This window comes from Carcharhinus amblyrhynchos, chromosome 14 (genome assembly GCF_965287045.1).
Source record: "Carcharhinus amblyrhynchos chromosome 14, sCarAmb.v2.hapA, whole genome shotgun sequence".
NCBI classification, from domain to species: domain Eukaryota; kingdom Metazoa; phylum Chordata; class Chondrichthyes; order Carcharhiniformes; family Carcharhinidae; genus Carcharhinus; species Carcharhinus amblyrhynchos.
This window is the reverse complement of record NC_137337.1, coordinates 80,201,179-80,777,894: the sequence shown is the minus strand read 5'-3', so window position 1 is coordinate 80,777,894 and position 576,716 is coordinate 80,201,179. Positions and strand designations below refer to the sequence as shown.

General features: G+C 43.2%; 1 protein-coding gene across 1 annotated transcript; it reads left to right on the top strand.

The window, feature by feature from the left end:
- Positions 1 to 284,199: 284,199 nt before the first annotated feature.
- Positions 284,200 to 525,536, top strand: prkd1 (protein kinase D1). The gene is made up of 18 exons (XM_080202084.1): positions 284,200 to 284,622; positions 406,738 to 406,876; positions 438,480 to 438,611; positions 452,088 to 452,248; positions 480,040 to 480,250; positions 482,731 to 482,808; positions 485,131 to 485,329; positions 494,920 to 495,043; positions 497,167 to 497,244; positions 499,362 to 499,641; positions 501,639 to 501,691; positions 507,156 to 507,228; positions 512,934 to 513,040; positions 513,873 to 514,034; positions 515,521 to 515,619; positions 515,764 to 516,031; positions 521,739 to 521,824; positions 524,515 to 525,536. Exons 1-18 carry the CDS (start codon positions 284,434 to 284,436, stop codon positions 524,731 to 524,733), a joined length of 2,658 nt encoding a protein of 885 aa, XP_080058210.1. The 5' UTR covers positions 284,200 to 284,433; the 3' UTR covers positions 524,734 to 525,536.
- Positions 525,537 to 576,716: the final 51,180 nt, after the last annotated feature.

Sequence of the window (576,716 nt, the reverse complement as noted above, 5' to 3'; positions counted from 1 at the left end):
AATGTTACATTTGATTCTGTTGAAAGTGTTTGTAGAATTGTGCTGCTTCTGCATGAAGCGGGGTTCAGTCTGTCAGTGATGCGTTTTTTTCTGTGGTGAGGAGATTATGTATCTGGGTGACTCTAAACACGTAAAATTTGTGAATTAATTTAGTGTTTCTGCATTGTTTGAACTCAGTGACACTGACCTGTTACACGCTTTGATTGAATATGAATATTCTGTGGGTTCGCAACTGTTTGATGCATGACTGCAGACAGAAATAAAGCAGGCTTTATTGTGTTTGTATGTTTAAAATCTTTACTGATATCGGCTTACGCCACTCGTTCAGAACATAGTTTGTCACTGCATTTACAATTTGGGGTCCCTGCAATGTTTAATCTCGGTGATATTTGATGGCTGGAACTTTTACCTTCCAAATGTTTAAATATGGTGACATCTAGTGGCCGCGGGTTGAACCATCTACTGCACCAGTGTTTGAAATTTAAACCAAAAAATTAAAATAATCTAGAATTTCTATATTTATCCAGTGAAAATGTTCCACTCACTCACAATGCTGGTGCTGCTGTGTAATATTTTCTGCTTATTCTAAACATTAATTGGAATTTATATTAAACATTTCTGTAAATGTTATACCTGATCCTGTTGAAAGTGTTTCTAGGGTGTGACAGAGATACAGACAGATACAGGGAAAGAGCAGAGAGCCGGGGGAGAGGGCACAGAGCTGGAGGGAAGTGTACAGAACCAGGTGGAAATACAGAGAGCCGGATAAAAGGGGAAAAGAGCCACTGCGACAGGCAGAGAGCCAGGGGAAAGGGCAAAGAGCTGGGGAAATGGGCAGAGAGCGGGTGATGGACGGGCGGAGTGAGGGGGTTCAGAATAGAGCTAGCACCACAATCAGCTCATCTGCAATCTCAGTGAATGATGGAGGAAACTTCAGGGCCCGAATGGGAATCTCTAGGTATTAATGTGTGATCCTTCAATGAGTCAATGTTGGATTTATTTGAATTTATAATCACATTGCGAGTTTCCTGATCATTCAGTAAGTATTCATTCCGGAGGGATTTCTGAAGCAAAGTCACTAATCTCTGGTTTGTGCAGTGAGAGGCAGTGAGTTGGACAGAGGAAGAGGCACCAATCAGTTTGAAACCAGGCAATTTCCAAAACTAGTGTGGAGATGCCGGAGTGAGGTTGGTGTGGGCACAGGAAGGATTCTCACAACACCAGGTTAAAGTCCAACAGGTTTATTTGGAATCACAAGCTGTTGGAGCTCCCTCATCAGGTGAGTGGATAGTCTGAATGAAGGGAGAACTTCTTCATCACAAAGTGTTGTTGTTTGAGAAATAAACAGCGGTTTGTCACACACTGCTGTTGTTGAGAAATAAATAGTTGCTGCAATAATGGGGAACATTTCTGCTGTTCCCTGTTAATCCAATGAATGACACGTCATTGTGAGACTAACAGAATGTGTTTTTTTCTTCCTAACTTGATAGAAGTGAAGACAGGGATATGAGTTTCTACAGAGATGACAATTCCCAAATGATAGAAGTAACATCATCTCAAAGGCGGATGAAAGATTTCATCGGGAAATATTAGGGATAAGTTCATAATTCTAATCAGTGTTGGAGATAGAAACATAGAAAATACAAGCTGGAGTAGGCCATTTGGCCCTTTGGGACTACTCTGCCATTCACTTTGGTCAGAGCTCATCACTATCCTGATCACACCTACTACCCATATCCCTTCATCCCTTTAACACCAAGAGCTATATCTAATATAGAAACCTATTTGTAACAATATGTTTGATGACTTAATAAATGCAAGTAAGAGTCTAACTTGTTCAATTGGCCATTCTTTCCCAGCGAAACAATCTCCGCCCAATCTCTACGGCCTGGTCTCCCCCTGTCAGCAACACAACTCCGACGGCTCCATCACCTTCGGATGTTTGGCGATGGATTACTCTCCAGATGTCTCCAAAGTGACCTGGAAGATAAATGGGCAAACGGTCCCCAGTGGATTTAAGCCTTACCCGTCAGTGAGAAATACGGATGGAAGCTACACCCTGAGCAGCCAGTTAACCATCAGCGACTCAGCGGGAGAATGTCCCAGAATTGACTGTGAGGTTCGACACATCAGCACAGTCAAGAGCGTTGAAATACCATGTAAGTGTTGCACATTTTCCTGATATCTAACCAGTGGTTTCATTGTCTCCAGAATTCTCCAGTTTATTGACATTTATTGTACATTTTCTGCAGATCCAAATCCGCGGGAACCGGTCGTCTCTGTCCTCCTGCCCTCGGCAGAAGACGTCTCCGCTCAGAACAAAGAACAAAGAACAACACAGCGCGGGAAACAGGCCCTTCGGCCCAACGAGCCCGTGCCACCGTCCCACTGTCTCAGTGACCTATTCATGATTTTAGTCTACGCCTAATGTGCGAGGATCAGGGAGGTCCAATTTAGGGACAATTTAGTACCCAATCAATCAGCCTAAAAGCACATCTTTGGGGATGTGGGAGGAAACCGGAGCACCCGGAGGAAACCCACGCAACCACGGGGAGAACATGCAAACTCCCACAGACACAGGCCCAAATCCATGTGTCCGCACAGCAACAGAGATAGTCTCTGAGCTGTCATGTTGCCCTCGAGATGGTCCAGTTTAAGCACACTAACGACATGAAGCAATAGGCAACTCCCGAAGCAACGTCCAAGAGCAGCCCACTACAACCTGCCGCATGCATGCCCCTTGCTGGACTTAAATGCCTGTGGAGACAAAAAAATTCATTATTAAACAGGCAAAGACTAACATCCCTGAGGCAAAACGTATTCCCAAGCCTGCAATGTTTAGTAAGGCCTACTATATCCCCCTATATGTAGCCCGCTCATGTGGCTGTCTAAGTGACTCTTAAACAACCCTAGCATGCCTGCTTCCACCACCTTACTCGGCAGTGCATTCCACACCCCCACTACCCTTTGCGTGAAAAACTGCCCTCTAATATTTGTCTTATACCTAGCCCCCCTCACCCTAAGCCCGTGACCCCTCGTTCTATCCATTTCTTGTAGCGGAAAAAGCTTACCACCATTTACTCTATCTATCCCCTTCATAATCTTATAAACCTCTATTAGATCCCCCCTCAGCCGACGTCTCTCAAGGGAAAACAGCCCAAGTTCGTTCAATCTTTCCTCGTAAGACAGCCCTTCCATACCAGGCAGCATCCTGGTAAATCTCCTCTGCACTCTCTCCAGGATCTCTACATCCTTCCGGTAGTACGGCGACCAGAACTGGACGCAGTACTCCAAGTGAGGCCTAACCAATGTTCTATACAACTGCAACATCAGACTCCTACTCTTATATTCTATACCTCTTCCTATGAAGGCTAACATACCATACGCTTTCCTCATCACATTCTGCACCTGCGCCGACACCTTCAGGGACTTGTGCACTTGCACCCCCAGGTCTCTCTGCGTATCTATACTCTGGATAGTTCTACCTTTTATCGTATAACTCCCCTCCACATTATTCCAGCCAAAGTGCATCACCTCGCATTACTCCGGATTAAATTCCATTTGCCATCTATCTGCCCAATCTACCAGCCTGTCTATGTCCTGTTGCATTGCCAGGCACTGCTCCGCAGTACCCGCCAATCCAACCATCTTAGTGTCATCAGCAAATTTGCTGATCACACCACCTACCCCCTCTTCCAAGTCATTAATATATACCACAAATAGAAGAGGGCCTAGTACCGAGCCCTGCGGCACACCACTGGTGACAGACCTCCAATTGGAAAAGGAGCCTTCCACTACTACCCGCTGCCTCCTCCTCCCAAGCCAGTTCTCCACCCATCTACATACCTGCCCTTGTATCCCATGAGCCTTCACCTTTTCTATCAGCCTACCATGAGGGACCTTGTCAAACGCCTTACTGAAATCCATATAGACGACATCAACGGCTTGTCCTTCGTCAACCGTTTTTGTCACCTCTTCAAAAAATTCCACTAGATTCGTAAGGCACGACCTCCCTGTAACGAAGCCATGCTGCGTATCCCTGATCAGATTGCAGCGCTCCAGATGTTCATACATCCTATCCTTGAGGATCCTCTCCATTAACTTGCCTATAACTGAAGTCAAGCTCACCGGCCTATAATTCCCTGGGTTATCCCTCTGACCCTTCTTAAACAACGGTACTACATTTGCAATCCGCCAATCCTCTGGGACCTCACCTGTGTCCAAAGAAGAGACAAAGATTTGCGTCAGAGGCCCAGCAATTTCATCCCTCACCTCCCTTAACAGCCTGGGATAGATGCCATCAGGCCCCGGAGATTTATCCGTCTTTATACTGTCTAAAAGTCCCAACACCTCTTCCCTCGTGATGACTATTTCCCTCAACGGATCCTCAAACTCCTCAAGCACAGCACCAGACATCAGGCCCCTCTCCTGCGTGAATACCGACGCAAAGTATTCATTCAGGATCTCCCCCATTCCCCCAGGCTCCAAGCATAGTTCCCCTCCTCTGTCCCTGAGAGGACCAATCTTCCCTCTAACCATCCTTTTATTTCTAACATAGGAGTAAAATGCCTTAGGATTTTCTTTAATCCTACCCGCCAAAGCCATTTCGTGGCCCCCTTTTTGCCTGTCTGATGCCCCTTTTAAGTTCTCTCCTACATTCTCTGTATTCTTCTAACGCTATCTCTGTCCTCAAATGCCTAGATCTAATGTACGCCTCCCTCTTCCTCCTGACCAGGTCCTCAATATCCCTAGTTACCCACGGCTCTCTAATCCTACCCTTCCCATCCTTCCTCTTGACCGGCACATGTCTTTCCTGCAAAGATTTTAGTTTTCCCTTGAGAGACTCCCACATACCCAGTGTCGACCTGCCATCAAACAGCTTACCCCAGTCCGTATCTTTAAGATCCTGCCTACTCCGGTTGTATCTAGCCCTCCCCCAGTTTAACACCCTCCCCTTAGGACAGGCTTCATCTTTATCCATTAATATCTTAAACCAGACAGAGTTGTGGTCACTGTTAGCCACCTGCTCTCCTACTTCAACGTCAACCACCTGCCCAGGCTCATTCCCCAGAACCAAGTCCAGTATAGCCCCCTCTCTGGTCGGGCTATCCACATACTGCTCCAGGGATCCTTCCATTACACACTGTACAAATTCCTCCCCGTCAGTACCCTCTGATCTCGGCACCTTCCAATCTACCCCGGGGAGATTAAAATCTCCCACTACCACCACCCTATTCTTCCTGCACTTATCTAGAATGTCCCTGCTTATCCCTTCTTCCACAGCCCTCGGGCTGTTGGGCGGTCTGTAGTACACACCCAACATAGTAACATCTCCCTTCCTATTCCTCAACTCCACCCATAGCGACTCGATTCCTATATCCTCTATACCTCCCTCCCTCTGCACTGCTATGATGCAATCCTTAACTAACAACGCCACTCCCCCACCTCTCAGCGACCCACCCCTATCACGCCTGAAGCACTTATACCCGGGAACATTCAACTGCCAGTCCTGCCCTTCCTTTAACCAAGTCTCTGTCACCGCCACGACTTCCAACTTCCTTTCGAACATTATTGCCTTCAGTTCATCTGTTTTGCCAGTCACACTCCTAGCATTGAAACACATGCACCGAAGACCCTCAGAAACAATCCGATCCTTCTTCCTACCCTCCGGGCTTACCCTATCCCCAATCCCAGTTCCGTCCACCTCCCCACCCCCCCTCCATATTAGTTTAAACCCTGCCGAAACACTCCAGCCAACCTTCCAGCTAAGATATGCACGCCCTTCCCAGTTAACTGTACCCCATCCCTCTTGTATATTTGCCCCTCTTTCATAAAGACTTCCCAGTGGTCTACGAATCTAAAACCCTCTGCCCTACACCAATCCTTCAACCACGCATTTAGTTGGAGTATCTCATTATTTCTAGCCCTGCTAGCCCCAGGCACCGGCAGCAGCCCAGAGAACGCCACCCTGGAGGCCCTACATTTCAGCCTAGCCCCCAACTCCCTGAACTGCCTACGTATGTCCCCCCTGCACTTTGTTCCTACATCCTTCTCTCCTACGTGCACTATCACATCAGACTCAGTCCCTCCACCCTTCAAAATTCCCTCTATCCTTTCTGAAACATCCTGTACCCCTGCTCCAGGGAGGCAGACTACCATCCTGGAGTCCCGCTTTTGCCCACAGAACCGCCTGTCAATCCCTTTGACTTTCCCATCCCCCACCACTATCTCACACCCTGCACTCTTCCCTTCCTCCGAGGTATTCTGATCTCCCTCCCTTGCCTTCTCTACCCCAGCTGTCACCCCACCCTTGATATTCCGGGGTCATTCCTCTGGGGCGGTCCTAGTGCTATAACTCCTTTTCTTTTTGCTCTTCCTAACTGTTTCATCTCCCTCAGCTGCTTAGTGAGAGGTTTCTCCCCCCGAGAGATCTTCGTCAAGTGGACCGTCAACGACAAGCCGGTGAATCCCGGCAACTACAGGAACACCGAGGTGGTGGCGGAGAACGGCGATAGCTCCTTCTTCATGTACAGCCTGTTATCCATTGCAGCAGAGGAATGGTCCAGCGGTGCTTCTTACTCCTGTGTGGTGGGACATGAAGCCATCCCCTTGAAGATCATCAACAAAACAGTTGACAAATCCAGCGGTAAACCCAGTTTTGTGAACATTTCCCTTGCACTGATGGACACGGTTAATTCATGTCAATGAGAGTCACTCACTTGCATTAAAAACTACAATAAAAAGAATAAAAACATTTTCCTCTAACGATCAATGAAATACCCAATTGTTGAACTGGTTGTTTTTCAGTTTTACTTCCATATCTTTGATTTGAGTCAGATATTTTCATGTCTGGAACCCAACATTGTTGACCCAGTGCTCCCAGCGGAGATAGACACTGGGTCAGGGATAGAATAGAGCACATTCATTACAGGATTCTGCAAAATATCTTCACTGACTCTCCTCCCGCTGAGGGGGAAACAATCCCACATTTTTAACATGTCTGACACACAAACACAACATTTAGATCTGTGTGTCCCTGCTTCTCTCATTGACCACCTCTTTAAGCTGCTGCACCGCACCCACTGGGAACTGAAGTGAGGGTCACACACAAAAAACCATGGAGAAATATTCCCCCCATCAGATTGAGGGAGAGTGAAATTGTTAACATCCTGGATTCCCACTAACCCAGCAGAGAGAGGGGAGGAGCAGGAGCTAATCCATGTCCCAAAACTTCCTCAATGAAAAGAGGAGGAATGTCATTATTGAATCCACTCACCTCCACCTCTTCAGTGGTTCGAACCATCTGGGACATTGTACCACCGGGTAGAGAGAGGGAAGCTCTGGGCTCACTCTACTCCCTCTCCTGTGTTTGGAAGGGAACAGTTCTCTACTATAAGGACCCAGTTGCCAACAGTACAAATTAGTTTCCGGTTTACTTGCTACAGATTTTGAAGTATCATTATCTCAATCATTGAAGTATAAATATACTAATGCAACATAATTTTAAAATGTCTCAACACTCCTGTTCCTGTTAACCATGTGCTGGCATTGATTTCCCACAATACAAATTAAAACAAGTCACAGATTCCTCCCCGGGTTTGAACTGTTCTGCCCCTAAGGTCTCTGAGATACATCAATGTATTATTTCATTCTCTCTCCTGATATCACCGTGCCCCTCACATAAAATACATTTCTACAGCAAAACATTGAAAATATGTTCCATTACTCGGGTTGTCTGGATCATATTCAGTTCACTACTGTCGGTGAAACTTGGAGCAAAAGTCACCCAGAGATCACCCTGCCTCCATCTGCTGGTGATGCTGTCTCAATGCACCCAGAGATCACCCTGCCGCCATCTGCTGGTGATGCTGTCTCAATGCACCCAGAGATCACCCTGCCGCCATCTGCTGGTGATGCTGTCTCAATGCACCCAGAGATCACCCTGCCGCCATCTGCTGGCGATGCCGTCTCAATGCACCCAGAGATCACCCTGCCTCCATCTGCTGGCGATGCCGTCTCAATGCACCCAGAGATCACCCTGCCGCCATCTGCTGGCGATGCCGTCTCAATGCACCCAGAGATCACCCTGCCGCCATCTGCTGGTGATGCCGTCTCAATGCACCCAGAGATCACCCTGCCTCCATCTGCTGGCGATGCCGTCTCAATGCACCCAGAGATCACCCTGCCTCCATCTGCTGGCGATGCCGTCTCAATGCACCCAGAGATCACCCTGCCTCCATCTGCTGGCGATGCCGTCTCAATGCACCCAGAGCCCACCCTGCCTCCATCTGCTGGTGATGCCGTCTCAATGCACCCAGAGATCACCCTGCCGCCATCTGCTGGTGATGCCGTCTCAATGCACCCAGAGATCACCCTGCCGCCATCTGCTGGTGATGCCATCTCAATGCACCCAGAGATCACCCTGCCGCCATCTGCTGGGGATGCTGTCTCAATGCACCCAGAGATCACCCTGCCGCCATCTGCTGGGGATGCTGTCTCAATGCACCCAGAGATCACCCTGCCGCCATCTGCTGGTGATGGTGTCTCAATGCACCCAGAGATCACCCTGCCGCCATCTGCTGGGGATGCTGTCTCAATGCACCCAGAGATCACCCTGCCTCCATCTGCTGGCGATGCCGTCTCAATGCACCCAGACATCACCCTGCCGCCACCTGCTGGGGATGCTGTCTCAATGCACCCAGAGATCACCCTGCCGCCATCTGCTGGGGATGCTGTCTCAATGCACCCAGAGATCACCCTGCCGCCATCTGCTGGGGATGCTGTCTCAATGCACCCAGAGATCACCCTGCCGCCATCTGCTGGTGATGCTGTCTCAATGCACCCAGAGATCACCCTGCCGCCATCTGCTGGGGATGCTGTCTCAATGCACCCAGAGATCACCCTGCCGCCATCTGCTGGGGATGCTGTCTCAATGCACCCAGAGATCACCCTGCCGCCATCTGCTGGGGATGCTGTCTCAATGCACCCAGAGATCACCCTGCCGCCATCTGCTGGTGATGCTGTCTCAATGCACCCAGAGATCACCCTGCCTCCATCTGCTGGCGATGCTGTCTCAATGCACCCAGAGCCCACCCTGCCTCCATCTGCTGGCGATGCTGTCTCAATGCACCCAGAGATCACCCTGCCTCCATCTGCTGGTGATGCCGTCTCAATGCACCCAGAGATCACCCTGCCTCCATCTGCTGGTGATGCTGTCTCAATGCACCCAGAGATCACCCTGCCTCCATCTGCTGGTGATGCCGTCTCAATGCACCCAGAGCCCACCCTGCCTCCATCTGCTGGTGATGCCATCTCAATGCACCCAGAGACCACCCTGCCTCCATCTGCTGGTGATGCCGTCTCAATGCACCCAGAGCCCACCCTGCCTCCATCTGCAACAGATGTGTCGAGTATAGGGCTAATGGGAGGACTTTGAATACTGTGGATGAACAGAGGGATCTAGGTGTATGTGTACATAGATCCCTGAAAGTTGGGAATCAAGTAGATAAGGTTGTCAGGAAGGCGTACGGTGTCTTGGCGTTTATTGGTAGGGGGATTGAATTTAGGAGTCGCAGTGTCATGTTGCAACTGTACACTACTCTGGTGCGGCTGCACTTGGAGTACTGTGTGCAATTCTGGTCCCCACATTACAAGAAGGATGTGGAGGCTTTGGAGAGGGTGCAGAGGAGGTTTACTAGGATGTTGCCTGGTATGGTGGGGAGGTCCTATGAGGAGAGACGGAGGGATTTAGGGTTGTTTTCGTTGGAAAGAAGGCAGCTAAGAGAGGATCTTATTGAAACATATAAGATGATTAGAGGTTTAGATAGGGTGGACAGTGATAGCCTTTTTCCTCGGATGGAGAAAGCTAGCACGAGGGGGCATGGCTTTAAATTAAGGAGGGGTAGCTACAGGACGGATGTCAGGGGTAGGTTCTTTACCCAGCGGGTGGTGAGGGATTGGAATGCCCTGCCTGCTGCAGTTGTAAATGCGCCTAGTTTGGGGGCGTTTAAGAGATCTGTGGATAGGTTTATGGACGAAATGGGATTGGTATAGGCTAGTGGGTCATTGTTTTTGTAACTGGTCGGCGCAACATCGTGGGCCAAAGGGCCTGTTCTGCGCTGTAATGTTCTATGTTCTATGTTCAATGCACCCAGAGCCCACCCTGCCTCCATCTGCTGGTGATGCCGTCTCAATGCACCCAGACATCACCCTGCCTCCATCTGCTGGTGATGCCGTCTCAATGCACCCAGACATCACCCTGCCTCCATCTGCTGGTGATGCCGTCTCAATGCACCCTGAGCCCACCCTGCCTCCATCTGCTGGTGATGCCGTCTCAATGCACCCAGAGATCACCCTGCCTCCATCTGCTGGTGATGCTGTCTCAATGCACCCAGAGATCACCCTGCCTCCATCTGCTGGTGATGCCGTCTCAATGCACCCAGAGATCACCCTGCCTCCATCTGCTGGTGATGCCGTCTCAATGCACCCAGAGATCACCCTGCCTCCATCTGCTGGTGATGCCGTCTCAATGCACCCAGAGATCACCCTGCCTCCATCTGCTGGTGATGCCGTCTCAATGCACCCAGAGATCATTGAAACATCGGATCCCTGTCTTGCAGCAGGAGGTCATTCATCGCAACGAGACTGAATTCCCTCTCCAACAGAACATTTTACTCGGGCTTTATCCCTGAAACTCCACATATAAATCTCGCTAAAATCGAATTCATAAATCGTGGGACGTTACGGAGCAATTAGTAATCGACCTAACATGCCCACCTTTCCATTGTTTTGGAATGGTTCAATTCCTTCGGACAAAGGATCATTCAATGCTTCTCTCTGCTCATTAAATTCTGACCGCGATGTGGAGGTGTCGGGGTTTGACTGGGGTCGGCTCAGCAAGAAACCTCACAATAACACGTTAAAGTCCAATATGTTTATTTCGTACCTCAAGCATTCGGAGCGCAGCTCGTTCATCACTCATCTGATGAAGGAGCAGCGCTCTGAAAACTCGCGATACCAAATAAACCTGTTGGACTTTAACCTGGAGTTGTGAGACTTCTTGCGATATCCTGCCCATTACCGACCAGACAACTGTGCTACTTTGAACAATGCCAAATACTTAATGATCTCCTACCTGTCATTTCTTCTGTTTAACTAAAATGTGCAATGCTTCCTCTGGAAGTCCTGCAACACTTTTTTCTCTCTTGAAGACAGATCGAAATATTTTGCGATATCAATCTAACACCATCTAACCCGAAGGGATTTCTTTTTTCCTGCCATCAGAAAATCACAGCCAGCGTTCCTTTGAAGGCCACACGATAATGTTGTCAACATTTTCACTCAGGTTCAATGTCAAGCTCAATCACAAGACTGGATTTAAAGACCTGACAATGAATAGGTCAAATACACGCCATACATTCCTAACCCTAACCCAAACCCCTAACCCCAACCCCATCCCAACCCCAACCCCAACCCTAACCATAACCCTAATGTCAAGCTCAATCACAAGACTGGATTAAAAGAACTGACAATGAATAGGTCAAATGCACGCCATACATTCCTAACCCTAACCCCAACACCAACCCCTAACCCTCACCCCAACCCCAACCCCAACCCTACCCTAACCCTAACCCTAACCGCTAACCCTAACCCTAAACCCTAACCCTAACCCTAATGCAGAGTAACCCTAACCCTAACCCTAATGCTAACCCTAACCCCTAACCCCTAACCTGAACCCTAACCCTAACCCTAACCCTACCCTAACCCTAATGACCCTAACCCTAACCCTCACCCTAACCCTCACCCCAACCCTAACCCTAACCCTAATGCCCTAACCCTAACCCTAATGCCCTAACCCTAACCCTAAACCTAATGCCCTACCCTAACCCTAACCCTAATGCCCTAACCCTAATGCCCTAACCCTAATGCCCTAACCCTAACCCTAACCCTAATGCCCTAACCCTAACCCCTAACCCTAACCCTAGCCCTAACCCTAACCCCTAACCCTAACCCTAATGCACTAACCGTAACCCTAACCCCTAACCCTAACCCTAACCCCAACCCCAACCCTAACCCCTAAACCCTAACCCTAACCCAACCCTAAACCCTAACCCTAACCCAGAGTAACCCTAACCCCAACCCCAACCCTAACCCTAACCCTCACCCTAATGCCTCCCTAACCCTAGCCCTAGCCCTAGCCCGAACCCTAACCCTAGCCCTAGCCCTAACCCTAGCCCTAACCCCAACCCCAACCCTAACCCCTAACCCCTAACCCTAATGCAGAGTAACCCTAACCCTAACCCTAACCCCTAACCCTAACCCCTACCCCTAACCCCAACCCCAACCCCTAACCCCTAACCCTAACCCTAATGCAGAGTAACCCTAACCCCTAACCCTAACCCTAACCCTAACTGCCTCACACACACACCCTAACCCTAACCCTGCCGCCATCTGCTGGTGATGCTGTCTCAATGCACTCAGAGATCACCCTGCCGCCATCTGCTGGTGATGCTGTCTAAATGCACCCAGAGATCACCCTGCCTCCATCTGCTGGTGATGCTGTCTCAATGCACCCAGAGCCCACCCTGCCGCCATCTGCTGGTGATGCTGTCTCAATGCACCCAGAGCCCACCCTGCCTCCATCTGCTGGTGATGCCGTCTCAATGCACCCAGAGATCATTGAAATATCAGACCCCTGTCTTGCAGCAGGAGGTCATACATCGCAACGAGACTGAATCCCGTCTCCAACAGAACATTTTACTCGGGCTTTATCCCTGAAACTCCACATATTAATCTCGCTAAAAACGAATTCATAAATCGTGGGACGTTACGGAGCAATTAGTAATCGACCTAACATGCCCACCTTTCCATTGTTTTGGAATGGTTCAATTCCTTCGGACAAAGGATCATTCAATGCTTCTCTCTGCTCATTAAATTCTGACCGCGATGTGGAGGTGTCGGTGTTTGACAGGGGCCGGCTCAGCAAGAAACCTCATAATAACAGGTTAAAGTCCAACATGTTTATTTCGTACCTCAAGCATTCGGAGCTCAGCTCGTTCATCACTCATCTGATGAAGGAGCAGCGCTCTGAAAACTCGCGATACCAAATAAACCTGTTGGACTTTAACCTGGAGTTGTGAGACTTCTTGCGATATCCTGCCCATTACCGACCAGACAATTGTGCTACTTTGAACAATGCCAAATACTTAATGATCTCCTACCTGTCATTTCTTCTGTTTAACTAAAATGTGCAATGCTTCCTCTGGAAGTCCTGCAACACTTTTTTCTCTCTTGACGACAGATCGAAATATTTTGCGATATCAATCTAACACCATCTAACCCGAAGGGATTTCTTTTTTCTTGTCATCAGAAAATCACAGCCAGCGTTCCTTTGAAGGCCACACGATAATGTTGTCAACATTTTCACTCAGGTTCAATGTCAAGCTCAATCACAAGACTGGATTTAAAGACCTGACAATGAATAGGTCAAATGAACGCCATACATTCCTAACCCTAACCCCTAACCCGAACACCAACCCTAACCCTAACCCTAACCCTAAACCTAACCCTAACCCTCTAACCCTCTAACCCCAACCCTAACCCTAACCCTAACCCCAACCCCATCCCAACCCCAACCCCAACCCTAACCATAACCCTAATGTCAAGCTCAATCACAAGACTGGATTAAAAGAACTGACAATGAATAGGTCAAATGCACGCCATACATCCCTAACCCTAACCCCAACACCAACCCCTAAACCTCACCCCAACCCCTAACCCCAACCCCAACCCCAACCCTACCCTAACCCTAACCGCTAACCCTAACCCTAAACCCTAACCCCTAACCCTAACCCTAATGCAGAGTAACCCTAACCCTAACCCTAATCCTAACCCTAACCCGTAACCTGAACCCTAACCCCAACCCTAACCCTAATGCACCCTATCCCTAACCCTAACCCTAACGCTAACCCTAACCATAACCCTAACCCCTAACCCTAACACTAACCCCTAACCCTAACCCTAATGCACCCTAACCCTAACCCCTAACCCTAACCCTAACCCTAACTAACCCTAACCCTAATACCCTAACCCTAACACCCTAACCCTAATCCTACCCCCTAACCCTAATGACCCTAACCCTCACCCTAACCCTCACCCTCACCCTAACCCTCACCCTAACCCTAACCCTAATGCCCTAACCCTAACCCTAATGCCCTAACCCTAATGCTCTAACCCTAACCCTAATGCCCTAACCCTAATGCCCGAACCCTAACCCTAACCCTAATGCCCTAACCCTAACCCTAATGCCCTAACCCTAACCCTAACCCCTAACCCTAACCCTACCCCTAACCCGAACCCTAACCCTAACCCCTAACCCCTAACCCTAACCCTAACCCCAACCCCAACCCTAACCCCTAAACCCTAACGCTAACGCTAACCCTAACCCTAACCCAACCCTAACCCTAAACCCTAACCCTAATGCAGAGTAACCCTAACCCTAACCCCAACCCCAACCCTAACCCTAACCCTCACCCTAATGCCTCCCTAACCCTAGCCCTAGCCCTAGCCCGAACCCTAACCCTAACCCTAGCCCTAGCCCTAACCCTAACCCTACCCCTAACCCCAACCCCTAACCCCTAACCCTAATGCAGAGTAACCCTAACCCTAACCCTAACCCCTAACCCTAACCCCTACCCCTAACCCCAACCCCAACCCCTAACCCCTAACCCTAACCCTAATGCAGAGTAACCCTAACCCTAACCCTAACCCCTAACCCTAACCCTAACCCTAACTGCCTCACACACACACCCTAACCCTAACCCTAACCCTGCCGCCATCTGCTGGTGATGCTGTCTCAATGCACCCAGAGATCACCCTGCCGCCATCTGCTGGTGATGCCGTCTAAATGCACCCAGAGATCACCCTGCCTCCATCTGCTGGTGATGCTGTCTCAATGCACCCAGAGCCCACCCTGCCGCCATCTGCTGGTGATGCTGTCTCAATGCACCCAGAGCCCACCCTGCCTCCATCTGCTGGTGATGCCGTCTCAATGCACCCAGAGATCATTGAAACATCAGACCCCTGTCTTGCAGCAGGAGGTCATACATCGCAACGAGACTGAATCCCCTCTCCAACAGAACATTTTACTCGGGCTTTATCCCTGAAACTCCACATATTAATCTCGCTAAAAACGAATTCATAAATCGTGGGACGTTACGGAGCAATTAGTAATCGACCTAACATGCCCACCTTTCCATTGTTTTGGAATGGTTCAATTCCTTCGGACAAAGGATCATTCAATGCTTCTCTCTGCTCATTAAATTCTGACCGCGATGTGGAGGTGTCGGGGTTTGACAGGGGCCGGCTCAGCAAGAAACCTCATAATAACAGGTTAAAGTCCAACATGTTTATTTCGTACCTCAAGCATTCGGAGCTCAGCTCGTTCATCACTCATCTGATGAAGGAGCAGCGCTCTGAAAACTCGCGATACCAAATAAACCTGTTGGACTTTAACCTGGAGTTGTGAGACTTCTTGCGATATCCTGCCCATTACCGACCAGACAATTGTGCTACTTTGAACAATGCCAAATACTTAATGATCTCCTACCTGTCATTTCTTCTGTTTAACTAAAATGTGCAATGCTTCCTCTGGAAGTCCTGCAACACTTTTTTCTCTCTTGACGACAGATCGAAATATTTTGCGATATCAATCTAACACCATCTAACCCGAAGGGATTTCTTTTTTCTTGTCATCAGAAAATCACAGCCAGCGTTCCTTTGAAGGCCACACGATAATGTTGTCAACATTTTCACTCAGGTTCAATGTCAAGCTCAATCACAAGACTGGATTTAAAGACCTGACAATGAATAGGTCAAATGAACGCCATACATTCCTAACCCTAACCCCTAACCCGAACACCAACCCTAACCCTAACCCTAAACCTAACCCTAACCCTCTAACCCTCTAACCCTAACCCCAACCCTAACCCTAACCCTAATGCAGAGTAACCCTAACCCTAACCCTAACCCAACCCTAACCCTACCCTAACCCTAATGCAGAGTAACCCTAACCCTAACCCTAATGCACTAACCCTAACCCTAACACTAACCCCCCCCCCAACCCTAACCCTAACCCCCCCCAACCCTAACCCTAACGCCTAACCATAACCCCTAACCCTAACCCCTAACCCCTAACCCTAACCCTCACCCTAACACTAACCCCAAACCCCTAACCCTAGCCCTAGCCCTAACCCTAATGCCTAACCCTAACCCTAACGCCTAACCCTAACCCTAAACCTAAACCCTAACCCTAACCCTAATACCCTAACCCTAACACTGCCTACCCTAACCCTAACCCTAACCCCTAACCCTAACCCTAACCCCTAACCCTAATGCAGAGTAACCCTAACCCTAACCCAAACCCTAACCCTAACCCCAAACCCTAACCCTAATCCTAACCCCAAACCCTAACCCCAAACCCTAACCCTAATACAGAGTAACCCTAACCCTAACCCAAGCCCTAACCCTCATCCTCACCCGAACACTAACCCTAACCCTAATGCCCTAACCCTAACCCTAACCCCAACCCTAACACTAACGCAAACCCTAACCCTAACCCAAATGCTAACCCCGAACCCTAACCCTAATCCTTAACCCTAACCCTCACCCTAACCCTAATGTAGAGTACCCTAACCCTAACCCTAATGAAGAGTAACCCTAACCCTAACCCTAACGCTGATGCAGAGTAACCCTAATCCTAACCCTAACCCCAACCCCTAACCCCAACCCCAACCCCTAACCCTAACCCTAACACTAACCCTAATGCAGAGGGCCTAACCCTAACCCTAACCCCTAACCCTAAACCTAACCCTACCCCTAACCCCTAACCCCAAACCCAACCCTAACCCTAAACATAACCCTAACCGTAACCCTAACCCCTAACCCTAACCCTAACCCCAAACCCTAACCCCGAACCCTACCTCTAACCCTAACCCTAGCCCTAACCCCTAACCCTAACTCTTACCCCTAACCCCTAACCATAACCCCAACCCCTAACCCCTAACCCTAACCCTAATACAGAGTGACCCTAACCCTAGCCCTAACCCTCACCCGAACACTAACCCTAACCCTAATGCACTAACCCTAACCCAAACCCTAACCCTAACACCTAACCCCTAAACCCTAACCCTAACCATAGCCCCTAACCCTAACCCTAGCCCTAACCCTAAACCCTAACCCTAACCCTAGCCCTAATCCTAACCCTAACCCTAACCCCTAATCCCAACCCCAACCCTAACACAAACCCTAACCCTAACCCCTAACCCTACCTCTAACCCTAACCCTAATGCAGAGTACCCTAACCCTAATGAAGAGTAACCCTAACCCTAACCCTAGCCCTAACCCTAACGCTAATGCAGAGTAACCCCAACCCTAACCCTAACGCAGAGTAACCCTAACCCTAACCCCAAGCCCAACCCCTACCCCTATCCCTAACACTAACCCTAACACCTAAACCTAACCCTAACCCGAACCTTAACTCTAACCCAAGTGCACACTGCCTCACCCTAACCCCAACCCTAACCCTAACCCTAGCCCTAACCCTCACCCTCACCCTAACACTAACCCTAAGCCTAATGCACTAACCCTAACCCTAACCCAAACGCTAACCCTAACCCCTAACGCCTAAACCCTAACCCAAACCCTAACCCCTAACCCTAACCCTAACACTAACCCTAATGAACTAACCCAAACCCAAAACCCTAAACCTGACCCTGACCCTAACCCTAACCCCTAACCCTAACGCTAACTAACCCTAACTAATCTTAACCCCAACCCTAACCCTAATGCACACACTGCCTCCCACCTTAACCCTAACCATAACCCCTAACCCTAACCTTACCCCTAACCCTAATCCCTAACCCTAACCCCTAACCCCTAAACCCTAACCCTAACCATAGCCCCTAACCCTAACCCTAACCCTAACTCCTAACTCTAACCCTAACCCTAAACCTAACCCCTAACCCTAACCCTAGCCCTAACCCTACCCCTAACCCCTAATCCCAACCCTAACCCTAACACAAACCCTAACCCCTAACCCTACCCCTACCTCTAACCCTAACCCTAATGCAGAGTACCCTAACCCTAACCCTAATGAAGAGTAACCCTAACCCTAACCCTAGCCCTAACCCTAACGCTAATGCAGAGTAACCCCAACCCTAACCCTAACCCTAATGCAGAGTAACCCTAACCCTAACCCCAACCCCAAGCCCAACCCCTACCCCTATCCCTAACCCTAACACTAACACCTAACCCTAACCCCAACCCCAACCCTAATGCAGAGTAACCCTAACCCTAACCCTAATGCACCCTAACCCTAACCCTAATGCACCCTAACCCTAACCCCAAACCCAACCCCAACCCTAACCCTAAACCCTAACCCTAATGCAGAGTAACCCTAACCCTAAACCCTAACCCCTAACCCTAACTCTAACCCCTAACTCTAACCCTAACCCTATCCCTAACCCTAACCCTAAGGGGCCTAACCCGAACGCTAACCCTAATGCAGAGTAACCCTAACCCTAACCCCTAACCTAACCCTAACCCTAAATCTAATGCAGAGTAACCCTAACCCTAACCCTAACCATAACCCTAATGCAGAGTAAGCCTAACCCTAAAGCTAATCCTAACCCAAACCCTAACCCCTAACCCAAACCCTAACCCTAACTCTAATGCAGAGTAACCCTAACCCTAGCCCTAACCCTCACCGTCACCCTCACCCTAACACTAACCCTAACCCGAACACTAATGCACTAACCCTAACCCTAACCCAAACCCTAACCCAAACCCCTAACCCGAACCCCTAACCCCTAAACCCTAACCCCTAACCCAAACCCTAACCCTAATGTACTAACCCTATCCCTAACCCTAACCCCTAAACCCTAACACTAACCCTAACCCCTAACCCTAACCCCTAAGCCTAATGCTAACCCTAACCCTAGCCCTACCCCTAATACTAACCCTAACCCTACCCCTAACCCCTAACCCCAACCCTAACACTAACGCAAACCCTAACCCTAACCCTAATGCTAACCCCGAACCCTAACCCTAACCCTAATCCTTAACCCTAACCCTAATGCAGAGTACCCTAACCCTAACCCTAATGAAGAGTAACCCTAACCCTAACCCTACCCTAACCTAACCCTGATGCAGAGGATCCCTAACCCTAACCCCTAACCCCTACCCCTAACCCTAACCCCTAACCGTAACCCTAACACTAACCCTAACCCTAATGCAGAGGGCCTAACCCTAACCCTAACCCTAATCCGAACTCTAACCCTAACCCTAATGCAGAGTAACCCTAACCCTAACACCCCCCCAAACCTAACCCTAAACCTCACCCTGAACTAAACCCTAACCCCAAAGCCTAACTCCAAACCCCAACCCCAACCCTCACTCTACCCCTAACCTTAGCCCTCGCCCTAACCCTAACCCCAACCCCTAACACTAATGCAGAGTAACTCGAACCCTAACCCCCCAACCCTAACCCTAAGCCTAACCCTAATGACCATAACCCTAACCCTGAACCCTAATTCACACTGCCTAACCCTAACCACAACCCCAACCCTAACCCCAATGCACTAACCCTAACCCCAACCCCAACCCTAGCCCCCCACTAACCCTAACCCAGATTAACCCTAGCCCCTCACCCTAACTAACCCTAACGCACCCTCCTCACACTGCCTCCCCAACCCTAACTGCCTAACCCTAACCCTACCCCTAACGCACACTCCCTAACACCTAATACACTAACCCTAACCCTAACGCAGAGTAACCTTAACCCTCACCCTAACTAACTAACCCACCCTAACCCCTAACCCAGACCCTGACCCTCACCCGAACCCTAATGCAGGCCCTGCCCCCTAACCCTAACACTTAATGCACTAACCCTACCAACCCTAAACCTAAGAGGGAGAGGGAATGTGGAGGGAAAATTGATGGGGAATGGGGAGGGAAGAGCAAGGGGGAAATGGGGAGAGAAAAGGGAGAAATGGGGAGAGAAGAGGGAGGGGGAATGGGGAGAGAAGAAGCAGGGGAAGAGGGACAGGGAATCAGGAGGCTCGAAGGAGGGGGGAATATAGAGGAAAGAAGAGTGGAAGGGGAGGGAAGAAATAGGGGGAATGGGGAAGGAAGAATGATGGGAAATGGAGAAGGAAGAATGATGGGAAATGGAGAGGGAAGAAGGATGGGGAATGGGGACGGAAGAGGGAGGATGAATGGGTAGTGAAGGAGGGGGGAATGGGGAGGGAATGGGAAGGGAAGAGGGAGGGGGATTGGGAGGGAAGAGAATGGGGAGGGAAGAGGGAGGAAGGAATGGAGAGGGAAGAAAGAGAGGGAATGGGAGGGGAGAGGGAGGAAAAATGGGGAGGGATGAGGGAGAGGGAATGGGGCAGTAAGAGGGAGGGGCAACAGAGAAGGAGGAGAGGGGGGAATGGGGAGGGGAGTGGGAGGGGTAATTGGTTGGGAAAATGGAAAGGGAATGGGGAGGGAAGAGGAATGGAGAATGGGGACGGAAGAAGAGGGAGGGGGAATGGGGAGAGATGAGGGAGGGTGAATGGAGGAAAGAGGGAGAGGGAATGGTGAGGGAGGAGGGAGGGGAAATGGAGAGGATAGTGGAAGTGGGAATGGGGAAGGAAGAGGGATGGGAAATCATGAAGGAAGGGGGTAATTGGGGTGGGAAGATGGAGGTGGGAATGGAGAGAGAAGGGGAAGGAGTAAAATGGGGAGGGAAGAGGGAGGGGAAATGAGAGGAGGGAAGAAGGAGAGGGAATCAGCAGCGAAGAGGGCGGGGGAAAGAAGAAGGGAGAGGGACGGGGAATGGGGAAGGGAAGAAGAGGAGGTAAAGGGGGCAGAAGAGGAAGTGGGAACCAGGAGGAAAGAACGAGCGGCAATTGCGAAATAAGAATGGGGGAATGGGGGGGGAGGAGGGAGGGAGAATTGGGAGGGGAAAAGGAGGGGGGAATGGGGAAGGAAGAGGGAGGGGAATGAGGAGGCAACAAGGAGGAGGCAAGAGGGAGGGGGAATCAGGAAGGAGGAAGGGGGGTAATGCGGAGGGAAGAAGGAGCAGGAATGGGGAGAGACAATGGAGGGGGAATCGGGAGGAGGGAGGGAAATGGGGAGGGGACAAGGAGGGGGGAATCAGGAGGGAAGAGGGAGGAGGACAGGGAGGGAAGGGGATGGGAATGGGGAAGGAGTTGGGAGGGGCAAGGGGACAGAACGGGAGCGGGAACGGGGAAAGAACAGGGAGAAGGAATGGCCATTCAGTGAGATCATTGCTGATCTGTGGCCTGACCCCACATACCTGCCCTAGGTACACATCCCTCAATAAAAATGTGTCTATCTCAGACTGAAACCTCACAATTGAACTAGCATCCACCGGCGTTTCAGGGAGAGAGTTCCAACCCTCCACCACTCTCTGCATGTGGAAGTGTTTTCTAACTCTCCAGAATCATTTGGCCCCATCTAGTGGAAACACTATTATTCGCACAAAACTCAACTCCAAACTCCATGGCCTGGGGTTCGGTTCATCCCTCAGTGACTGGATCCTGAACTTCCTAACTCACAGATCACAATCAGTAAGGATAGGCAACAACACCACCTCCACAATCATCCACAACACCAGTGCCCCACAAGGCTGTGTTCTCAGCTCCCATCTATACTCCTTAAACACCTACGACTGAGTAGTCAAATTCCCCTCCAATTTAATTTTCATGTTTGCTGACGACACTACTGCAGTGAGTCTGATCTCAAACAATGACAAGACAGAGTACAGGAATGAGATCGAGAATCTGGTGAACTGGTGCAATGACAATAATCTCTCCCTCAATCTCAACAAAACAAAGGAGATTGTCATCGACTTCAGGAAGCGTAAAGGAGACATGCCCCTGTCTACATCAACGGCGACAAAGTAGAAAAGATTGAGAGCTTCAGGGTTTTAGGTGTCCAGAACACCAGCAATCTGTCCCTGACTCCCCATGTCAACACTATCATTAAGAAAGCCCACCGACACCTTAAATTTCTCAGAAAAGTAAAGAAACCTGGCATGTCAGCTACGATTCTCTCCAACTTTTACAGATGCACCATAGAAAGCATTCTTTCTGGTTGTATCACAGTTTGGTATGGGCTCCTGCTCTGTCTGAGATTGCAAGAAACTACAAAAGGTCGTAAATGTAGCCCAATCCATCAGGCAAACGAGCCTCCCATCCATTGACTCTGTCTACACTTCTCGCTGCCTTGGCAAAGCAGCCGGCATAATTAAGGACCCCACGCACCCCGGACATTCTCTCTTCCACATTCTTCCTTCGTGATAAAGATACAAAAGTCTGAGGTCACGTACCAACTGACTCAATAACAGCTTCTTCCCTGCTGCTGTCAGACTTTTGAATGGACCTACCTTGCATTAAGTTGATTTTTCTTGACAGCGTAGCTATGACTGTAACACTACATTCTGCACTCTCTCATTTTCTTTTCTATGAACGGTATGCTTTGTCTGTATAACGTACAAGAAACAATACTTTTCACTGTATGCTAATACATGTGACAATAATAAATCAAATCAGTTTCTCCTCACCCACCCTGTCCTTCCCTATAAATATTTTGTAGATTTCTTTCAGATCACCTCTCAAACTTCTGAATTTGAGAAAATAAAAGCTTAATTTGTCTAATCTCTCCGTGTAACTTAACCCCTGAAGTCCAAGTATCATTCTTGTCAACCTGCATTCATAAATTCATAACATATCAGAGACAAATTAGGCCATTTGGCCCATTTACTCTGCTCCACCGTTCGATCATGGCTGATATGCTCCTCATCCCCATTTTCCTGCCTTCTCCCCATAACTCTTCAACCCCATTACCAATTAAAAATCTGTCTAACTCCTCCTTAAACTTACTCTCTGTCCCAGCATCCACCACACTTTGGAGTTGCGCATTCCACAGATTCACAATCCTTTCGAAGTAATTTCTCCTCAACTATGTCTTAAATTTGCCACCTCTCATCCTAGAATGTCTCCCCAGCTGTAGCATCCGCTCCACGTCTACTTTATCCATACCTTTCACCATCTTGTGTACCTCAATTTGATCTCCCCTCATTCTTCTAAATTCCAGAGTATCGGCTTAAACTGTTCAATTTCTCTTCATACAACAAGCCCCTCATCTCTGGAATCAATCTAGTGAACCTCCTCTGAACTGCCTCTAATCCCACTACATCTTTCCTCAAATGAGGGGACCAAAACTGTTTACAATACTCCAAGTGCAGCCTCACCAATGCCTTGTATACTTCCCTTTATATTCCCTTCCCTTTATATTCTAATCCTTTAGCTATCAATGCCATCATTCCAGTAGCGTTCTTTATTATGTCATCTACCTGCATGCTAGTTTTCTGTGACTCAGAAATGAGCGCACCCAGATCCCTCCACACCGGAGCACCCCAAAGAATCTCCCCATTTAGATAATAAGTCACTACCCATTTTTCCAACAAAAATGCATCACCTCACACTTCTCCATGTTACACTCTATCTGCCACATTTTGGCCCACTCTCCTAACCTATCTCTATCCATTTGTAAGGTTATTTCCTCATTGCAACTTACAGTCCTGCCTATTTTTGTGTCATCACAATTTGCAACAGAGCTTTCTATGCCTGTGTCCAAGTGATTACTATAGATTATAACTCCCTCCAGGCTAAAACATCTTTCCTAAGGTATCCTGTCCAAACCTGCTCACAGTATTCTCAGTGGGGTCTAACTAGGGTTTTGTACAATTGCAGCATAACATCTGCAGCCCTTTTGATATGAGGGGCAGCAATTCCTTTGGCCTTCTTGACTATTTCTTTTCCTACTTGTGGCACTTTAAGGAGCCCTGTACCTGAACCTTCAAATCTTACACACTGACCTGCTGCTCTGGTTCTCACCCTCTTGCCTGATTCCTCTGGTAGCCAATGAGATCAGTCTAAATGATTCCTCCCATAGCTGAACAGCTGGTTCCATGTGATCCCTCCCTCAGCCGATGAGCTGGATCTGTGTGATGCCTCCCAGAGCCGACTTTCCCTGTGTCCGTTCCACCCTGAGCCCGAGACAGGCTCTGCCCACAGGCTCGGCACTGACAACACTCCTGATGTGACCTGGGCCCTGCCCTCAGATGACTGCACACGCACCAATGCCAGGTGCTGGCTTTTCCTGCCCTCTCATTGCCTGATAATGGCACAAACCTGCCCGCTGATGATGGCTGGGCCCCGCTTATTAGAGTGCAGGCCACACCTCCTGATGACAGCACAGATCACGTGATGCAGTTTGCAGCGGCAGAGGTGGGCCAAAGACCCCACCCATGTTTCCGCACTGTGCATGCGGACCACCATCCACAGACTGTGCTCGCACCCTTCGTCCTCCTTCATTACGCATGCGCATCCTGCCATTTCAGCTGAGGTGCCACAGAGGTTTACAACATGGAAACAGGCCCTTCAGCCCAACTTGTTCATGCCACCCTTTCTTTTTTAAATCCCCTAAACTAATCCCAATTGTCCGCATTTGGCCCATTTCCTTCTAAACCCATCGTACCCATGTAACTATCTAAATGTTTTTTAAAACACAAAATTGTACCTGCTTCTACTATTACCTCTGGCAGCTTGTTCCAGACACTCACCACCCTTTGTGTGAAATAGAAAGAAGAATATTTCCAATGCAGCAAACATTAACGGCAGCACAAAATATTGGGATGGTTTTACAATGCAGCAAAAGATCAGTAACAATAATTCAAGGGGAAATTATTGAATTAGAGAAAACTATCAGCAATTATAAAACAGACAGTAAAAGCTTCAGCAAGTTTATTAAACAGGAGTAGAGCAGATAATAGCAATATGTGTTAGAGGGACAGAGTGGGGAATTCATCATGGGAAACAAGGAGATTGAAAAGATTCTGAAAGAGTGTTTCCTATCAACGGGCACAGGAGATAAAAACAAAAATAATCACAAGGGTAGTTAAATGAAAGTGAGCAACTTAAAGGCAACACCATCACCATACCCTCGATTTGATGGTAACTCAACAGGTAATGGTACCCCCTACCTTGTCTTGCCCCTTTCTTCAGCCAGATGAACTCGAGTTCCTGCATGAAAAAGATCCTCACTGGAATTTCACTCTGAAAACCATGTAAGATAATATTTATTTCTCTGGTTCTTGTTACTGTAGAATTCCCTTTGCTATTCCCCCTCTTTATTCTGACTCTGTGTATAGCAGCACCTTGAAAAAGTAGAACTTTACTCTGTAAGAGGTTTGTGAATCTGTGGAATTATTTCACACAGAGAGCTGATGGGTCATTAAGTATGTTCAAGGTTGAAATAGGCAGATTTTTAATCAGTAAACGATTCAAGTATTGTGGGGAATAAGGTAGGAAAGTGGAATTAAGGACTTTCACTTCCGAGCAGTCGTGATCTCACTGAATGGTGAAGCAACTGCTTTTACTCCCATTATACCCATAACCATTTACATTATTGTAAATCAGGATTCGATATCTACCTTAAACACAGTCACTGATGGAGATTCCACAGCACTCTGAGGTAGAGGAACAAAACAGCACTGGTTTTACTGGGGTTCTAATGTAGCACCTTTGGTGTATAAAGCAGGTGTGATAACTGCTACACATGATACCACACATGTGCTAAAGTGCTGGAGACAGGTCAAAGGTGGTTTACAAGATTATACCTGGAATCAGCGGGTTGTCCAAGGAAGATAGATTGAACAGACTGGGCTTGTTTCTGCTGGAGTTTAGCAGACTGAGGAGTGAATTATAAAATCAGAGAATCCATACTGTGCAGAAGGAGACCATTTGGTCCATCAAGTCTGCACCCACAACAATCTCATCCAGGCCTTTTTCCTGCTAATCCCCCTGACACGAGGATCAATTTAGCATGGCCAATTCACTTAACCCACACATCTTAGGACTTGATGAAAGTTTATAAGATTCTGAACGGTCTTTAATTTGATTTGATTTATTGTTGTCACATGTATTAGTATACAGTGAAAAGTATTGTTTTTTGTGCGTTAAACAGGCAAAGCATACCATTCATAGAGAAGGAAAGGAGAGAATGCAGAATGCAGTGTTACTACAAGGGTGTAGAGAAAGTTCAACTTAATGTGGTTTTAACGTGATGACTGTTCCTCAGACCCAACATCATCCAGGCTCAAGATGTTAGTTCTGTTTCCTCCCCACAGATGCTTTCAGGCGGGCTGGGATTTTCATTTATCCTTTTTGTGTCAGATTCCAGCATCTGCAATAAGCTGCTTTTATCATTACACACAAACTATAACTGAAAGCACCTATCTAATAAACAGGAGATCCTGGGTTCGAATCTCAGTGCTGCCTTGATCTCCCTTCCTTACTGGAGTTTATGTTTATTCCCCAAATGTGCGCAAAACAGGAATTCCCAATATGTTCTCGCAGAACTCATTGAATTCCCAAGCCAAACAAACACTGCTTTTGTGAGAAAAATGAAGCGAACAGGGTCAGATATTCCATTTAGCACCTGTTCACTCAGGGCTTGTGTATCATCTGAATTCTGGATATGGGAGAAGTGTGGATTCTCACCGGTTCTATTCAAGGCAGAGCTGGAAATTTCTCACTGCTCTGTCAGCACAAACGGAGAATTGAGAGAGAAGATGAGCCATGAACAGAGTGAATGTTAGAGAAGTCGTGAAGATCAAAAAATACTTCAAATTTTTCTCCACACTAAAGTTACAAAGCCAATGTTCAGAGTGACTGGGCAAACCCTTAATCCATCTCCTTGCTTGTTCCAAAATCTAATTGAAATTCAAATCAAAACCAATTCCTGGTCCCCAGAAAAGAGACAAACAAGATCCAAGCTGACAAGAAAAGGCATTGCGCCTGATCTTGGGCTTGATCTGACATTTGATCTAAGCCAAAAGGACATGAAGCTCAGTAGATGACCCTCCTCAACATATTTCTGATATTCTCAAAGACACTCAGGACAGCAACAAATAGGAAGCATAGTGGAGCACATGTCCCTGTCTACATCAATGGGGACAAAATAGACAGTCGAAAGTTTCAAGTTTTTAGGTGTTCAGAACACCAACAACCTGTCCTGGTACCCCCACCACCACCCACCTCATGATGACACTATAGTTAAGAAAGCCCACCAACGCCTCTGCTTTTTCAGAAGACTAAGGAAATTTGGCATGTCAGCTAAGATTCTCACCAACTTTTACAGATGCACCCTAGTAAGCATTCTTTCTGGTTTATTGCAGCTTGAAGTGGCTCTTGCTCTGCCCAAGGCCATAAGAAACTACAAAAGTTCATGAATGTAGCCCAATCCATCACGTAAACCAGCCTCCCATCCATTGACTCTGTCTACACTTCCTGCTGCCTCAGCAAAGCAGCCAGCGTAATCAAGGACCCCACGCACCCCGGACATTCTCTCTTCCACCTAGATACAAAAGTCTGAGGTCACGTATCGACCGACTCAAGAACAGCTTCTTCCCTGCTGCTGTCAGACTTTTATGTGGGCTTACCTTGAATTAAGTTGATCTTTCTCTACATTCTAGCTATGACTGTAACATTACATGCTGCACTCTCTCATTTCCTTCTCTACGAACTGTATGTTTTATCTGCATAGTGTGCAAGAAACAATACTTTTCACTATATGTTAATACATGTGACAATAATAAATCTAATAAAATCAGATCAAAACCAATCAACAGCTTCCTAGAAGGTGAGAGGGTATGGGATCCAAGGGGCTTTGGCCTTGTGGATCCAGAACTGGCTTGCCTGCAGAAGGCAGAGAGTGGTTGTGGATGGGTCTTTTTCTGCATGGAGGTCGGTCACCAGTGGAGTGCCCCAGGGATCTGTTCTAGGACCCTTGCTGTTTGTCATTTTCATAAATGACCTGGATGAGGAAGTGGAGGGATGGGTAAGTAAGTTCACCGATGACACGAAGGTCAGTGGTGTTGTGGATGGTCTGGAGGGATGTCAGAAGTTGCAGCGAGACATAGATAGGATGCAGGACTGGGCGGAGAAGTGGCAGATGGACTTCAACGCGGATAAATGTGTAGTCGTCCATTTTGGCAGGACCAACGGGATGAATGAGTACACTATCAAGGGCAGGAGTCTTAGCAGTGTTGAAGAGCAGAAGGATCTTGGGGTCCGGGTCCACAGGACTCTTCAATCGGCCTCGCAGGTGGAGGATGTGGTCAAGAAGGCGTATGGTGTACTGGCCTTCATTAATCGAGGGATTGAGTTTAGGAGTCGGGAGGTAATGCTGCAACTTTATAAGACCCTTGTCAGACCCCACTTGGAGTACTGTGCGCAGTTCTGGTCGCCTCACTATAGGAAAGACGTAGAAGCTATTGAAAGGGTGCAGAGGAGATTTACAAAGATGTTGCCTGAATTGGGAGGCATGCCTTATGAAGTTAGGTTGAGGGAGCTGGGACTCTTCTCCCTGGAGAGACGTAGGTTGAGAGGCGACCTGATAGAAGTTTATAAAATGTTGAGAGGAATAGATCGGGTGGATTCTCAGAGGCTATTTCCCCGGGTTGAAATGGTCCCCTATTTCCCCGAGAGGACACAGATTTAAGGTGCGGGGAGGCAAGTACAGAAGTGATGTTAGGGATAAGTTTTTCACTCAGAGGGTGGTGAGTGAATGGAATCAGCTGCCGTCAGTGGTGGTGGAGGCGAACTCGCTGGGGTCTTTTAAAAGACTTCTGGATGAGTATATGGGGTTTAATGGGATTGGGGGTTATAGATAGGTCTATGGATTGGTAAGTATTGATGTGATCGGCGCAACTCGTGGGCCGAAGGGCCTGTTTGTGTTGTAGTGTTCTATGTTCTATCACTTGAGGGCAGGAATGGGCGGGAATTAAGCCCATATACAAGGCAGGTACAGAAAGGGAACTTCCTTTACCCACAGAGGTAATAAGGAACAGGAGCCAAGCACACCACACTCACTGCTGGAGGAGACAGGATCCGAAAAGGGCCACAAAAAGGACACAAGCACAGGATGGTGAGATCAACTCTCCCTTCCATTGATAAAACGCAAGGATTAGTGAAAGCAGTGGAGATGCAAGCTAAATAAGCAATATTAAACCCCAGTTGGGACGCTACTGAAGAGGATAGGCAAGAATGGCCAAACACTATCCACAGCCAGCCCCGGATGTGGGATGAATGGGAGCTAAATGAACCTCAGCTGGACCTGGTCTCGACCTTCAGCAGCTCTAGGGCGAGTGGATCTTTTCCATCCACAGAAAATTAAAGACTCTCAGATGGTGTCCTAGACACGGTCTGTGGATCGATATAGGCTCACCTTAATCAATGGGTATAATCCAGAACACATGGGAACTAATTAGAATCGTCAAAATAATCCACTCGGTAAAGTGTAAACCCCCAAAACAACATATAAATCTGTAACTTTTCAAGCAAGATATAAAATGGAGTTCACACTGGCCATGTGGCGACTCCGTGCAATCCACAGACAGGCCTCGGAAAAATACAAATCGTTAAGCATTCTATCACTGGAAACAATAGGAGAAACCTGGATGCAGGATAGGTCATTACAATCAGCAAAAGGGCTCTCGCTTAAAAATGCAAATATCTAAACTCCCTGAATCACCTTGAACAATGGAAAGAACCCTGGACACAGGGTAACTTACTGCCACTAACAAAAGAAACTCTCCTAAGAGGGACAACAACTAACCCCCTGAATCACTTTAAAATAATATGATATATGTGAATGCATTCAGTTATGAGCTGGCACGGTGGTTAACATTGCTGCCTCACAATGCTAGGAACCTGGGCTGGATTCCCAACTCGGACCACTACCTGTGCAGAATCTGCACATTCTCCCCATGTCTGTGAGGGTTTTCCCCAGGTGCTCTGGTTTCCTCCCACAGTCCAAAGATGCAGGTTATGGCCATGATAAATTCTCCTTCAGTGTACCCTTCCACAGTAACTTCATTACATTGTTAATGTAAGCCTATTTGGGACACTAATTAATGGTCAAAGTCGTCATCTTTGGACTGCCAACAAAAGTTCTTGCCTCATGCCAAACCTATAAACCTTCTGGATAAACAAGGATGCCCCTGCACCCCCTCATTCCCCACACCAATCCGATACATACCAGAATCCACCTAACACCATCTGGCCCACCACAACATAAAACACACACAAATTAAAAGTAACCCCCTCCTCCAGGAGACCCCCACTGCACCCACCCTAACAGACACAATGGGAGGCAAAAGTGCCAAGACATGAGAAGACAACAAACCACCCTTCAATCCACAGCCTACCAACTAACATCCCAATCTGAAACCCACAGGGCTTTACCCACCTATCACCCGACCATCCCCCAGTAGCCCTCCTACTACCTGCCCCTGAAAAACCCGAGTCTGACTCAGCAACAGACACAAAATCTCCCCAGCCAAGAAACCCACAAAAAAATCTCCAACACACACACTACCTTGACATCCATCTCAACCCCCAGAAATACAAACTCCCAACCTAGCAGCCCCCTCCCCCTAACACACACTAGCTCAATAACCACCTCCCCCTAACCACCTAAAATACAGCAGAACCAGACAATCACTCTGGTTTCCTCTCCCTGCCTTTTATCCCCCAAACAAGGGTAACCCCCATTCACCACCACGCACAAGAAAATAACTAACATAAGTAGTAATAATATGTAAAAAAAGGAAAAGGCCCAGCAGAGTTATTCCAGGAGTGGAGTGGAGCTGGGACATTGGAGAGAAAGGGTAAAGGGAAAGGGAAGAAAGTATCATCACAGGAGACTGTGCCCTGATTGACTGGAAGGGAGTCTGGGCTAAATTTGAAAATCTATTCTACTTTACTGATTTAAATTTAATTTCAGATCAAGAGGGATAAATAATCAGAATAAAAGAAATTAAGTAGTAGTAGGAAACTAGTGCACTTAACCATTAATATTTCCAGCAGCAGGGAGTCAGGTGAAACAGGCAACAGAAGCCACAGGGAGAGCGCTGATTGGCCAGTGAGGGCGAGCGCTGATTGGCCAGTGAGGGCGAGTGCTGATTGGCCAGTGAGGGCGAGTGCTGATTGGCCAGTGAGGGCGAGTGCTGATTGGCCAGTGAGGGCGAGTGCTGATTGGCCAGTGAGGGCGAGTGCTGATTGGCCAGTGAGGGCGAGTGCTGATTGGCCAGTGAGGGCAAGTGCTGATTGGCCAGTGAGGGCGAGTGCTGATTGGCCAGTGAGGGCGAGTGCTGATTGGCCAGTAAATGCTAATCTTGAATCTCTGAAACTGACCAAGTTGAAACTGAAAAAGAAAGGGTGTGATTCGATTGGGTAATCATGAGCTGTGCTAAATTTGAAAACACATTTAAATTACTGGTTAGACATTGCATTGAGACTGAGGTAAAGAGATATATAACAAGTTAAATTTTAAAAAAATTAAAACCTAATTATATGAAGTAGAGGATCAGGTGATGTGTTGTTCACACATGATGTGGGAGTTGATGGACCCCATTGTGTTTCCTAGTGAGCGCGTCTGTCGTAAGTGTTGGTTGTTTGAAAAACTCTGGCTCACCATGGTAGGCTTCTGCAGAAAATGCAGATGTAAGGGATTGAGGGTAATCTAGGAAATTGGATCAGGAATTGGCTAGCAGATAGGAGACAGAGGGTGGTGGTTGATGGTAAGCATTCGTCATGGAGTTCAGTTACGAGTGGTGTGCCTCAGGGATCTGTTTTGGGGCCACTGCTGTTTGTAATTTTTATTAATGATCTGGATGAGGGTATAGTTGGGTGGATTAGTAAATTTGCTGATGACACCAAAGTCGGAGGTGCGGTACATTGTGAGGAAGGGTGTCATAGTTTGCAGGGTGACTTAGACAGGTTGCAGAGCTGGGCCGAGAGGTGGCGGATGGAGTTTAATGCGGAGAAGTGTGAGGTAATTCACTTTGGTAGGAATAACAGATGTGTCGAGTATAGGGCTAACGGGAGGACTCTGAATAGTGTGGATGAACAGAGGGATCTAGGTGTATGTGTACATAGATCCCTGAAAGTTGGGAATCAAGTAGATAAGGTTGTTAAGAAGGCAGACGGTGTCTTGGCGTTTATTGGTAGGGGGATTGAATTTAGGAGTCGCAGCGTCATGTTGCAACTGTACACAACTCTGGTGCGGCCGCACTTGGAGTATTGTGTGCAGTTCTGGTCCCCACATTATAGGAAGGATGTGGAGGTTTTGGAAAGGGTGCAGAGGAGGTTTACCAGGATGTTGCCTGGTATGGAGGGGAGGTCCTATGAGGAGAGACTGAGGGACTTGGGGTTGTTTTCGCTAGAAAGAAGGCGGCTAAGAGGGGATCTTATTGAAACATATAAGATGATTAGAGGTTTAGATAGGGTGGATAGTGATAGCCTTTTTCCTCAGATGGAGAAAGCTAGCACGAGGGGGCATAGCTTTAAATTAAGGGGGGGTAGTTATAGGACGGATGTCAGGGGTAGGTTCTTTACCCAGAGGGTAGTGAGGGATTGGAATGCCCTGCCTGCTGCAGTTGTAAATGCGCCTAGTTTGGGGGTGTTTAAGAGATCCGTGGATAGGTTTATGGATGAAAAGGGATTGGTTTAGGTTAGAGGGTCATTATTTTTTAACTGGTCGGCGCAACATCGTGGGCCGAAGGGCCTGTTCTGCGCTGTAATGTTCTATGTTCGATGTTCAAAGTGAACAAGCTGGATTCTGAGATTTGGAAGCTGCGACACATCAGGGAGGGTGGAGTGATACCTGGACAGTGTGTTCCAGGAGTCAGTCACACCCCTTAGATTAAATACCCTGAATTCAGCCATTGAACAGGAACAGGAGGGTGTGGCTACGAGTGAGGCAGGTAGAGGGATCCAGGAGGTAGGTTTGCAAGAGCCTCAGTCCCTGAACTTGTCCAACAGGTTCGGGATTCAACGGGAACAGAGATTTTGCTAAGGGAGTATGAACAGCTAGGAGCTAAATTAAAAAGCAGAAACAAAAAGATAATAATCTCTGGATTACTACATGAGCCATGAGCTAATTGGCGCAGGGTCAATCAGATTAAGGAGGTAAACGCGGGGCTCAAAGGTTGGTGTGGAAGGAATGGGTTTGAATTAATGGGATATTGGCACCAGTATTGAGGAAGAGAAGACCTGTTCCAATGGGACGGTCTTCATCTGAATCATGTTGGGACAGAGTCCTGGCAAATCGTATAATTAGAGCTGTAGACAGGGTTTTAAACTAAATAGTGGGGGGGGTTCAGTATGGAGAATTAGAAAATCAAAGTTAAAGGAGAGGGTAGAAATGCAGGTTAATGATGAGAACTTTCAACTAGTTGAAGGAGCCGAGGGCTCAGGAGAGGTTAGCACATTTTCCAGACCACATAATAGAACAGAGATTATAGAAGGTGACAGGAATCTAACATCAGGCAGAGCAAAAAAGGTGACAAGTATGAGAAGAGAAGTGGTCAATGCAGGACTGAGGGTGTTGTATCTAAATGTGCGCAGTATATGGAACAAGGTAAATGAGCTTGTTGTGCACGTGATACTGCAGGCATCACAGAGACGTGGCTACAAGGGGATCAGGGCTGGGATCGAAATATCCAAGGATATGTGTCCAATGGAAGGACAGGCAGATGGGCAAAAGGACTGGGTTGTATTGTTAGTAAGGAATGAAGTTAAATCGACAGGAAGAAGCAATGTCGGATCAGAAGGCACAGAATCTCTGTGGAAAGAGTTGAGGAATCACAAATGTAAAAAGACCCTGATGGGAGTTATGTGCAGCCCCCTAGCAATAGCCAGGATGTGGAGCAGAAAATAAATCAGGAGATAGGAAAGACATGTAAAAAAGGCAATACGACAATAATCATGGGGGACTTCAATATGCAAGTCGACTGGGAAAATCAGGCAGGTAGTGGATCCCATGGAATGGAATTTGTGGAATGTCTAAGAGATGGTTTTTTTGGAGCAGCTTGTGATGGAGCCTACTAGAGAACAGGCATTTCTGGGTTTGGTGATGTGTAATGAGGCAGACTTGATTTGGGAACTTAAAGTGAAGGAACCTTCAGGGAGCAGTAACCACAATAAGATAAAACTAACCCTGCAGTTTGAGAGGAAGAAACTGGAGTCAGATAGAGTTATAGTCAAAGAGTCATAGAGGTTTTCAGCATGGAAACAATCCCTTCAACCCAACTTGGCCCTGCCTTCCTTTTTTAAACTCTGAAGCTAGTCCCAATTGCCTGCATTTGGCTCATATCCCTCTATACCCATCTTACTCATGTAACTGTTGAAATGCTTTTTAAAAGTCAAAATTGTACCCGCCTCTACTACTGACTCTGGCAGCTTGTTCCAGACACTCACCACCCTCTGTGTGAAAAAATTGCCCCTCTGGACACTTTTGTATCTCTTCCCTCTCACCTTAAACCCTCTAGTTTTAGACTCCTCTACCTTTGGGAAAAGATATTGACTATCTAGCTGATCTATGCTCCTCATTATTTTATAGACCTCTATAAGATCACTCCCCAGCCGTCTACACTCCAGAGAAAAAAGTCCCCGTCTACCCAGCCTCTCCTTATAATCCATCAAGTCCCAGTAACATCCTAGTAAATCTTTTCTGCACTCTTTCTAGTTTAATAATATCCTTTCTATAATAGGATAACCAGAACTGTACACAATATTCCAAGTGTGGCCTTACCAATGTCTTATACAACTTCAACAAGACATCCCAGCTCCTGTGGTCAGTGTCCTGACCAATGAAACAAAGCATGCTGAATGCCTTCACAACTCTGTCCACTTGTGATTCCACTATGAACAAGTACGTCTAGATCTCTGTGTTCTATAACTCTCCCCAACGCCCTACCATTAACTCAGTAAGTCCTATAAGAACTTAAGAACTAGGAGCAGGAGTAAGCCATCTGGCCCCTCGAGAATGCTCCGCCATTCAATAAGATCATGGCTGATCTTTTTGTGGACTTAACTCCATTTACCACTTACCCGCTCACCAGAAAACTTAATTCCTTTACTGTTCAAAAATGTATCTACCCTTACCTTAAAAACATTGAATGAGGTAGCCTCAACTGCTTCACTGGGCAGGGAATTCCACAGATTCACAACCCTTTGTGTGAAGAAGTTCCTACTCAACTCAGTCCCAAATCTGCTCCCCTTATTTTGAGGCAATGCCCCCGAGTTCTAGTTTCACCCACCAGTGGAAACAACTTCCCTGCTTCTATCTTATCGATTCCCTTCTTAATCTTACATGTTTCTATGAGATCTCCCCTCATTCTTCTGAATTCCAATGAGTATAGCCCCAGTTTACTCAGTCTCTCCTGATAAGTCAACCCTCTCAACTCTGGAATCAACCTAGTGAATCTCCTCTGCACCCCCTCCAGTGCCAGTATATCCTTTCTCAAGTAAGGAGACCAAAACTGTACACAGTATTCCAGGTGTGGCCTCACCAGCACCTTATCCAGTTGCAACATAACCTCACTGTTTTTAAACTCCATCCCTCGAGCAATGAAGGACAAAATTCCATTTGCTTCTTAATTACCTGCTGCATCTGCAAACCAACTCCTTGAAATTCCTGCACAAGGACACCCAGGTCCCTCTGCACAGCAGCATGCTGCAATGTTTTACCATTTAAACAGTCGTCCATTTTGCTGTTATTCCTACCAAAGTGGATGACCTCACATTTACCAACATTGTACTCCATCTGCCAGACCCTCGACCACTCACTTAGATTATCTATATCTTTTTGCAGACTTTCAACGTCCTCGGTACACTCTGCTCTGCCACTCATCTTAGAGTCATCTGCAAATTTTGACACATTACATTTGGTTCCCCAGCTCCAAGTCATCTATGTAAATGGTAAGAAATTGCAGTCCCAACACTGATCCCTGAGGGACACCACTAGTCACAAGAAAAACACCCATTTACCCCACTCTTTGCTCTCTATTAGTTAAGCAATCCTCTATTCATGCTAATACATTACCCGTAACACCATGCACCCTTATCATATGTAGCAGTCTTTGGTGTGGCACCTTGTCAAATGCCTTCTGAAAATCCAGATACATCACATCCCCCTGCCAAAATGTGACCCTAACCCTCACCTCTAATACCTAACCCTCACCTTAACACCTTGACCCTAACCCTAATTTAACCCTCTAACCCCACCCCCAGAAATCCTGACCCTCGCCCAATAAAAGAACAAAGAAAATTACAGCACAGGAATGGGCCCTTCGGCCCTCCAAGCCTGCACTGACCATGCTGCCCGACTGAACTAAAACCCCATCCCCTTCTGGGGACCATATCCCTCTATTCCCATCCTATTTACGTATTTGTCCAGATGCCCCTTAAAACTCACTGTTGGATCTATTTCCATTACCACCTCCAGCAGCGTGTTCCAGGCACCCACCACCCTCTGTGTAGAAAACTTGTACATCTTCTTTAAACCTTGCCGCTTGCCCCTTAAACCTGTGCCCCCAGTAATTGACTCTTCCACCCTGGGAAAAAGCTTCTGACTATCCACTCTGTCCATGCCCCTCATAATCTTGTAGACTTCTATCAGGTCTCCCTTCAACCTCCGTCGCTCCAGTGAGAACAAACCAAGTTTCTTCAACCTCTCCTCATAGCTAATGCCCTCCATACCAGGCAACATCCTGGTAAATCTTTTCTGTATCCTCTCCAAAGCCTCCACATCCTTCTGGTAGCGTGGTGACCAGAATTGAACACTATATTCCAAGTGCAGCCTCACTAAGGTTCTATAAAGCTGCAACATGACTTGCCAATATATCTTCTTGACCACCTTCTCCACCTGCGTTGCCACTTTCAGTGACCTGTATATCTGTACACCCTGATCCCTCTGCCTATCAATACTCTTAAAAGTTCCGCCATTTTCTGTATATTTCCTACATGTATGAGACTTCCAAAATGCATTACCTCACATTTGTCTGAATTAAACTCCATCTGCCATCTCTCCACCCAAGCCTTCAACCAATCTATATCCTGCTGTATCCTCTGATGGTCCTCACCACTCTATGCAAATCCACCAAACTTTGCAAACTTACTAATCAATCCAGTTACATTTTCCTCCAAATCATTTATATATATATTACAAACAGCAAAGGTCCCAGCGCTGATCCCCGAGGAACACCACTTGTCACTGCCCTCCATTCAGAAAAGCACCCTTCCACTGCTATCCTGTTTCCTCTCACCGAGCCAGTTTTGTATCCATCTTGCCAGCTCACCTCCGATCTCATGCGGCTTCACCTTCTGCACCAGTCTGCCATGAGCAACCTTGTCAAAGGCCTTACTGAAATTCATATACACAACGTCCACTGCCCCACTCTCATCAATCATCTTTGTCGCTTCCTCGAAAAACTCAATCGAGTTAGTGAGATGTGACCTCCCCTTCACAAAGCCATGTTGCTTCTCGCTAACACGTTCGCTTATTTCCAAGTGGGAGTAAATTCTGTCTCAAAGAATCCACTCCAATAATTTCCCCACCACTGACGTAAAGCTCACTGACCTGTAATTACTTTAATCATTCTTGCTACTCTTAAATTTTCCTTAGTCCTGCTGGCCAGTGTTTTTTCGTGATCATTTTTAGCCCTCCTTACTCTTTGTTTAAGTTTCTTTCCACTTTCCTTGTATTCCATACTTGCTTTGTGTGTTCCCAGCCTCCTAGCCTTGACAAATGCTTTGTTTTTCTCTTTGAAAAGGCTCACATTATCTCTCGTTATCCAAAGTTCCCAAAACTTGCCATATTTATCCTTCATCCTGACAGGAATGTGCTGGTCCTGAATCCCTATCAACTTACACTTGAAAGCCTCCCACATGCCAGATGTTGATTTGCCCTCAAACATCTGCCCCCAATCTACATTCTTCAGTTCCTGCCTAATATTGTTGTAATTAGCTTTCCCCCCGTTTGGCATCTTAACTTGAGGACTACACTTATCTTTATCCTATTGTACCTTGCAGTTTATTGAATTGTGATCATGAACTTTTGAAATATCCTACTGAAATATCAACCACCTGGCCGGGCTCATTCCCCAATACCAAGTCCAGTATGGCCCGTTCCCTAGTCGGGCTATCGACATAACGTGTCAAGAAGCCCTTCTGGATGCTCCTTACAAACTCTGTCCATCCACGCCCCTAGCAGAGAGTCCCAGTCAATACAGGGTAAATTAAAATCTCCCATCACAATGATGCTGTTACTTTTACACCTTGCCAAAATCTGCCTACGTATCTGTTCATCTATCTCCTGCTGGCTATTTAACGGCCTATAGTAAACCCCCGACATTGTGACTACACCCTTCCTATTCCTGAGCTTGGGAACCAACCACTGAGAACTCTAAAATGTGGGAAGAATCTAGAGCATCGAGAGGAAACCCACACAGTCAGGGGGTACATGCAAGCTCCACACAAATGATGACCTGTGTCTAGAATTGAACCCAGGCCCCTGAGGCAACAGGTAGTTATCACTGAGCCACCCTTAAACCTACTCCAATACAAAAAAAACAGTCCTGATCAGGGGTCTTACTTTTATCCTGGTACAAAAGCAACACAACACACCAATTCAAACAGACAAACTTTACATTCAAATCAGACTTAGACTTTAATTACTGAACGTTGGGAATCATTTACATCCGAGATTGGATTCCACCAGGAAGAAAAATAAATCCAAAAATACAATTCATTCAGAAAGCGAGACAGTCTCTTAAGTGATCAACAAAATCTCATGAGTGGGAAAGCAATTAAGCAATAGCAATCCAATAGAGAAATTGTTATAGAACCAGCAGATAAAGGCAGCTGTATTGTTCAAATGGATCATCATCAGCACCTTTGAGGCCTCCAGACAGGTGAACAATACAGGCTACTACAAAAATTAAACCCATATACCATCGTGCAGGAACAAATTGCAGAGCTATTTACCGCTTCATCGTCCCAATTCTTCCAATCAGAAACAAATTGAATATTTAAAGGGAACGCAGCCTCAGCCAAGAAAATGTTGCATTCTGAGATTACATGAGCATTCAGATACATGGACCATGACATACCTCATGGTACTTCTTAAGCAACTAAGTAACTCTAAGTACCTCCTTTAACCTGGTGTTGTGAGACTTCTTATCAAGTACCTCCACGTAGACCAATTGTGTCAGATTGTGCTGGTGAATCATATAGAATTATGGAATATGTAGCTTCATTTCAATTCTTTGTCCCAGAAATATTCAAGCTACGTTAAAGATACACGTCATTTGGTTCAAATAGTCAATTGGCTTGCCACTACTCCAGACAATACTCATTAGTGCATAAATACTTAAACTAATAAAAGAATGCAAGCTGTTCAAAATGCATTGAAGAAATATCCGTATTAAGGAAGCCCAGATTAAACATTACTCCAACTGTTATACTTAGGACTATCTAGGAATGATTTTTAATTTAAAGAACATTATTTGGATTATATGCGGGGTGTCTGGCCGTATTCTCAATAACTATCATCCAACCATAAAAGGCAAAGTCATAAAGGTGAAATAAATTTTCTAGATACAACTGGAACAAATAATAATGAATTTAAACTGGCAAAAAAAGTTCACAACAGCTGAAACTCCTGCACTCTGCATCATCAATGTTAATGTCAAACTACTTTTATGACACTAATAAATAAATAAGTAATAGGAGAGGCTGGACTGACATTAAGCTCTGCTGCTGTTCGGGGTATTGTGAAATCACAACTGACAAGATTCCATCAGATTTGTACAAAGCAGATTTTTCTCAGAAAAGATTTAGATAAGTTAAGTCTAATTTTATGGCAGAACACAACCCTTCAAATCAAAATAAATGATCCTTTGTATTACTGTTTATCGCAGGATACTGTAATGAGGCAATGCAATTAAGAATTAAAATTTAAGGAAATAGAGAAAGTAGCCATTAATCAGATGGAATACTATAATTGTTTTGAATACAACAAAAACTTGTGTCTTTTAATAAGTAAATCTATGAGACACCTTTATCAGAATGTTTCATATGCAATATCCCACAAGCAATGTAATGCAACAAGAAACAGCTCCAGAATGAGACTCATAGGACATCTTGGAGAAATTTGAACTGAAAAAATAAAATTATTAACAAATATTTTATTGAGCAAGTATTGACAACTAACAAAGTGGTCAACTCCACACAGGACAAGATGGACAATGGACAAATTGAAATATTGAACAAGCAGACAGAATTCACTCAATTTTCAAAAACATAGAAAGTTTGCCGTTATTAAAAGTCCAATGAAGTTTAATGTCTCAAGCTGTTTTGTACTCCAACCATAAATACATAACTATACAGCCACGTTCCCCACAATCACAGATACCATACATGTACATGACCAGACTGCACCTTTGCAGTCAAAACCAAAACTAAAACCGGTCTAACTTGAACCAACCGTTAAACAACCACATTCTAAACAACAACCAAAAACACAGCTCCCCACCCCCCTACCACCACCACCTAAAAACCCGAATAAAATGGCCGCCCCTGTTGCTGTCCCCCTGCGGACTTTCCTGCAACTCTCCCTGGCCCAGCCCAAGACCAAATGGGACAACTCCAAACAAAGTCAGCCAAAGAACCGCCAAGAGCTGGAGGAGCTGGACATGAGGAAGCGAAGATATTTGGAAATTTGGTGCAGGGGGAAAGAGGCCTCTTTTGCCCCGATATCTGTGGTGCATGACTAGACACCAGCTTCCAGTCACAATAACAACCTTTGTTTATCACTGTCCTCATCCTGGATCTTCATCAGTTTTGCATGCGGGACAAATGTGTTGGTCTGCACCAACTCAAGTTCAATTCTTCAGCAGCAGATATAGGTTGAATTCTCACCCTGTCTACAGGAGTGAAACAAATGTAAGGAAATAAGGTATCAATAGAACATTAGAAATTTCAGAGATCCAAGATGGGTAGAGTAATTTTATTCTAACCAATTTTTCTGAAGATTAAACTCCCATATACACAAGTCAGATACCATGCAGACACATTAGGTGGCAGTGTTATCAAAGAAGATTACATGCTCTTTCAAAACGGAACACTTCTCAAACTCAACTCTTTGGAGAATGAGACTTAGAAATTCTCCAACCGCATCTAAGATGGGAGGAGTCCCACCTATTCTGCAGTTTCAAGTTGCCACATTTCTCGCCTTCATGAAGCGAGAGGAACGAAGATGTGAAAAGTTTTCAGCCAGAATAATGATCCAGTCAAAGACATTTTCAAACAGGACATCGGAGACCGAAAGATGCATCCTCTCATCCTCATTTTTTTACATTTACTCTACACCTCGACCGTGGAACAAAATGCAGACTTCCCAAATGGTTTTATTTTGATTCCAACTCTGGCACTTACACAATTCTGCTAACCGAGGACCATTGGACTAATTTTTAAAATGGCCATGACAATTATTTGTTAGTGTCAGCCTCCTCAAGACATTACGAGGCAGGCAGCTAAATTAATTTTAATGTCAGCAAATAAAAAGTGGCTGAAAATATTTAAAACTGAGGAATTTCACTCTGCCCAGATTGATACATAGCCATGATTTGGAGATGTTGGTGTTGGATTGGGATATGAACAGTAAGAAGCCTCACAACACCAGGTTAAAGCCCAACAGGTTTATCTGGCAGCACGAGCTTTCAGAGTGTTGCCCCTTCATCAGGTGAGTGAGCTTCAGTCACAATAAGAACCTTTGTTTATCACCCTCCTCATCCTGGATCACTCACCTGATGAAGGGGCAGCACTCCAAAAGCTTGTGCTGCAAAAGAAGCATATTGGACTTTAACCTGGTGTTGTGAGACTTCTACTGGGACTGATGCCTCCAGGGACAGTGGAAATCCTTTCCCTCAGTGTGGAACTAAAATGTTGGCCTCACTCCAATCTCAAAGTGATCGAGTCCAATAAAGAGATCATAGACCAGTTCTCCTCTCAATAGGGGAAAATGTCACGAGACATCGAAATAGCACCAGAGTGTGGAAAATAATCCTTTCAAAGCAATTTTTAAAAGTTGTTGCCACAGTCTTGATCCAATAAAAAGCACCATCTGAATTCAATTTACTAAATTTTCTTAAATAATTTAATTGGTGTTAGAAATGTCGGTCAGTGGGCTTAATGCTGCACTTGTGAGATGTGGGAGATCCGTGACTCTTCCAGCCTCGGGTGACTACACCTGCACAAAGTGCACCCAATTGTAACTCCTTACTCGGTTGGAGCAGCAATTAGATGCACTTTGGAGCGTGAAGGTGGTGAAAAGTGTCATAGATGGGAGCTTTAGAGATGTGATCACACCCACGATGCAGGCAAATAGATGGGTGACAGCTAGAAGGGGCAGGCAGTCAGTGCAGAATCCCCTGTGGTCATTCCCTCTTTGACAAGTATAACGTTTTGGATACTGTTGGGAAGGGGTGGCCTATCAGGGGATAACAGCAGCAGCAGCCAAAGTAGTTGTACCATGGGTGGTTCTGTTGTTGAGCTGGGAGGGATAAAGCTTATCTAGCTAGAGCAAAAATTATAAGAGACTCTATAGTTAGGGGTGCAGATAGGCATTTCTGTGGACGTGAAAGAGACTCCAGAATGGTACGTTGCCTCCCTGGTGCCAGGATCCAGGATGTCTCTGAACAGACAGAAAGCATTCTGAAGGGAGAGGGTGAACAGCCAGTGGGTGTGGTACATATTGGTACTAATAACCTAGGTAGGAAGAGTGATGAGGTCCTGCAGCAGCAGTTAGGGAGTTAGGGAGAAAAGCAAGATCTCTAGGGTTGTAATCTCAGGACTACGACTTGTGCTGTGTGCCAGTGAGGCCAGGAATAGGAAGATAATACAGCTCAACACATGGCTAAACAGCTAGTATAGGAGGGAGGGCTTCAGATATCTGGACCATTGGGATCTTTTCCGGAGAAGGGAGGACTTGTACAAGAAGAAGGGGCATAAACATTCTGGCCTGGAGGTTTGCTAATGTCACTCGGGAGGATTTAAACTAGTTTGATGGGGGGCGGGGGTTGGGAACCAAGCAGAGGTGAATTAACTGAAGGTGAACAAGAGAGTAGGGCCAGTAAGACTCAAACAGCAGGCAGGGTGTGGTTGCTAGTCACAGAGGGTCTGGTGGACTGAAGAGCATTTGTTTCAACGTGAGAGGTGTAACAGATAAGGCAGATGAATTTAAAGCTTGGATTAGTACTTGGAACTATGATGTTGTTGCTATTACAGAGAATTAGTTAAGGGAAGGATACAGATATTTAAGGCGGGATTGAGGGGGAATGTAAAAAGGATGGGGGAGTTGACGATTAAGGAGAATATCTGGACTGTGGGAGGACATCTCGGAAGGCTTACATAATAAGGCAAAATGGGTAGAGCTCAACAATAGGAAGGGTGTAGTCATAATTTTGGGAGTTTACTATAGGCCTCCCAACAGCCAGCCGGAGATAGAGGAATAGATATGTAGGCAGCTTGTGGCAAGATGTAAAAGTAACAGGATTGGTGGTGGATGATTTTAACTTCCCGTATATTGACTGGGACTTAGTGCTATGGGGCTTGGATGGGACAGAGTTTGTAGACAGTCCAACTAGAAAAGGGCCCTTCCTGGACCTTGTATGACCCTGGCCAGGTGGTCGATGTTTCAGTGGGAGATCAGTTTGCAAACAGTGGCCACAATTCAGTCAGCTTTAAAGTGCTATTGATAAATATAAGTGTAGTCCTCAAGTGAAGGTGCTAAATTGGGGAAAGACCAATTACAACAATGTTAGGCACAAACTGAAGAATGTAGATTGAGGGCAGATGTTTGAGGGCAAATCAACACCTGGCATATGGGAATGTAAGTTGATAGGGATTCAAGACCGGCACATTCCTGTAAGAATGAAGGATAAATATGGCAAGTTTTGGGAACCTTGGATTAAGGGGGATATTGTGAGCCTAGTAAAAAAGAGAAAAGAAGCATGTGTCAAGGCTAGAAGGTTCGGAACATGTGAAGCAATTGTGGAATACAAGGAAAGTAGAAAGAAACTTAAGCAAGTAGTCAGAAGGGTTAAAAGGGATTACAAGATCTTTGGCTAGCAGGATTAAGGAAAATCCCAAGGCTTTTTATATATATATAAAAAGCAAGAGGATAGCCAGGGAGAGAGTTAGCCCACTCAAGGACAGGGGAGGGAGTCTATGCATGGAGCCAGAGGAAATGGACAAAGTATTAAATGGATACCTTGTGTCAGTATTCACCAAAGAGAAGGATTTGGTGGATGATGAGTCTGGAAAAGGGTGTGAAGATAGTTTGAGTCATGTTTCCATCAAAATGGAGGTATTGGAGTTCTTGGGAAACATTAAGGTAGACAAGTCCCCTGGCCCTGATGGGATATTCCCCAGAATACTGAGAAAGGCAAGGGAGGAGAAATCTTTGTAACCTTACTGGCTATAGAGGAGAGTAGCCAATGTTGTTCTTTTGTTTAAGAAGGGTAGCAAGAATAATCCAGGTAATTACAAGCGGGTGAGCCTTATGTCAGTGGCAGGGAAATTATTGGAGAGGATTCTTCGAGACAGGATTTACTCCCATTTGGAAATAAGTGGACGTATTAGTGAGAGACAACATGGTTTTGTGAAGGGGAGGACATGCCTCACAAACTTGATTGAGCTTTTCAAGGAAATGACAAAGATGATTGATGAGGGTAGGGCAATGGATGTTGTCTACATGGACTTCAGTAAGGCCTTTGACAAGGTCCCACATGGCAGGATGGTGCAGAAGGTAAAGTTACACAGGATCAGAGGTGAACTGGCAAGATGGATACAGAACTGGCTCAGTTATAGAAGACAGAGGACAGCAGTGTAAGGGTGCATTTCTGAATGGAGGGCTGTAACTCGTGGCGTTCCTCAGCGATCACTGCTGGGACCTTTACTATTTGTAATATATATAAATGACTTGGAGGAAAATGTAACTGGTTTGATCAGTAAATTTGCGGACAACACAATGGCGGGTGGTATTGCAGATAGTGATGAGGTCCATTGGAAGATACAACAGGATATAGATCAGTTGGAGACTTGGGCGACAAGGCGGCAGTTGGAGTTTAATCCAGGCAAATGTGAGGTAATGTATTTTGGAATGTCTAATACAGATAGGAAATATACAGTAAATGGCAGAATTCTTCAGAGCATTGATAGGCAGAGGGACCTGAGTGTACAGGTACACAGGTCACTGAAAGTGGCAACAAAGGCAGAGAAGGTAGTCAAAAGGGCATACTGCTTGCCTTCATTGGCTGGGGCATTGGGTTTAAAAATTGACAAATAATGTTGCAGATTTATAGAAACTTACTTAGGCAGCACTTGGAATATAATGTTTAATTTTTGTCACCACACTACAAAGATGTGGAGACTTTGGAAAGAGTACAGAGAAAGCTTACCAGGATGTTGCCTAGTATGGAGGGCATTAGTTATGAGGAGAGGTTGGAGAAAGTTAGTTTGTTCTCACTGGAATGATGGAGGTTGAGGGGAGACCTAATAGAAGTCTACAAGATTATGAGAGACACGGACAGAGTGGATAGTCGGAAGCCTTTTCTCAGGGTGGAAGAGTCAATTACTAGGGGATACAGGTTTAAGGTGCAAGGGCAAAGTTTAAAGAGATGTATGAGGCAAGTTTTTTTTACATAGAGAGTGGTGGGTGCCTGGAACACGTTGCTAGGAGAGGTAGTGGAAGCAGATACGATAGTGACTTTTAAGGGGTGTCTTGACAAATACATGAATCGGATGGGAATAGAGGGATACGGTAGGGGGGATCTTAGTTAAGTTGGGTAGCATGGTCAGTGTAGGCTTGGAGGGCCAAAGGGCCTGGTTCTGTGCTGTAATTTTCTTTGCTCTTTGTGGATAAATCAACATCTTTCTAGGATCCCTATTCGCCCATCCGTAATGCGATCTTAAGTAACCACTGTGTCCATAAATCAGAATGGATGCTTACAATTGGCATTAATCAAATCACACAAAAATCGCTTACTGCCTTTTAACAACCATTGACACTAGTGAAATGCCAAAAATTAAATTTCCAAATGCACAGATTTCAGTGCCCAAAATCTATTTTAATGAAATATATCCACAGGTGGAGAGGATGCAAACTGGAAAATTAATCAGTTAGAATGACAGGTATCCATTCCTGTAAAGAGCAGGTCCTGACCTCATTCAGCTTGCAAATTGGTAATGATGTTATCATGATCATCATTTTAAAGATTAATAAAAAAACTAGAACAATATTTCTCATCAGTACTTACTGTTGAGAAAAGCATGGATATTAGGGAACTTGGGAAAATAAATAGTGATGTCTTGAGGATTATACATATTACAGTGAAGGAGGTGTTGGAAGTCTTAAAGCGCATCAAGGTAGATAAATCCCCAGGACCTGATGAGGCGTGTACCAGCACATTGTGGAAGGCTAGGGAGGAAATTGCAGGTCCCCTAGCCAAGATATTTGAAACATCAGTAGTCACGGGTGAGGTGGCTGAAGATTGGAAAGAGGCAAATGTTGTGCCTTTGTTTAAAAAGAGCTTCAGGGAAAAGCCTGGGAACTACAGGCCAGTGAGCCTCACATCTGTGGTGGGTAAATTGTTGGAAGGTATTTTGAGAGACAGGATCTACAGGCATTTAAAGACACAAGGACTGATTAGGAGCAGTCAGCATGGCTTTGTGAGTGGAAAATCATGTCTCACAAAATTGATTGAGTTTTTTGAAGGGGTAACCAAGAAGGTAGATGAGGGCAGTGCAGTTGATGTTGTCTACATGGACTTTAGCAAGGCCTTTGACAAGGTACTGCATGGCAGGTTGTTGCAAAAGGTTAAATTTCATGGGATCCAGCGTGAGGTATTTAAGTGGGTACAAAATTGGCTTCTTGACAGAAGCCAAAAGGTGGTAGTCGAGAATTGTTTTTCAAACTAGAGGCCTGTGACCAGCAGTGTGCCTCAGGGATCAGTGCTGAGTCCACTGTCATTTGTCATTTATATTAATGATTTGGATGAGAATATAGGAGGCATGGTTAGTAAGTTTGCAGATGACACTAAGATTGGTGGCTTATTGGACAGTGAAGAAAGTTATTTCCAATTGCAACAGGATCTTGATCAGGGCTGACACACGGTATATAGAGTTTAATTTAGACAAATGTGAGGTGATGCATTTTGGTAGATTGAACGAGGGCAGGATTTACTCAAGTTAATGGTAGGGCGTTGGGGAGAGTTACAGAACAAAGAAATCTAGGGGTACATATTCATAGCTCCTTGGAAGTGGAGTCACAGGTGGACAGAGTGGTGAAGAAGGCATTCGACATCCTTGGTTTCATCGGTCAGAACATTGAGGAGTCGGGACGTCTTGTTGAAGTTGTACAAGACATTGGTAATGCCACACTTGGAATACTGTGTGCAGTTCTGGTCACCCTATTATAGAAAGGATGTTATTAAACTAGAAAGAGTGCAGAAAAGATTTACTAGGATGTTACTGGGACTTGATGGATTGAGGTATAAGGAGAGGCTGGACTTTTTTTCTGGAGCATAGGGGGTTGAGGGGTGATCTTATAGAGGTTTATAAAATAATGAGGGACACAGATCAGCTAGATAGTCAATATCTTTTCCCAAAGGTAGGGGAGAATAAAAATAGAGGGCACAGGTTTAAGGTGCGAGGGGAGAGATACAGAAGTGTCCAGAGGGGTAATTTTTTCACACGGAGGGTGGTGAGTGTCTGGAACAAGCTGCCAGCAGTAGTAGTAGTAGAGACGGGTACAATTTTGTCTTTTAAAAAGCATTTAGACAGTTACATGGGTATAAAGGGATATGGGCCAAATGCAGGCAATTGGATTTAGCTTAGGGGTTTTAAAAAAGAAAGAGCTGCATGGACAAGTTGGGCCAAAGGGCCTGTTTCATGCTGTAAATCTCTATGAGTCTATGACTCTACAATTAAACTAGGCAATTTGAGGAGAGTGGAGAACCAGATGACATGAGAATCAATGATAAGGGAAATTTAGAGAGAAAAATTATATTTACACAGAAGCATTAAATGATGCAGCTTATGTCTCACTAATAAAAGTTCAACCATTTCGTTGAAATTTGGATCGGCCCAAAATACTTTCCAAGTTTCTGTTGCACATTCAGCAAGAAATGTGGATGATCTATCCCAGACTACTCCAGAGGTCCCCGGCATCACAGATGACAGCCTTAAGTCAATTCAATTCATACACTATAATATCAAGAAACAGTTCAAGGCACTGGACACTCATAGAATGCAGAAGAGGCCCCTCAGCCCATCGAGTCTGCACCAACATGTGAAACACCTGAACTCCCACCTACTCCCATTTACCAGCACTTGGGCTATAACCTGAATGTTATTCATGCCAAGTGTTCATCCAGGTACTTTTTAAGAATGCAAGGCAACTCATCTCTACCAGGAAGCACATTCCAGGCTACAAGCACAATCATATCTTCCTCACATTCCCCTTAAACCTCCTGCCCCGCACATTGAGGTTGTATACACTCATACTTGAGCCTTCAATTAAAAGGAATAGGTGCTCCTTATCCACTCTACCCATGTCCCTCATAATGTTGTACACCTCAATTAGGGAGGATTCATAATGTGGAATAAAGAAATGGCTGAGAAATTAAATTTGTACTTTGCTTCAGTCTTTATAAAGGAAGAATTGAATAATGCGTCAGAAGCACTGAGAGAAACATGTTTTAGTGAGGATCTGAAGGAAACCAGCATTAGTAGAGAAATGATTTCAGGGAAATTGATGGGATTAAAGGTGGATAAATCCCCGGGTCCTGATCATCTTCATCCCAGAGTACTTAAGGAAGTGGCCCTGGAAATAGTAGATCCATTGGTGGTTATTTTCCAAAATTCTTTGGACTCTGAACCGATTCCTACAGATAGAGGGTAGCTAATGTAAGCCCACTAATCAAAAAGGGAGTAAAGAGAAAACAGGAAACTATGGACCAGTGAGCCTAACGTCAATACTGGGGAAGTTGCTAGATTCTATTTGCAAGGATTTCATAACTTAGCATTTGGAAGGCAGTGGTATAATCAGACAAAGTCAGCATGGATTTACAAAAGGGAAATCATGCTTGACACATCTATTGGAATTGTTTGAGAATGTAACTGGTAGAGTTGACTGAGAAGAACCAGTGGATATGGTTTATTTAGACTTTCAGAAGAGTTTCAACAAGATCTCACATAACAGACTACTTGTTAAAGTTAAAGCACATGGGATTGCAGGAAATGTCTTGAGATGGATAGAAAGCTGGTTAGCAGATAAGAAGCAAAGAGTTGGTATAAATGGATCTTTTTCTGATTAGCAGTCAGTGACCAGTGGGATTCCACAGGGATCTCTTCTAGGTCATTATATATTAATGATTTGGAAGCACGCATAATGTATTCTCTCCAAATTTGCAGATAATTGGGTATGAGGGTGAGCTGTGAGGAGGATGCAGAGATGCTTCAGTGTGATTTGGACAGGCTGAGTGAGTGGGCATCTGCATGGCAGATGCAGTAATACGTGGATAAATGTGAGGTTATCCATTTTGGTAACAATAATAGGGAGACAGATTATTACTTGAATGGGTGTAAATTGAGGCAGGTGGACATTCAAGGCCTTGGAGCCCTTTTGCATCAGTCACTGAAAGTAAGCGTGTAGTAATAGCAGGCAGTAAAGGTGGCAAATGATATGTTGGTTTTCATACGAGAGGATTTGAGTATTTGTATTTTGCTGCAATTGTATAGGGCATTGGTAAGGCCACACCTGGAGTATCGTGTGTAGTTTTGAGGTCCTTATCTGAGGGAGGATGTGCTTGCTCTCGAGGGAGTACAACAAAGGTTTACCAGGCTGATTCCTGGGATGGCTGTCTGTTATATGAGGAGAAACTAAGTCGGTTAGGATTATATTTACTGGAGTTTAGAAGAGTGAGAGGGATCTCATAGAAACTTATAAAATTCAACAGGGTTAGACAAGGTAAATTCAGAAAGAATTTTTCCAATAGTGGGAAGTACAGAACCAGAGAGTCGAGGATAAGGTGTAAACCTTTCAGAATTGAAGTGAGGAGAGATTTTTCACCCAGAGGGTGGCGAGTGTGTGGAATTCGCTCCTACAGAACGTAGTTGAGGCCAAAATGTTGTGTGATTTCAAGAAGAAATTAGATATAACTCTTGGGGCTAAAGGGGTCAAAGGATTTGGAGTGGGGGGAGAGGGGGGGATCAGGCATGATCAAAATGAATGGCAGAGCAGGCTCGAAGAGTCAAATAGCCTTCTCCTGCTTTGAGTTTCTATGTTTCTATCTATGTTTCACCCCTCAGCCTTCTTTGCCCCAACAAAAAAACCCAAGCCTATCCAACTTCTCTTCACAATTTAAATGTTCCATCCTAGGCAGAATCCTGGTGAATCTCCCCTGTACCCCCTCTACAGTGAACTAAAGAATCTATGGCATGGAGACAGACCCTTCAACCCAAACTGGTCCATGCCGATCAAGGTGACCATCTAAGCTAACCCCATTGCTTGCATTTGGCTCATATCTCTCTAAACCATTCCTACCCATTTATCTGTCCAAATGCCTTTTAAATGTTGTCAATGTCTCCACCTCAACCACTTCTCTGGCAGCTCATTCCACATACATACCTGTGCGTAAAAAAATACTCCTCAGATTCCTATCAATTCTCTCCCCTCTAGTTCTCGATTCCCCAACCCTGGGAAAAAGACTGAGTGCATTCACTCTATCCATGCCCCTCATGATCTTATACACCTCTATAAGATCAGCCCTCAGTCTCTGTACTCCAAAAAAAAGTCCTCGCCTGTCCAATCTCTCCCTAAATCTCAGTCCCTTGAGCCCTGGCAACATCCTTATAACAGTAAGAAGTCTCACAACACCAGGTTGAAGTCCATCAGGTTTATTTGGTATCACAAGCCACAAGCCACTAGCTTTTGGAGTGTTTCTCCTTCATCAGGTGAGTGAGGTTTCAGTTCACAGACAGGGCATAGAAAGACACAAACTCAATTTACAAAATAATGGTTGGAATGCGAGTCTTGGCGGTTGGTGACCAGTGGAGTGCCCCAGGGATCGGTGCTGGGGCCTCAACTATTTACCATTTGTATAGATGATCTGGAAGAGGGGGCTGAGGGTAGGGTGACGAAATTTGCTGATGACACAAAGATAAGTGGAAAAGCAAATTGTGTGGACGGTGTGGAAAGTCTGCAGAGGGATCTAGATAGGCTGAGCGAGTGGGCAAGGACCTGGCAGATGGAGTACAATGTTAGCAAGTGTGACGTTATCCACGTTGGCAGGAATAGTAGTAGGACGGATTACTATTTTAAGGGTGAAAAGCTGCAGCATGCTACGGTGCAGAGGGACCTGGGGGTCCTTGTGCACGAGTCACAAAAACCCAGTCTGCAGGTGCAGCAGGTGGTCAGGAAGGTGAATGGGATGCTGGCCTTTATAGCGAGGGGGATAGAATATAAAAGCAGGGAGGTCTTGCTGCAACTGTGCAGGGCACTGGTGAGGCCGCAGCTGGAGTACTGTGTGCAGTTTTGGTCGCTGCACTTGCTCAAGGATATTTTGGCCTTGAAGGGAGTGCAGAGGAGGTTTACTAGGCTGATACCGGAGATGAGGGGGTTGGACTATGAAGAGAGGCTGAATAGACTGGGTCTGTCCTCGTTGGAGTTTAGAAGGATGAGGGGGGATCTTATAGATACGTATAAGATAATGAAGGGGATGGATAGGGTAGAGGTAGAGAGATTCTTCCCGCTGAGAAAGGACAGCAGGACTACAGGGCACAGCCTCAAGATAAGGGGGGAGCAGTTTAGAACGGAGTTGAAGAGGAACTTCTTCACTCAAAGGGTGGTGAATCTCTGGAATTCTCTGCCCGTTGATGTGGTGGAGGCTACCTCGCTAAATATATTTAAGACGCGGGTAGATAGGTTTTTGGTAGGCAAGGGAATTAAGAGTTATGGGGACAAAGTGTAACTGAGCCACTTCAGATCAGCCATGATCTTACTGAATGACGGGGCAGGCTAAAAGGGCTAGATGGCCTACTCCTGCTCCTATTTCTTATGTTCTTTACAGATAATCAAGTCTTAAAGGTGAGTGGAGAGAGGGTTAAGCACAGGTTAAAGAGATGTGCATTGTCTCCAGCCAGGTCTTGTGGCTTGTGCTACCAAATAAAGCTGTTGGACTTTAACCCTGTGTTGTGAGACTTCTTGCTGTGCTTACTCCAGTCCAACACCAGCATCTCCACATCATAACATCCTTATAAATCAGTGAATCCTTCCTCTAATGTGGTGACCAGAACTGTACACAGTATTCTACGTGTGGCCTCACAAAGTACAATGTAACTCCAACATGATTTTCCTGCTTTTGTAATCTATGCCTCAATTGATAAAGTCAAGTGTCCAATACGCCTTTTTCACTCATCTTACCAACATGCCCTTCTGCCTTCAAAGATGTATGGGCAAAAACACCAAGATCCCTTTGTTCCACAGAACTTCCTAGTCTCATACTATTTATTGAATACTTCCTTATCAAATTACTCTTTCTAATCTTATTTCCGCTATGCTAATTTGTATGCAACTCGAGAAATAATCTCGCTTACTCCTGAGATTTACCTGTCTTCTCATATGTCCCTTACTGATTGTGTGCTTTGAAAAGCCTGTCCTTTTGATAGACCCTCTGTTGAGCCACTACCTAGCTTAGCTTCTTGCTACACTGTCTAAAACCATTTGAATCAACTGCTTTCACGTAATTATCAGAAAACTGCCACTGCAGTATTGAGATGCACTGGCAATGGATATTAGTAAACCTCTAATATCTCATTCTTCAAGTTTGGGTCTACACTTTATGACCTGATTAGGCATGGAAAGCATCACAAATGAGTGTTATTTATCCTTATCAAATGCTCAGATGCATACGCTTTGAGACATTGAAAATGAACAAATATGTAAGTTACTGGCCGAAATTGTGCTCTCAGTGATGAAAGAATACTTTCACCATTGACCTCACATAGCTACCCAATGCATCATGTGGGTTTGTCAATAGGAATTTCAACTAATCTGTTATCTGGTTTTGAGCATTGCCAGGTTATAGGAGTTTCTATATTTTATAAAACACCTAATTGCTGTTAGTTTGCCCTATTCACAAGCTATATTTAATTATTTTTGACCCACCAATAACAAGAGAACAAATTGACTCATGTTGGAGACACAGTGGGTCGCATTGCTGCCTCATAGTGCCAGGGACCTGGGTTTGATTCCTGGTTGGGTCACTGTTCCAAGGATGCTGTAAGTTTTGTCTATTGACAACCCATGCTGACCTATGAATCTTTTCTTAAGAGCACAATACCCAATTATCTTCTAGCCTTTCTTTAAAATATGATTTTCTTCTGCCCAGAAATTTGTCCCTCTTTCTTTTGTTTTCTTCAGTAATTTTTCATGATGTGAAGTTTCTTATAGCCAACTTTCTAGAAAAAAGAAGTTTATATTGTGCTGGAACACTTTATCTGAATTTAAGGCTAGTCTTTATAACTAAAACACTATTGTTTCTGGTTGACCAGTTATCATTGTTGTTTTTCCATGATGGCATTAATTTTGTTTCTCAGCTTGGTGAGGCTTATTTTACAAAAGTTGCTTTCTCAGTCATTTTACTGCAAAATGTGATGGGCAGCATTGCTTATCATTGCTTTGAATTAGTTTTAAAAGGGTTTTTACTTTCTGAATTGTAGAGAAGATTATATAGTGCCTGCAAACAGGGAAAGCAAGTGTAATTCCCTACAACCAATCACATTGAAGTATCATTGCTGAGACAAATCAGAAAATATTGATCTTTTCAAACAAAAATTCTGCATGATTTATGTTCTCTGAGTGATTGAGATTCCATTCTTGTAAAACTAACTTTCCATGGCCAGAAAAGCTGTTTGGAAATAATTATTTAATATATCATTAAAGCTCGTGCAGTCCTAAATTTTCTCACTTTAACTTCATCATTTTTAGTGGAGAACTAGTGGGTCAGTATCGTAAATTAATGCCATCACACTGATTCCACTGCTGACCCTATCAGTAAGGACTGCCACACAGCACTGTGTGGAGGAATGAGCTATCTTTGTCAGCAGCCCTTGCATTTCCACATTTAACTATACATGTATTGGCAAAGTTATCCAGTAATAACAGCAAGTGCTGATCACCCCACCATTCTTATTACAGCAAAGTCTGGGCCATTATAGTTATTATATGTAGGTAGATAAATCAAATATGAGAAAGAAACAAAATAATGAATGGTCATATATCAGGACAGAATACATTGAATTCAGCAAAATTAAGTTTAAATTTCCAGTCTTACATGCTGCAGTAAAGATAGAATAAAATGGATAATAATCAAACTCATTTTGTGATCATATCTCTTGATTTCAACACATGCTCATGACTATTCTCCTATAATCAAGTGAGAAAAAGATAATACATTTTGGTTTCTTAAAAACTTGACATTAAAGCGAATAGAAAACTAAATTGAGATTCTCCTGCAACTGTTATTTTGTATGAAAAATTGGCAGATTAAAGCTGTAAAAAATTGCAAAGTTGAATTTTTAAAAATTGACAAAGAAACAGAATCCTCACAATGTTACATCAGGCTGTCTGAAACCTCTTGGCTATTATTCTTTTCAAGATATTCAAGGATAATCCAAATGTTCATTTTCAACCTTATTCATGGTCAATGAAGTATATGATTTTTCTATTCAATCTCCTGAATAGCAAGTTGGGAACTTATCTAAATGCAGCTAATTACGTTTGGCCAAGCTTTGTCCAGGGTACAATTATCCTGCCTGCTCTACATTCATTTTCTGCTAATCAGTTATTACTTTAGGGCCATAGGCATACAAACCACATGCTCTAATTACAAGGTCCATGGTCCTCCAGTTTGTAATACATGTTTATATCCAGCTAAACAGATGGGTTTGTGAAACTTCTTTCCCTCGCTGGAAAAACATCAATAAACAAAATTGAGAAATATTGAAATGAATAATGCAGTATGTGCACAGTTTTCTCATTTAAAGTTTTTATTCTAGCAATTAATATAGAACCTAATAATAGTATCAAACAACACGTGAAATTAGTTTGAGGTGTTCACTGTATCATTATATATTTTACTTTTAAACAGAGTGGGGAACATTTAGCAGAAAATTCTTCTGAATGGTAATTATTTTGTTTGTGTCAAATATTAATTCTTTTTCAACAAAATGAGTTATGATATTTTATATTTGTACTGTTTATTTATTAATGCGTGTGAGGGGGTGGGGATGCATCCATTTGTCTACATCTGTGTTCCTGACATTGGTCCAAAATAAGTAGAGATGACAGGGGATTTATGGGCAAAATTTTGTTTTGAAAATTATCTTATTTAGAAACTTCTAGAACATTGTACATGCCAAAAACTGAAAAATGATGCACCAGCCAACCCATTCCCAATAGATTATTGAAAATTTAGACAAGTCTAGGAAAGCTCCAAAAACAAGTATTATTATACGAACAACTCTAAAAAGTAATCCAAGAACTAAACTAGAAATAGTCCATGTTCTTTAAATAATGCTGTCCTTCATGCCCTTAGATTATTGTTCAGCTGTGAGAGGGTTCAGAGATGACACTGTCTGGACTGTAGCATTTTCACGTGGTAACATCAGCATGAAATTATCATTATAAAGTGATTGGTGCCTCATCTGGCTGACTTGGTGCCGGCAGCTGTTAGCTGCACGCACACGAATACCAGGATGGTGTCCAGTACATTGCCAGTCAAAAGCATGTGAGAATATCCAAGATACATTCTTTATTCTACAAAAGGATGATTAGTGCCTAAAAAATGGGCACTACAGAATCTAACATTCTCTTGCATTGTTTCTCATTCTCCAATGATTGTGATTTACCAGGACATGAGCAGCTAAATATTCAGAATAGTTTGGCCCCAAATGTATAAAGCTCTGTTATCAATGACTATTTATAATACCAAAACAGAAAAATGCTGGAAAATCTCAGCAGGTCTGACAACATCTGGGAGGCAAAATAAAGCCAACGTTTCAAGTCTGAACAACCCTTCATTAGAGCTGAAGACAATTACAAATGGGATGAGATTTACACTGTTGTGGTGAAGGGAGAGGTGGGGGCAAAACCGGCTCATACCACAGAGGTACATCCATTGCCAAAGCAAGAAACAACACAACTAAGTCATATTGTCATGATCATGGTTACCCCCATAAAGTTAGAACTGCTGGTGAATGGATACCATTAAAGTATAGGTGGACACTGTGAAGAAAAATGGACATTAATTGCAGATACAAGCTATTGAAGAAAAACCTAACAGAAAATCAATCTTCATATATGAAAGAGAAGTTTGTGAATAAAACAAAAATTGATGGGAGGAATTGAAAATCAATCAGAGAAAGTGGAACATCAGAGTCGTCGAACTGTTCAAGGTTAAACTTGAAAAGCAAACTTCGTAAAGGTTGATCTTCAGTTCAAACCTGGTGAACTTCAAGCATTAGAAGTATTTGTGAAGTAGCCTGGAATATGCCTTGAAGAAGGAACACAGTAAGAAGTCTGACAACACCAGGTTTAAGTCCAACCGATTTATTTGATAGTAAACTCACAAGCTTTCGAGGTTTCCCTCTTCGTCAGGTGAATGGAGAGTTCTGGCCTCAGACAGAGCATATAACAGCACAGACAGTTTACAGATTACTGATTAGAATGCAAATCTTTACACCTAACCTGCTATTCAAGTCTTAAAGTGGCCGACAACGTGAGTGGAAGGAGCACTGATCACATGTTAAAGAGATGTGAGACAGGTTAAAGACACATCTCTTTAACCTGTGATCAGTGCTCCTTCCACTCACATTGTCGGCCACTTTAAGACTTGAATAGCAGGTTAGGTGTAAAGATTTGCATTCTAATCAGTAATCTGTAGACTGTCTGTGCTGTTATATGCTCTGTCTGAGGCCAGAACTCTTCATTCACCTGACGAAGAGGGAAACCTCGAAAGCTTGTGAGTTTACTATCAAATAAATCGGTTGGACTTAAACCTGGTGTTGTCAGACTTCTTACTGTGTTTACCCCAGTCCAATGCCAGCATCTCCACATCTTGAAGAAGGAAAGCAGATTCTGGTAAATCAGACTAATCGATTGAATGCAGAATTAAAATACAAACCCAAAGAACTGTTTGAACTTTGTGTGGTGAACAACAATGAGATTTGTGAATTTCAAATCAAATGGAGGAAATGAAGAAGAAGAATGATGGTATGGATTGCCGCAATTTAGAAGTTGTTCCTACAAATGTACACTCACTGTGGACCACGGCTCCAATTCAGCAAAAAACCGATCAAAGTAATATCACTGATATATCCGAGTCAGTAAAGGACAACAGAAAACAAGATCGCAAATGAAAAGGGTACAGAGGAGATTTACCAGGATGTTGCCTGGTATGGTGGGAAGGTCTTATGAGGAAAGGTTGAGGGACTTGAGGCTGTTTTCGGTAGAGAGAAGGTTAAGAGGTGACTTAATAGAGGCATATAAGATGATCAGAGGATTAGATAGGGTGGACAGTGACAGCCTTCTTCCTCGGATGGAGATGGCTAGTACGAGGGGACACAGCTTTAAATTGAGGAGTGATGGATATAGGATAGATGTCAGAGGCAGGTTCTTTACTCAGAGGGTAGTAAGGGCGTGGAATGCCCTTCCTGCAACAGTAGTGGACTCGCCAACATTAAGGGAATTTAAATAATCATTGGATAAACATATGGATGATAATGGAATAGTGTAGGTTAGATGGGCTTTAGATTGGTTTCACAGGTTGGTGCAACATCGCGGGCCAAGGGCCTGTACTGCGCTGTAATGTTCTATGTTAAATCTGGAAATTGTGAATCATCAACCAGAAGAACGGAAATTGCAGAGTGATTTGTATACTAGGACATCTAGATCCTTCTGCACTTCAGTCACCTGCAGTCTCTCTCCATTTAGATAATAATCTATCTTTTGATTCCTCCTACCAAAATGCATGACCTCATATTTCCCGACATTAAACTCCATTTGCTAGGTTTTCACCTAATCACCGAATCTATTTATATCCCATTGCAAAATCACAATATCATAGAACACAGAACAGTACAGCACAGTACAGGCCCTTCGGCCCTCGATGTTGTGCCGAGTTTTGTCCGAAACCAAGATCAAGCTATCCCACTCCCTATCATTCTGGTGTGCTCCATGTGCCTATCCAAAAACCGTTTGAAAGTTCCTCAAGTATCTGACTCCACTATCACAGCTGGCAGTGCATTCCACACCCCAACTACTCTGAGTAAAGAACCTACCTCGGACATCCCTCCTATATCTCCCACCATGAACCTTATAGTTATGCCCCCTAGTAACTGCTACATTCACCCGAGGAAATAGTCTCTGAACATCCACTCTATTTATCCCCCTCATCGTCTTATAAATTTCTATTAAGTCACCTCTTATCCTTCTCTAAAGAGAAAAGCCCCAGCTCCCTCAACCTTTCCTCATAAGACCTACCCTCCAAACCTGGCAGCATCCTGGTAAATCTCCTCTGCACTCTCTCCAATGCTTCCACATCCTTCTTATAATGAGGTGACCAGAACTGCACACAGTATTCCAAATGTGGTCTCATCAAGGTCCAGTATAGTTGCAGCATAACCCCACGTCTCTTAAATTCAAACTCCCTGTTAATAAATACTAACACATTATAGACCTTCTTCACAGCTCTATCCACTTGAGTGGCAACCTTTAGCTATCTGTGGATGCGAACCCCAAGATCTCTCTGTTCCTCCACATTCCTCAGAACCCTGCCGTTGACCCTGTAATCCGCATTCAAATTTGTCTGACCAAAATGAATCACCTCGCACTTATCAGGGTTAAACTCCATCTGCCACTTTTCGGCCCAGCTCTGCATCCTATCAATGTCTCTTTGCAGCCTACAACAGCCCTCCACTCATCCACTACTCCACCAATCTTGGTGTCATCAGTAAATTTACTGACCCACTGTTCAGCAACCTCTTCCAAGTCATTGATAAAAATCATAAATAGCAGAGGACTTGGCACTGACCCCTGTGGTACACCGCTGGTAACTGGTCTCCAGTCTGAAAATTTTCCCTCCACCACCACCCTCTATCTTCAATGAGGCAGCCAGTTACTTATCCAATTGGCCAAATTTCCTTTTATCCCACATCTCCTTACTTTCTTCACGAGCCTACCATGGGGAACCTTATCAAGCACCTTACTAAAATCCATGTATATGACATCCTCTGCTCTACATTCATCTACACACTTAGTTACCTCCTCAAAGAATTCAATCAAATTTGTGAGGCAAGACTTACCCTTCACGAATCCGTGCTGACTACCCTGGATTAAACTGCATCTTTCCAAATGGTCATAAATCCTGTCCTTCAGCTCCTTTTCCTTTAACTTACTGACTATCAAAATAACACTAACTGGCCTATAATTACCAGGGTCATTCCTATTTCCTTTCTTGAAGAGAGGAACAACATTTGCCACTCTCCAGTCCTCTGGCACTATCCCCGTGGACAGTGAGGACCGAAAGTTCAAAGCCAAAGGCTCTGCAATCTCCTCCCTAGACTCCCGAAGTATCCTAGGATGTATCCCATCTGGTCCAGGGGACTTATCGACCCTCAGGTTTTTCATAATTGCTAATACATCTTCCCTCAGAACATCTACCTCCTTCATCCTATCAGCCTGTATCTCACACTCATCCTCAAATACATGGCCCCTCTCAGTGAACACTGAAGAAAAGTTTTCATTCATCACCTTTCCTATCTTTTCTGACTCCATGCACAAGTTCCCACTACTATCCTTGACCGGCCCTAACCTCACCCTGGTCATTCTTTTATTTCTCAAATAAGAGTAAAAAGCCTTGGGGTTTTCCTTTATCCACCCGCTAAGGATTTCTCATGCCCCCTCCTAAGTCTCCTAAGCTCTTTTTCTAGCTCATTCCTTGCTACCTTGTAACCCTCAAGCAACAAAACTGAACATTGTTTTCTCATCCTTACTTATGCTTCCTTTTATCTCTTGACAAGACATTCAATCTCTTTTGCGAACCATGGTTCCCTCACATGACCACCTCTGCCTCACGAATGATCCAAAGTTCATCCAGCTCCAGCTCCAGTTGCTAAACACATTTTTTGAGGAGCTGGAAATAAGTGCATTTCCAAAGGTGCAATCAGCAGGGACGCTGACAGCATCCCTCACCTCAAACATTCTGCAGGAGGAACATTGCACTGTCTTCCCTGCCATCACCTCTAGATAACTTGCTGATAAAAAAAAAGAAAGAAAGAGTTTGCCTGATATTCACTCACCCCTTTAGATTAGAGGAGGTGGAAGGGTGGGAGACACTACAAGTGTAGTGCCTCGGGTTTAGGAACCGCCCAACGTACATACAGGTAAAAATAAAACACTTAACCGGCAACCATTGCAACTCGCATATGCAAGCATACTACAAACCTTCCCAGAACTCCCCACAGCTGACTTCCAGTTTCCTGCTGCTAGTTATGCTAGCTCCACTTTCGACTGCTACCTGCAGACTAGACCAAAAAGTTGAAAATTAAGCAATCATCACAACTTGCCCACTAGTTACACCTTTCCACCCTGAAAAGGGCCCATTTAATCCAATTCTCTGTTTTCTATCCAACAGCTAATCTTCAATCTATGCTCCAATTCCATGGGCTTTTACGTCGTGTACAAATCTCCTGTGCGGCACCTCGTCAAATGCCTTTTGGAAGTCTAAATATATCATATCTACAGGTTCCCCTCTACTTATCCTCCCTCATACATCCTCAAAGAATTTGAGCAAATTTGTGAAACATAATTTACCTTTCATAAAAGCATGTTGATTAGGTTTGATTATATTCAGCTGTCCTAAATGGTTAGTTATTTCCTCTTTGACTTTGACTCCAGCATCTTGCATATAGTAGATGTTAACCTAACTGGCCCATAGCTCTCTGCCTTCTGTCTTTCTCCCTTTTTGAACAAGGATGTCACATTGGCTGTTTTCCAATCTTCCCTTCTGGAATTTAGCAAGTTACGAAAAATTTCAACCAATAGGTCCACACTATCTCTACAGCCACTTCCATTAAAATCCTAGTGTGCAGTTCATCACGTCCTGATGGCTTATCTGTCCTTAACCTCTTGAGTTTTTCTAATACTCTATCCCTGGTAATTGGGTTTTTTGCAAGTTTAACCACATTACGTGAAATCAGCCCATCTGATCTTCAGGATATTTGCAGTGTTTTCCATGGTACAATGTTATTTTGAGTGAAGATAGAACCATAGAATCCCTACAGTGCAGAAGGAGGCCATTGAGGCTAAGGTGACATTGACTCTCCAACAGAACATCCCACCCAGTCTCTATCCCTATAATCTACATATTTTCCCCCTACTCCTCCTAACTTACACTTCTTGGGACAAAAAGAGGCAACTTAACATGATCAATCAACCTAACTTGCACATCTTTGGACTGTGGGAGGAAACCGGAGCATCTGGAAGAAACTTACGCAGACACGGGGAGAACATGCAAACTCCACATAAATAGTCATCCGAGGCCGAAATTGAACTCAGGTTCTTAGCAGCTGTGAGGAAGCAGTGCTAATCACTGTGCCATCATGCTACTACATAAGAAATATCTTAACAAAATTATTAAAACAGCTAAAATAGATTTTGAAAGCAAAAGAAATGGAATGTTAAAGCACAAAAATGACATTTTGTGTTAAATCGAAATGCAAATTCACCACATGAATTTGGAAAGTAGGCTTGAGAGTGGAACAACATTTACAAGTGATAAAAATCAGAATTGCACTTAAACTTAAATAAAACATTCTTTTCAGAGTTGAAAACTGGAAATACAAGACTTGAGTATGATGTGTGACCATGTACAGATTCTGATCATGCTGCTGACATTATTCTCTTTGTTTTTGTTTCAATCACTGTAATTATGTCATATGATGGGCAATTGTGAAAAAAGAACAATTGCGTGATGTAACAAGTCAATGGTTCCCAACCTTTTCAGTAACACAGCACACTTCAATGAGACAAACAATTCCATGGCATGCCTTTTTTTTCAGTGCAATCAATTGCTCATAAACATCACATTTACTGACGTTTAGTATGGTTACGGTTGTAGAGGTTTGCAACGTCCAATTGAAATTCAGTGTATCAGAGCAAAATGCAAAGTAAATAGCAGCTCATCAGGTTAGTGAGAAACCTGGAGCTGCCAGTGTGCACAGAACCTTTTGATCCGGGGAAGAATGGACAAGATACATCCCAAAAAAAGTTCAAACTGCTTTTTGTCTCACAAAAAATAAAGTTGGGACTCAGAGTCTGCCCCACAGTCAAGGCTGTGGCAATGTTGAACCATAGGAGTATGAGGAGGCCATTCTACCCTTCAAGCCTTCTTTGCCATTCATTCTGATAATGGCTGATCATCCAACTCAATAGCTTGATCCCACCTTTGCCCATATCTTTTGATCCTCTTTGTCCCAAGAGCTATATCTAACTGCTTCTTGAAAATATTCAATATTTTGGCCTCAACTACTTTCTGTGGTAATGAATTCCATAGGTTGACCTCTCTCTGAGTGGAGAAATTTCTCTTAATCTCAGTCCTAAATGGTCTGCCCTATATCCTCATTGTGTGACACCAAAATCAGGAATTATTCCTGTTAGAATTCTATTGGTTTCTATGAGATCATGCCCTAGTTTTTCTGAAGTCCAGTGAGTACAGTTCAAACTGACTCAATTTCTCCTCATAAGTCAGCCCTGCCATGCCAGGAATCAGCCTAGTAAACCTTCTCAGCATTCCTTCTACAGCAAGAACATCCTTCCTCAGGTAACAGGGCCAAAACCGTACACAATACTCCACACTTGCCTATTGGTTGAAAACCACTGATGTACTGAGATAGAATGGGGTGACTTTCCTTTGTGGGGATTCAGTTGTCCTCCACTCTCCATTCACTGCTAGCAATACTCGTCACCAATTGTGATGCAGTGAGAACTGCTCTGTTTTATACTGGGCCTGTTTTACCACCTATATTTTGTATAGAGGACTGCATGTGACAGCAAGATTTGCAAACCAACACTTTAAGAGTCTTTATTTGTTATGTGATCCCTAGAAGAGTTCTTGTTTATATTTGAAAGGGCAGGGTAACAATGTTGATGAAGTCTGCTTGATATTGCAGTCAAATGCACTAATATTCTTCCGTAAATAAGGAGACCAAAACTGCACACAATATTTGAGATGCAGTCTCACCAACCAGCACTTGTGTTCCTTCCCCTTTGTAGGTTGTTGTTAATTCCTTGATTAGAAGAAATAATCCAAAAAACACTGGTCAACAGCGTGGGAGCACAGACTGTAATGACCAATAATAATGGTGTTTTGCATATCAATTAAAGTCTAGCACTTAAAATAGATTAAGTTCTTAAATGAAATAATTTGGTTTCTTTTCTCAATTGGTTTTCCCTCCTGTGAATTACGCATTCAAAAGGAACTATATTGTCATGAATTGGTGCCTTGTGAAACTTTGGATGGCTACATATCATCCATCCAGATAACCCCAGGTGGTTCCTCCCAACTCACAGCTCACTGCATTTGTCTTTTAAATTATTCTAAGGCTTGTGGCTCCACTGTTCCAGTCTGACAAACATTCCATGTGACGCTCAGTCTTCCTTGTAGTGAGCTTTGTGACATCTTTTATTGTTTTCTGTCAGCTTGAACTTTGTTCCTTTCACCTTACACCATAACTTGACTCTGAAATGTCTGAATTCATTTCTCAGCCCTACATTCCAGAGAGATCTATCTCAAAATGTCCAGACTGAGGTCAGCTTTTTCCTATGATCCCAGCCAAAGCAATGTGTGGTGTAGTAGCCGACCCTTTTAAGGGATGGACATTGGGAGGGTCATATGACCCGATTGGCCAATGGGAGACATGCACAGGGCTCTTGGGACAGTATGCGGGCTTTTGCAGCTAGAACTGATCCCAAAGTTGGATGTTTTCACATCATAGAAATACTCGGAATATATTTATTTATATACATTATTTATGTACATTATTTATAAACACTATATATATATTTATCTGCCTGTAAATAAACTGTTATACTTCATTATATTAAGTAACTGGTGGTGACCAATTCTTGCAATTACTATGTTGGTGAGGAGGAAAATCAGAGTGCCCTGTTTGTAGTGAGGAACTCAATGTGAATGTCATTGCAAAACTGCAAAGTGAATCAGATCAATCAAAGCCTAAAAAAGAGGGAGTAGGCATGCCTCTCGGAAACTTTGTCTTTGATGCAGCCACTGAGAACTGGGTACAGGATGTGGAACAGATGGTGCTTTGTTTCAGGGAAAATAGAATGGGGGAGGATAAAAGGAAAGTCTTGCTGGATGTGAGATCCAGACATATAACTTGATCCAAAGTTTAACATCCCTGGGCATACCTGACACAAAGGCACTTGCAGAGCTCATTAAACCAGCAAACGGGCATTACCACCCTAAAACCTCAGTAACACTGCAAAAATTTAAGTTTAACATGATGGACAGGGAGGAAAGAGCTGTGACCTTCATTGTGAGATTGAAGCAGATTGCAGAACATTATGACTTTGGGTCAGCTTTAAATGATACCTTGCGAGATCAGTTGGTGTGTGGTATAAATAATGCAGCTATACAAAGGAAACTGAGTTAACTTTCAAGAAGACAGAAATGACAACAGCTACAGAGAGCACAGAGAAGGGTTCGCAGTATTTACAAAGTAAGCAAAGAATCCAGCAGTTACTGTGGGAAATGGCCCAGAAGCGAGGGCGTGAGACCAATTTCAAGCAGTGAATTTAACGCAGAAGCAGAAAGAATCCCTGAATCCAAAAATATAAACAGCCTAAGAGTTACACAGAGTGCTTTCCAACTGGGGAAGCCAGACACCAGAAAAATATACATTTAGAGAAGCAGATTGCTTTGGGTGTGGGGATGAAAAGTTCACTTGAGGCACAAATGGGAAAGCACACAAGGCCAGCCCAGCACAAACAGCACAAATCCAGAGCCAATGCTTAGTATGGTGGATTGTCCATCAGGGGAATGAAATGTTTCATCATTGAGCAATGTGGAAGCAGTCCCCATCACAATAGTTTTGATAGTGAATAACCAGCCTCTAAATATGGAGGTAGACATGGGGGCTTTCAGCTGCTGCTGTGAGTGAGCAGACATACTTGTATCTTCAAAAACAGTTCAACTCTTGAAATTGATGAACACTGCAGCAAAACTAGTGAGGAATATCAGAAAAACCATGAAGGGGACAGCTACAACCCTATAAGCTACAGACAGCAGTTGGCACAGCTGCAGCTGACGGTTGGGCCAAGGACCGAATTTGATGAGGCAAGATTGGCTCCAGGAGATTAAGTTGAACTGGCTGGAGATCTTTACGTCACACGAAGAGGGCCTAAACAAGGTCATTAGAAAATACCAAGTAGTAGCTCAAGAGAAACTCAGGAAGTTTAAGGGACTGGAAGCTAGGATTCATGTCAATTCAAAAGCTAGATCAAGATATTTTAGAGCAATACCTGTGCCTTACGCATCAGTAGAAAAAGTAGAGATGGAGTTAAGTGATTGGAAGACTTAGGCATCATCAAGATGCAATTTGCAGAGTGGGCAGCACTCATTGTGCCAGTAGTTAAACCAGACAAGACCATCCATATCTGAGGGGACTACATGTTGATGGCAACCAGGCAGTGAAATTGGATAGATATCCCATCCCCAATATACAAAATTGGAAATGAGCCAACCTACCAACAGTTAGGTTTGTGATGTCTTAGCCAGTTCTATGTCACAATAATTACATCATTAAGAGCTGGATCCATATACACATTTACTGTTAGGGGTTTCATTCGGTTGTGCCATCTTTCTTTGTGCTAGAGAAAGTTTTCTGCAGGGTTTGCTCAGAGTTATCATTTATCTGGATCATCTTCCTATCGGACTTATTGAAGAGGAACATTTTGCAAATTTGGAGGAAGTTTTAGAAAGTTGCCAGAAAGCAGAAGTGTGATTAAAGAGAAAAGTGCACCTTCCAAACAAATGAGGTATCTTATCTTGGTTCTCAGGTTGATGCTCAAACATTAGATACAATGGAGAAAAAGTGAAAGCGATTCAAGAGGCATTGGCCCCTAAGAACACCTTAGACTTTAAACCCTTCCTTGCGATTGTTAACTTTTATGGGTGATTCCTCCATTGCTAAAGAAGCACAAGGTCGGTACTGGGCAATTCCACAAAAAGAGGCTTTTAACCAAGTTCAACAAGCACTTCCATGTCCAAGTTCATTAGTGCATTTTGACCTCGCTAAGAAGATAGTGTTCACATGTGATGCATGATCAGGTGGAGTTGGGGCTGTACTGTCCTACACAATGGAAGCTGGGTCTGAGAGATCATCCGATATATAGTAAGAATATTATCAGATGCCAAAAGAGGAAACTCCCAAATAGAAAATGAAGATCCAGCTGTCACATTTGGCATCAAGAAGATGTTCCAGGTGAGGGGGAAACTGCTACGGTTAGGCTGCAAACCCCGAAGGAAGTGGCAAGTGGTCAATGTAGGTGAGGACAAGGAGTCCATGGGATCTGCAGATGGAGTCATGATGTGGGTATGCCGGCGTTGGACTGGCGTAAACACAGTATCTGCAGATGGAACAGAGCAGACTGACAAGATGCAGTTGAAGTTAAATATCCTGTTGATACAAGATGAAGTGGATAGATTCTGGGTGATGCCCAAAGCCAAAAGGAAACTAGTGAAGATGGAGGTGGACACGGGGGCAGCAGTGTCTTTCATCCAGGAGTCAATATACCAAACAAAGTTACAAAGAACAAAGAAAATTACAGCAGAGGAACAGGCCCTTCGGTCCTCCAAGCCTGCACCGACAGTGCTGCCCAACTGAACTAAAACCGCCTAGCCTTCCGAGGACTATTTCTCTGCATTCCCATCCTGTTCATGTACGTGTCAAGATGCCCCTTAAAAGTCACTATCGTATCTGCTTCCACTCCCTCCCCCGGCAGCGAGTTCCTGGCACCCACCACCCTCTGTGTAAAAGAACTTGCCTCATTCATCTCCTTTAAATCTTGCCCCTCGCACCTTAAACCTGGGCCCCCGAGTAATTGACTCCTCCACCCTGGGGAAAAGCTTCTGACTATCCACTCTGACCATGCCCCTCTTGTAAACTTCTATCAGGTTCCCCCTCAACCTCCATCGTTCCAGTGAGAACAAACTAAGTTTCTCCAACCTCTCCTCATAGCTAATGCCCTCCATACCAGGCAACATCCTGGTAAATCTTTTCTGTACCCTCTCCAAAGCCTCCACATCCTTCTGGTAGGGTGGGTGACCAGAATTGAACACTATATTCTAAGTGCGGCCTCACTAAGGTTCTACAGAGCGTCAACATGACTTGCCAATTTTTAAACTCAGTGCCCCAGCCGATGAAGGCAAGCATGCCGTATGCCTTCCTGACTACCTTCTCCACCTGCATTGCCACTTTCAGTGACCTGTGTACCTGTACACCCAGATCCCTCTGCCTATCAATACTCTTAATGGCTCTGCCATTTACTGTATGTTTCCTATCTGTATTAGACCTTCCAAAATGCATCACCTCACATTTGTCTGGATTAAACTCCACCTACCATCTCTCCACCTAAATCTCCAATCGACCTATATCCTGCTGTTTCCTCTAATAAGAACATAAGAACATAAGAAATAGGTCCTCATCGCTATCCACAAATCCACCAACCTTTGTGTTGTCCACAAACATACTAATCAAACCAGTTACATTTTCCTCCAAATCATTTGTATATATTACAAACAGCAAAGGTCCCAGCACTGATCCCTGAGGAACACCACTTGTCAGAGCCCTCCATTCAGAAACATACCCTTCCACTGCTACTATCTGTCTTCTTTGACTGAGCCAGCTCTGTATCCATTTACCAGCTCACCTCTGATCCCATTCAACTTCACCTTCTGCACCAGTCTGCCATGAGAGATCTTGTCAAAGGCCTAACTGAAGTCCATGTAGACAACATCCACTGCCCTACCCTCATCAATCATCTTTGTCACTTCCTTGAAAAATTTGATTAAATTAGTGAGACACAACGTCCCCTTTACAAAACCATGTTGCCTCTCACTAATATGTCCATTTATTTCCAAGTGAGAGTCAATTGTGTCTCAATAATTTCCCTCCCACTGATGGAAGGCTTACTGGTCTGTAACTATCTTGATTATCCTTGCTACCCTTGAAGTTGAAGAATCTTCCCTTGAAGCCTGCAAATGTTATTCTCGGCCAAGGTTCAGCTCAGAGAACAGTGTGTGTAGCTGTCTCTGTGTGTGATGAATGGTGATTACCCGGCATTGTTTGGCCAATCTTGGCTTCAAAAAAATCAAAATTAAACTGGGAAGTGGCGAATCAACTAATTGAGGCTCGGTCCAGTCTGAACAATGTTTTGGAAAAATATAAGAAGTTGTTTAATGGAACCCTGGGAGAGATGAAAGGAGCTCAAGTGAGTTTATGGATGAAACCAGGTACATGCCCAAAGAGTTTGAAGGCTCGTCCTGTGCGATTGGACACAAGACTAAGCTCAAGAGATTAGTCTGTTTGAGGATATTGGAACCAATGGCCATGAGTGAGTGGGCAACGCCTATCGTCCCTGTAATGAAGATCGGTGGTTCAATAACGCTATGTGGAGGATTTAAAGTCACGACAAACACTAACTTGTGTGTGGATCAATGTCCATGGCCTTAACAGAAGATCTGTTTTGTGGCATTGCTTGTGGTCAGAGGTTTACAAAGAAGGATCTTTCACAGGCGTACTTGCAGATGAGGGTGGCAGAAATCTCTCCTGGTTTTCCAGGAATCCAGTGTCATTTGGATGACATTCTGGTGATGGGTTCCACCAACGGGGAATATTTGTAGAATCTAGAAGGGCCATTGAAGAGAAGCAGGGACAAATGCTGCAGATCAGGAAAGATAAGTACAAGGTTTTTAAAGACTTGGTTGAGTATTGAGTACCGTGGAGTTACGGTAGTACGGTGGTTAGCACTGCTGCTTCACAGCTCCAGGGACCTGGATTCGATTCCTGGTTCGGGTCACTGTCTGTGTGGAGTTTGCACATTCTCCTCATGTCTGAATGGGTTTCCTCCGGGTGCTCCAGTTTCCTCCCACACTCCAAAGATGTGCGGGTTCGGTTGATTAGGCATGCTAAAATTGCCCCTTAGTCTCCTGGGATGCGTAGGTTAGAGGGATTAGCAGGTAAATATGTTGGGATATGGGGATAGCGCCTGGGTGGGATTGTGTTCGATAAAGACTCGATGGACCAGGTGGCCTCTTTCTGCACTGTAGGATTTCTATGATTCTATGATTTAGGTGTGTGATTGATGGAGAAAGTTTGTATAAAGCAGCAAAGAAGCCAAAGGCCATAATGAAGGTGCTGAGACTGAAAAACATGTCCCACCTGAGCTTTATTCTGCAGCAAGAATCAGAAAAACAATGTCAGCAAAATGATACCATTTTAAGAAGGATGGAAAAATAGAGACTCAGGAATGTTCACAAGGCTGTTTAAAAGGATATAGAATCCTTGGCTTTTTTAAATAGGAGAATAAAATACAAGAACTAGATACAAAAGATAGTAAATATTTATAAACACAGTTTCAATCCCAGTTGGTTGTTTGTACCAATTCAGAGCACCCTACTTTAGAAAGGATTTCAAGCCTTTGAAGAGGGGTGGAGAGAGCTATATTGAAATGATAGCAAGGGAAAGTTTGACTTCAATTATTTGAAGAGGTGAAAATAACTATTATACTTTGTAAAGAGAGGCAACCACCAAGTGAACAAACTTACAGATGCTGCTATTGTTCTTCAAATCCATGTAGCCTCCCCTGTATAAGTTTGTTCTATGACTGTGGCAGAGGATCATGTGTCTGCCTCCATTTTATTACCGTTAGTCATCTGTACGATTGTGATGGGAGCCAGATGGCCCCGGGAGTGGGAGGGAGTGGAGTTGGTGGGAAGGGAAGAAAAAAGATGGATAGCCGGATAACGAAGGGGATGGAGAAATGAATCAATGAAAGAAATGAAAATAAATGGGTAGAAGTAAAAATGGAGTGAAGGTGGAATCGAGAGTTCACAGTCTGAAGTTATTGAACTCAATATTAAAAACCTGACAGTTGCAGCTCTGACAAAGGGTTATCTAGACTCGAAACATTGGCTCTATTCTCTCTCAGTCAGAAGTCTGACAACACCAGGTTAAAGTCCAACAGGTTTATTTGATAGTAAACGCCACAAACTTTTGGAACACGCTGTTCCTTTGTCAGGTGAGTAGAGAGTTCTGTTCAGAAACAGGGCATATAAAGGCACACACAGTTTACAGAATACTGATTAGAATGTGAGTCTTTTCAGCTAATCTGATATTCAAGTTTTAAAGGTGCAGACAATGTGAGTGGAGGTAGCATTAAGCATAGGTTAAAGAGATGTGTATTGTCTCCAGACAGGACAGTAAGTTGCAAGTTCAGGCAAGTCATGGGTGTTACAGATAGTGTGACAAGTGTTCACCAACAGCAAGGGAACAATCTTGCCTGGTGATTGTCAAGCGGTGTTCATTCATCCGTTGTCATAGTGTCTGCGTGGCCTCCCCAATGGACCATGCTTCAGGACATCCCCATGACTTGCCTGAGTTCATTAGGTTGTTTAGAATTACCTCCATCTCTCTTTTATTTGCTTTGAAGAACTATCAAGGCATTCAACATATTGAACCCAATGCTCCGAATTAGTATTGATTGGCTCAGGCTTTTCAAATAGACATGTTAAGATCACTCACTGACTTGAATAGATATGTTTCCAACAACCTGTACATGAGATCTGCTCTGTCGCACTCCTTGGCAAATGGAAAAGGCGCCATTGATCCGCATCATCAATACAAAGAAAAGTATAGCACAGGGACAGGCCCTTTGGCCCTCCAAGCCCGTGCCAATCATGATGCCCTAACAAAACTAAAAAAACCTTCTGCCCTCACTTGGTCCGTACCCTTCTATTCCCTCCCTATTCACGTACCCATCCTCTTAAATGTTACTAATGTGCCTGCTTCCTCCACCTTCCCTGGCATCGTGTTCCAGGCACCCACCACTCTCTACATGAGAACCTCCCGTTAAACTTTCTCCCTCTCACCTTGAACATACGCCCCCTTGTAACTGGCATTTCCACCCTGGGAAAAAGCCTCTGAGTATCCACCCTGTCTATGCCTCTCATCATTTTGTAGGCGTCTATCAGGTCCCCCCTCACCCTCTGTCTTGTCAGTGAAAACAATCCTAGTTTATTCAACCTCTCCTAATAACCAACACCCTCGAGATCAGGCAACATCCTGGTGAACCTTCTTTGCGCTTTCTCCAAAACTTCCATGTCCTTCTGGTAGTGAGGCAACCCAAACTACATGTAATACTCCAAATACAGCCAAACTAAGGTTTTATATCGCTGCAACTTGATTTGCCAACTCTTGTTCTCAATGCCCCTGCTGATGAAAGCAAGCGTGCCACATGCTTTCTTAATCACATTGGCCACCTGTGTTGCCACTTCTAGGGAATTGTGGACCTGCACGCCCAGGTCCCTCCGTATGTTAATGTTCCTAAGGGTTCTACCATTTACTGTATAATTCACATCTAAATTTGATCCTCTAAAATCCATCACCTTGCATTTGTCCAGATTAAACTCCATCTGCCATTTCTGTGCCGGAGTCTCCAATCTATCTCTATCATGTTGTATCCTCTGACAATCCTCGGCACAATCAGTAACTCCACCAATCTTCATGTCATCTGCAAATTTACTAATCACACCACCCACATTTTCCTCCAGATCATCTACATATACTACAAACAACAAAGGTCCCAGCACTGATCTCTGCAAAACACCCCCAACTACAGATCTCCATTCTGAAAAACACCCTTCCACCGCAACTCTCTGTCTTCTATCGTCAAGCCAGTTCTGTATCCATCTAGCCAGCCCATGCTGAATCCCATGTGACTTTAGTTTTTGTACCAGTCTGCCATGTGGGACCTTGTCAAACACTTTACTAAAGTCCATATAAACTACATCTACAGCTCTTTCCTCATCAATTATCTTTGTCACCTCTTCAAAAAACTCAATCAAGTTGGTGAGACATGACCTTCCATGCTTATGCTGCCTGTCTCTAACTAGTCCATTTTCTTCCAAATGTTCATCTATCCTATCCCTCAGTATCTTTCCCAAAATCTTCCCCACCACTGATGTCAGGCTCACTGGTCTATATTTCCTGGATTACCTCTGTTGCCTTTCTTAAACAAGAGGTCAATATTGGCTATTCTCCAATCTTCTGGAACTTCGCCTGAGGTCAAAGGGAGTGTGAAGATATCTGTTGAGGCCCCAGCAATTCCTTCCCTTGCCTTCCAATGTAATATGTTGGAAAGAGTGGCAACTACTGAGTGGAGTGACTGAAGAACTATTTAATAAAAGGAAGAACTACACAGAGAGTGAGAAAGATGCTACTGATTATGACGATTCTAGTCACCATCTGCCTGGGAAATCCCAAGCTCAGCCCCAGGATTCACACATCTTGGCCCAATTGACCAAATAAGAAGTCTCATAGTACTAGGTTTAACACCAGGTTGTGAGACTTCTTCCTGTGTTTACCCCAATCCAACGCCGGCATCTCTACATCATGATTACCAATTGACCAAAGCAGCCACATGACCCTCCAAAACGTTATCCCTTAAAGGGGATCGAGACTACAATAAAGAAGACTGTTCACCTTAGGGAATGTTAAAGAAGATTTGAGGGAGTTCAAAATCACAAAGCGATTTGATACAGTAAATAAAAATTATGCATTTCTAATATGGCAACAAGAGAATGCAGACTGAAGGTCTTTGCAAAAAGAAACAGAGAATACATTAGGATTATTTTATGCAGTGAGTTATTAGGATCTGAACTGTATTCATTGAAAGTATATTCAACAGTACATTTCAAAATAGAATCGGATAAATACTTGAATAGAAAACATTTGTAGGGCTTGAAGTAAGGAGCAGGGAAGTGGGAGTAATTCAATAGTTATTTCAAGGAGCTGGCACAGGCACAGTTGACTGAATGACCTCCTTTTGTGCAATACCTATGATAATATAATTATATGTCTACCTGTGGACGGTGAACTAGCTTTAAACCTTCCTCTGAACTCCTTAAACCGAGTATCGAATACATAAATAGGAAAACGAATGGCAAAGTGACCTGTGAACATCACTCACTGGACATCCAGCTTCTGTTAGTAAAGTCCCAAGTGTGCGTGTGCACACACGCACACACACGCACACACACACACTCACAACACATATAGACACACTCACACACATACACACACACACACACACACACACCCTCAAACACATACATACACACACACAACACACATCCACACACTTTCACACAAACACTCACAAACACATAGACACATACACACATGCAGACCCACACACACACTCACTTTCACACACACACATGTGCGCACACAGACACACAAAAAAACACACATACACACATACACTCAGACCCATATACACAGACACACACACTCACACACATGCACATACATACTTGCACACACACTCACACATACACACACAGACACATGCTTACACACATTCACACCACTCTCACTCATACATTCACATGTATACTCACACACACACTCTCACACACACACACTCACATACACACAAACATATACTCACACATAAACACACACTCACAGACACACAGATAGACACGCATACATTCACAAACTCACAAAACACACTAACTCCCACACACACACAGACACATACACACACACACTCACACATACAGACACACACACACATACACACACACACACCCACAGACACGTACACACACACACATAGACACACACACACTCGCATACATACACACTCTCACACACATACACAGAAATATACACACACACTCAAACACACACATACACCATACAGCCACATACTTCAACACATACACACACTCATACATCTACTCACACACGTACACACACACACATTCACACATAAACATACACATACAGACACATACACATACTCGCACATACTCTGACACATACCCAAAGAACATTAGAACATAGAACATAGAACATTACAGCACAGTACAGGCCCTTCAGCCCTCAATGTAATGCTGAGCTATGTCCAATCCCAAGATCAAGCTATCCCCTCCCTATGATTCTGGTGTGCTCCATGTACCTATCCGATAAGCGCTTGAAAGTTCCTAAAGTGTCCGACTCCACTATCACAGCAGGCAGTTCATTCCACACCCCAACCACTCTCTGAGTAAAGAATCTACCTTGGACATCCCTCCTATATCTCCCACCATGAAACTTATAGTTATGCCCCCTAGTAGCAGCTACATCCACCAGAGGAAATAGTCTCTGCACATCCACTCTATCTATCCCTCTCATCATCTTATAAACTTCTATTAAGTCACCTCTCATCCTCCTCCGCTTTAAAGAGAAAAGCCTCAGCTCCCTCAACCTTTCCTCATAAGACCTACCCTCCAAACCAGGCAGCATCCTGGTAAATCTCCTCTGCACTCTCTCCAATGCTTCCACATCCTCCTTATAGTGAGGTGACCAGAACTGAACACAATATTCCAAATGTGGTCTCACCAAGGTCCGGTATAGTTGCAGCATAACCCCACAGCTCTTAAACTCAAACCCCCTGTTAATAAACACTAACACACTATAAGCCTTTTTCACGGCTCTATCCACTTGAGTGGCAACCTTCAGAGATCTGTGGATATGAACCCCAAGATCTCTCTGTTCCTCCACATTCCTTCGAACCCTGCCCTTTGGCCGTGATCTACATTCAAGTTTGTCCTACCAAAATGAATCACCTCACACTAATCAGGGTTAAACTCCATCTGCTACTTTTCGGCCCAGCTCTGCACCCTATCAATGTCACTTTGCAGCCTACAACAGCCCTCCACCTCATCACCACTCCACCAATCTTGGTGTCGTCAGCAAATTTACTGACCCATCCTTCAGCCCCTTCTTCCAAGTCATTGATAAAAATTACAAAAGGCAGAGGACCCAACACTGACTCACGTGGTTCACCGCTGGTAACTGGTCTCCAGTCTGAAAATTTCCCCCCCACCACCACCCTCTGACTTCTATGATACAGCCAGTTACTTATCCAATTGGCCAAATTTCCTTCTATCCCACTTCTCCTTATCTTCTTCATGAGCTTACCATGGGGAACCTTATCAAACACCTTACTAAAATCCATGTATACGACATCAACTGCTCTACCTTCATCCACACACTTAGTTACCTCCTCAAAGAATTCAATCAAATTTGTGAGGCAGAACTTACCCCTTCACGAAACCGTGCTGACTATCTTGGATTAAACTGAATCTTTCCAAATGGTCATAAATCCTGTCCTTCAGGACCCTTTCCATTAACTTACTGACCACCGAAGTAAGACTAACTGGCCTATAATTACCAGGGTCATTCCTATTTCCTTTCTTGAAAAGAGGAACAACATTTGCTACTCTCCAGTCCTCTGGCACATTCCCTGTGATGTGGGTATGCCGGCGTTGGACTGGCGTAAACACAGTAAAAAGTCTGACAACACCAGGTTTTAGTCCAACCGATTTATTTAATAATAGACTCACAAGCTTTCGGGGTTAGTCCCTTCGTCAGGTGACGACCTGACAAAGGGACTAACCCCGAAAGCTTCTGAGTCTATTATCAAATAAATCGGTTGGACTAAAACCTGGTGTTGTCAGACTTTTTACATTCCCTGTGGACAGTGAGGACCCAAAGATCAAAGCTAAAGGCTCCACAGTCTCACCCCTTGCCTCCCAAAGTATCCTTGGATGTATCCCATCTGGCCCAGGGGACTTATCCACCCTCAGGTTTTTCAAAATTGCTAATACACCTTCCCTCAGAACATCTACCTCCTCCATCCTATCAGCCTGTATCACACTCACATCCTCAAAAACATGGCCCCTCTCCTCAGTGAACATGCTCACACATACACACACACACAGACACACACACATACACATACACTCATAGGCACACTCACACACACACACATAGACTCAAAGGCACACACACACACACACACACACATATATTCACACAGACTCACACACACACACACAATCACATACACGCACTCACATAATCACTCACACACATACTCACATACACACACACTCACGTATACACTGACATACACACTCACATACGCACACACAGACACACACTCACACACATGCACATACAATCTCACCCACATTCACGCGCGCACACACACACACACATGCACATACACTCTCACCCACATTCATGCGCACACACACACACATACACACACATACATGCACACAGCCACACATACTCATACACAAATAAACACAATTACAAAAATTGTGCAAACATTAGAAGAATAAAAATCTGTAACTTACATTTTTAGTTTCAACCAAACATCTGAAGGAGCAAAATATTGCACCTGTAACCAAGTCAAATTATTGGCTAACCAATTGTTTTTTAAAGATTGTTGTGTCCTACAAATTTTGCCAAATAGGAATTCAGTTAAAGAGGTGTATTTTTCTTTTGAAAAGATTATATAAGTGAAGGTTTATGGGTAATGTTGAATTGGTGAGCACAACACAACTCAAATCAGTGCAGGAGCAAAATTTTAAATTAACATGACCATTTTCCACTACACTGAGTGCAGGCTGAGACAATGACACTGTAACAACACTGCTACCATCCACACACCATATGTAAAGATAGCCGACAGCCACGGCAACCATACTTTCATGATCACAGACACCAGATAAGATGTCACCTTTATCTAACAGGGCATGATGCCAAATCCCATACACGTGACTTCATTAGTTTATGTGTTCATACATTTGGCATCAGGTCAGAAGGTTCTACTCTGAATGCATGCCAAAATCTCACATTCCCCCAAACTAATGCCTCACTTAGCAAATGTACAAAATACATTCTTTCATTTTTTTTCCGATATCTACTTCCACGTGTTTGTTCATGAAACAAAACATAACCTAAATATGTAGACGAGAAATAGCTGCAGGGAAATTGCATTTGAAATGAACAAGGTTAAATTCTAGTAATGGTATCCTCTGCTTGGGATTTCTGCTCAGTGTGAAATGCTGGTTCAGAAAGTGAAATAATAGTTTTCAAATTTCATAGTGAACTTTGCTCATAAACATTAATATTCTAACATTAATAGTATTATTCATGCTTATCTTACAACTGTCATGAGACTGGGTCATAGAGGTTTACAGCATGGAAACAGGCCCTTCAGCCCAACTTGTCCGTGCCATTCCTTTTTAACCCCTAAGCTAATCTCAATTGCCCATATTTGGCCCATGTTCCTCTATACCCAACTTACCCATGTAACTGTCTAAACACTTTTTAAAAGACAAAATTGGACCTGCCTCTAGTACTACCTCTGGCAGCTCATTCCAGACGTTCTCCACCCTCTGTGTGAAAAACTTGCTCCTCTGGACCCTTCTGCATCTCTCCCCTTAAACCTATGCCCTCTAGTTCCAGGCTCCCCTACCTTTGGAAAAAGGTATTGACTATGTACCTGATCTGTCCCTCTCATTATTTTATAGATCTCTATAAGATCACCCAAGTATCCTACGCTCCAGAGAAAAAAGTCCCAGTCTATTCAGCCTCTGCTTATGACTCAAACAGTCAAGTCCTGGTAGCAACCTAGTCAATCTTTTCTGCACTCTTTCTCGTTTAATACTATCCTTTCTATAATAGGGTGGCCAGAACTAAAGACAGTATTCCCAAGTGTGGCCTTACCAATGTCTTGTACAACTTCAACAAGACGTCCCAACTCCTGTATTCAATGTCCTGACCAATGAAACCAAGCATGCCAAATGCCTTCTTCACCACCCTTTCCACAGGTGACTCCACTTTCAAGTAGCTATGAACATGTACCCCTAGATATCTTTGTTCAGTAACCTCTCCCCAGTGCCCTACCATTAACTGAGTAAGTCCTGCCCTGGTTCAATCTACCAAAACGCATCACCTCGCATTTATCTAAATTAAACTCCATCTGCCATTCATCAGTCCTCTGGCCTAACTGATCAAGATCAATTGAGTTTAGAGTTTTGTCGAGATAATGGTGTTGAAGGCTGAGCTGTAGTCAGCAAATCGGAGTTTGATTTAAGTGTCCTTGTTTTCCAGGTGTACCAGGGTTGCGAATAGGGCCAGGGAAATGGTATCTACTGTGGACCTTTTGTGTCAGTCAGTGAACTGTGGTGGATCCAGGCAATCTTGGAGACTGGAGTGGATGTGTGCCATGATTAACCTTTCGATAATGATGGATGTCAGAGCAACTGGACAATAGTCATTAAGGCACGCTGCTTGGCTTTACTTTGGTACCCGGATGATGGCATCTTGTTGAAGCAGATAGGGGGCTCATATCGGAGAAAGGAGAGGTTAAAGATGTCTGTGAATACCCCTGCCAGCTGGTCCACGAGTTTCAGGTTCTATCTACAGCAAGAAATAAATGAGAAGTGAAACCAGGTAGCTGCAATTGGAGTTGTATGACTTCTGTTGTTACAAAGGTTACTATTGATAGGGAATAATGGAACAGATGTGTCCTGTTTTCACGACCTCTGGACAAATGATCTCCACATTGGGAGTATCTTGGGCAGACAGGTTCCTGTTCCTCACCAGCATTTTGAGCAGAAACAGCAAAAAGGTAGTAGAGTCTATGGGCCTGATTTTACTATTGCATCGTTCCCCTTTACGGGTGCGAAAACTTGGTAAAGTCAGGCGTGAGGCAAGTAGTATGATCTGCGCCCACTTCCACACCAGTTCTCTCTTTAACAAGGCCTGAAAATGGCCATGATAATGACCGTGTCCAAAACTGGTGTGATGGCCATTTAAATGCATTTGCATGCAGTTAAATTGCCTTAATGGGGTGCACGCCCAACCATATTGACACTTTCCCCTTTACCACCGCATTCGCCCAGCCAGAATCAGCGCAAAATAGAAATGCTCCAAAAAAGTCCGATTTGAGTACTCCAGCTCGTGAGGAGGTAAGTGTCAAGCGCCCAGTAGCTCTCTGCTTGAAATCGCTGAGGGGGGGCATGATTGGTCCAGGTGGCAGCGGTGAGGGGTTAAGAGGGTCAGTAATATTGTGGGGGGTGGGGCAATGTCTGTGGGGGCCACAGGGAGGCATTATCCAGCCCGAGAGGAGTGTGGCAGGGGAGCATTATTCTATCTTTTATTTTGTGTGCATGTGCAGTTGGAGGCGACAATCGGAGCTGCAGAATTTCAGGTATGGTAAGCCCCACCCACAGGTTTCAGCAGCATGATTTGGAACCACTGATATTTTTTCAGGCAGAGTGTATATGGGGGTGCCTGAGAACAGGTCTAAAAGTTGGATCTGAAACACTCCCAGTTTCAAATCCGCCCAGCACTTGGAATCAAAATGGTAAAAAGGGCCCAAAATCTCAACAGTGACAAACCAGGACAAACCATCCACAATTCAGATCTCAGAGAAGACTACAGCCCAGTGGAATGAACCTGGCTAGTTCCATCACACACATGTCGTATGTTAAGTCCAAGTTGTGAGTCTTGCAACCTGTCAGAGATAAATGTTAAAGTAATTAACTAAAAGATATACAGATTATTGTTTATTTTTTATCTTCAAGATTACCACTAAACTGTAAATTGAACCAATTTGTAGTCTGGAGTCTTTGTCCAATACGATGATTAGGAATTAAATAGTTAACATCCTCTGGAGACAAGAAGGGTCAACAAATGCTTCCTGGTCAGTTACCAGGAGGTAAGCAAAAGCTCTGTCAATGTGCTTGCCTTTCGATTTTCTTGCTTACATCTGGTGCATCCTTTGATGCAAACACTCAATATTGGAATTCATGTAAGGAAAATGAGATGTTCTAAATTGTGACCTTTGATTATCAAGAATTAAAGGAAGTCACTTAATTTTCAACTTTTCAGAGGGTTCAATAATGAGATAAGACAGTAATTGTGAAAATCAATTCCAAGTGTTATTATGAAAATGCATTCTGCCAGATGATGGCACTGCAGTACAATTTAAAAGTGGGAATAATATCTAAAATTTTCAGCAATCAAAGTCATTGCATCCTAAAGAAAGTTAATCCTAGTTCATGTCATAGTTCTAAGAAAATGTTATGCACAACCGTTTGCTATTGTTTAGAGGACAGTGAACAAACCAGTCATATTCAATTTGGTTTACTTCCACTGCAAACAATGTGGAATGTGAAATCCAGGTCGGATTGAATGACTTGGTGCAGCAGGTGCAGACAAAGGGTTATGGGAATGTGTTTGTCTCCCATGGAAACCTAATTCCATAGTAACGCTGATACAGACATCAGATGTAACTGTATAAACAGTAATCTTTTTTCAAGTTTGCTTTTGTGATTGCCAAAAGTCTCAAACTGCCATTATCCTTTGTTGAACAAATGTTACATTTGTTTTGCATAATGAAATACACAGCACAGTCCCAGCAGGTATTCAATTTGCCTTTATTACAATATGTTTAGCATATGAATAAAAGAAAAAAGAAAGGCTGTCACTGTAAGTGACAGCTCCACGCAACAGCAGATCAGGCATAATTTTATAGCAACATTTTACGGCAAAATGTTAATATTCAACTAATTACTTTATATTTGGGTTCCTATTCTTGTGCATAAACCTGAATGACTATATCCTGGAACATGCTCTAGCAAACCAAACATGTCGATTTGATGTGTACCATTGATTGGGCTGGGACGGTGGGAGCGCAATCAGTGGGAATGGGGTGAGGATAGCTTTATATAGTGAATTGTTTGGCCTGATATTCATATTTGACGAGATTTCTGTGCACCAACTAATGGGTTTAGATTTTAGATGGCATTGTTACATATCTCACTCCATCTTGAAAACGTTCATAGCTTCAGTATTCTGCATCTCTGCTAGTTGCCTGCTGTGTATCATCCGTGTGCCAGCTGTAATCACTCAATGAAAATTCATGTAAACTAGCAAAAAATAATCTTGTGATGATATTCCTAGCCATCATGAGATAATGAATACTATCTGTACACTTGCTTACAGAATGAAATGAACACACAGTACAAACAAATTGTTAATTTAATCATTTAGCGGTTTTAAAACTTGACATTGATGTGAAAAATGATGCCATTTTTTGTTAGCTGCTTATAAAGACATTGCTGCTGAAGTTACTCCATAAACCATACAGAAGGTGACAAAATCCTAATGTGCATCATTCGTTATTCAGTTGTTCTGACATGTTGACTCTCACTAATAGGGAATATGGAAATCATCAGAAAATGAGGATAAGTTAGAACAATTAAAATGCATTCATTTTCTTAATTTTTCCAGGCAAACTATTCCATGCATTATCAACCAGCCAATAAAAATGGCAACTTTTTCAATGACAGCATTCAAAAATTCTCTTTCATCAACATGTATCAAACTTCGACAGGGTGCATTGTATAGTTGATTGGACAATTTCTTTTTGCATCTTTTACAGTGAAACATCAAAGTTCCATCTATTTTTCCATTTAGGAGCTCGGTCAAGAATAAAGGATGTTGCATTTAACAGTGAGGCGTTCCTGCAATGAATCCTCATCACCTTCTGAACAGAATAATAAAGAATATGGATGGGACGATTTTCCCAACTCGCTGTGTTGTGGCGCGGATTGTGCCAATCTGGGAACATAGAACAGTACAGGCCCTTTGGCCCTTGATGTTGTGCCGAGCTATGTCCAAACCCAAGATCAAGCTATCCCACTCCCCATCATTCTGGTGTGCTCCATGTGCCTATCCAATAACTTGGATAGGCTTGAAAGTTCCTAAAGTGTTCTACTCCACTACCAGAGCAGGAAGTGCATTCTACACCCCCAACCACTCTCTGAGTAAAGAATCTACCTCGGACATCCCTCCTATATCTCCCACCATGAACCTTATAGTTATGCCCCCTAGTAGCAGCTACATCCACCAGAGGAAATAGTCTCTGCACATCCACTCTATCTATCCCCCTCATCATCTAATAAACTTCTATTAAGTCACCTCTCATCCTCCTCCGCTCTAAAGAGAAAAGCCCCAACTCCCTCAACCTTTCCTCATAAGACCTACCCTCCAAACCAGGCAGCATCCTGGTAAATCTCCTCTGCACTCTCTCCAATGCTTCCACATCCTTCTTATAGTGAGGTGACCAGAACTGTACACAATAGCACACAGGCCTAAAAATTGCCTTCACGCCTGGCACCAGTCAGTTTGCAATGCTCCCGGCTTCTTTCTAATGGTACAAACCAATTGAATTGAATCAGTGTATTTAAATTAGTATTTGAAAGTGCAAAGCCCATTCAATTCCTATCACAGACAATTCAGTGGCTTTCAGACATGGCACAATAAGGACGAGAATCACAACTGGTCTCCACCAGCGAAATGGCCTCATGAGGGGGCTAGGAGGCCACCAAAGCACCCAGATTGCTGGGGGCACGGACAAGCAGTGCCTATTAGGCGTTGTCCCCCTGGCGATGCCCACCAGAGACATAAGAACATAAGAAATAGGAGCAGGAGTAGGCCATCTAGCCCTTCGAGCCTGCCCTGCCATTCAATAAGATCATGGCTGATCTGTCGTGGCTCAGTTCCACTTTCCCACTGTCTCCCCATAACCCTTAATCCCCTTGTCTATCAGAAACCTATCTACCTGTGACTTAAATATATTTAGCGAGGCAGCCTCCATCACTTCAATGGGCAGAGAATTCCAGAGATTCACCGCCTTTCGAGTGAATAAGTTCCTCCTCAACTCCAATCTAAACTGCTCCCCCCTTACCTTGAGGCTGTGCCCTCTAGTCCTGCTGTCCTTTCTCAGCGGGAAGAATCTCTCTACCTCTACCCTATCCATCCCCTTCATTATCTTATATGTCTCTATAAGATCCCCCCTCATCCTTCTAAACTCCAACGAGTACAGACCCAGGCTATTCAGTCTCTCCTCATAGGCCAACCCCCTCATCTCTGGTATCAGCCTAGTGAACCTCGTCTGCACTCCCTCCAAGGCCAATATATCCTTCCGCAAGTGCGGCGACCAAAACTGCACACAGTACTCCAGCTGCGGCCTCACCAGTGCCCTGTACAGTTGCAGCAAGACCTCCCTGCTTTTATATTCTATCCCCCTCGCTATAAAGGCCAGCATCCCATTCGCCTTCCTGACCACCTGCTGCACCTGCAGACTGGGTTTTTGCGATTCGTGCACAAGGACCCCCAGGTCCCTCTGCACCGTAGCATGCTGCAGCTTTTCGCCTTTTAAATAATAATCCCTCCTACTATTGTTTCTACCAAAGTGGATAACCTCACAGTCACTAACATTGTACTCCATCTGCCAGGTCCTCGCCCACTCACTCAGCCTATCCAGAACTTTCTGCAGACTTTCCACACCCTCCACGCAATTTGCTTTTCCACTCACCTTCATGTCATCAGCAAATTTTGTTACCCTACAGTCAGCCCCTTCCTCCGGATCACCTATGTAAATGGTAAACAGTTGAGGCCCCAGCACTGATTCCTGCGGCACTCCACTAGTCACCAACTGCCAACCAGGATATCACCCATTGATTCCAACTCTCTGCTTCCTATTAGACAACCAATCCTCTATCCACGCTAACACCTTACCCCCAACTCCATGCACCCTAACCTTCTGTAGCAACCTTTTGTGAGACACCTTATCAAACGCCTTCTGGAAATCTAAAACACTACATCCACTGGTTCGCCTCCATCCACTGCACTAGTCACATCCTCATAGAGATCCAATAAATTCATTAAACACGACTTCCCCTTAACGAATCCGTGTTGCGTCTGCTCAATCAAACCATTCTTTTCTAGGTGCCTCGCTTTATCTTCTTTGATGACAGATTCTAGCATTTTTCCAACTACAGACGTTAAACTAACCGGCCTATAATTCCCTTTTGTCTGCTATCTTTTTAAACAGCGGTGTAACAGTAGCTGCTTTCCAATCTTCTGGCACTTCCCCAGAGTCCAGCGATTTTTGATAAATAATCAATAAGGCATCCACTATCACCTCTGCCATTTCTTTGAGAACCCTGGGATGCATTCCATCCGGTCCTGGGGACTTGTCCACCTTCAGTCCCGCTAGTCGATCAAGCACTGCCTCTCTAGTGACAGTAATTGTATTAAGGCCCTCCTCTCCCATCATCCTTCTATCTTTAATATCTGGCAAACTATTTGTGTCCTCCTCCGTGAAGACCGAGGCAAAAAACTTATTTAATGCCACAGCCATTTCCTTATCACCCACTGCTAAATCCCCCCTCTCATCCTCTAAGGGTCCAATACTCACTCTAGCCAGCCTCCTCTTCTTTATATATTTGTAAAAACTTATACTGTCTTTTTTTTATATTTAGAGCTAGTTTAGCTTCATACTCTATCTTTCCTTTCTTTATCACCTTCTTAGTCATTCATTGTTGATTTTTAAATCTTTCCCAATCTTCTAATTGCCCACTATTTTTAGCTGCTCTGAACGCATCAGCTTTTAATTTAATACTCTCCTTTATTTCCTTCGAAAAGAACATAAGAACATAAGAACATAAGAAATAGGAGCAGGAGTAGGCCATCTGGCCCTTCGAGCCTGCACCGCCATTCAATAAGATCATGGCTGATCTGTCGTGGCTCAGTTCCACTTTCCCGCCCTCTCCCCATAACCCTTAATCCCCTCTCTTATCAAAAACCTATCAACCCGCTTCTTAAAAATATTTAGCGAGGCAGCCTCCACCACTTCAACGGGTAGAGAATTCCAGAGATTCACCACCCTTTGAGTGAAGAAGTTCCTCCTCAACTCCGTTCTAAAACGCCTCCCCTTTATCTTGAGGCTGTGCCCCCTAGTCCTACTGTCTTTTTTGAGCGGGAAGAGTCTCTCCACCTTGGCTGATTATCCCTTCTCCTACATTCCTTCTTTGCCATCAGAATATATTTCTGCAGAGCACCAAAAAAGATCTCCTTAAAAATCCTCCACTGTTTCTTAGCCGTCCTACCAACCAATCTGCGCCCCCAATCTACATTCACCAATTCCGCTCTCATCCTATTGTACTCCCCTCTGTTCAGAGGACACAGGTCCGGGACCCTACTTTCTCATCCTCCATCTGCATCAAAAATTCAACCATACAATGATCGCTCGTCCCAAAAGGATCCCTCACAAGAAGATCCCTGATTCTACCTCCCTGGTTACACAACACCAGATCTAAGATAGCTCGCTCCCTTGTAGGTTCCATCACATACTGTTCAAGGAAACTATCCTGGCAGCATTCCAAGAACTCTTCCTCAAGCCCACCGCGTCCGACTTGGGTCGTCCAATCAACATGCAGATTAAAATCCCCCATAATTATCGCCGTTCCATTTCTGCACGCATCATTTATTTGCTTGTTTATAGCCCACCCCACCTCCAAGTTATTATTTGGGGGCCGATAGACCACACCCACCAGCGTCTTCCTCCCCTTACTACTCCTTATCTCCACCCACAACGATTCCACATTCTGCTCTTTGGACCCTATATCTTCTCTTACTACTGCCCTGATATTACCCTTAATTAACAGAGCTACCCCACCGCTTTTTCCTCCCGTCTATCCTTCCTAAACACCCGATACCCCTGGACATTCAGTTCCCAGTCCCTGTCACCCTGCAATCACATTTCCGTAATGGCCACCAGATCATATCCATTTGTGCTGACTTGCGCCATCAGCTCATTCACTTTGTTCTGAATGCTTCGTGCATTCAGGTAAAGTGTCCTTATACCAGTCTTTATCTGGACCTTATTTGTAAAAACGCTACTAACCTCTCTCATGCCCCCAACTCCTTTTATTAGAGTATTGTGTGCTATTTTGGTCTCCCAGTCTGAGGAAGGACATTCTTGCTACTGAGGGAGAGCAGTGAAGGTTCACCAGACTGATTCCTGGAATGGCAGGACTGACATATGAAGAGAGATTGGATCGACTGGGCTTGTACTCACTGGAACTTAGAAGAATGACAGGGGATCTCTTAGAAGCATATAAAATCCTGATGGGTCTGGACAAGCTAGATACGGGAAGAATGTTCCTAATGTTGGTTAAGTCCGGAACTCGGGGGGTCACAGGCTAAGAATAAGGGGTAAGCCATTCAGGACTGAGATGAGGGAGGCCTTCTTCACTCAGAGTTGTGAACCTGTGGAATTCTCTAGCACAGGAAGCTGTTGGTGCCAGTTTGTTAGATCTGTTCAAGGGGGAGCTGGATATGGTCCTTGTGGCTACAGGGATCAAGGGATATGGAGAGAAACCAGGAGTGGGATGCTGAAAATGCATGATCGGCCATGGTCATATTGAATAGAGCTGCAGGCTTAAAGGGCTGAATGGTTTACTCCTACACTTATTCTCTATGTTTTCTATGTTTCTATGAATGGCCTCCTTCTGCATTGTAGGGATTCTATGAATGATCCTATGATTCTAGTCAAGCAGTGCCACCTAGACACATAGTGTTGCGGTTGTGGGAAGCCGAAAGGAAGAGTACACTGATAGAGGAGCAGAAATAGGACATTTAGCCCCTCAAGCCTACTCCAGCTTGATTTATTAAGAACATGGCTGTTCTGAGAGTAATACAGCCTACCCCCAATAACCTATCACCCCAGTGTTCCCCACATCTGCTTTCTAAATATTTAAAGGCTCTGGGCAGAATTTTCCCACCCTGCCCACCACAGGAATTGTAGTGGACAGGACAGGACCATTGCAAAGTTCTGTTGGCCTCCAGCAGGAATTTCCAGTCTTAGGGTAAGCACCACCCTTTGCTTCCACCACCTTTTCAGGAAAAGAGTTCCAAAAAGACTCAATACCCTCTGAGTGAAAACATTTCCCCTCATCTCCATTTTAAATGGGTGATCCCTAGTCTAGGTACTTCTACATGAGGAAACATTCCCTCCACATCCATCCTGTGAATACCCCTCACGATCTTATATGTTTCAATCAAGACGCCTCTTCCTCTTCTAGCCTGCAAATCTAGCCTATGCAACCTTCCCTCATCAGACAATGCTCCTATTCCTGATACAATTGTCAAACTCTCTGAACTGCTTCTAATACATGTCATGATTTGATCTCACACTTGAAGGCAGAACAGATACTGGCACTTCACGTATTTCAGACATTGGCACAGAGGTGGGATCTATTTATCTATGGTGGGATTTATTTAATTGCTTTGGCAATGGCCCATCCATCAGCTGAAAAACTGGAAATAGGTTGAAAGGTAAAATGGAGGAGAAACAGTGGCAGAAATTTTAGGAGATATTTCACAACTCTGAGTAAAAGTATATTCAATTAAGAAAGAAAGAAAAATGAAACATCTATAGCCAACTAAGGAAGGTAAAGATGGTATCAAATAAAAAGAAAGAATGTACTGTTCTACAAAGATTAGTAATAGATAGGAGATTTGGAAACTCTTAGAAACTAGCAAAGGATGATTAAGAGTAACAAATGGGGAAATTGGAGTTTGAAAGGAAATGTCACTGATGATCCATTGACTCTTTGTCTAGTAATAAAATCATCTTTTTACAGATTATGGCTTACAGAGTAAAGCAACATGTTAACCTGTTGAGCTTGTATCTTTTTATACAAATTAGAAGCAATCATGTATCTAAGGAATGTCTTTTTTTGAAGTTCATAATTGTGCGATTGATTTGGGACTTAGATTAGTTTAAATTGATCTGGAAGAGAGCATTTCTGATCCATGACTTAAAAATTTTACGGTGTAGTTTCAACTTTAAGAAGTTGCTGAAATTCAAGATGGTTCTTTTGGGGTTTATCCATCACTTGCCGGTTTGGGTGGCTCTCACTGCACTGGCACACTCATGTGCAGCTCGAGAATAATTTAAATAATGGCTACTTGGATCGAGTGGCTGCAGACTACTCCATATCAATGCTGTGCTTAGGGTCACGAAAGGTCAAACCCAGTCTTTGCTAGTCTTTAAAACTGATTCTTCAGTTACAATTCTTACAAATTAATTAATATTTTTCCATGTGGAGCGTGCTCGGATCTGTTCAGGTGCTGACTTGGAGATCTGATTCACTCCAGCGGGGATTACAGTAGCTCCCCACTTACGGTGAGCTAGCGGCCTAACCCTGCTAGACTGAAGGGAGGGCAATCGGGGCCTCCCCAGGGGGTTGGGCAGTGGGAGTTGTCCCCTGGCCATGGGTTCCTGGTAGTGCCAGCCTGGGCCCCTGACAGTGCCCAAGGGACAAAGTGCCGATGCGCAGGAGGCACTGTGGCACTGCCCACTGGGCATTGGGCAGTGTCAAAGGAGTGGGGCCTGATGGGGACAGAGTTTAGGGGGCGATGTGTAGGTGTGGGGGTCCCACTGTCACTCTGCAGTGGGAAGGAGGAAGAGGCCAGTGATCAAGACAGCCTGGGTTGGGGTCATCCAGGAGGGTAGTCAGCCTGCTGGGGGGAGGTCAGGGCTACAGGGGGTTATTGTCAGGGGGGGGTAATTGTTTGGGGGGGTTGGGGGGGGTGGAGGTTGGTGGTGGAGATTGTGGCCAGCCAGGAGAGGGATGCTGCAGATTGCAGTGGGCTGAAAGGGGGAATTGTGGCTGGGCCTGGAAATGATCAGGGGGACCAGTGATTGGGCTGTGGGAGGCAGTGAGCTGGCATTGTAAAGGTTGTGGTGTCAGCCAGCACTCAGGAACCAGCAGTGTGGGGCTGATTGAGGTACTGACAGATCGACGCCATGCACAGTGACCCACCCAGCGCGCTGATCTCAGCCTCTCCAGCAGATATACGTCCCTCCCCCTGGGTTTTAATGATAATCACACTGGTGGCCTCTGCAATGTACAGAGTGTGGGAGATTCCTCTCTGAACTCCCACTGGAAAAAAACAGCATGAATTACTCCAGTTTTCATGCAAATTCAACACTTTGAATTGTTTTGGGAGAATTTCACCCTTTGTGATCAAGCCACATCTTTTCTTTTTGTTTAAAACCTGCAATCCCTGAACACAGTTAGGACATTAGAAACACCAACAAATGGGAGCAAGTGGTTTTCAGGGAGCCCTGACCGTCACAACTCAGAACCATCCTATCGGATTTCATCTCCTCTAAACAATTACTCAAAACACTCTTACGCCGCAAACTCACACTGAGCCAATAGAAAATAATTAACCTCCAATTCTTTGTGATCCTTTAAAAATTGTCATGGGAAGTGAGGGAGGGGGTGAGTGTTGGTGGGAAGGAAGGGGTGAGTGTTGGTGGGAGGGAGGGGGTGAGTTTTAGTGGGAGGGAGGGGGTGGGTATTGGTGGGGGGGAGGGGGGAATGTTCGTGGGAGGGAGGGGGTGAGTGTTGGTGGGAAGGAAGGTGCGGGTGGATGTGAGAGGGAGGAGTGGGTGTTGGTGGAAGAGAAGGGTTGAATGATAGTGGGAGGGTGGGGGTGAGTGTTGGTGGGAGGGGGGTGGGTGCTGGTGTTCAGGAGAGAGTGAGTATTGGTGGGAGGAATGGGGTGGGTGTTGTGGGAGGGAGGGGGTGAGTGTTGGTGGGAGAGGGGGTTTGGTATTGGTGGGATGGAGTGGGTGAGTGTTGATTGGAGGGAGGGGGTGAGTGTTGCTTGGAGAGAGTGGGTGGGTATTGGTGGGAGGGTGGGGATTGCTGTTGGTGGGTGGGAGGTGGTAGGTATGGGTGGGAGGGAGGGGGTGAGTGTTGGGAGGGAGGGGGTGAGTGTTGGTGGGAGGCAGGGGTGGGTGTTGGTGGGAGGGAGGATGCGTGTTGGTGGGTGGGAGGGGGTGAATGTTGCTGAGAGGGAGTGAGTGAGTGTTGATTGGGGGAACAAGTATTGTTGGGAGGGAGGAGTTGGTATTGATGGGAGGGAGTGTGTGAGTGTTGGTGGGATGTAGGGTGTGGATGTTGGGGGAATGGAGGGGGAGGTGTTGGGGGAATGGAGGGGGTGGCTGTTGGTGTGTGAGGTGTGGATGTTGGTAGGAGGGAGGAGTGAGTGTTGGTCGGAGGGAGGGGTGGGTGCTGGTTTTTGAGAGGGGTTAGTATTGGTGGGAGTAGGGATGGGTGTTGATGGGAGAGAGGGGGTGAGTGTAGGTGGGAGAGGGCGGGTGTGGGTGGGAGGGAGAGGGTGGGTGTGGGTGGGAGGGAGAGGGCGGGTGTGGGTGGGAGGGAGAGGGCGGGTGTGGGTGGGAGGGAGGTGTTGGGTGTGGGTGGGAGGGAGAGGGCGGGTGTGGGTGGGAGGGAGAGGGCGGGTGTGGGTGGGAGGGAGGTGTTGGGTGTGGGTGGGAGGGAGAGGGTGGGTGTGGGTGGGAGGGAGGTGGTGGGTGTGGGTGGGAGGGAGGTGTTGGGTGTGGGTGGGAGGGAGAGGGCGGGTGTGGGTGGGAGGGAGAGGGCGGGTGTGGGTGGGAGGGAGAGGGCGGGTGTGGGTGGGAGGGAGAGGGCGGGTGTGGGTGGGAGGGAGAGGGCGGGTGTGGGTGGGAGGGAGAGGGCGGGTGTGGGTGGGAGGGAGAGGGCGGGTGTGGGTGGGAGGGAGAGGGTGGGTGGGTGTTGGTAGGGAATGAGTGTTGATGGGAGGGAGCGGTTGGTATTGGTGGGACGGTGTGTGTCAGTGTGGGTGGGAATGGTTGAGTGTTAGTGGGATGTAGGGTGTGGATGTTGGGGGAATGGAGGGGGTGGCTGTTGGTGTGAGGGAGATGTGGGTGTTGGTAGGAGGGAGTGGTGAGTTGGTCAGAGGGAGGGGTAGCTGCTGGTTTTGGGGAGGGGTGAGTATCGGTGGGAGGGCGGGGACAGTGTTGATGGGAGGGTGATTGTGTTTGTGGGAGGGAAGGGAAGTGTTGGTGTGTGGGACAAGGTGGATGTTGACGAGAGGGAGAGGGTGAGTGTTGTTGGGAGGGAGGGGTGAGTTTTGGTAGGTGGGAGGGAGTGAGTGTTGACGGGAGGGAGGGGATTGGGGTCCTCAGTTAAAGCCGGGCATTAGGTACAAATTGGCAGCGTCTGGGTCAAATCAGTTTAACATGCTGAGAGATGTCAGGATCTGCACTCTCTGCATCATTCCAGTGTCCGTCCTCCCCAAGATGAGAATAAGCAGATGCAACACCAGAACTGTGACAGGCTGCCATTCTCATTCCGAAACAGCCCTTGTTCGCACTGAAACTGGGGGAAAACAGAAGTGCAATTTCATGGCCAACTAATTAATCATCGAAGAGTTAGGTTACCCTAATTCAATATTCTGATTGCAAACTTAGAAAATTGTATTAATATATACTTATACAAATGGATTTCTTCCTAAAATTGTTATTCAAACAAAGTATCAATTAGAAATGAAAGCAGGGAATACACAAAGTATAAAAATGGAAAGAACTTTGCTCTAAGTTGCTGCCTGCATTTCCTTCAATAAATACTTAGCCATGAAGAAACAGAAAAATATAGTAACATTGTGATTAGCTCCTGCATCAATAGTGCTAATTAGCACAGCTGTCACTGGAAAAGGAAGACAAGGTGAATAGCTCTGCATGTGTGTGCCCAGGTTTTCTGTTGCTTTGTATGTGTGCACTGAGGTTTTGATTTGTGTTTTTCTTCTACTCAGTCTATTAAGGAACAAGGCTGTTGCTATAGAGAAATATTGCAAGCTATCTAAGCAGTATTCAAAGTTGTTTTAGCAGAAAAAGGTTGCAACACCAGGGAAAGGATTCTGTTTGGGTTTTGAAATGTAACCAGTCTGATTGACACCTGGGGCTCTCCATTGTCATGTAACCATGCCACGTGTTTGTCTCTAGTTACAGACACCCTGAGATCAGTTAAGTAAAGCATCTCACAAAAACACACGTTAATAAGAACATAAGAACATAAGAAATAGGAGCAGGAGTAGGCCATCTAGCCCTTCGAGCCTGCCCCGCCATTCAATAAGATCATGGCTGATCTGAAGTGGATCAGTTCCACATTCCCGCTTTCTCCTCATAACCCTTAATTCCCTTGCCTATCAAAAACCTATCTACCCGTGACTTAAATATATTCAGCGAGGTAGCCTCCACCATTTCAACGGGTAGAGAATTCCAGAGATTCACCACCCTTTGAGTGAAGAAGTTCCTCCTCAACGCCATTATAAACTGCTCCCCCCTTATCTTGAGACTGTGCCCTCTAGTCCTACTGTCCTTTCTGAACATAAGAACTAGGAGCAGGAGTAGGCCATCCAGCCCCTCGAGCCTGCCCCGCCATTCAATAAGATCATGGCTGATCTGTCGTGGCTCAGTTCCACTTTCCCACTTTCTCCCCATAACCCTTAATCCCCTCTCTTATCAAAAACCCATCAACCTGCGTCTTAAAAATATTTAGCGAGGTAGCCTCCACCACTTCAACGGGCAGAGAATTCCAGAGATTCACCACCCTTTGAGTGAAGAAGTTCCTCCTCAACTCCGTTCTAAACTGCCCCCGCTTTATCTTGAGGCTGTGTCCCCTAGTCCTACTATCCTTTCTGAGCGGGAAGAGTCTCTCCACCTCTATCCTATCCATCCCATTCATCATCTTATACGTCTCAATGAGATCTCCCCTCATTCTTCTAAACTCTAACGAGTACAAACCTAGTTTATTCAGCCTCTCCTCATAGTTCAACCCCCTCAACTCCGGTATCAGCCTAGTGAACCTCCTCTGCACTCCCTCCAGGGCCAAAATATCCTTCAACAAGTGCGGCGACCAAAACTGCACACAGTACTCCAGCTGCAGCCTCACCAGTGCCCTGTACAGTTGCAGCAAGACCTCCCTACTTTTATATTCTATCCCCCTCGCTATAAAGGCCAACATCCCATTCGCCTTCCTGACCACCTGCTGCACCTGCAGGCTGGGTTTTTGTGACTCATGCACAAGGACCCCTAGGTCCCTCTGCACCGTAGCATGCTGCAGCTTTTCGCCCTTTAAATAGTAATCCCTCCTACTATTATTCCTGCCAAAGTGGATAACCTCACACTTGCTAACATTGTACTCCATCTGCCAGGTCCTTGCCCACTCGCTCAGCCTATCCAGATCCCTCTGCAGACTTTCCACACCCTCCACACAATTTGCTTTTCCACTTATCTTTGTGTCATCAGCAAACTTCGACACCCTACCCTCAGCCCCCTCTTCCAGATCATCTATACAAATGGTAAATAGCTGAGGCCCCAGCACTGATCCCTGCGGCACTCCACTAGTCACCAACCGCCAATCAGAATAACACCCATTGATACCAACTCTCTGCCTCCTATTAGACAACCAATCCTCTATCCACGCTAACACCTTACCCCCAACTCCATGCCCCCTAACCTTCTGAAGCAACCTTTTGTGCGGCACCTTATCAAACGCCTTCTGAAAATCGAGAAACACCACATCCACCGGTTCCCCTCTGTCAACCGCACTAGTCACATCCTCATAGAAATCCATAAATTCGTCAGACACGACTTCCCCTTAACGAATCCGTGCTGTGTCTGCTCTATCAAACAATTCTTCTCAAGTTGCCTCACTATTTCTTCTTTGATGACGGATTCAAGCGTTTTTCCTACAACAGATGTTAAACTAACTGGCCTATAATTACCTGCCTTTTGCCTGCTACCCTTTTTAAACAGTGGCATAACATTAGCCATTTTCCAATCTTGCGGCACTTCCCCGGAATCCAGTGAGGTTTAGTAAATAATCACCAAGGCGTCCACCATCACCTCTGCCATTTCCTTCAGAACCCTGGGATGCATTCCATCCGGTCCTGGGGACCTGTCCACCATCAGTCCCATTAGTCTATCAAGCACTACCTCTCTAGTGACAGTGATCGCATTCAGGCCCCCCACTCCTACCATCCTTCTCTCTTTAATACGCGGCAAACGATTCGCATCCTCCTCCATGAAGACCGAGGCAAAAAACTTATTTAAGGCCTCAGCCATTTCCTCATCCCCCACCACTAAATCCCCCCTCTCGTCCTCTAAGGGTCCAACATTCACCCTAGCCAGCCTCCTCCTCTTTATATATTTATAAAAACTCTTACTATCCTTTTTTTATATTTAGTGCTAGTTCAGCTTCATAGTCTATCCTTCCTTTCTTTATCATCTTCTTAGTCAATCTTTGTTGATTTTTAAACCTCTCCCAATCTTCTACTCGCTCACTACTTTTAGCCACTCTAAACGCATCAGCTTTTAATTTAATACTCTCCTTTATTTCCTTCATTATCCACGGCTGATTATCCCTTCTCCTACGTTCCTTCTTTACAATTGGAATAAATTTCTGCTGAGCACCGAAAAAGATCTCCTTAAAGATCCTCCACTGTTCCTCAGCAGTCCTACCAACCAATCTGCGCCCCCAATCTACATTTGCCAATTCCTCTCTCATCCTATCGTACTCCCCTCTGTTCAAACAGAGGACACAGGTCCGGGACCCTACTTTCTCTTCCTCCATCTGCACCAAAAACTCAACCATACAATGATCGCTCTTCCCAAGAGGATCCCTCACAACAAGATCCCTAATTCTTCTTGCCTCATTACATAACACCAGATCTAAGATAGCTCGCTCCCTCGTCGGTTCCATCACGCACTGTTCAAGGAAACTATCCCGGCAGCATTCCAAGAACTCTTCCTCAAGCCCACCGCGTCCAACATGGGTCAACCAATCAATATGTAGATTGAAATCCCCCATAATTATCGCCGTTCCATTTCTGCACGCATCATTTATTTGCGTGTTTATAGCCCACCCCACCTCCAAGTTATTATTTGGGGGCCTATAGACCACACCCGCCAGCGCCTTCCTCCCCTTACTGTTCCTTATCTCCACCCACAACGATTCCATGTTCTGCTCTTTGGAGCCTATATCTTCCTATATCTTTAATGTTGACTGTGGTCCTTATACTTGCAACATGAAGCCCGATTTTATCTTTGTGTTGCTCCTGATTTGGGCGCAAAAACTTTGCAAAAAGTTTAAATGCAATTTTAAACTTGCATTCTAAATTTTAAAAAAATTAAATGCATTTTTAAAATGCATTTAAAAAATTGCATTTTAAATGCAATTTAAAAGCATGCATTTAAATTGACTTAATAGACTGCCCAACTTCCCCCTTTACCACCGTGTTCTCCCATCCAGAATTGGCATGAAACAGATATGTTCCATAAAAGTCTGATTCGAGTGCTTCATCAGTGAGGAGGTCAGTGCCGGTGGCTCTCTGCTACTCATGGGGGTTTTTTTGTTGCAGCCATTTTCTGTCTCAAGTCAGTGGCGGCTTGCGAGTGTGTGGGAGGGTTGGAGGCTCTATGATCGTGTGGGGGTGAGGGCCTCTGATAGTGTGTGGGGCAGTGGGGGGGTTCTGCGAATGTGTGGATGGGGGGGCTATTGTTCCACAGGGTGTCCGATGTCCGACTTGCAGCACTGACCTCGGTTCTTGTGGATGCTGCTGGGTCCTTGCGCATTCAGCACTGTGCCAGCTGAAGAATGTGCACAAAGCCCTTGCAAATTGCACTGCTGCAGCCTCTCAACACTTCAAGGGGCTGTGATTGTGAGGATCATGTGGCTGGGGGAACTGGGGGAGGGCTGTGATTGTGGGGAGTATGTGGGTGGGGGAAGTGGGTGGGGGAATTGGGGGGGCTGTGATTGTGGAGAACATGTGGGTGGGGAAATTGGGGGGTCTGTGATTGTGGGGGGCGTGTGGCTGGGGGAATTGGGGGGCTGTGATTGTGGGGAGAGTGTGGCTGGGGGAATTGCGGGGGCTGTGATTGTGGGGGGCGTGTGGCTGGGGGAATTGGGGGGCTGTGATTGTGGGGAGAGTGTGGCTGGGGGAATTGGGGGGCTGTGATTGTGGGGGGCGTGTGGCTGGGGGAATTGGGGGGCTGTGATTGTGGGGAGCGTGTGGCTGGGGGAATTGGGGGGCTGTGATTGTGGGGAGAGTGTAGCTGGGGGAATTGGGGGGGTGTGATTGTGGGGGGCATGTGGCTGGGGGAATTGGGGGGGTGTGATTGTGGGGAGAGTGTAGCTGGGGGAATTGGGGGGGTGTGATTGTGGGGGGCATGTGGCTGGGGGAATTGGGGGTGTGTGATTGTGGGGAGAGTGTAGCTGGGGGAATTGGGGGGGCTGTGATTGTGGGGAGCGTGTGGCTGGGGGAATTGGGGGGGCTGTGATTGTGGGGAGTTTGTGGCTGGGGGAATTGGGGGGGCTGTGATTGTGGGGAGAGTGTAGCTGGGGGAATTGGGGGGCTGTGATTGTGGGGGGCGTGTGGCTGGGGGAATTGGGGGGCTGTGATTGTGGGGGGCGTGTGGGTGAGTGAATTCATAGAATCATAGAACCCTACAGTGCAAAAAGAGGCCATTCAGCCTATCGAGTCTGCACCAACCACAATCCCACCCAGGCCCTATCCCCACATCCCTACATATTTACCCACTAATCCCTTCAACCTATGCCTCCCGGGACACTAAGGGGCAACTTAGCACAGCCAGTCAACCTAACTCGCACATCTTTGGACTGTAGGAGGAAACTGGAGCACCCAGAGGAAACCCACACAGACATGAGGAGAACGTGCAAACTCCACACAGACAGTGACCTGAGCTGGGATTTGAACCCAGGTCTCTGAAGCTGCGAAGTAGCAGTGCTAACCACTGTGCTACTATGCTGCCGGGGGGGTAGGTGGGCAGACACATAGGAGGAGGGAGCAGAGACCCCGGTAGTTTCGTGCCTGAGTGTCATTTGACCAAATCTCAGAAACTGTGTGCTGCTGATGTCTCTGACTCTGAAAGGAGATAGTGCAACACCTTTGCCCCTGTTGCAGGACCTGGCACCTCAGGGCGGGGAGGGGGCACCCGCTCCTGGTGGCTGTCAAATTGACGGCCGCTATGAACTTTTATGCAACTGGCTCTTTCCAGACCCCCAGCGGAGATGTCTGTGGCATTTCCCTGTGCACACCGGTGTCAAGTAGGTCACAGAAGCTCTGTATGCCTGGATGGGGCAATACATCACATTTAACCTGGACCAGACCCATCAGGGAGCCTGGGCTGCAGAGTTTGCAGCCGTTGTGGGGTGCCTAACGTACAGGGGGTTATCAACTGCATCTTCATCACCCTCAAGACCCTGCTGCAGAATTCAAGAAGATTCATCAACAGAAAAGGGTTCCATTCCCTAAATGTCCAACTAGTGTGTGACCACAATATGAACATTATGTGCAAGACACTCAGGCAGCATACACAATAGCTTCATTGGTCAGGAGCATCCCGTAGGTATTTGAGGAAGAGCTCAGGTTGTGGGGGTGGCTCGTGGGTGATATGGGTTACCCACTTCGGACATAGCTGATGACGCCTGCACGGAGGCCTGTGACTGACGCGGAGACCCACTATAATGAGGCCCACGTAACCACCCACATGTTAGTGGACAGTTGCATTGTGCTCCTCAAGATGCGATTCCGGTACCTGGACCACTCTGTCTGGGCCCTACAATACAGCCCTCTGATTTGTTCCGGCATAGCGGCGGTGTGCCCTACACAACCTGGCTCTGCAGGGAGGTGACCTACTGGAGGAGGGGGAGAAGGACGTGGAAGCTGATCAGCTGGGTGTCGCTGGGCAGGATGAGGAGGAAGAGGAGGAGGAGCATGCCAAGGAACATCAACCAGGTGCTGGAGGGCTAACAGCTTAAATGAAGGATGCGAGGTCGGCTACAGAGGCCCTGATCACCAGGAGGTTCACTTGTTGGGGGCTTGTATCCGTGGATTCCATCCCTACCTTCCCCCCCCCCAAAATTCCTTCTATCTCCTGCAATATTGCCATCCCAGACCAATGGGCCTGCGTACACAGTATTAGCGAGTTTTTTAGCAGGCAGGAGAGTGATGACAACTCTCTAATCACCATGATGATGATGCCCTGGTGCAAACTAATCTGACTCCTATCCGAGCTCTGCATGCATGCTGGAACCTGGGCCCACACCTGTGTAGTTGGGAAGGGATCTGAAACCTACATACAGGACCCTGGGACAGGTGGAGTGGGGCACAGGAGACAATCTCCTGGTTCCTTTTTTCAGTGACACAGCATTGAGGGGCCTCCCCAACTGACATCAACATGAAGCATCCCTCCTGCAATCACCAATGAAAGAGGATTCCTATTTGAGACAAATATGTGACAGGTGAATGGTGAAAAAACATGTATTTACAATGAAGGTGTTTAAATAATATGATCTAACATAAAAACTTGTGATCAGAAAATGTTAAGGTGCTTAAATATTTTTCTAACTAGTGCAGCCTGTAGTTGCCAAATCAGTGGAACGACAACTTCATATTCTTACGTGGCCGACCACTACATCTCAGTGACTCCGCAGAATGTACATCGCAGATGAAGGGGGCCAGCTGCCTACCTCACCCCTACCTTTCAGAGACCATATACCTCTATTCCCACCCCATTCATAAAGCTGTAAAAACACCCCTTAAAGGGCACTATCATATCTAACTCTGTGACCTTCCCCCTGCAGCGAGTTCCAGGCACCCACTAGTCTCTCTGTGCAAATAAACATGCCTCATACATCTCCTTTAAATCTTGCCACTCGCACCTGAAACTTGTGCCCCCAAGAAGTTGCCTCAAAGTGAGTGGAAGAGTGACAGGTGCTCCTGTCTGGATGGCAGGCTGACCATGTTATCACTGACACCCTGTATCTTCCCTTCTCCTGAGAGCGCCAATGCCCACTCCTCAGAGGGGCTGAGGACCCAGAGTTCTGGCTCACCACCCCTCTCTTTGCCCTCTCACGGGTATTATGGTCAGTCTTTTCCTACGGAGAGAGAGAAGGAGCCGTGAAAAAAATGATGACTACTGGATGGTGGTCTATTAGAGGGCAGGCACAGTAGGTCTCTAAGAGCGATTGGAAGGAGGTGCATGGGGGTCAGGAGCTGGAAGCATACAGGGAGCTGGGGATGGGAGGATTTGGGAGAGATTTGGGGCAAGATGGGGTTCAGCATTCACCCTTTCTGCCCAGATGAGGTCACTGACCTTTTTCCAGCACTGCTTCCCGATTCGGAGGGGCCCAGTGCCCTGGCACTGACCGAGGCAGCGACTGCCTCCCAGGCCGCATGGCCATCAGACCCCCTGGGTCTGCGTCTTCTTGGGGAGAAGAGGTTGTGCCACCTTGTCTCGGATACATCCAGTAGCTTCCCCAGGTCACCCTCAGAGAATCAGGGTGCTGGTCATGCACACATTGCCCAGTCCTGCCACCCTGTCCTTTCCTGAGTTTTTAATGGAGCTGCCTCTCATTAGGGCAGATCAGCTGCAGGCAGTTCGATACAACATTCCAGCAAGTTCCATGCAGTTTGCTTGTTAGCATTGAGGGGAAGGCAAGTGAGCACTTGCAGGTGTGCTGCTGGGGAGGGGGGATTGAATCAGTGCCTCAACGATTGGGGACAGGGGAGAGAGGGGAAAGTGTCACACAGCCATCAGAGTCGGAGGAGATGGGAGTCTTGTGCGGAACGATCAGGGTGGTGATGAGGGGGCTCACCCTGCCTGATATAGAGTGGAGTGTGGAAGGTGGATCTCTCTCCCGGAGATCAGTGGAGGGGGAAGGGGGATCTGCTGCCACTGCCTGAGATTGGGGGGGTGGGGGGGCGCGCGATTGGTCTAGGTCCACAGAGGCTTACAGCATGGAAACAGGCCCTTTAGCCTAACCTGTCCACGCTGTGGCCAAACGAACCGTCTAAAATGGCGATTTGTAAAGCACTCTGGGACAATTGGGCAAGAACTAACCCGACAGGCTGCAACCCTGACCACTGAATAAACAGGATATGGGTCATCTCCAGGATGAAAGGGACTTTATAGTCACACTGGGTTGTTTAACACGAATAAGGGCACCGTAACCCCTTATTTTGGAAGGAGATATGTGACCGATGTGCCTCCAGCGCTTACAGAATGGCCGTTAGGGACAAAACCTGAGATCAGTGTGGCAGCACCTGACTGGACTCTTATTGATCAAAGGGATCAAGTCCTGACCGATTGATTGGCAACGGCCAAAAGGGGCATGAAACCCAATGGGGTATAAAGGGTGCTGTGAAATCAAGGATCTCTCTCTCTCTAACCCCACAAACGAGCTACAACAACAGTGATCATCGCCAGCGACGACCAGCACAAGGAGAGCCCCACACCTGAGAAGGAAGGAAGACCAGAGCCAGAGTGCCAGACCAGACTACACAGACAACTACCAAGACCAGCACACAGATAAAGGCCAATATCTGCTTGCGTACTTGCCAGTCACACAAAGTTAAGTCAAGGTCTTGTATTGGACTTGAATTCTAGTATTTTCTGTAAGATAAGTTATTGTTGGTCGGGTGGGTGATTATTGATTGTGTGTGTTTAAATAAATATTGGTTGTACTAACAAGACATCCACTTGCAGTTATTTGTTACCGTATAAGGATTAAAACAGACGATGCAGCAGGCAGAAATGCCGGCCTTTTTTTTTAATAACCTCTAAGCTAATCCCAGTTGCCTGCATTTGGCCCATATGCCTCCATACCCATCTACCAATATAACTATCTCAATACTTTTTAAAAGATAAAATCGTACCCGCCTCTCTTACTACCACTGGCAGCTTGTTCCAGACACTCACCACCCTCCATGTGAAAAAAAATTGCCTCTCTGGACACTTTTGTATCTCTTCCCTCTCACCTTAAACCTATGCCCTCTAGTTTTAGACTCCCCTACCTTTGGGAAAAGATATTGACTATCTATCTTGTCCAAGCCCCTCATTATTTTATAGGCCTCTATAAAGTCACCCCTCAGCCTCCTGCGCTCCATAGAAAAAAATCCCAGTCTATCCAGCCTCTCATAACTCAATCCATCAAGTCCCGATAGCGTCCTAATAAATTCTTTCTGCACTCTTTCTAGTTTAGTAATATCCTTTCTATAATAGGGTGACCAAAACTGTACACAGTATTCCAAGTGTGGTCTTACCAATGTCTTTCACAACTTTAACAAGACGCCCCAACTCCTGTATTCAATGTTCTGACTGATGAAACCAAGCATGCCAAATGCCTTCTTCACCACTCTGTCCACCTGTGACTCCACTTTCAAGGAGCTATGAACATGTACCCCTAGATCTCTTTGTTCTGTAACTCTCCCCGGTGCCCAACCATTAACTGAGTAAGTCCTGCCCTGGTTCAATCTACCAAAATGCATCACCTTGCATTTGTCTAAATTAAACTCCATCTGCCATTCATCAGCCCACTGGCCCAACTGATCAAGAATTGGCAGGGGGTGGAGGGATAAGGGGGTCAGTAATGTTTTGGGAGTGGGGCAATGTGTGCGGGGGCCAGGAGGAGGCATTATCCAGCCTGGGAGGGATTATTCTATCATTTTTTTGTCTGTGCATGTGCAGTTGGAGGTGCCGATCGGAGTTGCAGGGTTTTGGGCACGTTAAGCCCCGCCCACAGGCTTGTGCAGCGCAATTCAGACTCGTCGATATACTTGCAGACGGAATGCAATTGGGGACGCCTGAGATTGGGTCTGAAAGTCAGGTCTGAAACATTCCTCTTTGGAATTCTCTTCCTCAAAAGTTGGTAGAAGCAGAATCTGAATCTGTTTAAAGCAAATGTCAACAGATTCTTGATTAACCAGGGAGTGAAAGTTTATTATGAATGGGCAGTTTATTATGAATGGGTTTATTATGAATGGGAATTGAAGCTCCAATCAGATTAGCCATGATCTTACAGAATGGCAGAGCTGATGTGACGGGCTGCGTGGCCTCCTCCTGCTCCTAATTCCTTTTCAGCACACATTCCTCCTCAACTCCATCATAATTTGCAAATTGCTCTGTGAAGCCAAGCCTTGAATGAAAAGGCAAAACTGGCATAGTCACACATCGGTTAAGTGTACATTTTGGAAAACAGGTTAGGTCTTCCTGAGCCAGCAGGTAAATCCAGCCCCATGTCTTCTTCATGGTTAAATGTTATTCCCGCCATTGAACTTCATCTGCACTTGTCTGCCCAATCTACAAACATGTCTATGTCCCTGTGAAGCTATTCTCATCACAGTTGACAATGTTTCTGATCTTTGTATCATTTGAAAATGTTGAGATCTTGCCCTGAACATACAGTTTGGATCATTAATGTATTTAAGGAAAAGATCCAATCAGGACTAAGAAAGAGAGAGAAAGAAACCAGGACATAAAGATAAGTGGTTTGAACAGACAGAAGTAGAAGGGAAAAGAGTGTGAGAAATAAGAATATAAAGATAATAGGAGAGAGGACAAAAACAGCAAGTGCTGGAAAATCTCAGCAGGTCTGACAGCATCTGTGAGGAGGGAATAGCGCCAATGTTGAGAGTCTGAGAGAATGTTGAGGGTGTGGAGAGTCTGCAGAAGGATCTAGATAGGCTGGGCGAATGGGCCAGGAAATGGCAAATGGAATTTAATGTTGGCAAGTGTGAGGTGGTCCACTTTGGTAGGAAGAATGGTAGGAAGGACTATTACTTACGTGGCGAAAAACTGCAGCAGGCTACGGTGCAGAGGGACCTCGGGGTCCTTGTGCATGAGTCGCAAAAACCCAGCCTGCAGGTGCAGCAGGTGGTCAGGAAGGCGAATGGGATGCTGGCCTTCATAGCGAGGGGGATTGAATATAAAAGTAGGGAGGTCTTGCTGCAGCTGTATAGGGCATTGGTGAGGCCACAGCTGGAGTACTGTGTGCAGTTTTGGGCGCCGCACCTGCGCAAGGATATTTTGGCCTTGGAGGGAGTGCAGAGGAGGTTTACTAGGCTGATACCGGAGTTGAGGGGGTTGAGCTATGAGGAGAGGCTGAATAAACTAGGCTTGTACTCGTTAGAGTTTAGAAGAATGAGGGGAGATCTCATTGAGACGTATAAGATGATGAATGGGATGGATAGGATAGAGGTGGAGAGACTCTTCCCGCTCAAAAAAGACAGTAGGACTAGGGGGCACAGCCTCAAGATAAAGGGGGGGCGGTTTAGAACGGAGTTGAGGAGGAACTTCTTCACTCAAAGGGTGGTGAATCTCTGGAATTCTCTGCCCGTTGAAGTGGTGGAGGCTGCCTCGCTAAATATTTTTAAGAAGCGGGTTGATGGGTTTTTGATAAGAGAGGGGATTAAGGGTTATGCGGAGAGGGCGGGAAAGTGGAACTGAGCCACGACAGATCAGCCATGATCTTATTGAATGGCGGGGCAGGCTCGAAGGGCCAGATGGCCTACTCCTGCTCCTATTTCTTATGTTCTTATGAGTCTAGATGACCCTTTGTCAGAGGGAAGAGAAATGTCCTGTAAGTCATCATGACCGATATAGTTCTTTTAAAAATGTGACCTGTGATGTTTATTCATTAATAGTTTAAAAACAGTCTTACCTCGTATTAAATCCTCTTCTTCCCTGCCCAAGTCTCAACTCTTCACTTCACCCCAAATCCAATTCTCCTCCACCGTGCCCAATGATTTACTGTGTACTATTCCACAGGGGATATTAAAGATGTAATTGCAAAAGTATCAATCCACCAGACAATAAATATTTTGATGAGCAAAACAGAAATTCTGAAACTGGATAAAAATAACCAACTCTGTCAACAGGTGATGTGGAGATGCTGGCGTTGGACTGGGTTCGGCACAGTAAGGTGTTGTGAGACTTCTTACTTTGTTAGCAGGAGCGCACCTTTTGTTTTAATAATACATTCAGAGTTCCTCTTCTCCTACTCAGTCCAGCATGGCAAGACAATTTTAATTACAGGTCAGTGGCTGCAGCTTTTGGAACAATAGCCAGTTTGGTAATGGAACATTGTTCCCATGAGGAGATTAATCAAAAAGAACAAAACTGTCAATTGGCAACAGCTTCAAACACTGACAAACAAAGCAACTGCTCTGTTGATAATGACATTTAATGGCATTTAACTCATATTAATGTCTTTCACTTGTGGAGAGTGTTTCCTGGATGTAAATGCCACATCAGAATCCCACACAAGCAGGAGAATTTGATTGTAATCTAACTCTAGAGAAATGTAACATGGAAAATGAAGCTGGGTGATCAGATATCAGTGGACTAGTATTTTGGGGATTGTGGTCATAACTCTGCAAGTTTCAAAGTCATTCTGGGAAGGGAAAAGAATAGTTCAATTTGAAAGCTGATTTCAATGTCATTAGACAGGATCTGATACTTGCAGGGAAATCTACATTTAGAAAGTGTCATTTAAAAACGAAATAGTGAGAATTCAGCGCAAACGTATTCCTTTAGGAGTGAAGGGCAAGGGCAGCAAGTCCAGGGAACTCTAGATGGTAAGGAATATTGAGGATTGATAACAAAAGAGAAGAAGCATATGGTAGGATAGAGCACTAAAATGGGGGAGGCCCTTCAGAATATAAAATGTGTAGGGGAGGGGTGCTTAAATAGAAATTATGAGGGCAAAGAAGGGTCACAAAATATCATTGGCAGATAAAATGGAGGAAAACCCCAAAACATTTTATTAAGAGCACAGGATGACCAGGCAAAGAATGGGGCCCACTGGAGACCAAAGGGGGCAGTCTGTGGAGTCAGAGAACATGGGTGAGGTCTGAAATGAATATTTTTCATCTGAGTTCACTAAGGAGAAAGACATTGTAGCTGGAGATTTCACTTGGGACAGTGAAGTTCTAGAGTACGTTAAGAATAATAAGGAAGAGGTATTAGTTGTTTTAATGGGCGTAAAGGTGCATAATTCCCCAAGGCCTGATGATATATCCCGAACTTCTACGGGAGGCAGGGATAAGCCAAGTAATTTCAGGCCAGTTAGTCTAAAGTTAGTGATAAGGAAATAATTGGAAAAAATTCTGAGATTCAGTATTAATCAACATTTGGAAAGGCAGGAATTGATCAGGGATAGTCAGCACGGATTTGTTGGTGGGAGATCCTGTCTAACTAATTTAATTGAATTTTTTTAAATGTTAACTAAATATATTGATGAGAGTTACACAGTTGACACGGTTTACATGGACTGCAGTAAGGCCTTTAACAAGGTCCCACATTGAAGGCTGGTGGCAAAACAGGTAGTTAAGGTGGTGAAGAAGGCATACAGAATGCTTGTCTTTATTAGCCAGGGCATAGAATATAGGAGCAGGGAGGTCTTGGTACAACTTCATAAAGCACTGGTTAGACCAGAGATGGAATTGTGTGTGGTTCTGATTGCCACACTATCGGAAGGATAAGATTGCACTGGAGAGGGTGCAGTGTCAATTCACCAGAACGTTGCCTGGGATGGAATGTTTCAGCTACGAGGAGAGCCTGGATGGGCTGGGTTTGTTTTCTTGGAGCAGAGGAGGCTAAGAATTGGATAGAGATATGTAAAATTATGAGAGACATAGAGACAGTAGATCGTAAGAATCATTTCCCCATTGGACTGGTGTCTAAGACCAGAAGGCATAGGTTTAGGGTGAGGTGTAAGTAGTTTAGAGGGAAAATGAGGAAAACATTTTTCACCCAGAGGGTGGTGGAAATATGGAATGTGCTGCCTGAGAGGGGGGTGGATCAGAGACCCTCGCAACATTTAAGAAGCATTTGCACAAGCATTCAAGTCGCCAAGGCATAGCAAGCTATGGTCCAATTTCTGATAAATGGGATTAATATAGATTGGCATTTGATGGTCAGCATAGATGTGATGGGCCGAGGCCTGCTGGAAACAGTGAGGATATATTAAAGCTCCATACAAGTAGAGCTGAACAGAGTTAATTATTGGGAAACACCCGATTAAATGCAACATTTGATCTGCATCACATAATTAATTAAACACGAAAAATAAAACTGTCAATAAATAATAACAGCATCTGAGAATAATCTTACACCCTCCCCCCCAAAATGAACAACAAGTGGATTTGATTTGGGTAAGGTGTTAAAAAATTTTTAAATGTCAAAGCTTATCTTAACTGGGCCTTAGAAAGCCAGGCAGCCAATAGATGAGAGCTGATTTTTGGAGGAGTTATCTGCCTTTATAGCACTGCATGTGAACCAAAAGGAGCAGAAACGCTCCGCCAGCCCCCAAGCTTCCCTGCCTGCATCACAGATCCTCAGAGATCACAAACTCCCCCAGGATCAGAGATCATCCACTACCAAGGATTGAACATCCAATCCCACAAATGATGACCATTTCCCCACAACAAAGTAGGCAACATTCTTTCCTTCAGCATCTTTTCCCAGGCTGTTAGACTAGGTGGGTCCAATTTACAACACTGGTGGGAGTTGGGAAGATCAATCCCCAATCAGGAGGACCTTTGTATTGGGGGCAATCAGATGAGGAGAGCTAGTGGAATTGCAAAAGCATTTCTGAAGTGAAAATGGTCAAGATCTTCAAATTTCTCATATCCAGATCACCAACAACCTGTCCTGGTCCCCCCAATGCCAATTCTATAGTTAAGAAAGCCCACCAATGCTTCTACTTTCACAGGGAGGTAAGGAATTCAGCATGTCCACTACAACTCGCACCAATTTTTTACAGATGCACCACAGAAAACAACCTTTCTGGTTGAATCACAGCTTGGTATAGCTCCAGCTCTGACAAAGACTGCAAGAAATTACAAAGGATTGTGAGTGAAGCTCAGTCCATCATGCCTCCCATTCAATGATTCCGTCTACACTTCCTGCTGCCTTGGGAAAACAGCCAGCATAATTAAGGACCTCTACATATGCTGAACATTCTCTCTGGGAATAGAAGAATACAAACGAATGGTCTAGTTGGGCGCATGAGAGGTGCAGGCTTGGAGGGCCGAAGGTCCTGTTCCTGTGCTCTACTGTTCTTTGTTCTACCTTCTTCCATCAGGAAAAAGATACAAAGCTCTGAGATCATGTACCAACCAGTTCAAGAGCAGCTTCTTCCCTGCTGCCAGAGTTTTGAATGGATCTACCTTATATTAAGCTGGTCTTTCTCTGCACCCTAGCTATGATTGTAACACTACATTCTGCACCTCTCCTTTCCTTCTCCCCTATGTACTCTGTGACAGAATGCTTTGTCTGTATAATGCACAAGAACAATACTTTTCCCCGTATATTAATATATGTGACGATAATAAATCAAATCAAGTCATTTCCTGTTTTTATTAGCTGATAAACGGTTCGGTAAAGGTTTTCTCTCTGAAACTCTCCTTTCTTCAGTTGCAGGTTTCCTGATGTCTGGGAAATCACTTACCCACAGTAAAACCTGCAAAGCAGCTAAATCAAGTCTTATCATAATATGTAAATTGACAATCTGCCTCCTGGGGTTGAATTGGCTACCCACCTTTCTTCCCACTTCTATACGTTCCATCCTGGGAGGGAGGCAGCAGATGCGAAATTATAAGCCAGTTAGCCTGACTTCAGTCATTGGCAAGATTTTAGTGTCCATTATTAAAGATGAGATCGCGGGCTACTTAGAAGTACATGATAAAATAGGACTAAGTCAGCACGGATTTGTCAAGGGCAGGTCATATCTGACAAATCTGTTAGAGTTCTTTGAGGAGATAACAAGGAAGTTAGATAAAGAAGAACCAGCGGACATGATTTATTTAAATTTCCAGAAGGTCTTTGACAAGGAGCTGCAGAGGAGACTGTTAAATATGTTAAATGCCCATGGTGTTAAGGGTAAGATCCTGGCATGGATACAGGATTGGCTATCTGGCAGAAGGCAGAGAATGGAGATAAAGGGGTCTTTTTCAGGATGGCAGCTGGTGAAGGGTGGTGTGCCTCAGGGGGTCAGTGCTGGGACCATAATTTTTCACAATATACATCAACGATTTGGAAGAAGGAACTGAAGGCACTGTTACTAAGTTTGCAGATGATACAAAGATATGTAGAGGGACAGGTAGTATTGAGGAAGCAGAGGGGGCTGCAGGAGATTTGGACAGGTTAGGAGATTGGGCAAAGAAGTAGCAGATGGAATACAATGTGGAAAAGTGTGAGGTTGGAAGGGGGAATGTTGGCATAGATTATTTTCTAGATGGGAAAATGCTTAGGAAATCAGAAACACAAAGGGACTCGTTTATGATTTAAGATGATTTGGAGTTGGGGACCAAGTGTAGTGTGTCAAAATTCGCAGATGACACTAAGATGAGTGGCAGAGCAAAATGTGCAGATGACGCTGAAGGTCTGCAAAGGGATTTCGATAATCTAAGTGAGTAGTCGAGGGTCTGGCAGATGGAGTACAATGTTGGTAAATGTGAGGTCATCCATTTTGGTCAGAATAACAGCAAAATGGACTATTATTTAAATGGTAAAAAGTTGCAGCATGTTGCTGTGCAGAGGGACCTGGGTGTCCTTGTACAGGAATCACAAGAGTTGGTTTGCAGATGCAGCAGGTAATTAAGAAGGCAAATGGAATTTTGTCCTTCATTGCTAGAGGGATGGAGTTTAAAAACAGCGAGGTTATGTTGCAGCTGTATAAGGTGCTGGTGAAGCCACACCTGGAGTATTGTGTACAGTTTTGATTTCCTTGCTTGAGAAAGGATATACTGGCATTAGAAGGGGTGCAGAGGAGATTCACTAGGTTGATTCCGGAGTTGAGAGGGTTGGCTTATGAGGAGAGACTGAGTAGACTGGGGCTATACTCACTGGAATTCAGAAGAATGAGGGGAGATCTATAGCAACATGTAAGATTATGAAGGGAATACGTAAGGTTAGGTTGATTGGCTATGCTAAAATTGCCTTTAGTGTCCTGAGATACATAGGTTAGAGGGATTAGTGGGTAAATATGTAGGGACATAGGGGTAGGGCCTGGGTGGGATTGTGGTCAGTGCAGACTTGATGGGCTGAATGGCCTCTTTCTGTACTGTCGGGATTCTAAATCATCCTAAGTCATAAGATAGAAGCAGGGAAGTTGCTTCCAGTGGCGGGCGAAACTAGAACTAGGGGGCATAGCCTCAAAATAAAGGGGGGCAGATTTGGGACTGAGTTGAGGAGGAACTTCTCCACAAAAAGGGTTGTGAATCTGTGGAATTCCCTGCCCAGTGAAGCAGTTGAGGCTACCTCATTCAATGTTTTTAAGGCAAGGATAGATGCATTTTTGAACAGTAAAGGAATTAAGGGTTATGGTAAGTGGGCAGGTAAGTGGAGCTGAGTCCACAAAAAGATCAGCCATGATCTTATTGAATGGCGGGGCAGGATCGAGGGGCAAACGGCCTACTCCTGCTCCTAGTTCTTATGTTCTTATTAGCCGGCCCAGGAGGGATGTGGCAGGGGAACCCCATGCTGTCTTTTGTTTCTGCACATGCGCAGTTGGAGGCGCTGATCGGAGCTGCAGCGTTTCGGGCAGGTTAAGCCACAGGCTTGTGCAGCACCATTCAGAATCACTGATTTTTTGCCAGCAGAGCGCATGTGGGGGCACCTGAGAACGGGTTTAAAAGTTGGATCTGAAACACTCCCAGTTTCAAGTCCGTCCAGCACTTGGAATCAAAATGGTAAAACAGGGCCTATTGTATTACATTATTATAATTCTGTAAAGATAGACTTTCAGGGTCTCTATTAATGAACACAAAAAGGATTTATTAATAAGAAATAAGTAATGTTCAGCAGCTGCATGGCTGCAGCTAACTCCCAACGTTTCTCTTTGTCCAAGAGGACCCTATCCCCTGAGACGATTCTGAGTCCCCATTGGTTCCCTCAGCCAGGTGACACTTAATCTACTATGTTGCCCAAAAGGGGACATTGACCACAAAGTCCAAGGATTTGTCCACAAAATTCAAATTAAGTGAAAGGCATTAAAAAAGAAACAGGACAAGACGTCACCTCACTTTTATTTATAGTTTCAAAATGTCATAGCTAATCTGTGTGTGAAGACGCATCAGAGAAAATGTTACATTGCTTGCTTCAATCCAAGACAATATTCCTAACGCAGAAGGTTTTACATGACAGTTTCTCACGTCCAAAACAGACAACATGCATATCACCATTATAATTGCAATGTTGCTCAGAAGTTGCACTGGAGTCAATCCAAGACTACATCCTACATAAAAGGTGGCCTGGCACAACTCAAAAAAAATGTGTTAAACTAGCAACCTTGTGAACATTTTTTCCTCAACTAACATCAACAAAATGGGTGAACTGGTTCTTTATTTTGTTGCTGTGTGTCAGATATCACCAGGCACCAATTGGCTCTGTGATTACAACAATGAGTAAACTTCAAAATGAATTAACTGGTTGTAAATTACTTTCAGCCTTCTTCAGGATGTTTGTGGTTCTATGTAAACACAAATTCTTTGTTTTCTTGCTGTAATTTATTTGATGACTCAGCATGCTATCCAGTGAGAAACTGTGTCACACAGACTGGGCAAGTCACATGTTCAACTGCTGCTGACCTTAGCTGGGGCGATGGTGTTAAAATTAACTTCTGCATCTCTGGGAAAAAGTAGTAATTGAGCAGATTCACTCACTGTTACTATCTCATTCTAGCTGCTCAAGATATACATGCAGGGCTATGAGGTGAAGATAAGATCCGAGTTTGTTGCAGTGTGTCTATCAGCCAATGGATAGCAGCTATTTGCCCTTGAAGTTCAAAAACGAATAACAGCTCTGAGTATTGCTTTGATTAGCTCATGGAAAGTAGAACTGGGGAATGTAATCCTGAGACATTAGTGGTCCCATGGACTCAGCAAACAGTGGACGGTTTCAAGGCTTGCTGATAAAGCCCCCAATATTCTGACAACGTGAGTGCAGTAATGACATCTTGGGTAAGGAGCTAGAGGATTCCTGACATATATTTACTACATCCCTATTATCTTTAGAACAGAGTAGATAATAGGTGAGAGAAGATTGTTATCCACATCACACAAGAGTATTAATTACATTTCTGAAACTCATCAAATTGGTTAATGAAAGTTGTGGCTATGGGAATGTTACAGGTGAGAATCAGTGAGGTAGAGACGTGGAGTAAAGCCTGGAAAATAAAAAGAACAGTTACGTTAGGAATCATTTATTGGCAGAAAGAGGATAAACAGGCAATTAGGTTCATAAAATATAAAGTTGTTGAAGTAAATATATGTTGAAATTTAGGAATGTTAGTAAGACATACAGTGTTACCTGGAACATTGGTTGAGTAAGAATTAGAACCCCTTTGGCAGCTGACAATTTATTGTTAAAAACACTGTTCTGTCAACAATGTAAAAACAGTGGAGTGTCAAGAACATCAGAAAAGAGCATTATCAATATTTAACACATTTTAGCACAAATAACCCCAGTTCACAATGAATTGCATCATTATTTCCAGTAAGGCAGCAATAGATGGGAACATGCTAGTGAAGCTGATGACATGTTCCATTGGGGAAATCATTCTAAGCTGGTTCTTACTGAAAGGTGTTTGACAGAAAATTTCCAAGTACCGAATATAGATACTGCCTCTGATTCCTAAACCATCTCTGCATCAAATTTCCACATGTTGTCATTGCAAGTGGAACAATGCAATAAACTGAAAGTACAGATAAAGAAGAAACAAAGATGTCACAATCTTAATTATTGTCTTGGCTACTTCAGGCATTGCCCAAACCTTTCTGTCACAGCAGTGTACCAACACAACCAGCTTAGTTGGTAGAAGGAAAACAGCAATTAGGAACAAAAAAAAGAACAAAATTAACATTCTGCTTACAATGTATTGAATCGCTCAAACAATTAACTCTGATGACTTGTCAGCGCAAAATATGATTTTAAACATACACTCATCCACTAACCAGGTTGAATATGAATGGGAGTGCAAATTCCTGGTTTGGTTCAGCACAGCAATGTGTGGATGCACTTGAATTAAAAAGATAGCTTGGTTTATATTCATTAACATGGAAATTATATACTGCGTCCAAGGTGTGCAAAAAATTAATTCCAATTCCAAAATTCCACAAGGATTCTGTTAAAGATACAGCCAATCGGTGTACCTCCTTCATAACCTTTCACCGTCACCCTGGTAGTGTTACATAACCCCTGGTTTTGGGGTCTGTTATTCCCAATGTTAGGCGCTGACACCTCCCCAAAGGAGAGTAAACAACTACAACTGAGTTTCCAATGTCATAGGGCAAAACACCCAAGCCGTTGCTGATATCTCCTTAAAAAAGTAATTGAAATGCAAAAACTCTACAAACTTGTGTATATTTCGGGAGAACAACATTCCTGATCATGGCCCCTCCTGCCAGGTAACTTCAGCAGCACTAAATCAATTTCAAAATAATTATTATAAAATACAGTGCTATTCATCAGAAGAAACAAGATATGAAATCTGTGGTGCAGAACAGAAGAAATGTCATCATTGGATCATTTAACACAACATACCTGTAAAATAATTTGTGATTGATTAGTTTACATTTTGATCTGCCAGAGGTATTTTGTGAGGTTGTTGTTCCTGTAAGTGAATCTCGTGCTCCTTTCATGCCAGAGTAGATTCACACTGCCTGCTTACCACTGATAGCATCATAATGATATCCTTAGTGATTGTGTTCAGAACAATGTGCCTCTCTAATCTTTTCCCAGGTGGACTAAGAGAGTACAGGAAGAACCATCTGTTAATTGTTAAGCTGCCTTACTCCTGAAGAAGTGAGCATATGTTTTTCATCAGACTCACTTAAGTCTTTTGATACAGTTATATTTGCATAAAGGAAAGAAAGATAGGGAGAGGAATAGCAATACTGAATAAGAATGTTACAGTTCCAAAGAGAGAGAATGTCCTTGAGGAATCAAGGACAGAATCTATTGATTAAAGCTGAGAAACACTAATATAGGTACCGTTACACTAGCGGGTTATATTCTATAGCCCACCAACTAGTGGGAAAAACATCCAAGGAAATTACAGAGAGGTGCAAAAATTATAGACTTGTTATAATGAAAGACTTAATTATCTGAATATAGACAAGGGCAATACAAGTACAAAGAGAAAAGACAGGGTTTTCAGGAGAATTTCCAGCTTGAATATGATTCTGGTTCAACAAGAAAGGAGGCATTGGGTGGATCTGGTTGCAGGGGATAATGTTTCATCAGGGAAACATTTAGGGGATAGTCATCATAATATCATAACATTTAGCTTAGGATAGAAAAGGGCCAAGACAAATAGAAGCACAGAAGAAAGGAGCAGGAGAAGGCCATTTGGCACTTCGAGATTGCTGTGCCATTCATTATGATCACAACTCACATTGTCCAACTCAGTGGCCTAATCCTGCTATAGAAATCCAGAGTAAAAATCATTAAATGGAGAAGGATGAATTATAATGGTCTGAGACTTGATTTGGCTCCTTCCAAGGTACATCACCTCACACTTTCCAAGCTTAAATTCCATCAGCCACTTAGCTGTCCATTTGACCATCCCATCTATATTTTTCTGTTGCTCAAGACACTCAACCTCACTGTTAACCACCCAACTGACCTTTGTGTCATCCACAAGCTACTAATCCTACCCTCCACATAGTCATCAAGGTCATTTATTCCAAACAGAATCCGCCATTCCCTCTCCCACTGTCTGTGTGCCTGAGATTTCCAATTTGAAGGTAGATATTCTTCCTGTTTTTCTCCAGTCTCCCCCAATATTACTGGATCCTATAGTTGTCATGGGCATTTTTACCCTTTCCCCAACCCCATCACCTGTGATACGCTACACCCTATGTGGGCCTCTACCCACTCCATCTTGGGCTGCATGGTCACCTACTGAGGTGCATGAGCACCACAGCACAGTGGACAATGTTAACAAAGAGCAGGAGCAGACCAACTCTACAGTCCCTGCAGAGTAGCATTCATCACAACGAGAGTGGCGCTATGGCTGAGAGGCTCCGTACATTGCACTCGCTCAAAGTCAGGAATGAGCTGAGTTCCAACTGGTGCACACTGCTCACTGGGTGTGAGGCTGACGTACTTTCCCAATGACATGAGAAAAGATTGGAATAATTTGGAGGTGCCGGCATTGGATTGGGATAAACACAGTAAGAAGTCTCACAACACCAGGTTAAAATCCAACAGGTTTATTTGGTAGCACAAGCCACTAGCTTTCAACCGTTCTCATTCATCAAGTGAGTGGGAGTACTGACAACTCCCACTTACCTGATGAAGGAGTAGGGCTCCAAAGGCTAGTGGCTTGTACTACCAAATAAACCTGTTGGCCTTCAACCTGGAGTTATGAGACTTCTTACAAAAGATTGGAATGCATCTATATTAGCAACATTTACCAGGCATCTTGACAGGTACTTGAATAAGCAGAGAACAGAGTCTCAGGCTTGGTGATCCGAAGGGTCTATTCCTGTGCTGTACTCTTCTCTGTTTTTTGGTTTGTTTGTTTAGGGAGATTCCAGGACACAGCTGTTTGAGCGTTTGTGAACTATTAATGAATGCCAATAGCATACATGTTACAAGGCAACAAGGTAACTGATCCACCTTCAACCCTCCATTGGGAGAATTGCGAAGAGATTTTCCTACTGGTGGTTTTTGGACTTTTAGCCACAAGATTCTCAGCTGCAGTTCCACGTGAAACCAGCCACGTACGGGTTGGGAGAGTTCCACCCAGTGTAAATGAATCATATCAGGGAGTACAGGTTGACATGAAAGCGATAACTTTAACTACAAGAAGAAGGGTGGCATAGGTTAGTTGGCCTGCTCCAGTTTTTGTACACAAGGGCATTATTTAGGATCTGCCTACATTCATTACCAGAGAGATCTGCAGCACACACGATTGATTATAACATCAGTAAATGCTGTGAAGAACAGGAAGGAAAGGGGAATGAGGGTTTTTACAGTATGTTCAGGACTCCTCACTTACTCGGTGCATAAGAAGCTGAACAAGAAAACAGTGGCCAATGGATCTAGAAATGGAGAATTAACAAATGGAGATGAAATATGTAAGATTAGGGGAAGATTTCAACAATAGTAATCATCAAAAAGTTTAAAATAAAGATTGAGACAGACATAATTAAGACAAAGACCAAAGCAACAGATTGGAAAACAGACGGTTCCGAGAGGCTGAAAATGGAACAAAGTGAATCTGGCAAAAATCTAACCAAGAGCAAGAACTGCATTTATGTAGCATCTTTCATGATCATTAGAATCCCAAAGCACTTACAGCCAATGATGTATTTTTGAACTGTAATCGTTACTCTAATGTTGTAGCCAATTTGTGCACAGCAAGATCCCAGAAATGGCAATGTAATAATGACCAAATGGAAACCATAGAAGATGTACAGCTCAGAAACAGGCCTTTTGGACCTTCTTGTCTGTGCCGAACCATTTTTTGCCTAGTCCTACTGACCTGCACTTGGACCACATCCCTCCACACCCCTTTCATCCATGTACCTGTCCAAGATTTTCTTAAATGCTAAAAGTGACCCCGCATTTACCACTTTATCTGGCAGCTCATTCCACACTCCCACCACTCTCTGCGTGAAGTCCCCCTCAATATTCCCTTTAAACTTTTCTCCTTTCACCCTAATCCATGCCCTCTGGTTTTTTTCTCCTCTAGCCTCAGTGGAAAAAGCCTGCTTGCATTCACTCTATCTATACCCATCAAAATCTTATACACCTCGATCAAATCTCCCCTCATTCTTCTACACTCCAGGGAATAAAGTCCTAAACTAAACAACCTTTCTCTATAACTCAGCTTCTCAAGTCCCGGCAACATCCTTGTGAACCTTCTCTGTATTCTTTCAACCTTATTTACATCCTTCTTGTAAATAATCTGTTCTTGTGATGTTGATTGAGGAATAAATATTGGCAGAGGCACCAGAGATTGTACCATTTAAAACAAGAAAGGGAACTTAATTGGTTAACTCATATCTCTTGTCACAAAGATTAGCTGCATGGAGTTAATTTGATATCTCATCGGCTGGCTTAATATGTTATCGTTTTTTCAAAAAGGATATCTCACTGGATCATGAAGAGTAGCCAGTGTGTAACTGTGTAGCCACTGTCTATGTCACGACGTATGAGAGTCTGTGGAGACCCCAACAGACAATGACCTCCTTGGGGTGTGAAAAGCTTTCTTCCTACTAATCCTTTTGGCAAAACAGAAACAGCCATTGTGCTGTCATGGAACGTCACAGCCTCCCATCGTGGAATTGAACTCCAGTCTCCCATGTGATTGGGGGGGGGTGGGGGGATACTAATCTCTACACTAATGAGAAAGTTGCTTTTCCTACCTCATCTAGGCAGAAGAATGAATCATTCAGGATGGAACATTAAAAATGAATCATTTCAACTATCCCAGTGGTTAAGAGGAGTGATGCGAGATATGAGCTGATCAACTTCCTTTTAGAATATACAAACAACATGGAGAGAGATCATGTGATACAAGCATTTATATGGATGTTGCTGGAATCAGCCTCAAGTACAGAGTGGATGGGAAGCTCTTCAACCTGAGGAGATTTCATGCTATTACCAAAGTGAAGGAGACGGTTCTGAGAGATTTCCTCTTTGCCGATGACTGTGCCCTGTATACTGGCTCAGAGCCAGAGATGCAAGTCAGTATGGACAAATTTTCCACGGCTTCTGAGAACTTTGGACTCACCATCAACATTAAAAAGACTGAAGTCATCTACCAGCCTGTTCCTCATGCACCGTACACAGGACCCATAATCACAATCAAAGGGCAGAAACTACAGGCAGTGGACCAGTTCACTTATCTTGGCAGCTCCCTCTCCCAAGCAGTGACTATTGTTGCAGAAGTTAACTGCAGAATAGCAAAGGCAAGTTCTGCTTTCGGTAGACTGTACTCTACCGTATGGGAACGTCGAGAAATCAGCCCAGCAACAAAACTGAAGGTCTACAGCGCCGTGGTACTCACTACCCTCCTGTATGCCTGTGAAACGTGGACTGTGTATCGAAGGCATGCAGGACAGCTCAATCATTTCCACATGACTTGTCTTTGCAGAATATTACGCATCAGATGGCAAAACAAAGTACCAGACACTGAAGTTCTCTCTAGAGCAAGCCTGCCATCAGTCTACACACTGCTGATGAGAGCACAGACCCAGTGGGCAGGTCATGTCATCCGTATGTCAGACGAGTGCATTCCCAAGCAGCTCCTTTTTGGGGAACTCTCTGCTGGAAGACGCTCGCATGGAGGGCAGAAGAAACGTTTCAGAGACACACTCAAGGCCTCCCTGAAGCCACCTGACATTGACACGACCACCTGGGAAACACTGGCACAAAACCTGGTGCTGCTTCATCTACAAAGGCTGTCAAGCTCACGAAGCAAGGTGTATTGCTGAAGCACAACTTAAGCGCGAGCTGTGCAAGTCCAGAGCCACCAGTGCAACAACTACAGTGTCTACACAAGTCTGTCCAATATGTGCCAGGACATTCCATGCCCGAATTGGCCCTGATCAGTCATCTTCGGACACACCACAACCAGCCTCAAAATGACTAATGGTGTTGAGGCCCTCATCGATGACGATGGACGAACAACAACAAAAACGGATACTTGAATTTGAGATTTGGAGATATTCTCACTGCTGGAGAGCAGCTGTTTTCTCACCCTTTCTCTGTACAACTCCATTTAAATTTTGAACACTGTTTTTGCAGAGTTTCTATATTTCTGCAACAGAGAATCGGTACTGAAAGCCAGGAGGTATCTCCACTAGTCTTTCCAGGAGATAAGTAGGCACACACCAGCAATGACAATGGAAAGTAAAACCGCCACGGCAGAGAACTAACACCTTCAAACATAATCAGTGAATCTTTACTTGCTTCCTTCTTTTACAATCCACATTTTAACTTGGCCAAGGTTAACATCTGATTCTCCTTAAAGTTATGTTTTTTCTATATGCTCAGAGTTTGAGTGTGTGTGTGTTCTTGTTAGTACAACACAGGGACAACATGGTGGCACAGCGCCTAGCACAGCTATCTCACAGTGCCAGGGCCCCGGGTTTGATTCCAGGCTTGCGTTGCTGTCTCTGCGGAGCCTGTATGTTCTCCCCGTGTCTGTGTGGGTTTCCTCCAGGTGCTCCAGTTTCCTGCCACAGTCCAAAAGATGTGCTGTCTAGGTGGATTGGCCATGCTAAATTCATAAGAACATAAGAAATAGGAGCAGGAGTAGGCCGTCTAGCCCCTCGAGCCTGCTCCACCATTCAATAAGATCATGGCTGATCTGATAGTGGATTCAGTTCCACTTACCCACCAGCTCCCCATAACCCTTAATTCCCTTATTGGTTAAAAATCTATCTGTGGCTTAAACACATTTAACAAGGTAGCCTTCACTGCTTCAATGGGCAGAGAATTCCAAAGATTCACTACCCTCTCAGAGAAAAAGTTCCTCCTCAATTCTGTTCTAAATTGACTCCCCCGTATTTTGAGGCTGTGCCCTCTAGTTCTTGTTTCCATTGTAAGTGGAAATAATCTCGCTGCTTCTACCCTGTCTAGCCCCTTCGTTATCTTATATGTCTCTATAAGATCTCCCCCAACTTTCTAAACTCTAATGAGTACAGGCCCAGTTTACTCAATCTCTCCTCATAAGCTACTCCCCTCAACTCTGGAATCAACCTGGTGAACCTTCTCTGTACCTTCTTCAAAGTGAATATATCCTTTCTTAAATAAGGGGACCAAAATTGTACACAGTACTCTAAGTGTAGTCTCACCAGTGCCCTGTACAGTTGCAGCAAGACCTCCCTGCTTTTATATTCTATCCCCCTCACGATATCCCCCTTCAGCAAGGCGTTTGATAAGGTCCCCCATGCAAGACTTCTTGAGAAGGTGAGAGGGTATGGGATCCAAGGGGCTTTGGCCTTGTGGATCCAGAACTGGCTTGCCTGCAGAAGGCAGAGAGTGGTTGTGGATGAGTCTTTTTCTGCATGGAGGTCGGTCACCAGTGGAGTGCCCCAGGGATCTGTTCTAGGACCCTTGATGTTTGTCATTTTCATAAATGACCTGGATGAGGAAGTGGAGGGATGGATTAGTAAGTTCGCCGATGACACGAAGGTCGGTGGTGTTGTGGATGGTCTGGAAGGATGTCAGAAGTTGCAGCGGGACATAGATAGGATGCAAGACTGGGCGGAGAAGTGGCAGATGGACTTCATAAGAACATAACATAAGAAATAGGAGCAGGAGTAGGCCATCCAGCCCTTCAAGCCTGCCCCGCCATTCAATAAGATCATGGCTGATCTGTCGTGGCTCAGTTCCACATTCCCGCCCTCTCCCCATAACCCTTAATCCCCTCTCTTACCAAAAACCCATCAACCCGCGTCTTAAAAATATTTAGCGAGGTAGCCTCCACCACTTCAACGGGCAGAGAATTCCAGAGATCCACCTCCCTTTGAGTGAAGAAGTTCCTCCTCAACTCCATTCTAAACCGCCCCCCCCCCCCCCTTTATCTTGAGGCTGTACCCCCTAGTCCTACTGTCCTTTCTGAGCGGGAAGAGTCTCTCCACCTCTATCCTATCCATCCCATTCATCATCTTATACGTCTCAATGAGATCTCCCCTCATTCTTCTGAACTCTAACGAGTACAAGCCTAGTTTATTCAGCCTCTCCTCATAGCTCAACCCCCTCAACTCCGGTATCAGCCTAGTAAACCTCCTCTGCACTCCCTCCAAGGCCAAAATATCCTTGCGTAAGTGCGGCGACCAAAACTGCACACAGTACTCCAGCTGCGGCCTCACCAATGCCCTATACAGCCGCAGCAAGACCTCCCTACTTTTATATTCAATCCCCCTCGCTATGAAGGCCAGCATCCCATTCGCCTTCCTGACCACCTGCTGCACCTGCAAGCTGGGTTTTTGCGACTCATGCACAAGGACCCCGAGGTCCATCTGCACCGTCGCCTGCTGCAGTTTTTCGCCCCGTAAGTAATAATCCTTCCTACCATTATTCCTACCAAAGTGTACCACCTCGCACTTGCCAACATTAAATTCAACGCGGATAAATGTGTAGTGGTCCATTTTGGCAGGACCAATGGGATGAACGAGTACACTATCAAGGGCAGGAGTCTTAGCAGTGTTGAAGAGCAGAAGGATCTTGGGGTCCGGGTCCACAGGACTCTTCAATCGGCCTCGCAGGTGGAGGATGTGGTCAAGAAGGTGTATGGTGTACTGGCCTTCATTAATCGAGGGATTGAGTTTAGGAGTCGGGAGGTAATGCTGCAACTTTATAAGACCCTTGTCAGACCCCACTTGGAGTACTGTGCGCAGTTCTGGCCGCCTCACTATAGGAAGGACGTAGAAGCTATTGAAAGGGTGCAGAGGAGATTTACAAGGATGTTGCCTGGATTGGGAGGCATGCCTTATGAAGTTAGGTTGAGGGAGCTGGGACTCTTTTCCCTGGAGAGACGAAGGTTGAGAGGCGACCTGATAGAGGTTTATAAAATGTTGAGAGGGATAGAAGGGGTGGATTCTCAGAGGTTATTTTCCTGGGTTGAAATGGTTGCTACGAGAGGACACAGATTTAAGGTGCGGGGAGGCAAGTACAGAAGTGATGTTAGGGGTAAGTTTTTCACTCAGAGGGTGGTGAGTAAATGGAATCGGCTGCCATCAGTGGTGGTGGAGGCGAACTCGCTGGGGTCTTTTAAAAGGCTTCTGCATGAGTATATGGGGTTTAATGAGATTGGGGGTGATAGATAGGTCTATGGATTGGTAAGTATTGATGTGATCGGCGCAACTCGTGGGCCGAAGGGCCTGTTTGTGCTGTAGTGTTCTATGTTCTATAAAGGCCAACATTCCATTCGCCTTCTTGATCACCTGCTGCACCTGCAGACTGGGTTTTTGTGATTTATGCGCAAGGACCCCCAGGTTCCTCTGCACCGTAGCATGTTGTAATTTTTCACCATTTAAATAATATTCCATTTTACTATTATTCCTTCCAAAGTGGATAACCTCACACTTGCCAACGTTATTCTCCATCTGCTAGATCCTCGCCCACTCACTCAGCCTATCCAAATCTCTCTGCAGACTTCCCGCGTCCTCCACGCAATTTGCTTTTCTACTCATCTTTGTGTCATCCGCAAACTTTGTTACCCTACACTCAGTCCCCTCCTCCAGGTCATCTATGTATATGGTAAATAGTTGAGGCCCCAGCACCGATCCCTACGGCACTCCACTAGTCACTGATTGCCAAGTGGAAAAGCACCCATTTATTCCGACTCTCTGTTTTCTGTTAGATAGCCAATCCTCAACCCACGCTAACACTTTACCCCTAACCCCGTGTACTTTTATCTTATGCAGCAATCTTTTGTAAGACACCTTATCAAGAGCCTTCTGGAAATCCAAATACACCACATCCACCGGTTCCCCTCTGTCAACCACATTTGATATATCCTCATAAAATTCCAGTAAATTAGTCAAACATGACTTTCCCTTCATGAATCCATGCTGCGTCTGCTTGATTGAACCATTCTTTTCCAGGTGTCCTGCTATTTTTCCCTTAATGATAGATTCCAGCATTTTCCCAACTACGGATGATGAGCTAACCAGCCTGTAGTTACCCGCCTTTTATCTACTTCCTTTTTTAAACTGTGGGGTTACATTAGCTGTTTTCCAATCAGCTGGCACTTCTCCAGAGTTCAGTGAATTTTGATAAATTACAACTAATGCATTTGCTATGACTCCTGCCGTTTCTTTTAGTACCCAGGGATGTATTCCATCCGGACCAGCACGAGAAGGATGGGGGTCAACGCAGTGCAGGGAGATGGTCTGGGGAAGAATAACCAGTCTGTGACGGGAAGAGAAAGAGCGTACAAACAAAGGAATGCACTAACAGATCGGGTCCAGGTAAGAAAGACTAACATAAAGACACTTTACCTGAATGCATGTAGCATTCAAAACAAACTGAATGAGTTGACGACACAAATCAGTACAAATAGGTATGATCTAGTGGCCATTACAAAAACCTTGTCTACCCTTAGTCCCATTAGCCTACCCAGCACTACCTCTTTAGTAATAGTGATTATTTTAAGGTCCTCGCCCCCTACAATCCCATGATCATCAATTTTCGGTTAGCTGTTTGTGTCCTCTACTGTGAAGACCGACACAAAAATCTTGTTTAAAGCCTCGGCCATTTCCTCGTTTCCCATTATTAAATCCCCCTTCTCATCTTCTAAGGGTCCAACATTTACTTTAGTCACTCTTTTCCGTTTTATATATTTGTAAAAACTTTTACTATCAGTTTTTATATTTTGTGCTAGTTTATTTTCATAATCTATCTTTCCTTTCTTTATTGCATTCTTGGTAGTTTTTTTTTAAAGCTTTCCCAATCTTCTAATTCCCCACTAATTTTGGTCACTCCGTATGCATTGCTTTTTAATTTGACACTCTCCTTTATTTCCATAATTATCCATGGCTGGTTATCCCTTTTCTTACATTTCTTCTTTTTCACTGGAATATATTTTTGCTGAGTACTGAGAAAAATCTCCTTAAAAATCCTCCACTGTTCCTCAGCTGTCCAACCAATGAGTCCGTGTTCCCAGCCTACATTAGCCAATTCCGCCCTCATCCTATTGTACTCCCCCTTGTTCAAGCAGAGGACACTGGTTTGGGACCCTACTTTCTCACCCTCCATCTGTATTAGAAATTCAACCATATTGTGATTACTCATCCCAAGAGGATCCCTCACAAGGAGATCATTAATTTTACATGTCTCATTACACAGGACCAGATCCAAGATAACTCGCTCCCTCGTAGGTTCTGTAACACATTGTTTGAGGAAACTATCTCGACAGCATTCTAAGAACTCTTCCTCAAGTCCAACGTGTCTGACTTGAGTTGACCAATCAATATGGAGGTTAAAATCCCCCATGATTGTTGCTGTTCCATTTTTACACGCATCTGTTATTTGTTTGTTTATAGCCCGCCCCACCTTGAAGTTATTATTTGGGGGCTTATAGACTACGCCCAGTGACTTTTCCCCTTATTATTCCTTATCTCCACCCACATTGATTCCACATTTTGCTCCTTAGAGCCTATATCATCTCTCACTACCGCCCTGATGTTATCCTTAATTAACAGAGCTACCCTGCCTCCTTTTCCTTCCTGACTATCCTTCCGAAATGTCTGATACCCCTATTCATTTCCCAGTCCTGGTCGCCCTGCAACCACGTTTCTGTAATGGCCACTAGACCATACCCATTTGTACTGATTTGTGTCGTCAACTCATTTACTTTGATTCGAATGCTACATGCATTCAGCTAAAGTGTCTTTATGTTAGTCTTTCTTACCTGGACCCAATTTGTTAGTGCATTCCTTTGTTTGCACACTCTGTCCCTTCCTGTCACAGACTGGTTATCCTTCCCCAGACCATCTCCCTGCACTGCGTTGACCCCCTTCCCTTCTCGTGCTTGTCACCTTTTTTACTCTGCCTGAGGTTAGATTCCTGCCACCTTCTATACTCTCTGTTCAATTACATGGTCTGGAAACATTACTAACCTCTCCTGAGCCCTCGACTCCTTAAATTAATTGAAAGTCCTCATCATTAAGCTGCATCCTACCCTCTCCTTTACCTTTGATTTTGTAATTCTTCATACAACTGAACCCTCCCCCCAACTATTTAGTTTAAAGCCCTATCTACAGTCCTAGTTACACGATTCGCCAGGACTCTGGTCCCAGCACGATTTAGATGAAGACCATCCCATCGGAACAGGTCCCCTCTTCCTCAATACTGGAGCCAATGTCCCATGAATTCTTCCTCAGTGAACCCAAACAGGCGACTGGGGGATTTTCACAGTAACTTCAGGCAGTGTTAATGTAGCCTACTTGTGACACTAACAAAATAAACTTTGGAATTCCCGAACTTTTCACACCCCCTCGAGAACGAAGAATGTGGCACTCAGCCAAATCTCTGTTCACCACAGCGGACTGGAGAATCCCAGCCAGGGGTGAGGTCGGAGAATCCTGGCTACGGGTGAGGATGGAGAATCGGGCCCATGATGTAATTGTAAATATTCAGCATTTCTAATGTTTTTACTTGAGTGGGTTTTAGTTCAATAAAACTAACCACTTTTGTGTTTAACTCAAGAATACCTGCCTGACTTAATTCTTTCAAACTATACACAATCAAGTACATACTGAATTAGCAACACTGATCTGTTTGAAATCTACCCTATTTTGCAGGTTAGTAGTGCCACACAACACAATAAATTCAAGCAGTTTGTGGTCTGACATAGTTGCTTGGATATTAAGGACACCCTCCACTGTCACTGTGCAAAATGGGATAGATTTCAAGCAGATTTAGCAACTCAGAACTGGACACCCATGAGGCACAGTGGGACTTTTAACAGCAGCAGAATTATATTCAACAACTATTTGTAATTTCTTGGCTTGATAGATCCCCCACTCTATCATTTTGAGCAAGCCAGAAAAGCGTGCAAGAAGCAATACTTGGCATGCCTGAAAATGAGGTGTCCACCTGTTAAAGATATAACACTGGGCCGTTTGCATGCCATCAGTAGAAACAACAAGCAATAGACAGACTAAGCGATCCCACTATCAAGGGATCAGATCTAAGCTCTGCAGTCCTGCCACATCCAGCTGTGAATGGTGGTGGACAATTAAACAACTCACTGGAGGAGAAGGCTCCACAAACATCCCCATCCTCGATGATGGGGAACTCTCACATCAGTGCAAAAATCAAAACTGAAATATTTTCAACCACTGACTTCTTGAGAAAGTGAGAGGGTATGGGATCCAAGGGGCTGTTGCCTTGTGGATCCAGAACTGGCTTGCCTGCAGAAGGCAGAGAGTGGTTGTGGATGGGTCTTTTTCTGCACGGAGGTCAGTCACCAGTGGAGTGCCCCAGGGATCTGTTCTAGGACCCTTGCTGTTTGTCATTTTCATAAATGACCTGGATGAGGAAGTGGAGGGATGGGTAAGTAAGTTCACCGATGACATGAAGGTTGGCGATGTTGTGGATGGTCTGGAAGGATGTCAGAAGTTGCAGTGAGACACAGATAGGATGCAAGACTGGGCGGAGAAGTGGCAGATGGACTTCAACGCGGGTAAACATGTAGTGGTCCATTTTGGCAGAACCAACGGGATGCAGGAGTACAATATCAAGGGTAGGACTCTCAGCAGTGTTGAGGAGCAGAAGGACTTTGGGATCCGGGTCCATAGGACTCTTAAATCGGCCTCGCAGGTGGGGGATGCGGTCAAGAAGGCGTATGGTGTACTGGCCTTCATTAATCGAGGGATTGAGTTTAGGAGTCGGGAGGTAATGCTGCAACTTTATGAGACCCTTGTCAGGCCCCACTTGGAGTACTGTGCGCAATTCTGGCCGCCTCACTACAAGAAGGATGTGGAAGCTATTGAGAGGGTGCAGAGGAGATTTACAAGGATGTTGCCTGGATTGGGAGGCATGCCTTATGAAGATAATTTGAGGTAGTTAGGTTTCTTCCCCCTGGAGAGACAAAGATTGAGAGGCGACCTGATAGAGGTTTATAAAATGTTGAGGAGCATAGATAGGGTGGATTCTCGGAGGTTACTTCCCAGGGCTGAAATGGTCGCTACGAGAGGACACAGGTCTAAGGTGCTGGGAGCAGGTACAGAGGAGATGTCAGGGGTAAGTTTTTCACTCTGAGGGTGGTGAGTGAGTGGAATCGGCTGCCGTCGGTGGTGGCGGAGGCAAACTCACTGGGGTCTTTTAAGAGACTTCTGGATGAGTACATGGGATTTAATGGGATTGAGAGTTATAGATAGGCCTGGTAGGTATGGATATGATCGGCGCAACTTGTGGGCCGAAGGGCCTGTTTGTGCTGTAGTGTTCTATGTTCTATCTTTACCCAGAAGTGCAGAGTGGATGATCCATCTCAGCCACCACTTGAAGTGCAGTATCTCAGATGCCAGTCTCCAGCCAATTGGAGACATAATATTAAGGAACAGATGAAGGCACTGGATAATGCAAAGGCAATAGGTTCTAACGATATTCACCGTAGTACTGAAGGCTTGTTCTCCAAAAGTTTTGGGCACTTAGCCAAGCTGTTCAGGTACAGCTACAACACTGGCATCTACCTACAAATGTGGAAAATTTACCAGGATTATCCTGCCCACACATAGCAAGTCAAATCCAACCTGGCCAATCATCGCCCATCAATCTACACTTGATATTCAGGAGTGCTATCAACAGACACTTACTCAGCAATAAGCTGCTTATTGATACTCAGTTTAGGTTCCACCAGATCACTCAGCTCCTGATCTCATTACAGCCTTGGTTCAAACATGGTCAAAAGAACTCAAAGCCAGAAGTGGGACAAGACTGACTGCCCTTGACATGAAGGCAGCATTTGACCAAGTGTGGCATCACTGAGCCCTAGCAAAATTGGAATCAATGGGTATTAGGGGACAAACTCTCAGCTGGTTGGAGTCACCCCTGAGTTCAATAATTTCAGCTCCAGGATATCTCAAAAGGAGTTCTCCAGGGCAAATGTCCCAGGCCCAACCATTGTCAACTGCTTTATCAATGACTTTCCCTCCGTCATTACATCAGAAATGACTATTGTAGTAGCGAGTTCCTTTAAGGTGAGTCATGTGACCCATTTGGCCAATCGGGCCAATACATGTGAATCCTGGGGCTGAGTGTGGGCTTTCTGGTGACTGGAGTCACAGAAATCAGCAACGTCTTTCTCACTCTCAGTATATAGTTATCTCTGTTAATAAACAAACATTTAGTCACTCCACTGGGTGGTCGCCACTCTTTCCAAGATATTACATTGACAACGAGGATCAATAGAGTGATTCCCACTTCCCATGGAGAATAGCAGAGCACACCTCGTGTACAAGTCTTTGGAAGCTCCTCTATTCAGCAGGCAGAGAGTTATCATTGTGCCTCTATTCAGAAAGCTTGACTCTAATTTGAAGGGTTCCGTTCAATATTTTGAGCAGCTGTGATAATTCTTCAATACGTGTGCAATCAAGGCAGGTGGGGTGGAGGAGAAGTGGAGAATTTGATAAGGAGTTTGATTTCTCTGGATGCCCCAACACTTAAATCTTTGCGGAACTCAGAAATAATAAAATGGCATTATTATCCAATACCCTTGGCGATGATGCAGAGATATAAGTTTAACAAGAGCTGCCAGGGAGGCAACAGCAGCTTCCATGACAAGGTGGAGGCAAACAGGTGAACCTTGTGAACAGTGGGAGACTGGCTCGTGTGTGGGGTGAATAATATTGCCATTCAGAGTAAACTTTTGACAGAAGCATAAATAGCCCAAAAAAAGGCATTATAAATCGCCCTTACTGTGGAAAGTGCAGAAAAAGACACGATTAAACTTCAACGCATGTAAACTGGTGAGGTTCAACGAAGTTTGGAGGGAAATGGTTAATGGCAATAGTGCCAGGAATGAGGCTGCAGAATTTAATGAACAAGAAAGTACAGAACCAGAGAGAATGCAGAGGTATCGGAGATTTGGTCTACAACCCAGGAACTGTGAAGAATGTTGTCTGTGATGGGGAGCCCACTCCCAGGGGAAGTGTAGGCTGAGGGAAGTTGAGTGTTACACCTGTGACAGAAAGGGGCAGATAAGGAGCAAGTACAAGACTAAACAGGACCTCCCCGATGCTGGAGGAGAAAATTCTAGCTCCAATGCACAGCGTAGAGAATAATTCTGAAGAAGATTCAGACGTACACAGGTTGAATAATATTAAGATGGACAAAGTGGATCCCATCACAATCTACAAATGATTAACGATAATAAAATGGAGGCAGACACATGATCGTCTGCCACAGTCATAGGAGAACAAACTTACTGATACCTCCAGAGGGGTCCGGGCCCTGAGATTAAAAAACATGGTGGTCAGGTTGGTGACGTAAATGGAAGAGGTTATCCGGATTCTGGGAACAAGAGCGTGTCTATAACTTATAGTCTGCCCAACTGCCTGTAGTTGTAGTTGAGGCCAAGGGCCAAGCTTGATGGGATGAGTTTTGCTTCAGGAAGCAAAATTGAATGTGCAAGAATTTTTAGAAGTTAACCTCTATGACATCCTCAGGAGATACCAAGAGATATTCTAAGGAGAACTTGACAAAATACAAGGCTTGAAAGACAAAACTTCTATGCATCCAGAGACTTCACCAGAAGTTTGCAGAAGGAGACTGGTATACGCTTCACTACACAAGCTGGAGATTCAACGTTGACAGTTACAAGATTTGGGCATTATCAAGCCTGTGCAATTCACAGAGTGGGCGACTGCCATTGTGCCAGTACTGAAGTCAGTTAAGACCATACAAACATGTGGAGATGATAAATTAACAGTGAATCAGCTGGCAAAATTAGACCTAAAATAAAAGGCCCTGTACACCAAGCTATCTGGTGGTCTACTTTGCGCTAAGTTAGACGTCATATGTGACAGCAGTTGGAATTGGATGATGCATCCAGGGTGTTTGCCACTATTAACACACACAACAGACAAGATTCTCTGGCCTCATCTCAGTGTTTCTCTTGGGAGTGGTAGGCTGCGCACTGTTTGCTGGTCACAGGATCTTCTGATCCCACCGCTGTTGATGGGAATTCCCATTGAAACCACCTCACAGCACCAAGGAAAAGGAACACTTTACCAACCTAGAAGAGGTTTAAAAGGTTTCCAGAAAGCTGGAGTAAGATTAAAGGGGGATAATGTACATTTAAAACAATCAAGGCGATGTACTTGGAGATTACAGTAAATGCAAAAGGGTTACATCCAATGGAAGATAAAGTTCAGCCCCTAAGAATGTGTCAGGGTTTAAATATTTTCTTGGAATGGCAAATTATTATGGAAACTTTATTCCGAATGTGTTTTTGGTGTTGATTCTCTGACCTCACCGAGCTTGGCACTGATCTCTGAGAATAGCCAGCGGGCTTAAAAAATCAGTTTTGCACTAATACCAAACAGTTTGCAATCATCCTGGTCCTTTTCGAATAGCACAAGCCGGATCTCTCCTAGAGAGGGAGTGAGGCAGATTAGCATATTTAAAATGCTATTTTAGTATGTACAGCCCGTTCAACTCCGAGTGCACGGAATTCAATGACCTTCCGGCGTGGGAATGGTGAGAATCACCACTGACCTCTACTGGCAGAGACCTGACATGATAGTGACGTTGGGACGAGGTTGGGGAGGGAGCTCAGAGGACATTGGAGCCTGGGTGGTTGGGGGGTGTGACTGGCAGGTCTCACCTGGCACATTGGTAGGTTCCACTGGATGCCCCAGTGTTGCCAGATGGGAACGTCAGTGTCCAGGGGCAATGCTAAGCGGGGTGGGGCTACACAGTGGGGTTCATGCAGGGTGGAACATGTCGAGGGTCATGATGATCCGGAACAGGAATTTGGCTGAGTGCCAATTTCTCCGTCCTCACTAGCAGTGGCAGTGGGATTTGAACAGCCTGAGAGTTAAGGCCCACTGACCACTATATTAACATATAAAAGCAGAGCCCATGGGATAAATCTTTATTTAATCTGAATTTTGGATTGATGAGTGTCTCCAGTACAAAACATTTGCAAACAAAAGTAATTAAAGTAGAAAGAAAATAATTATAACAAGATATGATTACAACAGGGTAACAGTCACATGTAGACTAAAACTCCTTCATGATGGCAGTTTTGGAGAAAACCATGTAACCATGGCAATAGAAACAATAAAATTGCAATGAGACCTTGTGCTAAATCCTTGTAAGTTTAAATTCCATACACCATACCAATATAACTGCTTTGCACGAGTTGTTTTTAAATGTCTGTCGACTGAGTTAAAGCTGCTCAAAAAGTCTTTAATACAACGTAACCATTAAATAAATGATGGTTGTTAGACTAAGACTTCAGTCAAAAGCACCTCACAACAGTGAAGCTTTCAGGTGTCTTCTTTAATTGAAGATAACTCAATCGAGTGGAAGAATTCCATTGCCTATCCTGTCATTGCTGCAAAGGTTTAAATAATACGATTATTATATCAATGCTTCAGGCTTCAAAGTCGAGTGGCTCATTTCTCTGCCATTTAAATTGCACCCTATCAATTGTTAAATTGTTATCATGAACATAAGTATTGGCATTAAGAAACACATAAACACTGATTTATCAATCCTTTAGACACTCAGCATGACATTTGTTGACTAAACGTGTGACGATCCTTTTTACTTCAGCACAATAATGGTTAATATTTTTTGACAATACTTGGAGGTGTTAATAACTTTACAGAATTAAAATCAATGGTTTGAAAAACATGTTGTCAGATGATAACATTATATTCTTGTTTGATGCTTTTTTACTGACAATAAAACAATCCAAAATTATTATACTTCATGCTTGGAACATCATCATGTGAATATCTGTTTATGGGCCACAGTTTGCGTCATCTGACTAATTCATATTTCAGTTCATTATTTATTGATTGTCTTCAAGAGACAATAAAATATTAGCATGTAATTTTTTTGTAGGAATGTTTCACCCTTTAATATATTTCAATAAATCAAACATTATTACTTGATCTGAAGCTTGACAGTTCTGAGTTTCTCCCGCTCGACCTAAATCACACTCTAGTGTCTGGGTTTAGGAGTTTGTTTATCTTCCTTTTTCTAACTGGCACTAGTGAAGTGGTCTGGCCTTAATGTGTCCTAATATACAGACCCATGAACAGCTGAGATCATTAATAATATAAAACTTCTGCTATCCTTTCTTAGTCCCAGTGCAGCAATGAACACAATATGCATCACAAAGGATGAAAGCATGCTTTAACAAATGTTTTAATTTTTATTTTTACTGCAATTATCTTCTCAGAAAAGTAAAATAAGCAGTGCATGCTTACAAAACCTGGGAGGTTTTGATTTTTTTAATTAATGCCTCCAAGCCCATTCAAACCACCGCTTTAACCAGAACAAACTAATCTGAATAAAATACTAACAACTGGTAATATTTCACAATTCTTATTCAGAATTACTTTCTGTAATGTGAATTACAAAAAGCAAACATGAGTTTGGAATGATTGGAAGTGAGTATCAAGCCATCCTAGTTTGTTAGATATAAATGTAGTTCCAATACAACAAATAAAATTTGTTTTGAATTGTTTGTAGAATTTTGAATGCCAGATGAAACACTGGATAAAAGCAAATTACTGCAGATGCTGGAATCTGAAACCAAAAGAGAAAATGCTGGAAATTCTCAGTAGGTCTGGCAGCATCTGTAAGGAGAGGAAAGAGCTGAGATTCTTTTCTTTCTCTTACAGATGCTGCCAGACCTGCTGATAGTTTCCAGCACTTTCTCTTTTGCTGGATTAAACCTTTACCTTTTGATCTCACTCAGAGGGTTGTGGGGATGAAATCTACTTTTCTTGTCAGATGTCTGAATTTTTGTTGTGATTGCCACTAGAAACTACGAACTAGAAATACGACGGAGGCCACATTGATTTAGGCAATTTCTCATCATTCAGAGCATTTGCTTGAAATGGATGTTTGGATCCTGAAATAAGGAAATTGGGGTTTTAAGCTGGATTTTGGATCCTTATTGCAAAATTCCTGGAGTAATAAGGAAAGTACCTCAAATATTTTATAAAATTTTTAAATAATTTATAAAATACAACAGATGCTGAAAATCTGAAATAAAATTTATATTGTTGGTACTCAGCCCAGGAACATCCATGGAGAAAAATGAAGTAAACATTTCAGAATAATGCCCCTTCACCAAATGTTTGTTTGTACCAGGCATTGAATGGACATTAAGCTGATCAAAAAAAAGGTCTGTGAAAATTTCTAATTTAGTTTTACAAATAAAAACTGGAGTTCCTGATTTTGAGGAACTACCTATATTCCACTGCTCTTCCCCAAAACCCTGTTTTCCCCAAACCTTCCCAGGTAACTTTCTCCTTATCTATCAGCAGACTCAGTGGAGGAATTAGCTGAATTTCACCCTTCCTCAATAAGCAAACGGCAGCAATAACCCAGCATGACACTCCTTGCCTGGCAACAACTTTTATGTTAGGACAAAACCAGACTTGTCTTAGGCTGCAAGCCAACACGGAGCAGTTACCATTGCTTTGCTGACTTTCTGCTCATTTAGACTCAGATTTAATTTTTCACTCAGTGTTGCTCTTGTCAGTTAAAAAAAACCTTTAAAATTTACTTTTAGAATGATAGAATCATGGAATTTTACAGTACAGAAGGTGGCCATCTGGCCTAGTATAACTGCCAGCTCTCTTAAAGCCAGGACACAGAAATAAGTCCTTCTCTTTCTTTAAATTGTGCCTTGTCTCTTCTTATCACTATCATCCCCTCAACCTCCCCAAACTTGGTTCCCCTGACTCACAGCTTCTTGTTCCTTCTTCTCCTTCTTCTCACCATTATTCTCTGTCTTTAGCTGTCTACAACACATATTCCCGATGTCTTTCCCTCAATCTCTAATGTCAGGGCCCTTTTTAAAGACTCAACATAAAACCCAAATTTTTGTCATGCCTCTCTTAGCTTGGCATTGACTCGGGTTTGATCAAGTGTTGGAATGGTTTTCTGCAATAAGGGACGCCACAAAAATGCAAATTGTCAATATTGATAAAATAATGTTTGCTGATGTCAAGGAGTATCAGCTACTGATGTAAAGGTGAATATTATATTCATCCTCTGCATCCATGCTCTTTTAGTAAAATAATTACTATTTACTTATTAGTTGTTAAACTTACTTCTAACATTTGATTCACTAATTTTAGACATTTTAAACTTTTTTTGCAAATAAATTGTTTTACTTTAAAAGTCTACTGAAAGTTTGGATTTTTGCCGCATGTATTGTTTCAATGCCAATTTTCTCAACAAAACAGCTGCAATTTATATCTGTCAAGTGGTTATGTCAGATATTGCATAATAAATTGGAACAGTCACAACAGAATTAATAGCGCAAATCTAATTTTCCCTTACTGGGTATTTCAGTGTCTAACAATTTGAAAGCAGCAATGGAGAGATTCACTTCCTCCAAAATTGTCCAAATAAGTTTGGGCACAAAACTTTTTTTTTATTGACAAGGAGAATGATTAGGGGAAAGGGTGAGTTCACAACAGCCACAAAGTGTGATCACATGGAATGGTCAACAGGTAGGAATGTAGGATTCACCGGAAGGATAAGCTAGATGGACAGAAAGACTTCCTTCATCTAACTGTACCTCTGTGACATGGTGAAACAAAATGCCACACCTACTTCTTTCATCATGTATGTGAATGATTTGTTTATTCCCACAATCAAATGTTTGCACTGTTTGTGTTTGTGACTATTCCTTTCCATCCCATTCCTTTCAAATCTGGTGACGAATATACCAGTGCACCATCATGTGAAGTAGAGAACAACATTATGTTTATTATGTATGTTGGGGTGTAACCCCTTTAAGGAAATGGGTCAAGTGACCCAGGGTGTGAGATAATTTGCCCAGGGACCACCCTGGGAAGAAGTTGTCATTTGGAGTGTGGAGCAAATAAGATATCAGTAACAATGAGTTCCCTGATGTCTGCGCAGTGAGTTCTTGAAGATACACGTCGCTATTAAAGAATTTAAAAGTTCAATGCATTTGTCACCAGATTTAGGTTGGAGCAGAAAAATCTAGATGCCATAAAGGCAGAGAGAGTTTATTGAAAGGAAAGTGTAAAAATACAATAATAAAAGTGGAGGAAGTAAAATGCATGTTTGGGTGAACATGGGGGTGGGAGGAAGGAAAAAGGAAATGGTTGGCAGGCTGAAAGCACTGAAGAAGGAAATCACTAAGCATGAAGAGTCAGGCACAGAGATGGCAACAGAGGGAAACAGAAATTGGATGGTAATAAATGGGAAAGGAGCTGAAATGGGATTGGCGTTGATGGAGAATTCCTGCAGGAACTGAGAGGAAACCTACTAGAATAAACCCTGGATAAAATCCAGCACTGCTTAAAATGGTGGGGTGATTTGACTTGATTTATTGTTGTCACATGTATTGGTATATAGTGAAAAGTATTGCTTCTTGTGTACTATACAGACAAAGCATACTACTCATAGAGTACATAGGAGAGAGTACAGAATGTAATGTTAGAGTCATAGCTAGGGTGTAGAGAAAGATCAACTTATTGCAAGGTAAATCCATTCAAAAGTCTGACAGCAGCAGGGAAGAAGCTGTTCTTGAGTCGATTGGTATGTGACCTCAGACTTTTGTGTATTTTTCCCAATGGAAGAAGGTGGGAGTGAATATGTCCAGCATGCATGGGGTCCTCGATTATGCTGGCTGCTTTTCCAAGGCAGCAGGAAATATAGACAGAGTCAATGGATAGGAGGCTGGTTTGCATGATGGACTGAGCTCTGATCACAACCTTTTGTAGTTTCTTGTGGTCTTAGGCAGAGCAGGAGCCCGTACCGAGCTGTGATACAACCAGAAAGAATGCTTTCTATGGTGCATCTTTAAAAGTTGGTGAGAGTTGTAGCTGACATGCCAGATTTCCTTAGTTTTCTGAGTAAGTAGAGGCATTGGTGAGCTTTCTTAACTATAGTGTTGGCATGGGGGGACGGGGGGGGGGACCAGCACATGTTGTTGGTGATCTGGACACCTAAAACCTTGAAGCTCCCAACCATTTCTACTTCATCCCCATTGATGTGGACAGAGGCATGTTCTCCTCTATGCTTCCTGAAGTCAATGACTTTCTCCTTCATTTTGTTGACATTAAGGGAGAGATTTTTGTCTTCGCACCAGCTCACCACATTCTCTATCTCATTCCTGTATTCCTTGCCCAACCCACTATGTTGGTATTGTCAGCAAACTTGAAGACCAAATTGGAGGGGAATTTGGCCACACAATCATAGGTGTATAAGGAATATAGCAGGAGGCTGAGAACACAGCCTTGTGGGGCACCAGTGTTGTGGATGATTGTGGAGGAGGTGTTGTTGCCTATCCTTACTGATTGTGGTCTGTGAGTTAGGAAGTTCAGGATCCAGTCACTGAGGGAGGAGCCGAGGCCCAGGCCATGGAGTTTGGAGATGAGTTCCGTAGGAATAATGGTGTTGAAGGCCTGGCACTTGTGTGGCGTAATGATACTAGCCACATGTCTGCCCAAGTCTGAATATTGTCCCAATCCTGTTGCATTTGCACAAGGATTCCTTCAGTATCTGAGAAATCAATATTTTCCAAAATAAAAGAGAAAGTTATTTAAGTGAACCAAATCAAACCAGATGTGCTCTACACATTAAATAAGAGAACACCGTGAGATCTTCCAAACTCACAATCTTCACCATCTCGAGGGGCAAAAGCAGCAGCTGCTGGAGATACCACAACCTCCAAGGCGCTCACCATCAACCAGGAAATATATCGCCATTCCTTCACTATCGCTGGGACAAAATCACTTCCTAGCTGCACTGTGGCTGTTTCTATGCTACATGTAGTGTAGTGATTCAAGGAGGCATGGTGGCACAATGGTTAGCATTGCTGCCTCACTGCGCAGGGACCCAGGTTCAATTCCAGTCTTGGGTCACCGTCTGTGTGGAGTTTAATAAGGAAATCTGTCCATTTGTTCTGTATGTGCATTCAGTGATAGCTATCATTTCAATTTTAAGTTGTTCCCAGGTTTTCTGTTCGCTAATAACAACACAAACCTGTATTTACATAGCACTTTTATCATAGAGCTTAGGAGGAGGAATAGGCTCTATGGCTTTCAAGCCTGCTCCACTATTCAGCAAGATCATGGCTGATTTGGATGTGGTCTCGATGAACCCTAACTCAATATAATTGGAGCCTGATGGGGGAAGGTTTAAGAATAAAAAGAACTTTCAGCAAGATGCGAAGATTGAAGCTAAAATTTCTAACAGACCGAGAAACAAACATTCTGTTTTACTTGAAGAGAGACAGCTGCTTCATGCAAATCAATGGTAAATGTATCAATATTCAGAACCCATCTCCAGATCATTTCACTACGTTCATCCAGTACTCTCACACAAAGTTCCTTTCAAAACAGTGTTATAACCACACGGCTTACTGACACGGAGCTCATTAACACGATAAAAGAATTGAATTATTCCAATTGTTAAATTAATCTGTAGAATATTGCCAGAAAATAACATTCTCACATGGAATTCTTCGAAAAAAATCAAAAGGCCTCTTCCAACTATCGAACATACTAAAATCACCAAATACCAATGTTTAAAATATAATATGGAGCATCTAAATTGGAAAATACTAAAAGTACAGTTATTATATTACCCTTAACCCATGTCCTCTAGTTTTTTCTCCCCAAGCCTCAGTGGAAAAAGCCTGCTTGCATTCACTCTATCTATACCCATCATAATTTTATACACCTCTATCAAATCTCCCTTCATTCTTCTACACTCCAGGGAATAAAGTCCTAACCTAAACAACCTTTCTCTGTAACTCAGTTTCTCAAGTCCCGGCAACATCCTTGTAAACCTTCTCTGCACTCTTTCAACCTTATTAATATCCTTCCTGTAACTAGGTGACCAAAACCGCACACAGTACTCTAAATTCAGCCTCACCAATGTCTTATACAACCTCACCATAACATTCCAACTCTCATACTCTATACTTTGATTTATAAAGGTCAATGTACCAAAAGCACTCTTTATGACCCTATCTACCTGTGACACCATTTTTAGGGAATTATGTATCTGTATTCCCAGATCCCTCTGTTCTACTGCACTATTCAGTGTCCTACCATTTACCTTGTATGTTCTACCTTGGTTTGTCCTTCCAAAGTACAATACCTCACACTTGTCTGCATTAAACTCCATGTGCCATTTTTCAGCCCATTTTTCTAACTGGTTCAAATCCCTCTGCAAGTTTTGAAAACCTTCCTCACTGCCCACTACACCTCCAATCTTTGTATCATCAGTATATTTGCTGATCCAATTTACCATATTATCATCCAGATCATTGATATAGATGACAAACAACAATGGACCCAGCACTGATCCCTAGTGACTAGTGGCACTCCACTAGTCACAGGCCTCCACTCAGAGAAGCAATCCTCCACTACCACTCTCTGGCTTCTTCCATTGAGCCAATGTCTAATCCAATTTACTACCTCTCCATGTATACCTAGCGACTGAACCTTCCTAACTAACCTCCCATGCGGGGCTTTGTCAAAGGCCTTACCGAAGTCCATGTAGACAACATCCACCGCCTTCCCTTCATCCACTTTCTTGGTAACCTCCTTGAAAAACTCTAATAGATTGGTTAAACATGAGCTACAACACACAAAGCCATGTTGCCTCTCCCTAATAAGTCCCTGTCTATCCAAGTATTTGTAGATCCTATCTCTTAGTACTCCTTTCAATAATTTACTTACTACTGACGTCAAATTTACAGCCTATAATTTCCCAGATTATTTTTTGAGACTTTTTTAAACAACGGAACAACATGAGCTATCCTCCAATCATCCGGCACCTCACCCATGGATACCGTCATTTTAAATATACCTGCCAGGGCCCCTGTAATTTCAACACTAGTCTCCGTCAAGGTCCGAGGGAATACCCTGTCCGGTCCTGGGGATTTATCTACTCTGATTTGCAGACAGCAAGCACCTCCTCCCCTTTAATCTGTATAGGTTCCGTGACCTCCTTACTTGTTTGCCTTATTACCATAGATTCCATGCCAGTTTCCATAGTAAATGCGGATGCAAAAAACCCATTTAATATCTCCCCCATTTCTTTTGGTTCCATACAAAGCCGACCACTCTGATCTTCAAGAGGACCAATTTTATCCCTTACTATCCTTTTGTTCTTAATATAACTGTGGAAGCTCTTAGGATTATCCTTCACCTTGACTGGCAAAGCAACCTCATGTCTTCTTTTAGCCCTCCTGATTTCTTTCTTAAGTAGTTTCTTGCAGTTTTTATACTCCTCAAGCATCTTATTTGTTCCCTGTTGCCTATACATGTCATCCATCTCTCTCTTCTTCTTTATCAGATGTGCAATATCCCTTGAGAACCAAGGTTCCTTATTTTTATTCACTTTGCCTTTAGTCCTGACAGGAACATACAAACTCTGCACTCTCAAAATTTCTTCTTTGAAAGCCTCCCACTTACCAATCACATCCACACCAGAGATCAGCCTGTCCCAATCCACGCTTTTTAGATCCTTTCTCATTTCTTCAAATTTTTCCAGTTTAGAACTTCAACCTGAGGACCAGATCTATCTTTATCCATGATCAGGTTGAAACTAATGGCGTTATGATCATTGGAACCAAAGTGTTCCCCTACACATACTTCAGTCCTAACTCATTTCCTAATAGGAGATCTAATATCGCATCCTCTCTAGTTGGTACCTCTATATATTGATTTAGAAAATTTTCCTGAACACATTTTACAAACTCTAACCCATCTAGACCTTTAACAGTATGGAAGTCCCAATCTATACGTGGAAAATTAAAATCCCCTACTATCACAACTTTGTTTCCGGCAGTTGTCAGCAATCTCTCTGCAGATTTGCTCCTCCAATTCTCGCTGACAATTGGGTGGTCTATCATACAACCCCATTAATGTGGTCATATCTTTCCTGTTTCTCAGCTCCACCCATATGGCCTTGGTAGACAAGCCCTCTAATCTGTCCTGCCTGAGCACTGCTGTAACATTTTCCCTGACTAGCAATGCCACATCCCTCCCCCCCCCCAACCCCCCGCCCCCCATCACCCTTCATCCCTCTGCCTCTATCACGTCTGAAACATTGGAACCCTGGAACATTGAGCTGCCAGTCCTGCCCCTCCTGTAGCCAAGGTTCACTAATGGCTATAATGTCATAATTCCATGCGTCAACCCATGCCCTCAACTCGTCTGCCTTCCCCCCAACACTCCTGGCATTGAAATAGACACACCTCAGAAGATTATTACGCCACACACAACCTTTCTATAAATATCTCTGGCTCATTCTAGCCAAATTCAAAGTGCAAAACTTATGATCCAGGTGGGCTTGATAAATCACTGGAGTTTCTAACCAACATTACAAAAAGGCTCAAAGGACCAAATGGCCTCCTCCTGCTCCTATTTTCTATGTTTCTATCCGGCCCATCAAGCCTGCTCCTCCATTCAATACAATCATGGCTGATTGGACACTTCAATGCCTTTTACACTCACTATCCCCATAATCCTTTGTATCATTGTTAATCAGAATTAATCAGAGCAGAGAACTCCAAAGATCAACAATTTGCTGTTTGGAGAAATTTCTCATTTCAGTCCTAAGTGGTATCCCCCTTATTTTGAAATAGTGGCCCCTGGTTCTATACTCCCCAACCTCGGGAAACAGCTTACCTGCATCAACCCTTTCCTTCCAGTATTTTGCATCGTTCAATGAGATCACCTTCATATTAGAGAATACAGAGCCAGATTGCCCAATCTCTCAACTCATTGCTAGGGTAAAGGGCTTATCTGATGAAGAATTATCAGAGTTTAAAACAATGAGATCCTAAGGGGGCTTGATGGGGTGGATATCAGATGAATGTTACCTTTTGTTGGGGAGACTCGAACTAGGGAACAGTGCTAAGAATAAGAGATCTCCCTTTTAAGATAGAAACTAGGAAAATAGTTTTCTTAGAGGGTTATTAGTCTATGGAATCCTCTTCCCCAGAAAGCTGTGGAGGTTGGATCATTGAATTTATTCCAGGCTAATTTAGATACAGTTTTTATAGGCAAGCGTATTGAAGCTAATTGGGAACTGACAGGAAATTGGAGTTGAGACCACAACCAGATCAGCCATTACCTTATCAATCTTGAAGGGCTGAATGGCCTACTCCTGCTTCTCAATCTTATGTCCTTAGGTAGGAGATCAGTTACGATCTTATTGAATATTGAACATAAGAACATAAGAAATAGGAGCAAAATACTTATTTAATTGTATTTCTTTGTAAGATGGCATAGCTGTTCAACGTGTTTTACGAAGGCTGCCTGGATCATAAGTTCTACAATTTGGATTTGGCTAGGGTAAACATGAGGGGCTTTGCTTCACGTATGATTCAAATGACCCACTTGGGAGCTTTTATCAAACAAAGTTTATTAAGAATACAGTTAACGCGTATGGAAGGAAAATTGTCAAAGCTTTTAACAAATACAAACAAAAACAAAACAACCATGGGAGCAGCTAAACACCATTCCAATGAAGCAAATCTCATCAACAAAACCTATTCCACAGGTTTAATACAGCAAAGGATAATGCTCACGTGATACTTGAACTGAGTCCTTTGATTGAAGAATTGAAGCCCTATTTCTCAGCATTGTAACTTCCAGCAGCCTTTGGTTACACCCAGAGTCGCCTGAAGACAGAACACCAGGGAGGGAGACTCTCTAGGCAAGGTAGCCACCGTCAGCAGATTTTCTGCTCCAGAAAAACAAGAAGCCTTACTTTCAGCTAACCAGCTAATCTCTAACTTAATTTTCAAGTTTGTTTTTCTGATGACACCACCACTGTGGGTAGGATCTCAAACAATGATGAGGCAGAATAAAGGAAAGAGACAGAGAATCTGGTGAATTGGTGCAACAATAATCTCTCCCCCAGTGTCAACAAAATGAAGGACATTGTCATCAACTTCAGGAAGCATAGTGGTGGGCATGACCATGTCAACTTCAATGGAGATAAAGTACAAATGGCCCAGAGCTTCAAGTTTTTAGGTGTCCAGATCATCAACAACCTGTCCTGGCACCTCCATCGTGACACTATAGTTAAGAAAACCCACCAAAGCTCCTACTTTCTCAGAAGACTAAAGGAATTTGACATGTCCATGACAACTCTCACCAACTTTTACAGATGTACTATAGAAAGCATTCTTTCTGACTGTATCACAGTTTGGTGTGTCTCCTGCTCTGTCCAAGACCGCAAGAAACTACAAAAGGTTGTGAATGAAGCCCAGTCCATCGCTCAAATCAGCCTCCCATCGATTGACTCTGTTTACATGTCCCACTGCTTTGGAAAAGTAGCATAATTAAGGACTCATGCACCCCGGACATTCTCTCTTCCACCATCTTCCATTGGGAAAAAGAGACAAAATCTGAGGTCACGTATCAACCGACTCAAGAACAGCTTCTTCCCTGCTGCTGTCAGACTTTTGAATGGACCTCCTTGCATTAAATTGATCTTTTTCTATACCCTCGCTATGACTGTAACACAACATTCTGCACTCTCTTGTTTCCTTCTCTATGAAAGGTGTGCTTTGGCTGTATAGCGCACTAGAAACAATACTTTTCATTGTATGTCAATACGTGTCAATAATAAATCAAATCAAAACAGCAGAATTTCTAAAATGAGGAAGAGAGAAACACTTTTTTTCAGCTTGATGTCTGTTCTAAAACTCAAATTGCATCCAGTCAAACAGAAAATGAAATCTTAAATTCCCTCGGAAGGAGTCCAAAAACACATGACCTGCCAACCAGTCTTCCTCTTAACAATGCAGGGTCATAAAACACTCCAGAGTAAAAATAAACAAAACCCCATTTAAACTACTGAAGAAGAAATAAAAGGAGTCCTGCAGACAACTCAACAGCAATGAAATAATGAGGTTGGGAAAGCTGCAGAGAACTGGATTTTAAAAAAAAACATTTCTTAAAGGTACACTGATGTCACAACCTTTTTTGCCATTCATCATGATCATGGCTATCATTCAACTCAATAGCCTAATCCCATCTGCCCCCCATACACTTTGACCCCCTTCACCCCAAGTGCTAACTGCTTCTTGAACATATTCAATGTTTGACTTCTATGTATGGTAGTGAATTCCATAGACTGACCACTCTCTGGGTGAAGAAATTGCTCCTTATCTCTGTCCTAAACAACCTGCCCTGTATCCTCAGACTCTGACCCCTAATTCTGGATTCCCCATCATTAGGAACATTCTTCTGGCATCTATCCTCTACCCTAGCTAATCATTTTGTGAGGTTTATTTGAGATCCCTCCCCATCCTTCTGAACTCCAGTGAACACAATCCAACTCAATTTCTCCTCATATGTCAGTCCTGCCATCCCAAGAATCCGTCTGGTGGTCTATTCCTATGTTCTTTGAACTGTTTCTAAAGTAATATCTACATTTTCAGATAAGGAGAATAAAACTGTATACAGTGTTCCAGCGTGAGTGGGGAGTACAGCGTATTAGTGCAAAGAGCAAGGATGAAGCATCTCCAGTTAGAAGTGTTGAATAGATAACCCAGCTCAGCCTCTCCCTGAGGACCCAGCATCACAGTCTTCAGCCAATTTGATTCAGTCCACATGATATCAAGAAATGGCTAAAGGCACTGGAAGCTGCAAAAGCTATGAGCTCTGACAACATTCTGAAAACTTATGCTTCAGAATTAACCATGCCCTTTGTCAAGCTGTTCCAATACAGTGGCAACTGGCATCTACCTGGAAATGTGGAACATTTCTTTGTATGGCCAATCCACCAAAAGCAGGAGAATTCTAATGAACATTCCATCAGTTTACTCTTGATCTTCAGCAACATGATGGGAGGTGTCATTGACAGTATTATCAAATGGCACTGACTCAGCAATAATTGGTCACATCAGTCTAATTTTAACCAGGAGAATTGAGTAGTCAATAGGAAGATCCGCATCAATTCCACCTGCAGGTCACCAGTTTCCTGTCCCATGAATCGGGTGCCAAGCAGGAGGGGATCATTAAATTTTCAGATGATACAAAAAATGGGGGAGTAGTGGATAGTGAGGAGGATTGTCAGATGATACAGCAGGATAGAAATCAGCTGGAGACCTGGGCCAAAAGATGGCAGATGGAATTTAATACAGACAAATGTGAGGTGATGCAATTTGCAAGGTCTAGTGCAGAAGGAAAGAATATAGTAAATGATACAGTCCTTGGAAATATTAGCATACAGAGGAATCCACAGTTCCTTGAAGGTGGTAACTCAGGTGACAAGCTGGTCAAGAAGGCATATGGCATGCTGCACTTCATTGGCTGGGGTGTTGAGTATAGGAATTGGAAAATCATGGTGCAGCTGTATAAGACTTTGGAGGATTGTGTACAATTCTGGTCGCCACACTACCGGAAGGATGTTGATGCATTGGAAAGGGTGCAGAAGAGATTTACCAGGATGTTGCCTGGTTTGGATGATATGGATTATGAAGAAAGGTTGGACAAACTTGGATTGTTTCCATTGGAGCGTTGGAGGGTGAGGGGGGAGTTGGTAGAGGTTTACAAGATTATGACAGGTTTGAATAGAGTGGATAGTCAGAGTCTTTTTCCCAGGGTCGAAGGGTCAATTACTCGGGGGAATAGGTAAAAGTGAGAGGGGGAAAATTTAAGAGATGTAAGGGGCAGGTTTTTCACACAGAGGGTGGTGAATGCCTGGAACGCGCTGCCAGAGGAGGTGGTGGAGGCAGATTCTGTAACAACGTTCAAGAGGCATTTGGATAGATACATGAATAGGTAGAGGGATATGGACCACGTAGGGACAAGAAAATATTAGATTAGAGGGGCATCTGTGTTGGCACAAACTTGGTGGGCCGAAGGGCCAGTTCCATTGCTGCATTGTTCTTTATTCAGATAAGAAGCAGACACAAAAGGTGGTGGTGGGGGGTTGGGGGGTGGGGGGCTGGTTTGCATATTCATGCTTCTGCTAGATCCATGAAGTCAAAAAAATCCTTACCTGTTTGGACCTTTTTTTAAAATCTGTTAATCCACAACTAGAATATTGTGTCCAGCTTTTGTCAACACACTTTAGGAACTGAATGAAGACTTGATTTGATTTGATTTATTACTGTTATATGCATTAATATACAGTCAAAAGTATTGCTTCTTGTATACAGACAAATCATACTGTTCATAGAGAAGGAAAGGAGAGAGTGCAGAATGTAGTGTTACAGTCATAGCTAGGGTGCAGAGAAAGATCAACTTAATATGAGGTAGGTCCATTCAAATGTCTGCTAGCAGCAGGGAAGCAACTGATCTTGAGTCAGTTAGTACGTTATCGCAGACTTTTGTATCTTTTTCCCAATGGAAGAAGGTGGAAGACAGAATGGCATGGGATCCTTAATTATGCTGGCTGCTTTCCCAAGGCAACAGGATGTGTAGACAAAGTCAATGGATGGGAGGCTGGTTTGCATGATGGATTGGGCTACATTCACAACCTTTTGTATCTCCTTGCAGTCTTGGGCAGAGCAGGAGCTATATCAAACTGTAATACAACCAGAAAGAATACTTTCTGTGGTGCATCTGTAAAGGTTGGTGAAAGTTGTAGCGGACATGTCAAATTTCCTTAGTGTTCTGAGAAAGTAAAGGCATTGGTGGGCTTTCATAACCATAGTGTTGGCATGGGGGAACCAGGACAGGTTGTTGGTTATCTGGACACCTAGAAACTTCAGGGTGTCAGGGTAGCACAGTGGTTAGCACTGCTGCTTCACAGCTCCAGGGACCTGGGTTCAATTCGTGGCTTGGGTCACTGTCTATGTGAAGTTTGCACATTCTCCTCATGTCTGCATGGGTTTCCTCCAGGTGCTCAGGTTTCCTCCCACAGTCCAAAGATGTGCGGGTTAGATTGATTGGCCATGTTAAAATTGCCCCTCAGTGTCCTGAAATGCGTAGGGTAGAAGGATTAGTGGGTAAATATGTAGGGATATGGGGGTAGGGCCTGATAGGGTGAGATTGTGGTCGGTGCTAACTCGATGGGCCGAATGGCCTCCTTCTGTACTGTAGGGTTTCTACAATTGTATGAAACTTGAAGCTCTTAACCATTTCCATTTTGTCCCCATTGATGTAGGCAGGGGCATGTTCTTCACTGCGTTTCCTGAAGCTGATGACAATCTCTTGTTTTGTTGACATCGAGGGAGAAATTATTTTTGTCTCACCAGTTTCTCTATTCTCTTTCCTGTACTCTGCCTTGTCATTGTTTGAGATCCAACCCACTACGGTGGAATCATCAACAAACTTGAAAATTGAGTTGGGGGTAATTTGGCCAGACAGTCACAGGTGTATAAGTAAGGGGCTGAGAACACAGCCTTGTGGGGCACTGGTGTTGAGGATTTTCACAGAGGTGTTGTTGCCTGTCCTTACTGATTATGGTCTGTGGGTTAGGAAATTCAAAATCTGGTCACAGAGGAAGGAGCTGAATTCCAGGCCATGGAGTTTGGAGATGAGTTTTGTAGAAGTAATGCTGTTGAAGGCTGAGCTGTGGTCAATAAATAGGAGTCTGACATGGGTGTCCTTGTTATCTGGATGTTCCAGGGTTGAGTGCAGGGCCAGGGAAATGGTAACTGCTGTGGACCTGTTTCAGCAATAGACGAACTGTAGTGGATCCAGGCAGTCTGGAAGGCTGGAATTGATTCGTGCCATGACTAACCTTTAGACATTAAAGAGAGTGCAGAAAGATTAATGAGAATGATTCCAGGAATTAGGAACTGCAGTTACATAGACAAATTGCAGAAATTGGGACTATTTTCCTTGGAGAAGTAAAGGTTTAGAGGCAATTTGATGCAAGTGTTCAAAATTATAATTGGGATCTGGATATAGAAACTGAGAACTGAAAGGCACAGATTTAAGGTAATTGGCAAAAATAATCATTTGACACAAGGAAAGATGTTTTTATGCAATGAGTGGTTCTGATCTGGAATAGACTGCTTGGGAATGTGAGAGAGGCGGATTCAATCAATTCATTGAAGAGGCAATTCGGTCTCACCTGAAAAAAGGTGCAAGGCTATAGGGAAACGGGGGAGTGGCACGAGGTGAATTACTCTTGGAAAGAGTTAGCAAGGGCTATAACCATTCCAGAATACTATTCTTCTGATTTCCCCCAGCTTTCAGTTGGTATGAAAGCTACATTGGCTTCATAGAAACAAACTTAGAAAATAGCAGGGGTGGGTCATTTGGCCCTTCCAGTCTGCCCTACCATTCATTATCATCCTGCTGATCATCAAAATCAACACCCTGATTCCCCCCTACCCCCATATCCCTGGATCCCTTTAGCCCCGAGTGTGAAATCTAATTCCTCGCCTCAACTACTTCCTGCAGTAGTGAATTCCACAGATTCACCACCCTCGAGGTGAAGAAATTTCTCCTTAGTCCTAAAAGGTTTACTCCTTACCCTCAAACAATGACCCCTAGTTCTGGACTCCCCCCAACAACGGGAACACTCTTGCTGAATCTACCCCGTCTAACTCTATTAGGTAAGTTTCTATGAGATCCCCTCTCACTCATCTAAACTCCAGTGAACATAATCCCAACAACCTTAACCTTTCCTTATGTGACAGTCCTGCCATCCCAGGAATCAGCCTGGTAAACCTTCGCTGTACTCCCTCTATAGCAAGGACATCCTTCCTTAGATAAGGAGACCAAAACTTTCCACAATACTCCAGGTGTGGCCTCACCAACGCCCTGTACAATTGCAGCAAAACATCCCAATCCCTATACTCAAATCCTCTCGCTATGAAGGCCAACATATCATTTGCCTTCCTTACTGCCTGCTGTACCTGCGCACTTACTTTTAGTGACTGATGCACGGGGACTCCAAGGTCTCGCTGAATTTCCACCTCTCTCAATTTACAGCCAAATAATAATTTGCCTTCCTATTTTTTCCCTGCTTAAAATGGCAGTTGAGAATGATAATGTCATTGGACCTTTATCTGCATATGGCAAAAAACACCACTGGTTTCAGAGAAATGCCTTTGCTACTTGTCAAGAAGAGCTGATTACACCTAAAGGCAGCAGGAGTGACGTGAAGGTTTGCAGGTAAATCCTTGACCAATTTAACTGCAAGACTGTGTGGCTTCCAGCATGTGGACAGAATTACGATTTATCCGTGTGTTTGACGCAGCCTTTCAATGAGATTGGATATTACCTTGTACGGAATTATTAGCCTCGCCATGATACAGTGCATAAATGCTTCATACTACATGCTTTCTTAAATACACTGTTCATATTAATGAGGATTTTAAAATTTTGGTCATAACTGGGTAAATTTTTCAACTAAAATTAACTGATAATTAATCTGACCTAGTTGCAAGTTTCAGTGTAAGTTTATCTTATTGGAGAATGTTTATTTTTATAAGACTAGAGTCAAACATTTAGACCCAAATCTGCAGTTTTGTTTGCAATCTTTTTATATAATTGCTTGATTAATACTGACTTTATCGATGCAATTGCTACTCAAATTGCATTGACAACCCAGTTTTATTTTTCTTTCAGCCCAATGTTTAAAATTTATCAGATATTAATAAACATTTCCACTTCAGTCCCATCTGTACATTTTCCATTCTCACTTAATGTGCATTTACACAGTCTTGAAGTTTTCTGGATAAATAGTTCTTATACAGGTGAATATTGAGAGATTTTTATGTTTCCAACATGCTTGGTGTTAAGGCTTGTACACGAGCCAGACTTGGATCAAATTTGATATAAACAATCGAATATATATGCAGGAAGATCAAGCTGGCATTGAGTTAAAGCAGTACGACTTTGAGAAAGAGAGTGGGCAGATTTGATGTTAATACAGTTAATGCCTATCATTTGCAGACAGGACGGTTATGTCCGATTGCAATATATTTGCAATGAATATTGCATTTCTCTTGGAGTAGGTTGGCTCCATTCTTGGTGTAGGGGTAAATACGGAGAGAAAGTAACTGAACACCTAAACAGATATGTGGGAGGTTCAAAATAGGCTGCGAGTTTAGTGTAAAAGTGACACACGGCTGAGGTGTTCAAAGGGTTAAAAGCATATTTAATTCAAGCTTAATTCAGAATCTGCTCAGACCCAAAGAGCAGTTTTATGACAAAAAGAGACGGAACCGCGACAATATAGAAACTTGTTTAGCATTACAAATAAAAAAAGAACAAAGTAAATTACAGCACAGGAACAGGCCCTTCGGCCCTCCAAGCCTGCACTGATCATGCTGCCCGACTAAAGGGAGACCCCCTACCCTTCCGGGGACCACATCCCTCGATTTCTATCCTATTCATGCATTTGTCAAAATGCCTTTTAAAAGTCAGTATTGTATCTGCTTCCACTACATCCCCTGGCAGCGAGTTCCAGGGACCCACCACCATCTGTGTAAAAAACTTGCTTCATACATTCTAAAGCTTGCCCCTTGCACTTTAAAGCAATTCCCCTTGTAATTGATTCTTCTACCTTGGGAAAAAGCTGACTATCCACTCTGTCCATGCCCCTCAACTTCTGTAGACTTCTATCAGATCTCCCCTCAACGTCCATTGTTCCAGTGACAATAAACCAATTTTCTCCAACCTCTCCTCATAGCTGATGCCCTCCATACCAGGTAACATCCTGGTAAATCTTTTCTGTACCCTCTCCAAAACCTCCACATCCTTCTGGTAGTGTGGCGACCAGAATTGAACACTATATTCCATGTGCAGCCTAACTTAGGTTCTATAAAGCTGCAACATGACTTGTCAATGTTTAAACTCAGTGTCCCGGCCGATGAAGGCAAGCATGCCGTATGCCTTCTTGACTATCTTCTCCACCTGCATTGCCACTTTCAGTGACCTGTGTACCTGTACACCCAGATCCCTCTGCCTATCAGTAGTCTTAAGTGCCCTGCCATTCACTGTATATTTCGTATCTGTATTAAACATTCCAAAATGCATTACCTCACATTTGTCCGGATTAAACTCCATCTACCACCTCTCCATCCGACCTATACCCTGCTGTAACCTCAGTTGTCCTCATCGCTATCCGCAAATCCACCGACCTTTGTGTCGTCCGCAAAGCTACTAATCAACTAGTTACATTTTCCTCCAAATCATTTATATATCTTCCAAACAGCAAAAGTCCAAGCACTGATCGCTGAGGAACACAATTTGTCACAGCCTTCCATTTAGAAACGCACTCTTCCACAGCTACCCTCTGTCTTCTGTGACCGAGCCAATTCACTTTGCCAGCTCACCTCTGATTCCATGCGACTTCACCTTCTGCACCAGAGAGGGAATTAATGTGAATGGGACTCTGTTTGCATTCACAAGGGAAATGGTCATTGTAATATGAATGTACATGAGCTTAATTAACTTTACCGTTCATCTCAACTAGAGACTGGTCTAGTCTTCTGATGAGACATCGCTACTGTAATGATCTAATACTGTTTGTGGTCATACAGCAAACTGGATACATGAGAAACAAGCACAATTGTAAAATGTATAAATACATTCCTTCATTGAACAGTCTGTCTTGAGTTGGATCTCCACATGGATACTGCTGGAATAAAGTCTCTGCCTTGTTTGGACCTTTACAATCTCCATGTTGAGTGTTGCTTCGTACACTACGACATCTATATTCACACGACAATATCTACATTGTGGATTGGTGGCAGCAGCCAGTTACTTTAGCATGCCTTTGTGCTGCTGACTCCATACTGACTTCTCAATTTGTATTCAGTTAAAATTAGGGCTGGGGGAGGGGGAGGATCACGGAAAGACATGTCTTACTTTCCTCTATTTACAGCCACTGGGGTTTAATGCGATCTATAAACTCATCTGTCTGTTTACATACCAGCAAATGATATGTCTCTCTGATCCACTTACATCTTCAAGCCTAATGTATACACAGGACACTGGCACTGTGTATACGAGACACAAAGATAGCTGCGGGCTGTGTGCTGTCCCTGCTTTCACAGCAGACTGTCACTCTAATAAATAAAGCATTCGTTTAAGCAGAGGCTCTTGGAGAACAGAAGAGCCACATTGCGTGCAAATACAGCTCAGTGCTTGGGCTTCCTTCTGGGTGAAGATAATCCTAACTGACATGTTACAGTAAAAGTACTTTATCAAATCAATATTAAATTCACAGCCTTTGACATCCTGGGACATCTAAGATAAAGGTGAAATAAGGCATAGAGTAAATAGTCCTACAGCTATGTCAGTAGCTCAAGCATTCAGCCAAGGAAGACGCTGGGGACTCTACAGCAAATTAGAGCAGTGCTAATCATGTTTTATACCAGGGTCTTGACATCAATGAAAACATTAAAAAACTGCACGCAAGCTCTTACAGTACAAGAAGGAATCATTGAGCAAACTACCCTGTGCGTATTTGATTTTGCCTTTCTTTTATACCTCATAGGTTCATTTACTGAGGTACTTATATTTGACAAAATATTGTGCAATACGTTTTTTTGACATTTAACAAAGTAGACTTTAAGTCTATTTCTGAATAATTCATGGGACAGTGTTATATATTTCAAATAAATTAACAGTTTTAGCACTTTTGTAGCCAGAGTACAGATGAAAGGCAATGGGATGGGCTATAGTGCACCACAGGCTACAATTATGGATATGCTCATAGCACAAAGGTTTGATCTAGATCCTTTAAGGACCCAGGGTTGAAAGGATATTATTACATTGCCAATGTCATTTTCTGCCCTCACTGTCAATCTAAGGCCATTTCCTGCTCTCACCTACCAGACTTAGCTTGACCACATTAAACATGATTCAGATTGGTTATCTGCTACTCTCAACTAAAACCGTATTGAGTTTTAAGAGAGGTTGGATTTTCTTTCACTAATTTTAAAGTTCAGGCAGAATTCTAAAGAGGTTTCTGGCTTTGCAGTTGTTTCTTAATGGATTTCTTTCTGGAAATCCCACTATGGAGAAAGGATGAGCAATAGGAAAAATGAACAGTTACAGCAAGAGGAAGAGGAACTGATAAGAGGTATGTTCACAAGTACACTTACCCTCCCTAAAGATTTGGCATATCTAGCTGTGTTTCTCTGAGGAACAGTGGATAAGAAGGCTTCAATTTGCCCAGGACAGAGTACCAAGGCTTCCACTGTCTCAGCTAGTAGACAATTGGTTATTGCTATTAAGACCATTACAGGTCTGAATTTCTGTGCATGCAGCTATCATATTGCTTCATATTGCATTGATTATCGAAACCCCTCCCCCCCCCACACTCACCCCTCCCCCTCCCAAACATGGTTCCAAACTCCAGTTGGACAAAATCCTGAGGTGTCATCATATGATTTTCTTCCTCCAATCGCCCCAACCCAAAAGCCTCCCCATTGGTTATTTGATAGGTTTATCCTCGTGATGCATTGCCTTTCCAAACTCTTTTTCAGCCACCTGGATGATTTGCAGCTGCCAGTCAACAATCCAGCTCCAATATGTTTATAAATGAAAGTATTCCATGAAAATGCAGAAAGGAGACCTTTTTTAAGCTTCTGTGATTTTTCTTCTTCTCTGGTCTCAGCAGCAATTTGTTTATTCCCAGAAACCCCAGGGGAATTCTGGAGCACTGCAGCAACCCTAGTCAGAAATTCATAGGATAGCACAACAAAGAGGAAGGCCATTTGTCCCATCAAGTCTGTGCCAGCTCTTTCAAAGTGAAATCCAGTTAGTCCTACTCCCTCACACCCCCTTTTCCTCCTTTAAGTCTTTATCCAGTTCCCTTTTGAAAATTGCTATTAAATCTGTGTCCACCACCACCTTATTAACCAGTGCCTGGCAAATCTTAACCAGTCACTCATTGGTTAGGCACGTAACCCTTTACTTGCCTGGTCTTCTGACTTGATTAATTTTCACTTTCTCTGAGAGTGGTTTGGAGATAGTCAGCATTTAGATTTTCTTAAAACTGGTTACTTACACTATTTATTTTCAAGACAACATGGTAAGTACACCAGACACAGACTGTTCTTGTCCTCTCACTCTGTCAACTCACCCTGATGTCACTCTCTCATCATTATCATCATTGTTTAATTAACATAATCATTAATCCTTTCGTCTCCATCTCCACAAATATCTCCAAACTTAATTTTTTGTATAAATATTTACATTCCCACCATTCCCTGTCAGTCATAACTTCACAGATTGAGCCTGCCTTGCGCTCTTATGCTTCCCCCAATCTTTATTCAGCCAATGATCTTGTGAGTCAGAGTTTCTGTGGCAATGAAGGAAGTGGGGCCTTCAGCTTTTTCTCCATAGTGGCTTTGTCAGTGAAAAGCTGTTACTTAAGGACTTTGCCCTGTTATTGAGTAAAGCTAACTCTATGCTATTATTCTTTTCCATCAACCTTCTGATAGTTTTGCACCTTTCCACTATGGTGTAGCGAACTGGCCACATGGTGAAATCCATTCAGAATAGTAAGGTTGCATCAACTACAGAGTTGAATTGTTTTTTTTAAGCACAGTGGCAGCTTTGTAGCCACTTAAGAACATGAGGACATAAGGAATAGGAGCAGGAGTAGGCCATCTAGCCCTTCGAGCCTGCCCCGCCATTCAATAAGATCATGGCTGATCTGATAGTGGTTCAGCTCCACTTACCCGCCTGCTCCCCATAACTCTTAATTCCCTATTGGTCAGAAATCTATGTACCCGTGACTTAAACATATTTAACGAGGTAGCCTCCACTGCTTCAATGGACAGAGAATTCCAAAGATTCACTACCCTCAGAGAAGAAGTTCCTCCTCAACTTGGTTCTAAATAGACTCCCCCCTATTTTGAGGCTGTGCCCTCTAGTTCTTGTTTCCTTTCTAAGTGGAAACAATGTCTCTGCCTCTACCATGTCTAGCCCTTCATTATCTTATATGTCTCTAATAAGATCTCCCCTCAGCCTTCTAAACTCCAATGAGTACAGGCCCAATCTACTCAATCTCTCCTCAGAAGCGAACCCCCCATCTCCAGTATCAACCTGGTGAACCTTCTCTGTACTCCCTCCAAGGCCAATATATCCTTTCGCAAATAAGGGGATCAAAACTGCACACAGTACTCCAGTTGTTGCCTCACCAGTACCCTGTACAGTTGCAGCAAGACCTCCCTACTTTTATACTCCATCCCCCTCAAGATAAAAGCCAACATCCCATTCGCCTTCTTGATCACCTGCTGCACCTGCAGACTGGGTTTTTGCAATTCATACACAAGGATCCCCAGATCCCTCTGCACAGTAGCATGTTGTAATTTTTACCATTTAAGTAGTATTCCATTTTACTATTATTCCTTTCAAAGTGAATAACCTCACACTTGCCAACGTTATTCTCCATCTGCCAGATCCTCACCCACTCACTCAGCCTATCCAAATCTCTCTGCAGACTTTCCACGTCCTCCGTGCAATTTGCTTTCCCACTCATCTTTGTCATCCACAAAATTTGTTACCCTACACTCAGCCCCCTCCTCCAGATTGTCTATCTATATGGTAAACAGTTGCGGCCCTAGCACCGATCCCTGCAGCATGCTACTAGTCACCAACTGCCAACCAGAAAAGTGCCCATTTATTCCAACTCTCTGCTTTCTGTTAGATAACCAATCCTCAATCCACGCTAACACCTCACCCCCAACTCCATGTACCTTAATCTTTTGCAGCAACCTTTTGTGAGGCACCTTATCGAATGCCCTCTGGAAATCTAAAAACACCACATCCACCGGTTCCCCTCTGTCAACGGCTGTCATTACACCTTCATAAAAATCCAGTAAATTTGTCAAACATGATTTTCCCTTCATGAATCCATGCTGCGTCTGCTTGATTGAACCACTCTTTTCCAGGTGTCCTGCTATTTCTTCCTTAATGATAGATTCCAGAATTTTCCCAACTACAGACGTTAAGCTAACCGGCTTGTAGTTACCCGCCTTTAGTCTACCTCCTTTTTTAAACAGTGGCATCACATTAGCTGTTTTCCAATCAGCTGGCACCTCCTCAGAGTCCCAGCGGATTTTGATAAATTACAACTAGCACATCTGCTATTTCTTCTGCCATTTAAGAACATAAGAAATAGGAGCAGGAGTAGGCCATCTAGCCCTTCGAGCCTGCCCCGCCATTCAATAAGCTCATCGCTGATCTGAAGTGGATCAGTTCCACTTTCCCGCTTTCTCCCCATAACCCTTAATTCCCTTGCCTACCAAAAACCTATCTACCCGTGACTTAAATATATTTAGTGAGGTAGCCTCCACCACTTCAACGGGCAGAGAATTCCAGAGATTCACCACCCTTTGAGTGAAGAAGTTCCTCCTCAACTCCGTTCTAAACTGCTCCCCCCTTATCTTGAGGCTGTGCCCCCTAGTCCTACTGTCCTTTCTGAGCGGGAAGAATCTCTCGACCTCTACCCTATCCATTCCCTTCATTATCTTATACATCTCTATAAGATCCCCCCGCATCCTTCTAAACTCCAACGAGTACAGGCCCAGTCTATTTGGTCTCTCTTCATAGTCCAACCTCCTCATCTCTGGTATCAGCCTAGTGAACCTCCTCTGCACTCCCTCCAAGGCCAATATATCCTTCCGCAAGTGCGGCGATTTCTTTTTGTACCCTGGGATGCATTCCATCTGGACCCAGGGACTTGTCTATCTTTAGTCCCATTAGCCTACCCAGCACTACCTCTTTAGTAATAGTGATTGTTTTAAGGTCCTCACCCCCTACAATCCCACGACCGTCAATTTTTGGTTAGCTATTTGTGTCTTCTACTGTGAAGACCGACACAAAAATCTTGTTTAAAGCCTCGGCCATTTCCTCGTTTCCCATTATTAAATCCCCCTTCTCATCTTCTAAGGGTCCAACATTTACTTTAGCCACTCTTTTTATATATTTGTAAAAACTTTTACTATCAGTTTTTATATTCTGTGCTAGTTTAGTTTCATAATCTATCTTTCCTTTCTTTGTCACTTTCTTAGTAGTTCTTTGTCATTTTTTAAAACTTTCCCAATCGTCTAATTCCCCACTAGTTTTGGCCACTCTATACGCATCGGTTTTTAATTTCATAATCTCCTTTATTTTCTTAGTTATCCACAGCTGACAATACCAGTGTATTGACAATACCACTTCCCTAACATCAGTTGATTACTCTGTGATTGGTTATTCATAGAGAATCAGAATTAGGCCTTCAATTTTACCACTGCTACAAACACTTTACCTGCTTTATACAGGTGTAACGAAAGTAAGACAAAACCTACCTTTATGTAGCACCTTCCACAATGTCCCAAATCACTTTACCGCCAATTCAGTACATTGAGTTGGAGTTACTGATATAATTGCAGGCAGTGTTAGTAAATAACAGAGAATGCGTGAGGGGCTGAATGGCCTATTATTCCTCTCAAATGTGTTCCCTATCTCATCCTGGATGATGAAATAAGTTGGATTCTGTGGCCTTTGTCATCTATAATTGTTATGCAAACAGAGGGTGTAACCATGGCTAGACTTTAGTTAATTTTGTTCCAAATGGAAGTTTACTGTGAGTGAGTTTTGTGGGAAGCTTAATGGCCATTCCAAGTGAGAGGGAGAAGGATCAAATGAGCCATGGAGACTGAAGAGGAGTGAATGAGAGTCTTATTCCTTGTTAGGAAATTGATGTTTAATGATTAGTTTTAGTTTAGTTTACACATCAAAGTGTATTAATCGATTAACCTAATAGTACATTATCCTGTTTAAAATGCTTAGCTTCATTTGATGGAGAAGTGCACCACGGGACATTAGACAGAATAACAGTAAAACACTAATGAGTTCATTACAGAATGATTGCAGCAGAAGCTTTAGTTGCTTTCATTTCCATTTCACAGATTGACATTGCAGACTTCAAGGTTGATCAGGCAAACTTACATCTTTTTACATCATCAAAACCTGATCACAATCTGGCGGTAGCAGCACAGGAACGTTAGAAATGACTTATTGTATGGAGGGGAGGAAGGAATAATGACAGCTGTATTCGGCTTTAAGTTAGTCTTAATTCTTTGCATTCTAGAAGAAAAGCAATGACTTTGAGCTCAGTGCATTCTTGGTGTTAAAGTTAACTTTTGTAACAGTGTGTGATTATTTATGTAAACGTATAATCCTTTCAGACTTTTATCACTCAGGGCTATGGACAGATTTTTCCCATTTTTCGACAGAAACTGCTGTCTGCTGGGAAACAGAAGCTCACAGAGACAATAGGGAGAGAACTGAGACTGGTATTGTCTTCAGCTGAACTGGGAAGCAAGAATGACAGTTTGTCCGTAAAGTCACTGACTTGCCTTGATAAACATTATTTTATAGCTTGAGTAAAGTCATAGAGTCATAGAGGTTTACAGCATGGAAACAGGCCATTCGGTCCAACTTGTCCATGCCGCCCTTTTTTTTAAAACCCCTAAGCTAATCCCAATTGTCCACATTTGGCCCATATCCCTCTATACCCATCATACCCTTGTACATAAGCACATAAGAAATAGGAGCAGGAGTAGGCCATCTAGCCCTTCGAGCCTGCCCCGCCATTCAATAAGATCATGGCTGATCTGTCGCTGCTCAGTTCCACATTCCCGCTCTCTCCCCATAACCCTTAATCCCCTCGCTTATCAAAAACCCATCAACCCGCATCTTAAAAATATTTAGCGAGGCAGCCTCCACCACTTCAACGGGCAGAGAATTCCAGAGATTCACCACCCTTTGAGTGAAGAAGTTCCTCCTCAACTCCGTTCTAAACCGCCCCCCCTTTAAAGTTTCGTGAGTTACTTCACCAGGTTGTGTTCCTGGTGCCTGTACAAGTCTCAAATGAACAAATAGATACTGGAACTCAGATAGGATCTAAAAGTCACACTTACTTTAGCAATTCTGGAGATACCCCTGGTGAAATCTTTCTTTTTTTAATGCCCCCAAAGCCAGATTTTGACAAATATTCAGCCCATTCACCAATCTGCTGTGCACCTTATGCAGAGGGCCACAATTATATGGTTCAATTCTCCTACCAGCATCTACTGAACATCTGAAAACCACCAGGCCTGTTCAGGCTGCTCATAACCATCCCCTGATCGTCTATAGACTCACTTCTCTCTGCCAATATAAAAAGGATTTCTTCTTTAATCTGCTGTTTAATCGTCACTATAGTAGCACCTGACTTCCCTCACCTAACTGGTGAAATATCTGGATGGCATGTTTGTGGACAGTAGCTTAATGGTCAGAAACTGAGACAGGCCATGATCTCTCTGTTTACCTCACACCATTTTCTGTGAGTGAGACGGGAGGTGATAAACCAGTAGATTTTCAAAAAAATAACAAACTATCCAGCAAAGTCTATAAATTCTGTCAATATCTTTTTATGAAAAATGAGCAAATTTGTAGAAAATCCGGAAGAGATTATACTGATATTCTTACTGACAGTAATCATATAGGCATTTGGAACTCTTATGAAGTCTCTGCACTTTAGGAATGTGTTAAATTGGCATCCACCTGCTGGTTCACTCTCTTGTCCACAAAGAACTGATTCACAGATGGGACAGGATAATGATTTGGCATCAGCAGTGTCTCACAGTGAATGAAGTGGATTGATTACCGGAACTTTACTTCACTTTCACCTTTAATCTCAGTGCAAAGGCTGGACAATCAAGCAAAGTGACATGGCAGCCCAGATTTTACCGGTCTGTATGGAACTGCCTGACACTTGAATTTTGATCAAGTTCTTCGGTTTCATTTTTTTTTCTCTTCCGTTGCAGATATTGTGCACCAACCGTCAACTGGACAGAAAATGACCAAAACTGCCTTAGTATCAATTATCTCAGCTCCAAGATATCAATGTAGGAGTTCCTCAGGGTTCCTTGGCTGCTTCATCAATGACCTCTGTTCCATCATACGGTCAGGAGGGGTATTTGTTGGTGGTACAATGTTCAGCAAAATCTGTGGTTCCTCAGATACTGAAGCAATTCAAGACCACATGCAATAAGCACTGGAGAACCAGGCTTGGGCTATAAGTGGCATGTCATGTTTATGCCACACAAGTACCAGATAATGATCATTTCCAACAAGAGAAAATCTAACCATCTTCTTGTGACTTCTGTGAAATTCAATGGCATTGACGTTGATGAAGCTCCACTATCAACATCCTGGGTGTTACCACTGAGCAGAAACTGACCTGCATCAACCATAAAGGTACTGGTGAGAATGGCAGCTCAGACACTGGGAACTCTGTACTGAGAGTCTCACAAAAGCTGACCATCATTTACAAGGCACAAGTCGTAAGTGTGATGGAACACTCTCCACTTGACTGGATGAGTGTAGCTCCAGCATCAAGAAGTTCGACACTATCCAAGACAAAGCAGCCTGCTTGACTGGCATGTCACTGACCACTTGAAACATACACTCCCTCCACCAGTGCACAGTGGCAGCAGTGTGCACTATCTGAACAACAGCAACTTACCACAGCTGCTCCAAAAACACCTTCCAAACCTGTCACTTCCGCCATCTAGAAGGAAAGGCGCTAGATGCATGGGAACACCACCTCCTACAAGGTCCCCTCTAAGCTATGTAACATCCTGACTTGGAAATATTTTGCTGTTCCCGCATTGTTGCTGGGCCAAATTTCTGGAGCTTCCTCCTTAACTGCAGTGGGGATGTACCTACACCACATGGAACGTAGTGACTCAAGACGGCTCACCACTACCTTCTTGAGGGCAAATGGAGTTTGGAAGCCAACCCTGGCCCATTCCTAGTTGCCCTCATTTTGTGAAAAAAAAATCAATGTTATCTTTCCTTCAGAACTCGACATGTACCTCTTTGAAGAAGAAAGGAATCAAACCCTGTTAGCTCAACCAATATGTGAAAATATTGCTGAGAATTTCTTCTGTTGAGAGGTTTGCTCAGTGACAGTTCCCTGAAAACGAGGCAGGATTTCTCAGTTATTCAACAGAACCACCATTAAATTTAAAAAATCCTCTCGACAAATAGGGTGTTTAGATATTGTTGAGCAGAAATGTGTGAAGGTCTTTTGTCTGTTGCATTTAAAATGTCTTCACAATGGAACTCTGCTATAATATTGCCTGGACGTTAAACAAGATATACATGATATCAAAGGAAATTTTATTAAAATAGTTTAAAAAAAGGATGTGGAGTGTTACATCCAAACTAAAATCATAAAAAACAAGAGTAATTAGCAAAGAGAAAGAAATATTCACGGTAAGTAAAAGGAAGGGTGGCAAAAAGGCTGCAAAATGAGGTGAGAAAGGATTAAATCATCACTGAAAAGGTCAGGTCTGTTCATGATTTAATGTGTTCATAACAATATTAATGGAGTTATCACACTGCCATCCATGATGGGTGTGAAGTTAAGGTGTGTATGGACCAGGTTCCAGTCACTGCATGAAATGAAATAACTATAAAGAAAGTCACTCCCTATGAAAACTGAATAAACTATACAAAAAATAAACTTTACATTGTCTTTCAATAGCAATATAATTTCATTGTATGACTTAATTGGATCCCACTGCGGGTGTCAGCTGTAGTTCAGTATTAGCACTTTCACCTGTGAGTAAGGGCGAGTGTTCAAGTTTCCTCGCAGAGGCTGAAGCACATAATCCAGGCTAACACTCCAGTGTAGTGATCCGAGCAGCACTGGCAGAGTTTTGCACTATTGGAGATGCGGGATTTTATGACCTCGCCCAGGTGAAATTGCTAAATCCCGTCTGAGGCCAGAGGAGAGTTTCATTCTACGAGGCTCGCATGCCCTGATTCCGGGCCGGTGAGGTAGTAAAACTCTGGCCACTGTCTTTCAAGTGAGACAATAAACCAATATATCATCGCAGGTGAATATAAAAGATCCCATGAAGCTCTGAAAAGAGCAGGAGTTATGCCTGGTTTTCTGGCCAATATTTAATCTTCGTCACTGTCACTCATCCAGACTATCCAGTTATTTGCTCATTGCTTATTTGTGGAGCCTTGTGAGCAAATTGAGTTCCTGTATTACAACAATGACATCATAAAAAGAACTTCACAGACTGTAAACAGCTTTGAAACATCCCGAGGTTGTGAAAGGTGCTAGATTATTACAGGTCTTTCTTTCTATTATTTCTTTTACCTGCTAAAATGATGCAGGTGATTTAAGTTTTCTTAAGGATTCAATGATATTACACATCATGTACTGGTGAGAAATTTTGTTTCCCAATCAAACCACAAAGCTTTAATCTATTTTCATTCTTTGAGTTTGCCTGAGCAAATCTCCAGGGTTAGAACCTGGGAAGATGTGAGATAATCAAAATACAGTTGAACAGGGCTTAGCCTGTACTAGTGTAGGACATTAGCTTGTCAACATTTCAAGAATTTGAGGAAGGTGTCTTAAAAAATGTATCTCTGGAGATTCGTCCTAGGCAAAGCCTAGATGATGATAGTGGTCTATTTATCAGTTCTTAGTTGAAGTCTGATTCAGCTGAAATTCCTCTGCTTGAGGCTAATTTCTGAGCAATATATCAGGAGGAAGGTGCAGCTCTCACATTTTCTGCATCCTTGGATTTGCATGGATTCATTTATCCAGTCTTTGATAGGTCTGTTACCAATAAAACCAGCTTCAGTAAAATATTCAGTCACGATAGCTGTCCATGCCCATGGAGTTACTCAGCAATACTAAGGTGGCTAGAAATTCAAAATAAATCTAAAACATAGAGGGAGAAACATTGGGCTGGACATTCTGCAGCTCCAGGAAGAAGAAAACAGGATATCGTTGAGGGATTTATGTGCAGCTGAAACATGCAGAGCGGTGGGTGATACTATGATGCCGATCAGTGTGCAAGGCTATGTGACGCCAGCACTGGCATTTACGGACATGAACACCTTGTGTTAACCTCACACACCAGCTGCTGTTACTACTGGACAAATCAGGTCCCAAAGTGAAACTAGCATGGTAGATCCTAACTTTTAATTGTTTTTATACGCTGGGGAGGAATAAATTTACTGGTGTCTGCTGGTGAACTTTTAACACCAAAAATAATACATTTATTAAACCATAAAAATGAACTATATGACATCAGCCAAAAATGTTGAAAAGATCTCAATACAAATACAAGAAAATTATTCAAACATTCACTTTTCAAATTCAGAAAGATAAAACTATTATATCTATGCTATATTCTTGTATTCAGGCTAAGAATGCAGTACATGTGAACCAACTGGTGAACTGTAGTCAGACCCACCATATCCCAAAGTAAAGACAGGAGAGACCAAAGCAGATTCTGTGGATTTCTCTTTAACTTGGAATGTGCTATTTATTATATCTTAATGGGATTTCTCGCTGATCCCTGGCTTTTCCTGACCTGGGAATTTAGAACTTTCTCCTGGTACCCCTCTCTGTACCAGTCTCTAGTTTGGGACTTTTTCCTTGTCCCCACCCCTGTGTTCTATCATTGGGATGTCTTCTTTCCGATGGGGCGCCTGTTCAAATCATCTGATCTCCAGTTTTGCACCATTTCATTTATTTTCTTGTTTACCTTCTGTGCAGGTGCACAGAGCCCATTCCCAGTCTAAAGAACATAAAGAAAAAAATGTGCAACCCTTTCCCAGCAGCAGAACACCCAAGAATCTTTGGGAACTGTAGTTCCTAGCTTCCAAACTCCTAGACCCCGACTGCCAATTATGTTACGTTTTGGAGTTTGTTACACATGGTTGTTCAGCTTGCTGTGCAATTGTACAAGTTTTTGGAGATTTCCTACACTTGCCTAAAATTTAATTCTCCACAGGAATTGAAGCACTTTTTTGCTGACATGATGTTGATTCTGTGATAGCTTGGCCCTTTAAAGGATGGTTGTAGGTCACATGACTACTCTGGGGTCTATCAGGAAGAAAAGTGTGAACTGTCACCTACTGAGTGTTCAGGCACAGGTCCTGCTCAGGGGGAGGGGCAACCTATAGTGTGAGGTGAAGGGTTGGTGCGACCAGACCTGTATTTGTACTGAGCTTGTTTATCGCTTTAATTATCCTTCAATAAATCACTGTTGTGATTCAATCTTCCTAGATCTCTCATGCTACAACAGCTTCCATATATTGTGACTTGATAATGTTTCTTCCAATGTTTGGTAACAAGAAGATAAGCCACACAGATCAGGACAAGCTGCTTGAAGAGGGAGAAGGGGAGAGCATGCTCGGCGATAGGTCATATCCATTGAGATTCTTTACATAAGAACATAAAAATTAGGAGAAAGAGCAGACCATACAGCCCCTCTATCCTGTAGTCGATTCATTAAGATCATGGCTGATCTAATCTTAGCCTCAGTCCTGTTCCCCAAAACCACTGATTCATTGATTTTTCAAATAGCTGACTAATTCTGCCCTGAGTGTACTCAAAGAGCTTCCACAACTCTCTGGGATAGCGATTTCCAATGATTCATAACCATCAGAAACAAGACTTTCTCCTCATCTGCATCGTAGATGGGAGACCCTTCTTCTGAAATTATGTCCGCAGGTTCTAGATTCTACCATAAGAGAAAACATCCTCTCAACATCTCCTCTGTGAAATCCCTTGGGATCTTATGATCTTTAATAAGGTAGCCTCTTGTTCTTCTAAGCGCCAATGAATATAGACCAAATATGCCCAAACTTGACTCATGAAAATATCCATTCAGTCTCAGTTTTGTCAGAGTAGGATTTTTCACTTATGTTTTCAGAATCTGAACTTTGTGACCAGTGGAATGGTGGAATTTGGTTACATCCTTTCCAGAAAAGGTTTGTAAGGTTGCTTCCAAAGAAAAATACAATGAAAAGCCAAGTATTTTGTGAGCTGGGTACTAATAAAGGTTTGGATCTTCTGTTAACCTTTGACAAAAAAGGTGAACTATTGGCTGCCTGCAAAACACAGTCAGACTTTGATAGATTTCAGAAGGTCATTCCATACAGAAATATCCAATGGACTTTAACAGACTGTATAAAGGATTGAAGAAATTCAATTTGGAGATTCCTTATTCAGTGCTCACATTTAAATTGCTGGATTGTGTTAAAGTGCTGCAAATGAATAGGTTCTTGGTCTTAAATGTCATTTGGTTCTCAGAAAAAGACACCCTTCTGAATTAAATGCTTGCTGCTTTGAAATAAATCCTGGTGAAGCGATCATTTCCAATGGTTCCCTGGTATAAATGAGACATTCTGCAGTGTCACAAGAGTTGGAGGACTCAATGATTGCTGCCTTTTGAGATTATGCAGATTACAGGGTTGGATGTCAGTTCCACACAAGAGTTACAGACAAAAGAAACTAAGATAAAGACATTTTTAATAATCTGGCAGATAACAGGATTGGAGTAATGATAGATAAATGAACCCCAGGAATGTCCAGGGAACAGTTAATAGATGCTGCAGATGTGAATCAAAATATCATTATGTGATCAGCTGCCCAAATAGGAACAGTAACACTTTCAAAGCAATACATGATACAGAGATTTCAGAACTTGAAGATGATAATAAAGATTGGTTGAAAAGGATTTTATGAACCATGAAAAGCTTTAGTCTGGAGATAAATGTACTTGTCACAGATTTATTTAACTGTGCCATTTTAGGTCGTGGCTGCACTTTGACAGTGTGAGAAACAGATTCGTTGTAATGTTACTTAGATTCACTTGGTAGTAAAGATCAACGTAAGGTCACTGAGTACGAAAGTTCCACTTATTCCTGTTCGAGGATGATCATACATTGAGGCCACTGAAAATAGTGATAATTCCAGCTTGAGGAAGCAACCTTACTCATACAAATGTAATAAGACCATAAGACCTAGGAGCAGAATTGCCACTCAGCCCATCATGTCTGCACCATTCAATCATGGGTGATATTTTTCTCATCCCCATTCTCCTGTCTTTCCCCCATAACGCCTGATCCTCTTATTAATCAAGGACCTATCTCTGTCTTAAAGACACTCAGTGACCCGGCCTCCACAGCCTTCTGTGGCAAAGAGTTCCACAGATTCATCACTCTCTGGCTGAAGGAATTCCTCCTCATCTTTGTTTTAAAGGATCGTCTCTTTCATTTGAGGTTGTGCCCCCAGTTCCAGTTTTTCCTACCAATGGAAACATTCTCTCCACGTCCACTCTGTCTAGGCCTTGCAGTATCCTGTAAGTTTCAATAAGATTCCTCCCTCATCCTTCCAAACTCCAAATAGTACAGAGCCAGAGTCCTCAGCTGTTCCTCATACAAAAAGCTCTTCATTCCAGAGATCATCCTTGTGTACTTCCTCTGGACCCTTTCCAAGGCCTGCACATCCTTCATTAGGTATGGGGCCCAAAACTCCAAATGAGGTGTGACCAGAGCCTTATACAGCCTCAGAAGTACATCCCTGCCCTCAACATGAATAATAACATTGCATTTGCTTCCTAATTTACTGCTAACTGAACCTGCACGTTGACCTTAAGAGAATCTTGAACAAAGACTCCCAAGTCCCTTTGTGTTTCTGATTTCCTAAGCATTTCCCCATTTGGAAAGTAGTCTATGCCTCCATTCCTCCTTCCGGTAGATGCAGCTGAGGGACTTCATTGGTGCATGCTGGGAGACGTTGGATCAGCAACATTTACCAAGAAGTGGGAAGCAAAAGATCTGGGTGTCAAGGAGCAGTAAGCCCGAAACAGTACAGTAGTGTTTCCCTCAGTCCCTCCTCCTCTAACCAAAAAAAAGGACACTGTGGGAAGGCAAAAGTGAAGGTAAGAGTTTTATAAATTTTTTCAAATAACTTCAGAAATGTCGGTCAGTGAGGTTCAGTGTTGTATATGTGAGATGTGGGAGATCCGTGATGCATCCAACGTCTCAGACAACTACATCTGCAGAAAGTTCACCCAATAACATCTCCTTATAGAATGCTTGGATAGGTTGGAGCAACAGTTGGATGCACTTAGGAGAATGAAGGAGGCAGAAAGTGTCATAGATAAGAGCACCGAAGGTGCAGGCTGATAGATGAGTGACCACCAGAAGGAGCAGGCAGTCAGTGCAGGAATCCCCTGGGGTCATCTCCCTCTCGAAAAAGGATACCATTTTGGATACTGTTGGAGGAGATGAGCTATCGGGGATACCAGCAGCAGCCGCCAAAGCAGTGGCACCATGGCTGGCTCTGTTGTTAAGCAGGGAGAGACAAAGAGGACTTGAGCAACAGTTACAGGGGACTTTATAGTTAGGGGTACAGATAGACATTTCTGTGGACATGAAAGAGACTCCAGGATGGTATGTTGCCTCCCTGGTGCCAGGGTCCAGGATGTCTTTGAACAGACAGAAAGCATTCTGAAGGGAGAGGGTGAACAGCCAGAGGTCGTGGTACATATTGTTACTACCGACATTGGCAGGAAGTGTGATGAGGTCCTGCAGCAGCAGTTTAGGGAGTTAGGGAGAAAGTTAAAAAGCAGGATCTCTAGGGCTGTAATCTCAGGATTACTCCCTGTGCTAATGAGGCTAGGAATAGGCAGATAGAGCAGCTCAACACAAGGCTAAACAGCTGGTGTAGGAGGGAGGGTTTCAGATATCTGGACCAGTGGGGTCTTTTCCACGGCAGATGGGGCCAGTACAGGAAGGACGGGTTGCATCTGAACTGGAGGGGCACAAATATTCTGACTGGGAGATTTGCTAGTGTCACGTGGGAGGATTTAAACTAGTCTGGCAGGGTGGTGGGACCCAAAGTAAAGGTGAATTAGTTGAAAGGGAATGAGAGAGTAGGGCCAGTAAGACTCAGGGAAACAGCAGGCAGGGCGGGATTGCAGATCAGAGAGGGTCTGGTGGACTGAAGTGTATTTGTTTCAGTGTGGGAAGTGTAACAGGTAAGGCAGATAAACTTAGAGCTTGGATTAGTACTAGGAACTATGATGTAGAGACTTGGTTAAGGGAAGGACAGGATTGGCAGTTTAACATTCCAGGATACAGATGTTTCAGGCAGGACAGAGGGGGATGTAAAAGGGGTGGGGGAGTTACACTACTGGTTAAGGAGAATATCACAGCTGTACTCCGGGAGGACACCTCAGAGGGTTCATACAGCGAGGCAATATGGATAGAGCTCAGGAATAGGGAGGGTGTAGTCACAATGTTGGGGGTTTACTATAGGCCACCCAACTGCCAGTGGGAGATTGAGGAACAGATATTTAGGCAGGTTTTGGCAAAGTGTAAAAGTAACAGGATTGTGGTGGGAGATTTTAATTTCCCCTATATTGACTGGGACTCACTCAGTGCTAGAGGCGTGGATGGGGCACAGTTTGTAAGGAGCATCCAGGAGGGCTTCCTGAAACAGCATGTAGATAGTCCAACTAGGGAAAGGGTCCATACTGGACCTGGTATTGGGGAATGAGCCCAGCCAGGTGGTCGATGTTTCAGTAGGGGAGCAGCTCGGGAACAGTGACCACAATTCAGTAAGCTTTAAGATACTGATGGATAAAGATAAGTGTAGTCCTCAAGTGAAGGAGCGAAATTGGGGGAAGGCTAATTACAACAATATTAGGCAGGAACTGAAGAATGTAAATTGGGGGCAGATGTTTGAGGGCAAATCAACATCTGGCATGTGGGAGGCTTCCAAGTGTAAATTGATAGGGATTCAGGACCAGCACATTCCTGTCAGGATGAAGGATAAATATGGCAAGTTTTGGGAACCTTGGATAACGAGAGATATTGTGAGTTTCGTCAAAGAGAAAAAGGAAGCATTTGTGAAGGCTAGGAGACTGGGAACACACGAAGCAAGTGTGGAATACAAGGAAAGTAGAAAGAAACTTAAGCAAGGAGTAAGAAGAGCTAAAAGGGGTCATGAAAAAGCATTGGCCAGCAGGATTAAGGAAAATCCCGAGGCTTTTCACAATATATAAAGAGTAAGAAAGTAGCCAAGGAGGGGGTTGGCCCACTCAAGGACAAGGGAGGGAATCTATGTGTGGAGCCAGAGGAAATGGGTGAGGTATTAAATGAATATTTTGTGTCAGTATTCACCAGAGAGAAGGATTTGGTGGATGAGGAGTCTCGGAAAGGGTGTGTAGGTAGTTTGAGTCATGTTGAGATCAAAAAGAAGTAGTATTGGGGTTCTTGAGAAACATCAAGGTAGACAAGTCTCCAGTGCCTGATGGGATATACCCCAGAATACTGAGAGAGGCAAGGGAGGAAATTGCCGGGGCCTTGAGAGAAATCTTTGTATCCTCACTGGCTACAAGGGAGGTCACAGAGGATTGGAGAATAGTCAATGTTGTTCCTTGTTTAAGAAGGGTAGCAAGAATAATCCAGGTAATTATAGGCCGATGAGCCTCACATCAGTGGTAGGGAAATTATTGGAGAGGATTCCTCAAGACAGGATTTATTCCCTCTTGGAAATAAGTGACCGTACAAGTGAGAGGCAACATGGTTCTGTGAAGGAGAGGTCACATCTCCCGAAGTTGATCTAGTTTTACGAGGAAGTGACAAAGATGATTGATGAGGGTAGGGCAGTGGATATTGTCTACATGGACTTCAGTAAGGCCTTTGACGAGGTCTCTCATGGCAGACTGGTGCAGAAGGTGAAGTCTCATGGGATCAGAGGTGAACTGGCAAGAAGGCGCATGGCATGATTGCGTTCATTGGCCGGGACTTTGAGTTTAAAAACTGGCAAGTCATGTTGACAATGTATAGAACCTTAGTGAGGCCGCACTTGGAACACAGCGTTCAATTCTGGTTGTCACACTACCTGAAGGACGTGGAGGCTTTGAAGAGGGTACAGAAAAGATTTACCACGATGTTGCCTGGTATGGAGGGCATTAGCTATGAGGAGAGGTTGGAGAAACTTGGTTTGTTCTCACTGGAGTGACAGAGGTTGAGGGGAGACCTGATAGAAGTCTACAAGATTATGAGAGGCATGGACAGAATGGACAGTCAAAAGCTTTTTCCCAGGTTGCAAGAGTCAATTGCTAGGGGGCACAGGTTTAAGGTGTGAGGGGCAAGTTTTAAAAGAGATGTATGAGGCAGATTTTTTACACAGAGAGTGGTGGGTGCCTGGAACTTGCTGTGAGGGGGGAGGTAGTGGAAGCCGATGCGGTAGTGACTTTTAAGAGGTGTCTTAATAAGTACATGAATGAGATGGGAATAGAGGGATATGGTCCTCAGAAGGATAGGTGGTTTTATTTAAATTGGGCAGCATGGTTGGTACAGGCTTGGAGGGCCGAAGGGCCTGTTCCTGTGCTGTAATTTTCTTCGTTCTTTGTTCAAAGTGCATAATCTCACACTTTTCCACATTGTATTCCATCTGCCATTTCTTTGCCCTCTCTCTGAACCTGTCTGAGTCCCCCTGCAGCACACCCCCTTGCTGAGTGATGAATGTACAAGGTACTTTGGTGAAATTAGTATAAAACGTGACATCTCTCAGAAGAATCAAAGAATGCCACCACAACGTCCTGTCAACATCCAGTTAAAGTGAGATTTTTATTGAATAATAGCCATGGATGTAAAGGAGTGGGACAAAGACAGAAACAATTTCATCTTACATTTTATGGCTATCTCTGACCGCTCCAATCTGGCCTTATGCTCTCTGTCTGCTCCACTGCAGTCTCACTCTCTCTGATCGCTCCATTCCAGCCTCACTCTCGCCGTTTCACTTCATGCTTTGTCCTCTTTCAAGAGTTATTCTCTCACTATTTTATCGAATCTCTTGATTTTACCTCATGGTCAATATTTGTGTCTTCCCTTCTGAAATCTTCCAACTATTGCAGCAACAACAGCAGCCTCACATAGAAACAAGAACCTCACGTTAACATCACTCGACCAGTAATCCGGTGGCTGGGCTAATTGCCTCTAAACCCCCACCATTTGATCATGGCCCCTCTCCCCCTCCCCCTTCCCCCATCCCCATCCTAGATGGCCCTGATCTCCAGCTTCCCCAAACAGCTCCCCCACAGCAGTGCAGATCCCACCCCCTGCAGGGAGATCCCCCCGTGCAGAGCTCATTCCCTGGCTGACCCCCAACTCTACTGATCGCCCACCCCTAGGCCCTGCCCCCAATAGGTTCCATCACCTTGGCATGGGCACTTTATCCCTTGGCCACTGACAGGGTGCCCATGCTGCCCCACCTCCTGGAAGGCTCAGATTGCCCCCCCCCCCCCTTCAATTCAGCAGTGGGACTACTAGCTCCCCATTACTCCCTGCTGGAGTGAAAGACTCTGGGTATGGGAGAGGACTGCAGGCCCAGACCCAAGCCTGCTAATTACACTGAAATGACATTAAAATAACCGGTTTCCAGCACAGACCTGATGGTGCCTGAAATCTGTCACTGGGAGATGTGTGCGGCGGAAACACATGCACAAATCCCACATCCACCCAGACACGAGATTCTCCCACCCTGCTACACTAGCACTGGTTGGGGGGGTGGGGGCGGGGGGAGGGGTGCGTGGTGGAATTGAGGGGTGGAATTGAGGGGTTGGGGCATTGCCCATTATGTGTGTTCATCCTATCAATGTCCCTCATGATTTTATGCACCTCAATTAGGTCATCCCTCATTCTCATACGTTTCAAGGAATAAAGCCTGGCCAATCACTCCTTGTAACCCAGGCCCACTTGTCCAGGCAACATCTTTGTGAATCTTCTCTGCATTCCTTCCACTTAATCAATGTCTTTCCTATAACAGGATGAACAGAACTGTACACAATACTCCAACTGCAGTCTCACCAACAATTTATACAACTGTAACACAATGTCCCAACTCCTATACTCATTGTCCTGACTGATGAAGACCAGTGTGCTAAATGCCTTCTTCACCACTCTGTTTACCTGTGATGCCATTTTCAACGAACTATGTACTTGTACTCCTAGGTTGTTCAGTTCCTCAACACTCCCCAGAGTCTTACCATTCACTATATAAATGCTACCCTGGTTTTATTTTCCAAAATGCAACACCTCACACTTACCTGTATTAAAATCTATTCGCCAATCGCCTTGGAGGGAGTGCAGAGGAGGTTTACTAGGCTGATACCAGAGTTGAGGGGGTTGAGCTATGAGGAGAGGCTGAATAAACTAGGCTTGTACTCGTTAGAGTTTAGAAGAATGAGGGGAGATCTCATTGAGACGTATAAGATGATGAATGGGATGGATAGGATAGAGGTGGAGAGACTCTTCCCGCTCAAAAAAGACAGTAGGACTAGGGGGCACAGCCTCAAGATAAAGGGGGGCGTGGTTTAGAGCGGAGTTGAGGAGGAACTTCTTCACTCAAAGGGTGGTGAATCTCTGGAATTCTCTGCCCGTTGAAGTGGTGGAGGCTGCCTTGCTAAATATTTTTAAGACGCGGGTTGATGGGTTTTTGATAAGAGAGGGGATTAAGGGTTATGGGGAGAAAGCGGGAAAGTGGAACTGAGCAGCGACAGATCAGCCATGATCTTATTGAATGGCGGGGCAGGATCGAAGGGCTGGATGGCCTACTCCTGCTCCTATTTCTTATGTTCTTATGATCCCCCTGTAATTTTTGATAACCTTTGCTATGAATGATACCTCCTAATTTAGTATCATTCACAAACTTATTAACCATGCCTCGTACATTCACATCCAAATAATTTATACAAAATTGAATTACAAGGGTCCCAACACCAACCCCTGAGGCACACCGCTAGTCATAGGCCTCCAGTCTGAGAAATAATCTTCGACCATCACCCTTTGCTTCCTACCAACAAGCCAATTTTGAATCGAATTTGCTAACTCTTCCTGGATCCCATGCAACCTAACTTCCAGACGAGCCTGCGGCACCTTGTCAAAGGCCTTGCTAAAGTCCATATAAACAACATCTACTAACCTACCCTTCCATCCTCTTGGTTACCTCTTCGAAAAACTCTAAAAGATTTGTCAGATGTGACTTCCCATGCACAAAGCCATGTTGACTATCCTTAATCAGATCCTGACCTATCCAAATGTTGGTGGATCCTGTCACTCAGAATCCTCTCCAATAACTTTCCCACCACTGATGTCAGGCTCACTGGCCTGTAATTCCCTGGCTTATTTTTGCTACCTTTCTTAAACAGCAGAATACCATTAGCCACCCTCCTGTCTTTCAGAACCTTCCTAGTGGAAAGAGATGAAGCAAATATCTCTGCAAGGATCTTTGCAATTCCTTCCCAAGCCTCCCCCAAGATCCTAGGATGCGCTTGATCAGGTCCAGGAGATTTATTCACTTCAATGTGTTTTACAGCTGCAAATACCTCTTCCCTAGTATGCATCTGGCCCAAGACATCACTTCGTTTCCCTTATTTCTTTAGCACCCAGAATGTTTTCTGCAGTATACACCGAGGAAAATATTTATTAAAAATCTCACCCATCTCCTGTGGCTCACACATGCTGATCTTTAAGGAGACCTACTTAGGGTTGAATTTCTCTCCCAGAAACTTTATTAAATGTTCAACCAAGCAAAACAAAACACTGCAGGATGGAAAGATTTTCCAAACTTAATACTCACTTGTTGAAGAGAGTCGACTTCTACAATATCTGACAGATCGTCTGTTACTTCATAATGACTAAGCCCAGATTAGGACATTGGCTGCATAAACTGGAGGGGAAAGAAAGTCTTGTACTATGTTCTTCTACACTAACATCAAAGACACTTTGCCTTGTCCCCATTGTCCTTTAAGTTTATTTTGAAAAAGGAAAACTAAAATCCAATGATAAAGTCCTTGCGCTGAACAGAAAGACGAACTCCTGCTCACAGCCATGTGTAAATGAAAAGAATCTCTGCCTTTCACTTGATAAATTGCCTTTGTCTGTTTAGTAACGGTGACTCCTTAACACCAGTCACGTCTCTGACAGCTGATAGGAATCTTTACACTAACTCCAGCCTGAGCTTCTAATGTGTCACAGAGACAAGCTATGGAATATTGATTACACTGATTGAACTCTTTTCACCTGCAATGATGTTAAATTGCTGTCCGTGTGAAAATAATCTCCAAATCTGTCAACAAAAGAAATCTATAAAGGCATGGCTATGTCTCTATGCAATAAACTACAACATCACTTCTCAGTTCATGCTAAAGTGATGGACATCTTCACATTAGATGGATTTTAGCCATTGGTGTTGGTTTGATGATGCAGAGATAGGTGAAGGGACAGGTAGTATTGAGGAGGCAGAAGGACAGATTAGGAGAATGGGCAAAGAGATGGCAAATAAATATAAATTTTATAAATATATAAAAAGGAAAAGGCTGGCTAGGGTGAACGTTGGTCCCTTAGAGGATGAGAAGGGGGACTTAGTGGTAGGGGATGGGGATATGGCTGAGGTCTTGAATAACTTTTTTGTTTCTGTCTTCACGGAGGAGGACGTGAATAATTTGCCGGGTGTTAGAGATGGAAAGGTGGTAGGACTGGAGGGTCTCAATGACATTACTGTTACTAGAGAGATGGTGCTCGACAGACTGGAGGGGCTGATTGTGGACAAGTCCCCAGGACCGGATGGAATGCATCCGAGGGTCCTGAAAGAAATGGCGGAGGTGATAGTGGATGCCTTGGTGGTTATTTTCCAGACATCGCTGGATTCCGGGGAAGTACTGGAAGATTGGAAAACGGCTAATGTTACGCCGTTGTTTAAGAAGGGTGCCAGGCAAAAGGCGGGGAATTATAGGCCGGTTAGTTTAACGTCTGTTGTAGGTAAAATGTTAGAATCCGTCATCAAGGAGGAAATTGTGAGGCATCTTGAGGGGAACTGCTTGATAGAGCAGACGCAGCACGGTTTTGTTAAAGGGAAGTCGTGTCTGACAAATTTACTGGAGTTCTATGAGGATGTGTCTAGGGCGGTGGATAGAGGAGAGCCGGTGGATGTGGTATGTCTTGATTTTCAGAAGGCGTTTGACAAGGTACCTCACAAAAGGTTATTGCAGAAGGTCAGGGGGCATGGAGTTGGGGGTAGGGTGTTAGCGTGGATAGAGGACTGGTTGTCAAATAGGAGGCAGAGAGTGGGGGTCAATGGGTGCTATTCGGATTGGCGGATGGTGACTAGTGGAGTGCCCCAGGGGTCGGTGCTGGGGCCTCAGCTATTTACCATTTATATAGATGATCTGGAGGAGGGAACCGAGTGTAGGGTGTCGAAATTTGCTGATGACACCAAAATTGGGGGAACGGCAAATTGTGCGGAGGGTGGGGAGAGTCTACAGAAGGATCTAGATAGGCTGGGCGAATGGGCCAGGAAATGGCAAATGGAATTTAATGTTGGCAAGTGCGAGGTGGTCCACTTTGGTAGCAATAATGGTAGGAAGGATTATTACTTACGTGGAGAAAAACTGCAGCAGGCGACGGTGCAGAGGGACCTCGGGGTCCTTGTGCACGAGTCGCAAAAACCCAGCTTGCAGGTGCAGCAGGTGGTCAGGAAGGCGAATGGGATGCTGGCCTTCATAGCGAGGGGGATTGAATATAAAAGTAGGGAGGTCTTGCTGCAGCTGTATAGGGCATTGGTGAGGCCGCAGCTGGAGTACTGTGTGCCGTTTTGGGCGCCGTACTTACGCAAGGATATTTTGGCCTTGGAGGGAGTGCAGAGGAGGTTTACTAGGCTGATGCCAGAGTTGAGGGGGTTGAGCTATGAGGAGAGGCTGACTAAATTAGGCTTGTACTCGTTAGAGTTTAGAAGAATGAGGGGAGATCTCATTGAGACGTATAAGATGATGAATGGGATGGATAGGATAGAGGTGGAGAGACTCTTCCCGCTCAGAAAGGACAGTAGGACTAGGGGGCACAGCCTCAAGATAAAGGAGGGGCGCTTTAGAACGGAGTTGAGGAGGAACTTCTTCACTCAAAGGGTGGTGAATCTCTGGAATTCTCTGCCCGTTGAAGTGGTGGAGGCTACTTCGCTAAATATTTTTAAGACGCGGGTTGATGGGTTTTTGATAAGAGAGGGGATTAAGGGTTATGGGGAGAGGGCGGGAATGTGGAACTGAGCCACGACAGATCAGCCATGATCTTATTGAATGGCGGGACAGGCTTGAAGGGCTAGTTGGCCTACTCCTGCTCCTAGTTCTTATGTTCTTAAATAGAATACAACATGGCAAAGTGTGAGGTTATGCACTTTGGGAGGAAGAATAGAGGTGTAGACTATTTTCAAAATGTGGAAAGAATTCAGAAATCAAAAGCACAAAGGGACTTGGGAGCCCTAGTTCAGGATTCTCTTAAGGTTAACTTGCAGGTTGAGTTGGTAGTTAAGGAGGCAAATGCAATGTTAGCATTCATTTCGAGAGGGCTAGAATACAAGAGCAGGGGTGTACCTTTGAAGCTCCAGAAGGCTCTGGTCAGACCCCATTTGGTCTATTGTGAGCACTTTTGGGCCCCGTATCTAAGGAAGGAAATATTGGCCTTGGAGAGGGTTCAGAGGAGTTTCACAAGAATGATTCCAGAAATGAAAAGTTTGATGTATGAGGAGCGTTTGAGGACTCTGGGTCTGTACTCGATGGAATTTAGAAGGATAAAGGGAGATCTCATTGAAACTTACAGAATGCTGAAAGGCCTAGATACAGTGGATGTGGAAAAGATGTTTCCACCAGTGGGAGAGACTAGAACTCGAGGTCAAACCTTCAGAGTAAAGGATGATCCTTTAGGAAAGAGATGAGGAGGAATTTCTTCAGCCAGAGAGTGGTGAATCTGTGGATTCAGAGCTGTGGTGGCCAGGTCATTGAGTGTCTTTTAGACAGAGATAGATAAGTTCCTGATTGGTATGGGGATCAAATGTTACGGGAAAAGGTGGGAGAATGGAGTTGGGAAACTTATCAGCCATGGTTGAATGGCAGAGTAGACTCAAAGGGCCAAATGGCCTAATTCTGCTCCTATATCTTATAGTCTTATGAATGCTCAATCAATATATTAAACCTGAATTTAAAATTGCAACATAATTCAATGTTTTTTCTGGATAAGTGAAACAAGTTGACCTATGACAGAAGCCTGTGGATTATTGTGTAATAATGGACACTGCTACTTTCTGGGTGCCGTTTTTATATTCAATATTTTAACATGTCCACAATCTTAAGATGAGAATGGTTAGTGGGCCCACTCTCTTTGACCTCTCTGGGACATCCTCTTTCTCCAGCACAACAATGCACTCCATTATCAATACTGATAGTTAGTGTGTCCTTCCACAAAAATCTACAGAAACGTTTTTTGACATGAGTCTTGAAATTAACATTGCCTTTTTGCCCTGAAGTTTACCTCGAAGTATTATTCACATTTCCTCCAACTTTCATTCTTCTATCAGATGCTTTCTCAGTCATTCTTTTTCAAGATTAAAATAATGAAAAGTATGGTTTCTGAATACAAGTTGTTTTGAATTAAACTCTAAATGTGAAGATCTTTGACCAGGGAGCAGTATTGTAAGATTTGTGACTTACTTAAAACGCCTGGGGAGGCTGTCATTGTTTTTCAGAATGTTTGGAAAGGAATTTTAATCACTTGTAAATGGATCAATGGTAATTTTCTGAATCCCTGCCTTACCTTGACTCTCCTTTGGCCTGCCATTCCAGAAGGTTCCTGGACCTTTGCTCTCAGCTGCCACCATTCTGCTCTCACTGACAGCAATGAGGACCTGCTGGCCTTTGATTGGCTGGCAATTCTCAGCAGGTGGGACAGATTATTCATGGTTAATGCCCAATGGCAGCCACCGCAAGGTCTGAAGGGCACTTAACCAATCAGACCTTCCCATGGAACTGGTGGATGAGACCCCCATCAGCACAACTGAACCCTGTCCCAGGTTTGCAGAACTAGTCTCTCTTCATTTTACTTTTCAGGATTCTATTTAATTGAAGAGGGTCACATTCAGTGCATACTTGCGAGTCCAGTCATTTTTATTTTTAAGTGTCTTCAGGATTTTGTCAATTTTTCATAGTTACTTTCCCCTAGTTACAACTGGGGCAAAGATTGGGAAAAGGCAGCCTGTTAAAAACAAATTACTGCAGATGCTGGAATCTGAAACCAAAAGAGAAAATGATGGAAAATCTCAACGGGTCTGGCAGCATCTGTAAGGACAGCCAATCTGTAAGACTGCTAATGGCAGCCCACAGAGAGAATAAAGGGTGTAAATGGCCAAATGGCAGATTTGAGGCCTGATTTTACCCTCTGATTTCAGCTTTTCTGTCATTCTCAGCTTTTTCCCCTGGTTTCTGTGGCGATGACTCATCTTTCATTCCCTCCCCCTGCAGTATAAGTATCTCCCACTCAGCTTTGACAAGTGCCATCTGGACTCAAAACATCTGCTCTTTTCTCTCCTTACAGATGCTGCCAGACCCACTGAGATTTTCCAGCATTTTCTCTTTTGGTTAAAGCTGCCTGTGATTTATAGATGAACATGGATCCGTCATCTTCCTCTATGAATTGAGCATTCAAGTGATCACGTTTCAGATTTAGAGCACAGGCTGCAGTTTTTAATGAAATGGAAGCCCAGAAAAAAAAACTGTCAACGACATTTCTGTGAGTTCTTCAAAACATTGCAAATCCTTAAACAAGTTCATTAATTTATGGCCGCAGTTCTCCCTTTTTAAATGCAGACATCAGTGGGAAAATCAGTGTTTCCCGCTGGCTAAACTAGCTTGATGTGGGGCTTCCCAATCGGTGATTAGCTGATATTCTGCAACATTTCCTGCTTTTCTTTCTCTCAGAATAACTGTAGGAGGAATAATTCCATCTCACATCAATGCAGAAGGTGTCTTATGTTGGATCTTTTATGAGACCAATCTTTTGGAGTTATAACTGTGGATTTATCTCTGACAATCTCTACTGTAGCAAGAGCCCAGGAAAATATCATTGAAGACTACAACTGAACTGTTACCCCAAAATTTAGTTCATCACAAGACTAATGAGGTGTTCCACGCAATGTTCATTTAAAATGTGATATAACTGATTCAAACCTGTAGTTTTCCCCATGACAACAGCTTCTCAATGGTTCTATCCTTCACATGTTCCCACGAGAATAGAATGAGGTGTCGTTCTGAAGTTGGACGTAATACAGGAGCTTCAGCGTCACTCAGTAGTCTGGCATTTTGAATTTGTAGACAATAAAACATAGAGATAAAGATTGACACGTATAAAACCTCCCGAGTTTCCAATCTCATCCAATCATTGGAAGCAAACTATCCCCACACAGGGAGGGGGAGTTACTCCAATACCAACCCTTGCATAACTCCTAGTGACCAGCTGCCCATCATCTCACTCACAGATGCTAAACATTATGGGAAAGCCACCATAAAAACATAGAAACTAGAAGCAGGTGTAGGCCCATTTGACTCTTCAAGCCTGCTCCACCATTCATTTTGATCATGGCTGATCACCGCATTCTATACCCTGACCCCCTTCCCTGCCTTAATCCCTTGATTCCCTTTAGCCCCAAGAGCTTTAGAAACATAGAAACTAAAGACTTGTATTCTTGCATCGTTCCTTATCATGGTTTCATGATATCCCAAAGTGCCAATGAATTGTATTGAAATATTAACAGTTCTTAAGATGAACATTGATGAGGAGAAAGCAAAATCCTACAGCAAGAGTCTAGATTCTTTAATGAAGAGTTTTCATATGGTGTGTTTGTTAACTGTGGTATTGTGATAACCGTAAGCTCAAGATTGAACCAGGGCAGGACTTACGCAGTTAATGGTAGGGCATTGGGGACAGTTACAGAACAAACAGATCTCGGGGTAAAGATTCATAGCTCCTTGAAAGTGGAATCACAGGTGGACAGAATGGTGAAGAAGGCATTTGGCAAGCTTGGTTTCATTGGTCAGAGCATTGAATACAGGAGTTGGAATATCTTGTTAAAGTTGTACAAGACATTGGTAAGGCCACATTTGGAATACTGTGTGCAGTTCTGGTCACTCTATTGTAAAAAGGATATTATTGAACTAGAAAGAGTGCAGAAAAGATTTACTAGGATGCTGCTTGATGGATTGAGTTATATGGAGAGACTGGATAGACTGGGGCTTTTTTCTCTGGAGTATAGGAGGCTGAAGGGTGATCTTATAGACGTCTATAAAATAATAAGGGGCATAGACAAGGTAGGTAGTCAATATCTTTTCCCAAAGTGAGGGGAATCTAAAACTAGAGGGCATAGGCTTAAGGTGAGAGGAGAGAGACACAAAAGTGCCCAGAGGGGCAATTTTTTGCACACAGAGGGTGGTGAGTGTCTGGGACAAGCTGCCAGCGGTAGTAGTCAAGACGGGTATAATTTTGTCTTTTAAGAAGCATTTTGACAGTTACATGGGTACGGAGGGATATGTGCCAACTGCGGGCAATTGGGATTAGTTTAGGAGGTTTTAAAAAAAGGGTGGCATGGACAAGTTGGGCCGAAGGGCCTGTTTCCATGCTGTAAACCTCCATGACTCTATTTCAAATCCAAGTTACCAGAACAATTGTCAGACTTGTGAAATGCCCAAGAGCCAATGAAACGTCAAATGAGCCAATGTTCAAATGGACAAGATTCCGCACCCTCACCTCATTTGTCAATGGCAGAATAATTTGGAAGTTTCATTAAACCTTTGTAAATGGTCCTTCCAAAGGTCTCATTGGAGTGAAGAGATTAGAGATTTATTGAAAATAATAGCAGAGGAGGAAGGTATTCAGCCAATCAGATGGCTGCTGTTTGAAAGAGATTCGTTTTTCAGCCCTTGGCAGTACCCTATAGATCACAGTACTTCTAATGGATAACCACACACACTGCACGTTTCAGAGGCTTTCTGTTTCTCTGTCCCAGCCCACTCTTTGGCTCAAATAATTTCCCCTCAACTCCCCTTTAATCCTTCAGTCTACCACTTTTAACCCAAGACTCCTGGTGACTCCTCTGCTTTTACTAATGGAGTCTTCAAATTACACTTTGTCAAAGCTCCTTTGTTATTTGATATATTTCAATTAAATCTTTCCTTGGCCTCTTCCATCTCAAAGATAAAACCACCAGCTTGTCCAGTCCTGAATCTTGGCAGAGTTAAACACGAAGTAATATGAAGCTTCTGGGTTCAGTGAGAAGTTTTGAAGGCAAGACAAAATAAGGAAAAAATTGGTTACTAGAAAACATATTAGCTTTTTAGAAAGGGTCAGAGACTTGTCCAAAAATGCAGTGTTAAAAGCTGGGGCCAGACAGGACAGGTGTGGTGAAAAGACAAAGTATTTCAGGCTTAATGGAGCATGAACTGATTGTATCAACAATGTACTGTTTGATCTGCTCTGGAGCTGTCAGTCAAAAAGAGCTTTTGGCAGCTGACAGGCCATCAGTTCCTTGTGTGAACAAATCTGGGCTATTCCTTTCATTGCTTTGCACTGGAACTGTCAATCAAAGCAGTTCAAAGAAGTTTCAGAGCAGTTGTGGCTTATTCAAGCTAGAACTGGGGATCAGCCGAGTAAAGTTGAATGCTTCAAATCAAAACAGTTGTAAGAAGCTTCAGAGCAGCTGGGGTTTATGAGCAAAAGCAAAGGGATCTTCTCAGTGAAACTGACAGCTCCTGTCACTCAAAGCACTTCAAAGAGGTTTGCTAACACCTAGGGATTCTACACTAATGGCAAAGGGCACTCTCTACTGCAGAATGGAGTGCTGCCCAGGTTTTGAAGGCTATCAGCTGTGCTGGGACCATGGATTTTAAAGGCACCCAGGCACTTCAAAGGTTTCATAGAACACAAATAATTAAAAAGATTTTTTGCCTGAAAGGTGCCTGAAATCCCATCCTGAGAGTGATCTCCAGGATTTCCAGGGCAACAAGGAAAAGTTTTCAGGAAAGATGTTGCTGATGGTGGTGAGTCCAGAGCCAGGGATCATGCCCTAAGGATACAAGGTGGACCGTTTAGGACAGAGATGAGGAGAAATATCTTCACCAGAGAGTGGTTAACCTGTGGGATTCGCTACCACAGGAAACAATTGAGCTCAAAACACATGTTTTCAGGAAGAAACTAGGTCTAGCTCTTTGGGTGAAAAGGACCCAAAGATATGGGAGGGGGTGGGGGGGGAGGGGGGGCAGGGAGGTGGGATCAGGATATGAGTTGGATGATCAGCCATTATTAAAATGAATGTCAGGGTAGGCTTGAAAGACCGAATGGCCTACTCCTGCTTCTATTTTCTATGTCTCTAAGTCCAGTCACAAGAGCTCCAGCCAGAGGGCAACTCCAGAGGCCAAACCTTTCCCCAGCCAGGACCCCCCAGGGCTCCCCTCTGCTGCCTGGCAGTGGCAGGGGGGCCCATAGCACAGCTGGCAGAGTACTTACCTCCTTGCTCCACTTTGAAATCCATGGCAGCTGGTCTCCAGTTTGGATATAATCTGGTCCAGGACTACTGGTGCCCACAGGATTTCCAGCTGCGAGATTGGGAGGATCCCAGGAGGCTGTTGAATCAGCTTTCCAGCTCGCTAAATGGACTCTGCTGTATTTACATAAGAACATAAGAAATAGGAGCAGGAGTAGGCCATCTAGCCCTTCGAGCCTGCCTCGCCATTCAATAAGATCATGGCTGATCTGTCGTGGCTCAGTTCCACATTCCCGCCCTCTCCCCGTAACCCTTAATCCCCTCTCTTATCAAAAACCCATCAACCCGCGTCTTAAAAATATTTAGCGAGGCAGCCTCCACCACTTCAACGGGCAGAGAATTCCAGAGATTCACCACCCTTTGAGTGAAGAAGTTCCTCCTCAACTCCGTTCTAAACCGCCTCCCTTTTATCTTGAGGCTGTGCCCCCTAGTCCTACTGTCCTTTCTGAGCGGGAAGAGTCTCTCCACCTCTATCCTATCCATCCCATTCATCATCTTATATGTCTCAATGAGATCTCCCCTCATTCTTCTAAACTCTAACGAGTACAAGCCTAGTTTATTCAGCCTCTCCTCATAGCTCAACCCCCTCAACTCCGGTATCAGCCTAGTAAACCTCCTCTGCACTCCCTCCAAGGCCAAAATATCTTTGCGCAGGTGTGGCGCCCAAAACTGCACACAGTACTCCAGCTGTGGCCTCACCAATGCCCTATACAGCTGCAGCAAGACCTCCCTACTTTTATATTCAATCCCCCTCGCTATGAAGGCCAGCATCCCATTCGCCTTCCTGACCACCTGCTGCACCTGCAAGCTGGGTTTTTGCGACTCATGCACAAGGACCCCGAGGTCCCTCTGCACCGTCGCCTGCTGCAGTTTTTCGCCCCGTAAGTAATAGTCCTTCCTACCATTCTTCCTACCAAAGTGGACCACCTCGCACTTGCCAACATTAAATTCCATTTGCCATTTCCTGGCCCATTCGCCCAGCCTATCTAGATCCTTCTGCAGACTCTCCACACCCTCCGCACAATTTGCCGTTCCCCCAATTTTGGTGTCATCAGCAAATTTCGACACCCTACACTCGGTTCCCTCCTCCAGATCATCTATATAAATGGTAAAAAGCTGAGGCCCCAGCACCGACCCCTGGGGCACTCCACTAGTCACCATCTGCCAATCCGAATAGCACCCGTTGACCCCCACTCTCTGCCTCCTATGTGACAACCAATCCTCTATCCACGCTAACACCCTACCCCCAACTCCATGTCCCTCGACCTTCTGCAATAACCTCTTGTGATGTACTTTGTCAAACGCCTTCTGAAAATCTAGAAAGACCACATCCACCGGCTCTCCTCTATCCACCGCCCTAGACACATCCTCATAGAACTCCAGTAAATTTGTCAGACACGACTTCCCTTTAATGAAACCGTGCTGCATCTGCTCTATCAAGCAATTCCCTTCAAGATGCCTCGCTATTTCCTCCTTAATGACGGATTCTAACATTTTACCTACCACAGACATTAAACTAACCAGCCTATAATTCCCCGCCTTTTGCCTGGCACCCTTCTTAAACAACGGCGTAACATTAGCCGTTTTCCAATCCTCTGACACTTCCCCGGAATCCAGCGACGTTTGGAAAATAACCATCAAGGCATCCACTATCACCTCCGCCATTTCTTTCAGAACCCTCGGATGCATTCCATCCAGTCCTGGGGACTTGTCCACAATCAGCCCCTCCAGTCTGTCGAGCACCGCCTCTCTAGTAACAGTAATGTCATTAAGACCCTCCAGTCCTACCACTTTTCCATCACTAACACCCGGCAAATTATTCACGTCCTCCTCCGTGAAGACAGAAACAAAAAAGTTATTCAAGACCTTAGCCATATCCCCATCCCCTACCACTAAGTCCCCCTTCTCATCCTCTAAAGGACCAACGTTCACCCTAGCCAGCCTCTTCCTTTTTATATATTTATAAAAACTCTTGCTATCCTTTTTTATATTAAGCACTAGCCCAGCTTCATAGTATTTAAATTAGTTCTGATCAGGTTCTCAACCACACCGGACATAAACTCAAACTGGGCAGATGAGCAAGTTGGGAACTCAAAGTGGGCTCGACACTCTATGAGAATCGCGATCTGGCTCTCGCCGGTCATCAGGAATCCTGGTGGGACCAGCAGCCCTGGAGAATCACCCACTGGATTTCCTTTGAAGACAGGCCATATCTGAGAGTGGGCAGAGTTATCCCGAAAAATGTGTTGTGTCCAGTGGGACAATCAATGAGATTCCTGCTCGGAGAGTTGTTGCGATTCAGCCACGTGTAGAATTCTTTTGGAGACGAGACCTGAAGACACTGACAAGGCCAGCTTCTTGGAGAAGAATGTCCTAATCTCAAAGTTAAGTTGAAGGTCACCTCCCCAACAAGGACAATGTGAGCATTCGCAGACATTGGGAACACCCCCAACCCTTGACCTCAGACAGGCAACCTCTCCCCATCACTAAAGGCCGGGTCATCCGCAGCCCACATGCAAGCACGAGGGTGACCCAGTACCTCCTTATCTATCATCGGCACCATTAGAGCCCCCTCCAAGTGAGTGATATCCAGCTTAGGGTTGTCCTAAGGCCTTGCCCCTTCAGGCACCCCTTTCCAGCCCCACCCCGTGCCAGTAACACCCTTGCTATGACAGCTTTGCACTGCCAGGCTGCCGGATGCAATGCCAGGGCATTGCCCAGCCATATTTCCGACTACCCAGGGGCTTCAGTGGCCTCGACACCCCCCACCCCACCAGCATGGCCATCATGACCAGTAGTAATGTACCCTGAGCTCCTAATATTCCCACGAGTTGGTGAATTACAGGAACCGTGTGAATCCAGCTCCAAACCGAGCCTGCATTTTTAAATGATTAGTTAAATCTCACTGACCATGAATCAGATTATAGAAACATAGAATCTAAAAGCAGGAAGAGAGCATTTGGTCCATCAGCCTGCTCCACCATTCATCTTGATCATGGCCAATCATCAAATTCAATGTCCTGATCCCTCCTTCCTCTCATATCCCTTGATCCCTTTAGCTTCAAGAGCGATATCTAATTTCTTCTTGAAATTAGACAACGTTTTGGTCTCAACTACTTTCTGTGGGAGTGAATTCCACACATTCCCCACCCTCTGGGTGAAGAAGTTTCTCCTCATTTCAGTTCTAAAAGTTTTACCCTTTATCTTCAAACTATGACCCTGAGTTTTGGGCTTCCCCACCATCGGGAACATTCTTTCTGAATCTACTCTATCTAACCCTGTTAGAATTTTAAGTTTATAAGTTTCCCCTGTCACACTTCGAAACTCCAGTGAATATAATCCTAACCGATTTAGTCTCTTCTCATATGACAGGCCTGCCATCCCAGGAATCAGCCTGTCCTCCCTCTATAGCAAAGAACAAAGAATAGTACAGCACAGGAAACAGGCCCTTCGGCCCTCCAAGTCTGCGCCACTCATTGGTCAAACTAGACCATTTGTTTGTATCCTTCCATTCCCAGTCTGCTCATGTGACTAACCAGGTAAGTCTTAAACGATCCCAGCGTGTCTGCCTCCACCACCCTGCTTGGCAGTGCATTCCAGGCCCCCACCACCCTCTGTGTAAAAAACATTCTTCTGATGTCTGAGTTATACCTCGCCCCTCTCACCTTGAACCTGTGACCCCTCGTGATCGTCACCTCCAACCTGGGAAAAAGCTTCCCACTGTTCACCCTATCTATACCCTTCATAATTTTATACACCTCTATTAGGTCTCCCTTCATTCTCCATCTTTCCAGGGAGAACAACCCCAGTTTACCCAATCTCTCCTCATAGCTATGACCCTCCATACCAGGCAACATCCTGGTAAACCCCCTCTGTACTCTCTCCAAAGCCTCCACATCCTTCTGGTAGTGTAGCAACCAGAATTGGACACAGTACTCCAAATGTGGCCTAACCAACGTTCTATATAGCTGCAACATCAGACTCCAGTTTTTATACTCTATACCCTGTCCTATAAAGGCATGCCATATGCCTTCTTCACCACCTTCTCCACCTGTGCTGCCACCTTCAAGGATTTGTGGACTTGCACACCCAGGTCCCTCTGTGTTTCTATACTCTTGATGGTTCTGCCATTTATTGTACAACTCCGCCCTACTGCATCACTTCGCATTTATTTGGATTAAATTCCATCTGCCACTTCTCCACCCAATCTTCCAGCGTATCTATATCTTGCTGTATTCTCTGACAGTGTTCATCGCTATCAGCAACTCCAGCCATCTTTGTGTCATCCGCAAACTGACTGATCACACCAGTTCCACCTTCTTCCAAATCATTTGTATATACCACAAATAGCAGAGGTCCCAGTACAGAGCCCTGCGGAACACCACTGGTCACAAACCTCCAGCCGGGAAAAGACCCTTCGACTGATACCCTCTGTCTCCTGTGGCCAAGCCAGCTCTCTACCCATCTAGCCACCTCTCCTTGTATCCCATGAGCCTTAACCTTTTTCACCAACCTGCCATGAGGGACTTTGTCAAACGCCTTACTGAAATCCATACAGACAACATCCACGGCCCTTCCCTCGTCAACCATTTTTGTCACCTCCTCAAAAAACTCCAGCAGATTTGTAAGGCACGACCTCCCTCGTACAAAACCATGCCGTCTGTCACTAATGAGATTGTTCTGTTCTAAATGTACATACATCCTATCTCTAAGAATCCTCTCCAACAATTTCCCTACCATGGACGTCAAGCTCACCGGCCTATAATTACCCGGGTTATCCTTGCTACCCTTCGTAAATAATGGTACCACATTCGCTATCCTCCAATCCTCTGGGACCTCACCTGTGTCCAATGAAGAGACAAAGATTTCCATCAGAGGCGCAGCAATTTCATCCCTCGTCTCCCTGAGCAGGCTAGGATAGATGCCATCAGGCCCTGGGGATTTGCCAGTTTTAATGTTCCCTAAAAAACCTCCCTTGAAATGGAGATTCTAACGGGTCAACACCTCCCTCTGAGACACTCCCAGTCAACACGTCCCTCTCCTTTGTGAATACTGACGCAAAGTATTCATTTAGGATCTCCCCTATTCCCTTGGATTCTAAGCATAATTCCCCTCCTTTGTCCCTGAGAGCTCAGATTTTTTCCCTGACAACTCTTTTGTTCCTAACGTATGAATAAAATGCCTTAGGATTCTCCTTAATCCTGTCTGCCTAGAACATTTTGTGACCTCTTTTTGCCTTCTAACTCCCTGTTTGAGTTCTTTCCTGCTTTCTCTGTATTCCCCCAGCATTCCATCTGTTTTCAGTTGCTGGGACCTAACGTACGCCTCTCTTTTCTTTTTGATCAGGTCCTCAATTTCCCTGGTTATCCACGGCTCTCGAATCCTACCTTTCCTATCCTTCCTTTTTACAGGCACATGCCTGTCCTGCAGCCTTATCAACTGTTCCTTAAAAGACTCCCACGTGCCAGACGTGGACTTACCCTCGAACAGCCTCTCCCAATCAACGGCCACTAATTCCTGCCTAATCCGGCTGTAGTTAGCCTTTCCCCAATTTAGCACCTTACCCACTCACCTGACAACACTCATCCTTGTCCATTACTATCCTAAAGTTAACAGAATTGTGATCACTATTTGTCACATGTTCCCCTAGTGAAACTTTGACAACCTGACTGGGCTCATTTCCCAGAATTAGGTCAAGGACACCCTTCCTCAGATAAGGATATGAAAACTGTGCACAATGCTCCAGGTGGCCTCACCAGCACCTTATAAAATTGCAGCTAAACATCCCCATCCCTATACTCAAATCATAAAATCATGGAATCCCAACAGTGCAGAAGAAGGCCATTCAGCCCATTGAGTCTGCACCAACCATAATCCCACCCAGGCCCTATCCCCACAACCCCTTGCATTTACCCTAGCTGGTCTCCCTGACACTAAAAGGCAATTTAGTGTGGCCAATCCACCTAACGCGCACATCTTCGGACTGTGGGAGGAAACCGAAGCACCTGGAGGAAACCCATGCAGAGATGGGGAGAATGTGCACACATTACACAGACAGGGACCCATGCTGGGAATCATACTGGGTCCCTGGTACTGTGAGGCAGCAGTACTAACCACTGTGCCACCCAAATCCTCTCGCTATGAAGGCCAACATACCATTTACCTTCTTTACTGCCTGTACCTGCGTGTTTACTTTCAGCACCTGATGCATGAGGACACCAAGATCTCGCTGAGGATTCATCTCCCTCAATTTGCACCCATTCAAGTAATAATCTGTCTTCCTATTATTGCTACTAAAGTGGATAACCTCACATTTATCCACATTATACTGCATCTGCCATGCAGATACCCACACACTCAGCCTGTCCAAATCACACTGAAGCATCTCTGCATCCTCCTCACAGCTCACCCTCCCACCCAACTTTATATCATCTGCAAATCTGAAGGTATTACATGCAGTTCCATCTTAGAAATCATTAATATATAATGTGAACAGTTGCGATCCTAGCACAGGTCCCTCTGGAACACCACTAGTTACTGACTGCCAATCAGAAAAAGACCCATTTATGCCAACTCTTTGTTTCCTATCTGCTAACCAGCTTTCTATCCATCTCAAGATATTACCTGCAATCCATGTTCTTTAACTTTATATAGTAGTCTGTTATGTGAGACTTGTTGAAAGCCTTCTGAAAGTCTAAGTAAACATATCCACTGGTTCTCTTTAGTCAACTCTACTAATTACATCCTCAAAAAGTTCCAATAGGTTTCCAAGAGAATGATTTCTCTTCTGTAACTCTATGCTGACTTTGATTATACCATTGCCTTCCAAATGTCCAGTTATGAAATCCTTGATAATGAACTCTAGAAACTTCCCCAGTATTGACGTTAGGTTCACTGGTCTATAGTTTTCTGTTTTCTCTCTCCCTTCCTTCCTAAATTGCAGACTTACATTAGCTACCCTCCAATCTGTAGGAACTATTCCAGAGTCTAAAGAATTTTGGAAAATAACCACCAATGGATCTACTATTTCCAGGGCCACTTCCTTCAGTACTCTGGGATGAAGATTATCAGGACCTGGAGATTTATCCACCTTCAATCCCATCAATTTTTGCAAAACCATTTCTCTGCTAATGCTGATTTCCTTCAGCTTCTCACTAAAACATTTTTCTCTCAGCACCGCTGGCACATTATTCATGTCTTCCTTCTTGAAGACTGAAGCAAAATACACATTTAATTTCTCAGCCATTTCTTTATTCCCTGTTGTGAATTCTTCTGTTTCTGACTCTAAGGAGCAAGTATTCATTTTTGTCAACCTTTTTCTCTTTACACATCTATAGAAACTTTTACAGTCAGTTTTTATGTTCCCTGCCAACTTACTTCCATACTCTATTTTTCTCTTATTAATCAGTCCAGTGGTCCTCCTTTGCTGAATTTTAAACTCTCCCAATCCTCAGACTTATTTTTTTTTGCCAATTTGTATGCTTCTTCCTTGAATCTGATATTATCTCTAATTTCCCTTGTAAGCTTCTCACTTTTACGCCAAACATGTTGGGGTGTGGGGTCTGGGAGAATCCCAAAGGCGCCAACCATGCTATGGCCCCTCTCCCGCAATTCTCTGGCTCCATGCAACCCCACATCAGTGTGTGGGACCAGAGAATTGTGGCAAATATATTTTTAATGTTTACATTTTGAGAAAAGATAGAGGACTTGGGCTAGCACAGTGGTTAGCACTGGTGTCTCACAACACCAGAGAACGGGGTTCGAGTTCATCCTTGGGTGACAGTCTGCATGGAGTTTGCAAGTTCTCCCCATGTCTGCATAGGCTTCTTCTGGGTGCTCTGATTTTCTCCTACACTCCAAAAGATGTGCAGGTTAGGTGGATTGCCCATGATAAATTGGCCCTTAGTTGGTCTGTGTGTGTAACTTGTACTGGACTGGCGCCCCATAATGGGTGTACCCTGCCTAACAGCCAGTATCTGTCGGAACTGGATTCACTTCCTCATGACCCTGAATTGGAATAAGTGGTGAAGTGGAAGTGAAATTGGTTGGATTTCTTGACTCAATTTTGACAAATATCTCTGATGGAATTTCCTTGGCAGACGATGAATTGGTGATGAAGGGAAGTCCAGAAGTCTTGTTGCTTGTATAATAAACATGTTGTATAAGACTGAGGATGGAGCTCAAAGCATGAGTTGCAAGCTCATCACTGTATAGTTTCAGTAAGTTACACATGTTTTGCTGTGTGGTGTGCATCCTTTGAGGTAAATTATTTGACCCTACTACTCAAACTCTACACTCCATTTACAAATTGTGGTAGTGTGGCCCCTTTAAGGGGGTGGAAAGGTTTGTTTGTGGGTCACATGACCTTCCTGGGGTCTATCAGGAGGAAGCATGTGAACCGTCACCAATTGGGTGTTAGGGCATGGGTCCTGGGAAGGGGAAACCTGGACATGTATCTGCATTGAGCTTATTTGTAAATAATTTAATTTTCCTTCAACAAATTACCGCTGTGGTTCGTGGCTTCATCTTTGTGAGACCTTGCGCTACTGTAGAAATGATAATTGTTTCAAATATTTAAATTGGCAGCAAAGATTATTTTCACCATTCCTGCTGCAACATAGAATTAATCCAATTCCAATGTTCTCTTCCCTTCGTGTAAAGACGGTCGGCACAGTCACAATGATGGAAAACACAGATTGAATAGAAGTTACTTTCTCACCTCAGTTTTGCTCCATTTGCCCTCATACCTATCTTTTCAACCTGGATGGATTTTCCTCTCTGCAGCAACTGCCCCATTTATGCTTCATAGTTGGATCGAATGAGATCGAGCAAATTGAGCTTTGTCACATTACCCTCCCAACCAAAATTGCTGAGTTATTTTATCTGACCAAAGCTGGGATTGAGAGTGACAGGCTGGTGCTCTATGGCACAAGCCGGTTGTTTTGCTTCTTGGAGTCACGCTGTTTACCTCATATTGTCACTTTTGTTATGACACTTAAAATGAAAAAAGCTTTCATGCAAAGAAACAGAAACATGATTACACATTGATGCAGAGAAACTAAACAATTTTAAAATGTAAGGCTATTAAAATATTAACTGTAAAACACTGCATCAACACTAACTGTTTACACAATATAATTCACTTATTTATTGTACAAGCCAATTTTTAAAAAAATTACCATGTAATCAGAGATACTGAAATATTAACACTATTTTTAAATTTAGTTTCTGCTTAACTTTTGCATTCCTCTGGAATGTTTACTGGTAAAATGTCTAATTTTATTGAAGAGCCATGTCTCTAACATGATGTGAAGTGTTTCCAAATGTCATGATGTGTGTAAATAAAGTGATATCACAACAGTAACTCTTCAGGAGAGACAGTGGCTGCACAATTGACATTGGCACCAGTCACCCATTGTGTAAAACGGCGCTTTTCACTGTCTCATTGTCATGGACCTCCAGTGTATATATTGACATATTTCCAAAAACCCTCTGCAAAATATATCAAAGTCCTACCCCCACCCCCTGCCCCCAGTCACTTCCATTGCTCCAACTGTACAAACTGTGTCAGCTACAGGGAGGAATACAACGGGAAAATTCTGCCCAGAGATCCTGTCAGTTCAGGAAACAAATATAAAATTTCTGCCTGCCCCTTAAAATGTTTTTCAGGAAAAACTGTAAGCCTAGTAACAGGAACAGCCCAACTTATATGAAAAAAGCTAACGAGTTAACTTTTTCAAACTAGAGGCCTGTGACCAGCGGTGTGCCTCAGGGATCAGTGCTGGGCCCACTGTTATTTGTCATTTATATTAATGATTTGGATGAGAATATTGGAGGCATGGTTAGTAAGTTTGCAGATGACACCAAGATTGGTGGCACAGTGGACAGTGAAGGAAGTTATCTCCAATTCCAACAGGATCTGTTGGTATCAATGGGTGATATCCTGGTTGGCGGTTGGTGACTAGTGGAGTGCCGCAGGGATCGGTGCTGGGGCCTCAGCTGTTTACCATTTATATAGATGATCTGGAGGAAGGGGCTGAGAATAGGGTGACGAAATTTGCTGGTGACACGAAGATGAGTGGAAAAGCAAATTGCGTGGACGGTGTGGAAAGTCTGCAGAGGGATCTGGATAGGCTGAGCGAGTGGGCGAGGACCTGGCAGATGGAGTATAATGTTAGCAAGTGTGAGGTTATCCACTTTGGCAGGAATAATAGTAGGAGGGATTACTATTTAAAGGGCGAAAAGCTGCAGCATGCTACGGTGCAGAGGGACCTGGGGGTCCTTGTGCATGAGTCGCTAAAACCCAGTCTGCAGGTGCAGCAGGTGGTCAGGAAGGCGAATGGGATGCTGGCCTTTATAGCGAGGGGGATAGAATATAAAAGCAGGGAGGTCTTGCTGCAACTGTACAGGGCACTGGTGAGGCTGCAGCTGGAGTACTGTGTGCAGTTTTGGTCACCACACTTGCGCAAGAATATATTAACATAGAACATAGAACATTACAGCGCAGAACAGGCCCTTCGGCCCACGATGTTGCGCCGACCAGTTACAAAAACAATGACCCACTAGCCTATACCAATCCCTTTTCGTCCATAAACCTATCCAGAGATCTCTTAAACGCCCCCAAACTAGACGCATTTACAACTGCAGCAGGCAGGGCATTCCAATCCCTCACCACCCGCTGGGTAAAGAACCTACCCCTGACATCCGTCCTGTAGCTACCCCCCCTTAATTTAAAGCCATGCCCCCTCGTGCTAGCTTTCTCCATCCGAGGAAAAAGGCTATCACTATCCACCCTATCTAAACCTCTAATCATCTTATATGTTTCAATAAGATCCCCTCTTAGCCGCCTTCTTTCCAACGAAAACAACCCTAGATCCCTCAGTCTCTCCTCATAGGACCTCCCCACCATACCAGGCAACATCCTAGTAAACCTCCTCTGCACCCTCTCCAACGCCTCCACATCCTTCTTGTAATGCGGGGACCAGAACTGCACACAGTACTCCAAGTGCGGCCGCACTAGAGTAGTGTACAGTTGCAACATTACACTGCGACTCCGAATTGGCCTTGGAGGGAATGCAGAGGAGGTTCACTAGGCTGATACTAGAGATGAGGGGGTTGGACTATGAAGAGAGACTAAATAGACTGGGTCTGTACTAGTTGGAGTTTAGAAGGATGAGGGGGGATCTTATAGAGACATATAAGATAACAAAAGGGATGGATAGGGTAGAGGTAGAGAGATTCTTCCAACTTAGAAAGGATAGCAGGACTAGAGGGCACAGCCTCAAAGGGGGGGGGGAGCAGTTTAGATCAGAGCTGAGGAGGAACTTCTTCACTCAAAGGGTGGTGAATCTCTGGAATTCTCTGCCCGTTGAAGTGGTAGAGGCTACCTCGCTAAATATATTTAAGTCACGGGTAGATAGGTTTCTGATAGACAAGGGAATTAAGGGTTATGGGGAGAAAGCGGGAAAGTGGAACTGATCCACTTCAGATCAGCCATGATCTTATTGAATGGCGGGGCAGGCTCGAAGGGCTAGATGGCCGACTCCTGCTCCTATTTCTTATGTTCTTATGTTTTCACAGAGGTAACCAAGAGGATGGATGAAAGTAGGGCAGGAGACGTTGTCTATATGGACTTTAGCAGGGTCTTTGACAAGGTCCTGCAAGGTAGGTCCTGAAATTAGGTCGCATGGGACCCAAGGAGAGCTAGCAAACTTGATTCAAAATTGGCTCAATGCAGGAAGCAGAGGATAATGGCTGAAGGGTGTTTCTGGGACTGGAGGCCTGTGACTAATGATGTGCCTCAGGGGTTGGTGTTGATGTCCTTGTTATTCATTATTTATACAGATGATTTGGATGTAAATGTACAAGGCATGGCTAGTAAGTTTGTGGATGATGCTAAATTAGGAGGTATCGCTGATAGTGAAGGAGGTTATCAAAAATTACAGGGGGATCTTGATCAGTTAGGGAAGTGGGCCAAGAATTGACAAATGGGTTTCAATACAGATAAATACGAGATGTTTCATTTTGGAAAGTCAAACTAGGGTAGGACTTATACAGTGAATGATAGGGCTCTGGGGAGTGTTGAGGGACAGAGGGACCTGGGAGTACAAGTACACAGTTCATTGAAAGTGGCGTCACAGGTAGACAGGATGGTGAAGAAGGTGTTTAGCACACTGGCCTTCATCAGTCAAGCGTATAGGAGTTGGGACATTATGTTACAGTTGTATAAGTCATTGGTGAGGCCATATTTGCAGTATTGTGTGCAGTTTTGGTCAACACAAGGATGTTACTGGGACTAGTGGGCCTGAGTTACAGGGAGCAGTTGGCCAGACTGGGGGTTTATTCCTTGCAATGTAGGAGAATGAGGGGTGACCTTATTGAGGTGTATAAAATTATGAGGGACACTGATAGGACAGACAGAAATAGTCCCCTCCCCCCGCCCGAGTAGGGGAATTGAAAACTATGGGGCATAGATGAGAGGGGAAAGGTTTAAAAGTGAACTAAGGGACAACTCCTTTATGCAAAGGGTGATGTCATATATACATTTTTTGAAGAAGTGGCAAAGATAATTGATGAGGGAAGGGCTGTGGATGTAGTTTATATGGACTTTACTAAGGCGTTTGACAAGATCTCACATGGCACTCTGGCACAAAAACTAAAATCATATGGGATTCAGCATGGGCTGGCTAGATGGATACAGAACTGGCTTGGTTACAGAAGACAGGGAGTAGTGGTGAAAGGGTGTTTTTCAGAATGGAGATTTGTAGCTAGTGGTGTTCCACAGGGATCAGTGCTGGGACCTCTGCTGTTTGTTGAATGTATAAATGATCCGGAGGAAAATGTAGGTGGTCTGATTAGTAAATTTGTGGAAGACACAAAGATTGGTGGAGTTCCTGATGGCGCGGGGGATTGTCAGAGCTTACAACAGGATATAGATAGATTGGAGACTCGGGCACAGAAATGGCAGATGGAGTTCAATCCAGACAAATGTGAGGTGATGGATCTTGGAAGATCAAATTTAGGTGTGAATTATACTGTAAATGGAAAAACCCTGAGGAACACTAATATACAGAGGGATCCGGCTGTGCAGGCCCACAGTTCCCTAAAAGTGGCAACACAGATGGCCAAGGTGATTAAGAAGGCATATATCATGCTTGCCTTCATCAGCCAGGGCATTGAGTACAAGAGTTGGGAAATGGTGTTGCAGCTACATAGAGCCTTGTTTAGGCCGCATTTGGAGTCTGAAGTTCTGGTCACCACACTAGCCGAAGGACATGGAAGCTTTGGAAAGAGTGCAAAGAAGGTTCACCAGCATGTTGCCTGGTCTTGACGGTGTTGACTATGAGGAGAGGTTGAATTCACGAGGATTGTTTTCACTGGAAAGACAGAGGCTGAGGGAGACAAAACTTTGAGAGACGCAGACAGGGTGGATAGTCAGAGGCTGTTTGCCCAGGGTGGATGTGTCAATTACAAGAGGGCACAGGTTCAAGCTGAGAGGGGGAAAGTTTAAGGGAGATGTGCGGGGGAGCTTTCTCACGCAGAGTGATGGGTGCCTGGAATGTGCTGCCAGAGGAGAGGTGGAAGCAGGCACATTAGCAACATTTAAGAGGCATCTGGAGGGATACATGAATAGGGAAGGAACAGAGGGATAATGATCAAGTGAGGGCAGAAGTTTATCATAGAATCATAGAATGCTACAGTGCAGATGGAGGCCCTTCGGCCCATCGAGTCTGCACTGACCACAATCCCACCTCGGCTCCTACCCCCATATCCCTACATATTTTACTCACTAATCCCTCTAACCTACCCATCTCAGGACACTAAGGGGCAATTTAAGCATGGCCAATCAACCTAACCCACACATCTTTGGACTGTGGGAGGAAACCGGAACACCCGGAGGAAACCCACGCAGACACAAGCAGAATGTGCAAACTCCACACAGACAGTGACCTGAGCCGGGAATTAAACCCAGGTCCCTGGAGTTGTGAAGCAGCAGTGCTAACCACTGTGCTACCGTGCTGCCTGGATTAAACAACTAAAAGTTTGTTTAGTTTAGTTAAGGCATCATGATCAGCACAGGTTTGGAGGGCTGAAGGACCTGTTCCTGTGCTCTACCTTTCTTTGTTCTTAGAGTGGGTGGAGATGAAACTTCTTTGCTTGTTTTTGCACACACAGACACAACAGAGTTGAAAGAGCCCCACACAGCCTGATGTTCATCAGGTTTGCACCATTCTCAACTCCTATGTTGAAAATAGCAGAGCTTGTATAGTAAACATTAACTGTAAATTCCCCAATTCAAAGTAACAATTCAGAACAGAATTGTTTCCCAGAGACAGAGAAATGGCTCCTCAGTCTCTCTACTGGTTTGGCTATTTGCTTTGTTGCTTCTTGTATAAAGTTTATTCCAAATTAATTCCTCCACTTTTAATTATAATTCTTTGTACTTGACTAAAAGATTGTGACTGCTTGATCCCAGTAGCAGAACTTATTAGAGAGAATCTCGGACTCTTTCTCTAATGAAAACCGGCACCAGTGCATTTTGACCACTCAGGAAGAAATGCCAAACTTATCATTAAAAACTTATCATTAAAGTAGGTTACTTTTTCTTTACCTTCCAAATCTGACAAGAAACAGTGAACAGGAAAGCAGGACAAATTCAGTCCTTTCCGCTGGGATTAATTGGTGTTGTCATTAAGAGACTGCTTGCAAAATAATTTGCTTCCTATTTGTATTGTAGATCACTTAATACTTGCTTAGCACAGAAAGAGTGCCTGGATCTTATAGTTTCATACAGAGAAAACATCCAAATTGGGTGCAGAGCATAGCTGTCAGATTTAGCTCAGAGCTGCAGTCACAGAGAGTACTCTCGTTCTCCTGAATGGACTGTGCTTTAAAGAGAATAAAAAAATCACAACATGGTTCACTGAGATGTAAAGTGCATGAGTAAGGCTTCTTCCCATAGCTCCTGCTTGTGGGTTTAATAGGTTTTGACATTGCAAGCTCTATAAACAGGCACTTTACTGTCAAAGGGGAAAGAAATATTAGCAGTTGGCCCAACTGACATTTGATGCATATAAAACACTGGCACGCAATAGGCACAGCAGACACGGAGATATTAAACACGACAAATTGCTACTTGTGCAGCTGGATGATTTGTAACCAGGAACAAGCTGAGCACTGATAACAGTTAACAGTTAATACAGTGGAAAATCTCATATAAACATTGCACTCTGATACAGAAGCATTCTAAATATATTCATTGTTCTATTCAAGACATTAAAATGACACAAAATCATCTCAAAATTCCATTAAATCATTCCTCGTAAAACACCAATCAATCAGGATTCCCAAGCTTAGAATCATCGCCCTTGTGAGGAAAGGGTGATGGATCTGGCAGAGTGGCTTCCGGAGTGAGCCCTTACTGGCAGCGAGGTTGAATTGTATCAGAGGATGAGGATTCACTGCACCTACATGCAGACGAGTTGTTTATTGCCCAAACCCTTGTCCTTCCCATTTACTGAATCCGTGTCTTGTAGGATCGCTATCTGATAGGGCCAGGCCCTCCAGGCTCACAGCCTCCCTGCAGCCAACAACAGCACCTCAGACACCTCGGAGGAAGACATCAGAGAGACATCACTTGTACCATCCACCATCAGACAGACACACTTCTCATTGGGCAATCTTAGCAGACAAGATTCTGGGTCACTATCTGGTGCACGCCACATGAGGTGGAGACAGGAGCATCCCATGGATTGGACCATCAGAGATCTACTGGATCCAATGAAACAGCTGGCCCCCAGGCAGATGGTGCGCCTGTGGACAAGTTCCTTCCTCAGCTGTTACCACAGAGCTTATTTCAACTTCATGGGATGTGAAATGCTTTACCCAGAGACAAGTTGCAGAATAACACTGTCTTGCAAGAAAATTCAAGGACAGCCATGCTGCAGATTTGCAGCAGGCTTCAACCCTACACAGATCAGCAGTGACCCCCCCACTCTAAGGGAGACCCTGATCTGCCCTCCCTCTCACCCCGTCATAACCACTCAACTCCCAGAGCCCTTGAAGGACCTGCCTCTGCTTGTGGCCAGTAGTTACTTTGCCTGGGTCCACCTCGGCACTAAGAGGAGAGCGGCATTCATCTCCTTCCTCCATCTCGGAGTTTATGACACCTGATGTGTGTTTGCAAGGGCAGCAATAATTGGTGCCTGTGTGACATCCTGCTGGTAGGCGGGAAGATTCAGTGAGGCTGGAGCATCTGACTTTAACCTCGCTAATGACATTCAAATTGATTCAAATTATTCAAATCAGGTTCTCGCCCTTTCTTGGCATTAAGCCGATTACATCAGCGGGAAAGGCCTGGAGAGATAATGTTCTATATTCCCGCTCCCAATTTTACCCTCTCACCAGATTTAGCAGCCAAACGGGATTTGCGCCTGTGGGATCAGGGCTGGAAAATCCATCCCTCTTGCAATAAGGACCAACATTCCATCTGTCTTCCTAATTACACTTCCTAATTACTTGCTATTCCTGCATTCAGACAACACGTATTTCATTGACATTTTACAGATCTGCATTGGACTGCGTTGCAAAAAGATTTCAAACATTTCCGTCAGGAACATAATGATGAAAACAAACATTTTCAGATGCAATAACCTCGCGTAAAACTTCAAATTAATTTCAGAAACTAATTCCACATATTAATTTGCAATTTAACATCATTCATTATCATAGATCATAGAAATCCTACAGTGCAAAAAGAGGCCATTTGGCCCATTAAGTCTGCACTGACCACAATCTCACCCAGGCCCTACCCCCATATCCCTACATATTTACCTGCTAATCCCTCCAAACGATGCATCTCAAAGACTTTAAGGGACAATTTAACATGGCCAATCAACCTAACCCACACATCTTTGGACTGTCATGTTTGTGGAACTTCCAACATTAATTTGCAATTCTAAAATTCTTCAGAGAAAGGGCTGGAATATTTCCAAGTTAAAATGTGGTTAATAAAAGTGACTGGGTTAATGATGTTAAATCTGGCTGCTCGTGTGATGAAAAGGCTGACTGGTGACCGTGTTGTCAGCTGGATGAAGCCGTTTCATCCCCTTGCCAGAACATGAAGAAATGGAGTTATTTTAATGAACTAACCGTTTTGTGTGTGCGGCTATTGCAAGAAAGAGTAAAGACCTCCTGTGCCGATGTGGGTGCTTGTACATCCTCTCGTTACCATCCTTACACATCATCAGGAGTATAGTATTGATCAGCTTAGATCCGGGACAGCCCTGAAAATCAGCTCCTGATTGTTTAAATCAACTCCTGGCAGCACCAAGAGGGATGCTGTAGCATGTAAGAAAAATATTCATGGCTGTTCATATGAAATTAGAAAGAAATGACATGTAATATTTCATGGATGAACAGAAACGTGAACAAGATTATTTTTGAAAGTGGAAAATTAGGATGAGGAAAACCATTCAACTAAAATTCAGGACACGATATATTCACAGATAAAACGAAAAATGGAGGTCACTGTCCAGGGATTGTATTTATGGAGATGAGTTCTCTTATTTCACTATCTTTCTCTGTGTTGTCTCTTCTCTTTTCAGTTCTCTACTTCCCGTATTCCGTTGTTTTGACACAGCATTTGATTTACTCAATATACACATTAAAATCAAATCTCCTACACTCTGTGTTGCTGCTTTGACTTATTCAGCACCTCCACAGAGGAAAAAAGATTTGGTTTTAATACACATCTGTTTCAAGCACTTACCATACGACTGAGCTGTGCGTATAAGAGAAACAGCAAAGGAACAACAGAGAAAAACAAACAATTGAGGATAGAAAGAAAATATAGAGTTCATATTGTCTTCATGACTTAATCCATTTTCAATAAATAGGTGATCACCAGGATTAATTTAATGCTAAAAATCCTACAGAGAGAGAGAAAGCAAAGAAGAGGGCGGTCACCTCAGCACCTCACTGTACTGCAAGCCCATGGATAACCTCACGATGCTCCATTTCTCCAGCTTCCGTCCTAAACACGTTGAAGAAGCCATCCCCTATGGACACACCGTAGGCACAGGATCTGCTCAGATGAGGAGGATCGCCACAGACACCTATGGACGCTGAAAGACACTCTCATAAGAATAGGATATGGCTCTCGATTCATCGATCAACAATTCCAACATGCCACAGTGAAAATCTGCATCGACCTCCTCAGAAGACAAACACAGGACACAGCGGACAGAGCACCCTTCATCATCCAGTACTTCCTCAGAGTGGAGAAGCTACAACATCTTCTCCAGAGCCTTCAACATGTCAATGATGAAGACAAACATCATGCCAAGGCCATCCCCACACTCCCACAGCTTGAATCCAAACAAACGCGCAACCTCAAACAGACCATTGTCCGCAGCAAACTACCCAGCCTTCAGGAGAACAGTGACCACAACACCACACAACCCTGCCACAGCAACCTCTGCAAGACATGCCGGATCATCGACACGGAGGCCATCATCTCACATGAGAACACCATCCACCAGGTACACAATACATATTCTTGCAACTTGGCCAACATTGTCTACCTGATACCTGCAGGAATGGATGTCCCGAGGCATGGTACATTGGGGAGACCATGCAGGCGCTATGCCAATGAATGAATGAACACCACTCAACAATCACCAGTTCATAGCGTTCCTTCCTGTCGGGGAAAACTTCGAGAAGTCTCACAATACCAGGTTAAGGTCCAACAGGATTATTTGGTAACGAACGGCACCATTAGTGGAGCTTGCTACCAAATAAACCTGTTGGACTTTAATCTGGCAGTGTGAGACTTCTTACTGTGCCCACCCAGTCCAACGCCAGAATCTCCCCACCAAAAATCTGCAGCAGAGACTGAGACAAAGGGCCAGGGGGAGGAATTAATGTAGATACTGGGGGCAGCTTCAGTGGAAATTTGAAACCTGAATTGCCCCTATGTAATTTAGGGAGAGATCATCTTATGTGCTGAGGACTGATTTTTTATTGTGGAGACACACTAAATCAATAACTACTATCTCAGTTTTCATTAAGTAACTTTGATGACTTCATCAAGGGTGGGATTGAGAACTGTAGGGGGTAACATCACGGACACACTGACGGGTTCATGTCGGAGTTGCTTTAAAGATCAAAACGATCTTAAGCTCCCAATCCTGATCTCCATGAAGTTGATCAGACTTCTGAAGATCACAGCTTGATCAGTGGACGAGAGGAGGAATTTTTCTAGGAGGACTCTGCCACTGGAATTGCCTCTCACATCGTAGGATCTTGAGGTATTGTGTGGTGATCTGGGTGGAAGGGGATCTCCATTTGCCAGGAACATTGGAAATATGCAAAAAGAATATTACCCATTCTTTTTGTAAGTTACCCATGTTATTCTGATTCCTGATCCAGCTCCTAGCAGGTTTTGCCTAGATTAGTCACAGACCTGCTCAAACATCAAGTTCATGTCAAAGTCAGGCACCAGTAACATCAGCAAAGCCTATTCATTACATTTAGTTGGGATTTGCCATACTGATGATGATAGTGGGATGTGGGGAAGGTATTGAGTGGAGGAATGGCAATGTCTGACAGTGTTGGGCAGCCAGTTTGCTGATCTGACTGTCCATTGGTGGTAGATTGGAGACAGCGCCAGGAAAACGGATCAGAGGTGAGGGCAAAGCTGGGCTGGTGTCTGGAGGTCATGTTAATATCACTGGGCTAGGAATGCAGGGGCCTAGGCTAATGCACTGGCACAGATTCACATCCCACCATGGAAGCGAATGGAATGTGAATCCCTTTAATTAATTAAATTTGGAATTGAGAAATAGTCTCACCATTACTGAGCAATTTGGTTAACTCTTAACTGTTCTCTGCAATGGCCTAGCAAGCCATTTAGTTCCAGGGCAATTAGGGACAGAAAATAAGTGCTGACTTTACCTGTGACACCTGAACTCTATAGAAAAAATGGTAAAAAATATTTTCCCCATCCATTTTCTGATTAATATAATTTCTAAGATAACATTTCGTCAAAGTCTTATTAATTGAATAATAGACCATAGAACATTACAGCACAGTACAGGTCTTTCAGCCCTCGATGTTGCACCGACCTGTGAAACCAATCTGAAGCCCATCTAACCTACACTATTCCAACATCATCCATATGTTTATCCAATAACCATTTAAATGCCCTTAATGTTGGCGAATCCACTACACAATATTAATGCACAATATTACTTTTTGAGTGACTGTGACTATGTTAAAATCTACACATTTCTCAGAGAGCCAGACGCTGGAATGTAAGATATTGGAAAGCACCTTCCAGTCAGTATTAGCAAAGCACTGCTAATCAGTGGTCACATTCGGCTCTTTGCTGTTTCTCTAAGTTGTCAATGAGGCTCTAAAGTAAACCTCTGAATATCGACAAAGTGCTGCCATGCCAGGGGACCATTCTCCTACTAACAGATCCTAGCTGTCTAAAAATTGCTCAAGGTTAGAGCTCAATGATTGAAACTTTGGTATTTACAGCTATTTGCTTTTAGTATGAATGGAATCAATGTCATTTAAAAGCTGCCTCCAAAACAGAAGCAGTTCTTTCCTTGCATCCAATGGAATGCTATTAAACAGACGTGGATACACATCTGAGGGGGCTTTGCACCAGCTAATATCAACTCTGCATAAATCAACATGAAATCTAGTGCTCACTGAGGACAATGAGCCCAAACTAATGGTCCTGCTGCTTTACAGAGTGTCCAAGTGGAACCATCATCAGACGCTCCCCTAGAATCCACTGAGTTACTCCAGTGTGATGCAGGTGAGAGAGTTACCACTTCTATCTCATCCTCCACAACCACAGGCATTTCAATAAAACTCAGGTTGTTATTAACTAAAATATATTCATTTCCATGGGAAACTGGATTGAGTCAAGTTCAACACATTCCTCTTGATGATCAGGAAGCCATGGGCCTTCTTACAAACAAAAGTGACCCTACAATCAATCCAGTAAATATTACCCTTAAATATGAATATGATAGAATTCTTACCTCAGAGCTGCACAGATGTTCACATCTGCAATAAAAACAAAAGAAATATGATAGGCCTAAAAAAAGGTGCAGGGATGCATGATTAATGTGCATCTATTTGTTGTGATTCATGATGTGGAGATGCCGGCATTGGACTGAGGTAAACACAGTAAGAAGTCTCACAACACCAGGTTAAAGTCCAACAGGTTATTTGGCAGCACAAGCTTTCGGAGTCTCACAAGATATGTACCGTGAACCTGGTGGATGGTGTTCTCACCTGAGATGATCCGACACATCATGCAGAGGTTGCTGTGGCAGGATTGTGTGGTGTTGTGGTCACTGTTCTCCTGAAGGCCGGGTAGTTTGCTGCAGACAACGGTCTGTTTGAGGTTGTGCAGTTAGAACATAGAACATTCCAGCGCAGTACAGGCCCTTCGGCCCTCGATGTTGCGCCGACCAGTGGAACCAATCTAATGACCCTCTAACCTAAACTATTCCAATGCTATCCATATGCCTATCCACTGACCATTTGAACGCCCTTAAAGTTGACGAGTCCACAACTGCTGCAGGCAGGGCATTCCACGCCCTTACTACCCTCTGAGTAAAGAACCTACCTCTGACATCCGTCCTATAATGATCACTCCTTAATTTAAAGCTATGTCCCCTCATGTTAGCCATCACCATCCGAGGAAAAAGGCTCTCACTATCCACCCTATCTAACCCTCTGATCATCTTGTATGCCTCAATTAGGTCACCTCTCAACCTTCTTCTTTCTAACAAAAATAACCTCAAGTCCCTCAGCCTTTCCTCATAAGACCTTCCCACCATACCAGGCAACATCCTGGTAAACTTCCTCTGCACCCTTTCCAATGCCTCCACATCTTTCTTATAATGCGGCGACCAGAACTGTACGCAATACTCCAAGTGCGGCCGCACCAGAGTTTTGTACAGTTGTAACATGACCTCACGGCTCTGAAATTCAATCCCTCTACCAATAAAAGCTAACACACCGTACGCCTTCTTAACAACCTTATCAACCTGGGTGCCAACTTTCAGGGAGCTATGCACATGTACACTGAGATCTCTCTGCTCGTCAACACTACCAAGAGTCCTTCCATCAGCCCTATATTCTATAATCCTGTTACTCTTACCAAAGTGAATCACCTCACATTTTTCCACATTAAACTCCATTTGCCACCTCTTGGCCCAGCTCTGCAGCTTATCTATGTCCCTCTGCAAACTGTAACATCCATCCTCACTGTCTACAACTCCTCCAACTTTGGTGTCGTCAGCAAATTTACTAACCCATCCTTCTACACCCTCATCTAGGTCATTTATAAAAATGACAAACAGTAGTGGCCCCAAAACAGATCCGTGAGGTACACCACTTGTAACCGAACTCCAAGTTGAATATTTCCCATCAACCACCACCCTCTGTCTTCTATCAGCTAGCCAATTCCTGATCCAAACTGCTACATCACCCTCAATCCCATGCATCTGCATTTTCTGCAGTAGCCTGCCATGGGGAACCTTATCAAACGCTTTGCTAAAATCCATATACACCACGTCAACTGCCTTATCCTTATCCACCTCTCTGGTCACCTTTTCAAAAAACTCGATAAGGTTTGTGAGGCACGACCTACCCTTCACAAAACCGTGTTGACTATCCCTATTCAATTTATTTCTCTCTAGATGATTATAAATCCTATCCCTTATAATTCTTTCCAAAACATTGTCGACAACCAAAGTAAGGCTCACCAGTCTATAATTCCCAGGATGGTCTCTACTCCCCTTCTTGAACAAGGGGACAACATTTGCTATCCTCCAGTCTTCCGGCACTATACCTGTAGCCAATGATGACATGAAGATCAAAGCCAAAGGCTCTGCAATCTCCTCCCTAGCCTCCCAGAGAATCCTAGGATAAATCCCATCCAGCCCAGGGGACTTATCTATTTTCATACTCTCAAGAATTGCTAACACCTCCTCCTTAAGTACCTTAATCCTGTATAGTCTAAAAGACTGCATCTCAGTATTCTCCTCGACTACACTGACTTTTTCCTGCGTGAATACTGACGAAAAACATTCATTCAGTGCCTCTCCTATCTCTTCAGGCTCCACGCACAACTTCCCACTACTGTCTCTGACTGGCCCTAATCTTGCCCTAACCAATCTTTTATTCTTGACATACCTACAGAAAGCTTTAGGGTTCTCCTTCATCCTATCCACCAAAGTCTTCTCATGTCCTCTTCTAGCTCTTCTTAACACTCTCTTTAGCTCTCTCTTTGGTTGTTTGAAGGCAAGAAGTGGGCGCATGGGGATGGCCCTGGCGAGATGTTCGTTTTCATCAATGACATGTCGAACGGTCCGGAGAAGATGTCTTGGCTTCTCCACTCTGTCCACCTTGTCCTGTGTTTGTCTTACCATAGAAATCCTACAGTGTAGAAAGAGGCCATTTGGCCCATCGAGTCTGCACCGACGACAATCCCATTCAGGCCCTACCCTCATATCCCTACATACTTACCCGCTAATCCTTCTAACCACAGGACACTAAGGGGCAATTTTAGCATGATCAATCAACCTAACCCGCACATCTTTGGATTCTTGAGACTTGGCCAATGTTGTCTACCTGATACGCTGCAGGAAAGGATGACCCGAAGCATGGCACATTGGGGAGACCATGCAGACACTACAACAACAGATGAATGAACACCACTCGACACTCACCAGGCAGGAGTGTTCTCTTCCTGTCAGGAAGCACTTCAGCGGTCACGGGCATTCAGCCTCTGATCTTCGGGTAAGCGTTCTCCAAGGTGACCTTCACAGCATATGACAACCCATAATCACTGAGCAGAAATTGATAGTCAAGTTCCGCATATGAGGATGGCCTCAACTAGGATCTTGGGTTCATGTCACACTATCTGTAACCTTCATGAGTTGCCTGGGCTTGCAAAATTTCACTAATCATTCTGGCTGGAGACAATACACATCCCTTTAACCTGTTTCCCTCCACTCACATTGTCTGTACCTTTAAGACTTGATTACCTGTAAAGACTCGCATTCCAACCATTATTTTGTAAATTGAGTTTGTGTCTTTATAGACCCTGTTTGTGAACAGAGCTCTTGACTCAGCTGCTGAAGGAGCCTGAGATTCCGAAAACTTGTGCTGCCGAATAAACCTGTTGCCTATTGGGCTTTAATCTGGTGTTATGAGACTTCTTATTAGAACATAGAACATAGAAATTACTGTTGTGATTCAGACAGCTGATAAACTTTCTGTTGTCCTCTTGATATCTAATAGTGATATACAGTTCAGCATTAAAGATTGAATATAAAAGTAGGGAGGTCTTGCTGCAGCTGTATAGGGCATTGGTGAGGCCGCAGCTGGAGTACTGTGTGCAGTTTTGGGCGCCGCACCTGCGCAAGGATATTTTGGCCTTGGAGGGAGTGCAGAGGAGGTTTACTAGGCTGATACCGGAGTTGAGGGGGTTGAGCTATGAGGAGAGGCTGAATAAACTAGGCTTGTACTCGTTAGAGTTTAGAAGAATGAGGGGAGATCTCATTGAGACGTATAAGATGATGAATGGGATGGATAGGATAGAGGTGGAAAGACTCTTCCCGCTCAAAAAAGACAGTAGGACTAGGGGGCACAGCCTCAAGATAAAGGGGGGGCAGTTCAGAACGGAGTTGAGGAGGAACTTCTTCACTCAAAGGGTGGTGAATCTCTGGAATTCTCTGCCCGTTGAAGTGGTGGAGGCTGCCTCGCTAAATATTTTTAAGAAGCGGGTTGATGGGTTTTTGATAAGAGAGGGGATTAAGGGTTATGGGGAGAGGGCGGGAAAGTGGAACTGAGCCACGACAGATCAGCCATGATCTTATTGAATGGCGGGGCAGGCTCGAAGGGCCAGATGGCCTACTCCTGCTCCTATTTCTTATGTTCTTATGTTCTTATGTTCTTAAACCCTCCACTGAGCGGCTGCACATCAGTCTGGATCTCAAGTTCATGCGAGACTAACATCACCAAGAATTAGTTTGTGCTAGTTAATATCAACTTGCACCTAATGAATTAGAGTTGCATTCTGACTGCAGTAAGAATCACAATGGCTGGAGAAGAGCTTCTGAGAGGAAGAAGAGAGCACACTGTGCAACCTGCCAGAGAAATGGCCCACAGGTCAGCTGTGCAGCACAGGAGACTTTTGTAGAGGAGGGGGATAGGGGGAGAGATGTTCTCTGTCCAAAGGGAATTAGATGACCTGTACACTCTGTCCAGTGTTCTTCCTGCTCACAAACACTTTTCTAGCTATCTGCGGTCAGACTCGCCTCCAATTTGAGGTTGTCCTTAAAACACACAAGCCTGACATTAAACTGGGATCCCAGCTGTTGTGAAACCACTCAGCAGTGGTTTTAATATTATACTTTACACACCATTAGTTAATGAGCAGGCAGTGCAAGCAGAAACCATCTCCGTAAATGCCGTCAGTGTGGGGTCTGGATGAAATAAGTTTATACAGTGTGTGATATCACACAGAGTCAATGAATTCATTCTCAAAGAACAGATCCTTATCAATGAACCAATCACCTCACACATAGATCAATTCATCTGGCTTTCTTTCACTAACCCACCAAAACCTCGATTTTATACTCTTATACCCAATATTCATAACTTCAACTCACCTTCAGACATTTTGTTACAACTCAGCCATATTTCAGAGCTCACACAGACTGCTAACTATTCAACCATGACAGCCACACCAGCCAAATGGAATACATTAAACATCACACTCTCCTTCTCTTTGCACATAAATCACCGAAGACTACAGCGTGTAATTGGCCGGTAATAGTTTGGGGAAGAGAATAGCATCAGTGCCAGGTCCTGAAAGGGCAAGGGTCATTTTGATGCCATAGGAGTTCAGGCTGATACCAATGTTCTGGAGGTTACTGGTTCTCAAAGCAGTGCAATCCATCCTTCCTGATAGTGTGGCAACCAGAACTGCACACAATATTCCAGCTGTGGTCTGTTTATAAAGTTATACCAAGACTTGCCTGCTCTTATAATCGATGCCCCGCCTAATGAAGGCAACCATTCTGTATGCCTTCTTCACCTCCCTATCTACCTGTGCTGCCCCCTTTAGGGATCTATGGATTAGTACACCAGGGTCCCTTTGTTCCTCAATACTCCCTAGGGATCTACAATTCTTCGTGCAAATCAAACTCTTATTAGATCTCCCAAATGCATCACCTCATACTTATCAGAATTAAATTCCATCTGCCATTGCTCTGCCCAATTTACCAGCTGATCAATATCAGTCTGTAACCTCAGACTATCCTCCTCACTATCAATAACAACACCAATTTTCATGTCATCTGCAAACTTACTAATTATACCTTCTACACTCACATCTGAGTCATTAATGTATGTAACAAACAGCAAGAATCCCAGCACCAATCTCTGGTCACAGGCTTCCAATTACAAAAGCAACACTCCACCATCATCCTTTGTCTTCTATTAACAAGCCAATTTTGGATCCAATTTGCCACCTTGCATTGGATCCCACAGGTTCTTACCTTTTGGACCAGCCTTCCATGTGAGGTCTTGTCACAGGCCTTACTGAAGAGCATGTAAACAACATCAACTGTGCAATTCTCATCAATAGCTAGTTAATCAATTAAATTAGTTAGATAGGATCTCCCACCAACAAATCCATGCTGACTATCCCTGATCAATCCCTGTTTTTCCAAATGATGATTAATACTGACTCTCAGAATTTTTTCCAATAACTTCTCTATCACTGACTTTAGATTAACTGGCCTGAAATTACCTGGCTTATCCCTGCTGCCCTTCTTGAATAAAGGTACAACATTAACCAGCCTCCAGTGACCAGCGAAGATTTAAATATCTCTGCCAGGACCCCTGCAATCTCTTCCTTTACCTCCTGTAGCAGCTCGAGATATATCATCAAACTTTGGGGAATTATGCACCTTTTTGCCCATTAAAACATCTCCTCCTTATTAATCTTAACTTACTCTGGAACTTCACTGTCCCAACTGAAACCTCCAGCTGCATCATCTCAGTGAGAGAATTTTTGTCCAGGCAATGAAAGATCAACTTGGAAGGAAGGTAGATGCATTCTTTGCTTGCAAATAAGAAGTGTATCACAAATAACTACAAAAACAAATCTGAAAATACAAGCACACCAATTTATCTAATTAGCTCTTTGTAATATTACAAATGAGTTCTAATACTGAGATGTGTAGAACATTGTCAAGGCTGACCAGGTGTGCAGGAAGTAGCCACAAAATGGATAGAAGCCCAGATGTGACAAAAATTCACCATCAAATTTTACCATTTTCTGTGGCTTTTCTCAGTGACTTGGATCTAATACAATTTCATCCTAGATGTTTGAATGTAATGCTCTCAGAGGTGGTCCAATGTGATTCCAGGCTAATGTCACATCATAGAGTTGATGAATGTGGACTTGACCCCACAATCTCCTCCATTACAAAGGCTTCTCACATCCTGATCAGAAAGTAAGGGGAACAGGTTGTCAGGTCACAAAATCTGTAAGTGTTGTGGCTGGAAAATGTAGGGGAACCAAAGGAAATGTTGAAGATAGAAAGAAAAAGGAAGTATTTAAATAAATGAAATTGCTGACATTGATTGATCATTCCATAACTGTTGCATTAAACTTTGTTTTTTTCTTAAATCTAATGTTTGTGACTTACTGTGACAAACATATCAATGTGCAGCGAGACAGCATAACAGACATGATATTATATATGATTATATATTGCACGGGATCAAAAACCAATTTGTTTAAAACTTTGGAATATTGGCAGTCAACCTCCAGTTGTTGCATTCTATTGTGTTTTTTCCACTTCTGATAAAGATAAAAGGGGAATTCAAGACTATTTGGAAGACATTTCACATCACAAGTTTGATGAAATATTAATTGGTTTAGCCTGGTACAGGAATATCTTTAGTTTTACTTTCCATACTCAAAAAATCTCCATGAAACATAATCTTCCTGTGAGGAATCTAATGAAGATGTTTGAATTGTTAACACAGGTCTGAGGAAAATGCTGTTTGAAAATGGGCAGCACATTCCACGTGACAACTTTCTTCGGGTAAAATATCACACTTTCATGAGGCGTTGCAACTGGTCATCACAGGCCATGGGTTGGTGACTTTCTCACATGTGAATATAAATCTCACTTTTGACCAGCCTTAGACATTTAATCATCTGCTAACACGGTGATTTAAATGACATATTAAATGCCACGCCTGCAGGTTATTTGTGCTTAAATTTTTGTTTATAATTTTTCTATGATTATGTAACTTTGATGTTGCTATGATTGACAGAGAGCTGAAAGAACACAGAAAGCTTGTTTTCTGTGAAGATTATCCTGGCAGCTGTGAGTCTGTTATGGGGTCAATGAGATATATCCTATTGCGTGGCTGTTTTGTTGGTATTTAGGCTGTTGTTAATTTTCTCAATATGTACTGTACATAAATTACTGTGTACTGACATTATACTCTGGATCCTTCAACAAACCCTTATTCATCCTGTCACTAACATCATGGAGCTTACCAGAAAAACACAATGCAGAATCCCAGTGCTTTAAGCCCCCGCTCTGTTTCACCAAGTTCAAAAGTTCAGTTGATTTATAAATGCAAACAGATGGTAAAAGTACCGATCATTTCTTCAATTTGTTTTTCTTTGTTACTTATCAAAATGGTCAAATATCTTTACTTTTTATTGAGCAAACATATAAATATGTGAGAGCATGTCTTTATTGGAACAATAACATTCTCTTTTTTATTTCCTTTCTGGCTGGAATAATCTTCATCTTTTTCTAGCCTGTTTTATACTGTGGCTTTTCCTATGCTAGATTTTGAGTTTCATTTCCATCTTGTGTCCATGTTGGTATTTATGCTCTTTGTTCTTTGTTCTTTGATTCCTAAATATCTTTCCTGATTATCTAGATACATTATTTTCCAACAAGACAAGCATGTATAACCTGTACCATTATACTCTAAATAATAATTTACTGTGAAACAGATCAACAATTTTCATCTGGTACAATTTTAGACAAAACAAATAAATATATAATTTCTTGGACAAAGAAAAAATCTGAGTGTTGAGCAGAGAGATCTGGAGTCATCACAGCTCCTGACATCTGGGACAGAATTCTCCAATGCATTTTTAATGTGCCAGCGGATTTAACCCCGTCATCAACATGTATTTAAAGGGCTGACCAACACATGCTATGACATTCTTTCTGACTTCTCGCTGTACAATAGCTAATACAGAAGCTTCTTTTTTGTTTCTCTTTTTCCCATATTAAGCGAAGATAAGAGAGCTTTGCAGTCTAATGAACATTTTAGCAAGGATTGGAAACTGTAAGATCATTGGGTTATGTGTGACTTGTAAGTATTATTCAAATAGATTTTAAACATCCCTGTCTGAAGTCCATATGTGGAGCTGCTGGTGTTGGACTAGGGTGGGCACAGTAAGAAGTCTCACAATACCAGGTTAAAGTCCAACAGGTTAATTTGTATCACGAGCTTTCAGAGCGTTGCTGCTTCATGATGTGAGTCCTGAGGAAGGAGCAGCGCTCCGAAAGCTTGTGATACCAAATAAACCTGTTGGATTTTAACCTGCTAAAGTTCATACGATTTGAGATGAGAGACATTGATTGGGGCTGGAACATTATAAAGTCAGCCTAAAAATTGAACAGCCCTCTTGAAATGATGAAAATGTGGCTTGCTATCCCCAAATAGGTTGTTGTACAAAAGAAATGCTGGATGAAAATGAATGGCTTACCTGAAGCATTCTTGTCACCTGGGAGTTTTCCAATAATCTTGTAGGAACTCTGGACTAGGGCATATGTCTGGAAATATTAAAATAGCAGAATTGTGAATAAAGGTCCTAATTTTGAAATTCTTGTTATGGTATAACAAAGAATTAGGCGGTCATTTTAAAGTATTTTAAAATTGCTGTTTAATTCAGTGATGTAACATTTTAAACTTTAATTCTTTCTCCTCAAACCTTCTAAAATGTAGGTTTAGCTTTTCAAAGTTTTGATAAATTATTATAAATTTCAAATGTTTTCATAAAAATTAACTTGATCCAAAATTAGTGAAATGATTATTTGGCGGACAGTTTTAAGAAGCTCCTGGAAGTGTGAGACTAAGTTGACACAAGATTCCGTGCAGTTCGATTTTTCACGTTGCCCTCACTGACTTTGCCACAGCTGTTCTCTGGACCGGAGAGAATTGCTCCGTCCGAATCATTACCAGCTGGTTGGGAGGCAGGTGATTTCTAGAATGTTCCACTGTCCAGCTTCACCTAACTGGAGCTTCATTTTAACACTAATTGCCTCTTTGTGCAGGAACTGTAGACTAATTAACACAAAAATAAGCTCTGACATGCATATCGTTCCACTTGCAATACAATATTCAGACTAATTTGGACCAATCCATTTAATGAAAAAGCATCAATGTATTATCGGTAGCGCATAAATTGCTTAAAATGTAATTGAAGTAAATAGATGTAGAAACGTTTCTTTGTACTTTTTCATCTTAAAATTAATTTTTAAAGATCATGAAAATTACTTTAATATTAAAATAATTTTAGCAATGTAGTTGATGCAAATTTGGCAGAAATTATGGCAGATAGTATTCTCTTTATAAATATTTTAATTCTTCTCCAGTTGGCACACTCAAACAATGCTTCCGTTATTCCTCACATAATTGAATATATTATAACATTATCTGTGACGAGAAAAGATTAACTTCCTCCATATACTGTAGTTCCCTTCCATAGATCAGCCAGAATCCTCTTTCATCAAATCACAGAATCCCTACAGTGCTGGAGGCCATTCAGCCCATCAGGTCTGCACTGACCACCATCCCACCTAGGCCCTATCCTCGTAACCCTACTTATTTACCCTGCTAATCCCCTGATACTGGATCCAATTTAGCGTGGCCAATCAACCTAACCCACACATCTTTAGACTGTGGGAGAAACCGGAGCACCCAGAGGAAACCCATACAGACACAGGGAGGATGTGTAAACTCCACACAGGCAGTCACCCAAGCCAGGACTTGAACCCGGGTCTCTGACGTGTGAGGCAGCATTGATAACCACAATGCCACCGTGCTGCCCTGTCTCATACTTCCCGAAATGGATTTCACAAGAGGCCAGAAATCATTTCCCACTTGTTCCATGGGAAAGGGAATGGACCAATTGGTGATATATTAATAAAATCAGGGAACTGAATTAGCCAGAAAGAGTGAATGCTGGAAAAGCTCAGGGGGTCTGCAGAGAGGGAAAACAAAGTTAATAGTGGTGGTGGTGGGGGGGTATTTCCTGGCCCCTGCGCAATATGGTTCTCAGTGGTGGGAGGTGGCCTGCCATTGCTTGGTGGTGGGATCTTCATGATGTTCATGAGAGGGGATCCTGATATTTGTGGGGCAGGGGAGGGGGACTTTAACATTACTTTGAGATCAGGACGCACTATGAAGATGGCAGCCCAATCTCCGAATCCCAGGTTTGCTGCTGGATTTCTGCTGCACTCCCCCAGCTGGCTGTGTAGCCCTCATCACAGCTTTACAACCGCACAGGGTGCTGTGCTGTTTGAACAGATTGGAAACAGCAGCTGTGATCAGCTTCACATTGCTTCTCCCGCCTGTCCTAGCAGTCGGTGCAATTTTTGGAAAATTCCACCCATCTTCTGAGATTGTTGATCTCAATGTTCAGTCCGGAAGGCTGTAAAGCCAGATTAGGAGATGAGATGCTGTTCCTTCACTTTGTGTTGGGCTTCACTGGAACATCGCAACAGGCCAAGGACAGACATGTGGACATTAGAGCAGGGTGGTGTGTTAAAATGGCAGCAACAGGAAGGTGAAGGTGTTCCACAAAGCGATCACCCAGTCCACCTTTAGTCTCCCCAGTGTCAAGGAAACAAAAGTGTACTTCCTCTGTGGATGAGCTGAAATTGGCTGAATAAAGCTGAACAAGGAGAGATCCCAATAATGCTGCCTTCAGGGCAATGAAGGAATGGAAAGGCATATGTGGAAAAGTCTCCAATTTGGATGGTCCAATGCCATTCTTCCTGACTGAGATGAACAGAGGAAATGTGGGGAACTGACATGACAGGAATAGGAAAGAGTGGGAAATAATATCAGGTGCTTCCAATAAAACTCTGACAATGAAGAAACCAGCAGCGGAACGTAAGGAACATCAGAGCAGTTAAATGGCCTTCTTACGTTCTGTGAGCAGTTGCTGTTCATGACTAACTGGGCTTTGTGTTGGCAATGGGCATGTTTCCCCATTTCTTTGCACAACTCCTATCTCGTTATTTGTGAAGGAAAAATTAACAGCACATTCAAGAAAGGTGTTAAAATATAAAAGTGGTTTAGCAGCTCACTTACTCAATTTTGAAAATCTTTGAAACCACTTTTATTTACATTTTTTCTAGAAAGGGAAATGATGTATATTTTATCACTGACTTCTTAAAAATGATTAAAAATAGCATCAAAACCCATTCACTGTGTAATTAAGGAATTAGAGACTTGCCACATCTCTGTTTGTTACTGCAGACCTTAGGGAGTTAACGAAACAGCCATGTAGTGTGATACATTTCTTTCATATCTACCCAAGGTCACTAATGATAGCGTACATAAGGCTGACAAATAAATGAGGTTCAACATTAAGTGTGGCTGCGCTCCTAGCTGCAGCCAATGATCACACAGCACACTACTAAAATGCTAGGAAACAACAGTTACCATAGCAACTGTCTCTTTTTTAGGTGATTCTAGCATCACTACAGTATCAAATACAATACATATTCAGGATTATCAGAAATTTTGGAGAGCAGGAGATATATATCTGAGGATAATGGCTTTGGTGTATTATTGAAAAATAGACACTCAGTCATCCATCCAAAAACACAGAATTGGATTGTAAGGAAGCAGGTGCTTGAGAATGCTGCAATGCATTTACACATGTGTAATGCTAATGAAGGTTTAAGCCGTTGTTGAAGCCTGCATCTCTAGGGAAGCTATTGCCAGATACAGATTGTAAAACTAACAGTCTAAATACATTCACACTCCAAATATTTTGCAATCAGTAAATCTCACTAATGTGTGTGCTTATAATGCCTGCAATTTTACTCCACACTATAGTTCATATTGATGAGTATAATGACATGCCGGTTCACTACATTATTCACAATCGATCTTCCATTAACAATTAGTTATAAGATATTTTTTTCAATAAATTCATCACAAACACATTAATTCAACTCTGCGTTACTCTGGCAAATCACGCTCAAATGGCAGAGGTTCTGAGCATCATGCTTCAAGAATAACTAAACGTTTAAATTCTCCTAGGAAGTGTGAAGATGATGCCATTTATATGGAACATAGTGAAGAAGTTGAGAATATAAACCAGTTTTTCTGATACTTGGATCGATCAGGTGGGGTCCCTCTCGACAGTCCCAGGAAAATCTCAAAAGTCTATGCCATCTTCTGTAAAATGTTGCTTTTTTAAATTTGTTCACGAGATATGGGCATCAGTGGCTTGACCAGTATTTATTGTTCCGCTGCAATTGCCCTTGATAAGGTGGATGATGAATTGTTTCTTGAACTGTCTGGTGTAGGTACACCCCCAGCGCTGTTAGGAAGGATGTTCCAGGATTTTGATTTGTACTCATGTCGTGATTTGTTCTATATTCCTGTTTTCACAGAAAAACTTACCAAAAAATGGAGAACCTGATGTCTGATGCAATAAAATATAATAATGTATTAAAATGAGTTTAATTTCCTCTGTTATCTTCAGGCAGTGGCCCTGATTGGCATTCCATATTTTGAAGTCTGCCTCAACTTCTTGAAGTTCTTTCTGAACATCAGATGTTGTTGGTACACAGCATCATGGTAATTATGAGATTTTGTAATTAAATGCAGAATATAGAAACCAAGGAACATGGAAACATGATTGTATCATTTAGCCCTTTAGCTGCTTAAGTTTTCTCCCCCAGTTGATGCATAATTCCATTTACCCACATTGGTTCTGTAACCTTCCAAACCCTTATCTAGCAAAGATACATTAGTCTTAGTTATTGCAGCTATCAAGTAGTCTAGCTTCAACAATGTTTTGAGAGCAGAAGGTTCTAGATTTCCAGTGTCCCGTGCGTGAAGAACTGCTTCCTGCCATTAATTCAGACAACGCTATTTCTAATTTGAAAGTTTTCTGGGGTCCCGCCCCTGATTACCTGTTGGTCACTGTTGAGAGTTAGAAAGAAGAAACATTTGAGATGAATGTTTATCTTGTGGGGCTGACACAAAGCCATGAAGCTGCCACTTGTACAATCCCTGCCTCGTCCTCACTCCATGTTTATCTGTTAGTAAGGATACTCCAGTAACAAGCAATAAATGACTAACTTCACAAAGTGAAAAGTAAAGGTTTAATAAAGAAACTTCATTGCACCATCACTTGGGCCACGTTCTGAGCCACAAATGCTCCCCACAATCCCCATCTGTTTTCTATTCATACCTGGTCAGCTGACCCTCATAGCATGTTACCATTGGTTACATTACAACATTCCAGACATTGGGAGTGTGGTGGGTGAAGTAGTGAAGGTTGACTATTCCAACACAGCTTTATTGCAGATGCAAATATGTAATTTTCTCTGAAAAGGGAAGAGAAATAGATTTTGTGCAAGTTAACAGGAGAAATATTTTACTTTCTGTTTAATGAAGGGAAGAGAACATTGAAGTAATTTGAAGAGGTGTGGTTAATTGGTGAGAAAATATGTTAGAGTTGTGTGAATCTTTGTTAGCCAACATGTTGAAAATGCATCTTCAGATGTTTAGTTGAAGAACTAAGTAATTATGGTAACTTGCTCTGGCCTGAATGTCCAATCCACTTTCAGTATAGCCATTCCTTCGTCATGTGGACAAGCATTACGCTTCTCCACCTTGACACTCTTCCTCAATACACAGAATGTTGATCTTATTAACCCTCACAAACAGTGCACTGGAGAAACATCATTTACACAATTAGCAATCTCCTGCCATACTTGCTGCTTTTATTTGCAGTGCTTCTGTCTAATACTTTCCTTAGGGTCACTTTCTCCAATTAAACTTTTAAGGTCATCTTTCGTGGACAGCCATCTAATCAGTGGGCACATGGGACAGGAGTAGGCCATTCAACCCATCTGCCACTCAATTATATCGTGGCCAATCTGTAGCTCGACTCCATTTACCATTCTTTGTGCGACTTCACCTTCTACCTTTCCTTAAAGAAAACCTAGTAATCTCAATCTTACAAACATTGACTGTGTCTTCAGATTTTTATGGACCAATTTTTCAATTTACATAGCTCTTTGTTTGGAAAAGTACTTCCTGATTTCTTTAAATTAAGCTCAAATTTTAAGATTATGCCCTTTGTTCAAGATTTGTCACTTGAAGTAGATTATTTCTCCCTCCACTATCCAGACCGATTTTGTTTTAAATCATCTGTATTAGATCACCTTAATGTTGTAAACTACAAATCAAGTTCATTCAATCTGTCCACATAATTTAACTCAAAGCCTTGGTATAAATTAGTGAATTTGCACTGTGATTCCTCCATCCATCTGCAAGTCCATAAAAGTAACATTCAGAGACCAGCCCCCACCTCCCCCTGGCCATTGTCGATCACATTCGTTAGCTCCTCAAGAAATACAGTTAGTTTTGTTAAACAGATCTCCCCTTGACAAGTCCCTATCAGCTCTACCTGAACAATCCATATTTGTCCAGGTGATTAGTGACTCTATCCTGATAACAGCTTCTAGCTGCACATCTGACTGTGAATTAGTAGGTTTATAATTTTCTAATTTATCTCTCTTGTGATGTAACGTTGTCAATTGTCCAGTCCAAGCACATTTTGGAAGATCTGCAATTTTCTTATTTGCTTCATTCAACACTCTGGCAATTTGTCTATCTTCAGTCTCATTATTTTCTGATTTTTTTATTAATATTAAATTTAATGGGTGTGATTCTAGCAGCGCAGTGGGTTGGGGGACATCAGTAGAGGCTGTTTAGTGCGTTCTGGCTCCAAGAGCTTTGGAGGAATCAGCTACACACCAGTGATTTAAATACTTAATTTGCTATTTCAACGTCATTAGTGGACTCGGGACTGGAGTCTCGGGTTCAATAATAAATTAACTCCCCCCCACCCCCCCCCCCCCACCCCACCCTCACCCCGCCAGGAGTGCTCCCCACAAACAAGAAACAGGCGGCCGATCCCACTGAGGGACAGAGACCATTTAGGCTTTCCCAGAGGTCAGGGAATGGCCAAACGGCACAAACTCAAATCAGAGAATAAGCTGTGACAGATAAAGATGTTGAGGGGTGGGAGAAAGGAGGAGGGGGAGAAGGAGGGAATGGTTGGGATAGAGGGAATCGTCACGGGTGGGAGGGAAAATTTGATGAAGCATTTAAAGGTTCATTGACCTTGAGTAGGAATTTCTGTTCTTGGGGTAATCAGAAAATCTCACCCTCCTGCCAGAGAATCCTCATAACATTTCTGCATATGAAAACCTGAACAGCTGAGGTGAGAAGAATTTATCCAGTTCTACATTTCCTCCATGCCAAAGCTCCATTGGTGAGAACTTCCAGACATTTATCGGGTTCAACGGCCAGTTTTCACACAAACAAGCTCTAGATCGACAGTATCAGGTCCCGGCAAATCCTTTATGTTATAAAGTCTATCCTCCAAAGGCCACCTCTGCAGAGACGCTGTCTGTTTGTGTATGTTGTCCATGCTGGGATATTTTATAAAGGGTAAATAATTATATTTCCAGAGAACAATTGTGAATGTACCAGTTCTTGAACTTACCTTAAAAAATTTTGTTTGTAGTAAATTAACCGTTGAGTTTACTGAAGGAAGTGGCATGATGGCACAATGGTTAGTAATGCTGCCTCACAACTTCAGGGACCCAGATTCAAATCCTGGCATGGCTCCAGTTTCTTGCACCTGGACCATAACTCTGTAGTTTAGAGAACTTAAGGTACAGTTCCAGGTACTTTTTAAACTTAAAAAAAAGTTTAGAGTCTCTGTCTCCACCACCAACTCAGGCTGTGAATTCCAGACACCCACCAGCTTCTGTATAAATGGGTTCTTCATCATGTTCCCTCTACATTTACTGCCACTTAGCTTGAACCTATGATCCATGGTTTTTGAACTATCTTTCATGGGAAACAGGTTTCTTCTGTCTACTCTCTCCCTCCCCATCACAATCATATTTTGTATACCTCAATCATATCATCCCTCAGTCTTCTCTGTTCCAAAGAAAACAACCTCAACCTATCCAATCTCTCCTCATAGCTACAATTCTCCAGCCCTGGCATCCTAATAAATCATCTCTGCACTCTCTCTAGAACAATTATGTCCTTCCTGCAATGTGGTGACCAGAACTGCACACAATATTCCAGCTGTGGCCTCACCGGTGTCTGAAATAGTTTCATCATTATATCTCGACTTTACATACTTCTACACCTCTGCCAATCAAGTAGACCAATTCATATGCTATTTTTACAATCTTCCCTACTTGTACTGCTATCTTTAGGGACTCGGGCACTTGCACACCAAGATCTCTCACTTCACCTATCCCTCTCAATACATTCTCGTTACTGTCTATTTCCTTCTACTGTGTAACCTCTCTAAACGTATTACCTCTCACAGATCAGAGTTGAACTTCATCTGCCAGTTTCCCACCCACTCCACTTACCTATCTATATGATTTTGGAGCTTATAACTACCCTCTACACTATCCACCAAATGGCCAAAGTTAACTCCAGAAAGTTAATGACTGGAGAATGGAGGAAACTGACTCGACTACATCACACTTGTCATCAAGCAAGTGTACAAGGATCAGTTGCCAGGCCCTCAGAATCAAACAGATGAAACAAACCATTGAACACGACACAGCTGAAGTTTAATGAAGTGCGAAACAGGTGAAGTGACTTCCAAGAAGTTGGTAATTGCTTGTCGAACACTGAAAACATTGTCTGAGAGATGGCGTTGAAGCATCTCTTCAATCTCACTGATCAAAGGCTCCCCAGCCTACAACAGTCTCAATGACCGTGGAAAGTTGCCAAAGTTCCAGAAATATGTCCACTAGCTATTAAAACTAGAAAGCCTGAATAAATTTAACTCCATGGGTGCACCTGAACCTTTAATTCTACCTCCCTCCCTCCCCCCCCAACCCCCACCCCACCAAAGGTACATCTTTGCATGAAGGTGAATAATGGAGATAGAATGGACAAGTGTGGGTCAGAATCTTGGGGTTTGATGTCCTGATACTCTACACTGAGGAACTTGTTGAATCCTTTTACATTTAAATAAGTGGGTTCATTTAACCCAAAATTAATTTAATTTCTTCACACTCAATTGCCCAGTTTCTATTCCTGATTGGTTGGAGAGCTTGGCCACTTCCTCTCATCCTTGGAAGAGCTCACCTCACAACACAACCTCCGATCTCAGAATGTGACCTCCAGGTAAGAGTGAAAGTCTTTGATAGCAATCTTCCCAATTCTCCTAAGCTTCCTTGTGGTTGCTGCAGCCTCAACAATCACATACTTCTGATTCCTTGTAACTCCAGTCATTATCCCATTAACTAGATTCCCTTACTTTTGTCAGAATGGATTTGCTATCATGTTCATCCACATTGATAGGTCAAGGAACTCAAAAGTGGGGTACGGATGCCACAGTTCATTAAAGACCTTTCACTAAGACCACTGGAGATATTCAGCAAGTTCCCAACCATAAAAAGTCCCATCAGTGACTGAGATGAGAAGATAATTAAAGTCAATTACAAGATTATGAAGATAGAGCTGATTAAAGTGAACTGGGAAATTAGGTTCAAGCCAGCAGAGATACAGAGGCAGACATTTAAGGAGATATTTCATAACACTCAGAGAAGATACAATTCAGTGAGAACGAAAGACTCTCAGGGGAGGGTGCATCATTTGTGGTTAACTAAGGAATATCAAAGTAATGATGCGTCTTACAGACTTTGTCAGGAAAGGTATTTATTAATAAGGAAAACTGTACAGAGACCGGCAGCCCATTGGCTGCTCCAGTCCATGCGTGTCTTCAGGCTGTCTTCTGCCTGAGAGAGAGCTCTAGCTCTGAGGTGATTACCCACTTTCAGTCCTAATTGATCTCTCAAGCCAAGTGACCCTCATCCGCTGTGTTATCCTTAGAGGGACAAACACCACAATCAAACTGAAAGAAAAGGGATACGATTCCACAAAGATAAGTGACAGGAAAAAGGCTTGGACAGAATATAAAATCCCTCAAAGAATGACTCAAAAGTAATGAGGAAGCAATTAAATAAGAAAATAAAGCCAGCTATAAAAAGATAGGAAGCATTTCTACAAGTATTTAAAAATTAAAAGAATATCTAAAGTGAGCTTTGGCCATCTAGTGAGCAAGTCTGAGGAATTAATGATGGAAAATAAGGAAATGGCAGATGCATTGAACAGATGTTTTGTGTCTGCCTTCACTGTAGAAGACACAAATAACATCTCAAAATATTCTTAATCAAGAGCTGAAAGAACTCAATTAGAATCATAAGGGAAAGATGTTGGAAAAACTATTAGAACTAAAGTTTGCCGAGTCCCCAGGACCTGATGACTGCACCCCAGGGTCTTCAAGCAAAGAGCTGCAGAGATAATGGATGAATTGGTTTTCATTTTCTAAAACTCTAGATTCTGGAACAGCCCTATCAGATTAGCAATTGGAAATGTAATTCCTTTATTTAAGAGAGGAGGATACAGAAAGCAGGAAACTACAAGCCAGTCAGTCTAACATCCGTCACTGGTAAAATGCTAGAATTTATTATTAAAAATTTATAGCTAGATACTTAGAAAACCTTAATACAATTAGGGAAAGTCAACCAAGTCTTGTGAAACAGAAATCGTGTTTGAATAATTTATTAGGTTCTTTGAGAAAGTGACAAGCAACCTGGATAAAGGAGAACCCAGAGAGAGATATTCAGCTTTCTTCTCCCCTTACAGATGCTGCCAGACCTGTTGAGATTTTCCAGCATTTTCTCGTTTGGGGTTTCAGATTCCAACATCCGCAGTAATTTGCTTTTATGGATAAAAGGGAACTCATAGATAAACTCATCACGACTCATTATCATTAACAAAAGCCAGAATTGTGCTGGCATTAAGTCACAGCACTAGGGGAAACATTCCATGGGGACAGCGCTATGGCATAAAGCAGTTTAAATTAATTTTAATTCACACAAATCATGCTAGGCTGTGAAGTGCACAGCAAACTCGCTGATGTTGCCAGAAGCAGTTTAGAAAGGGTTAACCCTCTCCTTGCAGATTACACAGCTTCTCCTTGCTGCTCCTTCACTTTGGGAGCCACAGTAGAAAGCACCACAATGTTCTTATGTTCAGCAACTGAGAACAAGCAAATGCTTTGAATCAGTTTTTAGATTCTGCAATCTATCAGAAACATGGGGCGAAAGGAAGTTAAAAGCAACAATCCAGAGATACACTTTGCTGAAGGTGGAAATATTGTCAATGCAAGCTGCTAACTCATTATTCCTACAATGAGTTGCTGTGCACATTTAAGTGGTGACTGTTCAGTGGTGTTGTATGTCTGTTCAACTGTCTGATGAAGAGGTTTTGAGTCTTGTACGGATGAAAATTAAATTTCTATTGATAACACATAGCTATGTATGTATATATACAGATCATGGCCTAAGACCATAAGACAACAAGAAACAGGAACAGGAGGAGGCCATTCAGCCCCTCAAGCCTGCTCCAACATTCAACAGAATTGTGGCTTATCTGACGTTCCTCACATCCACCTTCTAGCACTTTCCCCATAATTCTTGATTCCACAATTAATCAATAACCTATTTCAGCCTTAAACATACACAAGAACTCTTCCCACCACCCCCCCCAAGCTCTCTCTGGCAAGGAGTTCCAAGGACTCACAACCCTCAGAGAAGGAATTCCTGCTCACCTCAGAGTTAAATTAGTGCCCCTTTACTCCAAGACTCTAGTCTTGGACTCTCCCATGAGGGAGAACATCCTCTCAGCATTTACCCTGTCAAGCCCCTTAAGAATCCAAATGTTTCAATGAGATCATCTCTCATTCTTTAAATTCCAATGAGTAGACCTGATTAACCTTTCCTCATAAAACAATTCCTCCACATCAGGGATCAGCCTAAGCTCTGAACTCATACTTGCTTCTACACATGTCTCTAGTCCACAACTCTCTTCAGCTTCAGGTCATGTTTCCTTTTGCATTACTCTGTGGGTGGTCCGTTTCCCAGTCTCACATTAGCCATTGATATGTCTGATACCCTTACACTGCATATGGTTTAGCTCAGTTGGCTGGACAGCTGGTTAGTGATTCAGAGCAATGCCAACAGCATGGGTTCAATTCCTGTGAACCATTCCGGCTGAGATTATTCATGAAGGCCCTGCCTTCTCAACCTTGCCCCTCGATGAAGTGTGGTGACCCTCAGGTTAAATCACCACCAGTCACAGCCTGTGATCATCTGAGACTTCAGTGACTTTACTATTTTTACATATGATAACTAATTTCACTAAAGGGTCTTAATTCAGGCACCGGACCCTGACTAACATGTTTAAATTATGCTGCTGCTTTTGACAGGGATGCTTACCAAATAGCTGAGACAATATGGAGCCACCGTCACTCCCATTACACACAATTTACCCTCCAAAATTTAGCTTCACGTCACCCATTTTAGATGGAGATATTGATTTCCAGCCCCATATCTCTGTAACGTCTTTCAACAATGCGATACATGCATCGGCACACTAAAATGGCGTGATATTCAAGAGCTGCATACTTAGGTCAAGGTAGATGGGGGCGGTGAGAAAGAACACTAACAGGTTGATGGGTATCAGTACGAGAGGGTGCAACCAATCACAGAGCCTTGCTTTGGCCACGTGTGACTGTGCATTTGGCAGTACAAGTCATGTTGTAGTGATCAAATGACTTGTTAGTTGGGAATTCAGAAATAATTTTGTGAACCCCAAAATGATGTATGCTTTCTTAAAGACACATTGGAACATAAATGCATCGTATGTTCTGATAGAATAGGGCAAGAAGTTCCCAAGACGATCCTCTGACCAACATAGACTTATATTTGATATACACTTGGTGAGTGGTGAATAATACTAAATAACTCACTGCTTAGGAATAGTCACATAGCCCTTACACTTCACTCATATCAGTGTGACATTAGCTGTTGTTAGACTTGTTCTGTCTTTTGCACAATCTATTGTTTATTTTTATTCATTCGTGGGACATGGGTGTCACTCACTGGCCAGCATTTATTGCCCATTCCTAGTTGCCCTTAAGAAGGTGGTGGTGAGCTGCCTTCCTGAATCGCTGCAGTCCAACATGCCGTAAGGGAGGGAATTCCAGGATTTTGATCCAGCGACAATAAAAAAAGGTGATATATTTCCAAGTCAGGATGATAAGGGACTTGGAGGGGAACTTGCAGGTGGTGGTGATCCCATGTATCTGCTGCGCTTGCCCTTCTAGATGGAAGTGGTCATGAGTTTGCAAGGTGCTGTCTAAGGATCTTTAATGAATTGCTGTAATGCATCTTGTAGATAGTACACACTGCTGCTACTGAGTGTCAGTGGTGGAGAGATTGAACGTTTGTAGATGTGGTGCTAATCAAATGGGTTGCTTTGTCCTGAATCATGTTGAGCTTCTTAAGTGTTATTGGAGCTGCACCCATCCAGGAAAATGGGGAGCATTCCATCACATTCCTGACTTTTGCCTTGTAAATAGTGGACAGGCTTTGGGGAGTCAAGAGTTACTCGCCGCAGTATTCCTAGCCTCTGACCTGTTCTTGTAGCCACTGTGTTTATGTGGATGGCCAGTTGAGTTTCTGGTCAATGGTAACCCCAAGGATGTTGACAGTGTGGGATTCAGTGATGGTAACAACGTTGAATGTCAAGAGGCGATGATTAGGGTGTCTTTTATTGGTAATGATCATTGCCTGGCATTGTGTGGTGTGAATGTTACTTACAACTTGTCAGCCCAAGCCTGTATATTGTCCAGATCTTGTTGCATTTGGACATGGACTGCTTCAGTAGCTGAGGAGTCGCAGAGGGGTGGTTCATTCAGGGATTTGGGTGTCGCTGGCTAGGCCAGCGTTTATTGCCCATCTCTAATTGGCATTGTGAAGATGGTAGTGAACCATTTTCTTGAGCAGCTGCAGTCCACGCAGTAGGTATACCACAGTGCTATTGGGTCGGGGGGGAGGTTGAGGGGATGGGGGGAGCTCCAGGATTTTGGTCCAGTGACAGTGAAGAAAAGGTGATACATTTCCAGTCAGGATGGTGAGTGGCTTTGAGGGCAACCTCCCGGTGGTGGTGTTTCACTCACGCATCTGCTGCCCTTGTCCTTCTAGATGGTGGAGGTAGTAGGTTTGAAAGGCGAAGGAGTCTGGGTGAGTTCCTGCAATGCATCTTGTAGATGGTACACACTGCTGCCACTGTGTGATGGTGTCACAGGGAGTGAATGTTGTGGATCGGGTGGTTTGACCTGGATGGCTTCTACTTGAGCTTCAGACTTGTTCTTTGTCATTTTCTATGTCCTGCCTGTTAGAATCTTAGAATCTCTACAGTGCAGAAGGAGACCATTTGGCCCATTGAGTCTGCACCAACCACAATCCCATCCAGGTCCTATCCCCATAACCCTATGCATTTACTCTAGCTAGTCCCTTTGACATTAAGGGGCAATTCAGCAGGACCAATCCACCTAGCCCATACATCTTTGGAGTGTGGGAGGAAACAAGAGCACCTGGAGGAAGCCCATGTTGATATGGGGAGAATGTGCAAACTCCACACACAGTGACCTAAGTTAGGGATCGAACCCAGGTCCCTGGTGCTGTGAGGCAGCGGTGCTAACCACTGTGTCACCATGCCACACACAGATATACGAGTTGACCTAGAAAGTGTGTATCTCTGTGTGTCTCTCTATTCCCTAGTTGCTAAGCAACAGCACAGTTTTGTCAACTTTGTTTTTTCACTTCGCTAAACTACTTCAAGTGTCATAAAACCTCATTAACAAAGCCGCTGCACAAATCTGCAGTGTTCTCTCGAAAATTAAACTAAACTGACATTTTGCAAATAAGAAATAAATTAATTAAACTTAGAGATATGTCTTGCTCCTAACACTCACAAATACAAATATAACTTACTTAACACTTTCTAATTCCTTACACTTGACTCACGCTTTGTTTGGAGTGTCAGGAGTTGAGTTACTCCTCACAGGATTCCTGGCCTTTGACCTGTTCTTGTAGCCACAATATTTGTGTGGCTAGTGCAGTTTCAGGTCAATGGTAAACTCCCAGTTTTATGAGGTTTAATGTGAAAAATAATGCAATGAATTTTAACTTTCTTTTTCTCTGACTTCTGCCATTGATTGCCAGGTTTTGGACTGGCTGTACATTGACATCGCAGTGACACAATAACATGACTAAAAAATCCAAGAGAAAATAAAAGAAACTCACATAAAGATTGTCGAACAAAAAGAACAAATATAGACAAATGGTATCGAGAGAAACAAATCTACTGAAAAGTGCCAAAACTAATATCGAACATCATGCTATCCTGACCTGCTGATGTTACCACTGAATGAAGGCCAAGGACTATGTCTAGGACATCATCTTCAATTTACTCTCGCATTTCTGCCTCACTTTTATAGTCCAGCTGCTCACTGTTCCCAACAGCAGCAAGCAGCACTGCCGACAAAGATGCAAGAGATTATAAGCCTGTCCTCTCAATGTCGGATGAAAATATTTAGGTTCCCTGCTGCATTTGAAATAATAAAACACAGGAAATGAAATTAAACTTTGACCCAAACGAATGCAATAAACACAATGATATATACTCACAATTTACAGCTTTTTGAAACTGGGTTAACATCAAAAGCATCAAATCACCTGACTGAGGATTTAGAGAGATCTGGAAACAGGTGATGATCCAACTTCACATTCAGTTCCAAATATAAAAAATACTTGCTGTAAACAAAGAAACTATAGTCTCAAGCAGCATACTTTGGGAGAATAGATAATTCTAACAACACTCATTGACCACACAATGGTGACACTGAGCAAAAGACCCAGATAATCTTAAAATGAAGATACAAGGCTGGCATGAAAGGACAGGCTCAAAGGAAAGACAAACAAATAAAAATGTAGACTAATCAAGACTCTGGGATTTCACAGGGGCAGCAGATACCAACTGAGAGATTGTCCAGGAGACTGGACACAGGCCAGAAGCAACAAGGAGCAGTGCTGAAGAAGGAACAATTCCAAGGCTCAACAGAAACATGGAATCCAGCAGATCCATTCCAGAATGCAGAAGGCTCACAACAGGCCCAGAACTGAGGAAGCTTGAGAAATGAGTTCACAAAAGGTACTGCTTCAGGATAACACAAAAAAGATCAAAAAGACAAGGTAGTACATTATTTTATGTAGTAGGATCTATCACTGATGACAGGACAGCAAAGCAGGGGCTGATGAGACTTCATCTTCTTATGGAGAAACTCTGCAAGCGTTCAATTCTTATTTCAGCTTCCATTGCAATGTAATAACTGAGAAGGCTAAACCTAATATATTTGATTTGCTTTTTTGATTTGATTTACTATTGTCACGTGTATTAACATACAGTGAAAAGTATTGTTTCTTGTGTGTTATATGGACAAAGCATACCGTTCATAGAGAAGGAAATGAGAGAGTGCAGAATGTAATGTTACAGTCACAGTGAGAGTGTAGAGAAAGATCAACTTAATGCAAAATAGGTCCATTCAAAAGTCTGACAGCAGCAGGGAAGAAACTGTTCTTGAGTCAGTTGGTACATGACCTCAGACTTTTGTATCTTTTTCCCAATGGAAGAAGGTAGAAGAAAGAATGTTTGGGATGCATGGGGTTTTTAATTATGCTGGCTGCTTTGCCGAGGCAGCAGGAAGTGTAGACAGAGTCAATGGATGGGAGGCTGGTTTGCGTGATGGATTGGGCTACATTCACAACATTTTGTAGTTCCTTGCAGTCAGAGTAGGAGCCGTACTAAGCTGTGATACAACCAGGAAGAATGCTTTCCATAGTGCATCTGGAAAGGTTGGTGAGAGTTGGAGCGGACATGCCAAATTTCCTCAATCTTCTGAGAAAGTAGAGATATTGTTGGGCTTTCTAAATTATAGTGTCAGCAGAGGGGAACCAGGACAGTTTGTTGGTGATCTGGACACTTAAAAATTGATTAGGTAAAAGCATGGATGCGTCCATCAACAAGATCCTTGCACTATAGATCGATAGGATTGTTCAAGGGTGAGCTGATTCACAACAGAATTGTATTTGGGGTCATAGGTGAAGCATTATCAGATCTATAACAGACAAGCGAGGATTAAACACGAGTATAAAATGTGCAGATTGCAAGGTAAACAGAACTCAGGAAACAGAGCTGGGCATTTGCTTGGAGGACAAAAGGCGTTCCATGGAGACAATTAAATGGGACCATTGTAGACCACGAGCATCAAAACCTGCCAAAATGGGGAAATATATACCAATCATCATTTTGAAATGTCTTCAATATTATGGAGCACCACAAAGGAATTCACATTCGGAGGGTCCATGAGAGATGAGATCTATTCCAGAGTCAAAGCAGTTAGAAATCATAGAAACTCTACACCACAGAAAGAGGCCATTCAGCCCATTGAGTCTGCACTAACCACAATCCCACCCAGGCCCTACCCCCATATCCCTACATATTTACCCACTAATCCCTCTAACCTATGCATCTCAGGACACTAAGGTCAATTTAGCACGGCCAATCAACCTAACCCACACATCTCTGGACTATGGAAGGAACAGTTGTGAGAATCTGACAGCATGTTGTCAAACATTAAATAAAAAAATGCAAGTTCATGAAATCAAGTTTCTAGGTCACAAACTGCAAGCCAATGGAATCAGAATTGATCTACAAAAACTAAAAGCAATCTGAAAATTTCAACCCAGGAAAATACTGTTGAAAAGACGACACAATGTTTAATCTTTTCTGAAATCTTGGCATATTACAATCCAGAATTACTGACCAGGTTAGGTGGATTAGCCATGGTAAATGCACATGTTACAAAGATAGGGTGGAGCATGGGGCTCAAGTGGGATGCTCTTTCAGAGAGTCATTGCAGGCTGGATGGGCTGAACGACCTCTTTCTGCATTGTAGGGATTCTATAATTGGAACATAAGAACATCACTGGAAGGTCAAACCAGAAGTAGGGGGCATGAGACAGGAAGCATAAACCAGTTTACTATACCTCGAGGTCACTAACAGAAACGGAATAATGGCACACCACGATAGATAAAGAAGCAGTGGCAGCAATCTGAGAATGCAAAAAACTCTCTGATTGGGATTATGTTTCAAAATTCAAAGAGAGTTTAAGCCACTAGTTGCCTTCTTTCAAAACAGAAACTGCCAAGACCACCCAGAATATAATTGGCTTAGGCTGAATTTGATGAGAAATGACTCCATCCTTGAGTATGTGCAAGGAAGTTTTCCAGCAACTGCAGATGTACTGTTGCAAACTCCATCAGAAAAAAGCAAAAAAGAAGATTTACAGGGTGAAACATTAACTGCATACTCTGGGAGAGCAGACTATCCTCTAAACCCTATCTAGACTCCATCACACAACAAAGTAATCTCCTTCATCACTGGCAAAGATACCCTCTCCTCCATTTTTTGAAATTTTCTGTTCTGTTTTAGTTTGTGTTTCTTGAATCAGAGAATTGAGGCATTTTCATTCATTTATATTTAACTTCTTAATCATCTAATAGAGATCCTGCAAAAGTTGTCTGAATAAAATAATCTGCTATTCTCAAATTCTCTTCTTATTGGCTAGCTAAGCTTGGAAACTGGTCACATATTGATCACAGGTGTAATTGCTCAGTTGGTTCCTTATCTCACTTAAAAGTTTCTACAATATCTTTAGCCTATGTTCACCATCAGTGCAAAGGACTAAATACGGCATTGCTTGTATACCAAGAGGAGGAACTAACCAGAAAACTAACCCTGTGAATGACTGCAACCCCATAACTCCCATCTACCTTTCCCCCAGACCACCAAGCACCGTCTACTCCCCTAAACATCATCCACTCCCTTCAAGTCACCATCAGATTCCATGACAACCATCAAACTATACCAAGCATAATTACAACTGTTAAATCAGAACCCATTGTGATCAAAGCCCCAGTTTGAACTGAAGGCCTGACCCATGTTTCTGCAATTATTTGTAGTGATGAATGTACTTCATTTGTAATATTCACCTTAGGGAGAGTTTGCCACTGCTGGATGCTAATAAATAATTATTCTTATATTCCACATAATTCAGTACATTAATGAGTAAAGGCACGTCACAACTCAGTTGCTTTTCAAGTTTATTGGCCTTAACTGATTATCTGTAAAGGATTCTGAGGATAACTCAAAAGTCCAAATATATTGATGATCCATATCATTGGCTGGGTGCCACATGTAGTATGGTGTTTGTTGAAATGTTCTGTAGGACCTTTCCCGAGATGTCCTGCCCTCTGACATTCATGCACGGGAAGCAACTGGAATAGCTATGTAATGTTCCAATGTGCACGTTTGTTCAACTCAGAAGCAACAAACAAGAGATGGGGGAAAGAAGCTTCACTGACAATTTTAACTGCAAGTATTTTCAGCAGCGCACTGGATGGAGAGATTAAGCAGTCGTTGAATCAACTGTTCAACAGGCTGATGGTTTCAGGGTCACTGCTGTGAAGCAGCCATGTACTCAGTGCATCATGGCGGTTCACAGAATAGCATACAACTTGCTTGATATATTGGCCAATCAACCACAGCTAGCCAAATCAATCAGTATAACAGCACTACAAAGTATAGAATAAAACTGCATGGAAATACTAAATGATACCAGCTGTATTAACATTTCCCAATATGTCAAATGATTGCTGCTGAAACAGATCTTACCCAAAGAAAAATGTGTGGGCCAAGTACAGTAAAAAAAAACAGTATTCAATATGTGATATCCTTTTGAATCAGGAATTCAAAATTTTATCACCAGATCAACTGTTATTTTTGTGATTGCATTTTATAGCTATTGCATCATTCACACACATTTGTCATATTAATTTGAACATATTTAGCAAAGAGGAGTTATTTTCACATCAAACAGGAAAGGACGTAACAAAAATAAGAAGAAAAATGCAATGAATTTGCTCTTTCCAGAATTTAAGGTTTAACAGGTGAAAATGTTCACCTTAAGCACATTCTCAGTTTCTTGTCTGCTCTGGATATCTTGATAGAAACATTTAACAATTCCTACACTGGCTCCGACTGATAAATCATTCGATGCTTTCTGTTCCTATGTTTTCAAGCTATCACTAGATGTCAGCCCTGTCCACAGAGTAAAAACACATGTTGAAAATGGAGCCAATCATACATTCTAACAGATACATTTTTAGCTTATTTGCCTTTGGAACTGACTGTCCAATCCAAAATATATCTCTCATTTCAGTTAATATATATTTAGAATTTTGAATTGCGATAATTACAAAGTCTGAAAGTATAAACAGAAATAGTGGTGTAAACCATGGAACAAATCTTTCACTTTTAACACAGGATGATTCACTGCTTGGCACTCCAACGTGCATTAAAAACTCCAAATATGGTGAAATGGCACATTTTGGAGTAACTTTAAATAATATGATACTTGCTACATTAAATTATATGCTCGAATAAGTCACAAAAAATATACAAAGTTTCTTCATTCTTAATTCCCATACTCCCTTGGGCTGTCACACTGCTTACATAGTCATGAACCTAGATCACTCGACACAAAGACACTGTCAAAGGCATACATTTTCAGTCTCTATCCATCCAGGGACCGACCACTACACATCACTTAAGGCAATATCAGATCTTCGAAATGCTGCGTTTTATGAACAGCTTGTAGTTTTCAAACAGAAGTCAATCAAATGATAATTTACTTTACTAAAATATTTATAAAGCCATGGATTTTCACAGACGTAATTCAAGAAATGACCTGTAGAGAATTCGGATGCTGTCTTTTACCAGAGATCCCAACATTTGAAATACAAACTTTTAAAAGTTGGCCCTACCCTTTACATACATATTATTTCTACATTTACTCCGTGGTCAGGCAAAGGTGTGAATCGTAAAATAGATTTGAGTCCAAGATGTGTAATTTCTTTGGAATACAGTGAATTTGGTTCAAACATAAATAAAGTGGATACATTGAGCATTGTCCTATTGATGATGATGATCAAATGACAAGAAAACTAGCAACACTGAAAAGATGATTATTCATTTCCAAACTAAATTGTTAAATATTTGCTGTACATTTCATGAGGTAAAATCTTCTTTTCAATATGTAAGCAAAAAATTACAACACATTAATTGAAACATCATTTGATAAATGTAATAAAATGTTCAGAAGATTTGGGTGGCCTGCAGGACACGACTAATTACACAGAATCAGTTTGTCATAAATTATCTAATTCAGCTTCTGGCTGTCACTTTCTCTTAAATAGAAAGAGAGAAGGTGTTATTTCATCGTATTTTGCCTCTAAAGTTTGTAGTAGGATTTAGACTCAAATTTGCACATCAGCAAGTTATTGGGACATCAAAGGTGCTGAAAGTGAAGCTGCAAGGCTGAAAAGGTCAAACGTTCTTGAAATTCATGTCAAATAGAAATTGTATAATAACTTTTTAAAAGGATAGAGAGATAGATTATTTACCTTTTCCTTTCAAATGTTAGAGAATTTTATTTTATGCCTATCAGAGTCATGACCGTCATTAGAACCATGCAGCACTGTAAGGGTTGCACACTCCTATTTACCCTTACTACTATTTCTTGATGTTAGAATTTTATGAAGGACAAACACACAGATGCAGGGTTTAGGCTCAACAACAAACTTGTTTATTTGAAAAAAATCCAACACACAAAAACAAGGGCTCTGAACTAGAGTAATGATGCTGCACAACTCCTGACAGGTTAGCACAATTTACTTTAGATTCCCACAAACACATACAATTAATGATTAAGTGATCTTTAAACCTCAGAGCTAATATCCCTTGGAGCTGGCTGATACTTACAACTCTCCATACGATTTTACCTTCAAGGTGTGGGCTGTAGATTTGTGAATCAAGTTGACTATTCCTTCCTTGGTGACTGGACTCCCAAACCTTCAGGCCAATATCACCACAATATGGCTGAAAACAGCTACAATCCCCCACATGGTTGGCCTTGCCTGGTGTTGAAAGTAGGCCTGAGTCAAGGTGACGAATCCTGACCCTCCTTCCGACTGCTGTACCAAACGTTTTTACTACTCATTTATGTTGAAAATATCAAACACATTCGCTAGAGGAATTCTGTTGTATGGTAGACGGTTTTTAATCTCTTTAGTCTAGAATCTTGGTCCAGACAAACTCATTCATCGTGATGTTGTTTCCATGACTAAAACAATGGACCCCATTCAGGTGTGGCTCCCAGTTTGATATGCAGTTGCCAGTGTTGTTTGTATGGTATCTGTTGTCTGGAATCAACAGTTATGATGATCTCTCAGATTCTTTAACTGGATTGTTCAATGATAAATGTTTCTTACTGATGATGATGTCCCAGTGTCCTTACATAGAACGGCCTTGGTTTTGGTACTGATGTGCTTTGAAGGTTAACCCCTGACAGTAAAACCTGTCTCTGTGCTAAGGTTAGGAATGTTTATTTGCAGTGTTTATGGAGTTTGGGATTTTATGTTCAACGAAAAGTCCAGTTTAAGGAGATTCTGATTTTTGTAAGCTATTGTGTTGTTGATTGATCTTGCTTTCTTTAATTCTTTCTGATGTAGAATAACGTTTGTTCTTGTTATAAAATGTGAAAGCTTGTGACATAGTTCTATTGGTTAATTGTCGGTGTTCACTTTAAACTCTAATACTCGTTGACAGGATTGTAGATAGGAGCACGTATGGTGTCCTGTGTCACCGAATCCACCAAAGGTGTTTGTTAATATGCCACCAGGCATGTGGTCAAGTGACATTTCCTCCTGCTTTACCACTCACCATATTCTTGTGGTTATTAAGATACATGTGGAGAATTGCAAATGACAGTTTATCTCTGACATCCTCCCTGCAGGTTTTATAGCACCTAAAGTTAAAAACTTTTAAAACTGACCTTCATCCCAAGCATCTCCACTTTCCCTACAAACACTTCTGCTGCAAGATAATAATATTGAGCCACATCTATATAATTTGGAGTAACCTGACTCAATAAAAGGAATTTAAAAGAAGATTAGCCACTCCCAGAAATGAACAAGATGCCAGTGAAACATTAATGATTGCTTTGGTGTTAGTTGTGAGCATTTCAAATTATTTCCAATTTTTTCTCCACTGAGGCAAGTTATCAAGGTTAGAATGAGAAAAAGAAATTTCAGACATTCCCGTGTATCACATACAGAACAGGTAAGAATTTTTCACACAGCTGCATTCCCACACTCTGTAACAGCATTGGATAAGGTGTTTGAAGAATGCTTCTCTCAGTACATGGAAATGATCACATTGTGCCACAGTTAATTATTGTAATGCAAACAGTACACAAATATATGGTTCGATGCCAAGATGCATTGTTCTGTGAGAATCCTTGGAAATATGTATTACCATAACAGCACAATGCTGCTTCACGTTATCTGTCCCTATACAGACAGCATGGACTAGAGATGTCCAAACAACAGTGGAGTACCCTGTTTCAACATTTCAGCCCCAACTATCCACACAAGGAATCTCTGTTTTATATTTAATTTTGATTCTCACTTGCTAGCTTGACTTTTTAGTTGAATTTTGAGGAAGTTTATAAAGCATTGATTTTCACACTGTTGCCTCACTGACAGATGAATCCTAAATTAGAACACCAAGATAGATTACTATCAGAGTCTTGAGATATATGTAAATTAGTAAGATTGTTGATTTAAGCTCTGAGGATGTGTGATACTGACTCCAATGATATAGCATTTTGGGCACTTTCTCTAAACAAAAGTTCCCTGGTTAAGTTACTCAAAAGCTCATCTTTAACATACACAGTGTGTACCTACTCTCCTTTTCATAAAATGTGACTCTTTAAAGAAAATACATCATTCAGTTTTTTCTCCCATTCTTTTGAAATGTGTACATTTTGCAACAGATGGACATTAACTGGCTGACCAGACCAACAGGCTGAAGCTGTAAGGTACGCAGCAAACCGGATAATTAAATGAATAAAAATAAATAGCTAAAAAGCAAATCAACTGGCTACAAAATTAAAAAGCATTTGAAATGATTATTAATGGCAATTGCAATCAGGGCAAAACAGCACTAGGAAATTAAATGAGCATCTATTATTAAATTAAACATCATTTGGTGGTGTATGTGATCTTTTAAAGCATGTAGCAAAGGAAAAGGGGACATCAAATTCATTATGTTGTACATGGATTCTGACCCACTTGCATTAATACACCAGCAATATCCTCCCTCCTTTCCCCAGTACACCTTGGAGAACAGATTGTCTCCATAAGGACAGGAAAATAGTTTGAAGTACTCCATCCAATTTTTAGACATTGATTGCAACAAAACAAATTAGAAAGACATTTATGCCACAACACCTGGGCTGGTAAGACTGCATTGAATGTATTTCTGAAGCTGTTAAATCATATAGTAAATCTAAAGGAAATGATGCACCGAGCACTGGAGTTTTATCCTTTTTTGTTCAGCTCAAACCTTTTTTTTGCTGTTTAGCAGATGAGGGAATCATCCACCCACGATAAAGATCAGCTTGTCTTTCATCCTTTACAATGCTGAATAATAACTCTGAAGTGGAACATTGAAAGGACGGCTGCTTCCTCACTGCACACTAGGAAGAAAACATTTGCATTCCCTTTATTTCATTTTTGTTTTGTCACAGAGTATAATGCATGACAGTAAAGAACAGAGATCTTCAGCGGCAGCAATGTGTATCAGTGTGAGTTCAGATTCAGAAGACAGCAACCAGTAGTAACATTTGCCTGTGCTGCCTCCATATTATTACCAAACAGGATCAGCTCACTACATCTTTTGCTCAGAGTAACAAGCATGTGAACTCTTTGTTTGACAAATTATATGTGGGTGTATTGCTGTTCTGACAGGTCGGGAAGTAACCCTTTGTGGACCCATTGTGTTCCACAGCCTTGATATCCCACACAGAAGCTATTCCTATGTGTTTACTCAAGGAGTTCTGCAGCTAATAATACCAACACTCTTATGTTTGTCAAGATATTTTGATGTGTGCAGAGCTCACAAATATAAAACGCTAATAATCACCAGTTCATTTACAGTTTGTTTAGCTTGTGCAGCTAGATGAGAAAATTTAATGAGCGCAGCTTCTTGTGGTAATTAGTGGAGCAGGAGTACCTCACAGATGATTTACTGTGTGTAAATTTCAGTCACGTTATTTTGAATTGGAAAGATTTAAAACGAAACAAAATGTAAAAATAAAATCTGGAAAAATAAAATCTGAAAGAATTAATGTCTGAAAATTGTTAGTGATTGTGTTCAAATCGAGTTTAGAAAGAACTCAGGTAGATTATGTCCCTGTAAGGAAAGGGCTCACTCAATCATAACAGGAGGGTTCGGTTCGCAGCATTAGGCAATTATTGATGAGGGAATTAAAATAACTTCAAAAGTCCCTGGGAGGTGATCAATGTGGTGCAGCAACCCTTGACATTCCAGAGACCTGGTAATTTGCCCATGGCAAATTCCAATATCAATGAGGACAATGAGTGGGTCTGAGGGGGGGAGTAGTGAGTAGGAGTGGTAAGTGGAATGCTGACTATGGAGTGGGATTGTAATTAGGGTGTGAATACTGAGTGGGAGGACATATAAACATCTGAACATACAAACCAGGAACATGAGTCGACTGTTCCACCATTCAATAGGATCATGGCAGTTGTGATTGTAACTTTAACTCCACATTCCAATGTACTCCTGATCACCCTCATCTACAAAGACTCTGCTTCCACTGCCTTTCAAGAAAAAGAATTTCAAACTCTCAACTCCCAGAGAGAAAAGAAATTATAAGAACATAAGAACATAAGAAATAGGAGTAGGCCATCTAGCCCTTCGAGCCTGCCCCGCCATTCAATAAGATCATGGCTGATCTGTTGTGGCTCAGTTCCACTTTCCCGCCCTCTCCCCATAACCCTTAATCCCCTCTCTTATCAAGAACCCATCAACCCGCTTCTTAAAAATATTTAGCGAGGCAGCCTCCACCACTTCAACGGGCAGAGAATTCCAGAGATTCACCACCCTTTGAGTGAAGAAGTTCCTCCTCAACTCCGTTCTAAACCGCCTCCCCTTTATCTTGAGGCTGTGCCCCCTAGTCCTACTGTCTTTTTTGAGTGGGAAGAGTCTCTCCACCTCTATCCTATCCATCCCATTCATCATCTTATCCGGTACGGGTGGGTAGGATTTTTTCAGGGATGGCAGCAGGAGATCGATGGTGGTTCCAAAACAGTTTTCACGTTGGCAAGATTTCCCCAATTAGTTGTCCTTGACTCCTGCCATTGACACAATAATTTTCCCACCATGAAAGGTTAGACGTTAGCTTACACTCAGCACACCTCCCTGCAGGTAGCCCCACCATGTCAGTACTCCCTCCAACTCCCTCAACCATGTGACATCATGTCGACAGGACTTACAACAGGCTTTGTAAAATACCAATCAGCACGGGCAAATACAGCCCCAGGGGGATGAGGTTTCTTTCCCGGGCAGTACCCAAACACTTGACGGGGGTGGGGGGAGTGAGTGGGAGTGGCAACAGTGTCAGGGGTGCAGTGGCAGAGGGCTTGCATTGGGGAGGTCCGTGGAGAGGAGGCGTTCCCAGTGAGGATCCTGTTCCTGGGGTGTAGGTGATCTCCTGTCCAGGGGCTGGTGTCCCATACCCACCAGGGGCGGGGGGGGTCCAAGGTCCGAGGGATTTCTTTTCGATCAGGATCATTGTAGAGCTGCTGTTGCTGATGGAGTGCACTCATACAGAGGGACCTGCCACTTATTTTCTTCACAAACTGTAAATATGGTGGGAAAAGCTGACAGTGTAACTGGCAGGTTACACCACAGTTCTGTAGTCAGTCAGCTCATTTACCCTGAAGCCCCCGCTTTCACCCAAACAAACTGAGAGAACCCCAACCCTGTTGGACAACTGCAGAGGCTGACACTTTGCCCTCTGGCTGCCCTTACCTGCCTCAGCAGCAGTCACACCTTCCTGTCACTGAACATTTTCAAAATCAGAAGACCTTGCTCTAAGGGGTGTGTCCATCTCTTGGTGCAAAGTATTTTGGAAATCTTTCCCTCCTCTGATGTGGGCAGGGACAGGTGGGAGGAGTTACGTTTTCTGTGACCGAGGGGACAGTCCAGAAGGATGAAGAATCTGCCTTTCTGGAATTGGCATTGAGAAACCCAGCAAATAACAACACAGAACAAACAGACATAAAGAAAGTTTCACATTTCTCTGGCACCTCAGGGTGTGTTTGACAACCAGTGAAGTGTACACACAGCGGCCATAAAGTGAATTACGGAGAATGATTTAAATAATTGTTTTAATTCAAACAACTGTTAAATTCTAAAATGTATCAAGTACAGTGATGAATATCATTCTCTTGATTTCTTTTGCATTTCAGATTGAATCATTCCAAAGCTTACAAGAAATAATTTAATCAGAAAAGTATCTTGTAAACATGAATATACATGTAGTAAATCATAGATTCTTTTTTACTTACAGTGAAGGCTGTTTTTGGGTTTATTCTGCGCGATGACTGTGTTTGGATTTCATGTCAATTATTTTGGGAAAATTACAGGAAATTATGATGCTTTAACGAGAACATTATATTTATTTACAACACAGCTTGGTAGATATAACTACAGTAATGTTTCGTATTTGAATGAGGTTTTTTATTGAATATAAAAGATTTTGCCAACCATATTCTGAATTAATAAATGTGTTAATGCACTGTGGGTGTAGTTTTGATGCAAATCATAACTTTGAAAAGATTGCTTTGAGGGTCACTCAGTAGCTCAACTGATTGAGTGACTGAGTTGGACTTTTGTGAGTTTACGTTCTGCTGCTTGTCACTCAAAGTCCCAGCCAGTTTGGTGACTTCCTTGGCTTTGCCCATTGGCAAGACAACCATTGGTGGACTTTACCAAAATATTTGATGCCGGTGGTGTCACTCAGTCAGTCATTGATGATATCTGCTCAGGAAGTAATTTACTGGTTATCCAATGTTAAATCTGAAATGAGCACTCTGCGCGGATGAAACCTAAACTTCATTCCTTTTTCTGAAAGTTTCCACTTCTCAATAATGTCTGCAATTAGCATTACTCTCAGTAAAGTCCATGAGCTAAAGGACAATCATACCCTGACAATGTCATATCAGTAAATAGGATCTCCCAGTAACACTTTGTAAATAACATTACTGCGGTGCAGACAAGTGTTGAGAAAGATTTTAAATTGGTACATATTTTTCCCCTTTTTCTACTCCATGTAGCCACTCCATGCCACACACCATCCAAACTGAATGAACTATTCACTCTCCCATTTCTGACTATTGTGTTAGTGGTATCATAACACTCTGATTTACCCTGTCCTGCTTCATTCAAAACACTGTGGTTGAGATTCTAACTCACAAATTCACCATTTAATCATATATAAATTACTGTAAAAAAGTGATCCAATCTATTAAACCTCTTCATCTGGGGGTATTTTTCACCAATACTGCGATTGTTATAATCCAGATCAGAAAATCCAAAGTGTTTTTATGAAGTCCACCTGGGTCATAAGTTTTGCAATTTGGATTTAGCTAGGTGTTAAATTCAAGGATTCACTGATACCTCATAGGTCTTGGGCAATTTTATTGGGATTTTGTTGAAGATGTACACCAGCTTCTCATTCTTGCTCGCTCGCTCTCTCTCATAAGACGTCACCAGTCTCTCTCTCTCCTTTCTATTGTTCTTACACAGTATTATTCATCATTACTGCAGAGAACTCCCATTTATATTCACTGACTGGTTAAATACATCACATAAGGTGGTAACACTGATTGATCAGAAGTCTGGACCATACATTGTGCATGAGTTAGTGGTTTTCTGCCAAGGTTAGCTCAGTCACACACTGTGAGTACGTGACAAGTAGAGCAGCGCGTGTAACATTGTAACATAATAAGCTACAGTAGGGTTTATCCCATGTGAAAATAGTCATTAAAAGAAACTATAGAAAATGTTATATAATAAAGGTAAAATAAAAGTGAAATAAAAGTAAGGCTTCCCGCAGTTTTGGGAATTTGGATTTGGCTAGGGTAAGATGCTTCACTTCAGATATGATTCAAGTGACTCTCTAGGGAGCTTTTATCAAACAAAGTTTATTTAAGAATACAGTTAACACACAGCAATAATTTTTATCAATTATAAACAAGAAGAAAAAACAATCATGATATTGTATAATCCTTAACAACTACATGAAATGTTCAAACCAATCAAACCTCCTTATAACCAACCCTGCCACAGGTTTAACACAGAAAACGTGAATACTCATGTGATGCTGGAATTTAGTCCTTTGGCTGGAGAACTGAAACTCTGACTTCTTAGCAGACCTCAAGGTAGAGATAATACCACTCCTAGCCTCCAGCCAACGAATCACTGGAAGAGGCAGAATTCTCACTCCAGGAAAGAAAGAAAACCTGCTTCCAGAGAGCCAGTAGAACCTGTAATACCCGGGAGAGAAACACAACACTGCATCCAGCCTGAAGTAAAACATCTTTCTAACTAAAACTGAAAGTGAATTCTTGGACTCCTCTGTGGAGGAAACATAAGAACTAGGAGCAGGAATAGGCCATCTAGCCCCTCGAGCCTGTTCCGCCGTTCAATAATATCATGGCTGATCTTTTCATGGACTCAGCTCCGCTTACCTGCCCGCTCACCATAACCCTTAATTCCTTTACTGTTCAAAAATGTATCTTTTCTTGCCTTAAAAACATTCAATGAGGTAGCCTCAACTGCTTCACGGGACAGGGAAGTCCACAGATTCACAACCCTTTGTGTGAAGAAGTTCCTCTTCAACTCAGTCCTAAATCTGCTCCCCCTTATTTTGAGGCTATTCCCCCTAGTTCTAGTTTCTCGCGCCAGTAGAAACAACTTCCCTGCTTCTATCTTACCTATTCCCTTCATAATCTCACATGTTTCTATAAGATCTCCCCTCATTCTTCTGAATTTCAATGAGTATAGCCCCAGTCTACTCAGTCTCTCCTCATAAGTCAACCCTCTCAACTCTGGACTCAACCTAGTAAATCTCCTCTGCACCCCCTCCAGGGCCAGTGTATCTTTTTCTTAAGTAAGGAGACCAAAACTGTACACAGTACTCCAGGTGTGGCCTCACCAGCACCTTATACAAACGCAACCGAATCTCACTGTTTTTAAACTCCATCCCTCGAGCAATGAAGGACAAAATTCCATTTGCTTCTTAATTACCTGCTGCATCTGCAAACCAACTCCTTGATGTTCATGTACAAGGACACCCAGGTCCCTCTGCACAGCAGCATGCTGCAATTTTTTACCATTTAAATAATAGTCCATTTTGCTGTTATTCCAACCAAAGTGGATAACCTCACATTTACCAACATTGTACTCCATCTGCCAGACCCTCGCCCACTCACTTAGATTATCCATATCCCTTTGCAGACTTTCAGCATCAAACACCTGCCTTTGACTTGTCAATCGATCTTCCCACAACACTTCAATAAACAAAACACCATTTAAGCAGCAATAAAAGGACTTCTAAGCAGATCTACTTCTTATATTCCTAGTTCTTCATCGAGGACCGAAGGGCCTGTACTGTGCTGTACTGTTCTATGTTCAGAAAACTGGTGCCACAATAAAAAAAACTGCTCACAAACTGCAGAGGACATGATTTTTTAAAAAAAATACTTAAAGGTACAGTCACATCACACTATTTAACCAATTACTTTCGGTATACAAAGTAACTTCACTATTCAATTGTCCCTCTGGGCAAAGATGCATTTATCCACACAAAAGCAGAGCACCTGTTCGGAATCAGAAATTTGTTGCATGAGGCGTTTTAATTATAATCATTTTTATTGATATTACAGTGCCTTGGTTAAATAACTGTTCTTTAGATCAATGATTTCACTGAGAACTTGCTTGGATTTGTTCCCCCTCTTGTAATTCATCCTGGCAGAGATGCAGCCATACTGGTACCTAGATACAGTTTAGACAAATTTAGACTTCTGAGATACCCTGAATCAGTGGCAATGTAGAGATTGCAAACAAGCAATTACTTTCACCAAGCAAAGATTACAATCTATAAAGGAGTTATTAATCAGAATCACCTATCCTCCAATACTCCAGATTACTCAAAACATTGATTATTTATCTGGAAGAGCATTTCTCGATTCTTATCGTTGCATCTTGCTTATTCCTTAACTACAAAATTCACAGCTCGCCCCCCGCAGCGTCTAGGTGGTAGGAATAAAAATCTCATTCCTACTTACACTGGGCAAAGATATTCAATTATTTAAACTTGCATTAAGAGGGTACAATAAGGAATAAAGTTAGTCTTGGCAATCATGTTTTGAGTCCTCAAGTTGTTCCAAAGCAATGACCAATTCAGAAATTATTTTTGAAATGCGGTCATGATGTCAAAGTAAACGTGCAAATCCCCGCAAACAGCCATGGACCAGTCGATCTGTTTTGCTGGGTGGTGTTAGTTGAGTAATAAATGATGATTAAGAAACAGAGACCTTTCTGCATTTCACAACAAAAGTACTATTAAATCTTTGACGTCAAATTGAAAATGCAGACTTTAAGACATCAGCCTAACCGCAGCAATCCCAATAACACTGAATTTCTCAGCACTGAAATTCTAGACAAAATTCTGTGTCTAGGGTTTACGCTGGGATTTGAACCGACAATGTTCTGACTGCAAGGCAAGAGGCTGCCACTGATGATGGAGGTTTCTTTTGTGCATTTGGCAGCACGCAGTTTTTCAATGTTCATTTTTTGAACCTATCTGCTAATTAATTAATAAAGTTGCTATTAACAAGTGCCAAACAGCAGCAGCTAACTAACAAAACCTTCTTTGCCTTTTTGCTTTAGCAGCAGAATGAGAGGCAGACTAGGCCTCAAGTGCTGGTGACCAGGGAAAGGGAAGGCATTGGAGCAAAGGAGATGGGTTTAACTAACATTAACCTCGTGTTCACTTTTGGTGATGCGCACCTGGGGCTGAGCTCAGTGGAATTGATATGAAAGGAACAGTTAGAAATTGGATTCTCCTCCTCTCTGCACCTGGTCTATGGACAGGATTTTGGAAAAGAAAGAGAAGGAGCAGGGAGATGGTTCATGTGTGTCCACATCAAACAGCCTCTGTCTGTGAGTGCGTGTGCACACGAGCGTGCGCATGTGAGTGCGTGTGCATGCGAGCGTGAGTGCACGCAAGTGTGCACGTGAGTGCATGTGCACACAAGCGTGCGCACGTGAGTGTGTGCACACGAGCACGAGTGCACGCGAGTGTGCACATGAGTGCGTGTGCACACGAGCGTGTGTGCATGTCAGTGTGTGCGCGAGTGTGCACGTGACTGTGTGTGCACGCGAGCATGCGCATGAGTGTGTGTGCACGCATGTGCGTGGAGTGTGCACGAGAGTGTGTGTGCATGCTAGTGTGCACGAGTGCACGTGCACACAAGCATGTGCATGCGAGTGTGTGTGCATACAAGTGTGCGCATGTGAGTGTGTGTGTGTTTGTCTGGCTCATTGAAAATCTCCGGTTCTCTCAATCTGACTGACTCCTTTCCTCACTCACACTCTCTTTCACATTCATACTCTCTTTCACTTATTTTCTCACTCCTTTACTCGTTCACTGCTCATGAAGTTGGGAAATATTCTCACCGAGGGGGACTTTGGGATGGCCATGAAGTTGGCAGGATATGTCTCCTCTCCGTCCTGAGCCATACTCCTATTGAATATAAACACAGAAACATACAAAATAAGAGCAGGAGTCGGCCATCTGGCCCCTCGAGCCTGCTCCACCATTTAATAAGATCATGGCTGATATTTTCATGGACTCAGCTCCACTTACCCACCCGCTCATCTTTACATTAAAAACATTCAATGAGGGAGCCTCAATGCTTCACTGGACAGGGAATTCCACAGATTCACAACCCTTTGTGAATAAGTTCCTCCTCAACTCAATCCTAAATCTGCTCTCATCTTATTTTGAGGCCATGCCCTCTAGTCCTGGTTTCACCAGCCACTTGAAAAACTTCCCTGCTTCTTTCTTATCTATTCAGTTATAATTTTATATGTTTCTATAAGATCCCCCCTCATTCTTCTAAAATCCAATGAGTACAGTGCCATTTTACTCTCCTCATATGCCAACCCTTTCAACTCCAGAATCAACCTGGTGAATCTCCTCTGCACCCTCTCAGCGCCAGTATATCCTTTTTTAAATAAGGAGACCAAAACTGTACACAGTACGCCAGGTGTGGCCTCACCAGCACATAACACATAACTTTGCTGTTTTTAGACTCCATCCCCCAGCAAAGAAGGACAAAATTTAATTTGCCTTTTTAATTACCTGCCGTACCTGCAAACCAACTTTTTACAATTCATGAACAAGAACACCCAGGTCCCTCTGCACAGCAGCATGCTGCAAACTTTTTATCATTTAAATAGTAGTCTATTTTGCTGTTAATCCTACCAGAATGGATAACCTCACATTTACCAACATTGTACTCTATCTGCTAAACCCTTGCCCACTCACTTAGACTATCTATATCCCTTTGCAGACAGTTAGCAGCCTCTGCACACCTGGCACTGCCAATCATCTTAGTGTCATCTGCAAACTTTGACACACTACACTTGGTCCCCAACTCCAAATCATTGATGTACATTGTAAACAATTGCAGTCCCACTGACCCCTGAGGCTCACCACTCGTCAATAGTAATGTGGTTTAGTGTTTCTTACTTGAAGCACTTCTAGCTTGATACAAGACCACATGGTTCACTTTTCCACAAATATGGGCTTTGAGAGGGGTAGAGTCCTGGGGAAGCCTTTATCTGTCAGATGACAGATCACTCTGTTCCCAAAAATCTTGTATCCCTATTTTGAAGAATTGCAGGGAAGTTATCTCTGGTACTTAGGGTAATATTTATCCCTCAAACAAAATCAGTAGAAAGGGTTATCTGGTCATCATCCTATTGCTGTTTGCGGGAATTTACTATTGGGTGCTGTGTTTCCCACTTTGAAAACAGCAGCTGCACTTCTAATGTATTTTGTTGACTGTAAAGTATTTTGGGATTCTGAAGCTGTGAAAGGTACTATGTAAATGCACATTCTTCTTTTAGATAATTTATTTGGTGTAATCAAGAATAATTTGGAATAACGGTTTCACTATTTGTTCCATGTAGCATATTCAAGTCTGGGGATAACTTTCACAGAGTGAGGCAAGTGTACACTTAATCTATTACTACCTCTTATTGGCAAATGGACTGTAAGTAGTTTGGAACTAACATTTTCCCCTTTTCAACAGCTGTGCACTCCAACACAATTATTCAACTTATGGGGAATATGCACACAAAATAAGCTTAACCTGAAATTATCTTAACTGCAAATATGTAAAAAAAAATCCAAATGTTTAGAAGTTAGTCTTTAATAATACACAATCTGAGATTTTTTAATTCTTCCCTGGTTGCAATTTGGGTTTGCTTTCTGTAATTATGGACAGAAATTGGTGATTTCCTTACCTAATGTTTCTAAGTATCAGGAAAGGGATGGATTTAAGCTAATTATATCCAAAACAATATTCAAGTTGTTTATTTAAAACTATTGTTATAGATCTGTTGTGGAATGCAAAACATTTTATGAAGTCCTGTATTAGGCAAATGTTTATGTCCTCACCTCAGTCTCCAGTGACTAAAATACCCAGTGACAAATAATGAGACAGTAATAGGACTACTGTTATTAAGAAGGCTGCAATTATTCTGACTGTGTATGCCCAGTAACAATTCATGGACCTCTCTCTTTTTCTGCTAAACATATATATGCAAACATGAAGCACGCAGTTTCAAAAATAATGAACAGTAGGTGGCACTAGTTGGAATAACGCCCAATGCTTTGTAAGTTGGATTGTGACAATATCTCTTGCTTAGCAATTAGTGGATTGTGTCATTTTCTTTGGATTCATAGTAGAGAGATATGACTAATCTATAAAAGGCATTATTGTGTCATTTCCTGAGTTAGGCTTTTCTTAATAAACCACTCCACTGTCCTCGGGTGTTATTTGCTTCTAATTAAAGTTGTTTACAATGCAGACTAAATAATTAAATAGGTACTATGCTATTATCTACCTCAGGCTTTCTTCATGGTATTGTTGCAATGCTTTCTTTGAACAGAGTATGCCTCAAAACCAATTAACTGCATCTTGACCTCCCTTTATAATATTTCCCTCACATTTAATATACAATGATAATTATGCTTCCTGTGTAATTACAGTTCCTTCTCTCTTTAGCATTTTCAGGCAATTATTGTATGTACACTGGGACAATGAATTCATGCCAAAGATTCATTGTCATTTTCAATGGGACAGGATTTTATAATCAGTTTGAGCTTATAGAATGAAGATATACCTACTCCAAGAAGACACCACAAGTACCATCTAGTGTTTGAAAAGGAACATTCATCAAGGTTAGTCTTTTTACAAAGCACCCCTTATCGCTGGGGACTAATATTTCGGATGCTGCCGTGTTTTCAAATTCTGCTTTGAACATTGCACAGAGTATAACGTTGATAATGAAAACAGAATTAACTATCTAATTCACTTCAGCTCCTTATTGTTCACACTGGATTGTCCGTGTCTGTTTGACGATATCAATTCCCTCAAAATGTTATACTTGTTTCTGACACTGTGCCTCTGCACACAGTTTCTGCTTCAGATTCAAATAATTATTTTTGTACCAGTAGAGAAATTCAGCCACTTGTCACTTAGTGGTGGAAGAAAAGCTTTGTGTCACAATTAGTATTGTAATTAACTAAAGTTCATTGCTGTGGTTAAAATCAAACCTTCCACCTTCCATTTGAAGAATATCAAAATTGTTTTCTTATTATTTCTCAGTTGTGTTATAAATATTTATAGATAAAACTAGGATCATTTAGCATGAAGCAGAACTCTAAAGCAATGTGCCATTAAGCCAAAGAACAAGGCTGTGTGTCCTCAAATTGTTATGTATCTCGGAAATCAGCAAGCTCTCCATGCTTCCACGGAATAACGCCTGGCCGACTGCCAACTAACCTCCAACACATATATTGGAAAGGGCATCACAAACTCTTCTGGCAGCTCCACTGTTGTGTACAGTACGACATGTAGCAGATGGAAAATAGAATGAGAATAAAAAAAGTCTTACAAATAGTACATACCATGAGAGGGGATTATCATCATAAATCCAATTTATTGAAGAATATAATGTAACCCAAAATCAAATGGATTATCAATCAAACTGCAGGATTATACCAGTTTGAGAGACTATTCATCAGATACTCTCCAATGAAAGCAGTGAAAATACAGCACAGTAATAGATCTGTATACTGGGTATATCAGGTGGTCAGGGGAATAAGGATTGGGTAGAGGGAGGGTACGGGGGTGGGGGGGGCGGGGGTGAGGGGAACCGGGTGGTCATGGGGTGAATGGAATTTTATAACAGAAGGATTTTGCAGTTCCACTGTGGACTTTTAAATGTCTCTCGCATTTCACACTCCTAACCCCCCAACTGTGGCAGGGTCATAAAATTCAGTGCAGGGTGTTGTTAAGGATTGGAGGCATTGGATAGTTTGGTTTTGGGGGGTGGTGGTGGGTTGCCAGCAGCTGATGGGGTTGTCAGGAGTTGGGAGGATGCTTGGAGTTTCAATGAAGAATCAGGTCAGGTTGTTGGAGGTTACAGTGGGGTCAGTTACCATGGTTATCCAGGAATTAGTAGTGGTTTTAGTACTAACTTTTTCTGGGTAACTATTCTGCCAACAGATAGGCAGCCATCCAAACTATCCAATTTAATTGAAAGTTCTGGAAAGTTTCAGTGCCCAGCAGAATTTATACTTCCAGAGCAATTCCTGTGCAGTCTTTGCTCAAGGATTTCCAGAGGTCCCCAAGCATACCTTGCAAGATACCTTCATGGTACAGCCCACCCCTCCCTTCTGATAGAAGATCTGGGCCTCTTCTTCACTGTCAGCCTCTGATGTAATGGTAAAGGAGAAATGAGGAACAGACAGGGAGTGAACATTTCCATATTATATTTGTTGCAGAGAAACAGATTGATAAGTTCCTCCTGAATTTCATGCTGGATTTATCACTGACTATCATTTTTAGGTTCCTAGTTCTAGACTCACCCACCTCGATTGTAGAGTCTGCTGCATTTTCCTGATGGTGTTTAGGCAATAGCAAGAAAAGGAACCAAAAGGCTACAAAAAGGGGCTGGACTATAGGAACGACACAGAAGTTCCCACCACCTAGCTTGGTTTAATTGCAAGACAGTGTCTTTGCTATCAACTTGTCTGGTGCCTATATGATTATCCAGAGTGGAGAAAGACAAGAGTGTTGTGATATAAATGCATTTGAGTAGCAAGGTTTGAACTTGGAAAGGTTTTCACCTCTCCTCTACTTTCCTAACTTACAGCACAGCTCCAGAGCTCAGGTTCAGTTACTCCTGCTGAAGACACAAGAAGAAGCTTCACATCAGCTCTTTCACTACAGGAAGCTAGGAACTTTTACAAATTTACCCAGTTTATAATTTAACTTCCTAAAATGGGAGGCCAGCTTGAACCAAAGGCACTTCCCAATACTGAATTTGATCTTCAGATTAAAGTGGATACTCGCAAGAAGAAGCATTAACTCATTCCAAATAGTCCAAGTACACACTATGATGTCTGAAAACAGTTTCTGTAACAAGATGCTCAAAGAAAGATACTGTGGAAGGCCCTGAATACCAGTGACACAGAACTAACAGCAAATAAAACCAAACCTCTGACATCTGATGAGATTGTTTGAGGAGGGCTGGTGTTGGAATCAGAACTGCAACAGGAATGGTACAGAAATAATTCACCTTTTGCTAAGATAAGAAGGGGAAAGAGTACCAAAAGGTCATGTCCAATTCACTGATCAACATTAAGGTCCCAGCTCCTCATTGTAGCTGTATCAAGGATTGTTTAACGGTTGCTGAAAGGCAGTTCAAGGGAGTTCTGCCTACTGAAGTAATATGGACTGAAGTTAGAAATAGGAAAGGATCGGTCACGTTGTTCGGAGTTTTCTATAGGCCCCCAAACAGTGATAGAGATGTGGAGGAAAAAAATTGCAAAGCAGATTATGGATAGGTGTGGAGGTCACAGGGTAGTTGTCATGGGTGATTTTAACTCTCCAAACATTTACTGGAACCTTTATAGGTTGAATATTTCGAAAGGGGCAGTTTTTGTACAGTGTGTGCAGGAGGGTTTCCTGACACAATATGTGGATAAGCCGACAAGAGGTGGGGCCACGTTGGACTTGGTACTGGGTAATGAACCGGGCCAAGTGTTAGGTTTGTTTGTGGGGGAGCACTTTGGAGATAGTGACCACAATTCGGTGTCCTGCATTATTGCAATGGAGAGGGATAGGGCCATACAGCACAGCAAGGTTTATAATTGGGGGAGGGGTAATTATGATGCAATTAAGCAAGAATTAGGGAGCATAAGATGGGAACAGAAACTGCCAGAGAAAAGCACAAATGAAAGATGGAGCTTGTTCAAGGAACAAACACTGCGTGCCCTTGATAGGTATGTCCCTGTCAGGCAGGGAGGAAATGGCCGAGTGAGGGAACCATGGTTCACAAAGGAGGTTGAATGTCTTGTTAAGAGGAAAAAGGAAGCATATGTAAGAATGAAAAGACAAGGTTCAGTTGGGTTGCTTGAGGGTTACAAGGTAGCAAGGAATGAACTAAAAAAAAAGAGCTTAGAAGAGCTAGGAGGGGGCATGAGAAGTCCTTGGCAGGTAGGATCAAGAAAAACCCCAAGGCTTTTTACTCTTATGTGTGAAATAAAAGAATGACCAGGGTGAGGTTAGGGCTGGTCAAGGATAGTAGTGGCAACTTGTGCATGGAATTGGAAGAGATAGGTAAGGTGTTGAATGAATATTTTTCTCCAGTGTTCAGTAAGGAGAGGGGCCATGTTTTTGAGGATGTGAGTGTGATACAGGCTGATAGGATGGAGGAGGTAGATGTTCTGAGGGAAGATGTATTAGCAATTTTGAAAAACCTGAGGGTCAGTAAGTCCCCTGGGTCAGATGGGATACATTCTAGGATCCTCTGGGAGGCAAGGAAGGAGATTGCAGAGCCTTTAGTTTTGATCTTTGGGTCCTCACTGTCCACAGGGAATGTGCCAGAGGACTGGAGAGTGGCGAATATTGTTCCTCTCTTCAAGTAAGGAAATAAGAATGATCCTGGTAATTATAGGCCTGTTAGTCTTACTTCAGTGGTCAGTAAGTTAACGGAAAGGGTCCTGAGGGATAGGATTTATGACCATTTGGAAAGATGCAGCTTAATCCGGGATAATCAACATGGATTTGTGAAGGGTAAGTTTTGCCTCACAAATTTGATTGAATTTTTTGAGGAGGTAACTAAGTGTGTGGATGAAGGTAGAGCAGTTGAAGTCGTATACATGGATTTTAGTAAGGTGTTTGATTAAGTTCCCCATTGTAGGCTCATGAAGAAAGTAGGGAGGTGTGGGATGGAGGGAAATTTGGCCAATTGGATAAGTAACTGGCTGTATCATAGAAGACAGAGGGTGGTGGTGGAGGGAAAATTTTCAGACTGGAGGCCAGTTACCAGCGGTGTACCACAGGGATCAGTGCTGGGTCCTCTGCTATTTGTGATCTTTATCAATGATTTGGAAGAGGTTGCTGAAGGATGGGTCAGTAAATTTGCTGATGACACCAAGATTGGTGGAGTAGTGGATGAGGTGGAGGGCGGTTGTAGGCTGCAAAGAGACATTGATAGGATGCAGAGCTGGGCCGAAAAGTGGCAGATGGAGTTTAACCCTGATAAGTGCGAGGTGATTTATTTTGGTCAGACAAATTTGAATGTGGATTACAGGGTCAACGGCAGGGTTCTGAGGAATGTGGAGGAACAGAGAGATCTTGGGGTTCATATCCACAGATCTCTGAAGGTTGCCACTCAAGTGGATAGAGCCGTGAAGAAGGCTTATAGTGTGTTAGCGTTTATTAACAGGGGGTTTGAGTTTAAGAACCATGGGGTTATGCTGCAACTATACAGGACCTTGATGAGACCACATTTGGAATACTGTGTGCAGTTCTGGTCACCTCACTGTAAGAAGGATGTGGAAGCATTGGAGAGAGTGCAGAGGAGATTTACCAGGATGCTGCCTGGTTTGGAGGGTAGGTCTTATGAGGAAAGGTTGAGGGAGCTGGGGCTTTTCTCTTTAAAGCGGAGGGGGATGAGAGGCCACTTAATAGAAGTTTATAAGATGATGAGGGGGATAGATACAGTGGACGTTGAGAGACTATTTCCTCTGGTGGATGTAGATAGGCACACGGAGCACTCCAGAATTATCGGGAGAGGCATAGCTTGATCTTGTTTTCAGACAAAGCTTGGCACAACATCAAGGGCCGAAGGGCCTGTACTGTTCTATGCTTCTATATTCTATGTTTCTATTTTGTGCATGTTGAGATGTGTGTCTGTTGGCTTGTAAATATTTTAGCAAGTCACCATATATTGCAGTAGGTGGCAGTCTTTTCCATAAGTTAAAAATTGTAAACTGGGAGACAGTTTCCATGCTTTCAAAGCTACATAACGATGTTGTTCACTATTTAGGCAATAATGAATTACCTATTCTTTATCGTGGGAGTAATTCACACAAAATCTGAATTTCACAACAAAAGGAGATCAGAACTGAAGCAAATATTTAAACACCGGAGATTTCACTAAGTTTGCATGGTTCAAAAACCACACGGAAAATCAATGGAGACATGATTAACTTGTGCTCGATCAGTACGCTGCAGATGTTAGTTGTCTTGTTATTTCTGTTCAGTCAGCATACTCCCTGCTGCCAATTGGTTGCACAAATCTGCAGATGGGGCCAGATTCATGGTTATTATCTAAAGCTAGCTTACACCTCATGTTCCTTTACAGCTGCTCTTGGTACCGACGGGGATCATTCTGAATACTGTGCTGTGAAAATGTCACCAGCAACTGACCATGGGAGACACCGTGCCAAGGTTTCCAGGTGCTGCACAGTGATTCCTGGAGGAAGAGATGGAAAGAAGAAAGGTGTCTTGTATTCTCAAATAAGTTCAGAGTTCCTGCAGACATAGGTCAAATCAGGTTGCTGCAAGAAATAATGAAGGAAGTCATTGCTGCCTATATTGCTGCAACAATCTCAATGTGATGCAGACAGAATCATAGAATCGTAGCGGTTTACAGAATGGAACCAGGCCCTTTGGCCCAATGTCTCCATGCTGCCCTTTTTTTAAAATGACTAAGCAACTCCCAACTGCCCACATTTGGCCCTCAATAGTCATCTTACTCATGTCACTGTCTAATAAAAGACAATTGTATCAGCCCCTACTATTACCTGTGGCAGCTTGTTCCAGACATCGAGGGATTCACTTGCCCCAATTGCTTCCTTCTTCTACTGAACCAGAGCCTCAACGTCCCTTATCAGCCAGGGATCCCTGTATTTACCATTCTTTCCCTGCATCCTGACAGGAAAATAATTGCCCCCGGACTCTTGATATCACACTTTTAAAAAACTCCCATTTGCCAGTCGTTCCTTTCCCTTCAACCGATATCTGCTAGATCCTGCCTAATGCCCACAAAATTGGCCCTGCTCCAGTTTAGGGCTTGAACCTGCGGACCCGCCTTATCTTTTTCCATAACTATTTTAAAACTAATGGTGTTTTGCTCAGAATCTGCAGAAGTTTAATGACCTCTTGTTCATATGCTTTATCTCACTTTCACACACTTGACACTGTTCCTAGCCCCAGTTGCATATCTCATGGTTTACACATTATGATAACTATTCAACCATGACAGCCATATCATCAAAACATGCTACACAATACTGACTAATACACATCTTCTTGCAGGAACAGGTGGCAAACAACAGGAATTAATTGGAAAGAGAGTAAGTTTGTATGTCACAATGAAATGATTGAGCAGAGTCAACACTGATTTACGAAAGGAAGATCACGTTTGAGAAATCTGTCAGACTTTTTTGAGGATGTTACTTGAAAGTGACAAATCAATTTCCTCCGATTCTCCAAAGATCAAATGAAGCTTATGTTTCTTTCACCAGTTTATTCAAGCATTTCTCAGGAAGTTATATCCACACAAGCTGGAGTACAAGTTCTTCAAAAGATTACAAAATATGTTACTCATAAAATGTAAAGTCACCATTGCCCTAGTTGGCCATTGGCTGCTCTACACTTTAAGGGGGAGAGCTGACTGGTGTGATTTAATCTGAGGGTCACCACACTTTGAGTGAGAGGCAAGGCCTTCATGCATAACCTCAGCTGGTACAAGAATTGAACCCGCACTTTTGGCATCACTCTGCTTCATAAACTAACCTCCAGCCAACTGAGCTATCAACCGACATGCAGATCACACTGCATTTTCATTCACCAGTGACTAAGTTACACGTTCTCATTCGATGAACTTGATTACTTTGTTATGTTTTTAAGCATGTACAAATGGGCACGTTTGCATTATATTTAACCCTTTTCTTTCACTACTTGTGGTTTGTTCAATCTCCTTCTGTGTGCTTTTTTTTGTCTCTTAACTTTTTAACCCCTTCATTACTTATTGCATAGATAAAGAGGAACCAGTGGATTTGATGTATTTAGATATCCAGAAGAATAAAGTCCCACGCACAAAGTTAATGAACAAAATTAGACCACACGGATTGGGGGCAACATACTGGCATGGATTGAGGATTGGTTAATGATGGAAAACAGAGGCAGCAATAAACGAGTCATTCTCAGGATGGCAGGCTGCTGCAAGGGGGCTACCCCAGGATCAGCACTGGGTCATAGGTGTACATAGTCTCTATAAGTGATTTAGATGTGGAAACAAGAAGTGATATTTCCAAAATTTGCTGTTGCCACAAACCTCAATGAGATTTTATGTTGTGAGGCGAACACAAGAAGGATTTGGACAGGCTAAATGAATGGGCAAGAACACGGAGATGCACTATAACATGAATAAGTGTGAAGTTATCCACTTTGATAAAATAAAACAGAAAGGCAGCATATTCCTTAAATAGTGGGAGGTTGGCAAGTGTTGATGTCCAAAGGGGCTTGGGTGTCCTTGTTAATGAGTCACTAAAAGCTATCGTACCAGAAGAGCAAGCAATTAGGAAGGCAGATGGTATGTTAGCCGTTATCGCAAGGAAATTTGAGTATAGGAGTGAAAATGTCTTGCGGCAATTATAAAGAACTTTGGTGAGACCACACCTAGAGTATTGTGTTTAGTTTTTATCTTCTTATTGGAACAATATACTTGCCATATAGGGAATGGATCCGAGGTACACCAGTCTAATCCCTGAGATGGTGGGATTGTCTTATGTGAAGAGATTGATGAAATTGTGCTTGGGTTAACAAAGAATAAAGAACAGTACAGTACAGGAACAGGCCCTTTGGCCTTCCAAGCTCATTTACCTATCGCAACCAACCACCTATATCCCTCTATTCCCTGTTTGTTCATATGCCTATCAAGATAAGTCTTAAATATTTGAGAGTTTTGAAGAATGAGAGGTGATCTCATTGAAACTTACAAAATTCTAACAGAGTATGACAAGATAAACGTAGATAGGATGTGTCCTCTCGCTGGTGAGTCTAGAAACGAGGGACACAGTCTCAGGATAAGAGGCAGGCCATTTAAGGCTGAGATGAGGAGGAATCTCTTCACTCAGAGGATGGAGGATATTTACCCCAGAGGGCTGTGGACACGCAATCATTCAGCGTGTTTGATCAATGGATTTCTGGAGACTAATTACATAAAGGGACATTGGGATAGAACAGGAAAACAGTGTTGGCTTAATGATCAGCCATGATCAACATGAATGGCGCAACAAGTACAAATGGCTGAAGGGCCGATGGCTGCTTTTATTTCCTGTACGCCAATATTCCTTTAAATTATCAAAGAAGTATTTTAGCATCAGTCAGATGGTTCGTAATTGATTATTGAGATGAGTGGAAAAGCATTCAAAATGCAGACACCATTCAGAAGACATTGTTTTCAAAGATTGCCTTTTCAATTATCAACCAGCCTGGACCTATTCCAACCACACATGGGCCACATCACTGGAGAGCTCGCAAAATGGATCAAGATGGATTTGCATTGCCAATGTTATTGCATGGTTAGTAAGCTGAAGAAAGGACAAAAGAACATAATCTCTGTTCAGGTAGAATCAACACCGTTTTGTGAAAATCATGTTTGACAAAGTTATTAGAGTTCTTTGAGGATGTAACAAGCAGGGTGGATGTAGGGAGTAGATGTAATGTATTTGGATTTCCAATAATGTGCCATATGAAAGTGAGACCTTGTGGGGCTAGAGATGATATATTAGCATGGATAGAGGAATGACGAACTAACAGAAACAGAGAGTCAGGATAAACGGGTCATTTTCACGTTGGCAAACTGTAACTAGTGGAGTGTCACATGATTCAGTGCTGGGACTCCTGCTACTTACAATCTGTTAATGACTTTTAACCATCCTTCACTGCTTATGAATGTTTTTCCAACTTTAAATGCAAGAAACCACAGACTGGGGAACTTTAGTTATGATGTGGAGATGCTGGCATTGGACTGGGTGGGCACAGTGAGAAGTTTCACAACACCAGGTTAAAGTCCAACAGGTTTATTTGGGTCACTTGATGAAGAAGCAGCGCTCTGAAAACTTGTGGTTTGTGTTACCAGATGAACCCGTTGGACTTTAACTTGGTGTTGTGAGACTTCTTACTGAACTTTAGTTATCCAGTTTATTTTTATTATGTAGTTTATCCAGATATGAATTAATTCCACATTTTGCTTCTGAGGCATAATTATCATTATATTTTTAATATTCCTAAAGGAATCCACATGTAACCCAATCAAAAGCGAAAACGCGAACATGTTATTATTGAAATCGGAACCAAAGCATAGATTCTAAAACATTCCTGTTTATTGAAGGAAGAAATTAATGAGATGGAGACATTTATTTTCAATACTGAGAGGCATGTCTGGCCGGCAGTAATCAGAGCTCTTACAGCAAGAAAATTGTGGATTGCAAGTTTTAAATTGTGACCCTGGAATGTTCTGGTAGCTCTTCATCTGATTACAAGTGGAAAATGCTGATCAGCTCAGTATTTCAAGCAGCTTTTTAATTCATTCATAATTTGAAGAGTTTTTTATTAATCGTAATTTAACATGAAGCCAGTGGTTAAAATAACGTGGAACAAGTGAAGATAAATCATATCCAGGGGAATGGGATCAATGGGGTGGTGAGTAATTATGCTGGTTTGCAATGTGCTGGAAGTTGTTCAGTGGCTGTGATTAAAGCCTTTATTGCTTAATAAAGCTGCAGCTGGTTACACAGTCACTTTCTCTCTGAAATGATATTACAGAATGTGGTTAAAGAAACTGCAGTTTTGGTGCTATTGATGCCATTTTGGTTCCATGCATGCACATCACACCTGACCCAGGGGAGGCCACCGGGGAGGGTGTTGGGAAGATGACCCAGAGGTTAGTAGGTTGTGAGGTCAGTCAGTGCTAAAATGTAACAGCACGTTGTCATTTTGAACCTCACTGCTCTAGCAAATACTGACACACAACTGAACCTGCATTCACAGCAGGACACCAACTACCCCTCACCCCCCAACACACCCTGCCACCCTGTCGCCCCCTCCCCCCCCCCCAGAGATTAATTGGAAGGATCACATGACAATTTAAAGCTTGAAAGATTTTTACTGAAACAACATTGACTACCACATCATAAGCAATACAACATTCTAAGCAGTACAACATTCCCCAATTAACTTTCAAAGCAAATAAAAATCCCTCCTTCATAGTTATATTTTGCTTTGTTCCTTGAGTTGACACTTCATTTGCCAGCAATCAGTGCAAAGTTATTCTCAGCTCCAAGCCAAATAACTCCACTCCCGGAACTGACGCTCACAGTGCCATTTACCCTTGAGGTTCTTCCTCTAGCAAAAGCTAGGCAAATCTTCCAATCCCGTTTAAATCCTCACAAACTTGGTCTCTTCAGTCGGAGTGTGAGCTCCCACCCACATTCCGCCTGGTGAATAACAGACACTGGCTGCCTCCAGCCCTTTGCTCTCTTCCTCTCTCATTCTTGCAGATTGATCTGCTTGTGAAGTTCAGGGACACATTAAGAAAACCTCTGTAAATTTGCAATAGTTTGCAATGGATTCTTTTCCTCTCAATTCTCTTCCCCATGGTAATGTGAATCATTATCCAGGTAGAAAGACAGAGTAACTACCTTCAAAATCTCCAACTCCATACTTTCTTGGAATTAAATAAACAGTTTTAGCCATTTATAAAATATGTCACTCCTAGTATTTCCTTCTGAGACTTAAAGACTAAGGAGGCAATCTTAACAAGATAAACCTAAGTGCCAAACACACGTGAAAATGAGAATCGCGCCCATTTTTTGGGTAAGCTCCCAACGCCATTGTGTAAGGAACAATGTGCAACTGATTGAGGAACCATCCAGCCTGAGTAAACAATTAATAAAGCGCATTTATTAAAGTAGAAGAAAGGAAAAACACACAAGAAAGACTGCACTTAAATATACTAATAATTAAACACAACATTTTGTCTGAAATTACTCGTTCCCAAACTATACCCACAGTGCCCGAACTCATTGAGACACCTCTTTTCCCAAAAGCAACATTCAATTTAGTAACTCAATAAGTCAAATCCCATTAATATTACCACATAATCCAGCTAGGCTATCAAGCCTGGGAAAACATCTTTTCCTGCTTTAGCAAAGTCACAAAGCCATGGCCAGGGTTTTACTGTCCTGCTGCCAAAAGAGTTGTAGCAGGCGGGACACGGACCATGCAAAGGTCTGTTGATGTCAGGCAGGATTTTCCAGTTTTGGGATGAGTGCGGCCAGAAGATCCCACCCCGTGTCTTCTAGAGGAGAGTATCTGCAATTTGTTGTGACTCGAAATGTTTGATGGGACAAGCCTCTGTCTGACTGTTGGATGGGAAACTAACCCCTTTCCCCAGTGACAGCGCTAGCTATTATATTGTTCAGTGTTTCAGTGTCTTTGATATTGCAACTTCCTTGCCTTTAGAAGTTATCATCTGATTAGCCCCACTGATTTCTGGTAAACAGTTTTTCTGAGATGACAATTTGGTCCTCAATTTCTCTGGACGCCTGTGAATCTTGTTACTGGGCAATCACATTTGTTCCTCTGGGCACTTGCTAATCTTGTTACTTGCTAGTTATTTTATTTACATCTCAAGTTTAACTGTTAACCCCATTAACTTCCTAAAGTTAATCCAGAAGGCATTTGATAAGTTGCCATATTGAAGTTTATCAGATAAAATAAAAGGTCATGATATAGAGAGCAACATTTTAACATGGACAGATGATTTGACTGGCTGGCATACCATGGACAGTATGCATACGTGGGTCTTTTTAACATAGGCAGATGTGATGAGTGGAGTCTCCCCGCAGGGACCTGTGCTGTGGCCTCAATATTTTACAAGTAATATCAGTGACTTAGATGAAGGGAGCGAAGACACAGTAGCTAAATTTGCAGATGACACAAATATAGCTAGGAGAGTACGTTATGAAGAGGACAGAAGGAGGTTGCAGATGAATATGCAAAGGTTGAGTGAGTGGATAAACATCTGGCAGATAAAGAATAATGTGGAAAAGTGTGAAATTGTTAATTTTTTTTCAGGAAGAACAAAAAGGCAGAGTATTCCTTAAACTGGGAATTAGAAATGCAAAGGGATTATCATGTATGTGTCACAAAATATTACAGCAAGTAATTAAGAAGGTGAATGGAATGTTGTCCTTTATTATGAGAGGAATTGGACATAAGAGTAAGGATGCTATGCTTCAGTTATATAGGATATTGGTTACTATTAGAGTAAAAATCCAAATCAGAAAGTGACAAGTTGTTTTCTGAATTTCTATCAAAAAGTGTAGCGTTATTGTTTATGAACCAATTCATTAGAATCAGGAACTGGCTATTTCATTTAGACATCATCACACCCTCTATGAGATGCGTGTTAAAACTTAAACATCCAATCTTTGGATTGAGAGAATAAATCAAACTAGGTAACAGAGTTAGAGTTAGGCTCTTGCTGTCTTATTGGTGAGATTTAATATTACATATTTTTTCACTCATGCATCAATTCACCACCAAGATTAATGAATAATGCTGACTTTAATTTTATCAAATAATAGGGAGTGATTTGTGGGCTTTGCAACATAGGCCCAATGTTATTTCCCAGGACAAGCAGTCTGTAGTGCTCCTCGTCAATATCATTGGAGAAAGCTGGACAGGTAGCAGCTCTGCAACGCAGTCTAGCAGTGTGGTGTGAACAAATTCCTCTCATTATGTTTGACCCAAATAACAGCATAGCCTCTTGGTCTGTAAAACCTCTAAATAGCACAAAATAATGTAGATTACAGTAAACAGAACAACCCTTAAGGACAGAAAGTGTTAACTTTCACACAGCATTATTGTTCAGTAATTTTAGCCTGCTGAGTTATATCACCTGGTTGTTATTTATATTTTTTAAAAACTATATTCTTAAAGTTACAAAGCCAATGCTCAGAGTGGACCGGGCACATTCAAATCCATTCCTTGCTTGCTCCAAAAATCAAACCCAAATTCCAATTGAATCCAATTCATGGTCCCACGAGGAAGAGAAACATTCTAATTAATTGTCATTCTGAATTGGGAAATGCAAATTGTGCTAGCAAAGAATGCCACAGGCAAAATATTACATAAAAAACAATTCACCATGACATGGTAAATTATAACTAACTGTCAGATACAACCAAAAGCATTTTTATTAGAACGTAAACATGTCGCATTAATTTTGCTAATGAAATGTTTTGGTTTCCATTGTTCTTTGATCTTCCTTTCTTTATTCCAAAGGATAATTTCTGCTGCGAAATCCCCATTTTCTAAAAGTCTCTTACTGGTTTCTTTTACTTTGCTGACTTATTTCTATCACATGGAAACTTAAATAACATTTCTAACAAGAGAAATTTTCTCCTATCTTCAAATTGAAGTAATAAATCAAACTGGTCTCACAGTTGTCATTACCCCTCACTGCTTTATTGATAGGATATAACGGGTAGGTTTTTCTGGCCCACTCCCCCCGCTGGATCTTCTTATCCGGCCTAAGGTGACCCCACCCCCAGAATGGGTTCTATGGCAGCGCAACTGGTGAGCAAAGCAAATGAGCAGAAGATCCAATTGGCAGCCAATGGCGAGCTGTTTCCAACACCAGAAAACCCATCATTGCAGGAATTGGAAAATCCCCCAGCCGATATTTTTAGGAAGGAAAAGAGAATCCTAATTCTTGGTTTATTAATCTTTACTCTTTAAACATAGTACGAGTAGAAAGAAGATCTAATTGGTATGATAACAGCATGCATCTTGTGACATCTACATGCAACAGCCAGTTACTGAGCCTAAGATTCTCACTGTACATTTGGAGCTGCACCTGACATCACAAGCTCCAGTACATGGCAGAGATGCAGTTCGACTGAGTATGAGCCAGCAGTGAGTCGCAGTGCTGTGGAACGTGGAGGAGAAATGGTGATGTTGCAGATTTCACCTTCATGCTCCACTGAAGTAAGAAAGCCTTTTCCTACAACTTCTGCACAAATATGTGAAGGAAATGATTGCTGAATGTGGATTATCCAAACGTTTGTATTTTGGATCACATCATATGAACATACAAAATAGGAGCAGGAGTAGGCCATTAGATTCCTTGAGTCTACTGTACCATTCATTACCATCATGGTTGAGTTGTTTGTGTTTTGAATTCCAGATTCCATTTACCACTATATCCTTTGATTCCTTTGCCTAACAAGAATCTATCTACTCCACCTTAAAAATATTTAATGGCCCCCACCTCCACCACTTCTGAGACAGAATTCCAATGTCTCACAACACTAAAAAAACGTTTTTCTTCATCTCCAACTTAAAATAGCAATCCTTAATTTTAACACAGTGCCCTCTACTTCTGGACTCATTCACAAGAGGAAATGACCTTTCCACGTCCACTTGTCGAGACTGTTCAGGATCTTATAAACTGCAACAAACACACCCATCACTCTTCTACAGTCCAGTGGAAACAAGCCCAGAGTGTCCAACTTATCCTCATAACCCACTCAGTCCAGGTATCAGTCAAGTAAACTTCCTCTGAACCCACTCCAAAGCATTTAAATCCTTCTTTAAGTAAGGAGACAAAAACTGGATAGTATTCAAGATGTGATCTCATTATGCCCTGTGTAACTGAAACATGACATCCTTGCTCTTATGGTCAATTCCTCTCAGTGAAAGGCAACATTCTATCAATCTTCTTAATTACTTTCTGTGACATTCTGTGACTCATGCATGAAAATCCTTCTGCACATCAGATTTCTCCCTTACTAACAAAGCTGTACCACCTCCTTTTCCTTTCTGTCTATCCTTCCAAAACACCGAGTACTCTTGGATCGTCAATTCTCAAACCTGGTCTCCTTGTAACCATGTTTCAGTAATCACCACAAAACCATACCCATTCACCTCGATTTGCACTGTTAACTTATTAATTTTAATCCAGATGCTTTGTGCATTCAGGTACAAAGTCATTAGATTTGCTCTATTGTTAAATTTCCCTACTCTTATATGATTCTTTGGTGTAATATGACATGTTCCATCCCATCCTTTTGTTTTCTGGTAATAATCATTATTGTGGCTCTCTGGCGCACTGGCCATTTTAAAGATTTGGTTCTGTGAGACTGTGTCCCAGCTAAAATGAAAACAAAAATGCCTTCTATCCTTCACCCCTCACACTCCTTTCCCCTCCAAAGACTTCCCATCCTCCTTTCATGCCACCTTATGCCCTGTTTTGACCCCCTCATGGCCCCATGATAAGATACTTCCATGCACATTGACCCACTGTATACCTTTTATAATCAATGAACCCAATGGGGTAAAGTAGTACGTGGAAACAAAATGTTTTGAAAAAGAAGTAATTTATTGAGGACATTCTCTGTTTTTTGAAAAAAAGTCTGGACTGCAATCCAATAAAAGTGACAATCATCCAAGTCCTTTGAAGTTTCAAAAACCAGAAACCACAAAATCTTGAAACGACTTAACTTATGTGAACAAATAATGTGAAATTGACCACAAAGGTCAGAGAGCCTGAGCTATCAGCCAAACCAATGGACTTTATCACAATGTAAGAACATTGTGTAGGTCATATATTTCTGCAACACAGTGTTAACTCAACATTATTTACAATTCCTTTGCTCTTCCTTGAAGCTTTTCCTGACTGGTTGATGTTCTGTAATTACAAATTTGAAAACAAAATCCAGCTCACTGAGGAGGCTTCAGGACATTTTACATCCAACTATCTGTTCTCAACAGTTCTGTTCACATTTCAACAGTTGTGTCAAATTCCACCACAGCAACTAGATAATCCATAACATTTTAAAACAACCAACCCCATTCAAAACAAAAGGAATCCTAATTTGATTTTATCCCCCAGCTGTGACCGATCCTTTAAAGAACTCCCAGGATCTGGATCCCAACCATTTCTTCTAATTGTTTCTTCCTCAGGCTGCAGCCTCTCCGTGCATCAGGTTTTGGTGAAATTTCAGGGGCAGACACACCGGCCAGGATTTTGTGCATCCGTTTGCATCGGGCATGAAAGATGACAGGAACGCAAGTAGAATAAATTTAAATCGAATTGTCAGGCCTCTATTCCTGATAATTCCCCCTGGTTCCTTCATCCATTCACATTAATGTGAGGACAAGCCAACATGGGCTACAACTGACGTGTGCCTGGCAGGCAGACAGACCTGGTGGAGAAGCTTAGGTGAGTTCATCACTCGGGGGGTGGGGGGGGGAGACGATCATATCTGGGCAGTAGCGGGGACAGTGGGATAGTGCTGGGGGCAGTGCCGAGGGGAGAGTGGTGGGAGGTGACGAGGTTCTATTTCTACTTCTGTGTTCCAGGCATTCTTTAAAATTGGCATCCTAATCTTTACAATGAGGCTGCTGGAGGAGCAGACACAAGTAGGACCTTCCCCCACCTGGATGATCTTGTGGGATCTGCTGCTTGGATTTTCTTTCTATGTTGCTACAACTTGGCTGAGAAGGTTGCCATTGGGGAACAGCAGCTACAGCTACAGTCTGCTTCTCCCACCCGCTGTGATACACAACCTCAAAACCAGAAAAAATTCCCCCATCTCAGTGACAAGGGTAACGTGGTCATTAGTTTATAGATCTAAGGCAGTAAATTATTTTTCAGGACTGCTGTTGCCTCAGCAATAAATATTAGGAATTATTCTCAATATCAACTTTCTCAGCAATACCAAAATAGAATTGGACTTGTAAGTCAGGTTCTAAATGAAACAATCTAGAAAATATGTTAGTTATTCAGCAGCTGAAAGGTAAAGAAAGCAAATACACAAAACTTTGTGAATAGAATGAGATCTTCGATCTCTCCTGGGGTATACACTGAGTAAGCTTTTATTTATCTTCATCAACCAATAAAACTGTCACTTTGCTGTTATACATTTCCACATACATATTTATAAAATTTATATATGGTATACGATCTGTTGCCGGGAAACCTTATTCAAATCTATCTGTTCCATGCTTCAAATCAAGTATCAGTTACTCCAGTCCATGCACAAAGTGTTCAGCAGAGGAATTCTTTTATAATTGCTGTACAGAATAAACAGATCCTTATTGATTTTGCTATGAGCAAGAACAATGTATAAGTGATGGTATTCCATCATCAGTCACAACACAGGGAAAAACCTGATTCAATAATATGAAAAAAACTGCGATGATTTAAATGTAATTATATTCTCTTTACCAATCATCAAAAAAGGTTTATTTGTATTTTCCATGTTTATTCAATGTAAAAAGGAGAACGTTCTCAATTCTGTTAATTTATATTGTAAGAAGTCTCACAACACCAGGTTAAAGTCAAACAGGTTTATTTGGTAGCAAATGTCACTGGCTTTCGGGGCTTTGCCCTTTCATTAGTGAGTGGGGAGTTCTGATCACAAACAGGGCACATAAAGGCACACACTCAGTTTACAGAATACTGATTAGAATGTGAATCTTTACAGCTAATCAAATCTTAAAGGCGCAGACAATGTGAGTGGAGATAGCATTAAGCACAGGTTAAAAGATGTGTATTGACTCCAGACAGGACAGTAAGTGAGATGTTGCAAATCCAGCAAGTCATGGGGGTTACAATTAGTGTGACATGAATCTAAGTGAATGAGGCTGCGGGAGATCATCCACAAACCCCAAGAGGCCAGCAGCGAACACGATGAAACAGCCAATGAACCGGAACAGCCGACAGAGAGATCCGCAGTGCAGCAACCGAAGAGGAAAGAGTCCAATTGGATTCTTACGGAAGGCTGCTGCCCTCGACTGGACGTGTCTGCCCAAACCATCAGGAGGTGTGTCAACACCAGATTCATCAACCGCACTCACATGACAGCCCCGAACATCACCCAATCACAACGCAAAGCCATCCACGCTCTCAAGACCAACCGCAACATTGTCATCAAACCAGCAGACAAAGGAGGGGCCATCGTCACACTGAACAGAACGGATTACTGCAAAGAAGTGTACCGACAACTAAACAATGAGGAACACTACAGACAGTTACCCACAGATCCAACCAAAGAACACACTCATCAACTCAACAGACTGATCAAGACCTTTGATCCGGACCTTCAGAGCACCCTCCGTACTGTCATCCACGTACTCCCTGCGTTGGAGATCTCTACTGCCTCCCGAAGATACACAAGGCGAACACATCCAGCTGTCACATCTATTGGGGCAATGGAACCCTGTGTGAGAACCTCTCCAGTTACATCGAGGGCATCCTGAAACCCATTATACAAAGAACCCCCAGCTTCTGTTATGACACTCCGGACTTCCTACAGAAACTCAGCACACGTGGAGCAGTTGAACCTGGGACACTCCTCGTAACAATGGATGTCTCAGCGCTCTACACCAACATCCCCCACAACGATGGCATTGCTGCAACTGCCTCAGTACTCAACACCAACAACTGCCAGATTCTAGATGCAATTTTACAACTCATCCGCTTCATCCTGGACCACAGTGTCTTCACCTTCAACAACCAGTTCTTCATCCAGACACACAGAACAGTCACGGAGACCAAATTCACACCTCAATATGTCAACATCATCATGCACAGGCTCGAACAAGACTTCTTCACTGCACAGGACCTTCAACCGATGCTATACACTAGATACATCGATGACATTTTCTTCCTTTGGTCTCATGGTGAACAATCAGTGAAACAACTATATGATGATATCAACAAGTTCCATCCCACCATCAGCCTCACCATGGACTGCTCTCCGGAATCGGTTGCATTCTTGGACACGCACCTCTATTAAGGACGGTCATCTCAGCACCTCACTGTACCGCAAGCCCATGGATAACCTCACGATGCTCCACTTCTCCACTTCCACCCTAAACACATTAAAGAAGCCATTCCCTATGGACAAACCCTCCGTATACACAGGATCTGCTCAGATGAGGAGGATCGCAACAGACACCTCCAGATGCTGAAAGATGCCCTCATAAGAGCAGAATATGGTGCTCAACTCATCGATCGACAGTTCTGATGTGCCACAGCAAAAAACCGCACCAACCTCCTTAGGAGACAAACACGGGACACAGTGGACAGAGTACCCTTCATCGTCCGGTACTTCCCCAGAGTGCAGAAGCTACGACATCTTCTCCGGAGCGTTCAACATATCATCGATGAAGGCGAACATCTCGCCAAGGCCATCGCCACACCCTCACTTCTTGCCTTCAAACAACCGCATAACCTCAACCAGACCATTGCCCGCAGCAAACTATCCAGCCTTCAGGAGAACAGTGACCACAACACCACACAACCCTGCCACAGCAATCTCTGCAAGACATGGCGGATCATTGACATGGATGACATCATCTCACGTGAGAACATCATCCGCCAGGTACACGGTAAATACACTTGCAACTCGGCCTGTCTACCTGATACGCTTCAGGAAAGGATGTCCTGAGGCCTGGTACATTGGGGAGACCATGCAAACGCTATGACAACGGATGAATGAACACCGTTCGACAATCACCAGGCAGGAGTATTCTCTCCCTGTTAGGAAATACTTCAGTGGTCACGGGTATTCGGCCTCTGATCTTCAGGTAAGCGTTCTCCAAGGCTGACTTCATGACACACGACAGCGCAGAGTCGCTGAGCAGAGACTGACAGCCAAGTTCCGCACACGTGAGGACGGCCTCAACCGGGATCTTGGGTTCATGTCACACTATTTGTAACCCCCATGACTTGCCTGGGTTTGCAACATCTCACTTACTGTCCTGTCTGGAGACAATACACATCTCTTTAACCAGTGCTTAAACCTCTCTCCACTCACATTGTCTGTGCCTTGAAGATTCGCATTTTGGTCGCTGCACTTACGCAAGGATATTTTGGCCTTGGAGGGAGTGCAGAGGGGGTTTACTAGGCTGATACCGGAGTTGAGGGGGTTGAACTATGAGGAGAGGCTGAATAAACTAGGCTTGTACTCGTTAGAGTTTAGAAGAATGAGGGGAGATCTCATTGAGACATATAAGATGTTGAACGGGATGGATAGGATAGAAGTGGAGAGGCTCTTCCCACTCAGAAAGGACAGTAGGACTAGGGGGCACAGCCTCAAGATAAAGGGGGGGCGGTTTAGAACAGAGTTGAGGAGGAACTTCTTCACTCAAAGGGTGGTGAATCTCTGGAATTCTCTGCCCGTTGAAGTGGTGGAGGCTGCCTCGCTCAATGTTTTTAAGACGCGGGTTGATGGGTTCTTGATAAGAGAGGGGATTAAGGGTTATGGGGAGAGGGCGGGAATGTGGAACTGAGCCACGACAGATCAGCCATGATTTTATTGAATGGCGGGGCAGGCTCAAGGGGTTGGATGGCCTACTCCTGCTCCTATTTCTTATGTTCTTATGCATTCTAATCAGTATTCTGTAAACTGAGTGTGAGTCTTTATATGCCCTGTTTGTGAATAGAACTCCCCACTCACCTGACAAAGGGGCAAAGCCCTGAAAGCTAGTGGCTACCAAATAAATCTGTTGGACTTTAACCTGGTGTTGTGAGACTTCTTACTGTGTTTACCCCAGTCCAACGCCGGCATCTCCACATCAATTTATATTGTACCAGTTTTCACTTCCAGTATAAAATATTGCAGGATTAAGACAATAATTTCTCGCTTCACTAACATGTTCCTTTCACAGCTCCTTCTATACCAATCAAACCAAAATGCTGAAATGCACAAGCTTAAAGTCAATTATCTGTATTTTCTGAGCTCAGCATTCTGCACACTGCAAATCTATTGCATGTTTTCACAAAAAACATCAATAAGTGTTAGAAGTCTAATCTTCCACACATTAGCACCCAGATTCTGTTGCAGAATAAACGATTAAATGAGTTGAGGCATAAATATCACAAGTCTTATTTTAGGCTGTCTATGTAATTTCTAATTTAAGTTAGAAATATCACAACAAGTTTGTTATCCATCAAGAATCAATTTTATCCCTAGCAGCACGTCCATGCTTTGGAGTGGAGTTGTGGTGCTCAGGGTCATGTATTATTGTACTGTGTTTCTTACAGCAGACATCAACAATTACACATCAGTTATCTTTGTTGTATACACCAACAAACCTGAGTTGTAACTGTGGTGGCTTCTGTTGTGATTGCCAAAGCAAAAATCAATAACGCTATCATCCCATTGTGAAAAGACTGTCTGTAAAGAAGTCATAAGAGTTTCATTGCTCGGAGAAATACACAATAGATTTTGCTGTAGTTAGAGGTTTGACTTGTTACATGCTTTCATGCACGAGGTGTGTTATGGAGTCACAGAGGTTTACAGCATGGAAACAGGCCCTATGGCCCAACTTGTCCACACTGTCCCTTTTCGTTAAACTGCTAAGCTTGTCCCAATTGCCAGCATTTCACTCATATGCCTCCATATCCCTCGTACCCGTGTAACTATCTAAATGCTTTTTAAAAGACAAAAATGTACCCGCCTCTACTACTACCTCTGGCAGCTTGTTCCAGACACTCCTCATCCTCTGTGTGAAAAAATTGTCCTTCTGGAGATTTTTGTATCTCTCCCCTCTCTCCTTAAACCTATGCCCTTGAATTTGAGACTCCCCTACCTTTGGGAAAATATATTGACTATCTAGCTGATCTATGACCCCCTTTATTTTGTAGACCTCCTACAAGATCACCCCTCAGCTTTCTATGCTCCTGAGAAAAAAGTCCCAGTCTATCCAGCCTCTCCTCATAGCTCAAACCATCAAGTCCACCTATGGCAAATGGAGTTTAATTTAGACAAATGCGACATGATGCATTTTGGTAGATTGAACCAGGGCAGGACTTACTCAGTTAATTGTAGGGCATTGGGGAGAGTCACAGAACAAAGAGATCTAGGGGTACATGTTCATAACTCCTTGAAAGTGGGGTCACAGGTGGACAGAGTGGTGAAGAAGGCATTCAGCATGCTTGGTTTGATCGGTCAGAACATTGAATACAGGAGTTGGGACGTCTTGTTGAAGTTGTACAAGATATTGGTAAGGCCACACTTGGAATACTGTGTGCAATTCTGGTCACCCTACTATAGAAAGGATATCATTAAACTAGAAATGATGCTACCAGGACATGATGGATTGAGTTAGAAGGAGAGGCTGAATAGACTGGGACTTTTTTCTCTGGAGCATAGAAGGAGGAGGGGTGACCTTATTTAGAGGTCTATAAAATAATGAGGGGCATAAACAAGGTAGATAGTCAATATCTTTTCTCAAAAGTAGGGGAGTCTAAAACAAGAGTGCATAGATCTAACGTGAGAGGGGAAAGATACGAAAGGGTCCAGAGGGGCAATATTTCACACAGAGGGTGGTGCGTGTCTGGAACAAGCTGCCAGAGGTAGTAGTAGAGGTGGGTACAATTTTATCTTTTAAAAAGCATTTAGATAGTTGCATGGGTACGATGGGTATAGAGGGATATGGGCCAAATGCGGGCAATTGGGATTAGTTTAGGGGTTTTTAAAAAAGGGGCAGCATGGGCAAGTTGGGCCGAAGGGCCTGTTTCCATGCTGTAAACCTCTATGATTCTAAGTTCCGTCGCATCCTAGTAAATCTTTTCTAGTTTAATAATAGCCTTTCTATAATAGGGTAACCAGAATTGCACACAGTGTTCATTGTGTGGCCTTATCAATGTCTTGTACAACTTCAACAATACATTCCAACTCCTGTATTCAGTGTTCTGATCGATGAAACCAAGCATGCCGAATGCGTTCTTCACCATTCTGTCCACCTGCGACTCCACTTTCAAGGAGCTATGAACTTGTACCCCTAGATCTCTTTGTTCTGTAACTCACCCCAATGCCCTACAATTAACTGAGGAAGCCCTGCCCTGGTTCAACCTACCAAAGTGCACCATCTCGCATTTATCTAAGTTAAAACTATCTGCTATTAGTCAGCTCACTGGCCCAATTGATCAAGATCTCATTGCAATCCGAGATAACCTTCTTCACTGTCCACTGATATACCATCAATCTTGGTGTCATTTGCAAACTTACTAACCACGTCCCCTATATTCTCATCCAAATCATTAACATAAATGACAAATAACAGTGGACCTAGCACCAATCCCTGAGGTACATCACTGTTCACAGGCCTCCAGTTTGAAAAACAATTCTCTACAACCACCTTCTGTGTTCTGTCATCATGCAAATTTTGTATCCATTTGGTTACCTTACCCTTATCCATTAAACCCTTATGCAACAACTGACCACGTGGTACCTCGTCAAAGGCCTTGCTAAAGTCCATGTAGACAACATCGGCTGCACTGCCCTCATCTACCTTCCTGGTTACCCCTTCAAAAAACTCAATCAATTTTGTGAAACATGATTTTCCACTCACAAAGCCATGCTGACTGTCCCTGATCAGTCTTGTATCTCTAAATGCCTGTAGATCCCGTCTCTCAAAATACCTTCCAACAATTTACCCACTACAGATGTGAGGCTTACTGGCCTGTAGTTCCCAGGCTTTTCCCTGCAGCCCTTCTTAAACAAAGGCACAACATTTTCCATCTTCCAATCTTCAGACATCTCACTTGTGACTATCGATGATTCAAATCTCTCTGCTAGCGGACCTGCAATTTCCTCCCTAGCCTTTCACAATGTCCTGGGCTACACTTCATCAGATCCCGGGGATTTATCTACCTTGATGCGCTTTGAAACTTCCAGCATCTCCTTCTCTGCAATATGTACACTCCTCAAGACATCACTACTTATTGCCTTTTTCCATGCCTTTCTCAACAGTAAATACTGGTAAGAAACATTTATTTAGGATCTCACCATCTCTTGTGGATCCGCACATAGATGACCTTATTGATCCTTAAAAGGCCCTACTCTCTCCCTTGTGACTCTTTTGCCCTTTATGTATTTGTACTTCTCATGCATGTGTGTTCTCAGAGTACTCTGCTTAGTTTTGTAAAGCAGAATTGAAATAGCACAATTCCTCATTAAAAATGACAAACGAGTTCAAACATTTGAATGTGAAAATTTCCAGCCTACAATTTAATTTTCAGGTACAAAAATCATTAAAATTACTCCAGTCGAACTGCATAGTCTATTTGTTAAGAGTGAGCTCTATTATTGTGCCCAAAAAAATCAGAATTATCTCAACCATTGTCACAGCACCGACACATGTCAGTTTAAGAATGAAGTTTTTTAGGCTGACACTCAAATTTAGCAATCATGCTTAATGATTATCTAGTTTTCAGTTCAATAAGACACTTGATGGGTATATCATCTGGGGTGGGGTGAGGGGGTGCCATTCAGCAGAGTAATGTTATCTTTGTTAGATTATGTAACACTAATGTCATTAAAGAACAGACATTAATTATAATTCTTGTCAACATACACTGAATTCTGACAAATATGATATATACTTTATCAAGAAAAACAACAGTTGTGGCTTAAGTTCTATATTAGAAAGAGCCTCATAGAATCCCTAAAGTGCAGAAGGAGACCATTTGGCCCATCAAGCCTGCATAGACAACAATTCCATCCATGCACTATCCCCGTGTCCCAGTGTATTGATCCTGCTGATCCCCCTAACCGATCTTGTGACACTAAGGGGCAATTTAGCATGGCCAATCCACCAAACCTGAACATCTTTGGACTGTGGGAGAAAACGAGAGCACCCAGAGGAAACCCACACAGTAATGGGGAGAACATGCAAACTCCACATAGACAGTGACCCAAGGCTGGAACGAACCCGTGTCCCTGGCACTGTGTGGCAGCAGAGCTAACCACTGTGCTGCCCGGAATAATAGCAATGAATGGGAAAATCCATTTGAGTTCTGTATTTAGCCAAGGAATGCAGTTATAGAGATTTTATCAAATAATAAACAAAACAATAATTTTTTGTAATCAGAAGAATAATTTCTAGGAAATATTCTTAAATTTTACAGGGTTAAAATAAGTATTCTCTTCATAGCAAGAAGCAACAGTTCAGAAAACTAAATGGAGTGACACGGAATTATGTAAATCAGGAGTGACACAGGTGAGAAGACGTTATGTACAGCAGAACAATTGATTTATTTTCCACTAGTCACTGAGTCATAGAGGTTTACAGCATGGAAACAGGCCCTTCAACCAACTTGTCCACGCTGCCCTTTTTTTAAAGCCCCTAGACTAATCCTAATTGCCTGCATTTGGCCCATATCCCTCTATACCCATTGTACCCATGTAACTGTCTAAATGCTTTTTCAAAGGCAAAATTGTACCTGCCTCTACTACTACCTCTGGTAGCTTGTTCCAGACATTCACCATCCTCTGCGTGAAAAAATTGCCCTTCTGGGCACTTTTGTATCTCGCCCCTGTCACTTTAAACATATGCCCTCTAGTTTTAGACCCCTCCCCCCCACATTTGGGAAAAGATATTGACTATCTACCTGATCTGTGCCCCTCCTTATTTTATAGGCCTCTATAAGGTCACCCCTCAGCCTCCTACGCTCCAGAGAAAAAAGTCGCAGTCTATCCAGCCTCTCCTGATAACTCAATCCATCAAGTCCCGGCAGTGTCCAAGTAAATGTTTTCTGCACTCTTTCTAGTTTAACAATATCCTTTCTATAATAGGGTGACCAGAACTGTTCACTGTATTCCAAGTGTGGCCTTACCAATGTCTTGTACAGCTTCAACAAGACGTCCCAACTCCTGTATTCAATGTTCTGACCGATGAAACCAAGCATGCCAAATGCCTTCTTCACCACTCTGTCCACCTGTGACTCCACTTTCAAGGAGCTATGAACAAGTACCCTTAAATTTCCTTGTGCTGTAAGTATCCCCAGTGCCCAACCATTAACTGAGTAAGTCCTGCCCTGGTTCAATCTACCAAAATGCATCACCTTGCATTTGTCTAAATTAAACTTCATCTGCCATTCGTCAGCCCACTGGCCCAATTGATCAAGGTCCCATTACAATTGGAGATAACTTTCTTCACTGTCCATTATGCCACCAATCTTGGTGTCATCTGCAAACTTACTAACCATGTCCCCTATATTTTCATCCAAACCATTAATACAAATGACAAATAACAGTGGGCCCAGCACTGATCCCTGAGGCACACCGCTGGTCACTGGCCTCCAGTTTGAAAAACAACCCTTTACAACCACCCTCTGGCTTCTGCCAAGAAGCCAATTTTGTATCCATTTCGATACCTCGCCCTGGATCCCATGAGATTTAACCTTATGCAACAACCTACCATGCTGTAAGTTTTTACATCTTATTTGGATTATTTGTTTTGGTATATGTTTCAAATAAATGAACAATAGTTACTTTTGGAAGCATTTTTTTAAGGTTTTGAGAGGTTCTATGCAGGTACGGAGTGATAGAATTGAATCATTTGATGTTGTCTACAGTCTCTGATAGCAACAAGAAAGCAGCTCTGTCAAAATTAAACCAGAATGGAGAACAGCTGCTTGAAATGACAGCCAAAAATACAGAGTGCTAAAAACAAGAGGGAGACAAAGAAGGACAGCTCACTCCCCCTTGTCCCATAATCTCCTCAAATTTACAACCTGCAGATAGTGCAAACTGGCCAGGCAGTGGAGAGGAACAATCGGAAAAACAGGGAGTCAGGGGTGAAGAATAAACACAATCTCACACTCACACCCACAGAGACCAGGTCAGATAATGACACTGCAAGTACTTTAAAAGGCAAGTTGAGAGGTTAGCATCTTCATGGGAAGAAACCAGGTTGAGTTGCCTGTAGCCAGGGCAGACGTGACCTGGTGCCAGTGACTGGAGGCTGATGATGTATACGGATTCTGCTGCAGGTACACAGCTGAGAATTCCAATCAATAGCACACAGAGAAAGACTGAGTCCACACAGCTTCCTGAAAACATTTGCAGAGCCTGCCTTGATGCAGTATCTAATGGCTCACCTTCTATCACAAACACAAGTCACTGGACAGCATAGTGCTACTGGGAAAATACTGACTGAATTCAGGCAGGATCAGGACAGAAACATAGAAAATAGGAGCAGGAGAAGACCATTCGGCCCTTCAAGCCTGCTCCACCATTCATTATAATCATCACGGCAACGCAAGTACTTTAAAGGAAAGTTGAGAGGTAGCACCTGCATGATAAGGAACCAGGTTGAGTTGCCTGTAACCAGGGCAGACATGTCCTTGTGCCAGTGGCTGAGGGTGTACACAGATACTGGTGATCCAATTCAGTGACCAGTTCCTGCTTCCCCTCCATATGCTTTGATTCCCTTTGCTCCAAGTGCTACAGCTAACTCCATCTTCAAAACAAACACATTTTGGCCTTAACTACTTTGTGGAAGTAAATTCCACAGGCTGATCACTCTTTGGGTGAAAAGATTTCTCCTTATCTCTGTCCTAAACAGTCTACCCTGTATCCTCAGGCTGTGCCCCCTGGTTCTGGATTCCCAATCATTTCTCTTTGCCAGCCAGCTCCTATTGATGGTGAGACGGTGGAGTGAGAAGCCAGGTCTTCCAGTGCCTGGACTGCACAAGGTTAGGGTGAGAGTGATAAGGTCACCTGCCATCTCCCGTAGTGATCGTCAGCATTGTCCCACCAACACGACAGCAGCCACAGAGGGAGCGCTACGTAGAAGCTGCAGAACAGGTAAGGGCAAACAGAAGACCAAACCGATGGAAGGGTACAATGGTAATTATTGATGTAAGCAATCTAGCATGGTATGATTTACAAATTTGTTTTGGAATATTTGCCTTTTGGTATCTTTAACTTTCATACTGCCAGCAAGAGCACTGTGATGGTCAGTGACAGGGAGAAGATTATGTTTGAGACTGTAAATTGGTTGTATCTGCTGTTCACACATTTGGGAGAGTGGATCACAAACACATTAGCCAGCAAGAGAATCTGAGATTGTCTCCTCTCTTCCTCCTTCTCAACTGCTCAGCAGAAAGTTGGGGACAAGGACTGTCCTCTCATGATGCTGAGACTGTGCAGCACACATCAGACCACAATGAATTCTTGACATGTGCTCAGCCAATCCAAGTCATGGAGATATTGTTTTTACACCTCAGTGGTTTGTTTGATGATGTTTTGTGTGACTGCATAGTTTTCACAGTGTGTGCACTATTCATGGGTTGTGACCAGAGTCAGGATCCATATCAACAGGTAGCCCTTATTGGCCTGTGTCACTTGCCGATTTGTTGTGATGGTTCAGTGGCCTGTAGAATAACGGCTTCATGACTACTGTCAGGGTGCCAGCAATTGCCCTGCATGAAGCAATGTTGCATTGCTACTGGAAGACAACTCCAAATGTTTGCACTCAATCTCAGAGCCTTCAAAGCAACCTGTAAACAACCAAGAGAACCAGGAATCATGGCAAAGGCTGACATTTTTACAGAGATGTGTCCTCCCTCTACCTGCTGATCTGTGGCTAGAGAGAATAAAATAACCTCAGCTTTCTTTGTACACAGAGCTTCAGTCACCTTTCTAATGAAACAATTAATTGTGAACTGGGAGATTTAATTAATGTCTGTTGCTCCTACCTGGATGGAATGTGATGCCTCAAAGTTCATGCCCAAGCTTATCTTCATAGCCATTGGCAATGCCACACCTTACTCTGAGACTACAGTCCTGTTGTAAAGTACTCTTCAGTGAAGATTGCCTTAACAAAGCAAACTCCAATGGCACATTGCTTCCTCACTGTAATGGCTGAGGTAAAGATGACCAACTGGGCAGATAAACTAGCAAGGGGCTTATTGAGGGGAAAAAACACTAAGTATAGGACAGAGTTAAGTGTGCTTCTGAACTCCAAGACTCCAACAACTTAAAAGCCAGCACGAGATTCACATTCTCTGTTACGATTGGCCCAATGAGTCACGTGGCTCCCGAGGCACTCATCCCTTAAAGGGACATGGTACCACACTCACTCAGGTTCAATAGGAGAAATGATCCCTCAACATTCTGGATGGATATGTTCTGTTTCAAATAGACCTTCCACCTTCCAATTCCCTCTTCCAACAATGGGTCTTATTTTGTGTTGGCAACATCCTTCGAGTCAGGACAAGTCTTCAGAAAGTTTAACCAACTCTGGAAACTACTAAATGTTTCTCCAAACATAGCAAAAGGCAGTAGAATTCAGCAGCAGCTAATCTGAAAGTAATTGATGATCCCTTTAAATAGTTCTGGTGGGGAGTCCTTCTTGTTGTGAAATACATGTTCATTTAGAAAGTGTGTTAACTGGAGTTTTAAGCTTGAAAATGGCAGCTGGAGTCAGATTAATGTTGTACCCTGATTGATATCACAACTTGTCTACTCTACATACTTCAGGAACATTCCTCCTACAAAACATTAGCATCTTCAGCAAGATGGTGTTCTGCATCAGAAGGGTAACTGACACCCTATGTGAGTAGAAAGATTTCATTGTCCTTTTTCCAATGAGATACCAGATGTGCAGGCACATGACTTTACCAGGGTAGTGGGCTTTGCTCATGCAAAATGAATCGGACTGGATTTTTTGACCAAGGTGGATAGCAGAATGTCTCTGGGTGTTGTGGGGCTGCAGCACCCTGCAATACATTTCATACTGTGTACTGCTTCTTGCAATCACAGCAATGAATGAGCAGCATGCTGCCAGCAAACCCACCCCCCCCCCCACCTTAGGTAAGGGGTAATCATGAATTCCAATCCTTGATCTAACTTTTCATTCACAAACACTGATGATGGCCCAATGATGTGACAGGTAGCTATCCCAATTCAAACCTCAGGATGGTAGCACATGGCTTTTGCCCATGGAACACCAAATGGTAACTTCCCAGGTGTAGTGAGATAATTGATTGCATCACCTTCTTCAAAGGACATGGCAGGAGAAGGAAATATGAAGCATCCATGAGCCACTCTCAATGGATTGTCAATGTGCAGAAATAGCTCCCCACCTCAATCTTCCTGTTGCCTCTGACAACCCAAAGCGGGAATGAAACAATAATGGTGAGACGTGAAAGAAGATAAAATAAACTGAAACAAAACTAAAAACTGAAAAAGACACCAGTGGAGTGCCCCAGGGATCTGTTCTGGGACCCTTGCTGTTTGTGATTTTTATAAATGACCTGGATGAGGAAGTGGAGGGATGGGTTGGTAAGTTTGCCAATGACGCAAAGGTTGGAGGTGTTGTGGATAGTCTGGAGGGATATCAGAAGTTGCAGCGTGACATAGATAGGATGCAAGACAGAGCGGAGAAGTGGCAGGTGGACTTCAACCCAGATAAGTGTGTGGTGGTTCATTTTGGCAGGTCAAATGGGATGAGAATATAATATTAAGAGTAAGACTCTTAGCCGTGTGGAAGATCAGAAGGATCTCGGGGTCCGGGTTCATTAGGACTCTCAAATCGGCTTCGCAGGTAGAGGATGTGGTTAAAAAGCCGTATGGTGTACTGGTCTTCATCAATTGAGGAATTGAGTTTAGGAGTCGGGAGATAATATTGCAGCTGTATAAAACCCTGGTCAGACCCCACTTGGAGTACTGTGCTCAGTTCTGATCACCTCATTACAGGAAGGATATGGAAGCCATTGAAAGGGTGCAGAGGAGGTTTACAAGGATGTTGCCTGGATTGGGTGGCATGCCTTATGAGGATAGGTTGAGAGAGCCTGGGTGTTTTCTCCTTGGAGAGACGAAGAATGAGAGGTGACCTGATAGAGGTGTATAAGATGTTGAGAGGTATTGATCGAGTGGATTCTCAGAGGCTTTTTCCCAGGGCTGAAATGGCTGCCACAAGCGGGCACAGGTTTAGGGTGCTGGGGAGTAGGTACAGAGGAGATGTCAGGGATAAGTTTTTCACTCAAAGGGTGGTGGGTACATGGAATCGGCTGCCATCGGTGGTGGTGGAGGCAGATTCGATAGGGTCTTTTAATTGACTTCTGGGTGAGTACATGGCACTTAATAGGGTTGAGGGTTATAGGTAAGCCTAGCAGGTAGAGGTATGATCGGCGCAACTTGTGGGCCGAAGGGCCTGTTTGTGCTGTAATTTGTCTATGTTCTATGTTCTATAACACATTCCCTTCTGGTGATGTGAAGCTGATATCCCTTTAAGGTACATTACAACAATTGGCATTATACATCCTGATATAATTTTTGTTTTCCTATATTTGTTTTTTGCTTTCACAATGTAATATTATGGATCTCATATCTTGTTTATTTATAATATTAATTTAACATGGTTTAATGTCTGTGCAACAACGTTACAATGCAAAGACATCAATGCAACAATAAACATTCTCCAGCCCAGGCTAGAGCACTATGGAAATGCTAAAAATCCTTCCCATTCAAAACTATCTCCAGCTTTGGCTTTGCGTTCTGGATCAGTGTTTGTTTTTTATTGCCTCTTCCTTACTTAAAAATGTTCTTTTCATTTATTTTTAATAAACCTTCAGACTTTTTTTCTATGATTTTCATTCGGGTAGATTCTGCCAGGGTAAAGACTGACGGAGGAGGTGTTTATATTCAAAGTCTGGGACTATTTCATGCCAGTTTTATTCATCCATTTGCCCATTAGCACCTTTTAATAAAAGTTAGCACACAAAGGGAGACATCCTTTTAATGTGTTATTTATTATTTGCAAACAGTGGTGTTTTTCATTGTGCAGGCAATGTTATGAATCTGCTAACAGCAGTAAGTTTCTTTGGATTGAATTCAATGCATCATCACCCACCTCCAGAGGGGCTTTTAGCTCCACACAAAGAATTCATTTCTGCGATCTACCATCTAAAATGTAAAGAAAACCAAAGATTCTGGTTTGTTTATAATTAAAGTCACAAAGGAAGATCGAGATCAAAAAGTTGATTGTGTATTCTTATCTGAGTTGTACTTAATATTTCTTTCAATTAAGGTATTACATGTAAAAGAAAAATTATCCACTATATCTGGTCCCCTGCATCTCAGATGCCAGTCTCCAGCCAATTCAATTTACTCCAAGTGATATCAAGATATAGTTGCAGGCACTGGATGCTGCAAAGGCAATGTGCCCTGATACCATAGGACTGTGCACTTGTGCTACAGAACTTGCCAGTCCCTGAGCCAAGTTCTTCCATACGGTTTCAATATGATATCTATGGGCAATGTGGAAAGTTGCCCAGGTATGTCCTTTACACAAAAAGCAGAGCAAATCCAACTGAGAATTTACCCTGCCAGAATTAGTCTGCTCTCAATCATCAGTAAAGTGATGGAAGGGATTATCGACAGCGCGATCCAGCAGCACCTGCTCAGCAATAACCTGCTCAGTGACGCCCAGTTTGGGTTTCACCAGGGGGTCACTCAGCTCCTGACCTCATTACAGCCTTGGTTCAAACACAGACAAAACAGCTGAATTCCAGAGGTAAGGTGAGAGTGACAGCCCCTGACATCAAGGCTGCATTCAACTGAGTGTGACATCAAGGAGCCCTGGAGAAACTGGAATCAATGGGTATCGGGAGCAAACTCTCCACTGGTTTTATGATATGACTGGTTGGAGTCATTTCAGGTACATGGGAAGATGGTTGTGATTGTGGAGGGTCAGTTATCTCAGCTCCAGGATACCTCTGCAGGAGTCCCTCAGGGGAGTGTCCAAGACCCAACCATCTTCAGCTGCTTCATCAATGACCTTCCCTCCATCGTAAGGTCAGAAATGGGGATGTTCGCTGATGATTGCACAATGTTCAATGTCATTTGTGACTCCTCAGATTCTGAAGCTGTCCATGTTCAAATGCAACAAGATCTGGACAATCTCCAGGCTCGGGCTGACAAGTCGTAAGTAACATTCGCGTTACACAAAAGCCAGGCAATGACCATCACCAATAAGAGACACGCTAATCACTGCCCCTTGATATTCAATGGTGTAACCATCACTGAATCCCCCACTGTCAACATCTTTCAGGTTACCATTGACTAGAAACTCAACTGGACTCACCACATAAGCACAGTGGCTACAAGAGCAGGTTAGAGGCTTGGAATATTGCAGTGAGTTACTCACCTCCTGATTCCCCAAAGCCTGTCCACCATCTGGCACAAGTCAGGAGTGTGATGGAATACTCACGAGCCTGGTTGAATGAAGCTCCAACAACACTCAAGAAGCTTGAACACTATCCAGGACAAAGCAGTCCTAGAGTTTCACTATATCCACAAACATCCCCTTCCTCCACCACAGACGCTCAGTAGCAGCAGTGTGTACAATCTACAAGATGCACTGCAGCAATTCACCAAAGATCCGCAGACAGCACCTTCCAAATCCGTGACCACTTTGATCTAGAAGGACAAGGGCAGCAGATATATAGAAACACTACACCTGCAAGTTCCCCTCTCAGCCACCCACCATCCTGATTTGGAAGCATATCACTGTTCCTTTGCAGTCACTGAGTCAAAATCCTGGAATTCCTTCCCTAACAACATTGTTGGTCAACCCACAGCACATGGACTGCAGCAACTCAAGAAGGCAACTCACTGCCACCTTCTCAAGGACAACCAGGAATGGACAATAAATGCTGGCCAGCCAATGGCGCCCATGTCCCACAAATGAATGTCAATAAAACCTGAAGAAATGGGAGAGAGAGACAAAGTTAACTGTTCAAGTCCAAAGTTATTCTCTTTTGGAAGAAGAAGAGTCGTGATTGACTTGAAGTGTTATCTCTGTTTCTCTCTTCACAGACACTGCCAGGCCTGCTGAGTAATTCCAGCATTTTCTGTCTTTATTTCAGATTTCCAGCATCTGTGGTATTTTGCTTTTTAATTGTAGTGTTAGATAATGCCTGTTTGGCTTCTGCACTAATATAGATTCATAGGTTTGTACTCGTAGTGAACAATTTTCAAAGCGTATCATTTTTTAGGAGAGACTTAGTAACTTGAAAGGTTAGTAACTTGAAGTAGATTTTGATTTGATTTATTATTCTCACCCTTAATTCCTTTACTGTTCAAAAATTTATCTATGCTTGCCTTAAAAACATTCAATGAGGTAGCCTCACCTGCTTCACTGGGCAGGGAATTCCTTTGTGTGAAGAAGTTCCTCCTCAACTCAGTCCCAAATCTGCTTCCCCTTATTTTGAGGCAATGTCCCCTAGTTCTAGTTTCACCCGCCAGTGGAAACAACTTCTCTGCTTCTATCCTATCTATTCCCTTCATAATCTTATATGTTTCTATAAGATCCCCCCTCATTCTTCTGAATTCCAACGAGTATAACCCCAATCTACTCAGTCGCTCCTGATAAGCCAACCCTCTCAACTCTGAAATCAACCTAGTGAATCTCCTCTGCACCCCCAGTGTATCTTTTTCTCAAGTAAGGAGACCAAAACTGTACACAGTACTCCAGGTGTGGCCTCACCAGCACCTTATACAGCTGCAACATAACCTTGCTGTTTTTAAACTCCATCCCTCTGGCAATGAAGGACAAAATTCCATTTGTCTTAACTACCTGCTGCACCTGCAAACCAACTCCTTGAGATTCCTGCACAAGGACACCCAGGTCCCTCTGCACAGCAACATGCTGCAATTTTTTACCATTTAAATAATAGTCCATTTTGCTGTTATTCCTATTAAAATGGATGAACTCACATTTACCAACACTATATTCCATCTGCCACACCCTCGCCCACTTACTTTGAAGATCTATATCCCTTTGCAGACTTTCAGCATCTTCTGCACACTTTGCGCTGCCACTCATCTTAGTGTCATCTCTGAATTTTGACACACTACACTTAGTCCCCAACTCTAAATCATCTATGTAAATTGTAAACAATTGTGGTCCCAATACTCATCCTTGAGGGACACCACTACTCACTGAAAAACACCCATTTACCCCCCACTCTTTGCTTTCTGTTAGTTAACCAATCTTCTGTCCATGCTAATACATTACCCGTAACACCATGCACCCTTATCATATGTAGCAGTCTTTGGTGCAGCACCTTGTCAAATATTTTCTGGAAATCTAGATATACCACATCCCCAGGTTCCCATTGTCCACTGCATATATAACGTTCTTAAAGAATTCCATCAAATTAATCAAATGTGACCTCTTCATGAACCCATACTGCGTCTTACAGTGGGACAATTTATATCCAGATGTCTAGCTATTTCTTTCTTGATGATAGATTCAAGCATTTTCCCTTGAGGCACAGAAGGAGGCACATGACATGCATAGGCAGCTGGGATCAAATGGATTCCTTGAAGAGTATAGAATGTGTCGGAGTAGAGTTAAGAAAGAAATCAGGAGATCAAAAGGGGACATGAGATTGCTTTTGCAGATAAGGCAAAGGAGAATCCAAAGAGCTTCTACAAATACACAAAGGGCAAAAGAGTAACCAGGGAGAGAGTAGGGTCGCTTAAGGATCAACAAGGTCACCTATATTGGATTCACAAGAGATGGGTGAGATCCTAAATGCATATTTCTCATCAGTATTGAGAAAGGCTTGGATGTTAGGAAACTTGGAGTAATGAATAGTGATGTCTTGAGGAGTATACAAATTACAGAAAAGGAGGTGCTGGAAGTCTTAAAGCTCATCCAGGTAGGTAAATCCCCAGGACCTGATGAAATATATTCCAAGATATTTTGGGAGGCTAGGGAGGAAATTGCGAGTTCACTAACAGAGATATTTGAATCATCAACAACCATAGGTGAGCTGCCTGAAGATTGGAGGGTGGTAAATGTTGTGGCTTTGTTTAAGAAGGGCTACAGGGAAATGCCTGAGAACCACAGACCAGTGAGCCTAACATATGTTGTGGATGTGTTGTTAGAAGGTATTCTGAGAGACAGGACCTAAAGGCATTTAGAGAGGCAAAGACTGATTAGGGACAGTCAGCATGGCTTTGTGAGTGGAAAATCATGTCTCATGAATTTGATTGGGTTTTTTGAAAGGATAACCAAGAAGATAGATGAGGGCAGTGCAATCAATGTTGTCTACATGGACTTTAGCAAGGCCTTTGACAAAGTACTGCATGGTAGATTGTTGCATAAGGTTAAATCTCATAGGTCCAGGGTGAGGTAGCCAATTGATGACAGAAGACAGAGCGTAGTTTTAGAGGGTTGTTTCTCAAACTGGAGGCCTGTGACCAGCGGTGTGCCTCAGGGATCAGTAGTAGGTCCATTGCTATTTGTTATTTATATTAATTAATTGGATGAGAATTTATGGGGCGTGGTTATTGCTTTGCATATGACACCAAGATTGGTGGCATAGTGGACAGTGAAGAAGGTTATCTTGGATTGCAATGGGATCTTGATCAATTGGGCCAGTGGGCTGATGAATGGCAGATGGAGTTTAATTTAGACAAATGCAGGTGGTGCATTTTGGTAGATTGAACCAGGGCAGGACTTACTCAGTTAATGGTAGGGCATTGGGGAGAGTTACAGAACAAATATCTCTAGGTGTACATGTTCATAGCTCCTTGAAAGTGGAGTCACAGGTGGACAGAGTGGTGAAAGCATTCAGCATGCTTGGTTTCATTGGTCAGAACATTGAATACAGGAGTTGGAACATCTTGTTGAAGTTGTTCAAGACATTGGTAAGGCCACACTTGGAATACTGTGTGCAATTCTGCTCACCCTATTATAGAAAGGATATTATTAAACTAGAAATAGTGCAGAAAAGATTTACTAGGATGCTACTGGGACTTGATGGATTGAGTTATAAGGAGAGGCTGGATAGACTGGGACTTTTTTCTCTGGACCGTAGGAGGCTAAGGGTGACGTTATTGAGGTCTATAAAATAATGAGGGGCATAGACAGTCAATATCTTTTCCCAAAGGTAGGGGAGTCTGGAAGTAGAGGGCATAAGTTTAAGGTGAGAGGGGAGAGATACAAAAGTGTCCAGAGGGGCAATTATTCCACACAGAGGGTGGTGAGTGTGTGGAATGAGCTGCCTGAGGTAGTAGTAGATTTAGTCTTTTAAAAAGCATTTAGACAGTTACATGGGTAAGATGTGTATGGAGAGATATGGGCAAATGGGGGCAATTTGGTCCATATCCTTAGCGGTAAAATCTGGGTGGCATGGGCTGAAGGGCCTGTTTCTATGCTGTAAATCTCTGTGACTGGACAGCCCTGGGCTCACATCGTTTTCTTCAACTGCACAAAAACAGTAATCATGCAATTGGACACCAGTGATCACAACACCCAAGAGCACACTCCCCAGCTGTGGCCATTGGGTAACCAATAGGGACATGTCAGATTGTCCTTTCCTCAGCCCAGGCACTGAGGTCAACTGGAACATTGGAGCTGAAATTCCAGCTGGAGACCAATCATCTGTTCAAAACAGCAATGGAATAAGAGAATTATCTGGGATGATGGAGAGACGGGGGATATGAACTGAACAGATAGAATCAAAGACACATAAATGCGGCAGTGACTGATAGGAAAAGTTGACGCAAATAAATCCATAACTTGGTATTTGTTGGTATTACAGTGGAAGCGGTGGTTATATTTAAATGGAAAACAAGGCCATTTATCTGGAACAATTTTAAGTGGGAAAGGTTTCGTTTGGGAAGCAGCCATAATATTTAATTGGCAGGAGAATGGCGTCCTTCTATCCAACTAAGGAAGGTGTTGGGAGTCTTGTCAAAGCGCCTGCTTTCTGGAAAGGTGGAAGGTTTTAACCGTTCCTTGCACTGAGATTTCACAATCCTGTCCGGATCCCATTGTCCGGGTTTACAATGAAATGGTGAGTGGGATGTTCGGGATCGCTGTTCCGGGATGTCCGAGTATAAAAAATCTACATTTAGGAAGTCTAAACCTCAAATAGGCTGCGCTTAAATGACTAATGGTAATGTTCACAACTGCCAGGGGCGGGAATCTATATTCAATAAGAATTCCTGGTATTTACATGGACAGGAAGGTAAAGAACATTCATGATTTCACTCATTTTTAAAATTAGATTTGTGATGGGTAAATTTCAAACTCATGCATACTGAAAAACAAAGTTGTTCAAAGTTTTTTTTTCTGGAATTCCAAGGAAGGAACATTCTGAAATCCACCTCCAGGGTGAAAAGGTCTTTTTTTCACCAATATCCTGTCATTTTTAACACAGCCGCCAAACTAAAGTATTTGGTCCCTCCAAATTTCCTTCAAGGCTTTTCCCAAGAGGAAGCTGTGAGGCGGGGAATGGAAAAGCAGAGAAACCTGGAGCAGCAGGAGAGTGAGTGCCGTGTCCCAGAGAACTCCCCACCCACACACACACACACACACACACACACAGGCTGAGAGCAGCCTGGGAATGAACCGTCTCGGCAACCCCCCCGGCCCACCCACCCACACATACAGAGAACCCAGAGGCTGAGAGGGGCCTGGCAAGGCACCTACTGCCCCCCACCGACACACACACACACATAAACAGAGGGGCTGAGAGGGGCCTGGGAATGCACCCACTGCCGCTCCCCCCCCCCCAATACTAACACAAACACACACACACAAACATACACATCTACAACTACACACACTGATATACACACACACACACATGCACACCCGCTACACACATACAGATAGATTCACAAATAGATACACACAGACAAATAGAGATAGAGACACACACACACACACACAGATAGACACACACACACACCAATTTCCAATCCTACAAATCCTCTGTTAAGTATAAAACTTATTTTGCAATCATGGATCCAGTTCAGGAGAGAATCGGGGCCGTTCAGACTCGGAGCTCATTTGCTGCAAACTTTTCAAAGCTGTGCCAAGCGGACAAGTTGTTCAGGAGTGTGGGGACTCTTTTCTAATACAATCTTATGGGAGTATTTATAAGGATAGTAATTAAGATAAGATTTGTTCCAAGTTAAAGTGGAAGGGGTGGAACCGGGTTTGACATTCGCCTGAGAATGACAGTTTGATGGGATGGATTTGGAGCTGATTATAGCTTTATCCTCCCCCAGCCCCCACTCTCAATCCTGCCCCCTGTATTTGCAATGCTAATATAGACAAACTGCAAAGGCAATAATTAAGACGGGGAGCTCCTGTTGTTACCCGGCGCTGTCCTTTCCCTGAGAGGGCAGCGATCTCTGGCTAGCACCGTCTCCCACACGGAGCTGTCTGCAATCTCTCTGAAAACCCCAGAGTGAAGGAAGACATGAAGGAATCGGGGGGAGACAGGGAGAGAAGCGGGAGGGAGAGTTAGTCTGATAGAGATTGAAGCAAGGTGATAGCGAGACATGTAGAGGTCCAGATACTCACAGAGACCCAGAGACATACACACACACACTGACAGAGAGACACACAGACACACACACAGTGAGAGAGAGAGAGACACACACAGACACACACACAGTGACAGAGAGAGACACACAGACACACACAGTGAGAGAGAGACACACACAGACACACACACAGTGACAGAGAGAGACACACAGACACACACAGTGACAGAGACACACACAGACAGACACAGTGACAGAGACACACACACAGACACACACAGTGACAGAGAGAGAGACACACACACAGACAGACACAGAGGGAGAGAGCCCGGGATGTACAGGGGGGACTGAGGGGGAGTCCCTCCTCTCTGATACAGTCTAGGGGAGAGTTACTGACCAGGGCGGCCACTCCGCTGCTCTTATCGCCGCTTCCTGTTTCTGCCTCTTCCCCTGTGGCCATTTTCCGGCGGACTGAGCAGCGGGAGAGGGACAGACAGGGTCAGAGAGAGGGTGAGAGAGAGGCTCAGGCACAGGGAGAGGCACGGGGGAGCGTCCCGCCGCCGGGCTGATGAAGCCGGCTCCAGTGATCCGCTCAGCCAGTCCCTGCTCCCCCGCATCCCCGGGAGCTGAGCGCCTGTCCCAGGGAATCACCTTCCTGATCCAGATCGGACTGAGCCGGGAACCCGTCATCCTGGACTGCAGCGACTTCTCTCTCGCACATGTCCGAGAAATGGCCTGTTCCATCGTGGACCAGAAGGTAAGCAGAGCCCAGAGTCACTTGGTGCGGGACACAGAGAGAGTGAGAGTGAAAGACAGATAGAGAGAGAGAAAATGAGAAAGTCAGAGAGTGAGACAAAAAGTCAGAGAAAGAGAGACATACAGCAGACATAGTGAGGCAGAGAGAGAGGCAGATAGAGAGAATGAGAGTGAGAGAGAGAGAAAGAGTCAGAGACAGACAGAGAGTGAGAGATATACAGAATCTGAAAGAGGGAGAATCAGAGAGAGAGACGTAGAGAGTGTAAAAAAGAGAGAAAGTCAGAGAGAGTCAGAAACAGAGAGATAGAGAGCATGTGTGAGAAAGAGAAAGTCAGAGAGAGAGGCATATACAGGAGACAGAGGAACAGAGAGATAGAGTCAGACAAAGCGAGGGAGAAAGAGGGAGAGAAGGTCAGAGAGACAGAAGAATGAGAGTGAGAGACAGAGATAGACGGAGAGAGTCAGAAAGAGACAGAGAGACAATGAGAGACACAGATGAGAGAGAAGAGGGAGGCAGAGTGAGACATAGAGAGTGAGACACACACACACACACACACACAGAGACAGAGGGATACAAAGAGGGGAGAGTGACAGAGTCAGAGAGAGAAAATCAGCAAGAATCGAACAGAGCCAGTGAGGGTGATGAGGGAAAAGAGAGTTAGAATGAAGGAGTTAGAGAGGGAAAGAAACAGATACACAATTAGTGAGAGAGAGAAAGGTTTGGAAACATGGACAGAGATTGAACAAGGCAGAGAGGCAGAGGCTGTTATGAACTTTCAGGGGGTGAATGGATAGGCCTGAGTGACCATAAATGGTGAAGTGTTGTGGAGAAAATCCCATTGGGTTCTCTCATGTTTGGGGAAACTTCAGTTTGTTGTTAATGTGTGTAGTGTGTGAGCTGACCCCTGAACCCGGACAGTGTGAGGGACCTGAGTCTGGGGAAGGGTCAGTCTGGGTGTGAGGGTCAGTCTGGGTGTGAGGGTCAGTCTGGGGAAGGGTCTGTCTGGGGTGAAGGAGAGTCTGGGGAAGGGTCAGTCTGGAGGAGGGAGAGTCTGGGGAAGGGTCAGTCTGGGTGCAAGGGTCAGTCTGGGGAAGGGTCAGTCTGGGTGTGAGGATCAATCTGTGTTTGGGGGTCAGTTTGGGATTTGCCCCTGGGGTAATAGTTGGTATTTGAGGCAGAATTAAGCGGATGGGAATTGGCACTATGAAATTTGAATTTCTGGTCATTGCAAGTTGTTGAACAGGTAGCTGAGTTTTGGAAAGGAATTTGCAATTCCAGCGTGAAGTGCAGAACAAGATCCCTGGTCAGATCTCCGAAAGTTGGAGTGGAAGTTTGTTTTAATGTCTCTTTGCATTGGACATCTCAGTGAAAGTGTTAGAAACACGGTGGTTTTCTGGGAAATGAAGTGATTTTTATGTTGGGAAAGCTATTTCCAAGGCAGGAGTGGCAGCTCATGTGAGCTGGTGGCAAATGTGCTTTTACACTGTTCATTTGTATAAAACTCGACTTTCCAAAATTACTTTGTTTTCTCTCGACCAAACAATTTAGCACATTTTCCCAAAGAACGAACTTTGTGTCTACAATGTTGAATCAATATGTGTGAATGTTGCCTGGCAACAGTCAAAATTGTCAAAAAATGTTGAGGAAGCAATTGGGCATCTTTTTCTTGTCAAAGAGTAAATGGGCAGATGAGTCCATTGTCATTGGATACACATTGCACGTCACAGGCAAAGCACGCAATATGCAAATATGACATGACCTACTGGGAAATAAAAACAAACTGTTACTTTTAATTATATTTTACAACCTACAAGACCAAAGGGAATGATGAGTAAAATTAGTTCTGAGAGTTGATTAGCAAAATTTAAGATCCAATGATCTTTAGAAAAAAAGCATGGCCAGCCTATCCCACAGATTAAATATGAACATCAATTGATCTGATTAGATTTATTATTGTCACATATATTAACATACAGTGAAAAACCTTGTTTCTTATGCACTATACAGACAAAGCATATCGTACATAGAGAAGGAAAGGAGAGGGTGCAGAATGTAGTGTTAGTTTTAACTAGGATTAGAGAAAGATCAACTTAATGCAAGGTAGATCCATTCAAAAGTCTGACAGCAGCAGGGAAGAAGCTGTTCTTGAGTCGGTTGGTACGTGACCTCAGACTTTGGTATCTTTTTCCCGATGGCAGAAGGTGGAAGAGAGAATGTCTGGAATGGGTGGGGTCCTTAATTATGCTGACTGCTTTGTCGAGGTCAACAGACCTTTGTATGGTCTTGTCCCCCCCACTACGATTCCCCTGGCGGAGGGGAAGGGAAAATTCCACCCAAGAACTCTAAGATTACAGCCTCTCTCCAGCCTCTTGTGTATTTTTAAATGGGGAGGCACATAAAATGAAACAAGTGGCCAGATTGCTGCCTTTGATTTTTTATTGTTGCATGTAGTGAAAAATATTGTTTCTTGCGAGCTATACAGACAAAACATATAGTTCATAGAGTACATAGGGAGAGTGCAGAATACAGTCTTACAGTTACCAACAGGGTGCAGAGAAAGATCAGTTTAGTATATGATAGGACCAGTCAAAAGTCAGATGGCAGTAGGAAAGAAGTTGTACTTCAGTGAGTTGGTACGTGTTTTCAGACTTTTGTATCTTTTTCCTGATGGAAGAGGATGGGAAAGAGCAAGTCCGGGGTGTCTGGGGTCTTTGAACACGCTGGCAGCTTTCCCAAGTGGTGTTCCTTCATCAGCTGTGTGGAAGGTTCCGGTCGGAGAAAGGCTTTTAAAGACACACACAGTTTACAGAATACTAATTAGAATGCAAGTCTATATTCTGTAAACTGTGTGTGTCTTTATACGCCTTTCTCTGATCAGAACCTTCCACACACCTGACGAAGGAACACCGTTTCCGAAAGCGTGTGGGATTACTATCAAATAAACTGGTGGACTTAAACCTGGTGTTGTGAGACTTCTTACTGTGTTTACCCCAGTCCAATGCCGGCATCTCTACATCATGCTTTCCCAAGGCAGTGGGAAGTGTAGATGGAATCAATGGGTGGGAGGCTGGTTTGCGTGATGGATTGGGCTACGTTCACAACTCTTTGTAGTTTCTTGTGGTCTCAGAGTCATAGAGGTTTACAGCATGGAAACAGGCCCTTCAGCCCAACTTGTCCATGCTGCCCTAAAATAACTCCAATTGTTCACATTTGGCCCATATCCCTCTATACCCATTATACCCATGTAACTATCTAAATGCTTTTTAAAAGACAAAATTGTACCTGCCTCTACTACGAGCAGCTTCTTCCAGACATTCACCACGCTCTGTGTCAAAAAATTGCCCCTCTGGACACTTTTATGTCTCTCCCCTTGCACCTTAATCCTATGCCTTCTAATTTTAGACTCCCCTACCTTTGGGAAAAGATACAGATTATCTAGCTGATCTGTGCCCCTCATTATTTTATAGACCTCTATAAGATTACCCCTCAGCTTCCTATGCTCCAGAAAAAAGTCCCAGTCTATCCAGCCTCTCCTTATAACTCAATCCATCAAGTCCCGGTAGCGTCCTAGTAAATCTTTTCTGCACTCTTTCTATTTAATAACATCCTTTCTATAATAGGGTGACCAGAATTGCACACAGTATTCCATGTGTGGCCTTTCCAATGCCTTGTACAACTTCAACAAGACATCCCAACTCCTGTATTCAATGTTCTGATCGACGAAACCAAGCATGCCAAATGGCTTCTTCACCACTCTGTCCACCTGTGACTCCACTTTCAAGGAGTTCTGAACCTGTACCCATAGATCACTTTGTTCTGTAACTCTCCCCAATGTCCTACCATTAACTGAGTAAGTCCTGCCTTGTTCAATCTACCAAAATGCACCACCTCACATTTGTCTAAATTAAGCTCCATCTAACATTCGTCAGCTCACTGGCCCAATTGATCAAGATCCCATTGCAATTGGAGATAACTTTCTTCACTGTCCACTATGCCACCAATCTTGGTGTCATCTGCAAATTTACTAACCATGCCTCCTATATTCTCATCCAAATCATTAATATAAATGACAAATAACAGTGTACCCAGCACTGATCCCTGAGGCACACTGCTGGTCACAGGCCTCTAGTTTGAAAAACAATTCTCTAAACCATCCTTTTGTTTCCATTTAGATACCTCACCCTGGATCCCATGAGATTTAACTTATGCAACAACCTACCATGTGATACCTTGTAAAAGGCCTTGCTAAAGTCCATTTGGACAACATCGGCTGCACTGCCCTCATCTACCTTCTTGGTTACCCCTTCAAAAAACTCAATCAAATTTGTGGGACATGATTTTCCACTCACAAAGCCATGCTGACTGTCCCTAATTAGTCCTTGTGTCTCTAAATGCCTGTGGATCCTGTCTCTCAAAATACCTTCCAACAACTTACCCAACACAGATGTGAGGCTCACTGGCCTGTAGTTCCCAGGCTTTTCCCTGCAGCCCTTTTTAAATGAAGACACAACATTTGCCACTCTCCAATCTTCAGACACCTCAATCGTGACTATTGATGATTCAAATATCTCGGCTAGGGGACCCGCAATTTCCTCCCTAGCCTCCCACAATGTCCTGGGATACACTTCATCAGGTCTCGGGGATTTATCTACCTTGATGCGCTTTAAGAATTCCAGCACTTCCTTCTCTGTAATATGTACACTCCTCAAGACATCAATATTGATTTCCCCAAGTTCCCTAACATCCATGCTTTCCTCAACAGTAAATACTGATGAGAAATATTCATTTAGGATCTCGCTCATCTCTTGTGGATCCATACATAAATGACCTTGTTGATCATTAAAAGGCCCTACTCTCTCCCTTGTTACTCTTTTTCCCTTTTTGTATTTGTAGAAGCTCTTTGGATTCTCCTTTGCATTGTCTGACAAAACAATCTCATGTCCCCTTTCTGCCATCCCGATTTTTCTCTTGATCCCTTGATCCCTTCACTTGATCCCACTGCCTATGCATGTCATGTGTCTCTTTCTTCTTCTTGAGCAGGGTCTCAATATCCCGAATCATTCAGGGTTCCCAACTTCTGCCAGCCTTGCCCTTCACTCTAAGAGGAATGTGTTTACTTTGAATCCTGGTTAACACACTTTTGAAAGCCTCCCACTTACCAGACGTCCCTTTGCCTTCCCATTGACTCCCCCAATTAACTTCTGAAAGTTCCTGCCTGATAACATCAAAATTGGCCTTGCCCCAATCTAGAATTTTAACTTTTGGGCCAGATCTATCATTCTCCATAGCTATATTAAAACTAATAGAATTATGGTCACTGGTCCCAAAGTGATCCCTCATTAACACTTCTCTCACCTGCCCTTCCTTTATTTCCCAAGGGGAGGCCAAGTTTTGCCCCCTCTCTAGTCGGGCCATCCACATACTGAATGAGATATTCCTTCTGAATACACTCAATAAATTTCTCTCCATCTAATCCTAGTCAATGTTCGGAAAGTTAAAATTTCCATCTATTACCACCCTATTTTTCTTGGAGCTATCTGTAATCTCCTTACATATTTGCTCCTCAATTTTCCACCAACTATTTGGGGTCCTATAGTACAACCCTATCAAAGTGATTTCCCCCTTCTGATTTCTCAGTTCTACCCATATAGACTCAGTGGTCAAACTATTGGATATATCCCCTCTCAGTACGGCCGTGATGCTTTCCCTAATCAAAAGGACAACTCCCCCTCCCCTCTTACCTCCTGTTCTACCTTTTCTATAGCATCTGTACCCTGGAACATTGAGCTGCCAGTGCCATCCCTCCCTTAGCCATGTTTCAGTAATTGCTATAATATCCCAGTCCCACCTACCCATCCATGCCCTGAGTTCATCTGTGTTGCCCATCAGTCCTCTTGTACTGAAATAAATGCAGTTTAATCTGCACTTCCCTTGCTCTCTGTCTTGTTTTTGCCTGATCTGTTTGGTACTAGGATTACTGACACTCCCTTCACTACTTAATGTGCTCTTTAACTTCTGTGCTGTCCTCAAACTTCTCTTCAGTCTCCCTACTGCTTTGGATCCTACCTCCCTGCCAAACTGGTTTAAACCCTCCCGAGTGGCTCTCGCCAATCTCCCAGCCAGGATGTTGGTCCCCCTCCAGCTCAGGTGTAACTCATCCCTCTCGAACAGGTCAGCCCTTCCCCAGAAAAGATCCCAATGATCCAAAAATCTAAACCCCTGCTCCCTGCATCAGCTCTCAAGCCAGGCATTCATCTGCCTAATCCTCCTATTCATACTCTCACTAGCACATGGCAGTGGTCCTGAAATTACTATCTTTGAGGTCCTGCACTTTAGCCTCTGTCTAACTCTCGATATTCACATTTCAGGACCTAATCCCTTTTCTAACCTATGTCGTTGGTACCAATATGGACAATGACCTCTGGCTGCTCCCCCTCCCCCTTAAGACTGTCTTGCAATTGCTCAAAGACATCCTTGACCCTGGCACCAGGGAGGCAACATACCATCCTGGACTCTTGATTGCAGCCACAGAAATGCCTGTCTGTGCCTCTAACGAGCAAGTCCCCTATTAGAACATAGAAAAACTACAGCACAAACAGACCCTTCGGTCCACAAGTTGCGCTGATCATATCCCTACCTACTAGGCTTATCTATAACCCTCAATCCTACTAAGTCCCATGTACTCACCCAGAAGTCTCTTAAAAGACCCTATCGAATTTGCCTCCACCACCACTGCCAGCAGCTGATTCCACGCACCCAGCACCCTCTGAGTGAAAAACTTACCCCTGACATCTCCTCTGTCCCTACTCCCCAGCACCTTAAACCTGTGTCCTCTGGTGGCATCCATTTCAGCCCTGGGAAAAAGCCTCTGAGAATCCACCCGATCAATATCTCTCAACATCTTATACACCTCTATCAGGTCACCGCTCATCCTTCGTCTCTCCAGGGAGAAAAGACCGAGCTCTCTCAATCTATCCTCATAAGACATGCCACCCAGTGCAGGCAACATCCTTGTAAATCTCCTCTGCACCTTTTCAATAGCTTCCACATCCCTCCTGTAGTGAGGCGACCAGAACTGCGCACAGTACTCCAAGTGGAATCTGACTAGGGTCTTATAAAGTTGCAACATTATCTCCCAACTCCTAAACTCAATCCCTCGATTAATGAAGGCCAGTACACCATACGCCTTCTTGACCACATCCTCCACCTGCGAGGCCGACTTAAGAGTCCTGTGGACCTGGACCCCAAGATCCTTCTGTTCCTTTACACTGCGAAGAGTCTTATCCTTGACATTTTGCTCCTTCATCCCATTGGTCCTGCCAAAATGGACCTCTACACATTTATCCGGGTTGAAGTCCATCTGCCACGTCTCCGCCCAGTCTTGCATCCTATCTATGTCACGCTGCAACTTCTGACATCCCTCCAAACTATCCACAACACCACCAACCTTTGTATCATCGGCGAACTTACTAACCCATCCCTCCACTTCCTCATCCAGGTCATTTATGAAAATTACAAACAGCAAGGGTCCCAGAACAGATCCCTGGTACACTCCACTGGTGACCAACCTCCATGCAGAAAAAGACCCATCTACAACCACTCTCAGTTCTGGATCCACAAGGCAACAGCCCCGTGGATCCCATGCCCTCTCACTTTCTCAAGGAGTCTTGCATGGGGGACCTTATTGAACATCTTGCTGAAGTCCATGTAAACCACATCCACCACTCTTCCTTCGTCAGTGTGTTTAGTAACATTTTCAAAAAACTCAACCAGGCTAGTAAGACATGCTCTCCCTTTGACAAAGCCGTGCTGACTACTATTGAGCGTACTAAACTTCTCTAAGTGTTCATAAATCCTGTCCCTCAGAATCCTCTCCATCAACTTACCAACCACTGAGGTCAGACTCACCGGTTGGTAATTTCCCGGGCTATCCCTGTTCCCTTTCTTGAATATAGGGACCACATCTGCAATCTTCCAATCCTCCGGAACCTCTCCCGTCTCCATCGATGGCACAAAGATCATCGCCAGGGGCTCTGCAATCTCTTCCCTCGCCTTCAACAGTATCCTGTGGTACATCCCATCTGGCCCTGGCAACTTATCTATCTTGATGCTATTCAAAATTTCCAACACATCCCCTTTCTTAATGTCCACATACTCAATCTTTTCAGTCCACCGCAAGCCTGCACTACAATCACCTAGATCTTTTTCCACTGTGAATACCGAGGTAAAGTATTCATTAAGCACCTCTGCCATTTCTACTGGTTTTATACAAACTTTCCCACCTTCACATTTTATAGGTCCTATTACTACTGCGTTTAGTCAGAGCAGGAGCCATACCAAGCTGTGATGCATCTGGAAAGGGTGCTTTCTACGGTGCATCTGTAAAAATTGGTGTGAGTCATAACGGACATGCCAAATTTCCTTAGCCTTCTATAAAAGTAGAGGTGTCAGTGTGGAGGGACCAGGACAGGTTGTTGGTGATCTGATCACCTAGAAACCTGAAGCTCCCAACCATTTCCACTTCATCACCATTGACATAGACAGGGGCATGTCCTCCTCTATGCTTCCTGAAGTCAATGACTATCTCCTTCATTTTGATGACAATGAGGAAGAGATTATTATCGTCACACCAATTCAGCAGATTCTCTATCCCTTTCCTGCAAAGAACAAAGAACAAAAACAGCCCAGGAAACAGGCCCTTCGGCACAACGAGCCCGCGCCGCCATCTCAACACCACCAGTCCCCCTCTCTACCCACGACCCCTGTCTAATGTTTTATGGCCATCCAGATTGAGGGAATCTGATTTAGGGACAATTTATTCCTGCCAATCAGCCTAATAGCACATCTTTGGGGTGTGGGAGGAAACTGGAGCACCTGGAGAAAACCCACGCAAGCACGGGGAGAATGCGCAAACTCCCACAGACACCGGCCCAAATCCATGTGTCTGCACAGCAAACAGCGATCGTCACTGAGCTGTCGTCTTGCCTGTACTCTGTCTCATCATTGTCTGAGATCCAAACCAAGTTGGTGGTGTCGTCAGCAAAGTTGAAACCCGAGTTGGAGGGGAATTTGGTCGCACAGGGCCCGATTTTACCATTTGGAGTCTAAGGGCAGGATCTGGGTGTAAGACGGATCTGAGCCTGGAATCCTCTTTGCAGCGCACACATACGCTTATTGCAGGCCCCGGTCCGATCCGCACTGTGGGTGGGGCTTAGTGCTGCCGGAACGATCGGCACACGCACAGTTCGAAAATAAATTTGAAAAAGCATGCCCGGGTCGGGAAAGCAAAAAAAACCACACAGAGCTGCTCTCTGACACAGATCATCCTCTGGGGGGGGGGGGATCAGAGCATTCTCTAGGGGGGGAGGAAGAGGAGGTGGGTCATATGTATCTCTTTGGGGGGGGGGTGGTGGCGAGAGGGCTGATCGTTGTGTGGTGGTGGTGGGGGGAGGCCCGATTGCTCACTGACGGGGGGCTGGGGGGGGCAGATGGATCTCTGGTGGGGGGGACGTTCGTTCCTCCAGTAGGGAGGAGGGATCGCCTGCAGAGTGGCAGCGGACCCCCCCCACCCCCACCCCCACCCCACCCAGAGATCCATCTGCCCCCCCCCATCAGTCAGCAATCAGGCCTCCCCCCCACCACTAGACAATGATCAGCCGTCTCGCCCCCTCCCCACTAGAGATACATCTGACCTGCCTCCAAACCCCCCCCCCCCCCCCCCAAGAGGATGCTCTGTCCCACCTCCTCCCCCCCACCCGGAGGATGCTCTGGCCCCCCTCCTCCCCCCCGGAGGATGCTCTGACCCCCCTCCTCCCCCCCGGAGGATGCTCTGACCCCCCTCCTCCCCCCCCGGAGGATGCTCTGACCCCCCTCCTCCCCCCCGGAGGATGCTCTGACCCCCCTCCTCCCCCCCCGGAGGATGCTCTGACCCCCCTCCTCCCCCCCGGAGGATGCTCTGACCCCCCTCCTCCCCCCCGGAGGATGCTCTGACCCCCCTCCTCCCCCCCGGAGGATGCTCTGACCCCCCCTCCTCCCCCCCGGAGGATGCTCTGACCCCCCCCCTCCCCCCCGGAGGATGCTCTGACCCCCCTCCCCCCCGGAGGATGCTCTGACCCCCCCCCCCCCCCCGGAGGATGCTCTGACCCCCCCCTCCTCCCCCCCGGAGGATGCTCTGACACCCCCCCCTCCCCCCCGGAGGATGCTCTGACCCCCCTCCTCCCCCCCGGAGGATGCTCTGACCCCCCTCCTCCCCCCCGGAGGATACTCTGACCTGCCTCCCTCCTCCCCCCCCTCGAGGATGATCTGGGTCAGGGAGCCATTACAGGCTCTGAAGCCATTTCAGGGGTTCTCCTACAAAATAAAAATCGGCTTTGGATTTTTATTTTGCCGGTCGCTTACAGCACGGATCCGGAACAGACCAGAAGACGGTAAAGTGGGATTTGGTGGGAGAGTTGGGCGCACCGTTCATTAAATTGTCGGGCTGCCCGATTTGAGTGTGGACTGGATCCACACACAGTCCGGTGTTGGTAAAGTCACGATTTGTTCGGATTTGGGTGCAGATCGTGTTAAAGGCCCAACGCCCTAACTTACCGTGATTTAGCACCCGAAAACAGGTGCAAATTGTTGGTAAAATTGGGCCCACAGTTATAGGTGTATAAGGAGTATAGTGAGGGGTTGAGGACACAATCTTGCGGGGCACTGGTGTTGAGGATAATTGTGGAAAAGGTGTTGTTGCCAATCCTTACTGATTGCGGTCTATGTGTTAGGAAGTCTGGGATCCAGAATGAGGAGCCAAATAAGAACATAAGAACATAAGAAATAGGAGCAGGAGTAGGCCATCTGGCCCTTCGAGCCTGCCCCGCCATTCAATAAGATCATGGCTGATCTGTCGTGGCTCAGTTCCACTTTCCCGCCCTCTCCCCATAACCCTTAATCCCCTCTCTTATCAAAAACCCATCAACCCGCTTCTTAAAAATATTTAGCGAGGCAGCCTCCACCACTTCAACGGGCAGAGAATTCCAGAGATTCACCACCCTTTGAGTGAAGAAGTTCCTCCTCAACTCCGTTCTGAACCGCCCCCCCTTTATCTTGAGGCTGTGCCCCCTAGTCCTACTGTCTTTTTTGAGCGGGAAGAGTCTTTCCACCTCTATCCTATCCATCCCATTCATCATCTTATACGTCTCAATGAGATCTCCCCTCATTCTTCTAAACTCTAACGAGTACAAGCCTAGTTTATTCAGCCTCTCCTCATAGCTCAACCCCCTCAACTCCGGTATCAGCCTAGTAAACCTCCTCTGCACTCCCTCCAAGGCCAAAATATCCTTGCGCAGGTGCGGCGCCCAAAACTGCACACAGTACTCCAGCTGCGGCCTCACCAATGCCCTATACAGCTGCAGCAAGACCTCCCTACTTTTATATTCAATCCCCCTCGCTATGAAGGCCAGCATCCCATTCGCCTTCCTGACCACCTGCTGCACCTGCAGGCTGGGTTTTTGCGACTCATGCACAAGGACCCCGAGGTCCCTCTGCACCGTCGCCTGCTGCAGTTTTTCGCCACGTAAGTAATAGTCCTTCCTACCATTCTTCCTACCAAAGTGGACCACCTCACACTTGCCAACATTAAATTCCATTTGCCATTTCCTGGCCCATTCGCCCAGCCTATCTAGATCCTTCTGCAGACTCTCCACACCCTCCGCACAATTTGCCTTTCCCCCAATCTTGGTGTCATCAGCAAATTTCGACACCCTACACTCGGTTCCCTCCTCCAGATCATCTATATAAATGGTAAATAGCTGAGGCCCCAGCACCGACCCCTGGGGCACCCCACTAGTCACCAACCGCCAATCCGAATAGCACCCATTGACCCCCACTCTCTGCCTCCTATTTGACAACCAATCCTCTATCCACGCTAACACCCTACCCCCAACTCCATGTCCTCTGACCTTCTGCAGTAACCTCTTGTGAGGTACCTTATCAAACGCCTTCTGAAAATCCAGAAAGACCACATCCACCGGCTCTCCTCTATCCACCGCCCTAGACACATCCTCATAGAACTCCAGTAAATTTGTCAGACACGACTTCCCTTTAATGAAACCGTGTTGCGTCTGCCCTATCAAGCAATTCCCTTCAAGATGCCTCGCAATTTCCTCCTTAATGACGGATTCTAACATTTTACCTACCACAGACGTTAAACTAACCGGCCTGTAATTCCCCGCCTTTTGCCTGGCACCCTTCTTAAACAACGGCGTAACATTAGCCGTTTTCCAATCCTCCGGCACTTCCCCGGAATCCAGCGACGTCTGGAAAATAACCACCAAGGCATCCACTATCACCTCTGCCATTTCTTTCAGAACCCTCGGATGCATTCCATCCGGTCCTGGGGACTTGTCCACAATCAGCCCCTCCAGTCTGTCGCGCACCACCTCTCTAGTAACAGTAATGTCATTAAGACCCTCCAGTCCTACCACCTTTCCATCGCAACAATCCTAGGCCACCTCAGGCCTGTCCCCATATACTGAGGGTGGGTGATGTGTTAGGCAACCTGCCTGCATTTAGGCCTGCTGTGATCCCGAAGTGGACAATGAACTACCTGTCAGAGGCTTCATTCTGTCTCAGTGTGTGGTGGAAGGCAGAGGAATTTGGGCAGTCTGGCAGCTTTCACAGCACAGCGATCCTCTGGCAGGAAGGGAATGGCCCCCTTTAGGGGACTTCCCCCTGTCTCTCGGAAAGACTCTTCCCAAAAATGTAAATTATATGTCACTGGAAATGGTTGAACTTAAATTGAAAGGAAGACTCATTAAAATCTTTTTCATTCATTAATAAAATAATCAATTGCATAAGTACTTAATTTTTATTTTTCCAAGGATTATTGCTGAGTCCCGAGTGATATTTGGAAATGTGGAGGAATTTGGGCACAGTTTATGAATTATGGTCATTTTTTGTTCATGACTATATTTCCTAATGGCTCAAATTATTACTAGTTTTTATCAGTTTTTTTCTGCTCAGTTTTTGTCACCAGACAGTTGTCATTTTGTAATAAAGAGATGCTGTCAGATATGTGACATGAGTAATTGTAACTGTGTTTAGTGGATGATGCAATGGAAGGTGCTGTTAAATGTCAGGAACAGTCACCAGTTAGAGTTCACTCTTGTGCCAATTTTATGACAAATGTTTCATTTTATTACTGAGAGTCACCTTTACAATGCCGTGAACTGCTGGTATTGTTGCTATTATTGTCAATTATTAAAAGTCCTCAGAAAACGAATAAAAGACAAAAGATTGAAAATTCCCTGAGGGTGGAGTACTTTGGTTCTGCAGATGCCAGCAGATAAAGAGAACTGAAATCCAGATGGCAGTAAAGACTGAGGACAACCTACAAGCCAATCTACTGAAGCAGCAACAGATCTTAAACTTAGGATAAGCATGGAGTCTACATTGCTATTCCCAGAATCATTGAGAATCATGTTGGCTTGTAACTGGCTTACATAGGGACTCTTGGAAGAAGAGGTTCTTCATATAGCATACCTTCAGGTTTGTATCAGAAGGATCAGGTTAGTACTTTACTCTACACAGTAGGGGCCGTAGCAGCTAATGTTATTGCAAGACAGGATATTGATAAGGATTGAGCTCATTGATTTGTACTTCCATGTTCAAAAAAATGTGATTAGTGGTTGAATGAAATTTATGAAAGGAGGCAGAAACTGGGTGAATCACTGGACACATTGAGAACTGAGCTGTACAGACTTGCAGAGAATTGCAACTATGGCACCTTCAGGGATGAATTAATTCATATAGTGTTGGTGTTATCAGATCTGTTACAAACAAGGAAAGATCTAACACTTACAAATACAGAACAAATATGTAACAGACCGGGTTTAGGAAGCTAAATAGAGTGGATGCTAGTGGTGAAATTGATGTCCCTTGAAAATAAACGGATGAAGCTATTGAATATGTTGGATCTAAAAGAGAGAGCACAGTGAAGTAAAAGCCTGCAAAATTGAGAAAATTCATGCCAACTGCCATCTTGAAATGCTCTCAGTGTGGCGTGAGCAGGAAGGATGAGTGCGACAACCTGAGAAGTTAGGACATTTTAAGATAATCTGCAGATCCATAATTCCTACAGCTCATAGAGAGAGAGAGATGAAACCAAATGAAATCCGCAAAGTGGAAGAGTCACAGACAAAGAAGAACTTTCTTAGAAGAAATTAATGCAACAGAAGATAATTATTGAAGCATTAAATTAGAAATTGATGATCACCCCACACAATTCAAGCCAGACGCAGGCACATCTCTTTCAATGTACCTAATGAAGTAAAGTTGTTTACAAATATCACATCACAGCCATCGCCTCTCCATTCACAAAATCCAGCAGAGACTACAGTAAAAACAATTGGCCAACGCTCGGCAAGATTAAGGTACAAGGGACCCCTGTACGTGACACAGAACCAGGAGTCATCGTGATTGAGCAGAAAAGTATATTTGCAGTTGAGGACCTTTTCCAGGGTTGCTGATGGACATTCCAGTCAGGAATTCAGAAATAAATTTCCGCTCTTACTTTAAGGCTGAGGTAAATTGAAAACAGATTATAACATGAGCTTTTGGGGCAGATCCAACACGTCTGCGTTGGATTAACTGACCCCCACCTTGCATCGTGGCATGACTTGCAGCAACAAGGTGGCCTGCTATTGGTCAGGTACAGGAACTTCAAGTCCTGCTGCTGTCAGTGGGGTTTCCCGTTCCTCATTCCCACCATCGATGGGGACCTTGCAGTGAGGGCCTGGAGAGCCAGGGGGTGGCATGGGCAGCTTGGAGAGGTGGTTGGGTCACCGTTGGCAGAACTGGAAGAGCTTGCCATACGGAAGATCCCTCAGCAACTGTTAGGCAAGGTTCAGAGTTAACAGAGGGTCATTTCTCCAGTATCAGCAGTGACAAGTTGATGTTCCGGACTGGTCACAGCACCAGTGCTGGATAATTTCATTCAAATCTCTCTGGACTTGACTCAGTTAATCAAATCAGCAGAGTATGAGATCCACCCGATCCTATCAGTGGAATAAAATTTTGCCAAATTAGCAAAAAGCACCCTCTTCACAAAATTTGATGGTAACTGCAGCTTTTGCAGTTTTGTCTTGTCAAGGAATCCAGATTGTTAACTATTGTTATTGCCCCATTTCATCATTACTGTTTTAACAGATTGCATTAAGAATTGCTTTTGCTTCTGAAATATTTCAATATCGATATCTCTGACCCTGAAATGTATGAAATAGTAACCTGTTGTTTGGACAACATTCTTGTACATGGTTCATCAAGGGAAGAACATGACATTTGAGTGAGAGTAGCCCTCAGAGTCCCACAGGAAGCAGGTTTGACATTAAAAGACAAATGTGAATTTGTAAAGCCTATGAGGGCGCATATTGCAAGTTTCAGGAATTATGGCTGATCCACAGAAAACCGTAGTCACCAGAGAGTTCCCACAGCTGGAAAACATTACAGAATTACAAGGATTCTTTGGGATGGTCAATCAAGTCAGCAATTTCCTACCAAACTTGGTGAAAATCAACAAGCCACTATTATAGATGTTACGACAAGGTTAACAGTGGTGCTGGAAAAGGCATCTGACAAGATCGAAAATCTCCTAATTTCACCAGAAATTCTAACACACTATGATCCAGAGTTGTCAACAATTGTGACAATGGGCATATCATCTACAGGTTTAGGAACAGTATGGCTTCAAGTTCAAAAAGACGGACAAAGAACATCAATTTATTATACGTCAAGATCTCTTACATGGCAGAGATGTGGTATGCAGTCACTGAGAAAGAAGCATTAACAGTTACATGCGTCTGTGAAAAGTTCTCTGATTATGTCATAGGATTGAGGTTTAAAATTGAAGTCAACCACAAACCTTTGGTTCCTCCCCTTAACCTAAAGGAAATTTCAAAAATGCTGCCCATAATTCAACATTGTAGACTGTGTCTCATTCAATATGATTCAATTACAGAGTATGTTCAAGAGTATATACCAAACAACAGTGGATAGAATGGGAAGGAGTCAGAATGATAGAATGGGATAGAATGGAAGATTGAATTTTTACTCATGTAGTGAAAGCATATACTCTGCTCATTACCAAACACTGACCTGCCACTGAGAAGTGATTACAAGAAATTAACCAAGCGTGACAGCAGCGTAGTAAGAGCATCAGAATAAAAGAGTATTGCCTGAATGCATGGTCAGAGTGTACCTAATAACTCAATACTTCACCAATATTTCAAACAGAGAAAACATTTCACAATCATCGATGATCTCTTAGTTTTTAACAACTGATTAGTGATCCCTAAAACACTTTAGGGGAAACTGTGGTGTAGAGATGTAATGTTTCTGGACTAGTAATAGAGAGGTGCAGGTTAATAGACTGCGGCTGTAGATTCGAATCTCACCATAGTAGCTAGTGGAATTTAAATTCAACAAATAAATCTGGGATATTATGCTGGTATCAGTGATGGTGGCTATGATAACTGCTGGGGCCTACCCTGTCATTCAGTTCAAGGACAATTAGGGATAGGCCTTGTCAGTGTTGCTCATATTCCATGAAAGAATAATGGAATTCAATTCGACATTCTCCAGAAAATCCACTGAGGTTACTTGGAAATAGTGAAATGTGGAGCAGGAGCCCAGCTCTGTGCCTGGCAGTCAGGCATCAGGCATTCCATCGAAGAGTTAATCACAAATTGCCTCACGTCTGCAGTAATGACAAATAACCACGTGAACCGCTGACTCTCTCCACTTTCCCCTCGAGGCCAGGTTGTGCCCAGCAAAGGATTGATTTGAATTCAAAAGCAAAGTTTCTTTCTTGTATTTGTTTTGTTCATCTAAATGTCCTCAGTCAAACAGAGAACAAAGAGCTCAATCAAAGAATTGATGGTAAAGAACAAAGATATTAATTGAGTCCTTCTTCACTACAGAACCTCATCTCTTAAAAATGGCTGATTGGCCTCAGAACTATTGATGGGAAAATGTTTGTGGACACAATTTCCAGCTCAGCAACAAACATTAAAACCTGCCATTCCCTCAGATGATGATGAGAAAGCTTGGAACTGGGAGGAGCAACAAAAAGAGAGTCAAGCTCTTAATTTCGCCTTCAGGTACAGAACACGAGACTGAAAAATGCTATAGCTGAGGGGAGAGCATGGATACGAGATCAGCAGAAATAAATCATTATAATAAAAAGAGGATCTCATGAAATTGAGATGGATCAGGGAAATATTAGAAGGAGTGGAAGAACCTCGATGTCATTGGAATGGAAACCAATGGATTCTTGGACAAATTGTATAGATCCAGATGAGGAACCAGAAACAAGGAGAACTTTACAATCACCCACATGGAAAACATTCTGAATGAACACTGAGACAGTGGAGTTCATTCTCAACCTCAACATGAAATCAGGACAAGATTAGGGAGATTGGTCAAAGATTCACATAGACTAACCCTGTGAACTTTGGAGGAAGGTGTAGAAGTGTGGACATAGTTGGGTAAAGAGTTGGGGGAAGATGTAGAGTAAAGGGTTAATGTCAGAAACACCTGATACTGATGGAACTATGATGCAGTGTTATATGACAAAGAGATTGTGGCTCAGTGGGAATCAGGTGTACAACCTGGTGTAGAGTATTGAGATATATATTGATGTATAGAGTGGTTTCTCTGAATAAAAGCCTGTGGTGGCATTCTAGGGATATTGTTAAACCCTAAATAAGCTCCAACTAGATCTCAAACCCAAGGTGAAACACTCATTGGGATATGCTAAATTTCAAAGGGATCATATTGCATGAGAAAAGTGTGCTGTTGACAAATAGTTTCTGATTGGTCAAACTGTTGCCATGCAGAATGCAGCAAAGAGCAGCTGTCCCCATGCTTTGATTGAAAAAGATGCAATGTCTGGACTTGATCTTTGTGGTTGTAAGGACCAGTCCCCAAAAATGAATTTATATAGCTTCTAATAAGCTGAAGTGAGTGACATTGAAAGCTTGACTGATAATTTTAAATCGGTTGTTAGTGTAATTCTTAGCACAGTTAGGACTGTTTAGTAAGTGCTATCCAGAAGCAGGATCACATCTAACATTGGACACAAATGCTGAAAACTTCCAGCCTCAGCCACAGCTGGGATTCTCTTGTGCCATTTCAGTGGAGTTTTGGCCGAGAGCCAAATTGTCCATTCTGATTGGCAGAGGGTGGGTATGGTTGAGGTTGGAGATCTTGACCAATATTTTGGGTTTCGCATGAATGGGCTGGTTGTGTGTGGTGAGAACTCTGCCTGTTGCAAAATGCTAAAGGGCACACTGTTAGATACCATCCACCATCCAATCAGCCGTACAGCCTCCACGAATTCTCCATAGCAATGCCTGAACCAATTAGAGTCCTCATGTCAGAAAACCAACAACCTTTTCTAGTGTAGGATAACTTGCTTTTCCTTTTGATATTTGGCATTCTTGCATCTTTCCTGATGAATGTAAAATGAAGGGTTTTAGGGAGAGTTTAAACAAAAAGGTTGCAGAGCTGGGCCGCGAAGTGGCGGATGGAGTTTAATGTGGAGAAGTGTGAGGTAATTCATTTCGGTAGGAATAACAGATGTGTTGAGTATAGGGCTAATGGGAGGACTTTGAATAGTGTGGAGGAGCAGAGGGATCTAGGTGTATGTGTACATAGATCCCTGAAAGTTGGGAATCAAGTAGATAAGGTTGTTAAGAAGGCATACGGTGTCTTGGCGTTTATTGGTAGGGGGATTGAATTTAGGAGTCGCAGCGTCATGTTGCAACTGTACACAACTCTGGTGCGGCCGCACTTGGAGTATTGTGTGCAGTTCTGGTCCCCACATTACAGGAAGGATGTGGAGGCTTTGGAGAGGGTGCAGAGGAGGTTTACCAGGATGTTGCCTGGTATGGAGGGGAGATCCTATGAGGAGAGACTGAGAGATTTGGGGTTGTTTTCGCTGGAAAGAAGGCGGCTAAGAGGGGACCTTATTGAAACATATAAGATGATTAGAGGTTTAGACAGGGTGGATAGTGATAGCCTTTTTCCTAGGATGGAGAAAGCTAGCACGAGGGGGCATGGCTTTAAATTAAGGGGGGGTAGTTATAGGACGGATGTCAGGGGTAGGTTCTTTACCCAGAGGGTGGTGAGGGACTGGAATGCCCTGCCAGCTGCAGTTGTAAATGCGCCTAGTTTGGGGGCGTTTAAGAGATCTGTGGATAGGTTTATGGACGAAATGGGATTGGTTTAGATTAGTGGGTTAGTGTTGTTTTTTTTTTAAAAAGCTGGTCGGCGCAACATCGTGGGCCGAAGGGCCTGTTCTGCGCTGTAATGTTCTATGTTCTATGTTCTATGTTAAAAGTGGTAGGCAGATAGGAACCAATGCAAATAGTCAGAGGAAGTAAAGTGGGACAGAAACAAAAGGTAGTAGGGAGAAAAGTGGAAGGCAGAGAAACCGCAGACAAAAAATAAAAAGGGCCACAGTACAGAGACTGTGGGGAACTCAGTGAATGGGTCCAGTAAGGCTAAGAGAAATAAAATTCAATGGAGAGTGTACAAAATATTACAGGGCAAATGGCCTGAGGTGTGTTTGCTTTAGTGCAATGTGTATGACAGGTAAGGCGGATGAACTCAAAGCTTGGATTGCCAATGAAACTATGATGTTATAGCAATTATGGAAACTCGGATGAAAGAAGGGCAGGACTGGCAGCTTAGTATTCAAGGATTTAGATGCTTCAGGCAATATATAGAGAGGGTGACAAATGAGTTGGGGGTGTTGCTTTACTGATTAGGGAGAATGTCGCAGCTATACAGAGGGAGGACATCTTGGTGGGATCATGAAGTAAGGCCGTATGTGTAGAACTCAGGAACAGGAGCAGTGCAATCACACTGTTGGGGTTATATTACAGACCTCCCAACAGTTAGCGTGAAGTGGAGGAACTGAAATGTCAGCAGATTATCAGAAGATATAAAAACAACACAGTTGTTGTGATGGGTGATTTTAACTTCCCCAAAATAGACTGAGATTCCTTTAGTGCCAGGGGCTTTAACAGGGCAGAGTTTGTTTGGTGTGTTCAGGAGGGCTTCTTGAGGCAATAGTCCAATTCAGGAAGGGGTATCTTAGATCGTGTTCTGGGAAACAAGTCTGGGCAGGTGACTGATGTCTCAGTCGGGGGCTGTTTTGGGAACAGTGATCACAATTCTATAAGTTTCAAGATACTTGTAGAAAAGGATAGAAGTGGTCCCAGAGTGAAAGTACTAAACTGGGGGAAGGCTAACTACAAAAGTATTAGACAGGAGCTAGGGAATGTACACTGGAGCAGCTGTTTGAGGGTAAATTCATATCCGATATGTGGGAGTTTTTTAAAAGTCAGTTGTCGCGGAGGGTGGGTCTGGCCACACTGCCATGGAACGCTCCCAGTAGTTGGACCGTACTGCAGCACCTGTCCTTCAAGGAGAAATGTTTCCACAAACACACCTTTGACCACATGGCGATTAAGCAGTGGTCAGCGCGTAACGTCCTCGAGGCCCTGAGGGAAAAGGAGAGGGCGGATCCTGTCGGATGGCTCCCTGAGCAGATTGTCAGTGTCATCTGGCAGAACGCCTCATCACCAGAACTGACAAACAAGCACCAAGATCTGGTTTGGCTGGTGGTGAGAAGGGCACTCCCCGTCAGATCCTTTATGCACGCTCGAGGTCTCAACATCACCGCACGCTGCCCTCGAAGCAGCTGCAGGGCTGACGAGACGGTCGCACACCTCCTTGTGGAATGTGCCTTTGCAAACAAGGTCTGGAGTGAGATGCAGTGGTATTTGTCGAGGTTCGTCCCGAGCAGCTCGGTGACGCAGGACTCTGTGCTCTACGGGCTGTTTCCAGGGACGCACACGAAGACAAATATCAACTGCTGCTGGAAGGTCATCAACTCGGTGAAGGACGCACTTTGGTCTGCTCGAAACTTGCTGATCTTCCAGCGGAAAGAACTGTCCTCAACCGAGTGTTGCAGACTGGCACATTCCAAGGTCCAGGACTACGTGCTGAGGGACGGGCTGAAGCTTGGGGCAGTCGCTGCAAAGGCACAATGGGGAAAGGCCACACTGTAAGGCCTTTTAACGGAGGCAGACCGAGGGCCCGGGAACTGCAGAATACCCTTGACCTGCGGAGCTGTGTGCCAATCTGAGCAATAACGGCACACAGTAAAATCTGAGACATGGGGATAGTTTTATGTAATGAAATGTAATGAATGTAATGTTGTGGAAATAAGCGTCATATTGTACTGGAAAATAATTCTTCTTTGCTCTGTTTGTAATTTTTGGATCTGTCGTTCTGCAATAGTTTATTTGAGAATTTTTTTTGTGAATAAAGTTTAATTTTTGAAATTAAAAGAAAGTCAATTATTAACAATTCAGGGCAAGTGCGTACATTTAAAAACGATGGATAAAGATGGCAAGATTCAGGAATCCTGGATGACAAGAGGGATTGTAAGCTCAGTGAAAAAGAAGAAGGAGGCAAACATAAGTTTCAGGAAATTGAAAATGGAAAAGGCTCTTGAGGAATACAAAGACAGCGGGGAAGAACTTAAACAGGGAATTACAAGGACAAAAGGGGGCCACAAAATGTCCTTGGCAGGCAGGATTAAAGGCTTTTTATCATATATAAGGAAGAGGATAACTAAGGAAAGGGTAGGTCCAATCAAGGAGAGTGGAGGGAATTTGTTTGGAGCCAGATGAAGTGGGTGAGATCCTTAATGAATACTTTGCATCAGTGTTCACAAAGGAGAAGGACATGATGGATGACGAATGTAGAAAGGAGGATGTTGACATTTCGGACATGATGAGATAAAAAGGGAGGAGGTTTTGGAGGTTTTGAAAAACATTAAGGTAGACAAGTCCCCAGGACCAGATAGGGTCTATCCCAGAATACTGAGAGAGGTGAGGGAAGAAATTGCTGATGACTTGGCCAAAATCTTTGTATCTTCTTTCGCTATGGGGTGAGGTACCAGAGGGTGGGAAAGTAGCTAACATTGTTCCTCTGTTAAAGAAGGGCAGAAGAGACAATCAGGAAATTATAGGCCTGTGAGTCTTACGTCAGCGGTAGGGAAATAATTGGAGAATATTCTTAGAGGCAGGATGTACTCACATCGGGAAGAGAATAGGCTTATTAATGATAGACAGCATAATTTTGTGAAGTGGGAGGGGGGGTTCTTGTCTCACAAACTTGATGGAATTCTTTGAGAAAGTGACAAGAAAATTGACCAGGGCAGCACAGTAGATGTTGTATACATGGACTTTAGTAAAGCCTTTGATAAGGTTCCTCATGGCAGGCTGGTACAGAAGGTGAAATCATATGTGATCTGAGGTGAACTGATGAGGTTGGTACAAAACTGGCTTGGGCAAAGAAAGCAGAGAGTGGCGGTGGAAGGGCACTTTTCCAACTGGAGGTCTGTGACAAGCAATGTTCCACAAGGATCAGTGCTGGGACTGATATGACACCACTGTTTAAACAAGGAGGTAGACAAAAGGTGTAGGCCGGTTAGTTTAACTTCTTTAGTAGGGAAAATGCTTGAATCTATCATCAAGAAAGAAATAGCGAGACATCTGGATATAAATTGTCCCATTGGTAAGATGCGGCATGTATTCATGAAGGGCAGGTCACGTTTGACTAATTTGGTGGAATTCTTTGAGAACATTACATGTGCAGTGGACAATGGGGAACCTGTGGATGTGGTGTATTTGGATTTCCAGAAGGCATTTGACAAGGTGCTGCACCAAAGACTGCTATGTAAGATAAAGGTGCACGCTGTTGTGGGTAATGTATTAACGTGGATAGAGGATTGGTTAACTAACAGAAAGCAAACAGTGGGGGTAAATGGGTGTTTTTCTGGTTGGCAATCAGTGACTAGTGGTGTACCTCAGGGATCAGTGTTGGGACTGCAATTGTTTATGATTTACATCGATGATTTGGAGTTGGGGACCAAGTGTAATGTGTCAAAATTTGCAGATGACACTAAGATGAGTGGCAGAGCAAAGTGTGCAGAGGACACTGAAATCTGCAAAGGGGTATAGGTAGTCTGAATGAGTGGGTGAGGGTCTGGTAGATGGGGTACAATGTTGGTAAATGTGAGGTTATCCATTTTGGTAGGAATAACAGCTAAATGGACTATTATTTAAATGGTAAAAAATTGCAGCATGCTGCTGTGCAGAGGGATCTGGGTGTCCTTGTGCAGGAATCTCAAGGAGTTGGTTTGCAAGTGCAGCAGATAATTAAGAAGCAAATGGAATTTTGTCCTTCATTGCCAGAGGGATGGAGTTTAAAAACATCGAGGTTATGTTGCAGCTGTATAAGGTGCTGGTGAGGCCACACCTGGAGTTACTGTGTACAGTTTTGGTCTCCTTACTTGAGAAAACATATACTGGCACTGGAGGGGGTGCAGAGGAGATTCACTAGGTTGATTCCGGAGTTGAGAGGGTTGGCTTATCAGGAGTGACTGAGTAGACTGGGGCTATACTCATTGGAATTCAGAACAATGAGGGGAGATCTTATAGAAACATATAAGATTATGAAGGGAATAGATAAGATAGAAGCAGGGAGGTTGTTTCCACTGGCGGATGGAACTAGAACTAGAGGACATGGCCTCAAAATAAGGGGGAGCAGATTTAGGACTGAGTTGAGGAGGAACTTCTTCACAAAAAGGGTTGTGAATCTTGTGGAATTCCCTGCCCAGTGAAACAGTTGAGGCTCCCTCATTGAATGTTTTTAAGACAAGGTTAGATAAATTTTTGAACAGTAAAGGAATTAAGGGTTATGGTGAGCGGGCGGGTAAGTGGAGCTGTGTCCACAAAAAGATCAGCCATGATCTTATTGAATGGCAGAGCAGGCTCGAGGGGCAAATGGCCTACTCCTGCTCCTAGTTCTTATGCTGTTATGTTCTTATGACCTCTATTGTTTGTAACATATTTGGAGGAAAGTGTAGATGGTCTGATTAGTAAATTTTCAGATGGTTCAAAAATTGGGGGAGTAGCCGATAGTGAGGAGGATTATCAGAGGATACAGCAGGATATAAATTAGCTGGAGACCTGGGCCGAAAGCTGGCAGATAGAATTCAACCCAGACAAATGTGAGGTGATGTGATTTGGAAGGTCTACTGAAGAAGGAAGGTGTGCAGTAAATGGTAGAGCCTTTAAATATATTAGCATACAGAGGGATCCAGGTGTGCAGATCCACAGTTCCCTGAAGGTGGCAACTCAGGTGGACAAGGCGTTCAAGAAGGTGTATAGCATACTGGCCTCCATTGGTCAGGGCATTGAGTGTAGGAATTGGAAAATCATGGTGCAGCTGTGACTTTGGTTAGACTGCATTTGGAGGATTGTGTACAATTCTGGTCGCCACACTGCCGGAAGGATGTTGATGCATTGGAAAGGGTGCAGAAGAGATTTACCAGGATGGTTTGGGGGATATGGACTATGAAGAAAGGTTGAACAAACTTGGATTGTTTTCATTGGAGCATCAGACGATGAGGGAGGAGCTGATAGAGGTTTACAAGATTGTAACCGGCTTGGATAGGGTGGATAGTCAGAGTCTTTCTCCCAAGGTCGAAGGGTCAATTACTTGGGGGAATAAGTCGAAAGTGAGAGGAGGAAAGTTTAAATGAAATGTGAGAGACAAGTTTTTCACCAGAAGGTGGTGAATGCCTGGAACGCACTGCCAGGGGAGGCGGTGGAAGCAGATTCTGTAACAACGTTCAAGAGGCATTTGGATAGATACAGGAATAGACAGGGAACAGAGGGAGATGGACCACATAGAGACAAGACAATAATAGATTAAAGAGGCATCTGTGCTGGGACAGACTTGGTGGGCCGAAGGGCCCGTTCCTGTGCCGTACTGTTCTTTATTTTTTGAAAAGGTTTGACAGCCTGTCTCCTTTTCCGGCAATACTCAAGTTCTGTCCCAGCAAGCGCCAATCTGGTGGTCTGTGTGGTGAGAGTGTTACCTCCTCATGCCTTGCTGCAGTAAATTTGTTGTCTTCTTTAATCAGGATTCTCAGCATGCAGCTGCAATTATATCATTAAAATGTCCAAGCAGTTGAAGAATTTTTAAAATAGCCAATCAAGAATGAAAAGTACAGAAATCAAATCAGTTTTAGAAGTTTTACATACAACAAGTAAAAATTGGGAGACATATCTGGAGTGAAGGTAATATAAAAATCATTTTTAGAGATTCAAATTGAAAAGAATCTCCTTGTTAATATTTTATCGTTTCGATCAGTCTTTTCAGAAATGCTTTCTTCCCAGAATTGATTCACTGTATTTCTTTACTTTAATTCTGAAGCTTTAAGAAAGTGACCTTATCTTTACTTATTCACACCTTTCACAACTTGTACATGTCTCCCTTTGAACTCAAACAACTCCATTCAAAACTACTCCTGTTATTGCTGTATACAAAAATCTGTTCCTTTTGGTTCATTACCATATTAAAATACTTCTAACTGTTGGTTTACCTTCATTCAGTCACCCTGTTCCTTACCCCAATTACCACACTTCCAACCCCAACAGCCTGTCTTTCAGTATATAAGAAATATGATATTGATATTACTAAAATATTTGGGTGATCTGGGACACCATCTCTCATGAAAGAATTGAAAAAAAATAAAATTAGTTTTTCAGATCTGTTTTTTAATAATAGTTTTTACTCAGATGACTGTTAAAAACCCAGTTACACTTTATTGAACAAGGTGTGACTTCATTGAGTTTCAAGGAGCAACGTCAGAGTGGAAGATGGGACATTTCCAGCACATCTTGCAGACTGTGTTGTGGGAGGAATTTGCTGTGTTGTCTGTGGTGGGATAATGACTGACCATTAGTTTAACATTTCCATGTTAACCTGCCCATGCATTGACAGATCACTATCAAACCCATCAAAATCTGAGCCTTTTTGGGAAATTCAGTGAAATGGAAGGAGAGATATGCTGTCAAATTTTGTTTTTAACAGGTTGGCATTAAACAGAGATGGAAAATTCAGAAGGCTGTTTTATATTCTGATAACTCACCTGATATTTCCTCCCATTTAAGTAAGCGGAATGAGAATGTGTTGGTTCTGGAGGATCCTCTCTGATACTCATCTCCATATTTTACCTGAGTGATAATTAAAATCCACTTGATAAATGTATATTACAAAATGTACTCAGTGCCAACAATATCAAAGGTTAAATACAACATATTACTTGATGGTTCTAGCTAGTGTCGGACTAACAATATTGTCTGAGTCCTTGTTACATTACTGCTTTATTATCATTCTTAAGCAACTATTATTTGCCACTTCCTTTCAAAGAAGAATTATTTTTCTGTCTTTTGTCCAGTCACTCACAGAATGCCAGACTGAGATTAGCTGCTTTGAGATAGGTTCCTGTTGATGTCTCTGTATCCCGGGCTACTTGTTCGTTTACAAATGTGACCTGAGGCAAATCACTTATTTGTTGACTTCCTTCCCCTTTCCGGTTGGAGAGAGCTTGATTACAGCAATAGCTAATTTACAAACAGATCTGAGAATCAACCTGGTAGCCATAGTGTAGGGAATTGGAATTTTAACTAGTGTGCTCTATAGGATCTCTGTGTCTGTTACTTACATTTATTTAGTTATCAATTGTTGTCTATTTAAGGTATTTGAATGCTACAAAAAGGCTTGCAGTTTGACTTAGAGCCCTAAACTAGAATATCAGCTGAAATTCTAGTGCAATACTGAAGGGGCACTTCTTTGTTGGGATGCTGTCAATTAGACAACATGTCTAGCAGCACTCATAGATCTTAAATGTATGGAAGAGAGTCTAAAGGAGACGTGCATGGAGTTTATATCACCTAAACCATTACCATACATATATTTTGAGCTGAAGTTAGTCACAGGTGTTGTTCTTTTCGTGCAGAATGAGTCAAGAGCACTAAGAGCAGCCCCGTGCAATCTACAAATATTTAGGGCCCTATTTTACCATTTCCATTCTAACTGCTGATTCTGGGTGTAATGCAGATCTGATTTAGAAATCTGCTTTCAGGCGCTCCCATACGCTCTCAGCCATGTCCGGTCCCATTCACGCTGTGGGCAGGGCTCAGTGCAGCCGGAACGATCGGAGATCTGAACTTCACATGCACAGTTAGGAAAAAATTGGGAAAAACATGCCGGTGTCAGATCGCTCCCGAGCCGCAGGAAGTGGAGAAAGCAGAGCCTGGGAGCGAAAAGCAGGAACAAAGATATATCTCGGCGAGTGGGGGGTTGACGGGGGGACGACAGGGTCGGGGTGAGACGGTTATCTCGGGGGGCAGATGGATCTCTGATGGGGGGGGTGCAGGAGCTCCACTGCCACTCTGAGGGTGATCGGTGGGGGGGGAAGGGGGGCAGGGCTGGCGACCGGTCTGGGTAGTGGGGGGTGGATAAGGGGGAGACTCACACATATCACTGCCCCCCTTATCCACCCCTCCACTACCCAGACCGATCCACCCCTGCCCCCCACCCACCCACCGATTGCCCACAGAGTGGCAGCGGACACCCCTGCCCCCCCCCCCCCCCCCCCCCCCCCGAGATACATCTTACCTGCCTCTCTCCTCCCCCCCCACCACCAGACAACGATTAGCCCTCCCCCCCACGCCAGAGATACATCTGACCTCACTCCCCTCCTCCCCCCTCCAACCAGAGAATGATCCAGCCTGCCCCCACCCCCACCCCCACCCCCACCCCCACCACTGATCTGAGTCAGGGAGTCGCTGGAAACACTGACCGTGCTCTCCAGCGGCTGGAGAACCCGACTCAGAGATTTATTCAGCAGGTCCCTAAAAGCGCGGTTCCAGATTGGTAAACGCGGTGGTAAAGGGGGAAATGCTGATAGAGATGGGGGGACAGTTCATTAAATTAATTTAAATGTATGCAAATCCATTTAAATCATCGTTGTGCCGGATTTGGGAACAGATCCCCACCATTTGCGGGTCTTGGTAAAGTGGTGATCTGTGCGGGCCTGGGTGCAGATCGCGGTAAAGGCCTCACGCCCGACTTTACCACAATCCCGACTTTACCACAATTTCACGCCCGAAAATGGGTGCAAATTGTTGGTAAAATTGGGTCTTCGAGTTTAAACTTGGCAAACTAGCAAGTCAGGAATATAGGCCTGAGTAGGAATGAGTTGTTGGGTGGCCCATTTCACCAGGGACTGCCAGTCCCTGTGCTGTGCATTGGATAACCTAACTTAAAGGCTGCTCGAAACAGATTGAAGAACACATTTAAATAGGAATTAGATAAAAATTTAAAGCAAAAAATATTTCAGGATTATGAGGAAATCGCAGATAAGTGGAACTAAATTGACAGCTTGTTCAGGAGGTAGGCACAGCACAAAGGATTGAATGGCTTACCATCCATGCTGTAGGGAACAAGGATTCGACAATAATTAGCACAGATTTAGGAAGCTCTCAGTAAATCTCCGCAATGTTTCACTAAATTCTTACTCCTACGACAGCGAGGTAGCACAGAAGCTGTGAATAAAAGGAGCTGCACAGAAAATCAGCAAAGTGACAACTTACCTTTAACAGCAAAGACACGTGTGGAGAGAACAGCTTTTCAATACAGTGCCCATGTTGGATGGAGATGTGTCTGAAGTGCAAATTGCTGCTGTAAAACATGGAAATAGAAGGGGAGGGGAAAGGTGACAGGAGTTGGGAGGTTGGGGGCAGGTTGTTCCACTTCAGCTCACTTAAAAAAAGTTTTTTGTGATTAATTTTGTGATTAGCTCAAAACGTCCTTAGCTGCACCTGACAATCTGAATTTGGGGTCCTAAAGCTGTGATAAGACTTGTTTTTGCACATCCAAATAGAACCACTGGTTCTGTTTCATTCATTGAACAATATCAGTGAGATTTCTTAGGGCACGCCTTCCAGCTCACTACACAGTTTAGGACAAGAGATTGGCAGTAAAATGCCATTGGTGTCCTGAAAGGGTACACTTCCTCATGCTGAGAATTCTTATTTTGATTAGCTGAAAACCCTAAAATAAATTGTTAGTTTTAGTGTTTGTCTCAATATTTCTATCTGATTTTCATTATTAAATTATAGAATGCAACTTTAGATAAAAAAAAGACAGGGGAATAATAAATATCTTTCAGAGTTTACATGGGAGAATTACAGCAACAAGTCTGATCTTGCAAAGATTTTCACTAACTGTGTTTGTACCGACCACTCGAATGAATGATTGGATTCATGAGCATTTTACTTGAAAGATCTGAAAGTGCTTCACACAATGAATTGCTGCACCAATTGTTATGTAGATAAACGCATCAGCCACAGCAATATTTTAGAAACATCAAGGAGCTGAATAAGAGTGGTTTGGAATTGTTGGTGAAGGAGGATTGTGTTTTTCAGTATTCATTCACTGGATGTGGAAATCATTGGCAAGGCGCAGGATTTATTGTCCATCCCTGCTTGCTGTTGAGAGGTTGGCGGTGAGTCAGTGCCTTCAGTACAGCTGAGTGGCTTTCATCTCAGGGAGTCTGAAGTGACAAAGGCCAGACTGAGCAAGGATTGCAGATTTATTTCCCTAAAGGGCGGACCTGAGTGAACCAGATGAATTTTCAAGACAATACACTACTTTCATGCTTAATGCAGAATTAGTTTTGTCTTTTTATTCCAGAATTACTAAATATTTTACCTAAAGGATCATACTTTCAGCAATGTGCCACATTCTTAGTGTTGGATTATCTGCTGGATTATGTGATCAATTAATGCAATGGAGGGTGGAATCTTCTAATAATTTGTCAGAATGTTGATGTCTGCTGGCAAACTGCTGTGTATCTCTCCTGCTGCTCAGCTGAGTTTTCTCTCCAGATTCTCTGGCATTCTGCCCAGAGATTCTGGCGGTTCCCCTGTCACTCTGGTGGGGTACGGTCTGACAGAGCTGACAGCATCAGCTCCACAGAGATCGGGGCGCCAGTCATGGGGAGGTCTCCTACAAGCCTTGGCACAGCCCTCTCAACAAGCATCACGATGCACCCCTCCCCTGCCTCTTGCCCACGCACACGGGCATCAGGAAAGCTCCCCAGCTACCCTCTTCACCCCACACAGGCATCGGGCAATCCCCCCCCCCCCCCCCCCCCCCACCCCCCCACACACACACACACACACACACACACACAATGGGGCTCCCCAGAGGGACTGACCTCCTAGTGCCAGGGGCAGTGCTGGGGGCACATCCCTCTCCCCTTTGTGGCTATACTTACCTCTACTTCACTTCTCTAATACCTGTTGTAAATGGGCAAGGTATGAATATTCAGTAAGGAGGGAAACATATTATGGGGAAGCCCTTTAATTATTTTTGTATTTATTACAATATATTGAAATGAATTGAATACATTATTGGTGAGAATCTCATTTTCCAACTCTGGTGAGATTTTGGGTCCACGATGCTGTTTACCCTGACAGCTAACATGAGGTCGAAATCTCCCACAGAGCCTGTGGACTGAAGCTTCTGACTGGAGTCTGAGAAACGTTACCAACTGAGCCAAACCAACACTGTAAAATAAAAGAACAAACAGCAGTCATGTTCAAGTTGCTTTAACTCTGTTTATATGATTAGATGTAAAGTGCACTTGAATTTCCCATTCCTCCTTAGTTTATCTCTATCATTTCATACAGAGTCAAGGAGAACCTCTTCATATTGTCCCTGTAGTTGTTGAAATTGCTTTTCAAATCCACTCCCACCGTAACATTTAATAGTTAGTTCCGAGCAATTTCTAACGGGCTGCTGGAACAGCACTGCTGATATTTGTAATTGAGGACAACATAAATCCAACTATATTGAAATGTTTAAAAAGTGTGTGAGAAGAAACAGAGTCAAATTTACGTCGTGGTGAATTGAGAATTTGGATTGGCTGCTATTATCTTATGTTGTGAGCAGCTGAGAAGGGTTTATGGCTCTCCTCTATTTAACCTCCTCACTTGGTCACAACAAGAATTTAAGTTTTTATTTTCACAGGGATCTGCCTTTTCCAAATCAGAGTGCATTTACTATTCAAGCTGCGAGCAGTAAGGAACAAGGTTTTCTTGAGTCAAAGAAACCACTAAATCTGAGAATAATAAAAATGTGATGTCAAAACATTGAGTTCACATGCAGTCATTAAGGCCCCACACACATGGACACACACATGTACAGACACACATGCACACGCACGAACACACACACACATACATACATATACACTCACACGCATAAAAACAGACACATGTATATACGCGTGTACACACACAATCATACACACAAACACACACATGCACACACACACGTACAGACACACACACATGCATACATATATACATACACATGCACACTCACACACAAACACACACGTGTACACACACACCATCACACATTAGCTTTGGTTCTCTGGATTACAAGTCCAGTGGCATTATTATTACACTACCATCTCCCGCATGAATTTACCATAAGGACGTGGGAGAATCTTGGAATTAATAATTTTCACTCCTTTAAATGGCATCAATCGAATCTTTAACGAAAACTTGAAGGAACAGAAGGCAAAGCCCAGGCATTATTTTCACGTCCGAGTTGACATGAAGATATTCTTGTTGAGTTGCTGTCCAATGTTTCCTCACTGTAGTGAGTATTTTATTTTGTTGCCACATTCCTGGCACTCTCATGTTAATGAGAGTTGTCTTAGAGAAATAATTTGATGAAAAGATTAAGAATGAGCGATCAATAAAATATAGGAATTTTAAACTTAAATTCCCCAGAAACATAAATATCTTGAAATGATGTAAATCTGCTCTGGAGAGCTGTTTAGAATTTTTGTTAACAATTATGTTAGTAACTTGGCAGTTGCCCTGTTTTATACAGCAATGATGTTGCTCCAATTGTAACATCACAGTATGACATTGGTACTTGCTCTGTGTGGTTTGAACATTTAACACTGACATCAGCATTGTCACAGAAAACTAGTATGCAGGTACAACAGGTAATAAGAAGGCAAATGGAATTTTATTTATAGCTAAAGGAAGAAAAGTAAGGAAGTGTTGCAACTACCCAAGGCATCAGCGAGACCTCACTTAGAATATTGTGTACAGTTTTGGTGCCTTTACTTATGGAGGGATGTAAGGATGCATTGGAGGTGATTCAAAAGAAGTTCACTAGATTGATTCCAAAGATGAGGTGTTTGTCTTCTGAAGAGAGATTGGGCAGTTTAGGTCGATACTCTTTGGAGTTTAGAAGAATGAGAGGAGATCTAATTGAGATGTACAACATGGTAACGGGGATTGACAAATTGGAAGCAGAGAAGATGTTTCCTCTTGTGCGACAACCTAGAACAAGAGGTCACAGTTTTAGTAAAAGGGTCGCAGATTTGAAACAGAGATGAGGAGAAATTGCTTCTGTCAAAGGGTGGTGAATCTATGGAATTCACTACCCCAGAGTGAAGAGGATGCTGGGACATTGATTAAATATAAGGAGAAGATAGACAGATTTTTAAATTGTAATGGGTTGAAAGATTATGGAGAATGGGCAGGAAATTGGAGTTGAGGTTGAGATGAGGCCAGCCTTGACGATATTGGATGGCAGATGCTGAAGGGGTGGAGTGGCCTACTCCTGCTCCTAGTTCCGATGTTCTTGTTAATCTGCCCCCCTTTCACCGTTATATTTTGATAATTCACTTTTGCCATAAACTCATTTTTGATAATTTACAACAAGGGAAGCACAAACCAATTGGTTTGCAAGAACTAACAATGCAGTATGTTTAGAATAATTCTCTACTCTGGAAGAATGTCCACTGGAGCTGTCAGTCATGTGACCTGGCTCCAGCCTCACAAGGATGAGTACGCGTGTTCCCAGGAATCCAGAAAGTTCTGCCATCGATTTGAGGCAATGCCGGAGGCTGGTTGGCACCTTTTGCCAAGCTTAAAGCAGATCTCCTGATCTACTCCCGCCACACCCACCTGCTCCCCATCTCCTACCCTCCCCCAAACCACCCCCCCACCCCATACCCTTACCCACCATCCCCACCTGCCCCCAGTTCCGCCAACTCTGCTCCAAATCACCAAAGGCCTGAGCCGTGAATGAAAATCTCAGCTCCTTTAGGTTTTTCTCATTGGGCAACAATGCTGTTGTGAACTATAAAATAAATCTCTCCCAACACATTTATCATCCATTTAAAAGCTGATTTCAGTGTTGAAGTTCACCTTGTATGATTCAATTGTGACCAATGAAAGTTGAATTTGTACAAGGCCACGCCTATGCAGTGCTGCTGTTTGTATTAAATAATAGATTCATGGCAAGAGAATCAAAAATGATTAATGAAACTCTGGCTAGGTTTGCATTCTCAGAAGCATTTTCGTGATTCTTAATAACAGTTGAAAATAAATATGACATCAATAAAATTCTCCAATTTTTGACCCTAAATTAGCTCTAAATCTGGGGCTACGGATTACCATGATTCTGATTTGATGCTGATGTTCTGGGTTGTTCAGTATCAGCCACTGCAGAGCACTATTCCTGCCATATATTATTCTAAACCTGAGTGAGATCCCGTGTTGTCAACTGTCCTTTCTACATGTACTGACCCCGTGAGTCCTGCTCTATCGACAATGAACATCAGAAACACTCTTATTGAAGATAAAGGCTTTGAAATAACAATTTGCATGGAACAGATGAATAAACAGTACACAGTTATATTTTCCCAATGCTAAGTGAGTGGGCAAGGATCTGGCAGATAGAGTATAACGTTGGGATTATCCACTTTGGAAGGAATAATAGTAAAATGGACTATTATTTAAATGGTGATAAGTTGCAGCATGCTACTGTGCAGAGGGACCTGGGGATCCTTGTGTATGAATCGCAAAAGCTCAGTTTGCAGGTGCAGCAGGTGATCAAGAAGGCAAATGGAATGTTGGCTTTTATCTCGAGGGGGATAGAATATAAAAGTAGGGAGGTCTTGCTGCAACTGTACAGGGCACTGGTGAGGCCGCAACTGGAGTACTGTGTGCAGTTTTGATCCCCTTATTTGCTAAAGGATATATTGGCCTTGGAGGGAGTACAGAGAAGGTTCACCAGGTTGATTCCGGAGATGAGGGGGTTAGCTTATGAGGAGAGATTGAGTAGATTGGGCCTGTACTCATTGGAGTTTAGAAGGCTGAGGGGAGATTTTATAGAAACATATAAGATAATGATGGGGCTAGACAGGGTAGATGCAGAGAGATTATTTCCACTTAGAAAGGAAACAAGAATGAGAGAACCCAGCCTCAAACAAGGGGGAGTCAACTTAGAACAGAATTGGGGAGGAACTTCTTCTCCCAGAAGGTAGTGAATCTTTGGAATTCTCTGTCCATTGAAGCATTAGAGGCTACCTTGTTAAATGTGTTTAAGTCACGGGTAGATAGATTTCTGACAAATAAGGGAATTAAGGGTTATGGGGAGCAAGCGGGTTAAGTGGAACCGAACCACTATCAGATCCGCCATGATCTTATTGAATGGCGGGGCAGGCTCGAGGGGCTAGATGGCCTACTCCTGCTCCTATTTCTTATGTTCCTCCTCATCTCTATTTTAAAGGAGCGTCCCTTTAGCCTGAGGTTGTGCCCTCAGGTTCTAATTTTTCCTATTAGTGGAAACATCCTCTCCACGTTCACTCTATCCAGGCCTCGCAGTATCCTGGAAGTTTCGATAAGGTCCCCCTCATCCTTCTAAATTCCAATGAATACAGACCCAGAGTCCTCAATCATTCCTCATACAACAAGCTCTTCATTCCAGGGATCATTCTTGTGAACCTCCTCTGGACCCTTTCCAAGGCCAGCGCATCCTTCCTTAGATATGGGGTCCAAAACTGCTCACATTACTCCAGATGGGGTCTGACCAGAGCCTTATACAGCCTCAGAAGTACACCCCTGCTCTTGTGTTCTAGCCTTCTCGAATGAACACTAACATTGCATTTGCCTTCCTAACTGTCAACTGAACCTGCACGGTAACCTGAAGAGAATCTTGAACAATGATTCCCAAGTCCCTTTGGGCTTCTGCTTTCGTAAGCATTTTTCCATTCCTCCTTCCAAAGTGCAAAACCTCACACTTTTCCTCATTGTATTCCATCTGCCACTTCTCTGCCCACTCTCCTAACCTCTCCAATTCCTTCTGCAACCCTTCGCTTCCTCAATACCAACTGTCCCTTTACACATCTTTGTATCATCTGCAAACTTAGTAACAGTGCCTTCAGTTCCTTCTTCCAAATCGTTAATGTATACTGTGGCCCCAGCGCTGATCCTTGAGGCACACCACTCGTCACCGGCTGCCATCCTGAAAAAGACCCCTTTATCTCCAATCTCTGCCTTCTGCCAGTCAGCCAATCCTCTACCCATGCGTGGATAGAGGACTGGTTGTCAAATAGGAGGCAGAGAGTGGGGGTCAATGGGTGCTATTCGGATTGGCGGTTGGTGACTAGTGGGGTGCCCCAGGGGTCGGTGCTGGGGCCTCAGCTATTTACCATTTATATAGATGATCTGGAGGAGGGAACCGAGTGTATGGTGTTGAAATTTGCTGATGACACCAAGATTGGTGGAACGGCAAATTGTGCGGAGGGTGTGGAGAGTCTACAGAAGGATCTAGATAGGCTGGACGAATGGGCCAGGAACTGGCAAATGGAATTTAATGTTGGCAAGTGCGAGGTGGTCCACTTTGGTAGGAATAATGGTAGGAAGGATTATTACTTACGTGGCGAAAAACTGCAGCAGGCGACGGTGCAGAGGGACCTCGGGGTCCTTGTGCATGAGTCGCAAAAACCCAGCTTGCAGGTGCAGCAGGTGGTCAGGAAGGCGAATGGGATGCTGGCCTTCATAGCGAGGGGGTTTGAATATAAAAGTAGGGAGGTCTTGCTGCAGCTGTATAGGGCATTGGTGAGGCCGCAGCTGGAGTACTGTGTGACGTTTTGGGCGCCGTACTTACGCAAGGATATTTTGGCCTTGGAGGGAGTGCAGAGGAGGTTTACTAGGCTGATGCTGGAGTTGAGGGGGTTGAGCTATGAGGAGAGGCTGAATAAACTAGGCTTGTACTCGTTAGAGTTTAGAAGAATGAGGGGAGATCTCATTGAGACGTGTAGGATGATGAATGGGATGGATAGGATAGAGGTGGAGAGACTCTTCCCGCTCAGAAAGGACAGTAGGACTAGGGGGCACAGCCTCAAGATAAAGGGGGGGCGGTTTAGAACGGAGTTGAGGAGGAACTCCTTCACTCAAAGGAATTCTCTGCCCGTTGAAGTGGTGGAGGCTGCCTCGCTAAATATTTTTAAGACGCGGGTTGATGGGTTTTTGATAAGAGAGGGGATTAAGGGTTATGGGGAGAGGGCGGGAATGTGGAACTGAGCCACGACAGATCAGCCATGATCTTATTGAATGGCGAGGCAGGTTCGAAGGGCTAGATGGCCTACTCCTGCTCCTATTTCTTATGTTCTTATGTTCTTATGAACACCATGGGCTCTTAAACTTATTTAACAGTCTCCTATGCGGCACCTTGTCAAAGGCCTTCTGGAAATCTAAATAAATCACATCCACTGGTTCTCTTTAACCTAACTTCTTTTTTACCTCCTGAAAGATCTCTAAGAGATTTGTCAGACATGACCTCCCCTTGACAAAGCCATGCTGACTCCGTCCTACTCTATCATGCATTTCCAAATACTCCGCGATCTCATCTTTAATAATGGACATTAAAATCTTGCCATTGACCAAAGTCAGGCTAACTGGCTTATAATTTCCCATCTGCTGCCTCCCTTCCTTCTTAAACAGTGGTGTTACATTGGCTACTTTCCAATCCTCTGGGACCCTCCCTGCCTCCAGTGATCCCCGAAAGACCAATGCTTCCACAATTTCCTCAGCTATCTCTTTTTGAACCTTGAGGTGTAGTCCATCCGGTCCAGGTGACTTATTTACTTTCAGACCTTTCAGTTTCCCCAGAACCTTCTCCTTAGTGATGTCTATTGCATTCACCTGTGTCCCCTGACTCTCCTGGAGCTCTGACATCCCACTGGTGTTTTCCACCCTGAAGACTGATGCAAAGTAACTATTCAGTTCCTCCACCATTGCTTTGTTTTCTATTATTACTTCTCCAGCCTCATTCTCCAGTGATCCAATGTCTATTTTTGCCTCTCTCTTACCTTTCATATATTGAAAAAGCTCTTCCTATTTTTGATATTACCAGCTAGCTTACGCTCATATCATCTTCTTCCCCTTATTGCTTTTTCAGTTGTCCTCTGCTTGCTTTTAAAGGATTCCCAATCCTCTGGCTTCCCACTAATCCTCATCACTTTATCTGCTTTCTCTTTTGCTTTTATGCTGTTTTTGACTTCTCTCATCAGCCGTGGATGCCTCGTCCTCCCCGTAGCCTGTTTCCTCCTCCTTCTGTTGTGCCTCCCGAATAACCCCCGAAAGCTCCTGCCATTGCTGTTCCACTGTCTTCCCTGCTTGGCTCCCTTTCCAATCAACTCTGGCCAGCTCCTCCCTCATGTGTTTGTAATTACCTTATTTAATTGTAATACATCTGACTCCAGTTTCTTCCTCTCAAACTGCAGGGTTAGTTTTATCTTATTGTGGTTACTGCTCCCTGAAGGTTCCTTCACTTTAAGTTCCCAAATCAAGTCTGCCTCATTACACATCACCAAACCCAGAAATGCCTGTTCTCTAGTAGGCTCCATCACAAGCTGCTCCAAAAAAACCATCTCTTAGACATTCCACAAATTCCATTCCATGGGATCCACTACCTGCCTGATTTTCCCAGTCGACTTGCATATTGAAGTCCCCCATGATTATTGTCGTATTGCCTTTTTTACATGTCTTTCCTATCTCCTGATTTATTTTCTGCTCCACATCCTGGCTATTGCTAGGGGGCTGCACATAACTCCCATCAGGGTCTTTTTACATTTGTGATTCCTCAACTCTTTCCACAGAGATTCTGTGCCTTCTGATCCGACATTGCTTCTTCCTGTCGATTTAACTTCATTCCTTACTAACAATACAACCCAGTCCTTTTGCCCATCTGCCTGTCCTTCCATTGGACACATATCCTTGGATATTTCGATCCCAGCCCTGATCCCCTTGTAGCCACGTCTCTGTGATGCCTGCAGTATCACGTGCACAACAAGCTCATTTACCTTGTTCCGTATACTGCGCACATTTAGTACAACACCCTCACCCACCTCCCATCTCATACTTGTTAGCTTTTTTGCTCTGCCTGAGGTTAGATTCCTGCCTCCTTTTATACTCTGTTCTTTCACTCTCTATGGCCTTTTATTAAAAGAATGACTAAAAGTTAATATTTGCGCAGTAATACGAGCTTTACAATTAAGTTTTTAAGTTTGTTTATTTATTAGTGTCACAATAGCTTTACATTAACACTGCAATGAAGTTACTGTGAAAACGCCCTAGTCGCCACACTCCAGCGCCTGTTCGGGTACACAGAGGGAGAATTTAGCACGGCCACGCACCTAACCAGCACATCTTTCAGACTGTGGAAGGAAGCTGGAGCACCCAGAGGAAATCCCACAGACATGGGGAGAATGTGCTGACTCCGCACAGACAGTGACCCAAGCTGGGACTCGACCCCGGGTCCTTGGCACAGTGAGGCAACAATACTAACCGCTGTGCCACTGCGCTGCCCATGTAACTGTACAAGTTTTTTAAAAAAACATCAACATGAAAATAATTAGAGGCGATTAAATTGCTGTGCAGTACAACTTGGAATGTGCTGTTGCATTGGAATAATAATTCTGGTTAAAGTTCAGGTTAGCACACTCTAACGATGACTGTTTTCCCAACTCGAACCAGAGACTGCTAATTCAATCATTGATGTGTGGAATTCTGTGAATGGGGAATAATAAACTTGGAAAAGGGATCAAAGCAAGTTGCATTCAGATACGTAAGCATGAATTATAGAACTGCAACAGATAGCTCATGAATGGTGAGTTGGAGACATTCAGAGGTAGTGAACCTTGGCAGGTTCTGTGGAAAACGATTGTTTGGAGTTGAACAAACTAGTTATGGATTTGATTGACCTGGGATGACAAGGGCAGAGGGACCTCGGTGTATATGTGCAGAGATCATTGAAGGTGAAGAGAACAATGAATGAAACATATCGTATCCTGGGCATGAAGTAATGAGCAAGGAGATTATGTTCAACTTATATAAGACACTCATTAGATCTCAGCTGCAATACTGTGTACAGTTCTGGGAACCACACTATAGGAAGGATGTGAACACATTGGAGAAAATGCAGACGCAGTTTACAAGAATGAGAAACTTCAGTTAAGATGATAGATTGGAATTGTTCTCCTTGGAGAGAAGAAAGCTAATAGGAATTTGAGAGAGATGTTTAAAATCATGAGGGAGCTGGACAGAGTAGATAGGGAGAAACTCTTCCCGTTTGTAAAAGGATCAAAAATGAGAGGGCACAGATTTAAAGTGATTTGTAAAAGAAGCAAATGTGGAATGCACATTCGGAAGTGGAGGCAGGTTCAACTGAAGCATTCGAGAGGGTATTAGATGATTATTTGAGGGTTATGGGGAAAAGGCAGGGGATGGCACGAAGTCATGATGTTGATTTGGAAAGCCAGTGCAAACACGATGGGCCCAATGGCTTCTTCTGCACCATAAACATTCTGTGATTCTGTGACAAACTTGAATTTTATTTAATAAACTTTAGGAATGCCTTAGGGGGAGATTTCTTGCAGAACTTTTCCATTAGTATGCTGGGCACAACCCACACCAGAGCAAATTGTATGTAGGGCTGTGGGAGAAATGATTTTTCTCATTTCTTGCTTTGTATTAAATTATCTAATAATTGAATGACTAAAACATCCAAGTGCAGGAAATCTCAAAAAAAAATCACAGGAAAGATATAGGACCAATGTGTAGTTGCAAGATCAAAGAGCAAAGGATGGACTTAAGTATGATAATTGACACAAAGAAATATATAACAGGCATCTTTAGTGATGTATGCACAATATTTGAAGAAATACAAGAACTATGAACCAGCATAAGTTATGCAAATATGTCTGGATAATTCCCTTTGTGGCAGTTACAGCTGAAATTATGTAGGCTTTTTGTGACTATTGTTCTGCATGTCAAATTTCTAACTAGCTCACAGAGGGAATTGCTGTAACCTTTATGTGGCGTTGTTGATTATATGTTTGAAGAAATGTTCTGTGAAATGTTCCAGTTTCCATTGTAACTATTCAGCATCAAGCGGTTTCAAACGGGATTAGAGCGCTCAGTGTTGGGCATTCATGTTTCCTGACTGCAGACTGGACTATTTGAAACTTTTACTGTTTTTAAAATAATCTAGAACTTGGATTATAAGTGATTTTCTCCTTCATTTAAACAAAAAAATGAGAAATTTAATGTCATGAATTTTCATTCTAAGGCAGTGATCACTTTTGCATGAAACCCAAAAGTTCAGCCCATTTTCAAAAAACCACAGAACTTTCTCAGTAATGGCATGGAAATGTAAAAGAAATTGTAAATTGCTATATTCTAACAAACTGAGAGTAGATGCTTAAATGAGAGTTTAAATTGTTGAAGTTTATGTTGACAGAACACGGACAAACTTTTACATGTCCTCAAATCTATCATTGAACACTAGACTTTCCTGTAATAATTGTATCTTACAGTATTTACAGTGAAGGAAAATGGTCATTTCATTGAAATATTTAAACTATATATATTTGCTCAAACTGTGAAATTGGCAAGATGAGAGATTTCATGCTTTTAAATTCCATTTCATGTGGAGAGTACATCTTGTGTTATATTACATCTAGATGAGCACTAAATGACTATGGACTGAGTGCTGGAAAATGGGATTAGAATAAATAGGTGCTTGATTGCCGGCATGGACACAATGGGCTGAAGGGCTTCTTTTTGTGCTGTAAAACTTTTATGATAAAGTGCACATGATCTGCCAAGTACAAAATCCGAAGCGATTTGTACTCCAATATAAACACCAGCAACTGGAAAAGCACAAGTCTTAAAACACAAAAGGTGGGGTTTTCAGCCGTGCTCACCCCAAGGCTTCTGCATGGTCTGTGTCCCGCCCACTTCCATTCCAGAGCAGGCGGGACTGGAAATTCCACCCACAGTCTCAAAGAAAAATAAACCGAATTGCAACTCTTTTTTGGACATCTTCAATTTATATGTGGTCAGTTTTGGAGTGTTTTTGGTGTACAAATGTCAGGTATCCAATACATTTCTCGATTAGTTATCTACCTTTGAGTTAAAGCGTAAGATGAATGAAAGTATCTGGGTCATAACAAGTTTGCTTTGAACCAACATTATTGAATGAAGTTCAAGCTTTTATTAATCTGGTTAGACACTGAGAAAAACTCAAGTGTAGGAGATTTTTAAATAATCCCCCAATGATACCAAAGTCAAATAGGTTTGAAATGAGTCAGAAAATAATTTATGACAATAAGTGGCAAGTTAAGGACTAGTTAAGGACTAGATATTGTTTACTTAATGTTTAGTAAAAATTGGAAACAATGCAAGGTCAAGAATTCAAAAATGTCAGTAAGTGCATTTGGAAAGAAATTGGGTTTTGGCTTTTCTGCTCGTGGTAATTTTAAAATGGATTATTTTTCAATCAGCCTGGAGGTGATTAATCTAAGTTCAGAGAAAAACACTGAACAGCCCATTCACCAGCAAAGTTACATGCACATTGCCACCTCTTTCAGAGAATACAGCCTCAATGGGCTGAATGGCCTCCTTGTGTACTGCAGGAATTCTATGATTCTAGGAATCATTAATGGTCCTTATCAATGTATGCCTACATTGCAGAATCCATTTAGACAACAGAAACATGTTAATCAATTTCAGTCTCAGGGCTAAATAGGCATCCATAACTCAAAATTGGTTTGCTTCCATTTTTCAGCATGGGGACTTTGCAATCGGTCTCAATTCTTTTCCATGGTGATAGCATTCAGCTGAGTGCAGCCCTGACTGCTGCATGGTTGAATGTTCAAGAGGGAACCCAGCAGTGTACATGGCCAGCATGTGTTCCAGCCACCTTCTGAAAGGTGGTGATTGTAAGGAAGTTGCTGTTTGCTGCCCTTCGGGGATTGACTGTAAATGAAAACTGAGAAACAGGTCAGGAGCAAGTTCCCAGGGTCCTCAGATGTGGTGCTGGAGGCCTCGGTCCAGAAGATCAGCAGGAGGAAAGAGGTCTTGTTTCTGCTGGCGTTGGGAGGCCCTGAAGGAACATCCTTTGAAGGGATTGAGTGCAGGTCAATTCCCAGACTCCAGACCTGAGGAGCTGCCAGCAATGTTGGGAGAAGTTTAACGAATTCACGTAGGTGGCCAAGTAGACTCAACCAAACCTCTCAGACTGCATCAGCCCTGCCCTAACCACCTGAATTATAATTCAAAATCTTTGTCTGATTCTTATACATTTGTAAATGTTAATAGTTTCACAACGATCTCTTGTTATACCCAGATATCTCCAGCTATGCAGCTCTGGCAGGCACATCACCCAAGCACAATACAACACATTCACTGACATTCTACCCTCTCTCACAGGACCAGGTGGCAAATAGCAAGGTGGTGGAAGATGCAATAGATCACCAGAAATTTGGAGACACACTCCAGTCAGGTGCCATCTGAGCAGCTGAACCATTGCTTTAAAATGTTCTTGGTGTGGTCAGGTGACCTGAACCCTAACCTCCAGAATTGTTGCGGGAATATCGGTAAGGTTTGGTAACCAGCTCTTGGTGATCAGCTCTCGGTGAACTTTGGGTAACTTTGCCATTGCTCCTGGCTGGAGCGAAGGAACAAAAGAACTTCCCTGGTAAGTCAGGCCATCAGAGCAAGTCCTCCTCCTCCTGGTCTCTCCTCCCTGCAGCCTCAGCTTCAGTTCCCTGTCCTGCTTTCATCCAAAGGCTTGGCAAATTCAGCCCAAAATTGCAGGTTCCTCTGTCCTCCTGCATGAATGCTATCTGTACCCTTTCCCTGCATTCACAGTAATTATTGGGGAGGTTAAGTAGAGTTGCTGTCAAGTATCATTGAGAGAATTATCTGAAAATATTTTCATTGTTCCTCCATGGCTTTGCACCTTGCTATGGAGGTCACTGAATTGTGGGGATTAAAGATGGGAAGAAGGAACACAAGCTTCAGACAAAGCCAAGACAAAAGCTCAACTCCTCTGGGTCTTACATTGAGTCACTGAGCTATGTAATAAGATCACCCTTTATTCTGTCTGTGGGCTGCCATTAGCAGTCTTTTCCCCTGGTTTCTGTGGCTATGACTCATCTTTCATTCCCTCCCCCACTTTTTGAATTGTCCCCCAGTAGTATAAATATCTCCTACTTTCTCTGCCTTTTAGCTTTCACAAAGGGTCATCTGGACTCAAAACATCTGCTCTTTTCTCTCCTTACAGATGCTGCCAGACCCGCTGAGATTTTCCAGCATTTTCACTTTTGGTTTCAGATTTCAGCATCTGCAGTAATTTACTTTTATCAAATTTATTTATGTTTAACATTCTATGAAACAGAATATCACGAACGTTTGATAGTTTGAAGTAAGGTTTTATTTTCTGGATTAAACTGATTACAGGGGCAGACAGTTCCTTGATGATGGCAATCCTGCTGAACAGTTAAAGTGTTGTCATGTCATCAACATTTCAAGGTAAACTGTCTTCTCTCTCCAATTTCTGTCCAAAGCTCGAACAGATTTTTAATCACAACACAAGTTAGTCACGTTTTGGCACCAACATATGGAATATGAAAAATGAAAAGCTCGCCCTGTGATAGAACAGGCCAGACATTAACTCACAATTTCTTAAATATCCATAAGTGCCAACATCTGAGTGTTAACATAAATGTGCTTTTGTTTTCTCAAAGTTAAGCAATTTTAAGGGAAATTGGGTCCTATCAAGTGACAAAAAAATGAGTACATTATTCCAAAACCTTGAAATATTTTGAAGTCTTCCCGGGTGGTGAGGAAATATATCATTACCACCGATTACCACTGCAACAGGTCCCCGGCTGACACCATCTCCCTGGCTCTCCACTCATGAGGTGGAGATACCGGCATTGGACTGGGGTAAACACAGTAAGAAGTCTCACAACACCAAGTTTAAGTCCAACCAATTTATTTGTTAGTAAACTTGCATTTGATAGTAAACTCGCATTTGATAGTAAACTCTCCCCTCAACCCTGGAACACCTAAATAACAAAAACAGCTGTGTCAGACTCCTATTTATTATCTACAGCTCAGCCTTCAACACCAGTATTCCTACGGAACTCATTTCCAAACTCTAGGCCTGGGCCTCGGCTCCTCCCTCAGTGACTGGATCCTGAACTTCCTAACTCACAGACCACAATCAGTAAGGATAGGCAACAACACCTCCTCCACAATCATCCTCAACACCGGTGCCCCACAAGGCTGTGTTCTCAGCCCCCTACTATACTCCTTATACACCTATGACTATGTGGCCATATTCCCCTCCAATTCGATTTTCAAGTCAAACAATGACGAGACAGAGTACAGGAATGAAACAGAGAATCTGGTGAACTGTGCAGTGACAGTAAGCATAGAGGAGAACATGCCCCTGTCTACATCAATCAGGATGAAGTAGAAATGGTCGAGAGCTTCAGGTTTTTAGGTGTCCAGATCACCAACAACCTGTCCTAGTCCCCCCATGCCAACACTATAGTTAAGAAAGCCCATCAACGCCTCTACTTTCTCAGAAGACTAAGGAAATTTGGCATATCAGCTACGACTCTCGCCACCTTTTACAAATGCACCATAGAAAGCATTCTTTCTGGTAGTATTGCAGCTTGATATGGCTCCTGCTCTGTCCAAGACAGCAAGAAACTGCAAAAGATCATGAATGCAGCCCAGTCCATCGTGCAAACCAGCCTCTCATCCATTGACTCTGTCTAAACTTCACGCTGCCTCAGCAAAGCAGCCAGCATAATTAAGGAAGTCATACACCCCGGACATTCTTTCTCCCACCTTCTTCCATCGGGAAAAAGATACAAAAGTCTGAGGTCATGTACCAACCGACTCAAGAACAGCTTCTTCCCTGCTGCTGTCACTTTTGAACGGACCTGCCTTGCATTAAGCTAGTCTTCCTCTACACCATTGCTACAAATGTAACATTACATTTTGCACTCTCTCTCCTCCTCTATGTACGGTATGCTTTGTCTGTATAGAAAGAATACTTTTCACTCTAAGTTAATACGTGACAATAATAAATCAATTCAAAAAGTAGCAAAAGCAGCGAAGAACATTTTATAAAATGCAGTCGTCGAGCAGGATTGGACTTAGGGATAAATTGAAGATTCAATTTTCAAGCAAGCTGCAATTCACCAATAAATTTAACAACTGAACGGGACATTTCCGTCTCACATAGTGTCACTTCAGCACGGCAGTGTATTTGTAGAGAAAGTTTAGATCAATATGTAGTTCATATTAATAAAACATTGTTAATTATATGGAACTGACAGCCTTTAACCAATTTTGTTTAATTCTTCTTCTGATAAAGTGTAGCATTCCATTAACTTGATTACTTGCTGTAGTTGCAGACAAACTTGTTGTGACTGATGCAGGAGAATATCTGGATCCCTCTGCACCTTGGAGCTATTCTCATTTAACTAACTTTGATTTTTTATTCTTCTTGCCAGAGGAACAACTTCACATTTCCCCATGTTCTACTCCACTTGCCAGATTTCTGTTCATTCACTCAACTTCCTTATGGCCTCTTCACGATGGACCTTCCTACCTATCTTTGTATCATCTGAAAATATAGCGGCCATGCCATCGCTGTCCTCAGTGGGATTGGGTTTGTGGGGCACTAGTACCGGTGTTGGGGAAAGCAGAGGTTGTACCAGTGGGACAGTCTACAAATAAACCATGCTGGGAGTGGTGGTCTATGGAGCTGCATAACTGGGGAATAGGGAGAATTCTAAACTAAATAATGAGGGCAAGAAATCAAATTTTGGAAAATGTGATAAATTAAAGAGTAGAAAGAAGGCAAGAGAGAAAGATATGACATGGGAATTGATAAATAGATATGACAGAAAGGGACATAGAGGTTACAAAAATAATAAAAGGAGAAAATGAAAGGCTCTGTATCTGAAAGTACAAAGCATTAGGAACAAACAGGTGAACTGGCAGCACAGAAACAGCTAAGTAAGTGTAATTGTGTTCTGACTGATAGAAATGGTAGTCAGTGAGTGATGGATATTTAATAAAGCACTTGGTGAGGATAGTGGTGCCATTAAAAATGAAGCCATGTTGATAATTTGAGAGATTCCTGCACTGTATCCATGTTCTTGGAGAAACATCCTGTCTGCTAATTATCTGTCAGGGGGACGTGTGGATTCTGTCATTCCACCTCCTTACACCAAGGCCTCTGATCACTTGTCTGGAAATATTGGTACACACTAGCATGTTCAGCCATTCTTCAAACTTCCATGGCGCAAATCCAAGTCTCTGAGGACAGCAACTAATGTCAGTTCAATAGTGTATACTTACCCATAATGCGCCATTCACACTGCTGACAGGTTGTTTTAGTTACAATAAAATGTGGCCTTGGCTACACAAAACTATCTATGGGCACCACACTGAAATAAATTGTCTGATCACAGTAACAATTTAAAGGGAACATTAACTTGCACCATTTCTTGCAGCTGCGAAGTATCTTTGCCTTAACCGGACAGATTGCCTTTAAGTACCATGTGGTATTGGGGCTATTGCTGATGTGTGCAGCCTAAGGGGAACTCACGTAGTGCTGGCTGTACACAGCAATCGTTTAAAACAGCAGGTAGCACCAATTTAGTATACTGTCTGCAATAAAGTGGGAGGGTGCAAGCTAATCACATTCCACAACCCCCGAGCCTGTGTTCAATTCTTAGCCAAGTTCCCCCCAAATGCTTTTTCGGATAATAAACAAGGACATGGCATTATCTGCATTTGTAATGTTTCTATCAATCAGGAAACATTTTGTTGAATTACTTGTGCATCTTGTCCTGACATTGTTCACTGATACACCGACCAGGTTCTGTATCAGAACGAGTGCTGTTTTCAGCAGATTATTTTTGTTTAGACAGTAGGTGTTACCCACTGAGAATGAAAAGAATTGGATGAAACCTTCTCCATCTTGTACAATGCATTTTTCTTCCCAGTTCAAATATCTTTCTGTGAACCGCAGAGAATGTTCATTAAATAATTTTGCATTTTCTAGCTTGTATGGGAATGTTTTTATAATTGGGTAATAAAATCAAGCAAACAATGAAATGAAATATGTCAACATGATTTAAAATGGATCACCATAGACTACATTTAGCTTCCTAGGTGGTCCAATGAAATTACTGGTTGATTTCCAACGCGACAACATTATTATTTCCAGTTTTAAGTGTCTAGTGTTTTCCATGAGACCGCCTTTCACTGAGATAATTTTCAAAGCCCTCTCAGTACCTTCACATGTGTATTAATTCCAACTGCAGTCATGTTTTTAAGCAATATTTACATATGATTTGCATTGGAGGAAGATTTGGTGTGCGTAATGATAAAAAGGGCTGCAGGGAAAAGTCTGGGAACTACAGGCCAGTGAGCCTCACATCTGTGGTGGGTAAATTGTTGGAAGGTATTTTGAGAGTCAGGATCTACAGGCATTTAGAGACACAAGGACTGATTAGGGACAGTCAGCATGGCTTTGTGAGTGGAAAATCATATCTCACAAATTTGATTGAGTTTTTTGAAGGGGTAATCAAGAAGGTAGATGAAGGCAGTGCAGTTGATGTTGTCTACATGGACTTTAGCAAGGCCTTTGACAGGATACCACATGGTAGATTGTTGCATAAAGTTAAATCTCACAGGATCCAGGGTAAGGTATCTAAATGGATACAAAATTGGCTTCTTAACAGAAGCCAGAGGGTGGTTGTAGAGGGTTGTTTTTCAAACTGGAGGCCTGTGACCAGCGGTGTGCCTCAGCGATCAGTGCTGGGACCACTGTTATGTATCACTTATATCAATGATTTGGATGAGAATATAGGGGACACGGTTAGTAGGTTTGCAGATGGTACCAAGATTGGTGGTAAACTGGACAGTGAAGAAATTTATCTCCGGTTGCAACAGGATCTTGGTCAATTGGGCCAGTGGGCTGACGAGTGGCAGATGGAGTTTAATTTAGATGAATGTGAGGTGATGCATTTTGGTAGATTGAACCAGGGCAGAACTTACTCAGTTAATGGTAGGATATGGGGGAGAGTTACAGAACAAAGCAATCTAGGGGTACATGTTCATAGCTCCTTGAAAGTGGAGTCACAGATGGATAGAGTGGTGAAGAAGGCATTCAGCATACTTGGTTTCATCGATCAGAACATTGACTACAGGAGTTGGGGTGCCTTGTTGAAGTTGTACAAGACCACACTTGGAATACTATGTACAGTTTTGGTCACCCTATTATAGAAAGGATATTATTAAACTAGAAAGAGTGCAGAAAAGATTTACTAGGATGCTACCGGGACTTGATGGTTTGAATTATAAGGAGAGGTTGGATAGACTGGGACTTTTCCTCTGGAATGTAGGAGGCTGAGGGGTGATCTTATAGAGGTCTATAAAATAATGAGGGGCATAGATCAGCTAGGTAATCAATATCTTTTCCCAAAGGTAGGGGAGTGTAAAACTAGAGGACATAGGTTTAAGGTGAGAGGGGAGAGATACAAAAGTGTTCAGAAGGGCAATTTTTTCACACAGAGGATGGTGAGTGTCTGGAACAAGCTGCTGGAGGTAGTAGTGGAGGGGGTTATAACTTTGTCTTTTGAAAAGCATTTACAGTTACATGGCTAAGATGGGTATAAAGGGCCATTGCGGCAATTGGGATTAACCTAGGAGTTTAAAAAAAGGGCAGCATGGACAAGTTGGGCTGAAGGGCCTGTTTCCATGCTGTAAACCTCTATGACTCTATGACTGCACAACTGAATAACATATTTTTGACATTTTTTTTCTGGGCTAATTGCTCCTAGGTGGAAATGATAATGTTTTTATTGTCTTGATGGTGATTTGAAATCATTGGTGGCATTGTGATTCAAATTAATTACCATCCAGCACTGACAACTTGCTTGAAATGCTTCATTTATTGCAGGTAGGGTTTCCAATCACTTTTCTACTTCTTTATTATTCCCCAACTTCTGTCTTCCCTATCCTGCTCCATGTCTACATCAGCCCATTGTAACATTTCAACACACAGGATAAGTTAAAGAAAAAGCTTAGTGTTATCTCCTTTCCTATTCGCCAAAAGAGTGGCCAATTCACCTCTGTCCTGAGCATCAAGTAACTCATTATAGAAAATAGATTGAGGGGGACAGAGATTTGTATTTTCACTGGGAAGAGTGGCTTATTTCAAAACTTGTGAATTAAATATAATTGTTCCCAAACAAAGGTTTTTGTTTCAATATTCTGCATGAAAAGTGATGCCGGATTTACAGCAACAAATCAGAATTGATTCCATACAAAGGTCATCTCATTTACATATCCCCTGAACAATTCTGATGCGAAAGAGGATTAATGAGCAATGGGTACTTGGAAATGAGAATGTAACTTTTGGGGTGTGGGGGGATATGGTCCAGGTGCAGGTTAGTGGGACTAGGCAGAAAAACGGTTCGGTACAGACAAGAAGGGCCAAAAGGCCTCTTTCTGTGCTGTAGTGTTCTATGGTTCTAAAATGTCAGGGCTGTCTGTGGACTGAAGCAGAAAGCGATAAGGATTTGGCTCAATGACCGATGATCTGGAATGATTCAGTGTGAGCTGGGCCACTTCTTAAAAAAATATTCAGCTGGAACATTGAAGATGTACAGCCAAAAAGGGAAAAGACAGGAATCTGAACCCAACCCATTCTTGTGGCGATTGAAGCACAGAGATATTGCTGGGCTGTATAATGGGATGGGACTGCAAAAAACTGTCTCCCTTGCCATGTGGAGGGAGATGGTGCCAGCAGCAAATGCCAACATGTCACCCTGTTCAAGCTGCCAACCAGAATCGCAGGTTCATTGACCTGACCAGGATAGGCAGGGTGACACACTGGCCCTGCTTCCTTTCCTTATTTAGCTACCACTATACTTTATATCCTCTAAAATTAGGATCAATCTCTGAACTATGCCAAAAGTAAACTAAGTATACAGGCCTTGAGTATATCTCAGCCAGAATGATGTGATGCAAGTGTGTCTTTAAGAAATGTTTTTATTTAATTGTGTTCTTTGCAATTAAGCAGCTTTGAACTTTTTCTCTTTGTTGCCGGGCTGTCTGCTAAAAGTCCTTTTATTGCTACTTCAATGGTTTAAATTGGGTTTTATTTATTTCAATTCACTCAATTGGAATTTACGACTGGGTGGCAGGCCATTTTTTTGGACAGTTTTTTCCTTCATTCTGAATCTGAGGTTCACTTTTAGTTTTGGGGCTAGATGCTGTTTTAGTTTAGAAGGGGTGTGGACTAGTGTTTTTCTCTTTCGCTCACTGGTATTGTAAATTTTGCTGGCTGGCTGAAAGCAAGGCTTCTGGCCTTCCTGGAGTGAAAATTCTGCTGTTGGTGTTTTGCTGGCTAGTACCGAGAATCTCTCTATCGCTCCCTGGGAAGCTGTTCTGACTTCAAATTTGTGTGTGTGTGTCTCAAGAGAACTGCAGCACCCAATCAAGGTATTAAGTTCCAGCATCACATGAGTATTCGTATCTTCTGTGTGAAACCTGTGGCGAGGGTTTTGTTTATGGGATTTGTTTGGTTGGAGTGATATTTAACTGTTAAGATTTATACAATAGCACGGTTGATATTTCTTATAATTGGCAACAGTTATTGGTACTTGTTAACTGTATTCCTAAATAAACTTTTGTTTGATTAAAAACTCCCTAGTGGGGCATTTGAATCATACCTGAAGTGAAACATCTCATGTTTATCCTAGCAAAATTCAAATTGAAAATCTTATCATCCAGACAGACTTCATAAAACACTTTGGAGTTTCTGTTTTGAATTATAACAGTGGAAATTGAAGCCCGTGCTGTTGGTGGTAATCTAATCCTTATGCTAGCAATCTAGCCAACTGAGTTAACTGTACCTCCTCTCTCCCACCAACAATAACTGAAACAGAAATATTCACGCAGGTGAAGACAAAGTTCTGATGTAGGAATGGATAGATAAGGCTTTAAAAGGAAAAGAGAAAATTTGTATTTTTAGAATAATTTTTATATTGTATTTTCAAAGTGTTTTCAGATCAATTTAGTATGTTTTGAATATAGCCACAACTATAATGTAGAGAAATGCAGCAGCCAACTGCTGTGAGACTAATGACTGATAATCTGTTTAGTTTTGTGATTACTCAGACCCATCCTGTACTAATTTGCAATTTATGTTGGTGCTGGTCACATAGTAGAAAAGAGTTCCTGTTGGAACATCACTGAATTGGAGCATAACATTCACTGAAAACAAAGAAGAAAGAAAAGTACAGCAGAGGAACAGGCCCTTTGGCCCTTCAAGCCTGAACCAATCATGATGCCCGAGCTAAACTAGAGAAAAAGTCTTCTGCACTTACTTGTTCTGTATCCCTCTGTTCCCTCCCTATTCATGTTCCCATCTAATATTCCTAAATGGTGTTAATGTGCCTGCTTCCACCACCTCCTGTGGCAGCGCGTTCCAGGCACCCAGCACTCTCTGCGTGAAAAACATCCCCTGTGCATCTCCCTTAAACTTTCCCCCTTTCAGCTTGAACCTGTGCCCTCTTCTAATTGGCACTTCCACCCTAGGAAAAATCCTCTGATGGTTGTTGTGAAGTTGGGTGGAGTAATTGTGGATTGGGAGATAGGAAGTTAGAATTTGGATTTGCCAACATTAAGGGCATTTAAATGGTCATTGGATAAACATATGGATGATATTGGAATAGTGTAGGTTAGATGGACTTTAGATTGATTCCACAGGTTGGCGCAACATCGAGGGCCGAAGGGCCTGTACTGCGCTGTAATGTTCTATGATCTATGGTGTTTGCAAAATTGTAAAGTGCTCGGGGAAGGGTGGGGGTGGGGGGAGAAGCATCGCATGGTCTCTTAAGGGTGATACTTTTCTTGTGCTTAGAGATTTCAAATGTAAGTTCACGAAGAGCCCAGACTGAAACATTCGTATTAAAAAGCCAAGCAGCAGTTTTTATTAAGGCAACAAGCTTTTGAATTTATTTGAATCAGACACTTAGATACCAAGAACCTGTTAAATTTAAATATGATGGTTTTGACAATCTAGGACCAATCCTATTGTGGGAAATATTGATATGTCAGCAGGGGTATAAAAGAAGGGGGTAGTGGAGCAAAGAGAAATGAACAACTGTCACCTGCCAGTCACCTGCTCAGCTGTCAACTCGAGAGAGAGAGAATCACTGGCCCTCGTAGCTTCATTTATGTCTTAGACAATGCACCATCTAGATAGTAAAGTTACCAAAGAAGAAAGAAGTTCCAGACAGAAGAATCAACAGAGAAAGCTGAGAATGTTCTGGAAGACATAAAACGTGATTGTAATTTAGAGAGTGACTAAATTCTAATTTGTTAATGAGTGGGAATTGTACTTACTTGAACAGTATACCGTTAGAATACTGGTTTTATTTGAGAATAATTAATAATTAGAAGGGATTTATTTGGTTTGTTAATAGTTTAGTTACTTTGCTCACTGTTAGTTAGATAAATAAATTGTTATGTGTTGATTTTAGAGTGAGTGTCAGGGGTTTATTTTGTATTTAACCACTAGAAGTTGCTGAAGAGCAGGCCATACCACTTCACCCACACTCCTTACAGATTATAGGGTAAGGTTCTCTTCTTTGGGTGTTTCAGTGTTAGTTCTCAGAGGGAGATCATAACATTATCCAACTTGTCTACGCATCTCATCATTTTGTAGATCTCTATCAGGTGTCCCCTCAGCCTTCACCTTTCCAGTGAAAACAATCATTATTCATTTGACCTCTCATCATAGCCAAAAAGATGTCAGTAGGCAGTTTGGCTTTGAACCCTTGCATTCAGGGAATGTGAGCGTTGCTGGCTGGGTCTGCATTGATTGCTCGTCTTGAACTATACTATTTTAGAAGATGTTTGAGAGTCAACCACATTGTTGTGGTTCTGGAGTCACACCAGGTAAGGACAGTAGATTTCCTTCCCTAAAGGACACAAGTGAACCAGATGGGTTTTTACAACAATCGACAATGGTTTCATGGTCATCGTTAGACTTTTTCATTCCAAATTTTTATTGAATTCAAATTTCACCATCTGGTCTGGTGGGATTTGAACCTTGGTCCCCACTTCTTGCTCTGGATTACTCATCTAGTGACAATACCACTGCACCACTACCTCCCTCCCCAAAAAGATCTTCAGTTCCTTTTAATAACATGAAGAATGATAATAAGGCATGTGTAATAATCAAATAGCAAACCCCCAGAATCAGTGGTTATGACCCAGTATGGTGAAATGCTAAAGTCACATGCTAGATTCACATTTCCTACAGCAGTGACCCAGGGAAAAGCCAGGCGGGTGGCACTGTGGCACAGTGATTAGCGCTGCTGCCTCACAGCTCCAGGGACCCAGGGCCACTCAGTGACACAGTGATTAGCGCTGCTGCCTCACAGCTCCAGGGACCCAGGGCCACTCGGTGACACAGTGATTAGCACTGCTGCCTCACAGCTCCAGGGACCCAGGGCCACTCAGTGACACAGTGATTAGCGCTGCTGCCTCACAGCTCCAGGGACCCAGGGCCACTCAGTGACACAGTGATTAGCGCTGCTGCCTCACAGCTCCAGGGACCCAGGGCCACTCGGTGACACAGTGATTAGCACTGCTGCCTCACAGCTCCAGGGACCCAGGGCCACTCAGTGACACAGTGATTAGCGCTGCTGCCTCACAGCTCCAGGGACCCAGGGCCACTCAGTGACACAGTGATTAGCGCTGCTGCCTCACAGCTCCAGGGACCCAGGGCCACTCGGTGACACAGTGATTAGCACTGCTGCCTCACAGCTCCAGGAACCCAGGGCCACTCAGTGACACAGTGATTAGCGCTGCTGCCTCACAGCTCCAGGGACCCAGGGCCACTCAGTGACACAGTGATTAGCGCTGCTGCCTCACAGCTCCAGGGACCCAGGGCCACTCAGTGACACAGTGATTAGCGCTGCTGCCTCACAGCTCCAGGGACCCAGGGCCACTCAGTGGCACAGTGATTAGCGCTGCTGCCTCACAGCTCCAGGGACCCAGGGCCACTCAGTGACACAGTGATTAGCGCTGCTGCCTCACAGCTCCAGGGACCCAGGGCCACTCGGTGACACAGTGATTAGCGCTGCTGCCTCACAGCTCCAGGGACCCAGAGCCACTCAGTGACACAGTGATTAGCGCTGCTCTCTCACAGCTCCAGGGACCCAGGGCCACTCAGTGACACAGTGATTAGCGCTGCTGCCTCACAGCTCCAGGGACCCAGGGCCACTCGGTGACACAGTGATTAGCGCTGCTGCCTCACAGCTCCAGGGACCCAGGGCCACTCAGTGACACAGTGATTAGCGCTGCTCTCTCACAGCTCCAGGGACCCAGGGCCACTCAGTGACACAGTGATTAGCGCTGCTGCCTCACAGCTCCAGGGACCCAGGGCCACTCGGTGACACAGTGATTAGCGCTGCTGCCTCACAGCTCCAGGGACCTGGGTTCAATTCTTGACTTGGGTCACTATCTGTGTAGAGTCTGCATGTTCTCCCCGTGTCTGCGTGGGCTTCCTCTGGGTACTCTGGTTGCCCTCCACAGTCCAAAGATGCATGGATTAGGTTGATTGGTCATGCTAATTGACCATTAGTGTCAAGAGGATACATCTATAGGGTTATAGGGATAGGGCCTGCGTGGAGTTGTTCTCGGAGCAGGCTCGATGGGCTGAATGGCTGCCTTCTGTAGTGTAGAGAGTCTATGATTGTCTTCTTTAATCTAGGTGGTTCCATCCTGTGAGATGAGGGAGCTATTTCCAGCTGTTTGTACACCTTCTACTAATAGCAATATTGTTTGCGGTGCGTGGAGTGCTTTATAAAGCACAGGCAAGCTGTTGATTCACCAATATTCTTTTGAATAAATAGAGCCTAAAATGATGAGTAGTAGCTTAATTAACATATGCACAGTGCTGTGGTAAAGGATCTGATGTGGAGATGCTGGCATTGGACTGGGGTAAACACAGTAAGAAGTCTGACAACACCAGGTTTAAGTCCAACCGATTTATTTGATAGTAAACTCACAAGCTTTCTGGGTTAGTCCCTTCATCATTCATTCACCTGACGAAGGGACTAACCCCAAAAGCTAGTGAGTTCGCTATCAAATAAATCGGTTGGACTTAAACCTGGTGTTATCGGACTTCTTACTGTAAAGAGTCTGAACAGACTAGGAAGATTGCAGAGTCAACCCCTTGCTCTGTGCTCACCCAGGCTGTAATACAAAAACTACGATTAACAATTGGGATAGGGAACAGTTTTCCCTGTAAACCATGTAGCTATCCAGTAACAATGGGAATGTGCTCTGCAGAGTACAAACAATGCTTGGATGGGTGCATCAATCTTAAAGGGACTGCGTAATGTTCCAAGTGCCAGGTGACTTGTAAAGAGTAGTTTGAGGCAACATTGGAGTTGAGGAATTATCTGAGTCGGGAATCCAGTAGCTGAGATTGGGCAATGACAGAATCCTCTTTATCAGTGGTAGCCTCCAGCGTCAGAGAGCCTCCTGATACTCACTGGGAAAAACAGAATTACACACTGGAGAACTGCCAACACCCAGGGCATCATCCTCCAACAAGAATGAGTGGACATAATCAGGCTTGTCTTCTTCCTCCTGTGATATATAAGAAGCTGTTGCCTTGTGGAGAATATCAGGCTCATTAAGATTACATCTGGCATGTCCATTCCTGTTGCTTCTCTCAGATGATTTCATACAGGAAGGACTTGGTTCCTGTTGCTGGTCAAATAAGACTTCTAAAAGATTTGTAATAAAATAAAGCTGCAATTTGGAAAAAATGAAAACTGCCTGGAACAGTGTGGCCAAAGCCATGACTGGGAGGAGGCTGCAGTACTTGTTCATTACTCCTTTTATACAGAGTTTCCTTCCTTGAGCCCTTACCTTGTGGTATAGACAGTTCCCTGGACTCCTAGCAGCAGCCTCTTGCCAACCAATTTTAACTTGCTGTACAGCCTTGACCAGGATGTTAATGAAGTCTAAGATTCTAGTTCATATTGGGGAAGGAAATCTGCCATCCTTACCCAGTCTGGCCAGTATGTGGCTCCAGACATGGTATTGCAGTTGACTTGTAACTGCCTTCTGAAATGGCCGAGCAAGCCATTTAGTTCAAGGGCAATTAGAGAAGGTCAACAAATGTTGTCCTTGCCAGCCATGCTCCCATCCCACAAAATAATGAAGAATAAAATGCATTTGTTATTGGAACTAACTCCCATTAATACTGTTACTCCATATAAATAGATGTCTAACTAAACATTCTTATAAAGGTATTATATACACCTTATATAAAAGCCAATTCTAGCTTCTCAGGAATCAAACTATGTTGTGATTATTAAACCTTTTAAGGACAAGTGGCCATGAGGAGATGCAGTTCACAATCGTTCTGTCTTACACTGCAGATGGAACAAAATTAACACTGATGCTGCCATTCCAATGGAAAACTCTCCCCAAAGAGAAATTTCAGAAAGTTGTTGATGCTCATGAGAAAAGCTGAACAATGAAAGTGCTTACAAGAAAAGAATCAAAGTATGGAATATGAGACCAGGACACACACAAAGAAAATGTTTGCTTGTCTGAAACATGCTCGAATCCCATCCCTCTGCGATGTGATATTGAGTAACAGCAAGGTGGCAATTACTCCCAGCAGTCTTGTGAGTGCTGTTTAGCCTCTGGATGTGTATCAATAAACCTCTCGAGGACAATGTCTGGAAGTAGTGGAACAATTGGGTGTTGGAAACTGATAATGCTTTACTAAAAGCAGAGGAATGTGAGTGCCATCACTGACAACATTATCCCAATGGATCAGAGATGCTAATTGATCCCAATATTGTCAAAAATTCATTTCTAAAATGTGGAACTTTGAATATACTTGATGGCACCATGAATGATTTCTTGTAGAATGAAGATGCTGAAGTTATCAATGATAATGATGAGGAAACTCCATACAATAGTGATTTACAACGAGGCATTGGGACAAATTGCTTGGTTTTATATTATGTTCAGAGCGACTTTGGAGGATTTCAGTGTGAAACATTGAGGTTAGTTTGTTGTTTATTTATATTGCGCTGGATGCTTGTATGTTATAAAATGAATATCATTGTAAGGTTGTTGGTGTCTCACTAAGAGGTCTGGACGGTTGTATGATTGAACATAAAACCGGTTATTGGTAACCCATAACTGTAAACATCTCCAAGGTACAGCCCTGCCTATGAACTGTGTCCATGCTGACTCCTTCCACACATTTTCTGTGCATCATACTGTGGGTGGTATTGTTTTTCCACTTTCATGTTAACCCTTGTTCTGCTTGGACACCCTAATACTACAAACACATGCAAGATAATTAATATGAATTCTTTCTTTTTATTTGTTTTTACTTTATTGCCACGGTCTTCTTTTGGATTTCCCTTGGGCTTTCATGAACCACATGTCAATCCCTCAAAAACAGTACTCATGTCAAAGTTGACCCCATGACCTTTGACCTACAAAATTGGTTTTAAGCTTTGAATTTTACACCAGTGTATTGGTATTTGACCTCAGCAGTTATAACTAGAAACTCAGAACTCAACCTTCCACCTTCACTGACCTACCTGTAATATCAAGTGGAGGACAACATTCCAAATTTCAAAATTCCTGCAAGGTTCTGCTCCCCTGGTATTGAGAGCATGTTTGTCAAAGTTCAGCTTCACTGGATCACCCATGTGGTTCGCATGGATGATTCCAACACACCAAAGACAGTATTCTGCAGTTAGCTGGGCCCAGTAATCCATAGGACATCCCAAACTTAGATATAAAGACATCCTGGAAACCAATGTCAGTGTGTGTGTATCTTGGATCCCACTTACATGGGAAAAATAATCTCTGTACAGACCCAAATGGACAAACCTCTGCTATCAAACAGTCTCAACACTTCAGGATTACAGAGTCACTCCCCTACAGGATCAGCAAGTGTGCTGCAAAACCAATGCTTTCACCCAGCTCTCCAACGGTGACTTCATCTGTAATGGCTGAAAATTTCCCATCCTGTCCACCGTAGGAATCGGGCGAGTGAGACAGAAAATGTGGAGGATCATTTAAAGGTCTATTGAGCTTGGGTAGGAATTTCTGATCTTGGAGCGCAAGTGGCCAGAAAATCCCACCCCATAATTGCAATTAGATCAGCAATCAAGATTTTTAATTTCACAAGAAGACAACAACCTAAACAGTGAACGGTTTGTCTCTTTGTTGAGCACTCATTCATTAAACTGATGACAGAATTAATCTGTTAAAGTTATACACAGAGTGTAAGTAAAAACAAGTCTTGTAACCATATGGATTACTGCCTGGTCATCAAGTGCCAGAGCCTGGTTTGGTCATTGATCTGAGCATCCAGCAGAGGGCAGCAGAGTGGCAATGCTGATTGGCTGTTGCAGGGATTTGCATCGATGCAGTCACTGCTTCCAGATAGGACAGTTAAATCCCAAACACTACTTCAATGTTTCCCTCCCTACCTCCTCTTCTAACCAAAGAAAAAGGGCAGCAGTGGGACCACAAGTGAAGGAGAGGTGAGTTGAGTTTTTTTAAAATCTTTTTAAAAGGATTGAATAGCAGTTAGGACATTGGTGTGCTCTTCCTGCCAGACGTGGGAAATTAGGAAGCAATCTCGTCTCCCTGACAATTTTGCCTGCAGGAAGTGTGTCCAGTTGCAGCTCCTCACAGACGGCATTGTTCGGTTAGAGCAGCAGGTGAATGCACTGCGGAGCACACAGGAGGCAGAGAGTGTGATAGACACTAGTTACAGGGAGGTTATCACACCACAGGTTCAGACAGGTAGATGGGTGACCACCAGGACAGGCAGGCAGGTAGTACAGGAGTCTTCTGTGGCTATTCCCCTTTCAAACAGGTATATCGTTTTGGATATTGTTGAGGGGAATAGCCTCTCAAGAGAAGATACCAGCAGCAGCCAGGCCTATGGCACCACACCTGGTTCTGCTGTAGGGCAGGGTTGGGCAAAGAGCAAGTGAGCAGTAGCAATAGAGAACTCGTTAGTTAGAGGCACAGTCAGGCATTTCTGTGGCTGCGATCGAGACTCCAGGATGGTGTGCTGCCTCCTTGGCGCCAGGGTCAAGGACATCTCTAGCAGTTGCAGGACATTCTTGAAAGGGAAAATGAGCAGCCAGAGGTTGTTGTACATTTTGGTACCAAATGACATAGGTAGGAAAAGGAATGAGGTCCTGAAGTATGAATAAAGACAGTTAGGAAGAAGGCTAAAGTGCAGGATCTTGCAGGTAGTAATTTCTGGTGAACTGCCCGTGCCACGTGCTAGTGAGAGAAGAAGTAGGAGGATTAGGCAGTTGAATGCGTGGCTTGAGAGCTGGTGCAGGGGACACAGATAGTGCATTTGCAAGGTTATGCATTTTGGTAGATCGAACCAGTGCAGGATTTACTCAGTTACAGAACAAAGAGATCTAGGGGTAAATGTTCATAGCTCTTTGAAAGTGGAGTCACAGGTGGACAGAGTGGTGAAGAAGGCATTCAGCAAGCTTGGTTTCATTGGTTAGAACATTGAATACAGGAGTTGGGATGTCTTGAAGTTGTACAAAACATTGGTAAGGCCACACATAGAATACTGTGTACAGTTCTGGTCACCCTGTTATAGAAAGGATATTATTAAACTAGAAAGAGTGCAGAAAAGATTTACTGGGATGCTATTGGGATTTGATGGTTTGAGTTATAAGGAGAGTCTGGATAGACTGGAACTCTTTTCCCTGGAGCATGTGAGGCTCAGGGTGATCTTACAGAAGTCTATGAAATAATGAGGGGCACAGAGAAAGTAGATAGTGAACATCTTTTGCCAAAGGTAGGGGAGGTCTAAAACAAGAAGGCAAAGATTTAAGATGAGAGGGGAGAGATACAAAAGGGTCCTGAGGGGCAATTTTTCGACACGGGGTGGGGAGTGTCTGGAACGAGCTGCCAGAGGTAGTAGTAGAAGTGGGTACAATTTTATCTTTTAAAAGCATTTAGATGGTTATGTGGGTAAAGTGGTAGAAAGGGATATGGGCCAAACATGGACAATTGGGACTCGTGTAGTAGTTATAAAAAGGGTGGCATGGACAAGTTGGGCCAAAGGGGTTTGTTTCCATGCTGTAAACCTCTATAATTCTATGACTCTATGAAATACTGGTGTTGGGTTTGAAGTTGCAAGAAGGCGGATCTGAATAGTGCTGCTATAAAATTAAAAAGATATTTTCATCTTTCAACTGACATAGGAAATGGTTAAATGAATTAGAGGTTGATGGGCTCTTTGGTCGAGGGAAGGGAGAATACCTTTGCGACTAGCTGGTGTAAACTAATCTCTTAATGAACCTTCTACAGTGCATCGACCAAGAGTTTGCAATCTTCAAGAATGATTTGACACAATGGGAGGGCAGAGTGCATACAGTATTTTAGTAATCAGCCTGTGTTCCAGGCAATATGTGCGACTGTGATGCAACTATTACTGAGCTCTGTTTTGTGATATTTCACTCTTATAGCACTTGCTCCCATGGTAACGGAGCCCTGGTTATCAGTCCTAATTTTCTGTGGGAGACAGGAATAGGTGGAGGCTCAAAACACTTTCAAGGTCTGTTTTTGCTTCTTATGCAGTGTTTTTGTTTGAGAACAGTCACCGTTAGATGCTTAAAAATTCTAGGAAATAGTTTGACGTAAAGGTTCAGTAGTATATGCAAGTTGTACAAGTTTTATAATAGTTCTGTTTATTACCATTAAGCTTTGTACACAATTACATGCCAGTTTGGATAAATAATCATTTTAAAGATAAATGTAAATCTTGGGAGGATTATTATTTTGCTCACATGAAGTATTTAAATATAGGTTTCAAATCTGATTATCAAATTACTCAGGATAAAAGTTAGAAGCAGATTGTTATTACTGCAGGTCGATCTGCATCTTAAATCACCAGTTCAGTAGTTCAGTCATGTTGACCTCACTGACTGAGATCAGCCAGTATTTGAAGGGAGTTGATGACTGGGATCTTCCTCTCCATGGACTCAGTGCAGTGGTGGTGGGAAAAGTGGTTTTATTCCCACTGACCACAATGGGGCATTTTTCTGCCTGTTTGTCCATCTCTCCTCATTAAACATGATGAGCTGGAGACTCGGGTAGGCCTGTGATTCACTGCCGCACCACAACCTCAGTGAATCTCTGCTGCAGACACCAGATTTAAATCGCACTTACACACCGACCTTTCAATGTTTGAAGGTCAGACTGCTCCAGGCCCGAGGTGGTCTCCGTAAGCAGGATGAGGGCAGCCCCCAAACTTCGTGATGCCTCGCAGGGTCACCTTCTTCTGGCCTTTGTAGTGACCCACTGTGATGACCTCTGACCTGCGATGATTGGCGGAGTTCCAACAAGATCACTAAGCTGGCTTGGGAGATGGTGTCTGTAGTGGTGAGCACCACCTAAGCTTCAGGATAACAATGGCACCCTGCTACAGACAGATGTACGACCTCCCCTGCACATGATGTGGGTATGCCGGCGTTGGACTGGCGTAAACACAGTGAAAAACCTGGTGTTGTCAGACTTTTCACTCCCCTGCACAGTCAGACTAAATCACTCTTAGCTCACACACCCACAAGTCCCTCACACGCTTGTGGATGACAATCCACAGGGATCTCACACACGACCAGGACAAGGTAGCTCACCACTCACTGCTCCCACACATCTCCCTCTGGGCTCACAAGCTGCATCCTCACCCGGTACACAACTCCAGCTGGTACCAGCACAAGGCAGGCATCTTTATCATCTGCCTTCGTATGCTTCCTGATTGGTCTTCAAACAGGCCAAACACGCCCATAACAAAAGGGAGAGGTCCTGGACTGGTGGTAAGATGCCAGAGATCTGGCCCTTTACCCAGAATGAGAAGCCTGTGGTATTGGCCGATGAAGATCACGACTGAACCTGCGCTGATGGTGAAAGTAGCAGCGCCCAACCAAGTGAGGACTCGGGACCAGCTGGTCCTTTGCACTTTTAGTGCAATATTATATCTTGGAGTCTGTTGCTACGTACTAATTATCTCCACTCTCTTTCATAGGCACCAGAGGCAAATGCCCCAGGATCAATGGGAGCCAGCTCCTTTTCTCCAGCCACAAAGACACCTTAGATGAAGATTTTGAGGACCCATTTATGGACGAGCCATCATAGTATCCACCCTCATGCTTCACCAGTGCAGAGACACACACCTAGGTTTACAGTAGGCTTGGCGTTAAACTCCAGTGAGCACAGCACAGATTCTGGCCTACAGGAGGCAGAGGCAGAGACATCCAAGACCACCAATAGACGGAGGGCGACTGGAGACCAGGATTCTGCTGAGTCTGATCGTGTGGACTCGCTTTTAATGCAGATAGAACATAGAACACTACAGCACAAACAGGCCCTTCGGCCCACAAATTGCTCCGATCACATGTTGGAGCTGCAGCCACAGTTACAGGAATAATAGGCAGGGCTTTCGGCTGCAGTCCACAAATCGCAATGAACAATGAAGCAGTCAGTCAATGTTTAGTCTGAGGTAATGGTGCCGGCACGCTAGCACACCAAGGTCAACACTGCCAAGACCATAGTTTCCATGGAGCCCTTGGTCCAGGACACTGTGTCTGTGCTGCTGTGGAACTGCAATCTATTGCTGCCAACACCAGTGGATCTATCAGTTATTATGTGAGATGGTAGCAGGACATCTCGATTTCAGTCCAAGTGTCCTATCATCTTAAGGAGTTAGCCAGGGGCCCTTCAGCACCCATAGGGATGAGATCAATAGGTGAACAGTCCAGGGTCATTCATCCAGGTGACTCCTGAAATCCCCTTTGCCGGAGACTCCATCACCTCCACCTCCACAGACCGAGGAGGACGCACTTGCCTCACACAGCAGGGCACCCAAAACAGGCCAGGGCCCTTCACGGCTCCACCCTCCAGAGGCCACCCACTAAAGTTGTCACAGACATAGAAACAGGAGCAGGTCTTTCAGCCTTTGAGCCTGCCCCACATTCATTATGATCACAGTTGATCTTCCAACTCTACAGCTTGATTGTGCCTTTTCCCCACATTCTTTGATCCCCTTCACCCCGAGAGCTACATCTAACTGCTTCTTGAAAACATTCAAATGTTTTGCCCTGAACTGTTTTCTGTGGTTGCAAATTCCAGTGTCTGGGTGAAGCCCTTGGTGTAGCAGTTAGCAGGCTGCCTCCATTGCCACTATGGATGTTGGGGATGCACCAAGATATAGCGGTAAGTTTGAGAAGGTCAGAATATTTTAGGAGTGCAATGGTGGCATGAGTGTTCACCAGATGGAGACACTTTATACCAATGCCCTCCTGTTTTTGCCCTCTCTGTAGCTGAGTTGTGTTGATTGCGATCAGATGTTCACACCATCCACCTATCACACATTTTGCATCAGCTACCTCTGCTTGTTGTGGTGTGTGGCTACCTCAACTCAGATTGTATCCCTTCTCACTACTGACATCAGTGATGCCTCACCATCAGTGTAAAGTGTGCTTGTGCAAGACATCTGCTCGACATGCTTTGCAAGTTCAAGTGATGTTCATTCTTGTCTGTGTCAGATGGAGCTTCATGGAATTGTCTGACCAGCTTGCGTTGTGAAGAGGTGGAGGTGTAGTCTGGAAGAATGTAAATGGAGAAGGGGAAATTCTCTGTGAGCTCCATGCTCTGTTATCCATGAGAGTTTGCTCTGTCTTAGGCCATATTGAGGGGTTGTGTGTGCTCCGACCAGCTCTGTGTTACCGACTCAGAGTGTACATCTGCTTAGCTGACTAATAAGTATGCACACCTTCCAGCTGAGTGTGCTGTTCCTTGTAGACACAATTCTGTCCTGGTGCTCAAAGCTACTGCAGCTTGGAATTAGTTACAGAGCCACAGAGCTATTGTTAAAAAAGACGGATGCTGCACTGGCCCATTAGCCTGCTTATCTCCCCTCTCCATAACACTCAGCAATGCTACGTTCCTGTAGAGGTGTGCTGTAGTTAATTGAATGGGTCTCGCTGCTGATATGTTAGTTTGGTGGGAAAACAATTCTAATTGCAAAAATGATCTAGGGCTCACTGTAATCCAGTAATTACCATGTACCAATGTAAACAGAAGAACAGAGTACTTGAAGCTGGAGACCTCAAATACAGCACGAAACTCATGATCTACAGAGCAGCTGTGGTCCCCACCTCCCTGAATGCATCAGAAACATGGATAATGCACAGCAGACCCCTCAAATCCCTGGAGAGATATCATCAACATTGCCTCAGCAAAACCCTGCAAATGTACTCGCAGGATAGGCGGGTGTGTCAATGCGACTGTTCTCTCCCGGGCCGATATCCCCAGCATCGAGGCAGCGGGCACACTTGATCAGCTGTGATGGGTGGGTTACATTGTCCACATGCTCGACACAAGACTCCCAAAACAAGTGCTCTACTCCGAGCTGCACAATGGCAGGCGTAAACCTGTGGCAGTCTGCGGCTCCAGGACTGGATGATTCAGCTCCACAGACCACCACCCCCGCCCTGCTTTCTGTTTACGAATCTAAAGAAGCTGCATTTTTCAATATGTCCAAACCAGATTTATCATTGGTTTATTTCGATTTCTGTCTTTTGAATTTAATGCTTTTGTGCAAAATGTTAAATTTCATACAATCTTGAAAGGCGGATATTTCGATGGGGATAACCAGAACGGAGACCAGTTTATAATTTCTAATTGCCCCCCATTGAGGGAACACTTGCTTTTCGGGGCAGCGTGGGCTTCCTTTCTATGAAGGCGGATTCAGTGGCCTGAGCTATTCCCCTATTTAATCCTAGATGATGATTTTATAGAGTGGAATGGGAGAATTACTGTATCCAAAAATAACAATTTAATTCCGAGTAAAACATAGAATGTTATGTGTAATACGATCATGTGACTGCGATCATGGTACAAGGCTTGAAGTCGAATGACAGTTCCATTATCAAAGTCCCACATCTCAGATTCAATAAACAATCACAAGTTAGCTAAAGTTGTGTCTGTTTTGAGACTAACCAGACCAGAAGGGATAATTTAGAGCTGGATTGTTGGTGGTAAAATTAATTAAAATAATTCAGATCAATTCTAGTTTAAAAACAGCCATCTTATTAAGCAAAATGATTCCATACTGGATTAGCTGAAAGTCAGCAGTGTAAATTACGTCTCTCTCTTCCCTCCAGACCATAATCTTTTATTTTTCTGTACAGGATATTAGAAACTCCTGTTGTGTCCAGGTCAAATGCAATTTGATATTATTATTTCAGATAAGCGCATGCCTCATCCAATGGGTAGTGTCTGCATGCTCGTTCCTCAGAATGCACGATTACTGATCAAAACATTTAAATCCAAAATCTTGATACAAGTGAAATGTTCTCAGAATTCCGGCTTTTTAATGAAAACAAACTGTTGGATAAACTCAGCAGGTTTGGCAGAATCTATGTTTCGAGTCAGTGTGACTTTTCCACAGAATGGAAAAGATCTAGAAATATGAAGAATTATATTGTTGGAGAGAAGGTGGGGAGAATGGAAGGTCAGGGATAGGTTGGAGCTGAAGAGAGGGATTGACGAAAATGTCATGGACACAAGACAAAGGGGGTATTAATGGTAGCATTGAGGACTAAATAAGTGCTGAAAGTGGCAAACGGTAAGAGAGCAGAATGTGTTAATAGGAAAACAAAAGTCAGTGGCAGCAAAGTGAAAGAACAAGTGAAGCTGACCCCATGTGGAATGGAGAAGGAAGAGTTGTATTGAGGCAAGGAAATAAAAATAGAAAGGTGGGGATTGCTTTCTGATTGCTAATGATGAGCCAATGAAAGAATGCGGAAAGACCATACTCTGAAGTCTGGTAACTGGAGCAAAATGTTTCCAAATTTAATTGTTAAATGGGTTCGTGAACTGTGGTAAAACATTGGCAATTTGACTGCTTTCTTTACCAGTTTGTATAGAATTGAGATTACAACCAAATTCTTGGCACATTCAACATTGTTCATGACTAATTCAATTGTTTAGTGCTAGCTGCTGTTTCTAATTTATCTGATACCATCCAATAAAATTCAACTCTGAGAATAGAATAAAATCAATGCAAAATCCACTTTAGGTCAGAGGTCCTATCATTAAATTTTCTGAGCCAGAGAGTTACCCAAGAGGTAATTCCAAGAATTTCAATTAACAAGACACTTATCTATAATTACATATTGGAACGAGTTTACTAATCTCCACCAATAGACCTTTCCTCCTTTGATTCCGATTTTCCCTTTCCTCATCCAAGTACAGGTTCAGGTGAAGATGCAGTGTGCAGTCTGCTGGCTACACATCAACTATTCTCCTCATTTTGTGCAGCGTTTGGATGGAAAAAGGTTGGGAAGTACAGTCCACAGCATTGGGAGAGAGGGGCCAGAACAATCTGACAATGTTGGGAATCCCGAGATTGGAGTGTATGTTACAGAACGCAACCTGATCTCTGACAAATAAAAAGACAAAGCCTCTCCTATGTAAAGGGGCAACCCCGCTTTCTCCCCCATTGACACGGGAATGCTTCCCATGCCCATGGAGCTCCCCAGAGGAAGTTCCCTGGCACCACCCTCTGACACTGCCGGGGTCCTGCCTGGGCATGTCTCTCCCCCTGGGGCCTGTACCACCCTGTGTAGCCCCAACAGGTTCCCTTTGCCTCGCTCACATTTTTAAAACTGTTGTAAACTTGCTGACGACATCACGTTAGAACTTAGAACATGGAACCCTACACTGCAGAAACAGGCCCTTCGGCCCATCGAGTCTGCACTGACCACAATCCCACTCAGGCCCTATCCCCATATCCCTATACATTTACCCACTAATCCCTCTAACCTACACACCCCTGGACACTAAGGGGCAATTTTAGCATGGCCAATCAACCTAACCCGCACATCTTTGGACTGTGGGAGGAAACTGGAGCACCCGGAGGAAACCCACACAGACACGAGGAGAATGTGCAAACTCAACACAGACAGTGACCCGAGCTGGGAATCGAACCCAGGTCCCTGGAGCTGTGAAGCAGCAGTGCTAACCACTGTGCTACCGTGCTGCCCCGGCAAAGAGGAAACCCCAATGTGGATGGTGGGGGTGGGGGGGTTCATGGTGGTGCGCAATGTGGCAGAGAAGCCCTTCAATGATGTAAGAATTTGTTTAAATGAAATTCTTGGCCTTTCTGGGTGGGAACTCGCTCTGTCACAGACTGGGAGAGTCAGGCCAGGGAAAATCTGAAAACAAGATCACGGCCGCGAGATTGACAGTTTTTTGACTGTAGTGGGACTCGGTGCCCACGCTGCTGTTTGTGTGTACGGTGAAGACAGGGCAAAATCCTGGCCGCCTGTTTGCATTTTTCAAACTGTATCAACCCTGATCATAGCTTGGCCAATAGTTGAGTTCTTGCAGTTAACTGGATAAAGGCAGTTTCAATGAGTGCATTACTGCTGTAACTTTAACGAGAGGAGAGAGGTGGTGGGGTAGGGAGGGAGTGTAGTGGGCTGGGAGAGGAGCAAGGCGTTGGGGGAAAGGGAGGTGAAGTGTTGGGGAGAGATAGTAGCAGAGTGGGGAGGGGAATGGCAGGGTGGGGAGAGGCAGTGAGGGGGTGGGGAGGATATGTGGTGGGCTGGGGGGAGAGGGGGTGAAGGATTGTGGGGGGGGGAGGTGAGGGAGTGGGCAGAGGGGGAATATTGTATCATTGTTTAAAATAACTAGTGTGATATGAAAAAGGACCCCACGCACCCCGGACACTCTCTCTTCCACTTTCTACCTTTGGGAAAAAAAGGTACAAAAGTCTGAGGTCACTAACTAAGAAGAACAGCTTCTTCCCTGCTGCTGTCAGACTTTTGAATGAACTTACCTTGCATTAAGTTGATCTTTCTGTACACCCTACCTATGAGTGTAACATTACATTCTGCACTCTTTTTCCTCCTCTATGAATGGTATGCTTTGTCTGTACAGCACGCAAGAAATAATAATTTTCACTCTATGTTAATACATGTGACAACAATAAACCCAATAAAATCAAATCGTACAAGCTTTTAATCAAAATTATTTCAATTTTGTCAAGTATAAGTTTTATTCCCATAAGCATCTGATTTGATAAGGGATGAAATTATCTTTAATCATTGTGAAAGTAATCTCCTTAAATGGCCTGTGCAGGACTGCAAAAATGGAGGAAAGTTGATGAACAAGTTAGGCTGTGAAAACCATGCCAAATCTGGCACTTTGTAGATGAACTTTTCAAAACAATCACAATATTTAAATGTGGTGTTACAGAACAGAAGAAATGCATGCGGGCTTCCTGCACAGATATCACAAATAGAACAGCTGCTGAAGTTTGAAAAGATTCACTTTCTATAGAAAACAATCACTAATTTTCCAAACTTCACTCATATTTCAACAGTATTCAGAATGGTTTCATAAATAATCAGGAAAGTGGGAACATCTAGGAGAATATTTAGAAAAATATTCAAGTGATCAGATGAAGCATTTCTGGAGATCTTACAAAATGTAAATACCGCACATTCCCAAGTTACTCATTGAAAAATAAACAGTTGTCAGTTGAATTGAGATTATACATTAATCTTAGGAGGAATTAACCAATTGTTTCAAAATACTGCAGATACAAAATGACACTGAATAGATTGCTCAGCAAGTGATTTGTGTTAGTTTTATCAGTGAAACACTCCTGTTCAGTTTGTTGTTGATAAAATTGAGCAGGCACAAAATGATGTCTGTTTGCAATCCGAAATTTCTATCGAGAGTGGCAAATGAACTCTTAGCTTTTTCGAGAGTGAGAAAGGTTTTATTACATTTTAATCCAGAAGCTTGGACTACTGTGTCTTTTCATTTGGCTAAAACAATTCCACTGTGGACTTCCTGATAATCATTCTTCATTAAAATTTTACACGGTTCTCTGCATGCTTTCAATTATTTAAGCGTCCAATTTAATGACTTTTTCCTGCAATTTGTACATGTATCATTCTCTAATCAGATACTCCTTATTTCAAACACATGGCCTGTAATATTACACAGATAGCCTCTAATATGGATTTTAGAATAAGCTACTACAGTTTTGATAATTTCTGCTATATACAAGGCAGTCTGGACTTTCTGGGCAGAATATATTGACTGTTTATTCAAGTTGAAATTGAAGTGATATTATTTACACCAACTCAACCTTTTTAATTTCATTTAAATCCCCATTAATTAAAGCAAAATCATGTTTTGGTGATTCTAAATGTACAATTAACACTTTGCATGGTTTCAATACAAATTGTAGAAAGTTTGCAAGTTATAAAGCCAAGAGCTTTATGCATTTTGCTCTTGTGTAATTTCGACACCGAAGCTTTATTTTTAACCAGAAAGATCTCAAAATCTGATCTCAACAAGGAATACACAAATATCAGGAAGTAACTTATTTATATTCAGTAGAAAATACATATCTCCTTTGCTTTGTTGACATTGAGGGAGAGATTATTGTTGCTGCACCAATTCACCAGATTCTCTATCTCATTCCTGTACTCTGTCTCCTCATTGTTTAGATCCAACTCACTACGGTGATGTCATCAGCAAACTTGAAAATCGAATTGGAGGGGAATTTGACCACAGTCATAGGTGTATAAGGAGTATAGCAGGGGGCCGAGAACAGGCTTGTGGGGCACCGGTGTTGTGGATTATTGGGGAGGAAGTGTTGTTGCCTATCCTGGTGAAGAAGATAGCTAGAAATGTCACTAACTCTGTTCTTAATTCATCACTAAGATTACATTGAGAATGTTCAATGTCATTCTCAGCATCTAGCCTTCAGGATAATTAGTTGACATGAAGTTGCTCATGATTTGTCCCTCCTGACCACCCTGTAACATCTACTGAAGTTACAATGCTGGAGTGGAAGAAACCCTGAGGAACTGACACAAATCGCATTAAGAAGACTTCTGAAATGACAATATCAGAGCTTTGGGTAGATAATTGACTTTGGATAAAAAGTAGAATATTTTACTGGCAGTCACACAACTCTGAGGTAACTGCAAGGTCAGCTGTTCGCACTTGGATAGATATGAGGAGGGAGGGCACAGATATGCTAATTCTCTCATAATACCAAAATTATTCCATGCAGAGTTTTACAAATTCCCAGTCAGTCCAATAGGCCATCTGGACATTTCTCTAATTTACTAATATAAGACATAACATAAGATAAGAACTAGGAGCAGTAAGCAGCAATTCAGCCCCGGAGCCTGTTCTGCCATCAACTCCAGCTGCCTGCCCATTCACCATAGCCCTTTGTTCCACCACTAATTAAAAACCTGTCTATCTCTTCCTTAAATTTCTTTAGTATTCTGGGCCCACTGCATTCTGGGACAGAACATTCCACAGATTCGCCACCCTCTGAGTGAAGTAATTCCTCCTAATTTCTGCTTTAAATCTTCCATCCCTTAGACCAGAACTATGACCTCTTGTCCTTGAATGTCCAATAAGCGGAAACATTCTCTCTATGCCTATCCTGCCAATTCCCTTTAGCATCTTATATACTTCAATTGGATCTCCTCCCAGCCTTACCCCCAGTGAGTATAGACCTAAACTGCTCAACCTCTCTTCATAAGACAAGTCCTTCATTCCTGGAATCAATCTGGGACCTTTCTGAACTGTCTCTAATGCATCTTTCCCCACGTAAGCTGGCCAATCTGTGCCGAGTACTCCAGACACAGTCTCACTAATGCTCTGGACTGTTGTAATAGCATTTCCTTACGTTTATATTCTATTCCATTAGCAATGGATGCCAAAATACCAAAACTCCACACCAACTGAAACTATACTGCAGGTTATATCAATTCAAATCATGGAGGTATCACTTTGCAAAGCTTTAGTGTCCTTGAAGACTAGAATCTGAGTTATGCTTCACGTTGATGCAAACCTGAAAAATTACAAAAGTGACCAAGCTCACCTTCAGTGAGGCTTTAAGAATCAAACTTGTTCCTATTGAAGGGGGCACAATTTTGGGCAGAGGGACGTAAATAACATGGTTGCAAGCAGCTTATTCCTGCTATTGAGAGAGGACAGGAGCAATTAGACATGGCTTGTCAAGGCTTCATGCTGAATGGCTTAAATGTTATGTTCTGGCAGGGCTCTCATTACTCAGTCATTGTGGAGTATTCATCAGGCTGTTGTGTCTTTAACCAATCGCATGGCTCTGGCTACTCAATTCGATATGGGATATCTTTTATTCAGCAGGGTCATGTTTACAAAGTCTCCTTTGGCAGAGTTAAATTGCACTAATTTGCTCCGGTTGCCTAACTTTAAACAACACATCTCATCAATAAAATATAAATAAATACTGCATGATATCTCTATCTCTGTCAAGGTTCGTTACAACTCTGATGAAAAATCATATCACAGATAGACTCCAGAATGTAGCTTCTACAGCTCTATGTTCAGTCACGGAAGGAGTTTATAACAATGAAAGAACCCAAGCACAGAAAACGCTGGAAATATTCAGCGAGTCAGGCACTCTCCGTGTAGAGGCTCAGTTGAGTTTTAAAATAGTCCTGTTGTTGAAGATATTACAGAAGAAGAGTATTTTTAAAAATGAAAAGAGGAGGGAGCAAAACAGAAACATTCAGAGGAAAAGAAATAAAATTTACCAAAAGTGTAAACAGGAGATGATGACAAGATAGAAGTCATAGAAACATGAGACCTTAGGAGATGCAAAGAGAGAAGTAGGTCAACAGTAATTTGTAATTGATAATCTAGCAGCAAGTATCTAAACAAGGCATAGAATTCCAAACCAGGAAATCTATGGGATAATCACATTTCTGTCATAATGATGAGCTTTCTAAATTTGTTGATTTACTGCTCTGTTTGTGACAGAGAACAACAGTTTTGCAGTGAATGCACATTACACTGGATAACTAAACTCTTTAACAATTTATGACAAAGAATCCGTGGGATACCTGTTAATATTTGTAACCCCTCTGCACACAAAACCTCAAAGGAAATGTTACAAGTGAAAGTGAAAATAAAGGAAAAAGCAGCTGAATTAACTGACAAACATGTACACATCTAAGCTCGACCCCATTATTTACATTAGGACCTGGAATCAACTTTTAATGGGATTTATTCAGAGATATAAAAATCCACCTGCCAGATCCACACCAAATGATTCATTGAATTAGGGGAAAAAAATCAAATTATTTGAGTTGGCAAAAGGTATGGAGAACTTTTTGAGTTGGTAATGAGGATTTTACAATGACATTGAGCTTTACATTAGCAGAAAGATGGTTCAGATTATTCCAAGTACTTGGTATGATTTATTTTTAGTTTTATTGTCTGCTCATCTCCACCAAGGTGAGCGATGACTTAGTCAACAGCCAGGCATGGTGTTGATTGCAAAACGCAGCATTCTACTCTGCACTGAGAGTCGTAAGCAGGGTAAATGAGTGTGCTGTACAAGACCTGGTATGACACCAGACTTAAACAAAAAGCAACTGGTTATATCACAGAGGAAAGTGCAGGCTTGTTATAGCTGTTCAGATTCACAATTTATTTTGTCATATCATATTAATCCCATGAAGATTTAGTTATAACTATTTTCTGTTTTATTATTTAAAGTGTTGGAGGCAACACTTATGTACGTGTATGACATTGTGTAGGAATGCAGAAACTGAGCTGTCATTTGATTGCAACCAGAGTGACTGAGATTGGCTGGATGTATCATTGGTAGTTTTATTACATAATAACCTCTGTCCAACCCTTCCAATGCCCAGCTCACCCCCTGCCCCCCACACTGCCCCCCCTGCAAGCGGCCCCACCATTCATCTCCCAGTGTATCTATTCTCCACTGCCTCTCTAGACCAATTGGAAAAGGATTGGCTGATTGTTAACATTAGTCAAGTTGCCTGTTTCCCTGTCTCCAATATTTTTATAACTGATACACGGAAGTATTCAAAGAGAACAAAATAAATCAATAACTTCTTTTAATGTCCATTTTTTTGTATCCTGGCTGCTAGCAGCAATATCCTAGGGCTTAATCTGCAGTTTCTGGAAACATCAAATCACTCTCGGAAGATCAACAACCCCAAGTCCCTGTCATACAAAAAAGCTGCTGAAATACCAGGGGCACCAACTTTCAACTGAGATGTTCAGGACAATGTAAAGAGACAGCAGTATTATTCAGAGAAAGTACAGAGCTGGGTTGTACTCCTTCCTTAATCAAGCTTGTTTGTGGGATCTTGCTGTGTACACGCGGACTGCCATGTTTGGCTACGTGTTAGTGATTTGAACTTCAAAAGTAATTATTTGCTTCTGGGCATATTTAAAAATACAAGTTCTCCCTTTCTATTTTTCCACTCTATTTCTGAGAGCAATTACTACATTTGAGCTTGCAGTTTTATCCTGTTTAGTCTAGTTCTAAATTTTAATTTTCTGCACCATGGGGTGTAGTTTTTCCATGTCTGCCCGATCAAATCCTTCTATCATTTTAAAGAAATCTATTATATTATCCACAGACTTTCTAAAGCTCAATGAGATACAAAACAAATTTATACAACCCTATCTACATAATTGAATCTTCTAAACCCTGGTTTCCTCCTGACCTTGTTACACATTGCAGCAACATTAAGAAACACTGTGTACAAATGCGATGAGGTTGCTAAGGTACCTGAATGGAGTGACAAGAAAATACAAGATGAGGAGCCAGTACATCGGGGGTCAGTGAAGATTGTGGAAGCATCGAAGTGTGTAGCTGAGTAGAGCCTGAAATGGTTGTTTGTTGCGAGGAGAGAGAGAGAAGATGGTTAGATGAATGACGGAGATAGGACTGCGACAAAGGACTAGAGGAAGGCTGGAGACCAGATTGAAAGATGCGGTGGTGAGTGACTTAAACGCAGTGGGATAGGAGGAATGGTTGACTATCAGGGCCAGATGGAGAAAGGCGATTAGCCAGTGTTGTGGTGAACCCATGTAAAATGAGAGAAGTTAAAAGAGAAAAAAAAATCATTCTGGTGAATTGTGTTGTTGCTCTCAAAGAGATACATAAAGCTACACAATTAACAAACTCTAACGATTGTTAAACTTTGAACCCTGTTAACATAATATCTCCTTCTGCACTGTAGGGATTCTATGAAATAGAGACCCCAATCGAATCAGCACATCATTCTAATCTGCTTTACTATTTTTATATTTTGCTTGCAATGATTCATGGTAAAACTTACCGCATTGGCCACAATGGAAGTTGATTTTTAAATAAAGAATTATTTGATAACAGTAAATCTTCCCTGAGATTTGGGGCTGGAAACTGAACACAGGACACTGGATGGAATGTGACCAAGGCTCTGTCCAACTGAGGCATCAATTCCTCACATTATTCCAGCCTCCCTGATATAAAAGCCAATATTCCATTAACTATTTGAGTTGCTTGACTTGCACCTGTGAATGGTTGCTGACCTTCTTTAGACAAATCTTTCTTTATTGGTCACATTTCCTTTGACCTTGTAATATCAAATACTGAGTCGCTCTTGCTCAATATCCTATCACAGTGCTTCCCTTTTGACCTTTTCCTCACCCTTCTCTCATTCACCTGTTATGTGTCTGGAATCATAAAATCCCAACAGGGCAGAAGGAGGCCATTCAGCCCATCGAGCCTGCACTAACAATAATCCCACCCCAGGCCCTATCCCTGTAACCCCATGTATTTATCCTACTGATCCCCCTGTCAAAAGAGGCAATTTAGCAAGGCCAATTCACCGAACCTGCACATCTTTCAGACTGTGGGAGGAAACCGGAGCCCCCGGAGGAAACCCACGCCGACACAGAGAGAACGTGCAAACTCCACACAGACAGTGACCCAAGGCTGGAATTGAACCCGATTCCTGGTGCTATGAGGCAGCAGTGCTAACCAGTGCGCCATCCGTAAGTTTAAACTTTCCTCATTTGGACAAAAGGTCACAGATCTGAAGTGTTAAGCAGAAGCAGAATTTAATGGCTGTCAGGGTTTCTCACTCCAACATCAAAGTGTGGATGGGGAACACCCCTTGCCAATGTTCGCTGCCTCAGCCTGAGGAGCATTAATTCATGAAGGGGAGGGGGGGATACTCCTGTCCCTCAGTTAGAACATAGAACATTCCAGCGCAGTACAGGCCCTTCGGCCCTCGATGTTGCGCCAACCAGTGGAACCAATCTAATGACCCTCTAACCTAAACCATTCCAGTGTTATCCATATGCGTATCCACTGACCACTTGAATGCCCTTAAAGTCGGCAAGTCAACTTTAGGAGTGAATCCCGCCTCAGAGAGCTGCCAGCCTCACAGGGATGATTGGCCATCAGCTCCTGTTGCCTCAGTAGCACCTCCAGGAGTGGTGGTCACCCCTGGAACTACAAACAATCCCCAAATTCTAGGTCTCGAATCAGAATGGAAGTGAGTGTGGGGGGTTTCACAGTGACAGGATTAGGGTTGGGGGGGGGGGGGGGGGGCAGGGCGGCGGAGAGAGTGGTGGAGAGGTGAATGGAAATCCCAAAGGTGGGACGAACTTAAGCGAACTCAACATAGAAATGCAGCCTGTGATGTAGGCATCCCCAACCCCGCCACTTACTGCTACCCACCCCCCCACCCACCCACGTCTGAGACTGAAGTCATGTGACCTGCCAGGCATTCCCTAACCCCCAGCTAAGTAGCCAACAGGACTCAACAGGGAGTGAGATCAGGTGGATCACTCTGGGCATGGCCTGCCCCCACACCCTTGCCCAATAGAATTGTGGACAGGTTGGAGTGAGTAGGAGGATGGTAGCCATGCTGCCCAGGGTTCTCTCCTTCTGCATCTGCTCAGTAGGGCAATGTAAAATTACGCCCTATGTTTCTCTCCAATGATGTCGCCTGACCTGCTGAGTGTTTCCAACATTCTTTCATTTTATTTACGGTCTGCAGCATCCACAGTGCTTTGCTTGTGTTCCATTCATATCTACATTTCCTTTCTGCCTTCAGCATGTGGCCATTGCTGGAAAATCCAATTCCCTGTTACTTCTCTTTAACCTGCAGTCTTCGAGCCCAGAGAACATAGAACGTTACAGCACAGTGCAGGCCCTTTGGCCCTTGATGTTCCACCAATCTGTGAATCCAATCTAAAGCCCGTCTAACCTACACTATTCCAATATCAACCACGTGTTTATCCAATGACCATTTAAATGCCCTTAATGTTGGCGAATCACTACTGTTGAAGGAAGGGCATTCCACGCCCTTACTACTCTCCCAGTAAAGAACCTACCTCTGACATCTGTCCTATATCTATCACCTCTCAATTTAAAGCTATGTCCCCTCATACTAGCCATCTCCATCTGAGGAAAAAGGTTCTCACTGTCCACCCTATCTAATCCTCTGATCATCTTGTATGCATCTATTAAGTCACCTCTTAACCTTCTTCTTTCTAACGAAAACAGCCTCAAGTCCCTCAACCTTTCCTCATAAGACCTTCCCACCATACCAGGCAACATCCTGGTAAATCTCTCCTGCACCCTTTCCAATGCTTCCACATCCTTCCTATAATGCAGTGACCAGAACTGTACGCAATACTCCAAGTGCGGCCACACCAGAGTTTTGTACAGTTGCAACATGACCTCACGGCTCCAAAACTCAATCTCTCTACCAATAAAAGCTAACACACCGTACGCCTTCTTAACAACCCTATCAACCTTGGTGCCAACTTTCAGGTATCTATGCACTTGGACACTGAGACCTCTCTGCTCATCCACACTACCAAGTATCTTACCATTAGCCCAGTACTCTGTATTCCTGTTACTCCTTCCAAAGTGAATCACTTCACACTTTTCCGCATTAAACTCCATTTGCCACCTCTCAGCCCAGCTCTGCAATTTATCTATGTCCCTCTGTAACCTACAACATCCTTCCGCACTGTCCACAACTCCACCAACTTTAGTGTCATCCACAAATTTACTAACCCATCCTTCCACACCCTCATCCAGGTCATTTATAAAAATGACAAACAGCAGTGGCCCCAAAACAGATCCTTGCCGTACACCACTTGTAACTGAACTCCAGGATGAACATTTCCCATCAATCATCACCCTCTGTCTTCTTACAGCTAGCCAATTTCTGATCCAAACCGCTAAATCACCCTCAATCCCATGCCCCTGTATCTTCTGCAATAGCTTACCGTGGAGAACCTTATCAAACGCTTTACTGAAATTCATATACACATCAACTGCTTTACCCTTATCCACCTCTTTGGTCACCTTCTCAAAGAACTCAGTAAGGTTTGTGAAGCACGACCTACCCTTCACAAAACCGTGCTGACTATCCCTAATCAAATTATTCCTTTCTAGATGATTATAAATCCTATCTCTTATAATCCTTTCCAAAACTTTGCCCACAACAGAAGTAAGGCTCACAGGTCTATAATTACCAGGGTTGGCTCTACTCCCCTTCTTGAACAAGGGGACAACATTTACTATCTCCCATCTCCTGACATTATTCCTGTAGACAATAACGACCTAAAGATTAAAGTCAAAGGCTCTGCAATCTGCTCCCTAGCCTCCCAGAGAATCCTAAGATAAATCCCATCCGGCCCAGGGGACTTATCTATTTTCACATTTTCCAGAATCCTCAAAGTCAACGCCATGCTCCCAGCTCTCCCCATGGCCATCGATGTCTTTGAAGTTGGAGAGGGCTGAAGGAAGATGAGCCACTCAGCACAGAGTCTACAGGTTTAACCCTATAGTTGTTGTGACCATGTTGATAAGCTTCACAAACTTATCTTTCTAATTAATGGTGGGAAGTTTCACAGTGGCAATGCTGAATGCCAGTGGTGGGTGGACATTTTCTTGTCTGAATCCATTTAATGTGGGCTGGATAATACCTGTTACCTGCCAAGGCTGAATGTTGTTCAGAGCCTACTTAAGACTAGGGCAGCATGATGCACAGTGGTTAGCACTGCTGCCTCACAGCACCAGCGACCCAGGGTCAATTACTGGTTTTGAGTCACTGTCTGTGTGGAGTTTGCATGTTCTCCCCATGCCTGCATGGGTTTCCTCTGGATGCTCCGGTTTTCTCCCAGAATCCGAAAGATGCACTGGTTAGATGTATTGAATGTGGCGACTCGGGAAATTCCACAATAACTTCATTGCAGTGTTAATGTAAGCCTTACATGAAGTCACAACTAATAAATAAAACTTTAAACTTTAGTATTGATAGCATAATTTCTATAGATGTTGTGAATGGAGTGAACATTGTGGGGGCTTTAGTGAATCACTCCTCGCTTGACTTCATGATGGAACTGAAGGGAACTGGATAAAGGACACTTCCTGAAGGAACTCCTGCAGTGATCCCCTGGAACAGTGATGCTTGACCTCCAGCTGACATCACCACCTTGCTTGCTGTCAGTGAAGACTCCCTTCACTGACGGGCTATATTGCTGCTGGAATATTTAACTGACTGTTAGTTTTGAGGTCAAATTCTCTCACTGCCTGACGAGCTGCTACATTTACAGGAATCCGAGATGGGGATTTATTTGGAGATTATCTGTTCATGCCTCATTTAGTTTGTGAAAATAAGATCTCCCATTGATTTTAAATTCACTGGAATCTAATGTACTCACCATTTCAGCCTCTTTAAATAGACCTCTCACAGAGGACAATGTGAACATTCAGTTCAGCTTGTTGCATTAGTGAATTGTGGGTCTCTGTGGTAAATCAGCCTTATTTGATTTGGCATCAAGTTAGATTAGTTCTTAGGTTTTATTCAGTGTTTTTCTCCCAAGTGGTTTCAATTAAAAAAGGAAAGTTTTGCCTCATTTTATTTATCGCCAAACCAAACAGAGTCACAGATTCCACTGTGTTGATACTTGCAGGGTTGTGTTCCTATGTTCGCCAGACTGCAGAAAGTTGAGAAAGGTACTTGGCCCTCAAGATAAAAGCATTCTTGGCAAATTATTGTCAAAGCAAAATAATTATCAGCATGCATTTCGTTACCTCCTGAGCATCCCTTCCTTAAAGTATTTATATAAATGCAAACTTCGGAGGTAAATCAAAAGTTTGGTACTATCTTAATAAGGCCTGGGAATCGATAGTTGCAACAGTCAAGACAAAGAACTCCTAGAGGGGGAGCTGTGAAACCTGGATTCTGGATTTTTCATTAAAAATAAAGTGGAGTCTTTGTTTGAAAGAGTGATTAGGAGAACCTGGATTGGATTTCAGAATGCAAACCGCTGATGGAAAAGAAAATTTTAAAATGTGTTTTTTTGGGAGTGGAGTTTGGAAACTCATATGACAATCATCTGAGGGGCTTTTGAGGAGAAATCCACTGACGTTCACCTGGGTGCAAAATGGAGAGTGCATTTGACCACAGCCAACCTGTATGTTTAAGGGGACTTTACTACAACTGAGACCGTTGTAATTTAAGACATAATTTGTAATCTGTGCGTTAACATTATATGTGTGCTAAAAAAAAAATCAGTTTGGCTTCATGTTAGACACAGGTGGGCACCTGTTCCCTTCTAACTGCATTGTAATTAATGTTTTATGACATAAAAGCTTTTATAAACCAAGTTGTTGCTCAAAAGCCAGAGGCTCACTGAAAAGCAAAAACAATACAAATTCAATCTGGAACCAGGTGACTGAGAAGCAAGGACCGTTTCCATAGAAACTTCCAGTGCAGGCAGGCCAATGAAGTAAGGGGCAGAAGGCAGGTCCCAGAAGCTAATGAATAGAAAGTTCCAGAAATCAGGAGCTGAAAAGACTGAAGTCAAGGAGACAAAGAACTTGAATCTGAACAAGGTCCTGTTCACTGAAGTTAAAGAAAGGGGTAGAGAGAGGCTTCTAGTTAAAGGGAAGACCAGAAGAAGTTGGCTAGTGAGAAGCCAAACATCTGAAGTAATCCTAAGGTTGGTGATAGCATAATACAGCATATGAAGATTTTGTGTTAGCGTGTTTGAGTACCTGAGAGATTGTGTGGAAGCTCGAATGCACTTGGGTGATCCAAAGCAAAGGAATAACTAAAAGGAAAATTTGAAACGCTGGATGTGGATCCTTGTTGAAGGCATCTGAGAGAAAGCCTTATGTGGGAGAAAATTTCAAGCGTGTTCTTTGAGACCAAAGTTTGGAATCACTCAGGTGGAAGTCAGAATTCCAGTGAGAATGGTTGGCTCACGCTATAACAAACATCTACGGAAAATTGATGAGAAATCTACAGATGTTGCATTGGGTGGTATCCGTCAGCTGGTTTCAGAATGTGAGGTGTGCCTGTTCGTTTACATGGACAGTGTATTTACCAAGGACACTGGAGTATAAGATAGATTTTGGTGACTTGTTTGATCCTTATATGTCTGTAAATATCTGTAAGATATAAATGGGGTGAAGCAGGATTGTATTATTGCTAATACTTTCTTATTTAATAAATCTTTTATTCTTTTGTTAAAAGTTAATTGGCAATCCTATGACTCTGTTCCTCCATCTCCTTGAACAAAAATGTTAAATCTACCAAACTGGGATCATAAAAAAGAGACAAACAAAGAAGTAAAAGGTGGGTCAAGTGGAGGTATAAATGGCAAAAGCAGAACCAGTAGCAGCATCTTCTCTCCAGGAAACCAAAGTGCTTGACATGATCTGAAATGATTGAACTCAATGTTGAACCTGAAAGACTGTTAGATGTTGGATTGAAAGATGAGGTTCCTCACGCTTCTGTTATGTTTGGATAGAACAGTGTAGGAGGGTGAGGTCTAAGTGTGAGTGCGATTAAGAATTAAAATGGCAGGAGACAGAAAGCTCAGGATCACATCAGAGGCTGAATAGAAATAAGATGGATCTAATTGAGGATCCCATCAATCGAGGCAGAAAGGACACACCGGCGGCCCTGTTACAGAAGATGGCATCACAGAACAGATGTTTGGAGAAACTGGAAGGAATGAACAGATAGGAAGCAGTGTTGTAGAGAGTTTGAATGAAAATTTGTTTTCAACATGCTTAATTTGCAAAATAGGTATTTGTAGCAAGGAATAATAAAACAGGAATAATTCTGTTCTGAACTTCCTTATTCTGCTTACAATTTTTTGAAATCCATACTGCTAAATGTTCCAAGAATCTTTTCTCCTTTTCTGTATTGCATTATTTGTTATAATAATACACCTATAGTTTACCTATAGTATAGTATGTGATTAATATTGCACTCCAGATATTAATCCACCTTGGAATAATCAATTTTTAAAATTCATTTTTGGACATGGGCATCACTGGCTGGCCAGCATTTATTCCCATTCCTCGTTGCCCTCGGAGAGCAGTTGAAGTCAACCACATTGCTGTGGCTCTGGAGTCACATGTAGGCCAGACCGGGTAAGGACGGCAGATTTCCTTCACTAAAAGACACCAGCAAATCGACAATGGTTTCATGGTCATTCATAGATTCTTAATTCCAGATACATTTTTTTATTGAATTCAAATGTCACCACCTGCCGTGACGGGATTCGAAACTGAATCCCCAGAACAGTAGCTGAGTTTCTGGATTAATGATCTAGTGATAATATCACTCGGCCATCACCTCCCCCCATTAAAGTTGTGACAGCCATATAAAAAGAAAGGAAACTCTGCATTATGTTGCTACAATTACTTATAAAATGTTTTATTTCTAATACAAAAGTTTAAAATTGATTTTTTTCTGCAATTATCAACTTCATAATGCATGCAAAAATAAACTTTCCCCCTTTTTTACCCAGAGGGTAGTGACGGTCTGGAATGCGCTGCCTGGGAGGGTGGTGGAGGCGGGATGCCTCACATCCTTTAGAAAGTATTTGGATGAGCGCTTGGCCCATCAGAACATTCAGGGCTATGGGCCAAATGGTGGTAAAGGGGATTAGGGAGGAGGTCAGGTATTTCTCGTGTGTCAGTCAGACTCGATGGGCCAAAGGGCCACTTCTGCACTGTGTGATGTTGTGATTCTGTGATTCATATTCTGTTTGCAGTAATGATAAACTGTGTCTATGGGTCAAAATGTGACAACTAAGCAGCATAATTGTCAAACTTTGCATTGGGGAACATCACATGTGAATGAACAGAAAACACTGAGGAATAATCTGCAGTATTAAACTGTGCAACTGGACAGAAAAATTAATTGTATCAGATCATGATCAAAATATTCTTTCTAACCTTTATCTAATTTGCTACCTCACTGCATTCATAAAGTTGGAAGGCAAAAGATGTAACACTTTGACATTGTCGACTGAATTTTGCAAAATGCATATTTGCAGTGCAAAGTTTTACAAATGAAAACCAGCTTCAGTAATTTAAACAGGGAATGATAAGGTGTGGTCTGCTCATTCCATCCTGTCTTGGTATGGTGTTAGCAGGAACGTCACAATCAGATTGGCCAATATCATATTGAATGGTGGAACAGGTTCGAGGAGCTGAGTTACTTACTCCTGTTCCGAGTTGGTGTGTTTGTATGTTAAAAACTCATTATAGCTGTGATGGAATATCTAAAATGTCAGTGCCCTTGAGAGAGTCCTGAAATGTGCTTTTTGTAAGAACCTGCCCATCTACAAAGATGTTTTACAAAAAGATTTAGAAAAAAAAATAGCCCAACAGCTTTCTGGCTAAACCTTCAGAGCAAATTTCTGTCTGCTCTAAGTTATAATCAAAGAGTCAGTTTGAGTTGCTCTCATGCATGCACACCTCCCCCTCTCTAAAATAAATAAAACATGAAATTGCTCTGTGCGTTTTGCCTCATTACTGTTCTGCCTCCGTCAGGAAGGGATTGTGTGGGCAGAAACTCGATATTTCGAAGGCTGCCTCAGTGTCACCCCGCATGTTTATCTTCTTCTTTTTCTCTTGTTTTTGAGAGTTGTCATTGAGGTGTTTGCTCCACTTTGAAAACAGGATAAAAACTGTGAGAACTCTGGTTGAATATGGTTCAAATGTCAGGAAGATTTCACTGTTGGTCCAGTGATTAAACAAAGGATTTAATAATTGTAATATGCCTGGACAACATAAGTATTTCCGTAGAACATTTCAATTTGCAGGGGACAGAATCTGGCAAAATCAAACACCCTAACAGAAAACCAACCCAGGTCAAAATCTTGCGGAAAAGTCACTCTGAACATTTATTCAGGGTGTAATAGTAAGCAGCTGCACTTTCTCTTAACTACTTTTCAATAGTGGACAAAGGCATATTGTGAGTAAAGGCTTGAAATGAAATGCTGATGTAATGGGTGATTCAGATTTTCCACATGGAGCCTGTGTAAGGGGCAGGTCAAATTACAGGAATGTGAAGTTTCTGGATAGAGCGAGGCTGCATAATGTGCATCTCACTGGTCTAACGTTTTATCATTAGCCTGGTACAATTGCCCTCACTGTTAGAAACTTCCCTTCTAAACATTGCATGCAAATGAATTGATCTAATGTGCTTTGATTGTATGATGCTGTATTTGTTTTGTAACACAGCTGGATTATAATCCCATGCCTTTCTGATAAAATAAATTAATGATGATCATTTCAGGCAATTTGAAATTTTAGGCAGTTTTTCCTCACTGCAAAATCACTGCAGAGGAACGGTGTAATTTAATAAAGAGATGAGATGTTGCTGTACAAAATGTCAAAAATAAATGCGGTTCTGTTTGAAGGAATCAACAAACTAATCCCCACTCTGGTGCAGACCCAATCCAGGCCCGCAGCACCTCTCTGCTGCCAGGAGTATTTCTCTACAGCAGGGTTACTGTCGTTCTCCCTTTCAGGGAACTAGCAGCTCAACCCCACTGGAGTGAAGGGGGGGGACATCGAGACCTCTCTGAGGGTCGGGCACCAGGAGGGGTGCCCCCAGGACATTGTCACCCTAGCAATGCCAGCCTGAGTCCCTGGCACTGACCAAGGGCAAAGTGCCAATGCCCAGGGAGCACATTGGCACTGCCCATTGGTTATCAGGTAGTGCCGGGGGCAGGGCTTAATGAGGGGTTGATGTGGCTGGGACTGGGGTTGTGATCTCTGGTGTTGGGAGGGTCCTGCTGCCACTGTGCAATTGGGCTGAGTGACAGAGGGAGGGAGGCCAGTGATCGAGACTGGGCATCAGAATGGGGGGGGGGGGCAGGGCTGCTGGTGGGGGTGGGGGGATCAGGAGATTGGGTCTGCAGGGGGAGGAGATCAAGGCAGTGGGGGGGTGTGTGGAGTGTTGCAGCTGACCCGGACACATCCAGGGGGCCAGCGATCGGGCTACTGGGGGGATGGGGTTTGTGTGCCAGTGACCAGGGGTTGTGGTGCTGGCCAGTGATTGGGAGCCCAGCAGTGTGGGCGATCTTGGCGCTGACAGATATGTGCAGTATCCCACTCAGCACTGTGCTGCCGGCCCCTCCAGCGGGAATACGCCCCACCTACTGATTTTCAGCAGCGCACAGAGTGTGGGAGATTCATTCACAAAACCCCACTGAAGAGAACAGCAGGATTTACTCCCATTTTTACATGAACTCAACGCTTAGAATTTTGTGAGAGGATTGTCCTTCCCACTGCGGAAGCCACACCGTGGCCAGAATTTCACTGACACATCTGCCCCAATTCCAGGGGAGGGCGAGGCTCGGAGAACGGCATTCTCTGTTAGCCTCAGGTGGGATCGTACTAATTTCACCCCATATCTCCCAGTCCTAATCTCATTAATTATGTGCCTGGATGTTTAGCACTGTGTCCCGTGATGATTGGATATGCTAGCGTGCACCTCAACATCATATCTGGATGCCATATATAAAAGGCGCCCAACATCACTGGCCCACATTGAAGAAAGAAGGTAGATCCCCGGGAACACGGAGGCTGGATAATGGACTTCCTCGCTGACACTGAATCTGGAAGTTCCAGCTGTAGATACTCCCTCCATTCTTTGCTGAACTCCAGGATAGTTGGTAGCCTCCATTTTGAATTCCGTAGTGTGAATTCTGTTTCGTCTCTCCCACACAGAAAACAGAAAGTCAACATGATTTGCAATTGGCCTGAACTTCTGCCAAGACCAATCAATTCCAACTGACTGCACAGGAAACAAAAACTACCTTTTGAGTCACATAAGGGGCATTCTAATGAAATAAATCAATCTGATAGCTAATTACCTTGTGTATTTGTCAAGACTAAACAGCATCAGAAACATAGTAATGATACCTTGTAGCTTCAGAGGTTTGTGAGCTTTAACAGCAGAATAATCACATTGTTGACTAAAAAATCTTGATGATTCATTCCTCATTCAAGTAACACATCCATAGAATTCATGTCATAAAATCCATTCGGTATATCATAGAACACATCGTCATGTGTAGCACATACTAAAATGGGCAATATAATCACTTTCTCAACTGCCTTTGTTTTGCTGTTTCTGATTACTATTTAGATTAAATCCTGTTAATAAAGGGCTCATTCCCAGAGTCAGAGCATTCTTTTTGTCAACATTAAAGAGCCTGTATACCCGGGGTGTGAATAGCTATCTGGGTGATTGGAAGGAGAATACGTCAGAGTTCAAACTGCTTACTGGGACACATTGTAATCTTTAATCCATTGTACAGAAGTATTTCATTCTGTTATAATGGAATATATTTCCATTGAATCCATCACAAAGGGTGAACTTAGCTTTTCATCAGAAGCCTCCATATCACCGACATAGTTTTTCATAAACGACGATAACTTTGATTGGTGGCTTAGTAGACCAGCCCTCGACACTCAGAGGTGAGAGAGGCGTCAGATCACAGCTTTGTTTTCTCTCTGTTTCCTGGAATTCAGGAGATGCACAGATCTTGGCTCACTTGCCAGTCAGAGAGATTGGAAGTATCGAGCTCTCGGTATGAATGTGTGAGGGCTGTACAGGATGCCAGTATTAGTTGGCATCAGTGATTGCAGAACTGTTGTTATAGGACCTCATATACATCAGTCTTCTAACTGCATGATGTTTGCATGGTCCTAGCAGCATGTTTTGTTATAGAGTTGCAGTGAGCTCTGCTGTTATACTTTCATCCTTATGGCAAAGTGGTTAGACCTAGAATCGGCTCAGATATTTCCATCTTCCATTCCAATAGATTTATATAGATGATATAGATGATCATTTATATAGATATATATCCATTTATATAGATGATCTGGAGGAGGGAACCGAGTGCAGGGTGTCGAAATTTGCTGATGACACCAAGATTGGGGGAAAGGCAAATTGTGCGGAGGGTGTGGAGAGTCTGCAGAAGGATCTAGATAGGCTGGGCGAATGGGCCAGGAAATGGCAAATGGAATTTAATGTTGGCAAGTGCGAGGTGGTCCACTTTGGTAGGAAGAATGGTAGGAAGGACTATTACTTACGGGGCGAAAAACTGCAGCAGGCGACGGTGCAGAGGGACCTCGGGGTCCTTGTGCATGCGTCGCAAAAACCCAGCTTGCAGGTGCAGCAGGTGGTCAGGAAGGCGAATGGGATGCTGGCCTTCATAGCGAGGGGGATTGAATATAAAAGTAGGGAGGTCTTGCTGCAGCTGTATAGGGCATTGGTGAGGCCGCAGCTGGAGTACTGTGTGCAGTTTTGGGCGCCGCACCTGCGCAAGGATATTTTGGCCCTGGAGGGAGTGCAGAGGAGGTTTACTAGGCTGATACCGGAGTTGAGGGGATTGAGCTATGAGGAGAGGCTGAATAAACTAGGCTTGTACTCGTTAGAGTTTAGAAGAATGAGGGGAGATCTCATTGAGACGTATAAGATGATGAATGGGATGGATAGGATAGAGGTGGAGAGACTCTTCCCGCTCAAAAAAGACAGTAGGACTAGGGGGCACAGCCTCAAGATAAAGGGGAGGCGGTTTAGAATGGAGTTGAGGAGGAACTTCTTCACTCAAAGGGTGGTGAATCTCTGGAATTCTCTGCCCGTTGAAGTGGTGGAGGCTGCCTCGCTAAATATTTTTAAGACGCGGGTTGATGGGTTCTTGATAAGAGAGGGGATTAAGGGTTATGGGGAGAGGGCGGGAAAGTGGAACTGAGCCACAACAGATCAGCCATGATCTTATTGAATGGCGGGGCAGGCTCGAAGGGCTAGATGGCCTACTCCTGCTCCTATTTCTTATGTTCTTATGTTCAATACTCTTCCCACACTGCATGGTGCACTGAGGCAGACTTTTGTCAGTTTCTGTAGCTGGTAATTCCTGGAACAGGTCACTGGTCTGTCACTGGAACAGGTCACTGGTCTGTCACTGGAACAGGTCACTGGAACAGGTCGCTGGTCTGCCACTGGAACAAGTCACTGGAGCAGGTCACTAGAGCAGGTCACTGGTCTGTCACTGGGGCTTACAGCTTGAGATCATTTTTGGGTTTCCCATGCTAAATAAAAAAAATTGAAGCTGGGCAGGAAACAGCCATTGAGTGGTCAACATTGGCCACTTGGAGCCTCAATGGAAGCAAAGCTGGATGGGCTGGCTGAGGCCTCACCTGTGCCCACGTAAAATTGCAGAGAGGTTAGAACTTCTGCCCCATAGCCCAGGGAGCCAAGTTCAATTCCAGCCTCAGATCACTGTGTGGAGTCTGCATGTTCTCCCCGTGTCTGTGTGGGTTTCCTCTGGTTGTTCCAGTTTCCTCCCACACTCCAAAGATATGCAGGTTAGGTGGGTTAGCCATGCTAAATTGACCCTTGTGTCAGGGGACTAGCTAGGATAAATGAGGTTATGGGGATAGGCCCAGGGTGGGCTGGCTGTTGGTGCAGGCTCAATGGGCTGAATGGCCTCTTTCTGCACTGTCAGGGTTCTATGATTCTGTGAGATCGTGGCAGGTGGGAATCCCTGTGGGAATCTCATCCAAGGAATTTTGTAATTCCCCCCCCACCAATCCCCACATCCCCCCTCCCCCTTACCTGCACCTACCAATCTGCTGGCAGGGGAGCATAAAATTCTGCCCCAGTGTTGGATGAGCTGATTTTTTTTCCTAATTAAAGGTAGTAATCTCTGGGTTACTCCAGTGCCATGCAGAACAGAAACTGATGAAGGTGTGACTGAATCAATGGTACAGGAGAGAGGACATTAGATTCCCAGGATACTTCCCAAAACACAAAGGTGAGAGCGTAGGCAACAAGACACAGTAGCAATGATTAATGATAGGTATTTCAATACTAGCAGTCCAGGTGGATATATCAGAAGAACTGAATGCACAGAGGGACATGAGATATATCTGAGAGCTGTTACTGAAATGTGGCTTGTAATGGGAGGAATGGGAGCTAAATGTTCCTATTGACAGGTTTTCTATTGAGCTAGAGAGTGAAAAAATCAGGGTGGGTTGTAATGTTAGCGAAAGAAACAATCAGCACTGAGAAGGGATAATATTCAACAAGGAACATCAAATAAAGCCATATGTGTTGAACTGAGGAAGAAGAAAGGGGCAATCACACTGCTGAACGAGACACCCTGAAACAGCCAGAGGAACAAAGATAGGAAATGTGTCGGCAAATTGCTGAGAGGTTCAGACACAATCGGGAAGTAATACCCCAATATTAAATCGGATCAATGGGATCAATAGAACAGAGCAGTCTGATATCCATCTACATTCGACTGAAAGTAAGTGTAAGTGAGTAGACACATTGAGAGCTTTCTCTTGGAGATGGTAGTGTCCTTGCTTCTGAACTTTGAAATAAACTGAGTGGAAAAGCATTGGGGGCACAGGATTGTTAAAATATATTCAGGAAAATGTTTTCAGCCATTACATAGCAAATCAAAATGAGAAGGAGTCCTGGATTGGTATTTAGGAAATAAAGCTGGATATTATTAATAAACAATTAAAAGTCATTTAATCTCCTTGCCAAAATAATTGATCAGAATATTATGCTGCCCACATCATATTACATTTGGCAGAGGTAGAAGATGGGAGTGGGCAAGGGTGGGCATGTGCAGTGGACCTGGGGGAGGCAGTGGTGCAGTGGTATTGCGACTGGGCTAGTAATCCAGAGACCCAGAGCAAGATATGGGGATAAGGGTTCAAATCCCACCACAGCAGATGGTGAAATTTGAATTCACTAAAAAATGGAAGGTCTACTGATCTTCATGAAACCATTGTGAGTTGTTGTAAAAACCCATCTGGTTCATTAATGTTCTTATCTGGTCTGACTTATATGTGTCACCAAACCCAAACAAAATGTCTCTCAAATACTCTCTGAAATGGAGGGCAGTTAGGGCTGGGCAATAAATGCTGACCCAGCCAGCAAAGACCAGACATTCTAAAATTAAATTTTAAAATAGCTACTTGAAGATGAATGAATGTCAGAGAAGTGGGAGGTGATCTCAATGGAAAGATTGAAATGATACAGAAGTTACCATCAAATGAAAGGTGTGACGTCCAAGTCTATAGCTCCCTGGATGTCAAAAGACACACAGAGTAGAATAAGATAGCTCAAGAGAGCTTATTACAGCTCAGTACAACAGAAAGCCTTGATAAGTATAGACCTATGGGATTAAATTAAAAAGGAAATTAGAAAAGCAAAGAAAGGGCATGAAAAATATTGACAAATCAAATCAAATTGAACCCAAAGATATTTTATAAATACATAAAGCGAAAGAAAGAAAGTTAGGTTGAGGGAACTGGGTCTCTTTTCCCTGGAGAGACGTAGGTTGAGAGGCGACCTGATAGAGGTTTATAAAATGTTGAGAGGAATAGATAGGGTGGATTCTCAGAGGCTATTTCCCCGGGTTGAAATGGTCGCTACGAGAGGACACAGGTTTAAGGTGCGGGGAGGAAAGTACAGAAGTGATGTTAGGGGTAAGTTTTTCACTCAGAGGGTGGTGAGTGAATGGAATCGGCTGCCGTCAGTGGTGGTGGAGGCGAACTCGCTGGGGTCTTTTAAAAGACTTCTGGATGAGTATATGGGGTTTAATGGGATTGGGGGTTATAGATAGGTCTATAGATTGGTAGGTGTTGATGTGATCGGCGCAACTCGTGGGCCGAAGGGCCTGTTTGTGCTGTAGTGTTCTATAAAATACAAGGAAAGAAAAGGATCCATCAAAGACCAAATAGGGAGCTTGTGTGTGGAGGTGGAAGACATGGGGATCATTCTCAATGAATACAGTCTTCATAAAAGAGGGGGACAATGCAGACTCGGTTACTATGGAGGAGTTTAAAATATTGGATGGTATAAATATAGTGAGAGAAAAAGTACTGAAGGGTTTAACTGTTAGAGTCCTGGACTAGAATCCCAAATTACATCAGGAAACCAGACTAGATCCTAACAATTGTTTCTATTTTGACATAAATATGAGGAGAGGATATTTCCTTCCAGGATGATTCCACTGACAAAGTAGGATTATTTTATAATAAAACAAACTTTAATAACACAGTTATATCTAACTCTAACAAATGAAGCAGCTTACCCATTAACAGTTGAACAATATTTCATAATGAAAGGAAACTTTCTAGCTGTGACTGTCCCAGTTCTAAATAAGCCACATTAATGCATAAATCAAATCCATTTTTAAATAAATACAGTCAGCAAACCCAGGTATATTGCTTCAATATTTGTTAAACATTTTGGAGCTTTCAGAGAGAGAGAGAGATAGAGTTCCAGAAGCCTGAAAAATCCTTCTAACTTCAACCACGCTTTAGCTACAACTAACTGCATTCTTCAAAAGCTTTTTCTCTCTGCTACAGACCCAGGACTGCACATAAACCACATTATCACATGACCCTGTCAATCACTGTAGTCAGAAATCTCAGGAGAACTTAAGTAAACAAAAATCCATTAATTCTGCTAAACATAGCCAATTTCAAGGGTAAAATGAGTAATCATCCTGCTGTCCAGCATTTGAGCTGTATTCCTCCAGATACACTGACTGCCTGTCACATAATGCTGAATTTTTAAACAGTCCCCTCAAACATAAAAAGAACCACAGATATACCTATATCAATTGCACCACCATTATCACAGGCATCTCTGAAAATAGATAAATAAGCTGACCAGATCAAATATATCCCAGGCTACTCAGGGCAACAAAAGAGAAAATAGAAGGGACTCTGATCATCTTTTAACCCTCTACAGATGTGGTACCAGAGGACCAAAGAACTTCCAACATGTTTGAAAAGGGATGGACTGAGTGTTTACAGGCTGGTTAGCCTAACCTTGATAGTGTTTGCAAAAGTGCTAAGGGACGGTATATATTATCACTTATAACTGTGGGAATTAATTACAGACAACATGGATTTGTCACTGGAGGGGGGGGCCACTGGCAAGGGTGGCATTTATTGCCCATTCCTAATTGGCCTCAAGAGGAAGGTGACCTCTTTCATAAGTCTATGGATGCTATTGGGTCAGGAGTTCCAGGACTTGACCAAACAACAATGAAAGAATATCTATATAGTTCTGAGTCCAGATAAGAAAATTATTGGTTGGTGAGAGATAGCGTTGTGGTTAATTGAGACATGCCTGACACCAGCGGTGACACAGTGGGATATGGCATTCCACCCTGGCCACTTGCGTGAAGTCATTGAACGTCCTGTGGCCTGACACCTGGAATCGATGACCATGGCTCCCAAGCTCCACTTGCCTTCCGAGAGTTTGTCTGGACCTTCTAACCCACTTTGGATAGAACGTATCTGTCCCCTCTCTTCCTCTTTAACTAAGGGTTCAGGTGGAGAGTCAGAAGGTCCTGGAGCCTCTTTTGCCTCTTACTGTGCCACCATCATGTCTTTCCCTCTCAGACTGAGTTGCACAATGAGTTCCAGCAGCTGATGCAGCAACAACTTACCTTCTCTGTAAGAGATACAGGTTGGCTTTAACTGTTTGGATTTTGGTGCCATTGCTAAGGCTGGCAGTCAGTTTACAGTGAAGCTTGATCTGGCTGCTAGCACTGGGTGCTAGCACTGTCCACTAGAACTGGGAGCCAGCACTGGGTGCTAGCACTGTCCACTAGAACTGGGAGCCAGCACTGGGTGCTAGCACTGTCCACTAGAACTGGGAGCCAGCACTGGGTGCTAGCACTGTCCACTAGAACTGGGAGCCAGCACTGGGTGCTAGCACTGTCCACTAGAACTGGGAGCCAGCACTGGGTGCTAGCACTGTCCACTAGAACTGGGAGCCAGCACTGGGTGCTAGCACTGTCCACTAGAACTGGGAGCCAGCACTGGGTGCTAGCACTGTCCACTAGAACTGGGAGCCAGCACTGGGTGCTAGCACTGTCCACTAGAACTGGGAGCCAGCACTGGGTGCTAGCACTGTCCACTAGAACTGGGAGCCAGCACTGGGTGCTAGCACTGTCCACTAGAACTGGGAGCCAGCACTGGGTGCTAGCACTGTCCACTAGAACTGGGAGCCAGCACTGGGGGCTAACACTGTCCACTAGAACTGGGAGCCAGCACTGGGGGCTAGTACTTGAGACTAGCAGTGGCTGCTAACACTGGCTGCTATCACTGGCCAGCAGCACTAGCCGCTAGCAATGGGAGCTAGCACTGGCTGCCAGCATTGGCTGTCAGCACTGGCCACTAGCACTGATCTATATCACTGAACAAGCAGCAAGACATTGGCTGCTGCCCACATCTAAGGCAAACAGTGTGAGTTAATCACACGTTGCTATAATCAAACTCAGTTTGGAGATTATAACATTAACCCTTTAGTTTTATATTCTCTCTGCTATATCAAAGTGAAATTAATTTGTATATCTGATTTCAGATCCAAATTGTGAGGCATGGAAATGTCATGGAACAGTTTGCTAAAGATTCACTCTTCAGTGACATTGATGTCATTTCACCTGATGTACCTGCGGCCAATCCATGAGTGATAAATATTTTCACTTGTAGGTTACTGTCGCATTTCTGAATATTTTTGAACATTTCCCACAGAAACAATCGGGATGTGAGTTATTTTAAAATCTGCATTTAAATTCTGGTTTGATTGAAAAGGATGAAATTTACAGGAGAGAAACTCTGCAATTGCCTATTAAGTTTCAGACAGATTGAACGCACGTTCTGCACTTTGGAAGGTTTCTTTTTTGAAGATTGTTACACTCATTGTTTCTGTGACAACTCTGTCAATTTGAACTCATCAGAAGTCATTTTAAGAGGGTAGGGGTGGTGGCCACAGGGTGGAGTTGGGGCATGAGGAGATAGTCAGTTTTTACTAAAAACTGAGACAACAGGGCAGAATGTGTCTATTCTGTATATATACAGTTTGATGATCTGTCAAAGTGGCTCAATGTTATAAATTCATTATATTTTCAGTGCTGGTGGTGGTTTTCATGAAGGATAGTGCTTTGGTTAGTGGTGAATGAGTGAGTTCACACGTAGCTCAGTCTCTGCATAGAACATAGAACATAGAACATAGAACATTACAGCGCGGAACAGGCCCTTCGGCCCACAATGTTGCGCCGACCAGTCTTATTTTTAAAAAAAACATTGACCCACTAATCTAAACCAATCCCTTTTCGTCCATAAACCTATCCACCAATCTCTTAAACGCCCCCAAACTAGGCGCATTTACAACTGCAGCAGGCAGGGCATTCCAATCCCTCACCACCCTCTGGGTAAAGAACCTGCCCCTGACATCCGCCCTATAACTACCCCCCCTTAATTTAAAGCCATGCCCCCTTGTGCTAGCTTTCTCCATCCGAGGAAACAGGCTATCACCATCCACCCTATCTAAACCTCTAATCATCTTATATGTTTCTATAAGATCCCCTCTTAGCCGCCTTCTTTCCAGTGAAAACAACCCCAAATCCCTCAGTCTCTCCTCATAGGACCTCCCCTGCATACCAGGCAACATCCTGGTAAACCTCCTCTGCACCCTCTCCAAAGCCTCCACATCCTTCCTGTAATGTGGGGACCAGAACTGCACACAGTACTCCAAGTGCGGCCGCACCAGAGTTGTGTACAGTTGCAACATGACGCTGCGACTCCTAAATTCAATCCCCCTACCAATAAACGCCAAGACACCGTATGCCTTCTTAACAACCTTATCTACTTGATTCCCAACTTTCAGGGATCTATGTACACATACACCTAGATCCCTCTGCTCCTCCACTCTATTCAAAGTCCTCCCGTTAGCCCTATACTCAACACATCTGTTATTCCTACCGAAATGGATTACCTCACACTTCTCCGCATTAAACTCCATCCGCCACCTCGCGGCCCAGCTCTGCAACCTGTCCAAGTCACCCTGCAAACTTCGACACCCTTCCTCACAATCTACCACACCTCCGACTTTGGTGTCATCAGCAAACTTACTAATCCACCCAACTATACCCTCATCCAGATCATTAATAAAAATTACAAACAGCAGTGGCCCCAAAACAGATCCCTGAGGCACACCACTCGTAACCGCACTCCATGATGAATAATTACCATCAATTACCATAAATGAGGAATGTCACAAAATATGTTTCTTAAATATATTGTTACTTTGTTAGTTTGGACAATAATTAATATTGGAGTTTAAAAATAGAGAGGTTTTGTTCCAGTTGTACAGGGTGTGGGTGAGGCCTCACCTGGAATATTGCATACAGTTTTGGTCCCTTTAAAATTAACATTGAAGGCCTCCCAAAGGAGATTCACCAGTCTAATTCCTCGGATGAGGGGGTTTTCCTATTAAGAGAGATTATATAGTCTGGGTTTGTGTTCCTTGCAGTTTAGAAGAGTGAGTGGTGACCTTATTCCATCAAATAAGCTCCTGAGGGGGCTTGACAGGGTAGATGGTGAGATAACAAGATTTAGGTCCTTCGAGCCTACCCTGCCATTCAATGCCATCGTGGCTGATCTCAGTCGATCTCAGCTCCCTTTCTGCCATTTCCCCATAGCTCTCTATTCCTTGATCTATCAAATATTTATCCACCTTTAGAAATACTTCTAATGATCCAATCTCCAGCACCCTTTGGAACAGAGAATTCCAGAAATTCACCAGCATCTGTGAGAAGAAGTTTCTACGCACTTCAGTTTTCCTTTAGTTCTCTGTTTATTATTTCTTTATTTCTTTTTTTCTCTGAACCCAATCTTTATTGTCTTCTCTTCATTTCAGAGAGAGTTTCAGGAGTTAACTCTAACTTACTTAATTTCCATCTCTGCCATCCCTCTTTCTGGCTCTAATCTTAAATCTGACTGGTTAAGGAGAGAGTTAGTTGGTCTCACTGTTCACCAAGGTTCCAGCTGTTGTGCACTCACTATCTATTACTTGTATCAACTTCCAGGGAAAATCATTTTGAGTTGAAGGTTGAAAGTGAAAGTGTCATGATTGGAGCATTGCTCAAACAAAACCTGCCACTTTATTTTACTGGCATCTAATTCTATTCCATCGCTGTGAGCATGACACTGAACCAGAAGGCGGGATACAGCCAATTGCTGTTTCACCTTGGAATCTTTACTGGCAATCGGAGCTGCTTTAATCACTTTCCTCATAGAATCATAGAATAGAATCATAGAAACCCTACAGTACAGAAAGAGGCCATTCAGCCCATTGGGTCCTTGTGCATGAGTCGCAAAAACCCAGCTTGCAGGTGCAGCAGGTGGTCAGGAAGGCGAATGGGATGCTGGCCTTCATAGCGAGGGGGATTGAATATAAAAGTAGGGAGGTCTTGCTGCAGCTGTATAGGGCATTGGTGAGGCCGCAGCTGGAGTACTGTGTGCAGTTTTGGGCGCCGCACCTGCGCAAGGATATTTTGGCCCTGGAGGGAGTGCAGAGGAGGTTTACTAGGCTGATACCGGAGTTGAGGGGATTGAGCTATGAGGAGAGGCTGAATAAACTAGGCTTGTACTCGTTAGAGTTTAGAAGAATGAGGGGAGATCTCATTGAGACGTATAAGATGATGAATGGGATGGATAGGATAGAGGTGGAGAGACTCTTCCCGCTCAAAAAAGACAGTAGGACTAGGGGGCACAGCCTCAAGATAAAGGGGAGGCGGTTTAGAACGGAGTTGAGGAGGAACTTCTTCACTCAAAGGGTGGTGAATCTCTGGAATTCTCTGCCCGTTGAAGTGGTGGAGGCTGCCTCGCTAAATATTTTTAAGACGCGGGTTGATGGGTTCTTGATAAGAGAGGGGATTAAGGGTTATGGGGAGAGAGCGGGAAAGTGGAACTGAGCCACGACAGATCAGCCATGATCTTATTGAATGGCGGGGCAGGCTCGAAGGGCTAGATGGCCTACTCCTGCTCCTATTTCTTATGTTCTTATGTTCTTATGTCCCAGGCCCTACCCCCATATCCCTACATATTTTACCCACTAATCCCTCTAACCTACACATCTCAGGACACTAACGGGCAATTTTAGCCTGGCCAATCAATCTAATTCCTGTCAATTTCAAATGCGATCCTGAAGTAATTAAACAAATTAACAGAGCAAGTATACAAAATATTGAACTAAGAGTTTGAACAAACTAATCAAATGGCCTCATGACTGAGAAAAAATATATTTTTACTAATTTAGTTTTACCAGTTTCTAGAATTTCATTCATTTTATTTAAAAGGCAAATCTGATCCAGCTGCAGTCACGTGGCAGGGGAATATTTCAGTTTTTGGACATTAACCATCTTTCTAAGAATAAGGAGGATGGAATCTGTTCCACCCTTGGCAGTGGGTTTTCTCTCCGAAAGGGCAGAGAGCACCATTTCAGATCCTAGGCTGCAATTTCCAACTCTGTTTCCTTCTCTTGAGGAAATGTAGAAATTTCATTCCAAAACGGTTTGATCTTGTTTCCAAAAACAATACAGGAAATTAATTTGGTCAGCTGTTTGCACATTTTACTGTTACTCGGCAATGATGTTTGCCAAATATAATTTATTTAAAGTTGTAGGTGTTCCTTCCAGAGACTTCTTTCTGTTTCTCTGCTGATTCTCAAATCGAAAAATTGCTCAGTTGAAGTGTCAAAGATGTAAAAACTAGCATAAATGTTGGAAAACTACGAGCGACAGTGACTCTAATGTTGGTGGACCTGACCCTCTAATTGTTTTCACTGATTTTGATTTGATTTGATTTATTATTGTCACATGTATTAACATACAGTAAAAAGTATTGCTTCTTGCGCACTATACAGACAAAGCATACCGTACATAGAGAAAGAAACGAGAGAGTGCAGAATGTAGTGTTACAGTCATAGCTAGGGTGTAGAGAAAGATCAACTTAATCCGAGATAAGTCCATTCAAAAGTCTGACGGCAGCAGGGAAGAAGCTGTTCTTGAGTTGTTTGATATGTGACCTCAGACTTTTGTATCTTTTTCTCAAAGGAAGAAGGTGGAAGAGAGAATGTCTGGGGTGCGTGGGGTCCTTGATTATGCTGGCTGCTTTGCTGAGGCAGCAGGAAGTGTAGACAGAGTCAATGGATGGGAGGCTGGTTTGCGTGATGGACTGGGAACATTCACGACCTTTTGTAGTTCCCTGCGGTCTTGGGCAGAGCAGGAGCCCATACCGAGCTGTGATACAACCAGAAAGAATGTTTTCTATGGGGCATCTATAAATGTTGGTGAGAGTCTTAGCTGATATGCCAAATTTCCTTAGTCTTCTGAGAATGTAGAGGCGTCGATGGGCTTTCCTAACTATAGTGTCGGCATGGGGGCAGGGGTATGGGGACCAGGACAGGTTGTTGGTGATCTGGACACCTAAAAACTTGAAGTTCTCGACCTTTTCTACTTCATCCCCATTGATGTAGACAGGGGCACGTTGTCCTTTATATTTCCTGAAGTTGATGACAATCTACTTCATTTTGTTGACATTGAGGGAGTGATTTTTGTTGCCGCACCAGTTCACCAGATTCTCTATCTCATTCCTGTACTCTGTGTCAATATTGTTTGAGATCTGACCCACTACGGTGGTGTCATCAGCAAACCTGAAAATCGAATTGGAGAGGAATTTGGCCGCACAGTCATAGGTGTATAAGGAGTATAGTGAGGGGCTGAGAATATACTCTTGTGGGGCACCGGTGTTGAGTATGATGGAGGAGGTGTTGTTTCCTATCCTTACTGATTGTGGTCTATGAGTTGGGAAGTTCAGGATCCAGTCACAGAGAGAGGTGCCGAGGCCCAGGCCTGGAGTTTGGAAATGAGTTTCATAGAAATAATAGTGTTGAAGGCTGAGCTGTGGTCAATAAATAGGAGTGATATAAGTGTCCTTGTTATCTAGGTTTTCCAGGGTTGAGTGAAGGGCCAGGGAAATGGTGACTGCTGTGGACCTGTTGCGGCAGAAGGCAAACTGTAGTGGATCCAAGCAGTCCGGGAGGCTGCAATTGATTCGTGCTATGATTAGCCTTTTGAAGCACTTCATAACGATGTCAGAGCCACCCGCCGATAGTCATTAAGGCACACTGCCTGGCGTTTCTTAGGTACTGGGATGATGGCAATGACAGAATGGCACAGAAGTGCTAGGGAATAGGAATTGGCTTAATTAATAGTTAGGTTATTGCTCCCATCATTTTCTCTTTCCCAAGGGTCTCTGTATTCTAAAGCCACAAGTTCCCAGAACAATCTGGGCCAAAATGTCAAACAATGATTTGTTCTTGCATTTTTAACATGATATGTAAAGTGGTTGTCACACTGTAGCTATCACTCAAACGCAAAACAACACTTAAAAAAGGGAAAACTATCCCAATGCTTCAGAGCTGGAGTCAGAATTATAAAGAGTGCTGCAGAATTTCTAAAGTTCCCGCTTTAGAACAGTTAAACTCTGAGATTGTAAATGAAGAATCATTGAAGGATCTGTTGCTTTTGAAAGACATTGTTGAATGAAAGCAGAAAAACATATCGTGCATTATGTATTATAGAATTTTTATATAGGTTCTTCAGGTTCTATTATACATTCTTAAAAGTGAATTATATTTACCATGATCTCAATGTCATGGAAGGTACACTGAAGTATGAAAATAGAAGCTCTGCTTTGCAGATATCACACACTGTTACATTCATGAAATCATCTTAAAATGATACTTGTTTTTGACCTAAAAATTCTAACCTCCAATCTGAAACTGACAATGCAATTTGCAAAGTTCATCCTAACCAAAACTTCTGAATAACTTGATCCACTCTTTACTGAATGGCAATTAAACTTTATGGTGGTGAATCTCAACAACACCTTGGATTTATACAGTGCCTATAACATGGTAAAACATCCTAATGTGCCTCATAGGGGTGTTATCAAACTACATTTGAAACTCAGCCAAGTAAAGAGATACCAGACCAATGTTTGGTCAAAGAGATAAGTTTTTAGAAGGATAGAGAAGCAGAGAGGATGAGAAAAGGAGGAATCTCCAAGGCCTCGCATCACATGAAAGTCAGTTTGAGGTAATTGATTGCACCCAATCATGTCGCCATAAAATTACCAGCAGGATATCTAGGAACATTCATAAACAGAAAAGGATGCCCCTGAATAGATGTTCAGATTGTTCAGAATCTGCCACGAGATGATTAACTGCAGACACTGAACTCAGTATCCAGGTTACCTCCAGCACTCTTCTGAGTTATAAGAACATAAGAACATAAGAAATAGGAGCAGGAGTAGGCCATCTGGCCCTTCGAGCCTGCCCCGCCATTCAATAAGATCATGGCTGATCTGTTGTGGCTCAGTTCCACTTTCCCGCCCTCTCCCCATAACCCTTAATCCCCTCTCTTATCAAGAACCCATCAACCCGCTTCTTAAAAATATTTAGCGAGGCAGCCTCCACCACTTCAACGGGCAGAGAATTCCAGAGATTCACCACCCTTTGAGTGAAGAAGTTCCTCCTCAACTCCGTTCTAAACCGCCTCCCCTTTATCTTGAGGCTGTGCCCCCTAGTCCTACTGTCTTTTTTGAGCGGGAAGAGTCTCTCCACCTCTATCCTATCCATCCCATTCATCATCTTATACGTCTCAATGAGACCTCCCCTCATTCTTCTAAACTCTAACGAGTACAAGCCTAGTTTATTCAGCCTCTCCTCATAGCTCAACCCCCTCAACTCCGGTATCAGCCTAGTAAACCTCCTCTGCACTCCCTCCAGGGCCAAAATATCCTTGCGCAAGTGCGGCGCCCAAAACTGCACACAGTACTCCAGCTGCGGCCTCACCAATGCCCTATACAGCTGCAGCAAGACCTCCCTACTTTTATATTCAATCCCCTCGCTATGAAGGCCAGCATTCCAGTGCCTGTTCACCTCATCCTCGGGGTCAGAACTCCCCACTCGCCTGACAAAGGGGCAGAGCCCCGGAAGTTAGTGGTGTTTACTGCCAAATAAATCTGTTGGACTTTAACCTGGTGTTGTGAGACTTCTTACAATGTTCACCTCATCCTCTGACAGAGGTTCCTGCGCCTGTAATGTGTCCTCAGCAGTGAGGATTTCCCCACACCCGTACAGTGTGTTTAGCAGTGCTGAGTGTGAGACAAGGATGTGACACTGCACCTTTTGAGGTTAACGTGGGTCCCTCAGGACTATTCCTCACTGACGTGCCACTGATAGAGAATGCACAACAGAGTTTGGGACTTTCCAGCCTTTCAAGTTTGTCTGCTGAGACAAGCTTTCCCTTTGCAAACACTGATGTTATTTGGAGATATGAAGCAGTGTCTAAACCTTAGTCCCCCCAACATCGAGGCACCTTCCTCCTGAACCCTGTAAAATTCCATAAATGCTGCCTTCCTGCCAGATTCCAGAACCCTCCCCTTCCCAGTCCCTTCAGAAATAATTCTTGGAATGTCAGAAGTGCAATTTTGAAATCAAGCTGTCAGATTTATGACCACTGTGGACTGCTCATCACCTGCTAACAGTAACCCCACCCCTGACCCACTCCACATTCCCAATTACTCCTGGTGCCCTGCTGAGTGGCAATGTCTGCATGAGACTGCCTTCCAAACTTGGACAACACACCAAATAACCCCAGAACTGACTGACATCCTTTCTATCTCCAGAATGTTGAAAGATTCACCCTTGCAGCTCCCATTGGGCCTTTTGCGGCACTGTTGCCAGGTGTATTGGACAAGTCCAAGGCTGCTTCACTCCACTGCAACTTCCATTCAGGCTGCTTTTGTTTGCTTGGGTGGCATGAGGACCTCCCATCCATCATTTACAACCTGGGACAGGACTCGCAGGGGGTCAGTGTAAACCTTGGGTTGTCCTTGTTCTTAGGTTCTCTCCAGTCCCCGGCTCCATCCTCTTGGCTATCCGTGAAAAGCAAAGAGAATTAAAAGACTGATTTTGGAAATTCCCTGAACACTTGCTGTTTAGCAGGGAATCAGTTACATTGAAATGAGCTTTCTTACCTGGCAAAGATCTTTAATGCTTCCAAACCAGGAGAATATTCCTCCACATTTAGAAACAAACTCTTAACTACTGCAATAGTTTACAGAAATTTGAATTCTGCACCCTTTATCCCACCCGTTGGTGGGACCCAAAGCAGTAGGGAGACAGAAGAGAAGGTTGAGGACAGCGCAGAAGTTAAAGAGAGCACATTAAACAGTAAAGGCAGTGTCAGTAATCCCAGTACCAGACAGATCAGACAGAAGCAAGACAGAGAGCAAGGGAAGCCCTGATTAAACTGCATTGATTTCAATACAAGAGGCCTGATGGGCAAAGCAGACGAACTCAGGGCATGGATGGGTAGGTGGGACTGGGATATTATAGCAATTACTGAAACATGGCTAAGGGAGGGACAGGACTGGACTGGCACCTCGACATTCTACAGTACAGATGCTATCAGAAAGATAGAGCAAGAGGTAAGAGAGGAGGGGGAGTGCACTTTTGATCAGGGAATATATCATGGCAGTACTGAGAAGGGACATATCCGAGAACTCAGCCACTGAGTTTATATGGATAGAACTGAGAAATAAGAAGCAGAAATCACTTTGATAGGATTGTACTTTCGGTCCCCAAATAGTCAGTGGGAAATTGAGGAGCAAATATGTAAAGAGATTACAGACAGCTCCAAGAAAAATTGGGTGGTAATAGTCAGGGATTTTAACTTTCCAAACATTGACTGGGACAGCCATAGTATTAGAAGATTAGATGGAGAGAAATTTGTTGAGTGTATTCAGGAGGAACTTTTCATTCTGTATGTGGGAAATAAAGGAAGGGCAGGTGACAGAAGAGTTAGTGAGGGATCACTTTGGGTCCAGTGACCATAATTCTATTAGTTTTAATATAGCTATGGAGAATGATAGGTCCGGCCCAGAAATTAAAATTCTAAATTGGAGCAAGGCCAATTTTGATGTTATCAGGCAGGAACTTTCAAAAGTTAATTGGGGGAGTCAGTGGGAAGGCAAAGGGATGTCTGTTAAGTGGCACACTTTGGAAAGTGCGTTAACCAGGATTCAGGGTAAGCACATTCCTCTTAGAGTGAAGGGCAAAGCTGGTAGAAGTTGGGAACCCTGAATGACTCGGGATATAGAGGCCCTCGTCAAGAAGAAGAAAGAGGCACGTGACATGCATAGGCAGCTGGGATCAAATGAATTCCTTGAAGAGTATAGGGGATGTAGGAGTAGAGTTAAGAAAGAAATCAGGAGGGCAAAAAGGAGACATTGACGCAAAAGAGAATCTAAAGAGCTTCTACAAATACATAAAGACCAAAAGAGTATGTGGGGAGAGAGTCGGGCCTCTTAAGGATCAACAAGGTCATCTATGTGCAGATCCACAAGAGATGGTGAGATCCTAAATGAATATTTCTTATCAGTATTTACTGTTGAGAAAAGCATGGATGTTAGGGAACTTGGGAAAATAAATAGTGATGTCTTGAGGAGTGTACATATTATAGAGAGGGAGGTGTTGCAAGTCATAAAGCGCACCAAGGTAGATAAATCCCCAGGACTTTTTGAAGTGTATCCCAGGACATTGTGGGAGGCTAGGGAGGAAATTGCGGGTCCCCTAGCCGAGATATTTGAATCATCAATAGTCATGAGTGAGGTGCCTGAAGATTGGAGGGTGGCAAATGTTGTGCCTTTGTTTAAAAAAGACTGCAGGGAAAAGCCTGGGAACTACAGGCCGATGAGCCTCACATCTGTGGTAGGTAAATTGTTGGAAGGTATTTTGAGAGACAGGATCTACAGGCATTTAGAGACACAAGGACTGATTAGGGACAGTCAGCATGGCTTTGTGAGTGGAAAATCATGTCTTACAAATTTGATAGAGTTTTTTGAAGGGGTAACCAAGAAGGTAGATGAGGGCAGTGCAGTTGATGTTGTCTACATGGACTTTAACAAGGCCTTTTACAAGGTACCGCATAGTAGGTTGTTGCATAAAGTTAAATCTCATGGGATCAAGGACGAGGCAGCTAAATGGATGCAAAATTGACTTGACGATGAAATGATGTGGAGATGCCAACGGTGGACTGGGGTAAACACAGAAAGAAGTCTCACAACACCAGGTTAAAGTCCAACAGATTTATTTGGCAGCACAAGCTTTTGGAGTCTCAGATTCCTTCTTCAGGTGAGTGGGGGTTATGTTCACAAACAGGGCATATACAGACACAAACTCAATTTACAAGATAATGGTTGGAATGCGAGTCTTTACAGGTAATCAATGTGAGTGGAGAGAGGGCCAAGCACAGTTTAAAGAGATATATCCAGCCAATTCAGTTAGTGAGATTTTGCAAGCCCAGGCAAGTCGTGGGGGTTACAGATAGTGCGACATGAACCCAAGGTCCCAGCTGAGGCCGTCCTCATGTATGCGGAACTTGGCTATCAGTCTCCGCTCAGCGACTCTGCGCTGTCATGTGTTGTGAAGGCCACCTTGGAGAACGCTTACCCGAAGATCAGAGGCTGAATGCCTGTGACCACTGAAGTGTTCCCCGACTGTTCCCTTTTAGTTGGGGACTTCCACTGAAGTGTTCCCTTCCAGTTCTGGATTAGTCTCCCTTCCACTGCTGAGGTGATGATCTCCACAGAGACCAAAAACTTTTAAAAAGAGATTTGAACTACCAGTTGATAGGTGATAGGAAGACACAATAATATCTCATGTTTTAAAACTTTGACTGCAATAAATGACCAAAAGCACTCTGGGCTAAACATTGCTTTCATTTTGTGCACAATGTATACTTTAAACTACAGAAAGCAACATTCATTCCCCCTTTATATTTTCCTCATGTTGTACTGTCTGTAGAATTACAGTTCTTTTAGCAAACAGCACATAGCTGCTCCCAGCTTCTAATGGGTCCCATAACCTGTTTCACTGAGATTTCAAGGCACTCAGGTACGTTCCTCAGTTTTTAGAATGTTTCTCAAATAACCCTTTGTCCGATGCTTCTTCTTCCCCAGGTTATGTCAGGATGAATTTTCCGGAAATCTTAAATGGCTGTGCAATGTGTTTCTTTGAATAGATCCTGTCTCCATCCTATATCTAGTTGTGGTAACTTGCAAAGCCAGACTAGCTCCTTCTCTCTACTGACCGCAGGGGAGGCACTAGCTTAGTGATATTATCGCTAGTGATATTAACTTAGAAACTCAGCTGATGTTCTGGGGACCTGGGTTCAAACCCCACCACAGCGGATGGTGGAAATTTGGAATTCACTAAATAAAGGTCTGGAATTAAGAATCTACTGATGACCATGAAACCATTGTGGACTGTCGCAAAAACCCAACTAGTTCACTAACGTCCTTATCCGGTCTGGCCTACATGTGACTCCAGAGCTGCAGCAATGTGATTGACTTTTAGCTACTCTCTGAAATGGCTTAACAAACCACTATGTTCAAGGGCAATTAGAGATGGACAATAAATGGAATCCCCATATCCCATGAATGAATAATTAAAAAAGAAACACAGGCCTCCTATATTTTGTCCTCTCTCCTGTCCAAAAGCTTGGAGTTTACTTTGTTTGCAAAGTTGTCCCTGGTGTGAAAATCTCGCACTTTGAGCAAGTTCCTCAATTTTGCCCTTGCATTTCCACGGTGACTAAACCAGGTTAGTTATCGCATTTTGGAACAGGTAACATCGCCTGTTTCTTCATTCTATTTTACCTAAAATTAAACATACAGGTTAAAACTGAACAATCCGAGAAACCTCTAGACTATGGCAGTTTTTGGTACACAAGTTGCATGCAGATTGTATGCGGTCGATGTGACTGAATCTCTGCCTACTCCCAAAGGGAAAGTTCCCACCTGTAATCAAGTGAGAGCTGTTATTTAAAAAAAACAAGAAAACAAAAGAAACCAGAATTCATCAACAACTGAGTGAAGAATGAGTAATTAATCATTCTGCAAACTCCCACACGGCTTGTGTCAAAAATACAAAGTTACAAATGTGTTACATAGCATCCATTAATTTCCCGTGAACCATAGCAAAATCTATCTGCTAAACACAGGTTGCAGAGATACATCTGTGTGTCAGTGAAGATATATCCTGAGAATACTGTGATGATTTTATTCCACATATTGTGTTTTAATAAATTCAGAGCTGGAAATGTACATTCCTGAGAATGTTCCAAGGAAAGCTGTTAACATTACTATATTACTGAAAGGTTTTCTGTGAAACTTACAGCATTGAATTGATCTGAAAAAACTGTCACTCTTGAGTGATAAAGGTGAAGGTGGAACAACTATTTTCCTCACACCTCTATACAGTGAATACAACTTGAACAACGTGAGTTTTGATGCTATTTACAGGAATTATTTGCTGAGTTGTATCCAGCATTGTGCCAAATTATTACATCAGTGTAATGCACTGAAAATTACAGCCACAATTCCTCACTTTGTGAGATCTGAATGTCACATGGTCTATCAGTATGGGGAAGAGTATCTTCAGAAAGGGATTAGGGAATGTGATGACAGCACTGCTTTGATATGGATATACCTATATATATGGATGTATATAAGAACTAGGAGCAGGAGTCGGCCATCTGGCCCCTCGAGCCTGCTCCACCATTCAATAAGATCAGGGCTGATCTTTTTGTGGACTCAGCTCCGCTTACCCCGTCCACTCACCATTACCCTTAATTCATTTACTATTCAAAAATGTATCTATCCTTGCCTTAAAATCATTCAATGAGGTAGCCTCAACTGCTTCACTTTGTTTAAAGAAGTTCCTCCTCAACTCAGTCCTAAATCTGCTCCCCTTTATTTTGAGGCAATGTCCCCCAGTTCTAGTTTCACCCATCAGTGGAAACAACTTCCCTGCTTCTATCTTATCTATTCCCTTCATAATCTTACATACAGAAAATATATGCTTCTATAAGATCCCCCTCATTTTTCTAAATTCCAATGATTATAGCCCCAGTCTACTCAATCTCTCCTCATAAGCCAACCCTCTCAATATATATGGATATTTACATTTGTGTTTTTAGGAGAATGTTTAAAAATTCAGCTTGATGCAACAGGCAGTCAGTATGTCAATGGAGCAATACAGCACAGAAACAGGCCCTTTGGCCCAACCAGTCCATGCCAACCATGGTGCTCTCCCAGAGAGTTCCAATTGCCCGTGTTTGACCCAAAGCCCTCTTATCCTTTCCCATCATGTACTTATCCAAATGTTTTTCAATTATTGCGATTGTATCTGCCTCAACGACTTTCTCTGGCAGCTCATTCCATATGCGCACAACTCTCTGCATGAGAAAGTTGCCTTTCAGATCCCTTTGAAATCTATCTCCTCTCTCTGTAAACCTATGCCTCCTTAAACCTATTTCCCAGGGAACTGGAATTTCAATTCCCATTCCCTGGGAAAAGACTATGTGTGTTCATCCTATCAATGCCCCTCATGAATTTATACATCTCAATAAGGTCACCCTTCATTCTCCTGCATTCCAAGGAGTGAAGTTCTAGCCTGGCCTAGGAGAGAGAGCAGGATAATTACTCACTTTAGCCTTGCCTCATCAGACAACCCCTTCAAGCCATGGTTCAATCAAATGAACCTTATTTGAATTGCTTCCCAGTTCAAATCTACTCCTCCTTAAATGAGGTCAAAACTGTGCGCAGTACTCTTGCCCGATGAACGGGCAGTCCTCCGAAAGCTTGTGCTACCAAATAAACCTGTTGGACTTTAACCTGGTGTTGTGAGACTACTTACTGTGCCTTAATATTATAAAAGACATCCATACTTTTATATTCCATTCCCTTTGTAGGGAATGTTCCAGTCATCTTCTTAATTAATTACTTTTTAAAAAATTCATTACTGGGGTGTGTGTGTCACTGGCTAGGGCAGCATTTATTGCCCATCCCGAGTTGCCCTTGAGAAGGTGGTGGTGAGCTGCACTCTTGAATCGCTGCAGTCCATGTTCTCTGGGTTGACCCACAAGGCTGTTAGGGAGGGAATTCCAGGATTTTGACCCAGCGACTGAGAAGGAACGGCGATATATTTCTGAATCAGAATGCTGAGTGACTTGGGGGGGAACTTGCAGGTGGGGGTGTTCCCATGTATCTGCTGCCCTTGTCTTTCTAGATGGATGGGTTGTGGGTTTAGAAGATGGTGAATTGTTGCAGTGCATCTTGTAGATAGTACACTGAGTGTCTGTGATGCTACTGAGTGTCGGTGGTGGAGGGACTGAATGTTTGTGGATGTGGTGCCAATCCAGCGAGGCTGCTTTGTCCTGGATGGTGTCGAGCTTCTTGAGTGTTGTTGGAGCTGCACCCATCCAGGCAAGTGGGGGATATTCCATCACATTCCTGACTTGTGCCTTGTAGATGGTGGACAGGCTTTAGGGAGTCAGGAGGTGAGTTACTTGCCACCATATTCCTAGCCTCTGACCTGCTGTTGTAGACACTGTACTTATGTGATGAGTCCAGTTGAGTTTCTGGTCAAGGATGTTGGTTCAGTGATGGTTACAACATTGAATGTCAAGGGCCAGTGGTTAGAGTGTCTCTTATTGGTGATGGCCATTGCCTGGCTTTTATGTAATGTGAATGTTACTGCCACTTGTCAGCCCAAGCCTGAACATTGTCCAGATCTTGTCGTATTTGAACATGGACTGATTCAGTAGCTGAGGAGTGGGGAATGGTGCTGAACATTGTGCAATCATCAGCGAACATCCCCAATCCTGACCTTACGATGGAGGGAAGGTCATTGATAAAGCAGCTGAAGATTGTTGGGCCTTGGACACTCCCCTGAGGGACTCCAGCAGAGATGCTCTGGAGCTGAGATAACTGACCCTCCGTAACAACAATCATTTTTCTATGTACCAGGTATGATTCCAACTCTAATGGGTATCAGAGTTTGCTCTCGATACCCATTGGTTCTAGTTTCTCCAGGGCTCCTTGATGCCACACTCAGTTGAATGTGGCCTTGATGTCGGGGCTGTCACTCTTGCCTCACCTCTGGAATTCAGCTCTTTTGTCTGTGTTTGAACCAAGGCTGTAATGAGGTCAGGAGCTGAGTGACCCCCTGGTGAAACCCAAACTGGGCGTCACTGAGCAGGTTATTGCTGAGTAGGTGCTGCTGGATCGCGCTGTCGATGACCCCTTCCATCACTTTACTGATGATTGAGAGTAGACTGATTGGGCAGTAATTGGCTGGGTTGGATTTGTCCTGCTTTTTGTGTACAGGACGTACCTGGGCAATTTTCCACATTGTTGGGTAGATGCCAGTGTTGTAACTGTACTGGAGGAGCTTGGCTAGAGGAGCAGCAAGTTCTGGAACACAAGTCTTCAGTACTATTGCCGGAATGTTATCAGGGCCCATTCCCTTTGCAGCATCCAGCACCTCTAACCGTTTCTTGATATTACGTGCAGTCGAATTGGCTGGAGACTGGAGTTTGAGGTGTTGGGGGAGGCCGAGATGATCATCCACTCGGCATTTCTGGCTGAAGATTGCAGCGAAATCTTCAGCCTTATCTTTCGCACTGATGTGCTGGGCTCCTCCATCACTGAGGATAGGGATATTAATGGAACCTCCTCCTCTCCTCCTCCAGTGAGTTGTTTAATTGTCCACCACCATTCATGACTGGATATGGAAGGACAGCAGAGCTTAGATCTGATCCGTTAGTTGTGGGATTGCTTAGCTCTGTCTGTCACTTGCCGTTTGACATGCAGATAGTCCTGTTTGGTAGCTTCACCAGGTTGATGCCTCATTTTTTGGTATTCTAATCTCCCTCCACGTTTTCCAGCAGTTTTTTGTTTTTGTTTCAGATTCCAGCAATTGCAGTATTTTGCTTTTATTTAAGCTAGTCTAGAAGTTAGGGAGGCGGTTTTAAATTATCTTCATCTCAACTGGCCTAAGAATTTGGCAAATAATCTGAAAATGTCTGCACAATAGTGCTGGATTTCTCAGTTCAATCCCTTGATAGTGTAACTGGTGTAAAAGGAATTTTAAGCATAAATTAAATTCAGCACCACTTTAGTCTCAGCGATATTTTTTGTTTCAGAAAACTGAAGCTAAAACCAGGTCCTACCCAGAAAGCTGGCCACAATCCCAGGATGAATGAGTTACCAATGGGAATGTTTGTTAATAACATTTGTTCACTGACCTTTGAGGAGACTTCAAACATTCAGCTGGATCTTTAGGGTAGAGTATGTTTGAAAAGTTTTAAATGACACCTTGAAATATATAAAAGAATTACACCTCAAAAAAAAATTTACTCTTGTCCCCTAATCTAAGTGGAAAATAGTTATGCCTCTTTTGAAAGTCATTTAAAATCTGATTAAATGTGGCTTTTCTTGTGATATTTTTGTACAAGTCCAATCACATCAAGCCACCACTCTCCAAAACATTGAGGAATATATTTAAGCATTTTTATTTAAGTCACATTTGAAAATGCTGCCCAATTGCCCAGAGCTGCTGCAGTTCATACATTGGTCAATATAAAAATTGGTTTGAGTGGAAACTCAGGGAAAAGCACTTGTCAAAATGAGTGCAATTTAAGAATAAATGAAATTGCAGCATAAATGGCCACCCCTGCCTGAGCCCACTCCACCAACCAGTCAGAACGTCACTAAAACTCCACTTTCTCATTCTATCCTCAGATCACTTCAATTCCATTAAGGTTAAAGTTAATTTATTAGTCACAAGTAATGCTTACATTAACACTGCAATGAAGTTACTGTGAAAATCCCCTAGTCGCCACAGTCCGGCACCTGTTCTGGTCAATGTACTTAACCAGCACGTCTTTCAGACTGTGGAAGGAAGCTGGAGCACCCGGAGGAAACCCATGCAGATACGGGGAGAATGTGCAAACTCCACAAAGACAGTGACTCAAGCTAGGAATCGAACCTGGGTCCCTGGCACTGTGAGGCAGCAGTGCTAATGACTGTGCTACCCTACCACCCAATTTGAGTACCAGATCTTAGTACCAAAGATCTTTTGCACTTTGTTTTGAATAGACTCAACTGATTATCCACAGCACTCTGGGGTAGCAAGTTCCAAAGATTCACTATCTTCTGAGTGAAACGGGTTTTCCTTATCTCAGTTGGAAATGGCTGACCCTCATCCTACAAATATGACCTCTAGCTCTAGACTTCCCAGCCAGCGGAAACAGCACCTCAGCGTCTATTGTGTCAAAACCTTGAATAAGGATTGTGTACCTTCCAACATGAACACTTCTCGTCCTTCTACCCAGAGAGAATTGATTTGATTTGATTTATTATTGTTATATATATATCAGGATACAATGAAAAGTATTGTTTCTTGCTTACTGTACAGACAAGGCATACCATACATAGAGTACATTGGAGAGAAGGAAAGAAGAGAGTGCAGAATGTAGTGTTACAGTTGTAGCTAGGGTGTAGAGAAAGATCAACTTAATATATGGTAAGTTCATTCAAAAGCAGCAGGGAAGAAGCTGTTCTTGAGTTGGTTGGTACGTGATCTCAGATTTTAGTATCTTTTCCCAATGGAAGAAGGTGGAAAAGAGAATGTCTGGGGTCCTTAATTATGCTGGCTGCTTTGCCGAGGCAGCAGGAAGTGTAGACAGAGTCAATGGATGGGAGGCTGGTTTGAGTGATGGACTGGGCTTCGTTCATGACCCTTTGTAGTTTCTCGCAGTCTCGGGCAGAGCAGGAGCCATATCAAGCTATGATACATCTGGAAAGGGTGCTTTCTATGGGGCATCTATAAAAATTGGTGAGAATTGTAGTGGACATGGCAAGTTTCCTTTTCCTCCTGAGAAAGTAGAGGTGTTGGTGGGCTTTCTTAAGTATAGCATCAGCATGGGGGGGACCGGGACAGATTGTTAGTGATCTGAACACATTGGCATATTTCACTCACTCTCTCCTCATAGGTCAGTTTCCCATCCCAGAAATCAATCTGGTGAACATTCAGTGCAGCCTTTCGAAGACAAACATATCCTTTCTGAGGGAAAGAGATGAACCGGTACACAGCCCTCCATGTGTGAGGTTCACTAAAACTCCATCCACATAAAAACTGCCCTCAGAATCATTGATTACATCCAAACTTCACAGCAGATAATTTGATGAATATGAAACTATGATTAATTAATCTTTAAAGAAAGAAATTTAGGAACATCCAATATTCAAACCAGATTAAAATAAGTGGATTTTTATTGAAACCAAGAATCAGATTACAACATTTTTCCAAAGATAACTTTTCAATTTTTAAATGGTTCTTTGCACTTTTTCATACTTGTGCAGCCAGTTTACCATTCACTGAACTGCCATTAGATCATTTTCGTAGCAATTTATTTTATTACCACTTTTTCAGTAAGCCTGATGTCAATAGTGGCAAAAATGCTTGAGTGCATTCTAAAAGATTTCATAGCAGGTCATTTGGAAAACAGTGGCAAGATTGGACAGAGTCAGCATTGATTTAAGAGAAATTATGCTTGACAAATCTGCTGCAATTCTTTGAGGATGTTACAGTAGAGTTGATGAGGTGACGCTAGTGGATGTGATTCATTTGGACCTTTGGAAGGTGTTTGACAAGGTCCCACATAAGGGACGAGTGTGTAAAATTAAAGCAGGTGGGATTGGGGGCAGTATATGGAGATGGATAGAAAACTGATTGGCAGACAGGAAACAAGGATTTGGAATAAATGAGTCTTTTTCCAAATGTAGGCAGTGACTAGTGGGATACCACAGGCATCAATGCTGCCACCCCAGCTATTCACTATGTATATAAATAATTTAGTTGAGGGAATTGAATATAATATTTTCAAATTTGCAAATGATACAAAGCTGGGTGGGATGCTGAGCTCTGTGGTGGATGCAGAATTGCTTCAGTTGATTTGGACTGGCTGAGTGAGTGGGCAAATGCGTTGCAGATGCAGTATAATGTGGATTAATGTCCACATTATCCACTTTGGTAGCAAAAACATGAAGACAGATTATTGTCTGAATGGCTTTAAAATGTGCAGTGAGAGCTGGGAGTCCTTGTGCACCAGTCACTGATGGTAAACGCACAGATGCAACAGGCAGTGAAGAAGACAAAAGGTGTGTTAGCCTTCACAACAAGAGGATTTGAGTGCGGCAGGAGGGATACAGGGCTCTGGTGAGGCCACACCTGGAATATTGTGTGCAGTTTTGGTCTCCTTTTCTGAGGAAGGATGTTCTTACCAGGGAGGGAGTGCAGAGAAGGTTTATTTGAAGGGCCAAATGGCCTCCTCCTGCTCCTATTGTTTTGATGTTTATTTTTCCCATTACACCTCTGCACAGTGACCCTTCCTGCCAAGGATTGGAAAATGTCCAATATCACTCCTTCAACATGTACGGAAAGTGGAATATTTTGCTGACCAAATGTGGGTTGATAGGAGTTTAATTTGGGCAACATTCAAGGACAGCTAATGTTTCTTGTATGCAGAATTGAAAACATTCTGAGTGGCTGGCAAACCTGGTGCAGAGTGGGCAATGACACTTCTGTCATCTACAAACTGTACCATGACTAGTGCTTGGGTCAGTTTTGGCATGGAGGCAACTGAGGTTAAAAAGTTCTCCATCAAGATGGTAGTTAATACTGAAAACAAAGGGTGTTTGATCGAAGATGAGGTGAATAACTACTGTCAGGCTGATTGTAAATGCAATGGGAGCCTATCACACAGCTGCACTTGACCCCAGTCCAGAGTTTGCAAGGATATGTTCAGATCTCCCACACAAGACAGTTCTCAGGAGTGTTTGAATAAGCCAGAAACCTTGCTGTTTCTTTTTGAAGCGAGGGATTTAATAATTCCAACTCACTTCTGATTGAGTTGGGAAAGTTACCAGTGATGTCAAATTATACTGCTGCTTATTAACAAGTTTAACATTCCTACATAATTTAGGAGTCATGAGTAGATCACTGCACCCATCAACCCTGCTCAGGTACACATCGAGGTCACAGCTGATCTGACTGTGGCCTTAACTCCAATTTTTGAGTCTAACCCCAAGTTACCTGAACTTCCTGTAGATCAAATGTAAATGATGTGGAGATGCCAGTGTTGGACTGGGGTAAACACAGTAAGAAGTCTCACAACACCAGGTTAAAGTCCAACAGGTTTATTTGGTAGCAAAAGCCACTAGCTTTTGAAGCACTTCCCTTTTGTCAGGTGAGTGGGATTTCTGTTCACAAACAGGTCATATGGAGACACAAACTCAATTTACAAAATATGATTGGAATTCAAATCTTTACAGGTAATCAAGTCTTAAAGGTACAGACAATGTGAGTGGAGAGAGAGTTAAGCACAGGTTAAAGAGATGTGTATTGTCTCCAGACAGGACAGTTAGTGAGATTTTGCAAACCCAGGCAAGTCATGGGGGTTACAGATAGTGCGACATGAACCCAAGATCCCGGTTGAGTCCATTCTCATGTGTGTGGAACTTGGCTATCAGTCTCTGCTCAGCGACTCTGCGTTGTCATATATCGTGAAGGCCGCCTTGGCTTACCCGATGATCAGAGACCAAATGCCCAAAACCGTTCACCAACAGGAAGAGAACACTTTTGCCCAGTGATTGTTGAGCGATGTTCATTCATCCGTTGTTGTAGCGTCTGCACAGTCTCCCCAGTGTACCATGCCCCAGGACATCCTTTCCTGCAGCGTATCAGGTAAACAATGTTGGCCGAGTTACAAGTGTATGTACCGTGTATCTGATGGATGATGTTCTCACGAGAGATGATGGCATCCATGTCAATGATCCGGCATGTCTTGCAGAGGTTGCTGTGACAGGGTTGTGTGGTGTTGTGATCACTGTTCTCCTGAAGGCTGGGTAGTTTGCTGCAGACAATGGTCTGTTTGAGTTTGTACAGTTGTTTGAAGGCAAAAATGAGGGTGTGGGGATGGCCTTGGCGAGATGTTCGTCTTCGGCAATGACATATTGAAGGCCCCGGAGAAGATGTCGTAGCTTCTGTGCTTTGGGGAAGTACTGGATGACGAAGTGTACTCTGTCCACCGTGTCCCATGTTTGTCTTCTGAGGAGGCCGGTGCAGTTTTTCGCTGTGGTGTGTCGGAACTGTTGGTTGATGAGTCGAGCGCCATATCCTGTTCTTATGAGGGCATCTTTCAGCGTCTGGAGGTGTCTGTTGTAATCCTCCTCATCTGAGCAGATCCTGTGTATAAGGATATGTGCTTAACCTGTGCTTAACCCTCTCTCCACTCACATTGTCTGTACCTTTAAGACTTGATTAGCTGTAAAGACTCGCATTCCAACCATTATTTTGTAAATTGAGTTTGTGTCTTTATATACCCTGTTTGTGAACAGAATTCCCACTCACCTGGTGAAGGAGCAGTGCCCCGAAAGCTAGTGGTGTTTGCTACCAAATAAACCTGTTGGACTTTAATGTGGTGTTGTGAGACTTCTTACTGAGATCAAATCTAACTCAGCATTGAATATAATCAATAGCCTGGCTTCTACCGTCCTCTGGAGAAGGGGATTCCAGTGACCCTCAGAGAATCGGAGTTCCTTCTCACCTCCGTCCTAAACTGGACACGCGTGAGATTGAAACTGTCTCCAATTCCACATTCACTCACAATGGGAACATTCTCCCAGCATCTCCCCTGTCACGTCCCTCAGGGGGATGGGCACAGAATATGCGCACTTACCACTACACACCTGTCTGTTCATTAATGGTAGAGTTTTCCCAAAAAAAATGACAGGTTCTTTCTGAAAATTAGAGTGTATCTCCCCGGAGAAACAGCAAGGTTTCCTCTCCAGATCTTCTGACACTTTGTCAGTGGGGCGTGTATTGTACTGTCGTTCCTGAGGGGCAGAGCCGAAAGGTGCTGACAAAGCCGGTGCCCGAGAGATTGCGGTACTTTGATCTCAAATTGAAATTAAAGACCCCCTCCTTCCCCATCATCACAGACATCGGAGCATCAGAGCCTCCCCCACGGCAGGCCTCCTCTCTCTCCCCCTCCTCCCCCATTGGAGATATTGACCCCCTGCCATTGCAGGTATCATCCTTCCCCATTGCTCTCCCATTCCAGATATCTCCTCCCCTCCCCAATCCCACACAGTGAGAAGCCTCCAGAGAGGCTCCCTTGAGACCCCAGCCCTGCAGTGCCACCATAGCTCTGACAAAGAGTCAGCCAGGCTCTATTCTCTCCCTCTCAATGCTGTCAGACATGCTGACATTTTCCAGCACTTTCTGTTTTTGTTTTATTCTTGTGGATTAGTTTTCAAACTTTGAAATATTAATGATTTAAACCAAGAAGCTTCATGAAGTTTTCAAAGTAACATCAGTCTCCTGCAGCAGTAAAGTTTGTTGTTGTTACAACTTGTGCCATTTCTGTGGGAATGGCGAACCAAGCTGTTTATTTCCTGGCTGCCATGAGTTTTATCCGGGAATGTTGACGAAGTCTCCAGATTCTGGTCATTAAGTGACTCTTTCAAAAGTGATTGAGGTATCAGACAGGAAACAACTGTGAGCATCAGAAATTACTGGCAGTCTGTTCCAAAAATAGTTCCGTTTATTTTAACTGTAACAAACATTTGCAATCAAGCAATGTTTCAGGACAATTTTTTTTGCTGAATTTAATAAATGGGGAGCTGTTTTTGAAACTCTGATTTGAGTAGTTGCTGCATCCACATCTTCCAAAGAACTTTCTTTCTAAATGTTCGAGCTGGTGAACATTTTCCAATTCGCCATTGGTTTCTAACAAAGCCACAGAGCAGACTCACTCACGCACTGTTATTCTGCCAAATAGGAAAATAGTGTTCAATCAGGAAAAAGCCATAGGTACGGCTGTCATGACAACAGCACCACAACACTTGAAGCTGTCATGATGACCTTGATGTTCTGTTCATTATTCTTACAGAAAGTGACGAGTCCTTATTACAAGTGAAAAGCAAAATCTATGTCAAGTATAGCAAAGGATTCTTTGTTCTGAGAAACATGAAAACCAGCCGCAATCTGTGATACATTCATTCAACAAATTACTTGCCAAATAAAGTGTTGAATCTGCTACTTTTCTGTTATTTGCAATTTGTCTTCATGCAAAAAAGTAATGAAATATTTTACATTTTAAAAATTTCCACCAGTTGAAGGCCGAAAGATTGAGGCAGCACACTTGGAATAGTTCATTTCAGCATCAGAGAGGTTCACTGACAGTAATTAACACTGGCCACCACTAAAAGGGAACTTCGACTGGAGTGGACAAGACTTAACTTTTTGTAGCAAGTTAAATTTTCATTTAAAGCACAAATACGATGATATTACTCTGTTCAATCCATTTCAGTGACGAGCCAGACAGCAAGCTGCTATTGTTACAAAGACAATTGTCTGTCCTTGCCTGGAATTGCTGCAGCATCCGTTTGGAAGTAGCATAAAGTACTGTGAGCATTGCTGAGACTCTGACAACAAATTCTGGTCTGTTAATTGGTTAATTGGTAAATACAAAAAATCATTGTCGGGTAACTGGAATTTCTTGGAAAGTCCTCGTGTAAGAGTAATGCAACAACTTCAGGATTTTCCAAAATAATTTGTAATCAGGCCATGATATTTGTGTGCTATGATGTCATTACACTTCAGTGGCCCCATTGGCTTTCTGACGTGGCCCCACCCAAGTGTACGTAGACCAATCAATTTTGGTTTCCAACAATTATCCAATTATGGATTGAGGAAATTTCAGGTCAATAATTTTGTCACTTTCAAAATAGTTCAAACCGTGAGACCGTGTTGCAAATTGCCATGGAAGCAATGTGTGCCACGGTCACCTAATTTACAGACAAAATATGCATCAAATCTGCTCAGCTGAAAGCAGACTGACAAAAGGCTGATTTGTCCAAATGCCATAATTACAGCAAATTCTCAAAAGAATACACTGGGACAAATTGTTTTCCTGTTGGTCTCAAACACTTTAATTTAAGGTTTTAAATTTTCATTCATTTTAGTTTCCTATACCCTACAACTGGACAAAATAGTGCTTGAAATCTAGTTAACTATCAGTTATAATAAGCAAGGTCTGCCAATCGCTCTCTGCCTTTCAGACACAGACATTTTCCACTAAAAATGTGGAATTTGTAATGTAACTGTCAAAGCAGGAAGACAGTATGAGAATTTCAAATGGGATTGAATTATATCCGTGTGTCCTTGTCCAATTATTCTGTGCTCTCTAATTCCACTTTCTCTGAAACCAGCCCTTGGTTTTGACTGCTTCTGTGCAATTTCATGGGAGATCAACAAGTGAAGACATAACTGTCATACATACTTAATGAAGACTTTGTGTGGCACACTGTTCGCACTTTTCTTGCTGAATTACTTGTGAATCTGTGCTCCATATCTTGACACCATTATTCCTTCTCTTCAATCCCCATCTTTCAACACTTTTCCACTATTAATAATTTTTCTGGGGTTGGTGAGCAAACTGCCACATGTTTCGGTTTCTTGATGCACAGCTCGATTTTACCCAGTCCACAGCAGTCACCTGAGTGCAGAAATGGAACTGCCCCTTTGCTGCTGAATGTGCTCTAACATTACATTACTTGGCTACGGTATAATTGAGGCAGAAGGGAAAATCGATCAGTAATAGGCCAGTGTTACTTGTTATTCCCGGCGTGAGACTGAAATGTTTCAGCAGGTCATGGCTGTTGGTAAGCAAGTGTCAGACGCTGAGTAAAAATAAACCCATGTTTCAAGCAGTAGAATTTATTTTTGTACGGAGCTGCACATTGATTATAAATGGATGAATGAATACTTAATATTATCTGTTTATATCGAACCTCAGAGCTGCAATTTCACACCAGCTCAGTGATTTGCCAGTGAAGCAGATTTTGTACAATGGCTGTAATCTGAAAAACAGTGTGATGCCGCATTCTTGAGGAACCACTTTTGTGGCACCACGTGGTCTGGGTTTACACTCACTGCTGCCATCGTTCTTGGGAGGCCAGTTCCACCCAGGAGGACAAACAAAACAAACACTAACCAAAAACATTAACAATGTTCTGCACATGGAGGGCGGGACCTTCTGTGGGAATACGGCATGGTCTAAAAATGTAGAGGGTTCAAAAAAGTGTGATTCTCAATAGCACGATTGCGATTTCCAATTTTGCACTGACCTCACCAGCAGAGAGAAATGGAACAGACCGGGGAAGGTACAAACCCAATTTAATTCATTAGCATCTCATTAGTGAACACTCACTCTGCAGCAAACATTCAGCTGGTGTCGGTGTGATGTCACATCACTGCCATTTCCAACAGCTCTCCATCAGCATGGGGCACCTTCCCTTCTGGGGGGACATTGAAGAGACAGGCATACTTCCCAGGTGCCCATCAACTGGGGGGCAGCAGGGAGAATGTTGGGAATGCGAACAGTGCAGCTCAGGGCTGGGGTAGGGGTCACTGTTGCTATCAGGAGAGCAGAGGGGGAGGTGTGTGGCTTGCTCAGAAGCCTTAACTTCTCTTCATGTCGGATTGCCCCTTGCTCCCAGGCTGACTGCCAAGCAGGCACTGTTCCCTGGTTCCTCCGTGCAGGGTTAGTGTTTAAACAGTAGTTGAGTGGGTGCCCTTTCCTGTTGGAACTGCAAACAGGGGGGTGGGGGGAGGCATCCACACCAGAGGGGCAGCACTGGGGGCAACAATACAGTCCTGGGGTCTTGCTTTGGGAGAGGCGAGGCTGCAAGGGCAGTGTGGGGGCATCAGTGATGGGGAGATACTCTGCCTCATGTGGCATAAAGACCCTCTTGCGGAGGGAAGTCTCCCTCAGAGTTGCTGGGTCCTGTGGGTACATTGCATGACACTCACTTATCCTGGTTGAGTGAAGGTCATTCATCATCTTGTGGCACTGCTGTCCTCTTGTCTTCTGCAGTGAGCTGCCACTGACCAGGACGAGGTGGTGACCTTGGGGACAGGCCTTCCCCTGGAGTGGGGTGGAGTGGAGGAGGAGGGGGGGGAGGTGGAGTGTATCCTGCTTAGACTCCACTCTTTCCAGCAGTCTGGTCCCTCTGGGAATGGCAGTAGCAGCTTCCTCGCCGGCACTCCTGCTGTCAGTGCTGGTTTATTTGGAGCTCTCAGTGATTGGTGTGATTCAGTTGCCCCCAGGGTGGATGAATCCAGTGGGAGCGTCGCCATTCCTGTGACCATAAAAACCTTTTTCCAGAGACTCTGGGACGGGTCAGTAATTACACTGGAGCAATCGATGTGATTCACTCCATCTTTCCCACTGAATCCAATCCTTTGCCAAATTCTGGTAAGATTGCCCCGGAATTGTACAAATGACTAAAAAAAAAGGCCAAATCTTCTGACCGGAATGGGAGTTCCTGTTTCCCGTTCTGATCAGGAAAAGCCCCGATTGTAATTCTGGCCAATTTCCCATTAAAGGATCTGCAGAATCCAGTGAGTGCAGGATGGAGCAGCTCCGGAAACCTGAGCAGATAACCCCCCCCCCACCCACCCACCTCACCCCCCCCCCACCTCACCACCCCTCAGCCCCCCACCTCACCCCCCTCTCCCCCCCCACCTCACCTCACCACCCCCTCCACCTCACCCCCCCACCTCACCACCCCCCACCTCACCCCCCCCACCTCACCCCACCCCCCACCTCACCACCCTCTCCCCCCCACCTCACCACCCCTCAGCCCCCCACCTCACCTCCCTCTCTCCCCCACCTCACCCCCCCCACCTCACCCCCCCACCTCACCCCCCCCACCTCACCCCCCCTCCCCACCACCTCACCCCCTCTCCCCCCCACCACACCCTCTCCCACCCCCCACCACACCCTCTCCCACCCCCACCTCACCCCCCTCACCCGCCTCTCCCACGCCCACCTCAGCCCCCCACCTCACCCCCTTCACCCCCCCTCACCCCCCTCTCCCACCCCCACCTCACACCCCTCACCCACCTCTCCCACGCCCACCTCACCACCCCCCAACTTCACCCACCTCACCTCCCCCCCCGCAACCTCACCCCCCTCTCCCACCCCCAACCCCCCTCCCCTCCTTATGGTGCTGGTTGTCATATATCTGAGAGTTTAAAAGCCCCAAAGCTTCACCGGGTATTAAACAATGGGTGTGTCAGCGAGTGAGTGTGTCAGCGAGTGAGTGTGTCAGCGAGTGAGTGTGTCAGCGAGTGAGTGCATCAGCGAGTGAATATGTCAGCGAGTGAGTGTGTCAGCGAGTGAGTGTGTCAGCGAGTGAGTGTGTCAGCGAGTGAGTGTGTCAGCGAGTGAGTGTGTCAGCGGGTGAGTGTGTCAGCGAGTGAGTGTGTCAGCGAGTGAGTGTGTCAGCGAGTGAGTGTCAGCGGGTGAGTGTGTCAGCGAGTGAGTGTGTCAGCGAGTGAGTGTGTCAGCGGGTGAGTGTGTCAGCGGGTGAGTGTGTCAGCGGGTGAGTGTGTCAGTGAGTGTGTCAGCGAGTGAGTGTGTCAGCGAGTGAGTGTGTCAGCGAGTGAGTGTGTCAGCGAGTGAGAGTCAGCGAGTGAGTGTGTCAGCGGGTGAGTGTGTCAGCGGGTGAGTGTGTCAGCGAGTGAGTGTGTCAGCGGGTGAGTGTGTCAGCAGGTGAGTGTGTCAGTGAGTGAGTGTGTCAGCGGGTGAGTGTGTCAGCAGGTGAGTGTGTCAGCGGGTGAGTGTGTTAGCGAGTGAGTGTGTCAGCAGGTGAGTGTGTCAGCGGGTGAGTGTGTCAGTGAGTGAGTGTGTCAGCGAGTGAGTGTGTCAGCGGGTGAGTGTGTCAGCGGGTGAGTGTGTCAGTGAGTGAGTGTGTCAGCGGGTGAGTGTGTCAGCGAGTGAGAGTCAGCGAGTGAGTGTGTCAGCGAGTGAGTGTGTCAGTGAGTGAGAGTCAGCGAGTGAGTGTGTCAGCGGGTGAGTGTGTCAGTGAGTGAATGTGGTCTTAAAAAACATGGGACCAATTTCACTGTGGTTTGCATTTGGACAGCATATTCCCTGGGTAGGAATGCACTGAATGGTCCAGGAATTAATTAGTTTGCCAATGTTGTTGCTTTGGCATTTCTGAGGCTTTGTCCCTGGGAGATTACTGCCTGAGCTGTAATAGGTTCGGGCCATGGGACAGGAGAGAGCATTCCTCCCACCCCCATCACAAAAGGAGGGATATTCCAAAGAAGCATAAAGCCTGAACACGATCAGACCTGCAGATGAATCAGTCTTCTGCTTTCTGAGGTAAGTTGGTCCAGTGGTTGGCCGGGGATCTTTTGTCTCCTTTTTTGGGAAAGCAACCAGAATTTCCTGTGACTTGGCTACAAATTTGAGGTGTGTGGGAGAGGTGGGGAAGGCTGGGCTGGGTTTGTTCCAGGAAAATTGCCTCTAGTCTGTTAGGGCGGCACAGTGGGTTAGCACTGCTGCCTCACAGTGCCAGGGACCTGGGTTCAATTCCTGCCTTGGGCCACTGTCTGTGTAGAGTTTGCACATTCTCCCCGTGTCTGCCTGGGTTTCCTCCAGTTGCTGGGGTTTCCTCCCCACAGTCCAATGATATGCCATTGTGGATGGATTGGCCATGGTGAATATACGGGGTAATTATATTACCTGCATATTCACATACAGGTAATAAACTGATCAATAAAAATTCTGTAAAACCTGTGACTGGACTTAAACTCCTGTATAATAAAAGTGATGATGTAGTAAGTAGCTTTTCAAAGTTTTGAGCTTTACCAGGTTGGCTAATGCTAATTTAATTTTCTTTCACACAATTATATCTGACTAATTATTCACATTAATCTTTTTTCCTCAGTTTCCTGAATGTGGATTTTATGGGATGTATGATAAGATCCTTTTGTTTCGTCATGAAGCCAACTCGGAGAACATCCTTCAGTTGGTGAAGGCTGCAAGTGATATTCAAGAGGGAGATTTGATTGAAGTTGTTCTGTCAGGTAATATATAAATGAACGGGGGTGATTTTCCAACCACGCGATCCTCAAAAATTGCATATTGGCCTCAAAGTCAGCTTCTGCCCCAGCGCCAAAGAATTTGCAATAGTCTGCGTCCCTTTCAAAAGGTGTAAACTCAGATCTCACCCCAAAAGTTTGATTACTGTGTTTTACTGGTCTTTTGATTTTGTTAATTGTTCTGCAAAAGGGAATATAAAAAAGGATTGGCAGAACACTGGGTTGCTTTGTTGGTGGAAAGCAGGAATCTGTCGTGTTACATTCTGTAAATAACCCTAATCTCAAGAAAATGATCTGCTTCTCGATTTACATTTCACTCTGAGATTTATTTCACACCCTTCTCCATTTTAACCTACATTTTATCCAATGTCAGTCAAGAAGGGATTGGAGCCTCATTCTAAAAGAGCTCATTTTGAAATGACGTAGAGATAGAGAGGGGGGAGCGTTTGAGATTTTCTGCCTTCCCACTGAGTGTTCTATGTGATTGGAAGTCACTCTCTGGCATGGGATATTCGATCCTGCCAATGTCAGTGAGATTTCCCATTGACTGCACCCCATGGGGAAACCCGCAGTCGGGGGTGGGGGGGATACAGCGGGATGCAGGACCCAAAGGTCCTGTCAGCATGAATATTCGTAAAATTTAGGCCTTTACATCATTGGTGTGTAATAGAATCTGTGATTACAGTTCTTACTGCACGATGTGCCGCACTGCAAACCAACAATAGTTTACATGTCCAGAAGACTTCTGCATGGCAAGGATTATTGCTGTTGCATTAATTTGGAAATTTATAGGTGATAACAGCTTCCAAATAGTGAGATGGAATTCCAGCAGAATCCACAGAGCTGTGGGAGGGAACATGAAGCTAGTGAAAATGAAATCTGAGCATGTATAACTTTGTTCAACAATGTTGTCATGGCATTTGAGTAGCTGTTAACCTCAACCGTGCAAAAGACAATCTCACTTAGACACCAGACAGGAGCTGCTCTGACTTACACCTGAATCTTTTAATTTGTTTAGCCAATGAACTGTAAATATAATGGAAATAATTTGTTACTTTGGGATGGTGAATGCATTTGAGAACTATTCCTTCTTGAACTTTCATATGTACTGTTGAAATATTTTAATTAGTGCTTCCTGCCATTAACTTTAGGTTGACTGTTTATAGGAATTGTGATAGTAATTTTGTTCCTTCCAAATTTAAACATGTCCAAATCATTGGTGCTTTACATCATGTGATGTAAACAAAATTTACTCAGCAACTCATTTTTGCACCAAGGTAATTAAATGTTGAACATTCTGTTGTTTGTTAATAATAATCAAATCATTTTTACACATAAAATCCCAAGTAAAATAATGTTGCCTATTGGTTAGGTGTGCTGTAAATGGAATGATTACTATAAATACCACAATGATAGAATCACTGGTCATATAGATTGCAGCTAATATATACATTCACTCTGTTCGTGAACTAAAGAGTAAAGTTTGATCAAGATTCACACAAGGGAAAAATACAAAAAGGCAGATTGTCTTCTGTTGTGCACTGGGGGTGACGTGCGTGGATCAGGCTGGAGCAACTGCGCTTGGATTAACATAGACCTCAGTATTTCTTCAATTTTAATCTGCTAGTTGAGTATGTACCAGGAATCGACTTTGGAGTTGTTCTGGTTAATGTTCAATTCCATAATGGCGAGGACAGGTGTACACTCAGCTATTGACACAAGGCAGCAAATATGCTTCATACGATATTTTCACCAGATTCTCCTATTTCTTCCATGCTCGCCTCTGCACTTTCATTATCAATAGATTTTAAATTATTATGGAAATTAACATTTAAGATGGTGAATAAGACATGCATGCATTTTATTTACTTTTGCAGTGACATTTCTAAAAGAAAGCATTGAGTGGAATGTCAACCTCCCACTTACAGAATGATTTTGTGTGATTTGTGTATTGTCTTTTCAATACATTCAGTATTTCAGACAATTTTGTTTTTGTTAACCGTAAGATTAATACTTGCTATTTGTGCTCTTTGCTCTGTCTGCTTGTTAGGCTTAGCATGATGTGGAGATGCCGGTGTTGGACTGGGGTAAACACAGTAAGAAGTCTCACAACACCAAGTTAAAGTCCAACAGGTTTATTTGATAGCAAACACCACTAGCTTTTGGAGCAGCGCTAGTGGGTTTTGCTACCAAATAAACCTGTTCGGCTTTAACCTGGTGTTGTGAGACTTCTGACTGTGTCAGTCTAATGAACAGCAGCGGCTGTACTATTCTTGCAATACTTAGCAGTGAGTAGGGTTAGTGCCAGATGCTTACATCTGTTAGACTTTATCTGATGTTTCTGAGAAATCCAGGATTATGAGTTATTTCCAGTTTAGTTTTTACTGTTTTGAACCTGGTTTGTGAACTTGCCCCAATCGCAATTTGCCAATTTTATGTGTCATAAAATTCAGTTTTCAATCTGAGTAAAATGTTAAAACAAATAATATTCCTTCCTGACTGTGTTTGGCTGTACCAACTTATCGGAAATATTGTCCGTGATTCTCCCAAAATTGCTGAATTGGCAGGAAAACTGTTCTGGATCCCGACTGTTTTGTCAGTTCAGCTTCTGATCTGATTCTCTGCACTCTGTGCACTGCAGAGATCCCAATCGTGAATCTCATTAAAAACCCGGGGGATGGGGCCTATTCGCGCCAGAGTTCGACAGTTCTGCAACTCTGTGCATGCGCAGTGGCCCCGATCTGTCAGACTCCCCAGTCGCTGGCCAGCTCGGGTGCTGCCCCACCCACGGCTCAATCACAGCACCTTTGATAATTCCCAGGCCAGTCCTGACCCCGCCACCCCGTGGCACCCCAATGCACAGCCCCCCCCCACCCCAGCAGTGACAATCCCCTCACCCTGGCAGACCACCCCCCCTCCACTGACCCCCCCCCCATCCTGTCGCCCAGGGTCAGACCACCCCCCCCCACACTGGAGGCAAGCCTCTCCCTTGGCAGACCACCACCCCAGCCCACCCCCACTCGCTGCCCTCCCTCTATCCCAGACCGATCCTGTCTGCAGAGTTATTACAATAGGCCTCCCCCCTTGGCATTGCCCGATGCTTAATGGGCTGTCCAAGGTTCCCACTGAGCATTGGCACTTTGCTCCTTGGGCTGTGCCAAAGGACACTGACTGGCACTGTGAGGGTGCCCATGGCCAGGGGGCAAGGCCCCACTACCTGACCCTCTGAGGGGGTACCAGTTGTCCCCCCTTTCATTCTGGTAGGGTTTTCTGCTAGTTCCCTGAACATGGGGAGTTGGTCTGAACTCCACGGGAATGAAGTAACCCTGGCGGGGTGGGACTTGCATTGGGACCTGAAACTTCCTGATAATGAACTGATAAACATACTTACAATAGATTATAAAAAGATCAAGTTATTTAGCTGCCTGTCCTTCAGTTCCCAGTGTAGTCTGACCCCAGCGACTGTTCGCTCGGAGATGCGCATGCGTTTCCAGCACACAGTCATCTCCCAGCCCAACCTGCCAGAAAAGTTGCGGGAGGTGATGGGAGAATCACAGCCATTGAGTGGAATAATCTCAACGATTCCCGTAAGGTCGGCCTCTTGGAGTATGAGCTCCCTGATTGCGGTAATGGTTACCTCCCCAATCAGGGAGTCTCACCTGTGTATATAATGAAGGTGTGTCAGGGTTACTGAGACTCCACATTCTGACTGTGTACCTGGAGCACTGTTAAGAGTGAAACTGAGTTTGTAAATAAAGGGAATCTGGTGAAAGGATAGTGGCCGCTGAGTGCATCTGAAAGGCACATTATTATAGTAATCTTTTACTTTCAATTTTCTCCTGAAAGTCTGCTTCCCATCCATGGTATCCTGCACTGAAGATAAAGCAAGTACTTAGTGTTCTTGACCACTCAGTAGGAAGACTATAAAGTGACTTAATGGAAATGCTCCTTCAAATTTTCCCTCAGTCTTTAGAGAAAGACACCTGATGCATTTGTCAGCCGGGCTGAGGTTAGAACTTGTTGGTATTGAACCTCCAGTATTCTGTTTCATATCTTTACGTGCTGATGAACTGAGTAAGGAAACAGGAAATATACAAAAATCTCAGCCTCCACGTTATATAGTGAGCAGATTAAATATTCCACTAGAACAGTAACAAATTATCAATGCAATTTACGAATAGAAAATGAGTTTTATGTATCTTAGCAAAGTGGCCAGTTTGGTAATTTAGCCATCCTATACAGATGCTGGAAATTCTGGGGTCAGAACTCATCCAATAGATGTGCAATCATAGAATCCCTGCAGTACAGAAGGAGGCCATTCAGCCCATTGAGTCTGCACTGACCCCAATCCCACCCAGGCCCTAATCCCAAACTCCAAATATTTACCCTGCTAATCCCCTGACATTCCGGTCAATTTAGCATGGCTAATCAACCTAACCAGCACATCTTTGGACTTCAGGAAGAAGCCAGAGTACGCAGAGGGAACCCACACAGGAGAATGTGCAAACTCCATACAGACAATGACCCGAGGCTGGAATTGAACCTGGTGCTCTGAGGAAGAAGTTAATCACTGCTAACCACTGTGGGATAAGAAATCACTGACATAATTTTTCCTTTGCAAAATAGCTGCTTGCAGCCTGTACAGCATGTTTTGTCTGTATAGCGCACAAGAAACAATACTTTTCACTGGATACGGGTACACGAGACAATAATAAATCAAATCAAATTAAAACCAGCCCACCCCCATTCCTGTGACAAGGTGAAAAGGGTAGACATTCCGGAACTTTTCCAAAATCCTCACCCATGCTTACACCCTGCAAACGGCCGATTCTCTGTGGCAATTGCCACATTCACCTCTCACAGTTAAAGGGATTTGAGGCCTGGATGGAATCTATTTTAAAATTGGTTCATTGTTAGTAGAATTATTCAGTGCAACTTCTCCTTAAGATTATTTGTTAGTCGCATTTTGTCCTTGCTGCTTTGTAGCAGTTAAAATCAAAGTCTATTTGAAAAGCTCATGTCTTCAAACAATGGACAATAAGAGCTGGAGCGTGTACTTATTAAAATAAATGACATGCAGATAATGACAGGAGCTGACTTCACTTCCCATATTAGGGAGCAGCTATTCCAATTCAAATTTCTAGGCTTTCCAGCCACAATGCAAATTGCGATCATGAATATGAATCTCAGTTGACATATTTTGTCCAAGAACAAACTCCATACAGACAATGATTACACACTCGAGACATCAACCACCAGAACAATATCATCCCTGAAACTTAAAACCAGGATTTGTCCCACTTTGTCCATCATTCTGGGACAATGTTGTTCCTTTTTTTGTTGGTTACCTGCTGAGATTCTATTTGAATACGTGGTGTTTGATTTTTCAGTGTTTGATTATGTTTGCCTGTTGACTAGGCTGGGATTTTCTGACCACTCCCCCGCCCCCCCCCCCACCCCCACCCACCGACATGATATCTGGTGGGGAAGACAGCTCACCGTTGGGCGAAGGTAGGTAGGTCCATGTCTCACCGGGTGTTTTGGATAGTTCACCCACCCTGCCACCGGGGATCACCTTCAGAAAGACCAAAAAAACCCACCAGTGGGAAAGGCCGGAAAATTCTGCTCAAAGTGTGTTTATTTAAGCTTGCGTGTAGGGACTGAGAATGAGAAAACTAAACTGGAGACAAATAGTTAGGAGTGGGGGTAGCACAGTGGCACTACTGTCTCACAGTGCCAGGAACCCAAGTTCGATTCCTGCCTTGTGTCACTGTGTGTGTAGAGTCTGCACGTTCTCCCTGTGTCTGTGTGGGTTTCCTCCAGGTCCTCTGGTTTCCTCCCACAGTTTGAAAGACGTGCTGGTTAGGTGCATTGACTCGAACAGGCTAGAATGTGGTGACTAGGGGAATTTCACAGTAACTTCACAGTAGTGTTAATGTAAGCCTTACTTGTGACGAATAAATAAACTTCAACTTTAAGCACAAGACCTTTTAAAGCATTGAATAAAACTCCTGTTCCAATATATGAGTGTATCATCTCTGCATAGCTCCGAGGCATAAAACAGGACACAATTGTAACCTGTTTAACCATCTATTTTGCATTGTTTATAGAAAATGCAGTTCTTGTTATCATAAACTGTGATGAACAAAAATAATACAAAAGAATTATAGATGATATTCAGATGAAAAGTGCTTGTAAAACTAATTTTTATTTTCAAGATACATCATTTCTGTATTAGGATTTATGAAAAAATATTTAACTTTTACTATAACAGTGAAAATAAGTAAAATTTTGTAGTACATAGTTTTGTACAATTTTAATGGCCTAAAGATAAAAATAGCGTTTTTTTAGGTGCTGATTAACCTAATACATATTTCTTTTCATTTAAACTCAGTGTTATGAAGGAGAGGTCGATCTGCTCTCAGGGAACAAACACTCAGCCACTCAGAGAGAAGTCCCTCCCTTCATAATCTATGTAAAGGGTATATGAGAAATAGTACATTTCATTCACATATTCAGAGCACTGTAAATGAGATATTAGATTTAATTGCCGATTTAAAGGCTTGAATTAGCAGGGAGTAAGGAGGCCATTCCTGAGCCTTCTCACCCCAAATTTAATTGGAGCAGAGGCAGGGAAACAGCATGGCCCCTCCTACCCAAATAAATGGTTCGCTGCCACTGAACCCACCTCACTGAGCCCTCTACCCATTAGTAACTTTGCAAAACCAGAATCCTTCAAGTTTGGTTTTGAAATGTTCAATTGACTTATGAGTCATAATTATATCTGAAGGGCAAGTGGATCCAAGACACTTGGTCAGAAATGTTACCAGCTTCAGATGTCAATGCATTACAGTGTCAGGAAACTGACAGGTGCTTTACATTTTGGGGGAGGTGATGGCCTCCTGGTATTATCGCCAGACTATTAATCCAGAAACTCAGCTAATGTTCTGGAGACCAGGGTTCGAATCCCGCTGTGGCAGAATCACCCTTGTAGCTCCACGTAGGCAAAGGAAACATTTATTTCCAGTTTGATTGGCTGTTGTGGAAGATTGTCCTCTCGACCTGCTAAAGGTTATCTTGCAAATCCATGGAATTCAGGTTAATAATCCCAGCTTTACTGTGCCAATGACATGGTCATTAAGCATATTAAGCTGAGCTGACTCTGATTCCCTTCAACTTCTGTAACATTGGTCATTACAAGCAAAAGAAACTTGAAATCAGGAACACAGTGAACAACTAATTTCATAGAATCCCTACTGTGCTGAAGTAGGCTATTCAGCCCATCAAGTCCATACCAATTCTCCCCAGTAGTGCATCTCACCAAGGCCCTGTTCCTATAACTCTGCATACGCCACTAATTCCCCTAAAGTATACATCTTGGGACATTAAGGTGTTAGCTTTGCCAATCCACCGAACCTGTACATCTTTGGACTATGGGAGGAAACCAATCAATATGAGGTGATGCATTTGGAAAGGCTAATTGAACAAGAGAATCCACATTGAAATGTGTAGAGGGACAGAGGAACCTTGCCCACACATCTCTGAAAGTGACTGGATAGATAAGTAAGGTGCTGGAGAAGATATAAGGAAGATAATTGCCTTCATTAATTGAGAAATTCAGTAAGGGCTGGGGGTTATACTGATGCTGTTGGAGTTCTGCATGTAGTTTTGGTGACCAATAGCATCAGTATAACTACTGGAGAGACGTGATTGTATTTGAGAGAAGACAGAGCAAATTTACCTGAAGGTTGCCTGGTCTGGAGAGTTTTAGTTATGAGGAAAGTTTGAATAGATTGTGGTTGTTTTCTTCTGGGAAGAAGAGGACTGAAGACAGTGTGAATAAGAAGGTCCTCTTCTTTTGATGGAGTTGAGTTTATGTTGGGAACTTGGTGACGGGGAATAAGGTTTAACAACAAAGAACAAAGAAAATTCCAGCACAGGAACAGGCCCTTCGGCCCCTCCAAGCCTGCACTGACCATGCTGCCCTGACTGAAAACCCCCTACCCTTCCGGGGACCATATCCCTCCATTCCCATCTCATTCATGTACTTGTCAAGACACCTCTTAAAACTCACTACCGTATCCGCTTCCACTCCCTCCCCTGGCAACGAGTTCCAGGCACCCACCACTCTCTGTGTAAAAAATCTGCCTCTTACATCTCCTTTAAACCTTGCCCCTCACACCTTAAACCTGCGCCCCCTAGTAATTGACTCTTCCACCCTGGGAAAAAGCTTCTGACTATCCACTCTGTCCTTGCCTCTCATAATCTTGTAGACTTCTATCAGGTCTCCCCTCAACCTCCATCGCTCCAGTGAGAACAAACCAAGTTTCTTCAACCTCTCCTCATAGCTAATGCCCTCCATACCAGGCAACATCCTGGTAAATCTTTTCTGTACCCTCTCCAAAGCCTCCACATCCTTCTGGTAGTGTGGTGACCAGAATTGAACACTATATTCCAAGTGCAGCCTAATTAAGGTTCTATAAAGCTGCAATGTGACTTGCCTCTTTTTAAACTCAATACCCCGGCCGATGAAGGCAAGCATGCCATATGCCTTCTTGACTACTGCATTGCCACTTTCAGTGACCTGTGTACCTGTACACCCAGATCCCTCTGCCTATCAATGCTCTTTAAGGGTTCAGCCATTTACTGTATATTTCCTATCTGTATTAGGCCTTCCAAAATGCATTACCTCACATTTGTCCAGATAAAACTCCATCTGCCATCTCTCTGCCCAAGTCTCTAACTGACCTATGTCCTACTGTATCCTCTGATGGTCCTCATCGCTATCCACAAATCACCAACCTTTGTGTCATCCACAAACTTACTGATCAAACCAGTTACATTTTCCTCCAAATCATTCCTATATATTACAAACAGCAAAGGTCCCAGCACTGATCCCTGAGGAACACCACTTGTCACAGCCCTCCATTCAGAAACATACCCTTCCACTGCTGCCCTCTGTCTTCTTTGACCGAGCCAGTTTTGTATCCACCTTGCCAGCTCACCTCTGATCCCACACGACTTCACCTTCTGCACCAGTCACCGCGAGGGACCTTGTCAAAGGCCTTACTGAAGTCCATGTAGACAACACCCACTGCCCTACCCTCATCAATCATCTTCGTCATTTCCTCGTAAAACTCAATCAAGTTTGTGAGACAGGACCTCCTCTTCACAAAACCATGTTGTCTCTCACTAATACGTCCACTTATTTCCAAGTTGGAATAAATCCTGTCTCGAAGAATCCTCCCCAATAATTTCCCTACTACTGACGTAAGTCTCACTGGCCTGTAATCACCTGGATTATTCTTGCTACTCTTCTTAAACAAAGAAACAACATTGGTTATTCTCCAATCCTCCGGGGACCTCCCCTGTAAGAAGTCTCACAACGTGACGTTAAAGTCCAACAGGTTTATTTGGTAGCGAAAGCCACGAGCTTTCGAAGCACTGGCTGCCCTTTGTCAGGTGATTGAGAGTTCTAATCACAAACAGGGTATATAAAGACACAAACTCAATTCACAGAATAATGATTGGAATGTGAGTCTTTACAGCGAATCAAGTCTTAATTAGCCAAGCACACGAGTACAGCCTCAACCGGGATCTTGGGTTCATGTCACACTATCTGTAACCCCCATGACTTGCCCGGGGTTGCAAAATCTCACTAACTGTCCTGTCTGAAGACAATACGTATCTCTTTAACCTGTGCTTAACCCTGTCTCCATTCACATTGTCTGTACCTTTAAGACTTGATTACCTGTAAAGACTCGCATTCCAACCATTGTTTTGTAAATTGAGTTTGTGTCTTTATATACCCTGTTTGTGAACAGAACTCCCACTTTCCTGATGAAGGGGTAGCACTCCAAAAACTAGTGGCTCATGCTATCAAATAAACCTGGTGTTGTGAGACTTCTTACTGTGTTTACCCCAGTCCAAAGCCAGCATCTCCACATCATGACCTCCCCTGTAGCCAGTGAGGATACAAAGATTCCTCTCAAGGCCCCAGCAATTTCCTCCCCTGCCTCTCTCAGTATTCTGGGGTATATCCCATCAGGCTCTGGGGACTTGTCTTCCTTAATGTTTCTCAAGAACCCCAATACTACTTCCTTTTTGATCTCAACATGACTCAAACTATCTACACACCCTTTCCCAAACTCATCATCCACCAAGTCCTTCTCTCTGGTGGACACTGACGCAAAATACTCGTTTAATATCCCGCCCATTTCCTCTGGTTCCACACATAGATTCCCTCCCTTGTCCTTGAGTGGGCCAACCCCCTCCTTGGCTACTTTCTTACTCTTTATATATTGTGAAAGGCCTCGGAAATTTCCTTAATCCTGCTGGCCAATGCTTTTTCATGACCTTACTCCTTGCTTAAGTTTCTATTTTCCTTGTATTCCACACTTGCTTCGTGTGTTCCCAGCCTCCTAGCCTTGACAAATGCTTCCTTTCTCTCTTTGAAAAGGCTCACAATATCTCTCATTATCTAAGGTTCCCAAAACTTGCCATAATTATCCTTCATCCTGACAGGAATGTGCTGGTCCTGAATCCCTATCAACTTACACTTGAAAGCCTCCCACATGCCAGATGTTGATTTGCCCTCAAACATCTGCCCCCAATCTACATTCTTCAGTTCCTGCCTAATATTGTTGTAATTAGCCTTCCCCCCGTTTAGAACATAGAACATTACAGCGCAGTACAGGCCCTTCGGCCCTCGATGTTGCGCCGACCAGTGGAACCAATCTAATGACCCTCTAACCTAAACTATTCCAATGTTATCCATATGCCTATCCACTGACCGTTTGAATGCCCTTTAGCACCTTCACTTGAGGACTACACTTACCTTTATCCATCAGTACCTTAAAGCTTACTGAATTGTGGTCACTGTTCCCGAGCTGCTCCCCTACTGAAACATCGACCACCTGGCTGGGCTCATTCCCCAATACCAGGTCCAGTATGGACCCTTTCCCTAGTTGGACTATCTACATGCTGTTTCAGGAAGTCTTCCTGGATGCTCCTTACAAACTGTGCCCCATCCACGCCTCTAGCACTAAGTGAGTCCCAGTCAATATCGGGGAAATTAAAATCTCCCACCACAATCCTGTTACTTTTACACTTTGCCAAAATCTGCCTAAATATCTGTTCCTCAATCTCCCACTGGCAGTTGGGTGGCCTATAGTAAACCCCCAACATTGTGACTACACCTTTCCTATTCCTGAGCTCTATCCATATTGCCTCGCTGTATGAACCCTCCGAGGTGTCCTCCCGGAGTACAGCTGTGATATTCTCCTTAACCCAGTAGTGTAACTCCCCCAGCCCTTTCACATCCCCCTCTGTCCTGCCTGAAACACCTGTATCCTGGAATGTTAAGCTTTCAATCCTGTCCTTTCCTTAACCAAGTCTCTGTAATAGCAACAACATCATAGTTCCAAGTACTAATCCAAGCTCTAAGTTCATCTGCCTTACCTGTTACACTTCCCACATTGAAACAAATGTTCTTCAGTCCACCAGACCCTCTCTGATCTGCAATCCCACCCTGCCTGCTGTTTCTCTGAGTCTTATTGGCCCAACTCTCTCGTTCCCCTTCAGTTAATTTGCCTTTGCTTTGGGTTTAGAAATGATTGGAGGGAAAACCTTTCACTCTGTGGATGGTGGTGATCTGGAACTCACTGTGTTCAACAACTGTTTGAATATGTTCACAATGTACCATAAGTGACATAGCTATGGACCCTTAATGTGGAATTACACTGGATGTCTGAATGGATTGAATGGCCTGCTTGTGTCTATAAATTTCTGTGATGAAGACGAAGCAAACTAAACAATTCTTAGTCGTAAGATCCACTGCTGCTTCCCAATGTGAAATCCACAAAGCTAAACATCAATAAAGATTTCCCCATGTTCTGTACAATCTCTGGACAATGAACATTGTTTCTCAGTCACTGCACCCTGTGTGCAGCCTTCACCTTCCTGCTCTCAATCACAGAGTGCTCTTGAAACTGTTTCAGTGATGTGGAGATGCTGGCGTTGGACTGGGGTAAACACAGTAAGAAATCTCACAACACCAGGTTAAAGTCCAACAGGTTTATTTGGTAGCACGAGCTTCTCATCTGAAGAAGGAGCAAGACTCTGAAAACTGTTTCAATCCCTGGATATATAACAAAATAGAAACAGAATTTTGTTGACCTTTACCTAATGAAATTATAGAATGGTAAGGCACAGGACGTGTCTGTTAAACCCACTTTACCTGCGCTGACTCGAGCCAAATCATCCCATTCTCTGCTCTTTCTCCATGGCCTTGCTAAAATTACCCCCTCCAGCATTTATTCAGTTCCTTTCTGAAAGTTATCGTTCCATCAACTTCTCATCAGGCAATTCATGCCAGATCATAATTACTCATCTAAAGAAAATTTCCTCCTACCAATGGTTTAATTCCGAGGTAATTATATAACTAACCGCACAATTGCCCACACTGTAAACCACTCCCCTCTGAACCCCAACTATCCCCCGAGCCCTCAGCTTTCCAGGAACCCATCCTAACCTGAATAATCTGTGACACCCCGAATTCTCCCAACCCGATCTGACTCCCCCTCCAACTGCACCTCCACCCCTGACCCCCTAAGACCCAGCCTCACTATGTCTTACCATTCAAATACCAACCCCCCCATCTGATTTGAGCAGCCCCCACCACCTGACTACACCCACGACCCAATGTAACTTGCTGCCAATTGGCCAACCTTCCCTGGTGCAACCTGTATACCCTTGACCCATTCACCCACATAATTCACCTGCCACCTCACCTCCAACCACTCTCTCTGTCACCACGCTACCCCCAATCACTCTCTCTGTCACCACGCTATCCCCTAATCACTCTCTCTGTCACCACGCTATCCCCTAATCACTCTCTCTGTCACCACGCTACCCCCTAATCACTCTCTCTGTCACCACGCTACCCCCAACCACTCTCTCTGTCACCACGCTACCCCCTATCCACCCTCCCTGTCACCACGCTATCCCCTAATCACTCTCTCTGTCACCACGCTACCCCCTATCCACCCTCCCTGTCACCACGCTATCCCCTAATCACTCTCTCTGTCACCACGCTATCCCCTAATCACTCTCTCTGTCACCACGCTATCCCCTAATCACTCTCTCTGTCACCACGCTACCCCCAACCACTCTCTCTGTAACCACGCTACCCCCTAATCGCTCTCTCTGTCACCACGCTACCCCCTAACCACCCTCCCTGTCACCACGCTACCCCCTAATCACTCTCTCTGTCACCACACTACCCCCTAATCACTCTCTCTGTCACCACGCTACCCCCTATCCACTCTCTCTGTAACCAATCTATGTTCTCTAAGCTATTTATCTCCTCTTTACAATCTGCCTTCCCTCCCACCTTTGTATCATTTGCAGATTGGCCCATAGTGCACTCTGCTCCTTTCTCCAAGTCATTAATACATATTGTAAAGAGTTGTGGTCCCAGTGTTGATCCCTGTGGCACTCCATTGGTCACTACCATCCACCCCGAGAAAGACCCCCTTACCGCTACTCGCTGCTTCCTGGTAGTTAGCCAATCCTCTATCTGTGCCGGAATATTACCTCCATCACCATGAACTCCTATCTTGCATCATAATCTTTTGTGTGGCACATTATCAAATACCTTCAGAAAGTCCCAATATACAACATTGACTGGTTCTCCTTTATCTACCTGATATCTCTTTAAAGAAATCTAGTAACTTTGTCAGATTGGAGTTCCTCCTGGAATCATTGAAAATAATTATTTCCTGGGCTATATTGTGAGCAAGTCCCAACAGTTTTTGGTACTGGCCCCTCCCAGGTAGATCTCAAAATTGCAATTGGGTTCTGAATATATCAAGAAAGGCAGATTAGAATGAGATCCCGCCTGATTTTAGTCGCCTGATTTGGGACATCCTTGGAAAGGCTTGGAACCAAATGGGTGGGAATAAAGTGCAACATTATGGTTTGGGGCTATTTGCAGCGTATATTCCCCCTTGATGGACCAAGTTAAAATGATGGCATGGACAAGCTGCCAGCAATTGGTAATGTGGAAAAGAATTTTTTGAAGAACTGAAGACTCTGAACTTCTGACATTGCTCAAGGTTGAATTAAGTTCAGATCCTGAAATCACTTTTTCTCACAACAATTAAAAATAATTTATCTCAGTCAGCAACTGTTTTCCAAAATTGGCCCTCAAAATCCAGGCTAAAACTTTGCCGTAATTGCTTGCTTTAAACATTTAAAATATTAGATTGGGTTTACCGTCATTTTTCATGTTAATGTTTAGACAAACGTGAAATACATTAACAGTGAAAACTCCCACTGGAACTGAGAAATTTAGCAAATAGATGCTTTACAAAGCATTTAAATCTTGAAAAATAGGTCTTTGGTTGTTAGTGATTTTTCCAAATGCAGAGGTGACTCGTAAAATAAGCTATTAAGCTGCAGTCTTTACGGAAAGAAAGAATTTTGCTTGTCAGTATTGTTGAAGTAATTGCCAACACTGGCACTATAGCTCCTGGGGATGAGATATGTCCTGATTAATCAACATATTGTAGTCTGTCATTTTGTGTAATTGAGGCTTTCAGGGTTTGGGAATGTAACAGATTATTCCGTTGAATAATCAGCCTGTGTTTATATGGAAAATGCAGTCGGTAAAGTGGAATCCAACCACAACAGCAGCTAAGAATGGATAAGTTCATCTTGGGCACATCAACAAACATTTTGCCCATTAACATTTTTGAAAATGGATTGGAGTAAAATAAGGAGAAGTTTGCCGATTGTTAGATAAATCTCTCTGGGAACAGGAGGCCATTCAGCCCCTCAATGCACTGGGAAATCCCTGCACAACACATAGGAACAGAGGAGGCCATTCAGCCCATCAAGCCTGTTTGATTATGACTCATTCACACTATAGTCTTTTTTGCCTATTTTTGTTTCGTGTCCTTTCATAACTTCACCTAAAATAAATCAAGGTCTCAGTCTGCAGAATTTCACTGCAGGGAACAAGTCCTGGTTTTCCAGCGGCTATTGTACGAAAAATACTTATTGCTCTCGCTCTGAGCTAATATACCTTCCCCAGGACATCATTCACTATGGCTACCCTATTGAATCTTGGCTGGGCTTTAGATTCTTGATAAGTAAGGAGATGACAGGTTATCAGAGGCAGGTTACCATCAGATCAGCTGTGATCTTATCAAATGGCAGAACAGGCTTGAGGCGCTGAGTCGCCTACTTCTTCTCCTTGTTTCACATTTGTAAGATACATTTTAGAAGGTCTAAAGCCCAAAACTGAATGTCATCCAGACAGAGTCTGACCGAGAGTCTTTTCAAGTGACATCGTCGCCAGAATTCTAGCCCCCCCGCCCCCTCTGGTCACAGAATCGGAGCGGGCCAGGGGTGGACAATGGAAATGTGCATTCCTCGCCAGGAATTTCCAATCTCGCTTGAACAAGCCATAAAATCCCGCCCAGCGTGCCTTCACTACTAAATTATATGTTTCAAATTCCATAACATTCCAATCTGACTGTTTAACAGGATCGAGGGAACATGGCCAACTTCTCCTTCACCCCATCCTTGATTAACCCCAAATAATTAACTCCACAATTCAAGTGGAAGTTGCCTGTACCCTGAGGCAAATACAATTTTGAGGGAACCATTTAATGTAAGCATTATGAAGATTCGTATTGTTGTTCCTACCTAGGGATCTCTTGGGTGGTTACATCAGGAACTTTACTGCTACCTCTGCTGAAGTCTGCCCACAGAAAGAAGATAAGAATGCACAGAATCCCTACAGAGAGAGCCTGTTTGGCCCATTCAGTCTGCACTGACTCCCTGAAAAAGCATCCCACCCAGCTCCTCCTCTCCACCCTGTGACCCCATGCACTTAGCATGGCCAATCCACCTAACTCACACATTTTCAGACTGTGGGAGAAAACCAGAGCACCCGGAGGAAACCCATGCAGACACGGGAAGAACGTGTAAACCTCACACAGACTGTGTCCCAAGCCGGGAATCGAACCCGGGTCCCTGGCGCTGCGAGGCAGCAGTGCTAATCACTGTGCTGTTCTGTTAATGGCTGATTGTACCTCAGGGAAGGGGAGGGGTGTAAGAACTGAAGCAGATGGTGAACTTTCTGACCTATGAACATTTCTGGTGTATTGTTTAGTAAATCGATTACATTTATATCCGGTGTACAGCATGACTGTAATTTAAGATTAGGAGTTATCAGCTCTAAAACTTTTGGAGCGATTCTCCCAAAAAAATTCCAAGTATCAAATTTGCATAAAAACTGGAATAAATCACTATGGTTTTTCAGCGGAAGTTTAAAAATGAATTCTCACGATCCACACTGCAGTTATCAATTCCACTGAAAATCTGGGGCTGGAGTCTCTTCATAGAATCCTACAGAGCAAAGGAGGACATTCAGCCCATCGAGTCTGCACCGACAACAATCCCACCCAGGCCATATTCCCATAATCCCATGCACTTACCCTAACTAGTCCCCCTGACACTATGGGGCAATTTAGCATGGCCAATCCACCTGACGCGTACATCCTTGGACTGTGGGAGAAAACTGATGTGTCAGTGCCAAGATCGACACATGCGCAGTAGCTCCGCACTGCCGGCCTCCAAACTGCTGACCAGCTTGATTGCTGCCAGTCCCGTGACCCCCACTCCCCATCTCACGGCCTGATTACTGACCAACTGGATGTGTCCAGGCCAGCCTCGCTCCCTCCCCCCCCCACCCACCCTGTGGACTGCCCCGAGCTTCTCCCATTTCTCCTGATCTCCCAATACACCCCCACCACCAGCCTCAACATCACCACGCACCCCCCCCCCCCCGAACAACCATGGCTTCCCCAGCAGACTGACCCCCACCCCCAATGTCCAACCCTAATCGCTGACCTCTCTCCCTCTACTCACAATCCCTATGTGGAGTGGCAGTGGGAGCCCCCCCCACCCCCACCAATCACCCCCCAGCCCTTCCCCCATTAGCTGCCACCCGCTGGGCACTGCCTAATGCCAGTGGGCAATGCAAAAGTGCCCCCTGCACATTGACACTTTGCTCCTTAGGCAGTGCCAAGAGACCCAGGCTGGCACTGCCAAGGTGGCAATGCCTGAGGGCAACCCCCTGGCACCTGATCTTCAGGGGGTCCTTGACTGCCACCCCTTCACTCCAGCAGGGTGGAGAGCTATACTGAACGCCGCTGGAGTGAAGCACTCTGGGCATGGCTGTGTGTGTTTGGGGGGGTGGGGCGGGGAGTCATTTGCGGGTCTGGAGACTACAGTTACAGACACACTGATGATGTTTCAAATATTTGGTAATGAACATTATTATAATTAATGCAGCTCTGGGGCAATTTCTGGCATTGAACTGATGATGACTGAAATCTGGCTACCAGAGACCCTCGGAAGTGATGGCACCCAGAGGTGAGCCCGCGAAACAGCCTCCACTCGAGTCTCCCGGCTCTTCTTCACACAAAGGGTTGTGAATCTGTGGAATTCCCTGCCCAGTGAAGCAGTTGAGGCTCCCTCATTGAATGTTTTTAAGACAAGGATAGATAAATTTTTGAACAGTAAAGGAATTAAGGGTTATGGTGAGCGGGCGGGTAAGTGGAGCTGAGTCCATGAAAAGATTAGCCATGATCTTATTGAATGGCGGAGCAGGCTCGAGGGGCCAGATAGCCTCCTCCTCCATCTAGTTCTTATGGTGTCTGAGAGATCCCAATCTCCAGACTTGATAGAGAGAAAAAGAGAGGCAAATCTCTCTCACAACTCAAAGCAGTATCTAATTTGAGTTCTCTGTGTGAGCTCAGCACCACCCAGACACCTGATATTATTTTGCCAATCAGCCCAATTAAGCCCTACTTAGCAAAACCCTAAGGGAGACCATTAAAAACAACAGTTCACCATTAGTTCAGATTAGAACCAACATTCCAGCAATTAGGAGCAATTATGCTGCTGCAGTTACAATAGAGGATGCTGACTAAACGTCCAATAGCACTGATAAAATGGAAGGGGCTGTTAAAAATATCCTGCGCAGAAACATGACTAAAATACATTTCTTAAAGGCCCAGTGTCACCACACCTTACACAGGTGTGGAGGGAATTGATGGAACCTATGTACCATGAAAAGTCTCCATATTTGTATTTTATGACTAGCAAGGACTTGGATTCCATCAACATGCAGCTGATCTTATCAATGTCAGATATCTGGGGAGCTGCTCTGACTCATAGAATCGTAGAACCCTACAGTGCAGAAAAAGGCCATTTGGCCCATTGAGTCTGTACCAACCACAATCCCACCCAGGCCCTACCCCATATCCACCCAGTAATCACTCTAACCTACGCATCTCAGGACACGAAGGGCCAATTTTTAGCATGGCCAATCAACCTAACCCGCACATCTTTGATTTGTGGGAGGAAACCAGAGCGCCTGGAGGAAACCCATGCAGACATGGGGAGAATGTGCAAACTCCACACAGACAGTGACCCAAGTCACGAATTGAACCCATCCCCCTGGTGCTGTGAAGCAGCAGTGCTAACCACTGTGCTACTGTGCCGCCCACATGATTCATTCATCATGTGACCATGCCATTCCATCTTCCATAACTCAAGACCATGTATCAAACTGGCTATTTGGTGGCCAGGGCTATCTCTCACACTCTACTGAAGACTTCAGTGTGACTTCCACAGACAGATGGAAGAACAGATCAAATTGAGACCCACTCAACCAAAGAGGTTGTATAGGGCAGGTATGAGGCATTTTCAAGTTTCAGTTCAGGCGTAGATAAAGCAATCTCCAAGAGTAATATCTCGTGCCATGTGCTTCATAACATTGTCATTCGGCTGGTTCGCTGGTCCCACAACCTGAAGTTAATGACCAGCAGAGGGAACGGCTGCAACCCCACACAAGGGGAGGGTTTGCAGGAAGGAGAGGAAATACAACAGGAGATTCAACAGCCAGCTGAAAAAGCAAGGGCAAGAGAACTGAGAGGCTAAAGTTTTCAAAAAATAAAGCATGAGTCAACAAATTAAAGTTACTTCCCATCTGCCTATTCTTCTCCCACTGTCCAAAACTCCTTCCAAAGGGTAAGCTTGCCATTTTCCTGACTGTCAGTAGAACAAATATACAGAAGTGAATTGATAATCCCGAATGGTCAAGTCCTGCCTGCCTTAAACACCAGAAGATGCTCAAAAATCCATTCTCTTAATCAACAAATTGTTCCCAAGTTTAGTGATGTTTCTTCAGTCAGGAGCAGCCATAGGTTCAAGGTGAGGGGCAGGAAGATTAGGGAGGATGTGAGGAGAAGTTTTTTTTACCCAGAGGGTGGTGAGGGTCTGGAATGCGCTGCCTGGGAGGGTGGTGGAGGCAGGGTGCCTCACATCCTTTACAAAGTACCTGGATGAGGACACATTCAGGGCTCTGGGCCAAGAGCTGGCGATGGGATTAGGTGGGAGTTCAGGTGTTTCAAGTGTTGGTGCAGAATCAATGGGCCAAAGGGTCTGTTCTACACTGTGTGATTCTATGATCGCTCCTAAAGGGGGAACACATCACACGTGGCTTCTTCCAATTTCCAGAACTGGTTTCAGTGCATGAGAACCTGGAAAATGGAATCAATCACTCCTGGCTGTTTCTTTGGGTGTTTGGTTTGTTTCCTGTTAGACATCAGGAGAATTCCAGTACCATCGGAAACTCCAGGTGGTTTATTTGCTGATATTCTGACAGGTGATTGGACAAGCTAAATGCAGACAGCGAGCATGGCTCTACAATGAATCAGAATGGATTAACCTGAACAGAGAGAGGCTGGAGGCAAAATACCCAATCGAAAATGATCTATCATAAACACCAGAATTAAAGTACAATCAAGATGATTGAATGTTAATAAGTTGTGAAGTCTGTCCTTGGAATCATTCCCAAACCAGACTGCACAGAACAGCAAAGGAATTCTCTTCACATGCACGGAATAGTTTGTGCTGCAAAACTGGAGTCAAGCCAGAACTTGGAACAAAGAGTGGAACTCAGGAAATAAGGCGCTGTATACAAATGTACCATATATGGAAAGGCGCTGTAACAAAAACCTCCTTATGTATAAACATGATTTGTGTCTGATTTTACATTTGTACATTTCACAGTCATGTGCAGAAAGTAGTGACAGTAACAATGAATTGTTTAAATGTTGCAGTAAAAATAACACTGTCAGAACTGGGGACACATTAGATATTTGAAATAATTTTTTACTCTCAAACCTCAAGTTTCCTCTCCGTATGTTCTAGCTTGTTTCAAATTTCATTTACTATGGGTTAGATCTGTCCCCTTAGAGAATTCCCCAGTTATCTTCTGCTGGTTGGCACTGCAGTTACAAGAGGCCACAGAATTAAGATAATATTCAGAAGGGCTTTGATTGCAGTGGTGACTATCTCGATGCCAAAATGTTGATGATCACAAGAAATATTAAAGGGGAATTAGAAAGAATAATTTCTATTGTTACTGAAGGCGTTCCATTCCTTTCAAACAATTAGAACAAACTGAAAACAAAGAATACTGAAGGTTATTAAAGGCAAATAGGAGAGAGGGATTAGCCCTTGTTCTGACTTAGGGCTGCCATATAATCGTAAAATATTCTTCTGTAAACTTAGTGATAACTTGAAATTATAAGTTGGGTGGTACGGTGGCACAATGGTTAGCGCAGCTGCTTCACAGCACCACGGACCTGAGATCAATTCCGACCTCAGGTCACTGTCTGTGTGGAGTTTGCACCTTCTCCCTGTGTCTGCGTGGGTTTCCTTTGGGTGTCCAGTTTCCTCCCACACTCCAAAGATGTGTGGGCTAGGCTGATTGGCCCTGCTAAACTGTCCCTTAGAGTCGGGGGGATTCGCAGGATAAATATGTGGGGCGATGGGGATAGGGCGGGGTGGGAGCTGGCCAGCAATCGGGAGTCAGCCGGTAATGGGTCACTGTGCACGTGCCAATCTCGGCACTGACAGATCGGCACAGACAGATCTTGGCACAGACAGATCTCGGCACTGACAGATCGGCACAGACAGATCGGCACTGACAGATCTCGGCACAGACAGATCGGCACAGACAGATCGGCACTGACAGATCTCAGCACAGACAGATCGGCACAGACAGATCTCGGCACTGACAGATCTCAGCACAGACAGATCGGCACAGACAGATCTCGGCACTGACAGATCTCAGCACAGACAGATCGGCACAGACAGATCTCGGCACTGACAGATCTCGGCACAGACAGATCTCGGCACAGACAGATCTCGGCACAGACAGATCTCGGCACTGACAGATCTCGGCACTGACAGATCGGCACAGACAGATCTCGGCACAGACAGATCTCGGCACAGACAGATCGGCACAGACAGATCAGCACAGACAGATCTCGGCACAGACAGATCTCGGCACTGACAGATCGGCACTGACAGATCGGCACAGACAGATCGGCACAGACAGATCTCGGCACAGACAGATCTCGGCACAGACAGATCGGCATAGACAGATCGGCACTGACAGATCGGCACAGACAGATCGGCACAGACAGATCTCGGCACAGACAGATCTCGGCACAGACAGATCGGCACAGACAGATCGGCACTGACAGATCGGCACTGACAGATCTCGGCACGGACAGATCGGCACGGACAGATCTCGGCACGGACAGATCGGCACTGACAGATCGGCACGGACAGATCGGCACTGACAGATCTCGGCACTGACAGATCTCGGCACAGACAGATCGGCACAGACAGATCTCGGCACTGACAGATCTCGGCACAGACAGATCTCGGCACAGACAGATCTCGGCACTGACAGATCTCGGCACAGACAGATCTCGGCACAGACAGATCTCGGCACTGACAGATCGGCACAGACAGATCTCGGCACTGACAGATCGGCACTGACAGATCTCAGCACGGACAGATCTCGGCACGGACAGATCTCGGCACGGACAGATCTCGGCACTGACAGATCTCGGCACGGACAGATCTCGGCACGGACAGATCTCGGCACAGACAGATCTCGGCACAGACAGATCTCGGCACAGACAGATTGGCACAGACAGATCTCGGCACAGACAGATCTCGGCACTGACAGATCTCGGCACTGACAGATCTCGGCACGGACAGATCTCGGCACGGACAGACCTCGGCACGGACAGATCTCGGCACAGACAGATCGGCACTGACAGATTTCGGCACTGACAGATCTCGGCACAGACAGATCTCGGCACTGACAGATTCCTCTCTGAACTCCCACCGAAAAACAGCATGAATTACTCCAGTTTTCATGCAAATTCAACACTTTGAATTGTTTTTGGGAGAATTCCATCCGAGACCAGCCATGATCATATTGAATGGTGGGTCAGGCTCACGGGGCTCAATGACCTACTCCTGCTCCTATTTTATATGTTTAATATGTCTGCCTATTTCACCAGGCTGTATCCTCCCAAACTCTGAAACTCTCCTCCTCGTTGTTTACTGAGATTTCCCAGCCCTGATTCCGATTCTCAAATCCAGCTCATTAACATATCTGCAATCTTCCTTATCCACCACTAATGTGCTGAATCAAACCCGTCGGCAATGGTGAGAATAATTACTCCAATGAATTTCCTCCACAAAGTTCACTGACATCAAGGTGTGGAAGTTTCTGGCAGAATTTTCACTCGTTCATCACCATTTTGAGGAAGCTGACACCCTGGTGGATCTGCCTTGTGCCTGTCCCCGGTGTCACCCCAGTCCAACGCTGGCACCTCTACGCCTGGACCGGTGACAGAGTTGGGAAGCTGCTACAGTGATGTATTTAACCAGTGAAAACACATGTAACTGGTTAATCTTTTATATGAAATGTTCATCCTATACCCCCTCTTTCCCCAGAAACATTTGTTTGGGCATGGTTTTAATCCTCTGTTACTCATTTTATAATGGTGCGTTTCACAACACTGACTGTAAAAATATTCCCAATTTAACAATAATTTTGAATAAAAATGAATAATGTGAGTTTTAACACCCTCTTTAATAATGATCAGAAGATGGCCCGAGGCTGATTATGGGAATTGCCGGCAATTTTCCTTTTGTTTGTGCGGAGCGTCAGACAATGTGTGAAAAATCAGTCACTTATTTTTCGTCTGCTCGGCTTTTGTGTACAGGATGATTAGAAACTTGCCACACTGACATCTAGTGACAGGAATCGATGCTACAAGAACATTCTTCATAATGGGAGAGAGGTGTGAATTGAATGTACTGTCACATTTCAACATAAAATATAGCATTTCCATGGTAGTTACAACTTGTTAATAGCAGCTCTGATAACAGATTTAATTTGTTGAATGCTTTTTCATCTACAAACAGTCCCACATTTTGCTTACAATTCTCCGTGCGCAGCCTTGGAAATTAAAATGAATTATTGATAATATTCTAGAATGAAGAATTCAGTGTTGTAAACACGAGGATCTTGTCTCAGATTTTTATATTTCAGTGTTTGCTGCAGAAATTAATTTTCACCTAAATGTCAAACTTGGTAAATAACGTTGGGGCCATTATGTAATTCAGTTGTTTAATACCAGTGAATTATTTTGTAATGTGCACATTAGGTTGATTAGCCATGCTAAATTACTTCTTAGTGTCAGAGGGATTAGAAGGGGAAATATGCAGGCAGGAGCCTAGGTGGGATTGTGAAACTAAAAGAGAAAATGCTTTGAATTGAGCTAATTTGAATTGAATTGAGAATTGACCTTTGGATTGGAGCTTTGACAAAGGATCATCTGGACTCAAAACATCAGCTCTTTTCTCTCCTTACAGATGCTGCCAGACCTTGTGAGAATTTCCAGCATTTTCCCTTTTGGTTTCAGATTCCAGCATCCGCAGTAATTTGCTTTTATCCTGAGTGGGATTGTTGTCAGTGCAGGCTTGATGGGCTGAATGGCCTCCTTCTGCACTGTCAGGATTCTATGAGCCTATGAAAAAGAAATGGCTGCAATTGTATTCCGTAACCTCAGCATTTTAATCTGATATTTATGAATATTGTATGGAAATCTGCGTTGATTCTTCCAGTTTACAGTGAGGATGTCGGTCGGGTCTGAATGTACATGGTAACCCTGAAACAATTCTATTTGCTCAGTCAGTCATTCAGATTCAACACGAAGACCTCTTTGTGCTTTTGCAGTAGATCTGATTTCCATGTACATCAACACATCTGTTTTCACTGGTACTGACTGTCTGCGTCAACAAACAGCTTACTCCATTTACACTAAACACACAAGATAAAAGTCTTTGTAAGTGCGGAGCATTTCTTTGAGGTGTTACATTTTAACTGGCATGCACATATAAACATTTGCTGTCTCTCCACGTCATTAAGCAGCTTCAAAAGAGGCAATATCAATCCAAAGAACTGAATATCGTGGAAAACACTTTCAGTTTGTTTTCTGTCTTTTATTTTCCATCACACAGACAATGGTGACATTTTTTGTCATAAAAACACTAAGAATGTATAATAATCAGACTGCACAACAGTCAGCCTGATCCAAATATCAATTCAAAATACCATTAAGAAGTGTAACTTGTTAGAATTCACCTGCAAGTGAAAGCAAAATGTCTCGGAGCGGTAAAGATGGGTGCAGAAACATTGGGAAAAGAATTAATGGGAGACGCTGATGTAAAGTTATCGAGTAAATGTTCTCACAATGTTTCTGAAGATGGGAAGGAGTGATGAGAGGCCAAAGAGCTTCCCCAAGGTTTCCAAAAGTGACCGGAAAAATACCCTCAAAGATGGAAATAGTGAGTTAGTGTGACCAGTATTCTAGTGTAAAAATAGATGTTCTTGATGTGAAGGAATACACCTTGTCAGTGGGTCAGATTTGAGGTGTTGGATCAGCTCAAGTTCAAAGTTTATTTATTAGTGTTATAAGTAGGCTTACATTAACACTACAATGAAGTTACTGTGAAAATCCCCTAGTCAGCACACTCTGGCACCCGTTCAGGGACACTGAGGGAGAATTTACCATGGCCAATGCACCTAACCAGCACGTCTTTCAGACTGGGAGAAAACCGAAGCACCCAGCCAACACACCATTTGTTTCCCCCACTGCTTGTTGTACCTGCATGTCTGCTTTCAGTGACTGGTGTACAAGGACACCCAGGTCTTTTTGTGCATCAACATTTTCCAACCTATCACCATTTGGATAATTCTCTGCCATCTTGTTTCTCTGTCCAAAGTGGATAATTTCACATTTGTCCATATTTAACTGCACCTGCCATGCTTTTGCCCCCAATTCAACTTGTCTAAATGACCTCAAAGCCTCTTTCTTCCCTCACTATGCTGCATCAGCCGAATATTTGTCCATTCAATCAACTTGTCTGAATTACCTCGAAGACTCTTAACACTTTCTTCACCACTCATCAGGGTTTATACTTTCAGCAAACTTGGAAATATTATATTTGGTTCCCTCATCCAAATAATTAATGTATATTGTGGATAGCTGGGGCCCCAGCACTGATCCCTGCAGGAGGCCATTAGTCATTGAAACATATGGAATAGGAGCAGGAGTTATTCATTATGATCATCCAGTTCAGTATCCTGTTCCCACCTTCTCCTCACCTCCTACAGTGCTGATGGAGGCCATTCTGCACTGACCACGATCCCACCCAGGCCCTTACCCATAACCCCACATATTTACCCTGCTAATCCCCCTGTTCCCAGAGTCAAGCTAACATGGCCAATCCACCTAACCTGTACATCTTTGGAGTGTAGGAGGAAACCGGAGCACCCGGATGAAACACACACACACATGCACACACAGGGAGAACATGCAAACTCCACACAGACAGTGACCTGAGGCCAGAATTGAACCACGGTCCCTGGCGCTGTGAGATAACTGTGCTAACCACTGTGCCACCATGCTGCCCCCTTGATCCCTTTAGCCGCAAGAGCTATATTTAACTCCTTCTGAAAACTTACAACTTCTTGGCCTCAATTACTTTCTATGGGAGTGAATTTCACAGGCTAACATTTCTCTGGGGGCAGAACTTTTTCCTCATCTTAGTCCCGAACCATATCCTTAGACTGTGACCCCTGGTTCTAGACTCTCCCATCATCGGGAACACCCTTTCTGCATCTGCCTTGTCTGATCAGTTGGAATGCAGTAGGTTTCCAAGAGATCCCCCCTCATTCTTCTGAACTCCAGTGAATATAATCCTAACTGACTCAATCTCCGCTCATACGTCAGCCCGCCATTCCTGGAATCAGTCTGGTAAACCTTCTCTGCGCTCTCTCTGTAGCACGAATGTTTAGTTTTCTCATCGAAATCATTAATATACATTGTTCTGATCCCTGCAATAGCCGATTAGTCACCACCTGCCACTTTGAAACACACCCACTTATTTCTACTCACTTTTCCTGTCAGCGATTCAATTCTTAATCTAAACCATTATATTGCCTCCAATCCCATATGCTTTCATTTTGTGGGACATAGATTGTACATACAGATAGAAGTTTAAACGTCATAAAGAAAACTGTAGAAAAACTGGACTCAATGGGAATGACTGGTTGGAGTCACCCCTGGCACAGAGGAAGAAAGCTGTGATGGTTGGAGGTCAGTCATCTTAGTTCCAGGACATTTCTGAGGAGTCCCTCGTGGTAGTGTGCAAGACCCAACTATCTTCAGCTGCTTACAGTCATAGAGTTTACAGAGTGGAAACAGGCCCTTTGGCCCAACTTGTCTTCTTTTTAAACCCCTAAGCTAATCCCAATTGCCCGTATTTGGCCCATATCCCTCTATACCCATCATACCCATGTAACTATCTAAATACTTTTTAAAAGACAAAATTGTCCCCGCCTCTACTACTACCTCTGGCAGCTTGTTCCAGACACTCACCACCCTCTGAGTGAAAAAATTGCCCCTCTGGACACTTTTGTATCTCTCCCCTCTCACCTTAAACCTATGCCCTCTAGTTTTAGACTCCCCTACCTTTGGGAAAAGATATTGATTATCTAGCTGATCTGTGCCCCTCATTATTTTATAGACCTCTATGAGATCACCCCTCTACACTCCAGAGAAAAAAGTCCCAGTCTATCCAGTCTCTCTTTATAACTCAATCCATCAAGTCCCAGTAGCATCCTAATAAATCTTACCTGCACTCTTTCTAGTTTAATAATATCCTTTCTATAATAGGATAACCAGAACTGTACACAGTATTCCAAGTGTGGCCTTACCAATGTCTTATACAACTTAACAAGAAATAGGAGCAGGGGTAGGCCATCTAGCCCTTCAAGCCTGCCCCACCATTCAATAAGATCATGGCTGATCTGAAGTGGATCAGTTCCACTTTCCCTTTATTAATCAAGATCTTGTCCAGCTCTGTCTTAAAGACACTCAATGACCTGTCTTCCACAGCCTTCTGCGGCAAGGAGTTCCACACATTCCCCACTCTCTGGCTGAAGAAATCCCTCCCCATCTCTGTTTTAAAGGATCGTCCCTTTACCCTGAGGTTGTGCCCTCTCTGGTTCCAGTTTTTCCTACTAGTGGAAACATCCTCTCCACGTCCACTCTATCCAGGCCTCACAATATCCTGTAAGTTTCAATAAGATCCCCCCTCATCCTTCTGAACTGCAATGAGTAAAGATCCAGAGACCTCAACCATACTGATCACACTTTGTAACAATAATTTAATCCTAATGTTGTGATAATTATATCGAGATCACCCTCATTTTCACCAGCCTCATCACAGTTTGATTTTCCTCAATCATGTTCACTAACCCCAATTATTCAGCTGTTAATTAAATCACAAATTTCAATCAAAATTATTGACTTAATTGTATTTTGGAAAGTGAATATTGGTTGAATGCACTGGAAATGCCAGTGTCAGGGTTCGAGGTGGTTGACTTTCAACTGCCGTCTCTTAGCTTCATCAGGCTGGGATGGTTCTCAAAGATCCACTTTCTCAGGATAACTGGGATGGACAGTAAAGATGTTTGACTTTAACCTGGTGAACTTTAACCTGGTGAACTTTATACTGGTGAACTTTAACCTGGTGTTGTGAGACGTCTTAATGGGCAGTAAATGCCAGATTCTGCCACAACTCAACATGTGAGGATTGAATTAATGGAAAAAGCAGGATCACAGGCAAAATGTGGGATGAAAATTCCAATGTGTCAATGTGTAGTTTATAGGAGTCCACATTTACACGCTGCACATTCTGAAAGGAGGTTATTTTGCAGACTGTATTTGCCACGGAAAGATTCAATAACATTTTTAACCCTTGGTTCCTGTTGTTACCAAGAGCGCTATACTTTTCCAAATATTTTAATTATTATTGGGTTTATCTTTGTAACAGATGCAGCAGAATACATGCTAAATTCTATTAGACATTATCATATTGCTAAACATGGATGTTCAGGTGCTGCCATTGGGCGCTTTGAGTTATTTCAGGTGGAAACTCCTGCCCACAGTCTGCCTAGCTATGGTGATATCACACATTCTGGTGGCGTGGTCAGTTAAATAATGTTTGTGGGAAGGTGAGGGAGTCGATAGCAAAACCAGTTCTGGGCCACGCACTCTGCCGATCTAGCGAATCATAAGAACAGCTCCTTGTTGCTCTTACAAAGACCAAAGAACAGTACAGCACAGGAACAGGCCCTTCAACCCACTAAGCCTATACTGGTGCCTTATCTATGACTGTTCCATTACTAAGTCTTGGAGTTCACATGAGATACTGTGTGGCACATAACCTCCTCTCCCTGGGGGCATCCCTTAGGCCTTGAGGTGATGACAACTGGTGGAGCATTCAGTGAAGCCAAGCTTTCTTTAGCCATGTTCCCTGTGACAGGGCAATGTGGACAAGGTAGGGTTGAAGCTACACTTGCTTCCTCCATTGGACATTCCCAGTGCAGCAAGAGGGAACACTGGCTCTAGATGTGAATTCACAACCCAAAAAGGAGTGGAATTTCTTCAGTGTTTTCATTTTTTTGCATGCTGTTGAATTAGACATATTTATGTGCATATTGAAGTATTTTCCCAGCCTATTTGTTCTGCAATCATGTAACTGTCTTTATGCTAAAGAGCAAGAGGAGAGGAGTTGGGAACAGGGGCGTGAGAAATGGCTGTGGTACAGTCTAAGATTCAAGTTCGGGGAGGAGAGGAATGCTGCTCCTGAACGTGTTGTTCTTATGCTGCTGCTTGAACATCTTTGGCAGCAGAATATGGAAGTGACAGCAGGAGGAGGGGGATGGGGAACGCCACCTCAAGTACTGCATTATGTTAGTATGCAGCAGCACAGACCCTTTGTTTGTCCAGAACTCCTTCATGCCGAACACAGCCTGAAACTCCCTCTGCCACCACCAATTTGGAGAGGTCGAGAAAATTAACGTTTATCACCGCGGTTCCTGAACTTGTAAACAATGCTGCTGGTTCACATCATTGTTTTCTCCACTTGTAGCACAACAGGATCAAAACCTCGCCCTGGAACTTTGTGCAATTATTATTGGCTGACAAATACAGAACAAAGCAATGTTACAAAATTGCCGTCTCCTTTTTGATGTTATGGAGCAGAGCCGTGTGCCACAAGTATCTCTTGTTCAGGTGTCTCTCAGCTCTTTTCTAGCTTCTTTGTTCAAATGTCTACAAGCCATAATTCAAATAAATTGGTCCACATTAAACGCCCCCTTTCCTTTTGCAAAATAAAGCATTTTATAATTCATTGTGTCAGGAAAAACTATTACCAAAGGGAGTCTGTCCTAAAGAACTAAATACCGTTCAACCTGCAGAAGGTGACTACAATTCAACCCACCCCACCCACTGACACACTTTCTCCAATCATTTCATACCCTGTTAGTGTTAACAAAATCCATCTGCAGCACCCACTAAAATATATTAAATTAAACCCACTTTCCTGCCAGAAAGATCAGTATTTTAGTTATTTCTTTGATGAAATGTTATCAAAAGACCTTTGGCAGCATTTTGCTGTGTTTATATTTTTCCATCCACTCTGGAAGCTGAACTAATTTCCAGAGAAGTGGGGCCCTCTTTCGAGGTCAACTAGAGGAAAGTATTCATATTTCTGGTAGGAGGAAGATGCCTTGAGTGTGATTCCCCTTATCTAGTGCTGCAGCAGAACGTTCTGGTATCATCATATAGCTCGGGTGCTGAAAGAGGAGAGATTATAACTAACTGTGCGTCAGACTTTAATATTAGTTCTTATATTTATTATATCCTAAATTCTGGAGGATATTCAGTGTTATCGCACTAGGAATTTTGCTTTTGCTGTCACTGAAAATCCTGAGCAAATTGCATTACAGAAGCAGAGATCCCAGAACCAAGAATCATCTTCAGGTGAAGCAGGTTTAGAAACAGATACTGGGGGATTGGTGAATCAGGAATTCTAAATGTAGTCAGTTCTCATTTCAAAATTAGACATTCTCCTCTTATTTAGTTTAATCCTTCCATTTTATATTCTGATTTATTGTTACATAACAAAATATGAGGTTCCCTTTGACATTCAATGGCATGACCACCAACATGTCCCCCCACCCAGGGGGGTCGGAAGTGGGGGGGGGTGCGGAATCATGAATGACTAGAACTCAACTGAATCAGTCATTACCAGGCCATAGCTGATGGAACAGGTTAGCTGCCACATATTCTGTGGTAAGTGGCTCATCCCCTGACTCCCAAAGTCTTGCCGTCACCTATCCTAAAAAGGGACTGAGGATTAAAAAACTCAATTGTAACAATGTTCACAGACCACACAGAACAAAGCAACCTGCATTCTTGGTGCTCCAGCTACCACCTTAAACATTCACTTCCTCCAGGACTGGTGTAGAACCATCGAGAGAACCCTGGTGGACCGTGATTGTGGTGTGTGGGATCTACAATATGCTGTGCAGCAACTTGTCAAGCTTCTTTGTGACACCTCCCCATGCATGTTTTAACTAATTTTAAAGAAAAATATGCCAATTGAACAGGTCTACAAGATGTCATTCACTGAGGAAAAATCTGTTTTGCTGCATTGTCTAACCTTTTCCTGGTTTTGACAGCACCGTTGGACTTTACTAAACTCAGAGTAAAAGGGCAGCAGCATATACATTATTGTTCAAAATCATTTCTTTGTTGTAACTGAGCTCACATATTTTCCATCTGTCAGATTTTCTTTCAAATTGGAGCTTTTGAACAATTACACCCAGAATTTATATTAAATGCCATCAACCCTGATCACCACAGGGACAGTAATCCAACTGGTTCAGTTTTGACAAAGGGTCATCTAGACTCAAACGTCAGCTCTTTTCTCTCCTTACAGATGCTGCCAGACCCGCTGAGATTTTCCAGCATTTTCTCTGCTGGGAACCCAACTGATTAATTTTGTAAATACTCCAATTTACTAAAAACTTGTTAGTTAATTTAGAAAAATGCTTGCTTTTTTAAAATTTCTTGACATCACGTTCTGCTACAGTGGATGAGGAAGCAGCTACAAAGCTTTTATAAAGCAGATTATGTCAGCAAGTTAACGTATTGTAGAAATTTGCTTTGCGTGGCTCCTAACTTCTTCTCCTCTTTATAATGTGCAGCTGCTGCCACATTTGAAGATTTTCAGATTCGACCACACACCCTGTTTGTCCATTCGTACAGAGCTCCTGCATTCTGTGATCACTGTGGAGAGATGCTGTGGGGATTAGTACGGCAAGGACTGAAATGTGATGGTAAGTTTTACTTTGTTACAATACACAGTGCCAAACAAAACAGAAATGGTACGTAGCCAGGGTTGTTCCAGTAACCAACTGCTCCAGAAGACTGTCAGACTCCAAGAACATAACAAAAATGTTTCCCAGTTAAGATGGAGATGGGGAGGAACCTCTCTGAGGATCACTATTGGTTGTTTTTCAGACTGGAGGAAGGTTCCTGGTATATATATTAATGACCTAGACCTTGGTGTGCAGGACACAATTTCAAAATTTACAGATGATGTGAAACTTGAAAGCAGTGTAAACCTAATAATGAAAAACCTCGAATGGACATGGACCGGCTGGTGGAATAGACAGATAAGTGGCAGATAATCTAATGCAGAGAAGAGTAAAGTGATTCAATTTAGTTGGAAGAATGTACAGAGACAATATAAAATATAGGATACAATTCTAAAGGAGCAGGAACAGGGGAACCTGGGTATATATCTGCTTAAATCATTGAGGTGATAGAACAGGTTGAGAGCCTGGTTAATAAAGCATCCTACACTTTATAAATAGGGGCATAGAATATAAAAACAAGGAGATGATGATGTTAAACTTGTACAAAATACTGATTCAGCATCAACTGGAATATTGGGCAGGATTTTACAGTCTGGCTTGAGCTGTGACCATTATCAATGCTTGCCTGAGCTTCAAGTGCTAATGAGTTTCAGCGTAATAGGTGTTCCATTGGTTTGAGAATGAATGATAGTTTTATGTCGTTGTAATAATAATTATGCAGTTGATGGGGTTTCTTTGTTTGTTGACACAAGCTAACTGAATTACAAATATTGCAAGGTTTTTTCACAAGGCAGAATGCATTTCTCTCTCTGTGTCAGTGAGATGGAGGCTTTCATTAAATTGTTCAAGGATCAGTGTTATTCCTCCTGCCACACTTGGTTGAATGCAGCCTTGATGTCAAAGGACAGTCACCCTCACCTCACCTCTGGAATTCAGCTACTCTGTCCGTGTTTGAACCAAGGCTGTAATGAGGTCAGGACTGAGTGACCCAAACTGAGCACCAGTGAGCAGCTTATTGCTGAGTAGGTGCAGTTTGATAGCGCTGTTAAAGACCCTTCCCATAACTTTACTGATAACCGAGAGTAGACTGGCTGGGCAGTAATTGGCCGGGTTAGATTTGTCCTGTTTCTTGTGTACAGGACATACTTGGGCAAGTTTCCACATTGCTGGATAGATGCCAGTGTTGTAACTGTACTCTAACAGCATGGCCAGGGGTGTAACAAGCTCTGGAGCACAAGTCAATTGTAATATTGCCTGAATGTCATCTGGACCCATAGCCTTTCAACTGGTTCTTGATATCACATTGGGCCAGAATTAGCCAGCCATTCATACCTCACCATCGCTATCAGCAAGGACGGGGAATTTGGCACTCAGCCAAATCTCCATTCACTGCGGTAGGGCCGGAGAGTCTGACCGTGGAGTCAGTTGGCTGGAGACACTGACATCTGTGACACTGGGGACATCTGGAAGTGGCTGAGAAAGGCCATTCACTCGTCGCTTTTGTCTGAATATTATTATCATAGCATCATAGCATCCTTATCATACAGAGGAAAGCATGCCCCCCCCAACACCCCCCCAACACCCCCCATGGCACTTGCTGGTCCCGGCCCATTAATCAAGTCTCTATCTATGCTAATGTACCATGGGCTCTTATGACTTAAAACCTTGTGAGGTGTTATGTCAAATGCCTTTTGGAAATCCAAATACAACACATCTACTGAATCATAGAAACCCTACAGCACAGAAGGAGGCCATTCAGCCCATCGAGTCTGCAGCAACCACAATCCCACCCAGGCCCTACCCCCATATCCCTACACATTTACCCGCTAACCCCTCTAACCTATACATCTCAGGACACTAAGGGTCAATTTAGCTTGGCTAATCAACCTAACCTGCACATTTTTGGACTGTGGGAGGAAACTGGAGCACCCGGAGGAAATCCACGCAGACATGAGGGGAATGTACAAACTCCACACAGACAGTGACCCGAGCCAAGAATCGAACCCAGGTCCCTGGAGCTGTGAATCAGCCGTGCTAACCACTGTGCTACTGTGCCACCTTTACTGGTTCCCCTTTATCTACTCTGGTTGAGAATTCCTTGATAAATAAATTAGTCAGACATGATTTCCCTTCCCTGAAGCCGTGGTGCTGACCCTGTTTGATTAGATTATGATTTTCCAAATGTGCTGCTATTGCTTCCTTAATAATTAATTCCCACATTTTTTCAACAATAAATGTTCGACTAATCGGCCTAAACTTACCCACGCTTTGCCTCCTTCTCTTTTTGAATAGAGGTGTCACATTGACAGTTTTCCAATCCTCTGGAACTTCTCCAGAATCCAAGGATTTTTGAAAAATTACAACCAATGTTTCGACTGTATCTCTGTAGCTGCTCCTTTAAGGATCCTGGGGGGATTTAGCTGCTTTTATCCCCATTACTTTGTCTTATACTCTGTATCTTTACGGCACACCCATTTGCCGCAGCACACCAGTTAGAAATCATCCGGCTAAACTAAGGCTTTCCCTACATACAGTCCCACTCCCTGTTTAAACAACAATAAAAGACACTCAGTGGTTATATAAACCCAGACATAATCAGAGAGTATCAAACCTGAGAGTGGCGCTTCATTGGGACCTTCCTGCTTAGTGAAGGTTGGTGTGTTTAACAACGGGCATTGGCTGAAGTGTTGAGGTTGAAAATGGCAGCCCTGGAGTTAAATCAGCTTTGCCCAACCTTCCTTCCCTGCACATCCCGTATACTTGCTCCTAAACTCGTGTTAACGCCGCAAGCAAAATGGCAGCCAGCGCATCATGCCACAAGTGTGTGCTGATTAACACCAAAATGAAACCCATTGTGCCGAAATATCCAAAGCCTCATTTTACAGCCTTTAATTCCTGACCTGCTTCTTGAGATGGAGGTTTGCAGATGCCCTGTTTGTGAACAGAACTCCCACTCACCTGTTGAAGGAGCAGAGCTCTGAAAGCTAGTGGCTTTTACTACCAGCTAAACCTGTTGGACTTTAACCTGGTGTTATGAGACTTCTTACTGTGTTTACCCCAGTCCAATGCTAGCATCTCTACATCATGGCTACTATCAACACCGCAAACTGCTGGCTCCAAGTGGAGAGGATCTCCAAGAAGATCGCGCATATCGACTCAGACATCAAATTTCTACAAAGATGCAAGAAAGCAGACAAGATACCGAAAAGACTACAGATCACGAACCCACACAGGTCGACCTATAACACAGACTACGCTGAGAGACTTTGCCATCACACCTCTCTCACACTCCGCAACCACCTCATACACCAGCTCTACAGCAAACACCACATCCTGGAAACCAAGGTAGAATTCATATTCTCAACTTGCCCTCAGGATGCAGACCAGCTGCAAAACTCTGCCAAGCAGATGAGAGAAAGGAACTACACCCTCCACATGCACACCAAGAACAGGAAACTTGAGAAACTTGGCATCACCACCAGCAACAACCAAGCCTCCCCTGTACCAACGCAGGGAGGTCCATTGTCAACTTGTCGGATTACGAAGTTCTCAGCAGAAGGCTCAATTTCTGCCCCCCCCACCAAAATAGATCCCATCAGTCTCACAGCAGACACAGAGGAATTCATCAGACGAATGAGGCTGCGGGAGTTTTTCCACAAATCCCAAGAGGCCGGCAGCAAACACGATGAAACAGCCAATGAACCGGAACAGCCGACAGAGAGATCCGCAGTGCAGCAACCGAAGAGGAAAGAGTCCAATTGGATTCTTACGGAAGGCTGCTGCCCTCGACTGGACGTGTCTGCCCAAACCATCAGGAGGTGTGTCAACACCAGATTCATCAACCGCACTCACATGACAGCCCCGAACATCACCCAATCACAACGCAAAGCCATCCACGCTCTCAAGACCAACCGCAACATTGTCATCAAACCAGCAGACAAAGGAGGGGCCATCGTCACACTGAACAGAACGGATTACTGTAAAGAAGTGTACCGACAACTAAACGAGGAACACTACAGACAGTTACCCACAGATCCAACCAAAGAACACACTCGTCAACTCAACAGACTGATCAAGACCTTTGATCCGGACCTTCAGAGCCACTTCCCTGCTCTCGTCCTACATACTTCCCGCAAGATCTCTACTGCCTCCCGAAGATACACAAGGCGAACACATCCAGCTGTCACATCTATTGGGGCAATGGGACCCTGTGTGAGAACCTCTCCAGTTACATCGAGGGCATCCTGAAACCCATTGTACAAAGAACCCCCAGCTTCTGTTATGACACTCCGGACTTCCTACAGAAACTCAGCACACATGGAGCAGTTGAACCAGGGACACTCCTCGTAACAATGGATGTCTCAGCGCTCTACACCAACATCCCCCACAACGATGGCATTGCTGCAACTGCCTCAGTACTCAACACCAACAACTGCCAGATTCTAGATGCAATTTTACAACTCATCCGCTTCATCCTGGACCACAGTGTCTTCACCTTCAACAACCAGTTCTTCATCCAGACACACAGAACAGTCACGGAGACCAAATTCACACCTCAATATGTCAACATCTTCATGCACAGGTTCAAACAAAACTTCTTCACTGCACAGGACCTTCAACCGATGCTATACACTAGATACATTGATGGCATTTTCTTCCTTTGGATTCTTGGTGAACAATCATTGAAACAACTATATGATGATATCAACAAGTTCCATCCCACCATCAGACTCACCATGGACTATTCCCCAGAATCAGTTGCATTCTTGGACACGCATCTCCATTAAGGACGCTCACCTCAGCACCTCACTGTACCGCAAGCCCACGGATAACCTCACGATGCTCCACTTCTCCACTTCCACCCTAAACACATTAAAGAAGCCATTCCCTATGGACAAACCCTCCGTATACACAGGATCTGCTCAGATGAGGAGGATCGCAACAGACACCTCCAGATGCTGAAAGATGCCCTCATAAGATCAGGATATCGTGCTTGACTCATCGACAGTTCCGATGCACCACAGCAAAAAACCACACCAACCTCCTTAGAAGACAAACATGGGACACAGTGGACAGAGTACCCTTCATTGTCCGGTACTTCCCCAGAGTGGAGAAGCTACGACATCTTCTCCGGAGCGTTCAACATATCATTGATGAAGACGAACATCTCGCCAAGGCCATCGCCACACCCTCACTTCTTGCCTTCAAACAACCGCATAACCTCAACCAGACCATTGCCCGCAGCAAACTATCCAGCCTTCAGGAGAACAGTGACCACAACACCACACAACCCTGCCACAGCAATCTCTGCAAGACATGCCGGATCATTGACTTGGATGACATCATCTCACATGAGAACACCATCCGCCAGGTACACGGTACATACACTTGCAACTCAGCCTGTCTACCTGATACTCTGCAGGAATGGATGTCCTAAGGCCTGGTACATTGGGGAGACCATGCAGACACTACGACAGCAGATGAATGAACACCACTCGACAATCACCAGGCAAAAGTGTTCTTTTCCTGTCAGGGAACACTTCAGTGGTCACGGGCATTCGGCCTCTGATCTTCGGGTAAACATTCTCCAAGGCGGCCTTCACGACACACGACAGCGCAGAGTCGCTGAACAGAGACTGATAGCCAAGCTCTGCACACATGAGGATGGCCTCAACCGGGATCTTGCGTTCATGTCACACTATCTGTAACCCCAACATCTTGCCCAGGCTTGCAAAATCTCACTAACTGTCCTGTCTGGAGACAATACACATCTCCGTAACCTGTGCTTAACACTCTTTCTACTCACATTGTCTGTACCTTTGAGACTTGATTACCTGTAAAGATTTGCATTCCAACCATTATTTTGCAAATTGAGTTTGTATCTTTATATGCCCTGTTTGTGAACAGAACTCCCACTCACCTGGTGAAGGAGCAGCGCACTGAAAGCTCGTGACTTTTGCTACTAAATAAACCTGTTGTACGTTAACCTGGTGTTGTGAGACTTCTTACTGCTTCTTGAGGGCAGGTCACTCACTTGACCGCCACCACTTCCTCTCCCCCAAACAATCAGAAGTAAGTGTGTTCATGGCTGAGGGATTTCCCATTTCTAAGAAACTAAATTCTGTCTAAAAATCTGTTCCATCCATTGTGTGTGTGGGGGAGGTGTTGGGATTAAAATTTTCCCCAAGCACCGCTGAATCTAATCCCACCTGCCACGCACACAAACACTTTCACTGCTGCCTCTGAGCTGAAAGAGTGTTTTGCAGTTTAGCTAAAGTGTCAGAAAGCACGCCATCAACACCTACTGGCCAATAATCAATGCTACCTCAACACCCCCACTATTTAATATGAATCAGTGCAGGATAACTTAAGATCCAATATGAACAAAAGTCACCATGTAGGATTCAGCATTGAATATTTTAATTTCTTCCATTTTAGACTCACCCTTTTAGACAGAGGGGGAGCTTCTGGGCTCTGATCTTTATAACTGGTCAGACAACCATTCTCCAAAAATCTGAATTTCAGATGAAACAAAGTTCAGTTTAAACTTTTTATAATGTAGAATCAATTCCCACAAAAACACTGACTAGTCAAGCGAGGAATACTTTTGTTAATGAATGATATTGGCAGCAATTGCAAAGAGATCAAAGCATTTTGCAAGCAACAGTGGTTTATAAAGTAATGTCTTAGCTGGTTGTGTGGTCACTGGCTGCGTGCAATCAGTAAGCTTATAAAGTAACATTTATTGGAAAGCCAGGTTGTTTGCTTTCCATAATATTCACCCAAGTGATATCTGCCTGAAAGCCATAAAACCTTTTGAAGTTAACAGGAAGACTAGCTCATGTCTAAATTTTTTTGCAACCAAACTTTTGTTTTAAATAACAACATGCTCAGACAAGTGAACCATTTCCTTCTGTAACCACATACGCAGACGGAATATCAAAGGTTTATTTGCAGAATTTTACAAATCCACAAATTATTTCACACATTTGATGATGAGCAGATATATAAGATCCAGCCTGTCTATTGCAATGTCATTGCCTCATACTCAATATTGCTGACAGCAATAATTATTTAATCTTTGTCACAGCATTCATTTCTTTGAGATTATTACGTTACATTAAGTGAATGAATTTTGTGGAAAAGCTTGTGAAAATGGAATGTAATTTTATGATTTCTAACTGCATGTTGCTGGAAATAGCATAGTGAGGTGATTTTATACTAACATGAACTAACCACATGCACCAAGAGATGGAGTACTACCACTTTGTATAGCTGTGGAAATGAGCGGCTGTGAACTTTTGATAACTTCAGTCACCTGGAGAATTGGGCTACCTGTAACAATGCTGACTCATGAATGTTGAACAAGTTTCCTGAGTATCTGGGTACACTTTTCTGCCACAGACATCCCATTTCAAATGTCAGTTGTTGCAATTTTATATATATTTAAAATCCATATTTCATCCAGCATAAATATTACAAAAGCAAATGTCTGTAATAATGACAATATTAGGAAAAGGTTAGGCAGTCATTTGATAAGTAAGTCTTATTGAAGGCTATAGCTGATGAATTGTAAATTCTGGATGTCAGACAAATGGACCAATTAGATATTCCCTTTCTTATACATTCCTTGATTTCAGAATCTGACCAGAAGCAAAAATGCTGCAATTGGACTTTGTTTTTTTAACTAATTTTCAACTGAACATTAAATTGTAATAAATAAGAAATTAAATTTGCTAACTGCACAAAATTAAGAAAATTTGTTTGTAAATAGAAAATAACATGTTGCCTCTGAAGAGTGTGAAAGTGTTGATGTTGCAGTACTTTTGTCTTGTGATAAGTTAATTTGAGTTTATCAGATTAATAACTGAACAAATTCTGAATTTAGGAAGATTTCCTGATGCAACACACACACCTTGGAGATTTGAATCTGATGTGTGATGAATCAGTTCTGATGTGACAAACAGCTGCAGATTATTTCAGTAAGACCCCTTCAAATTCTCGGAACTTCATCACCGGAAATAAACACAGGTTAAAAAAGTCGGGCGTGATATAAAGTTGGATCTGTGAGTGTAGCTGAAAACACAAGATACCAGAAAAGCCAAGAGATTGGAAACAGAAATGATTTTTAAGACTTTTCAGTTTGTTAACAGAAAGGGAGGAGACATAATTTTAAAGTTGGTGTCAATAATCTTGCGAGTTCTGAACACCAACTCTAACAGGACTTATTTTCTCTGCTTTTATATCAAATCCCACATAACGGCAGGATTTTCCATGCAACTTGCTGCATGTTTGGTGGCAGTGAAGGGAGTCCACCATCGGTTGGCAGTGGGATCTTCAATGGGATTTCCTGTTGAAAGCCCTTCTCACACTGGGAAACAGCATGCGCTGTCAGCTGAACTGGGAAGATTCCGCCAGCGTGAACTGCTGGAAAATCCCAGCCAATTAATTTACACGTCAATATTTTGATACTTTGTAGAATTTGATTAATTCAGTACATCAGAGCATGGAAGTAATGAATAGGACATTTATTTCAGCAGGAATTTTAATTCTGGATCCTTCCCTTGCAGGATTTGTAAAGATGTATTGATGAAATTACTCTGGTAACATGGCTAGAAAATCTAGAGGGAAGTTAATGGTCCTTGAACACAGGAACAAAAGAAATAGGAGCAGGACTAGGCCATTCAGCCCATCGAGCCCAGTCCACCATTCAATGAGATCATGACTGACCTTTGACTTCAACACCGTATTCTCTCCGAATCCCCGGATCTCTCGATGTTTTTAATATGCAGAAATCTATTGATCGTAATGAACTCACTCCACAGTCTCCACAGCCTGCTGGGGCAGAGAATCCCAAACATTCAATACCCTCCGAGTGGAGAAATCCCTCTTCCTCTCAGTGCAAATTGCCCCTTATTCTGAGACTGCGGCCCTGGTTCCAGATTCCCAGCCAGGGGCAAACATCCATCCCGCCTCGACCCTGTCGAGCCCTGTAAGAAATTTGAATGTTTGAATATCACCTTTCACTTTCCTTAACTGCAGAGGATAAAGGCTCAGTCTGTTTAGCCTTTCCTCAGAGGCCAATCGCTCCATTCCAGATCTGGTGAACCTTCACCACATTCCCTCAATAGAAAGTATCTTTCCTTGATGTGACATTTGATATTGTTTTTTGTATCGATACATTATCGCTGTGTTAATTATCAATATTTTCATCATTCTTTCCATTCTGCACTACTTGAGTTTTGACACAAGCCAGGGAATATTCTCAGGTTTCTTCAAACCTGCACCTGGATCCTCACTCCATTACTCTGACATCACTCCCAAAATCAGTCTCAGCTATCGTATGGGCACCAGACGTCCTGTGCCAAATACAAGATTGAGGTACCAACACTAAGCTGCAATCCATTTAGAATGCAGAATAGCAGGGGAACTGGGTACTAGCAATGGCAGGAGTTGTGCTGCATTAGCTCTTTGTGATCAGAGTGAAAAGGATAGTAACAATAGTTGGAATGTTGCTAGTCCAGCCCAGCCACAGCTAACCACCTTGAGCAACAATTTGCAAAATTGTCTGCCACGTATTTCTGAAAGTTATAGTAAAAATGTCCAGAAATCTCTGACACTTCTGATAATTCATGCTTTCAATTAGAAATAGAATATGCTCCTTAGAGTGCCGAAGGAGGACATTCAGCCCATCGAGTCTGTACCAATTCTCCGAAAGAGCATCTTGTCCAGTTCCATCCCCAGCCATGCCACCACCGCAGCCCCCCCCCCCCCAATCCCAGTAACTCCATGCATTTCACATGGCCAATCCACCTAACCTGCACATCTTTGGACTGTGGGAGGGAACCGGAGCACCCGGAGGAAACCCACGATGACACAGTGAGAACGTGCAAACTCCACACAGTCACCCAAGGCCGGAATTGAACCTGGGTCCCTGGCGCTGTGAGGCAGCAGTGCTAACCACCGAGCTGCCCGTTTTCTAAGGTACATGACTCAGGAAGATGAACAGAGGAATGGTACACACCATGAGGATTCTCCTTAGCTTTCTCCCCCACAAGGACTGCTGGTCTCAGCATCTCAGGCTCCAGATAGAAGTAGGAAGACTGTTATTCTGGTTATCAGGAACCTTTTTTAACAGGTCTTTAATATCAGAATTGATGTAAAGGGCAGCAGCAGCTAGAGAAACCTCAAGAAGATACAGCAAATAGATTTACCAATATCAAACAGCAGGGTTTAGTATGAAGGGTTTAGCATGTAAACATTTATTGGCGTGATCAGTTTGAGAATGACTTAACAATTTCTATATTTATGTAGAAAATAACAAAGACAAACCTTATGCTAATCAGATAACTGGAATGTCTCAGTTTGTTTTGCAAGTTCTTTCTCTCTAGCTATTAAGAATCTGTCAAAGAAATAATTTAACAGTTCTGGCTTGTGAGGTCTTACATATGTTACCATAGTTACTGCTCTCCAGACTGAAAATTAAAGATGGCGGGGGGAGGGGAGTGGATAGTTAAACATTATAATCGAAACAGTTTCTAATTGTGGGCCTTTAACTCCTTATTTCTGAAATTATAAATGTTATCTCTATAAACGTTATCTGTCTCAAATACTATAATTGTAAAATAAGCAACTGTTTTGTTTTTGTTAGGTAATTGTAGATTTAGGTAACTCAATGTAATAATGGAAAAGCTGTAATCAGTAAAAGGAGGAGTGTATCAGGACAGGGTGGGTGTGCTTCACCTGGAGTATTGTCCACTTCTGGACACAACACTTTCAAAATGTTATGAAGACATTGGAGAGACTGCAGAAATATTTAAAAGAATCACTTCATGGTGAGGAAATTCAGTTACCTGCACAGATTGGATCCACTAAAATGTCACATTCATCCCTCTCCTTCATGAAGACCCATTGAGCCAATTGGATACAAAATTGGATTGCTGGTAGAAAACAGAGAGTGATGGTGGAGGGTTGTTTGTCAAATTGGAGGCCTGTGACCAGCAGTGTGTCTCAGAGATTATAAGAACATAAGAACATAAGAAATAGGAGCAGGAGTAGGCCATCTAGCCCTTCGAGCCTGCCCCGCCATTCAATAAGATCATGGCTGATCTGAAGTGGATCAGTTCCACTTTCCCACCCTCAATCAGTGTTGGGTCCATTGTTATTTGTTATTAAAATAAATAACTTGGATGAGAATATAAGAGGCATGATTAGTAAGTTTGCAGCTGACACCAAAATTGGAGGTGCAGTGGACAGTGAAGAAGGTCATCTAAAACTACAATGGAATCTTGATCAACTGAGTCGGTGGTTTGAGTAATTGCAATTTAATTCAGATAAATGTGAGGTGTTGCAATTTGGTAAGGCAAACCAGAGCAGGACTTAGTTAGTGGTAGGGCCCTGGGAAGTGTTGTCAAACAGAGGGAGACTGAGGAGTGCGGGTACAGAGTTCCTTGAAAGTGGGGTCACAGGTAGACAGGGTGGTGAAGGTGGTGTTTGGCACACTTGCTTTGAGTGCAGGAGTTGGAATGTTATGTTATAACTGTACAAGACATTGATAAGGCCACATTTGGAGTACAGTGTACAGTTCTAGTCACCCTGCTGTAGGAAAGATGTTATTAAACTGGAAAGGTGTAAAAATGATTTACGAGGATGTTACCAGGACTGGAAGGTTTGAATTATAAGGAGAGGCTGGATAGGCTGGGACTTTCCTCCTGGAGGGGAGGGGGCTGAAGGGTGATCTTACAGAGGATTATAAAATCATGAGAAGCATAGATAAGGTGAATAGCCAAGGTCATTTCGCCAGGGTAGGGAAAGTCCAAAACTAGAGGGCATAGTTTTAAGGTGAGGGGGGAAAGATTTAAAAGGGACCTGAGGGGCAACATTTCACACAGAGGATGGTGTGTGTATGGAATGAACTCAGAGGAGGTGGTAGATGCGGATACAATTACAATATTGAAAAGACATTTGGACAGGTGTACGGAGGGGAAAGGTTTAGAGGGATATGGGCCAAACGCAGGCAAATGGGACTCGTTCAGTTTAGAAAACGTGGCCAGCATGGAGGAGTTGGGCTGAAGGGTCTTTTTCCGTGCTGTATGTCTGAATGAGTCTGTGATTCCAGTTGATGTCAACATTGAGCAAAGATATTTTAATTCTTATGCTCTCTTAATATAATTACTGAAAATTGATTTTCAGATGCCAAACTAAATGGAAAATGATTACTTGCAAATTACAAAGATACACATTTCAGCATCAAGTTTTCCAATCAATACAAACAATCAGTGCCATGCATTTCATTGCTGGGGCTTGATGTGACTTCTTAACAGAATTAACATGTAACTTCCATCAAGGTTCCAGTTCCCTTTCTTATAGAAAGACTTGAATTTATCCAGCACTTTCCTTGACCTTCAGCCATGCCAAATTCTCCACAGTCAATGAAGTATTTCTGAAGTGTAATCACTGTTTTACTGTAGGAAACATGGCAACCAAACAGAACACAGAGAAACATTGAGAAATAGAGGATAGGAGCAGGAGAAGGCCATTTAGCCCTTTGAGTCAGCTCCGTCATTCATCACAGTCATGGCTGATCACTCAACTCAATAGCCAAATCCTGCTTTGTCCCCATAGGCTTTGATCCCATTCGCCCCAAGTGCTGTATCCAGCTGCCTGTTGAATACATAGCAAGGTCCTACAAACAGAAATGAGGGAATGACCAGATAACCAAAACAGAAAGTGCTGGAAAATCTCAGCAGGTCTGACAGCACCTGTGGAGAGAGATTAGGGAGACACGGAATGTTGGCTCTATTCTCTCTCCACAGACACTGCCTGCTGAGATTTTCCAGCATTTTCTGTTTTTGTTTCCGATTCCAGCATCTGCAACATTTTGCCTTTATCATAATGACTAATAATAATCTGTTTTAGCGACAGAAATAGGGCCTGAGAGGGATGGTGGTTGGTGCAGACTTGAAGGGCGAATGATCTAATTCTGTACTGTAGGGATTCTATGATCCTATGATGTTAGTTGAGGAATAAATATTTCCTGAGGTTCCAGAGTGAACTGCCTGTTTTTCTTTGAGTTAATGTTATGGGATATCTGACATTCTCCTCAGAGAGCAGACTAGGCCTTGGTTTAAAGGTGGCACCTGTGACAATGCAGCACTCTCTCTGTATTGTACTGGAGCGCCAACCCAGATTTTGTGTTCATATTTTTGAACTTGAAGCAAAATCCACAACTTGCTAAATCAGAGATGATGCTGTGACCAATGGGGGTGTCAGTCCTTCTGTAGGTGAATGGAGAGTTTATCATCAGGAATTTGTACTGCTGCTAATCAATTTCCCATCGGAAGGGAAGAAGAATAGTTTTTTTTTAAGTTTCCTCAATAATGAGTCTGTTTGTATTCTCTTACAGAATGCATCTTTTCATTTAAATATTTGCAGGATGTGGCCTCAACTACCACAAGAGATGTGCGTTCAAAATCCCTAACAACTGCAGTGGTGTGAGAAAGAGACGCCTTTCCAATGTCTCACTGACGGGTTTGAGTACTGCACGCTCCTCCTCCAATGATCTCTCACCCAGTGCTCCAGAGGAGATGTTGCTGGTAGGTAGTCTTTTAGAAATCCACACATGATTAGAATGAAATGTTAAACACAATATCAATGAAAATACATGTGGGGGCACTTGTACAGTGTGCAGTGATGTGGGTGCACTTGTACAGTGTGCAGTGATGTGGGGGCACTTGTACAGTGTGCAGTGATGTGGGTGCACTTGTACAGTGTGCAGTGATGTGGGGGCACTTGTACAGTGTGCAGTGATGTGGGGGCACTTGTACAGTGTGCAGTGATGTGGGGGCACTTGTACAGTGTGCAGTGATGTGGGTGCACTTGTACAGTGTGCAGTGATGTGGGGGCACTTGTACAGTGTGCAGTGATGTGGGGGCACTTGTACAGTGTGCAGTGATGTGGGGGCACTTGTACAGTGTGCAGTGATGTGGGGGCACTTGTACAGTGTGCAGTGATGTGGGTGCACTTGTACAGTGTGCAGTGATGTGGGGGCACTTGTACAGTGTACAGTGATGTGGGGGCACTTGTACAGTGTACAGTGATGTGGGGGCACTTGTACAGTGTACAGTGATGTGGGGGCACTTGTACAGTGTGCAGTGATGTGGGGGCACTTGTACAGTGTACAGTGATGTGGGGGCACTTGTACAGTGTACAGTGATGTGGGGGCACTTGTACAGTTTACAGTGAGGTTTTTATGAGGCTGGAACCCAGTTTCTAATGGGAATCCTGATAGAGAATAATCAACATCTGTTGATTTACACTGCAGTATAATTTGCAGCATTTATTCAATTCCACACAATGATACATAATGACATCTAACAGTCAATGGTTCATAACAATTTCTTCAGGTATTATTCACAGCAGCTGATCACTATAGCATAACGATTACACTGGGGGACTTCCAGTGACCTTCCCCATTCCCAGGAGAAAAACAGCTTTCCTGCAAAAGCTGTGATTTGAATATTTTAGTAAGGCAAGGTAAAGAAACTGACTAAAGTAACTTACACAGTTCAAAATTGCAGAAGTGAATTGCTTACTGGCTTGTGAATAATTAGTCTCTATTGCTTTAACTTTTTCATTTAAATAGATTTCACAATTATAAATATTATGAAAATATTCTGTTTTAGCTGTTTCATCAATAATTCAAAGAATGGAGAATGAATCAGAGAATCAGGAAACATAGAACCTTTACAGTACAGAACAGGCCATTCGATCCATTGATCTAAACCAATCCTCTTAGAGAGTACCTCACCCAGGCCCTTTGCCCTGTGTTATTCCTGTAACTCCACACATTTGCCATGGTCAATCCACCTAAGCTGCACCTCTTTGGACTCTAAGGGGCAATTTAGCATGGCCAACCCACCTAACCTCCACATTCTTGGGCATTCAAAGAATGAAAAGGTACTTTTGCATTTCTTCAGGAACAGTAACCTCCATGTGCCACTAACACCTTTCTTCCTGGTTTAGTCTGGTGATGCTCTGTATGGGATTGCTAGGCTGTTCTCTATAACATGCTTTTAAATCAAAATTGTTTTTAACTCCCTGACTTTGCATTTCCTGTGTTGGGATAGCCTGGTAATTTGAGCCAAAATGTGCCATTCACCCAATGGCAACACCAACAGTCCCACGAGAACCCTCCCAAATGTAAAATTGGAATAAGCAAGCTGGATGTGGAAAGCAATGCTGCTATATATTCCTCCTTCAAGTCTGAAAATTAAAGCTTCAACCCATTCAACCATCACTCATGCACATTAGGCACAGCATGTTTAAGAACCTGTAATCAGGAAAGCTTTTCAATTTTTAATGTGACTTATACCATGAAAATGCACTCAAAGGAACAGAACAGTGCAGGGCTCGCTGAGGATTTCTCTAACATTCAAAAACTGGCAATGAAACACCAGAAAATCAGATTATTTCTGACTGCATTTGATATCATAATTTGAAAAGATCATCTGAGGAAACACCATTTCAGGAAACTCATATATATGGTGGGGCAAAAGGGAGAGGAGATGGGGTTGGGTTGCACTAGTTCTGTGTCTGGAGATGTATTAGGCTGGATGAATTGAGAGATAGTGGTTAGCACTGCTGCCTCTCAGCGTCAGGCACTCAGGTTCGATTCCAGTCTTGGGTGACTGAGTGGAGTTCACACATTCTCTCTGTTGGATTCTAGTTTCAAACTGTTAGATTTTAGCTTCAAATCCTCTTTCGTTGGAGATCCTTGGGAGAGGCAGTGATGAGGTACAAAGGCTTTGGTTACGAACTTTTATCTCGAAGACACGTGGTGTTCAGTCCAGCAGTTCAGTGTTGTAACAAAACTCGTCTTTCTGTTGCTGGGCAGGTCTTGCAACTTAAGCAACCTCTCAATAAGTGTTCTCCAGGCTGCAGCTTGAACCAGCTCTAACTAATTCCACTACTACAAGCCTGTTCACAAAAACCTTTTGTCTTACCCAGCACACTGAATTCACCACAGGCTACAACAGTTTGATACTTGATAGAAATACATTCCCTCATCCCCATGTTGGTGTGGGTTTCCATCAGGTGCTCCAGATTCCTCCCACAGTCCAAAAATGTGCAGATTAGGTACATTGGTCACACTAAATTGTGCCTTAGTGTCCCAAGATGTGTAGGTTAGGAGGAATTAGCAGGGTAAATATGTGGGATTACAGAGATGGGGTGGGAGGTGGGCCTGGGTAGGATTCTCTGTTGATGGGCTGAATGGCCTCCTTCTGCACTGTAGGGATTCAAAGATTCTAAGAATGCCTATAAATGATTGTAAAGGTACTTCTCAGGAACAGGTATCATCAGGAACAGGAGCAGGTTCCATGAAAGGTCAGACACTTCACTTTGCAAAGTGTTGCTACAAGAAATGGTTGGGAATCTGGAATTTTCTGTTCCCTTGTAATGTGAAAATATTTGAGATTGTTAAATACTACTTGTGACATGTGACATGGGATTGGTTCAATGCTGATAATTTAGCAGGGCCACTTACTAAATGCAACACATTTGCAAATGTTTTGAGCAGCTTTCCTTCATTACAGAGTAAAGTGCCCAAAATATTTCCAACTTTCTTGTCGCAGCTTGTTCTGCTGTGAGGAATATAATCTACTTGAACTATCTAATGTCAGATAAATGAGTGATTTAATGATGGACAAATGCTGACATTTAAATTTGAAATAATCTATTAATGTCCCAAGGTAGGCAGATGTATCCTGTAACACCTGGGGGCTGTTTATATGGTAGATACGTTTGTGCATGTGTATCCTTCCCAACTTATTAAATAAGAAGACTGGAGCAAAGAAGGAAAACAACACTGGAGAACCAAACGCATCCCAACTGAAAATGATTTTGGATTTTCTTGATTGAAATAATATAGTCAAATGTTGGGAAAGCCGAATTAAATGTCATGAGCTTAAATGTATCTATGTTCTAATTAACTGAATTTCAGGTGCTTACAATTAAATCAGATATCGTTCATGATTTAAATATTCCCTCAATTTGTTACATGAGAATATTATTATTTATCATTGCCACAAGTAGACTTAAGTTAACACTGCGATGAAGTTACGGTGAAAATCTCCTAGTCATCACTAGAGGATATATTTACAATAACATTTTGCTCCAGTGCCTGTTCGGGTTACACTGAGGGAGAATTTAGCATGGCCCTACCCTAACCAGTACGTCTTTCAGACTGTGAAAGGAAACCGGAGCACCCAGAGTAAACCCGCACAGACACGGGGAGAATGTGCAGACTCCACGCAGACAGTGAGCCAAGCTGGGAATTGAACCTGGGTCCATGTCGCTGTGAGGCAGCAGTGCTAACCATTGTGTTACAGACAGCCCATGATTTAATTCTCACTTTCAGAATCTCTCCTACGTTCTTCCAGCTGGATTTCTGTGCCAGTTTGTGTGTGGCTCAATTTCCTCAATCCTCATTGTGTGTCTGAGGACAGCTTCCGTTATTAACTTAAAGAAAGCCATTGCCCTGTTAGCTCCTTAGCCACTTATTTTTATCAGTTATCACAGGAAAGAAAAGAAACTCTTGAACTGTTTGCATCGTTGATTAACACAAGGTACATTTGCATTTTTTGTTTAAAGTTTCCATCTGTCCTGGCAGATAAAGTGAAAGGCTTCACATCTGAGACAGGAATGCATAAAAACTCTGTAAGCTTCCTTCAATCAATAGAAATGAGTAAAATCAAAATAGGAACATTAAGTCAATGGATGTCACTGCAATATTAACATTTCACCGATGTAAATCACCAAAATATTAATTTTAACTCAATGAATGTCACCACTGTATCGTTTCTTTGCACATACTCTGCCTGAAGGCAGGTCTGGGCCTTGTTGTCTGTTGATATTTCATCCTGAGCTATTTTCACGTCAGTTTAGCCGGTGCTGATTTGCCACATTCCCTTCAATCCTCAGGGTAAGGACGCAGCTCCCAAATTTACATCAGTCAAAGGTTAGCATTGTTGGTGTTATTCTGAACCACATGCTCAGCAACTGAGGTAATTGCGCCCCACCCCCCATCACCAGTAACCCCCCCCCCCCCGCCCCAACACCATTTTCATAACATTACCTTGATGTATATCAGTCAAGTTGTTTTAGCAGAATGGTATCAATGAGCTGACGTTATTTAAATGAATGCCATTTAATCTCACACATCTGGTTCATTGACCTAAGCTCCACATGTCTCTCACCCCTCACCCCAATGGCCATCCATAGCTTTAAATTAAGGGGTGGTATTTATAGGACGGATGTCAGAGGTAGGTTCTTTACTCAGAGGGTAGTAAGGGCGTGGAATGCCCTGCCTGCAGCAGTTGTGGACTCGCCAACTTTAAGGGCGTTCAAATGGTCAGTGGATAGGCATATGGATAACATTGGAATAGTTTAGGTTAGAGGGTCATTAGATTGGTTCCACTGGTCGGCACAACATCGAGGGCCGAAGGGCCTGTACTGCGCTGTAATGTTCTATGTTCTATGTTCTATCCCATATTGTGAAGGTGCTGGCGTTGGACTGGGGTAAACACAGTAAGAAGTCTCACAACACCAGGTTAAAGTCCAACAGGTTTATTTGGTAGCAAAAGCCACTAGCTTTCTGAGCGCTACTCCTTCACCAGGTGAGTGGGAATTCTGTTCACAAACAGGGCATATAAAGACACAAACTCAATTCACAAAATAATGGTTGGAATGCGAGTCTTTACAGGTAATCAAGTCTTAAAGGTACAGACAATGTGAGTGGAGAGAGAGTTAAGCACAGGTTAAAGAGATATGTATTGTCTCCAGACAGGACAGTTAGTGAGATTTTGCAAGCCCAGGCAAGTTGTGGGGGTTACAGATAGTGTGACATGAACCCAAGATCCCAATTGAGGCCATCGTCATGTGTGCGGAACTTGGCTATCAGTCTCTGCTCAGCGAGTCTGCGCTGTCGTGTGTCATGAAGGCCACCTTGGCTAGCTTACCAGAAGAATGCCCGTGACCACTGAAGTGTTCCTCAACAGGAAGAGAACAGTCTTGCCTGGTGATTGTCGCACGATGTTCATTCATCCGTTGTCATAGCATCTGCATGGTCTCCCCAATGTACCATGCCTCAGGACATCCTTTCCTGCAGCGTATCAGGTAGACAAGGTTGGCCGAGTTGCAAGAGTATTTACCGTGTACATACCAGCCTTCAGGAGAACAGTGACCGCGACACCAAATAACCCGACCTCTGCAAGACGTGCCAGATCATCGACACGGATGCCATCATCTCACGTGAGAACACCATCTACCAGGTACCTGGGTGAATGAACACCGCTTGACAATTACCAGGCAGGAGTGTTCTCTTCCTGTTAGGAAATACTTCAGTGGTCACGGGCATTCAGCCTCTGATCTTCGGGTAAGCGTTCTCCAAGGCGGCCTTCACGACACACGACAGCGCAGAGTCGCTGAGCAGAGACTGATAGCCAAGTTCCGCACACATGAGGACGGCCTCAACCAGGATCTTGGGTTCATGTCACACTATCTGTAACCCCCATGACTTGCCTGGGTTTGCAAAATCTCACTAACTGTCCTGTCTGGAGACAATACACATCTCTTTAACCTGTGCTTAACTCTCTCTCCACTCACATTGTCTGTAACTTTAAGACTTGATTAGTTGTAAAGATTTGCATTCCAATCATTATTTTGTAAGTTGGGTTTCTGTCTTTATTTGCCCTGTTTGTGAACAGGACTCCCACTCCCCTGATGAAGGAGCAGTGCTATGAAAGCTTGTGGTTTGTGCTACCAAATAACCTTGTAGTACCTCATACTAAGAAGTCTCACAACAATGCTTGTGTCGATATGCGCTTAGCCCCGTCCAATGCCAGCATCTCGATATCTGGCACCTTGTACTGCCAGAGCATCTAACGACAAGTGACTTAAGAGCTACACCTTTCTCCAGATTGACACTAGGGAATCAGAGTCATCATTTTCAGACCCCTCTGTGGACCTTTGTTTTGTGATATCGAATCCACACGCTCTCAAACCTTTTACCCAAAATGAAGCAGGCTTGTTACTGACTTTTACCCAAACCGTCCTGTGAAACTCACTGTCTACCTATCACCAAATCTGCCTATTTCCTCTTGCACAATATTCCCTACCTTTCTCCAATCTTAGTCCTGCAGGCATGAAACATTCACCTATGTTTCATTGACATATGGCTACAATAATGGCAATGCCCTCCCTTGGTAGAAATATAAAAAAGAGAAACAGGAGGAGGCCAATTAGTCCTCCCGTGCTGTCCCATATAGAGATAGCATTGTGGCACTGTGGTTAGCGCTGCTGCCTCACAGTGCCAGGGACCTGTGTTTGATTCCTAGCTTAGGTCACTGTCTGTGCGATGTCTGTATGTTTTCCCTGTGTCTGCATTGATTTCCTCCGGGTGATCTGGTTTCCTCCCACAGTCCAAAAGATGTGTTCGTTAGGTGCATTTAGCTGATGTTAAATTCTCTCTCAGTGTACCTGAACAGGTGCCGGAGTGTGGCGACTAGGGGCTTTTCACAATAACTTCATTACAGTGTTAATGTAGTCCTACTTGTGATGCTAACAAATAAACTTTAAACTCTCCCCATAATCTGTGACACCTGAAGCATCTAGAAATCTGTTTCCTTTTTAAATATATTCAGTGATTTGTCTTCCACAATCTTCAGTGGTAGAGAATTCGACAGGTTCACCACCCTCTGAGTGAAGAGGTTTCTCCTCATCTCAGTCCTAATGGTTGACCCCCGAGATCACGGCCCCTTGTCCTAGACCAGTGGTCTCCAAACTCTGATCCGGATATGGCCCGCTGCGGGCTGGATGTGGCCTACGGGCTAGTTTGGAGACACCTGTCCCAGACCCTCCAGCCAGAAACAGCAACATCCCTGCATCCCTGTCCAGCCCTGTTAGAATTTTATATGTTTCAATTAGATCCTCTCTCATTCTGTTAAGTGAATACAGACCCAGTCGACCTAATCTTTCCTCATACAAGAATTCTGCCATCCCAGGGTTAAGTCTGGTGAATCTTCATTGCGCTCCCTGCATGGCAAGCAGATTCTTTCTTAGATAGGAGACCAGAACTGCACACAATACTCCAGGTGTGGTCTTGCCAAGGCTCTATACAGCTGCAATAAGGCACCTTTGTTCATGCACTCAAGTCCTCTTGCAATGAAGGCCAAAATACCATTTGCCTTCCTGACTGCTTGCTGCACCTGCATGTTTGCTTTCAGTGACAGATGCACAAGGAGACCCAGGTCTCATATCAACATTTCCCAACGCTTTTTTCACTCAGGGGGTGATATCAATCTGGAATGTACTGCCTGGGAAGGTCGTCCAGGCTGGAAACTTCACAACCTTTGAAAAGTTTGAATGAGCACTTGAACTATGGTAACATTTGAGGATATGGGACAAGTGCAGGGAAATGGAATTAGCGTGCCTTTAATGGAAGGTATTGTTGGTGAGGACTGGATGAGCTGAAGGGCATTTTCTGCATTCTATCACTCTATGACCAGAATTTTCCCATCCCGCTCATCACGGGAATTGTAGTGAGGAGTTAAGATATGAAATAATTCAGGGCAGTGAGCCCAACATGGCTTCAAGAGACATTTTGTTATTTACAAGCATATTTTTATGTGGGCGGCACGGTAGCTCAATGGTTAGCACCGCTGCCTCAGAGCGCCAGGGACTCAGGTTCAATTCCCTGGGTCACTGTCTGTGCAGAGTCTGCACATTCTCCCAGTGTCTGCATGGGTTTCCTCTGGGTACTCTCATTTCCTCCCACAGTCCAAAAGACATGCTGGTTAGATGCATTGGCTGTGCTAAATTCTCCCTCAGTGTACCCGGACAGGTGCCAGAGTGTGGCAACTACGGATTTTCACAGTAACTTCATAGCGGTGTTAACGTAAGCCTACTTATGAACACTAATAAATAAACTTTACTTTTTACAATCAACACATTCTGGATGGCTGTGATGTGGATGTGCCACAGGAATTGTAGCTGCTGGGAGGCAGACCATGCAAAGGCCCTTTCACCTTGTCCAAGATTTTTTGGTTTTGGGGCGAGTGCAGCCGGGAAACCCCACCCAACGACTGCATCTCCACACAACCCCTCCGAGCTTAGTATCCCACCACCCACCCTTCGGCACTGCGACTCTCACATTTTGTGTGTTCTCATCCTTGATTCCCCCCCCCACTTCACTGAAAGGAGATCTTCAGCTGCTTTGCCCCCCCTTCCCCCCACCCCCGCTTCCCAACGCTCTCCCAAAACCACTCCACATCTCTCCTCTAAATTCTGTTCATCTTTCAAATCAGCGCTTTGCTCAGCAGCCACGACCAATCCTGCCTTCGTTCCGTGCTTCCTCCCATGATTCTACCTCGAAATGGCTTGGACTGTTCTTTTCAAGTTAGCACACTGTGTAGATGCCAATTGTTAGTTTTGAAATATTTATATTAGCCGACTACGTACAACCAAAATAATACTGTTGCCTCAGTGAATGTCAAGAGATGCTCACATTGGGTGAATGAACTTTGCTGGAGTAACTACATCTCCATCGATGTCAATGAAATCCCAGCATTAACCAGGTTTAAAAAATCCACCAAACTACTTGCATTATCCTGAAAGTTGCAGAAATGCGAGTGTCACTCCCCTGTCATTGAAATAGGTACATTACTCTAATGAGCTGAAAATAATAATGTTAACCAAGCAAATGATATCAGTATTTCAGTGACAATTAAATGAATTTCATGAAGAATTATAAAGCTTACCTCAATGGATTTCAATGAAATATTATTCTAATAAGTAACACTGGGATACTATTATTAACCATATATATTTCACTGAAATACTAATGTTGGCTCAATGTCTCAGAGCCGACATTATCCGTACTATAATGAGTATCACAGAAATGCTAATATTAGCCCGAGGAATGTTACAGGGATATGACTGTGAGCCCAGTGAATGTCAATGAAGTGCTAACATTAACTGAATTAATCTCACTGAAATACTAGTGTTACCCAAATGGATGTTATTAAAATATTGTTACCTCAATGAGCGTGACGGAAATATTAACATTAGCTCAATAAATATTGCTAAAAAAACTAGCGTTCCAATAACTGTCATTGTAATATTAATATTATTCTAATGAGTGTCACTATATTGCCACCATTACCCCAATATGCCATTTGAACACTAATGTTACCCAGTGTCACTGAAATGCTACATTTGCAGAATGAATGTCACTGAAATACTAATGTTAATTTACTGAATATCGCTGAAATATGAATGTTAATTACTCTAATGAATGTCACTGATTCTAATCCATGGGAAAGCATTTATCTTGTGTGCTCAGCAGTTGCCTGGAAAGGAAGTTCAGATGTCCTTTACCGTCCTTGTGTGTTAAGCAATTTACCAACCAATGTTTTGAAACCACATTCAGCTGAATTTAAACACTGAGAGGTGACAACTCGCTGTCACTCTCCAACCACTATAAAACTCATTGCCAAAATGAAATTCAGAAATACATTTTAAATATGAAAAGATTACAAAATCTTCAACATTATACAATCAAATTAAATGACTCCTTCATGAAATGCACTTTAAACACAATTACTTCATCTTCTGGAATAACATTTATCATTATCTTTCATTTTCTTTTGCTTCAAAAATGTTTTAAAACTAAAATTATGTTGTTACACATGTTTAATACAGTCAGTTCCATTTGCTTTTAGATGTGGGTGTATGTGGACTTTGGGGTATCTGTGATATTGATGTAATAGGTAGACAATGCAAAGTGGAAGGGCTGTCTGCTCTATGTGACAAGAACACAAAGATACTGCCATAAACTACAGATAAATTAGGATCCTTTTATTAAGTTATTTTATTATTTATTAACTTATTTATTTTAAATTGCGGATGATAGTTCGTCATTTCTCATTTTTCTCATCAATGCTCTTAATTAAATTGCAGTAACCAACACAGCAGTTTTAACCCATAAAACTTGACCCTTCTTTTAGAAAGGATTTAGTTCCTCTAGTCCTGTGTGGGACAAAGAGCATCAAGATTCTGCTGCCAGCCCCAGCTCATCGGGGACAAGTGCTGGAAAACAGGATTGGAATAGTTAGGTGGTTGTGTTTGACTGGCGCAGGGGCGATGGGCCGAAGAGCCTTTGTTTTGCTGTAGACCTCTATGACTCCAACCTCTTCTGTTTCAGTCCAGGCAGGGTTCCATTTGTGAGATACCTCCTTAAATATACTTCATCAAGTCTTCATTGGCCAGTCCCATCTACTAATTTCATCTGAAGGTGTCTGTTCTGGTGGGGCATACACATTGGGGAGGCAAAATACATGTCATGCTGGTCTCAGTCACATTATTCCACAAGCGCCTGTGAAGGGTGCCGAGGAAACAGACATGGTCAGCTCCTGCTATTTCCGATTGTCCAGTGTCAGATTTCATGTTGTTTAATTGAGAATGTTTTTTTTTATGAATTTCTGGGATGATGGTGTGGCTGGCTAGGCCAGCATTTATTGTCCATCCTTATGACAGGGGGAGGTACGTACAGGAATACAATCAGAGGACAGTGAGTATAGAGTGATGCGTTTCCCACTAGGATAGTGTGGCTAAATAACAAACCAGGTAGTCAAGAAAAGCAGAGCCAATGAAACAAAAACAGGTGAAAAACATGACCAGCTCAAAGGAGGGAAACGAGTAACCTGATACGAGCAATTACCTTCAACAATTCACTTTTAAAAGGTTTCATTTTGGCCCCAAAAACAAACCATGTTATTTATTAAACCACATTTTCACCAACAACTACTAACCTGCCCAATTTAAAACCTGACCTTCAAATAGCCTTTTGCAAGTTTCCAGTGCTTTAATTTGCCTCTCAATATTGAATTGAAATGCTGAAATATTTATTTCTTGTTTGCAGTATTTGAATCTGAATAAACTGATTCACACATTGCCAAAATCCTATTCCCCTTGAGAAGTAGAGTAAGAATTTTCCCAAATATTTTTGCCACAATCGGTTAATTCATTGGGGAAAAAAAGAACAAAGTTCAAGTAAAGCCTTTCTCAAGAGATGTGGTTTGTTGCTCTGGACTGGAGACTCTGAGGCTCTGCAGACTGCGTTTGTAAAAAAAATACAAAACAAGATTGTGGCCTCAATATTCATAACCCTACGCACAGTCGCAGTGATCGTGAAGTGCTCATGCTCTGTGGTGCAGTACTGTGAGAGGCGACTCTGTGTTAAAGCCAGCCTGCACTGTTTAAAGTTTAGTGGTGGGATTTGCCTGTGTTGAGGAGTATTCTGCAGTCAGGGAGGGACCAGCTCACAGGGGATGAGGCCTCACACAAATCCTGCTGCAGGGGACTGAGATAATGCTTCATTGTGGTCACCTGTGAAAGAGGGTTGATGAGTATAAATAGTGAAATACTTGATGCATTGGCATTGATGGCCAGAAAGTCTGCAGTCAACGTCAAAGAGCTGAAGGCCATCCTTCCCAATATGTATGTTGTGGTCAACCCCATGAACAGACGGGCAGAGCTGCCCATTTTGCAGCATCTGATGACCCATGTCTCTGCTTTGATTGCAAGCCAGCAGGAGCCAATCAGTGTCTGAGTGCTGCAATGGAAGCTCAGACTGCTGTCATCACAGCTAACCAGTGTTAAAGAGCTGGCAAAATGTCACAACAATCCAGCAATCTGTCCTCCCAACACTTTCCCAAGGTTCACTCCTGGGGCAATGTCTGTGGTACCATGGAACACAAACCTTGTTGTACTGACACTGAATGAAACCATGCATCCTCCCACCTCTGTCACTTCATTAATGCTTCTGCTGCTACCTGTTCAGATGATGCAGTCCATGGCTATGAATCCTTAACCAGAGCTTCTGGGACCATCTATCATTGAATCCCCACAATACAGAAGGATCGATTCTACACTGTGTCCGCGACAGAGCATCTTACCCAGACGCTATAACCCCGTGTATTTACCCTATATTCCCCCTAATCTGCACCTCTTCGGACACCAAGGGGCAATTTAGCATGGCCAGTCCACCTAATCTACACATCTTTGGAGTGTGGGAGGAAACCAGAGCACCCGGAGAAAACGCACGCAGACAAGGAGAGAAGGTGCAGTCTCCACAAAGACAGTGACCCAAAGCCAGAATCAAACCTGGGATCGTGGAATAGTGAGGCAACAGTACTAAGCACTGTGCCACTGTACCATCCCCAGATCTAAAGCCTTTTGTATCTTGGAATTCTGCAGCCATTCTCCATTTAAGCAATATTCTGTTTATTCTTCCTGTCAAAGTGAAGAACTTCACATTTTCACACATTATTCTCCACTTGCCAAATTTTTGCCCACACACTCAATCTATTTATATCTATCTGCAACCTCCTTATATTCTCCTCACAAGATACATTCCTATTTAGCTTTGTGCCATCTGCAAATTTAGCTGCCATGCTTTCACTGCTTTTATCTAAGTCATTGTTTTGAATTGTAAAATGTTGAGGTCCCAGCACAGACCCCCGTGGAACTCTACTCGCCACATCCTGTCAATAATAAAAGCACCCATTTATACATACTCTCTGTTTTCCGCCAGCTGGCCAATCTTCTATTCCTGGTAATATGCTATCTTATCAAATATCTTCAGGAAATCCTGCACAACACATCTACAGGCTCTCCTTTAATCCCAATTTATCTTACTTTTTCAAAGAATTCCAAAAGTTGGTTAAACATTATTTCACTTTCATAAAACCATGCTGACTCTTTCTGAGTACTTTGAGTTTCTCTAAGTGCCCAGCTATAACATCCTTAATGAACAATTCTAACACTCTCCCCAAGACAGATGTCAAATTAACTGGCCGACAGTTTCCTGTTTCCTGCTTCCCTCCCTTCTGATAGAACCTTTCCAGAGACTAGGAAATTTTGGAAAATTAGCACCAAGACATCTACTATGTCATTAGCCTACTGAAAGATCCTAGGATGAATTCCGTCTGGACCCAGAGACTTGTCAGGCCACAGTTATATCAGTTTGTTCAGCACAGCTTCTCTAGTGATTGTTATTTCACTAAGTTCCCCTCTCCCTTACAGCCCCTGATTTACAGCTATTCCTGAGATGGTTTCTGTATCCTCTAGACAAGCAAAATATCTGTTCATTTCATCTTCCATTTCTTTATTATCTGCTATTAATTCCTTATTCCAGAAGACCAATGCTCACATTCCTTACTGTTTTCCTTTTTGGACACTTGTAGAAACTTATTATCTGTTTTTATATAGTCAGCATCTTCCAATTTCTTTCTGATTGCTCTATTCATCACTATCCGTGAATCTTTACATGGGCTTATTAACTGATTAATTTGGACCCAAATTGGGGAGAGTTAAATTCTTGCTCCACCCTCCCTCCTCTTTATTGCTGGCATCTGGATTGAAATGAGGACACTTGGCCCCTCTTCCTGACTTTGGGAAGGGACCCCTGAAATTTCACAGGAATATCCTTCCTGCATTGCCCAATCCTCAACCATACTCAGAGCTCACAGCAAAGCAGCTGGCCAGGCCCTCTGAATTGACAGAAGTCAGTTCATCAATACGGACCATGTCAACATGGTGAGATTCCGTAATCCCAAGCCCCCTTATAACGTTGATTCACTCTCGTAAATGATACTTGATAAGGCTGTATGTGTAAAATAGCTTTAAAATTTAACAGAATAAAAGAATAATCTTGCTTTATTTAGTTATTTTACTAATTGGTGGTGATATTTGGGACGTTCCAGTGAATGGTACCGCCATGGAATTGCGGCTAGGGGCATCGGGGAGTGTGGAGAAGCGAGATATTTTTTGTTACTTACAACAGTGCCATACATGGGATCTCCTCCGCACCCTCTCTAATCCAATCACATCCTTCCTATAATGTGGCAACCAGAACTGCACGCAGTACTCTAGCTGTGGCTTAACCAGCATTTTGTATAGCTCCATTATAACCTCCCTGCTCTTATACTCTGTGCCTTGGCTAATAAAGGCAAGTATTCCAGGTGCCATCTTAACCAACTCATCTACCTGTCCTGCTGCCCTCACTGTTATTTGGTCATACACCCCAATGTCCATCTGGCTCTCTGTACTTCCTAGAGTCCTACTGTAAAATGTGTTTTCCTTGCCTTGTTAGTCCTCCCAAAATATATCACCTCAAACTTTTAAGAGTTAAATTCCAATTGCTGTTGTCCTCTTGTCAGACCAGCCCATCTATATCATCCTGTAATCTAAGGCTTTCCTCCTCGCTATTCACCACATCACCAATTTCTGTGTCATCTAAGAATTTAGTGATCATTAATGTACACTGCAAACAAAAAGTGACTCGGCACCAATCCCTGTGGAACACCACTGGACACAGTCTTCCAGTCACAAAAACAACCTTCGAATATCACCCTCTGCTTCCTGCCACTAAACCAATTTTGGATCCAATTTGGAAAATTGTGCTGGATCCCATGACCTTCTTGATCAATTTCCCATGCAGGACCTTGTCAATAACCTTGTACAGCTCATCAACTGTACTGCCCTCATCAACTGCACTGCCCTCATCAACTGTACTGCACTCATCAACTGTACTGCCCTCATCAACTGCACTGCCCTCATCAACTGTACTGCACTCATCAACTGTACTGCCCTCATCAACTGCACTGCCCTCATCAACTGTACTGCACTCATCAACTGTACTGCCCTCATCAACTGCACTGCCCTCATCAACTGCACTGCCCTCATCAACTGTACTGCACTCATCAACTGTACTGCACTCATCAACTGTACTGCCCTCATCAACTGTACTGCCCTCATCAACTGTACTGCACTCATCAACTGTACTGCACTCATCAACTGCACTGCCCTCATCAACTGCACTGCCCTCATCAACTGCACTGCCCTCATCAACTGTACTGCACTCATCAACTGTACTGCACTCATCAACTGCACTGCCCTCATCAACTGCACTGCCCTCATCAACTGTACTGCACTCATCAACTGTACTGCACTCATCAACTGTACTGCACTCATCAACTGTACTGCCCTCATCAACTGTACTGCCCTCATCAACTGTACTGCACTCATCAACTGCACTGCCCTCATCAACTGCACTGCCCTCATCAACTGTACTGCACTCATCAACTGTACTGCCCTCATCAACTGTACTGCACTCATCAACTGTACTGCCCTCATCAACTGTACTGCCCTCATCAACTGCACTGCCCTCATCAACTGCACTGCCCTCATCAACTGTACTGCACTCATCAACTGTACTGCCCTCATCAACTGTACTGCCCTCATCAACTGTACTGCCCTCATCAACTGCACTGCCCTCATCAACTGCACTGCCCTCATCAACTGCACTGCCCTCATCAACTGTACTGCCCTCATCAACTGTACTGCACTCATCAATTGCACTGCCCTCATCAACTGCACTACCCTCATCAACTGCACTGCCCTCATCTACTGCACTGCCCTCATCAACTGCACTGCCCTCATCAACTGTACTGCCCTCATTTACACAACTAGTCACCTCCTTGAAAAATTCAATCAAATTTCAAAGACATGTTCTCCCCCTGACTAAGCTTTGGTTGCAAAACCAATATTGATCAGTATTGCAACCCCCCGTCACCGTATCTGCTATTGGATATTTGAGCTATTCTGGAAAATATATACTTTGCACACAACTCACTGGTTTCAATAGTGAAAAAATAATGCGTGTTTTCTATGCAGTTTAATTAAATCTTCAAATGTATTTGTAATTTGCACTGAATGTTTAATGTTTCCTATTGGGAGACTCATGGGATTACACATAAGAGGTTTGTGTTTACAACAAAATAAAAGCAGCTGTTGAAAAGAACACCTTTAAAAACCTGTAAAAATGTCTGTGGGATAAATAAATGCAAAATAAAATCACACAAATATCAGCAGCTGGCATAGACCTTTAACCCTTTACTCTCACCATTTCAAATTACTCATATTCTAAGCAGCAGAGAGTCATTTTTTTCTGAACCTAAGTGTGTATTTGGCTAAAGTTCTAAAAGGGGCTCCCGCAGGGAAGTTCAAGTCCAATAATTTGTCATTGATGGTCACTGATATAGCTGACATCTTTCTGATGGGAGATGATGGGAATTCAGCCTCAGAATTTAGTTATCATCTGCTGGATTTCCTCTGATGGCTGAGTAAACTGATTCCAGAAGGGCCAAGTCTGCCACAAGGGCCACACATGGAGTTGTCTCTTACCCAGAGTGTGGGATTATTCCCACCGATTCTCAGAGCTGGGTGTCTGCTCTGGATATCATTGCTAGAGATGTATTAAAAATTGTCACTGATTGAATCAGAAAAATGGCAAATTTTCTGAAAAATGTTAAATGCTATTTCTGTTTGTCACCCAAATATAAATTGTGTTATTTGCTGCAGTGTTTGACAGTGATGGGTTTGATCTAAATATCAGCTAGACTCTGTCAAAAATAGCTTTACATATAAGCTTATTCCAAAATAAAGTTAAACTGCGTTTAGGAATTTGGGCAAAATCCACTTATTCAGCATTTCAAGTTGAAAGTGTTCATTTTGTATGTGGGTTGCAAGTTTCTGAGTTAAAATTTACACTGGAAGTCAGTATATAAAGGAGGGATGAGAATCTTAAAGTTTTCAACAATCCCCTTTCTAACACTTTGTTGAAAATGTGACCTACCTAAATAAAAGGCCAGCGACCAAATATCATTGACAAAGGGGCAGGATACCAACAGCTCTTGTACACATATTGGGACCAGGCAAAAATGACATAAATTCTTATGAAATAAAATCATAGAATCATAGAAACCCACAGTGCAGAAGATGACAATTTGGCTCATCAAGGCTGTATTGACAATAATCTTACCCTTGGTCTATCCCCACAGCCCCACATACTTACCCTGTTAATCTCCCTAGATACTAAGGGGCAAGTTATCACCGCCAATCCACCTAACTTGCATATCTTTGGACTCCAAAATTATTTTATAAAATACTTTTCTGAACAACATTTTTACAATCTCCCCCAACTCTTCCCAGGATATTTGTGTCAGGAAAACGTAGTTAGTACATCTGCAATAAACATGAATCTTGTTGCAATTTTTTGCATAAAATAAATTAAAAATGAATGGACCATTTCAAAGGTGTGCCTATTGTTAGCTCTTCTGGAACTGCATTATAAATCTCAGTTTGAATATCTTTCTGACAAAGTTACACCATTTCTGGACAGAAACAGCTTCAGAAAATAGAAACTTATAGGTATAATATCTGCTGCATTTTGTAATGGTGTTATATACTGTCACAGTAGCTAATTTTGGGTCCAACTGAGGTACTGATTGGTGTTATAGTTATTCTTTTATAAAGGGATAGGCAAATAGAGGTGGAGGGAATGAGAGTGGGAAGTTGGAGATAAAAGAAAATCAAATAGCTAAGATTCTTAATCATACGAGAGATCAGAACCAATCAGAAAATGGTGAGGGTGAAACATCTATGTGGAGTGTGCAGAAAAATCATTATTAGCTTGTCATGAAAAGATGCAGAAATGTGGACATAGAAATTTCTTAAAGTGAGAAAAAATCTTAAAGTTTGCAAAAAGAATGACATACTGCAGAGGGATGCCTCAATGAAGTAGTGCTCTATAATCAGTGTTATAATTTCCCATTTGCCATTTCAACACCACTGAAACAGCCTGTGTCTAATTGCATCAAGGCCAGGACAACATTCAGAGTTGAGTTGACAAGTAGCAAGGAACGTTTGTGCTACACAAGCACCAAACAACCAGCACCTCCACCATGAGAGAATCTAACCATCTCCTCATAACATTTCACAGCATTACCAACGCTGAATCCCCAATCGTAATATCCTTGGAGATTACCATTGAGAAGAAACTGAGCTATATGAATATTGTGTCTACAAAAGCAGATCAGAGGTTGGGAACCCTGTGGCGAGTAATTCACTTCCTGACTCCCCAAAGCCTGCTAACCATCAGCACAAGTTGGTGTATGATGGAATACTCTCCACTTGCCTGGATGAGTACAGCCCCAATAACATTCAAGAAGCTCACCACCACCCAGGACAAAGCAGCTCCACTTGATTGACATTCCATCCATCACTTCCAACATCCAATCTCTCCACCATTGATGCATTGCAACAGCAGTGTCAGCCACCTACAAGTTGCATTGCAGCAGCTCACCAAGGCTCCTTTGACAGTATCTTCCAAATGCATGACCTTTATTCCCTAAACAAACATAGACGGCAAATGCATGAGTCCTCTCCTAGTCTTTCAACATCCTAAAATGCAAATATATCCCTTTTCCTTCATTGTCACTGGGCCAAAGTCCTTTCTAGCAGCTCTGTAGGTGCAATGGTTTATCATAGAATCCCTACAGTGCAGAAGGAGGCCATTTGGTCCATCGAGCCTATACAGATAACAATCCCATCCGTTCCCTATTCCTGCAAACCCATGTAATCACCCTGCTAATCCCCCTGACACTAAGGTCAATTTAGCATGTCCAGTCAACCTAACCAGCACATTTTTGGACTGTGGGAGGAAATTGGAGCACTCGGAGGAAACCCATGCAAACATAGAGAGAATGTGCAAACTCTACACAGCCAGTGATCCAAGGCTGGAATTGAACCTGGCTTCCTGGTGCTGTGAGGCAGCAGTGCTAACCCACTGGGTGCTGCCCTGATGATGTCTGCCGCATCGGGAAGGTGGCTCACAAGCACCTTGCAATTAGGAATGGACAATAAATGCTGGTCTAGCCAGCAATACCCACACATCATGAACAAATAGTCATCAAAAGCCTGAAGCTCATTTTTCCCCTAGCTCACTTGAAAATATACTGTGGGCCGCTTTTGTAGATCTGTACTTGATTTGTACATAAAAACCTTCAGCAGCTATAAGCATTTTAACTTCAGCTTTGACAAAAGTTCATCTGGATCTGAAGCATCAGCTCTTTTCTCTCCAGACCAACTGAGATTTTCCAGGATTTATCTCTTTTGGTTTCAGATTCCAGCATCTGCAGTAGAATCATAGAATCCTACAGTGCAGAAAGAGGCACTTCAGCTCATCGAGTCTGCACTGAACACAATCCCACCCAGGCCCTACCCCCATATCCCTACATATTATACCCACTAATCCCTCTAACCTACACATCCCTGGACACTAAGGGACAATTTCTTAGCCTGGCCAATCAACCTAACCCGCACATCTTTGGGCTGTGGGAGGAAACTGGAGCACCCGGAGGAAACCCTTGCAGACACAAGGAGAATGTGCAAACTCCACACAAACGGTGACCCGAGCCAGGAATCGAACCCAGGACCCAGGAGCTGTGAAGCAGCAGTGCTAACCACTGTGCTGCCATGCCTTTTCACTGTGATACTTTGTTTTTATCCAGCATTTTAACGTATCCTGTTTTACCAGTGATGTACAGTATGTCTCTGGTTTCCAAGTCACATTCTGTCATTTTCAGTTCATGCAAGACTTAATTTTCTTCCATTTTCATTCAATTGAATTGCTGTGTCACTGAAAGTCACCTCAATTAAGTGGATCAAACTGAAAGCCATTTAATAGTGAATTTTACCCCATCTCGGCCAATTTTGGTGCGAATCCCACTGGCAACATTGAGTGAGGTATTTTAAAATTATTTTGATACACAGTTAGATGAGTTTCACTTTACAGAAATTTCACTGTTCTCAATTCACTGGTCAAATCACTGAATAGTAACCTCCCAAGGCCAGGAGACTTGGTCAAAGCCTGGTGATTTGTGACCCCATGCTCAACACGGAAGATTTGTCTAATTCACAGTTTGCTGCTTCTACATTCGACAACACACCTGGGTATTGCAGTCACACAAGGGGATGTGAATCTGTTCCATTCTGCAAAACCTTCTTTGACCTTTAACTTTTATTGACCGCCGGAGAAAGTGACTATTCAGTGAAAGCCTATTTGCTAATTAAACAGGGCTTCCAAGAACTCTGCTGCAATACAAAAAATCTGCATGGATTATCCTTGGCTAACAGTTGTGATTTGGAGCTCAAGTAACACATTAATGCCCCTGTCACTGAGTATAATTTTACAATGAAATCTGAGACTGTGTACTACTGATTTTAAACTGAATCACACGCTGATGGTTCATAGGTCAAACCAAAAACAGTCCTCACCACCTACATTGTCACTGCTTATCCAGTTGCTACCTACATTGGGCAAATGATGATAATTATTTCTCATTACCTTTGAATTCAGTTACAAAGGCAGCCTTCACGGTTAAGGGATTAAGCACTCTGGCCATTGTGGACAATGCATTAAATTGTTCACACCTTGTTAAATTCGGATTAAGTACTGTTAACTGTTCACCTGAGGAACTGACTGCCTCTGTACTATAATACAAAATGTCTCGGTTAAAAGGAATCCACCTGGCACAAATAATGGCGAGTGAAAGCTCTTTTCATCCATTTTTATTATTTCAGGGGCAGCTGATCAAAGCTGCTTGAATCTCCACTTTCTGACTCCATCCCCAGGTTACTAAACCATTGGAGATTGCAGGCAACTGCTCAGTAAATACACTGGAGATAGTTTCCAGTTAATGAAATCATTATCCAATGCAAAGGCCTGGGGGAATCAATACAGTTTGTCAAGAAACACACTTTTTATTTGTTGATGGGTCTGAACCCCACTGGCAAGGTCAACGTTTGTTGTCCATCTCCAGTTCCTCTTGAGAAGGTGGATGTGAGCTTCTTTAACTGCTATAGTCTACGCAGTGTGAATACAGCCACGGTGTCGTTCTGAAGGGAGTTCCAGGGCTTACTGTACTGTAGTACCTCCTGTATTGAGGGGAACATAGAAACGAGGTCCTTCCAGCCTGCTCTGCCATTCATTATGATCATGGCTGATCTCCAGGGAGTGACGGACTCTTAGAGTTTACATCTTTTCGATATGAAGTTAAACTAAAAAATATCATGACACCACCTTAAAATATCAGAAAGTTCTGTTTAGTGTCCTGGCCAATAATATTTAATGTCCTCATCCAATATCACTGAATCAATTAGGTTTGGTGGGGAGAAGGGAGAGAGTCTCTTTTCCTTTCTGTGTTCCAGTCTGTGAAGCTAACTCTCCCCCCCCCATTTCTGACTCTCCCTGTTCTGCATTTCGAACACAGGCTTTACCTGATCCTTTTTACTTCAGCCTCATCCGGGCCCTAACACTGAGATATGTACAAATTAATGTCTATTCTCATACTAATCGTTACAGCGGAAAAATAATTCAATCACCTCCATCCACATAACTTATTACCAGAGAATACATTAACCACAGTAATAAATCTCATAGTTCATAGAATTATAAAATCCCTCCAGAAGGAGGCCATTTGGCCTATCGAGCCTGTACCAACAACAATTCCATCCAGGTCCTCGGAACATAGGCTGTAACACATGACCCCACGTATTTACCCTGCTAATCCCCCTGACATCAAAGGGCAATTTACCATGGCCAATCAGCATACATCATTGGAATATCTTTGATATTCAACATCCAATAATTATTCACAATCGATTTTTCAGTTAATGACACCAAATAGTTCATGAGGTGACAAAACTTGGGTCGGGTTCAGTTGTTCCTTTGTGACAAAAAATGTGATTGTTAGTTGTTGAGAATTGGTAGCAAAGGTTTCTTATAAAGTTTCCTGCATCTCGGTTGGGAGGGATATTTAATGTAATTATTATTAAATGATTCATTACTTCAGCATTTCCCAGGATTTACAGTAATTTTGGAAGACAGGTTGTAGATGATGGCTGGAATTTTACCACCCGCTCGCCTGCCACAGGAATCGGAGCAGCTGAGGGGCGGCCAATGGGAAAGTCCATTGACCTCGGGTGAGATTTTTTGGTTTCGGGACGAGCGAGTCTGTAAAATCTCATACCTGATTTGTGATAAAAGCAGAGTAACTTTTATCTGTCTGCTGTCTTGTGCGGGTGAAGGTTCTGAAACCATGCTCCATGCTTTGTATTCAAGAGGCGGCTAGATCTCGCATTTGGGACGATTGGGATCAAAGGTTATGGGGAGAAAGCAGGATTAGGCTATTGAGTTGGATGATCAGCCATGATCGTAATGAATGGTAGAGCAGGCTCGAAGGGCTGAATGGCCTCCGCCTGCTCCTATCTTCTATGTTTCTATGTTTCTACTTGCTGAATCCTGCTAAATGAAAGGAATGTGTAGTCTCTTTATTCAGCCTTCCCAGTATACTACAAGATATGTGTGTGTGTGTGTGTGTGTGTGTGTGTGTAGGGTGTGTGTGTGTGTCTGTGTGTGTGTGTCTGTGTGTGTGTGTGTGTGTGTGTCTGTGTCTGTGTAGGGGCCCTGTGTGTGTGTGTAGGAGCTGTGTGTGTGTGTGTGTGTGTGTATGTGTGTGTGTGTGTGTGTATGTGTGTGTAGGGGCTCTGTGTGTGTGTGTGTATGTGTGTGTAGGGGCTCTGTGTGTGTGTGTGTGTGTGTGTGTGTGTGGGGGGCTCTGTGTGTGTGTGTGTGTGTGTGTGTTTGTAGGGGCTGTGTGTATGTGTGTGTGTGTATGTGTGTGTAGGGGCTCTGTGTGTGTGTGTATGTATGTGTAGGGGCTCTGTGTGTGTGTGTGTGTGTGTGTGTGTGTGGGGGGGGGCTCTGTGTGTGTGTGTGTTTGTAGGGGCTGTGTGTGTGTGTGAGAGTGTGTGTGTGTGTGTAGGGGCTCTGTGTGTGTGTGTGTGTGTGTGTGTGTAGTGGCTGTGTGTGTGTGTGTGTGTGTGTTTGTAGGGGCTGTGTGTGTGTGTGTGTGTGTGTGTGTGTGTGTTTGTAGGGGCTGTGTGTGTGTGTGTGTGTTTGTAGGGGCTGTGTGTGTGTGTGTGTGAGTGTGTGTGTGTGTGTAGGGGCTCTGTGTGTGTGTGTGTGTGTAGTGGCTGTGTGTGTGTGTGTGTGTGTGTGTTTGTAGGGGCTGTGTGTGTGTGTGTGTGTGTGTGTAGTGGCTGTGTGTGTGTGTGTGTGTGTGTGTGTAGTGGCTGTGTGTGTGTGTGTGTGTGTGTGTTTGTAGGGGCTGTGTGTGTGTGTGTGTGTGTGTGTGTGTGTAGTGGCTGTGTGTGTGTGTGTGTGTGTGTGTGTAGTGGCTGTGTGTGTGTGTGTGTGTGTGTGTGTGTAGGGGCTCTGTGTGTGTGTGTGTGTGTGTGTGTGTAGTGGCTGTGTGTGTGTGTGTTTGTAGGGGCTGTGTGTGTGTGTGTGTGTGTGTAGGGGCTCTGTGTGTGTGTGTGTGTGTGTGTGTGTAGTGGCTGTGTGTGTGTGTGTGTGTGTGTGTGTGTGTAGTGGCTGTGTGTGTGTGTGTGTGTGTGTTTGTAGGGGCTGTGTGTGTGTGTGTGTGTGTGTGTGTGTAGGGGCTCTGTGTGTGTGTGTGTGTGTGTGTGTGTAGTGGCTGTGTGTGTGTGTGTGTGTGTGTAGGGGCTCTGTGTGTGTGTGTGTGTGTGTGTAGTGGCTGTGTGTGTGTGTGTGTGTGTGTGTGTGTAGTGGCTGTGTGTGTGTGTGTGTGTGTGTGTGTTTGTAGGGGCTGTGTGTGTGTGTGTGTGTGTGTGTTTGTAGGGGCTGTGTGTGTGTGTGTGTGTGTGTTTGTAGGGGCTGTGTGTGTGTGTGTGTGTGTGTTTGTAGGGGCTGTGTGTGTGTGTGTGTGTGTGTGTAGTGGCTGTGTGTGTGTGTGTGTGTGTGTGTTTGTAGGGGCTGTGTGTGTGTGTGTGTGTGTGTGTGTAGGGGCTGTGTGTGTGTGTGTGTGTGTGTGTGTTTGTAGGGGCTGTGTGTGTGTGTGTGTGTGTGTGTGTTTGTAGGGGCTGTGTGTGTGTGTGTGTGTGTGTAGTGGCTGTGTGTGTGTGTGTGTGTGTGTGTGTGTGTGTGTGTTTGTAGGGGCTGTGTGTGTGTGTGTGTGTGTGTTTGTAGGGGCTGTGTGTGTGTGTGTGTGTGTGTAGGGGCTGTGTGTGTGTGTGTGTGTGTGTGTGTTTGTAGGGGCTGTGTGTGTGTGTGTGTGTAGGGGCTGTGTGTGTGTGTGTGTAGGGGCTGTGTGTGTGTGTGTGTGTGTGTGTGTGTGTAGGGGCTGTGTGTGTGTGTGTGTGTGTGTGTGTGTGTAGGGGCTGTGTGTGTGTGTGTGTGTGTGTGTGTGTTTGTAGGGGCTGTGTGTGTGTGTGTGTGTGTGTAGGGGCTGTGTGTGTGTGTGTGTGTTTGTAGGGGCTGTGTGTGTGTGTGTGTGTGTGTAGGGGCTGTGTGTGTGTGTGTGTGTGTGTGTGTGTGTAGGGGCTGTGTGTGTGTGTGTGTGTGTTTGTAGGGGCTGTGTGTGTGTGTGTGTGTGTGTAGGGGCTGTGTGTGTGTGTGTGTGTGTAGGGGCTGTGTGTGTGTGTGTGTGTGTAGGGGCTGTGTGTGTGTGTGTGTGTGTGTGTGTGTAGGGGCTGTGTGTGTGTGTGTGTGTGTTTGTAGGGGCTGTGTGTGTGTGTGTGTGTGTGTAGGGGCTGTGTGTGTGTGTGTGTGTAGGGGCTGTGTGTGTGTGTGTGTGTGTGTGTGTAGGGGCTGTGTGTGTGTGTGTGTGTGTTTGTAGGGGCTGTGTGTGTGTGTGTGTGTGTGTAGGGGCTCTGTGTGTGTGTGTGTGTGTGTGTGTGTAGTGGCTGTGTGTGTGTGTGTGTGTGTGTGTGTGTGTAGTGGCTGTGTGTGTGTGTGTGTGTGTGTTTGTAGGGGCTGTGTGTGTGTGTGTGTGTGTGTGTGTGTAGGGGCTCTGTGTGTGTGTGTGTGTGTGTGTGTGTAGTGGCTGTGTGTGTGTGTGTGTGTGTGTAGGGGCTCTGTGTGTGTGTGTGTGTGTGTGTAGTGGCTGTGTGTGTGTGTGTGTGTGTGTGTGTGTAGTGGCTGTGTGTGTGTGTGTGTGTGTGTGTGTTTGTAGGGGCTGTGTGTGTGTGTGTGTGTGTGTGTTTGTAGGGGCTGTGTGTGTGTGTGTGTGTGTGTTTGTAGGGGCTGTGTGTGTGTGTGTGTGTGTGTTTGTAGGGGCTGTGTGTGTGTGTGTGTGTGTGTGTAGTGGCTGTGTGTGTGTGTGTGTGTGTGTGTGTGTGTGTGTTTGTAGGGGCTGTGTGTGTGTGTGTGTGTGTGTGTGTAGGGGCTGTGTGTGTGTGTGTGTGTGTGTGTGTTTGTAGGGGCTGTGTGTGTGTGTGTGTGTGTGTGTGTTTGTAGGGGCTGTGTGTGTGTGTGTGTGTGTGTGTAGTGGCTGTGTGTGTGTGTGTGTGTGTGTGTGTGTGTGTGTGTTTGTAGGGGCTGTGTGTGTGTGTGTGTGTGTGTTTGTAGGGGCTGTGTGTGTGTGTGTGTGTGTGTAGGGGCTGTGTGTGTGTGTGTGTGTGTGTGTTTGTAGGGGCTGTGTGTGTGTGTGTGTGTAGGGGCTGTGTGTGTGTGTGTGTAGGGGCTGTGTGTGTGTGTGTGTGTGTGTGTAGGGGCTGTGTGTGTGTGTGTGTGTGTGTGTGTGTGTAGGGGCTGTGTGTGTGTGTGTGTGTGTGTGTGTGTTTGTAGGGGCTGTGTGTGTGTGTGTGTGTGTGTAGGGGCTGTGTGTGTGTGTGTGTGTTTGTAGGGGCTGTGTGTGTGTGTGTGTGTGTGTAGGGGCTGTGTGTGTGTGTGTGTGTGTGTGTGTAGGGGCTGTGTGTGTGTGTGTGTGTGTTTGTAGGGGCTGTGTGTGTGTGTGTGTGTGTGTAGGGGCTGTGTGTGTGTGTGTGTGTGTAGGGGCTGTGTGTGTGTGTGTGTGTGTAGGGGCTGTGTGTGTGTGTGTGTGTGTGTGTGTGTAGGGGCTGTGTGTGTGTGTGTGTGTGTTTGTAGGGGCTGTGTGTGTGTGTGTGTGTGTGTAGGGGCTGTGTGTGTGTGTGTGTGTGTAGGGGCTGTGTGTGTGTGTGTGTGTGTGTGTGTGTAGGGGCTGTGTGTGTGTGTGTGTGTGTTTGTAGGGGCTGTGTGTGTGTGTGTGTGTGTGTAGGGGCTGTGTGTGTGTGTGTGTGTGTGTAGGGGCTGTGTGTGTGTGTGTGTGTGTGTAGGGGCTGTGTGTGTGTGTGTGTGTGTGTAGGGGCTGTGTGTGTGTGTGTGTGTGTGTGTGTGTAGGGGCTGTGTGTGTGTGTGTGTGTGTGTAGGGGCTGTGTGTGTGTGTGTGTGTGTGTGTGTGTAGGGGCTGTGTGTGTGTGTGTGTGTGTGTGTGTGTGTGTGTGTAGGGGCTGTGTGTGTGTGTGTGTGTGTGTGTGTGTGTAGGGGCTGTGTGTGTGTGTGTGTGTGTCCCTCAATCACCAACTCCCACTGAGGCACCGAGGTAGAAATTTAAAGTCAGCTGCCTTTAATTCAAAGGATTTTTTGAGGTGGAAAAGAAATGAATTAGCCATCAGCTCCAATTTTGTTGGTTTAATTAATATGTATAGTTCCTGGATAATTCAAATTAAACAACAACTATACCTCCATCATATTATTGAAATGCAGCTTATTAAAACATGTTTGTGGAGTTAGTTGTGGGGAGGTTACTAAAGAAATGATTGGCAGGATAAGCAATTCCATTCCTGACAGTAGAATAAATTATGCAAATGACTGCATTTGTAATTCAGCAATCTCCCCTCACACTTGTGGTATAAATACCAACATACTGTGAGTTCAATACATTAGTATTTAAGTTGCATAATAGGTGTACTTGTAGCATCTGCCGGAAACTGAGAAAACATAGAGTGCAAATGTTTTAGAATTCAAAGAAAATGTCAGATCAAACAGTATTTTAAAATTCAGGCACACATTAACTGCTGTGATATTACTAATCAAAAATGACAATCACATCCCTGATTCAGTAAGAGAATATAAAGATCATATATTCATTTTGTGTTTTAACCTCAGCGATATTGCTAAAGTACAATCTTATTTCCATAACTGTGCATTGCAAATACTTGCTTAACCTTCTCACTTTCCAAAGCACTTTGAAACTGACTCAACAGTATGTCTATCTGATAGCTAAGTGTGAAGCAATTGGTGTAGAAATTTAAGCCAATCAATGTGCAAATTACTGTTTAATAGTACAAGATAAAATAGATGGTGAAGAATGGAAATGTGTCCCGAACAATTCCGAAGTAATTAGGTAAATCCTAATTGCTGTATACATACTGCCATTTTGCAACCTATTAAAAAGGTTACCTCACCTTATTCAGTATCATATAAATAACTGTCTAGCTATTGCTCATTATCTACTCCATATTTTTCAAATATCTTTCTAATTTGTTACAGAACAACGTCTGCCAAATAAAATGATGTTTTGTTATTCTGTATTTACAGCAGAAAACACCATCCGAGTCTTTCATTGGAAGAGAGAAACGCTCCAATTCGCAGTCGTACATTGGTCGTCCCATTCAACTGGATAAGATTTTCCTTTCCAAAGTTAAAGTGCCTCACACATTTGTAATTCATTCTTATACCCGGCCCACTGTTTGTCAGTACTGTAAGAAGCTTTTGAAAGGGCTTTTTAGACAGGGCGTGCAATGTAAAGGTGAGTATTGTTATCAATATGCATGCACTGATGCTCCAGTCCAGAGAGTGAAAACTGTTCAAATTTATCTGAAAACTATTTTTTAAAAGTTGTGTAATGTCTAATGTGTTTGCGTCTCTTAAAGGACTGCAGTTTCTTTGTACAATGTTGACAAATGAAATTCTTTCAGGCCCTACTCATTTCATTCAAAAAGTTACATTTCATCACAAGTCTACATTATAAAACTATCCAAACTCTCTCGTCATCCCAGTCCCCATCATACTCAACACTATTTAGACTTATAGATTGCTCTTCTGTTTGCAATCCTTGATTACAATCTAACAACTATAATTCCTCACCATTCTTGACTAGTCTAATCTGTGATACAATTTCAAATATGCTGAAGATTTCTCCCAGAGATTTCTTTAAAGTTTTAATTTAGAAGTAAAGTTTCATAGTGAATTCACAGCCCCAGTAATTAATTGGATAATGATTAAACTCAGAGGCTTTGTAATATGTACCCAGGTTCCATCTGTAATACATTTTCGATCAGGAAAGCAAATGTCCCACTTTATCTGTAACTCTGTTAGACTTATAGAATGGTTACAACACAGAAGGAGGCCATTCTGTCCGTCACACTGTACTGGCTCTTTGGAAGGAATGATCCACTGAAAGCCATTCTCCCACTTTCCTCAGGGAGCTCTGCACACCCTTCCTTTTCAGATAATTATCTAATTCTCCCTTGAAAGCCAAAATTGAATGTGGTTCTACTATACTCTTTGACAGTACATTCCAGATCCCAGCCACTCAATCTTATTTTCTATGTTTTGATGGTAAAAGAGGGAAAGTATAAAGGAGATGTGAGAGGCCAGTTTTTTACACAGAGGATGATAAGTGCCTGTAATGCGCTGCCAAAGGAGGTGGTAGAAGCAGATAGAATAGGAACATTTAAGAGGCATCTTGTCAGATACATGAATAGGGAATAGAGGGATACAGATTGCGTAGAGACTAATGGTCTTTGGCTTGGAAAGGCATCATGTGTTGGTGCAGGTTTGGTAGACCAAAAGACCTGTTCCTGTGCTGACTTTATTCTGACTTGCAGCAAGTCTGGAGGATCCCTGTGGTGGAAGTGACCAGAAAACCCTCCCATTGTCTCTGACCCAACATTTCAACAATCAGGCCCCAGTCTCACTCAGAACATGTGGACAATACTTCACAACCACAGACTGAACATGGCCTGTGTGGCTATCTGTTGTACAAGAGACACCTCAAAACCTCACCTGGCTTTGACCACAGAAACCTTCAGCAAATTGTGGAGCAAACAAAATAACGTCTTAGCCCTGACTCTCAAGTTTGAGGGCACCATCCTGGAGTTCCATTTGCTCTCCAGTAGGGCACTTCTCTGGTTAGGAGAGCTGCCATTAAAACATTGATGACAGCTGCTTTTAAAGTCATGCGTAAGAATAAGTGTATACAAATTTAACATAAACTCATCTATGCCCCATTTATAAAGCGGCAAATGCTCTGTGCTTTATTAACCAAGTTCTCAATCTGTTCTGCCACCTTCTATGATCTATGCACATATGCACTCAGGTGCCTCTGCTCCTGCATCCGTTTGGTATGGCACTCTTTATTTTATATTCTCTTTGTATGCCTTCCAACTGAAATCAATCACTTCCCATTTATCTGCATTACATTTCATTTGCCATTTGCCCACCCTTTCCACCAACTTGTCTACGTCCTTTTGAAACTCTACACCATCCTCTTCACAGATCACAATGCTGACAAGTTTTGTTTCATGCACAAATAATTAGGATTGAGCAATAAAATGCAGATCTTGCTCATTGTCCCACTAATCTGAGAAAACAATGTTAGTTTTACACAGAATGGCCCTGATGCACAGAAAGGATTTTCTTGACTGGAACTTCATGTCCTTTAATTAACTTGCTCATCATTATTCTTGTTTTTCTATTCCTTTGATTTGCTCCATGACTGAAAAGTAAGGCAGTGTTTTACTGAAATGCAATGTGTTGTGCTACTTCATGTTGCTATTCCTGATCTGATTAACCTGGCACCAGCCTTCTCCCCGAGGTTTTGGAGACAACTGTCAGAAAACTATTAACAGAAAACAGACAAATATATTAATAGGTTTCTGTTTAAGTGTAATTTTATTAACTCACCTCTCCCTCCAGAGGAGTAGCTCTCTTCAATTCAGTTTCTTGAATCTGTCTGATGGACACTGACTGCAGACGGAGGGTTAATGCACGTTGTACAGCAGACTTACTCAGTGCGCTGTATCACTGAACCAACTCCCAACACTATTGATTTCATTTCTCACACAGTATGGTCATATTCAATTGTCAAGTCTATTAAAATTAATTGTTATTGACACAATTTCCATTTTTTTTCTTAATTAACCAAATCTGACGTTTCAAGAATTTTATTAATAATGTGTCATAAGCTGTTTGTTTATTATTAACTAAGTTGTTAATTTTTGTTAGATTGCAAGTTCAACTGTCATAAACGTTGTGCCCCAAAAGTGCCAAATAATTGTCTTGGTGAAGTGGCGATTAATGGAGGTAAGTTGGAACTTACATTCATCGCTGCATCTCAAACTAAATAAAGGTTTGTCTCTGTATAATGCTTTTCATGAACACCGTATTTCAATGATATTCAATGATATTATCATTGCTGAATCCCCCACTATCAACATCCTGGAGGTTACCATTGACCAAAACTGAACTGAACTAGCCATATAAACACAGTGGCTACAAACGCAGGTCAAAGGCTGGGAATCTTGTGGAGAGTGACTCACTTCCTGACTCCCCAAAGCCCGTCCACCATCTACAAGGCACAAGTCAGGAGTGTGATGGAATACGCCCCACTTCCTGGATGAGTGCAGCTCCAACAACACTCAAGAAGCTCGACACCATCCAGGGCTCGATTGGCACCACACCAACAAACATTCACTCCTTCCACCACCGATGATCAGGGGCAGCAGAGTGCACCATTATAAGATGCACTGCCGAAATTCCCCAGCGTTCTGTAGACAGCATCTTCCAAAGCAAGTAAACCCTAAGTCAGCAGCAGGTTCATGAGAACACCACCATCTGGAAGATGCTCTCCAAGTCACTCACCATCCTGACTTGGAAATCCATGTGGCTGTACCCCTTCAGTCTGCTCCTTCTCCTGGCGATCATGGCTTAACTTCTCCTGAGCAAGGAGAAGACAGAGGATGGGCTTGAGAGCAACGTACTCAGCATTTAAAATATACTGAACTTTCACACAAGCTTCACACGTGATTAAAATTCATTTACAGGATGTGGGTGTCACAGAATTTATTGTCTACCCCTCGTTGCCCTTGAGAAAGTGGTGGTAAGCTGCCCTGTTGAACTGCAGGAGGTCCTGAGATGTAGGTACACCCACAATGCTGTTAGGGAGTTTCCAGTCTTACAAATAACCCAGTAGATTGTGGGGCAAATGATTGACTCACTACAGGTTATTCACAAAGATTCTGGGCAGCACTTTCCAGAGCGGAGAACCCCCACAGATAGAAGGATGTGGTTCAGAGAAGCATGTCACTAGCTGTGCCCTCAATAGCTGAGCCCCTCTCTGGCCCTCCAAACCCACCTCCACCACAGATCCCAGGATGGAAAATTCCGCCCTGTGGGCCTGTTGGAACTGTGACATTCACAATGCTCCATTCTCAGGTGAATCTTCAATCCTTTTCCTTCTTGTCATTTCCCCAGGATTTGTTTTTCAGGTTTGCAGATACCTCTCAGGAGTTTTTCTTTCACCTTGAATTTGGGGTTTTAATGGATTTTCTTCAGGTTTTGCTTTTCTCCATAGATTGTTATCCATGGAAACCTCTCCAGTTTATTTACAGATCTATATCTAGCTCAGTAACTCGGCACCAGGTCCTACTTCTGCTGCCCACCAGAGCTCAGTCTCTTAGTCATGTGGCATTGCGTCATAGTTACATCAGTATCAGGTGCTCCTGATGTTAACTCTTTACAGACTGGAGATTCAATCAATGGCAGCCAACAAACACTCCCAGACAGCAATGTAATAATGACCAGATAATCTCTTTTTGTGACATTGATTGAAGGATAAACATTGACCAGGACATCAGTAATAACACAGCCTGCGCATAGAACAAAGAAAATTACAGCACAGGAACAGGCCCTTCGGCCCTCCAAGCCTGCACTGACCATCACCTTCAAATCCGAGCCAGAAAATTGTTGCATGTCCACTGGAGAGAGGAGATCGAGGCCTTAGTTTCACGTCTCATCTGGTAGAACGCTGCTGCACTCGCTCGATACTGCAGTGGAATGCCACTCGTTTTTGTGTGCTCCAGGCTTGCAGTGGTTTTTCATGAATGTTTAGCATCATGGGATAGAATCGTAAAATCCCTACTGTGCAGAAGGAGGCCATTCGGCCCATCGAGTCTGCACTGACAACAATCCCATCCAGGCCTATCTCTGTAACCCTTCGTACTCACCCTGTCAATTTCCCTGACACTAAGGGGCAATTTATCATGGCCAATCCACCTAACCAGCACATGCCTGGACTTGTACAAATGTATTTCCGATTAAAAGTCTTAACTCTTATTGGCAGGATAATTTGCTTGAATATTTCATGCAAATACATGATTTGGTGAAGCCATCACTTGGTGAATCTGTTCAGACATCACTTAAACTGTAAAGAAACTGTACACCTGATGTCAAATGCCAAGAGGAAGTGTTCCCTCAGCATCTTCCTATTACATATGTTACATTTGGAAAGTCTATGGAACATTAGATTTGTCACATTTTAGTTATTACTTTGATTTTAGATGATCGCTGTATGAGCATCAGCAGCAAAATGTGTGATTGCTTTGTGCGGTTTGTATATCCCGGTAGACTTGCTGAGCCCTGGGGCAGAATCGGATGTGGTGATGGAAGAAGGGAGCGATGACAATGATGGTGAAAAATACGGTGCGCTTCTGGACGACATGGAGGAGTCCGTGTCTCATGACTCTGAAATATTAATCGCAGGGAGTCATGGTGACGAAGGTGACATGCAGGATCACGAACAAGATGATGCAAATCGCGCTATAAGGTTAGTGATTCGAATGTGAAGATATTATTGGAAAATAGACAGGTGCATTTGGTTTGGCTACACATTGTCAATTTGCAGAATTATGCATGCATGCCAACTACTGCACTGGGCTCGAGATGCTGCTTTCATTCCAGAATACGATATGTCTTTGACAGCACTCCTGGCTCAAAACACACTGCCGGGGAGGTGGAGCCGGCAGATTCAATAGGGGCATTTAACATGAATCTCCAAGAAATAGAGGGATTTGGACCCAGGGCAGGCAGAGGGGATCTGATTCATTTGGCATCATGTTCGGCACAACCTCGTGGGCCAAAGGGCCTGTTCCTGCGCTGTGCTAATCTATATTCTATATTCCATAAAATCACAACAGGAAAGGTTCATGGAAGGAACAGTACATTTTAGGCAAGATATCTGCTTCTGGATTGTCTCTGAGTAGCAACCGTGTGTACTTGTCAGCACCTTGATGTGGTCCAGACCACTTCACAGAGAAAGAAGGGCCAAGCAGAAAGAGGAGAGTTAGGAAAAATAACCAAAAGCAACAGAAAGATGTTTGATTTTTATTCCAATTCGGTCCAATCAAATCCAATTCAGAGTCTCAACAAGTTGGGACATTCCTGATCCAAGCTGACAGGACTGGGCTTGCACTTCCTGTCTGGGGCTTGATCTACATGATCCAAGCTGATTGGAGTAGGTATAGCTCCTCCTCCAAGGCTTGATCTCATTTGCATCTTAGCCAAAAGGCTGAGATGCTGCTTTAAAAATTGCTTCAAATGAAGCTAAAATGTAACCCAATCACTTCAACCAGGCACAGCCTGTCGATACTACACTTGGTCTAAGCCAAAAGTCCGAGAAGCGATAAAATAGGGAGAGGATTAAGATGGTGGAGACATGTAGGAAATGAGTTCTGGAGATTAGGGTGGAAATTGCTGAAGGTTTTACGACCAGGAAGTGACAAGGATTCAGAGACCATGCACAAGCCTCAGGGTTAGAAGAACACAGGACATGAGCACATTCATGGGAATGATGTACTGATAGGCCAGATATCCTCATTCACATTCACTGAAACAGGAAATAAACCATTTGGGAAGCAAAGATGAGCATTTTGAATGAAATGAATCAGATTTGGGAACTAGTGGAGGTTGGTAAAGTCAGGGAACAAAGAGGAACAGACACATTGCAAATGACAGGATTTTGGACAAGTTGAAGTTCATCCAGAGGAGACATAAAGAATGGAGATGAAGAGCATTTGAAAATAATGGACATGTTGATAGGGTTTCTGTGTCAGTAATGGAGAGTATGAGGATAGACAGTTCGTGTTGTAGAGGTTAAAACAGGTAGTGATGGTTACGATAGCAGGCGCTCCTCAGGGTAGAGGTCACACATGGTCAGGTGACAAAACATAAGATTTGTGAATAAAAGAAAAGTGAGCGTGCAGTTAGATTCGAGCCATTGTCCTTTCTATCAGAGAATTATGGAGACATTCAGATGAATAACCTTTTCCTTTAACGAGATACATGGTAGAGCAAATGACACATTTGATTGTGTTCACAGTTAAAGATTGCACACCGTCAGCATATGTTGTGATTTGTGTTATTCCTGAATCTACTAAATGGAAGCAGTTCATCATATAACAAGAACTGTGTGTGCCATGTTGCTGAACAGTTTATATGTTAATTATATATGAGTGTGGGCAGAACAAAACTCAGCTCTTTCTCTGTTCTAAGAAACCTTAATGCATCAAAGGTGATAGCCAATTGTTTTTCAGTTTATATTTCCAACAGTATTGCAAGATAAGGACCTGGGAGCTTGAGGGGGCATTTGCAATATTGTTAAGCTGGAGAGGGTGAAGAAAGTATTTCCTATACAATATCAGATATACCTTAGAACTGAAATCAGCAGACTCCTGGCCAAATTATTGCTGCAGCAACAGCGTGTACTGAAATTAAGCTTTCCTTCTTTCTGTGAAAGAGAGTACAGCCAGTAAGCTGATGAGACACCAGTTCCTAAAAACTAATCAGCAGCTGTTTGTACAGAACATTAAGAACTGAAAATGCCAGACATCTTTTGGCTTCATGTGGATGACACAGAGTTTTCTGTTCACAAGTCTTTGTTTTGTTCTGTTGTGATGTGGTTCATCTTGTTCAAGGAGGTCGCTGTTTGTTTTGCTTTCACACAGGCTCCTTTTACAATATTTGATACAGCAAAGCAGAAATATAGATAATTTATAGAGAAAAAAGCCCTGAGGTAAATAATTTTTATGTGGTACTTGATAAATTCCAAGACTGACCTCAAAGAGATGACTAGACACCGGGGAAACATCATTCGATTAAAGTGGCTGTATCAGATTTATCATGAGAATCTCAGTCTTTATAAGGATTCTCTTTATCCGCTTTTACTGAACAGAGCACTTCTGTTTCCCAGACTGATAAACAGGGCACAGCTTGACTCTACACTTGTCAGGCACAAGTGTAAGACTGCTCCTTCCTTTGCAATCTGTTATTTTCCAGTATATTGAAGTTTGAGAGGATGTATTGACACGCTTAACCTGGATAAGACTCTGTAATTACTTCACAGAATTTGTCATTGTTTTACGTAGTGGCCCCAAGGTTTGCCTCACTGAACCCTTTCCTCCCTTTCAGGATGTAATTGGACCTATATTTATTTACTGTGGTATGCATGCAACGCTGTCACCTGCTTTGGTGAAAGGAAATAAGCAAACAACTAAATACTGCACAATTATAGGCTCATTAATGTAACTAAAGTCTCATGCTACCAATTTATTGAAAGCTCCTTTGCTCTTTGCAACAATCCATTAATAATGTGGTTTGGCCTTTGACTGATGGGGTCTCCTTCGCACCTCAGTTCTGCCCATTATAAAAGCCCATTATCTTCATTACTTCCTGCTTCCTGAATCTTCTCCGGTTACAAGAAACACCCAATCATTTTCCTTATGTGATTTTCTTTTGAAGGGTATCTATTGCTGTTTGCATTATTAAGAGGCTACAGGAGCAGTAGCTGATTTTAAAAAATTAGATACACACAAGCATCTAAGTTGCATAAAATAAATCACATCGGGATAATTGGGATGTTGTGAGTTTCTCTGAAGAATACTATCACCTGAGACAACTGCAGGTGTCTACAAGAGATAAATTCCTCTCCCATCCTTATATCTCTAACTTATAGCAATGTTATTTTCTTTCAGGGGATTGAGTATATTATTGTACTATATATTTTTACAGCCACATCTCACCTGAGTGAACATAGTTACGGTGGACAAGTGCTATTAACATTGTCACAGACAGGTGGTAGGGCGGCAGTGGGGGTGGTGGGGGGGGTTGGGGTTGGGGGTGGGATGAGGGGAGAGGAGTTGGGGGTGGGATGAGGGGGGTGGGGGGGTGGGGGGATTGGGGGGAGTGGGTGGGGGGTGGTGTGGTGGGGGGGTTGGGGGGTGGGGGTGGGGATGGAGGGGGGGGGTTGGGGGGTGGGAGTGTTGGGGGTGGGAGTAGTGGGGGGTTGGGGTGAGGGGGGGTGGGGGGGTGGGGTGGGGTGGGGCGGGTGGGGTGGCGCATGGGCAGGGTCAATTTAACCAGGCCTGATCTTCTCACTCCCCACCCGTGGTAAGCAGAAAGGTGTTTATTTATTCAGATTTCCCCCGTTGTAAATGGTGATGTATTTTCCCAACCCTTAAATTTGGAGTGTTTCAATCCTCGATGAATAACTTGCACAGCAACCTCAAGCAAGATAAAAGAAAGATTTGGTTAATGTTTGCAGTCACACACTCACATGCAAGGACTTCCATAACATTCACTTCTTCTCACTCAAACAATAAACAGAGGATAAGGAAAAAGAAAGATCGTGAACAAAGAACAGCACCGCACGGGAAACAGGCCCTGTAAATGATTACATGACGACAGTCAAATACAAGTTTGGGTTTTATGTGTGTCCAGAGTTCAGAATCTGAAGCTAAATGGACTGTTCCGACAGAGGGAAGATGGCTGGACAAAAGGTGATCCTGTTTTTCCAGAAGCGAGATTTCCACAATGGGAGGAGGCAGGTTTTGAGAGTTAGTCTGGGATACACGAGTTCCAAGGTTCCAACAGTTTGCGTTTTTTGATGAGGGTCAGAGTGCTCTCTGCTGCCACCAGCTTGATGGTAAATGGTGGACATCTCAGGCAGTTTATCTGGAACGGTCAGAGATCCAAAAATAACTGTCCAAGTTCAGTTTCTCTGGACAATATTACCATGCAGCTTGGTGAAGGTTATGTGACATGCCTGACATTCCTCCTCCTCAACGTGGGACAAGGGAGGCAGATTCCCATGGCTGGAATCCTGAGGTGTTTGATTGGAGTCAGGATTCCTCTTGATCTTGGGAGACTGGTTTTGAGTTGTTAAACCAGGCCCAATTGTTGAAACGATTGCGTTAGACCAGTTCATGCTGAGACCATCAGCACCATTCTTGGAGATTAGGGTCTGTAAAGGGCTGTATGTGGATGACTGGAGCCGGGCCAGTGTGTGGTTTGGGCTGGAACATTGATGCAAGGAGCGTAATATTCCAGATATTTGAAATGTAAGCTTTTGTTAACTTTGAAACAGCAGGAAAGCAGCATGTGACCAGTTTGTCAATTCAGCAACTGTCCATCCCGAAAAGCACAAAATAAATACTTTATAAAATGGATCAATTGATGGATATGAATAAATATATACATTCCTTCCTTCATGAGTTGACCGAGACAACATGTAACTGTAGACAATTACTCTGATTTTTAAGCTGTAACAGAAAATTGTATCCAATCAATTTTAAACTAATGGTTTAAAACACATATTTAATTGTGCAATTTAAAGGGAATAACTTAAAAGTTTATCCATGACTTGATTTAACAAAATGCTCCTGTAAATGGCCTGGGATTTGATCTCTGATTTCCTCAAATATTTAACATGCAGCAACCCACACGTATTTTGTGTGAAGTGATGTACTGTAGCCACATATTTCCCAGTGTGGTTCTGCTAGTTCTCTGTTACAAATGGGGTTGAGTGCTTCAGGATGTTACATGGCAGCAAACAGAGGAGCAGGGAAGCCAATACTCTGAATGACACATTGCTTTGCAGAATTGCACAACTTGGGAATGATGTCAAGATTCTTACTTGATTAAATTTTACTAAGACTATTTTGTAGATTAAAGCTTTCAGTTAGAATCTTAGTAGCTCTACACCGCAGAAGAGGGCCATTCAGCCCATTGAGTCTGTACTGACTCTTCAACAGAGTATTCTATCCTTATAACCCCAATATTTATCCCATTAACCCACCTATCCTGCACATCTTTGGACAGTGGGAAGAAACTGGCGTACCTGGAGGAAACCCACGCAGACACGGGGAGAATGTGTAAACTCCACATTGACTATCACTCAAGGCCGGAATCAAACCCGGGTCCCTGGAGCTGTGAGACAGCAGTGCTAGATAGTAAATAAATAGATCATGTGATTGCCAAGTTGACGGAGAACACAAATGTAATATATAAGTAATGCTCACTAACAAAATTTATATGTGAAAATGTGGCATTGAAGTCTCGCCAGAGTTATTTACAGATTGAGCTGATCTGCCACATCGTGCGCTGAGTGTTTCCCTTTGTAAAGCAAAGTGGCTGCTGGCTCCCACCACATGAGTGAAGTGCTGACTCTCATTGCTGTTTATTTTGTTGAGGCAAATCTACTTTACTTACAAAAGAAATTTCATTTCTTTCCAACCATTCATTCTTTGATAAATAACATGAGAATTTAACTTTGTATGGGCGGAACAATTTATTTTTGCATTAAGACATCAAGGATGCTCATTCCATTGGACGTTCCCTACAAGGGTTTTAAAGTGATTGTGTCTCAATCTTTACATATTCGCAGGATAATAAGTCGAATCTACCAGTTATCACTGCAGCTTCCTGTTTTACAAAGCCTGTCAGTTATATTGGAGGAGATAGATGGAGTCTCAATGCAGGTTTTCTCTGTACACTTTGTTGGTATATTCTAACACCTGTTGGCAATTGAAATGGAATATTGTGAATATTTCTATCATTCATTTTTGCTAACATGTATTTTAATTCCAGTCTTCAGGCGAGGCAGTTTTTTGATCAGCTGCAACCTTCTGATGGTGATTGTGACATGTGATTTGTTTTTTGACTTTAACAAACACGAGATCCCTAATGACAGATGATGCCTGTGTGTGATAAACCTGCTTAAATTCATCAGTAAAGTAATTCTGATCGTTTTGTAGCATTATTGTAATCACACTGTGTGATCACTATTACTCTGTGTACTAGCATTAGTACTTTGTGTGATCACTATTACTCTAAGTACTAGTGCTCACGCTGAGTAATAGTGATCACACTGAATAATATTGATCACACTGAGAAATAGTGAGCACATTGAGTAATACTGATCACACAGAGTAATAGTGATCATATTGAGTAATAGTGATCAGACAGAACAATAATGATCACACAAAGAAATAGTGATCACATTGAGTAATAATGATCACACGTAATAATAGAGATTACCCAAGTAATAGTGATCACACTGAGTAGTAGTGATCACACAGAACAATAGTGATCATATTGAGTAAGAGAGATCACTGAGTAATAGTGATCACACTGCGTAATAATGTTCACACTGAATAATAGTGATCACAGTAATAGTGATCGTACTGAGTAAGTGATCGCACGGAGTAATAATTATCACACTGAATAATAGTAATCACACAGAGTAAGTGATCATACAGAGTAATACTGATCACACTGAGTACTAGTGATCACACTGAGTAATAATGATCACACTGAGTAATAATGATCACACTGAGTAATAGTGATCGCATTTAGTAATAGTGATCACACTGGGTAATAGTGATCACACTGAGTAATAGAGATCACACTGAGTAATAGTGATCACACAGCGTAATAGTGATCACACTGAGTAATAGTGATCACATTGAACAATAGTGATCACACTGAGTAATAGTGATCACACAGTAATAGTGATCACACAGAGCAGTAATGATCACAGAACAATAGCGATCTCACAGAGCAACAGTAATCACACAAAACAATAGTGATCACACGGAGTAATAGTGATTATCCTGAATAATAATAATCACACTGAGCAATAGTGATCACACTGAGTAATAATAATCACACTAAGTGATCACACAGAGCAATAGTGATCACACAGAGTAAGTGATCACACAGAGTAATACTGATCACACTAAGTGCTAGTGGTCACACTGAGTAGTAATGCTCACACTGAGTAATAGTGATCACATTTAGTAATAGTAATCACATAGAGTAATAGTGATCACACTGAGTAATAGTGATCCACGGAGTGATATGATCACACAGAGTAACAATGTTATTGTGGGAGATGCTGATGGATTGAAGAAATAAATACATAATCAAATGGGAAAGATTTAAATAGCAGAGTGGAGCAGGTCAGAAGACTATCAAACACAAACTGTCTTTTATGATGTGGACTCTCTGCTTCCCTTAGAATTAATTATCAAGCCAGCCACTTAATGTCCCACTATAATATATAAAGAGGTGTTACTGATGCAATAAACCATGCACAAAACATCCGAATGCTCATCTATCACATTTAATGTCACAAAAGCAAAATAGAGTTTGTTTCCTCTTCAATTCCTGCCTCATTGCCCCTCCCCCAGCTACCCCCCCAGTACCCAGAATGCTGCCTCATTGCCCCTCCCCCAGCTACCCCCCCAATACCCAGAATGCTGCCTCATTGCCCCTCCCAGCTACCCCCCCATTACCCAGAATGCTGCCTCATTGCCCCTCCCCCAGCTACCCCCCCAATACCCAGAATGCTGCCTCATTGCCCCTCCCAGCTACCCCCCCAATACCCAGAATGCTGCCTCATTGCCCCTCCCCCAGCTACCCCCCCCAATACCCAGAATGCTGCCTCATTGCCCCTCCCAGCTACCCCCCCAATACCCAGAATGCTGCCTCATTGCCCCTCCCAGCTACCCCCCCAATACCCAGAATGCTGCCTCATTGCCCCTCCCCCAGCTACCCCCCCATTACCCAGAATGCTGCCTCATTGCCCCTCCCCCAGCTACCCCCCCAATACCCAGAATGCTGCCTCATTGCCCCTCCCCCAGCTACCCCCCCAATACCCAGAATGCTGCCTCATTGCCCCTCCCAGCTACCCCCCAATACCCAGAATGCTGCCTCATTGCCCCTCCCCCAGCTACCCCCCCAATACCCAGAATGCTGCCTCATTGCCCCTCCCCCAGCTACCCCCCCCAATACCCAGAATGCTGCCTCATTGCCCCTCCCCCAGCTACCCCCCCCAATACCCAGAATGCTGCCTCATTGCCCCTCCCAGCTACCCCCCCCCCAGTACCCCGAACGTTGGCTCATTTTAATCACACAAATGGGCAGACCTGACTCAGCTTAAAATTCAAAACCCCCCAATTGGACAAGTTTCCACTGAGTTTCCCGCTGTCATGTTCCATGTTTAATAACACAGATTGCCCAATCACAATCAATCTCTTGATCCATACCCATGTCAGGACAGTGTGTGAGTTTGGGGGAATTTTGGTAGTGATGGTTTTCCCATAACATTGCTTCTTTTGATCTCTCTGTTGAGACCACTTTAATGTCAAATTAAGTTTATTGAGTTGCTGTCGGGTGTTTTGTAGATTGTACAGACTGTGACCACAATGAAGCAGCAATGATGGGGTTAAATATTGAGGTCAGCGGCAGTGCCAACAACTACTGGATGTTTAATATTATCTGGACTCAACATATTCCATTTTTGGCAACAAACTCACACACAATACAGCAATAAGCTTAAGTTAATTTATTAGTCACAAGTAGGCTTACATTAACACTGCATTGAACTTACTGTGAAATTCCCCTTGTTACCACAATCCGGTGCCTGCTCAGGTCAATGTACTTAACCAGCACATCTTCCAGAACTGCACATAGATAGGGACCCAAGCTGGGAATTGAACCCATAAACCTGGCGCTGTGAGGCAGCAGTGCTTACCACTGTGCCACAACGTGGGGAAAAGCACTTGCTATCAATTTAACAATTTAGGATCAGCAGTTTGTTGACTGGGGTTCAATTAGCGCAGCACACAAACTGACAAATTGGAACTAGCACAAGTCACCCCCAGATAGCTGAGCAGATCTGGGAATGAAGGAGTGGCTAAACTTTCACAGTTCCCTCTGGACAGGAACATGTAAATTCTCAAAACACCACCCCAGGTAACATAGACCAATAACACCAGCCCTGTGGTGTAATTAGGTTAAAAAGAATTGTATCATAAATTTACAATCAATGGAACTGGAAAGGAAAATTACAAAAAGGCAGGTACCAACTGGGTCACCTGAGGCGTTCTCAAGTAGCTCCTTCAATAAATTTTCATCCATCTTTTTAAAAGAGTTAATTGAAGAGTTTTATTTTAAAATAAATACAGCAGAAATTTCAAAGATGTCTAAGGGACCTTGTTCCATTCCAGAAGTAGATAGTTTCAGCTCACCCCCAGAAAATCATGTTTTACTGATTGATGCCTTACTGTTTCATTTCAGCCCCTCAGCCAGTAATAACATTCCGTTGATGCGAGTGGTTCAGTCTGTCAAACACACAAAGAGGAGAAGTAGTACAGTACAGAAGGAGGGCTGGATGGTTCACTTCACCAGTAAGGACACTCTGGTAAGAAGCTTCCACTCCAGACTGGCCCAGTGTTTTCACAGTGTTTAAATTCTAGGGAAGGTGTGGTTTGGATTATAGTTCTTGCATTGTTCAGAATAATCCCATTTTCCTATTATAATAAAGGCAAGAAACTGCAGATGCTGGAATCAGAAACAAAAACAGAAAATGCTGGAAAATCTCTGCAGCTCTGACAGCATCTGTGGAGAGATGGTTGAGAGCTTCAACTTTTTAGGTGTCCAGATCACCAGCAACCCCTCCTGATCACCACCCCCATGCCGACACTATAGTTAAGAAAGCCCACCATCACCTCTACTTTCTCAGAAAACTGAGGAAATTTGGCATGTCCGCTACGACTCTCACCAACTTTTAGAGATGCACCATAGAAAGCATTCTGTCTGGTTGTATCACAGTTGGGTATGGGCTCCTGCTCTGCCCAAGGCAGCAAGAAACTACAAAAGGTCGTGAATGTGGCCCAACCCATCACAGAAACCAGCCTCTCATCCACTGATTCTGTCTACACTTCCCACTGCCTTGGAAATACTGCCAGCATAATTAAGGACCCCACGCACCCTAGACACACTCTCTTCCACCTTCTTCCATCGGGAAAAAGATACAAAAGTCTGAGGTCACGTACCAACCAGCTCACGAACAGCTTCTTCCCTGCTGCTGTCAGACTTTTGAATGGACTTACCTTGCATTAAGTTGCTCTTTGTCTGCACCCTAGCTATGTCTGTAACACTACATTCTGCACTCTCTCCTTTTCTTCTCTATGAGCGGTATGCTATGCCTGTATGCAAGAAACAATACTTTTCACTGTACCCTAATATACGTGACAATAATAAACCAGATCAAATCAAAGAGCGAATAGAACTTTTGGACAGTCATCCAGACTCAAAACATTGGATTTATTCTCTCTCTACAGATGCAGTCATACCTACTGAGTTTCTCCACCATTTCCTGTTTTTGCCCCATTTTCCCGTTGAAACTAATGGCCCAGATTTTCATGTTTTTAGGTCATCTTCACAACATACCCTCCCACCTAACTTTGTGTTATTTGCAAATTTAGTTACCATGCCTTCAGTCCCTTCATCTAAGTCGTAAACGTAAATAATAAAAACCTTGAGATCCCCATCACAGATTCCTACAGGATTCCACTCATTGCATCCCATCCATCAGAAAAGGGACCATTTATGCACATTCCATGTTTTCTGCTCAGTAAACTTTTATTTATTAGTCACAAGTAAGGCTTACATTAACACTGCAATTAAGTTACTTGAAATTAGCCAGCTAATTTTTAATTCTGGCAACTACATAACTAATCTGTAAAATTACACCTGGTTCACTAATACCCTTTAGGAAATCTACCATTCTTACCTGGTCTGGCCAACAAGTAAGTACTGACACTCACTGCAAGCTGGCTGACTCTTAACCGTCCTTTGAAATGGTCACTCAGTTCAGGGGCAATGAGGGAGTGGCCTTTCCAGTGACAGCTACATCCTATGTGTTAATTACAAAAACAATTACTGAGACAGCTAACAAAATCCTGACAATATAATTATTGTACGTAACAATGTTTCATCAAAGAGATAACCGTTTTAGCGAGAGACTAATTTATAGTCTTTTGTCAATAAGATTTCTTAACTTACATTTTAATTAATCTTTGTGGTAAAGAAAGCTGGGAAATAGAATTAAAGATAGCAGGGGTGAGGGTAGAAAGGAAAGGAGAGAAACGTTTAAAAAATACACTACAAATTAGCCCAACACTGGAGGTTGGAGAGTGTAAGGAAGGAAACTTTGGGAGGGAACAGAATCGAAAGAAACTATCTGTTTTACTTTTTATTATTATATGACTCTTCATATGGTGTTGTCCAATTTTCATCAGTTTCCCGGCATTATCCTGTCTCCCGAGATATACTATAATATCGGTAAAACCTTTTTGGGCACTTAACATAAAAACCTCCGCACTACTGTATAAACAGCTCTGCCTGTGACACTGACATTTATTCAGCACAGAATGCTTTTATTGCTTAATACTAGTACATAAATGATGCCACCATTTAAATGTGCTATTCACTGTTCTTTTAAGAATTTTCTAACATTGGAATATGTTTTTATCCCTGTAGCGAAAAAGACACTATTGGAGACTAGATAGTAAATGCATCACCCTCTTTCAGAATGATACAGGAAGCAAATATTACAAGGTAAAACATTCTTGACTTGATTTTCTCAGTCAGACATTAGCACTGAATAAATAATCTAAAATGATGCACGCTAAATGTCAGTGAAAAGTTCCGGTAGAACTCTTACTTTAACCCTTTTATTTTCGATCACTACTGAAAGCATTTTTGATAGCTTTAAATGGATTTACAATTCAAGATAATTACAGACAGCTTTAAAAGTAATCAACTTTTCAACATTCAATATTTCTATTGGTCGAATAAAATGAATTGTTTTAAATTGTACTTTTACAATGCAGATAGGGAGTTGGTTTAGTTCAGTTGGCTGGACAGTTGGTTAGGGATGCAGAGCAATGCCAACAGCATGGGTTCAATTCTTGTCCTGGCTCAGGCCATTCACAAAGGCCTTGCCTCTCGTCTGAGGTGTGGTGACCGTCAGGTTAAATCACCACCAGTCAGTTCTCTTCCTTAAAGAGAGAAGATCAGCCTATGGTCATCTGGGACAATGGCGACTTTATCTTTTAAAATACAAACAATAAAATAAGACGTCGGTCATGAGCAAAATGAGACATCTGTGATTTTTTTTAAACAGTTTTGAGATAGACATTAAATACGAGGGTGGGAATTCTCCAGCCATTCCCGCTGGCATGGAGTGATGTCAGTGGGAATTTCCATTGACAGGGGCGGGACCAGAGAATCCCACCGCTAGCAAACAGCGCGCCTCCTCCCATCAGCAGGAGACATGTGGCCGGGAGGCCGGAGAATCTCACTCAAATACAACTTCACCAGTGTATCATTTGGAGCAGCTTAAAGCTATTTTTCCTTCACTGTTTCTATGGAAGTAGCAACGATATTCTGAAAATGATATTATCCCTGAAAAATCATTTTTAAAATCAAATCCATGGTAATGTGATAACAAGTTTAAAATGCCAATCTTTGTAAATGAAGTTGCTGATCACCAATCTACAATAATCCTGTAAAAGTGAAGATCACTCCCTCCTGAGGCCAACATCTTGTGACTCACTATCTTTGTCACTCTGACATGCGGAGGAATGACATCGTCATTGTCACACTGCAGACAATGATTGACAGCAGGCACTGTGTTAACAGATGGTAAGCTTCAAATTGTCAGAGTTAAAAATGAACAAGTTACAACTTCTGAACAAGCTTTCTAAACTTGTTTTGGAAAACTGCAATTTTGAGTACGTTTCACCAAGTTCAGCAGTGACACCTCCCAAGTGAAACCATCCCCTGTACAAGGTGAACTGAACCTGTTTGTAAATCCATAAAATGAGTGATGTACGTATTATATTCCAACACATATTCCCACAAGTGACACAATGAGAGAGAGTGAGCAATGCTTTCACCTAGCAAGATTGTGAACCTCTGAGATTTTCCTTCTCAGATAAAACATACACCAAGAACATCTTTAAAAAGAAGTGGCTCGAAAACGTAAAGCTCATTTTGTGTTACAACCCACTAGCAAGGTGCATCATGGATGGGCCCTGGTGCCTAAAAGATTTTAATGCACTAAATATGTGTCCTGCCACAAAGATAATGACGAGCTCCTGGTCCATTTCCCTTCTCGGCTGAGTTACTTAAAGACTTCCCAGTGATCCAAGAGAGGATGGCACCTGTACAAGAAGGACGGGTTACACCTAAACTGGAGGGGCACGAATATCCTGGCTGGGAGTTTTGCTAGTGTGGTTCGGGTAGGTTTAAACTAATGTGGCGGGGGGTGGGGATCAAAACAATAGGTCAATAAGCATAGAGGCTGCGATCGTTTAAGACTTATCTAGATAGCCACATGAACAGACTGGGAATAGAGGGATACAAACAAATGGTCGAGTTGGGTGCATGAGCGGCGCAGGCTTGGAGGGGCTGAGGGCCTGTTCCTGTGCTGTGCTGTTCTTTGTTCTTTATGAAACTGGATCCAATCATCAGCCCCTGCCTTCGGGAAGGAATAGAGAAAGGGAAGGAGAAAAATTCAGATACTTAATTATTACAAAATTATAACTTACTAATCCTTATTTGCATAATCTCTGATCTCACTATAACACCTTGCTTACCTTGACACACTCCTGACTATGAGGTGATTTTCTTTATGCACAAAATAAAAAAGCAAATGTTTTGAATTGCAGGAAATTCCACTTTCTGAAATTTTATCTCTGGAACCCGGAAAAAACTTTAATTTATTACCTGCTGGAGCCAACCCTCACTGCTTTGAAATTACCACTGCCAGTGTGGTCTATTTTGTTGGTGAAAACCCAACCAATCATTTGAGTTCACCCAAAAACAACGGTGTGCCGACAGGTGGCACTGGGTTGGACGTTGCCCAGATGTGGGAGTTGGCCATTCACCATGCCTTAATGCCAGTCATTCCAAAAGGTTCATCTTCAGGATCAGCACACAGCCTGCACAGTAAGTGAGATTGATCATCTGAAACCTCTAGTTTCTATGTTTCTCTAGTTATAGCTCTTGGGGCTAAAGGGATCGAGTGAAATGGGAGGAAGGGGGATCAGGATATTGAATTTGATGATCAGCCATGATCGTAACGAATGGTGGGGTAGGATTGAAGGGCCGAATGGTCTACTCCTGCTTCTAGTTTCTAGGTTTCTAGGAAATCATCCAATTCAAACATCTTTTAAATCTTAAATAAAGAAAACCCTCACTGTGAATAGTAGAAACCTTTTCCCTCCCATATATGTACACAAGAAAAAGCAAAACATCACAGGGAATTTAACTGTGACTCTGGGGAAAGTGACAGGAAAATCCATTGTGTTGGAGCTGAAATTTCCAATTGATGGTGGGTTCAGATTACCGGGGGGGGGCGGGGGGGGGGCGGGGGGGGGGGGGGGGGGGGGTACCCTATGCCAGGATGTGATGTGGGGAATCTTGGATCAGAGGGACTCTGTCCATGGGTAGGCTCATGGGGGTAGTGATGTTCGCTGGATTCACTTTGCCCGTGGCTGGGATTCTCCAGTCCCGCTGCAGTGAACGGAGGTTCTCCATTTTCACTGACAGTGACAGTGGGTTGTGAACAACCAGAGAATTCAGGTCAGTATTTCCACTTCCCCAATGACAGGGTCAAAGGTGACGAGTGAAACTTCACGGGTTACAGGTGCTGAGTGATATTGGAATGGTCATTGGCAATGGGGACATAGTCAATGGTGACCAGCGGGTGGTGAAGGGCCACGATTCCAGGGTCACTCATACATTGAAAATGGCTTTTTCCAAAACTTACTTGTAGCTGTCAAGAGGTGTTAGGGTGGCATGGTGGCCCAATGGTTAGCATTGCTGCCTCACAGTGCCAGGGATCCGGGCTCGATTCCCAACTTGGGCACTATCTGTGCAGAATCTGCACTTTCTCCCCATGTCTGCGTGGGTTTCCTCCGGCCGCTCTGGTTTCCTCCCACAGCCAAAATATGCAGGTTATGTGGATAGGCCATGATAAATTGTGTCAGGGAGATTAGCAGGGTAAATATGTGGGTTTTGGGACTGTGCGGGATTGTGGTCAGCTCAGACTCAATGGGTCAAATGGGAAATGCTACTCGTGTTGCTTCACCCAAACTAGAAACTCCCAAATCCTACAAGAACATAACCAAAGTTGTGAATACTCATCACGATGCAGGGATCAGCAAAAAAGCTATTAAATTACGACCTATTGCAGTTATAAAAGGCCAATGGAGACTCCTTGATGATGGGCTAAATTAAGGAAAATGTAGGGATTCCATGATTCTATAAATGTAGATGCAAGTGGGAAGAGGCCAATGTGGGGTCAGTCAGTGAAGCTTTGAGTTTGGACAATGAGAGTAGAAAATCTCAGGACTCTACATCTGTGTGGATGTAACTCATAAACACACAGGTTCTCATATCACTGTCTGCATTGCCCAAACAGTTTATTTAATGGAATACCAATGGGTCTCATGCACCCATCATTCCCAGAACTTCAGCAGTAAAAGGAGAGGATCTGATAAAGGGGGATTCACACAGTCAACAACAGAGGCAGCAAGGCTAACAAAAGGCAGCACCACAGAGGGAGGGTGGTCAATAAGAGAAGGTCACTGGACCCCTTTACAGTAATCCAAGCAAAGCTGCACCTCTGGTCCAGTTTCCCCGAATTTCCAGCTGGCTTGTGATCAGAGGGCCATTATCAGCACGGACCTGAGTGGCTCCTGATCCCCAGCAGTCTGTGAGTGTCTGGGGCCTCAGGACGTCACACCTTCCCTTACTCAGCTGCTGGGATGTTTTAATGCTGGGCTCCGGTGTCAAAAATGTGAAATAAAATTACTCACTGGTCCAGTAACATTGACGGATGGAGAAACCTCCTGACCTGCAGAGTGTTTCCTGTTTTAATGAAGCACAAACATTACATGACATTTCACAGGTGGTAAATTCAGTTGTATTCTCTTTGTCAGGAGATGTGTCCATCAGCATTTCAGTTTCAAACTGCCAGATCCAGGAGAACGTGGTGAGTATTGTTGCAGCAGAGAAAGGGAGCTTATTAATCACTAACTGGAATCAATCCCATCACTGAAGGTTAAGGACACCGTCACATTGTCACGTTTCAGACAGTTATTTCTCCCCCGTGCTGTCCAGTCCCTTTGTCCAGTCTGTGTAAAAGAACATCGATTCTGGCAGCACCAATCACTGGCCTTTTACAGAATACAAAATAGACATGATCATGGATTGGTCCAATTCAGGAGTAGCTAACGGTTAGCCCTTCGTAACCCACAGCCTCTGTAATCCCAGCCTGTTGTACACAGGCAGTCTCGCTCAGCTGGAAATGTTCACTCACTCTCAGAGGACATGCAACTGAAATCATTCCAGTACAGACAGGTCTGTTCACAGGCCAGTTGTGAATGGGGAAAAAAGAGGAGCTAAAAAGTAAATAGCAAACTATCTGAAACTCATGTCGAGCTGCAATCTATTATCTTTATGTAGACACACTGAAGAGCAAGACCAGAATTTTACTCCCACACAGGGATGTTTTTAAAGTTTATTTATTAGTGCCACAAGTAGGCTTACATTAACACTGCAATGAAGTTATTGTGAAAATCCCCTAGTCGCCAGACTCCAGCACCTGTTTGGGTACATTGAGAGAGAATTTAAACACGGCCAATGCACCCTAACCAGCACGGCTTTCAGACTGTGGGAGAAAACCGGAGCACCCGGAGGAAACCCACGCAGACACGGGGAGAAAGTGCAGACTTTGCACAGACAGTGACCCAAGCCAGGAATCGAATCCGGTTCCCTGGCTCTGTGAGGCAGCAGTGCTAACCACTGTGCTGCTGCGCCGCCCCATTAGGTGGGGAAGCAAGGAAAATTGTGGCAGTGACACTTTATGTATTCCCTATTGGGGTTGTCTTTCACTCAGTAAATGAGGCTGATGCCAAGTGGCCTGACCACCAAGTAACATCTGGCGATCTTGTGGGGATGGGGGAGGGGAATGGGTCTACTTCCCTTATTGGGCCCCCTTTGCCAATCACAGGCCTCTTCCAAAATATTCCCCTGCAATTCCACCACCCCCCCAGCCCCCATTACCCTCATCCCAGAATGACCCCGTCTGGCTTCCAGGCTATTGGTCTTTAGTTCCTGGAATGGCCCTGCTCCTGGTCATGCTGGAGGACCAAGGAAGCTACTGGTTACTAAATTAAACCTTCTGGAAAAAATTAACAGCCAATTTCAAATGGTTGTGGAAAAGATTTATCATCAAAATTACCATCTCTCTAAAAGGCATCAACGCTCTTTCAGAAATGAGTCACACTGTTTCTCTCTCGTCATTTTATCAATAATAATTTTAACTTGAAAAAGATGTTTTTTACATCACAGAATGTGATGAGGGTGATGTGAGTGTATATCGTAGCCAAATGTCAAACAGTTATTTATATTTGATGGGTAAGAATGATTTTAACACTCAGGAGTGATGCTGTTTTCAGTGAATTGTGTAATGATTTTAACAGATTAAATATAAATGTCTGCTTCACATCTCTCCATTACATTTCCAGCTGATCGCACAAGTGTAGAGAAATGCAACTAAACAGAACCCTTCAAACTATATCAGCTTTGTTTGTTATCTTAGTACGAAGGCACAGGAGCAGCAACAGTGATATCCATTCATAATTTACTGATGAAACATGGGTGGGATTTTATAGCCTCGCTCGAGCCAATGGAGCTTTCTGTCCTGGTAATCTCGGCCGCCCCAATTCCAGAGTGGGAAAGGCGGTAGGGTTTCAGCCAATAGCTGCTTATTTAAAAAGTCCAACTTTTCTGACAAGGTCATCTCGCCCTTTATAAAAATGCTCATTTATATATTTGATTGTTTCTCCTTTCTCTTAATCTTAAGAAAAGTTTGAATATATTTTTATTTAAGTTCAAGTTAAGAAACAGACTAATGGAGCAGCTCATTCTGACCATTCTGTCTACACCAAATCTGATGAAGGGCCAGTGCTCCGAAAGCTAGTGGCTTTTGCTACCAAATAAACCTGTCGGACTTTACCCTGGTGTTGTGAGAATTCTTACTGTGTTTACACCAACACTTCCAGAGAACAATCTCATTCATCCCACTCCTCCAATCTATCCCTATAATCTTAATATTTTTAAGTCTTTCAAATATTTATCTAATTCTGTTTTGAAAGCTGCTATTGTATCAATTCCAAAAACCCTAGCAGGCAGTGTGCTCAAATCCTAACACACTACATAAAAACATTAATCCTCATACCGCCTCTAATTCCTTTACCAATCACCTTGTTACTCCCTAGCATTAACTCCTTACTCAATCGAAACAGTTTCTCTTTATTTACTTGATTAAATCCTTCATGATTTTAAACATCTCTGTCACCTCAACATTCTCTCTGCTGTAAGGAAAAGGATGCTGCCTTCTCTAGTCTATTCCTGTCTCAGTAACCCCTCGCTGCTGGGACCATGCACCCCACTCCATTCCATTGACATGAGACTTATTGAGAGCACATTATTGAGGTGACACAGCTGTTTTTCACATTTAAAATTCACTTGGGAATGTTTCATCTTAAATCAGTTTCACTTTATTGATGTGTGTGCTAGCATTATTTGTTGAGACAAACTTACTCAGAGAGTTAAGTGTACAGGCACACTCGCGGCCAACGTGTATTGATTATTACAGGGAGTAAGTACATTTCTCTCTTGTGGAGGAAACAGTGTTGTGTTTCTGCTTTCACATTTTATTAAATGTCAATGTTAGTGTCCAGTCTTGTCTTCACTGCTGTGTGGGATGTGGCTGAACCTAATCCTAAAAAAATCCAAATTCTAAAGCTAAACCTAACCCCTTCTATGCATCATAAATGAGATCGTTAGAAGCAACTCTCAGACAGGGTAATTAAAATGTTGCAGATGAACTCAAAGCGCTGTAAGGATTAAGCCAACCAATGCCCTGAGATAGGCCCACATGTGCAAAGTATTGTCACTGCCCTAAAGGCCCCTCATTTATCTTGACTGACAATCATTATCACCAACCCCCGACACCCAGGACAACAGGCCCTTTCCATATCACTCCTCCCTACCTCAGCCTGAATCCACACTGTCCCCCCACACTGCTCACTCCTCCCTACCTCAGCCTGACTCCACACTGTCCCCCCCCCACACTGCTCACCCTTCCCTACCTCAGCCTGACTCCACACTGTCCCCCCCCACACTGCTCACCCTTCCCTACCTCAGCCTGAATCCACACTGTCCCCCCCCACACTGCTCACCCTTCCCTACCTCAGCCTGACTCCACACTGTTCCCCCCCCCCACACTGCTCACCCTTCCCTACCTCAGCCTGACTCCACACTGTCCCCCCCCACACTGCTCACTCCTCCCTACCTCAGCCTGACTCCACACTGTCCCCCCCCACACTGCTCACCCTTCCCTACCTCAGCCTGAATCCACACTGTCCCCCCCCACACTGCTCACCCTTCCCTACCTCAGCCTGAATCCACACTGTCCCCCCCCACACTGCTCACCCTTCCCTACCTCAGCCTGACTCCACACTGTCCCCCCACACTGCTCACTCCTCCCTACCTCAGCCTGACTCCACACTGTCCCCCCCCCACACTGCTCACCCTTCCCTACCTCAGCCTGACTCCACACTGTCCCCCCACACTGCTCACTCCTCCCTACCTCAGCCTGACTCCACACTGTCCCCCCCCCACACTGCTCACCCTTCCCTACCTCAGCCTGACTCCACACTGTCCCCCCCCCACACTGCTCACCCTTCCCTACCTCAGCCTGACTCCACACTGTCCCCCCCCACACTGCTCACCCTTCCCTACCTCAGCCTGACTCCACACTGTCCCCCCCCCACACTGCTCACCCTTCCCTACCTCAGCCTGACTCCACACTGTCCCCCCCCACACTGCTCACCCTTCCCTACCTCAGCCTGACTCCACACTGTCCCCCCCCACACTGCTCACTCCTCCCTACCTCAGCCTGACTCCACACTGTCCCCCCCCCACACTGCTCACCCTTCCCTACCTCAGCCTGAATCCACACTGTCCCCCCCCACACTGCTCACTCCTCCCTACCTCAGCCTGAATCCACACTGTCCCCCCCACACTGCTCACTCCTCCCTACCTCAGCCTGACTCCACACTGTCCCCCCCCCACACTGCTCACTCCTCCCTACCTCAGCCTGAATCCACACTGTCCCCCCCACACTGCTCACTCCTCCCTACCTCAGCCTGAATCCACACTGTCCCCCCCACACTGCTCACTCCTCCCTACCTCAGCCTGAATCCACACTGTCCCCCCCACACTGCTCACTCCTCCCTACCTCAGCCTGACTCCACACTGTCCCCCCCCACACTGCTCACTCCTCCCTACCTCAGCCTGACTCCACACTGTCCCCCCACACTGCTCACCCCTGCTTTTCCCAGCCTCCGTGCAAATTGCAATTCTCCCACTCCCATTCTTTCACCTCACCACTCAACAAGGAAAATGATTGCATTCTGACACAGCAACACAAAGTCACACCTTTAAAGTGATGTGAACCAGGTGCTGTGGGATTCTCGAGCATCGCTGATTTTATCAGAAAGGTAGGAGACAATTGCAAAAAGTTTTCACAAGTTTTCATGACATGTGAATGTTTGATGAGTAGGAATCCCCCACAGGACATTGTGAGGCCTCACCTGCCACAAACACGTCACTGAGTTCATCCCTAAATTTATGCCCCAATTGGAAAAGCCAAATTTCAGCTCCAGCTGTCAACCGACCTCCCGCATTTCCACTCTTACAGCTTACAAAATCCCCACCAGCTTTTTTATATAGGTCAATAAAACATGTGGCTTTTGTACTCTGCGCATTCTGTTTATAAGCCCAGGATCCTATATAGTTCACCAAGTGATTTGTTAACCTGTCCTGTACCTTCAAAGCTTCCTGTATAAACAATCCCAGGTCTCTCTGTTCTTGCACCTCCCTTTCAAACTGTACCATTTAGCTTGTGTTTTATTTCCACATTCCTCCCACCAAAATGTACCACCCCACAGTTTTCTGCATGAATTTCATTTGCCGCCCATTTCACCAACCTGTCAATTTTCTCTGAAAGTCTATCATTATCCTCCTCGCTATTTAGGATCATTCAAGTTTCATTTCATCTGAAATTGTACCCTGTACCCCCAAGTCCAAATCAATTAGCTACATCAAAAGCAGCTGTTATTCTGGTGATAAACCCTGGGGAACTTCTCTCATGCGAATAACTTGTGAAACATTTCCCGCACCCCTGAGTTCATTAAAATATTATTCAGTGTTGGAGATGAGCAAAATTTGACAACAATGCACAAGATTCTTACATTTTGGAATCTCAGGATTAAATACAAGTTTATAATTTCGATATGATTCTCATTGAGTTGAGGATATTGTTTTAACAATGAGGTTAATGAAAGCTACTCCAATAAATGTCAACTGTGACTGTCTTCCAACAGGATATCAGTATGGTGTACCAGATATTTCCAGATGATGTCTTGGGATCTGGACAGTTTGGAATCGTCTATGGAGGTGATAAAAACTTACTGTAACATCCTGAAATTCCCAGGTTTTAACAGCTTCAATCATGATTATATAACGTGTCACTAAATTGTAGAATTATTACATCCTAAAGACACTCAGCTGAAAGTCACTATTCTACATTGAATTGTTTCCCAGTTTATTAATAATTCTGTGAATTTTAATTTCTCCATTCACATAACAAGATCCATTGTGAAGTATAATGGTCATTCCTTCTACATTTAGTCATCTGCAGATAAATGACCCGTGAAGGGAATTGATGTTTTTTAAAGGTGTTTCCCTGCAGCAAGAGGTAGCACACAACTGGTACTATATTATAAATGATTTTGTAAAACCTGTGTGTGAAAAAGTAAGGATTGCAAAGTGAATCTTTAACCTGGGCGATCACTTACCTTGCTGCTTCAATTCTTCTGTGAATAAGAAATTTGGATTTTCTATTTATTCTTTCAGGGGATGTGGGTGTCGCTGGCTGGGCCAGTATTTGTTGCCCATCCCTAATTACCATGGAATTGAATGGCTCACTAGGCATTTCACAAGGGCAGTTAAGAGCCAACCTCATTGCTGTGGATATAGAATCACATGTAGGCGAGATTGGGTAAGTGTGGATGGGGTTTCTGAGGTGGATGGTACTGTCAGAAATCTCAGACAATAGCAGACTCACAAAGTCAGTGTCTCAGTTTAAAAATGTAACTTACTTCAACCAACAGCTACTAGGAGAAATCTTCAGAGTCAGAGTAGCTGTGAGATAGAATAGCTACACCTCTCCAATGAAATCTGATATAGTCAATTCAAAACAGTTCAATTACAGGTTTTTCTTGTCAATTACCCCCATCTTTCATTAACTTTAAATCATCATCTTCAATATACACATATCGACAATAATACCTGTCACATACCTTAGTTAACCACATCTTACCCTCTGGCATAATGGCATTTTATTAGTCAGTAGAATCCAGAAGCTAACTCCGATCTTGGCTAACCCCACTTCCTGTATCCCTTAGCAACCAGAGACACTAGCCCAAAATTCAAATGAGTTCCCTTATACGTCACTGCCAAACCAGATTAGTACATGACTCCATGTCTAGGCATGCATCCATTTTGACTAGAGAGTGAAGAAACCCTATTCATGAAATATGATTAAATGTTCTGTCTGTCTAAAACTTTACTGATAAATCTTGCATATTTTTAAGGTCTAAATATTCTCTTAGAATATGGCTTTGCCCTAATGCCTTTTACCATTATGCCTTGTGGCAAATTGCTCTTGGCTAAAGTAAATATTATACCTCAAAAAAAAATACATGAATATATTCAAAATATCAGCATATATGTTTTAAAATCAGAATCACTTGTCTAAATCTCTTACTGCATCTCATCTGTGTGTAAACTGCTTTCTTCTTAGCTCATAAAGCTGTTATGCCAATGCTAGTAGTCCTGTCAGTGGCTTAATGTCTAATGGTTCAAAAATCTTGCTAACCTATTAGAGTTCTTCCTCTTACAGTAAGAATGTCAGATTTCCTTCCCTAAAGAGCATTGGTGAACTTGATGGGTTGTTGCAACAATCAATGATCATTTTATGGTCAATATTAAACACTAGCCTTCAGTTCCCAACTTTTATTAATTTAATGTAAATTCTACCAACTGTGGGATTTGAACCCACATCTCCAGAGATTTTACCTGGGTCTCTGGATTACTAAATCCAATATTACCACTATGCCACCATCTCCCCTTAGTAAATCTGATGCTGATGGGGAAAGATTGATGGTGAAAGAGATCAAAAAAAGACAAAAAAAGGATCATTTTAAAATGCCTCATAAACTGGATGATTATTCTGCCAGTGATAAAAGGTTCACGCCTCTAGAGCAAGGTTAGTATGGAAGTCCATGATCACCAATGCCCACTCAGGGTGTAGTACCTGAGGAGAGAGGGAATGTGAGGGGCTTGGCCATTGGGTCAAATGATGCAAGAGACTGAGGAGCAAAGCTTTAATGGCTGGTCAACAACATGATGGGCAGTCGGTCATACAGTGCTTTACCCAGATTGCAATATTACAGCAAGTCTTATCCATATTTAAGCTTAATGTCTGACTTAAATACTGTAATTAAACACTTATCTACAACAAAGCACCAGACAAAACAAATAAACTCTTGTGAGCTCCTTTTGTGGTTCTAAATCTTTTATTATCAGGCCAAATAATTGATCATTCTTTGTGCATTTTACTTTTGCCTGCATTGATAGCCAGTGTGGATAATAATTTCAGCTATTAAGATAGAACGCAAGTGGGTGAAATTACAAAACCAGGAAAATCAGGCGTATCCATATTCTATTTCAAACCATGAATTGTGTTTTGTTGAATAACTGTAGGTATAGTCTACATGGACTGGATTAGCAAGTATGCTGACTAATGAAGTCACAGTGAATGGTTACACAAACAAAACATGTTACAACTGGCAAGTAGTCACTTAGCGAAGGGGAATGACAAACCAGACCATCACCAACAAATCCACTCTTCTATTCACAGCTCATGTTTACAATCCATTTGATTAATGGACAATTACCATCAATGAAGCTGCTTCATTGCAATCAACAACTGAACTTCTAAATTCCAAGAGTTTTACACATAACAAATTCCAGTCAGAGAAATTGTCTCTCTTTGTTACCAAACCATCATCCTGAAGAAAAGCCAGGCAGTGTGCCTTAATGACTATCGCCTGGTGGCTCTGACATCCATTATGAAATGCTTCAAAAGGTTAGTCATGGCACAGATCTATTCCAGCCGCCCAGATTCCACTACAGTTCACCACAGCTCCACAGGAGACACCATCTCCCTGGCCCTACACTCAACTCTGGAACACTTAGGTAACAAGGACACCAATGTCAGATTCTGGTTTATTGATTACAGCTCAACCTTCAACACCGTCATTCGTACAAAACTCATCTCCAAACTCAGTGACCTGGGCCTCGGCTCCTCCATCTCCAATTGGATCCTAAACTTCCTAACTCACAGACCATGATCAGTAAGGATAGGCAACAACACCTCCCCCATGATCACCCTCAACACCGGTGCCCCACAAGGCTGTGTCCTGAGTCCCTTACTATACTCCTTATACACCTATGACAGTGTGGCCAAATTCCCCTCCAACTCGATCTTCAGGTGTGCTGACGACACCTCTGCAGTGGGTCAGATCTCAAACAATGACGAGACAAAGTGCAGAAATTAGATCAAGAATCTGGTGAACTGGTGCGGCAACAATAATCTCTCCCTCAATGTCAACAAAATGAAGGAGATTGTCATCAACTTCAGGAAGCGTAAAGAAGAACATGCCCCTGTCTACATCATTGAGGACGAAGTAGAAATGGTCGAGAACTTCAAGTTTTTAGGTGTCCAGATCACCAACAACCTGTCCTGGTCCCTCATGCTGATGCTATAGTTAAGAAAGCCAACCAATGCCTGTACTTTCTCAGGAGGATAATGAAATTTAGCATGTCCACTACAACTCTTACCAGCTTTTAAAGATACACCATAGAAAGCATTCTTTCCAGTTGTATCACAGCTTGATACAACTCCTGCTCTGTTCAAGACTGCAAGAAACTACAAAGGGTCATGAACAAAGCCCAGCCCCTCACACAAACCAGCTTCCCATCCATTGACTGTCTATGCTTTCCGCTGCCTCCGAAAAGCAGCCAGCATAATCAAGGACCCCACACACCCCGGGCATTCTCTCTTCCACCTTCTTCTGTCAGGAAAAAGACACAAAAGTCGGAGGACACATCCCAACCGATTCAAGAACAGCTTCTTCCCTGCTGCTGTTAGACTTTTGAGTGGACCTATCTTGCACTAAGTTGATCCTTCTCTACACACTAGCTGTGACTATAACACTACATTCTGTATCCTCTCCTTTCCTCCTCTATGAACAGTATGCTTTGGCTATATATTGCACAAGAAACAATACTTTTCATTGTTACTAATAGTCTTACTAATATATGTGACAATAAATCAAATCAGATCATTAACTGAGTCAGTGACATAGAGCATACAGATAAATACACCAATATCCAACTAGCTATGGAAACCTTTTGCATCCTCTTCAGTTTTTTATTGTAGCTGATTCTTTATAGAGTCTCTACAGAGAGACAGAGGAAATCATGTTATTTTAGCTAGGTAGTGGAAAAATATACAGGCAATTAGTAAATTTCACCAGTAAAAGGAAGTAATAATCAGCCCAATGGGGTAGTAAATATCTTGGCTAAAACAGTGCATATGGAAATTGATTGAGGACAAGAGTAAATGCAAAATATTGCACCACATTGTGTGTTCACTGTTTATTCTGCATTGTCTCTGTGTATTCACTGTGTACTCACTGAGTACTCTTCCTACTCACTGTGTACTCACTTTGGTAGATAATCATCTTAAGGAAGTCATAAAGATCATTTCATAGAATTATTGAATCTGGAAAGTTGAGAACAAAACATCTCAAAGGAGGGGGGGGGTTCTTTCGGGTACAAAACATCTCAAGGGGATTCCAGTGCTACCACACATAGAACAGTGGCACAGTGGTTACGGCACCGTGGTACAATGGTTAGCACTGCTGCCTCACAACTCCAGGACCTGGATTCGATTCTCGGCTTGGGTCACTGTCTGTGTGGAGTTTGCATGTTCTCCCTGTGTCTGCATGGGTTTCTTTCCAAACTCCAAAGATGTGCGGGTTAGGTGCATTGGCCATGCTAAATTGTCCCTTAGTGCCCAGACTGTGTAGGTTAGAGGGATTAGCAGGGTAAATATGTGGGGTGACAGGGATAGGGCCTGGATGGGATTGTTGTCAGTGCAGATTTGATGGGACAAATAGTCTCCTTCTCCGTTGTAGGGATTCAATGGTTCTACTACACAGAAACAGGCCCTTTGTCCCATGATGTTGTGCTGAACATGACACTAAATTAAACTAATCCCTTTACCTGCCCTTGGTCCATATCCCTCTATTCCTTGTATATTCATGTGATTATCCAAAAGCCCCTATTGTATCTGCCTCCACCATCACCATTCTCTGCGTAAAAAACTTCCTGATATCCACAGGGAACAGGTTCTTTATGAAAACATGCCACTGACTGAAAGCTAATAAGTCAGTCCCATAACAGGACCTCAAAAAAACTGCCTCTGAAATCCATGGCCCCGACTGCAACGTGCTCTGCATCCCAGAAACTGCGGCAACCCCATCCCTCCCGACTGTAGGAATCACCAGTCTCATCCCGGTAACTAACCAAAGTGGTGAAGTCCCTGGTTTCAATCTTCCGGATAAAATCTGGACAGCCCTCAACTCCCTGCGGAGATTCTTGGGGAGACGTTGCCACTGGCTGCGTGAGTAGAACACAAGGAGCAGCTGAAATTGGGACTCCAAGCTCATCTCTCCCAGAGAGATCTATTCCTAATCAACCATTCAAAACTGTATCAGATGAGGTTGCTGAATAGATTGTTAACCTGGAACACTGAAACCTAGTTCACTTCCCCAGCCATTTGAATCAAAATAACCTCATTGCCAGGATTCTGAAACCAACAATAGCCGCATGAATAAGGATCCCGTTGACTATCAAACTGAGAGCTGGAGAAGTCGGGAATTGCAATCCAACAATTTAAATACCACAGGGAATAATGTTCCAGCATTCTAGTCCACATTGAAGCTTGAGTTTTTGCTGTTTGTTTGTAGGGAAACACCGAAAGACAGGGAGAGACGTAGCAATCAAAGTTATTGATAAGCTGAGGTTTCCAACAAAGCAAGAAAGTCAGCTTCGGAATGAAGTCGCCATTTTACAGGTAAATGTGGAGAAATTCTGAATATTGGCAATTCTGAATATTGGCAATAAACAAGAATAAAGCTTGTGTGGCGGTGAGGTGGGAATGGGGAGGAGCTTTGCCAATGTGAGTTAACCCTTGATGCCCAGGATAAAACCCAAGCCTAAAATATTGAAAGCATGCTGATAATCGGTTGTCAGAATCCTGTGCAAAGTGAGTTTGGATATCCTTGATCCATTTTCCAATGAGAATTGAACAGTTATTTTGAGAGAGTAGAAACATTTAGACTATCTGGTTGAGGTTGGTGGTTAGCACTGCTGCCTCACAGTGCCAGGGACCCGGGTTCAATTCCACCCTCGGGTCATTGTCTGTGCTGAGTCTGCATGTTCTCCCCGTGTCTGTGCAGGTTTCCACCAGGTGCTCCAGTTTCCTCCCACAGTCTGAAAGATGCGCTGGTTAGGTGTTTTGGCCATGCTAAATTCTCCCTCAGTGCACCCAAACAGGCACCGGAGTGTAGCGACTAGGGGATTTTCACAGTAACTTTAGTGTTAACGTAAGCCTACTTGTGACACTAATAAATAAGCTTTAATTCAGTTGTTTGTTGTCACCAGTGAAACTGATGGTGTCATTCCCTCGGACTGACATCATCACAAAAGTAAAAATCTTGTAAATATAAATGTTTAATGATTGACTCTTTAATTGGGTCAGTGTCCACAATATAATCTAACCTTACTGTAAGATTTCACTTCTCCACAAAATAATCCAACAATTTATTTGGAAGGTATCGTTCCATTTTATATTATTATCAATGGAAAAGTGCACCTTTTTTATTAATACAATCTCTTCCACCCAGAACTTACATCACCCTGGTGTAGTGAATTTGGAATGCATGTTTGAGACTCTGGAAAGAGTGTTTGTTGTCATGGAAAAGCTCCATGGAGACATGCTGGAAGTGATCCTATCAAGCGAGAAAGGACGATTGCCAGAACGCATAACAAAGTTTCTTATTACGCAGGTACGTACGTGACAGTTACAGGGGCAAACAGATTAATAATACAATTTTCAAAACTGACATAAAGTAGCGTCATTAATAACACTGTTGGTGAACTTCCATTATATTCTCTTCATTCAGTTGTAAAGCTAACAGCCAGCCCGCAGCTAAAGTGAAGTGTCTCTCGTATAAAAATATCTCTAAATGACTTCACTTGAAAGGATGTGTAATTTAAAAAGCCAATGCATGGGACTTAATTTGCAATGCGTTTTGAGCTCTTAGCTATCTTTGTTTAGTTTGAATTAGGGAGAAGCTATGTCAGGTCCAAATTTACATTATGTCTCCAGTCCTCAGCCTTGATTATTCTGGTGAAATCAGTTTGGATCTTGGACACCACCCATGCTGACCCTTGATCTCATCTTAGGAACTTGAAGAATTTCAGTGCTGCTGAAACCACTTTGCAGCATATTCTGCACATATTCATCAAGTCATTTCTGGTTGTCGCATTTGAGTTTCCTTCCAGCTAGTCATGACATATCCTTCCTGTTGCTGTCTTTCACCTTTGGCCTAAGTCGTATCACAGATGTGAAGGCTTATCTTTTCTTTCCATTAATCTAAACTCTCGCCTATTACCGAGAGATGTTGATTCTTCTTTTGAGAGCTTCCTGATTCTCTTTGCCTCCATCTCCATTGTAACAACTGAATTAACCCTTAATCTGCTGTCGACTCCAGCAAAACTCTTAGCTCCTTAATGAAAATAATTTCCTGCGTTTTCAGCTCATTGACTAAGAATTAACGATTAAAGCGATCAAGACATGGTCAGTGGGGTGATAAGAGGAAATGTAAGAACACTGATCCCAAATGGAATTTAAGAAATGCCTTTGAGACAATCCAGGTGGGAACTCACTAAGGGTTCAGAATTAGAGGGAGGATAACTAAACTGGATTGAAATTTCTTTTTTACAAATTAAAAATTTACAAAAAGACAGCTCAGGAGTTGGACCAGTTTTTTTTCAGGGTATTCCTCAGGGTTCATTTCCAGGGCTATTTTCTGCATGTCAACGGTTTGGAAATGGGTTGAGAGAGAGTGATGTCAGCATTTACACATGATACTAAACTAGCTCTGCACTGGATTATTCTGAACTCAATTGATTGGAAACCAGATTCACACATCGGTTTACTGTATTCCCAAAATATGAAAACTAAGCTTATTACATCACCCTTTTGTCAGAATTGCATTTGAATGAATTTTAAAGATTTCTTGCACATGGAAATGGAGACTGCTCCATTTCAGCAGCTAGGTCAAAATCAGAATGTTCTGCACCTCATAGAATTGTGCTGCATATATTGTCACATTGCGTTAGCTTCCATTTGTACGTTGTACGTAGAGTATTCTTCCTTTATTTAATGTTTACAGAGAAATTCTGAGAGCAAATCTGATTCTGCCTTTTTCCAAATAAAACATTAAAGAGGAGAGTTTTTATTAATTTGATTCTTATTTTAAAAAACAGATACTTGTTGCTTTGCGACATCTCCATTTTAAGAACATTGTTCATTGTGACTTGAAACCTGAGAATGTGTTGCTGGCATCTGCAGATCCTTTACCACAGGTGAGAGTGAATATTTTATCTCAGTGGTTGCACAGAGATCCTATGGCTTTTCTATCTTTACAATTCTCTACAATGCTTTTTATTGTAGATTGTTGGGCCTAATTATTTTAATTCTCATCACACCTGGTGCTTTTCCAAATATAGGTCAAGCTTTGTGACTTTGGATTTGCCCGTATAATTGGGGAGAAGTCTTTCCGGCGCTCTGTGGTGGGAACACCAGCGTATTTGGCTCCAGAAGTACTTCGGAACAAAGGTTATAACCGATCATTAGATATGTGGTCTGTAGGCGTTATCGTCTATGTCAGTCTGAGTGGCACCTTCCCATTCAATGAAGATGAAGACATTCATGATCAAATCCAGAATGCTGCTTTCATGTATCCACCTAACCCCTGGAAGGAGATCTCCCTCGAAGGTAAATATAGTAAACAGGCTCATTAAAAAAAAACAATGGGTTGTACAAAGCAAGGATAAAAATATTTCAATATTTCTCATCTCATACCAAAGTTCAAAGGTAGATCCTGCTGCTTTGTCTGAGGGAGGAATTGTTCTGGTACCACTCATCTTTAATCCTTGAGCAAAGTAAAGGTTAGACCAAATAAAAATCACTTCAATATCTTTGGTCGATATGAGTGCAACACTCTATCAGGCACACATTGTGAATATTTACTCCTCTGTAATATGGTTTAGTGTAACTTTGTGATGCCTTCACATCTTTATAGGGGTGGAATTTGGGATTGTGTTACTCAATAATCTCCAATGAGCAATATTCTGGTTCATCAGCTGCATTCAGAGATTGTCCAGGATCAAATCGAAACAGTGGCTTGGAATTTCACCCCCTTGTCACAAAGGACAAAGAACAAAGAAAATTACAGCACAGGAACAGGCCCTTCGGCCCTCCAAGCCTGCACTAACCCATGTTGCCTGACTGAACTAAAGCCCCCTATCCTTCCGGGGACCATATCCCTCAATTCCCGTCCTATTCATGTATTTGTCCAGACGCCCCTTAAAACTCACTATCTTATCTGCATCTATTACTTCCCTCGACAGCGAGTTTCATTCATCCGTTACCCTCTGTGTAAAAATACTTGCCTCTTACATCTCCTTTGCCCCTTGCCCCTCCATCTGCCTCTTGCCCCTCGCACCTTAAACCTGTGCCCCCTAGTAATTGACTCTTCCACCCTGGGAAAAAGCTTCTGACTATCCGCTCTGTCCATGCCCCTCATAATCTTGTAGACTTCTATCAGGCCTCCCCTCAACCTCCATCGTTCCAGTGAGAACAAACCAAGTTTCTCCAACCTCTCCTCATAGCTAATGCCCTCCATACCAGGCAACATCCTGGTAAATCTTTTCTGTACCCTCTCTAAAGCCTCCACATCCTTCTGGTAGTGTGGCAACCAGAATTGAACACTATATTCCAAGTGCAGTCTAACTAAGGTTCTATAAATTCGCAACATGACTTGCCAATTTTTAAACTCAATGCCCTGGATATCTGGAACTCGCTGCCAGGGAGATAGAGGATGCAGATGAAGGTGAGCATGCTGTATGCTTTCTGGATTACCTTCCCCACCTGTGTTACCACTTTCAATGATCTGTGTACCTGTACACCCAGATCCCTCTGCCTATCAATACTCTTAAGTGTTCTACCATTCACTGTATATTTCCTATCTGTATTAGATCCTCTAACATGCATTACCTCATATTTGTCTGGATTAAACTCCATCTGCCATTTCTCTCCCCAAGTCTCCAACTGATCTATATCCTGCTGTATCCTCTGATGTCCTCATCGCTATCCACAAATCCACCAACCTTTGTGTCTTCTGCAAACTTAGTAATCAAACTAGTTACATTTCCCTCCAAATACTTTATACATATTACAAACAGCAATGGTCCCAGCACTGATCCCTGAGGAACACCACTTGTCACAAACCTCCATTCAGAAAAGCACCCTTCCGCTGTTACCCTCTGTCTTCTTTGACAGATGGTAGTCATGATGTGCAGATGCTGGTGTTGGACTGGGGTAAACACAGTAAGAAGTCTCACGACAGCAGGTTAGAGTCCAACCAGTTTATTTGATAGTAATCCCACAAGCTTTCAGAAACGGTGTTCCTTCGTTAGGTGTGTGGAAGGTTCTGATCAGAAAAGGGCGTAGAAAGTCACACACAGTTTACAGAATACTGATTAGAATGCAAGTCTTTACAGCTAACCTGCTATTCACGTCTTAAAGATGCAGACAATGTGAGTGAAGATAGCATTAGCATAGGTTAAAGAGATATGTACATAGCTTTGTTAAAGGCAGATTGTAGGAAGGAACTTAAGAAGGAAGTTCTTATGGTACCTTCCACACACCTGACAAAGGAACACTGTTTCTGAAAGCTTGTGGGTTTACTATCAAATAAACTGGTTGGACTTTAACCTGGTGTTGTGCCACTTCTTACTATGTGACCTCCCCTGTAGCCAGTGAGGATACAAAGATTTCTCTCAAGGCCCTGGCAATTTCCTTCCTTGCCTCTCTCAGTATTCTGGGGTATATCCCATCAGGCCCTGGAGACTTGTCTACCCTAATGTTTCTCTCAAGAACCCCAAATCTCCTTCTTTTTGATCTCAACATGACTCAAACTACCTACACACCCTTTCCCAAACTCATCATCCACCAAATCCTTCTCTCTGGTGAATACTGACGCAAAATACTCATTTAATACCTCACTCAATTCCTCAGACTCCACACATAGATTCCCTCCCTTGTCCTTGAGTGGGCCAACCCTCTCCTTGGCTACTTTCTTACTCTTTATATATGTGTGAAAAGCCTTGGGATTTTCCTTAATCCTGCTGGCCAATGCTTTTTCATGACCCCTTTTAGCTCTTCTTACTCCTTGCTTAAGTTTCTTTCTACTTTCCTTGTATTCCCCACTTGCTTCGTGTGTTCCCAGTCTCCTAGCCTTGACAAATGCTTCCTTTTTCTCTTTGACGAAACTCACAATATCTCTCGTTATCCAAGGTTCCCAAAACTTGCCATATTTATCCTTCATCCTGACAGGAATGTGCAGGTCCTGAATCCCTATCAATTTACACTTGGAAGCCTCCCACATGCCAGATGTTGCTTTGCCCTCAAACATCTGCCCCCAATTTACATTCTTCAGTTCCTGCCTAATATTGTTGTAATTAGCCTTCCCCCAATTTCGCTCCTTCACTTGAGGAATACACTTATCTTTATCCATCAGTACCTTAAAGCTTACTGAATTGTGGTCACTGTTCCCGAGCTGCTCCCCTACTGAAACATCGACCACCTGGCTGGGCTCATTCCCCAATACCAGGTCCAGTATGGACCCTTTCCCTAGTTGGACTATCTACATGCTGTTTCAGGAAGTCTTCCTGGATGCTCCTTACAAACTGTGCCCCATCCACGCCTCTAGCACTGAGTGAGTCCCAGTCAATATCGGGGAAATTAAAATCTCCCACCACAATCCTGTTACTTTTACACTTTGCCAAAACCTGCCTAAATATCTGTTCCTCAATCTCCCACTGGCAGTTGGGTGGCCTATAGTAAACCCCCAACATTGTGACTACACCTTTCCTATTCCTGAGCTCTATCCATATTGCCTCGCTGTATGAACCCTCCGAGGTGTCCTCCCGGAGTACAGCTGTGATATTCTCCTTAACCCAGTAGTGTAACTCCCCCAGCCCTTTTACATCCCCCTCTGTCCCGCCTGAAACACCTGTATCCTGGAATGTTAAGCTGTCAATCCTGTCCTTCCCTTAACCAAGTCTCTGTAATGGCAACAACATCATAGTTCCAAGTACTAATCCAAGCTCTAAGTTTATCTGCCTTACCTGTTACACTTCTCACATTGAAACAAATGCACTTCAGTCCACCAGACCCTCTCTGATCTGCAATCCCACCCTGCCTGCTGTTTCTCTGAGTCTTACTGGCCGTGCTCTCTCGTTCCCCTTCAATTGATTCACTCCACCCACCAGCCAAACTAGTTTAAATCCTCCTGTGTGACACTAGCAAACCTCCAGGCCAGAATATTTATGCCCCTCCTTCTTGTACAGATCCTCCCTTCCCCAGAAGGGATCCCAATGGTCCAGATATCCTCCCTCCTACACCAGCTGTTTAGCCTCGTGTTGAGCTGCTCTATCTGCCTATTCCTAGCCTCACTGGCACATGGCACAGGGAGTAATCCTGAGATTACAACCCTAGAGATCCTGCTTTTTAACTTTCTCCCTAACTTCCTAAACTGCTGCTGCAGGACCTCCTCACTCTTCCTACCTATGCCTTTAGTACCAATATGTACCACAACCTCTGGCTGTTCACCTTCCCCTTTCAGAATGCTTTCTGTCTGTTCAGAGACATCCTGGATCCTGGCACCAGGGAGGCAACGTACCATCCTGGAGTCTCTTTCACGTCCATAGAAGTCCTACTTGCACCTCTAACTATAAAGTCCCCTATAAATATTGCTCTTGTGCTCTTTGTCCCTCCCTGCTTAACAACAGAGCCAGCCTTGGTGCCACTGCTCTGGCTGCGGCTGCTGTTATCCCCTGATAGCCCACTACCCCCCCAGTAATATCCAAAATGGTATACTTATTAGGGGGATGACCACAGTGGACTGCCTGCTCCTTCTGGCTGTCACTCATCTATCAACCTGCACCTTGGGTGTGACCATGTCTCTAAAGCTCCTATCTATGACATTTTCTGCCACCTTCATTCTCCTAAGTGCATTCAGCTGCTGCTCCAACCTAGAAAGGGAGAAAAAGATACAAAAGTTTGAGGTTACGTACCGACCGACTCAAGAACAGCTTCTTTCCTGCTGCCATCATACTTTTACGTGGACCTACCTTGCATTAACTTGATCTTTCCCTACACCCTAGCTATGACTGTAACACTATATTCTGCACTCTCTCATTTCCTTCTCAATGAACAGTATGCTTTGTCTGTATGGTGTGCAAGTAACAACACTTTTCACTGTATGTTAATACATGTAACAATAATAAATCAAATCAAATCAAATTACCACTGATCCTCAAACCTACCCCAACCCTCAAACTCACCCCAACTTTCTGACTCCATGTTGGCCACCTGACTCCCTTCCAGCCTTCCAACTCACCCTTGACCCTCAACTTACCCCCTGAGCCTCTGACTCCATCCTGACCTGAGCAGGCCCAGCCTCCCCACCCTGCCACCCTCCCCACCCTGCCATCCTCCCCACCCTGCCACCTTCCCCACCCTCCCCACCCTGCCACCTTCCCCACCCTGCCACCCTCCCCATCCTGCCACCTTCCCCACCCTGCCACCCTCCCCACACTGCCACCCTCCCCACCCTGCCACCTTCCCCACCCTGCCACCCTCCCCACCCTGCCACCTTCCCCACCCTGCCACCCTCCCCACCCTGCCACTCTATCCAGATGGCATTCTTTCCACTTACCCACTTACCTCACTCACTGAAAACCTGTTTAAATGTCCCAAAGCTTCCCACTGTGTTAATGAATGAACTCTGACCAAAATCAGGCAAAAGGTATTATCAGAAGGGAGGCAAGGCTGGGCTTCCTTGACCGTCCTGCCCTTTGGGAATGGCTTCGCGGGAAAGGTATGCTCCACATTCCCAATGAGTCCCAATTTGGAACTCTGAGCCAGAAATGTGGAACTCCGGCATTGGGTAAAAGAAAGGAACAGAATTTCAATTCACCAGTGATTGTCACTCCTCAGAAAATTTGGCCCAACCTTATATATTGCAAACATTTTTCAGTTCTGTCAGGTTACTGTTTAACTTTCTGATTCTTGCTTCATAATACCTCAATGTAACATGAGAACAAAGTCCTGCAATAAGTAGCAATCACACTGGTAAATGGAATTAGTTGTGTCTGCCAGAGCATTTGTAAATGGTCTTTAGAATTCATCTCAAATGTGTATTTGTTTTGTGATTGTTCATTCAGCTGAATGATGATGATGGACAGCTTTTGAAATCTGTAGCCCCAGGGTCAAGTTCACAGAGCCAACACTTGACCCTTTAGATAAGCTTTATTTTGTTTTCATGCACTGGCTTTATTCATTGACATAGTTTATAGTCTGAGCTCTCCTTCCGTGTTTAGAAAGTGCAAACTAATTGTTTTTTTTTATATTCCAGCTATTGATGTCATCAATAATCTGTTGCAAGTAAAAATGAGGAAGCGTTTTAGTGTGGACAAGTCTCTCAGTCACCCTTGGTTGCAGGTCAGATAGTTGTTTTCCTACAATTATTTGCTACACTATCTGTCATTTCTTAAGCCAATCTTGAAAGATAATTTTGCATTATCAACTAAAGAACTGTCTCTCCCAACTTAGTACAAGCATTCAAGAATGGAACTGTTTGTCAATGTTTCCTTTTATAATTAAATTGCATGCAATCCATTTCTGTTCACGCCTTCAAGCTATTCCTGGATCTAGACCTTTCAGATGGAACTGCATTTTGTTTGGCCGTAGTCACTGCTCATTTTATACCTTGAAATTGGTTTGGACGTTATTAACACTCCTTATAATGGAATAAGAGTACGCACATCGATTTCCAGCTGTGTATATTGTAGGTCAGTCGAATCTTGTATCTTATCAAGATTACTACTGTCCTGGCTGATATCATTGCTCTGAGTATTTGAGCTGTAACCAGTTTTTTAATACTGTTTACATTAGTCAATTGTAATGTGATGGTTACAAGCTTGTAATTGCTGTCAATAATCTTTTGGGTTTAGTGGCATTGCTGACTTGTTCCTACATCTTTGATATTGTGAGTGGACTGACAGGGGGCTGAGATTTGTCTTGGCCACAGTAGATGGAAGAGGATCAGTCATGTATCTGATTCTATGTCCCATGATTTCAATATCAAAGACAATTTGTGAAGGGCCAACACCCGCCCCTGCCCCTTGACCTCTGGCCCCAACATGGCCACCTTTCCCCAGGCAATTAATTCAAATCCCCATGGTCTTTGGTGGGTCCAGGTCATCCCACCAGCAGGGGATGGGGCAGAAAATCCCACCCGTTGGCAATGGCAAGGATATTAAACCCTTGACATCATTCAGTCAGCGAGAGGAGGCTGGAATGAATCATTTGGCAGCAACTGAGCAGCCAGTCCATGGTTGTGATTGGATTCAATTAAATCAGAACAACTTGTCTATTGATAATGATCCAGAATAATGAACTTGTGCTGCTTCTCACATTGATGCTTATCATATTTGACTGAAGCAAAATCATTTCTATCCACCCTGCTACACTCAAACCACCTGAGCCTGGGCAAAAGCCCACTACCTGTCTGTTTAGAAACTGGCCAACGTGAACTTTGTTAAACCCATCTGTTGTTCGAATTCAGGTCAGAAACTCCAGAGTGTTTTATGAAGGCCACCTGGACCATAAGTTTTGCACTTTGAATTTGGCTAATTTAAGTGTGAGATGTCTCACTTCACATATGATTCGAATGACCCACAAGGGAACTTTTATCAACCAAAGTTTATTTATGAATATAGTTAACATGCATAGCAAGAAAATTAACAATAACTTTTATCAATAACAAACAAACTCAAAACAACCATGATAATGGGGCGGCATGATGGTACGCTGGTTAGCACTGCTGCCACACAGTTCCAGGGACCTGGGTTCGATTCCCGGATTGGGTCACCGTCTGCATGGAGTTTGCACATTCTCCCCATGTCTGCGTGAGTTTCCTCCATGTATTCCAATTTCCTACCACGGTCGGAAGATGTGCGGATTAGGTGGATTGGCCATGATAAAATTGCCCCTTAGTGTCAGGGGGACGAGTTAGTGTAAATGCATGAGGTTATGGGGATAGGGCATGGATGGGATTGTAGTCAGTGCAGACTCGAAGGGTCAAATGGCCTCCTTTTGCATTGTAGGGATTCTATTCTATGATTCTATAATGTATAACTTTTACAAATATATGTAAAATTTTCCAATCAGACAAAAACTTCCCATATATAAAAAATCCTTCCATAGGTTTGATACAACAAAGACTAATACTCGTGTTACTGGGACTGAGTCCTTTATATGAATGCTGCAGTTCTCTTGAGGCACACACAAACAGGCTTGGAGTCAGAACAGCTTCTCAGGCACCAGCGAGAGACCCTAGTCAAGCCACCAATAGTAGATTTTCTAATCCAGGGAGGCAAGAAGTCTTGCTTTCAGTTAATCAGCAGAAATTCCAAAACCAGGGAGAGAGAGAAATATTTCTTTCCAGCTTGATGCCCCTTCTAAACCAAGACTGCTGCCAGCCGAAACAGAAAATAAAAACTTAAATTCACTAGAAAAAAAAAGAACTGTCCGGAACACATGCCCTTTCTCCCAACAATGCAGGGTCATAAAATACCCCAGAGTAAAAATAAATAACCCCATTAAAACCACTGAAAGAGCAATAACAAGACATCTAACAGACGGCCCTGCATCAATGAAACCAAAACTGCTTTTAGCTACAGAGAATATGATTTAAAAAATACATTTCTTAAAGGTACACTAACATCACACTGTTCACAATCGGGGAGGTTGCGCTCTGTCAGGGACGCTTTTTAAACACGGGGCCCAAGACTTGCCTACACAATAGATGTGCTTTGTTTATCAATTACTGAGACAGGTTAACAAATTGCTTATTCTTTTCATCTTGGGAAAACAGCATCAGTTGCCAAACTCAGTTAGCTTTTGAACCATCTTTTATTTTGGGTTTTCTTTAAATTGTGTGACTGTCCTTTTAAAAAAGATATACTTTTTCCAAAAACCTTCTGTGGAACCTAAGTCCAAAAATCCCAGAAGGTGGTTGCATTAACAAGAATGATATAACTGCGAACACTGTCATCAATAGTTTGTAAAATCTGTAAACCGCCAGATGTTGGCCATACAGCTGGATTGTTTCTTTCTTTGCTTTGAAGGACTACCAAACATGGCTGGATCTACGAGAGCTCGAGTGCAAGTTTGGAGAACGCTATATCACTCACGAGAGCGATGATTCCCGCTGGCAGGAGTTTGCTGCTCAGCATGGCTTGGAGTATCCAACACATCTAGTCAACCATCAAAATACCTGCAGTGTGAATGCTGAGATGGAGGACACAGAAATGAAAGCTTTGGGTGAACGTGTTAGCATTCTGTGAAAGGGAATAGGATTTGAGTATTGTAAGAAGCATACCAGCAAGTGGAAGGAACCTACAACAAATACCGGCAACTTCAGCCCAACAACAGCTAGGAAGCAATGCTTGCTAATTTCTACTGATGACTGCAAACTTGCAAAGTAACTGCCATTCTGAAACAGTTTCAGCCCCAGTTGTCATGTCCCAATACTGAATCTATAACATACCCTGGAGATTCTTTCAACTTTGACAAGTTCACTTATTGCATTTTAAGCAGCATTGTGCGTTTATTTTTGTGTGTAGGCGACTATGTTCTTGTACACTCTGTGCTAATGACAAGCACTAAGTCTATAACCTGCAAGTTAACAGATTGTATTTTTTATCATTCCATAAACGGTTTTCCAGTGTGCCTTTGCTGGTGAGTATTTCCATCTATCTATAATGCAACCCAGGTCAGGGGTGACGACTAATTTGTAAATTTTGCTTTATAAAGTGTTTGGACCTCTTTCAGTATTCAACTGTATCAACTCTTGGAAGAGTGTACCATGTCAGCTGGTTCTGTGAACAACTTTCAGCTAAAGAACAGAGGATTTTAAAAATATTCATGTAACTTTTGGCATAACCATGTCCAAAATGTACAGCTTATCAGCAACAAACTGTAATGAGAATAATACTCAAGATGTACAGTGTTTGAAGATTTGTTTTGTGTAAGAATGTCAGCTGCTCTGGTAAACCTCAATGCCTTAGCGATGGTGTCTCTTACAGGATTGGTCAGGTTAAATTCTGTTACTTTCTTTAGCATTTTAACTAAAAATTGCTTGATACCATGTGACCTCTGTTTAAACAGTTTGAATAAATTAAAATGTTGTCAAGCTGTGTCTATTCAGGAAACGTCATGTCCAAGTGGCTTCAAATATCTTCGGCCACAAGTTGAAAATTAATGTCAGAGTCAAGCTTTTGAACTCTCTGACATTTAGGTATAAGTTCCTAGACACCTCTCCAATTGTAAAGCATGGTGGTCTACATATCTAACTGCCCTGTTTGATTTGTTCACCTTAACTCACTTTCATAATCCAAGCTTCTCAATTATTCCAGCAATGATCTCGCCACGATACCCTAATTCATTCAAGACATCAGTAGTAATAGTGATGGAGCAGCATTCACAAACAGACAACTTGGCATCAAAGAAGCAAATTTATCATCTGCAATTCAAGAACATCAAAATCAAATGAGAAAAATGTAGGGGTGAATTTTAACAAGCATAATGTTAGAATAGACATTAACATTTTTAAAAGCTGAAACTCAAACACATTTATTTTCTAGTTGTAAGAAAGTATGATAAGGAGTGAATAGCCACAGTTGTTTAGATCTGTTCATGAAGCTAAGTTCATGCTTTGCAGGATTTACAGTGGAATACAAATGCAATAGCTGAAGGAAGCTGAGAATAACTTTGGGAAATGTCTTTGCAGCATTGTTTGTGGGCCAGGGGTAATAAAGCCAAGAAGCCCATTTTTTTCAGCATATCCTGCCATCTTCATGAAATGTGTGTTCGTACACCTCCAGGTCTTTCTCTTCCTGGACCCATTTTAAAATGGATCCACCGAGTTAGTACCTCTCCTCACTCTTCCTCGCAAAAGCATATCTGCTCACGCATCTTTGCATCAAATTTCGTCTGCCATATGTCTGTCCAACTCTCCAATCTGTCTAAGTTCTCTTTACCCTTGTTCCTTTGCTTCACATTGTTTGCAACATTTCCAACTTTTACTTAAACCTGCAAACTTTGAAATGATGGCTCATGTACCCACATCCCAGTCACTAATATACATATCAGAGCAGTGAACCTATTAAAAGAGTGGAGTCACAGCTGGAAAGAGTGATGAAGAAGGCATTCAGCATGCCTGGTTTCATTGGTCAGAGCACTGAATACTGGAGTTGGGATGTCTTGTTGAAGTTGTACAAGACATTGGTAAGGCCACACTTGGAATACTGTGTACGGTTCTGGTCACCCTATTATAGAAAGGATATTATTAAACTAGAAAGAGTGCAGAAAAGATTTACTAGGACGCTACCGGGACTTGATGGTTTGAGTTATTAGGAGAGGCTGAACAGACTGGGACTTTTTTCTCTGGATCATAGGAGGCTGAGGAGTGACCTTACAGAGGTCTACAAAATAATGAGGGGCTTGGACAAGGTAGATAGTCAATATCTTTTCCCAAAGGTAGGGGGGTCTAAAACTACAGGGTATAGGTTTAAGGTGAGAGGGGAGAGATATGAAAGTGTCCAGAGGGAGGGTGGTGAATGTCTGGAACAAGCTGCTAGAGGTAGTGGTAGAGGCAGGTACAATTTTATCTTTTAAAAAACATTTAGACAGTTACATGGGTACGATGGGTATAGAGGGATATGGCCCAAATGCAGGCAATTGGGATTAGTTTAGGGGTTTAAAAGAAAGGGCAGCATGGACAAGTTGGGCCAAAGGGCCTGTTTCCATGCTGTAAACCTCAATGACCCTACTCACTCTGGGGGAACATGACTGTATAAAAACAAAATACTGCAGACTTTGCAATCTGCAGCTCTGATGAAGGGTCGTCTAGACTTGAAATGTCGGCTCTTTTCTCCTTTCACAGGTGTTGTCAGACCTGCTGAGATTTTCCAGCTTTTTCTGTTTTTGGGACATAATTGGATGCTTTCTTTCAGCCTTGCAGTAGTCATCATTGCTCCAAGCTGTGTCTGTCACTTTCATTCAACAGCTTTAACTCACTAACAAATCTATTATATATTAATTTGTTAAATGCCTTTTGAAAATCAATCTCCATGATAATAGCACTACCCTTATTATCTCTTGATTCATCAAATATCTAGTCATGTTAATCCAACATAATTTGCCTTTAACAAACCCATGCTGACCTCAAATCCAGATTTTTGTAAATGCAATATGAATATTGTTGGGAAATATTTTCTCTAAACATTTTCCCACCATCATCATGAAGCTGACTGGCCAGTAATCACTCAGTTTATTCACCTCTCTTTCCTGAAACACTTGCAGTAATTTGGTGCTGTCTCATTATCCCCATCTCTATTTGAATTTAGTGGCCTGGATTTTGCAGGGGTTTCTGAGGAATAAAACCACAAGACATAGGAGCAGAATTAGACCACTCGGCCCATCGAGTCTGCTCTGCCATTCAATCATGGCTGATATATTTCTCATCCCCATTCTCCCATAACCCCTGATCCTCTTATTAATCAAGAACCTATCCATCACTATCTTAAAGACACACAATGACCCGGCCTCCATAGCCTTCTGCGGCAAAGAGTTCCACTCATTCCCCACTCTCTGGCTGAAGAAATTCCTCCTCATCTCTGTTTTAAAGGAGCGTCCCTTTAGCCTGAGGTTGTGCCTTCGGGTTCTCATTTTTCCTACCAGTGGAAACATCCTCTCCACATCCACTCCATTCAGGGCCTCGCAGTATCCTGTAAGTTTCAATAAGGTCCCACTTCATCCTTCTAAACTTCAATGAGTACAGGCCCAAATAACCAAAAGTTCTTTGTGATCATAATTCTTCTGAAACTGTCCAAAGCTTCAAGAGTTAGACAGCTGAAGGGGTGGGAGGGGTAGGGGTAGAACTCAGAAGCTGAGATAAGTCTCTCACTCCACCATATGCAGCATTATGGATACATAGTCCCATCCGCCCCCACCCCCACCCCCACCCCCACCCCCACCCCCACCACCCCCCGCCCCGCCCCAAGGGCAGGCAAGCAGTAAATTCAACTGATTGAGGATTTGCCCTTCTCACTCTCTTATTACCGTAGGAACTTCACTCCTCATTCAATCATCCATAACTATTTATTTTAAATGATCATCTGTTAAATGTGATGACTGAAAAACAGGTCTGGCTTTGAAAAATAGTTTTATTCTTGCAGAGTGTTGTGGAATACATTTAGCTTTAAATTAGATTTAAACCAGATTTAAATGAGTTATTTTAGAAATGAGGGGAGGGATTCTCTCACCCACCAGTCAGAGAACCAGAGAGGAAAACCTGTCAGTTCCAGGGGGTAGGTGGCCACCACTGGGTCTTCTCCTGATTGAGGTGACCAAGGAGCAGAGGTCCTGCTCTCTGAGAGTCACTGGATAATCGGAGACTATTTGGGAAAAAAGTGTTCATAAACATACAACCAAGGACTGAAGAACCTCCATAAGTACGGCCCATCGCCGTGTTCAAAAGCTGTAATTTCTACCAGTGACTTACCGGTATTGTTAAAAAAACAGGCATTTGTGTCAAAGCTTTTCTTCATATACTCATCAGGACAATTCACAAGAACCCTAAATGTGAATGGATTGACAACTTATACTGTATGAGAAGAGACTGCTGATTTATTAATAAGTGGCCTCTGATTGGTAGAGACATTGCAATGGATAACGCACCAGTTGATAGTGACTGACAGTTAACTGCCAAGCATTGTTTGAAATTTAAATCACGCAGCTTGACTCTGGTCAAGACATTGTCCTGAAGAATAAACCAATGAATAACTGTCACTTATTTTGTGTGCATGTTCTGTCTGTCTGCAAAGGACAGGCTCTGTGCATTAATAAGTCAGCTTCCAGTATAAATCTTAGCACACTGAGGATTATTCAGAGATGTCCAATCTCGGAATCATATCCAATGTTGGACACTATGTTTTAAGTTTTGCAAGCATGGGCTGGGTTGAGTCCAGTTTGTACCTTGCCCACTGCGAACAGTGGAAGGGTTATGTTGTTTGATATGATCCACCAGTCTTTGGGATGTGTGGCCTACATATCCAGCGTCACTCTAGCAATGGAATTCATTTACCGCATTGCTTGTTTGTGTGATGGGCAAAACATCTTTTTGACTGACGACAGCATTCTGTTCGTGGCAAATATCACTTGTGTTGCGATTGCACATTAAGAGTGTGAAACAGCTAGCTTCACCTGATGCTTAACCTTTTGAGAAACCTTGCGCTTCCAGAGTAATCTGAGGTAGACTGGGCATGTTTCAGGACTGGCCTTAGGCCCATTCATGAGTTTGCATGATATACAACAAGCAATGATCTGACTAAGATTGCCATTATCCCACTTAATCCCATCATCTTTATTTCTATTTCCATGCTTGGTAGATTATTCCAAACAATTTTATAAAAGATTTTCCCCGACAGGTGTTTTGATGTACTCAGAATTTAATTTCTCTGTTCTTTGGAGTTAAACTTGAATTTATCTCCCCAGTAAATAGATGTCCTCTTGACTTGTTTCCAGGGTTTCTGCTGGCTTCCATTTCCCTCCCCTTAATCCAGGTTAGTCTTTGCACAGAAGAATAATCTTACCTTCATTACAAACCATCCCCGCTGCCTCCTGCCAGAGAAGCAGAGAAAAGAATCCCATTAAACACAGCTGGTTCGGAACAAAGCCAAAACATGCAATCGCCTCACAAAAGCACACGTTTTAATTTCTCTTTAGTCTGTAGCTGTGAGATTAATATTCTTGCCAAATCTGATTTATTTTCCTCAGTTGGACCATGTTGGCAATTCCCCACATGCTCAAAGGTTTTCTCTGCTGCCAACACTGAGTCCTCCCCAGTATCAATCCTGCCTTAACTCCAGTTTATTCATTTTGTCTTAATTTCAACAAACCTCTGGCCACTGGGCTTCAGGATTTATTGTGCTCCCTGCTGCTTAACTCTGTGAAATTCAGCGTGTTAAATATGGTGGCTTCTTTTTAACAAAACAGATGGATTAATGGGCAGTATTTTGTTTTCAAGTACAGGTTTGGTAAGTACAAACAATTTCATTTTTCAGTGAACACAGTGGCTGCATCAGCTACAGACCATTTTGCTTCATCATGGCAACAATAAGTAACCATTATCAGAGTCAGAGAGGTTTACAGGATGGAAAAAGGCCCTTTGGCCCAACTTGTCCATGCCACCCAGTCATTACCATTAAGCTACTCCTAACTGTCCATATCCCTCTATACCACTCTTAACCATGTAATTGTCTAAATGCTTTTTAAAAGACAAAATCGTACCCACCTCCCCCAGGGCAGCACGGTAGCACAGTGTTTAGCACTGCTGCTTCACAGCCCCAGGGACCTGGGTTCGATTCCTAGCTGGGATCACTGTCTGTGTGGAGTTTGCACATTCTCTTCATGTCTGCGTGGGTTTCCTCCAGGTGCTCCGGTTTCGTCCCACAGTCCAAAGGTGTGTGGGTTAGGTTGATTGGCCAGGCTTAAATTGCCCCTTAGTGTCCTGAGATTAACCTGTAGGTTAGAGGGATTAGTGGGTAAAATATGTGGGGATCTGGGGGTAGGGCCTGGGTGGGATTGTGGTTGGTGCAGACTCGATGGGCCAAATGGCCTCTTTCTGTACTGTAAGGTTTCTATGATTCTACAACCTCTGGCAGCTTGTTTCAGACACTCACTACCTTCTGTGTGAAAAAACTGCCCCTCTGGATACTTTTGTATCTCTCCCCTCTCACCTTAAACCTATTCCCTCTAGTTTTATATTCCCCTACTCGTGGTTAAATAGTAATGATGATTGAGAGTGTTAATCAGGTAACATCACCCAAAGTTCTCAGTAAAATTCCACTCAGTTATTATTTTGCGTTATTTGATAAACCTACACTCACTTCCCATTTGGTGCCTATGCTACATGTAGGTTCCAAGAAAACACTGAGATCTCACCATTCCTGGTCTTTATTCTATCTGATTGGCTGTATATGGAATCAATAATCTAGATATTCCTATGATTTAAACTATTGGTTAAAATCAGTCTATTTTAAGTAGTGTTCCCTTAATATGTGAACTGTGGGGTCTGGCTGTGACTGATGAGAGTTGAGACATGCCATTCAGTCTATTTCTTCTTATCCCTGATCAGAGCTACTTCTTGAAGCTGTCACGTCAGCTCTTCCACTATTACAAATGTCCCTTTCGTAAATCTAGATTAACTTATGTTTCTCCAGCTAACTTGCCTGATCCAAGCTTGTAATCAATCTTCATCAAGTGGCTTTTGTTACAGTTTCTCCTGATCAGTTTCAATCTGTTTTGAGTTAAACCTTCTCAACCTCTCTGCCACCTGTGGCAAGAAGAATTACATGGCAAGGTAGGAAATGCTTAGCCTGGTAATTAGTATTGTTATTTTAACTAGGAAATAGATGACTAGAATTAGCAAATATACCATTTAAGAAAAGAAACTTAGAATTCAGACAATAAAACCTTTACCCTGCGGTTTGTAGATGCGACTAACATATCGAAAAATATCAGTTTTCTCTTCATTAATGGTCTCTGTGTCTATCTCTGGAGAGATAGCAGTCAAGACTTTATCATTTATAGAGGCTGCAATTCTTACAGTGTGAATATATGATGTTGGAACACTGGACGGGGGAATGGGAGAAGTCAAAGATCTCACCTTGACAAATTAAGTGGCAGTGGCTGGAGAAATGAGCAGAATTTTCACTGTAAGCTTCTGATCCCCACCATCAGAGAGGCTGAGCTGGAAACGTGTCACTCAATCGGATTCTCTCGGGAGTGTTTCAGGAGTGGTCAAAGGGCAGCACAGCCTCTCAGCAGTGGAGGGTCACTCAGGTCCCTCCACTCAGCCTGAAAGCAGAGGCAGGCTGTGATGAGAAGGTAAGCGTGTTTCACAATGCAAGTTGCAAATTAGGGAAATTTATACAATGATTCATATCTGCCCACTTAAGTCGACTGGAAGTGGACACAACCATTGTTGATTAATAAGGGAATCAGGGGTTATGGGGAAAAGGCAGGAGAATGGGGATGAGAAAAATATAAAAACATAAGAACTAGGAGCAGGAGTCGGCCATCTGGCCCCTCGAGCCTGCTCCACTATTCAATAAGATCACGGCTGATCTTTCCGTGGACTCAGCTCCACTTACCCGCCCACTTACCTTAATTCTCTTATTGTTCAAAAATTTATCTATCCTTGCCTTAAAAATATTCAATGATGTAGCCTTAACTGTTTCACTGGGCAGGGAATTCCAGATTCACAACCCTTTGGGTGAAGAAGTTTCTCCTCAACTCAGTCCTAAATCTGCTCCCCCTTATTTTGAGGCCATGCCCCCCGAGTTCTAGTTTCACCAATCAGTGGAAACAACTTTCCTGCTTCTGTCTTATCTATTCCCTTCATCATCTTATATGTTTCTATAAGATCTCCCTTCATTCTTCTGAATTCCACTGAGTATAGCCCCAGTCTACTCAGTCTCTCCTTATGAGCCAACTCCGGAATCAACCTAGTGAATCTCCTCTGCACCCCCTTCAGTGCCAGTATATCCTTTCTCAAGTAAGGAGACCAAAACTGTACACAATACCCCAGGTGTGGCCTCACCAGCACCTTATACAGTTGCAACATAACCTCACTGTTTTTAAACTCCATCCTTCTAGTGATGAAGGACAAAATTCCATTTACCTTCTTGATTACCTGCTGCACCCACAAACCAACTCCTTGAGATTTCTGCACAAGGACACCCAGATCCCTCTGCTCAGCAGCATGCTGCAATTTTTTACCATTTAAATAATAGTCCATTTAGCTGTTATTCCTACCAAAATGGATGACCTCACATTTACCAACATTGTGCTCCATCTGCCAGACCCTCACCCACTCATTCAGACTACCTATACCCCTTTGCAGATTTCAGTGTCCTCTGCACACTTTGCTCTGCCACTCATCTTAGTGTCATCTGCAAATTTTGACACACTACACTTGGTCCCCAACTCCAAATCATCTATGTAAATCATAAACAATTGCAGTCCCAACACTGATCCCTGAGGTACACCACTAGTCACTGATTGCCAACCAGAAAAACACCCATTTATCCCCATTCTTTGCTTTCTGTTAGTTGACAAACCCTCTATGCACCTTTATCTTACGTAGCAGTCTTTGGTGCGGCACCTTGTCAAATGCCTTCTGGGGAAATCCAGATACATATAAGAACATAAGAACATAAGAAATAGGAGCAGGAGTAGGCCATCTAGCCCTTCGAGCCTGCCTCACCATTCAATAAGATCATGGCTGATCTGTCGTGGCTCAGTTCCACATTCCCGCCCTCTTCCCATAATCCTTAATCCCCTCTCTTATCAAAAACCCATCAACCCGCGTCTTAAAAATATTTAGCGAGGTAGCCTCCACCACTTCAACGGGCAGAGAATTCCAGAGATTCACCACCCTTTGAGTGAAGGAGTTCTTCCTCAACTCCGTTCTAAACCGCCCCCCCTTTATCTTGAGGCTGTGCCCCCTAGTCCTTCTGTCCTTTCTGAGCGGGAAGAGTCTCTCCACCTCTATCCTATCCATCCCATTCATCATCTTATATGTCTCAATGAGATCTCCCCTCATTCTTCTAAACTCTAACGAGTACAAGTCTAGTTTATTCAGCCTCTCCTCATAGCTCAACCCCCTCAACTCCGGCATCAGCCTAGTAAACCTCCTCTGCGCTCCCTCCAAGGCCAAAATATCCTTGCGTAAGTACGGCGCCCAAAACTGCACACAGTACTCCAGCTGCGGCCTCACCAATATCCTATACAGCCGCAGCAAGACCTCCCTACTTTTATATTCAATCCCCCTCGCGATGAAGGCCAGCATCCCATTCGCCTTCCTGACCACCTGCTGCACCTGCAAGCTGGGTTTTTGCGACTCATGCACAAGGACCCCGAGGTCCTTCTGCACCGTCGCCTGCTGCAGTTTTTCGCCACGTAAGTAATAGTCCTTCCTACCATTATTCCTACCAAAGTGGACCACCTCGCACTTGCCAACATTAAATTCCATTTGCCATTTCCTGGCCCATTCGCCCAGCCTATCTAGATCCTTCTGTAGACTCTCCACACCCTCCGCGCAATTTGCCGTTCCACCAATCTTGGTGTCATCAGCAAATTTCGACACCATACACTCGGTTTCCTCCTCCAGATCATCTATATAAATCGTAAAAAGCTGAGGCCCCAGCACCGACCCCTGGGGCACTCCACTAGTCACCAACCGCCAATCCGAATAGCACCCATTGACCCCCACTCTCTGCCTCCTATTTGACAGCCAATCCTCTATCCATGCTAACACCCTACCCCCAACTCCATGTCCCCTGACCTTCTGCAATAACCTCTTGTGAGGTACCTTGTCAAACGCCTTCTGAAAATCAAGAAAGACCACATCCACCGGCTCTCCTCTATCCACCGCCCTAGGCACATCCTCATAGAACTCCAGTAAATTTGTCAGACACGACTTCCCCTTAACGAAACCGTGCTGCGTCTGCTCTATCAAGCAATTCCCCTCAAGATGCCTCGCTATTTCCTACTTGATGACAGATTCTAACATTTTACCTACAACAGACGTTAAACTAACCGGCCTATAATTCCCCGCCTTTTGCCTGGCACCCTTCTTAAACAACGGCGTAACATTAGCCGTTTTCCAATCTTCCGGCACTTCCCCGGAATCCAGCGACGTTTGGAAAATAACCACCAAAGCATCCACTATCACCTCCGCCGTTTCTTTCAGAACCCTCGGATGCATTCCATCCGGTCCTGGGGACTTGTCCACAATCAGCCCCTCCAGTCTGTCGAGCACCATCTCTCTAGTAACAGTAATGTCATTAAGACCCTCCAGTCCTACCACCTTTCCATCTCTAACATCCGGCAAATTATTCACGTCCTCCTCCGTGAAGGCCGAAACAAAAAAGTTATTCAAGACCTCAGCCATTTCCCCATCCCCTACCACTAAGTCCCCCTTCTCATCCTCTAAGGGTCCAACGTTCACCCTAGCCAGCCTCTTCCTTTTTACATATTTATAAAAACTCTTGCTATCCTTTTTTATATTAAGCGCTAGCCCAGCTTCATAGTTTCTCCTACCCTTCTTTATCAACTTCTTTGTCAATCTTTGTTGACATTTAAACCTCTCCCAATCCTCTTCTCGCCCACTACTCTTAGCTACTCTAAACGCCTCCGCTTTTAATTTAACACTTTCCTTCACCTCCTTCGTTATCCACGGCTTATTACCTCTCCTCCTACGGTCCTTTTTGACCATCGGAATAAATTTCTGCTGAGCACCAAGAAAGATCTCCTTAAAGATCCTCCACTGCTCCTCAGCAGACCTACCTTCCAACGCGCTCCCCCAGTCAACATTCGCCAATTCTTCTCTCATCCTACCGTACTCCCCTCTGTTCAAATCCACATCACATCCACAGGTTCCCTATTGTCCACTGCGCATGTAATGTTCTCAAAGAATTCCACCAAATTAGTCAAACATGACTTACCCTTCATAAATCTTACCAATGGGACAATTTATATTCAGATGTTTCGCTATTTCTTCCTTGATGATAGATTCAAGCATTTTCCCTGCAACAGAAGTTAAGCTAACCATGATTGAATGGTGGAGCAAACTCGATGGGCCGACTGGCCTAATTCTGCTCCTATGTCTTATGGTCTTAAGCAGCCCTGGGCTGTTTTGCTCCTCACATTTCTGCCTCACAACAGAATGATAAGAAATTAATGGGTTACTTCAGAAAGGGGGAAGCAGTGACTTTCTTGAGATATTTGCCACTCTTGTCGTCAATCTCGCCCAACCAAAACAGGAACAGAAAATCTCAACCACAGTTTTCCAGGAATTCCAGAACGTTTAAACACTGGGCGGGATTTTACCGGCATGTCCCCCCGAGGTTCATATGATCCCGCCTGAAGCCAACATAGAATCCTGTTGTCCGAGCCTCGCCCGCCCCCGGAATCGGAGTGGGCGGGCTGGCCCTGCTATTCCTTCTTCAAGCTCAGAGGTTTAAATAGCTACTTGAATGATTTAAATCCTGCCCTGATCAGGCTATTTTCACAAATGAGAAACAATACTGCATGTTACGTTTACCGAGTTCAGATGCTTGTCTCTGTATCTGTTCACAGGGTGCCAGTGTCGCTAACAAGCTGCATATTCCTCACTCATCCCTCTCAGCTGAACGAGGGACCATTTCAGAGAGCAATTAAGAGTCAGCCTATAAATGGGGTGGGTCTTTTCTCTACCTTGGCAGTGTACATTGCGATGGCGGGAACAGCGCACCCCTCACTGGAGGCAGGATCGGACAGCCCCACCGCAATCACAGGTGAATGCATCCCTTGCTGGTGGGAAACTCATGATAAGGATGTATCGATGGCCAGACCATAAGATCCCACTGGCTGGAACCACAGTAAGATCCTGGTGATGGTCATATCGAACATAATGGATGAGTTTATATTATTTTTGCTCGTTTAATTGGCAAAATCTCTTACACCATTTTGTATATATATATCAAATGATGCAATGGCTAGCAAACAGAATTCTCTTGCAATCTGAACCGGATTCCATATTTTCCTTAAAGGGAACTTCTACAATCTTTCTAAAAGCAGCTGAGCACATATTTTGTTAGGAAGGGTTTTGACACAAATCAAGCTGTGTTTTGTTTGCAGTAAGCTGAATATAAGCATAGCAATTCCGATCAGATTCTCTAATCCAAACAATACACCTGTCCTCACATAATCGTACAGTGTACAAACACACCATGCTGCTCCACATCATCGCAGGGTCACCTTCCTGGAGCAAGCAGACGTGACGGCCTAGGGGTATTATCACTAGACTATTAATCCAGAAACTCAGCTAATGTTCTGGAGACCCAGGTTCAAATCTTGCCACGGCAGATGGTGGAATTTGAATTCAATTTTAAAAAATTCTGGACTTAAAGGTCTAACAATGACCATGAAACCATTGTTGATTGTTGTAAAAACCCGTCTGGTTCACTAATGTCCTTGCGGGAAGGAAATCTGCCGTCCTTACCTGGTCTGGCCTACATGTGACTCCAGAGCCACAGCAGTGTGGTTGACTCTCAACTGCCCCCTCTAAGGGCAAATGGGGATGGGCAATAAATGCTGGCCAGTCAGTGATGCTCATGTTCCATGGAGGAATTAAAAAAAAACATTGTTGACCATTCGCTACTGGGCTGTGGCTTTGTTGTAACCTTTCTGACTGCTGTATAACTTTGGTCCTGTGGTGACACAGTGGCACAATGGTTAGCACTGCTGCCTCACAGCGCCAGGGACCTGGTTTCGATTCCTAGCATGGGTCATTGTCTGTATGGAGTTTGCGTGTTCTCCTCACGTCTGCATGGGTTTCCTCCCACAGTCTGAAAGACATGCTGATTAGGTGCATTGACCCAAACAGGCACCGGACTGTGGTGACTAGGGGAATTTCACAGTAACTTCATTGAGTGTTAATGCAAACGTTACTTGTGACTAATAAATAATCTTTACTGGCTGATATCCTGACAAAATAACAGTGAGGTGAGTGGAACTCACTGATATTGAGGGTCAAAAGCTAATGCAACTTCAGGCAAGGTACAGATGCATAGTTAACCAGAGAAATCCAAGCACTGCTGTCTGAATCACAGTGTTCAGCTTTGTAAAGCCAGTAGTTCAGCAATGAGATACATTCAATATGATATTTGTGTGGTAAACATGAACTAAAGTCATCCCAGTTAGAGCTTAAGTACCCTTTTCAACAATACGAAATGTGTTAATATCCATCAATCGACATCTCTGTCACTGAAAATTAACTAATTAAAATGTTGAATCTCACTCCTTCCCATTTTAATTGTTGTTAAAGATTTTTAGAATGTAAAATTTAAGGAAAATATATATTTTCCTTTCTGTTTACTTTTCTCTCTTTCTTTATCCAGCCTTTTTCCCTTCTCTTTCTGAACCTGATTTGACGTTGAATTTCCTTATTATATTTTACATTCTTTCTCACTCTTTGCCCTGTTAATTTTAGGTTCCTTTGGCCTGATTGGTTAAGGAGATATGAAGTTACTTGTCCCATTGACTCAGGTTCCAGATCCTGTGCAGTGACGTCAATAACTCACACTTTCAGCAGTTGTGACACTAAACATTTCAAAAGCTAAATGTGAAAATGCTGTTAGATTTGTTGACATCATAAACTTTAGTCTGTTTTATATAGTGGAAGGAAACCTTTCAAAAGCAAAGGGTGTGAGGTGTTTTTTAAATGCTGATAGAGTCTAACCATATGCTTATTATTTACAGCTGATGAAGAAGTATTAACTTCAGTCCAGCATATCATCCAGCTATATCCTTCGAGCTTACTGCGCATCTTTTTGATCACCAAATTCCCAGCTTTAAAAGGACATTCCTCTCAATTTTCGATGGAAAGTGATGGAGGACATTCTGAAATATGACAATGTGGTTATTGACACAGCGCAACATTCTCATGAAAACCTCCCACAACACATCATTAATCACCAATGAGCAAAGCTTCAGATATTTCCAGGCTATAACTTTCACTCCAATGAATTCAGTAACATCTGTGTAGAGTTGCACATTCTGCCCATGTCTGCGTGGGTTTCCTCTGGATGCTCCGATCTCTTCCCACAGTCCAAAGATGTGCAGATTAGGTGGATTGGCCATACTAAATTAGCAGGGTAAATCTGTGTGGTTACAAGGATAAGGCCTGGGTAAGATATTCTTTCAGAGAGTTGGTGCATACTCAATAGACCAAATAACCTGCTTCTACGTTATAGAGATTCTGTGATGCAGCTGGCAAGTCCACTAATTGTATTTAAATTTATTAAGATTAAGTTGTCAACCTTCCCAGGCAGGAACCTTGTTAAAGCGTCAGTGGGAGTGAGATTCTCATTTTCCGAATCACATGATATTTTGCACTCATGGCACAGTTTGCATTTGTGGAAATCGTGGGGGCAAATTTGCAGCAATGGACTCACACTTCAAATTCCATGACCAGAGCTAAAGCAATAACCGTAGGATTTACTTTCATATAGTGGCCATCAATACCTTCGCAATTCGTTTCAAACCTTTGACTTTCATAGCAAGTCAGAGTTGATACAAATTTATAGCACATCCATATTTAGATAAGCTTCATAGTTCTCACATTAATTGAATAAATTTATACCTCGTATAATTCATGTCCCAGTGTATGCTGAACATCAAAATCATTTTTATATTTTAAACTTGATCACAAAATGATGGTTGTCTGAGAATCAGCTACCTCCACTAGTGGACTGGAACAACTCCTCTGTCTCAAGAGGGAACAAAAGGGATCTTTTAGGCTGATATTGACTCAATGCCAGTCCTTAAAACTAATCCCAAAGGCTTTTCTCAATTGAATGCTCTTCCAAATACAACTCTCTTAAATCTTAAAGGCGTGAACTCCATAATTCAGGATGTATAATCAATCTAACCACCCATCCTATCTAGAAAAGGACTTTGGATTTGAAAAGGGTCACATGGCATGATGGGCTGTCATTCTTTCTAGCAGAGACTGTCCTACAGGAGGAAGTTCGATCACAAAGCCATCAAACTAGCTGAAAATCATCCAACCAGCTATGGTCATAAGCAGAAATACCTTAAAAGTGGGAGCTCATGAGGACGCTCCTCAACCTGTTACAACTTGAGGCTTACTTGAGAACCAATCTCCTGAAGGGACCAACTACAGGAAGTCTTACAGCTTACTGAGAATCTTCTGCTTTTCAAGATTTTCACTTGACCTAAAACATCAACTTATCTAAGAAACTACAAGCCTGCCATGAAAAAGATTGAGATAATTATAAGTTATAGTTACGTTCAGTCATGATGCAATGGTGGAGCAGACTCGGTACACTGAGTGGCCTAATTCTGATGCTATGTCTTATGGTCTATTGTTTTACCTTTACCTGTATCTAAATTTTGTATGTGTGATAAAGTAAGTGACACATCACATTACAAACATCTGGAACACGTGTGTGACAATAAATAATCTTTGTTATTTTAAAACTCATAAAAAACTTCTGCTTTAATTGTTTATCTCTGAAGGTAAGAAAATACACACCCCTTACATACAAACATGTTGATTATGTGTAGTATAAAGTAACAGATAATATTAAATACTAACACAGAATTTCAAAATGGCAGCCAAGGAGAAAGGTGAGGCATGACTTATAAAAACTATGATTGTGAACATGAACATGGCTTCTCTGCACCACTCATCAAAATTCAACTGATAATGCATAACCTCAATCAATATTAAAACTTCTGATTGCATCTGAATCAATGCTGCTTGTAAATGATTCAATATTCTGATTTTGGGGACGAGAATGATGCACCATAGTTAGTCACTCAGCCTCTGTTGGGTATCTTTATATTTACAATTTATTCAGCTGGACTGGGTTACTAAATGGCTGCACCACATTATGAGATGTGAGAATGTCTGCAAACACAGCCAAGTCAGATAACACTCAAGTAATCGTATCACAGCCAAAGTTCCAGGCAGACTTGACATTTTCTGTATTTTTTTCTTCATGCTAGCCACGGGGTATTTTATCACTTGTATCTTTTAAAATGTCAACGTCAGAGCATGTTCATGGAATTTTTTTTTACTTGTCTGATCTGATGAGCAGTATGATCTAAATAATTTGTAAATCTCAAGTACAATTTTAACTGATTTATAAACCATCACCAAATATTATTGCCATAATTACATATAAAATTAAAACCTTAATAGAAATGTGGGTATGACTGGTCATCAAGAATTGACATTTAAACCCTGAAACTCAGAACGTGATGGAGTAGGGTTTTTTGAATTTAATTGTGCACCATTTCTATTTATGTCAGGTTTATTTATTTTAAGTTAAATATTGGACGTGTTTCTTTGAGTTAAATGTAGTGTTATGTTCATGAAAGTATTACTGGAATTTATGCTTGATTCTGTGTAATAAGTAACTTACTCAAATACTTCATCTGGATAAATGATAATAATGAAAGCCACTGTATGTATATCTCCATTTTTGAGATTTTTAAGTGATTGGAAGTGATGCTTGTTATCTAATGTAACCTTCTGTCAAAATCTGCAGTCATTTTTGATTGGATATTAATCCTTCTCACTTGGATTTCTGCTTTGCTTTCCAGAATCTTTACAAAGTTTAAAATGGATTATTAAATAATTACATTTAGATGGATAAGGCAATTATTGACATGTGTCAGTTTAAAGAAAGAGCTGTAACACTGGTGAAGACCCTGCAGGCTATTAGTCAGGATCCATCACCAGGAAATTCACAACAATCAAAGATAACATCATGTAAGTTTTGAAATATTAGATTGCTGCCACAAAAATATCAAACCTGCACGACTTAATATTTGACCTCACGCAGTAAAGTGGAAAGCTCTGCATACAACAAGCTCAATAAATAATACTTAATCGCTGGATTTTTGATAATTGCTGTAAAAATAGTGTTACATCACATACACATGACAACCTTCCATGAGAGATGGAACTGTGCTTCTTTCATATCAGCATTGAGGGTGAAGGTAGTGTATAAATAGATGTTAGTTTAACTGCTGTTGAGGTTCACCACATTTCTTGGAGTATAGAGTGAAGCAATTGACTTCCTTTTCGTTCAACCTTCCCATTAGTAACACTTTGAAAGCACAATCACTTCAGGAAAAGCAGCAGGAATCTCCAGAACCGTGACATCCATTATTTGTCAGGCTGCCCTGAAACAGTCATGGAGGCTGGAGTCTGTTTGAATAATATCCTTGTAATCTAACTGTACGTTTATGCCAAAAGTCAAACTCCTGTAAGATCTACATTGATATCTTCAAGTGTGAGGGCAGCCTCTTTGCTCATTCCATCACTTCAGGCTACTGAGGAATTTTACAGATGCTTCTTGTTGAATGTGGAAGTTGAGAGCCTGTTTTCTGTTGAAACTTTTGAGTGTCAGCACAAAATATGATCAATCTCGATTAAAAATAAACAGCCCAAAGCCAGAACAAATGTGGGTGTTTGAACATTGCAAGATCATTTTAATGTTTACTGTAAGCCTGAAGAAAAACAAACAGCAATTTTATTATATACACACACTTTTCTTTTGTTTTGCACTGATTCCATTCAAATATTCCTGTTGGCAGTGCAGTTGGGTGTGATTTCAGTGTAACTGTGTACGTGTGTGTGTGTTATGAGCAACAGCCAGGAAAGGAAGCGGAAGAGATTCTCTCCAACATTTACTGCACCTCACAGAGTTCTCAAGCAAAATTAATGAAAATAAACATATGTTTTTTTCTCCTCCCCTTATGCAACACCAGCTGATTGCCAGATATTTGTTTTAAACCCAAGCTAAAGTTTTTTTAAAAAAATTATTTCAGGAGAGTTGAAATCAATGTTGAACAGCCTAAATTTCCTAAAACTAAAATAAGCTTCCTCCCAGCTCTCCCTCCGAATTTCTCTGCTCAATGTGGATTCAGTTGGCAGTAAGGAGCCAGTGGGACAATCTGGTTCTCCACAAGGGTTCTTGGATGCCATTAGAGGACAATTTCACTTAGTGAGAGAAAGCAATATGTGAATAGATGTTACACTGCCAATTTGTTTCTGACAGAGAAAATCTCTGCACTCAGGGTGCTTAATTCAAAATGGGAAAAATATGTCTGATAGTAGTCTCAAAAAAATTAATCATGCAGTACATTTGCTTGCTTCAAGAAAAGTTGCAGCCAGGCAATATTTATAAAGGTGCAAAATATATATTTACAACAACATGACCAACAGAATCAAGTCTTGTATGAATACGATATGTGGCCATTCTGGCCAAAACTAGGATGTAACTAAATTCTGAAGAAATGATAGTTACTTGGATTTATAGCATGCTGGAACTGTAAAAAGTCCCAAAGTGTTTCACTGATATACAATCAGACAAAGACAGCAGCTTTCAAAGCTCTGAATATTAATATGACATTATGAAATGGTTTTATTCTACACATTCCGATTTCTGAGGAATTGCCTCAGTCTCTGACAGTTTTCAGAAGGACACTGGTTCTCCATTGCTTGACATGTGTGCATGCAGGTTCTGGAACTAGAGGGAGATTGCAGCCAGGTCTATCCTATCCACACACAGACATTTAGACCATTCTAACCAATCCAGCAGGAAAGTGCTTCCTTCCCCGATACAGGAGCCAATGGACCAATAATTGAGAATACCTCACTCAGCCCAGATCAGCAACTGTTGTAGACACTCTCCTTGCTAACACAACTCACTGATCCACTACCTAAATCTGAATGATTTGGAACCATTACTCCCATATGAAAAAAACAATATCTCTATTGCATCTAAACTTGAATAATAATTGTGACCTCAGGAATTTTATTCATCAAAATGAGTGATTCAAATAAGATCTGATCAGTAAGATTTTAGGGATTTGACTTGTAGCAACTACCAGGAACTGATACTGTTCACTATTATAAATGAATATTAAATATTAAAATGTAATTACTGCTCAATATCATAAAGAACATATTTCCTGCACCTCTGAAGAATGTTCTGGATTGTTTTATGAAGGGAGCAATCCCTACGCTAAACAGTGCCATGTAGTTTGTTCATTTTGTGCCATTGCATTTTGTTGTGGTTATCATTTACTGCCAATGGAATGTTAGTATTAACTTTCACATCCACCTTATCGTATTGTTGGAATAATGCAGCAATTCTGGGTAGAAACTGGCTTCACCCGCTGAAGGTCAAAGGGCAAAATTCATTCCTACATTGAGTCAAGGTTGAAGGACCTTTTTGTTGTGAGGAATGAGGGGTGAGCAACAGCAAAGTTTTTATTTTAAAAAATTCCAAAAATGACTATTGCATTACACACAATTAGTGCACGTGCTAACTTTATTGGACAAAGGCAAGTAATCCACAGGGAACTGACTGAATCCTTCTCTCAAGCCAGGAATATTGAGGCTAACTGTCTCAGTCCTGCTACCATTCTGGTGGAGATCAGCTATTTGAGCACACATCCAGGGTGTGGTACCCTCCTGTCCTCTGTTGCTCAGTGTTAATCATTGGGGTGAAATCAAGGGTGAGTGTCCACTGGTTGATGTAAAGAGTCACCAAGCTGGAAATCGATCAACACTTTTCATTTCTCATTTAGGATTTGGTTTTAATCCAGATCAATAGTAAAGAATGGAGAATTTAACTAATCTTTAAAATCACTCCAAGTCTAAGTGTGTACAAATGATCATAAAATAACCCCACAATCCCACTTATTTCTGTTATTGTGGAAATCGGAGATGTCACTTTGCAGTTGGGGTATTTTCCTGATATAATGCGGTGACAGCACATCAATGCTTGGAGAGCAGAGACCTTCACTTTGTCTCTAACCATTGAAGCCTCAAACTCAAATTACTTCATCTTGGCAAAGGGGACTGAAATGGGAAAAGTGTTATATTTCCGAGCACAAATATTCCTGGCTTTAATGAGTCAAAAAACATCACTAAAAAAAAGCAGTTTCTGCTGATCGAACTATAGAGTGTGGATGATTGCTTCGAAACCAAATAAAACCAACTGCTTCATCATTGAAAGGTGACTTTAAGCACAGAGCAGATACATTACTGGAAAAAAAACTCAGAGACAAGTTACCACTTAACACAGCTGAGTGCAACTTCAGCTTTCAATTCATCATAAACACTAAGCTTTCTGCTTACAGTGATAAGAACGACACTGCTATAAGCATCATTAGACCAACCAAAATGCTGGAATAATTCAGCTTATTTGAACAATTGAGCCAGTATTATCACAGGTTTAATGGATAGCTTCATTTTAAAAGGTCACATGACAATGAATTCTATTTTTGAGGTAGGATGTTTTGTTGCGTACATTCTCGTCTCCACCTCTTCAACTTTCCTGGAGGAATCTAAAAGGTTTTTTTGGAGTGGATTTATTCCTAAGTATTCATTAACGTAACAATACTGAAAAATTATAGGCACCATATATGGTATGGTGGCACAGTGATGAGATTCACAGTGCCAGAGACCTGGGTTTGCTTTCGCCAAGGGTGACTATCTATGTAGCGCTTGCACATTCTCCCTGTGTCTGCCTGGGTTTCCTCCCACCCTCCAAAGATGTGCAGGTTAGGTGGATTGGCCATGCTAAATTTCCCTTCAGTGTCGGGGGGATTAGCAGGGTAAATACTTGGGGTTACAAGGATAGGACCAGGGTGGGATTGTTATCAGTGCAGCCTCAATGGACCAGATGGCCTCTTTCTGCACTTTAGGGAATCTTTGCTTCTATGCGACTGAACCAAGAGCTCAAATAAAAACATAGACCACAAGATATGGAAGCAGAATGAGGCCATTCAGCCTATCAATCTCCCCCATGGCTGATATAATTCTCATCCCCATTCTCCTGCCTTCTCCGCATTACCTTGAACCCCTTATTGATCAACAACCTATTTATCTCTGTCTAAAAGATACTCAGTGACCTGGCCTCCACAGCCCTCTGTGACAATAGTTCCACACATTCACCATTCTCTGGCTGAAGAAATTCCTCATCTCTGTTTTAAAGGAACACCCCTTTACTCTGAGGCTGTGCCCTCGAGCTCTAGTCTTTCCACTAGTAGAAAAATACTCTCTGCATCCTCTCTATCCAGGCCTCTCAGTATCCTGTAAGTTTCAATTAGATCCCCCCCTCATCTTTCTAAACTCCACAGAATATAGGCCCAGAGTCCTCAAACACTCCTCATATGACAAACCCTTCGTTCCCGGGATCATTCTTGTGAACCTCCTCTGGACCATCTCCAAGGCCAGTACATCCTTCCTTATGTATGGGGCCTAAAACTGCTCACAATATTCAAAATAGGATCTGACTAGAGCCTTTTCTAGTCTCAGCAGTACATCCCTGCTTCTGTATTCTAGCCATCTAGAAATGAATGCTGACATTGAACGTGGGATTGTTGTTGGCGCAGGCTCGATGGGCTTCTGCACAGTAGGAATTCTATGATTATACGTGACCTGACCAAGGGCTCAGATATCCTGAACCCTCCGAGCGATGCTTTATGCAGCTTATACATATTGAATCCCAAACTGGATTCCTTCATTTATGTTTAATCTTATCTATTTCTACACCATCATAGCAATGATATTACAGAAATGTAAGTGGCACAAATGAAGAACAGGGCAGTGATCAGAAGAATTCTATCAATATTTTATTTTGAGACAGAGTACCTCGTGTATAAAGTAAAATCTGTTCTCTCCACAGAATATAAATGGTGAAGGCCATATCTCACCAACCAGCTGACACTAAACATCTGGCAGTGCAAGTATCTTCTGCCATCTTGTGGTCATTGAACCAACCACATTTTTTAGCGATAACATCCATCAAGCATTCCGTTTTAAATGTATAAAACCGTCTCTTTAATTGTAGAACAAAATCAGATGGAACATTTTCAATATCAACTTGTTACTGTGTAAACAGAAAATTCAAGTTTTATTCTGTACCTGATGAGGACAAAGACAGAAAACTAATGAATCTTTTATCATATTCCAGCCGTCAAGCCTCAGAAATTATATCTGTTGCTAACTTCATAACAATCAGCGCCACTAAATCGCCCCGTCAACAACAAGTTTTATATTGTAATAGGTGTTAAGTAAGAGGTTATTGTAAGAAGCACTCATGGGAAAGAATGAGGCCTGTTATTTTAAATTACATAACTCCTAGATTTAGAATGTTGAAGCTGAGGCCAAAACTTTTACAAATAAACTTTTTGAATTATACATCAGATAACAATCAAATATTGTCAGGTGATTTCTTTGCTAAGTTGATTACTACAAAGAATGAGTTAATCATTGAGAGCCATTGTGAATCAGGGATGAAAAACACAGGGAATTATCCTACCCAGAACCACCAGGCGCTTTAAATGATGATTATGTAGAAAGAACTTTCCAATCACATAAACAGAACCATTCTCAACAAGTCACTGCTGGTGACAACATAAAATGGACGTTTCACTAACCAGCTACGCCCGAACATACCAAAGACAGAGACTTTGCTTCCTGGAAGTTAGAGATGATTTTACTTGGAGATAATTTATGTTGTAGCTGGGTTGGCGTCATGGATTTACCAAATATTTGCCTGTAAGGTTAGTATTTCTACATGTAAATATTACCGTGTGCAGGCTGATACCATAGGGGCATTTGCGGGGCTTTTAGATAAGTACATGAATATGCAAGGAATCTCCAGAGGGATATGGACCAAGGGCAGGCAGAAGAGAATGGTTTAATTTGGCTTCATATTCAGCACAGCATCATGGGCCGAAGGGCCTGTTCCTGTGCTGTACTGTTCTATGTTCTGTACTGTTCTGTAATCTTTATTGTGTTTAAGATTAAGATCTAAGCCTGGCTTTACATACTTTCCCAGAAAATTCCTGAATCATATCAATCAGAAAGGTCATGAGATTGACTCCAGCAAGTGAATTAATCTTAGCCGGGACACTGAAGAGTCCACGCACTGGCTCCAATATCCTTGGATTAAGGGAGGAGAGTTAGCCATAACTTCAGCTGGCTATCCCAGTGACCTCAGTGTGTGAAAATCAGAATAGAGCTTGACAATGATGTCTAAATAACCATTGGAAGTGGGCTATTGGAATGAGGGAACAGATGGGAATGGATCTTCATTGAATGGCGCCTTCAACACGAGAGTGAAGAGAAAAAATAGAATAATTAAAAAACAGATATTCAAACTGTTTGGGACTATTCTGATCATCACCTAGTTGACTCTGCAGGATCCTGTACTGTACAAATAGACTTGCAACAGTTTACCCAGAATGAGGCTTTTCTGGTCAGACTGGTGCCTGCCTGTGGTGGTGTCAAATACAATCTACACATCCCCTGAGGTGTCAGTATAAACTAATGTGCCTTGCTGTGAGACAAGATAAACCCTTAATGTCCTTTAGGCTGTGTGTCAACAGCAATAATCTGCATTTATACCTTGCTTTTGGTGTAATGAAATGTTCTGAACCCAAACAACAACTATTACTTGCTGACTTGTTTATTATTTCTATTTCACAACCTCAGTTTGGAACTAGATGTACCAGTTCCCTAAACTAACAATGCCCTAAGCATAACAAGTGTCACAAAGACAACCAGCTAGGTAAATACCTAAATACACATATGTTACTGAATACCATCGTATAAAGGATTAATTCTAACTGATCTGGCGATGAGAAAGAACATGTCATGACAGGAAGTGATGCATTATCTTGTGATCTTGTTGAATTTCATGATGAGGTGAAGCCACAAAGAAGTTGTTTCCGAATAAAGTTAGCACTCCCTTACCTCTCTGAATATTCTGTTAGCACCAGGCCAAGGATATTATAAATACATAATAAATGTGGTTTACCCAACACATATCTTCTAAAATCACATTAAACATTGTTTGAATGGTGCCAGTTTGTTACCTTGACCTGAATGAATTCATCTAAATGGCCACATTCTCCTTCTTCATTGGGTTGAGCTTAAACAGGAGGTTTTAGAGATTTTTTTGTTGGTTCACATTGTCTCAGAATTCCACATTATTTTATTTTTGTGATGAGAGTTTTAAACCTGATACTTTGCATTCCAAATATTATTCCAACAATGCTGGTATGAAGTGGTCATCCTCACTGTCTTTCATTTCTCAAGAACTTAAACAATGGTTCCATGGCCCAGGCCAGATTAATGTTAGATGAAATATTAACAAGAGGAAACAGGGTTATCACATTTCAATTCCAAAGCAAGACATGTCTCAGTCCTGAAAAATAGTGTGTTCATCTACTTTCGAATGACTGAGGAAATGGATCTAATTAACTGTCCTCAAAACATATTCTCCACAGCTAGTGGACTGGAACATGTGAGAAATCACCCCCTAGTACCTGGAAGAAGCTGACTGCATAAGAAAAATCATTAATATCACAGTGTGTTGGCCATTCTATCAGTGATAGACAGTAGACTCTGATACTTTAACATGTTGAATACATACTAATCATTATTACGAACCACTATTTCATTTTTCAATCGCTACAGCAAACCTCATGTAAAGGATTCTCTCAGTCACTTCTCTTCACTCTATCTTGTCCACAGCACGTCACACCAGTATCTGTAAAGTGTCTCCTCATCTCTGAATTTGGAAATGTAAAGATAAGTGAAAATTAACGCTATGTTGACTTTGATTGTGTACTAATAATATGGCTTGAACTATTCCCTGAAGCAATACTACTTTAATTCTTAGCCAGATCCATTCTTAATAATTAGCTTAATTCACATTATCAATAATTTGCAGTAATATAAATTCTGTAAAGATAAGTACAGAGTTGTAGTAATTGTCTCAAGAAATAAACGACCCCTGAGGGAATGTTGTTACTGTTGGAGGCCCCTCATTATTCAAGATGGCTGCTTCTTGCACGCTTGGAATAAGCTGTTGAGTGTCCAAAGTGTTTATTGAGGCCAATCGCAGAGCAGTGTGGCTTTTCACAGTGAAAGGCAAGGTGTAAATGTCTGATGTTTTGCCCAATCTTTTTATCTTCCCTTTGTCCTTCACTGTTGGTGATAATGGATTTCAGTGTTAAACTTATTGTAATATTCACAGAGGACAGATGTCATGAAGAGACATAATCAGGTGACTGCTGTGTCCAGGTGAAACGCTCCATCCTTGGACTGATAAGTTCTGCAGACAGTCTAGGTCACCAGAATAACGATAGCCTGCAGTACCTGACACAACTTCACACTGAACAAGGTATCACCATGGAGCAGTTTGGAGAAGACACACAACAGATAAAATGTCAAATATTTGGACTCAGGTGGGATTATTATTTGTCATCTATTTTCTAGATTATTAAAATTATCAACGCACTGCCTCATTCCAAATAACCTCTCATGACATATTTCAGTATCAGGTAGAAAATACATTGAATAATCAGAGTGAATATAGAAGGTTCAGGATTAGGCGAAAAAGCAAATAAGAGGGAGTATGAAAAGAGACTGGCAGCTAACAAAAACAGGAATCCCTGACTTCTGTAATGAGTCACAAATGATGTATCTTCCCTAAGAGTCCTTCTTTCTCACTGAAATGTACCTTTGCTGAGTGCTGTGAAATAAATCATTTAATTTCTGCCACAGTATCTCTACTCATCTATTCCTTAATCTAATTTACCAGTTTACTTTCACCAAATCTGTCTTCATACCCTTAAAGTAGCCTTTTCTTAAGTTTAAAACACTTGTCTTGGACCCACTCTTCTCTCCCTCAAACTGAATGTGAAATTCAATCATATTGTGATCACCATTGCTGAGGTGCCTTTATTTTTTGATCATTAATTAATCTTGCATCATTTCACATGACCAGGTAAAGAATTGATTGCTCTCTGATTGGCTCTAAAATCTGTTGCTCTAAGGAACTCCCCAAAACACTCCATAATTTTTTCTTCCAGGCTGCCTTTGTCAACCTGATTTGTTCCATCTATATGTAGATTTAAATCACCCATGATTATCACACACCTTTCTCACAAGCCTCCATTAGTTGTTCCTATATACGCTGTCCTCGAGGGTAGTTACTCATTATTATTGCTGCCTGTATTCCAAAATTTCCTGGATTCTGAAAAAGTTCTGGTGGATCGGAACAAGGTAAATGTAATGCCTCTGTTCCAAAAGGGAGAAAGGCAGAAAGTAGCAAATTATAGATCAGTTAGTTTATCTCAGTCATTGGAAAATTGCTGGAATCCATGTTCTTATTCATTATGGGATGTGGGTGTCACTAACTGGGCCAATCTTTATTGCCCATCCCTCAGGGCATTGCTACAGTTCTGGAGTCACATGTACACTGGGGTAGGTAAGGACGGCTGATTTCCTTCCCAAAAGGACGTTAGTGAACCAAATGGGTTTTTAATGACAATTGTTTCATTAGAATTTTCAATTCCAGATTGTTTCACCAAATTCAAATTTCACCATCTGCCACAGTGAGATTCGAACCTGAGCCCCCAGAGAATGACGTTAGTTTCTGGATTACTACACCATCACCTCCCCCTTCGGGTAGAAACTGATCTCAAGCAGCCAGCATCCTCTGTGCTTCCGTGCAATGAGAGACCACTCAGAACAAACATACAGAACGGATAATACAGTCAACACATCGGCACCACATGCGCAGTTAAGGTTTTTAAAATATGGGTTCACTGAAACTCAAATATGCTTGTGTATTTTGAAACTGTGCAAACTGTTGTTGAGTGTTATGGGTGGCACGGTGGCACAGTGGTTAGCACTGCTGCCTCACAATACTAGGGACCTGGGTTCAATTCCTGGCTTGGGTCATTGTCTGTTTGGAGTTTGCACGTTCTCCCTGTATCTGTGTGGGTTTCCTCTGTGTGCTCCAGTTTCCTTCACAGTCCAAAAGATGTGCTCGGTGGGGGTGTGTGTAGGGGGTGTGGGTAGGGGTGGCGGTGCTGGATACCTTTGCAATGTGGGTGTGACAGCAGACTGTGTGCTATCCAGGCTGTCCCACTGCCGGAGACCGTGTAAAACACCCAATCACAGAATTAACAAGGAAGGGCCTGGAAAATTTGGTTTTTTTCCCACTGGCTGCCACAGTGGAAATCATTCAACGTTCCTGCACCTCCGCCCCCCCACCCCTCCGCACCATGGCACCAATCTCAAGACAGGAACCTTCTCCCTGTGGCTGTGGCATAACCTGGTCTGAATATATCACTGCCACTGGAGTAGTTTCCATATATTGTGGAAAATACAAGCTTGCTGTTATTCAGGTAATAAAGGTTTGTGATGGAATGTTTATCATGGGTGACTTTAACTCTCCAAACATTTACTGGAACCTTTATAGGTTGAATATTTCGAAAGGGGCAGTTTTTGTACAGTGTGTGCAGGAGGGTTTCCTGACACACAATATGTGGATAAGACGACAAGAGGTGGGGCCACGTTGGACTTGGTACTGGGTAATGAACCGGGCCAAGTGTTAGATTTGTTTGTGGGAGAGCACTTTGGAGATAGAACATAGAACATGGAACACTACAGCACAAACAGGCCCTTCAGCCCATAAGTTGCGCCGATCATATCCCTACCTACCAGACCTATCTATAACCCTCAATCCTATTAAATCCCATATACTCATCCAGAACTCTCTTAAAAGACCCCAGTGAGTTCACCTCCACACCACCAACGGCAGCCGATTCCACTCACTCACCACCCTCTGAGTGAAAAACTTACCCCTGACATCTCCTCTGTACCTGCTCCCAGCACCTTAAATCTGTGTCCTCTCGTAGCGACAATTTCAGCCCTGGGAAATAGCCTCTGAGAATCCACCCTATCTATACTCCTCAACATTTTATAAACCTCTGAATTGTGATAGTGACCACAATTCAGGGCAAGGTTTATAATTGAGGCAGGGGTAATTATGATGCGATTAGGCAAGAATTAGGGAGCATAAAAATGGGAATAGAAACTGTCAGGGAAAAGCACAAATGAAAAGTGGAGCTTGTTCAAGGAACAAGTACTGTGTCTCCTTGATAGGTATGTCCCTGGCAGGCAGGGAGGAAATGACTGAGTGAGGGAACACAAAGGAGGTTGAATATCTTGTTAAGAGGAAAAAGGAAGCATTAAAAAAAAGAATGACTAGGGTGAGGTTAGGGCTGGTGAAGGATACCAGTGTGAACTTTTGCATGGAGTCAGAAGACATAGGAGAAGCGATGAATGAAAACTTTTCTTCAGTGTTCACCAAGGAGAGGGGTTTTTGAGGATGTGAGTGTGATACAGCCTAATAGGCTGGAGGAGAAAGATGTTCTGAGGGAAGATGTATTAACAATTTTGAAAAACCTGAGGGTCGATAAGTCCCCTGGGTCAGATGGGATATATCCAAGGATATTCTCTGGGAGGCAAGGAAGGAGATTGCAGAGCCTTTAGCTTTGATCTTTGGGTCCTCACTGTCCACAGGGAATGTGCCAGAGGACTGGAGAGTGGTGAATATTGTTCCTCTCTTCAAGAAAGGAAATAAGAATGATCCTGGTAATTATAGGCCTGTTAGTCTTGCTTTGGTGGTTGGTAAGTTAACGGAAAGGGTTCTGAGGAACAGGATTTATGACCATTTGGAAAGATGCGGCTTAATCCGGGATAATCAACACGGATTTGTGAAGGGTAAGTTTTGCCTCACAAATTTGATTGAATTTTTTGAGGAGGTAACTAAGTGTGTGGATGAAGGTAGAGCAGTTGAAGTCGTATACATGGATTTTAGTAAGGTGTTTGATAAAGTTCCCCATTGTAGGCTCACGAAGAAAGTAGGGAGGTGTGGGATGGAGGGAAATTTGGCCGATTGGATAAGTAACTGGCTGTATCATAGAAAACAGAGGGTGGTGGTGGATGGAAAATTTTCAGACTGGAGGCCAGTTCCCAGCGATGTACCACAGGGATCAGTGCTGGGTCCTCTGCTATTTGTGATCTTTATCAATGATTTGGAAGAGGGGGCTGAAGGGTGGGTCAGTAAATTTACTGATGACACCAAGATTGGTGGAGTAGTGGATGAGGTGGAGGGCTGTTGTAGGCTGCAAAGAGACATTGATAGGATGCAGAGCTGGGCCGAAAAGTGGCAGATGGAGTTTAACCCTGATAAGTGCGAGGTGATTCATTTTGGTCAGACAAATTTGAATGTGGATTACAGGGTCAACAGCTGGGTTCTGAGGAATGTGGAAGTACAGAGAGATCTTGGGGCTCATATCCACAGATTTCTGAAGGTTGCCACTCAAGTGGATAGAGCCGTGAAGAAGGCTTATAGTGTGTTAGTGTTTATTAACAGGGGGTTTGAGTTTAAGAGCTGTGGGGTTATGCTGCAACTATACTGGACCTTGATGAGACCACATTTGGAATATTGTGTTCAGTTCTGGTCACCTCATTATAAGAAGGATGTGGAAGCATTGGAGAGAGTGCAGAGGAGATTTACCAGGATGCTGCTGGTTTGGAGGGTAGGTCTTATGAGGAAAGGTTGAGGGAGCTGGGGCTTTTCTCTTTAAAGCGGAGGAAGATGAGAGGCCACTTAATAGAGGTTTATAAGATGATGTAGGGGATAGATAGAGTGGACATTTAGAGACTATATCCTCGGGTGAATGTAGCTCTTAGTAGGGGGCATAACTATAAGTTTCATGGTGGGAGATATAGGAGGGATGTCCGAGATAGATTCTTCACTCAGAGAGTGCTTGGGGTGTGGAATGCACTGCCTGCTGTGATAGTGGAGTTGGACACTTCAGGAACTTTCAAGCAGTTACTGGATAGGCACATGGAGCACAGCAGAATGAAAGGGAGTGGGATAGCTTGATCTTGGTTTTGGACAAAACTCAGCACAACATTGAGGGCGAAGGGCTTGTACTATTCTGTGTAAATGTCCTCCTTCTGCACTGAAGCCCGAGGTCCTTTCAGAAGTAAGAATTTCACTGTTGAAAAGATCACGAAAAATTGCACAAATGTAGCCAAATGCACTAAAACATCACACTCAACAAGAACAATGTAAATACTGAGGACAGTGAGGAAATCCAGGGCTTAGCAAATGACACTCGTCAGAAGAGATAGTTGAGATCCCAAAGTAGATATCGCATTTGAGGAGAACATTAAGCTTTCAGTTTTAGTTATTGTTTGAACAGAATATGTTGAGCATAATTCTCCCAAGCTTCCAATGGCGAGTTCGATGTTGGACACGGGGGGAGAATATGGCAGGAGGCCCCCAATTCAGTGACACAGAGGGAAAATACCCACCAACATTTATGATTCTGTGAAAAAAAATTCCATGTGGATATACAATCCGAGCACAAACTCCCAAAAACAAGATGGACATTACAGAAATGCTAGAGGAGAAAATATTTAATTGATTCTGGCATAGTTGTAAATGTAAGTGTGAATAATTAATTAACAATTTTGTAATGAATGTTGGACAAAAGAAATCTTCCCTCTAGCAAGTGTAGGTGTTGTTTGAACATAAGAACATAAATAGGAGCAGGAGTAGGCCATCTAGCCCTTTGAGCCTGCCCCGCCATTCAATAAGATCATGGCTGATCTGTCGTGTCTCAGTTCCACTTTCCCGCTTTCTCCCCATAACCCTTAATTCCCTTGCCTACCAAAAACCTATCTACCCGTGTCTTAAATATATTTAGCGAGGTAGCCTCCACCACTTCAATGGGCAGAGAATTCCAGAGATTCACCACCCTTTGACTGAAGAAGTTCCTCCTCAACTCTGTTCTAAACTGCTCCTCCCTTATCTTGAGGCTGTGCCTTCTAGTCCTGCTGTCCTTTCTCAGCGGGAAGAATCTCTCTACCTCTACCCTATCCATCCCCTTCATTATCTTATACGTCTCTATAAGATCCCCCCTCATCCTTCTAAACTCCAACGAGTACAGACCCAGGCTATTCAGTCTCTCTTCATAGTCCAACCCCCTCATCTCCGGTATCAGCCTAGTGAACCTCCTCTGCACTCCCTCCAAGGCCAAAATATCCTTGCGCAAGTGCGGCGACCAAAACTGCACGCAGTACTCCAGCTGCGGCCTCACCAGTGCCCTGTACAGTTGCAGCAAGACCTCCCTGCTTTTATATTCTATCCCCCTCGCTATAAAGGCCAGCATCCCATTCACCTTCTTGATCACCTGCTGCACCTGCAGACTGGGTTTTTGCGACTCATGCACAAGGACCCCCAGGTCCCTCTGCACCGTAGCATGCTGCAGCTTTTCGCCCTTTAAATAGTAATCCCTCCTACTATTATTCCTGCCAAAGTGGATAACCTCACACTTGCTAACATTGTACTCCATCTGCCAGGTCCTCGCCCCACTCACTCAGCCTATCTAGATCCCTCTGCAGACTTTCCACACCCTCCGCACAATTTGCTTTCCCACTTATCTTTGTGTCATCAGCAAATTTCGACACCCTACACTCAGCCCCCTCCTCCAGATCATCTATATAAATGGTAAATAGTTGAAGCCAAATATTGTTATCCAAATAGTTGGATAACAATAAAGCCACCATGGTCATCCCAAAGATGACCTTCACCTAAATCATCGGGTTTAAACAAGAAATGGAGAGCGCCAAGTTGTCACCACACATGAACTCTCCTGAAATCCCAAATGGATCTTTTAATTATATAGGCTGTTAATAAATTATACAATTATGATCGAGCGCATTGTTAGAAATCAGTGCAAGTTCCAAGCCAAAAACATGAATGAAAAGGATGACAATGCCCATTGTGTGTGGACAGGGATTTATTAACTTGAATATTTGGCTGAAATCAACTGAGCTCTGATCCCCGCTTCCCATTGAGCTGAAAATCCTAGAAATATGTTGCAATGGTTTCAATCAAATAGCTTTTTTAGTATGTGTTAAACAGCTTAGATACTGAAGCAGAATCTTGGAATGTCAAGGATCGCCCAGTGTAGTAAATGACCTTTTCCTTCCAGAATTAAGTCAAATTGTTGGAGAAATGGTGAAGGGATTTGGAGCATTGACTCTGTTTGTTAGTCAATGACCTGTCAAAGGGGTAGAAATGGAATGTCAGGTTTATTAGCTGCTGGCAACAGATAAATTTCCAAAAAATATTCAGCAATTTTTGAATTATAAAACAGGTAATCAAAAAGGGGGGGGGGGTAATTAGCATGCTGGCATTTTAAATTGAAACTGAAACATTCTGGGAGGCATATTACCATTTCGTACTGAGCAAAAAAGATATTGTCCCAACTCCAGCGCAGATCTGTAACCCACCTCAGTGCAGTAACAGGGGAGGGCTGCAGTGTCACAGGTACTGTGTTTACAATGACCCACAAAGCTGAAATCTGCTCTGCCAGCTGAACATAGAAGATCCTCCAACAATATTTAGAAGAAGAGTGAACTTGTCGTCCACTATCCTGACTAAACATGTGTTAAATTTATTTTTATTATTAAAACAATTAACCTAGATAGTTGTGTGGGCTTGATTTATGCAAATTGACTGCTACACGCAGACTGCTCCTTTCCAATCAGTAACCACAATCGTTCCATCCTCCTTTTCACTGACCTTCCTATCCGTCATATCTGCCTCAGATTAATTTTGCTTTTCTCCTCCTCATTCCATTCACTCCTCTCACCTCTTAGACTCTATCAGCAGATCAACAGTCAGTGTCCCTCTTGGCAAGTCTCTCCAGAATCTCCATTCACTTGCAAAGAATGCCCATTAATTCATTGTGAATGATTACACTGGCCTCATTGCCTTGGTGAAGACTTGACCCAGGGTTCACGTCACCTTTCCTCATCTGTCTATAACCTCCTGGTCCAGTCAAATTGTCAGGGTGGCTGGATGGCCCTCATACTCAAATCTCACCTTTGTCTTTCCCACTATCTCCTTCTTTGAGGTTCTTAATTTGTTCCACTTCTCTTGCCTCTCCTTTAAAATTATCTTTCTCTTCTAACTGCCCAGCTCCACCCAAAGTTTCTCATCAAGATTCCCTCGCTTCTTTCCTCTCTCTGAACTGGTTGATTCTTCACAATGTCAATACAAATTTCCACACGTGCTGTCACTTCTGAATTCTCTTATTCTCTCTTGCACACAAATTCTCTTCTCATATTTACAGCCATTCCCTGAACCGTGTTAACTACACATGGCCTCTTTATTCCCAGTGTCTGAATTACAGTTAAGGTCATCACTTTCATTTCCTCGTCTTCATTACAACTCTTTCCCTCTTCAAGCTTCACATCCAACCCAGATAAAACTCTCTCCAAGTTACTCACAGTGCGACCCACCAACTTTCAACTGATGACCATTTGGTCCTCCAATTTCCATGACACTTCTACAACTATCAATCTGCTCAGTCATTTCCTCATCTCCCCTTTGATGCTCTTGTTCCTAGTGGCATCTTTACTCTCACTCACTGCTATTTCATTATATTGACCATCTGTGTCTTTCTCTCAGACCATCTGTGCTGTAAATATTCATACTTTTGTTATCTTCACAATATTCCGGTACTCACCCAGCTATTCTCCCATTTTCAACTTCTGTCAACTTGACCTTCTTCAAATCTCTGTTGCTAGTCTGCAAACAAACTCAAATTTTACTGACCATCACTTTTGTTCTCATTAACATACATTCTCAATGTTTTCAGTATAACATTCTGATACTTTGCTCAAGTTCCTCCTTTGCTTTTTCACCTATTTGCACCTGAAAACTCCTTCATACTTACCACTCTCTAAAAACTCTGTTTTCCTCTCTGGCCCCTTAAGTACCTGTCCTTTCCTTGCACCACTAATTGCCAAGATCTTAAACTATGCAATTCCAATCTCTCCATCTCACTGTCCTCCTTTAAGACCATTTAAGACTTAAACTCTTCCCTTTATAATATAATCTTTGGCTTTGTGTCACCTTTGTGACACAAGGTGCTTCTGTGAGGCGCCTTGGAAATTTTTTCAGTGATGAAGGCGTTATTACGTTCATGCTGTTGCAGGTTCTCGTCATATTTTGTGAAAGAATTCCTACAGCGCAGTCGGAGGCCATTCAGCCCATCAAGTCTGCATCTACTCTCTGACAGAGTATCTTACCCAGGCCCTCTCCCCTACCTAACCCCCAAACCCCATACATTTACCATGACTAATTGATTTAACCTACACATCCTGGGATATTAGGGTGCAATTCACTACGACCAATCCACCTGGCCGGCACATCCTTTTTGAATCATCAGTGGAGAATTCCCTGTTAAAATTATAGCTGAACAATGAAATATGTTAGAAAATAATAAGTTTAATTTGATACACAAATTAATTTAACTGATTTGAAAAATTCAAACAACTTTAGTAACGCTTTTAATCGTCTGTCTTTTCTAAGTAGAATTTTCTCAAATGTCTGAACTGCTGAAGAAGATAAACATACACATTTCATAATGGATCATAATTCTAAACTCCAGTTGGTAATTTATTTACATAAGAAAAATCACCATTGTTTTCCTCCGCCATGATTACCATATTGTGAAATGTTCCTATTGTGACATTACTGTTGTCAGCCAGACTCAATGTTTAGTAATTATCACAGGTTGTTATGTAACTGAAATCTGGACACATACAGCGACCGTATTATATGGCAGCTTATTGTACTAATGCAACCAATCCGATTCCCACACATAGTGACATAGTAGTGTGCATGAGACCCATGGAAACTTGTTAGAGAACAGTGGAAATCAGTTAATTTGCCATAAACTTGTCCAATTAAAGTTGTCACAGTCAGCTTTACATTTTGTAATTTGGAATCCTGACAAAAACATTACAGATAGAAGCAGTATTAAAACACTTACGCAACACATACAAATTAGCATGCAAGACAGATATATCTTGCTTGTAGTTTCAGGGCACTCAGATCATTTAAACATTCCATCTCATGAGATCACAGATGACAGCCGGTGTCTTTGGGACTTTGAAATCATTATGTCCAAAAACCAATTATTTCTGCATTAGCTAAATAAATCGGCAGGCTCAGTAGAAAGACATCATCATCTGATGTTCTACATGCAGGCAAACTAAGCTGCTGTTTTGATTTCTGCTAGTTTTAATGAGACATAATTAGATGCTATTTTACTGCAGTTCTCATTTGTGTGAGCCAAAATATAGATCATTTAATGAATGTGGAAGTGTTTTGCTGTGGCTATCAGCATTGCTTTTACAGTACCTATTGTAGATGCATATTAATTGCATGCTAAAAATGTATTTACTTCATTTTATATGCTTAGTGAGGCTGACAGATTAGAGCTCAACACTAACATTTCACAGTATCCAATCTTGAATGTCACACCAAATACAGGAATAGTGCCAAACATTGTGGACATAGCTTTGCCATGGATTAGCATTATAGTCCCAGCACTTGCCCTGACACAGGACCACCATATACCCTTCTTTACAATGAGTAAAGATGACCTTTATCCAGGAGTTGAAATAAACATTTCCATGTTTGCCAGTTAGTCCCAGGGCGCTGACAACACACAAATAATTGCACGTACGTTCAGCTGTGTTGCTGATAATTACAAAGTTCAATGTAGGTATTAAAAATGCAACCATTGCTCTGTGTTAGTCTGTGTTGAACTACTGGCTGAGGAGGCTTTGAGGAATTTTTTTCATAGATTTACTGGACAGGTAAAACAGTTTCAATGAGTTAACAAGATTGATAGACATTAATTCTGTTCTCTTACTAACTTTAAAACATTATCCAAATCTTGGTAATAGCCAGTGATTTCAAATAACATCCGAACAAAAGGAATTGCGAGCTGAACAATTTTCAGCAGTTACATTTTGTCAGGTTAATTTCTTTGTCTCTTCCTCCAGTAACATCTCACTGAATGAATATTACAATCAGCTGGCACCTGAGGAAAATTGGTACAAATGTACATTTACACTTTGGAAATCATTTGGAAACAAAGACAAAAAAAATCATTTGTTCATTCCCATAATGAAGCTAATGAACTTGCTTGTCAGAATAATTCTCTAGCTCATTATGAGGCACAAGAGGGTTTTTTTTTGTAAAGCAAATGCTTTGTCGTTGTCGGCTTACTTTCAGTTACTGTTTAATTGATAAATACTTCATTTAGTGGCATCCACAAAGAGACAATGTTACACATTAAAACATGTACAAGTAATGACTCTCACACAAAGTGCTAAACAGATCAACTGTCTGTTTTCCTTAGCTTTTGAATATTGAAATCAGACATTTTGACATGATCTCGGAATCAAATGGAGGGATGTGAAGCTGGTAAGTTCTCAATAATAAAAATGCAGTGATATTGTAAAGTTCACTTTTCCTCATTAAAAATGAGCCACGTACAGTTATACACAATAATCATTAACTTTAATGTGTAAGAAGAATAAAATGTCAAAGATGCTGTGTTAGCCTACAGGGAGGGTGAGAAGGCATCACAACGCTGGAAATAGCATAAGCTGTTACTATAGCACCCGCATTGGCTCAATATAATCACAAATGGTTGCAGAAATGTCAATTCCCCATATGTACGACAAAGATCATTTCTGAGCAGTTTCGAAGCTGCAATATTCCATACAGAAGCTCTTACTTTTGAACTACTTTAATGAAAAGTGATACTCTGATTTTAATCTTTTCACTGAGCTGGAACATACATTTAACCTTCAGCGTGGATGGATAACATTACTTCTTGTCATCAGCCTCTGTCCTTGATCAAATGGTAATGAATGTTAAAAGAACCTGCGGAAAACTGAGCACAATTTGTCATCGTAGCGAAAGGAAGAAATAGAATTTTAACAAAAAGAAAACAGGAACAGCCCAGATGGTAAAAAATTTTTTAATCTGCTTATGGTAACAGAAAAGGAAGTGATGAGAATGTCAGAGTAAAGAACTCACGAAACCTGAAGCAGCAAATTTAAGTTTCTGATCTTAATATAGCTGCAGGGATTGGCTTTTGTTTGAGAAAAATGAGAAGCAACACAGGAAAGGAAAAGGGGTCATAGGGCAGTAATTAAACAAAATGTTAATTAAAGTTTCTCATACCTGCTAAATGCCTCAGGTTTAAATGAACACCTGTAGTGGCTGAAACATTATCTATTCATTATGCCCTGCAACTATAAAGTGGGACCACAGTCAGTACAAGGGAAAAGATGATAGTCAAACAAGTACAGCCAATCCTTGACTCAATCTCTTCAATCCACTCAGCATTATTTACAGAACTTCATATTTAACTTATCCTTGTATGGCTCACATTGATGTGACTGGTTTGCAATAAGGGATCTGTACAAGATTAAACCTCATTGAGACAGGATACAACAAAGCTTGGTGCTCTTCAATATTTAATTCTACACTTAGGATCTAAGGAATGTTGACAGGTAGTTCTGTCTTCCATGAGTAATATCACGACAGCATCTACAACCCAACATTCTTTTGTTTAATCTTTGACTCCCCTTCATTCAGAATTAAGAGAAACACTCGCCGTTGTTACTCTTCTGATATTAGATTATTTGATGGCTGGAATGGAGCAATTGTGAGCTGCAGAACTGAACAATGATTAGGAAGTCTACCAATGTTGTTTGAAAGCCAGCTCCACATTTCTGAATCCAAACTGGATGTGGTAATTACCACAGCAGTGATTTCAAACCATTACTCACAGCATCTGCATTTTGGAAAGAAGTTTGGAATATCTCCACTGCCCCACACCCTGCCCCCCCTCCCCCATGAATATTTATATATTTCTAAATCATGGACCAGTCAGAAACCTGTTAGCCTTCAATAAGGAATAAACTGAATCAAGTCATTTAACAATTTGCGACATTAGCAGCCTAGGTCAATGCACCTGAATTCCTAGTCACAGGCTTTTCAAAACAGTGAGACTGACACCTGAAGGAAAGCAAAAAAGCATTTTTAAAAACCAGAAAGGTTTTTAAAACCACTCTCCTCGCTTGCAAAAACCTCCATTGAAACAGTGTTTTTACATAAATTGAATGCAACGGTCAGTGAAGGCCTATGTAAATAGAATAGGCAGCTTGTGAGGAAAATCTTTCTAACTCAATAGTGACGAATGCTGTCTTCCTCACTCCTGGCATTCCGACCTGATTACTGCTGGGTCAATATATTGAGCACTAAATGAATAGTGGATTAAATTCAAATCATAGCATGAACATCACTTCATGTCAATAGTCACAAAGGTGTTCTGAGCTACTAAACCTCATTAAGGAGAAAAGTTTGGTAAATACAGTAATTAGCATATCAGAGGTTGTTGCTCATGTGCCCAGGCATTGGCTGTTCTGGTTGTTGTTTGGGAAAGGGCACCTGTCAAAACAAATGCTGAGTTTCACACCTCCCCATTCGGAGCCTCAGGTAGGGAGCTCAGTGTACTGCATTGACAAAGAGGCGCAATATGAAACGTGTACACCAAGAGCAAAGTAAATGAGATCCCCCTGAGTACCAATAGCCTTTTGTCTAACATGATTAAATCCTCTTTGTTTCATTACGTACACCGATGCAAAAACAAATAGAAACGCCAAGATAAAGACTGACAATACTTATCTGTTTCTCTCCTTTATCACACTTGCCATCTTTTGACGGACAAGGTGAAAGGAAGCTGCTTTGCTAAAATAAAATTGATGAGCTGGCTGAGCAGGTGCACAAGGAAACTGTCAGTTAAAAAAGGTGTGAACCACTCATGTCAAAAAAGTGATCAAGTGATAAGGAAATGAACTCTCTTTGTTGTCCAATTTCTTTCTCTCCAGCAGCATTACATTAAGCTTTTGTCAGACAACTTCTTAGAAGCTAACTGACTCAGACCAAGTGAGGTTTTTTTTCTAAAAGGCAAATCTGATCATGTCAGTGCACAGAATATTAAGCTTTAGGGGAATCTGGCTGAAATAAAATAGATGAAAGTTTGACAGGTTAAAGTAAATTGTCAAATTTAGAATTAATGATATAGTTTGACATGCAGTAATTTTGGTTAATCCCTGCTGCTACATTAAACTAATCAATTACTTGTAACTTGGGATCAAAGCAGGTCCCACAGATTGACTGTTTGATTGAAGCACTGAGGAAACGTTCTACCGAATTAACCAAAAAGGTTTTGCCTAAAGCCAGAATTAACTCTGAGAATGGATTAGAACTTGTTCTTCTTAACAAATCTTCCAATTATCCCAACTCATTTGTTCATCAATACTTAGTAAGAAGTCTCACAACACCAGGTTAAAGTCCAACAGGTTTATTCGGTAGCAAAAACCACTAGCTTTTGAATTGCTGCCCCTTCATCAGGTGAGTGATCAATATTTAAACAGGTTTTCAGGGGACTGATTTATTTTTAAGATGATTTAGTGAGAAGCTTCACATTAATGGGTCTAGCTTCATCCTGAAGATTATCGTAAGAACCTTGTACCCAAAGTAAAATGAAGGCAACAATATTACTCAGATACCAAGGTCAACTCATTGGAGCATTTCAGATAGGTTTGATTCATCAGAAAAGCCAGTTTTTAAATACCATTGTACTGCAGGAAGGATCAGACTTTAACAGATTCACATCCACCCTGCTGCCAAATGATACAAAGCGGCCTCAGTTACACCAAGGCTGAGATCATATAACTATTCTCTAAAAATCCTGGTAACCTAATCCTGAAATATTAATGCAGTTTACGCAAGATTTTCAATAGTGCGTGTAATGCACAAATATCAAAATGTGGATTAATCATCACACTTCACTGACATTTTATATCAACCTTGCATATTATCAGCTGATCTCAATCTGGGGATTGTTCTTAGAATTTGAAGCTGACAAAAAATGCAATCCGGTTTATCAAAAACTGTAGTACTGGACATGAAAGAGCGACACAACAGCACATCCCCAATCCTCTCATTGCAATCTTGACTGGTGGCACCTGACCTAAAAATGGCAAAGTGCCAGGAAGTGACTGAAAGCTGGTGTTTCTCTCCAGGCAGATTTTTTCTCTCGATCTTATGGCACTTTGTCAAAAGAAAGTGGGGGATGGGGGCAGGGGTGGTGGGTGGTGGTGGTGAGTAGGGGTGGGGGTGGGGATGGGGGAGTGGGGGTAGTTCACACTGTCATTTTGAGGGGGGGCGGGGCCTAAAGATGCCAGGAAAGCCAGCTCCACAGAGACCGGGCCCCACTTGCAAAAAAATAACCTTCTCCCCACCCCTCCCCCGACTGTGGAGGTATCAGGGCCTCCACCCCCCCATCCCTGGCATCTCTCTCAACGCCCCCCTCTCTCCCCTCCTCCCCTCCCCTCCTTCCCTCCCTCCCCTCCTTCCCCCTTCCCTCCCTCCCCTCCTTCCCCCTTCCCCCCTTCCCTCCCTCCCCTCCTTCCCCCCCTTCCCTCCCTCCCCCTCCCCCCTTCCCTCCCTCCCCTCCCTCCCCCCTTCCCCCTTCCCTCCCTCCCCCCTTCCCCCCCTTCCCCTCCCTCCCCCCCCACCCCCCCTCCCTCCCCCTCCCCCCCTTCCCTCCCTCCCTCCCCCACCCCCCCCACCCCCCCCCCCCCCACCCCCGTGCCGCTCTGCATGTTGCAGAGGAGAATGCCAGAGGCAGGGCCCGGACATGGTTCCCCCTCTCCCGGGGGCTATACTCATCTCTGGGGGTGCAGGAAATTCCCTCGACAGATTTGTGATGGGTGAACCTAGTGCAAACCGTGCCGATGTGAAATTGGGTGGGTGAAGGTGGGGGGAATTATGTTGGGGGTCCTGATAAATATATTAAAATTAATTCAAATACATTAAAATGAGGTTCTCACCCCTCGTGGGAGTGGATCTCACAATGTCACGTGTGAGGACCTGGGAAAACTGATGAGTGTAATCTCCCCAGACAGAATCACAGTCCCCAAATCTCTCCAGAAATCCAGACCATGTCACTGTTCTGACTGCAAACACGGGCTGGAAACCATCCCCTCAATTTATAATAAAAATCTTTAACAACACGACCATGGCAACAAGGCCTCTTTACATGAACAGATGCTTTTTCTGAGATGATTATGAATATTGCAGACACTATTACTGAAACTAAAACCTTTCTACAGAGTATCTAAACAGGGTTCCTTTGTTCCAATACTTTTGAACATTACTCCTAAATTATTACCCATCAGTTTTGTCTTTGCTACAGTACAATCCTCAGGGACCAGAATTGTCACAAAGCAGCAATGAATCCATTTCCAGTTAAAAAGCCAGAGTAGAATATACAGGTGATACCATAAATCTGGCTGTTTGGTAAATGTGGTCCAATTACTCAGATTAATCCAGTAAAAGATGGGCAATGTTACCTGGTCAGTGGCTCTTTTAGCTACTTTTGAACCTGATGCAAGTTTAACAGACACAATACATCTTCTTCTCCTTTGACCTCAGGATCGAGGATGACTTGCTTCCACTCTGGGGAGGTGGGTTCTGCCAGGGTTGAATAGTCTAATCCTGGAATGGCAGACTCTGCCACAGGTTTGACAGGGAGGGTGTTGATGAGGTGGGTAGATGGAACATTCTGGATTTTGCGCTCTCTTTCTGCAGTTTACACTTCTCCTCTGCGTTCTCCACCTGGTGACGCTCGAGGTGATTAGCACCTTTGCAGATGCTTCTTCTCCAGTTTGTGTGTTTTAAAGCAAGTGCTTCCCACAGTGGGGTTGTAGTATTTACTTAGGGAAGCTTTCAGAGTGTCTTTATAGCATTTCCTCTGCCTTCCTAGTGATCGCGGAGCTTAGAGTTGAGCAATTGCTTCAGGAATCTTGTATCAGGCCCATGGACAATGGGGTGCGCCCATCACGGCTGGTCGAACATGACTAGTGCCTGGATACTATAGATAACAGCCTAGGAAAGGACACTCAGGTTGGTATTCCTATTCTGTCAGTGGATTTGGAGGATTTTGCGGAGGTGATATTGGTGCTACCTTTCCAGGGATTGGCTCCAACTGAATATCCGGTGAGGGGAGATGTCCCGGAGAGAGTGCTCGTCAACGACATGCTAAGGCGTTCAAATGAGGATGTGTTTCTTGCCACTCCACCAGTGAGGGGCCAGGAAGGTTGGAACTTGGAAAGTCAGTGGCAGGAATCACACTTTCTTAGTTTTGAGCAGACTTTACCATTCCAGAGGACGGTGTGAGAAGGTTCAAAATCAACACCCATGGCTTATTAATCTACTTTCAAAGCATTGCAAGTTAACTTTAATCTTTTTTACAATGGTTACTGTGTAAAAGGGAAGCATATGTCATTTATATAGGTTGAATTTTGTTTGAATAATTGTGGGGAGTAGCAGTAACACAAATAATATTTCCAATACCTTACTGTCATAGCAAAGCCCTGATATCTTAACATATCCTGATATCCATTTATCATGCAGACAAATACATTAAGCATCACGATTATATTGAATAGATAGGCACAGAAAGTTCCATTGAACTTTGTGTAACTGGATTTTTATTTTCTTCCTGGGGCTGACAGTTCAGGGGTTTAATTTTATGGTACTCAAGATGACAAAGCCCACATCATGCAATTCAATGTGATATTTGCCTAATCCTACAGTACAAACTTGACACAGCATTATCCCATTCTGATAATTCCCACGCTTTCATTATAATCCCACTGTGTTCATTGCCACATTTATGATCTTATCCCATTCTTTTCATTTTGTAAGAATACTGTGTATTTAGTTCAGGATTTGTTTAGCAGTCAGTGCTGTTCACCTGGTGACACTTTGTAACTGGCAGCCCAGTTGATACTGCAACAGCATAACTGATCTTATTTGCAGGAGTAAAAAAATCCATTTTAAACGCATCTGAACTAGTGCAGACAATAGTTTAGAAATCTAAGGAAGGAACCTGATCAGACATACATAGAATTTGAAAGGATCAAATAAAGTACATTGACAGGTGGATAAGAGTTTTGAAAATAGACAAGTTGTATAGTTCTTAGAGAAAAGATTATTTTGGAGGAGCTTAAAAATTCACTTCCTAAAGTAGTCATGTAGAAGAGCAGAGGGTTAAAACTGCCAGGTTACAGCAGCAATGGTTATGAGTTAGTTCATGAATCAAATTTTAGTTTCCAACATCAATTTCAATCTGTGGCGGATAGAAACTGGGGAGAAGAGAAATCCTGAGGTGGTAAAGGTAAAGGAGATCTCATGGGAGATACCCACAACAGCGAACCTCAGGTTACAAAGGAGATATAGGAGGGTGGAAGAGAAATGAAAAGCTCTTTGATATTTTCACTGTGATAAATTAAGCCGTGCAAAGTCGCAGTGTCGGTGGTTTAAGAAAAGCACTGGGAAGACTGATTGGTAAGACAGGATAAGCACAGTAAGAAGTCTCACAACACCAAGTTAAAGTCCAACAAGTTTATTTGGTAGCAAAAGCCACGAGCTTTCGGAGCACTGCCCCTTCATCAGGTAAGTGGGACTTGTGTTCACAAACAGGGTATATAAAGACACAAACTCAATTTACAAAATATGATTGGAATGCGAGTCTTTACAAGTAATCAAGTCTTAAAGGTACAGACAATGTGAGTGGAGAGAGGGTTAAGCACAGGTTAAAGAGATGTGTATTGTCTCCAGACAGGACAGTTACTGAGATTTAAGGGCAGTGCTCCGAAAGCTTGTGCTACCAAATAAACCTGTTGGACTTTAACCTGGTGTTGTGCCTACCGCAGTCCAACACCGGCATCTCCACATCATGTGAAAAAGGGTAAGCCAGTGGGGTTTATTAAAGTGGTAAAGGAAAGCCCAGCTGGAGTGTAAGGGGTGCAAAAGAATGTGCAGCCTGATCAGGAGCTAATTGTTAAGAAGGTACCAGATCTCTTCAAAGAATTTACTTGTGACAGTAAAGTTTATTTAAGTGTACCAGGAGGAAGAGGTAAAGAAGTTAAGATTTTAGGAAATTTAGGAGGCTGGGGGGCAGGTTAATCTTTGATGGTAAGAGATGAGGAATTGTATAGTTTGGAAGGAGTGTTACCAGAAAAGATGGTAACATGTGGAACTCAGGGTGAGAACAGTAGTGTTCCATTTTACAAGTTGAGGTTGGAGAGTCCAGTGAAGAGTGGTGAAGGGCTAGTAGGAGTGATAGAGAAATTATCCTGTCCAAGAATACAGTTTATCTTGGGTAATGGTATAGCTGGATCACAGGAGGGAGTGATGCCTACTGTAATTGAAAGGCCAAAACCAAACAACTGAGGTGTTACAGGAAGCATATCCTGGGATTCTTCCTGGGCTGTGTTGTAACAAGGTCGCAAAGTCACAGTTTAAGACAGGAGGAGAAATCAAGGAGTGAAGATAAAGAAGATGAAGTTCAATCAGAAGCGATTTTTGATTAGATGGTTGAAAAAGAACAAGAACAGGTGGAGGATGAAGTGGATGTTTGTAATTCAGGAAAGTTGGTAGAATTACGATAGAGAAATGTAGAAATAAAATAGTTGCATCAGAAAGCGTACACAGAAGAAGAATCTGAGCATATTCCACAATGTTCTTACCTTAAAAATGAGATCTTAATGAGGAAATGGAAACCTTTACATATTCAGGCAGATGAACAGTGAGCAGAAGTTCATTAAGTGGTTTTGCCAGTAGGGTATAGAAAGGAGGTGTTGGGAGTAATTCATGAGGTACCAATAGGAGGTCATTTGGGAGTAAGGAAAACACAAACTAAAATACAAACATTTTTTTGTAGGCCTGGGCTGCATAAAGATGTAATTAAATGTTGCCGGATGTGTCACACAGCAGGTAATAGAGAAACCTCAAACACTGATAAAACCAACACCTTAACACCCTGTGCAGCATCTGAGGAACCTTCCACTGGGGTCTTAATTGATTGCGTAGGATTCTTCCTAAAATGAAGAGTGAAAATCAGCATCTGTTGACCATAATGGATGCGTCTAGTAGATTTTCAGAGGCCATTCCATTATTCAATTTTACAGCTAAAAGAATTGTAGAGTTACTTAATTTTTTTAATGAGATATAGACTACCCTCAGGAATACAATCAGATCAAGGATCCAATTTTACATCAAAATTATTCAGGGAAGTTGTGAGTAGCATCGTGTAAAGCAACTTAAATCAACAGCGTACCATCCAGAATCACAGGGAACATTCGATCGGTGGCAGCAAACTTTAAAGACAATGAACGGGATTTTATGGCTGCACTCATCCCGAAACCATAAAATCCCGCCTGAGATCAAAGGGCTTTTCCACGGTCCACTCCTCGCCTGCTCCGATTCCTGTGGCGTGTGGGATGGTAACATTCACCCCCACGTTGTGGGCCTTTAGTCACAATTATCCAGAGGATTGCAATAAAGGAATTCCATCTGCAATTAGGGCTGCACTGAATGAATCAACCAAATTTAGTCCATTTGAATTGATTTTTGGTCAGAGGTAAGGGGACCACTTAAATTAATCAAGTTTTGTAAATCAGCGTTCTGAGATTACATTATTGGGCCATGTGTCAAATTTGAAGGAGAGATTAAATAAAGCTGGTGAGCTGGCTGGAAACATTGTAAAATAACACAGCATGGGATGGAACAGGAAGTAGATAAGAAATCAAACAAGTTGTAGTTTTTCTAATGGGAATAAAGTATTAGTATACTATTAGCACGGCACATCTGCCGTGTGTCTTTGCCAAAGAATGTACAGAATGGGATGATGAAAATCCAGAGCAAACAAGGGTTGGACTGCCTGACAGAGGAACTAAGGGCAGCTAACAAGAAAAAGCACAGAGATAAAGTAACTGTTCTCGATGGCCCTGACCACACACAGGTGAAGTTAAAACAGTGCACAAAGACTCTCTTCATCAAATTCTGAATAACTCAACCTTTTGGAAAACAATTATTTATTTTTGACATTTTGAGACTCTGAAAATCAAAAAAACAGGTCAGACTCAAAGGAAATGAGAAACCACATTCAAAGTGGTTTTTGCCACTTTGCATCTAAAGTAAAGTTTTACTCTGCTGATCCCGCCCAGCTCCCTGCGGACTTCATCAGAACTAATTCACAATCATAATGATGGAATTGAACTCTGACTTGGAATCAAAGTGGAAGAAAGAACTGAAGAATGTTTCTGGAAATAGAGGAAGCAGCTGAACAGCAGCAATGTACTGAGAAAGGAAGGAAGAGAAAATGTGCTGGCCAACACTTTGTCACAACTTTGATCAAAGAAGGAGAAATGTTGAATGGTAGAAGAAAAGGACTGAAACTGATTATACTATTGTTGAGTTTGCTTGCTTATTATTAGATATAGTAGAGTACTGCTAGTGTGAAAACTGAAGTAATCTTTGCATATTGATAATTCATTTTTGCAAGGAGGAGGTGTGATGATACTGTACCTTTAAGAAATGTATTTGTGTCACGTTTCCTGTGCAGGATTTTTTTTGGCAGTCTGTTCTATTCATTCGGTCCTGCTTTGTCTATAACAGGCAGCCAATGTTGACTCTGCAGAAGCATAATTGATTTTAATTGTTAAAGTGTTTGTTTTAATCTGGACTAATGCAGCTCTGTTATTTTAGTGTTTACTCCTGGGGTTTTTCAGAGTAGGGTTTGATCAGGTTGACTGACAGGGAAAATCATGTGACTGGGTGCAGTTGGGCTTACATAGAGAAAACAAGTCAGTTGCAGCTTGGGATCTTTAGAGAGAGGTAGCTCTCTCTGTATCTCAGTCTCCAAATCCAGAGAGAGACAGAGATCTGCCAGAATATGGGTCTCTTTCTCTGAAGTTCTTCCATTTGAAGCCAGGTCTTTCTCTGGAGGTTACAGTATGGGAATCAGAAGACAGGCATTTTTTGGTATCTCTATCCAGAGAGATTGAAAGGCTGGAAATCTAGCATCCACAAATGAGCCAATTTTTTTCTGTGTTAACTGATTCTGAAGAGGGTTTTATTTCAGTGGACATTGCTTAAATTGCAACTGTAGCGATAGTTAGCTGTTAAGAATTATACCTTGTCATGTTCAAATATTTGAATCTGTAAAAGTTATTCTAATTATTTTTGTTATATTTTAATTGTGTTGTTAAAGTTTCGTTTAGTGAAAGCTTCCTTTTGCATCAATAAAATCAAACCTGGAATTAACACTTTGTGTTCCCATCAATGCCAAAATCAAAAAAAGCTGGGATCTAGGCTAACTTCATAATATACCTTATAGTTTCTGATCTGGCCAATAACAATTCTCACACGTAACAGCATTATCTCATCCTGTTCATTCCCACACTTACACAATTATCCCATTCCTTTCATTCCCAGAATTAAATTATTAGACTATTCTGAGCATTCCAAGTTTACTGTATTAGAATTTGTTTTAGGTCATTCACCTTCAGTGGGGAAGGTACACCTTGTCTTCTGCTTGGATTCCTGATTCCTGTGTGATCTGTATTATGTATACAAACATATATAAAATTAACATTCTCTCATCACAGGCTGACATGATTAAACATGCTAAAGACAATCATTAATGACGTTATGTTTTGATTGCATTGGTTCACACTCCAAAGTGCTGTTCACTTTCTATATTTCATTGTGGATTTCTATATTAAAAATGGAACTGGGAATTGCTATTATATATTTCCAAACATTAGCAATGTCAAACGTATCCTACTTGTTGAGAATCTGTCATGTGAGTTGTATTTTTATCACTTGTCTTCCACTTCCAATTCCAGGATCATTGTTAGCTAACCAGTTTCAGACAGATGAGAGGCAAATTATCCATTATTGTTAATGTCCATATTTCACCACATCTCTCTCCAGCTAAACATTTCTTGGGATATGACTGTCATAGGGAGCATTAATTTGCCATCTCTAGATATCTGAGAAATTGGTGATGGACCGTCTTGTTGGGTGACAACTTGATTCAATGGAATAACTTGTTAGATCACTTCAGAGGGCAGTTAATCATTGCCGACATTGCTGTGGATCACACACAGACCAAACTAGATAAAGGTCATCGATATTCTTCACCGAAGGACATGAGTGAATTGATGTGTTTTTGTGATAATCCAACAATTCTTTTGTCACTTGCAGATTTTTTAAACTGATTTCAAATTCTCATATTGCCATCATGAGATTTTGATTTCCATTCTCTGCTTAGTTACTAAGATGTTGTTTGTCCATCATCGTCGATGAGGACCTTGGCACCATTAGTCATTTTGAGGCTGGTTGTGGTGTGTCCGAAGATGACTGATCAGGGCCAATTCGGACACGGAATGTCCTGGCACATATTGGACAGACTTGTGTAGACACTGTAGTTGTTGCACTGGTGGCTCTGGACTTGCACAGCTCGCGCTTAAGTTGTGCTTCAGCAATACACCTTGCTTCGTGAGCTTGACAGCCTTTGTAGATGAAGCAGCACCAGGTTTTGTGCCAGCGTTTCCCAGGTGGTCGTGTCAATGTCAGGCGGCTTCAGGGAGGCCTTGAGTGTGTCTCTGAAACGTTTCTTCTGCCCTCCATGCGAGCGTCTTCCAGCAGAGAGTTCCCCAAAAAGGAGCTGCTTGGGAATGCACTCGTCTGACATACGGATGACATGACCTGCCCACTGGGTCTGTGCTCTCATCAGCAGTGTGTGGACTGATGGTAGACTTGCTCTAGAGAGAACTTCAGTGTCTGGTACTTTGTCTTGCCATCTGATGCGTAATATTCTGTGAAGACAAGTCATGTGGAAATGATTGAGCTGTCTTGCATGCCTTCGATACACAGTCCATGTTTCACAGGCATACAAGAGGGTAGTGAGTACCACGGCGCTGTAGACCTTCAGTTTTGTTGCTGGGCTGATTTCTCGACGTTCCCATACGGTAGAGCACAGTCTACCGAAAGCAGAACTTGCCTTTGCTATTCTGCAGTTAACTTCTATATCAATAGTCACTGCTTGGGAGAGGGTGCTGCCAAGATAAGTGAACTGGTCCACTGCCTGTAGTTTCTGCCCTTTGATTGTGATTATGGGTTCTGTGTACAGTGCATGAGGAGCAGGCTGGTGCATGACTTCAGTCTTTTTAATGTTGATGGTGAGTCCAAAGTTGTCACAAGCCATAGAAAATTTGTCCATACCGACTTGCGTCTCTGGCTCTGAGCCACTATACAGGGCACAGTCATCGGCAAAGAGGAAATCTCTCAGAACCGTCTCCTTCACTTTGGTAATAGTTTGAAACTTCCTCAGGTTGAAGAGCTTCCCATCCACTCTGTACTTGAGGCTGATTCCAGCAACACTGTCCTGGAAGACATCATTCAGCATGGCAGTAAACATCATGCTGAACAGTGTGGGTGTGAGCACACAGCCCTGTTTGACACCATTGGTGACTGGGAATGCCTCAGAGGATTCTCCACCATCCAGTACTCTGGCCATCATGGAACTGGCGCACCATCTGAATGAATTTAGGGGGGCAACTGAGCTTTGACATGATCCTCCACAGGCCTTGCTGACTGACAGTATCGAAGGCTTTCGCAAGGTCAACAAAGGTTGTGTCGAGCTCGTGATTCTGCTCCTGACACCTCTCCTGAAGTTGGTGCACAGCAAAAATCATGTCAGTATTCCCACAACCTTTGCTGAAGCCACACTGACTCTGGAAGCAGGCCCAGCTCCAGGTGAGTGACCAGACGATTTAACAGGACTCTTGCGAGGGTATTTCCTACGATGGAGAGCAGCGAGATTCCTTGGTGGTTGTTGCATACTTGCCGATTGCCCTTCCTCTTGTAGAGGTGTACGATGGAAGCATCTTTAAGTTCCTGAGGAATGGATCCTTGCTTCAAAACGGACTGGAACAACTCAGTGAGCTTCTCGATAAGTACAGGACCAACAGCTTTATAGATCTCTGTGGGTATGGCATCTGCCCCTGGGGCTTTGACACTTGACAGCTGGCTGACAGCTTTCGTGACTTTGGTTACTACCAAAGTTACCAAGATGGTAAGATGACCAATAAATTGTATATTCTACTAAATTGATAGAATCATTGAATTGACTTTGTTTTTGGTATTCTGGTATTATCTCAGGAAATGCCTTGGGTGGGATTTTCCATGTTCCCTGCGGCATGTTACATGGCAGTGGAGGGGGTCCACCATTGTAATTCCCTCCCACCTCCCCCCACCCCCTCAGCAGGGAAACACTGGGGTTGACCCATTGTTGGGGGGGGGGGGGGGGGTCAGAAAATCCTGCCGGTGAGAACGACCAGAAAATTCTGGCCATTGCGCAGCTGGAACCAATTAAATTAATTTGAAATGTGGGTGGAATTTCAGGCTGGCTCCCTGGTTGTATCACACATTCTGAATCAGAACTCGCAGATCCAATATTTTGATCACAGCAGGAAAAAGAACTGAAATATTGGATCAGACGATTGGTACAGATAGAGGGCTGGCCAAATATGAAATAGATTTTAATTGACAAAAGAACTCTTTAAATATATTTCTAGGTATTTTGTCATGTTATTCAAATAGATAATTAAATCAAATCTCTATTTCAATAAGTTAAAAGCAGTGAATTCAATGTAAGTTATTAGTATTGATATTATTATCCACACACTTTACAGGCTGACATCAAATTCTCTGTTATTTTATCCAAGATGTTAACCCTTTTCTTTTAAACCAATTAGTACTTACACATAAAAAGTGGTGAAAGGAATTTAAACTTTTTGTTTTGACAGTAACATTGCTGACAAAGATTTCCAACATTTAGAGAAAAACATGCTTGCAACTTCAACAGTTAACTTGGTAACAGATTGATACTTGATTTGATTTGTTATTGTCACATGTATTAGAATATAGTGAAAAGTATCGTTTCTTGCGCACTATACAGACAAAGCATACCGTACAAGGAGAAGAGAAAGAGAGAATGCAGAATGTAGCATTACGGTCATAGCTGGGACGCAGAGAAAGATCAACTTAATGTGAGGTAGATCCATTCAAAAGTCTAATGGTAACAGGGAAGAAGCTGTTCTTGAGTTGGTTGATATGTGACCTCAGACTTTTGTATCTTTTTCCTCAAGAAAGTGGAAGAGAGAATGTCTAGGGTTCGTAGGATCCTTAATTATGCTGGCTGCTTTACTGAGACAACGGGAAGTGTAGACAGAGTCAATGATGGGAGGCTGGTTTGCGTGATGGATTGGGCTTTGTTTACGACCCTTTGTAGTCTTGGACAGAGCAAGAGCCATAACAAGCTGTGACACAACCTGATGGAATGCTTTCAATTGTGCATCTGTTGAAGTTGGTGAGAGTGTAGCTGACATGCTAAATTTTCTTAGCCTCCTGAAAAAGTAGGCATTGGTGAGCTTTCTTAACTGTAGCATTGACATGGAGACAATAGATTGGCCTCAGATATGAATGGGACATGATATTATGGATGAATGAAGACAAGTGGGAGCAGTAACTTGTTTCAACTTCCACCATCTCAATTTGCAACAGTGCAGTGTAAGAAGCTGGAATAAGTTACTGTAGTGGAGACGGATAAATGTATAGAAGTAAAATTTGACATGTCAGGCAAGATTCTCTGATCTTGCCCATACCCACCCTGCTGCAGGTGAGAACAGAGAATTTGACATTCCAGACAAAACTCCATTCACTTTCAGCTGGAGAACCCCAGCCGCGAATGAGGACTGAGATTTTTGGCAACTAAATATAGGGCAGAATTTTCCGCAGAATCCCTATGTAAGTGGAACCCTAATGGGTGGTAAGATTTTTAACTCATTAGACATTAAGACACTGTCAGAACTAGCAGCATTCAGTTAAATTACTTTTAAAATAAGGTTATGAGCAAACAAGGAGCAATTTACATATATGAGATGCAGTAATTGATTCAAACGAGTGAT

What these genes read in the sequence shown, in the direction of transcription:
- prkd1 (XM_080202084.1), top strand. Translation starts at nt 284,434, where the DNA reads ATGAAGCCGGCTCCAGTGATCCGCTCAGCCAGTCCCTGCTCCCCCGCA. An exon ending in GATGCAAATCGCGCTATAAG is followed by an intron (nt 485,330 to 494,919) that starts GTTAGTGATTCG and finishes GTTTCATTTCAG; the next exon opens with CCCCTCAGCCAGTAATAACA. An exon ending in TCAGTCACCCTTGGTTGCAG is followed by an intron (nt 521,825 to 524,514) that starts GTCAGATAGTTG and finishes TTTGCTTTGAAG; the next exon opens with GACTACCAAACATGGCTGGA.